Source organism: Prunus mume, linkage group LG4, assembly GCF_029339155.1.
Source record: "Prunus mume cultivar Tortuosa linkage group LG4, ASM2933915v1, whole genome shotgun sequence".
NCBI lineage: Eukaryota > Viridiplantae > Streptophyta > Magnoliopsida > Rosales > Rosaceae > Prunus > Prunus mume.
The window spans coordinates 17,828,951-18,370,568 of NC_142701.1; the positions used below are offsets into that span (position 1 = coordinate 17,828,951).

The 541,618-nt window shown below is 37.8% G+C and overlaps 92 protein-coding genes, 9 long non-coding RNA genes, 3 other non-coding genes and 11 pseudogenes across 185 annotated transcripts; 53 read left to right on the forward strand and 62 right to left on the reverse strand.

Moving 5' to 3' along the window:
• Nucleotides 1–2,889: 2,889 nt before the first annotated feature.
• Nucleotides 2,890–3,273, forward strand: LOC148918053 (uncharacterized). The gene is made up of 2 exons (XR_016125908.1): nt 2,890–2,939; nt 3,026–3,273. It is a non-coding gene; the product is annotated as an uncharacterized LOC148918053 (long non-coding RNA).
• Nucleotides 3,274–5,075: 1,802 nt separating this feature from the next.
• LOC148918054 (golgin candidate 6-like) lies at nt 5,076–10,061 on the reverse strand. Of its 2 annotated transcripts, XM_089049742.1 has the most exons (15): nt 9,590–10,061; nt 9,429–9,489; nt 9,292–9,347; nt 9,049–9,176; nt 8,889–8,941; nt 8,435–8,581; nt 8,230–8,303; nt 8,068–8,137; nt 7,790–7,843; nt 7,422–7,517; nt 6,126–6,176; nt 5,941–6,027; nt 5,718–5,831; nt 5,567–5,638; nt 5,076–5,258 (listed from the first exon to the last, which is right to left on the reverse strand). In XM_089049742.1, exons 2-15 carry the CDS (start codon nt 9,450–9,452, stop codon nt 5,145–5,147), a joined length of 1,140 nt encoding a protein of 379 aa, XP_088905868.1. In that variant the 5' UTR covers nt 9,453–9,489; nt 9,590–10,061; the 3' UTR covers nt 5,076–5,144. The 2 variants fall into 2 exon arrangements, with proteins under 2 accessions (XP_088905868.1, XP_088905869.1); XM_089049743.1 differs by lacking the exons at nt 5,076–5,258; nt 5,567–5,638 and having other exon boundaries at nt 5,718–5,834.
• A 7,256-nt stretch (nt 10,062–17,317) lies between these two features.
• LOC103329786 (uncharacterized) lies at nt 17,318–20,117 on the forward strand. 2 transcript variants are annotated; one of them, XM_008232298.3, is made up of 2 exons: nt 17,318–17,730; nt 18,614–20,117. In XM_008232298.3, the coding sequence occupies exons 1-2, from the start codon at nt 17,668–17,670 to the stop codon at nt 19,709–19,711; spliced, it is 1,161 nt and encodes a 386-aa protein (XP_008230520.1). In that variant the 5' UTR covers nt 17,318–17,667; the 3' UTR covers nt 19,712–20,117. The 2 variants fall into 2 exon arrangements, with proteins under 2 accessions (XP_008230520.1, XP_008230519.1); XM_008232297.3 differs by having other exon boundaries at nt 17,328–17,730; nt 18,611–20,117.
• A 1,871-nt stretch (nt 20,118–21,988) lies between these two features.
• On the reverse strand, nt 21,989–25,930 carry LOC103329787 (RNA-binding CRS1 / YhbY (CRM) domain protein). Its single transcript, XM_008232299.3, has 4 exons — nt 25,763–25,930; nt 24,980–25,280; nt 24,036–24,437; nt 21,989–23,440 (listed from the first exon to the last, which is right to left on the reverse strand). The coding sequence occupies exons 1-4, from the start codon at nt 25,834–25,836 to the stop codon at nt 22,193–22,195; spliced, it is 2,025 nt and encodes a 674-aa protein (XP_008230521.3). The 5' UTR covers nt 25,837–25,930; the 3' UTR covers nt 21,989–22,192.
• A 408-nt stretch (nt 25,931–26,338) lies between these two features.
• On the reverse strand, nt 26,339–30,087 carry NAC085 (NAC domain containing protein 85). Its single transcript, XM_008232300.3, has 6 exons — nt 29,947–30,087; nt 29,032–29,164; nt 28,493–28,679; nt 27,685–28,178; nt 27,076–27,363; nt 26,339–26,985 (listed from the first exon to the last, which is right to left on the reverse strand). Exons 1-6 carry the CDS (start codon nt 29,952–29,954, stop codon nt 26,932–26,934), a joined length of 1,164 nt encoding a protein of 387 aa, XP_008230522.1. The 5' UTR covers nt 29,955–30,087; the 3' UTR covers nt 26,339–26,931.
• Nucleotides 30,088–30,592: 505 nt separating this feature from the next.
• On the forward strand, nt 30,593–30,664 carry TRNAD-GUC (transfer RNA aspartic acid (anticodon GUC)). Its single transcript has one exon. It is a non-coding gene; the product is annotated as a tRNA-Asp (tRNA).
• A 190-nt stretch (nt 30,665–30,854) lies between these two features.
• LOC103329789 (serine/threonine-protein kinase STY13-like) lies at nt 30,855–34,314 on the reverse strand. 2 transcript variants are annotated; one of them, XM_008232301.3, is made up of 6 exons: nt 33,533–34,314; nt 32,761–32,893; nt 32,478–32,673; nt 31,941–32,065; nt 31,672–31,830; nt 30,855–31,598 (listed from the first exon to the last, which is right to left on the reverse strand). In XM_008232301.3, the coding sequence occupies exons 1-6, from the start codon at nt 33,661–33,663 to the stop codon at nt 31,284–31,286; spliced, it is 1,059 nt and encodes a 352-aa protein (XP_008230523.2). In that variant the 5' UTR covers nt 33,664–34,314; the 3' UTR covers nt 30,855–31,283. The 2 variants fall into 2 exon arrangements, with proteins under 2 accessions (XP_008230523.2, XP_088906143.1); XM_089050017.1 differs by lacking the exon at nt 33,533–34,314 and adding an exon at nt 33,036–33,498.
• A 964-nt stretch (nt 34,315–35,278) lies between these two features.
• On the reverse strand, nt 35,279–37,865 carry LOC103329790 (S-adenosyl-L-methionine-dependent methyltransferases superfamily protein). The gene is made up of 9 exons (XM_089050979.1): nt 37,573–37,865; nt 37,380–37,441; nt 36,958–37,009; nt 36,683–36,797; nt 36,464–36,558; nt 36,169–36,275; nt 35,967–36,081; nt 35,847–35,891; nt 35,279–35,730 (listed from the first exon to the last, which is right to left on the reverse strand). Exons 1-9 carry the CDS (start codon nt 37,783–37,785, stop codon nt 35,659–35,661), a joined length of 876 nt encoding a protein of 291 aa, XP_088907105.1. The 5' UTR covers nt 37,786–37,865; the 3' UTR covers nt 35,279–35,658.
• Nucleotides 37,866–38,834: 969 nt separating this feature from the next.
• On the reverse strand, nt 38,835–43,393 carry LOC103330157 (plastoglobule-localized metallopeptidase 48, chloroplastic-like; annotated as a pseudogene). Its single transcript, XR_016125809.1, has 9 exons — nt 43,172–43,393; nt 41,877–41,934; nt 41,772–41,839; nt 41,490–41,669; nt 40,948–41,042; nt 40,648–40,759; nt 40,484–40,617; nt 40,229–40,403; nt 38,835–39,005 (listed from the first exon to the last, which is right to left on the reverse strand). The product of XR_016125809.1 is annotated as a plastoglobule-localized metallopeptidase 48, chloroplastic-like (transcript).
• A 400-nt stretch (nt 43,394–43,793) lies between these two features.
• On the forward strand, nt 43,794–44,545 carry LOC107880991 (uncharacterized). The gene is made up of 3 exons (XR_001677698.2): nt 43,794–43,873; nt 44,096–44,145; nt 44,250–44,545. It is a non-coding gene; the product is annotated as an uncharacterized LOC107880991 (long non-coding RNA).
• A 1,647-nt stretch (nt 44,546–46,192) lies between these two features.
• Nucleotides 46,193–47,419, forward strand: LOC103330159 (chalcone isomerase-like protein 1). The gene is made up of 5 exons (XM_089050483.1): nt 46,193–46,267; nt 46,376–46,529; nt 46,606–46,849; nt 46,948–47,039; nt 47,136–47,419. The coding sequence occupies exons 1-5, from the start codon at nt 46,193–46,195 to the stop codon at nt 47,267–47,269; spliced, it is 699 nt and encodes a 232-aa protein (XP_088906609.1). The 3' UTR covers nt 47,270–47,419.
• Nucleotides 47,420–47,436: 17 nt separating this feature from the next.
• On the reverse strand, nt 47,437–50,025 carry LOC103329791 (putative glucose-6-phosphate 1-epimerase). Of its 4 annotated transcripts, none has more exons than XM_008232304.2 (9): nt 49,816–50,025; nt 49,571–49,670; nt 49,240–49,314; nt 49,048–49,104; nt 48,808–48,965; nt 48,573–48,704; nt 48,263–48,365; nt 48,055–48,154; nt 47,437–47,955 (listed from the first exon to the last, which is right to left on the reverse strand). In XM_008232304.2, exons 2-9 carry the CDS (start codon nt 49,646–49,648, stop codon nt 47,738–47,740), a joined length of 921 nt encoding a protein of 306 aa, XP_008230526.1. In that variant the 5' UTR covers nt 49,649–49,670; nt 49,816–50,025; the 3' UTR covers nt 47,437–47,737. The 4 variants fall into 4 exon arrangements, with proteins under 4 accessions (XP_008230526.1, XP_088907012.1, XP_088907013.1 ...); XM_089050886.1 differs by having other exon boundaries at nt 49,845–49,986; XM_089050887.1 differs by having other exon boundaries at nt 49,849–49,961.
• Nucleotides 50,026–51,181: 1,156 nt separating this feature from the next.
• LOC103329793 (Tetratricopeptide repeat (TPR)-like superfamily protein) lies at nt 51,182–57,033 on the forward strand. Of its 26 annotated transcripts, none has more exons than XM_089051077.1 (7): nt 51,182–53,602; nt 53,748–54,161; nt 54,705–54,818; nt 54,925–55,017; nt 55,665–55,773; nt 56,328–56,657; nt 56,731–57,033. In XM_089051077.1, the coding sequence occupies exon 1, from the start codon at nt 51,376–51,378 to the stop codon at nt 53,527–53,529; it is 2,154 nt and encodes a 717-aa protein (XP_088907203.1). In that variant the 5' UTR covers nt 51,182–51,375; the 3' UTR covers nt 53,530–53,602; nt 53,748–54,161; nt 54,705–54,818; nt 54,925–55,017; nt 55,665–55,773; nt 56,328–56,657; nt 56,731–57,033. The 26 variants fall into 26 exon arrangements, with proteins under 26 accessions (XP_088907203.1, XP_088907204.1, XP_088907207.1 ...); XM_089051078.1 differs by having other exon boundaries at nt 56,328–56,365; nt 56,538–57,033; XM_089051081.1 differs by having other exon boundaries at nt 56,328–56,365; nt 56,691–57,033.
• Nucleotides 57,034–58,113: 1,080 nt separating this feature from the next.
• LOC103329794 (uncharacterized) lies at nt 58,114–64,820 on the reverse strand. 2 transcript variants are annotated; one of them, XM_008232307.3, is made up of 5 exons: nt 61,591–64,820; nt 60,411–61,460; nt 60,289–60,330; nt 59,040–59,102; nt 58,114–58,328 (listed from the first exon to the last, which is right to left on the reverse strand). In XM_008232307.3, the coding sequence occupies exons 1-2, from the start codon at nt 63,640–63,642 to the stop codon at nt 61,344–61,346; spliced, it is 2,169 nt and encodes a 722-aa protein (XP_008230529.3). In that variant the 5' UTR covers nt 63,643–64,820; the 3' UTR covers nt 58,114–58,328; nt 59,040–59,102; nt 60,289–60,330; nt 60,411–61,343. The 2 variants fall into 2 exon arrangements, with proteins under 2 accessions (XP_008230529.3, XP_008230531.3); XM_008232309.3 differs by having other exon boundaries at nt 60,284–60,330.
• An 84-nt stretch (nt 64,821–64,904) lies between these two features.
• LOC103330160 (ARM repeat superfamily protein) lies at nt 64,905–66,208 on the forward strand. Its single transcript, XM_008232713.3, has 2 exons — nt 64,905–65,119; nt 65,242–66,208. The coding sequence occupies exons 1-2, from the start codon at nt 64,905–64,907 to the stop codon at nt 66,044–66,046; spliced, it is 1,020 nt and encodes a 339-aa protein (XP_008230935.2). The 3' UTR covers nt 66,047–66,208.
• Nucleotides 66,209–66,516: 308 nt separating this feature from the next.
• On the reverse strand, nt 66,517–69,000 carry LOC103329796 (Sucrase/ferredoxin-like family protein). The gene is made up of 5 exons (XM_008232310.2): nt 68,513–69,000; nt 68,312–68,397; nt 67,497–67,802; nt 67,337–67,420; nt 66,517–67,166 (listed from the first exon to the last, which is right to left on the reverse strand). Exons 1-5 carry the CDS (start codon nt 68,936–68,938, stop codon nt 66,788–66,790), a joined length of 1,281 nt encoding a protein of 426 aa, XP_008230532.1. The 5' UTR covers nt 68,939–69,000; the 3' UTR covers nt 66,517–66,787.
• A 1,156-nt stretch (nt 69,001–70,156) lies between these two features.
• On the reverse strand, nt 70,157–74,240 carry LOC103329797 (protein kinase PVPK-1). Of its 4 annotated transcripts, none has more exons than XM_089049705.1 (4): nt 73,764–74,240; nt 72,989–73,054; nt 71,879–72,934; nt 70,157–71,224 (listed from the first exon to the last, which is right to left on the reverse strand). In XM_089049705.1, the coding sequence occupies exons 2-4, from the start codon at nt 73,036–73,038 to the stop codon at nt 70,360–70,362; spliced, it is 1,971 nt and encodes a 656-aa protein (XP_088905831.1). In that variant the 5' UTR covers nt 73,039–73,054; nt 73,764–74,240; the 3' UTR covers nt 70,157–70,359. The 4 variants fall into 4 exon arrangements, with proteins under 4 accessions (XP_088905831.1, XP_088905830.1, XP_008230534.2 ...); XM_089049704.1 differs by having other exon boundaries at nt 72,989–73,067; XM_008232312.3 differs by having other exon boundaries at nt 71,879–73,054; nt 73,764–74,239.
• A 1,442-nt stretch (nt 74,241–75,682) lies between these two features.
• On the reverse strand, nt 75,683–78,544 carry LOC103329798 (uncharacterized). Its single transcript, XM_008232313.2, has 3 exons — nt 78,272–78,544; nt 78,048–78,161; nt 75,683–76,073 (listed from the first exon to the last, which is right to left on the reverse strand). Exons 1-3 carry the CDS (start codon nt 78,314–78,316, stop codon nt 75,894–75,896), a joined length of 339 nt encoding a protein of 112 aa, XP_008230535.1. The 5' UTR covers nt 78,317–78,544; the 3' UTR covers nt 75,683–75,893.
• A 737-nt stretch (nt 78,545–79,281) lies between these two features.
• Nucleotides 79,282–81,977, reverse strand: LOC107881029 (RNA-binding (RRM/RBD/RNP motifs) family protein). 2 transcript variants are annotated; one of them, XM_016794077.2, is made up of 6 exons: nt 81,670–81,974; nt 81,513–81,553; nt 81,252–81,415; nt 81,055–81,154; nt 80,802–80,971; nt 79,282–80,112 (listed from the first exon to the last, which is right to left on the reverse strand). In XM_016794077.2, exons 1-6 carry the CDS (start codon nt 81,798–81,800, stop codon nt 79,573–79,575), a joined length of 1,146 nt encoding a protein of 381 aa, XP_016649563.1. In that variant the 5' UTR covers nt 81,801–81,974; the 3' UTR covers nt 79,282–79,572. The 2 variants fall into 2 exon arrangements, with proteins under 2 accessions (XP_016649563.1, XP_088905833.1); XM_089049707.1 differs by lacking the exon at nt 81,513–81,553 and having other exon boundaries at nt 81,670–81,977.
• Nucleotides 81,978–82,262: 285 nt separating this feature from the next.
• EMB3012 (embryo defective 3012) lies at nt 82,263–97,574 on the reverse strand. Its single transcript, XM_089049706.1, has 35 exons — nt 97,113–97,574; nt 96,733–96,998; nt 96,414–96,580; nt 96,097–96,313; nt 95,360–95,706; nt 94,816–94,995; nt 94,573–94,708; nt 94,341–94,489; nt 93,985–94,096; nt 93,291–93,886; nt 93,071–93,194; nt 92,693–92,967; nt 92,293–92,403; nt 92,114–92,176; nt 91,371–91,562; nt 90,732–90,791; nt 90,530–90,598; nt 90,136–90,282; nt 89,899–90,018; nt 89,434–89,553; nt 88,579–88,734; nt 88,448–88,510; nt 88,210–88,343; nt 87,521–87,935; nt 86,819–86,924; nt 86,588–86,706; nt 86,231–86,378; nt 85,323–85,430; nt 85,036–85,177; nt 84,111–84,191; nt 83,796–84,012; nt 83,598–83,664; nt 83,377–83,468; nt 82,934–82,994; nt 82,263–82,823 (listed from the first exon to the last, which is right to left on the reverse strand). Exons 1-35 carry the CDS (start codon nt 97,301–97,303, stop codon nt 82,465–82,467), a joined length of 5,910 nt encoding a protein of 1,969 aa, XP_088905832.1. The 5' UTR covers nt 97,304–97,574; the 3' UTR covers nt 82,263–82,464.
• Nucleotides 97,575–98,895: 1,321 nt separating this feature from the next.
• LOC103330161 (ABC transporter B family member 26, chloroplastic-like) lies at nt 98,896–103,058 on the reverse strand. Of its 2 annotated transcripts, XM_089050731.1 has the most exons (18): nt 102,917–103,058; nt 102,590–102,716; nt 102,428–102,470; nt 102,141–102,185; nt 101,884–101,986; nt 101,694–101,797; nt 101,507–101,561; nt 101,355–101,425; nt 101,129–101,231; nt 100,774–100,984; nt 100,517–100,590; nt 100,348–100,407; nt 100,188–100,262; nt 99,986–100,060; nt 99,628–99,909; nt 99,463–99,527; nt 99,319–99,379; nt 98,896–99,200 (listed from the first exon to the last, which is right to left on the reverse strand). In XM_089050731.1, exons 6-18 carry the CDS (start codon nt 101,714–101,716, stop codon nt 99,108–99,110), a joined length of 1,248 nt encoding a protein of 415 aa, XP_088906857.1. In that variant the 5' UTR covers nt 101,717–101,797; nt 101,884–101,986; nt 102,141–102,185; nt 102,428–102,470; nt 102,590–102,716; nt 102,917–103,058; the 3' UTR covers nt 98,896–99,107. The 2 variants fall into 2 exon arrangements, with proteins under 2 accessions (XP_088906857.1, XP_088906856.1); XM_089050730.1 differs by lacking the exons at nt 102,590–102,716; nt 102,917–103,058 and having other exon boundaries at nt 98,896–99,188; nt 100,348–100,404; nt 101,884–102,006.
• Nucleotides 103,059–103,808: 750 nt separating this feature from the next.
• LOC148918055 (uncharacterized) lies at nt 103,809–105,343 on the forward strand. The gene is made up of 2 exons (XR_016126276.1): nt 103,809–104,246; nt 104,995–105,343. It is a non-coding gene; the product is annotated as an uncharacterized LOC148918055 (long non-coding RNA).
• A 797-nt stretch (nt 105,344–106,140) lies between these two features.
• On the forward strand, nt 106,141–106,871 carry LOC103329800 (large ribosomal subunit protein uL15x pseudogene; annotated as a pseudogene).
• Nucleotides 106,872–108,222: 1,351 nt separating this feature from the next.
• LOC103329801 (GPI transamidase component family protein / Gaa1-like family protein) lies at nt 108,223–111,774 on the forward strand. The gene is given in 7 exon segments (XM_008232317.2): nt 108,223–108,475; nt 108,618–108,709; nt 108,825–108,924; nt 109,121–109,979; nt 110,121–110,257; nt 110,820–111,050; nt 111,052–111,774. Coding segments are annotated over 7 exon segments (2,148 nt in total). The 5' UTR covers nt 108,223–108,386; the 3' UTR covers nt 111,692–111,774.
• Nucleotides 111,775–113,026: 1,252 nt separating this feature from the next.
• On the forward strand, nt 113,027–114,968 carry LOC103329802 (RNI-like superfamily protein). Its single transcript, XM_008232318.3, has one exon. The coding sequence runs from the start codon at nt 113,269–113,271 to the stop codon at nt 114,691–114,693; it is 1,425 nt and encodes a 474-aa protein (XP_008230540.1). The 5' UTR covers nt 113,027–113,268; the 3' UTR covers nt 114,694–114,968.
• Nucleotides 114,969–121,078: 6,110 nt separating this feature from the next.
• LOC103329803 (cyclin-dependent kinase inhibitor SMR3-like protein) lies at nt 121,079–122,001 on the reverse strand. The gene has a single exon (XM_008232319.2). It carries the CDS (start codon nt 121,577–121,579, stop codon nt 121,253–121,255), a length of 327 nt encoding a protein of 108 aa, XP_008230541.2. The 5' UTR covers nt 121,580–122,001; the 3' UTR covers nt 121,079–121,252.
• Nucleotides 122,002–125,146: 3,145 nt separating this feature from the next.
• On the forward strand, nt 125,147–142,630 carry LOC103329804 (A-kinase anchor-like protein). The gene is given in 19 exon segments (XM_089049822.1): nt 125,147–125,427; nt 127,621–129,288; nt 129,469–129,978; nt 130,093–130,248; nt 130,348–135,918; nt 136,061–136,333; nt 136,417–136,899; nt 137,684–137,797; nt 137,884–138,039; nt 138,130–138,699; nt 138,809–139,081; nt 139,083–139,109; nt 139,201–139,303; nt 139,306–140,894; nt 140,897–141,412; nt 141,556–141,717; nt 141,805–141,921; nt 142,012–142,161; nt 142,251–142,630. Coding segments are annotated over 19 exon segments (12,777 nt in total). The 5' UTR covers nt 125,147–125,385; the 3' UTR covers nt 142,548–142,630.
• A 229-nt stretch (nt 142,631–142,859) lies between these two features.
• LOC148918056 (uncharacterized) lies at nt 142,860–144,588 on the reverse strand (annotated as a pseudogene).
• Nucleotides 144,589–148,262: 3,674 nt separating this feature from the next.
• Nucleotides 148,263–152,121, reverse strand: LOC103329805 (pescadillo-like protein). Its single transcript, XM_008232325.2, has 13 exons — nt 151,982–152,121; nt 151,772–151,857; nt 151,290–151,538; nt 151,069–151,191; nt 150,857–150,941; nt 150,662–150,772; nt 150,422–150,515; nt 149,994–150,280; nt 149,618–149,725; nt 149,378–149,499; nt 148,974–149,193; nt 148,653–148,850; nt 148,263–148,536 (listed from the first exon to the last, which is right to left on the reverse strand). Exons 1-13 carry the CDS (start codon nt 152,009–152,011, stop codon nt 148,447–148,449), a joined length of 1,803 nt encoding a protein of 600 aa, XP_008230547.1. The 5' UTR covers nt 152,012–152,121; the 3' UTR covers nt 148,263–148,446.
• A 2,421-nt stretch (nt 152,122–154,542) lies between these two features.
• On the forward strand, nt 154,543–158,904 carry LOC103329806 (Transducin/WD40 repeat-like superfamily protein). Its single transcript, XM_008232326.2, has 16 exons — nt 154,543–154,745; nt 154,846–154,949; nt 155,032–155,140; nt 155,243–155,307; nt 155,758–155,796; nt 156,076–156,172; nt 156,292–156,388; nt 156,483–156,546; nt 156,614–156,690; nt 156,811–156,889; nt 157,139–157,218; nt 157,482–157,566; nt 157,663–157,731; nt 157,807–157,874; nt 157,957–158,500; nt 158,593–158,904. The coding sequence occupies exons 1-15, from the start codon at nt 154,679–154,681 to the stop codon at nt 158,390–158,392; spliced, it is 1,536 nt and encodes a 511-aa protein (XP_008230548.2). The 5' UTR covers nt 154,543–154,678; the 3' UTR covers nt 158,393–158,500; nt 158,593–158,904.
• A 162-nt stretch (nt 158,905–159,066) lies between these two features.
• Nucleotides 159,067–162,202, reverse strand: MKK3 (mitogen-activated protein kinase kinase 3). 2 transcript variants are annotated; one of them, XM_008232327.3, is made up of 9 exons: nt 161,905–162,202; nt 161,558–161,806; nt 161,108–161,326; nt 160,868–161,005; nt 160,530–160,697; nt 160,198–160,311; nt 160,011–160,118; nt 159,670–159,761; nt 159,067–159,584 (listed from the first exon to the last, which is right to left on the reverse strand). In XM_008232327.3, exons 1-9 carry the CDS (start codon nt 162,010–162,012, stop codon nt 159,224–159,226), a joined length of 1,557 nt encoding a protein of 518 aa, XP_008230549.2. In that variant the 5' UTR covers nt 162,013–162,202; the 3' UTR covers nt 159,067–159,223. The 2 variants fall into 2 exon arrangements, with proteins under 2 accessions (XP_008230549.2, XP_008230550.2); XM_008232328.3 differs by having other exon boundaries at nt 159,970–160,118; nt 161,905–162,200.
• Nucleotides 162,203–165,800: 3,598 nt separating this feature from the next.
• LBD25 (LOB domain-containing protein 25) lies at nt 165,801–167,714 on the forward strand. Of its 2 annotated transcripts, none has more exons than XM_008232329.3 (2): nt 165,801–165,943; nt 166,902–167,714. In XM_008232329.3, exon 2 carries the CDS (start codon nt 166,922–166,924, stop codon nt 167,447–167,449), a length of 528 nt encoding a protein of 175 aa, XP_008230551.1. In that variant the 5' UTR covers nt 165,801–165,943; nt 166,902–166,921; the 3' UTR covers nt 167,450–167,714. The 2 variants fall into 2 exon arrangements, with proteins under 2 accessions (XP_008230551.1, XP_088906862.1); XM_089050736.1 differs by having other exon boundaries at nt 165,876–166,016.
• A 3,622-nt stretch (nt 167,715–171,336) lies between these two features.
• Nucleotides 171,337–172,178, forward strand: LOC103329809 (oleosin 18.2 kDa-like). Its single transcript, XM_008232330.3, is given in 3 exon segments — nt 171,337–171,566; nt 171,569–171,883; nt 171,885–172,178. Coding segments are annotated over 3 exon segments (471 nt in total). The 5' UTR covers nt 171,337–171,470; the 3' UTR covers nt 171,945–172,178.
• A 255-nt stretch (nt 172,179–172,433) lies between these two features.
• LOC103329811 (Transducin/WD40 repeat-like superfamily protein) lies at nt 172,434–176,130 on the reverse strand. Of its 4 annotated transcripts, none has more exons than XM_016794092.2 (10): nt 175,971–176,130; nt 175,547–175,647; nt 174,934–175,043; nt 174,786–174,855; nt 174,146–174,245; nt 173,918–174,034; nt 173,696–173,833; nt 173,528–173,609; nt 173,392–173,441; nt 172,434–173,146 (listed from the first exon to the last, which is right to left on the reverse strand). In XM_016794092.2, the coding sequence occupies exons 1-10, from the start codon at nt 176,043–176,045 to the stop codon at nt 172,967–172,969; spliced, it is 1,023 nt and encodes a 340-aa protein (XP_016649578.1). In that variant the 5' UTR covers nt 176,046–176,130; the 3' UTR covers nt 172,434–172,966. The 4 variants fall into 4 exon arrangements, with proteins under 4 accessions (XP_016649578.1, XP_016649579.1, XP_016649580.1 ...); XM_016794093.2 differs by having other exon boundaries at nt 174,786–174,852; nt 175,971–176,129; XM_016794094.2 differs by having other exon boundaries at nt 172,716–173,143.
• A 559-nt stretch (nt 176,131–176,689) lies between these two features.
• LOC148918057 (uncharacterized) lies at nt 176,690–179,164 on the forward strand (annotated as a pseudogene).
• Nucleotides 179,165–181,311: 2,147 nt separating this feature from the next.
• On the forward strand, nt 181,312–193,031 carry RST1 (ARM repeat superfamily protein). Its single transcript, XM_089050359.1, has 25 exons — nt 181,312–181,858; nt 182,155–182,436; nt 182,570–182,653; nt 182,739–183,015; nt 183,195–183,445; nt 183,767–183,947; nt 184,087–184,274; nt 184,402–184,502; nt 184,594–184,669; nt 185,164–185,295; nt 185,381–185,462; nt 185,877–185,949; nt 186,339–186,507; nt 186,710–186,840; nt 186,978–187,069; nt 187,535–187,626; nt 187,697–187,912; nt 188,017–188,094; nt 188,810–188,992; nt 189,123–190,019; nt 190,113–190,409; nt 190,999–191,658; nt 191,948–192,098; nt 192,313–192,431; nt 192,601–193,031. Exons 1-25 carry the CDS (start codon nt 181,466–181,468, stop codon nt 192,964–192,966), a joined length of 5,571 nt encoding a protein of 1,856 aa, XP_088906485.1. The 5' UTR covers nt 181,312–181,465; the 3' UTR covers nt 192,967–193,031.
• A 2,642-nt stretch (nt 193,032–195,673) lies between these two features.
• Nucleotides 195,674–198,515, forward strand: LOC103329812 (Pentatricopeptide repeat (PPR) superfamily protein). Its single transcript, XM_008232332.2, has one exon. The coding sequence runs from the start codon at nt 195,729–195,731 to the stop codon at nt 197,640–197,642; it is 1,914 nt and encodes a 637-aa protein (XP_008230554.2). The 5' UTR covers nt 195,674–195,728; the 3' UTR covers nt 197,643–198,515.
• Nucleotides 198,516–199,268: 753 nt separating this feature from the next.
• LOC103329813 (zinc finger (CCCH-type) family protein / RNA recognition motif (RRM)-containing protein) lies at nt 199,269–205,225 on the reverse strand. 3 transcript variants are annotated; one of them, XM_008232333.2, is made up of 5 exons: nt 204,851–205,225; nt 203,343–204,227; nt 201,238–202,446; nt 200,606–200,953; nt 199,269–200,063 (listed from the first exon to the last, which is right to left on the reverse strand). In XM_008232333.2, the coding sequence occupies exons 2-5, from the start codon at nt 204,117–204,119 to the stop codon at nt 199,584–199,586; spliced, it is 2,814 nt and encodes a 937-aa protein (XP_008230555.2). In that variant the 5' UTR covers nt 204,120–204,227; nt 204,851–205,225; the 3' UTR covers nt 199,269–199,583. The 3 variants fall into 3 exon arrangements, with proteins under 3 accessions (XP_008230555.2, XP_088905854.1, XP_088905855.1); XM_089049728.1 differs by having other exon boundaries at nt 203,343–204,236; nt 204,851–204,991; XM_089049729.1 differs by having other exon boundaries at nt 203,343–204,126; nt 204,851–204,977.
• A 360-nt stretch (nt 205,226–205,585) lies between these two features.
• LOC103329814 (basic salivary proline-rich-like protein (DUF1421)) lies at nt 205,586–208,964 on the reverse strand. Of its 2 annotated transcripts, none has more exons than XM_008232335.3 (3): nt 208,482–208,964; nt 207,421–207,699; nt 205,586–206,959 (listed from the first exon to the last, which is right to left on the reverse strand). In XM_008232335.3, the coding sequence occupies exons 1-3, from the start codon at nt 208,812–208,814 to the stop codon at nt 205,844–205,846; spliced, it is 1,728 nt and encodes a 575-aa protein (XP_008230557.2). In that variant the 5' UTR covers nt 208,815–208,964; the 3' UTR covers nt 205,586–205,843. The 2 variants fall into 2 exon arrangements, with proteins under 2 accessions (XP_008230557.2, XP_088905856.1); XM_089049730.1 differs by having other exon boundaries at nt 207,421–207,651; nt 208,482–208,951.
• A 691-nt stretch (nt 208,965–209,655) lies between these two features.
• LOC103329815 (Raffinose synthase family protein) lies at nt 209,656–212,884 on the reverse strand. The gene is given in 5 exon segments (XM_008232336.2): nt 209,656–210,397; nt 210,500–210,867; nt 210,962–210,989; nt 210,991–211,140; nt 211,448–212,884. Coding segments are annotated over 5 exon segments (2,319 nt in total). The 5' UTR covers nt 212,654–212,884; the 3' UTR covers nt 209,656–209,830.
• Nucleotides 212,885–216,472: 3,588 nt separating this feature from the next.
• Nucleotides 216,473–220,984, reverse strand: LOC103329816 (Core-2/I-branching beta-1,6-N-acetylglucosaminyltransferase family protein). Its single transcript, XM_008232337.3, has 11 exons — nt 220,333–220,984; nt 220,099–220,212; nt 219,681–219,781; nt 219,464–219,535; nt 219,045–219,126; nt 218,819–218,899; nt 218,308–218,346; nt 218,037–218,102; nt 217,570–217,719; nt 216,851–216,979; nt 216,473–216,749 (listed from the first exon to the last, which is right to left on the reverse strand). Exons 1-11 carry the CDS (start codon nt 220,567–220,569, stop codon nt 216,717–216,719), a joined length of 1,104 nt encoding a protein of 367 aa, XP_008230559.2. The 5' UTR covers nt 220,570–220,984; the 3' UTR covers nt 216,473–216,716.
• A 1,462-nt stretch (nt 220,985–222,446) lies between these two features.
• Nucleotides 222,447–223,793, forward strand: LOC148918058 (sirohydrochlorin ferrochelatase, chloroplastic-like). The gene is made up of 4 exons (XM_089050484.1): nt 222,447–222,491; nt 222,541–222,782; nt 222,847–222,889; nt 223,406–223,793. The coding sequence occupies exons 1-4, from the start codon at nt 222,447–222,449 to the stop codon at nt 223,505–223,507; spliced, it is 432 nt and encodes a 143-aa protein (XP_088906610.1). The 3' UTR covers nt 223,508–223,793.
• A 1,878-nt stretch (nt 223,794–225,671) lies between these two features.
• LOC103330163 (putative glucose-6-phosphate 1-epimerase) lies at nt 225,672–227,977 on the reverse strand. Of its 2 annotated transcripts, none has more exons than XM_089050551.1 (9): nt 227,746–227,977; nt 227,502–227,601; nt 227,172–227,246; nt 226,978–227,034; nt 226,738–226,895; nt 226,503–226,604; nt 226,200–226,331; nt 225,992–226,091; nt 225,672–225,891 (listed from the first exon to the last, which is right to left on the reverse strand). In XM_089050551.1, the coding sequence occupies exons 2-7, from the start codon at nt 227,577–227,579 to the stop codon at nt 226,319–226,321; spliced, it is 483 nt and encodes a 160-aa protein (XP_088906677.1). In that variant the 5' UTR covers nt 227,580–227,601; nt 227,746–227,977; the 3' UTR covers nt 225,672–225,891; nt 225,992–226,091; nt 226,200–226,318. The 2 variants fall into 2 exon arrangements, with proteins under 2 accessions (XP_088906677.1, XP_088906676.1); XM_089050550.1 differs by having other exon boundaries at nt 226,503–226,634; nt 227,746–227,976.
• A 2,825-nt stretch (nt 227,978–230,802) lies between these two features.
• On the reverse strand, nt 230,803–234,765 carry LOC148918059 (uncharacterized). Its single transcript, XR_016125808.1, has 5 exons — nt 233,658–234,765; nt 232,757–232,911; nt 231,485–231,735; nt 231,249–231,339; nt 230,803–231,151 (listed from the first exon to the last, which is right to left on the reverse strand). It is a non-coding gene; the product is annotated as an uncharacterized LOC148918059 (long non-coding RNA).
• Nucleotides 234,766–237,379: 2,614 nt separating this feature from the next.
• Nucleotides 237,380–239,579, forward strand: LOC103330164 (uncharacterized). The gene is made up of 2 exons (XR_016126380.1): nt 237,380–238,224; nt 238,629–239,579. It is a non-coding gene; the product is annotated as an uncharacterized LOC103330164 (long non-coding RNA).
• Nucleotides 239,580–240,743: 1,164 nt separating this feature from the next.
• Nucleotides 240,744–242,661, forward strand: LOC103329819 (sirohydrochlorin ferrochelatase, chloroplastic). Its single transcript, XM_008232339.3, has 6 exons — nt 240,744–240,867; nt 240,995–241,191; nt 241,323–241,384; nt 241,536–241,646; nt 241,777–241,869; nt 242,145–242,661. The coding sequence occupies exons 1-6, from the start codon at nt 240,821–240,823 to the stop codon at nt 242,244–242,246; spliced, it is 612 nt and encodes a 203-aa protein (XP_008230561.2). The 5' UTR covers nt 240,744–240,820; the 3' UTR covers nt 242,247–242,661.
• A 211-nt stretch (nt 242,662–242,872) lies between these two features.
• Nucleotides 242,873–244,803, reverse strand: LOC103329820 (chaperone protein dnaJ C76, chloroplastic-like). The gene is made up of 6 exons (XM_008232340.2): nt 244,534–244,803; nt 244,202–244,394; nt 243,944–244,133; nt 243,654–243,760; nt 243,278–243,476; nt 242,873–243,198 (listed from the first exon to the last, which is right to left on the reverse strand). Exons 1-6 carry the CDS (start codon nt 244,626–244,628, stop codon nt 243,044–243,046), a joined length of 939 nt encoding a protein of 312 aa, XP_008230562.2. The 5' UTR covers nt 244,629–244,803; the 3' UTR covers nt 242,873–243,043.
• A 497-nt stretch (nt 244,804–245,300) lies between these two features.
• Nucleotides 245,301–245,738, forward strand: LOC148918060 (uncharacterized). Its single transcript, XR_016126253.1, has 2 exons — nt 245,301–245,539; nt 245,637–245,738. It is a non-coding gene; the product is annotated as an uncharacterized LOC148918060 (long non-coding RNA).
• A 97-nt stretch (nt 245,739–245,835) lies between these two features.
• Nucleotides 245,836–255,034, reverse strand: LOC103329824 (protein MICRORCHIDIA 6-like). 5 transcript variants are annotated; one of them, XM_089050863.1, is made up of 20 exons: nt 254,717–255,034; nt 253,592–253,779; nt 253,136–253,210; nt 253,015–253,049; nt 252,192–252,270; nt 251,994–252,083; nt 251,836–251,911; nt 251,337–251,415; nt 250,517–250,651; nt 249,866–249,964; nt 249,702–249,785; nt 249,471–249,617; nt 248,811–248,894; nt 248,506–248,560; nt 248,306–248,417; nt 247,292–247,556; nt 247,106–247,185; nt 246,970–247,012; nt 246,839–246,868; nt 245,836–246,253 (listed from the first exon to the last, which is right to left on the reverse strand). In XM_089050863.1, the coding sequence occupies exons 3-20, from the start codon at nt 253,194–253,196 to the stop codon at nt 246,155–246,157; spliced, it is 1,653 nt and encodes a 550-aa protein (XP_088906989.1). In that variant the 5' UTR covers nt 253,197–253,210; nt 253,592–253,779; nt 254,717–255,034; the 3' UTR covers nt 245,836–246,154. The 5 variants fall into 5 exon arrangements, with proteins under 5 accessions (XP_088906989.1, XP_088906986.1, XP_088906988.1 ...); XM_089050860.1 differs by having other exon boundaries at nt 253,572–253,779; nt 254,706–255,034; XM_089050862.1 differs by having other exon boundaries at nt 245,836–246,720; nt 253,572–253,779; nt 254,706–255,034.
• Nucleotides 255,035–259,201: 4,167 nt separating this feature from the next.
• On the forward strand, nt 259,202–263,520 carry LOC103329823 (uncharacterized). 2 transcript variants are annotated; one of them, XM_016793925.2, is made up of 6 exons: nt 259,202–259,479; nt 259,566–259,694; nt 259,980–260,072; nt 260,241–260,428; nt 260,828–260,872; nt 260,978–263,520. In XM_016793925.2, exons 1-6 carry the CDS (start codon nt 259,386–259,388, stop codon nt 261,146–261,148), a joined length of 720 nt encoding a protein of 239 aa, XP_016649411.2. In that variant the 5' UTR covers nt 259,202–259,385; the 3' UTR covers nt 261,149–263,520. The 2 variants fall into 2 exon arrangements, with proteins under 2 accessions (XP_016649411.2, XP_008230564.3); XM_008232342.3 differs by having other exon boundaries at nt 259,206–259,479; nt 260,190–260,428.
• On the reverse strand, nt 261,290–263,344 carry NRT2.7 (high affinity nitrate transporter 2.7). The gene is made up of 2 exons (XM_089049986.1): nt 262,206–263,344; nt 261,290–261,769 (listed from the first exon to the last, which is right to left on the reverse strand). The coding sequence occupies exons 1-2, from the start codon at nt 263,342–263,344 to the stop codon at nt 261,502–261,504; spliced, it is 1,407 nt and encodes a 468-aa protein (XP_088906112.1). The 3' UTR covers nt 261,290–261,501.
• A 247-nt stretch (nt 263,521–263,767) lies between the features above and the next one.
• On the forward strand, nt 263,768–266,912 carry LOC103330165 (pentatricopeptide repeat-containing protein At2g13600-like). Its single transcript, XM_008232718.2, is given in 2 exon segments — nt 263,768–265,708; nt 265,711–266,912. Coding segments are annotated over 2 exon segments (2,193 nt in total). The 5' UTR covers nt 263,768–264,381; the 3' UTR covers nt 266,577–266,912.
• On the reverse strand, nt 266,703–275,209 carry LOC103329825 (protein MICRORCHIDIA 6-like). The gene is given in 21 exon segments (XM_008232346.2): nt 266,703–267,006; nt 267,134–267,163; nt 267,279–267,321; nt 267,417–267,496; nt 267,620–267,680; nt 267,682–267,888; nt 268,559–268,670; nt 268,762–268,813; nt 269,295–269,387; nt 269,952–270,098; nt 270,183–270,263; nt 270,344–270,442; nt 270,779–270,913; nt 271,536–271,614; nt 271,972–272,047; nt 272,130–272,219; nt 272,324–272,402; nt 273,374–273,408; nt 273,486–273,560; nt 274,013–274,220; nt 274,851–275,209. Coding segments are annotated over 20 exon segments (1,878 nt in total). The 5' UTR covers nt 274,215–274,220; nt 274,851–275,209; the 3' UTR covers nt 266,703–266,904.
• A 3,188-nt stretch (nt 275,210–278,397) lies between these two features.
• Nucleotides 278,398–287,477, forward strand: LOC103330166 (ATP-dependent DNA helicase homolog MER3). Its single transcript, XM_008232719.3, is given in 29 exon segments — nt 278,398–278,704; nt 279,331–279,420; nt 279,797–279,980; nt 280,394–280,483; nt 280,485–280,556; nt 280,975–281,212; nt 281,348–281,384; nt 281,481–281,527; nt 281,830–281,867; nt 282,006–282,027; nt 282,141–282,353; nt 282,451–282,607; nt 282,700–282,751; nt 282,944–283,015; nt 283,165–283,214; nt 283,328–283,445; nt 283,538–283,601; nt 283,695–283,778; nt 283,873–283,998; nt 284,089–284,285; nt 284,395–284,583; nt 284,662–284,913; nt 285,016–285,065; nt 285,239–285,256; nt 285,493–285,575; nt 285,677–285,866; nt 285,977–286,014; nt 286,119–286,454; nt 286,552–287,477. Coding segments are annotated over 28 exon segments (3,627 nt in total). The 5' UTR covers nt 278,398–278,704; nt 279,331–279,352; the 3' UTR covers nt 287,094–287,477.
• Nucleotides 287,478–290,138: 2,661 nt separating this feature from the next.
• LOC148918061 (cysteine-rich receptor-like protein kinase 42 pseudogene) lies at nt 290,139–290,755 on the reverse strand (annotated as a pseudogene).
• Nucleotides 290,756–290,888: 133 nt separating this feature from the next.
• LOC103329826 (cysteine-rich receptor-like protein kinase 42) lies at nt 290,889–293,199 on the reverse strand. Its single transcript, XM_089050642.1, is given in 5 exon segments — nt 290,889–290,950; nt 290,953–291,126; nt 291,206–291,559; nt 291,662–291,778; nt 292,119–293,199. Coding segments are annotated over 5 exon segments (1,461 nt in total). The 5' UTR covers nt 292,873–293,199.
• A 1,423-nt stretch (nt 293,200–294,622) lies between these two features.
• LOC103329827 (uncharacterized) lies at nt 294,623–296,734 on the forward strand. The gene is made up of 4 exons (XR_513944.3): nt 294,623–294,988; nt 295,097–295,154; nt 295,898–295,963; nt 296,362–296,734. It is a non-coding gene; the product is annotated as an uncharacterized LOC103329827 (long non-coding RNA).
• A 1,259-nt stretch (nt 296,735–297,993) lies between these two features.
• Nucleotides 297,994–305,356, reverse strand: LOC103329828 (polyribonucleotide nucleotidyltransferase). Its single transcript, XM_008232348.2, is given in 17 exon segments — nt 297,994–298,613; nt 299,165–299,788; nt 299,927–300,070; nt 300,263–300,342; nt 300,907–300,990; nt 301,117–301,336; nt 301,673–301,803; nt 301,888–302,013; nt 302,707–302,869; nt 302,953–303,090; nt 303,471–303,590; nt 303,710–303,871; nt 303,952–304,077; nt 304,217–304,387; nt 304,505–304,660; nt 304,914–305,107; nt 305,110–305,356. Coding segments are annotated over 17 exon segments (2,889 nt in total). The 5' UTR covers nt 305,252–305,356; the 3' UTR covers nt 297,994–298,505.
• A 3,119-nt stretch (nt 305,357–308,475) lies between these two features.
• LOC103329829 (Isocitrate/isopropylmalate dehydrogenase family protein) lies at nt 308,476–312,928 on the forward strand. Its single transcript, XM_008232349.3, has 15 exons — nt 308,476–308,879; nt 309,205–309,248; nt 309,350–309,459; nt 309,568–309,605; nt 309,834–309,911; nt 310,409–310,462; nt 310,542–310,643; nt 310,734–310,822; nt 310,912–311,015; nt 311,510–311,578; nt 311,667–311,782; nt 311,878–311,912; nt 311,976–312,118; nt 312,272–312,394; nt 312,627–312,928. Exons 1-15 carry the CDS (start codon nt 308,630–308,632, stop codon nt 312,718–312,720), a joined length of 1,449 nt encoding a protein of 482 aa, XP_008230571.1. The 5' UTR covers nt 308,476–308,629; the 3' UTR covers nt 312,721–312,928.
• A 459-nt stretch (nt 312,929–313,387) lies between these two features.
• On the forward strand, nt 313,388–314,735 carry LOC103329830 (glutaredoxin). The gene is made up of 4 exons (XM_008232350.3): nt 313,388–313,605; nt 313,696–313,784; nt 314,217–314,315; nt 314,443–314,735. Exons 1-4 carry the CDS (start codon nt 313,550–313,552, stop codon nt 314,520–314,522), a joined length of 324 nt encoding a protein of 107 aa, XP_008230572.1. The 5' UTR covers nt 313,388–313,549; the 3' UTR covers nt 314,523–314,735.
• A 149-nt stretch (nt 314,736–314,884) lies between these two features.
• Nucleotides 314,885–317,427, reverse strand: LOC103329832 (uncharacterized). The gene is made up of 9 exons (XM_008232351.2): nt 317,125–317,427; nt 316,716–317,051; nt 316,483–316,516; nt 316,073–316,282; nt 315,873–315,962; nt 315,613–315,678; nt 315,429–315,520; nt 315,211–315,258; nt 314,885–315,095 (listed from the first exon to the last, which is right to left on the reverse strand). The coding sequence occupies exons 2-9, from the start codon at nt 317,048–317,050 to the stop codon at nt 314,984–314,986; spliced, it is 987 nt and encodes a 328-aa protein (XP_008230573.2). The 5' UTR covers nt 317,051; nt 317,125–317,427; the 3' UTR covers nt 314,885–314,983.
• Nucleotides 317,428–317,738: 311 nt separating this feature from the next.
• Nucleotides 317,739–319,798, forward strand: LOC103329833 (S-adenosyl-L-methionine-dependent methyltransferases superfamily protein). The gene is made up of 4 exons (XM_008232353.3): nt 317,739–317,881; nt 318,177–318,633; nt 318,974–319,218; nt 319,391–319,798. The coding sequence occupies exons 2-4, from the start codon at nt 318,185–318,187 to the stop codon at nt 319,630–319,632; spliced, it is 936 nt and encodes a 311-aa protein (XP_008230575.2). The 5' UTR covers nt 317,739–317,881; nt 318,177–318,184; the 3' UTR covers nt 319,633–319,798.
• Nucleotides 319,799–320,374: 576 nt separating this feature from the next.
• On the forward strand, nt 320,375–322,944 carry LOC103329834 (phosphoenolpyruvate/phosphate translocator 2, chloroplastic). 4 transcript variants are annotated; one of them, XM_016793744.2, is made up of 9 exons: nt 320,375–320,965; nt 321,111–321,233; nt 321,369–321,526; nt 321,629–321,714; nt 321,803–321,884; nt 322,050–322,169; nt 322,301–322,378; nt 322,475–322,604; nt 322,708–322,944. In XM_016793744.2, the coding sequence occupies exons 3-9, from the start codon at nt 321,473–321,475 to the stop codon at nt 322,776–322,778; spliced, it is 621 nt and encodes a 206-aa protein (XP_016649230.2). In that variant the 5' UTR covers nt 320,375–320,965; nt 321,111–321,233; nt 321,369–321,472; the 3' UTR covers nt 322,779–322,944. The 4 variants fall into 4 exon arrangements, with proteins under 4 accessions (XP_016649230.2, XP_008230576.2, XP_088906113.1 ...); XM_008232354.3 differs by having other exon boundaries at nt 320,531–320,965; nt 321,369–321,520; XM_089049987.1 differs by having other exon boundaries at nt 320,824–320,965; nt 321,136–321,233.
• A 716-nt stretch (nt 322,945–323,660) lies between these two features.
• Nucleotides 323,661–327,131, reverse strand: LOC103330169 (uncharacterized). The gene is made up of 3 exons (XM_089050485.1): nt 326,350–327,131; nt 326,079–326,205; nt 323,661–324,389 (listed from the first exon to the last, which is right to left on the reverse strand). The coding sequence occupies exons 1-3, from the start codon at nt 327,129–327,131 to the stop codon at nt 323,688–323,690; spliced, it is 1,611 nt and encodes a 536-aa protein (XP_088906611.1). The 3' UTR covers nt 323,661–323,687.
• A 2,363-nt stretch (nt 327,132–329,494) lies between these two features.
• On the reverse strand, nt 329,495–335,063 carry LOC103329835 (DEAD box RNA helicase family protein). Its single transcript, XM_008232355.3, has 9 exons — nt 334,923–335,063; nt 334,030–334,361; nt 333,583–333,735; nt 332,990–333,058; nt 332,191–332,460; nt 331,750–332,100; nt 331,255–331,532; nt 330,733–331,074; nt 329,495–330,150 (listed from the first exon to the last, which is right to left on the reverse strand). Exons 2-9 carry the CDS (start codon nt 334,342–334,344, stop codon nt 329,862–329,864), a joined length of 2,067 nt encoding a protein of 688 aa, XP_008230577.2. The 5' UTR covers nt 334,345–334,361; nt 334,923–335,063; the 3' UTR covers nt 329,495–329,861.
• On the forward strand, nt 334,967–336,452 carry LOC103330170 (peroxidase 72-like; annotated as a pseudogene). Its single transcript, XR_016126122.1, has 4 exons — nt 334,967–335,073; nt 335,328–335,529; nt 335,599–335,795; nt 335,926–336,452. The product of XR_016126122.1 is annotated as a peroxidase 72-like (transcript).
• A 1,072-nt stretch (nt 336,453–337,524) lies between these two features.
• Nucleotides 337,525–341,320, forward strand: LOC103329836 (uncharacterized). The gene is made up of 2 exons (XM_089050845.1): nt 337,525–341,094; nt 341,175–341,320. The coding sequence occupies exon 1, from the start codon at nt 337,715–337,717 to the stop codon at nt 338,291–338,293; it is 579 nt and encodes a 192-aa protein (XP_088906971.1). The 5' UTR covers nt 337,525–337,714; the 3' UTR covers nt 338,294–341,094; nt 341,175–341,320.
• Nucleotides 341,321–341,923: 603 nt separating this feature from the next.
• On the forward strand, nt 341,924–345,901 carry LOC103330171 (uncharacterized; annotated as a pseudogene). Its single transcript, XR_016126123.1, has 15 exons — nt 341,924–341,995; nt 342,085–342,157; nt 342,570–342,628; nt 342,755–342,820; nt 342,979–343,021; nt 343,556–343,601; nt 343,792–343,885; nt 343,976–344,028; nt 344,136–344,221; nt 344,318–344,425; nt 344,497–344,589; nt 344,964–345,030; nt 345,135–345,201; nt 345,314–345,367; nt 345,592–345,901. The product of XR_016126123.1 is annotated as an uncharacterized LOC103330171 (transcript).
• A 2,408-nt stretch (nt 345,902–348,309) lies between these two features.
• Nucleotides 348,310–353,781, reverse strand: DRM2 (domains rearranged methyltransferase 2). 2 transcript variants are annotated; one of them, XM_008232357.2, is made up of 11 exons: nt 353,306–353,781; nt 352,128–352,195; nt 351,837–351,880; nt 351,306–351,443; nt 351,092–351,191; nt 350,951–350,997; nt 350,587–350,703; nt 350,265–350,364; nt 350,010–350,101; nt 349,186–349,908; nt 348,310–348,900 (listed from the first exon to the last, which is right to left on the reverse strand). In XM_008232357.2, the coding sequence occupies exons 3-11, from the start codon at nt 351,837–351,839 to the stop codon at nt 348,466–348,468; spliced, it is 1,755 nt and encodes a 584-aa protein (XP_008230579.1). In that variant the 5' UTR covers nt 351,840–351,880; nt 352,128–352,195; nt 353,306–353,781; the 3' UTR covers nt 348,310–348,465. The 2 variants fall into 2 exon arrangements, with proteins under 2 accessions (XP_008230579.1, XP_088906115.1); XM_089049989.1 differs by lacking the exons at nt 351,837–351,880; nt 352,128–352,195; nt 353,306–353,781 and having other exon boundaries at nt 351,306–351,449.
• A 1,119-nt stretch (nt 353,782–354,900) lies between these two features.
• On the reverse strand, nt 354,901–358,671 carry SK13 (shaggy-like kinase 13). The gene is made up of 13 exons (XM_008232358.2): nt 358,418–358,671; nt 358,143–358,327; nt 357,927–358,019; nt 357,315–357,374; nt 356,912–357,184; nt 356,678–356,752; nt 356,532–356,588; nt 356,139–356,279; nt 355,981–356,031; nt 355,760–355,855; nt 355,589–355,672; nt 355,287–355,389; nt 354,901–355,201 (listed from the first exon to the last, which is right to left on the reverse strand). The coding sequence occupies exons 2-13, from the start codon at nt 358,254–358,256 to the stop codon at nt 355,119–355,121; spliced, it is 1,230 nt and encodes a 409-aa protein (XP_008230580.1). The 5' UTR covers nt 358,257–358,327; nt 358,418–358,671; the 3' UTR covers nt 354,901–355,118.
• A 3,917-nt stretch (nt 358,672–362,588) lies between these two features.
• LOC103329840 (Pectin lyase-like superfamily protein) lies at nt 362,589–365,524 on the forward strand. Its single transcript, XM_089049504.1, has 7 exons — nt 362,589–363,010; nt 363,135–363,266; nt 363,396–363,593; nt 363,741–363,785; nt 363,878–364,085; nt 364,362–364,552; nt 364,701–365,524. Exons 1-7 carry the CDS (start codon nt 362,651–362,653, stop codon nt 365,100–365,102), a joined length of 1,536 nt encoding a protein of 511 aa, XP_088905630.1. The 5' UTR covers nt 362,589–362,650; the 3' UTR covers nt 365,103–365,524.
• Nucleotides 365,525–365,609: 85 nt separating this feature from the next.
• On the reverse strand, nt 365,610–367,895 carry PDF1B (peptide deformylase 1B). The gene is made up of 6 exons (XM_008232360.3): nt 367,638–367,895; nt 367,389–367,527; nt 367,080–367,272; nt 366,697–366,807; nt 366,011–366,073; nt 365,610–365,869 (listed from the first exon to the last, which is right to left on the reverse strand). Exons 1-6 carry the CDS (start codon nt 367,843–367,845, stop codon nt 365,768–365,770), a joined length of 816 nt encoding a protein of 271 aa, XP_008230582.2. The 5' UTR covers nt 367,846–367,895; the 3' UTR covers nt 365,610–365,767.
• A 45-nt stretch (nt 367,896–367,940) lies between these two features.
• On the forward strand, nt 367,941–370,662 carry ARFA1B (ADP-ribosylation factor A1B). Its single transcript, XM_008232362.3, has 7 exons — nt 367,941–368,090; nt 368,398–368,559; nt 368,806–368,876; nt 369,141–369,260; nt 369,618–369,736; nt 370,132–370,213; nt 370,430–370,662. The coding sequence occupies exons 2-7, from the start codon at nt 368,412–368,414 to the stop codon at nt 370,433–370,435; spliced, it is 546 nt and encodes a 181-aa protein (XP_008230584.1). The 5' UTR covers nt 367,941–368,090; nt 368,398–368,411; the 3' UTR covers nt 370,436–370,662.
• A 3,745-nt stretch (nt 370,663–374,407) lies between these two features.
• LOC103329844 (MYB-like transcription factor EOBII) lies at nt 374,408–378,168 on the forward strand. 2 transcript variants are annotated; one of them, XR_001677766.2, is made up of 4 exons: nt 374,408–374,657; nt 374,789–374,918; nt 377,003–377,386; nt 377,849–378,168. XR_001677766.2 is itself a non-coding variant. In XM_016793988.2 (3 exons), exons 1-3 carry the CDS (start codon nt 374,516–374,518, stop codon nt 377,325–377,327), a joined length of 597 nt encoding a protein of 198 aa, XP_016649474.2. In that variant the 5' UTR covers nt 374,410–374,515; the 3' UTR covers nt 377,328–377,646. The 2 variants fall into 2 exon arrangements, 1 of the variants encoding a protein (XP_016649474.2); XM_016793988.2 differs by lacking the exon at nt 377,849–378,168 and having other exon boundaries at nt 374,410–374,657; nt 377,003–377,646.
• On the reverse strand, nt 374,964–376,996 carry LOC103329843 (uncharacterized). Its single transcript, XR_513947.2, has 2 exons — nt 376,450–376,996; nt 374,964–376,347 (listed from the first exon to the last, which is right to left on the reverse strand). It is a non-coding gene; the product is annotated as an uncharacterized LOC103329843 (long non-coding RNA).
• Nucleotides 378,169–380,356: 2,188 nt separating the features above from the next.
• MDAR4 (monodehydroascorbate reductase 4) lies at nt 380,357–384,320 on the forward strand. Its single transcript, XM_008232364.3, is given in 8 exon segments — nt 380,357–380,936; nt 381,792–381,843; nt 381,966–382,046; nt 382,364–382,482; nt 382,805–383,024; nt 383,157–383,275; nt 383,426–383,702; nt 383,705–384,320. Coding segments are annotated over 8 exon segments (1,434 nt in total). The 5' UTR covers nt 380,357–380,816; the 3' UTR covers nt 384,151–384,320.
• Nucleotides 384,321–384,902: 582 nt separating this feature from the next.
• On the forward strand, nt 384,903–384,974 carry TRNAP-UGG (transfer RNA proline (anticodon UGG)). The gene has a single exon. It is a non-coding gene; the product is annotated as a tRNA-Pro (tRNA).
• A 145-nt stretch (nt 384,975–385,119) lies between these two features.
• LOC103329846 (large ribosomal subunit protein bL12c-like) lies at nt 385,120–385,962 on the forward strand. Its single transcript, XM_008232365.3, has one exon. It carries the CDS (start codon nt 385,211–385,213, stop codon nt 385,775–385,777), a length of 567 nt encoding a protein of 188 aa, XP_008230587.2. The 5' UTR covers nt 385,120–385,210; the 3' UTR covers nt 385,778–385,962.
• A 1,359-nt stretch (nt 385,963–387,321) lies between these two features.
• On the forward strand, nt 387,322–390,783 carry LOC103329847 (Tudor/PWWP/MBT superfamily protein). The gene is given in 3 exon segments (XM_016793781.2): nt 387,322–387,458; nt 387,675–390,076; nt 390,079–390,783. Coding segments are annotated over 2 exon segments (2,904 nt in total). The 5' UTR covers nt 387,322–387,458; nt 387,675–387,726; the 3' UTR covers nt 390,633–390,783.
• Nucleotides 390,784–391,277: 494 nt separating this feature from the next.
• LOC103329848 (universal stress protein A-like protein) lies at nt 391,278–393,389 on the reverse strand. Its single transcript, XM_008232367.2, has 4 exons — nt 393,110–393,389; nt 392,097–392,218; nt 391,876–391,994; nt 391,278–391,644 (listed from the first exon to the last, which is right to left on the reverse strand). The coding sequence occupies exons 1-4, from the start codon at nt 393,285–393,287 to the stop codon at nt 391,536–391,538; spliced, it is 528 nt and encodes a 175-aa protein (XP_008230589.1). The 5' UTR covers nt 393,288–393,389; the 3' UTR covers nt 391,278–391,535.
• Nucleotides 393,390–396,087: 2,698 nt separating this feature from the next.
• On the reverse strand, nt 396,088–397,325 carry LOC103329850 (uncharacterized). The gene is given in 3 exon segments (XM_016793782.2): nt 396,088–396,282; nt 396,545–396,838; nt 396,841–397,325. Coding segments are annotated over 2 exon segments (516 nt in total). The 5' UTR covers nt 397,070–397,325; the 3' UTR covers nt 396,088–396,282; nt 396,545–396,551.
• A 4,727-nt stretch (nt 397,326–402,052) lies between these two features.
• Nucleotides 402,053–402,149, forward strand: LOC148918062 (small nucleolar RNA snoR1). The gene has a single exon (XR_016126519.1). It is a non-coding gene; the product is annotated as a small nucleolar RNA snoR1 (small nucleolar RNA).
• Nucleotides 402,150–402,453: 304 nt separating this feature from the next.
• LOC103329851 (NAD(P)-binding Rossmann-fold superfamily protein) lies at nt 402,454–404,715 on the reverse strand. The gene is made up of 5 exons (XM_008232369.2): nt 404,233–404,715; nt 403,763–403,932; nt 403,323–403,517; nt 403,082–403,235; nt 402,454–402,980 (listed from the first exon to the last, which is right to left on the reverse strand). The coding sequence occupies exons 1-5, from the start codon at nt 404,498–404,500 to the stop codon at nt 402,664–402,666; spliced, it is 1,104 nt and encodes a 367-aa protein (XP_008230591.2). The 5' UTR covers nt 404,501–404,715; the 3' UTR covers nt 402,454–402,663.
• Nucleotides 404,716–406,475: 1,760 nt separating this feature from the next.
• Nucleotides 406,476–408,090, forward strand: LOC103329852 (proteasome assembly chaperone-like protein). Its single transcript, XM_008232370.3, has 7 exons — nt 406,476–406,642; nt 406,836–406,883; nt 407,000–407,046; nt 407,230–407,296; nt 407,363–407,406; nt 407,612–407,669; nt 407,744–408,090. The coding sequence occupies exons 1-7, from the start codon at nt 406,595–406,597 to the stop codon at nt 407,792–407,794; spliced, it is 363 nt and encodes a 120-aa protein (XP_008230592.1). The 5' UTR covers nt 406,476–406,594; the 3' UTR covers nt 407,795–408,090.
• Nucleotides 408,091–408,308: 218 nt separating this feature from the next.
• Nucleotides 408,309–416,424, reverse strand: LOC103329853 (Protein kinase superfamily protein). 11 transcript variants are annotated; one of them, XM_016793941.2, is made up of 22 exons: nt 416,109–416,424; nt 415,066–415,301; nt 414,591–414,984; nt 413,877–414,131; nt 413,307–413,431; nt 413,126–413,170; nt 412,913–412,994; nt 412,731–412,799; nt 412,489–412,659; nt 412,328–412,393; nt 411,828–411,896; nt 411,551–411,679; nt 411,356–411,429; nt 410,749–410,955; nt 410,403–410,494; nt 410,214–410,290; nt 409,570–409,695; nt 409,447–409,489; nt 409,320–409,366; nt 409,010–409,071; nt 408,873–408,924; nt 408,320–408,739 (listed from the first exon to the last, which is right to left on the reverse strand). In XM_016793941.2, exons 3-22 carry the CDS (start codon nt 414,756–414,758, stop codon nt 408,674–408,676), a joined length of 2,025 nt encoding a protein of 674 aa, XP_016649427.1. In that variant the 5' UTR covers nt 414,759–414,984; nt 415,066–415,301; nt 416,109–416,424; the 3' UTR covers nt 408,320–408,673. The 11 variants fall into 11 exon arrangements, with proteins under 11 accessions (XP_008230596.1, XP_016649427.1, XP_016649429.1 ...); XM_016793943.2 differs by having other exon boundaries at nt 414,591–414,798; nt 416,109–416,337; XM_089051148.1 differs by having other exon boundaries at nt 408,322–408,739; nt 409,314–409,366.
• Nucleotides 416,425–418,965: 2,541 nt separating this feature from the next.
• Nucleotides 418,966–425,909, forward strand: LOC103329854 (ATPase E1-E2 type family protein / haloacid dehalogenase-like hydrolase family protein). The gene is made up of 11 exons (XM_008232375.2): nt 418,966–420,072; nt 420,537–421,894; nt 422,125–422,235; nt 422,331–422,607; nt 422,841–422,929; nt 423,030–423,138; nt 423,233–423,451; nt 423,556–423,681; nt 424,171–424,269; nt 424,560–424,751; nt 425,057–425,909. The coding sequence occupies exons 1-11, from the start codon at nt 419,674–419,676 to the stop codon at nt 425,651–425,653; spliced, it is 3,576 nt and encodes a 1,191-aa protein (XP_008230597.2). The 5' UTR covers nt 418,966–419,673; the 3' UTR covers nt 425,654–425,909.
• A 2,780-nt stretch (nt 425,910–428,689) lies between these two features.
• LOC103329855 (uncharacterized) lies at nt 428,690–430,039 on the forward strand. The gene has a single exon (XM_089050880.1). The coding sequence runs from the start codon at nt 428,820–428,822 to the stop codon at nt 429,708–429,710; it is 891 nt and encodes a 296-aa protein (XP_088907006.1). The 5' UTR covers nt 428,690–428,819; the 3' UTR covers nt 429,711–430,039.
• Nucleotides 430,040–433,271: 3,232 nt separating this feature from the next.
• On the forward strand, nt 433,272–437,345 carry LOC103330172 (phosphoglucan phosphatase LSF1, chloroplastic). The gene is given in 10 exon segments (XM_089051363.1): nt 433,272–433,706; nt 433,821–433,927; nt 434,100–434,559; nt 434,688–434,759; nt 434,911–435,052; nt 435,444–435,660; nt 435,826–435,931; nt 436,174–436,286; nt 436,603–436,747; nt 437,035–437,345. Coding segments are annotated over 10 exon segments (1,785 nt in total). The 5' UTR covers nt 433,272–433,403; the 3' UTR covers nt 437,155–437,345.
• A 5,731-nt stretch (nt 437,346–443,076) lies between these two features.
• LOC103329856 (carbonic anhydrase 2-like) lies at nt 443,077–446,404 on the forward strand. The gene is made up of 10 exons (XM_008232377.3): nt 443,077–443,531; nt 444,281–444,339; nt 444,466–444,615; nt 444,715–444,763; nt 444,855–444,971; nt 445,077–445,130; nt 445,214–445,299; nt 445,421–445,529; nt 445,655–445,813; nt 446,131–446,404. Exons 1-10 carry the CDS (start codon nt 443,337–443,339, stop codon nt 446,167–446,169), a joined length of 1,017 nt encoding a protein of 338 aa, XP_008230599.1. The 5' UTR covers nt 443,077–443,336; the 3' UTR covers nt 446,170–446,404.
• Nucleotides 446,405–446,792: 388 nt separating this feature from the next.
• DEG1 (DegP protease 1) lies at nt 446,793–450,433 on the reverse strand. Its single transcript, XM_008232379.2, has 8 exons — nt 449,842–450,433; nt 449,602–449,724; nt 448,775–448,946; nt 448,285–448,322; nt 447,904–448,102; nt 447,650–447,802; nt 447,361–447,495; nt 446,793–447,085 (listed from the first exon to the last, which is right to left on the reverse strand). The coding sequence occupies exons 1-8, from the start codon at nt 450,300–450,302 to the stop codon at nt 447,008–447,010; spliced, it is 1,359 nt and encodes a 452-aa protein (XP_008230601.2). The 5' UTR covers nt 450,303–450,433; the 3' UTR covers nt 446,793–447,007.
• A 533-nt stretch (nt 450,434–450,966) lies between these two features.
• Nucleotides 450,967–454,939, reverse strand: LOC103329858 (beta-galactosidase). The gene is made up of 14 exons (XM_008232380.2): nt 454,572–454,939; nt 454,172–454,316; nt 454,013–454,080; nt 453,843–453,896; nt 453,651–453,734; nt 453,468–453,553; nt 453,007–453,087; nt 452,720–452,850; nt 452,445–452,486; nt 452,253–452,329; nt 452,063–452,180; nt 451,900–451,981; nt 451,630–451,702; nt 450,967–451,398 (listed from the first exon to the last, which is right to left on the reverse strand). Exons 1-14 carry the CDS (start codon nt 454,658–454,660, stop codon nt 451,230–451,232), a joined length of 1,299 nt encoding a protein of 432 aa, XP_008230602.1. The 5' UTR covers nt 454,661–454,939; the 3' UTR covers nt 450,967–451,229.
• A 2,587-nt stretch (nt 454,940–457,526) lies between these two features.
• AO (L-aspartate oxidase) lies at nt 457,527–461,954 on the forward strand. The gene is given in 10 exon segments (XM_008232381.3): nt 457,527–457,667; nt 457,786–457,858; nt 458,470–458,613; nt 458,779–458,900; nt 458,903–459,132; nt 459,237–459,479; nt 459,739–459,795; nt 459,947–460,027; nt 460,268–460,329; nt 460,706–461,954. Coding segments are annotated over 8 exon segments (1,941 nt in total). The 5' UTR covers nt 457,527–457,667; nt 457,786–457,858; nt 458,470–458,479; the 3' UTR covers nt 461,718–461,954.
• An 812-nt stretch (nt 461,955–462,766) lies between these two features.
• Nucleotides 462,767–464,599, forward strand: LOC103329861 (GDSL-like Lipase/Acylhydrolase superfamily protein). Its single transcript, XM_008232383.2, is given in 5 exon segments — nt 462,767–463,127; nt 463,256–463,456; nt 463,535–463,686; nt 463,778–464,048; nt 464,133–464,599. Coding segments are annotated over 5 exon segments (1,134 nt in total). The 5' UTR covers nt 462,767–462,868; the 3' UTR covers nt 464,384–464,599.
• A 109-nt stretch (nt 464,600–464,708) lies between these two features.
• Nucleotides 464,709–468,101, reverse strand: KLCR2 (Tetratricopeptide repeat (TPR)-like superfamily protein). 2 transcript variants are annotated; one of them, XM_008232384.2, is made up of 3 exons: nt 467,797–468,101; nt 465,442–467,399; nt 464,709–465,244 (listed from the first exon to the last, which is right to left on the reverse strand). In XM_008232384.2, the coding sequence occupies exons 2-3, from the start codon at nt 467,382–467,384 to the stop codon at nt 465,028–465,030; spliced, it is 2,160 nt and encodes a 719-aa protein (XP_008230606.2). In that variant the 5' UTR covers nt 467,385–467,399; nt 467,797–468,101; the 3' UTR covers nt 464,709–465,027. The 2 variants fall into 2 exon arrangements, with proteins under 2 accessions (XP_008230606.2, XP_088906141.1); XM_089050015.1 differs by lacking the exon at nt 467,797–468,101 and having other exon boundaries at nt 465,442–467,516.
• Nucleotides 468,102–470,895: 2,794 nt separating this feature from the next.
• On the reverse strand, nt 470,896–475,924 carry LOC148918063 (uncharacterized). 2 transcript variants are annotated; one of them, XR_016126431.1, is made up of 3 exons: nt 475,708–475,924; nt 474,111–474,254; nt 470,896–471,680 (listed from the first exon to the last, which is right to left on the reverse strand). It is a non-coding gene; the product is annotated as an uncharacterized LOC148918063 (long non-coding RNA). The 2 variants fall into 2 exon arrangements; XR_016126430.1 differs by lacking the exon at nt 470,896–471,680 and having other exon boundaries at nt 473,756–474,254.
• On the forward strand, nt 471,995–474,479 carry LOC103329863 (Exonuclease family protein). Its single transcript, XM_008232386.2, has 7 exons — nt 471,995–472,429; nt 472,559–472,710; nt 472,860–472,990; nt 473,092–473,306; nt 473,409–473,615; nt 473,821–473,901; nt 474,008–474,479. Exons 1-7 carry the CDS (start codon nt 472,395–472,397, stop codon nt 474,249–474,251), a joined length of 1,065 nt encoding a protein of 354 aa, XP_008230608.1. The 5' UTR covers nt 471,995–472,394; the 3' UTR covers nt 474,252–474,479.
• A 327-nt stretch (nt 475,925–476,251) lies between the features above and the next one.
• LOC103329864 (2-methylene-furan-3-one reductase-like) lies at nt 476,252–477,957 on the reverse strand. Its single transcript, XM_008232387.2, has 4 exons — nt 477,603–477,957; nt 477,160–477,483; nt 476,897–477,056; nt 476,252–476,813 (listed from the first exon to the last, which is right to left on the reverse strand). Exons 1-4 carry the CDS (start codon nt 477,816–477,818, stop codon nt 476,548–476,550), a joined length of 966 nt encoding a protein of 321 aa, XP_008230609.2. The 5' UTR covers nt 477,819–477,957; the 3' UTR covers nt 476,252–476,547.
• Nucleotides 477,958–481,893: 3,936 nt separating this feature from the next.
• LOC103329865 (2-methylene-furan-3-one reductase-like) lies at nt 481,894–483,514 on the reverse strand. The gene is made up of 4 exons (XM_008232388.2): nt 483,196–483,514; nt 482,768–483,076; nt 482,464–482,623; nt 481,894–482,366 (listed from the first exon to the last, which is right to left on the reverse strand). Exons 1-4 carry the CDS (start codon nt 483,412–483,414, stop codon nt 482,098–482,100), a joined length of 957 nt encoding a protein of 318 aa, XP_008230610.2. The 5' UTR covers nt 483,415–483,514; the 3' UTR covers nt 481,894–482,097.
• A 544-nt stretch (nt 483,515–484,058) lies between these two features.
• Nucleotides 484,059–485,978, reverse strand: LOC103330173 (2-methylene-furan-3-one reductase-like; annotated as a pseudogene). Its single transcript, XR_016126400.1, has 4 exons — nt 485,436–485,978; nt 485,026–485,345; nt 484,715–484,874; nt 484,059–484,562 (listed from the first exon to the last, which is right to left on the reverse strand). The product of XR_016126400.1 is annotated as a 2-methylene-furan-3-one reductase-like (transcript).
• Nucleotides 485,979–486,405: 427 nt separating this feature from the next.
• LOC103329866 (2-methylene-furan-3-one reductase-like) lies at nt 486,406–488,159 on the reverse strand. Its single transcript, XM_008232389.3, has 4 exons — nt 487,844–488,159; nt 487,316–487,636; nt 487,056–487,215; nt 486,406–486,891 (listed from the first exon to the last, which is right to left on the reverse strand). Exons 1-4 carry the CDS (start codon nt 488,060–488,062, stop codon nt 486,623–486,625), a joined length of 969 nt encoding a protein of 322 aa, XP_008230611.1. The 5' UTR covers nt 488,063–488,159; the 3' UTR covers nt 486,406–486,622.
• Nucleotides 488,160–490,067: 1,908 nt separating this feature from the next.
• LOC103330174 (2-methylene-furan-3-one reductase-like) lies at nt 490,068–491,574 on the reverse strand (annotated as a pseudogene). Its single transcript, XR_016126124.1, has 5 exons — nt 491,569–491,574; nt 491,221–491,466; nt 490,841–491,129; nt 490,558–490,713; nt 490,068–490,484 (listed from the first exon to the last, which is right to left on the reverse strand). The product of XR_016126124.1 is annotated as a 2-methylene-furan-3-one reductase-like (transcript).
• A 382-nt stretch (nt 491,575–491,956) lies between these two features.
• Nucleotides 491,957–494,059, reverse strand: LOC103329868 (2-methylene-furan-3-one reductase). The gene is made up of 4 exons (XM_008232391.3): nt 493,691–494,059; nt 492,901–493,224; nt 492,575–492,734; nt 491,957–492,392 (listed from the first exon to the last, which is right to left on the reverse strand). The coding sequence occupies exons 1-4, from the start codon at nt 493,907–493,909 to the stop codon at nt 492,127–492,129; spliced, it is 969 nt and encodes a 322-aa protein (XP_008230613.2). The 5' UTR covers nt 493,910–494,059; the 3' UTR covers nt 491,957–492,126.
• Nucleotides 494,060–494,732: 673 nt separating this feature from the next.
• On the reverse strand, nt 494,733–496,714 carry LOC148918064 (2-methylene-furan-3-one reductase-like; annotated as a pseudogene). Its single transcript, XR_016126401.1, has 4 exons — nt 496,354–496,714; nt 495,640–495,964; nt 495,374–495,533; nt 494,733–495,212 (listed from the first exon to the last, which is right to left on the reverse strand). The product of XR_016126401.1 is annotated as a 2-methylene-furan-3-one reductase-like (transcript).
• A 1,578-nt stretch (nt 496,715–498,292) lies between these two features.
• LOC103329867 (2-methylene-furan-3-one reductase-like) lies at nt 498,293–500,401 on the reverse strand. Its single transcript, XM_089051255.1, has 4 exons — nt 499,918–500,401; nt 499,213–499,536; nt 498,947–499,106; nt 498,293–498,787 (listed from the first exon to the last, which is right to left on the reverse strand). The coding sequence occupies exons 1-4, from the start codon at nt 500,134–500,136 to the stop codon at nt 498,519–498,521; spliced, it is 972 nt and encodes a 323-aa protein (XP_088907381.1). The 5' UTR covers nt 500,137–500,401; the 3' UTR covers nt 498,293–498,518.
• Nucleotides 500,402–502,029: 1,628 nt separating this feature from the next.
• LOC103330175 (2-methylene-furan-3-one reductase-like) lies at nt 502,030–504,705 on the reverse strand (annotated as a pseudogene). The gene is made up of 5 exons (XR_016126405.1): nt 504,350–504,705; nt 503,761–503,882; nt 503,034–503,310; nt 502,744–502,894; nt 502,030–502,586 (listed from the first exon to the last, which is right to left on the reverse strand). The product of XR_016126405.1 is annotated as a 2-methylene-furan-3-one reductase-like (transcript).
• A 984-nt stretch (nt 504,706–505,689) lies between these two features.
• On the reverse strand, nt 505,690–507,872 carry LOC103329869 (2-methylene-furan-3-one reductase-like). Its single transcript, XM_008232392.3, has 4 exons — nt 507,435–507,872; nt 506,717–507,040; nt 506,451–506,610; nt 505,690–506,289 (listed from the first exon to the last, which is right to left on the reverse strand). Exons 1-4 carry the CDS (start codon nt 507,651–507,653, stop codon nt 506,021–506,023), a joined length of 972 nt encoding a protein of 323 aa, XP_008230614.2. The 5' UTR covers nt 507,654–507,872; the 3' UTR covers nt 505,690–506,020.
• A 615-nt stretch (nt 507,873–508,487) lies between these two features.
• On the reverse strand, nt 508,488–510,564 carry LOC103329872 (CASP-like protein 4A1). Its single transcript, XM_008232394.3, has 3 exons — nt 509,939–510,564; nt 509,559–509,694; nt 508,488–508,861 (listed from the first exon to the last, which is right to left on the reverse strand). The coding sequence occupies exons 1-3, from the start codon at nt 510,562–510,564 to the stop codon at nt 508,667–508,669; spliced, it is 957 nt and encodes a 318-aa protein (XP_008230616.1). The 3' UTR covers nt 508,488–508,666.
• Nucleotides 510,425–514,842, reverse strand: LOC103329871 (protein farnesyltransferase subunit beta-like). 2 transcript variants are annotated; one of them, XR_016126402.1, is made up of 15 exons: nt 514,527–514,835; nt 514,313–514,399; nt 514,097–514,202; nt 513,909–513,944; nt 513,626–513,708; nt 513,470–513,523; nt 513,206–513,257; nt 512,985–513,049; nt 512,708–512,764; nt 512,240–512,312; nt 512,036–512,122; nt 511,796–511,958; nt 511,527–511,630; nt 510,936–511,337; nt 510,425–510,583 (listed from the first exon to the last, which is right to left on the reverse strand). XR_016126402.1 is itself a non-coding variant. In XM_008232393.3 (14 exons), exons 1-14 carry the CDS (start codon nt 514,649–514,651, stop codon nt 511,101–511,103), a joined length of 1,329 nt encoding a protein of 442 aa, XP_008230615.2. In that variant the 5' UTR covers nt 514,652–514,842; the 3' UTR covers nt 510,797–511,100. The 2 variants fall into 2 exon arrangements, 1 of the variants encoding a protein (XP_008230615.2); XM_008232393.3 differs by lacking the exon at nt 510,425–510,583 and having other exon boundaries at nt 510,797–511,337; nt 514,527–514,842.
• Nucleotides 514,843–515,520: 678 nt separating this feature from the next.
• On the forward strand, nt 515,521–518,737 carry FDH (formate dehydrogenase). Its single transcript, XM_008232395.3, has 6 exons — nt 515,521–516,027; nt 516,308–516,479; nt 516,644–517,184; nt 517,679–517,803; nt 518,179–518,291; nt 518,393–518,737. Exons 1-6 carry the CDS (start codon nt 515,935–515,937, stop codon nt 518,504–518,506), a joined length of 1,158 nt encoding a protein of 385 aa, XP_008230617.1. The 5' UTR covers nt 515,521–515,934; the 3' UTR covers nt 518,507–518,737.
• Nucleotides 518,738–518,972: 235 nt separating this feature from the next.
• Nucleotides 518,973–520,931, forward strand: LOC103329874 (uncharacterized protein At4g28440-like). 5 transcript variants are annotated; one of them, XR_016126404.1, is made up of 4 exons: nt 518,973–519,110; nt 519,735–519,969; nt 520,344–520,627; nt 520,725–520,931. XR_016126404.1 is itself a non-coding variant. In XM_089051256.1 (3 exons), the coding sequence occupies exons 2-3, from the start codon at nt 519,747–519,749 to the stop codon at nt 520,574–520,576; spliced, it is 456 nt and encodes a 151-aa protein (XP_088907382.1). In that variant the 5' UTR covers nt 518,973–519,110; nt 519,735–519,746; the 3' UTR covers nt 520,577–520,718. The 5 variants fall into 5 exon arrangements, 4 of the variants coding, with proteins under 4 accessions (XP_088907382.1, XP_088907383.1, XP_008230619.1 ...); XM_089051256.1 differs by lacking the exon at nt 520,725–520,931 and having other exon boundaries at nt 520,344–520,718; XM_089051257.1 differs by lacking the exon at nt 520,725–520,931 and having other exon boundaries at nt 518,976–519,110; nt 519,730–519,969; nt 520,344–520,718.
• Nucleotides 520,932–521,178: 247 nt separating this feature from the next.
• On the reverse strand, nt 521,179–522,551 carry PDE329 (calcium homeostasis regulator). Its single transcript, XM_008232398.3, is given in 4 exon segments — nt 521,179–521,682; nt 521,825–521,989; nt 522,104–522,243; nt 522,246–522,551. Coding segments are annotated over 4 exon segments (894 nt in total). The 5' UTR covers nt 522,514–522,551; the 3' UTR covers nt 521,179–521,361.
• A 529-nt stretch (nt 522,552–523,080) lies between these two features.
• LOC103329876 (uncharacterized) lies at nt 523,081–527,444 on the forward strand. 2 transcript variants are annotated; one of them, XM_008232399.3, is made up of 19 exons: nt 523,085–523,486; nt 523,722–523,759; nt 523,845–523,867; nt 524,072–524,178; nt 524,276–524,327; nt 524,401–524,485; nt 524,673–524,763; nt 524,862–524,900; nt 525,013–525,080; nt 525,197–525,259; nt 525,374–525,429; nt 525,509–525,582; nt 525,712–525,804; nt 525,894–525,995; nt 526,093–526,173; nt 526,267–526,355; nt 526,498–526,513; nt 526,763–526,873; nt 526,975–527,444. In XM_008232399.3, exons 1-19 carry the CDS (start codon nt 523,367–523,369, stop codon nt 527,080–527,082), a joined length of 1,416 nt encoding a protein of 471 aa, XP_008230621.2. In that variant the 5' UTR covers nt 523,085–523,366; the 3' UTR covers nt 527,083–527,444. The 2 variants fall into 2 exon arrangements, with proteins under 2 accessions (XP_088905990.1, XP_008230621.2); XM_089049864.1 differs by lacking the exon at nt 526,498–526,513 and having other exon boundaries at nt 523,081–523,486.
• Nucleotides 527,445–528,677: 1,233 nt separating this feature from the next.
• Nucleotides 528,678–533,412, forward strand: LOC103329877 (Protein kinase superfamily protein). Its single transcript, XM_008232400.3, has 6 exons — nt 528,678–529,231; nt 530,820–530,941; nt 531,283–531,479; nt 531,664–531,838; nt 532,616–532,750; nt 532,916–533,412. The coding sequence occupies exons 1-6, from the start codon at nt 528,949–528,951 to the stop codon at nt 533,120–533,122; spliced, it is 1,119 nt and encodes a 372-aa protein (XP_008230622.1). The 5' UTR covers nt 528,678–528,948; the 3' UTR covers nt 533,123–533,412.
• A 172-nt stretch (nt 533,413–533,584) lies between these two features.
• Nucleotides 533,585–537,089, reverse strand: CYP38 (cyclophilin 38). Its single transcript, XM_008232401.3, has 7 exons — nt 536,645–537,089; nt 536,078–536,368; nt 535,784–535,983; nt 534,666–534,901; nt 534,334–534,476; nt 534,117–534,188; nt 533,585–534,024 (listed from the first exon to the last, which is right to left on the reverse strand). The coding sequence occupies exons 1-7, from the start codon at nt 536,810–536,812 to the stop codon at nt 533,797–533,799; spliced, it is 1,338 nt and encodes a 445-aa protein (XP_008230623.2). The 5' UTR covers nt 536,813–537,089; the 3' UTR covers nt 533,585–533,796.
• A 395-nt stretch (nt 537,090–537,484) lies between these two features.
• On the reverse strand, nt 537,485–539,733 carry LOC103330176 (bidirectional sugar transporter SWEET6b-like). The gene is made up of 6 exons (XM_008232727.2): nt 539,559–539,733; nt 539,310–539,346; nt 538,455–538,671; nt 538,194–538,355; nt 537,972–538,091; nt 537,485–537,873 (listed from the first exon to the last, which is right to left on the reverse strand). Exons 1-6 carry the CDS (start codon nt 539,599–539,601, stop codon nt 537,715–537,717), a joined length of 738 nt encoding a protein of 245 aa, XP_008230949.2. The 5' UTR covers nt 539,602–539,733; the 3' UTR covers nt 537,485–537,714.
• Between the last annotated feature and the right edge of the window lie 1,885 nt (nt 539,734–541,618).

The window sequence follows — 541,618 nt, forward strand, 5'->3', positions numbered from 1 at the left end:
ATTAATTACGTGTAAACTCACTGACCCGAGACCCATCAATGTCAAATCTGGCAAGTTACAAGTGGCAACTTACGTCCTCGGCCGAAGCATTTCGGGTTATTGTGCCTTTGAGCCCACTTCTAGCTTATTTAGTTTGCACAGTATACCCAGCCCGCAAGCCTAAAAAAAAAAATACCACGAAAAAAATGAACACAAAGCCTTTGTTGTAGAAACTCTAGCAAACCTAAGTAGGCCCAAGATTAAATTTGGGCTGTCCTCCAGTCCAATGTTGTGGTTTACCAGGCCCTGGTTTTGTTTGTTAGGAAAATGGCCCAACTCAAGACCCAATGCGTACGATATGGCCCAAGATTACATACATACATGTAAAACAAGCACCTTCAGGTTGGAGTTGTAGGCGAAATGTTGAAAATAATTTTGCAAATATAATTAGAGAACTCTAACCAACAACTCAGAAGAAGTGAAATGTTGTCTGCTTCTCTGGAGAGCAAATAAGCGTTCATTAGAGCTGGTTGAATTTCATTCTTTGGGCCTTTAGCATTGTCAACACACGACTCCATTCGTTTTTTTTTTTTTTTTTTATACGTGACCATACATTTGTTATCTTCTTGATCATTCAAATTTATCTAGTGATCATGAATGTGCCACATAATTTTTTCAATTCCCACCTATGACATTATGATATTGCACAAGAACTCTCCTCTTACCAATTTCTCCTCCTCTTTTGAACCCCAACACACAGGCCGCCCCCTCCCCCAAAAATAAAAACCTCTCTTCTTCCTCCCCAAAATGGCAGTATGCTTTGAATACGGAACAGTATGATATTGCACAAGAACTCTGAAACAAGCTCACATTACTGAGGTTTGATGTATCAACCTGATTACTAACAGGTGCGCATGGTTTGTGTTGTAATATCCCCTAGATTTTCTATGAGCCGCAACCGCACTAACGGAACTTGAGATTACAGAAACTAAAAGGAGGCAGAGTCGCTGCATCTGCAAAAGCTGAAAGTTGTCATCTTAAATAATTTGATTCTCATGTAAGATGTGGTGTCAACTAGTCTATAACAGGAATGCTTCACAATTCAATTGCAGTCATGTTGGGATCATTCATAGTTAGTGTCGAATTTTGTAAATGTGGAGCAATTTCTAGGCTATCTATTACAAAAGCTTTGAACAATCAATAAAAGAAATAGCAGCCTCTAAGAATCATCTTGGAATAGACAGAACTGGATTCATTGTTTATTTTTCTCCTTTCCTGCTTATTTGGATTCATTTCCAATGATTACTCATTATGCAATTTGAGTCTTCTTACGCATTCTTTCAATGATTGCACTTCATAATTTATACAAACTAAAGCAAAAATCTCAACTTCGTTGTTTTAAATATCTTTTGTGCACCTACATGAGTGGTTATTTTTTTGGTCCCCATCTTTTTATACATACCCGAAACATTGAAAAAGTTGTAAACTTTAATCGGAAAAAAATCTCTCTACATGAAAAGATAATACATGAATCATCGGGAAAGATGAAGTCTTTGAATCTATCCCTCAAAATAAATCATACAAAGTGATCACTCATACATAAAATCATAGGGACAGATCTCAAAGATGAGATCTTTCCCTCAACATTATGAACTCTCCCTAACAGGGGCGCATGGTTTGTGTTGTAATATCTTTTTATCTCTCTCCCTAGATTTTCTATGAGCAGCACCCGCACTAATGTTACTCGAGATTACAAAAACTAAAAGGAGGCAAGAGTCACTAGCGGCATCCGCAAAAGCTGAAAGTTTTCATCTTCAATAATTTGATTCGTATGTAAGATATGGTGTCAACTAGTCTAACGGGAATGCTTCTCGATTCAATTCTAGCCATTTTGGGATCATAGTTAGTGTCGAATTTTGTAAATCCGGACCAATTTCTAGGCTATTTATTACAAAAGCTTCGTAAAATCTGTACAGATGAATCTGGATACTTATTTTCTAGGAATGGGCATGATTAAAAGCTTTTGAAAGAAACCTTTTAGATATTAGCACAGAGGAATCTGGATACTACACTTTATTTTCTCACACATAAGCTAAAGAAGGGAAGTATCAATTTGAAAAAATGTTTGGTCCAAGGAAGGTCCATAGCTACAGTATAATTGAGCTTGATAAGCAAGTTTGACAATAAACTAATGATAAGATTCACATCTGTGACAATGCATATGCACCAACTGAAATTCCATAATTTAGAATTAACACTGAACTTGTACATCATCTAATGATAACATTCACATCTGTCACAATGAAAACATTAACATCTGCTACAATGCACATCCAACAATTGACAATCTCCATCAAAAATTAAAAAAAACAATTGACAATTCTAAATATCTAATGAAAACATCAACATCTGTCACAATGTGTATGCAACAATTGAAAATCCAGAATTATAACACTGAACTTTAACCACAATACAACTAATGATAACATTCACATCTGTTGCAATGCATATGCAACAATTGAAAATCCAGAATTATAACACTGAACTTTAACCAAAATACAACTAATGATAACATCCACATCTGTTGCAATGCGTATGCAACAATTGAAAATCCAGAATTATAACCCTGAACCTTATCCACAATACAACATCTAATGAAAACATCCGATTTAGGTTGTAACTTTGTTTAAATTTAGTTACAAAAGGTATACATCTGACACATGACATTAGAAATCCAGGCACTTAAACAATTATGGTTCAGCATCTATTGAGCTCAATCCCACATTAATTGGTTCTCAGTGGCCGAACAGCCTTTTATGAAGTCCCTCTATTGGGCCCAAGCCCACATCAATTTGTTCTCAATGGCCTTACAGCCTATTATACCACACCCTTAAAATCATAGTCTTCTACAGAGAGAGATTGCTGTGCGAGAGTGATTGCTTTGCGAGGATGTCTGATCTGTAAGTTTTATTATTGCTTTTTAGGGTTATGTTCCTGTATATGATTTTTTTGTTGCTTTCGTTTTCAATTGATACATTACATTTAGGCGAGCTTGGATGAGGCAACGCCTGCCAGAGACTTCTTTCGATGAAACAGCTGTGGATAATCTAACGGGGGAAGCGCAGCGTGTTTTGGACAACATCCGATTTAGGTTGTATCTTTATTTAAATTTAGTTTTTTTTTAGGGTTTTGTTGCAGATTGTTGTTTTCTGTTATGGCGAAATTGCTAGACGCTACTTACTTAATTGGATTGAGTCTTGGTATGGAAAACATACCAAGTGAGAACTTTTCAAATTCAGAGAAACCCTGGAATTAAAATGGGCGATCTTGAGCCAAATCCTTTCTATTTTTGATTGTTATATATAAACTTTAGTGTGTTAAAGAAGTTAATGTCTATTTAGGAGGTCAAATCCTGCAGCTGCAACTGCTGAGGAACCTCAGCCAGTTCACTTGTTTCGACCTGAGCTGCTGCGTTTGCTGTATAATCATCGATTCAATGCCAAATATGGGGTCCATGATGCTGCAACATTCTTGTCAGCCAAGTGGAGGCTTCACGCAATGCTGCCGCCCAATAAGTCTATTGGGTATGTTGGTATTGCTTTGTATTTGCAGCCGCACCCCTTTCCCGAAAATCTATAATCTCCTGCAAGCCGGGAAAGGGACACGGCTGCAAATACAAAGCAATACCAACATGCCCAATAGACTTATCGGGCGGCAGCATTGCGTGAAGCCTCTACTTGGAGGACAGGAATGTTGCAGCATCATGTACCCCATATTTGGCATTGAATCGATGATTATACAGCAAAGGCAGCAGCTCAAGTCGAAACAAGTGAACTGGCTGAGGTTCCTCAGCAGTTGCAGCTGCAGGATTTGACCTCCTAAATAGACATTGACTTCTTTAACACACTAAAGTTTATATATAACAATCAAAAATAGAAAGGATTTGGCTCAAGATCGCCCATTTTAATTCCAGGGTTTCTCTAAATTTGAAAAGTTCTCACTTGGTATGTTTTCCATACCAAGACTCAATCCAATTAAGTAAGTAGCGTTTAGCAATTTAGCCATAACAGAAAACAACAATCTGCAACAAAACCCTAAAAAAAAACTAAATTTAAATAAAGATACAACATAAATCGGATGTTGTCCAAAACACGCTGCGCTTCCCCCGTTAGATTATCCACAGCTGTTTCATCGAAAGAAGTCTCTGGCAGGCGTTGCCTAATCCAAGCTCGCCTAAATGTAATGTACCAATTAAAAAGAAAGCAACAAAAAAATCATATACAGGAACAGAACCCTAAAAAGCAATAATAAAACTTACAGATCGACATCCTCGCAAAGCAATCACTCTCTCTCTCTCTCTCTCTCTCTCTCTCTCTCTCTCTCTCTCGCAAAGCAATCACTCTCGCACAGGTGTGGTATAATAGGCTGTAAGGCCACTGAGAACAAATTGATGTGGGCTTGGGCCCAATAGAGGGACTTCATTAAAGGCTGTTCGGCCCTGAGAACCAATTAATGTGGGATTGAGCCCAATAGATGCTGAACCATAATTGTTTAAGTGCCTGGATTTCTAATGTCATGTGTCAGATGTATACCTTTTGTAACTAAATTTAAACAAAGTTACATGCTGCAAGACCTTGTAATAGCATGCTGCAAGAGAATCAAATTATTATAAAATTAGTTAGCACAAGTAGCTTTTCCAACAAAGAAAGATGAAAAGAATAAGATGATCAAGCTTTAGCTGATGCAACAAAGTTTTGATAATTCAATCAAGCCTGAAATAAACAGAGAATTTAGAAGCATGCAGTGAAAAAAAGCACATACAATACACAAACCTTCCAAAGGACATGTGCACATCTTCCTCAACAGGAGCATGAGCCATGGAATGAGGTTGAGGAATCAAAGTTGACGCTAACATAGTTTGGCCATCAGCATTTTTCTGATAAAAACCAGGTGGAAGAAAATTTATAACATAAAATTAGAAGTAAAAAGTATACGATCATGAAGCTGTAATTTTCGTATGCCAGTAATAAATTAAATATGCCCACGAAGCACAGCAAAGTAATCAATGGTATAAGAAGCATATACACATTATCAACCTCACAAAAGCTCTTAAAAACATAATCTGCAGCAACAAATTCTTGCATACTGGATGTCCGCAAGATGATTCAAAGAATTGAGTTCAAAGCAGGTTCCTGCGGCCCCTCTCCAAGAAATTTGCTTGCAAGGGCATCAAGATTCTTGGGATGTCCAGCAATCAGATTACCAATACATCGTAGTGCCTGACAAAGTGAACAAACCCTAACAATTACATCAATCTCTACAAGGAACTATATAAACATCATTACCAAAAAGTTCCTAAGCCAAATATGTGTCTTCCTTTTGAAAATCAGCATTAATTTTATCACCTAGCATGCCACATAAGTTTCAGGGAAACAGATACGGAGAGTTCATGTAATTAGTCCATAATGACAGGCTCAAAGGTAAAGTACTTTTATGTCCAGCTGACATTGATTGGTCGTATATAATATAGTGAGAGAGAGAGAGAGAGAGAGAGAAAGAGGATGAAGAAGGTGAAGAACTATCTTACTACACAACGGACAGCAACAGGTGCCCACTGGCTTTCCACACCCAGCATTAGAAGATGGTCCAAGACTTTCTTCTACATCCAGCAAATTAAAAAATCAGAAAGACTACATATCACAGAATTTTTAATTTAGTGAGAGAGTATCATAGACTACCTGAACGAGGGTTCTCCTATTTGTCAGCATATTTGCATCTTTTCCATGATCAGCCTCCGAACCTCCCATTATTAGCAAATTAAGAGTTTCCAACGCACTGAGTAGATTAATTGTCTACTGGCATGGAGTTTAATTCAAAGTCAACAACAAATTACCAGTAAGAGTTGTGCCATAATAAATAAAACAGTCTGCAATACAAAGTTATGAAAATCGAGTATCTAACCTTTTGTTGAGTGAAGCTGTAAGTACTCCCTCGTAGCTTCAAAATTGACATGAAGGGGTCAAATCCTATCGTCTCCCTCAGTAGTACCTGAATGACACATGTTTTTAATTAGAAGCAAAAATAAACAAAATGCACAAATGACAACAATGATTACAAGAATAAGAGCTACAGCAAAAACTAAAAACCTGATTAGATCCATTCTTCCGAATAAGATTGTTCAGCAATTCAATACAGTCCTGCAGAAGTGTATTACATTAGAACCATTTCCAAAATCAATTGATTTCTCAATTTCTTTTAGAGATTAGCGGGTATTAGAAATGGGAACTTGATTTATGAAATACACACATTTTATTTTGTAACACAGTGTGCCAACAGCCATCCCTCTATAAGCAAGGCATTAGAACATGACAAGTAAGTGTTTCACAAGTTTAGTATATAACAAACAAACATTTGCATCCCTTGCAGTGAAATAGTGGAAAATTTTTATTTTACCTATAAAATTTGGTGAAAATATCAGTATAGTTATAAAATCTAAACCTACCAAAGAAAGAAAGGCTTTTTTATTCATGTCAATTTCACAAAACTAATCCATAGAAGGAAGCTTGACAAGTGGTTTATCAGCAACGACCTAAGAAGCACGGATACGCTGGTTGAGGCGCGTATCCCGTATCCGATACGCTGAGGGATACGATATGCTGTGGATACATGCGGATACGCAATGGATACGTATCCGACTAAACGGATACGGTCAACGACAAAAAGATACGAGTATCTGACATTACAGATACGAGTATCCATTGTTTAGGATACGTGTATCAGAAAACGTCTCCACTTCTTCTTCTTTCAGATCTTCCTTCTTCTTCGATATAAATAAGAAGCCCAGATCTTCCTTCTTCTTCTTCATCCAGCGGTGCCCCTACTCATCAATTTCTTCTTCTTCATCCTTCATTGTTGGCGGCGTCGGGTTCTCTTCTCCATTTTCATTTTGTTTTCTCACGCGTGCTTCTCTGTTCTGATAGCTGGTCTTATCCTTTTGACAAAAGGATTTTGTTTGTTTTTTTTTTGGGTCAAAGGATTTTGTTTGTTTAATACTCTCACAGTTTCACCCACACCCCACGTGATGGCTGGTCTTATCGTTTTGACAAAAGGATTTTGTTTTGTTTGTCTTATTAAAAGTAATAAAATATTATAACCAAGACAAGTGGAAGTATGTTAAAAGTAATAATATTATCATTTTTATGTTATTTAAAATATGTTTTAAAATATATATATTGTTATTTTTAAATGATTATATATTTTTTAAATTACCGTATCCATGACGTATCGTATCCTCATTTTTGAAAATTTGTCGTATCCCCGTGTTGTGTCGTATCGTATCCCCGTATCCGTATCCGTGTCCGTGTCCGTGCTTCTTAGGCAACGACACTTAAACAAGTCACACAGGGAATTAAATATGAAAAGAATAAGTCAAAGAGAATTACCTGCACAACAACACCACCATCGGAACCACCTTCTTCTTTGATGATGCTGAAAATCTTTTCAAAAGCACCTTCGAAGACCACAATTTTTTGAATTTCCTGAAATCATAATAATCTATCAGTTAATAAAAAGGTAAAAACACACTTTTCAGTTCTGATGGTTTAGCAATTGATAGCTTTTATGTATTAGTGTTCTGTTGGACTTTGGAATGGACATCTTGCCCACTTGATTGTAATTTTATTGTTTACACTAACAAAATATTGAGTCTCTTTTCAAAAAAAGGAAAGAAACGCACTTTTCAGTCACAAGTTCAAAAAATTTAACTAAATAAAAAGAAGAGACAAAGGATCATGTGGGAGAAAAATCTCACCTCAGCTTCACGGGTCAAGTAAGTAAGAAGTAATAAGGCCTCGTTTCGTATAACCTAGAAGGAAAACACAATATAGTTCAGTATGACTGAACAACAGGAAAAGATTGATACCACAATCATATTTCAATAATTCATAGGTTCCAAAAGATTTCAAAAAAATCCTCAAATAGAGAGGTGACCAATAAACATGAATTTTAGCTTAAAAGTTAAATTGTAGCGAAACATGTTGATAATAGAGTTAAATGCAAAATGATAAATTATCATTCAGTGAATTGTACCTCACGATCCATAAGCATATCCATTAAGCGAGTTATACCACGAGGTATGGTCAGAATGGCTTCCTGTAACCTGAAGAGGAACTCAGAAAAATTTATTTCCAAAACCACTAAAAGAATCCAAAAAAATTAGACTAAAGGGAAATAGTAGTTCTAAACTGATACCTATTTGGAGAATTTGTGAGAAGAGCTGTCAAAAGTTGAAGAGTGTAATATCGTACATAGAAATCCTCCTCTGACTGCAAAAACAACAAAAATAAATATAAACATTGTCAAACTATGTGCAAGAACCAAGAAATATAGCAAAAATCAAGCAACTTTAAATAGAATGATGAAAAGAATTTTGCAAATATAATTAGAGAACTCTAACCAACAAACTCAGAAGAAGTGAAATGTTGTCTGCTTCTCTGGAGAGCAAATCAGCATTCATTAGAGCTGGTTGAATTTCATTCTTTGGGCCTTTTGCATGGTCAATAGGAGTCAAGGCACTTACAAGAGTTTCTAGGGCACCTCGAACCTGCACATGCGGAAAACATAAATGAGACTTTATGCATGAATATAAATTGAAATTAAGAATTACGTTTGGAGGAAAATTCATAAGAATCACTGGGACAGGTTAAAAGGACATAACAATCACATTCGCATTCCAGAAACCTAAAAAGATACAGTAAAAGTGAAATATCTCTATCAGAAAATAAAAACAGTTTCATCAGTGGCACCCAAACAGTTTCAATAAAACACCAGAACGGATTCTACAACATGATAACTCGGGGAAAACAATGCGATTAAGGGGAAATGTGAAAAGAAGAAGAAAATTTAGCAACCATTTCAACATCATCGCGTTCTTCCTTTAATATGCCCATCATAACAGGAAAGCCTGCAAAAAAGAAAAAAATAAATGAATGAAAAATGTCATAGATGACAAACATAAAATGCAAAACTAAACCACTGTTGCAATTTGCAAACAAGAAGAGGAGCAATCACCCATTGCTCCAAATGCTAGCTGTGCATTAGAGCTTTCTGCCACAACAGATTGAAGCTCGAGCATAGCAGTCCTCCTGTCCTCTGACAGTTTACCATTGCTAATACAATCGAGCAAGCGTTCAACATAGCTACATATTGAAACAATGACAGAGTAGATTGGTCACATACCATTCAACAATTATAACTAAGCAACAGCGGGAGTAGTGTGTATGGAATTTGGTGAATAGAGAAGGAGTGAAGTACCTATCTTCATTTGAAGAACCAGATTTCTCGTTGCCAAAAACGAGCCCTACAACCCCCTGCACGTGAAGCCATAAGAGACCAAACGAGTTTGTAAGGACAAAAGAAAGACAGAGAGAGAGAGGAAGAAGTTAGGTCACCTTGTAACCAGAGACCAAATCCATTGCTGATTTCTCAGGTCACACTGAGACTCGAGAAATCCTGCAACCAAACACCAAGAAAATTCAGCCAATTTTAGCGCGAATTAATCAGAGAAGCCCTAAATTGGAAGCAAAAATTGTTGAAACACAAAATGACTTGCCTGCTTGAGAAACTGAGACCGGGAAGAAAATCAATTAAGCTGACGAATCGATGAGAGGGATATGAAGTGATCGATCTAATCTAAGAGATTCACTATTGCTTTCGCGGATCTTTTTCTTTTTTCTCTTTTTTTTTTTGTTTTGGTAAATTCTAAGTCCTGACCAAAACGCAGAACATGGCACAGCTACGCTAACACTCTTTTTCTTCTCACTGACCCGAGACCCATCAATGTCAAATATGCAAAGGTACAAATCCTCGACGGAAGCATTTCGGGTTATTGTGCCTTCGAGCCCACTTCCAGCTTATTTTGGTTTGCACAGAAAACCCAGCCCAAAATCCGACAAACAAAACAAACCACTAAAGAAAGAATACAGAGCCTTTGTCGCAGAAATTCTAGCAAACCTAAGTTGGCCCACGATTAAATTTGGGCTGTCCAGCAGAGTGGGTTAAGTGGTACAGAATATCTCTCGATTTTGTTGGTCTAACAAGCATTTGCCTTTTTTGGGGTGCATTGGCGGGAAGAGTCTATTAGTGCAGACTTGGTCAAGTTTACTTGATGTGGCGATGATTCCAAATCCAATAGAGATGAATGGCACCAGCACAGTTAATAACTTGAGGCAATTACTCTTGAACATCTCACACTGATTATTTGTTCATACACAAGCAAATAGCACGGTGTTGCTGGATGCTGATGGATATATTTTGTTATATGTTACATTTGTTATGCTTGACACTGATAGTAACACACTGAGATAGAAGCAAATGTGTGGACATAAGATGTGAACACAGTTGGGAGTTGATAACGCACAACTCTCATTAACCGGAAGTGGTGAAAGTGGACATAAGACGTGCAAAGTGAAGTTTGCATCCCAAGGCTAGCATCAGGTATAAATGCGAAGTTTCACAACTAGATAAAAGGAGGCGATTTCAAATTGATTGGTGCACTTAAATACATACAAAAATTGACTTGAACGTATGAGTATTTTTTGCAGGTACCCATCCCCTCTCTTATCTGATTTTGAATGAGTGTTGCTTAGAGATTTATTTATCTTGTGTGCGGAGTAAGGCCAATAATTTGTGGAAAATATTCTTATTGAAAGAATTTGTGCTCAAACAAAGTGTCAAACTAAATTATTAGGGCCAAACAATGACTTGGCTGGGGATTTTTAATTCTAGTTGTACTAGGACATTTTTTAGGGTGCATTGGTGGGAAGAGTCTATTAGTGCAGACTTGGTCAAGTTTACTTGATGTGGCTATGATTCCAAATCCAATAGAGATGAATAACACCAGCACAGTTAATAACTTGAGGCAATTACTCTTGAACATCTCACACTGATTATTTGTTCATACACAAGCAGATAGCACGGTGTTGCTGAATGCTGATGGATATATTTTGTAATACGTTACATTTGTTATGCTTGACACTGAAGAATATAACACGCTGAGATAGAAGCAAATGTGTGGACATAAGACGTGAACACAGTTGGGAGTTGATAACACACAACTCTCATTAACCAGAAGTGGTGAAAGTGGACATAAGACATGCAAAGTGAAGTTTGCATCCCAAGGCTAGTATCAGGTATAAATGCGAAGCTTCATAACCAGATAAAAAGAGGCGATTTCAAATTGATTTGTGCACTTAAATACATACAAAAATTGACTTGAACGTATGAGTATCTTTTGCAGGTACTCATCCCCTCTCTTATCTGATTTTGAATGAGTGTTGCTTAGAAATTTATTTATCTTATGTGCGGAGTAAGGTCAATAATCTGTGGAAAATATTCTTATTGAAAGAATTTGTGCTCAAACAAAGTGTCAAACTAAATTATTAGGGCCAAAAAATGACTTAGCTGGGGATTTTTAGCTCTAGTTGTACTAGGACATTTTTTGGGGTGCATTTGCGGGAAGAGTCTATTAGTGCAGACTTGGTCAAGTTTACTTGAAGTGGCGATGATTCCAAATCCAATAGAGATGAATGACACCAGCACAGTTAATAACTTGAGGCAATTACTCTTGAACATCTCACACTGATTATTTGTTCATACACAAGCAGATAGCACGGTGTTGCTGAATGCTGATGGATATATTTTGTTATACGTTACATTTGTTATGCTTGACACTGACAGTAACACACTGAGATAGAAGCAAATGTGTGGACATAAGATGTGAACACAGTTGGGAGTTGATAACGCACAACTCTCATTAACCAGAAGTGGTGAAAGTGGACATAAGACGTGCAAAGTGAAGTTTGCATCCCAAGGCTAGCATCAGGTATAAATGCGAAGCTTCACAACTAGATAAAAGGAGGCGATTTCAAATTGATTGGTGCACTCAAATACATACAAAAATTGACTTGAACGTCGGAGTATCTTTTGCAGGTACCCATCCCCTCTCTTATCTGATTTTGAATGAGTGTTGCTTAGAGATTTATTTATCTTATGTGCGGAGTAAGGTCAAGAATCTGTGGAAAATATTATTACTGAAAGAATTTGTGCTCAACCAAAGTATCAAACTAAATTATTAGGGCCAAACAATGACTTGGCTGGAGATTTTTAGCTCTAGTCGTACTAGGACATTTTATATCTGCACACAAGATAAGACTTGATTCATTGCCTCCCATTTCTTGATTATTATTATTTTTTTGATATAAAAATTATGGTGCTCTTTAAAAGTCATAAGATTGTCTATTCAAGGCTCAACAATACGTTTGTCCCCAAAAAAAGAAAGGCAGGTCTCAACAAGACAAAGTGGCGTGGCTCTCCTAACAAGTTTGGTAGTTTTTTTCGTTATTTTATTAGGTCGTGTCTTTTTTTGTTGTGATTTTAGCAAACGACCCAATAAAAGTCAAAAGTTTAGGACATAAATCCCCGCGCCATGGACGATGTGCTCTAGGCATGCATCTCTCTTGCAATTTGCTTATATAATCATGGAGGGGATAAGCAATTGTTAATACACAACACAATGGCTTAATACCATATAAACAATTGTTTGATTGAATGTAGAAAACGGAAAAGAGTAAAAACAGTAGAAGTTAGAGAGGTGGATCCAAACAGGCCCTTCCAATATGGGCAGGTCATTTTGAAAGTCTTGAGTGGGAGGCCTAAAAGTCTGATGAGGCTTTTTGGATATGTGGGTTCTGAAACAGCCACTTGGCATTCACACTCAAAAAGCAATGAGAACTCAATCAAGTCCTTTTCCTTCTAAATCATGTAAGTTGGGTCTTGGAAGATAGGGCTAGGGTTTCTCTGTCACAACATATTCCAACTGCAATTCTGCAAAGCCCTAACATTTCCAAAGGTCGGTGGTCAATATTCTGTCAGTATGTCTTTTAAGTTAGTTCAAAGAGCCGAGAATCCATCCGACAATGTATCTTTTAATAAATCCATTCACCTTTTACCTTGGAATTAAAAGTTAAAAAGTTATATGGTCTAGAAAAGCCACCATTTCCATAACAAAGGTTCATTTTTTTGTCGATACATAACAAAGTAAGCACAAAAATGGGTGTAATAAAAAGTGAAAAATAAAATTTAATTGGTAACCTATTTTCAAATATTTTATCTAACTTTTTCTTTTTGGACATTCTCCATTTCTCTTGTGAAGAGGATAAATTATAAAATACTACTGTAGCACGCAATGGCAGAGCTAGAAACTTTGTACAGATGGAGCACCCTCAAATGTTAAAATGACATTTGAATTAATTTTTTAGTTGATACAAAATCCCTAAATTTGATTACCATACTCTATTGTTTTATATATTATATCAACTATCAACTCATCATTGATGCTGGCAAAATATATTGATTGAAATTAAATGTACTTCTTTAAATATACACACTAAGAAATTCCAATTGTAGTTTATTACTACAAAATTTAGAGTTGAAATAAGACAAGAAGATATTTAGAAGGGGTAGTAATAATAATGAAAATAGAAAGAAGGAAAACAAAGGCCTCAATGAGGGGGCATAGGACCCCTAGCTCCCTCCGCCCTGTGGACACGTGGTACATTTTTTACACATGTTATAATATGAGTGTAAGACATGATTTATTTTCTTTTTATTTATAGAATAATATCAATAAATATTCATTCATATTATAACATGTGCCGTCCACTCATATTATAAACTATGTCGTCCATTCATATTATAACACGCACTGGCGGATCAGTAAGGCGCAAGGAGGTGCAGCTGCACCTCCTTCACTGAAAAATCATTGTAGGTGCTTCAAATTGCCCCTTTGCTCAAGTGGTGTACATATTACCTTATTTCAATTTTCAACATTTAAGTAAATGTCTTTGTCTTTTTACTTTTATTTATTTTTATATTACTCCATTTACTTAAGTTTACAATGTAAATAAGGAAGTACCCCCCATTTGGATTCAAATAAAAATACTAAAAATCAAATTCCCACCAAATCAAAATATGAAAATTCGGTTTTAGTGCAAAATACAATTTAGGCTAAAAATGATGGCTCATTAAGTCAATATATACTTCATACTAAAATCCCATAAAATCAAGTTTTCTTATTTGATGTGTAAGGAATAAAAGCCGCCAAAAATTATCTTGAGAAAATGATTATTCTGAAAAACCATTTTTCATACTTAGTCGATATTACCTCCGCATTATAAAATTTCAGGTCCGCCACTGATAACACGTGTACAAGATGTACAAAGATTCTTTAGTGGTAAAGAAGAAGTTAATTATTTACCAATTGAGGATGCAGTTTAATTAGCAAACAAGTTAGTGGGTTAAATTCTACAAAATCTTTTTTTTAGTGTTAATTACTTTCTCCGAAAAGTTCCAACAGGTTTGCCATTCTTTATCATACGCAGTGCAGCGATGCCCTCGTATCAGAGAATATGCCGAAACAATAGTTGATGCTCTTTATTTTTTTGGCCTTCAAAAAGCAACAAATTTCGACATTTCCAATTTTTCCATTGAACTTTCTAGGAAGCTGCGTATTATAAAAATACCCCACAGTCACAATCCCAGTCCCACTCAACGTGCTGTCAACTTCACGTTTGTATTAGCCCATCTCTTGTTTTTTACTACCTTTTTTTTCTTCCCCCCCCACGCCCACTCCTAAACTCCTAACCCAAAATCATTGCTACAATTTTGACTCGCTTAAGCTAATTTGTCTTTGGTTTAGGAATCATATTAAACCGGACATGTTAATTTTTTTTAACTATATTAACGTATATTTTTAAATTTTTATAAAAACATAGTTTAAATTCTCTAAGTTAATTTAATTTACGAAGAAGAAAATTAAAACATATGTATAATCTAGCTTAATTCACATTTATATTAACATATAATTATTATAACGTGAGCAAGGAATATTTGCCTACCATGGAATGCAGCTTTCGAATTTCTACCTTGGTTTAACTTGTGAAATTCGTAAACCTAATTCAGAGGTGTGTTCGCATCAAAGAGAGTTCAAAGGGGTGGTGGCAATGGATTCTTCAAGACCCAATTAAACCAACACAGCACACACGTATTATTAAATGAAACCAACTACTTTCACCCCAATAAGAAAAGAGAAAAAAAGAAAAAAAAAAACTTTGAATGCGTAATGGGTAATGGTTTGGCAATATGCAAACAATGAGCCAAACAAGAGTGAGATTCCTATCACATGTGGACTTAGCTATCAAAGATGTTCCAATTCCAACACTTGATAATTGGCAGGAGCGTGTCCATTGGGACACATGGCAACTCCCAAAACATGAGTACGAGAATATTTCTATCTTCTTTTTTTTTTCTTTTTTTATAAATATTATTTTTAATTTTACCAAATTTGATTTAGGTCAATAGAATATTTCTATAATTTTGTGTTCCTCACAGAGACTGTTCCTATTTTTCTTTTTTCTTTTTTCTTTTTTCTAGTGAGCATTGAAGTTATTTTTGCAATATATGTAATTTTTTAATTATAAATAAAGAATTTATTTATATGGGCCATGAAAAACCTTATGGTTACTGACCGTTACACTAAAATTTGATGGTTTAAGTTCTAACATGTATTTTAATTGTTAAAATTAATGTCTATTATTGAATGTTAACCTATTGATTATGAATTTAAGGAAATTATTTGGAATTAAAAATAAACAAAAGGGGTCATTGTACTAGGTTGAGCTAGCTAGCCAGTCCAACCTCATTTGCTAACTTGTTGATTTGATTTTAATGGATCATGGGTTCAATTCCTCCATTGTAATAAATTTTTGGAGGTTTAATAAACACAATTTTCGGTTCAATAGGCTTATTTGTTTGTGATTACTGTAATTGCTCAAATCCTTTGTTAGCTTTTCCTTATTGGGTTGTCATTTATTTCCATTTTTACTTTCTGATGGCATTTTTTTTGCGTTGTCATTTGGAATAAGGAAATAAAATTAAATATTAGAAACATTTATTTCCTTCAATTGTTTTTACATGCGGATCGTATTTTCAATTTCTTGGCACGGACAAAAACAAGAGAATTAAGTGAATTTTTCTACATATAAGGGTGCGCGGTCGTCACACACTAACCAAGTAGCTTACCCCATTCTAAATGAGTTTTCTACACATAAAAATATGGATTGTTTTAAATTAAAATATTAGCTCGTTTTATTTATCTAGAATTATCTCCAACGCCGTAAAAACAAATGAAATATAGCATCATTAACAATTTTGAGGTTATAATATTTTAATTTTGGATTTCAGGTGTAACAAATGAAGCTATAAATCGTCACGTTCCCATCCAAATAGACAAATAGGCGGTGCTATATTTCAAAAATAAAACTCGTTTCTACCAATTAGATATTCTTACCTACTTCAACCCATCTCAACAAAAAAGAGACACCACTCTTTTCTTCTCCTTAAATAAAAAAAGAAGTAGCTGTTCTAATTTTAGTATTTTTATAATCGATCCGAGCCAACTTAGCTTTTGTTTGGGTTTAGAAAGATGTTAAATTTTTGCTTATAAAAAAGAAAAAGAAAATAAAAGAGGTTCCATAATGAAATTGCCGAAGAGGGAACACAAGGGGCAAATAACGGATGCATTGCAAATGACCAAAAACAACGCATGCTAATATGCAAGTGCAAATGACCATTACACCCTCAATCATCGTAAAAACCCTAAAAACCAAGTAAATTATATGATATCACTCGTTCACACACTATAATATAAGCCGAATTTTATTAGTATTATACCCTAAACGTGCGAAATCTTAATTATGTCATTCACCTATATTATAACACGTGATTACATCTCAATAATATAGCACATGAATGAATGAATTATTAACCATATATTACATGTATATCATATTCTAATACCATAAAATAAACTTGTCCATATAAACCAGCAAGCAAAGTGATTGGAGTCACTGAAGTCGAGGCCAAACTTGGAAACACTGCGTAGCTCATCCCACTAATTTACCATGAATTTAGTCTAATCAATCATCGTAAAGAGGGGCAGCCGAACAACATCAACAAAACGAAATCAACGGCTCCTTGTAATATGTTCGCAACTGCCATTGATTACAGATACGCACTGGGTGAAGAATTCTACTACAACCAATTCTATTCTATCACTCATCATCCTCACTCATACACCGTCAAATAAAAAAAAGATTCTCATCCAACGGTCAACAGAAAGTCATACCGTGTGGGCCTTAACAGGTAACCCACCCCGGCATTTAGAAATTACAATTTTTTTTTTTTGGGTGGAAAAAGCTAAAGAGGAATTGTTTTATTTTGTGTTGGGGGTTAAGAAGGATACATTTTATATTTGGGTTTTTTAATTTTTCTCTCTCTGTCACTTCCAGTTTTTAGAATTGGGGGGTATCTGGCGAAAGAGCGAAAAAACCACCAAACGGCTATAATTGGCGTTACAGATTTTCGTGGGACAATAGAGAGACAGAGAAGCTCTATTAAAGATCGTTGTTTTTTGTTTCTCGTTTGCCGAATTTTCACAAAAAAATTGGGCCTTTCGGGTTCGAGTTCTTCATCTGGGTCTGCAGGATCTGATGTTGCAGAGTTTTTGAGAGAGAGGAGAGGCTTTAGAACAAGGGGCTTGTTGGGCATTCCCTTTTTTTATTATTCGTCATCATGTCTGACGGATATTACAGTTCGAAGAAGACTGATGATATCTGCGACGATGTTTGTGGCCAGGTAATTTTTCATATTTTTATCTGCAATTTAATTTTGAGTATAATAAAAGTTTGCCTTTTTTTTTTCTTTCTTTGTTTCAACTTCGAGTTTGGGTTTCTGAGTATTTGGTAATGGTTGCAGTGGGTTTTCATGCGTTTGGGATTAAGGGAACTTGGATTTTTGTCTCTATTATTTTTTTCTTTTCTCTCCATGTTTTTTCCTCTCTGTGATTTTAAATACCATTTTGAAGTTTCGATTAATGGGTTCCTTGTATTTTAATCTGTGAGATTTTGAAATTTTATTTTTTTTAATTTTATTTTCCTAAAGCAACGAATAAGAAAAGGGTTGCCAAACCCAATGGTTTTGCGGCTTTGAAAATGAAGATATGGATTTTGTATTTGAGTCATTTATGTCTTAAATTTTTATTTGGTTCTCTGTTTTTTTTTTCTCCTTCTTCTCTACTCTTGGTTTTCAGTTGTCATTATGGGGCTTGTTCTTTTGTGTAATGGTCTTGTGATTACTAATAAAGTTTTGGATATTCCCCTAATTTTTGGAAACCATTTTAGTGACTGAAATTATATTTTTCCATTTTTATGTTCTTGTAAAATCCTTTCTGGGTCTGAAGGGTCTATGACATTGTAAAGAAGTGCTAATTTGTACAGGGTCTAAAATGCATTATTAGAAATATATCGTTAATGTTTATGAGATCTTTTTTTTTTCCTTTCTAGAATTGCTGTTCCTGAATTTCTTTATAGCATGTACGTATGCTCTAATAAGAAGATTTTTTTTTTCTGTACCCTAATATTCTCCTCCAATTTAATGATATAAAACAAAGTTACTGAAAAGACTTTTGCGTATATGTAATCTGGGTATCTTAGAACGTTTTCATTTTCATCCACAGCAGGGCTCACAAGCAGCATTGAGCATGTCTAGACTCCGATGCATTTTGCGTGGCTTGGATTTCAAGACTTACATTTTCCTGTTTACGGTTGTTCCATTGGGCATATTTGGCATATATTTACATGGGCAGAAGATCTCGTATTTTCTAAGACCACTTTGGGAATCTCCTCCAAAGCCTTTCATTGATATCCCGCACTACTATCATCAGAACGTGTCAATGGAGACCCTTTGCAGACTTCATGGGTGGAAGATTCGTGAATCACCGAGACGAGTTTATGATGCAGTTCTTTTCAGTAATGAAGTAGACATGCTTACAATCCGATGGAATGAATTGTATCCATTCGTGACACAGTTTGTTCTCCTTGAATCAAACTCAACGTTTACTGGCTTGCCCAAGCCATTGATTTTCGCAAGAAACCGGGACAAGTTTAAGTTTGTTGAACCCCGGCTAACTTATGTTACAACTGGAGGAAGATTTAAGAAAGGGGAAAACCCATTTTATGAGGAGGCATATCAGAGAGTGGCACTTGACCAGCTTCTTCGAGTAGCCGGTATAGAAGATGATGACCTCCTGATAATGTCTGATGTTGATGAGATTCCGAGTGCCCACACAATTGATCTATTGAGGTGGTGTGATGACACCCCGCCTGTTGTTCATCTTGGGCTGAAGAATTACTTGTATTCTTTTGAGTATTATGTAGATGACAAGAGCTGGAGAGCATCAGTTCACAGGTACCAGACTGGTAATACTACCTATGCACACTTTAGACAGAGCGACTACCTTTTGTCCGATGCAGGGTGGCATTGTAGCTTTTGTTTCCGCCATATCACTGAGTTCATATTCAAGATGAAAGCTTACAGCCACTATGATCGGGTACGGTTCTCTCATTATTTGAACCCGAAAAGGATTCAGGATGTAATATGTAAAGGGGCTGACCTATTTGACATGCTTCCTGAGGAGTACACATTTAAGGAGATCATTGGGAAGATGGGACCTATTCCTAGATCTTACTCAGCTGTTCATCTTCCTGCATTTATACTGAACAATGCTGAGAAGTACAAGTACCTATTGCCTGGAAACTGCAAGAGGGAAAATGGCTGAGTCTTGAAGGCTAAGGGTGCCTTGTTCAAACAGTAGGACAGGCAAATTGTTGATACAACTCTTGTGAATTGGACCGAATAGTGATCTATTGGAAAATTGACGGCGATGGTGTTGCAGCGATACAAACATACCTTTTCCAAAAGATTCTAGGTCATTGTTAGAGAGTGGCTGGGAAGACACAGGATTTCGTCCTGCCAATTAATGGGAGATTATGTATATTTCCTTTTTCTTGGGTTTCTTCCCATGTGGAGGCATATCAATTTTAAAGTGGGGATTTTTTTATTAGGGGAAGCTTTGGTGAGCTTATGTACCCACCTCTTGTTGATATGACATAATCCCAAATGCATGAGTAAAAATGACATTTCCCAGGCTTTTCTTTTATGGGAATTGCGATTTCTCGGACTAATTTATGTTCTGTACTCTTGAACATCTTTCATTCTGTCATCAGATTGCTCTTGGATTTTCCGTTGTTTAATCTGTTTACGTGATATTGTTGCGCAAGTCCTCCCTTTATCTTTCTAGTTTCCCAGTTATCTCTGTACACTGGGGTTAATTTGAGGCACTATACTCAAATAGTGCCTTGTAACTTTGATGCTGAGGTTTGGTCAGGATTCCCCACTAAGTGCCCCATTTGTCAACACTCGGTTTTATTATCTGGTTTGACTCTTGGTTGTTGCTTATCTATCTACCTCGTCTTGTCTGCTGCTGCTGCTGAGTGAGTCAATTTTTGTGATATCATTTTGTTGCGTTTTGAAATTTCTAAGAGCTAGTGTTGCAGTGCTGCTGCCGAGAGCAATTCTTTGTCATTCTGAACACATAACCACCCTCTTTCTTCTCTCTCTCTTTTTTTTGTCCTGGCTGGAGGAGTTAATATTGAATATTGAGCAGCATATTATATTAAGTTCAATGGCTTTTCAGTATATTTTTATGATCTTTAACGATGACGTCCCTCCCAGTATTTTTCCGAATTCACAAGCGATCGATATCAGCATTCTTTTTTTCAAATTCAAGCAGCTTTCTCTATAAAGAAAGCAAAACCAGAAACTATCAGCGAAAATGAATTCTGTGTCCGAATAAAAGAGGAGACAGTCTTGGTCAGTGACTCGGAATGTCTATTCACTTCCTTGGCTCTCAATCAGCTTATATCAAACACTAGGGTTTCTTTTCTTTAGAGAATTATTGGTTCAAAAAATCACTTGGATATATAGGCATGGGGCCATTGGCAAAAATTACTCAAACCTACAATCTCTCTGTTTTAGGTGCAACTTGCAAGGGCACATGGTGGTTGAAACTTTAACACATCACACAAGCGATAGGATAATTCCAAATCTCATCTCATTTTGGGCACCTTCCCAGAAAGTGCCGCTAAACTTGTCCAACCTCCCTGACAACTAGGTTATGACTAGTGAAAGTGAGATCAATGTACCCAATAACTTAGTGCCCGCCTTCTTGTCCTCTGCATACTTATATATGTGTATCTATAATCTCACTTGGCCTTATTGGCATATACATTATATGCCTCGTCCTTTGACCAGTTTATGATCATTTTATATGCTTCACTTGAGAGTCTTCTTACATTATATAACAATTTTTATTTAAGTTTGGGAAACAACTCCTCCTCAAAGAAAAAATCCAGTTATTATTTGACTCTGACCACAAGACGTCGTTCTTATCAGGATTGAACTCCACGCACAACTCATTTTGCACAAAACTCTTTAGACCCAAATAAAAAAAGGGAATTTTGAACCCATCTCTTCCAGGAGGTTCATTTCCTTTTAACATTTTGACCACTTCAGAAGAATTCAGAATACGGGTTGTATTTGTTGAACCGAAGACAGAAAATAGATGAAAATAAAAAAAAAACATAAACCCCCTTAAAAGATACAGAGATGGTTGAGAATTATAAACTTAGTTCCAAAGACATACTTCCAATATTCTCTTTTGACTTTCAATCAATCTTCAAGATTTCTGAGTGTTAATGGAATTCGTTGGTGGGTGGAAACCCACAGGACTTAGTTAGCGCGTGATGAGTTGACTGGGTGCGTGATCTCTTCTCTCTCTTCCCCCGTCCTCAGGTACAAACTGCACTATGACTTGACTTGGTCACTGGGCAAGTCAACATTTTTTTAAAATTAAAAACATCCAATTTCTCTTGGGAATTTTTTGTTCATTATTACGTGTTGGAGACGTAGACTCTTTCTTGTATGATGACTGCGATTGATAAACCGAAGCCGACCAGTTTAAAATTGTTGCCCAAGTGAGAAATATATGCAATGATACTATATAAATATAAACCTTTATTAAAATAATCAAAAGAGAAAAAGAACATGCAAGGGCATAGTATGTGGTGAATGATCTTCCATATTTTTGGATCCTACTATTGCCACTTTCAAATGGGCTTCTTGCAATCGTTGGTTGAACAATGGTACCCCCCCTCAGAGGTATTGGGCTTGAAATGCAGCCCTGCAATCACTGGTTTAATCAGTCACTGTCCCAATCTTCATCCAACTCTTTTGTTGTTCTTGTGCTTTTATTAGTATCCTTCACTTTCTTCCCTACTCTCCTTACTTGATAATCCTCTTCGTCGCTACTCTTGTAATTGTATCTCCCTGCTGTTGGTGCTCCTACATCTTCCACAGCCTCTAATTCCCATATTGCACTTTCAGAAGCACCAAATGTATTCTCCGACACGACATCCTCCTCAACCAACTTTCTTCTCACGTTAACATCACCATTTCTTTTCAAATAATCATTGTTATCGGCCTTGCCAATCCTATGATGCTTCCCCTGTGCATTTCTTGATACCTCAAACTTGTCGTGAGCTTTGTCCAAATCGTTTGCCAATTTCTTCCTTTCTCCCCTCCTGTAACTTGAGTCCTCTTCTTCATCACTGCTGCTTCGGAAATCATAATTCATTGCTCTTGATGCTGTAGAGTCATGTTCTTCCTCAGAATCGGATTTCCACATCACAGTATCAAGATCGCTGAGCATACTTTCTGATTCAGTACCTTTGTCCGCTATAATATTTCTACTGCTAGCTTTTGTATTATTAGCTTCACGATTTTTCTTAAAGCGTTCATCATTCTTGGCCCTGCCAAACTTATCTTGCTTCCCTCTGTCTCTTGTAGATACCTTGAACTTCTCAGGTTTTCCATCAGAATCATCAGCATCACTGTTGAGAACACTAGCATCCACAACATTACTAGAATCGCTTTCCTCTTCATCATCTTCATAATCACTATCATTAGGCCTTTGCTTGCCATGTGTATCCCTCCAACCCCTTGCCCTGGTGGTCTCATCATCAGAGTCGTCATTTTCAACGTCTTCAGATCTTCTGTATCTCCCACCAAATTGTTCTTTGTTCCAATACCTTAGTCTGGTTTGTTCTTCTTTCTCAGCTGCTTCCTCAGCAGCCCACTCTCGTTCTGCTGCATCCTCAATCTCAGCTATGAATTTGTCTAAATCCTCCTCCTCCTCCTCATCAGGAGGGTCAGAATGTTTCAATTTATTATCAGGCTCTGCAGATGACAGTTTGTCCCCACGGAAGACATAAGGACTTCCGTCCTTCTGATCAATTGCATTAAAGAATGAGGAAGCTACTCTCTGGATGCTTGCAATGGCAACTGGATCCTCAGGATTGACACCACTTCGGCGGAGCTCCTGTTCTATCTTCTTTATGTTAAGCTTCTGAGATTCGAGAGCTTGTTCAAATCTAGCCTTGAATAATGCCTGCATGTAAAGATGCAGAAGTTAATAATCCATTTTGATTGCGTCGTCCTTCAGTAGTACTTAATTGAGGTACCATAACAGGTTTTTAATTAATTTACTTTATCTCAGTGGAATGAGTTTGTAGTCTAAAAGTTTGAAGCAATTAGAACATACAAAAACAAAGAAAAGGAAAAAACTAGCTTAACGTCTATATATATAGAAACCTGTACACAATGCTCATGCAAAGACAATTCCATTTCCATCCACTCAAAACCCAAAAGTGGTTAGCCATCATTGCATGGTCTCAGTATCCGCTCAACTGAAGGGGATCTAAGTGCAATTCAAAGGATGGATTCTTCTTTTTTCTTTGGTATCAAGAGGAGGGCCTGGGGTAGATCAAATCCATGGTAGGTTAAAAGTTTCTGGGTTTTTAAAAATCTGGCTAACAAGGACATATTCTGGCAGATCTGTTCTCTGTGCAGAGAAGCATCACAACTAACAGAGCAATATGGTCAACCAAGTTTGTTCCTTAAGCTACATATATAATTGTTTCTCCCAGAAAATGCAAGCTGAGATAATCTGAATATTATAAAGGGGCATGCTTATTTTTACTCACCTTCCTTTTTGTAAGGGTATTGAAAGGAATCAAATTTTTGGGCTGACGGTAATTTCTTCCACGAAACATGATGATTGTTTTCACATTATGTATGTTTATCACAACACCACCACTCAGTCTTGCAAGCATAGTTGCCATTTCCTTGATTTTCTCTTTGGGGAAGTTATCACAACAAACTTGTACAGTCTCGTGAAACTTCCAGTGCAGATGCATATTCTGGACAACTCCTCCAAAGACCCCACGAACACCAACAGGAACATAATTTTTATTTCTGAAGCCAATCTTCTTAAATGCCTGAAGCTGCTCGAGGGTTAATAGCTCAGGGTCATGCCGGGGTGCTGGAAGATCTGGAAGCTCATATTTTTTCAGCTTCTGTAGTAACAATGCCACTTTCCTCTTAGCCTGCATAATTCACATATTCGATATGGTTATCTGATGAACATGATACATCAAAAAGGTGATATAGTAAGCCAAGAATAGTGGAAGTAACACTTCCTAAGTATTACATTAGTCCCTACTAAGCATCTGACTTGAAATTTGCCAAGCACAAGAATCCTTTGACTCTTGTTTACTTTGATAACCTAACCTCTATTGCCTATTAATTCCAACAGAAATATTTGAAAACAGTATTTAAAATATAATTAATATTGGTTATCAAAGCTCCCACTAGATTGAAATATTTGAAATGACCCCATTATTTTCTTTTAGCATACGAAGAGCATCGTTTACATCTTCTATGAAAGAAAAAAAGCCACAACAAAACCAGTCAATTACAGCCCTTTTTGTATATCTCGACTTGCAACACTTTAAACCAATTTGGAATGACCAATAATGTCGCAAAAAATAAGAAGCTGATAGCTGCAAACCAGAATTTGAAATAGAGGAGACAGATTTCTCAACCCACATGATATTTAACAATTAACTAAAAGGGAAAAGTAACATACTCTTTTGAGGTTGTAAATGAGCCTTTCATTTTCGGTCATGAGCTTCTTTTGAAGCTTTTTTGCTCTGCGAACCTCTCTTAGTGTTTTACCAGACTCCTTTTGCATCCGCTTTGCGACTTTGCTTCTCATGCTACTCCCTCTAGATGAGGACCCTCTAGATGTGGACATTGACCGGCACCACCCATCGAAGGGATTGCTCGGTGTAGATGAAGAAAAGAAACAATCTTCACTCGGTTTACTTGGCTGAACTACATTGTTTGAGAGGAGTTTTGCAGAGACATCTCTTAACAAGAAGACATTTCTGTAAACAATTAAAAAAAGAAGCTAAATTAGACAAAATCACCCACCCAACGTAAGAAGGATGCTCAGAATCCGTAGATAAACTGAAGTCCATAAAGAAAATAATATCCTTCTCTATGAATAATTGCTGGTAAGTATTAAAACAAAGGATTTAGATTTTCAAAATCAAATGGCTTTTCTGTTGAGGTCTATATGATAAAGCAAGTAAAACAAATACAACAGGCTCAACTAAAAAGACTTGTTTTTTCCACTAGGAAATCAGCTTAGAGTAAATGGGAAAAACCAGATAAATGATATGAAGGTAGACATTTTGATTGGTTGCTGAGAAAATCATACGAAGAGAAAGAAAAAGTTGAAATTTTGCATCTTCGATGCTTCACTATCTAGAACAGAAACACAAACACTCAGACTAGGCCCCGAGAAACTATTCCTTCGCTTTCTCAGCAACCAAGCAGAGAGTAAATTGAGAGAGAGAGAGAGTACTTGAAGGGATTGAATTGGAGGAGAGAAGAGACGGACTTCAAGCAATGCCTGTTGAGGTTCCTCGTAGCGAACATTGATGGCTCAATCAAGCAGCGATGGACCTCAATCACTAATCGAGTACTTTGCTCGTTTCATTCCTTTCTTCCCACTCCAATGGTGACTCAGATTTTCAGGGTTTTAGGTTTTGGGTTTGGGGGTCGGGGCAGTTTGACTAAATTGGGTCTCTTCCAGGGTTTATTTACCAATCTAGCACTGCTTGACAATTTCGGAACATCCATTTATTATTAGTTCCCTAATTACTCTCTTCCCATTATTAGGACAAAATGCTTTTTCTTTGAGCAAACAAAATGTCTAATTGTTTTCTTTATTAAAAAAAAAAAGCTTTAAAATTTGGTTTATGTTTATATTTGTTACACTATCAATTTATACAGTGCATTCAAACATAATTCTTTTTTTTTTTTTTTTTTTGTTGGACCGATCATAGTTTACAACTTTCTAGTTGAGTTCAAAAAAGTAGAAGAAGCAGGCCGGAAATATAACAGATTACATGGATCAATTAAAATGATAATGAAAATAGAATCACAAAACATAGACAATAAATATAAACAATAAGTTCCAAATTACATAATACAACAGAAAATCTCTTTCGTTTTTTTTTGTTTTTTGTTTTTGGTTACTACCATGATTTTCAAGTAGTATGGGAGCATCCCATGAGATGCTTTGACCTGCCATACAAGGAACAAACCACACTGATTAGAAAAACCGTCTTAACTTATTCACTAATACACAGCACCAACTGTAATTAATACAACAATCAACCCAACTTAGGCACCTTCAAGGTGCACTAATAACACTAGGAGGAGCCAAGATAACGAGAGGAACACGAATTGTAGGCATAATTGTTGGTTCATCGGTCTGAGCTCTCAATGCTAATCTAAGTAGTAGACAGCTGAATGATTCTGATATATAACTCCATGGCTACATGCCTTGGCAATTCAAAAGCTCGGAGAACTTGCAGAGCAAGGGGAAAATCCGTGCATCTCCAAAAGCAAATGAAATTTCCTTGTTGCCATTGAAGAATATGCAGGAAAAAATGCCATTTAAATGGACTCTGGGATTGTACAAAATTGGGAATTCCATGTTATTCCCGGAAGCTCTTCCATCATCGCTCATAACCTGTCTAGCCATCCAAGTAAACTCTCTTGGGAACCAAACTGCAAATCCTGCATTATATATAAATGGGAGTTTTAGATACAATATTTCTTCAGAAAACTAACAAAGCAGATGAAGAAAATAGTAAGCAGGAAACTTACAGCAAGCTGGAAATCTGGTGGAGTGCCAAGATCAATGTTCTCAAGGTCACCAATTCCACATGATGTGCTGCTATTTCCAGTCACCCCGTATATATTGCTTGGAAAGTCAGTTATGCGATCCGCGAACGAACCATTTAGAAGAGTGGAAGAATTAAAAGTCTCCTTGCATAACAAGGTGTCCTCCAAGCAATCTAAATCACAGTTTTCATCAGCCTGAGATTCGCCTGCCAACCAGGTAGTGTCCCCTATATTGTCCTCAAACTGAGTACCAGGCACAAGCTCTGCTTCCTATTCCACAAAATAGATTTGTAAGGATCCAACACACTAAAGGATTTTGTGAACAATGCAAAAATTGAAGAGTTTCGTCTTACTTTCCACAGCTTAGAAAATGGGCTATTTGTCTTGGGTGGAATTTGAAACTAGTTCTATGAGTTTTCATATTCTCTTTTCTGTTTACAGCAGTATGGTTCTTTTTTCATTTTAATTTTCTATATGCATTATTCACTTCTTTGCCTTTTCATAGACAGGATCTTGGTAAAAAGTTAACCAATGAGGTATATAAAAGATCACTGACACACAACACAATGATGCATACAAAAGTTGACCAACCTTGGCAGATGAGTGTAACACATCTTCATCAGGAACATCATCACACCCAACAGATTTCCCTGGTCTGGGTGGATTTGGAGCACTTGTTATGGGGGTCCTTGGACTAGTTCCAAGTGCATTGACATCGTCTTCAATGACCAAATTGTTATCATTCGTTTCTGACTGCTTATGCTGTTGGTAGAATATCTTTGAAACCACATATTCACCTTCTTTCTCACCATCTTCAGTTCCCAGGTGATACTGATGCATCACCCAGTTAGACTTATCTGCTTTGGAACCTTTCTTTGAACTTTTGTATAGGACCATGATCTTTTTACAGCCCTTCTGAACTCCATTTTCCATTATAGGCTTGGTCTTACCTGTTTTGTGCCAGCGGACATGCTCTGCAGCCAAGCTACGATGACAGTCAACCTTGCGGCGCTTCCGGTGACCGGTAGCATATGCATTAATTGTTTTATGGAAGAAATGGAAGCTGCTTCCATCATTCTTTGAACCTGAAATAAAACCGAGTACAATGATCTTAACCATAGTTCAATTGATTCTAGTTCTATGAATATGCGCCTAAACCAAAAAAGTATTCCATACATAATGAAATTTGAAACTAATAAGAGAAGCACTATGTATGAGAACAAAGAGGGCAACTGTGTTACTCTCATTAAGTTCCATCCTTTACACAAAAGAGGGAAGAAAAAGTTCCAAGTATTCTTTCAAGTTGGTCCAGTTGTCAGTTGATAACATTTTTCAGTACCAGCACTAGTGTAAAGATGAGAACATGGAATTAGAAATGTGAAGCTTGGGAGCTCCTTACCAGGAAGGTTTGCCGGATGATCGTAGTAAATTCCATTGTCCCCATCAAGTGTTGGGATGAACTCATCGATAAACATGTGCGGTTTTGAGTTTCCAACACCACACTTAGCTGCCAAGTGTTCTAGGAGTTCAGCATCAGATGGATCAAACTTCACACCCGCTGGCAAGCCTGGCCATTCTGATAAAACCTACACAAGTGGAGTTCCAGAAGATACACTTTCAAGAGGACGGAACAGCATGCATCAATAGGTGTCCAAGCACTTCAATAAATAAAGCTTACACCTTTGCCTATAAACTCATGCTCAAAGCAAGTTCTAATTTATTGAAAGATGAAATTCAGATGAAATTCATTGTTAAAAGAAATGGTACTTGAAAGAGATTTTTGGAGATATATAGGATTGTCTGTTTTGATATGAAAAACAACAGATTCATCCTTTCATGCATATTTAGTCTTGTAATCCCAGCAAGATAATCATATTTAAAGAAGAAAAAAACAAGATAATCATTTGAATACTGAATAGAACTGAAATTCCAGCTTACATCACTGTTATCTATAACAAAATGGCAATTTGGGCAATCACGATTTGCCCCACAGTCTTTGATTTGATAAGCAGACGATCGAGCAGCATTTTTCACTTTGTTTGCCAGTCCTCTGCTGTTAATCAGCCAAGCCCTACAAAAACAATGAATCTGCTGTAAGCCAAAAATTTCATAACAGGAACCATTTTTAGCTAGAAAGCTAAAGAAACTGTGACCAACACTTAAAAAGCTTTTCAAAATGTAAGCTTTAAATGAAATATTTACTTAGAAACTTTCTACATCATCCACTCCAGAGTAGAAAAAAACCTTAAATTCATCCCGAAACTTTCTACATCGTTCATTACACTCAAAAAGGTGAAAAAAGAGAAAGCTGATATGCGTCTCTCAGAAAAGGGAAAAAAAAAACCCAAATTGACATGAAAAATGAACAAAACCACTGAACCAAGCGTCTGCATATGTCATATTTCATTCAACAATAAAAATGTTTCCTTTTTTACCGTACATTAGAGAAAAAAAGACACTTGACACGAGCACATCTATCTCAAATCAGGAAACTCCCATGAAGTAAAAATCTAGACGGAGCTAGAAAGAATCTTCCTCTCAAATGGGTTTCCATTAAAATCGTCACAAATTAAACCCAGGCGCTAAATTTCAGTCCAAATCCAGCATTTGAACACTTAAAAAGAAAACAAATTGAGGCACCGTCTTTTTATCCGAACCAAACCCAGAAACTAAAACCCAGAGAGAAAAGGAAGAAAGACAGAAGATCACATAGGTTGAAGACGATGGATATTTTCGTATTGAGGTTTCTCAGACTCCAATAAAAAATGTGAAGAAAACAAAAGCCTCAAATTCGTTCATTTTATTAAATTATATCCGTTTATATTCTCCTCAGCCTGAGTCAAGGGCTCTAACCTTGCCATTTCTTCGAAGTTGTAGACGATGTTACAACGAAGCACATTAAGAGAGAGAGAGAGAGAGAGATAGAACAAAAAATGGAGCTTTGTGTGTTTTTATAGCAAAACCCCAATCCCTTCTCCACCGGACTAAGTTAAAGTGGAGGAGACAGTGTGCGAGCGGGAAAACCCAGCTTCGGAGCCGATGAGCCCTTGGGAGGAGGCTTGGTGACCGAGCCTCAGGTTCGGGTGTAGAATCTTTCGTTGCCGAGGCCTTCCGCAGTGGAGCTTTCTTGCGGAAGGGGTATACTGGTAGGGCCCACGGTTGACTGAAGCCGTTCCGAGGCTTTGGCTCGGTCAATGAAGCTGAGTTTCTTGTTGAGAAAATGGCCAGCTTCCGGAGCTTCGAAATCCGTGTAAAGTGCCATTATGGTAAATTTGTGTCGGATATGATGACAGGACTACCGTGCTCCCCAAGCTAAACGAGGAAACGTTTTGGGACTTTTGGGACTTTTGGGAATTGACTCTTTTGCCCCTCTTCTTAATTCCAGTAATGACTACCTTCGATGTGACTCTTTGTCTTTTCCTTCGTTTGAATAATGTTTATGTGGCAAGCCTCTTGATGGATATATGTATGTTATTAAACAAAACCCTAACATCAACATGTCGTTGTAGTATAGTGGTAAGTATTCCCGCCTGTCACGCGGGTGACCCGGGTTCGATCCCCGGCAACGGCGCTCTTATGTATTTTTGTAAGATTTTTATTTTTTGACGGAAAACGCTTGGCCTTTTGCGGTTTTGCCCTTCATAAAATGATATTAAAATATCAATTTGTTTAGGTGTGAAACAAAACAATTTCAACACAAAGATCTCACATAATCATTTCAACACAAATATCTCACACAATCATTTCGACATGAAGATATCTTACATCCAGAAACAATCAACTTTATTAGACTGCTAAGAAAAAGAAAGGGCAACAAATACATTATTTGTTACAGAGTTTAAATGTCAACGGTCGTAGAGATTGAGATTATGATATGCTCAAAAGAGATTTCTTGAATAGGAGCAAAGGCTTTTGGATGAACCCCTCCTTTTTACAATGTCACTACATCACAGCAACCCCAACTCCAGAACTCTAAATTCCTTTTGATTTCATCTCCTTCAGACCAAACTAAAGTCAAGGCCTATCCCAACAATTTGACACTAACATCAGATGGTAGGGCAAGGCAGCTTCCTTTGGCAAACTAACCCCCTAAGACTAGTAGTTTAGTAATATTTAAGGGCATGATTTTATTGAGCTTTCCTAAGAGTAATATGGGAAACCTCCAAAGCCAAGATTATGGCTTTAGAGGATCAATAACACTGGCTAAAGCAGAAGGAAAAACCTTTAGGCTTCTCTTCCACGTCAATTTTAGGGGTTTCACCCGAGTCATCGTGCGTAGTCATCAAAGAACTAGTACCAGGCGATTCTGGTGGCAGTACAGCGTTCTCGGATCTGAATATCCGTTGGGGGATAGCAGGTTCCGGTGCTGAAATAGTAGAGAGATAATGCAGCAGCATCTGTATAATTTGGGTAAAGTTGGGCCGATCATTTGGATCCTCTTTCCAACATGAAGTTACGATCAAAGCCAAATCCTCAGGAAGGTTTTCAGCACTGGGCCTCACATTCTGAGACAATAAGTATAACCTCAGATTATGATGTCAAAGAAGCACTAAGTTATGAATAAGACGATTTTATTACCTTAAAAGCAGCTGCATATGCCGCCTGTAGATTCGACATGCCTTCAAAAGGCAGCTTATTATGGATGAGTTCCCACAATACAATTGCAAAGCTGTAAGCATCCACCTTATGATTGTAATGCTTCTTCTCTCCATGTCGTAATGTAACTGTGCTGTAAAGCTACCACCAAATAGAAAGGGGGATAATTAGTTTTCTGATACAAAAGACACACTTGCAACACACATACATAAGAAACAAATTTTGAACTTTAAAATGATAAAATACTGTACCTCAGGAGCCATCCACCGATATGTCCCAGTTTCGGCGGTCATCATCTCTGTCAACGACTCTTCTCTTGCTAAGCCAAAATCCGCAAGTTTAACTGTTTTATGGTCTGCGGTCAAGATCAAATTCTCTGGGAAAAGGACAGTACAAAAGTTTGAGATTGTGGAACAAACACAGCTTTCAGGAATTAATTTTGCCCTGCCAATAGTTACATGTCTCTATCCGTTTCCCTAAGGCCATCCACACATTTAAACATTAGCATTAGCTGCATCGCAACTAACTATGTGCCTGGGAAGTCAGAATTTACCCAGGGATGTTGGAAAAGCCAAATAAATAAGAATTAGGAGAAACAAAGCAATTGCTTTGATCACCCTGAAGTTAATTCTGGTACACAAGCAAGAAGTCTTCAATTATGTTGAATACCAAATTATCAGCTACCTAATGCTAAATAAAATAATCCTTCAGACATGCTCAGAATGGACTTCACTAAACCTTCTTACAGTTAAAGCTTACTATGTTAAACAATGAACCTAACCATATACCAGGTTTCAGGTCCCGGTGAATGATTCCATGGCAGTGTAAGCATTCCATAGCACGGGCAATATCAAGTGCAAACCCAACTGCCACGCATATGTCCAAGCACCTTGGCCGCATACTGAACAAGTATTTGCGCAAAGTCCCGCCCAGAAGAAGCTCAGTCACTATGACCATGACAGGTTCTTTGCAGGCACCAATGAACTGGTAATACGCAGTTACAGAAGCCCCATCAGATATTGCAAATATGGCAATTTATCATGCAGAAGTACTTATTGAAAATTAGACGACCTTCACTAAATTTTTGTGCTGCACTTTGGACAGCATTGCCACTTCTCTTGCAAACCGTGATTCTCTCTTGGCAATCTCCTCTGGAGTTTCTCCTCTATGAACAATTTTTACAGCAACAGTTTGATTCTTATATCTGGAACAAATAACAACAACAAACCAGCAGATTAAGATCACAACAGAACATCATCACTGTAATTCAACACTAAAAAACGGCTGTACATCCAATACATTAATCGGCGCCCAGGAAAAAAAAAATATATAAAAAAGGACCTGACCCGCCTAGGCGCCTACCCCTAACGATTAGGGGTAAATCGTGGCGGTTTCCTCCCGCCTAGCGCCTAGGCCGATTTTTCGAACACGACAAATATCCCGTAATTGCAGGACACTAAAGCTGGGATTAAGAAAGATGAGAATGCAAAGTTTTGATCTTTAATTATGTTCTAACCCCACTCACCACTCCCCATCCCACAAAACAGAAGTGAGAAGAGGTACAACCGTAGAACTGAGCTTTGGGAATTGGAGAAACATTTGGGTTTATGAATCTGAGCAGGCTGATCAATTGCACTCAGTGGTGGTGGTGGACCTGGTGGATGGGGTATCATATAACTTTTGAACTCCAATCAATTTTGCATTTTATATTTGCTCAGGATCTAAACTTTGTGTATGTGAACCAAAAAGAAAATTCATCTACTAGATAATCAATGGCTGAGCTGAACTTGAAAGATGAGAATCTAGACGCAAACACAGACTAGTAGTACTGAGGTTGACTTACTTTCCTTCGTACACTTTGGCATGCGCGCCCTCCCCAATCCTCGGGCCAACAAAAAGATGCTTTGGATCGATCAGCCACTTGGCATCCAAATTGAAATCCCCAACTGAATAAACCCCATTACCAGATCCCATATTTTCTCTCTAAATTCTTGAAAACAAGAGCTGAACCAACTGCATATACTGACTAACCAAAACAAAGCATACCCTTTTTTTTTCTGTTTGTCTCCTACATTTGAAGTAAAGGTGGAAGCTTTGGTCAGCTTAAAAATGGAAAAAAAAAAAACAAAAAGTATTAAAATAAGTATACTTTCTATGATTGAAGTGGGAGAAAGATAAAGAGAGTTAGATGATAAAACTATAACAAAAGGACATGCTTGGTTCTGTTGTGTAGGGATAGGCCATAATAGCAGGTTTCAGAAAAGAGACCCATCCCCAAAATCACGCTTGTAGATCCAATCCAACAAAATCTAATGCCTGCCTTTGTTTGGGAGGCAAAGAATAAAAACCCAGAGGCACCCACCAACAACCCAAGAATTTAAAAATGAAGATTGATGGGAGCTCTGTCAGTAGAGGGGATCATATTTATTATTTTGGGGAACTGGGAAACTGGCAAAGAAACAAGGATGGCAAAGTAGCAAAGCAAATAGACTTTCAGAGCAGAGGAGAGGAGAGAAGGGCTGAAACTGAAAGACTCGGGTTGAGGTTGAGGTTGAGGTTGAGATTTGGAAGTTTGGTGAAGAAGGTGATGGTGGATGGATGGCAGGTAAGTAGGGTTGAGATTAATTTATTAGTCTTCTCCGCGTATGGAATTTACCGTCCTGTCTTCTCGATCCTGAGATAAACTTATGTCTCTGTCGGAGGAGAATAGTGTGCTTCCTTTTCTTCCTCTTTTTTCTTCTTTTTTAAAAGAAATAAAATAATAATAATAATAATAAATTATACACTATGAATGAATCAAGATGAAAGAGATGCGAGTAAAGGAAAGAAGATTATGTTAATTCATGGATTGATTAATATATTGTCAACATGCAAGTAAAGTAAATAAAGTTGATGAAGGTTTTCGTGTGCATGCCATTTGATTTGAGGATTAAGAATGATTAGGAAATAATACAATATAATAATACACCTGCTTCTAGAAAGTACCCTTCGGTAGCTACTAGCCAAAGCTCTTCACAATAATTTAAGGCTTACCAATGTCTTATTGGAGAGTAATACTTATTTTGGCGTTTCTGAAACTTGAAGACGACAACATGATAGGGTTTAGGGTTAATAAGTTAAGGCAACAGACGTGAATTTTTTGGTCCCAACAATCATATCATATTTGCCATAAAAATAAAATAAAAACACAATCATATCATATTGAATCGTATGGTGCCACAGCCACAATAGCAAAGATTTTTTCGAGCTCTCCGTTTCATCATTATTACGATGAAAAGTTTATGAAACTTGAACAAATCAAAAATCGATGTACAATGTCGAGTAGGATTAGCACAGTGGTTTGTCCCTCCACCTTCCCCCTGCTTGGCAACCATAATTGAAATCCGGGGTTTCTTTCCTCCGATGTAACAAAATAAATCAATGTACAATAATGGCATCATCACTGCTTTTATAAATTAACCAAAATTAAAAAATATATATTAATGAAGAAAATAAACTGAAATATTATTTTCAACATCGACATCATGATTGTCATCATCATATAGACCTGTAAGCGATATGTAGAAATGAAAGCACATATCACAACAAATTACCTAAATGCAAATACGAAGCATTTGACTTGGTTGTATTATCTATCTTAAAGGGGCAAAGCAAGGGAACAGAACATCTTAAACCAAGGAAACACAGAGAAAGTATCGGCTGAGTGTTGACAGAGAGTTGCAAATACATGACCATGTGACATCGTCTTCAAAGAGGTTTTGTAGTAACCTCTATTACAGAATTGTTGAAAGGAAAAACACAAAATCAAACAAATAGCAGTATCTTCATCAGCTCTTAGAAACTAAAGCTGGCTAAAAGAATCATCAAATTCTACAGTACATGCCAACCGGTTTACAACTTCATCTTCAACCAAAAAAGTAAGCAACAAGGACCATGAACTGACTTAGCACAAACATGTAGCCTTCCATCTCAACGGCGCTTATATAAACAAGGTTTCAGCTCAGGCCACTCAACCTCCTTTTTCTTTGAACTTTGCTCCTCCTAGATAAGAAAAGATGTATAGATTACTAATAAAAATTCAACCTTATGGGACTTATTTAGAAACATATAATTGAGGTACAAATTGTAGGACTTCATTTGTTCTACCAAAATCTAACCTTTTTCTTGAAGTAAAACAATATAAACATCTTGTTTGAGAAATCCTGCAAACAATACACATTGATTAGCAGAAACAAAATTTATTGACCCATCCGAATGAGAGGAGCATAAAAGGATACCTTTGACACAGAGGTAAATCCTAGATCACAGACGGCTTTTGTAAATGTCTTTGGGTCGGCTCCTCCAGTTGTTGAATCAAATCTACTCTTCACTTCTGCTATCAAAAGCCAACCACTATGGAAAACAACCAATCAGTTGGGCCAGAATATCAGTAGGACAAGAGAATCAAAAGTTCAAAAAAGAATATAGTGTGCAGCAGACCGTGGCTTAAGAGTTCTGTGTGCTTCACGGAGGTAACTTGGGAAATTAGTCCCCATCAATGAAAGGCAGAAGACAGCAACATCTACAGATGAAGAGCCAAGCGGAGTCTGCAAGTAATTGATGGATAAGTTTAAACCATAATTTCACTTAGATATTAAAAAACGCAGCTTGGTTGTTTTGACCCTAGAAATACTGTCATATGAAAATAGTCTAGGAGCCAGAAAACCTTTTATAATTAATGCAAAAGTATAAAAAAACGTATCATTCAACTTAAAGCTCAAAAGAAAGCACATACATTTGACATGTCACAGGAAATTACTGAAGGATCCTTGGAGATGAGATCAAAGGAAAAGACTTTATTCTTCACATTTTTTGCAAGGCGTGCATCCCCTGGAATACAACGCAAAAAATTACTAAATGTAGCTACCAAATGAATGTCTACAAAGAGTTGACATGTGACACTAAATAAACAATCAGTAAACTTCACTGTAACAGTTAAAATAGGGACTCTCACCACATCCAAAATCAGCCACGACCAGAGAAGGACTGTGATCTTTTAGCCATTTTATGATTATATTAACTGGAAGCTCAGGCCAATGTGACATTTGCTCTTGATATCCTGTATGGTACTGGCCAAGCAAGTAGATAAGCACGTGAAATCTTTAGGCAAATTTCATCATCCCATATATGAGAGAATGCACAGTAAATGTGGGGGTTGAAAATAAAAGTATGAAACCCAGAAGGAAGACAGAAGCTCAAAATGAGTTCTTTATTTAGAAGAAATCTTACAGTATCAAACAATGTTGGATCGTCATTGAAATACTCAAGCGCCTCTTTTCCACTAAAAATAGGGAAAATAACATCATGTTTTGTTCAAATTATATTGAAGTCCGCAAAGGTGAAATTTTTTCATTCAATGGAATTAAGCCAAACATTCATTGATCTAAGAAATGTGGGATACACTAAAATATATATATTTATATACACACACACTCAATGTGAAATTTCGATAGCATTCGACAATCTAATCACAGCCTTATGTTTCGTTAATCTGCTGAAAAACAATGACAATGGTTATAAGTTAGAAATCATAATGAACGATGAGACATCTACTAAACTGAGCTAAGCACCTATTTGGTTTCAGTAGACAAGGCTTCAAATCAGAATTCTAAAGATAAAAAGGACCAGACAAGTAGGGAGTATTAATTTACGTGCAAGTGTAGAGCTTCTCGTTGATCATCCTGAAATGCCCTCCTGACAGCTTCGCTTTCATCTGCATACCAAACCCACCACTCCACTCAATAATTTATCATTTCCCATTAACATCAAAGAAACTAAATAGAATATAAAACACACAATAAAAATTATTTTTACAATTTAATTCCTTTTAGTAAAGATACAGACCTTAGCGAGAAAGCTAGAGGAGTCTGAGAGTTGTCCCTGCGATTTTATGCGCTTAGCAGAAGCAGAAGCTTTTGTACTTTCTTCTTCGTCTTCATCGATTCTTTCAGCGGCGGAAGCACTTTCCTTTTCACTAGAAAGCCTAAGCTTTTCATTCTGAGCTCTGTCGCGACGCCTCGCCCGTTTCCGCTTTTTGCTTGATTCATTATCATTCATTGCTTCTGTTGCGCCTCAAACCCTTCTTCCTCGTTTCTTCTCCTTCTTTCGCAAAAACCCTTCTGCAAATTATGGTTTCGCGCTTTCTTCTGGGCTCATAAAGGCCGATTCAACAAGTCAAGGCCTGTGTTTTCTGACCAAAAAAGAAAAAGGCCTGTGTTTAATGGGCCTAAAAAATCAGGTGAAGGCAGTCACAGGCCCGGCCGAATTAGAAAGCAGTTCGGATTCTACATCAATCTCACAGTGTATAGCCGCGCGGGAATCATTAATATATCGCCGGGCGGCTATTTTTTAAAAATAGGCAACACCAAGTATAGCCGCGCGGCTGTACGTATCCACAGCATAAGGGTTGCCACATGTCAAAATTGTATAGCCGCGCGGCTATACTTTTAAAAAACCGAGTATAGCCGACCGGACTATACAATTAAAAAATAACCCGCCAAAAAAGATATAGCCGAGCGGCTAAACTATTTTTCGGCTATACTATTTACATACTACTTTTAGAATCATTAATAAAACCCACTATCGCCGGGCGGCTATACTATTTTTAAAAAATAGGCAACACCAAGTATAGCCGCGCGGCTGTACGTATCCACAGCATAAGTGTGGCCACATGTCAAAATTGTATAGCCGAGCGGCTATACTTGAAAAAACCGAGTATAGCCGTCCGGCTATACAATTAAAAAATAACCCAGCCAAAAAACGTATAGCCGAGCGGCTAAACTATTTTTCGGCTATACTATTTACATACTACTTTTAGAATATTTAAAACCCACTTCGCCGGGCGGCTATACTATTTTTAAAAAATAGGCAACACCAAGTATAGCCGCTCGGCTGTACGTATCCACAGCATAAGGGTGGCCACATGTCAAAATTGTATAGCCGCGCGGCTATACTTTAAAAAACCGAGTATAGCCGACCGGCTATACAATTAAAAAATAACCCGCCAAAAAAGGTATAGCCGAGCGGCTAAACTATTTTTGAATCATTAATGAAACCGAGTATAGCCGTTCGGCTATACAACTTTTTTGAAAAAAAGGAAAAAACCGCGTATATCCGCACAGCTATACTATTTGTATAGCCCACGTGTCAAAATAAGTATCAATAATTGGATCATTGCAAATTCTTGGGGGTGCGCGAGAGAAGAATTGTAAAGGAGACAATTCAAAATGGAAGTTCCAGCCTCCATGGTTAAACGTTGACTGATTGGTCCAATTTATCTGTTGTTAAAACCAACGCAAGACAATGAGATATAGAACCAAAATTCAATGCCTTTAAAAAATAAAAAAAATAAAAATGTTGGGACATGGGAATGGAAGCGCAGAAAAAAAAAAAGATCAAGCAATTAGCAATAAGTAAACAAGCAGATCATGAAAGACAGACAAATTTAACGTAGTTCTGCTATGCCAAAACAGCAGCTGCAAAGGCTCAATCTGATGGAGGAACAATTCTTCATTACCTCAAAATAAGCCAAAACAGCTCTTTATATGCATGACCCTTGCTCATTTGAGCCGACTGAAATTAAAAACACGCCCAGAAGAACCAAAATACACTTGCCAGCAAACAACCACCTGCAATAAATTTTTCCCATGACGATTTAAGAATTACCAACAATGAGCCTTCCTCCATTAAGGAGGGATTTCCCAACACTATCAGTTACTTGCTATATAAAGCCAGCCCTACTGAGTACTGACTACATTCACTACAAATTTGCAAACCAAGAAACTCCCTCTCTTCTTAGTTTCTTCTGTAAGATGGTTTACTGTCTTAAACCACAGAAGTGATCTTCTAATCGAATAAGGATTCCTAAGAACTCATGGTTTATCAGAAAGTCTATTCCTATCATATATGGCAGCCTAATGTAAGTGTTCTAGATATATACACAGGCTTAAGGATTCCTACTTCAAGGATTAAGATTACCTAATCCTATAAGCATTGAGGTTATCTCTAGGAGTTTCTTGATGGGCAAAACTACTAGAGATATGCATATAAACAGGAGGCTCCTTCTAGAGCCGAGACACACAAAAAAAAAAAAACAAACATACAGATATTCACCCCATTAAGAATTACTGCTGAAAGAGTTCTCGGCTTCTAGTAGAAAGTCTCTGTTTCTCAAGTTCAGTTTTGACCTTCATCTTGTTCAACATGTCTGATACAGGTTAGTTAGTGTTTTACATGTTATATCTATTTAGACTTACAGAAGGAGCAACTATCCTACCCATCATGAATGGGTAGGATAGTTGCTAACAGAGACCAGGAAGTCAATCAGTCAAGCCTATTCTTTGTTCCATAAGACCGTGGATAAAGAGCAATGATTTTTCTTCTGTGTAAAATAAGCACAGGTTTCCTAAGGAAAAATTATACGCAATAAAAAGAGTATAATTCTGTGAGACTACATCTTCGAAAGTACACTTATAAATGAAACATAGAAAGGAGGTGATACCTTTTCACAGTGCTTTGGATTTTGACTATCTGGTGTTGTTAAAACTTTCTTTGCACCAGTGATCTGTGTTGCATGTTTCAGAAGAGTTGTGTAGTCTTGACTTCTTGACCATTCATCAATTTCACGAGCACGTAAAACGGGCAGAGGATGTGAAAGTTGCCTCGTTTGAGCATTTCTGGATAGCGTGAGTTAAAACAGGCAACCCTAGGATGTGCATAACCAAACAAAGGGTGTTATACGTATGCTGCCACGTACCTTATATACCACCCTACTGCGCTTGACGAAGCTTTGTCACAGGAGCGAGCTTGTTCCAAAAATGCATCCACATTTAGTTGATCAGCCAGAGAAGGGCAGCCCCCAGCTAATTTCATTAGAACAGAGATGACCACCTCTTGTGGGCACTACATGAGGTTGTACACCTTTGGGTCTTGTGCAACAAGAAGGGCTGCACGATCACAAGTTAGCTCTGCTGCTCGAAGCCAACGAAATAACTGTTCTTCTAAACTCTGAGCAATCATCCCACCAAGCCCTATGAATAACACAAGTATTCAAAACAATACCTATGCATCTCTTCAGGAAGACTCTTAGGGGATGCAAATTATTATGGATCAACTATGACTATGACAATAAAGGCAAATGGCGCTCAATTAACACAATCAAATACAACAAAAGTAATCAAATTACCTTAACTAAGGATAAAAGTATCAGGCACCTTATCAGGTATGGTATAAGCTCCAAGGGTAAGAATATTTGCAAATGTTAGCCATACACCGTGGTCGCATTTGAGATGACCCAACTCATGAGCCAAAACAGCCTAATTTCAAGTTAAACAGCGGATATTAGACAGTACTCCTACAAGATCTAACAAGCACATGATTCGCACCTACTCCCCTCCCCCCGTGCGCATGCACACACACAAAAACACATGCACAAGTGTGGGTTACATACAGTGTGTGTATTGAGTGTTTATGCGCGAACAGATAGACAGATAGAATGTGGTAATATTCCAATCTTATTACCGACCCTAGATAATGCATGTATTTAAGCACACACTCGTGTCCAATTATTATATACGTATGCTGTCTGCAGGGAAAAAACCCAGAGAGAAACAGATATGAAACTAATTTATGAATGAACATCAAAGCCAACTTCGAAAATACAAAAACATCAGCAGAAAAACTTGACTGAGAACTGAGAGAAAGTAAGGATGAAAATACAAAATACGGGGTGAGCAATCAACATCAAAGAGAAAATTGATCACCTGTAACTCTTCTCAAGTCAAAAGCTCCACAAGGCTAGTATGAACAACAACAAATGGCTTTTTACCACTTATTGCTAAAGTATATGCATTTGGTACAGGACTTTGACGAACATATAGATCAGGAGCATCAATATTGAGGATTTCCGCGGCCTCAACCATCAATGGATGTAGACCAGAAAGCTGATAAAACAAAAATAATACAAAATTATTGCATAAGCTTTTCTTTTTTGCTTTTCCCAAAGACAAGTTTTCCACTGGCAAGAGATGATAAACTGAACTAACCTGATCTTTAGAAACAAGAAGGGATGTTCCAATATTCTCAAGAAGCATGACTTGCTCTGCAACGGATCCTGAGTTTAATTGTACACCAAATTAGAGGCCTATTACCTAGAAGAATCTTTCCAAGCTCATTCAATCCTGGAATCGTCCTCAAAATCAGCGTGTTCTGCGTGATGAGGAAATAAAATCCAAGCATATAGAAAGCATTACGTGCATAGAAGAAATATTACCAAATAGCAATGTTCGAAAAATCGCTAGGCCATTTTTTAATATAATTATTTTGTATTATAAATTACAAATTTATACCAAAATCATGCAAAATAAAAGGATATATAAATTATAAAGTACCATAATTGATAATAAAAAAAACATGGGAAAAAAGTTAAGCATAAAGCATATAATAGTACTACAAAGAAAAAAACTTGAAATGAAAGGCTAAGCCTCTCAGTCTAACTCTTCCTCCTCTACATATCCCTCCAAGACTCTCTCGGTATCGGACTCAAAATCAACATCCTCCTCACTCTCAGAGGAGAGAGAGGCAGCATGGTTTTCTTTAAAGTCAGGGAAAAAAAAATATTTAAAAAAAAAAGGACGCCGCCTATAGGCCGATTTTTCGAACACTGCCAAAGAAAAATACTTGAAAGGAAAGGCGAAGCCTTTCAGTCTACATATCCCTCCAAGACTCTCTCGGTATCGGACTCAAAACTCAATATCCTCGTCACTCTCAGAGGAGAGAGAGGCAGCAAGGTTTTCTTTAAAGTCAGGGTAAAAAAAAAAGGAAAAAAAGGACGCCGCCTAGGGTATCCCTCCAAGACTTTCTCGGTATCGGACTCAAAACTCAATATCTTCGTCACTCTCAGAGGAGAAAGAGGCAGCGTGGTTTTCTTTGAAGTCAGGAAGAAGAGAAAAAAAAAAAAAAAAAAAAAGGGGGACGCCGCCTAGGCCGATTTTTCGAACACTGCCAAAGAAAAATACTTGAAATGAAAGGCGAAGCCTCTCAGTCTACATATCCCTCCAAGACTCTCTCGGTATCGGACTCAAAACTCAATATCCTCGTCACTCTCAGAGGAGAAAGAGGCAGCGTGGTTTTCTTTAAAGTCAGGAAGAAGAGAAAAACAAAAAAAAAAAGGGGACGCCGCCTAGCGCCTAGGCCGATTTTTCGAACACTGCCAAATAGCTAGTCCAAATACAAATTAATTAGCAACAGCAAGAATTATGCATAGTTAACATTTCTACTTTCTGTAGAGGAAAACTGAGAGTGAGTCAATAAGGACTTGAATCAACTGACTTAGGCTGTTAAGCTGTGGCTTTTGTTTTCACAGTATTTTCTTATTTCTCTAGAGAAACAAACGCCACTAACCATACAAAATATTATTCCTCACAGAGTAAACAACTAATCACACCTGTTTATCGAGAGGGTGCCGAAAGTCATCGGCATCGAGGTTGCGAAAGACAACCGAGGAAGCTCTGCAGAAGACAGCTCTATCTCTCCGATACTTCTTGACGGAGCCGAATTCAAAAGTAGGTGAACCAAACCTCAAATGATCGGAAGCTATGGAGCTAAAACTGATAGAATTAGGGTTCTGCGTCAGGCACACGGAAGCCATGGAAGCACACAGAGCCTCTGAACTGAGTAACAGTAGAGGCGTATAATATTAAAGCCTAAACTCCATTTTCTGCTTATTAGGTGTAATTTGACTGAACATGCGTCCTCCAGCCCTCAAGCGTTTGTACGTTTGTGTCCACAGCCGTTCTTAATAGGTGACCGTTTGGCGCCATTTTGCTTTCAGTTGACCGGAGTTGGTATTTTTTCGTAGCGGGTAGGGGCAAAGAGGACAATAACTCATAAGGCCCAAAAAGAGCAAATATATCGGCCCAAACCAATCCATCTGGTTGGACCTTACAGTCCGAAAAAAAAAAAGTGGGCTGAAGCTGCCCAATTTAACCTACTCCGTTTCACCACCGGAGACGACGTCGTTTAATTACAGTGCTCAACCAGTTTCATGATCATCAATTGATCTTCATGATCAATCTACTTTCCTCTTCAAGTCGCAGAGTGTTCGAACAAAGTCGTAGATTTCTGGGTCCGTGATAGATACAGCCATGTTAGTTCCCTAACCTAAGCTAGCTTGGGTTTTGTTTACATTGATAAACCCATGTTAGTTCCCTAACCCAACCTAAGCTAACTAATTTAATGAATATTATGTTAAGGTTTACAACAGTCAGCTATGTTCTTTGGATGTTTTCTTTTGCATAGTGTGTTAAAAGACTGGATTTTTAATAGAATTTAATGAATTTCCTCATTTTTTTTGTTCTTAAAAAAAAAGGAGGAAATCGGTGAATCGTCCGCACTCTTCAAGAGCTTATAAACATCGAGGTATTGTTTTTTTCCATCTTTTTTACTGAAAGTCTGAGATTATTCCTTTCTCCTTTGTTTGCTGAGTTAGCTTAGCGTTTTCCGGTTGTTGGTTGAATTTTCAGTTGATTGAGAGAGATTACTGGAGCTTCTGAGGGAAAGGCTAATAGAATGTGGGTGGAAGGATGAAATGAAAGCTCTTTGCAGGTATTATACTAGTTTTTTTTCTTTTCTTTTTTTCTGTTTTGAGGTCACCACTATTGCCCAGTTACTTTCTTTACACCTAAACTCCTTGACCCACATCTGCTTCTAAACCACGACCAATGAGAATGATATGGCATTGTTATTATGATTGGAGAGGTTTATGGTGCAAAATGACTTTTGTCCGATATCAATTACAATTCTGTGATCAATTCATAACGAGTGTATGGAAATTCAGTGAAAATACATGAGGAACCTGAAGATGCAGAACAATTGGAAGTCTCTTTGCACACCCTCACTGGATTTATGATGCCACAAAACTATGGCCCTTGTTATTAAAAATCAAATAAATCCAGTTACAGTGGTGATCAATTTGGCCAGCATTCATAACTTTACGTAGACTCTTTTGCCATACACTTGAGGAAGATTGTTCTGAGCTCATGGTGGCTAATGAAACTAAGCTCACTTGCACAAGACGGTTCTCAGGGTTGCTGATTACTCTACAAGACTACTAATTCAGGCTGATTTCCATGTTCTTCCTCTGGAAGTTTGCAGTATGGTTTTAGGGGCTCGATGGTTTCGTAACCTGGGATGTTGTCTTTGGGATTTCAGCAGCTTCATGATGGAATCCTCTATCAATGGTCAAAGTTGCCTAGTTCGGATTCTCCATCAATTCTCCATCAATCTCATCCAGCCAATCCCATGGTAGTAGAAAGAAAAAACCTGAGTGTAGCCGAGCGGCTATACTATTTATATTAAAAAAAAGGACTCGCCTAGAGATAAGGCGCCCACGTGTCAAAATAAGAATAGCCGGGTGGCTATACAATTTTTTGGAATCATTGATAAAACCGAGTATAGCCGGCGGCTATACTATTTAAAAAATAGGGAAACCCGAGTATAGCCGCGCGGCTGTATTTAAAAAAATCCACAGCATTTGCGCGGCCATTATAGCCGAGCGGCTATACCATAGAATAAAAAACGAATATCGCCGCGGCTATACTATAGGGGACCTGCCTAGCCAATACGGGCCACGTGTCACAATCAGTATAGCCGCTCGGCTAAATTATTGTTTGAATCATTAATGAAACCGATTATAGCCGTTCGGCTATACAACTTTTTTTAAAAAAGGAAAAAAACCGCTTATATCCGCACAGCTATACTATTTGTATAGCCCACGTGTCAAAATAAGTATCAATAATTGGATCATTGCAAATTCTTGGGGGTGCGCGAGAGAAGAATTGTAAAGGAGACAATTCAAAATGGAAGTTCCAGCCTCCATGGTTAAACGTTGACTGATTGGTCCAATTTATCTGTTGTTAAAACCAACGCAAGACAATGAGATATAGAACCAAAATTCAATGCCTTTTAAAAATAAAAAAATAAAAAATGTTGGGACAGGGGATGGAAGCGCAGAAAATAAAAGATCAAGCAATTAGCAATAAGTAAACAAGCAGATCATGAAAGACAGACAAATTTAACGTAGTTCTGCTATGCCAAAACAGCAGCTGCAAAGGCTCAATCTGATGGAGGAACAATTCTTCATTACCTCAAAATAAGCCAAAACAGCTCTTTATATGCATGACCCTTGCTCATTTGAGCCGACTGAAATTAAAAACACGCCCAGAAGAACCAAAATACACTTGCCAGCAAACAACCACCTGCAATAAATTTTTCCCATGACGGTTTAAGAATTACCAACAATGAGCCTTCCTCCATTAAGGAGGGATTTCCCAACACTATCAGTTACTTGCTATATAAAGCCAGCCCTACTGAGTACTGACTACATTCACTACAAATTTGCAAACCAAGAAACTCCCTCTCTTCTTAGTTTCCTTCTTGTGCAAGGTACAACTCATTCAGTTGAAGAATGGCAGCTATTGTTGGTCTTGGGGATGTCACTGCCAAGGCTGAGATGGTTGAGACTGAACCTAAAATAGACAAGGTAAATGGCACTGAATCCATCTCCTCCAACGGTGAGTCCATCGTGAAGGATAACGGCAAGTGTGAGAATGGCGGGAAGGCTGTTGAAGAGCCCAACAGTGTGAGCTAGGTAGCAACCGGACAGGAGGAGGAGGTGGCAGTTGATATGAACCCGAAGACTGGGGTCTCCTTTCCATTTAAACTGGATGATGGGAAACAGTTGAGTTGTGTTGGTCTGAGGAAGAAATCCATGCTTGGTATGGGCATCAAGAATTATGGATTCGGTATAATTTCTTAATTCAAAGACTTACATAGCTCCAATTCAAAATTTACTCTCCATTTCCATTCTCCAATTTGCAGGGATTTATGCAGACAATGAGAAGCTGAGAGAACTTCTCAAGTTGAAAATTGGGAAGGCCCCAGCAAAACCCACAAAGGAAATGTATCAGTTGGTGATTGACAGTGATGCTGAGATGATGGTCAGGTTAGTGATCGTATTTTCCAGCCTCACCATGAACATGGTAAGAAAGAATTTTGATGAAGGTCTTGGAGCATCAATCAAGAAACTTACTGGTGGCAAGAAGGAGGAGGCACTCGCAAATAAGTATAGTACCAACCCTTACTTATCACTACATTTACATTTCCACTACTCAGGTATCAGTAAATGCTATCTCAAACTCTGTTTTAATCCGTTGCTCATAGGGTAATGGGACAAGCATCAGATGACATTAAGCTAACCTCTGGTTCTGTGATTGAGATTTCTCGGCTTCTGGGAAACATTCTCCAAACCAAAGGTGATAATTCAAAGACACTGATATGTATTAAAATTGTTATCTACACACTTGAGATGAACACAACATTAACAAAAAGCTGCGTGCTTTTGGGTGCAGTGATTGGTGAGGTGGTCAGCAAGGTTGAGAGTGAACTCTTGTGCAGGGCCTATGTGAACATGTATCTGGGAGACGATCCCTTGGACAAGGATACCAAGGAGAAGTTCGGAATGTCCCTGCCTTCACTCTTCTAAGCACAAAAAACATATAGAAGTCTACCACCTAGTGACTGAGAAATTACTCAATAAGGGAAGCAAAGAGAATGTATTATTGTTTCTTTCATAGAACTAAAGTGTTTTGAGTTCATATTCCTCTTGTTTTTGTTTATGGTTCCTGGAGAGGAAAATAAAGATAAATGAAATAAAAAGAAACTACGGTCACCACGAATCTCATTCACTTGGCAACATTTTAATACAAATCACATATTCTTTAACCGCCAGCGGCAACATAAAGGAAAAAATCCCTGTTGCCAATTTGTGACAATGATACCCTGCAATGATATTCTCACATTTTACATGCAGCTAGTTCTGTCTTGCTCCAAGAAAACCTAAAGTACATCAACAAGGATAATACATGAACAAACCAAGAGGATGTTTCTGGTCCATGAAATAAGGCAACTTACATAAATTACAATAAGACCTCCATTTACTCCACATAATTGGTTAGTGAAAGCCATGAAGCACCTTGCGAGGATCCAACTGCCCACTGCAATAGCTTGATGAAACAGTAGAGAGTTCTTGACGGCCTTTCCACTCTTCGAAAGGCTTCAATACAATTGGGGTTTCGATGGCTGCAGAGTCTACACATAACATGGTTTTGTAGTCCTCAACCCCCAAATCAGGGACAGTCTTGGTCTTTTTGTCCCAAGGGTTCCAGACAACTGCAAATCACACGATTTTCCAGCATAAAAGTGAGAAACTATCATTTAAACAAAACGGAAAAGTAATAATTTATAACAATAATCAAAGATCATAAGAACCTGCATCTGGCATGCCATCCTTCCGCAGAACAAACGTTCTCTTCTTCTCATGGTCTATCATGGCTATCTTAGTTGGGGTGTCCAAATACACTCTGTTGACCTGAAGAGGAACAAAAAATTGAGAAAACAGAAACACATAACTTATTGAGTTGCCACCAATTCATAAATATGCTGCTTTTAGAATTAAAACAAAAGAAAATAGAGGAACCTCGCCATCAAAGGTAATAGCATCTGCCTGCTCCGTGAACCTTTCTCTACGCGCTAGATTGTCGAAATAATCAAGTGTCTCCAAGCCCTCAACACGCACTTCACTGCAAATTAAACAGCATCATGCAACCTCTCTGAAAAGCATAACATGCAATTTCTTCCAAGCTCAGCTACTAATAAAAATAAAATACAGACTCAACATACAAGTATGTTTTTTTATAAGATGAACAGTACTTTGAGGAACCTTGCAAAATTCAATCTTAGACCTACAAAGGTAGTTAAGCAATAACTTCTATTTTTACAAGGCTCACCTGATATCAGATACAGACAAGTAGTTACTCAGAGCAAAGGTAAAGGAGAACGCCTTGCTATCCATATTTCTAACGCGGGGAATCAAAGTGAGCTTGCCAGCACTGAGAGAAATACGAAGCCGCAACTCAAAGCTTAAACAATCCACCAGAAAAAGGATTCACATGATTAGAGAAGTGATGATGCACTTCTGCGTAAATCATATCTAATTAAATGATCAGGGTTCTGAGAGCATACCTACGTGGCCAGGTCTTCAGATCCTCTTCAGCAGACTTCAAGATCAAATCCACTGATGACTGATTGTTAGTTGGAGGCAAAGGTGAGGGGTCATTATCTAGTGACCACAATCTGTTCCTTGCGAATCCATGCTGCTCCAGTGAACCAAGATTTCCAAACTGCAAGAAGCAGCATACAGAATGCTCAATCAGAACAAGAACAGAATCTCAACATGCTTGTAGTAGTTTCTCACTGTCCAACCTGTGGAAAGCAGACAGGTATGCCTCCCCTGATGGCTTTAGGTGGTTTCCAAATAGCCTGCACAGGAACAAAAGGAATGGTTAGCGTTGTTGCCTTGACTATGAAATTAACTTTTACAAGGGCTACTTTAGTCCTTAAATTGAAACAGTCTCAAACAAACATATTTGTGAGGAAATTTTGAGTTGTTTGTACCTTGCTACTCATAAAGAGCAGTTCTTCTCGTCTTTCGTTCTTCCACGAAACAACCTGCCCACCATACAGAAGCACCTGCAAACCATTCGATATCAAACAGTTGGTCATCACACTTTGCAGAGAAGAAAACTGAGAATATCTGATAAACACCCCAATTAAAATACTCTTGTTCATTAATTTGACACCCCTTTTACTTCTATATCACGGACCAATGATAAAAATTTCAACTTTAGGCTATCAAATCTATAATCTGCCAAAATGAACAGGGAAAATTACGAGTGCTGGGGCAGCAAAACAGAGAGAACATAATAATTGATTGAAACCAACCAACCTCTGCTGAAGACCCAGTTGGCTCCGTGAGTATGATTCGGGAAAATCCATTACCATCATGTACTATATTCAACGGCATCGTTCTAAGCCTAAACCTCTCTCTTACAGAAACCCAAAATAAAAGGATACATCAAGATTAGTCTTTGACAACCAGAACAGAGAACAATGTAAGAAAGACAAAATCTTTCCAAGAAAAACAATGAAGAACCAGAATGAACAAGCGTAACAAGAGATGGGTTAGCTTACGTTGATTGCTATTTTATATGGAATATTACCGGCTTCTGAGTTTGAAGCAGAAGAAGAAGTAAGCCCAACTGTGTGTTGGGTTCGTAGAAAATCTTTGCTGCAATGTCACATGGCCATAGATACGATATAATAAAATGAACGAAAATGAATGATTTTATATCTGAGGGAAAGAAAAAGAGAAAGAGAGTGAAGAGAAGGATATCCAACCAAAGAAAACCAAGTGTGCCTCGCCTTTTATCATCGGATGCTCTGGTGTCTGGTCCTTCCTTCCATCTCTTTCAGTTCTTTTCGCAGTTCTCGTGTGTTTCGCACCACAGATTCTCCCCGTGCACCTTCACTCTCTATTCTGCCACGTACCGTAAAGTTTTTGTTTTTGTTGAAAAACTATATGCATTAGCTTTTTTGGTTGCCAAAGTTAGGAGGAGGAGCATTATTAGGTGCAAACCACTTATTAGGAAGGCAAATCACTTTTGGGGTTCTGATATTATCTTATTTGTTTTGTGTATTATTTTAACGCGTGGCACTGCCAGGTGGAGTATTATATTATTAAGTTGTGACAAAACAAATATGTATAGGTGTGATTTATTAGGATTTTTCATAGGTCGGTTTGGGTTGACGCATGTTCGAGTGGGCAAGGACAAAGAAAAGGAAAGAAAATAAATAACGTGAGCTTTTGGCCTACCTTTTAAACTTTGGGTATGCAACCTTTGCATGCAATTGAAAATGACCAACCAATGTTGGAGACGATTGCTGGGACCAAATAGACTATAGAACAGGTATAGCTAAATAGACTCTAGCCTAACACTACTTTTACTAGCTAGCCATTTGTTGATAAGAAAATGGGCGGTGGCTGGAGAATGAGAGCCCAAGTCCAATGAGCTTGACCACAGAATGATTGATGGCTAAGAATTGAGATCTTCTTTGTGACTTGAAGCACTGAGCTAATATGTGTTTTGAAAGGGTTAGAAGAAAGTTGGATCCAACTGTTTCAATTAGAAAATTTAAAGTATTCGCCAATTAGGTATATTTCACTTCGTTGAGCTCTTTAATCTCTCTAATCGCTTATACTTAAAAAACTAAAAATTCCAAGAATTCTTAAGTGTGTCGTCACTAATGGATCAAATCAACCATTATTTATTTTATGTATTTATCTAAAATGAATATAGTTCCCAACTTCAATTATTGAAGTTGAAGGTGCCATTTGAGACTGAACAAAATTGAGACGTCTGTGTTTTTATGGTCTCAAAGATTGTTGCATAGTGCGACGGTCAATTGCACATGTCATGCTGATAAACCATACATGCACAATTAGATCATCTCTCTCGTCGCGTCATAGGTGATCACTGTAACAGATTAATAAAAGACTTTCATTGGGTTCGACATAGACCCACTGAGACTTATGGGCTGAACAACTTGGACTACCAGCGAAAATCGATCTGGGTCTTAAGACCCATCATAAGCCAACGCCTGCAAATTGCTTAGGCAGAGCCCAGACGTCAACTGCAGGTACGTTTCATATTGTGAGTTTTTGTGGGTCTGCAAGTATATTTTCTTATCTGTATGAAAGGGAGGGAAGTGCTTGTTAATCTGTTTGAAGCATGTAACAGCGGGAAATCAGTGGCACAATTGCACTCTCTGACCCTTAAAGCTGGCCTTGCCCATGACAGCTTCTTTGCCACAAAACTCAACGCTTTGTATGCTAAATACGAGTCACTTGGTCATGCCCGCAAGGTGTTCGACGAAACACCAAACAGAACCGTCTATCTCTGGAACGCCACGCTCAGAAGCCATTGTAGAGAGAATCAATGGGAAGAGACCTTATATCTCTTCCACAATATGATCTCTGATTCAAGAGCCAACGATGAAAAGCCTGATAATTTCACAATACCCATTGCTCTGAAGGCCTGTACTGCGTTAAGGGCACTTGCATATGGCAAAATAGTACACGGGTTTGTAAAGAAACATGAGAAAGTTGCATTGGACATGTTTGTGGGTTCTGCATTGATTGAATTGTATTCTAAATGTGGACAAATGAGTGACGCTCTAAAAGTGTTCAATGAATTTTCTCAACCGGATGTGTTTTTGTGGACTTCTATGGTTACTGGATATGAGCAGAATGGCAATCCTGAAGAAGCGTTGGAATTTTTTTCCCGAATGGTGATGGTGGGGCGCGTTGATCCTGACCGAGTGACCCTTGTTAGTGCTGTTTCTGCTTGTGCTCAGTTATCAAATTTTAGACTTGGAAGTTGTGTACATGGTGTTGCTATTAGGAACGGATTCAACTCTGATTTATCTTTAGTTAATTCATTGTTGAATCTCTACGCAAAGACAGGTTCTGTCAAGACTGCAGCTAGCTTGTTCAGGAAAATGCCAGAAAAAGATGTTATTTCTTGGAGCTCCATGATTGCCTGTTACACTCACAATGGGGCTATACTAGAAGCATTAAATCTTTTCAATGAAATGATCAATAGGGGAATTGAACCTAATTCAGTAACTGTGGTTAATGCATTACAAGCATGTGCAGTGGCAGGTAATTTAGAAGAGGGTAAGAAGATCCATGAACTTGCTACTAGGAAATGTTTCGAGTTAGATATCACATTAGCTACAGCTCTGATTGATATGTACATGAAGTGCTTAGCACCTCAAGAAGCTTTTGACCTTTTCAAAAGAATGCCCAAGAAAGATGTGGTTTCTTGGGCTGCATTGTTAAGTGGGTATGCTCAAAACGGAATGGCATACAAGTCAATGGGGGTCTTTCGCAACATGTTGTCAGATGAAACTCAACCTGATGCTGTTGCTATGGTTAAGCTTCTTACAGCTTGTTCAGGATTAGGGATTCTTCAACAAGCTCTTTGCCTCCATGCTTATGTGATTAAACGGGCCTTCAAGAATAGCATCTTTGTTGGAGCTTCACTCATAGAGTTATACTCAAAATGTGGTAGCATAGACATTGCTAACCGATTATTCGAAGAGATAAAGGACAAGGATGTTGTTATTTGGAGCGCAATGATTGCAGGTTATGGAGTTCATGGACAAGGAGTAGAAGCTTTAAAAGTTTTTGATAAGATGGTGAAGCACTCAGCTGTTAAGCCGAATGATGTAACATTTCTCTCTGTTTTATCTGCTTGTAGCCATTCAGGTTTGGTTGAAGAAGGTATCGAGATATTCAATATGATGCTGCATGAATACCAACTGAAGCCTGGACCTGAGCACTACGGAATAATAGTTGATCTTCTTGGCCGCACAGGAGAGCTGGACAAGGCCATGGAAATTGTTGAGCGTATGCCAAACCCATCTGCGCCCCATGTTTGGGGAGCCTTGCTTGGTGCGTGCCGGATTCATAACAATACCAAGCTTGGAGAGGTTGCAGCAAAGAGTCTTTTGCAGTTAGATCCTAATCATGCAGGATATTACATACTGCTCTCAAATATATATGCCATGGACAATAAATGGGAGCATGTGGCGGATCTTAGAACTTTGATAAGGGAGAAGGGGTTAAAGAAGATGTCCGGGCAGAGTGTCGTTGAGGTCAGGGGTGACATCCATAGTTTTGTAGCTGGAGATAGACGTCACCAAGATTCTGATCAGATCTTTGTATTGCTAGGAACATTAGAGGTGAAAATGAGAGAGGAAGGTTATGTTCCTGATGTTGATTTCCAGCAACATGATATGCATGGAGGATGTTTCACAGATTTGAAGTGCGTAAAGGCCTAAGCTAAGGTGGTTTAATAAACCAATTGAATGTTAAGCCTCTATGTGAAATGCACCTGAACCCATTTGAAGTCAGGTAGACACCTGACCCTCTGATTTAGTCTATTCAGTTTTTGGCTCCCCTCTTGCCTGCTTTATTGTATTTCTTTCTGCTTGTATAGATATGTGGTTGCTTTATGATCCTCAAGTTCTATCAAAATCAAATGTTTCCCTTTTGGCAGATGCCATAGAAAGAAGGGGAACAACATGGGTGCAGAAATATTTTTCAAAATTGGTTGCCAGCTGTCAGTATATGATTGGGTTGATATGCTTGGCACAGGGAAGTTTTTCTCCCACAAACGCTGAGTTGGGCCATTAATTTTTTATATATATATATTTTACGTGTTTGGTTCGGTGAAAGAGGAGAGCCAAGACACGGCCCATCACTCACTGAAAGAGAACCCCAACAAAACCCAAATAAGACAGAGAGCGCATTTCATTTCGCAAACTCAGATCTAACTTCACCCAAACAAAAGCTATGACGACCCTCCTCCTCTTAGGGAAAGAGAGCGAGAGCCGTAGAGAGAGAAGCCCAGACCGCGCCTCTTGATCGACGATGAAGTTGACGTCGCTCGATGATTATGGCGCCGGAGAAGGTAAAAATTCCAACTCCTCCCTCAGAATCTGACTTGAAAATTGCTGACCTCAAATCCTAAAGTGAGTGCGAGGTTGACGGTGGACGGAATGGTTTACCAAACCCTAGAGCATTGCGTTAAAGAAGTAACGCTTATTTTTTCGGTTTAGAAACCCTTACTATACTATATGTGTTGCCTATGAGAATGCGAATTTTTATTTTTATTTTTTCATAATATTATATGTGTTTTTAGGGGTAGCAAGAAAGCCTCTCCGTTTAGCTAGTAGCAACATCTTTGTTCATTTCTGTTTGAAGAAAAGGAAGAGGCTAAAGCCCCAATCCAATTATAGGCATATTGTGATTGTTAATGGCTTCTTCTTTATAATATTTTGACTAGTTTAAAACATGATATCAAATTGGGCAAATGTTGTACTTCGAATTTACTGTAGTATGTGTGGTTTAACATTAAAGACGAGGTATATTTAGGGTTTCCTTCCTGTGTTAAGTTTATTGAATTTACAGTGAATTAATACTTATCAATATCAGTTTTGTATGTTTACTGAAGGATATCGATGGTCGCAATTCTTGCAGTTGAAGTACTCAACACTTTTGAAACCGGTTGGGTGCTTCAGTGAAAGCTAAGAAGCTTGGTTAAGGAGGATACAGTGAGTTATGTAAGGTACTTGCGCCCTGCAGCTAGCAGTCCTAGACTACTTTCATTTTCTAGATTTTATTTTGTAATATCTATTGTACGTTTGATATCTATAATGTATGCTTCTGAGCAGGGAGCCTTACCTGATGGTGGAGAAACTGCAATAAAATTTTGAACTTACTCATTAGTAGAAAGGACCGATCCTCACTTGACAGTCTTCTTGGAGGTACTCAAAACCCTCTGCTGTTCCTAGGATTACTCCAAGCCTTTGTTTGCAGTCTAATGCTATTTTCGTCTCTCGGTCTTTCTTCTATATGTAGGTAGCACAGAGTAAATAAGATGTTATAGATTCTAAAGTTATTCGAAATTTAATATTACCTACTTGTATATTTTGAATCCTGGGCAATAACTTAACTATCCATGGTTGTATACCCCTCTCTCTCATCATATGACTAATCATGTGATGATAGAGATAGAGAGATATACAACAAGGTATATGAAGTTTCTCTTCTGTATCAGAGTTGGTAGATATCAATTCCAAAAGATCCCCTAATTACTAGTTTACGAAGTTTATTAGTCAAATTGATATATGCTTATAGTAGTCGTCATCCATGTTTCTATTAGTAAAATTGATATATGCTTATAGTAGTCGTCATCCATGTTTCTCCCCTGGGATCCAAACTTGTTTTTGTGATGACATACGGTGTTGTGATAATTTCTATTGTATTTTAGTATGTACACACATGTAATGTGAGGATTGAATTGTGCTGTCATCTAGTTTCTGTATAGTTCTTTTTATTAATAAATATTATTATTGGGTGAAAATTTTGCATTTTTATGCAAAAACTTAAAATGATAATGATTACTTTTCAGCTGGGGCAAGGTTCCTTCTGCAATTGATTGGTGGCACTGATCCCTGTTACATTGAAGCATGCCATTTAGCTGATTCTATTGATGGGCACTGATCCCTGTTACTTTACAGGTACTCACATTAGAATTATTTTCAAAGCATCTTTGTTTTTCTTGGCAGACTCTAGTTTCCAGTTGTCTGTTTATCATTCTTATTCAATTTTGATGAGTGTGCAGCTGTGTAACCCTGTCTGCTATGTATTAGTGATGAATTATTGGTAAACAATTGCATTACAGTAATTTCCTTTAGAAAGTTGTAATGTTAGTATTGAGGGTGGGTGGTTATGTTGTTTCTTGGGTTCTGATGTCTGTTCATATCCTTATCCTGTTGTTTACCTTGGCATTGCTTGCCTTAATGGATGCCTTTTGCTCTTGTGGTGAATTTCATGCATCTAATTTTGTGACTAGTTCTACACATCTTTTGTAACAATTATCCATATGCTGGACTTCCTGTTTTTCTTCTCTCTTCTCCTGTAATTACCTTTCTTGCTATCTGTCAATCTTTGCTTTTGTGCTCTCTCTCTCTGCCCTCTCCCTCCCTCCCTCCCTCCCTCCCTCTTTCTGTGAATGCTCTATTTACCTTGGCCTTCCAGTATCATGACCCGCGTTTTTACATTTTCAATCCAGGTCATGTCTGCTGTTTGAGATAATATTTTCCATTCATTGTAAGCGTTTATGTTCTGGAACTTTTGCCATCATGGTTCTTCTAATATATATTTGTAGTCTCATCAATCAGGTCAACAAATATCATTTTGTCATTAGCTCCATAATTATCGTGTCCAAGTTTTTAGTTATTCCAGGGAAGTGAATTCAACTTGAATTTGAATGGTTGCGTAGATGCACAATATGGGAGTCCCAACCGTTCAAATTTCATATTGAATACCCTGCACTTGAACGACTATTCTTTGACCATCACATTAGCTGGAGCTAGTGACGGCTACAATATTTGTTGATCTGGTATGTATTATTTTCTTGACCTGGTTGATTCAGTTTTTTGGTTCAGCTTCTGATGCTATCAATTGCAATTCAGATTGGATTTAGATGTCTGGTTGGATAACCTCGCTGATGGGGCAGTTGAGTGGATATCTCAATGGAACGGATATTTATCGGACTGTCTTTTTTTTCTTTTTTACTTTTTAATCTCTGATTCACTGTAGCTTTACTTCTTTTTTGTCACTCATCTGGCACAAAAAAGTGGGCGTAAATTTTAGTATTCGTGCTGAATAGGGCCCGAAAAGTGTTTGCCCTTTTGCATAAACATGAACAATGGGAAAGACCTTAGACATGCATAAAGGAAATGTAAGGCCTAACAAAAGCATCTGGTTGCACAAAATGGCTACAATTCGAAACTGATACAGTTGTGCTTGGGGCCTTTAATTGCCGAAATCAAAATGTCATTATTGGGCTTAAAACGATGTGTGCTCGAAAAACGTAGGTGTTCAGACAAAAGCCCAGAAATGAAATTATTGGACTGAAAATTTTCGGCATGCTTTCTTAATTTACTGGTCCCGAAGTTTACCCAATAACGTGAATGAGGACCCCAAGTTGGCCTGGTATTTTGGTAAAACGTACAAAATCAGCCTGTTATTTTGGAAACAGGCCCAAAAGTTGGCCCAGAAAATGGCCTCTTAATGTGAAAACTGGCCCAAAAGTTGGTCCATTGGTTTGGAAACAGGCCCAGATATTGGCCCAATAACGTAAAAGGATCATCAGTTGGTCAATAATCTAAATGAGGCCCAAGAATTGGCCCAATAACGTGAAAACCGGCTCAGTAATTTGAAAACAGGCCCAGAACTCGACCCGATAACGGCCCATAAGTTGGCCCAATAAATTGAAACAGGACCACAAGTCGGCCCAATAATGAGAAAATAGGCCCAAAGATGGCCCATAAGTCGGCCTTATAACGAGACAACATACCCAAAGTTGGCCCAGTAATTTGGAAACAGCCCTAGATGTCGGCCCAAGAAGGCAAAAAAGGGCCCAGAAGTTGGCCCAATAATCTAAAAGAGACCCAGGAATCGGCCCAAAACATGAAAACGGGCCCCAAAGTCAACCCAATAATTTGGAAATGGGCCCAGAACTCAGCCCAATAAAGTTTAAGAGGCCCAGAGTTTGACCCAATAATTTGAAACAGGACCAGAAGTAGGCCCAATAAAGATAGAACAAGGGTAAATACGGCCCAACATGCGAAAACTGCCAAGAAACGTCGGCCCAACTTGAAAGGAGGCCCATAAGTAAGCCCAAGTAGATGAGGAAGGGCCTAGAAGTCGGCCCAGAATGGGCCTACTAAAGAAAGTTCGGTCGGAATTTTAAAATTACTGGGCCGTCAGGAATGATGGATTAGTCGGCCTAAATCGTTTAGGTCTTCTGATGCAATTAATTGGTACATAAATTGAAAGGATTGTGCCGAATATGTTACTGTTCAAAACTTTCAACTATTCTATGACCATCAGTGCATCACTTTGGATGTAGTTTTGAAATAATCAATATAGTAAACCAATGATAAAACAACAAACCAGAACAGGAAAATTAATTACAACACATGAAGAAACAAATTATTCATATGTTAACCGTCTGAGGAACACTGCTGTAATCATCAAAGTCAAATCTTTGTTGCTCTCTCCCGACCTGAAAATAAACAGGAAAACTTCAAATAAAAATTAATATTTGCAGGTAATAAACATAGGATAAGATGAGATGTCTTTATCCTAAAAATAAAATACACGTCCACTGATTGGTATTGTCCTGGAGACATTACAATGGAAAGATCGAGTAAAACTGCCATTTGTCTCACTGTGAAAATGATATGGCACTGCAGCCACATTCTGGGAAACTAACGGTAAACAGTAAACAGTTCGCCTCTGCATTCAGGTGCTAATGTGTTCCATCATCTGTCAGGTTTTATAATACTCAAGAAATTTAACCGTTGCAAAGACCTAACAACAATATTTCAGCTTTCCACAGCAAAGTCTGGTATTTAACTGTGCAGCGTACTCATTTTAGCACATTGTGTTTAATGTTCACAATACTTATTTTTGTATTTTCAGCTTTAAGATTCCGGAAAGCTTCTATATTTTAACGAACGGTCAGATCCATGACAATACACTACATACAACATGAAACTGAGTATAAAACTAGAAGAGCCAAAACCAGCTGGAAAATTCGAAATGACCCAGGTACCCCCACACACATGCTTGGTAATCAGACTGATTATATCAAGACTTAAAATTGAAGAAATCACAAAAGGCAGGATTGATTTAAATAAATCCATCTACACAAAAGTAGAAAAAGAAAAAACCAATGGAAATGAGCAATGCCAAATCTAGTGATTAGGTGTACCTGAAAAAGTTCTTCGGGTTCCTCTTAGCTACTAATCAGGTGTCGTTAGGGACTGGTAGAGAACTGTCACCAGTTAAAGAGGAATAATCAGAATATCCTCACACAAATAATGGGCATAAACAGATGAACAACAGAGTACTCCTACCCCAACTGGAACTACACATGAGCAACTAATTACTAGTCCCATCTGGTTACCTCTCTTTTTTTTTTGTTATAAATTGTTTGAACAGCACTATCATTCCTCTACATAACACAAGAATCATAATCCTAACAGAGTAATAGTGAAATAAGAGTCCTTCAGCGTACTTTTATACTCTACTTATGACTTTATGTATATCATTAATGAAGAAAACTCACTTTATCAACAATTAAAATAAAAATTGTTTAAATACCCTTAACAATTATGGTGATTTTATCCAACTCAATTATATTTTTTTTTCAACTTACCCACTTACTCTAACTTCTGATGTCTGATCCCATTTCCATACTTCACTTAAGACTTTATCTATACTATTAACTAAGAAAACCCACTTTGTCAACCATAATGTCAAAACTACCCTTACCATGGTAATTTCATCCAACTTACCCATTCACTCTATAACTTCTATCCCGCTTCTTCTCTCTCACACACATTGCTTAGTCCCTCTAGTATATTTTATGTAAACCAAAATAACGGAAATCCTAAAAGCCATACGCCTCAACCCCTTGAGGCTCAAGGCTTTAAGCCTTTTAGGACAGTTATAGCAGCCTTGAGGTGTAACAACCTCAACTAAGTTCATTATCTTTCTACGCACCGTTCTACTCCTGCTCTGTGAATTCAATATAGCAGACAGAACTGAAAACCCCCCTACATGCTACAACACACATGAAAATGATTAAACTCTACTTGCTAGATATAGGGATTAATTTTGTATCACGGCAGGACACTTCACGTAATTGCTTCTGCGATGACCTGTTCACATATTTGTTTAGAATATGCTATTAATCTCTAGCTTGCTCCAGACAGTAAAACATACCATGCAATAAACAACCTGGCCAGTTCAAATGAAATTACAATGCCATGTGTGGTTCGCTTTGATATCAGAAACACTACTGACAATACATCAAATCAAACATGCAATTTCTCATAAACCAAGAGCGATGGACCATGCCAATTATGACCTACCGCATAACAAAAATTGGCCGCAAATTTTAGACAAACGAGAAAATTCAAGAAATGGTAACAAATATAATGTGCACTGCACCTTACCAATTGTCTCGTTCGCCAAAACCCTTAAGCATTATAATTATCCTGAAGCGAAACAAAAAACTTTAAGCCCTAGCAAGAAACTCAAAGAACGAGGGACGAGAACCAAAAGTTCCGAAATTAACCTGAAGATCTTTGCGCGAAGCTACGTAATGGATGAGCCTGTGATTCTCAGCTTTCTAAGGTATTTCTCCGAGCAAACGACCTTTCAAGCAGGTAGCCATTCTTGTGATTTAGCCTATCCTTTTGAAGATTCAGAGGGGATCTTGATCAGATCTGAATCACATGACGGACGCCGTCGCTTCGCATGGTCGCCGGAAACCCTCATTTGCGAAACTCGGAATCTTCTGATCTCTCTGTGTCTCCCTCGTCTACGCTGTACTCTCTCTTCTTCTAAACGATCTAGTCTGATGTGTTTTGCTGTGGCTAAGCCCGCGTCTTTAATTCTCTCTCTACTCTACTGTTCTGCTTTATTCGGGTCGGGTCTAATCCGTTTTTCTTGTGGATTAAGCCTATTCACTACATTATAGGGCATTTAGATGATAAAGAGAGGGGTGGTTACAATAAGCCCAATGATGGTGTCCATGAGTATGAGACCAGCATGCCCTAATTAATCAACATCTCCTTTAATTTTTCAAATTTAAATTACGGATATAAAATTGACAAAGTTAAAACTACATGGAGAAAAGAAGTAAAAGTTACAAACTAATGACTTAAACTGAATTTTTGCCTTAATTTTATACGACGCTATAGTGGGTGCAATGTGGTGGTGATATGACATGTACGTTTGAGATTTCGGTGAGTTGTGGCGTTGCACGGCGAACAAGTTTCGGTGCGTCTAGCTTTTCGGAGAGGAGAGTACGGACACACATGACCGGAGTAGTCTATCCATAGCAGGGGCATATATATTTTCTGTGTGTTCAAAACTTTGGCTATATATACACACATACACATTTCACTTAATAAGGAGGACAATTGTATGACACTAGGTAGGTTAGGTATGTGGGGCTGTCATCATATTCTCCTTCCAACAATTTTTTAAGAAGAGAAAAGAAAACTTAGTTGTATGAACGGGCACTGCTTTCCTCTCCAGTTCCAGAAGCAAGGACGAATTCTACATATAGATTTTTGAAGGCAATCATCACTGTCATCAGCAAAGGACCCATAATCGCTCCCTGTAATTACAAAAACAAAAAGGTAATTCAAACTCCTTTAATTCATGCTGTTAATTTAACTTTAACTAAGAAGAATGTGCATGCAATATAATAATTAATAATTAAAGGTCCGGAAAGAAGGAAAGTCTACTTCCAACATGGATGGGAAAAGAGCAATGCCGCCAAGTATGCTAAGGCCAGTGAGGTAGGCATTCTGTCCCGGGATCTCATCTTGGATGGCAGTTGTGCCATACTCCAACAGTATCTGATGAATTACCGTCAACAAAATGGCATCTATATATCTTGCTTCCATGGCCAGTTGCAGCGCCGCGGGGATTGACAGAAGCCAAGCCGGCGTTATTTGCAAAACGGCACTCATCAGGGCAAGGGAGGTAGACATGTAGAGGAAATGGATGCGGTAGAATCTGAACAAGAGATATGTGAGACACCCTTGAAAGAATGTGACCTTAGCAGCTGCCAACAGCACACTGCTCACAGCATGATCAAGCACTTGGGCGCATCGAACCCTCGTGTATTTCGAAAGCGGCAGCATCCCCAGGACATGATCCATAACGCCGCCGGAATCAGTGGTGATCAGGTAGTACAAGAGCCAGAAGAACACCGTCAATTCAAAGAAGAAATTGAACAATCCAGCGGCTCCTGAAACCAGAGAGACTGCCATGAAGAACAACAAATTTGCACCTCCCGCCAAAACCATGGTACCACTAGCAAGTACCCTTCTTGAGACGTCCAGACCCTGTAATAAAAATGATTTGGTTTTCTCTGCTAAATCTTCCCTGGCAATCAAAGCCCTGAATTCTCTAAACACGAGGTCAATATCCTTATAAATCACTCCCCATTCTCTGTTCTTCACCCTCGATTGGATGCTATGCAACTTGTCCGACAAATTAGGCTGAACATGAACATTACTGTTGCTAATCATTTGTTCATGCTGATGAGTAAGATAATCACCATTCCTGCTAATACTCGAAACATCGACGGCCTCCGATTTATTACTCTGCGACATGGGATTATGGTCGTGATTAGTGCTCAAATAATGCCTCACGCTGTCCACAACCTCGGTCACATTGTAATGCGCCGCCAAAGAATCGATGTTCTGTGAGACGGTCTCGTAAAAATTGGTGGCGTAATTATCAATCAATTCTGGGATTTGGTTCTCATTCATCCATCTCTTAAATCCAACCCTCTCTGCATAATTATAGTTCATCTCTTCCAAATGGGCTTTGAGTGAAATCACAGTGCCCTTACCTTCCATTGCGATCTTATACGAAAAGAAAACGAATCCAAACACAGACCCAACAATCATAACCATGATCAAGCCAATCGCAACCGTCGTCTTCAACCTCTTGAGCATCAAACAAGTAATGTACCGGCTAAATTTGCCGCCCAAATTAGCAGAGCTAGAGCTATTGTTACTCTTATCATTGTTGTTCTTGGATTTCAGTCTACGTACGGACGAGATTGCCGAGAGTGTGGTTGCAACGCCAGGATCGATTAATATGCTTCTGCAACCAAGGGCATAGGCGACGAAGCAGGCAAGTGCAAAAGCCGGGACAGAGACGAGGCCGATGCTCTCGTAGACTACGACGAAGAGGGCAAAAGAAATGAGCCATTGGATGAGCTTAGAGAACCTGATTTGTCGTTTTCTGCGGCGAGGTTTGTTGGGGCGGCGGAGGAGGCAGCACCGGATGGCGGTATGAGAATCGAAGAGGGAGGCGGTGGTGGCGCGAAGAGCAGCGATTGGGAGGGCAATTAAGGTTTCGAAGAGGCCGAGATTGAGGGAGTGGGACCAGAAGGAGACGAGGGTGGTGTGGAGCTCGCGAAGAGGCATGGAGCAGAGGATGGCCCAGTGGATCGGGCGCCAGTAGCCTTGGAGAAGCTTGGTGACGCCGTAGAGGAGGGCCAGAGAGAAGGCGAGGCCTGCGTGAGCCATGGCCACGTACATCGCGATGCGAACATGAGGGTCGTCGATGGGCAATGGTGACGACGACGATGATGGGGATTGGAATTCCGGTTCAGGTTCGGGTACGGGTGGTGGAGGTGGGGGTTGGGGTTCGGAATGCGGGTCGGGATCGGCATCCGGATTAGAGTGGTTATTTTTCCTTTTGCGGCGGCGACGGTGTTTATTGGTTTTTGTGGGAGGAAGAAGATTTTGGGTGATAATCGGTTGATTTGATGACATTGATAATCATAATTTTGTTGATTAAATTTGGTGAGTTTAGCCATGTGTTTAAATTTGGATGAGATTTAATTATTTAAGTATTTTTTATTTATTTATGGGGAAGAATTATCCGAGACTCTCTGCCTCCTGCTTACAAGTGTAAAAAGGCCCGCGCGAACTTAACTAGAAGTCTAGACGACCACACCCCAGAAATGGAAAACGCTCCAGCTACCGGCATGCTGGTTCTACATTTAAATAATTTAATTGGTACTCTGAGGAGGCAGGAGATGAGTTCCTGCTACCAGAAACACCGACGTTGGAGATGTCCCGGTCGGTCGGGCTGTTGTATTTTCTTTTCTTCTAAACTACTCTAATTTACAAAAAGGACGACTTCAACTTGTAAGGTGGTTGTTGTGTATTTATTTTTTTATTTGAAGAGTTTTTTTTACTTATTTTTACTTTTTCAGTGGTGTGGAGAATTCATAGTTTATTGGATATTAATCACCCAAAAAAAAAAGTTTCAACACATGTTCTATTATGATTTGTTCTAATTAGTGCATCAAATCTTTAGTTTCCCTTGTGGAGTAGAAAAACTTATAACGAGAATAGCTTCGGTTTTGATTTGATACAAGGAGGTTTCGTTGACCCATTAATGTGGATCGTAGTGCACGGAGGCTTCAATTTGATACTTGGAGGTTTTGTTTTGATTTGATACGTGGGATCTTAACTTTTTTGATAAGTAGGATCTTAACTTAAATTTGGCTAATAGAGAAACTTGTTAGGCATTGTCACGTGAGAGAGAGTTGTTATGGGAAACTTGTTTTAAGATTGGGTTAAAATAAAAGTGGAAATATGTAGATTTGGTTTGGTCAAAAATTCCTATTGGGCTAGAGAGCAAAATGTGCAATAAAACATGAGGAAGGTAGCCTAGCCTAGCCTAACAAAAACCCAAAAAGCTGACGGCGTTTGCCTTTCATAAAAGGAAGTTAAAGATTCATTCTCAGGAATCGTTATTGTATTTCCAAATCAGAAACACTAAGAAAGAAGGGAAGGCTGACCGAAAAGAATAGTAAGTTGCTTCTAACTGAAACAATGGATTCGGATACCCACAAAAGCCAATTGATAATATCACGTCTTCAAGCAACCAATCTTTATATTGCCATTATTATTATTATCACTATTGTAGAGGGAGAGGCTAGCTAAAGGCTAAGAGCCTCACCTAACAAAAGGAAAACTCCTGCAGACTGGAAAGAGAGAGTTTGAGACACAGAAACTAAGAGATAATGGAGGAGCTGGTGCTGCAAAACCTATTCAATGGCGATCGAGAAGCACAGATTGAGGCCGCCACTGAACTCCGTAAATTGAATAGCAAGCAAAGGCACAAGTTGGCTAAGAGAGGTGTTATGGTTCCATTGATTTCAATGCTTCATTCGCCAGATGTTGAAGCCATTAAAGCTGCTCTGTTTTCTCTGCTTAGTCTTGCCTTTGGCAGTGAAAGGTTAGCCTCCTCTTTCACCCATTACTGGGGCTATTCAAATTACCATAAACTTATAGCATGGGACTCTCTCTAACTCTTGCTTCTTCTGTTCTGAACGATTAACTTTCTTTCTAATTTTACAGGAACAAGAGCATGATTGTGGAATCAGGGGCTTTACCGGTGTTGCTGAACCTCCTTCGATGCGAAAGCGAGGCACTGATTGAGCTCACAATAGCAGCTTTGTTGATTCTCTCATCTTGCAAGACAAACAAGTTAGCAATTGCCAAATCTGGAGCCATCCAACTCATGGTTGAAATTCTCAACATGAACAACGTGATTATTAGTATGCAAGCCAGACTCGATGCCATAGCCGCACTCCACAACCTCTCAACCTGCCATCAGATTGTACCTGATTTGGTCTCTGGTGGCGTAATATTTTCCTTGCTGCAAATAATCCAGTACAGCTTGGAAAAACCAGGCCAGCTGGTTGACAAGGCAATTGCACTGCTTGACGACATCATTTTTTCATCGAAGAACGCACTCAAGGAAGCTGCTGCTACGCATGGCGCGATTAGAGCACTGGTTGAGATAATTGAAGAGGGGTCAATGGAGCGCAAGGAGCACGCAGTGAGAATACTCCTAGTTATATGCCAGAACTGCAGAGAAATATACAGAGGATTGATACTCAAGGAAGGAGCAATGCCTGGACTGCTTCAGCTGAGCGTGGACGGAACATGGAGGGCTAAAACTATGGCACGGGAGTTGCTGTTTCTATTGAGAGACTGGTCAGGCTCAGGTTATGGTTCGAGCAACCAGCAGTCGAGGAATAGGGTCATAGAACAGATTATGCAAGAAATTGACGCAGAAGAAGAGAGAGTTGTGGGGACAAGTACCACATCTTTGAAGCTGGTGGAGGAGATGCTTGCAAAGCTCAGTGGTATACAATGATCTCGACCAACTATTTATGATTATCAGATTATACGAGTTTTGGTCCTGTAGGCTGTAGGTAGACTTACTCATTGCACCATTGTGAAAATGGTGCCCTCTCTATAGAATTGGCTTTTGGAACCTCTTATGACAATTTAATGTGATTGATCTTTAACTCTGACATTTTCTACAGATTAAGATGTTAAGAACATAGTGTTCATCTCGTTTATTGAATAAACGACAAGGACAACAATGTCGTTCTCTGTTTCTCTCAAACTTCATAAACGTCAAGGTTTAGATTTCTTTCCAGTGGAGATTTAATATTAATTTTAGCATTAAATAAAAAAAGATTCGGGAGGAAGGTCAGAACTGCTGCAAATTGCAAAGTATCCCATTCTTCCCAATTGAAAAAAGGTCACATAAATATATACCCAAGAAAAAAGAAAACAGGGAATGTGACGAAGGAAACATAGAAAAACACCACATCAACATTAAGCAAGCAGCCTCATAGCAAATCCCACTATCAAGATAAAACCATTCAACAAAACAACAAATTTCAGTCGTGTACAAAATATTTTTTACTATGGCCTTAGCTTCGGGAATTCATCCCACCCTCCTAAAATGAACATATAGCTACCATTCTCCTTTCATATAAGCGTATGGTTTGAAGGATTATTATTTTGATGTTATAGCATCTTTCTATAAAGAAAAAAAGAAAACAGCGTCTCTACATCATTGGAAAAGCATGGATTAGAATATGTTTCAGCCTGACCTTCTATAAAGGCTGTAGGCCACAGCCACTGTTGCCACTGCTCCAACCACGGCTGCAGCTGCAAGAACATCACTTTGCTCCCATTTTCCAATCAAGCTTGACAGCCTGCCCAAGGCATCCTTCTTGCCACATGCTTCAGTGGTTTCTTTTAGTTTCTCTTCCTCGCTTCCACCATTCTGCTCCAAACTTACATCTTTGCAGCATGTAAATCCATTAGCACCCTGGCAACAGCCTGAGAAGTTCTCATTATTCTGAATCTGATTGCCATTTTCTTGGGGCTTCTCCTCGCTTTTCTTATTATCTTCTCCATTTGGGAGCTTCTGGCCATTAATTTTTTCACCTTCTTCAGAAGATACTCCCATTTGGCCCCTGTTAGGAATGAAATTGAATTTCATGTTCAGCTTTTAAAATATTAAATTCAAAGTCTCATCAGTAGCAAGTAAGCAAGAATAGAAGCATCAATAATTGATAGGCTCGTGGTGGACAAGAACTACAGGTAGGATCGGAAGACCATAGGCAAAACCAAAAAAAACACAAACCTCCAAAGTCGTTCTATGATCTCTCCCTTTCCAATATGCTGATCAAGCAATTCCGGCACATCATCAGGTGTGACGTAGCCATACCTGCAATTAATAATAGCACATATTCAAAACACAATCCATTATTGTCAAGTTTAAATTGCTATGATTGGGATATTACCAGTGGCCTGTTAGGATTCCATCCGAACCTGGGCTGTAGATAATCAAGTTCCCAGCATACTTGTGGCCTCCAATGTGAGAGCAAGGACTAACGGACACTTGATTTGTAAGTCCTCGCAATTCAGCCTCCTCTCTGAACTTATCAATGAGAACAGGTCCACAAACACCACATCTTCGATCTCGACTACCATGTGCACATACAAATACATGGGAGCCGGTCAACGCCTCATGCATTCCAGATGCCCATGGTTTATTATTCACAAGGACATCATCAACGAAGCTATCCACATCTGACTCTTTCAATCCCCTTTGATCAAGAAACAAAAACAACCTCAGAGTCACATGAGAAATTTACAGGAAATAATAACCTAACACTCTTTAATTCTATAAAAGGACACAGTCATAGACTGAACCACATAAATGCAATTTGTAGAACAAAATTCAGAAGTTTGCACAAATCTAACTAGTTCATTGAATTTATCAGAATCTCTTAGTCAGCAAGGGAAGTCAAAACAGAACTAAAACACTAAATATGGCCATACCTCGCATCCAATCAATTGCCAAGAAAATCAGCATAATCTCAGAGTGAACAAGGAGAATTTGAAGGTCCAAAACACACTAGACTAGCTCAACTTGAGACTTCAGAAAGTGGAATCTCAAAATCATAAGACCTATCCCTAGCTAGAACTCAGCACAATCTTGAAGTCAAGCTAAGCAAAATTTGAAAATCTAAACACCACTCCTGGCTAATAATTTAAATCTAGTAAGTTCCGATCAAATTAACGCCATAAGCTCAGCTAATTAAGATGAATTTACCTGTATTTGATCATTTCTGGGAAAATCAACACATCGCCATCGGAAAACTCAGTTCCTTCGCGTCCTTCACATACTGTCAGCTTCGTCTATCAGAAGGAAGAAACAAAGTAACCGAGTCAACTCATTAGCTCCAAGGCATAAAAAAAGGAGCATGAAAACGTAATTAGAAACACAGAAGTAGCATTCGAGCTTCACGCGGACCTTAACAGAGATGTCGTTCTTGCGAGCTTTGAGAGCAGAGGCGAAGAACTTAGGTAACGGATCGGACTCGGAGCCCTCGACGCGAGAGGGCCAGGCCTCAGGGGTCTTGTAGCAGAGGAAGACGTGGCGGTCGTAGGCGTCAACGGTACCGGCGAGCTTGGTCTCGTACATCTCTGATCTCTGGAAGCCGTACTTCTCATCTTCGGCCGGCAAGGTGGAGAGGTCATCGGAGGCCATTGTTAGGGTTCGCAGAGAGCGAGGAGGAGGGAGCAGTAGAAGGGGTTGTCTAGTGAAGGTTGAGGAAGTTGAAGTTGAAGTTGAAGTTGAGGGGGAAATGAGAGAGAAGTTGCGTTGGGTCACTATTAATATGATGAGGCTGCTTAGGGGACGGTGGTGTCGGTATGGGTATGGGTGAGCAATGCGCATACGGCATACGATGGGTTTTTGAAGATCGGAAAGGGAGATGGATGGATGGGTAGATGGGGGATAGGGTGTGATATTGTAGGGCAAGAAAGCGTGGGTACCGTATAACAGCGCAGAGTGAGCGTGGTAGAAACGCGCGGCAATTGCAATTACCACTAAATTACTATAGAAAATGTCAGCTGAGAATTCCCTACTAAACAATTCTCAGCATGATTACTTATTATAATTCAATTCCTATTTTTTTTTTCTGTTATTACACGATAAAATCTGTAATTAAATATAAAAATAGACTAATTTAAGGTTTTTGATTCTCTAATTTAAGTTTCTATTTTCACGACGTCTTTCATTCATAATAAGTAAATATGTCACAACTCAATTACTAATTACTAATTAATAGGTAATGAAAGTTGAATGTTCGTGTGCTTAGGATTAAAAGTGATTTTAGCCTAAAATTTGGCAATGGAATAAAAACTTTGGGATCAGATTATCATAATCCCATTTGAATGAATAATGATTTCGACAAAAGAAAATGAAGGAATGTGTTTTTCTAGTAGCAGGTGATTTTGATTTTAACTTGGGATTAGATTATCATAATCCCATTTGAATGAATATTGGAGGGAAAAAGATATTTCTTGCACGCAAAGATGGAGGGTCCCTACCTAAAGAAGAGGACCACTCACTCTCAGTTCACTTTCTGTACCTGGAATCTGGGGTACAAGCGCGCTCATCAAAACTAAATCTGAGATTCCCCTGCAGCCTGCAGATACATTCTTTAGATAGGGACTGAGGTCAAAATTGTAAAATCTGAGAAATCTTTTGATTAAATTGGTGAAGTGGCCACCTACAATTGGGCCTTCACATTCTGTCATGAAACAGACAGTCATTTCGTTTGCCTCAAAGCCCAACTTGGACAAACTTCTAATGCCGGTTTAATTTGTCACATCACACAATTGATTGGGTGTTACGTATCCTAATGTTTAAATATGAAGTGTAAGGAGGGCTGACTTCAAAAAAATATGGAGATTTATACATATTATTACATCTTCTTGGTGTTTCTGTAGGTCTTCAAACCTGATGGAAAAACATATCTTCGGGTCGGGCTAGGCCAACACGATCCGATCAGTATATAGGCCGAAAGGCAGACGGTCCTATATAAATGGTTTTTTCTTTTGATTTTTTTGAGGGAAAAAAAAGCAAGCATTCATAAACATCAAAGTACGATTGCAGAAAAAGAAAGATCAGCAATTTCATTCCTCATTTTCAATGCATTTGCATTTTCTCAATGCTGTTATCATAATGGTGCAGTTACATGTTCCTATCAAAGGAACTACCAAGTTGTATTCCTTGCAATGGAAAGGAACCACTGCAGCGCCCACACGAATCAGTTGGAGACTTTGTTCATCCAAGGAAAACAAGGCTAAGAATCAAAAGAAATCAATCTCTAAATAATTACCAGAAGGCTTCAAGTCAACACCCGGCACCTTCCCGTTTATTGGTGGCTTTGGCGCATCAGGACTTTCCAATATGTAGTGCTTTGGCACCTGGGGTGGAGTTGTACAGCGAATTAGTGCCCAATTCACGCTTTGAAAAAATGGATGCTGTTTAACTTCTGTAGCCCCTCGCCTATACGCAAGACGATGCTGTGGCTCTTTCACAAGTAAACCTCTGATCAGGTCCCTTGCTGCAAAGCTGACAGAAGGTGACTCTGGAAATCTTAAAGGCTGCCCAACCACATTAAACAAAGTAGCCCGGTTCCCTGCCCCCTTGAATGGAGTTTTTCCAAACAAAAGTTCATAGAGAAAGATCCCGAATGTCCACCAATCCACAGCACTGCCGTGGCCTTCACCTTTAATAATTTCAGGCGCCAAGTACTCATGTGTTCCCACAAAGGACATCGATCTAGCACTCGTGGGTTCTGCAATGAGCTCAGGGAGAGGGCTTACTTGATTGTGTATATCATTCTTCACTTTGCTCTTTTTATCCTTCTTGGGTTTGCCTGATAAAAAGCGAGGAGCAAAACATGTCGGTGTAATGCAATCTGGTTGCATTACACAAGCTGGTTCAATGCAAGCAGGCTGAACGCAGTATGCAGATTTCTTTGTCTCCAAGCTTGAGTTTGAAAATCTTACAAGGGTGGGCGAAACAGCACATCTTAAAGAAAGGTCAAAATCTGAAAGCATTATATGTCCATCTTCCCTCACCAAAACATTCTCTGGTTTGAGGTCTCTGTAAATGATCCCGAGCATATGCAAATACTCCAAAGCAAGGAGAACTTCAGCCACATAAAACCTGGAAAAACAAACAGGAGATTAAAAGGAGCTATAATTATTCTTAATAGCATGTTCTCACCTCTGGCAATTTGGCAAATAAACATGTGTAAACTCGATGTCCTTCTTTTTATAGTTTTGCTCCTCTCTTTCTTTAAAGGGTTTCTAGTTCTGCTTCTCTCTTTTCTCTAAAGGCTATTATTGAAATATGATTCCTCTTGTAACCTAAACCGAACTGTGTATATGTGTGGCGTAAATTGAACGTAACTCAGTGAGGGAGGGAGGAGGGAGGGAGTGTTCTACATACAGACCATAAGTCTTACAAAGACAACCTTAACCATTACTGAAACCACAAAATTCCATTAATAACCTAAATGACACCGAAAGAAATGTCTCACAAGTTACAGCTGGAAGCCACATAGAAGTACGTTTCGAAATGGCGAAGCATACAATGGTTGATAGTCTGGAGAATATTGTAAGCATGGGTTCAAGTTTACCTAGTTTTTACCACCAAATGTTTTCCTTGGCTATGGCTAACTGTTTAATCAATAATATCTGTTTGCTCCTTAATTTTCTTTCTTACTCATAGACAAAATAAGGTAACTAGGTGGTTCACTATATGTAGTCATTAGACCAAAGAGTAAACTTAAAGTAGAAGTTGAAAGCAATATCTAACCTGGCAGCATGCTCTGGAAAATGCTTCCCAGGTTGTTTTTGCCTGAGTGCATGCAGATCACCCCCAGGGCAAAACTCCATCACCAAGCAAGAGAACTTATCTGTCTCAAAGTGTGTATACAATGTGGGCAGAAAAGGATGATCCAGAGATTGCAGTATCTCTCTTTCTGTCTGAGCCCTAAGAAGCTTTTTCCTACTTGCCAGTGCTGCTTTATCCATAACCTTCATGGCAAAATAAGTTTTAGTGCCGGCCAGTTCAGATAAATAAACACTGCCTATATCTCCACATCCCAGTCTTCTCAACAACTTGAAATGATTAATACCCAGCATCCCATCATGAGATCGGACAGCTTGCATTGCTTCCCATCTTGTATCATTTGCCTTGTGGGGCTTGTACATGGAATTACTCAAACTACTGGTGCTGCTCTCGTCACTAACATCACTGCCAGTACTGCCTCTATAGATGCTGTTCTTGCTGCTCTCAATAAGCTCACAGGAATTACTAACTTCACCACTTTCACCAGACTTCTCAATGCTGCTTGTACATTCGCTGACTTCTGTGTTGGTGAAACTCTGTTTGGCTTCACAATATAGAGAGGCAGAATACAAACTGTTCTGAGGGCTTGCACAAAAGGTTGCTGCTGGGTGAGAAATTAAGTGGCTATTTTTCTGCCCAGAAACTCCTTTACATGGACCTAAAACATGATTTCTAGATTCCAGAAATCTACTCGAATCACTACCATCAACAGGATTCTTCATGCTTGATTTTGCTTCCAGTACAGAAACCTTGTTCAGATAAGAAGTTTTGGGTGGTTTGTGAAGAACATCATTTGGGCCTCCATGTTCAAGTTTTCCTCCGTTTGAACTGTTGCAATGTTTTCCCATACTCAGAAACTCTTCCTGCTGCATGGTACGGTTAGCTGTCTTGTTGGGATTCTTTTGATTAATTACAGAACCATTTGGATAGCCAACTGTTTTCAAGCCATAAGTATGAGCAGTCACACAGGATGGGGACAAAAACCCTTCACTTCTAGATTGTTTTGGAGATGGAGGCTGCGAAGGACGAGGAGTACCAGTTGTGGAAGGAGGGTTGTTGCCTACATCTGGTGCAGAATGACAAGTCTTCGATAAAGAATCAACCCCATCAGCCAGTGACTCCATAGCTTTCACACTGCCACTGCAAATTCCAACTAAGCACAGAGATTATAAAAGATGCAATTTCCAATGTAATCTCTCTACTAAATGCATTAATTACAGAATCTTCAACTGAAATGTCTTCCTAGAATCAAAATAAAGTAACAAAAGAGTAGGGGAAGAAACTGCGTTTTAGGACAATTTTGAAATACAGAATGCAAATTCAAGCAAAACATAATTCACAAAATCTGCACAGACAATATACAATTAAAGAAAATCCCATGAGGAGAAAACAAGATATTCTCTACAGCTGAACCGAAATTCAAGATGCGAGCCTCAATCACAATCTAATGAATGCCAGAAGCCAACGACTTATAGAATAATCAATGGCACCACGAAAAGGGAAAAAATTACATTTCTTTAACAAGTTTCTCAATAACCCAAACGCCCTTTTCGGTGGCAAAGAAATGTTCGACGATAAATAAATAAAAAAACTGATTATTTGACAAAACTTTCAACACAAATTTCTCTTCATTTGGGAGCCAAGAAAGCCAAATTCTCCACTGATTGGAGTCCAATACAGATGAACACGAAACCCAAGTTCTAATTTTGATTCTTTGCAAACCAAACCAAACCTGACTTTTTTTAATTTCTTTTTTCTTTCCCTACAGTTTCTCCGCACCCAGACAGAACGACAACTCAAAAGAACCTCAAAGAAAAGCGCCAAAGAAGCAAAGAAAGCTTAAGAATACCTGATCAGAGGGGAGAGAGAGCAGAGGAGAGCAAGCAATCTTGCATGGCTGGTGGGTACAATGACAGAGAGAGACCCAAACACCTCACAGAGAAAGTGAAATAACTTTGAGGGTCTGCTCCGTATCTTTTGGGTTTCACTGAAGAGCTTCAGATCCGATCGAAACAAGGAAGCAAGGGGTTGAAACAACAAGGACCCAAAGAAAAATAGTAATAAATTTATGATTTTTATATGGGGGGGGAAAAAAGTTGTAGTTTCTCTGTTGGTTTTTCGTCGTGGTGTGGATGGGAGACGGGATTATACAGAAACCGAAGCCAACTTCACAAGCAAAGCAGAGATTAAAAGCCGTCTTTGTCTTTGGATGGTTCTCTCTGTTCTCTAAGAAAGAAGAGAAAAAAAAAATTATAAGAAAGAAATAAAGAAATGCTCTCTCTTCTTCCTCTGCTTTTCTTGTTCTTGTTTTTGTAAAAATCACTTTTGAGTGGGTACTACTATGAGACTGTTTATCATAGCTTATGGGGCACCTCCCTTTCTGATTTTTGGGTCCCCCCTTTCATTTCTGAAATAAACCCTCAGTAATTTTTTTACAAATCTGAATATAAAAGTAGGCTTATATTCTCTTATTAGAAAATTAAATCCTTCTTTGTTGGTAGACGTGAATTAGAGTAGTTAATAAAGACAGTAAACCAATCCGTTACACCTAAATACGAACATTATGGTTGTGACTTTTTTAAACTCTGAGGATTTGATCTTCTAGAGAAAACACCATAATATCAAGCGGTAGTCTCACGACCAAACCAATAAAAACAAAGGTAAGCTTTGAATATTCCTCAACATTGTCGCATTTTCAAGCATCAGGCATTCTTTCTCCTGAAATATTATATATTTTTTAATTTTCTTAAAACTCTAATATAATGTGTTTTTTTAATCAATGGAATCTAATCTAAAGAGCTAAAAGATCCGTCAATTTCTAAATTGATAGGTTTTTATATCACCACCTGTCGTGATGGAAGTCAAATCACATGCAAAATGTAATTGGACAATCCCGTCAACACAACCAAAATATTTTTCATCGGCTGAAAGTCTAGAACACCAAAAGGACTTTTAATTTTCTTTCGACATTAATTTACTTGTTAATTTTTCGATGATAATGAAATTATATTAGTCGTAATCACATGGGGCTTAAGTAACCCGCGCACCAATTTCATTAACTTCTTTCGCGGGAAGCAGGAGGGGGGGTCACATGCGCACACGTGAACATCGCCAGAAGCACGTGGACGGCTGTCATGCCCGGCGCATGAAACTACGGTACGCCTGCGGTGAAGCAAATGGAGGGCAAACTCGTCTTTTCAGACAGGGCGCCCGTTATCAATTCCATGTTACGAACTTCGGACATGTGGGTCCAGAATGCCACGCCGCTCGGTCCCACTATTCTTGCACATGGGGGCTTTGGTGGGTCCGGCGCTGGGTCTGGTGTATGTAGTGCAGACGGTAAGCACAAAGGAGGGCAAATACGGTTGTTGAGTAGTCTTTCATGATGGTGACCACATACACGTAACATGCTTTGCTATCAAGTGGGACCCAGTAACCCACTCCCTTCCAGTCCTCAAATTTGATTCCTATCAGCATCGGACGGTTATAAATGGCTCCCGAACATGACGGATGCTGTGAGTTTTTGCACCTTAAACTCTAGTGGCGCCAACGGACACGTGTAATCATTAGAGGGAGTTCAGACAACGTCCACACTAGCGGGGACCACTGCCACCAATCACCTAAACAAAGTTCTTGCTTTTAACCAATCATTTTCGGTGTTGCTGTGCTGTGCCTCCGCAGGCTAGACTTTCTCCATTTCCTTCCAAAAAATAAAAAAAAGTTGCAGGAAAACGTATGGTTATACAAACTAGAAGCACTGAACAATCCTGGAAACAAACAATCATTGCATCTATCTCCATTGCAATAATAATACAGACCCTCTGCTTTTCTTTTTCTTTTTCTCCTTCACTGTACATGGACAAACTAGCAAGTTGGCAAGAGATGTGATAAGGAAACTACAGAACACCACATTCTCTTCATTTTATTTTGAGATTGTGTGTCAAGTGATTGAGTGGAAATAATAACATAAAAGAAAACGTCAAGATTGTTCTAGTAAATTTTCCAAGTACAAGTTTAAGATATATCTCGCCGAGGACAAAACATCAAGCCTCTTCTCACTCGGTTCATACTTCCCCTTCCGAAGCTGGTACCTATGAGTTACAGCTGAGATTGTGTAAGTTTGGCCTTCTATTGTCACACTCTCCCCACATTGTAGGTTCTGCAGCATGGAAGGTTCAATAAGAATACATACACAAGGAAAAGAAAAGAAAAATAGATACCCCAGCAGTAAATTACACTAATCATATAGCTAATGGGCCTACTTGATCCCCATTAATGAACAAACAGAGTAATATAGACAACATGACACACATAATTCCACTAATCATACCAGGACTATTAATTCCCATAAATGAACCTACAGAGTAATACTGACAACATGACAGACATAAACAGTCAGTTTGGGTGTACACAAAGTTTGAGGGAAGTGTTAGAAGTTCAAGTTTCATAGGGGGTGTGATCATTTGCTAGCCAAAATAAAAAGATCCAACATTTGATCCCATATCTGAATCATCTGTCATGCCAGTACAAATCTACGAATAATATAAAATAGCGCCTAGACATTTAAGAAACTAAAATGATGCAAAGACCTTAGATATACGAGATGATCCAAGCCAAGGTCAAATAATTTCCTTCAAACTATAACATAATTTGCAAACAATAATTTCCTCAAAATCTCTTCATCCTAACCCTACATGTCAAGCTCTGTTTATTTAGTTTACCATCTTCTTCTTTGAGATGACCCAAGCCAAGGTCATATATCGCAACAGAAACATGATCCTATTTCTTTCATTTTCTTCAGAGGCAGCTAGTTGATGGCTAGTCAAAAGGATACGAGATGGAGACCTAAATCCAGCAGAGTTGCAGCATTTTCTCCTTGGAGCACCTTACAATGTTGAGATGTCAGATATCCATTATTTTTCAGAGTGTTTGAAATGTATTGCTTATCTGCAAAAACTTTGTCCAACTAACCTTTTAATTTCTTTGAGTTTCTGAAATGTCTCAGGCTACTGAGAAAAGGGGCTATGCTATATGCATTAAGGATGATACCGTTTTTTAACTGAGTCAAATACTAACCTTATAAAGGTTTCAGACTAGACGTCCTTCTTAGTCCTAGACCACATTTTGATGAGTTCTAATGTGTCTTGACACATAGAAGTGCATTTACAAAATAAAGAGTAAAGAAAAAATCCCTAACGGTTAAACAGCTTACATCTCAAAGCTTTATGTCTACATGCCAAGCTGTCAATGCACATTAAAAAGCGTCTCACAGCCTTTCGTATGGTTTTGCCTTTTTCTCAGGCACCGTGATGCTTATCAGACAGAAGATAGCAAAAGTGGGATGTATTGGGGTTCAGTCTCCTCCGAAACCTAAAAAGGGCTTCAGTTTGTGACTTCCCAAAAAGTTTTGCCTACACCAATCCACGGGAATATGTGATGATGCCACCCCTAAGCAAAATGTATCCAGTTAACAACTCTTTCAAGTTTCAAGACATCGATCAAGATTTTCCCACTCGTAGCGTTCTTATTATAATCTCCAGATTTTCCCACTCTAAAAACTTCCTTCTAAAGTTAATTAGTATATCTGTCACATCCTAATCCACGTCATTCATACTTAGTCATCACAATAATTAAGTTTAAACAGCTCATAATAACATACCATACAAACTTATCTCAAACATCATGGATCAGAACCCGAATATAATACAATAACACAATAACCAAGAGCAATATAGTTCAGTCAGCTCCAATGCAGCACATGACTAATCCCCGCTAAACAGACATTCCTAGATTCAGATCAGAACGATCCCTAAAATTATTAGTGGGATTTCTTTGCCACAAGGCTGCACACATCCCAATCTGTCTAAGAAAGGGAAACACTTGAGCCTCTCAATTTAAGTTTTTTTTTTTTTTTCCTTATCCAGCTATGCAATCCCTTAAACAAAAACTTAAAAAACAATTGGTAGAATAAATTCAACATATCGTAATCTCAATTTGGGAAGCCAGCAACAGTGAGAAGCACAATTTGGGTAGGCTTAAACCCGAAATAATGATATTTACAAGTGGATTATGAATGTTAATGAGCAATTGATGAGCATAAATAGAGAAATGGGTACAAGATGTAGGGACTTACGGGGGGAAAGCATCGAACGCCAAGGTTCTTGGGCGGAGGCGTTATTTCGATTACTTTGTAAGGGTGATGGTTATCTCTGTTCCTCTCTTTCTTTCTGCAAGAGACTTGAAGTAGCTAGGAAAAAAAAAAGGAAATGGGAACAGAAAATGGAGATTAGCTAATATTACATAAATAAATAGAAAAATAAAATCCATGAATTGGTGTGTATCTATCTCTCTGTGTACCTTTGGGCGTGGACCCACGCCGAGGTTCCAGGACACCATGGCCATTCTCCCTCGAGCTCTCTGTGGCTGATACTTGAGAGGCAGACCAGGTCGGAGAAAGGGAAATAATGCCAGAAAAAAAATAGTTCCGATTTTTGTTGGGGGGCGTTAATTTCTCAGGCGCCACTGAATTATCAACTTATTTCAATCGGACACCACACCTCTTTTAACAGAAAAGTGAGAAATGCTATTTGACCACTTTTGACTTTGAACGTTTACAAACATTTTCCCAACATTGATTGTATCATGAGAAAAGTTATTAAAAAACTAAATGTAATAGAAACACTAAGGCCAGTTTGGAATGTTTATGTAGGCACACTTTTGTTTATAAGCGTTTTTTTAGACGTGCTTCTATTACAGGAGGGTAATTTTATATTTTTTTCGAAAATCCAAGTGCTTATTATGTAAGAGCACTTCTGTTCATAAGCACTTTTTTAGAAGTGTTTAATTTTATTAAAAATTCACCTGCTTTCCTAAGAAGAAATTCCTGAGAAAACACCTAGCAGGTGCTTCTTCATAAAGCACTTTTGTAACCCAAAAGCTCTTATAAATTTTTCTGGCAAAGACTATCAAAATTGCTTTTAGTTGTTACGAAACATTTTTAGCCCTTTCATAAGTACTCCAAACAGCCCCTAAATTAAATACATTACATAAACCCAAATCAATTCGTCTAGGAGAGTGAGAAGAAATTCAAATGAGCGTGCTTGGAAACCACAAGAAGAAATTCGTGTCATCGGGCACATGTGAGATTTTTTATTTATGTTTAAACCACAAACAACAATTTTCTGTTTCTTGCCAGGGAAAAAGGGCAAGAAAGATTGAACGATGTGGACTTATTTCCCAACCAAAAAGTAGCAAACCAGTTGAGAATTTTGTAAGACAATCTCCAAGGGATGAGGTCAAGGAATCATTACGATAAATGGTAGAGTGATCCTACAAAAAGAAGAAGAAATATCTTCGGAGAACGAGTCTAATGCAAACATCTGCACAATGTGCAGCCTGTTACTGATAATTGGCAGATAAATAAGAAAGAACCAGGTCCCTTTGATCTCGTAGTCTTGGTACAGAAAAGGGTAAAATGGAAATCGATCCTTCAAAGAAATAAAAAGAATTAAACTAAGGTAAATATGGAACATCTTTGACACAAAAATAAAAGAAACTGGAAACATAAGCCAGTAGAGTAGACTTGAAGCCAAGAGCTACAAACAACACCTTTGCGTTCGGCTGCAAGACTTCGTTAGTCCTAAAATACAACAAACCTTCTACCTCCCATATGGATGATATCGGCCGCTACCTGCACCACCATATCCCCCTCTACTACCATAAAAGGAAGCTCCACTACCACCTCCGTAGCCACCTCCAAAACCTGCATCATAACCACTCCCGTAACCACCACCAGCTGCACCACCAGCACTTCCATATCCCCCATAACTCTCGCCAGCTCCACCATAACCGCCTCCTAGATCATAACCTCTGCTATAGGCTCCTCCATAACGGCCCGAGTATCCTATGGATGATTCTCCCCTATACGCCCCTATACCCCCACCACCACCACCTCCTCCATATACTCCATAGCCGCCAAATTCACTTCCACCATATCCTCCATATGCACTGCCTCCCCTACCACCATAGGCCGCAGTTGACCTATAACCACCACCAGCACCATAACCTCCACCTCCACCTCCAAATCCCCCATAGCTATCTCCATACGCACCACCATATGCAGGCCGAGAATCGCTGTAACGTTTAGATGGGGCTGCAGGTAGGTTTGGCTTCTTTGGCTCTGCCTTTTTAATCTCCACCTACAAGAAATGAGAGATGAAAATCTAAATCATCAAGCCTCTTGATTGATCAAAGATGCATCTAGTAAAAACATAATTGGATCCATATAAGAATTCCAGATTTCTCCCACAACTGTAGAGTACATGTAAACTATTTTCTTGTGCACAATAAATTCCACCTCAGTTTTGTTTGATCAAGCATTTGTATATGGTCCCTTATTCCATCACTTCAGAAATAAAATAAAAAACAACAGGAACTTTCAGTAATCTACAGGTACTATACTGAACTTAGCAACGAACTAGCGCAACCCATAATGGAACTATAATTCAACATCCACCAGCTGAAGAAAAAAAAAATTAAAAAGCCAACTGGAATTATAATTTTATCATGAGGTCTTGCAAGCAGGCACATATGAAGGGAGCAAAAACTCAATTGCCAACATGAGAACAACAACACATGCAATAAACATGAAATCTTAATAATCAAGATACTGAGCTGGCCCCCCATGAATGACACCAGTACTTGACATTAAAGAGGATATGTAGAACATCAACGCAAAATTTGACAAACACCAGAATGCTAACTACAACCAATACAATAGCTAATGCAAATAATAACTACTTCAGGATCTGCACCATGTAACATAATTATAAAGCATATACGGGCAGAGATAAATGCAAGCATAGGCTATATTCAGTACATAGCTCACCTGAGCTCCAGCGAACTCAAGCTTGTTCCCCTTATCCAAGAGTTCGTCAACTGATTGCTCTGTGTCAAAGGTAATAAATCCAAAGCCACGGGAGCGACCGGTGGAGTGGTCTCGCATAATCTGATGCTCCTTGACCTCTCCAAACTGTGAAAAGAAGTCACTAAACTCATCTGCCCATTTACAAACAATAAATAAGTACCTCAACAACTATATAATGAAAGAAAAACCAAAAACTGAAAAGAAAAAAGATCACCTTCATTCACGGTTGTTGGAATTCCACCCACGAAAATCTTCTTAGTCTTGAAATCCTTAGACCCCATTGCACCCCTCGGTATTGTGCGCTTGATTTCCACCTACAAAATAAAAAAAACAAAGACCATAAAGCAGGTAAATATGACAAAGAAAGTATGCAACTCAAGATTGTGCGCGAATAAAAGTAAAAAAGCTTACTTGTTTGCCATTGATAACATGAGTTTCGTCAATGACTTTATCAACGACAGAGGGGTCTGCATAGGTCACAAAACCGAACCCACGGGGCTGCCCCGTTTTCCGGTCCTTCATTATCACTGAATCTATAATTTCACCGTATTTGCCGAAATGCTTTATAAATTGCGCTGCATTACCACAAAAGATTTACAATCAGAAACCCTAATAATTAGAAAAACACTGCAATTAGCTCCAGAAAAAAAGGGAAGAAAAAGAAAACCCTACCTGTAGTTGTCTCTCTGGCCAAACCCCCTATAAAGATTTTCCTACGGAATTACAGAAAAAATAACTAGCTGAGATTCGTTTTTGTCTTGGTTTTGCCCAAATTTTCTGAGGAACCAAACGGGGGCTAAAAGTGGAGGAGAGGAGAAAGAGAGATTACCCAGGACTGGCTCCGTCGCCAGTATGAGGTTGAGACTTGTAATCTTCATCCTCCGCCTCATCTCTGTGGTCTGACCTGTTAATGTCGTGAGCTTCACCGTCAAGGTTGGCATCGTTAGTCTGCGAATCCATGGATTTCGAATTTTGACTCAAAGTATACACAGAGAGCTCCTCCAAAGAAGAAGAAGAAGTTAGTTAGCCCTAGACACAAGACCAAGACTGAAAAGGACCAGACTCAAGTGTATTCTGTTCAGTATTTGGTGCCGAGGCTCTTAAACCCTCTCACGGCATTTGAGTTTAAAATATATTGCGATTCTAAAATGTTTTCCTTTCCTCTTTTTTTAGTTTTTTATTTTTGATACAAGTAATAGTCTAATTATTTTAAATTAATTAACAAAACTTCAACAAATACCAGTTGTTTTTTTTCTTTTCTTTTTTTTCCCAATTCAATGTTACGTAAAAGCGATGGGAAAAAATGTACAAAGAAAATTGCACAAAAAGTTCAGAAAAATAGTTAATGTGTTTAACAACTCCAATTTCTTCTTCGGGTGAAGGGGCGTGCCTTTTCAAAGAACATCACATCACAGCATGATCTTAAGATTTAAATCTTAAAATCCATTACTTTTCCACTTTTAGAGATAGAGTATAAATACATTAACTTCTAAATACACCAAAATTTGGACAAGAATGCCTCTGGCTCTCAGCAGAGTCAGCAGCACTTGCATTTACATGGGCTCCGTACATCATTCTGAGAGACCAAGTGTCCTATCTAACTTGTTAATGACAGTCTAAGAAACTAAAAAGTATTCTGCGGATTAACCCTCCTCCGAGGCTCTCGCCTGTAGTACGGGGTTTCGTCTATTGTTCTCCTTACATAATCTATGAAAGGCTGAGGTGTTCGGGGAGATTCACTCCCGATAGCTGGGCTGCTACGTACAGGTGTGACTGGGGCTGCAATACTTGGAGTAGCAGGAACATTAATGGATGTTTGGGGAGATCTATCCGGTCTGTCCAAATAACATATGGAGACAACCACTGTCAAAATCAATAGAGCAAGACATCCAAGCACCGTTGACCAAAGGGTATAATTAATGGTAGTTTCAGATGCTGTTCTTTCTCCGGGGTCACAGCTAACGTCGATTTTCACACTCTGACCTGCATACGAGACATAAATTTGTATAACCTCGTTCCAAGAATACTTAAAGATCAACCTTGTCTCCTAGAGTGAAGTAAGATCAAGAATTAGGGGGAAAAAAAAGATTCACCATTGGCTGGGAGTGTGATGAAAATTGTATCTGTGAATCTTTTGGCTCCCAGCATTTTCACCTAAAATGGACACGTACCATAATTCGTGAAAGATATCAAAATCAACATATGGAAATGAAATTAAACTGTTGTGCTAAGCATTGTTGCACTTTCTATTCAGTCGGTAGATTGCTGCACAATAGAAGGATAAATAGGATTTGGAACCATGGAATCGCTTGTATTACTTTTAATATTTTCAAAAACTAACTTTTACTCTCCTTCCAAAAGGAAAAGTTTTACCAATAATAAAACTTTCTTTTTGTGTTCTCTCTTTCTTTCTCTGAAGCAATATCCAAGTGTCATTAAGAACCAATGATTTTTTTCTCATTTGTACAAAAGACCCAAACATCTCCATTGAAATGCAACCGAAATTTTAAGCAAAATTTAAGCAATCAGTACTCACCTCATATTTTGCACGTCCACCGATCCCAAAACCTTCTGTATGGATGGGAGTAATGAGTAGTGACTCCCGCTCATGCCAATAAATTTCAACATCTACAATCAGAAAAAAACAACTGATGACATCAGAATCCAGAACCTTAATTAAACTCAAATAATGCATGGTGGCCAGGAGCATGCACATGTGTGGTTGCAGGAAATGCATCCTGTCTACTTAGGTCTTACCTATGTTACCCAGGATTGTTATAATCGTCTTGTTAGAGTATGGGGTCAGATTCAACTGCATTGAATCCTGAAACATTCAAGCAACAACTACATCAAACACTATTACCATTGTTTTGATTTTTATTGTATAAGTTTGAAGGGCTCCTGATATCAAGGACTTATAGGAGCCATTTACAATGTTTCAGAATACGTCACTACCTTGCCCATCTCCAATATGGAAAACCCTCCAACAAAAAGAGCAGAAGCAGATCCTGAAACATGATCAGCTCCTCTCAATGAAGCATTGATGGAAACAGAAATATCTGGTTTCATATCCTTGGACTTGGGTATCAAACGAACCAAATGCTCCGGTGAGTAAGGGAAAAAGAGGCAGTATGAGTTACCGGTATCAAGATCCAACCATGGCTTTGCATACCTGTAATCCACGAAGAGAAAAAAAAATAGTAAAGCTCAATAAGGACAACTGAGTATATTTATAAACAAGTGAGGCAGTAGAGTAAGAGAGAAATGTACCCAACAAAAGGCGGGTCCACTTTACAGTCATACTGGAGTCCCTTGACGTCTCCAAGAGCCTTAAACTTGTCGTAATTATTGCTTTGAAACAAATAGAAAAAGGTGAAAACATTATCAGACATTCCTTGAGAAGTATTACTTCTATTCTTCTGTCCCCGAAAAAATATCAATAACAAAAGAAAGGCAATTTTTTAGCCAATGTATCCTATGAACTGTACAAATATAATAATGATGAAGAAGACATGCAGAATGATTCTAAAAATCATGCATATATGTATTTATATATATATATATATAAATACATATATGTCAAACATTTATATAAATATACAACCCAAAATAGGGAATATGAAGTGGTAGGCGGTAGATATTATGTTATCATAAGCTATTCCAAGTTATGCATACATAAATGACAGAACAATTTTTACTTAGTATATGTAAATATCTTAAAGATAAAACAAATTTTACAAGCAACCATATCTGCTAATCAATGTCTTCAGCATTCAATTGCACTTCTATGTGTTGAATTTCCCCGGATAACTGACCACATGCCAGGCATTAGTTTGCTAAACGGTTATATTGTGATTCCTTGAAAATTATGCATTAAAATTGATACCATGGTCCTACTCTGAGTGTTGAACTTCTTCTGGAATCCAAAAGAATTCATATTTATTCTACAGTAAAATATGTAGGATAAGAAAGGTCTACCTCTTTCTACTTATTCTGTTAAGAAACTTTTTTTTCATGATGCTACTGCTAGCTATTCTTCTGCTGCATGTAAATGCTCCCTAAAGTAGAAAATATACGCTCCAACTTTATAGATTTAATAAGACATGCATATGTAATCGTGCCTAATTGTCTAAATTTCAGAGAATTGCTGAGTCCAACATCCTATATCCATATCCAACATTCATGGATTACAAACCTGATCTTCACAGAGAAGTTATATCCTTTGGTAGGGACGGGAACATTTGTTAGTGTCTCTCTTGGAGCATCCACAGATACAATATCCCCTGTTAGCACTATTACAGCTGTTCTCAGCTTCAAACTTGAAGCTTCAAAAAATACTGTTCACAAGAAAGAACTTATGAATGTGAAAATTTGTATCATCATAATCAACTTATCATTTACAAAAAATCACGGGGTCAAGATACATTTACATAAATTTGTCTAGACCGGTAGATCCAACAGAACATAAGAGTATTTGTTTACCTTGGGTTGTACCTTCCCCCACTACTTCAGCTACTCCAGACAATGGGGACACAGATATAACACTTCCATTGGCAGCACTCCACTGGCCAGAAACTTTATCATTTAAACCTATCAATCAAGATAAACAATGTAAAATGTCACTGGGAGGTGAGGTGGAGTGGGAAACTTGATCAACCTTTGTCTTCAAACTTCTATACGTGGAAAATTCACAAAGAATGTCATTTAGAACCTTAGGAAATGTTTCTTTCTAATGTGCGTGCTTAACTTTTCTTCCACATATGTGAAGCATAAAACTACAAAGTGATATTTCCACATCTAATTGTACTGCATGGAAGATATTGCCTGAGAGTGCAGCACCAATCATTAGTACGCATCCCCCCATAAAAAAAACCTAGAGAAGCAAACCCATTATAAATTGTGACCTCAACTTAAGGAGGATGAGTTTCCATAGAGCAATAGATACAAATGAGTAATGCACATATGACAATAAAGAATATATTTAACAAAAGTACATTTTCTTAAAATATTTCAGAAAAAGAAGAGGAGATGTCAATGGGATTTCGGTAATTATGAATGTATTTACATAGGAGGTGCATTTGCATGAAGAATTTTTTACAAAATTTTATCCAATTTGTGCATGGTTGAGCTATCGCAATAAGAAACATTAGCGCTTGACTGCACTTCCTTGAAAACCCTTTCGATGATCTACTGCTGTAACGAAACTAGATTAAGAGCCAACATGCCTTACTCAAAAGGGTCCATATAAGGTACAACAATCCATGGGGAAAAAGAGAAAAAAGAAATTCTGAAACCTTAAACAAACAAGACAAATTGATCAATGAAACATGTCAAGACTTGTAACAATGTGCAACAAATGAATTCCAAGGTACATGTTTGCCATAACCTACCTTCAATGCTGAAGTTAAGATGACTTCCAATATGAAGAACCGGGTTTTGAGGATGTATATGGGCACCCACTGATATCAGGATATAGTCCGACTTCTGAGGAATACGATCAATGGATATTCGCACAAGAGCTCTACCATGCCGCATTGCCTTCAACCATAAATTTGAAAAACAGGCGTCAGCATAAGGCTTGAGAAAATCAAACGGATACTAAAATATGCTGCTGTACTTTCACTCAGCTAGTTCTCGTCTACATAAATGCATGTTGCTTGATTAATATATCTAAAAAGAAATCCTTATCACAGCTTCTTGCATGGAGCTATTTGAGTAGGAAAAAAAGAACTTGGAATCAACGAGACCTTAAGATGGATATTTCTACTGCCACCATGTGTGTTGTTTTTGTTTATGGACACAACATCCGGAGAGTTGGTTACAACATCAAAGAGAACAGCGCCATATGCTTCATAGAAAGGGTTTCCTAGTCAAAGAAAAACCACAAAAGACTTAGACTCAAATTTGAAACACCATTTTTTTTTTTACCAAGTACAGTACAGTACCAATTTTAATTAATATAACTGAAACATTAATACCTAGTGCATCAAGATAGACTACTGGAAGAGAAAGTTCAGCACCAACAGCAAGATTAATCCCGTGAAATGGTACCTCCTCCTTGTTCGTAATTCTTATTTGAGACACCTGACCAGAATATGCATTTCTCTTAGAATAAGCAATAAAGTCAAGAACGGGGACAAAAGGCAATAAATAAGCACCTCAACACTTGAACATTGATTATAATGAAGCATTACCTAGCTTATCTTAATTTCTTTTGTAATGATTATGTGGTTAAAGATCTACTTTGAGAAGTGCAAAACTGCATTGAAGTAAAGTCTACTCTGAGCATCCAATCCAAAACAAATTGGTTATGGTAAAGAGGCCCAAGATTCTATAATTGAGATGCAAGGCTTAGAATATGCAATCTGGGATATTTATACTCTCAATAGAATCTATTTGGAATGCTGATTCAGTTTTTATAAGTCTACCTCATCAAAAATTGATAGAAATGTAAGGCCCATACCAAAAATATCAAATTGCAGATACTTCACCATTGTTTCTTAAAAACTTTCAGCAATCTTGAGAAGTGAAGGTTAGACAAATCTGAAACCAAGAATCGCACTTCCCCAGCACTCAGAAGCTATACCACTATGTCTTGTGTGCGTGTGTGTGTGACCATATTTGAAAAGAAAGCTTGTTCCTTATATATCGTGTCAATCAGCAGGTACTAATATTCATACCTCAGCAACTTTGACACAAGCAGCAATCTCAATTCTACCCGTCATACGATCTTTTGCCTGAATGCATGCAAGATTGTTACTCTCTGATGTCTTTATTCTGTCCCCTTCAACGGAAATAGCATCCTTTTGCACACCTTCATTCTTGTCAGGGAAATTTCTTAATAAGGAATAGATAATAGTTCCTTTGTGACTCTGACTATCCCTTTGGCCATATGATTCTGAAGATGAAGGTAAAATACTTGTTGTAGTATAATGAGGAGGAAGAACCCACGTTATTGGGACTCCAAGAGCAAGAGGGAGATCAGGCACCACCAATATTGATAAATATGCATTGTAAAATCTTGTCCATGATTTAGAACCAGAAGATATAAATTCACATGAGAACGAGACTGCAATGTTGGTCCTCCCTGCAGATCTGAAAATGGAAAAATGGAAAGATTTTTTAACTAAGAGATTTTCATCATCTTTTTAGTCTGGCATTTTCTTCATGTTTGAGTATTCAAAATTCATGGCAATTTATATATCTGCTGTCGACCATATGATGGAATTTATTATTCTAGTAAGAAGAATCAGTTTACCCGTTCAGCCTGCCCATGTCTAACATGGAACATGATGCAGACGGAGCACATATCAATAAAAGCTGGAAAGGAAAGATGTGATGTACATAACAATTATAAAACAATGTATACCTTCCAAACATTACTTTGATAAAACCAAGCTCTTCCTCACTCATATGGCTAGGGAACTGAATTTTTTCTGAAGGATCCAACCGAGTCCCATACTTCTCACCATTCAAATGCTCTAACAAATTAAAGCTCAATACCTAGACAACGAAAACAGAAAAACTCTTACATAATATCTGGTCATCCACAAGCATTGACATGGGAGAATTCACATGCAGAGCAAAAAGATGCAGGAAGTAGTAACCTTTTCATCTTCTACAGTCCACTGGTAATTTTGGCAGAGCTCATAAACAGAAAACAAATCGCCCTGATGATACCCACAAGTAAGTATTCTGATAAGAGATGATGCATAACCCTTCAGTTTGTAATTCTTACCTCCGAAAACAAAGGATAAATAGGCATCTCACGGCCAACACCAAGCAATTCGCTTTGTGCATTCAATATCACCGAAGAAGGAACTCCTACTTTAACACTGCCATATGCTTCACAAATCACGGTATCTCCATTTCTGAAGACTCTGGCACGAATAGTCTGGGCGTATGTAAAAAATGCATTTGATTACACAAATTTTGCATTATCAGCAAAATCTAAACTCAGAAGTGTAAATACGCATTTTTAAAAAAAAATAAATCAAAATAATGATAAGAATAAAGAAAAAAATCCTAACACAAAACTAGCCAAAGACCCGAAACTTCCTGTTCTGGTGGTAATTGTGAAGAGAACCCAACAAGACAAAAAGTCCCAAAGCTAAACCTAACTAGATATGCCTCATTCATTATGAGCAGGATGTTCGGTCCAAGTCTTACATGAACATTGACTTTTGAAGGCATAAAGTGAGATGGGGCTCAAACAATGGTTGTCTTTCTGTTAGTATTAGGATTTATTTATATATTATGATTTAAAACATGGTGACCTCATCCTGATCGTAAAAGTAAAGGAAAAACTAACAGAAAAAAGAGATAATGCTCTAGCAGATTGAAATTTTTTAAATGCCCGACTGCCCACATGATAATTTAAAGACCAGGTGTCCATTTACAAATACCCCATCCAATAATCAGACTACATAGTCATGAAAAACCCTGAAAATGACACGTTGCTAGTCAATCCATGATATCATGCCTTTATTTTTTTTTCTATTAAATAGTAAAATCATATAATATAAGTAACACATACAAATAGCTAAGAAGAATAGGGTAAATTGGTATCAGCTACAATACAATCATGTCTTACAGTGTTCCCAGGTGAAATGGCAGACAGTCGTCCTGAAAATCTATGCATTGTCGCTATTTCCTCATTCATACTCATATATTCAACATATACACCAACTGTTGGGCCTCCTTTCACAGTAAGCTAAGCACAAGAGAATGAACTTGTTAAAATACCTATAAGAAACATGAAAGAAAGACTATGCATATTTTGTATATACAGGGCCTTCGCAGTCAACAATTATATATTATATATATAAAAAGTGTAGCATAATCAAAATTAAATTCCAACTAATTGCAGACAGCTGAAAAATAGCAACTACACAAACTCTTTTTCATACTACATACTGATATTCTCAAAGGAAAAATAGATAAACTCTTTTTCATATTACATATTGATATTCTCAAAGGGCATAAATAACTCATTGTTAAGAGAGAAAAAGATGCAGAAAGGTGGAAAAACAAGGTGAGATTTATATCGGAAACATACCACATAAGCTGCACCAGGTACAAGGAAAATGTCTTGTGGGTGAATTATTGGTGGTGCATACACTTCCACCATTATTGGTTGACTCAAAATTTCATGCCCAGATTGCTGTACAGCACTCACCTGATTTCAAGTACTTTCAGTAAACTTTCATCATTCAGAAACCGCAACAAAAGATTTGACAATTTGAAGAATACTAAAAATAGTAACACATAGGTACAAGGACAACGGTGAACTTACAAAGAAAGTTGTGATCCCAAGATGTGTAGCCAAAATCTTAAATTTCGGGACATTAACATATCCACCTCCTGTTCTTGAGATATCATTAATGTCTAACACCTCAATAATATGATCCTCAACATGCACATGAATATTCATGTAGGCAAACTGCACAAAAGGTTCCAACTCATCAAGCCTCTCACATGTAAGATATAAAGCAAGAATTTGGCTTACAAACTTGAGCTTTAACACTCAGGCAAGAAAGCAAACAAGGTCGAGATCTACCAAAATAAACAGAACTATAACTAATCCCCTTAATTGTGTTCCACTAAATTCACTTTGTAGGCAACAAAAGACAAACAGAGACACATAAGTCCAGACTCCCGAAGCTAATAGATCAGGTCACTATTCAAACCTGATAAGAGTCGAAAGTCCTTCCATCACTAATCCCAGCCATCAAATCAATAGTCTGCGATGCCCCTTCCTGAAATTATCAAAGTAGGATATCATTAAATCCAGAATGGCTACACAGGCTACCTCTCACTGCCCAGTAGCTCTGCAATGGAGCAAAAAATATACCAGATAACCAAAAAAATAATTACACCAGATAAACATACCATAAGGCTTATTTCTTCTGGTGACACAATCTTTATCCAGTCAATGTCTACAACTTGTACCTACACAATACGCACACCTTTATAAAAATTAAAAAATTAAAAAACTAGTCTACAAAAGCAAGCAATATTTAACATTCAGGATAAAGGTTTGTGACCGCCTAAAAGCATAACAAATGAGAAAAGAAATTGAAGCAACAGGCACTAAGGGTTTGATGGCATAATTTCAAATTTCAAGAATCTGTTCAAGTTTATATTCCAGGTAAATGTGATTTTGAAAAACCCAAAGCTGAGAGACATGTGATACTATTCTCTTAGAATCCCGAGTTAAAATCCATTTTACAAGAAGTCAAAAGTTCCATACATATGTAATCGAGGAAATTTATCATGCATCTTCGCTTAACTTGGTAAGCATCATTTCCAACTGAAACTAAGCAGAGAAGCTTAATCACCCAAATCAAACAATTGACACTTCACGGAAGAAAAAGGGACTCAATGTAAAAGAAAGACAATAACTTTCAACAGCATAAAAAATGAACGTTGTTTGTAAGGTGAATGAGGTGATAATACAAAAACCAACTTAAAAGCTACCTATTAACTGGAAAATTATGAACAAGTGATAGAGCAGAATAAAGAAATTACCACAGCAGAAGCTGCAAGTGGAGGAGCAAGTCCAACATCGTAAACTGTCACAAGCGCCGTCCCCATACCTTTAGGAGACAGCATCAGTTGTGAGCATTGTAAACCTCTTGGGGGTTGAACAACTTCTAGCACTCGAGAATCGTTCACAACAGCTTCCAAGAAATAGCTCCCTCCAGTGATTGACAGATTTAACTGAAAGATGATAGTAAATGCATTGTGTAGGTTAAAATGCCCAAATGTATGCACTATAATATATAAACTACAACAAGCAAAGGCATTTCCCAATGCATAACAACATGACAGAAATGTCTGATAAATGAATTAAAATACAATGTCTCAGAAGACCTGCTCCATCTCTACCCAAGTTTCGTGAAACACGTGGAACTCTTTACTTTAATTATGATCCTAAAAAGGGAAAATTTATGTTACATTAGGGCTTTCGTATCCCAAAGCACTTATGCACAGGACTACAGCTAGGCATTCCACGGCTCTACCTTAGTCATTACTACCACTTCGTTGCAAAAGGAAGGGTTGCATTTTGTGTGTTTCTTTTCTTTTTCTCCCCATTTTTCCAGAGAGATAATTAACTGATTCCAAATGGAGATATTACGGATAATAGAAGCTAAAAGAAAAAATAAATAAACACAGAAAATAGTAAAAAAGAGTATGATCTGCCCAGCAACTAGACACGGTTACTTACTAAGCCATAATAATAGAGTATTGATAATGTGTTCAGAGCCTACCTTAGCATTGGGATTGAAAAACACCAGATTGAACTCTGGGCTGACCATTAGTGTAGAAACTAGCTGCTCAGAATTCAAAAATTTAAACGTGAGATTGACAGATATAGAAGATTAAAAGACTAAATATGAACGGGATGCATTTAGGAAAATATAGTAAAAAATTGAAAGAATAATTATACCTGTAGACGAATTGCATCTGCAAGAACATTCTCTGAACTATCAAGCAATGGAACAGACTTATGACCACCCATGTTATCTCTGAAACCAATGGCCGTGGCACGAACTGTACACTAAGAAGCAAAGGATTAAACATGTTAGCTGATTTTTAATTTTACCATATAAACACCAAGGTAAGGAAAACATAATATAGCCCTAATATACAATGAAGTGGGACTGAAAAGAAACCCCAATAAAAAAATAAGGAAATTTGTACTTTAATGTCATATGAATCTAGAAACAAATTCAGTTGACAAAGGTCTCATTCTTGAGTTAAAGCTCTGGACACAAATTTTGTCAATCTAATAACAGAACTAAGAGATGATAATATTAAAACAAAGGACAATGAAATTCTGGAAGTACCAGGCCTGACTCGTTTTTCAAGCTCAATAACCTCTCCCAACTGTGCTCCGACCTCTCTAAATTATCATCATCCCATTTAGCCATCTCATTACAACTGATAAGTTCCCACCTCAAATAAAGAGAAGATGAGTTTGCAAAAGCTTCTCCAGAGTTACTGATGCCAATTGCAGCTAATCTAATGGTGCGCCCATTTGCCACAGTAACAGGGGTGACACGAATTCGCCCTGAACTGCGGTCAGCTTGAATTGCAGTCTGTATGACTTCACGTTCATTTACTGTAGAGTGGCCATTCACCATTATCTTAAAAAGTGTATATTAAAATATATTGAAAGTAAAATTTAACTGCTTGCAGTTTTGAATTAAGGAAATCATTTATACCATGTTCATCCACTATCAGAACAATTGAAGCAGGAATGCTACATATAAGAGACAGTGGAACTTCTGCTACTGCAGGCAGAGGATGGCCATCCCCAACCAGATTACCGCGTTTGAAAACAATTTTCTGAGTCATTGTAGGATAAAGATATATTATATTAAGAATTTTGCATAAAGATAATTATATCAGAAACCGTCTGAAATATAAAGAGAGGAATTTTACATAGGTTCCCAGCATTTGGCATGAAACTCTATACAAACTCTTATGGGTTTCAGATAACCTTTCCACAGAAGCACCATTGTCAATGTGACCATGTTGTTCATTTAAGATTTCCGTAGTTTCAACAAAGCCAACACCATTGTTCCACTTTTCAGGTCCACCAAGAAGCATAACATCCAAATGCGTCCCAGGGACAAGGTATATTTTGTCCAACTTTACCAATTGCTTATCAGTTTCTGCTAGAGCCAGATCAAAAAAGTAGCCACCGAAATGATTTCCATCACCTGCCTGACGAATGCTAAGTGGTGAGTATGCCGCAATAAGTGAAGATGCTTTTAAGACAATAGGTCCACCAAAAGTGCTATCAAAGTTGTGATATTCTTTTGATAATGTAGCATGAAGAGTAGCCCGACCAGAAGCAGAGGCATATATATATGCCCATGAACATGGGGGACCATAATTTGATGCATGGAAGTCGGCATTTCCTAAACTGTCTAAAGCAGGGGACTCCCCTGTTGTATTGACAATAAGGAAAGACTCACTGCCTGCTTTCCACTTTATGAAGGAACTGAACGCATCACATCTATAAAAGTAGGCACCTGAAAATAAAAAATCAAAGTTTACAAGGCCATCCACCATTGACACAAATCAAGTACCATAAGATTCTGGCATATATGAGTATATCATATGACATTACCATTTGATGCTTTCATTGTTACAGCAGCTTGAAGATGTGTTCCTACAACAGTCTCAACAGGGAAGTTACGGAGCATGACCATAGATGCTGGGACGGAAACTTCAACGATAACCTATCACGGTAGACTAAATACTATAAAAACTAGTATTGACAATAGGGATGAGAGAGAGAAAAATATAAAGATCCATGTAAACATTGTATAGCATTTGAGGGTGTGCGTGTAAGAATCTTGCGATTAGATATTAGGTTGTGCAGAGTACAGAACTTTAAAAGATTCCATAAAGCACAAGGAGTAAGAAGGTCAGTGGACACTCGATACTATGAGGACGCAAAAGAACATACAGAGTACCCTGTACCTCATCATAATTGAATGAATCAAATATGGAGAGCACTTTAATAGTAGCTTTACCAGGCTTCTTAGCCTGGGCAACCCCAGAAGCAGACACAGACACAATACCCATGTCTGAAGAGAACCATTTGTAGTCACTGGATGCGTTAGCACAACCTGTATAATTTGATAGTGTTCAGATCCCCTAAGCAACATTAGAGTCGAAGTTAAAGAAACTGAGTATCTAGAAAGCTACCAACCTCCTGTAGCCTGTAGCTCCACCTCCTGATAAATAGCAGGGGCCCAGGGAAGGAAAATGGTTGGAGATGCATCACTTTTATCCAAACTAAACTTGACTTGATCACAAACCATGACTTCTTGTGCAACCTTGAGAACCTACAAGCAGAGACGAACCAACTTAAGCAAAATAAGAATAAAATTAAACATAGAATCATAATAAACAAATCAGGAACTAGGAAAAAAGTTAAAGATCAAATCATTACCTCCTTCGTCTCATTTAGCCCACTAAAGTAAGTCAAAGAAGCTGTCAATTTATCCTGTCCCTGTGAAGTTGCCTTTAGAATTATAGAATTCTGCCAGCCATGTTTGATTGCAATATCATCTGATACAGGAAAAAGTCTCCAGTAATCAGACTGATTATTGGACAACTTTATGTCATCACTCTGCAATTCACAGAAGAAACTTCTGAGACGAAAGTAGACAAAAACATAACACGCTGCTATATAAAGCAAAAACAGAAATTTCTATAGTATAATGCAAGACAGACATTAGCATCAGATGAGAACAAAGGACATTTGCAGAAATTCGGGCCAAAAGTAAATATGGAGAGAAAAACAGAGAATGCAAGAACATTATTTGACAAGAGAAGCAATTAATACGAAAAAAAATAACATCTTTGATAATACGATCATAATTCACATTGTGGAAAGGAAAATGATAAGAAGAAAGAACCCTGCTAGTAAAAAATGCAAATTAACTGGATATATCATTGTTTGAACAATGATACTGGAAGAATGCACGCTTTACCTCTGTAATGTAGATTTCTTGTGCATCTGGTCCTTCTGAGAAAACCTTCATTTGAATGAGGTACCGACGACCAGAAACACCATACCACCATGTCATGGATGGAATTGCTTTAATTCCTTCAACAGGATCATCAGAAGTAGATAGAGGTGTCATGTATAAAGATAAAGAATCAGGCAGGACAACATTAAGTGACGACACTTGTATGTGGCCAGCAACCCTTGTATCTTCAACTATGGTGTTAGTTACCCCTAAGTTCAACGCATATGCCAAACCCATCATAGAGTCAACACAAGCAACTGAAGAGTTTGAAACAGACCATCGATGATGTGGAGACGGCAAATTTACAACTGCAAAGGCCCAATGAAGAAAGGTAGTATGACTGGTGAGAATAAACTTATACTGCAGCATAATATATCCATGTAACTCTACATATGAGCCATATACACGTAACTCTACATATGAGCCATATACACGTAACTCTACATATGAGCCATATACACGTAACTCTACATGCGTATCCAGTGAACCTAACACCAAAAAGTTAATTCTTCAAAATATATGATAAAATACCAAACTAGTTAAGTGAAACTCGAATAGAAAGAAACCTAAGTAGAAAAATTATAATCAAAATTAGGCCCTAAATCAAGAAATTTTATCCATCAAGCGGCCTTAAACATACCGCAATAGACAAAGAGTTTACTACTTTAGAGCATATGTAGAAGAATTGGAAGAAAAACCTTGAGCTTTGTTGCCACGGATAATTATTAGACTATAACGAACAGCTGCACCAACAAGGACAAAAACAGGCGAGGGAGGATTGAGCGACATGGCTTCTGCTACAGTTAGAACAATCTTATCAGTCATGTGCTTGAACTGTGGCTCAAGCAAATGCACAGAAACAAGCTCATGCCCAATTTCAATTCCCTTTACGACGTACAGATCAGAAAATACACCCTGTATCATACATTTAAAAAAAAAAAAAAGTTAGATGCAAAGTGAAAAATGCAGTGACCCTCTGATATTCTTCATTGACAGCAAATTGCAATATGCATACATTATCTTCAAGGTTTATTTGGATATCTAGGTCTCCACACAACCCGCCACAGTCGCTCAGGGGAGAGTCCTTTAGAGGGACATGAACAAGGTGATGAGGCAATACATAAGGTTCAGGCATCAGCTGCCACATAAACTGCAAGCCCACCAGTGAAGAAAACACATTTTCTGCAATGCATGTTGACAAATTTCTTAAACTTTAGAACCAGACCAAATTAAACTTTAAAAGAAAAAAAAAATTGAGCATCAACTACCAAGAAATGAAATTGAGAATTCAATGGCCCCAAAAATCTTGTGATCATTAGCATTTCAAAAAGTACCTTCACTATCAAAGGCACGGACTCGAAGCGTGGCAAGCCCATCTAAGTCAAGCTTAATGGAATTATGAAATATCTGAATTCTGGAAAATTTGTCAATAAAAATTTTGCAGCGAATCACAGCTCCAGTAGTTACATCAGCAGCGTAAACAGCAGTCTCCTTTCGACCACTATAAGAAGCAATTGATCTCAACCGCGCACTTGTTGAGCAGTGACTAGTTGAATTATATTCGGGCAGAACAGACAGAATATCGTGATGATCCCATGACCTGCAAAAAATTTCATACAATTTTAAATAAACGTTTTACCAGAAACATCAATTTTCCAAGCATTGGTAAAAAAGAAGGAACGACCATATACAATATATACACACTGTGGCTTACCATTTAAAGCAGCCATCACTTCCCTGAAGCCTATACTCGACCGGATGAGTCATTTTGGGAGGCAGCAGAATATTGACGTCTGCAATGTGTGGACCAGAGCTCAAATGCGACACCGTTTGGTCCACCATGAGAAGAAGAAATAAACCGAGAAATACGGTGTAGCTCAACATCTTCCAGCACACTGAGTCCATCGAAAAGCACGAAGTTTCTGCTTGACAGAGCTTTGCATACTAATGAAACTCGTCAGCAAGATTAGCGAACTCGAAGCTTAAGCAGCTGAGCTTGCGTTCGAAATGAGCGATCATAGACCACTCGGAATCAGAAATCAGAGGTTTAGGGTTTTGGGGGGTTAGCGTTGTAGAGAAAAATTGTGAGGGAATGCTACTTGATTCAGGGGGGTGTGAAAACGTGGCGCCAAGTGATTGGTCGTGAGGTGAATAAATGTCAGATTAGTTGAAAGATATCGAGGTTTCTGTTTTATTTTGGAGGGACTGGATGGCCACCGAGTCACCGACCAGCGATCAAGCCTTTTACATTTTTTCCTCTTTTTGGGGTCGACGCCTTTTTCATTTTTTTAGAGCATCTTCACAAGCTAAGTCTAAGATTAGAAGTAAGAACTATTCACATGAATAGTGTCACCTGATTTAATGTTCCACCCATGAGCAAAGTCTAAGACAAGTCAAGGGCAAGAAAAAAATATATATATGCAACAAAATATAAAATTGTTATGTATTTATAGGGAAAGTGAATAAAATTGTTATGTATTTATAGAAAACATCCATAATTTTTGGTATTTTTTTAAAAAATTGAATTTTTATAATTTTTTGATTTTTTTGCTCACGACGTCAAGATAACACCACGCGCCTCAAGCCAGGCAAAATCTGCTCTTGGCTTGCCTGGTGGGACCAGAGCTTGCTGCAAGTGGTCTGAGTCAGTATTGGGCTTGTCCGGGGCCTTTATCAGGTTGAGAGCTGAGTGCTCTTAAGGGTTTCATTAAAACACCCAAAATGGGGGCTGAAATTATAAAAAAATCCAACACCCAAAACACTTTATAAACACACCCAAAACCCATCATTACACACACTCAAAATCCATTTATAAACACACCCAAAAAATATACAATTGTTGATTTTGGGGTTGAGTTTGGGTGTGTTTCTATGTTTAAATAGTGTTAGGGTTTTTTTATAAATACATGTCTAGGATTAAGTTTATTTATAAATTTGTATTCTTGTAATTTATTATTGGATTAATAAAAGTTTGTTTTGTACAAAGAAAAAAGGATCAAAACTGATTTTATTCTTTCAATAACTTTCTTTGTGTGAGTTTCTTTTGGTAACTTTTATGTTTTTAATTTCAAGAGAGGGGAGTTTCTCTTATACACAACTAAGATGTCATGAAAATTCAAACATGAGACATATAATCTGCAAATCAATGCCCTTTTTCCTCTGTACAAGCAATATTCTTGTATTGTAAGTTTTAAGTTGTATGTGATGTTCTGCGTCCGTCCACCATGCGTCAGCCCAAGATGATTTTTCTTCTTTCACTTTTTAGCACTAAAACTATAAATAAATCTTATACTATTTAATTTCTATAAACATACCCAAAAAATGACAGCTGGCCCTATTGAATTTAATTTTAATTATTAAATTACTTTGATGCCTCATTGAGTATTTTGGGCTTTTTTATGAGGTTTTTGGGTTGAGTTTGTTTTAAGAAATTAATAGCACTTTGTAATTAGAAAGAAGTTAAAAGTTTTTTTGTTATGTTGTAAATGGGCTTTGGGTATGTTTCTAAAGTCTATTTCATATATGGTTTTTTTATAATTTGGGCTCTTATATTGAATATAATAGTGAATCTCCCAAAAATATATATATAGGCCCAGGCCCAGTCTACTACACAATTGAGAAATCCAAAATTGAGCCTTATGGGGAGAAAAATGGGATGAACGCTATATCACTAGTGTTTTCAAAAGAACATCTGAATCATATTGCTGGGTCAAGCCAAAGTATCTGTTTGAGCTCCAACCAAATTTGCATATAATCCATCCTCCTCGAGGAGCTCTGTGTGATTACCCATCTGCACAGGGAGCTTCACATTACACAAATCATAAATCAAGGACAACCGGACATTCGGATTGTATGCGTATATTGAATAATATACGCATCCTTTTTTAAATACAGAATTAAATAAATCAATAAAACCTGACCTCAGTGATTCGACCACCATCCATTACAATGATTCTGTCAGCAGCTTTTATGGTTGACAGCCTGCAAAACGACGCATGCTAAGGATAATGCAGAAGATATCAAGAAAAGAAAAGCGAAGAATGTGGTTGTTGTAAGAAGTTCACCTGTGTGCTATGACAATGACAGTTCTTTTTGCTTTCATGTCACTTCTTAATGCATGAATAACCCCCTGGAGATAAAGGGATATGAGAGCCAGCAGCATTAGAACTTACTTGTATATATAACAATTGAGTTGACAGATAGTTTAAATCTTGAGAGAGAGTGCTTGCCTTAACATAGTGCTCGGTTTCAGAATCTAGAGCACTGGTGGCTTCGTCAAGGATCAATATAGCTGGGTCTCTAAGAATGGCCCTGGCAACAGCGATTCGCTGCTTTTGTCCCCCGCTGAGTAAATTATCGTCAACGACGGTTTCATAGCCGTCAGGAAGAGAGGAGATGAAATCATGAGCGTAGGCCTGCTTTGCAGCGCATTCTACATCTTCTTTTTTAATATCTTTAGAGCAACCGTATTCTATGTTTGACTTTATGCTCATATGAAATATATGAGGTTCCTGTCTGAAACGTAAATTTATATTACAATTCTATTGTATGCTTCTTAAGTAAGTCTTGCAGTTTGTGTATTCTAACCTGTGGAACAAATCCAATTTTTCCTCTCAACCACCTGATATCCAATTCTCTGAGAGGGAAACCATCAATGTAAATCTGCAAAGCAAAAAGCTTCAGAACAAAATTTGATGACAGTCTAAGATGTAATAACAAAAATGGTGGAAAATACACAATGAACTTATTCTGAGCGATGGATGACAAATTTTCAGAAGAAGAAGCTTACCTGACCAGTAATTGGTTCATAAAGACGAAGCAAAAGATTCACCAATGTGCTTTTCCCACTACCACTCAGACCAACCTTGGCAAAATTTAGATGCAAGTCAGTCCTTGAAAATTTCCTGCTCTCTAAGAGGAATTATAATGTAAGCAAAGCTATCTCTTACAATTGCAACCACTTCATGTGCTTGTACGGAAACATTTATGTCATCTAGTATGGGGGTCTGCTAAAATTTTAGAGAGAAGTTTTTAAAAAGGATAATATGAGAAAACATTTGAAAGGAAAATATGCAATGGAAGAGTAAATTGGAATTATTTAGGCCAAAAAAGACATACTTTTGCCCTTGAAGGATAGCGAAAAGAAACATTCTCAAACTGAATATGTCCCATTACCCTCTGCAACTTCACACCTGCAGACAGTGAGATTCCATTTTATGATAAATACATTTGAAAAATAAATTATATGAATTCATTTGAAGATACATGTAATTCCAGATAAGTTTATCTTTCTAAGCACAAGCGTTAGTTTCTAAAGCACCTCTAAGCAGCATGCAACACATAAAGCAGGGTTAAGAGTCTTTAATCAAAAGAACCTTTTGATAAGACTTGGTCGCTGGGCAACAAGGCCATTAACTGAAGAACCTTTTCACTTGCTCCAACAGACTGCATCATTGATGATACATTGTCTGTGACCCTCCAAGTTGCGTAAATTAACCACTCACAATACAGTACATACTTAGTTAGTTGCTCAGCTGATACATGACCACTCATAATTGAAATTCCTCCCAACACCACTGCAATAATCTGTAGATGTGATTTGACAAAGTGGAGTCAAATAATAGATTTTCATTTAAATGCAATAACTTGAGACATTTTCCTTTCTCACTTCAGAAAACCAGCAACTTAAGACCCAATACCTTATGATAGTTAACTAAAAGAGAGCCAAACCTGCGTAGAACGATAAAGAGTACTGAAACTCACACACCAGAATCCATAAGCCACACTCTCTCGAATGTTTACAAAAGCAACTTTGTCTAGCCATTGCTTGAACCTAATATCACATAGGATGCATGCTTTAGGTGTCAGAATTCTCAGACTTTCTTGTGCTATGTTTATTAGAAAGACGGCAGTAAAAAGAAAATGCCTAACGGGAAATTAATAGTCACATATACACCTTCCAAATTCTTTTCTTTCAGTTCCATAAACTCTGACAGTTCTCATCAAGGAAAATGTTTCTTGCGCAGCCTACATTCAAATAGGAAAGTGATCAACCAAAGAAGATTAACATAAATTTTGGAGCATTTTGGATCTATAGTCTGTCTATACTTCATTGGCACCAGCAGTGAAGTCTTGGACTAACTTTGCAGCTTTCTTTTGGTACCTATAAAATATAAAATAATCAAATATATCACTTCTTCATTTATTGTTATAGCAGAACTTTGCGGTATAAATAACCTCAAGCTTCAAAAAATCCAAATCAGATATAAAGTAGAAAGAAGGTAAAGAAGCTTACTGTCCATAAAGAAGAAAAATCATAGATAACACACAGCAGATAAACAATGTTGATAATGCGAGAGGCCGAGATAATATCAGCAAATTGATCAGTGCACCTATCCCCTGAATATAGAAAAACTGTAACTTAGACTAGACTATTAAAAAAATCAAATGCACATTTGGGGAAGGGGAAGGGTAAGAACCACAACCTGAAGAACATTGCGTAAGATCAAACTAATATCATTCGCAATAACAAGAGATAATCGTTGACAATCTGCCCCAAGTCTGCTTGTCAAATCACCAACTGCTTCTCTGTCGAAAAAGGATATATCCTACATCAAAGATGACACCAAAATAGAGTACAGAATTGAATAAAATCGAAGATCAAGCAAGTCAACATTGCTTTAAATAAATTTGTTGACAATTGGCACACCCAATTGTTGCAATTACTAAATGAAACACAAACCTGGAAAAGAAGAACTGAGTAAAGAGTTTCCCTGAGACGCTTCATCTGCATTATGATGTTTCGAGCAGCAGATGGTGTATAAAGAAATTAGATCACAATCCCGGAAGTTAAAAAAATAGATAAAACCATGCTTTCAAACAGAGAAAGCACAAATGCACAAATCTTTATTATTTTTTATTTATTAAAAAAGAACACTACAGGGATTTAACACTTGTGTAGAGCTCGTTGGATTTCAAGTTTTTTTCTTTCTTTCTTTATTATTGGGAAGGAATGAGAGAACCACTCACCAAAATAATGTTTGCAATCCCAAAACAACCACTTCGCAAGCCGCTGAAATTCAAATGAAACATAGTAAATAATCACATCATATCACAAAACAGCCAACTCTTGTACAAACAAAGAAAAGAATGTTTTCAGATTCTGCAATCAAAGTGAATATAAGGACTGACCTGCATATCCCTGAAGTGATACACAAAAAAGCTAAAATTTTGAGTTCCTAGAGAAAACCACAGCATCACCACTCTGAGCAGCAAATATGGATTCCGCCAATATACTTGGTATAGAAATCTCAGAAAGCTGCAACATGAAAACATAAAAACATTACAATTTACACACGTAATAAAATGTGTCAAATTTAACAACGACATATGTTTACTTCTCTCAATCTCAAAGTTGCTAATTTGCTCACACAAACTATGCAGTGATGCATCTTAAACACTGACAAAACCAATATCCAAAGCAAGTTCAATTATTGCAGGCAAATAATTAAAACGCACCGCAGCAATAATCAAAGAAGTAAACGCGACAAAGATAACCCATCTTGATCCATGACTCTCCACCAAATCCCACATTCGACGAAGAGCGTGCAGTAGCGTAATGGGCTTCGCCACCGTGCAGCTTTGCTCTTCCTTATCATGCTCACTTAAACTCCACCAACTACAACAACCACCTGGAAATGCTGAACCAAAAGGCCCAACCCATTTTTCAACAGCCTCGTTTCGGATATGGAAGCGGCGGGGTGGTTTGGATGTGAGGCTGTGAATTGGGATTTGGGGTATGGATATAGTGCTGAGATTAGGAAGAGGCTTTCCGTGATGGAGATAAGAGGAGCTAGGCCTCTTCCTTGGGCTTGGCCTGAGAGAGCAAAGGTTCGACTGGTGGAAGTGGAACACGTCCATCGAAAATCAAATTTCGAAACTGGAAGTTGAAATGGAATGCTACTAGCTACTCCACTCGGAAGGCCTAGTATCAGTGATAGACAGGATTAGGATAGGAATGATGAACAACCAATTCCAAATGAGCACACTAGTATGTTCCCCTTGTTCACAAATCCAGAAACCAGCAGGAAATCTGCTTTCAGTTGTTTTACTCTTTAATTTTCATCGTTTAGGGAGTGGCTCGGCGGAACCGCATAGTGCCCCCTGCTCTGAAGTTTGTGCTTTTTTCACGGTTTCCCCATTTGAAGTTTCCTGTTAATAATTCACAATTCGAATATATAGCCATCCGGCTATACTCTTTAAATATATACGAATATTTTAATAGTATAGTATATAGCCGCGCGGCTATATAGTTAAAATAAATTGATATTAAAATGAATAGTCTGTCGGCTATACTTTTAAAATATAATAATATTTTTAGAGGATAGCCAGACGGCTATACTGTCAAATACATATTAATATTTATATAGTATAACAGCGGTCGGCTATACGCTTCAAATATATTGAATTATGAATTAGCAACAGGAAACTTTTTGCGGTAAGCCCCGTCTCATCTGTGATGGCTCCGGCAGGGAAAGCACAGGCCGCAGCTAAAGAACTTGTTGATTCAATTTTAGATGCTGTTGTTTGTTCTGATATTTGGTGTGAGATTCTTTCTGATTGTTAATGTGTTCTTATTTCTAGTTTTTAGGTTTTTATTTATGTACGTAAAGCCTATAGTTTTAACGTTGAAACTAAATTCCCTAGCATAATTCTTCGGAGAGAGAACCATGCTGTTGTTGGGGAGCTTTTGGAATCAATGCCAACAGATGTAAATTGGAATCTCGATTTGGAAGCATCTCAAGTTACTGGGGGCGACAACATTGGTTTTTCCTTGACAGTATTACAGGTAATCTGTTTCAAGTTCTCGATGATTAATTCCAGATGATGTATCCTGTAATCTGTTTCAAGTTGGTTCTAAAAACTCTTTCAATCCTTTTCTTTCATATCTTAAGAAAGTCTTTAAAATCCAACTTTGGTGGACATGCAAATGATTTCGAAAAAACCCACGTTGTAGAAGATGGAAAGGGCATTACTATTGTATCTTCAGTTAAGACAACAAAGCATTTCAATCATCAAGATAAAAAGTAAACATCTAAGCAAAAGGTCGCTCTATGCAATCCTTGGGGTGATGAAAAAGACTGATTGATTGTTTGCCAAATTCACCGTGGTACTCCATGGTCATGCTAATAAACACAACACATATTGAGTGTCCTTTAACACACATTATTTATTTATGAAATACATTTACAAGCTTGAAAAAACCCACCGTTGTAGAAGGATGGACAAGGGTTTTCATCCTTCTTTGTTTTCATATTATTTCTCAATTGTGTGTGTATCTTCATGACTTTACAGTAATATTTAAATTAAAATATAACACACTATCACACAACAAAGTCTGCAACCATACAAATTAAGAAGAACATGTGAAATGCAACCAAAGAATATAGCAACTTGGGAACAAATTTGCCGCCCGAAAAATTAGTAAGTTAAAATGTACTCAAATTATGGAGATAAAGAGAAGTTTGCAAGCTTAGAAACCGATATGTGTGAAACCCAAGATGATTTTGAATATTGAAAGGTGTTATGCAATGAAGAATGTGATAAATCCGAAGTAGAACACACGTCAGTGGATCTGTGAGATGGCAATTTATCAGAAATGTCAGCCGAAACTGAAGCTACAGCAAGCAGCAGCCGCAACCAGAGGTCGTTGAACGACCTCAGACAAGGAAGCCATATTGGAAACGCAAACCAAAATCTCTCATGCCAATATCAAGCAACCCCAATACAACAATATATATTAACAAGTCGAGCAACCAAATTTGGTGAAGACCCATAAAGCAATTTGGCTGCACATCAACTTCTTTCACAATTGATGGAGAGTGAGGTGTATTTATTAAAATTATATTTGTTTCATAATTTAATATATATTTTATAGTTATTTTATATTATGGATAAATTAGTGAGTTAATAAATAGTTTGATAGTATGATGTATTTTTGCAGTTCGTTTAACATCAATTTTTTTTATCAACCGTTTTTAGTTACAACTAGTAAACATGATATGCATATGTAAGTCAGAGGAAGTTATTGCATGGAGTATGTATGTGTATGTTTAAATTACTAACACAAACTTAATTTATACATATTATTCAACTTATTTAACCTTTTTTTTTTAATACAATAGATATTTTATTTTTAACTAATCTAAATTATGGGGAAGAGGATTTGAACTTGGGTGTATAGTGAGGAATACATCTACTATAGCCAACTTGATTAAGCCTATGTTTGCTCAACTTATTTAACTTAAAAAGTAGCATGATTGGTAGTGTGGAGCAATTGCGCCCCTCATGAAAGGTCATGGGTTCGAGTCATAGCATTCATGTAGTGTGTGTGAGTTGAGTATATTATCGTCCATCTCAATAAGAAAGTCCTGAAAAAAAGTTAGCATGATTGACATTTAACCCTATCATAAAATAATTCTCTAAAATAATAGTACAGAAACATAATCAATGAGCCCAACGTTTAGTTAGCCCAAGTCGAACTATAGTAGATCCATTCTCTAATCTTAAAAGCCTATTTCCCGGGAAACCCGGACTCTCTCTGATACAATGGAAGCGAGAAGACATAACCCACGGCCCAAAATAAAAAAGAAAACGCAGCGTTCCAGCGTCCATTTCCTCCCCTCATCTATCCTTGCAGTTTACGACGCCGTTCAAGATAAACCCCCTTCCCTATATAATATACATTCTTCTTCCGAGAAACCCTAGCAGGCACCTCCATTTCACTCATTGGTAGCCGCTACTCAGAAACCCTAGGCGGACAAAGAGACAAAGACTCATGACGACGAGGTTCAAGAAGAATCGCAAGAAGCGTGGCCACGTCAGCGCCGGGCATGGGCGTATCGGCAAGCACCGCAAGCATCCAGGCGGTCGCGGAAACGCCGGAGGTATGCACCACCATCGGATCCTCTTCGACAAGTACCATCCGGGGTATTTTGGTAAAGTCGGTATGAGGTATTTCCACAGGCTGCGCAACAAATTCCACTGCCCCATCGTCAACCTTCGACAAGCTGTGGTCACTTGTACCCCAGGATGTGAAGGACAAGGCCGCCAAAGGAAACGAGGCCCCATTGCTCGACGTCACCCAGTTCGGCTACTTCAAGGTGTTGGGTAAGGGCGTGTTGCCTAGCTCGCAGCCGTTGGTTGTGAAGGCCAAGCTGATTTCTAAGACCGCCGAGAAGAAGATCAAGGAGGCTGGTGGAGCCGTCGTGCTCACTGCTTAGGTTCTCATCCGTTTTGATTTTCTAATCATTTTAAAGCATTTCCATTATCTTATAATTGGCTACTTTTATTATTACTGAGATATGTTATTAGACTCTATGCTTATTAGATGTTTTGTTTACTTATGCCAACAAAAAACTGAAATGGATTTTGTGGACCGTTGCTCATTTTTATATGTCAATCAGTTGCTCAATTTGAATTTGTTCGTTTTGATTCTGTGTTTGCTTGCTGGGATTTAGTTATAAATGAAAATGGAATGATTGATAGCTTCAGAAATTGGGTACATTTTGGCAATGTGTTCAATCTGAACCTGGTCTGCTTAAGGGACTTTCTATATAGCTATTGTAGGAGCGGCTTTAACAGTTGTTGGTGTCTGATTGGCTTGTGCTTGCTGGCAAAGCGAGGACATTGTTATACTGTAGCAAACTTCTGCTATTGCTCTTAGGGTGCTTTTGGATGAGGGAGATGACTTATGGTCACAGGTGATGTTTCTTTCTGAAGAATTGGATAGGACTGAGTTTTGTTTGTTTGTTTAGGTAGCTAATAAAAGGGTTATATGGTATGAGGCAAGATTGGTTCCTTTCCCTTTGCACTCTGATGTCCTGTTAAGATTCTTTTGCTTGATCATTTATTCTCGCATCGATGTCATCTTGATCACTGCATTATGGATGTTCTGAACTGGACCACATTGAGAATGTGCTGCAAAGTTTAATTGAGCTGGTCTTTGACTGGTGACTATCGAGTGAATTACTGCCGCTCTTCTCCGGGCAGTATTTGGAAGGTTGGATTGGTTTGGTCACGAGGGAAGAGCCAAAAACACTTGTTAAGGTCGCAGCATGGGATCAAATTCAGGAGTTGTTTCGTTAACTCTTTCCATGAGTTGTGATCAATTCCTTAACGAGAAGCTGCAGAAAGCAAAACTACCCCAAATTTTGATTGCATCAGTGCATATGACTGCGGTTCGGTTTGGCAGTGGAAATGGGCATTATAACATGGGAGAGAAAGGAGAAAGAGATGAGGCCAGATGAGACAATGAGAAGGGGTATATAGAAGAAACAATTAAAACCGAATTAACTCCAACCGGCAAATTGCTATCCTGTTTTGTTTTTTATGATAGCAAACTTCAAATGCCTAATAAAAGAAGTGAAAACAGTAACAATTATCGCTTACTTGGGATTATAGGCAAAACAATCAAATGATTGTTTTTTATTGAATATTGAGTGATAACTTTTTTTGACTGTCGAAGTAAAATTCAAATAATTTTAACTCTTTGACAATTTTTCGATGAAAATGACCTTATGATTTGGATTCTTTCCTCCACTCATGCATGATACATGATACATGATTCATGATGTTTGGCAAACTTGAGTCATAAAGAAAAGTGGTTGATAAAAACCCCAAAATAACGCGGTGACGGCCCAATTTAGACAAAATCAAAGCACAAAGCCCACTGTGCATACAGCTAAACGGGTTGACCCAAGAAAAAAGCCCAAAGCCCAAAGCCCAAAGCAACAACAGCTCTTCAAGTCCACCACCGGGATCTTGTCGTCTCTGAGCTTCAGCCTTCAGCTCAGCTCTTCGTCTTCGTTCGAAAATGGGGTCTGACTGACCGACTGACTGTTTGAGAAACTGTCACTTGCCTTAATAAGAGAAATAACTCGTACGAAGCAAAGCGCCTTTGGATTTGAAATCCATTCCGCAGCCAAGAATGGTGGCTGAGAAGGAGACACCCCGACCTAAACCTAGACCAATTGTACAGTTGGGGATCTTCCTCATCTCTCACAGCCTCCTCTTCAGGTACTCTTTACTTTTCCCTCTATCTCATATTTAGTATTTCTTTAAATTTCATAAAATATCAGTTACTCTTCACCACAATCCCATCCGCTATCAGCAAGCCCAGATTAGTGATAGATTGGCCGTCGCTTTTCTTTTTTTGCAGTGTCATTTTCTCCACAGCTGGGGTTCTGGCTCTTTTGCTGCTTCCGGTTCTCGCCAAGAACACCTACATCTCCGAGAATGCCCTTATGCCAGGTCAGCTCTCCATCTTCAATCTCTCTCTGCTTCTTATTCATTCACCTTTGTTTGTGTTATTTGTTCAATTATTAACATGGTTCTGTTGCTGCGGGTGCAATTGCTTACTTATCAGGCTCTGTGGCTCCTATGCTCTCCAATCAGGAGGTTGCAGAGGCTAATAGATTGGTCAAGGATTTGACTTCATTGAACTCCAAGCCTCTCTCTTCGGCAATGTATGCCCTTCTTCTTCGAATTTCAGCTGACCCTTTTGTTTTTTCCTCCTAACTCTGGTCTATACTATTTCTGCATATTAAATTATCAACTTTGAAGATAGTATGAACTACACAGCTTGGCTCATTTTTACTCGCGTTCGTGCCTCTAATTAAGCTGATATTTGTCAAAGTTTTGTGATAACATTCTCTGTTGCAGAGGAAGTCAAAGGCTCATATCACAGTACATGTCAAACTTGGGCGCCGAAGTTAGTCATCATAAGTTCCACCCTCAGTTAAATCAGTTTCACCCTCTGCACTTCTTTTCTAGCCCTGATTCTGGAAGAGTTGAGCAGAACATCAGTTGTGCATTGCATGGTGTCAACACTGTTGGAATTATCAGAGCACCGCGTGGTGATGGGAAAGAAGCTATTGTCTTGGTTACACCTTTCAATTCAGTGAAACTTAACCAGAATGAAGCCTTATCCTTGGCCATTGCATACTCCGTGTTTTCCTTGCTCACTAGAGTTCCTTGGCTGGCCAAGGATGTTATATGGCTCGTTGCAGATTCCCAATTTGGAGAGTATTCTGGAGTTGCTGCTTGGCTAAGAGACTATCACACACCTGTATTTAGTGGACCGGGCACGCTAGATGCAGAAATGTGTCCAGAAAGCAATAATATTTATGGACTGAATGAGAACCTTTTTACAGAAAGGACGATTTATGATGGATTTAAACGCGCTGGGACAATGGCTGCAGCCCTTGTCATTAAGGTTGCTGATCGAAGTGAACAATATGAGGATAGTCTTAGCATCTATGCTGAAGCATCCAACGGGCAGATGCCAAATCTTGACCTCATCAATATTGTGAATTATTTAGCAGTGCATAGGCAAGGTTTGCGGGTGAAGGTGGAGAAATTTTGGCCTTTACTTGGCTTGAAGTTGCTCAAGACTTTGGGTGAAATATTTGAATCACTAGGACATTTGGCTAGAAGCGTAAATCCCCAATGGAAATTTGGTATCCCAGCTGCAGATTATATTGAGGGCAGTGCTACGCTCGCAAGTTCATTGTACTACCAGGTGGGTCTACTTTTCTTTGTGTTGTCTCAAATGTCTTTGTTTACAGTTTGATGAACAAGGATATAAGACAATTTGTGTTTTCCCACTAATCTCTGTCAACAATGGTATGTTTACTTATATACCGATTCTTCCTGATGTCAGGCTTTAGGTGTCCCCACTGGCCCCCACGGTGCCTTTCGTGATTACCAAGTTGATGCAATTACTTTGGAAATTTTTCCCAAAGTTTCTTCTTTGGATAACAAAGTCAGGCAAAATGACTTTCTTCTACGAAGCGGCCGGTTAGTGCTGAGTCATATCTCTTCCCATGAAAATTTGTTAATCTGACTTTCCAATTAACATCTACTATCTAGAAATCTTGATATCTAAATGAAGATTTCATAACGAATACTTGCCATTGGTGAATTGTTTTTTGGAGGTCATAGTTGTCTGTAACCTTTCTACCGTACTGACTGTGTTCCTTTCCTTTCCTTTTCTTTTTGGTCTGGGGAGTGAAGGCTTAGTTTATATTTCATTGTGAGAAAAGGGAATGTGGAAGATATATAAAGCTGTTAACTTTTCTTTAATAGGTGGATCATCTGCATTTTCACTTTCACTTGGTGCATTTAAATGTCCTTAGGGTATCTACATTTTCTATTTTTTTTCGTAGTATATAGATTGTATTATTTGCTATGATCTCCTTAATTTAGTTTGTTCTATTGTACTCTTTTGTTATCTCTTTCTCCACTCCAGTCATATCATGATTTGTTATTTTACTTGTCTTTGTATCCATGATAAGCAATAAGATGAAAATTCCTTATATTTGTGTCAATCTGGATTCAGGTTTTCTTGTTATTTGTGCAGATTAATTGAAGGAGTCATACGGTCGGTAAACAACCTCCTAGAGAAATTTCACCAGTCCTTTTTCCTATACCTATTGACGTCTCCCGGTAAATTTGTGTCGGTGGGAGTTTACATGATTGCTTTTGCACTTCTGGTTGCACCACTTCCAATGGTGGCAGCTTCTCTCTATGTTGATGCCAGCAACTCCGATTATAGTCTAAAAATAGACAAACCTGCTCCTTTGGCCAATGCTTGGTGAACCTTGCATCACTCTCAAATCATGGAAATGGCTTTTTGCAGCGAAGAAAGTTTTTTTTGTGCACTTGTGGGGCTCTGCTGTTTCATTACTCCCGTATTTCATCTGTCAAATACCCAGTTGCACTCCAACAAGCAGCTTTATTATCTGGGTTTTCCTTTCAATACTCAGCCTTGTGGTCATGTACATTGTCTTGGCTTCTCCATCCTCTCATGCCAATGAATCTCAACCTCAAAGAGGAGAATGGGCTATCTTGAAATCAGTAACTCTGTCAGCTGCCTTCATTGGTTTGTGTCTCATGTCAGTCATTAACTTTGCTACGGCAGAAATTGGGGGGTTACTGATGGTCCCAATGTGCTTGATGGCTCATCCTTTAAAGCTGGATGTTAAAGCTAGGAGCATCAGAACAGTTTCAAGGGTGGTTTATAATCTTGTTCTGGGGTTTATTGGGTTCCCACCAGTTGCTTTTATAGTGTTGAAAGGTGCATTCGAGGGTTTCAGCGGCGTTAATGTCGGCGACTTCTGGTCTTGGGCGGAGTCTCTGTGGGCTTGGAATAGTGGTACTTACCTCTATATCGGTATGGTTCACCTGCCATGCTGGGTTTTGTGTATTCATATTTTGTTTCATCGTTGCTAACATGTTGTAAACAATTATCAGATAATTTAGTGATTGGTTTAGACCTACCGAAAATCAGAAAATGAAGAGAACTTTTCTCTCTATGATATTTCTAATGACTCTAACCTGGTGCCTGTTGATGTTGGCTGATGGTCCCATCAGAATAATTTCTTTTTGTTTTGGATTGTCAAAGCAGATGAAGGACCATATTCCACACTCGCACAAAAGTTAAGGAATTTAGGCCATAGAATAGAATAAAGATGGTTGTGATTCAAAATTACCGCAGACTGGTGGTTATGGTGTTTTCTTCTTTTTTCAATTGATTGGTAAAATATCACTTTATATAAATATATAGGATGTGTGTGCATATTTTTACGAGATATATGGTTATGGTGGCATCGTATGGTATGATGGTACATAAAATAAAACTTGGAAATAGATAGCTTCCAATTCAATGACCGAATTCTGTCATAAACCTGTACCCAGATCCACTAGGTGACGAATATACCCGAGCTTGTTCATGTTTGATAACAATTTCAATTTTAGTTTTTATTTTTTGTGTTAGAATATAGAGGAAAAAGAGGGAGGATAAAAATGAGAATGATGATGAAGATGAAGTTGAGAGGGAAAATAAGAGGGGGGATGAGAGGAAGGAGTAACAAAAGTGCAAACAAAATTAAAAACTGGAATTTATTTAAAATTGTTTTCATTTTTGTTACTCCTCCCTCTCATTATCCCCTCTAATCCTCTCTCTTAATCTCATAATCACTCATCTATACTTTAGTATAAAAAGTGAAAACTAAAAATTGAAATTGAAATTATTATTAAACAGACCCAAAGAAAATGAAATACAAATGTTTACAAGGTCAGAAAAAAAAAAAATACAAATATATTCTTTGTCCTCTAATAATTTTTTCCTTTCAGTAATTACTTCGTTCCTTATAAATATTGGCCTCTTGGTTATGGAAATGAATTGAAATAAAATGAATTAGGGTTTTAGGGTTTGGGCTATTGGTTATGGAAATGAAATGAATTTGCTCTTTTGGGCATGTCATATCATCTCTTTTATTGCCTTGGCCTGCCCTTTTCGGTGATGAATTTGCTTGGGACCCGGACAATCATAAAAGTACAGAAAGGTGAGACGGCCGTGAGCGGTTGGATGATGTATCAATCTATCATCTTATTGGTTAGTTTATAGGTCCCACTCCTACACTTCTTGTAGCGCGTGGCGTGGGAGTAAATGACATAAAACCACGCTTTCAGTGTGAGTTGTACGCACTTGAACCTTGGAACTGCACCTAAAGCAAACTCCTTCATCTAATAAATAATATTAAAACGCCATTTCATTTCACTTAAACCAAAACAAAGCAAAACAGAGCACACCAAAGCCAAAAAGCAAGCAATAGTCAAATTGAGAAGGCCTCTAGAATTAGAAAGACAATTCCTTTTGTTTTGTATGTGGTAGGTGGCGGTGCGAACTCGAAATTTCCAAACAAAGAACCAGAAGAGAAGAACCAATTTGATGAAGAAGAAGAAGAAGAATTGAGCCTCAGCCACCACACACACACAAACACAGAGAGAGAGAGAGAGAGAGAGAAATGGATAAGTTGCTATGTGATGAACTTGTACAAGAAATCTTCCAAAGACTTCCACCATCAACATCCTCTTCAGTTTCTCTGGTCTCCAAGCGCTGGCTTTACCTCTACCGAACCTCCAAAACCTCCCTCTCTCTCCGCCTTACCCCTCATGATTACACCATCCCTTCTCTCTCCTCCCTTCTCTCTCACTACCCTTTCCTTTCTTCTCTCTCTCTTCTCTTACCTCCTGACCCCACCACCACAAAATCAACCACTTTTGCTGATCATCTCCTTCTCTTAGTCTCTTCCTTTTGTCCCCAGCTTCACAGCCTGAGGTTTTTGGCTGGTCCTGTCTCCCTCTCCTCTCTCACTTCTCTCTCTACAGCATGTACCCAACTCACCTATCTGTGTATCAATCTCTCCAGGCCTCTGTTCCTCATGTGGATTCTCAATTTCCCTTCTTTGAAGGAACTGTCAATCTTGGTTTGCTGTGGGGAAGGTCTTGAACAAGCTGTTGATGTCAATACGGAATATGGGTTCTGTGCAGACGACGATTCTGATGCAGAATTGGGTTTGGAAAGTCTTTGTTTATCTGGAATTGGAGCTGATGATTGGGGCTTGGGTTGGCTTTGGAGAAGCTGTAGAAAGCTGAAGAAATTGCAGTTTAGGAGCTGTGAAGGGATTGGTGATGGAGGGTCTTTTTCGTCCTTCGCTAGGTGTTTACAGGGTGTTCAAGAAGTGGAGCTCAGGACTTGTAGGACTATAATTGATGGGGTACTGGTGAAATTGGCCGAGAATTGCGATTCTCTGACTTCTCTTTTGGTTTATGATGGTGGTAGCAGAGAGGGTCTGCTTAGGTTCTTTAGCCAAAGCCATTGTAACTTGCAAAAACTCGACCTTCGATTACCTCTCGACCTTAAAAATGATCATCTATTGGCTGTCGCAATGAATTTCAGAAGCCTTTCAAGTCTTAAACTTCAAAGCTGCTGTCTTGTCAGTGGTGAAGGCCTCAGGGCTCTTGGGGCCGCCGTGAGTTCTGGCCTTGAGGAATTGGCTCTAGTAAATTGTGATGTGGTTGAAAGAGAACCAGGGTTGTTGTCCACATTAGGACAGAATTTCAGGCAACTGAGGAAATTGGATTTGTCTTATAATGAAATGTTAATGGACAAAGAGCTCGCGTCAATGCTAGTTTCGTGTAACTATTTGGTTGATTTGAGGTTGAGAGGATGTAAAGGGCTTACTAATGCAGCCATGGTTTCTGTGTTCAAGAGCTGCAAGTATTTGGAGAATGTTGATATCATTCGCTGTTGTGGGATACAAGCTGAGGCAATTGAGTTTTTTGTTATGAACTCTCCTCAGCTGAGACAGGTGCAGGTCGAGCAAAGCAAGATATCGGATGCCGCAAAGACTTGGGCCTCACGTAAGTTCATTGAGGCTGTTGCTTGATTCGGTGAAGCTACTAATGTATATTTATGTTAATAAAATGTTTCAAATGAAACAGGTATTTATCACACTGCTTGTTCTGTTTTAATTTGTGAATGGTTGTTGTCTGGAAATGTATGGACCACTACTCCAGAAAGAGAAGCTTATGCTTTCTCTGAATAATGATACTTTGTGTACACGAATGTTGATGTATTTATAAACAATAAGATTGTTGCATTTGTTACGTGTAATGTTTTTCTTCTCCATTTCAATGAGAAAGGCATAACTCTTTTGATGCAGAGTGTGTTGCTTTTGCTTCTTCTTTGGTACACTGGAAATGAAAGGACTACCAATCCCTTTGAATTGGCTTCATACCTTATTGTCCTGCTGCACATACACCTTAAATTGTGGACTGATTATGAGTGTCCTGTTTCTGTTTTTCTTTTTAACTTTTCTTTCCTGACTGATCCATACATTTTATGTTAGAACGCTTTTTATTTCTAGCGATATTTCACGCGGGGATGAATACAAAAAGGCATCTCTATTAACTTTCCTGTGTAATGTCCAAAGGAACTGTAGGTAAGTTGTCCAGTTTGTTTAGAGCCAAGTCAGTCGAAACAATATGCACAAGTGTTCATGGCTTGTTGGAGCAGGACTCGTTTCTTGGTTGTGTGTAGTTCAGGAAATGTTGCTCAGGCTATATAAAGATTTTGGAGTTGTCTTAAGCACATATATACTTCTGTTTGGACTTGAATGATTGGGGAAGAGTGGATAAAACATGCCTCAAAGTTTATCCTTTCAATTCAAGGTTAATTCCTAACTGGCTCTCATGCTAGTTAGGAGTTGTTAGAAACCCCTTGCTGTCAGCTTCCTTAGAACATTTCAAAATGCATAATCGAGCATCGATTTTTAAAGTCTTGTAGAAAGATCTTCAGAAGACAAAGCTCATCTTTGTGATCTGCTACTACTAAGTCTTGGCCAGCATCATTCAAGAAGAGATTTTGAGGCAACTTTTGATGTTCTGTACCAAATAGAACAAATGAACGGTCTGATAAATTAATTTAGCTTTAAGCTTTCTACTACGAAATATATACTTCTGTTTTTGGGTGGTTCCATCTATCTCCCTTAGATTTAGAATGTTGGAGAAATTATGTTGCTAATTGGGTTGGATAGTTGGTTGGTTGATTCTATGTGGGAGCATCTAAAGATGCAAAGTCGTTCCCATTTGGTTGGATTTCTCGATATTAAGTCATTCTCTTGGTTGGTTGGTGGGATGCATTCTGAATCTCAACCTCCTCCTCCTCCTGCTGCTGCCCTTCCGGAACTTAACAGTAAATAATTGATTGTCATTTTCTGGAAGTTTAAGGCTTAATCATGTTTTAATAAGTGCTTTATAATGCCAAATTAGAGGCTCTTGTTAAACCAAATGGAGAAGTGATTATCATCTTGATTCTTGAGAAATGCAAATTATGGCAGTGTCGCTTTAAAAGTTTAAACACATCTCTCTCATTAGGTTTGGTTAGGTTGTGCAACTTACAACTTACAACTTACAACTTGCAACAACGCCTTCACCTTAAATTTGTCATAATATTTACCAAATGAGATTTGCTGCTTCTGTAAAAATGAGTTAATGTGCCAGCCAACAATAGTTGCTTTTGGTTTGGCAGAGCCAATGAAATTTGAATGGTAGGTAAGCCAGTGGCCATTGTGTCTTTTTCCACAGCTTCAATTAATCAAATATCAAATATCTTTATTCTGGCCTATTAACTATCTTTTAAATATTGTAGCATCTTTTTTTGACAAAGCGATATTCTAAACTATCCTAATGTAGGGGGAAATGAATCGAACTCAAGTGCAAATGAGCGTACACACTACCTCGCCCCTAACTCACATATGTAAATAAATATTGTAGCTCCTTAATTGGCCAATAACATTTTTGTTTTGGGAATAATGTATTTCTGAAATTTCTTGTGCTCTCAAAATTGTGGTCAGTTTGAGCTGGTCCACCCAGTCACCTACTAGGTCTTTAACGAAAGCCCATAAGGCTTAAGCCTGCCTTGGACTCTTGGACATTAAATAAAATAAAAAAGCAAAATAAAAAGAAGGCCTAATGGGGCCCTCTTGTTTGGGCTCAACGTCTGCCAACTCCAGAGTCCAGAACAAAACGCACAGCTTCAGCTCAGGTTCCCAAATGCTAACATGCGATGGTGTTGGTCGAGTCGAGTGCATTGGATTCGAATATGAAAATTTTCCAATTATCATTTTTAAGGCCGGTTTTTTTAGTTCCATTTTTTAAGGCTGGTTTTGATAACAATTTTGTTTAAATTTTTTTAAAAAAAATAAAACAGATACCAGGCCACGATATAAATTCATATTTAAAATGGTGATTAATACAATAAAAAAATAAAAAAAGAGAGGCTCTTAATGACATTTAATAAAATAGGAAAAAGACATTTCAACCTTATCAAATGAAAAGAATAACATGACAATGTCTATGATATAAGTATCAGAATCTTATGTTGCTTTTTATCCATTGTATCATGGGGCGGCCCACTTTAGACTTATTTTTGAACGGCTAGAAATAGAAATCGATGGGGCCCAGCGCCAAAATCAGCGGTGCAAAGCAGTCCACGTCAATGCGTCTAGGGAAAATGCTCTGAAAAAATGGTGCGAGAGAGAGAGAGGAGGAGCTTAGAATAGAAATACATAGAAAAAGTATTAGCCGTCACGGCTCACTTTTCGCGGGGCAACAATTTTCTTTTGGCGCGAAACGAATAAATCCAAAATTCGTGGCTTAAGGGCAAAGTTCCCGCCAAAAGTATCGGGCAGGTCGGGCAGGCAGCAAAAGTGGGTTGGGTCTGCTGGGACATTGGGGTGGGCAAGGACGGGCTGAAACCGCGTAAAAACAAAAGTCAGCTTGTGAGGGCCAAAGAAGGTCAAAGGGAACGAAATTCGATAAAATTAAATTTATTTATTTATTTATTTGTAAATGTGGGAAGGAAAAGGTTTTAGCGTTATTATTCGCAACATTTAGATTAGAATCTTGAGTCTTAGGATTCCTTGAGAGGCCATGTGTATGTGTCTTCCACCTTTCCTTCATCCGTCCATTGGATTCCTTTCTTGCTCCAATTCTTTACCAAAATATCTAATCTTTCTCATTTAATAGTACACCAACTCTAACCCTATCTCCCCCCTACCCCTAAGCTCATTTATCCCCTCCCCATCTCTCTCTCTCTCTCATGTCGGAGAATGTGTAATCGGTTGTAACACATCACGTTAATACATAATAATGTGTCTATCTCTCTAATCACATCACGTTATAATAGATATAAACTTATATGTATTTTTTATATACTAATATCATGTTCATTGAAACTATTATGTCCATATATTAGACTGAGGGATTATAAAATTATAATATATGGTGCTGATAAGTGCTATGCCTCACTAACTAACTACCATGCATTGTGTGGGTATATTTTGGTTCATTTTGTCTCTCATTAAGGCATACATGCATGGCTTGCTACTTTGAGGGAGAGTAATTAATGAATTTGATTAACAAACTTGTTAATTACCAAGAAGCATATGGTCACTTATAAGAATTGATTATATCAGTGATCACGGGTCAACCTATCTCTATTTTGACCATAATGAGAAATAGTCTAGTCTGGTTTGGGGTGGGAAGATTTGAAACGGAAATATTTTTGCTCACCACTTTAACCTAAGGTGTACCTTCACCATCTTTCTTAACATTGACATGTGTCCATTGGCATAACCTAGTTAACTCTTTACTTTGTATTTATAAAACTATGGTTATGTCAATAGACACATGTCAAATGTTGAGAAGTAGTGAGGATACACCTTGGGTTAAAGTGGTGAACAACAATACTCCCAACTTGAAAGTAGGATTTGAATGATGCATCAGATCAGATCCTTAATGAGTTCAATTGAAAAGGGTCAATTCACTTTAATCAGTTCAATTGAAATATGCAACTCTCTTATTGTCTTGTTCAAAAGAGACGAGACGACTGTATTTTGATACTCACACAGAGACAGCAAATCAAAGGAATTGGCTAGCCGTTAAGGACATGCTTAAAGCTTTTTACATGAGGACAAGCACAAGTCCATTTCATAAAGGCTTAGGCACCCTTGTTTGCTTTGGTTAAAAACAAACATGATCCAATTTGTTAACATTTTTCATCTCAGATTTGCCAATTGCCGTTTGAAAAGGATTGTTTTTGCTTTGGTGCTATCAGCTATGCTACCAGAGGAAACGACGACAAGGACTATTTTTCTGTGAGATTGTGACCAGTGTCGGTTGCAACAAGCAACTTAGATATTGATGAAGTGAATTAGATTTAGAACATGCTAATCAAGGCTTAATGGTAGATAAGAATTTTATTGATTTCAGCTTATACAATATGTTATGTTCTCACTTCTTCTTCCATTTAAAATGGTGGTGAAATTTTGACAGGTATTACGAACTTCAACTACCCCAAAACCCCATACGGAAATATTCTGTAGAATCTGCAATCAAGTATTGTAATCTTTATAAAATCCAATAGAAAATAGAGCCAAAGAAGAGAGAGAAGAGAGAGAGAGAGAGAGAGAGAGAGAGAGAGAGGAAACAAGAGGAAAGTCAAAATTAAGAGTCTGAATTCTCTCATTAGAAAACACTAAAGATAATCTACTGCATGTGGCATCCAATCCAAGTCTAACCAAACCACAAAGAGGGTGGATTTCACTGTTGCTTATCCAAATCCAAATTTACTATCATCACTTTGCTGTACACTTTCTTTCTTTAAAGCCGAAAAAAAACCCTAATAAAGGATCCTAATCCCTAGAATCCCTTTGTTTAATTTGCATTATGAATGAGAACCCTAGATTCGATAAACAAACAAATCCCTTGATCATGCAAAACATATCCTCTCCACTCCATTAAAAAAAGAAAGAAGAAGTTGGTGTTTGTTTGGTGCGTGATAAACATGCCTAAATCTTATCCACAAACAGTACATTAAATTGGCAATAACAGAGGCACCACATTGACAAGTTGTTTTTGTCATCGAGTGCTAAAAACGTTTAACTTGAAGGTGTACCAAACAAGCCCTCCAACCCCACATAGGATTCTAATCTATCAACTTCTTGTATTGTAGTATGCTTTGTCTTTGAACAATGAAAGAAGCATTACAAGGAACTTGGCTTGGCTTTGCCAAAGAGTTCCAGGGTGAGGTGGGGACATGTGAGTGGGGCATGTAGGAAGATTAAAGAGGGCTTGGCAGAGCATGGAATTAAAAAGGTACTTGATGAGAGATGAGAGATGGGAGCTAAATATGACTCTAAGGTGTTTGTCAAATTGTCGTCAAATTGTCACAGTCAGTCAATTGTGAAGCATCCGTGCAGCATCTTCTCATCTCAGGCATGAAAAAGATTTACTTTTACATGTCTTGGCCTAACTTTTTCTTTGGGTTTTTAGCTACTTAGCTGGCTAGAACAAATGCATACAGTACACGTGTGTTCGTGCACTGGACAAGAGTTAATGAGTTTGATGACCGAGTGAGGAGGAGGAAGACATTGGAGGCAGGGGAAGATGCAGAGGCTAGCTCTCAGTCTAAATATCTCTGCTGAAATGCCAATCATTCATTTGTTTCTCTTTCTGGGGAGAGATAGAGGGGCTCAGAAAAGAGAGAGAGATAAGTGAAGGCACTCTGTCACCGCCACTTGTTTCAGCAGCTTTACGAAATTCTGCATCCATGTAAACCAGTGAGAGAGGTCACCACTCTACTTGTGCCATGCTGCCAACCATGTTCAACAATCACATAAAGTACGGTGACATCAAAACAGTGAAGGAATATTATTAACCTCGCAATTACAGCGCATCAATTTGTTTGAAGAAAGTGGATAATACAGCCTCGGCAGTATCTCTCCTTTTATGATAATCTCTAGTAATGAGTGTAAGTGTTAGATTATGAATTATTTTTCCTTTCCTACAAGCACGTTAATAATATCAAGTTCTCAACTTGCAAAGATATGCAAACTCTCATGGTTACCGAAAACAAGATATGTTTACAAAAAAATAAAAATTATTTGGTTAAGGAAAACCTTGACCTAAACTGGAAGATTCATTACATAAATAATTTATCTTTATACAGAAAGAAGGAAAGAACAGAGCTATTTCTGTATCAGCCATGCTTGCCTTGCCTCAATAACATCTGATAATGAACAGAGACACAGGAACAAACAAGAAAAAAACAAGCACTGTTACTAATGCAATTCCATTCCAAGTTCCAAGACATGCAAAAATGATCTCAGCTCAAACAGCAAAAAATATCCACTAGAGCTAAAGCAAATTTTAAAAAAAAAATCCTTGTCAAACATCATCTTCTTCACTAAAAGCGAAAAGAGCCAGACCTAAACTAAACTGAAATACCCATTACATAAAAATATTATATCTTTGTACAACATCAGCTACCCATTACAGGGAAGACAGAGAGTTACACTAAAAGGGTAAAATTAATAGATAAAAACACAACAAAAACTCCTAATCTCTGCTCTAATTCTTTGGTCTTGGTAGCCTACTGTCAACTCAATTTGCCTTCTCAACATGGAGTTTGAACACTGAGTCCAAATCAGGTGGGGTAAAGAACTCCCTCCCACCATTGAAGTTACATCTTGAAGGAGGCCGGCTTTTTCTTGGGGCTGGCGGGCATGAAAAAATCTCAGGTATTCTGGCTTCTTTGGCTGTTGGGGTTGTTGAAGATGCCTCTTCTTCTTCTCCAGCTTCGCTTTCTTTAGCTCTCAGTTTCGTGTTTATCGGCTTTAACGAGGTTCGTACTGAGATTCCGGCGATTACCCACTTCTTGCCTTCGGATTCTAGGCCTCCATCCACTTGGGACTTCTTTGAAAAACCCATCTTTTAATTTGACAAAAAGAAAAATTTGCTCTTTCACCAAAATCAGCCAAAACAGAACAAGCACAGACCAAAGTCCAAACCAAAAGGTGGGATCTTGCTCTAAGAATCAGAACAAAACGAGAACAACGGCAACGAATCGGAATGAAACAACAAAGTGAGGCAAGAAAAATAAAAAGAAAAGATGGGGTTTTGATCTAAGAATCAGAACAAACCAAGAAAACAAGCTAAGAGAATCACAGGGAGAAAGATGGGAAGAAAGAATGAGAGGAAAGGGTCTTTGTTTCTTTTTCTTTGTGAACCAAAGATTTTGAGGCGGCTAGAGAAAGAGAGGGAAATAGGACGGTTTGAGAAAAAGTGTGAAAGCAGGCTTTGAAATTAATGGAGAAAGAAAAGTTTTCTGAGAGAAAATAAATAAGAAAGAGCTTTGCGTGGAGGAATAAGAGCTATATATAAATATATATTGGCGGTGTCCACAGCCAATTTGGCAAAAGTTAAAACAAGCCTAATCAGTGTGGGGATTGAGCAAGAGAGCTGCCCGAAATATTGCGGGCAGCCCAAACCGTGTGAAATGGAATTTGGCGCCAAAACTTGAGGTTTGGTTAGCAACGGCTCTTTTTCCCGCCTTTGGTTTTCTTGTGCTTTTACGATTGTGCCCTTGTTTCGAATTATTATTTTCTGGGGACTGATGTTGCCAGTCAGGGCACAATCACCGGCTTACAGAACGTTGTCGTTTAAGGTTAAATCACCGTACTATTGTCGGGTTCTGCCCAGCCTGGGCCTTGGGCCTGGGCCATTGTTCTTGTGTTCAATAAGGCAAGGCCGAGAATAGACCCTTCTACTACGAACCAACAAATAGAATGTACCCAAAAAAATTTGTAGAATTAGTTATTTTTTTTAAGGGTTAATTAAATGTTACATTCTCCAACCTAGGAATGGAATAAATCCCCGTCGGGCTGGGATACCAACAAACAAAGGTTATTTACATTTTACTCTCCAACCTCATCTTTAAAACACCTCAATGTTATACCTAAAGTTATGATTTTATTGCAACTTTAAATTTCTGTCTTATTAGCTATTTAAATGGAGAAATTATAGAATACTATGATAGTATGATCACGTGGTATATCTTGTACACATGTTATAATATGAGTAAACAGCATGATTTATTTTTTCCCTTTTAGAGAATAGTATCAATAAATATCCACTTATATTATAACACGTTATACAAAATATATTACATTATCGTATTACCATAATATTTTATAATCACTCGTTTAAATGTCTGTTAAACGATGATGTGATATGCACAAGATCCATTTCCTTAAAAAATCCTCCACACGACTCCCCAATCAAGAGAAGAAGCATAGTAAGAAAATCAGGAAATTTGCTGCTAACGAAAATCCCAAAAATTGTTGCAACAGTAACTTGTTTGAGACGTCAATAAGAATTTAGAATGGCAATAATTCTTGTGTTCCTTTATGAAATCAGCAAAGAATTCGAATGCTGATCTGCCAAAGCCATACCACGTTCACATGAAACGCAGAGGGTGGAAATCAGTGGCAAGATTTTACTTGAGGTATATGTGGGGTCCAGTGGGCGGCCAGCCATCTCAGCCATCCAATGGGAGAGTCGAAATCAAAGCTGACTAGGTGCCACATAAGCCTCTTCTCAGTCTCTCAACTACAAGTCTGTCCTGGGATCCTTTGGTAGTAGTCAATTCATGTGCGTCGGTGGGCCCATCCTGAAACAAGTACAGTCTGTGTTCTTCTTGGACGGTGCTGATCCAACGTCAGCTCTTGGATCATATAAATTGGAATAATAATGCATTATGTTGATCAACTTAAAGGGGTGGGACTCTATGGGACCTCGGTGAATTGTGACGTGACATTAATTCTTTTTTTTAGTCGGGTTGGACTTGGACATATATCCTAGATGGCGACAATACCCATGGTTTGACCACCGTACTTGAATTGAAACACTCAAGTTATAATTTCTCACCAAGTTAAACCACACTTGGGTGGTGATTATAGCTTCTGGGATTGTATCCGCGTTACTATCTGCCGTCGATGAAAGTGAACGGCTAAACGTAATCACAGTATTTATGCGTGAATAAGCGACTGTTAACGGCACTACTCTTATAAATTTATGCGTACTAATATTATGCTACTCGGGACAACAACATGCACCTCGAAGAACAAAGACAGACAAATTATGAATTATTTAATAATTTATTTTATTATCTCAAAGCATTTTAAAGCAAATACATATATAGTACATCCTGCACGCATTTTCTGACCATCAAATGCCATCCCAATCAAACGAATCGCTCTACACGAAGTGATCAAATTGTAAAACAAGTGTTATTTTTTATCGTAATATACGATTGTTTTGTTGAAAAAGTAGAGCCAAGTTGCAATCAGCTTTTGCTTATCCAACTAGGGGCGGCGAGCAACATCAGCAATGCTTTTTATTTGGTCGGTTTTTGATGGAGATGGTTGTCTTGTAATTTTATGCTATTTTTATTCGTAAAGCTTGAGTTGGGTGAGAGTAAATCTTACTAGAAATGAACAAAGTGCACAGATACACACAAGAAGTTAGGTATAAAATCTGAATTTCGAGCAATTTTATTTCCACACACAATTATTCTAATCCTTTTGGACGGCTTAGATGGTCATCAGCACAAATCATTTAGCTGGATGGTGCGCCAACTTGGCCATGCCAAGACTAAAAAATCCACATGAGCATGATTATAGCAATTATTCCCATTGGATGTTGAGATTCAATGAGATGGTTTCCTGGGACACCTAGCAGCGGGACCCTCCCATGCATGCCAACATGGACCGTCATATTTTTAAAATTATTTTCCTCATAATTAAATTTCAGACTGAGTGTTTAAATATCAAAATCATGATCGTTGCCTTATCTTGGAGAGAATATAGTCTTTGGACTCATTATAAAAGTAGCCAACTAGAAGCACCTACAGCCTGCTTTTCATATTTCTCACAGTAATTTCATTCAATTACACCATACGCAATCTTCTAAATTACACGGTATATGCGTGTGGATTAGGTCAGTTGATCAGGATAGTGAGTCCGTCCACTTCCGCTCAAGTTCAAATCTTCTTTAATTGTAAACTAAGTTAAGTAATTTGGACGATATCACTTGATCCGTGACCAAACCCAACTCCAATAAAGTTGAAAGCTAAACTTGATGTCTGCATTTTACCATCACAATGATCAGCACTGCAAACTCATCCGGCAAAAATATTATCTGGAAGAGGAACAAATTATATTAAGCAAATTAAGGAGCTGTAACCCGACATTTTCATAGGACAAGTTAATGATATGACAAAAAAGGGAATTTTCAAAAAGCCTGGCTGCTGCAATTTTTGCCTAGGAATAATTGGATCTAATTGAATGTGCAGTTTGTGTAAAGCTGCATGAGTCTAGGCTAGCAGGTCATGTGAGCTATCAATCAATCAATCTGTAGGACCATTGCATTGGTGGCCAACTCATCCATACATTGCATATTATTAGCATATAAAAAGTGACAATTTTGTCAGTTCCTGTGGCTGCTGCTTTTGCTAATATAACTATCAACAGATTAATACAGTATGATCAAAAACACTGAACTCAAAAGCTGCAAAGCTAGTCAGCAGCAGCAGCAACAAAGGCAGACATAAAAAGCTTGCTACTGCATCCGTGGATTCAATTCAACTTAAAAGCTCCAAAGTTTGAGGTAGCTTTTGGAGTTTGGATCAAAACAAAGTTCCTTCATGCGCCTCAGAATCCACTATCTGCGGATTAATGGCAACAGAAGCTGATATTCCAGAAGCTATATCTGTCACGGTAGGGTATTCTAGAATCTTGATCACTACTCAAATAGCTTACTCTGTTTTTTTTTTTTCCGTAATCTCATGATCTTTGTATGATAGAATTATATCTTATCTTATAATTATGCGTTATAGTATAATTGTTCTCTTTGATGAAATATCAATCACAATCATATGTAGGCAAGATCATGTATTGGTAGTTACCACAAAGGAGTATCTTAACTTCAACACTTCTTTTCCAGCAAAAAACTTAACACACTTTTTTTCAGCCAGAAACCAATGAGCAGGTAACTATTTTTCAATCCAGACGCATGAACGAAGAGGATCCTCTCCTTTGTTTTTTCTCCCTCTTTTCTATTCTTCCTCAAAATTGAAATTTTAAGAGCTTAATAAACATAACCCTATTGTTCATTTTTTTCGGTATACTTAAAGGGAGAAGTTCAAGAAAGTCTCTTGATTTTGAAAACAAATAAATCCAATTCAAGAGATCCACCACACAGTCAAGAACAATAAAAAAAATCAACATTAAATTATGCTTAAATGAAATAAAATAAATCGGCTTCGAGAGAATCCTTCCCGGACTTGCATTGTGACATGGAATCTGGGATGGCAGGACTAAGCGGCAGCTATAGACTAGGCAACATATCTCCAATTGGCTCCCTTGGCGCATCAATATGAGATTGCACAACTGGAGAGAAACAAGTGCTCATCATGTCAAAGGAACCCCTATTTGTTGCACTTGCACTGGGAGATGACTGACGAGTTGGACAAGTTACACTGTACCCGTACAAGAGCTGTTGTTCCTCACGAATTGTCAAAACTCCATTATCATTCCTTGCAACATGTTCTACTGCCAATTCTGTTTCCAAAAAATCTTTGCTTGTATCCACAGAGTCCATATAAGCATAAGTATCATCAAACTCCAAAAAAAATCTAATTCAAATCAAACAAGTCAACAGAAGCCAAATTTGTGTCTCTATTTCCACTGCAATTATGTACCTCTTCCTTTATGGGCAACGCTGCAATTGGGTTACTATATCCCTTTTTTTTTTCCACTAAAAAACTTGTAGGAGCAGAAAACATAGAAACCATACTAGAAGCCTCCAATTCCAAATGGGAATCGGTGATTTGGGCATTGCAGGGGTGTTTGGGAAGGAGAAATTCTGTTTCTAAACCTTTTCATTCTTAAATCTTCTTCGAACATAAGTTTTCTCTAACCTCTCGGCGTTCCCAAACACCCCTGCAAAGTCCATTGTGTGGTGGATCTCTTGAATTGGATTTATTTGTTTTCAAATCAAGAGACTTTCTTGAACTTCTCCTTTTGAAGTACACTGAAAAAAATGAACAATTGGGTTGTGTTTATTAAGCTCTTAAGATTACAATTTTGAGGAAGGATAGAAAAGAGGGAGAAAAAACAAAGGAGGAGAACCTCTTCGTTCATCTAATACTGCTTATGGATTGAAAAAAGGTGTTCAAGTTTGCAACATACAGACAAGAACAATTCAACGTAACTATTATTGTCATGCTTGAAATTTTGAATTTGATGTTAGAACAATGAATCCGATACACCAGGTCCAGATTGCAACATACATACAAGAACAGTTCAACGTAACTATTATGGTTATGCTTAAAGCTTGATCATTTCTTATTTAGGATTAGTATTATAAAGTTTATCTTTTTTATCAAAAGAGATCAAAAGGTTGCTGCCTTTTCATCTTTATTTCCCTCCAACATATAGTTTTCATCCTGTGTGTATAAGATTATGCACTTATCTACAAAGTACCTAAATAAATTATAGAAAAGGGGTAATGAAAGAAAAGAAACACACCCAAATATGCAAAGTGAAGATATGTATTCTAAAATAACACTTACAAAAACAAACATTCACCATAAAACATTGAGCTACTTCATCCATGCATCAAAGAATGTCTTCTTAACCTACATTCTGCGCCACGAAAGAAATTGAAATACAACTTCAGTGTGTTCATAAATATAAAAAAGGATATACAATTTTGAGGCTCAAAATGAGTTAAATCGATGACAAGTGATGCTAAATGGTTTTTTGAATTCACAAACCAGAGGGGAGAGAGATACAATAAGCCCATGATAGTTAAAGAACCAGAACAATGTGTAAATCTATGCTTCTTTTGTTACATTTTGTTATAGAACTCCTAGTTAGAAAAAATGTAACAATTCCTTCTTAATGTAGAAAGAAGGGGAAGGCAGATATTTGACAAGCGGGCAGTTCGACATCATGATCAGCCAATGTTCTCCTGTGCAAGTGAATAAATCCGAAGGTGAGTCCGATCAGCATTTGGAAACAGTGAAATGCTTTGCAGAGGGTGAAAACACACAGGTGGGATGTAGTGCGCAGGTTGAAAGCAAGAACAGCAGCATTGGAATCTCAGAAGGAGGAAGTTTTTTTGCATCACCCTCAGATTCTAAGGTTGACAAACAAGAGACTTGCGTATCGGAGAATTCCCAAGGTGATGAATCAAATGAAGCAGAAATGGAGAGTTTAGACAAGGAAGACCAGCTTCTGAGAGGCAAAGAGTTTGGAGTTGTAGAAGAAACAGAAAGTAAGGAAAAACAAGTCTTGGAAGAAATAGACAAAAAGGCTGAACAACATATCGAAAGTCATGGCATTGCCAATGACCTTGATGAACATGTTCAAGTAATCTCAGACCAACAGGATTCAATCAATGAAAATCCACAATGTGTTGAAAAGGAGGCAAAGAGTTCACATGAAGATGTGAAAGGAAGGCAAATGGCAGATGAAATTGCTGATTCATCCAGTGAACACGTTTCCGTTCTACTTGAGGAACGCTCATTTCAAGAGGATGAAGCTGCAGTTCGTACTCTCGATTTGACGAACAACAGCTTCAAGAAGGATATTATACCAGAGACTTCAATTGATGAAAACACAGACAATACCTCCAGCACCAATACCATATTTCAAGAAGAATTTGAGGAAGAAACAGGAATCAAAGGACTAAAGAACAAGGCACCGGAGTCCTTTTATGCAGTGTATGAGGAGAAGGGTCCTGAAGCAACTGTGTTTAACAATGATAGAAGTACAGATGATGACTCCAGCTCAACAATAGTTGCAGGTCCTGACATTCCGAATGATGAAGCAGCCTTGGAAGCTAAACAGTGTGCTGAGGACAAGCTACAAAAGACATCTATGACAGATGATCATGAGGAAAAAGCTGGACTTGAAGTAGGGAAGAAGGCAAATGAGGCCCCTGGTATCCCAGACACTCCACTTATCACACAAACAGAAGAGGCACACATGCCGGAAGTAGGAAATCCTGATATATTTGAAGTATATCCTGAAATCGGGTCAGAAGACATCATCAAGGAGAGTCCAAAAGAACCTGAGTACCAAAACGAATTCCTTGAGGAAACTGCCGAAGCCAGTAACACTGCAAGTGAAACAGTTAAAGATGATGAAAGTTCAGAACGACATTTTGGCAGTCCATGCATGAAACAAGAGGAAAATACACAGAGAAAAGGTGAGGCACTGGATGTGGGAGAGGCTAAAGCAGGGGAGGAGGAGGATAGCCAAGGATTTGCTGCTGTAGGACCTATCCAGGAAACAGAGCAGAGCAATATGAATTCAGCAGAACACGAAGGAGAAACTGAGACTAACTTAGTTGAGCAAATTGAATCTGCACACTACGATATTGAAAGACCCTCGAATTTAAATTCTGAGGAGAATGACACAGAAACTTTGAGAGAAAATACCAAAACAATTACCACTGATGAAGCAGAGAGACAAGTTATAAACCTTGAACAAAGCTTCAAGAAAGAAGGGAAGGAAGATTCAGCAATTCCTAGTTATGAAATCACTGAAGATGAAATTCCTGAAGAAAAGGTAACTAAAATACCTACTTGAACCCCCTTTTATTGGAATTCAAAAGTTCTTGACTATAAAGTTCTGTTAATAATATATCTCAGACCTTTTTCAATGATTCTTTTATCCAATATTTGGTTCATGTTATTTTCTTTGCAGAATATCCTAGAGATAATATAATTCAAAGATATCTTTATGCAGGTTCTTAAAGAACCAGAGATTTCTGGAGGAGGTGAGAGCACCACATGGGAGCTAAATAAGAATATCGAAATACCTGAAAATATTCTTAATACGTCAACAGTGAAATGTGAAGAAGGTGAGCAGGGAGAAGGTAAGAGCACAGCTCCAACAAAAGCTACAGAAGAGGATCACAGAGATGAGGACCCATTTACTGTCGAAGTGGCTGAAGAAGATCATGACTATAACAGTGCAATCTCGGTTACAGAAATGAGCGCAAAAGTAACATCAAATGATGAAGAAGATGCACCACAGGCCTTGCAGAAATATGAACCAGGAGGGGAGCTTCAAAATGTGCTGGATGTGATGCCTGAGGACATTAAGACAGAAACATCCAGGGAAAGTGCAGAAGTAATTATCTGCAGAAAAGAGGAAAGAACAATTCAGAACTCACAAGAATCCTCAGACAAAGAAAAGAAAGAAGATATCGAAAGCACAAATAATACAGAAGAAAATGACACTGCAGTGGTGGAGGTAAGATTAGGATAAACTTTGTTATGAGTTTTTCTTTCTGGCTTATCATGTGATATGTAATCTCCCATCACCCCCATAGAAACTTTGTTGAGTTCTTTTTTTCCCCCATTTTAGGGATGTACTAAGGCAGCTGATTTGAGTACAATTATAGAGGAAAAGAACTTAGAGGAGCAGGAAATTCAGAAACTCTCTTCTTCATTGGTAGTAGAAGAAACAACTAAGGAAATCTCAGAGGAAGAAGAAATCTATGGAGTGATACTAAAAGAAGAGGTCAGCTTGCATACAATATCAGAATTTTTATTTTCTTTAGATGATTTCATCATAGTATTATTTTACAAATGCAAATTCACAAAATCATATCCCTAACAGAGAAAGGAAGCACATGCAAAATGTAAGGAGCCCGCTGAGGGAGCAAATCTGACACAAGACTTACAATCTGAAACTACAGAAGACAGAACAGAGACAGATAAGGACATCTATGCTCCAATTTCAGAGGGAGAAACCCATGCAGAAGAAATCAAGAAAACCTTGGTTCCAAAAAATTCCTTTCTCTCTGATGTACCCGAGATGGAGATCGAAAAACATTTTCAGGTGAACTATGTGCCTACAGTTAGCAATTTTGACTCTGTGTCCGGAATAGTGAGTCAAGTAACAGGCTTGGAGGAAGCTGAAACAGAGAACCAGGAGCAGGAAAAAAAGAATGATATTACTCCTGAAGAGAAGGTTCTACCAACCATCTTCACCAGTGAAAAGATTAATGTACAAGAAGAGGAAAATTTCAATTCAAAAGAGAAGTTGGAGAATCAGATTCCAACAACAGCAGATAAACCTGAAACATGCTTGAAAGAAGCTGAAGCAGAAAATAAGGAGCATGTCCAAAATACTGATCCTGAAGAGAAGGGTGTAGAAACCATCTCAACAGATAAAACAGCCTTGGACATTGAAGATATTGCTGTACAAGCAGGGGAAAATTTCAATTCAAAAGAGAATTTGGAGGAGCAGATTCCAACAGCTGCAGATGAAGGTGAAACATTCTGGAAGGAAGCTGAAGCAGAAAATAAGAAGGAGATCAAACATACTGATATTGCTTCTGAAGAGAAGGGTCAAGAGATCATCTTAACGGATGAAATGGCCTTGAACATTGAAGACATTAATGTACAAGCAGAGGAAAATTTGAATTCAAAAGACAACTTGGAGAAGCAGATTCCAACATTAGCAGATGAAGGTGAAACATTCTCGAATGAAGCAGAAGCAGAAAAGGAGGAGAAGATCAAACATACTGATATTGCTCCGGAAGAGAAGGGTCTAGAAACCATCTTAACGGATGAAACTGCCTTGGACATTGAAGACATTTATGTCCAAGCAGAGGAAAATTTCAATTCAAAAGAGAACTTGGAGGAGCAGATTCCAACAGCAGCAGATGAAGGTGAAACATTCTGGAAGGAAGTTGAAGCAGAAAACAAGGAGGAGATCAAACATACTGATATTGCTTCTGAAGAGAAGGGTCTAGAAACCATCTTAACGGATGAGACAGCCTTGGACATTGAAGACATTAATGTACAAGCAGAGGAAAATTTGAATTCAAAAGACAACTTGGAGGAGCAGATTCCAACATCAGCAGATGAAGGTGAAACATTCTCGAATGAAGCAGAAGCAGAAAACAAGGAGGGGATCAAACATACTGATATTGCTCCGGACGAGAAGGGTCTAGAAACCATCTTAACGGAAGAAACGGCCTTGGACATTGAAGACATTTATGTACAAGCAGAGGAAAATTTCAATTCAAAAGACAACTTGGAGGAGCAGATTCCAACAACAGCAGATGAACATGAATCATGCTTGAAAGAAGCCCAAGCAGAAAATAAGGAGCAGGTCAAAAATACTGATATTATTCCTGAGGAGAAGGGTTTAGTAACCATCTTAACAGATGGAACATCCTTGGACATTGAAGATATTTATGTTCAAGCAGAGGAAACTTTCAACGCAAACGAGAACTTGGAGGGGCAGATTCCAAAAGCAGCGGATGAAGGTGAAACGTTCTTTAAGGAAGTTGAAGCCCAAAATGAGGAGCAGGCGAAAAATATTGATATTGGTCATGAAGAGAAGGGTCTACCAACCATCTTAACAGATGAGACGGCCTTGGACATTGAAGATAATGACGTACAAGCAGAGGAAAATTTTAATTTAAAAGAGAACTTGGGGAAGGAGATTCAAACAACAGCAGATGAACGTGAAACATTCTTGAAAGAAGCCGAAGCAGAAAATCAGGAGCAGGTCAAAACTACTGATATAGTTCCAGAAGAGAAGGGTCTGGCAACAATCTTAACAGATGAAACATCCTTGGACGTTGAAGATATTGATGTACAAGCAGAGCAAAACTTCAAATCAAAAGAGAACTTGGATGAGCAGATTCCAACAGCAGCAAATGAAGGCGAAACATGCTTGAAGGAAGCCGAATCAGAAAACAAGGAGCAGCCAAAGGATATCAATATTGCTCCAGAAGAGAAGGGTCTAGCAACCATCTTAACAGATGAAACAGCATCAGAAATTGAAGATAGTGATGTACAAGCAGAGGAAAATTTCAACTCAAAAGAGAACTTAGAGAAGCAGTTTCCAACAGCAGCAGATGAAGTTAAAACATGCTTGAAAGAAGCCAAATCAGAAAATAAGGAGCAGGTCAAAGATACTGATATTGTTCATGAGGAGAAAGGTCTAGCGACCATCTTAACAGATGACACATCCTTGGACGTTGAAGATATTGATGTACAAGCAGAGCAAAATTTCAACTCAAAAGAGAACTTGGAGGAGCAGATTCCAACAGCAGCAGATGAAGATAAAACATGCTTTAAGGATGCCGAAACAGAAAACAAGGAGCAGACAAAAACTACTGATATTGCTCCAGAAGAGAAGGGTATAGCAACCATCTCAGCAGTTGAAACGGCCTTGGACATTGAAGATATTGATGTAAAAGGAGAGAAAAATTTAGAGAAACAGATTCCAACAGCAGCAAATGAAGGAGAAACATGCTTGAAGGAAGCCGAATCAAAAAACAAGGAGCAGACAAAAGATATCAATATTGCTCCAGAAGAGAAGGGCCTAGCAACCACCTTAACAGATGAAACGGCATCAGAAATTGAAGATAGTGATGTACAAGCAGAGGAAAATTTCAACTCAAAGGAGAACTTAGAGAAGCAGTTTCCAGCAGCAGATGAAGTTGCAACATGCTTGAAAGAAGCCAAAGCAGAAAATAAGGAGCAGGTCAAAGATGCTGATATTGTTCATGAGGAGAAAGGTCTAGCGACCGCCTTAACAGATGACACATCCTTGGACGTTGAAGATATTGATATACGAGCAGAGCAAAATTTCAACTCAAAAGAGAACTTGGAGGAGCAGATTCCAACAGCCGCAGATGAAGATAAAACATGCTTTAAGGATGCCGAAACAGAATACAAGGAGCAGACAAAAACTACTGATATTGCTCCAGAAGAGAAAGGTCTAGCAACCATCTCAGCAGTTGAAACGGCCTTGGACATTGAAGATATTGATTTAAAAGCAGAGGAAAATTTCAACTCTAAAGAGATTTTAGAGAAGCAGATTCCAACAGCAGCAAATGAAGGAGAAACATGCTTGAAGGAAGCCGAATCAGAAAACAAGGAGCAGACAAAAGATATCAATATTGCTCCAGAAGAGAAGGGTCTAGCAACCATCTTAACAGATGAAACGGCATCGGAAATTGAAGATAGTGATGTACAAGCAGAGGAGAATTTCAACTCAAAAGAGAACTTAGAGAAGCAGTTTCCAACAGCAGCAGATGAAGTTGAAACATGCTTGAAAGAAGCCAAAGCAGAAAATAAGGAGCAGGTCAACGATACTGATATTGTTCATGAGGAGAAAGGTCTAGCGACCGTCTTAACAGATGACACATCCTTGGATGTTGAAGATATCGATGTACAAGCAGAGCAAAATTTCAACTCAAATGAGAACTTGGAGGAGCAGATTCCAACAGCAGCAGATGAAGATAGAACATGCTTTAAGGATGCCGAAACAGAAAACAAGGAGCAGACAAAAACTACTGATATTGCTCCAGAAGAGAAGGGTCCAGCAACCATCTCAGCAGTTGAAACGGCCTTGGACATTGAAGATACTGATGTACAAGCAGAGCAAAACTTCAAATCAAAAGAGAACTTGGATAAGCAGATTCCAACAGCAGCAAATGAAGGCGAAACATGCTTGAAGGAAGCCGAATCAGAAAACAAGGAGCAGAAAAAAGATATCAGTATTGCTCCAGAAGGGAAGGGTCTAGCAACCATCTTAATAGATGAAACGGCATCAGAAATTGAAGATAGTGATGTACAAGCAGAGGAAAATTTCAACTCAAAAGAGAACTTTGAGAAGAAGTTTCCAACAGCAGCAGATGAAGTTGAAACATGCTTGAAAGAAGCCAAAGCAGAAAATAAGGAGCAGGTCGAAGATACTGATATTGTGCATGAGGAGAAAGGTCTAGCAACCGTTTTGACAGATGACACATACTTGGATGTTGAAGATATTGATGTACAAGCAGAGCAAAATTTCAACTCAAAAGAGAACTTGGAGGAGCATATTCCAACAGCAGCAGATGAAGATAAAACATGCTTTAAGGATGCCGAAACAGAAAACAAGGAGCAGACAAAAACTACTGATATTGCTCCAGAAGAGAAGGGTCTAGCAACCATCTCAGCAGTTGAAACAGCCTTGGACATTGAAGATATTGATGTAAAAGCAGAGGAAATTTTCAACTCTAAAGAGATTTTAGAGAAGCAGATTACAACAGCAGCAGATGAAGGTGAAACAGGCTTGAAGGACGCTGAAGCAGAAAAAAATGAGCAGGTGAAAAATGATATTGCTCCTGAAGAGAAGGTTCTAGCAACCATCTTAACAGATGAGACATTGTTGGATGTTGAAGATATTGATGTACAAGCAGAGCAAAATTTCAACTCAAAGGGGAACTTGGAGGAGCATATTCCAGCAGCAGCAGATGAAGGTGGAACATGCTTGAAAGAAGCCAAAGTGGAAAATAATGAGCAGATCAAAGATACTGATATTGTTCATGAGGAGAAAGGTCTAGCGACCGTCTTAAAAGATGACACATCCATGGACATTGAAGATATTGATGTTCAAGCAGAGCAAAATTTCAACTCAAAGGAGAACTTGGAGGAGCAGATTCCAACAGCAGCAGATGAAGATAAAACATGCTTTAAGGATGCCGAAACAGAAAACAAGGAGCAGACAAAAACTACTGATACTGCTCCAGAAGAGAAAGGTCTAGCAACCATCTCAGCAGTTGAAACGGCCTTGAACATTGAAGATATTGATGTAAAAGCAGAGGAAATTTTCAACTCCAAAGAGATTTTGGAGAAGCAGATTACAACAGCAGCAGATGAAGGTGAAACAGGATTGAAGGATGCCAAAACAGAAAATCATGAGAAGGTAAAAAATGATATTGCTCCTGAAGAGAGGGCTCTGGCAACCATCTTAACAGATGAAAGGGCATCAGAAATTGAAGATAGTGATGTACAAGCAGAGGAAAGTTTCAACTTAAAAGAAAACTTGGAGAAGCAGATTCCAACAGCAGCAGATGAAGGTGAAACAGGCTTGAAGGAATCCGAATCAGAACACAATGAGCGGGTAGGAAATGATATTGCTCCTGAAGAGAAGGTTCTAGCAACCATCTTAACAGATGAAACGGCCTTAGACATTGAAGATATTTACGTAGAAGCAGAGGGGGGAAATTTTGACTCAACGGAGTTCTTGGAAAATCAGATTCCAACAGAAGCAGGTAAGACCACGGAGCAAAGCTTTCAAGTGCAAAGTCTTGAGGAAGCAGATCCAACATTGGGAGTTGAAGATGAGAGTCACAAATCAGAAGATCATCCTGAGAAGAATAACATGATAGTTGAAGAGGTATGCAATATAATAGAACATGAATGAACATATATAATATTATATATGCATGTGACATGCAAAGCACAAAATTACGTACGAACACTAAATACAATACAATTTATATCTTTCCTTATTCTTTATGAAGCCGCAATGGTTGCAGGTCTTTGATAAACCAAAGATCACAGGCAGAGATTTGAACAAAGAAGAAATCCTAGAAGGCAATGTCACCTTTTCACCAGAATCAATTGAAGAAGATACAGGTAATAACTCCCAAGAAATTGAAAAAGAGATAAAAAATCTCAAAGAAGAGGGAAGCAGTGTAGAGAGCATGAAAGAAGGCAATGGTGATGACCTCTCACCAGAGTATATTCCAGAAGATGAAAGTGAAAAGTTCAAAGAAGACAAAATGGATGCGGTGGAGTCGAAAGGAGAGGTCAGCTTACAAGCCTCCCTCTCTACAGAAAATATTATTTTTCTTTGTATGTATATTTTAAATCTAAACTATCTTTTGTGCAGATCCTTGAAGAGTCACATACTGCTGGAATAGGTGAGAACACAGTATCTGAGACAAATAAGATTGCTGAAGAAATTCTTAGTATTTTACCAGTGAAATATGAAGAAGGTCAGCAGGGAGAAGGTAGCATCCCAGCTTCAGCAAAAGCTTCAAAGGAAGAAGACCCAATTGAGGACACATTTCCTGTCAAGTTGGCTGAAGTCGAGGATGATGATATTAGTACAGTCGCGGTTATAGAAACGAGTGCGAAGGTAATTGGTGAAGAAGGTTCACCACGGGCTGTGCAGAAATATGAACCAGGAGAGGGGCTTCAAAAATTGCTGGATGTGATGCCTGAAGAAACCAAGGCAGAATCATCAAGAGAAAATGCACAAGTAATTACATGCACAAAGGAGGAAAGAGCAATTCAGAACATAAAAGAATCCAAAGAAGAAGATACAAATGCCATAAATGATGCGAAAGAAAAAGACACAGGATCGGAAGAGGTAAGATTAGCATCAAAATGTTATGACTTTTTCTTTTTGGCTTAGCTGCAGGATAAATAAACAAGTCACTGATCATATGAACACAGGAAAACATCATGTAGTATTTTTAAAATGGAACCGAAAATTTATTTGTTCGAAAAATCGGCTAGGCGGGGCGGGCTGGGTCCCTTTTTTTAAAAAAGTTTTTTTTTTTGGGTTGAGTTTGAGTCCGACACCGACAGTCTTGGAGGGATATGGAGAGGAGGAAGAGTTAGAGGCCTAGCTTTTCATTTCAAGTATTTTTCTTTGTAGTACTATTATATGCTTTATGCTGAACCTTTTTTTTTACATATTTTATATCAATTTTGTACTTTATAATTTATATATCCTTTTATTTTGCATGATTTTGGTATAAATTTATAATTTATAGAACAAAATAATTATATATAAATAAGAAATGCCTAGGCCGCGGTTACTACTCCTCTAGGCGCTAGGCCCCTGCCTGCAACCCGCCTACGGCCTAGCGATTTATTGAACATTGCGAAAATATATATTTATAGTTTCACTCTTTTCTTAATCCATTGTCTTCAAGGTGCTATAATGCTATAGAAAAGTTTATGTAGATTTGGAAAATGATTAGGAAGAACTCCTATGAACCAGCAGTTGAAAGCTGACAGCCTTTGTTACTATCAGAAGAAACCTTAGAAGCTACCTGCTATCATCAATAAGGAAACAAATTGTTATATATTGACATTATATGCCTACTATCCCAGTTTATAATCCTTTCATCTCTTATATTATATAGGTGTTGGAGAGAAACAGTAGAGAACAAGAAACAGGAGAACATGCATTACAGGAAATTCATCCTCAAGAATTCAATGATAAAGAAACAACTGAAGACAACTCCACGGAATATCAGGTCTTGAACACAAGCATAAGCCTTACTGAAATACATGATCCCTTTTTGGTCTTCTCTAATCACAAAACTCACACTTCTCCATGTAGGCGTGTATTGAGGCAGCTGATTTTAGCACAAAAATAGTACAAGGAAACTTAGAGGAACAGGCCAATCGGGAACTCTCTTCTTCACTGGTGGGAGACAACATAATTAAGGAAAGCTCAGAAGAAGAAGAAAATTATGTGTCGACTCTGAAAGAAGAGGTCAGCTTGCATACGATATCAAAGTCAGTTTTTTCAGATTGTTCCGTGATGTTATTTATTTACAGCTGTCAATTTACAAATTTATAACAGAAAAAGGAAGCGCATGAGGAATGTAAAGAGCCCATTGAGGTCACAAATATGATGGAGGAGGAAACAAACTCTGAAACTTTTGAGGACAAAAGAAAGCCAAATGAGGACCTCTGTACTCCTATTTCAGAGGAAGAAACCCATGCAGAAGAAAGTAATTCCTTTCAGTCCGAGGTATCTGAGAAGGATGGCTCCACAGTTATCAATTCTGACTCTGTCTCTGGAATTGTGAGGCACCAAACAGTCCTGAAGGAAGCTGAAGCAGAAAACAAAGAGCAGGTCGAAAATACTGATACTGCTCTTGATGAGAAGGGTCTAGCAACCATCTTGACGGATGGAACTACCTTGGACGTTGAAGGTATTGATGAACAATCAGATGAAAATTCCAACTCAAAAGAGTTCTCAGAGAGCCAGATTCCAACAGTTGCGGTTGTGGATGAAGGTGAAGAGAAGGTAGGACTTGGAAATATCAATTTAGATGACGCCCCTGTTAACTTTCAAGTGCAAAGTCTTGAAGAAGCAGAACCAACACTGAGAGTTGAAGATGAGAATAATAACATGATAGCTGAAGAGGTATGCAATATAAAATATGATGAGCATATGCATGTGACAGCATGCACACAACACAATTATATAAAAACACTAATTAATCTCATATTTCTAAATTTCTTCCTTTTTCTAGGTGAAGCCTCAACTGTTGGACCAGGTCTTTGATGAACCAAAGAACACTGAGGGAGATTTCAATAAAGGACAAATCATAGAAGCCAATGCTGCAATTTTTTCACCAGAATTAATTCAAGAAGAAACAGTTAAGAACTCTCAAGACAATGACAAGGAGACAGAAAAGTTAAAGGAAGAGGGAAGCAGCATAGAGAACATAAAAGAACTCAATGCTAATGACCTCCAACTAGAGTCTATTCCAGAAGATGGAAGTGAAAAGTTCAAAGATGACAAACTGGGAAGCAGTGAAGTTCAAAGGAGAGGTTAGCTTATATGGCTCACTTTGTCCCTCGGGAAATATATTTGGTTTGTATTTGTATGTCTATTTTAAATATAATCTTATCTTTTATACAGATCCTTCAAGAGTTACATGCTGCTGGAGTAGGTGAGGGCACCGCATGTGAGACAAGTAAGATTGCTGAAAGGTCTGAAGAAATTTTTTATACTTTACCAGTGAAAATGAAGAAGGTCCACTTGGAGAAGGTAACAGTCCAACTTCAGCAAAAGCTTCAAATGAGGAGGATAAAGATGAAGAAACATTTTCTGTCAAAGTGGCTGAAGACGATGATAGCAACAATGGTGCAGTCACAGTGACAGAAACAAGTGAAAAGGTGACATCAAATGAAGAAGGAGATTCATCACAGTCTTTGGAGAAATATGAATTGGGAGAGGAGGTACAGGTTAAAACTAGTGATTTAGCATATGAAAACAAGGTTTACAACCTGGAGGTCAAAGCTTCTTTTGCTGAAAGGACAGCAGAAGAGACAAGCTTGAGAAAGGAAGGGCACAAGGAGGTTTCGGATTTGGCTTTGGAAAAGCTAGATGTCGATACAACTGAAGAAGAAATCAGAGAAGGATCAGAAATAGTTCCTAAATCTGATTCTCAAAGCATTGATGTAGTTTCCAAAGATGATATCATTGCTTGTCAGGCACTCCACGAAGGGATATCAAAAGAGCAACTTCAAATACCATCTTCTACATTGCTTCCCGAGGAAAAAGAGCTCAAATCTAATCAACATGAGCATGAAACTACAACCCAAGACAAGAATATAGAAGAAGAGCACACACATGAAAGGGCAGTGCCAGCTGATGAAAACACGGGAGATTTATTTGCTGCAAGGTCAGTAGAAGAGGCACATTTGCAAAAGGAAGAACCCAGAGAGCTCAAAGCTTCTGAATTGTCTCTGGAAAAGCTAGATGCTGGTGAAAGTGAAGAAGAAATCAAAGAAAGTTTTGAAACAGTCTCTAAATCTGATTGTCTAAGCATTGATGCAGTTTCCAAAGATGAAATCATTGATGATCAAACACTCCTTGAGGGGATAACAGACATGCAACTTCAGATACCATCTCATAGTTTGCTTCCCAAGGAAGAGGAGCTCAAAACTTATGAACATGAGCACGGAATTACAACCCAAGACAAATCCATAGAGGAAGAGCATGCCAAGAAAATAGAAATGCCAGAAGAGACAATCTTGCACAAGGAAGAGGCCAGGGAGCTCAAAGTTTCTGAATTGGCTCCAGAAGAGTTGAATGCTGATGAAACAGAAGAAATCAAAGAAACCTTTGAAACAGTGTCTAAAGCTGATTCTCAAAGCACTGATGTAATTTCCAAAGATGAGATCATTGCTTATCAGATAGTCCATGAAGTGATATCAAAAGAGCAACTTCAGATACCATCTTCTATATTGCTTCATGAGGAAAAGGAGATCAAAGCTTCTGAAGATGAACATGGAACTACCTCGGAAGAGATATGTCCACAAAAGGAAGAGCCCAAGGATGCCAAGGTTTCTGAAATGGCTCTGAAGACACTGGATGTGGATGAAACTGCAGAAGAAACAGAAGAAACTTGTGAAACAGCAAATACATTTGCTTCTCAAAGCATTGATGTAGTTACTGAAGATGAAGTTGTCGATGATCAGACACTCTGCAAAGTGATATTAAAAGAGACTCCATCTACTGCATTTCTCACAGGTGAAACGAAGCATGCCACAATCACTACGACAGAAGAAGAAAACATGAGCAATGTGCAAATACAGGATGATGAGAACGGAACGCTGCAAGCACAGCAGAAGAGAAAAGCTTGCCAAAGGAAGAGCCAAGCGAACTCAAAGTGTCTGATGTTGAGCTTTACTCTAGTGAAGAATTACAAAAGGAAAGTTCAAATGAAGTTCATGAGGAAGAACGGAGCTCTCTGATAGGAGTTCCAGAAGTAGAGCCTCATCAAGATGAAGAAGGGGAAAGATATGATGATTCTCCATTGGGGAACCAGAAAACCACAGAACTAAAGGGAACAACCATGGAAGCCTCCAATCTTGACATTGAAACAAGTGAAAATGCTTCTGACTGTGTTCCAGAAGAAGGCTTCAGCAGATCACAAGATGCTACGATAAACAGAGAGCACCTAAAGAATGAAGCAAATGAAACAAATGAAAACATAAAGAATGAAGTTTCTAATGAACAGAAGCATCTTGAGGTAGCAATATCTGATTCAAGGGCAGAAGAGAGGTGGTGTGAGACAACAATTGAAGCAAATGAAACCAGGAAGAATGAAGTTTCAAATGAAGAGGTTAGATAATGAAATTGGACCGTACTTAGATATTAAATTTCATCTCTGATTTCTCTTCTTCCCTTTCCCCAAACACCCTCCTCCTTTATTTTCTGTTCTCGCATTGCAATTTCTGTATTAACTTAGGCGGAAACTTAAAACAGATGGAGGCTGAAGAGCTAGAGGCAAAAGATTTGCGGCCGATTTCTGTTAGTGGAGAAAACATCAGCCATAGAGAACAAGAAAATGAGTTGATAGCTGAAAAATATGAAGGAGAGAAGAGTGAATCATTTAATACCGCAAGAAATGAAAATCAGGACAACGAGGTTAGAGCATAGACAGCATTCTTCTCTTAGTTTTTCATTATGTGTGAAGTTCAATCTTTAAAGATTCTGTTATCTATACTCATGCAGGAATCCCCGAAAGAAACTACAGAAGTGGCTAAACATTTAACTGAAGACAAAGAAACTCTGTGTGACACAACAGTTGAAGCAAATGAAAAAATTAAGACTGGACTTTCAAATGATGAGGTCAAATATACAATTGGACTACCCCATCATATTTTTATCCTGCAGTTATCTATATATTAGAGAAAGTACTAACACTGGGTATATTATCAGATCAAGGAGGATAAGGAACTTCCAAAGGATTCTGAGGCAGACTCTGTCAGAGAAGAGAGCCATCAAGAAAAAAAATCAATAGCTGAAGAGTATCAAGTAGAGAAGACCAACGAAAGTTCTGTGGTCAGAACAAACGAAAATCGGGGCGAGGTCAGTGAATAGAAAACAAACGTTCTTAATTACCATTTTAAGATAAATCCTCATAACCTATAATATTGAATATTTCATCTATAATTCAGTTGCCTGAGGAGAAAGATACAACAGCTAGCAAAGAAGTGCAAACTGAAGAGGAAGAAGAAGAGCACGAAAATGCTGAAGAAGTAAAAACATATGAAGAGACGGGAGAAAATGAACACAAAAATGCAGAGCCAGGCTATGATTCTCCCGTCATTGTAGAAGCCTCTAGAGATGCTGATGCTAAGATTTCACATAAGAAATCCCATAATATCCTTTCGGGTATCAAGCATTCAATATCCAAGGTGAAGAAAGCCATTACCGGCAAGTCTTCTCATTCAAAGACACAATCAGAAAAATAAATAAATAAATAAACAAAACCAAGTCGGTTCCGACAGTTGAGAATTGGATGAATAAAGGTTTTATGTGGGTGTGCTTGTTCTAAGAGGTTTGAGTGTGGTATGTGTGCTTGTGCAGCTTGAATAAGTTCAATATTCTTTATTTGTATAAAGTGAGTTAAAGAATTGCCTTATTGTAAATTTGTAATCTTTTTGCCAATTTCTAGTGCATATATACAAGAAAATGGAGTGTACAGAGCCATTGTGTTCATCATTTTGATTATTTGAGTGAAATTTTATTTTATTTTTCTCAATTCTTATATCTAAATCACGCATACCAACCTTAAATCTCAAAAAAGAAAATATACCAAGAGATACCATTACTGAAGTTACCTATAAGTTACCAATATGCACATGAATAATAAAAATCAACTAGCTAGCTAGCTATTCAATGTATGGTGTGAACCAAACAGGTTGAGTATTGAACAGGCTAGTACGAGGGTGATCATTGGGAACAATAAAACGCTGGATGTTCTTGTTTGTCAAGGAAAACACCCCAAAGTCGCGTCCCATCCACGGTGATGCTAAACAAGGATTATCTAAAGCAAAACAAATGCAATTTCCTTCAACTCTCTTCTTATAATCACCATAACTAAGACTGATGCTTGTAGCAGAGATGAGCTTGTTGCTTGCCTTGCTCAGGAACAATATCCTATCACCGCCGAGGTCTTCAACCTCTACCCACTGAGGACCATTGTTGTTACATTCAAGCTTGAACACTCGAAATCCTTTAGTTTAGGTGGAATGACATAATTGCGACCTAAGAGGGACTGGGGAATTATTGGATCCTTTTCATAAGCAAAACTAGTGTTATGGAGAATCATAAACAGCTCCTTTGTTGTAGGATCTTTTGCTAAGCGAGGGCTTTCCTTTTCGGTAACATATACGACGCCACCCGTAGTGTTAGAGGACAGGGAACGAACTGGCCTTGGATGAAGCATAACCAACTTTTGAGGCGGCCCGCTGTACTTATTACCAGGAGGCCCGGCATTGGCATGGCCTTCAGCGTGTAACATTTGGAGATCGTACACGATCGAAAACTGTGCTGCATCCCGATTTACAGCATATAATTTCCCATCAATTATTTCTATATCCAGAGTAGTGAAGCGTGTACCCTCTAGCACTGGCTCAATGAGGGTCCATGATTTATCTGTTGGTCTACAAAAGGCCAAATAAAGGCCTTCCCCACAAAGGCCAGCCACAAGACATGATGAGTTTATTATCTGATGACGATGATGATGATCATCTGATTTTGACCACGACGATGTCGTTAGCAACGGCAATGAAGAGGCTACCACTTTCTTGAAAAAGAAAGGTCTGGTGCCATACATGTATGGAATGGTGGATTGTGATGGCAGCATGACCCGAACACCTGAAAGTGGGTTCAAGAAGAAGTTGAGGGTAGTATAAGGGTACTTGAGATGATAATCTTGCAAGGCGTGCAAGCAGAATGACCACGGATACAAAATTCACTATCAACCATAATCAACCACCCCTCGATGGAACCAACACAATCTCGCCTGCTTATATAATCGTTAGAGCCAAACGACGACGACTTGTGAGTTTTGTTGTCACTTAGACTCAAGAAGTAATGATCTTTGAGAGAGAACGGGTGTGAACGGAGCATGAGCCAGGGAATCTCAAGTTGAGGAACAGGAGGGCAACGCTTAACGGCTAGGGCAGCTCTCCAAGAACGGCATACTGCGCCACAGCGGAGATAGTCTGGGAGGCATAGCCGTTGCAGAATCAATTGCATGATTTCTTCTGGGAGTTCATCAGACCACCTGCTTGTAGTAGTGGTACTGATCACTGCTTGAATTGCTCTTCTTATCCTCATCATCGCCATTGTGATCTGGTGGCGACTAAAATCTTGAGGGAGGGAAAGCAACAACTTTCTCAACAGGCGGTAGTATGTGAATGTGGCCTGAAAAATGGCAAAACCAACTTGTGCCCATTTCAACCTTGTGTTCTTAGAAACTTTTCGAATTAATTTTCGAATCGGCATTTTTCCTGCATGCATATGTAGGAGCGAGCTAGTTTTTTTTTTGGTCTGAACAGGAGCGAGCTAGTTTGATGAACAGAATTAGTTATAAAGTTTGAAACGACAAACATACATAAACATTAAAGCTGTCAAAAATTAAATAAGAAGAAGAAAAGAAGCCTACCGGTCGCTTTTCTTCAAATGCTCAAGGGAAGAAGGGTCCTTGAAATAAATTAACAACTTCTAGTATATATATATATATCACACACAGAGGTAAGAAAGGAATTCCTAATTAATTTTGTATATGGTATCCGGTATCCGATATTTTCTCAAGATTTGGTATAGATCGTGACTTTATTAAACTATAACAGTAGTGGTTAACTATAACATAACTTAACTTGCTTTTATTTGGAAAGAAACAAAATTATTTAAAAAGGCATGAAAAGAAACAATGGGGAATGACCATAAGTCATCAATGGAGGAGAACGAACATGAAAATATAGCATCCCAATCAAAAAAAGAATTGATAGGAAAAAAAAAATCATATATACTCACCAATAACCAAAGGAGGGAGTGGAGTGCCAATTGATGGTGTAGGAGGATAGCCGATGAAGAATGACACATGTGGTAAGAGTAACATTATTGATAATATATTAATGACATTATTTTAAGTGCAAGGAGAATGACACATGTCAAGCGAAAAATGGAAAGCTCCAAAGGAAAAGGTTAGATAGAAGGTTAGAGAGAAAGTTGTTAGCATTTCCCTTGAAACAAAAGGCCATTTATGATAATTTCGTATCTTTGAGTCAGAAGAGGAAAGAGGAGCAACCTTCCGAAGAGGAAGAGGAAGAAGACGAAGACGTGAGTATCGGGTTTGGAACTTACCCTCCAATCCTCACCTACCCTCCCATCCCCATCCATACCCAAAAAAAAAAAAACCATTGTTCCAACTGTTTCCTCCCAAAACCCACGTGGCTATTGGTATGCACTGGTGCTGCCTCTGCCTCTTGTTGTCTTCCTCGTTGTGAGTGAGAGGCATTGGGTGTATTTCGAGCTTTGGGTGGTGAGGTTGGCGAACAATTTATAAACATCCCAATTTATTCATAATGGATTTGTTTGCTCCTGCTGCTCTTGGGACGTACTCCAGTTACACTGACTGTGAGAAACCTCGTTAAATCTTTGTCTCTGCTATTCTTCTTGTTCTTGCATTTATTTTCTATATTAACTTGTGGGTTGGTTTGAGGTGTTTCCATAAAGCTTAGGTGCATTTGGCACAACAATAAATTCCTAACTAATTTTGTATCTGGTATCGTCGCTGAGCAATGCAGTAGATGAAGTCTATTTCTTTCAGTTATCATCTCTTATGTTGAAGAAAATAATCATCTTCTTGACAATTAATTATTTCTTTCAGTTCCCTCTCCTTCCTCGTCATCTTCGCCGCATTTGTATGGTGGATGATCGCCAGTCTTGGTTTACCACATGCCACCGTCGCCCCTATTGCCCCCACTGTTCTGACCACCTCCACAGAACTTACCCTCCAATCCTCACTTACCCTTCCACCAGCACCACCTGCCTCCTCCCAAAAAGAACCATGCCTTGGTCCTCCCTCTCCGAATAGGAAGAGGATATTCTTCTTCATGGTTATGGAATATTTTTCCTCAACGAAATCCTCTTCCTCTGTTGGGAAAAAATAAAAAATAAAAAAAATATATATAATCCTCTTCCTCTTCTGAGGATAGGCAACGAGATTGAGGGGAAAACCAGAGCCTTCCGAAGAGGATGAGTAAGTGGATACTGTCTGGTCTGGGATAGAGAACAATGACGGACTTGGCTGGAATTTTGAACTTACCCTCCAATCCTCACTTACCCTTCCATCCCATCGCAAAAAACATTATTACAATTTACAACAACTCTTGCCTCCTCCCAAAACTCACGTAATAATCTTAATGGGTATGCGTATGCCTTGGTCCTCCCTCTGCCTCTTGCAACGTTCATGTTGCAACATTAGCCATCTTCATCTTCATCGTTCTGTATCCAGGCAGTATCCAAATCCTCTTCGCATGGTTGTGGAATATCTTCTTCCTCTTTAGAAGGCTTTGGAATATCCTCTTCCTCTGTTGGGAAAAAAAAAAAAAAAAAAAAAAAAGAATATCCTCTTCCTCTTCAGATGGTTTCCTCGAGTATTGTTGGTACTGCTTAGGTGGCCAGGACGGTGGGGCAGTAAGGGCGGCAGGGGTAGGTGGTAAACCAAGACTAGCGATCATCCACCATACAAATGCGGTGAAGACGATGAGGAATGGGAGGGTGGTTCTTGCTTGTGCGTACATTTTGTTCAAGAATTAATCGTCAAGAAAGATAATTATTTTCTTCAACATAAGAGATGAGAACTTAAAGAAATAGAGAGATTTCAGAGGTTGATTATCAGAAATGGAGAAATGGCATTTGTTTCAATTCGGTGGTGAGACTACTCTGTAAACCCAAGGATGTTACTTATATATACGTGTGCCTCTCTAAGCCGTACGGTTGAGGGTTACCGTTAGGATGTTGCCACGTTGCCTATCTACCATTTCAACTAGTAAGATGAAAAATGGTCCTCCGCTCATCTCGGTTGCCTTTATATGGGTGTTGAATTTTGAAATTAAATAGGGAGTTTCACTAAAACACCTAAAATGGGAGCTGAAATTATAAAAAAATCCAACACCCAAAACACTTTATAAACACACTCAAAACCCATCATTACACACACTCAAAACCCATTTATAAACACACCCAAAAAATATACAATTGTTGACTTTGGGTTGATTTTGGGTGTGTTTCTATGTTTAAATAGTGTTTAGATTTTTTTTTATAAATACATGTCTAAGATTGGGTTTATTTATAAATTTGTAAATTAAATATTGATAAAAATGAAATTTTAAAGGGTGTGAAGTGATTATGATTATTACTATATGCTTCTCATATTGTTTCTAATTGTCATGGGGGCCATTTCCTTTTTTCCTTTTAATATACATATATTTATAGAATATATGCATTTATACATTAATAAGAACCCAAAAAAAAAAAAAAAAGGGAAAAGCAGCGAAGAGGAGTCCACGTCCTTGTGGGTCTCAATTTCCATGCAAACGTGGGGGTTTCTGATATGGATCCGGATCCCCTAATATAACATTGGAACAGGTGAAACTCTACTTTTTAGGATTTGGAGTTTTTCATTAGAATTGAAAGTATACAAATTTATAAATAAATCTTAGACATGTATTTATAAAAAAACTCAAGCACTATTTAAGTATAGAAATACACTTAAAATCAACCCCAAAGTCAACTTTTTGGATGTGTTTATAAATGGGTTTTGAGTATGTGTAATGATTAATTTTGGGTGTGTTTATATGTTTAAATAGTGCTTGTGTTTTTTTATAATTTCAACCTCTATTTTGGGTGTTTTAATGAAACTCCCTTGAAAGTAATAGCCTTTGAGTTAGATTTTAATTCTTTTATATTAAAGTTTGAATTGATATCATTTATTTATCTTCAATGATAAATTTTTAGTTAACTTGAAAATGTTAATTTTTAATTATCTAGCATGCAAGTGAAAATAAAATAAAATTGTGATACAATATGAATGGGCCTAATTCTTTACTTTTGCCCTGGCCCTCAAAAACTCAAGACTGACGAACAAATAACTTCGCAAAAACTTACGCAAGTTGGCAATAAATATAAATGATTGTATTGAAAATGCTCCAATAGGTTCAAACATTACCAGATATTACAGACATCAGCAGTCTATAACGAAATCAAACAAGAAAATTTCCTTGGCCACACTACCAAGTCTCGCTCCGAAACAGCAACTCAATAACAAAACCATAGAAGGTAATTTTCTCAGGCATCTTAACCTTCCTTTGATTTTTGAGATTCTTTAAGTTTTCTCTTCCGTTCCCTGATGACATCAATATGGTCCTTCTTTCGTTTTATCCCTTTCTGTATGAAAGAAAAATCCAGGACAAAATATTATTGCATTTGATATATAGTACATGTAATTTCTTAAGTTTTTTATAAGATCCATGAAAATAGCATGACGGCATCAACAAATTTACCTCCGCGGCTTCAAGTTTACCCCTCCGCTTACCGGACAAGACCAATTTAGCCAATTCACTATCATCATCAAATTCTTCCTTATCCTCGGTCTCCTTGCCAGAGATATGATTATCTATATTCGAGACAGATGATGAATGTGGGACGCCATGAAGCTCCTTATTCAATTCATCATGATACTGCCTCTCAAGAGCCATCATCTGTACAGCATCAGAATTTAGTTAGCATCAAGCAAGTAGTTTTGATGTCTCTATGCACATGATGAAATTAAATGGCAGAAAAATATCACACATCTAAGCATCATGCTACATTCTCTTGTTTACCTTCTTCTTTTTCTCAACAGCTTCTTTTGCTTTTGCTCGGTCAATTACACCTTCAGCCAGTAAATTCTGAGGATCTTCCAAATCTTCTTTTCCCACACCTGGTAGGGGGAGGACTTCACTTCTGCCAGCAGTCTTCCATTGGTTAATGGTCTCAGCATAGTCAGGTACGTAACCTTCTGCCTCATTGTCAACAAATGGTGACAAGTGTGGGGGAGGATCCCTGTTCAAAGAGCAACCAAATTAACAACATTACCAGTCATAAACTTCTAGTATCAAATAGAGCAATGATAAACACAGGTAAGGAGTAAATCAAGGTCTATCAGTTCATGTAACCTATTAACCGGAAGCTGAGGAACGTAGCCAATGAGACTTATTAGTTAATTCATCGTGTCTCATAATATTACCTTCCCGCCAAATAACCCCCAGTTGGTAAAATGATCCGAGCATTTATACAATCATAAACCCATTGTGGTTGAACATATTCCCTGGCAAGAATCTGACGACCATGCATTGGCCTGTCAACAATCTACAAAATAAACAAGCACTCTTGTCAGCCCTGTAATACAGATCAATGCTTTTCTTTTGTGGGAGGTGGGGTACCAAAGATCAGTCGACGACTCCGCCATATAGAAGTAACAGCATACCTGGTGGGTAATGCTCTCATCATTTTCCTCAAATGGAGCCCCATCACCTTCCCAAGAAACAGTGCCACCAAAAGCAGGAATAACAAAAAGCAACGACTCTCTGTAAACCTGAACATAGAAAAAAAAAAATTACAAGAAACATAAGCACAATTTCTATTGCCAATCAACTAAAAGAAACCAAATTACAAAAGATTTTCATATTAATCATGATGGAGTTGCACTTTGATTATTATTAGAAAAATTAATTGCGTTATTATATTCTTTTATATTAAAACACCTTTAAGGCCTCACCCATCAGACCTATTTATTGGTAGGAAATTAATTTTTTGTCAATAAGATCTCTTCTAAGTTCCAATTTAAAACTTCTAAGACTCACCTCACGGTTCAAGAAAAATTTCATATCCTTGAAGAGTTTCTTACACTCTCTTGTATCATCATCCTCTTCTTCCTCGCCAGCAACATCTTTAACAAGGTGCATTAATGCACCAGGTTCATTAGAAGGGAGTTGATGCTGAAGTTGGGCAAGCCTTAATTCAGACTCACTAACTGAATCCCCAATCTGCTGGCTCTCAACATTCCCTGATCCAGACAAACTTGAAGCTTGAGGATCCAACACAGCGGACTGAGAGTTGGCATCAAAGTATCTTGATAGTGCATAAAGATCTGCAAAGTTGAGAAAACTAAATCATACTGATGCTCCATTAACAGATATACACAAGCATACAATCCAACTCAACAATGCTAAAATCTCCAAAACACAAGCTAAGATGCAGCTTATCTCAAGAAAGTAGTAAAATTGCATACCAGCTGCTAAAGCTTCTAATCGAGGATCAAGAATGGGTGGATACTTCACATTTATGGAACGATATAAATGACAATTCACAAATGCAAGAAGAGCCTGCACCAAAGGTGGAGAAAAACTTTATTTCATGTAATTGGTTCATTGGAAGAATAAGAAAAGTAAATATATTCAACTATCAAAACATCTTTTACAGTACATGCATTGATAAGGAATAAACTGAAATTCAATGTAAAATATATAACCTCATAAAATTCCAAAAAGTTTAGCATGATGTTGAAGTCAATATCCTCAGTCAAAACTTGCTGCAAGGGGTGAGGGGTCAACCATGTGACTTTTTGCCCCTTAACCTCGGCCTGCATGGACAAACAATGCAAACATATAACACAAAATGCACAGTATAAAGATTAAAATAAGCAGTGTACAGTATGTAACCACACCTGATAATATATGCCCTTGACAGATACAAAGACTTTGCGCAATTTATGAGTCCGAGATATATAAGCTTGCCATTCATGACTCAGCCTAGCAATAAAGAAACACAAAGATCACGAAATGATTAACACTTGGAACTATCCAAACATCATTTCACAGTTCAAAACGCCATTCTTCTTTTCATTTTTTTCATTTTTGGCATAATTCAGGTATCTACCTTCGACAGTTATGTATGCGTTTCACTTCAATTCTTTCCTCTATAGCAGGTAATGCTGCAAAGAGGTGAACCATGGTGAGACAGTCATCCAAATCTCTAAGTGCATCAATGAAATTTGGATACCTGCAAAATCAAACATACCAAAAAACAATTGTCAGAAGCTCAGCATACCATCAGAGACATGCAACTAACTTTTTGGCAACAAGAAAAAGTTAGCAAACCTCTGCAAAATAATTTTATCTAATCTGTAAGTGGGTCTCCTTTGTCTGAGAAGATTTGCACGATCCCGGTTCTTCTTCGCATCTGCTTTCTTTACTTTTCTTTCATATGCCCTGATCTCTCTCAAACGCTCAAGCAATGGTTCGTGTTGAATGAATGAAACATCCTTCAAGTGATAATAGGTATGGTGATTTCCTTTCACCTTTTTCTTCGGCTCCCGAGGAAAAACACCCTTTAAAATACACAGTTTCCTAAAATTTCCACAAGAACAATAAAAAAATCAATACATAACAAAACTCCTTTTTCTTTCCGAATGAAATAGTCTAAGATAATTCAACCAGCAGCTGGTTAACATTATAATAAAGCTCGAACTAACCAGAATACATAAACCCTAACAAATATGTAAACAGAAGTTGTATAAATATGTACACACAAGTTATATAAAATCATGTGAAAATATAGAAATTGCAACTTTAATGTGTACCTGAAGAGGGGTAGACTGACTTGAAGTTGCTTGACGGCTTGTGACCTAGTGATGTACCTCGCTGCATTTCCTTCCTTTTTCTTTCCCTGCAAATACGAAATAAAAATAAGGAAAAGTGTTAGAAAATGTTTAAATTATATACTGCAAAGTTTGATTTGAATATTGATACAGCTTAATTTATCCAATACGGGAAGGTGAAATAGAACTCACAGGAGGCCTGTAATGCTTATGCTTAACCATGGCTGCGGTGATGCTGAGACTGACACAGGGAGAAAGAAGCGCGAGGAGGCTGAAGAAGATGTAATGTTATGTATAAGTTTAGGTTAAGGGACTTAAGAGTGAAACCGGACGTTGGTCAGATGGTTCGGGTGCGGGTTTGTGTGCCGTACATGGGCTTGAGCCCAATTATGTAAGAAATGTCTGGTTTGGGCCAGGCCCAAAACTAATAAGAACGTACTACGGAACAGACGGTCCAATTTGAGAGGGTGGTGGAGTGTACACAGAAAATGTCGTTTGTAACCTTATGCTTTGTTTATAGGGGGAGTTTGTGTATATAAAATTATAAATGGTACAATGTGAATTATGGATAGATAGAGAGCTAGGTTTTTTCTTTTTCCAACAAGCAAGCATGTCCCACTGCCCAATAATTAATTGGGTATGATATTTTCTTCATCTTTTTTCCAATTTATCAGTTGTACATTTCAGTATGAAAAATATAAAATGATGTTAATTGCCAAATAAACGTGAAACAATGCAGGGACGGAGCTATAATTGTAAAATTTGGGGGGCCGAAATAGAAAACATGAGTATATATTATTTTCAAAGGGGCCATTAATTTAAATTACAAATTGTCTATTAGTAAGTTTTATATATTACATTATATAATATAGAATAAATATCAAAAAAATGGGGGCCAAGGCCACTCTTGGCCTAGGAGTAGCTCCGCCACTAAAACAATGCATAACACATTAAGGAAAAATTTAATTTTATGAATCCTAAACTCATTCTTGACATAGGGGTTTAACAAACTAACCTAATTTTTACATTATCGTTCCTCTAATTCAATGGTTGGAATGGAATATTGAGAATGTTTCCATCAAAAAACTTGAAGTTTACTTATTGGAGGTAGAATTTGTATGTATGGTTGTTATTATTTACACACTTATAACATTTTCATAAAAGCATACCATTAAATTGCAAGCCAAAAATATAAAGGTACAATTGTTAGAGTTGAAAAGTTTAACCTAAGTTAACCTAAGTTTAACCTAAGTGAAAATTTATGGTTTACAATTTCTCCACCTTAAAAGTTAGATAAATCGAATAATTCTCAATCTACAATTGACCCATGAATTACCACTACTACCACACAAAGTTAAAACTAGATAATATGTATCATAAAATCTACTTTTTGCGTTTGTAAACACTTTATTTTGTAAACTTTGGGTATCCATACAAATCTAAAATGTGAAGTAATTTGGACTTACTCGTGGTAACTTGGTAAGCCAACATTAGTAATTTAGTATTAGCATCCTAGCTTGTGTCAACACAATACCTATTTTCTTTGTCATCGTATAATATTGATATATTAAAAAGGAAAGAATTGTCCCGTTAAAAAAGAAGTCTCCACATACTTAGGGCCAGTTTGGCATTGTTGTGTTGTAAAAATAATTGTTGTGAGAGAAAGCAGTTTGACGTTTGATAAATTTTTTGTTAAGATTGTTGTTGGTACTAATTCTTGCATAATCAAAAAAATGATTCTCGCATAATCATTAAACTCAGCGCTTCTTCGAAATTTATTCATACATAATCAGAAAATGAAAGCACTTCATTAGTTGCTTTCCCTTATAGCTTTCTCCACAACAATTTTTAACAATAAGTGATTTTTTCATAGTTTATCAAACGGGATGTGCTTTCCAATTTTTTTTTAAATAACTTATTACCCTAAATAAGCAATGACAAACGAGCACTTAGACTAAAAAGCAAACAAAAAATGTATACATTATGTTTACTGATATATTGATGTATGCTTATAACCTCATTATGGTTAGTTAAGACCCATGTGATAATTCAAAAACATCCATTTTGAAGGTATTATAAGAACATCTCCAAAAGAGATTTCAAATGCAAAATGTTAATTTTGAAATTGATGGTTTATATGGCAATTTGACAATTTGAAAAATATGTAACTCCACAAAAAATGCAAAATATCATATTATTTTATTATATTTATAAAAAAAACAAATGGAGCTCATATGATGCATAAAGTTTTAAAAGAAAGTGAATGATAATGGGTTTATGACTAAAAAAATATTTGACATTCAAGCTTTTTCATATGTTATTTTTTACATATATCTTCCAGCCTTCAAATCTATGAAGAATTTGACTACTCGGTTGGAGCAATTTTAACTTTCAATTTTTGTCATTTTATGTCCATGTGACAATTTAACATATCAGTTGAAGATGCAAATTTACATAAGTTAACCAAATGTACTCTTTTTGGTAATAAAAAGAAAAAACTAAATGTAGTCTTTTTTTTGTTCCAAGATGTAATTAGCAGTAATTCTGCCAAAAAGTAGTAATTAGCACTAAACCCTAATCCTACCGAAAAGAAAAAGATTTTTTTTTTTAAAAACATAAAGGTTGGGGAAGGGAGATTAAAAAACAGGGCAAACATCGGAACCCTCTTCGCGCCATCTGGTGTCCGCCAAACTTTCAGGAATTAAACATCAAATTCAATTTCCCGCCAAACTTCACTCGCGCCATTGCCCGAAAAACAAATAAAGAAAATGAAAAAAAAAGAGAGAGAGAAGCCCTTATTCTTGATTTATTTTGTTTCCTCCCAGTTGCCAGTTCCCTCTTTGGCAGCTCTGTGCTCTGCTACGTTCAACGTTCGGCAAAAAAATTCCGATGGAGATCTCAAAGCCCCAATCGTTCTTCCAAGACATCAGATCCAGAGAGCTACATGGATTCAGAGGTTCGCTCTATAAATTTACAGTTCATAATCTCTTTTTTGCGGTCTGATATAATCAATCTGTTTGGGTATCTTATGATTATCATATGCTGTGTTTTTCCAGCTCCAAAGCGACCGTACATCAATGGCCTGGCATCAGATTTCTATGAAATTGGGGCCATTGCTGCTGAACACAACGGCCCTCCAATGGCGATTTCGTTTGGCAAGGTACACAATCTGCTGATGGAGCCTTTCCGATTCGTGAATCGCATTTTTCTTTATTTTTATTTTTATTTTTCTTTTTGTGCAGACGTGTAAAAACTCTGACATTGTCGCAATGTCAGACGAAGATGGGTACCTGAGCTTGTTCGATACACGTCGCAAGTTCTCTGCATCAGCATCTTTCCAAGAAAATGCAGGTTGGTTACTTGGAAATCAAATCAGTCACCACCATAGATCGTTGATTGCTATTGTTTTTGTTGTATTTTAAGTAAATAAATCTTTGGGTTATTGGTCTTCAGATAAAACTAAGGTGTGTGATTGGGTTGCACATCAAAATGCTGTGTTTGACGTCTGTTGGATTAAGGTATTAACGACATCTTTTCCCTCTCTTGTTTAATGTGGAATTATTAGTCCAGTATTCTTCAAGTGTAAAAATTTTCAATTCTGCTATACACAAAAGTTATTTGAGTGGTCAGATGGGGAAGGAAAAATTACTGTGGAGTAGAATTTATATGTATTCCCTATTACAAGCCGAACAGGGCACTTTCAATGCACAATTAAAAATTGGGAACTTATCTCACTGCTAATCTGGAACTAATCGAAAGAGCAACTGTTTTTAAAGTACTTTCGGTTTTGATCAAGTAAAAAGGGTTAAACGATGGGGTCCTGTGTTTATGCCATTGACATTGTTATGAAAGCATAGCAGATAAGTGGGAGAATCAAATTGAAGATTGTTGTATGTTTTTGCATCAAATTTAAATTTTTCATATTTTTTTAGTGCTAATGTGTTTTTGCAATACATGTGGTTTTGCAGGATGATACTCAAATTATGACAGCTTCTGGTGATCAAACTGTAAGTTATTAAGTTCTAGTCCTGCCTGGATACTGTCTAGGTTTTGTGATCATAGCAATGTTTTCATCTTCCTTAGAGGATTTTAGAAAATTGGATTGAATTTATTAGGAATAAGCTCTTACTACAATGTGCTATAACTTTTAAGTAACAGATAACTCTGTAAATAAAGCTATGAAATTTGGTATAAGGAAGGTTATATTTACATAATTGTCCTTCATATCACAGCTAGTTCAGTTCCTTATTCATTGTGTTTTCCTTGGCCTTTTTCTCTTCCTCCAGATCAAGGTATGGGATGTTCAGGAAAAGAAATGTACTGCAATACTGATGGGGCACACAGGAAGTGTGAAATCTCTCTGTCCTCATCCAACTAATCCTGGTAGGTTTAGATTTTCATCTGTTGTGGGTTTTTGTACTCATTTTCTCTTATGCTATATTTGTGAAATAACTAATGAGAAATACAACTAATTTAAACCACTGATTCTTCTTATCTGACAGAGATTATTGTCTCTGGTTCGAGAGATGGCTCCTTTGCTCTTTGGGATATGAGATGTAATTCAAGCTCCAAAAATATTCACGGGGAGATTGCAATATGGTAGATTATTTAATGTAAAGCTATTTTCATTTTCAAGAATCGGGATAAGTTTGTTTTCTGTTTTCCAAAATAAATTTATAATATTTTCATGCAGCTCAACTGCTGTGGTTAAAGGGGCTCATCTTTTTCCACGGGCAAAGCGTGTAAGGCGCGGAAAGGTTTGTTTCTGATAATAGGTCTTATTAAATTTGTTACGTACTCTTTACTCAGATTTAGCTTTTTCAGGCTGCTTCCATGAGCATCACATCAGTTCTTTATCTTAAAGACGAGGTTTCCATTGCTACTGCTGGAGCTGTGGACAGGTATATATGGAACAGTGGCAGTGAAATGGCCGAATTGAATCCTAAATTTCTTACTCAGGCGTTATGTCATACCAAGTGATATGAGGTTATTGTTTGATTTGATCTTATGCTTCATTTCAGCATTGTCAAGTTTTGGGATACTAGAAGTTTGAAAAATGTCGTCACACAGACATCCCCTCACCTAGAGTCTACTGAGAAGGTTAGTCTGGAAGTCTATGATATGGTGCTAATTTGTCACAGGTTAAGCGTCGCATCTACATTAACCCATGAAGATTATATTGAGCTATAAAGATGACCTGAGCCTTGATGTCCACCTTGATGATATGGGGTGGACAGCAATAGCTGGAGATCTAGTCATATTGGGTGTGCATGCATGTTTTTTTTTTCCCTTTGTGGTAAAGTAGCATATTGATGATGTCTTGACAGCTAGCAATCCTCTTCATTTCAGGAAAGAAGATTACATGGTATAACTAGCTTATCCCAAGATTTAAACGGAGTGTTTATTTCAGCCTCATGTATGGACAACAGGTATTGTTTACTCTGATTTGCATATTTTCTGTTGTAAACTGAATTGGCTACTCGAAGGAACATTACCTGGAAATTGCAGCCTTGGATTTCAGCAGATAACCCTGTACCATGCAACCTTCAGATTAGTAGTTCCTAGCTTAATAACCCAGTATTGTTGTGGAGTCTTAGACAGTTACCATGCACTAAATATATGATACACTAATACTGTAAAGACTATCAAACATTCAACTGATCACACTTTATTTTTCCTATGTTTTCTTCAGAATATATTTGTATAATGTACTTCAGCTACAAAAGGGTCCTGTGCAATCTTTCAGTGGATGTAAGATTGAATCTTTTTTTGTAAAGGTAAGCTTTGCTGTTTAAAAGTGCACTAACTCAGTTTGTCATCCCAACTGATTTCCTTCCGATTTACAAATCTTGGTTTCAATTATGTAATTGCAGTCAGTTCTTAGCCCTGATGCTGCTCACATGCTCAGTGGTTCCAGCGATGGAAATGCCTATATTTGGCAGGTAAGATTTGTTCTTTCGGGAGCTATTGATATCGGTCTTGATTAGATACTGACCTTGTTGGCAATCTCAACCCAGGTAAACAAGCCTCAAGAAGATCCTGTAATATTGAAAAGCCATGACGGAGAAGTTACAGCAGTGGATTGGTAATTTTTTTTCTTCTAACCTAATGCTGCCGATTTTAAATATTTCATGACAAATGATTAAACAGTTTCCAAATTTTAATAGGTCCCATTTTGAGGTTGGGAAGATGGCAACTTCTTCGGATGATTTTACAGTTCGCATTTGGAACTCTCAGAATAGTTACGGCCCAAGCACAAACTCACCATCTGTCATCCGGAGGAGAGTCATGGCAATCCCAGGTGCAGAATGTAGAAAGCTTCTAATGAATGAATCAATTCATACGTCAAAGGACTCTGGAAATTTGTGTCCGTCAGACGATGGATTGGATGAATCTAGTTCAAGAAAACCAATTAAAATGCCGAAAATCAGTACTCCCCAATTTCAGAAGAAACAATCTATGGCAGATTCTGACTTTATTGAAACCTTTGAAAAGACCCCAGATGCTGCGTTGAAGAGCCCTTCTTCTGTTCTGAACCCTCCTTCCTCTCTAAAAAGGAAAACAATCCGAGATTACTTTGGAGTACCGACTTTAAACTTGTAGCCTGTCTTTTTCTTTTTGTTGGGTTTACTGTACAAAGTGCCGATAGTGCCTCTGAGCCTACCGTTTCAGAAGTGGATGCATTCAACCCCCTTTTCAGAATGTTTCATAGTAAGTATTCTCAAATTTTTCTCATACCCTTTGTTTCCTTGACATGGCATTCTTAGTTGCAGGGTTGATTTTGTTTGTTTGATTTGATGCAGGTTTATATTTGGAATGTAAAGCCGCATGCAAAAGGATTTTACGCGATGGAAATATAACATCTAATTTTTGTCCACCCCGCCTAAGAAAAAGAAGGGAATATATTACATTGCTTTATTGATGTTATGTGACATGTGTTATCTGTTTTGTGTACATACCAAGCAATTTGGTCCTATGTGGGAATTTTTTATTTTTTGGGTCAAAATGCGGGAATTTTTTCATGTGAGGTAAGAAAGACTGCCCAGAAACTATTGAATTAAAATGGCTGAGGGCCATTATTTAAAAAGATCTGTTTGAGAGTGATTTACTGGAAGGTACATGCAATTGGGGCCTAGGGCTTGTGATTTGGTTTGTTCGGTACGGTGTGGCTATCACACTACTCATGTAGAACGTAAACTCATGAGCAAATAGTATGATTCCAAATCCATCGGGAAAGATTTATAATTTTAAAAAAATGGTTCTCTTCTTGGCGTGCATTTGAAAACTATAAATTTTATGGACATTTGATTACAAAGATGGTAATGATGCATCGCAAATTTGCCCATGAAAACTTTTGGCTGTACATTTGTTTTACGTTTGACATCACATACTAATACATTCTTATTCCGGCAGTGAAATAGGATTCTCCACTTTTTACTGCATAATGTAAAGTTCTTGTTTAGATATGGAGTAGCACCCTATTATATTGCTTGGCTCCATGATGAACTGCTCCTGGAATGTACCCATTCGCTTACTCGAAATATCAATGGAAAGATCTTTAATGCTTGGCAAGCCCTCTACCTGTACACCGTCTCCACATATAAGGAACTGATTCCCGACAATGAATGATCCGGATACCCTAATTGCTACACCATCCTGACCATGAGCACGGCACTGAAGCTTTTCCACAACATGCACAAGTCTTTCAGGAGGCCAGTCACCAGCTAATGTTCTTCGTATACTTGACAGACTTGCAAAGATATCATTTGGGCCAACTAGTTGCTTTCCTGAGAAACTAAAAAGCATAAAAGTTTATATTAGAAACATGAAGCTGCTGGTTGGCGTTGACCGGGAAGGGCTGGTGTTTTAAATTTCTGTACCTGAAAACTGAATCTTCACTGTATAAGGTCCTTGTATGTTGCCAGAGCTCATCAGGTCCATCAAAAAGTAGGTAATAATGTATTGTAAGCATCTGGTCAGAAAAAAAATAAGTGAGATCAAAATCAGTAGATCACAAGCATGATGTAAGTTCCAAGCCATTATAAATAAATCGTACACTGTGGACTCTGCATATAAATTGAATACCGTGAACTTTATATTAGTAACTGAGACCAAAGTATATTGGACAAACTGTTGATATTATATTCAGACTTGACAATTTATGTGGTTTGTTAGCACACCTTTTGACGGTAAGAAGATAATGCAAGTGTTTAGTACTCACATCTGCCAAGTCCTTCATCCTTTGTGTTGGATCAAATACGCTTCGGACAAACACTGCTAAGTCCACTTGGGAATCCTCATACTTTGTAATGAAGGGGTGTGAAAGTAGCTGCACTAGAAGAATACTAGTTAAACAATGTTGATGTCAAACTATTATGTTCCAGATTGTATACAGCGGCTTTAATCACCTGCTCTGCTGTTGGCCTAGCATCTGCATCCTTTTGCAAACAGGCTTCAATAAACGAGCAAAACTCTGGTGAAAATTTGTGTTTTGGAGGCGTAGGTGATGGATCATCCAAGATCTACCATAAAACCTAAAATGTTTAGTTGCAAAACAAAGGCTGGCAATGGCATGTAGGCACTGGAAAGCATATGAATGCAGTAATTATGTATGTCCAACAGTTCGAGTATCTTTTTTTTCAGAACCTCTCCTCAGTTGCGCTTGAGAACATATCCTACAAACCTTAGAAGAATAAAATGCAAGGCAACATCAATTAAGGGACAGGTATAGGCATGTTACCTGCAACATAAGATTGACAGGTCCTTCATTAGCTGTATATGGGAATTCTCCGGTACCACACTCAAAGAGAGCAAGACCAAGGCTCCAAATATCAGCTGGATAAGAATAATTCTCATTTCGAATTCTCTCAGGCGACATGTATGTAACTGTCCCAACAAATGTCGCACACTGGTAATCGCATTGTGAGACTTGTTAAAACCAAAATACCAAACTTAACTCTATGCCCCAAATGTAACACAGAAGTACACCACCACTAGTGCAAATGAATGAACTAAAGAAAGTAGTGATTGATCATGATAATAAAACAAAAGCACAAAGATGCAGCGAGTATCACCAACCATTGCCATTGAATTCTCTAAGCCAGCACTTATACCAAAATCTGTTATTTTTGGCTCGCCCTTGAGATTTACAAGCAAATTGGCAGGCTTTATGTCTCGGTGGACTAGATGCCTAACTCCATGCAAGTAGCTCAGCCCCTTCCATAGTGAAAACATTAAGAAAAAAAAGAAGCTTAAATAACATCACTATAAGCCATATTCTGATCAAATCAAGCTGAAACTGAGTGTGGATATGCTCACATGCAGAAGCTTTTGAAACATAGAAGAAAGTAGAGGTTCTGGTATTCTTTTCCGCAATCTTAAGATATCCGCCAATGATCCTCCATCCATATACTCCAAAGCAATGCTTATTTGACCAGAATCCGGCGTATAAAATGCACCATGAAATTCTACAAGACCTTGGTAGCAAGGTGCTTCACATAGCGTCCGTATCTCAGTAAGCAGCTGTTGCCTTTTCTCCTATTATGTAATTAATATAAAGTCTGCTTCAATTTTCACACTCAAAATTCGCTAGTCTTTTTTTGCCCCATTTGCATTTGGGTCAATAGAAACTAGCATAAAGGTACCAAATTTTGAATTTAGGGACTGGTCACCACTCACCCACATGCAGATAGATGCAGGGAAAATCAAACTACCCATTTTTACTTGTGAAGAACCAAACATAATGATAATTTATCTGAAAAAGTATACCTTTTCGAAAATATTGATCTTCTTGAGCGCTAAAATCCGATGAGTGGGAATGTGGATAGCTCTCTGTACAACGCTGCTGGCGCCACTGCCAATTGCCCCAAATATCCTCATCTCATGCGAACCACACCGGTACGTCTTTTCGCTGCTGTCGTCCACCGCCAAGGTCGTGCATTTCTGCAATCCGAGCTCATTGATGTTGTACACACCGTACGATCTGCTCAGCAAGTTGACCGTTCCACTGTCCGATAGCTTCAGCGAAACCAAGAATCAATTCCATTTCCAGGAGAGAAATTCAAACATTCAAAATCCAATTACGCAGATTGCGGCAAAAGCAAAAAGAAACTTACCGTGTAAGAATCGCAAGGGTCCAAGTCCAAGGTTGAGCCCGTGGAGAAGCCCTTTTCGGCATCGAACAAAGGCGTGAGCTTTTTTCTTAATTCCTCTAAGCCAGCCATTTGGGGATGCTTAATTGCTCAAAGTTTGCTTCAATATTTTTTTTATTTTTTTATTTTAGCTCAGGTTGTTGTTCATCTTCTTGCTTCAAATCTGAGGCAACCTTCCACTTGAGTTTGACGCTGTTAGGTTCCTGCAGTGCTCACAGTTACCAATTAAAAAATGTAGTCATTTTAATTTTTTGTTCCAAAAATAAATAAATTTATTTACTCTTTCAAAAGAAAAAAAAAAATCATTTATGAACACTAGTCTCTCTGCATGCACTTCCACGTCTGAGAGGTTTTTTAATTTTTTAAATTTATTTTAGAATTAAAAAATATAATGAATAATTGAGTTCATAAAAATATGATTTATTATTTTATTTTTCTTTTAATTTTAATTTTTTAAAATATGAAAAAATTTGAGTTTATCATATTATCCATCATTTAATTAATAATTTTAATTCTTAATATTTGCATTAACTAATAATTTTTTATGGTATTTTGAATGTTTTATAATTTTCTGCCTTTTACTTTATATATATAGATATATATACAATACAAAATCAATAATGAATTTTAAGATGGCTCTACTTTATTCTAACAACTTTGGAAGAAAAATAATAAAGATATCTGTTTTAAATCATTCTTCCTCATTTAATTATCTTTCCATAATAAAAGAACATTGAGGAATTGTAAACTGCAGTTAGCCATGGTTGGCCAACGAATGTCCTTTTTCAGACTTGTACGTCTGAATATTTATTAGATATCACGAGAATATTACAATCGAGTATCACAATTATCTTCACTTTGTTTAAAAATAACAAAAAATTAAATAAATAAAAAACCTTCCTCATCTTAACTATAAAATTCAAGCTGCATATGGGAGAAAATATATTTTTCTGCAACAAGCAAGCAGCCAAGAGTAGTCTATGTATACATTATATAGCAGAGCCACTTGTTAAACATTTACATGCATCTGCAACTCACAACAACAACAAAAATTTGGGCAAGAGAAAATTTCGCCGGAAGGTTTGATCCTGAGGATAGATTGCCAGGAAATGTCTATCCCGACCAAACCATCGTCGGGAAATGTTTATTCTAACGAAAGAATTCACCTCAAAAGGTCTATACCGACGAAATTCTCTTGGAAATGTCTAATAATAAAACTAAGCCTAGAGTTTGTCGTTGTTCATAATTCTTCTTATATGCACTAGATGCGTGGGTCACCTAAAAGGACATAATTAAAACATAAGCCTAACTTGAATTAAGTTCATAATTAAACTTGAAAATTGAATTACGTGTAAAGAACTTTATACACGGATCATCATGAAAGTGGAGTATGCAGAAGTTGAAGGGAAGAAGCAGAATTATCAAATTAGATATGTTCAAAATGCATTATATTCTAGTACGAGCGTGCATGTGAACAAGTCTGAAGATAAAGGGCATGTCCTCCATCAACCAAATAATTGACTCTCTAATCATTAGGACTACAATCGTTGAAGTACCTAAACCTAATCTATGATCATCATGTTCCAAAAGATAATCTAGTATTTTTAATTCCTCTTTTATTTCGCAATATCCAACCAACCCACAACGCGTAAAGAGAATTATATATATTCTCTCAGGCATGCCGCAAAGAAAGCTCCTCTTGGTGGATGGAATCAATGGGGACATTATGGTTTATGGGTTGATTATAAGCCACCAGGGCCATGTATGTAGCTCGACATCCACTAGCTTGAGATAGTTTTAGTACGGCATAAAATAGTAATAAAATAAGAAAAAGGGTGGGTGGTCATTGGCTAATTTATATATTATTACTTTCTTTAACCAGCAATTATTATCGGACAATATTTTTCTCATAACTTTAACTCAATGTGTATTCTCTCAATCTTTCTTAATATTTGACACGTGTTTATAGGCATAATCATAGTTAATTTTTTACTTTGTATTTATAGAATCATGGTTATGCATATGCACACGTTTCAAAAATTGAGAATAATGATGAGAATACACCATGAGTGAAAATGATGATGAGCAAAAATACTCTCATTATTGTCGATGGATGCATTGCAAAATTAATTTGGCACACCAAGCTTTCCTTCAAAGGCGACAAGAGATTAATAATGCAAATGCAATATATACAAATATGGCATATGATTGACACACTTTTTAAATTCATTTATCTTAATAAAGAAAAGAATCTAAAGAGAAGGGTTATCATGATCAGTTCATGATTACTAGTATTTATTAGGTACTAATAATTATATAACTTATTATGGGAGTTTTGATTATATATCAAAAAATCGACATGTTTTTCTTGTAATTATAATTAAGAGAATAACTATATATATATATATATATTCTGTGTTGATCAACAAAAGGGAAAGCAATGAATATGTACATACAATGCATAGCGGGTATTATTTTTCTTAACTAGTTTTTGGTGAGTGGTGACTCTCTACTGTTGGAGGGCCCACCAACCAAACTTGCAAGGGAGAGAGAGTAGGGGCCAAACATCTCATTGATTCTTCAATATATAAGTAGGGTTATCTTATTCACCTTTTAGGCCTTTCGGCAAGATATCAAAGTTAGATTATAGCTAGCTAGCTAGCTAGGGCACTTTTTAGTATAGTTGCAAGAATGCCATGCCACTTTAATGTTGGTTATGAACGAACTTGGATCTTACCTATATTCGTTTTATGAATATAATGGCATTTTAAGTGAAATTATTAAAAATACGATAGCGGAAGATAAATTGATCAATTTTGTATAGTTACACGCATTACTCGATACAATGTCTTAGATTTGGATTATACCTAGAGTCAAATGTATATGCATCATTGCTTGCTGCCATACGCATCCATCAACGTTATGGCCTTTGTCAACTAGCGAGCAGGAAATTAAAACTGAGAGTACGTTTCTAATTCAAATGAGATGACAGACCCGACAACATTTAATTTTTTTGTTTTGATCCTTATTGTTTCAGGCCATTGTCAGCACATATTGAAAAACTTACGCATATGCATGACTGAATTCAATAATACAAGTAAACAGTACTAGTAACAGTACTAAGTGCTTTTACATATCGATAGCTATTTCCTGTCGCATTTACTTTTACACGAATTTTTGAACCCCTTAAGCACTGAAGCATTCGATGATGACCTACAGTACAGCACAGCACAGAGACAATCAATCGTCTCATTCTATGCAATATTCCATTAGATTAGGGGAAGATAAACATATACTAGTAAACATCTGTCTCTGAATTATGTTTAAATATATACTAATTTTGGTGCATGAACATCAATATAGTGATCTAATTAAAGTACTTTCTGATGATCTTCAACAAGAAAGCACACTAGCGATGTATGAAATGCGCATTTCCGGTTTCGATAACAAACTTAAACTCTAACATACATTATTAATCAAGGGTTCCATATAATCATTTTGTAATTAAAAATGTTTAATATTATTAGATCGGTTTAGTATAAAGGAGAAAACATGGTATTAGCTTAGACATTTGCAGCATTTGATAGGACATGGGAACAAGCTAAGCAGTGATTAATCTGGCAATTGTTGCTGAATAGTGATTGATATTATTATAAAGGCAGAGTCATACTCATCCTTTTTTTTCCTTGGTAGCCCATATGATTTATTACGCTTGTCTTTTTGCTTTCCATTTCTTCTCCCCCCCCACTGAAAATGCTCTTTGCCTCCTTCTCACTTCTCACTTCTCACTCATCATCAATTCCTTTATAAACTTTTTTGTCACTGTGGTTGCAGTGAAGCTCTCTCTCTCCCTTTTTCCTGTCCCTGCAAGAACTATATATAGCTAGCTAGGGTTTAGATCTTCTTTGAACTTTCACATCTCCAGCAGTAAAAGCCCTGCAACTTCATGGTACAATCACAGAAGAGATCTTGAAAGAGTTTTTTTCACACAACGGAGAAAAAGGTAATTGATTAAATATTAATCTATTCTTTTTGCATCTGATGATCAGAAAACCGAAATCAGAGAGAGAAGCAGGGTAAGTAAGCAGACCTCTTTGTTATTTCTATAATTGATTGTATTTGAATGCCTAATTTTTGTGGTGGGAAGCCGTTGCGCTTGACTTTAATTAGGTTGAAGGGTTTGATCCAGGACATTGGGTTGTGGAATTAGAAAATGAACTGCACCCCACAGTAATAAAATGGATATATATATATAATTGCATCGATCAGCAGGCTCTGCACTTGATTCATATACATATAAGAAAGGAGTTAACTATTTGCAGTAAGTCCAGGTTCAGATTAATTTGTGTGTGTGTGTGTGTGAGAGAGAGGGAGAGAGAGAGAGAGCAAAGAAATTAGGGAGGAAGTACTGTTACTTTTTTTTTCTTTTTCTTTTTTGGGAACAAATTCAAGAGACTATATATAAAACCAGGAAATTCTAGGTACTTTGATTTTCTTGCCTTCTCTTCCGTTTTCCCTCATTTGGAATTTTTGAAATCTAAAACTTATATTTATAGGATCTTTGGATGGATATAAATTCAAAACCTGCAGTAGCGTTCAAATTCAAGAAAGACTGCTGATTGTCTGGCAAAAAAGTAAAGAAATTTGAAATTTAACAAGAAAGCATGCAACTAGCAACTCTATGTCGGCTACCCTAATTAGAAGTACTAGCTATACCTCCAAAAGTGAATACGAAAGCCCTTTTCTTAGTTAACCAGCTAATTCAGCATTATGATCATTGATCTCAGTTTAATCAGGAACTTCATCAATCTTATTTTGATCTTTTTTCTTATTCAAAAGAAGACATTAAAGACATTAAATTATGTCAAGAGAATATGTAATTTATGGCTTTGGTGAGGGCTCACTGGTATTTAACTTTCAATTTGAATATTGGAATTAATTTTCTTAATAATTTTCTGCAGCACAACTGGTCCACTGGAGGATGGCTTCATCTAGTTCTAGTTATACGAATTCTCCTTGCGCCGCGTGCAAATTCTTGAGGAGAAAATGCATGCCGGATTGCATATTTGCTCCCTATTTCCCACCTGAGGAACCACAAAAGTTTGCAAATGTCCACAAGATATTTGGTGCCAGCAATGTAAGCAAGCTTCTGAATGAGGTGCTCCCCCATCAGAGAGAGGATGCAGTCAACTCTTTGGCCTACGAAGCGGAGGCCCGGATGAAGGATCCGGTGTACGGATGCGTAGGAGCCATCTCAGTCCTCCAAAGGCAAGTCATTCGCCTCCAGAAGGAGCTGGACGCCACAAATGCTGATCTCATCCGCTATGCAGCAAGCAGCTGCAACAATCTTGAAATTCCAATTGCATCCCAGTCCGGGAGGACTAGGACTAATAGTAATACGGGTCATGGAGGAGGGTCTCTTGGTCAAAATCCTGGGTTGTATTTTTCTTCTCCATGGAATAGATCAGACTCTTACGGAGGAGATAGAAACGAGAGAGGAGGAGGATGAGGATGAGGAGAAGGAAATATGTAGAGTTAGTCTCATATGACATGAGATGTTATGTGCCAATAGATGTCCATTATTAATAAAAAATAGTTATTATTATTGGGTGACCCGGTTTTTAGGGTTACATATATATTAGGGTTTCTCCGGGTGTATCTATACTGGATTTAGAATGGTGTAATAAGTATGTGGATCAGTCTATGAAGTCTCCTGTGATATATAACATTGAAAGCATTAATTTCAGATATCTTATTGCTTGTCTGATTTATAACATCATGTGTACTGCTTGCCCCAAATGAAGCTCTGGTTAATTAGAGGTGATTTGTTTGGTTGATTAATAATCTCAGTCCATGTCCTTTTTAGATAGCTAGTATTTCGTTTGTTTCAGAGTGAACATCTCTCTCCATGGCCTGGTTATTAACTAGCTATATAAGCTGCATGTTATATATATGCGATATCTGAAATTAAACTCAGTTAAGGGATTTCTCAAATAAGTTTATTTGAGGAACATTTTTGTAGAGCCCATTTGTATTGTATTTCACTAATCCAAACCGTCTATTTTGTAGATACTCATTCAAAGATGATCTCTACAAAAAATTAAAAATAAAAAATAAAAATAAAAAATAAAAATAAATTTACTTGAATCTGATATCATTTGACCACTCAATTGAATTATTGAAATTTTAGTACTTTCTTGAAGTAATGTGTTCATTGATTTTGTAGGACATAATTGGATATCGAAACGGTTTCCGATTTGTTTAATTTTTTACAAGGATGATCTATGAATGTAGACACTAAAAATATATGGTTTGGATCGTTAAAAAAAAAAAAAAAATCATAGGAGACCCTAAAAAGTGCCCCTCAATAGAAAGAGACTATATATATATATATATATATATACAGAAATTTTTTATGCGGATATCCGGACTTTACTATCATGCGGACGCCATATACTTTATACTATCCCTCTCTATTTTCATATACCTGTTTATAATAGCATCCGCACGATAATAAAGTGCGGATATCCGGATAAGAATAACTATATATATGAGAACAATACAGTGAAAGGGAGAATTGATAAAAAGAACATGTCGATCATATCCAACATATGGGCTCCCTCCGTCCCCCTTTTTCCTTATTCATGCATTGTATCAGGTCTTAGTGTGTGAAGTGTGAAGAAATGACAATTTGATGGATGTGGGTTGTGTTGTTGTGGGATATTCCTATTGCTTTTTGTGTTGCCTTAATGCCTCATGTCTATCAATTCATCTTTCAAACAAGAGACCTTCTTCTTACAAGAACTTTTATATATCTCCCCCTGCCACCCAGAATAACCTGTTTTTTCAGGGACAGGCACAAGTGGCAGCCACTGTAAATATGTTGACTTCTTCACCCACCTAGCTATATCAATCAAATATATTTTAACCTTAATAATAAGATATATACTGCTTGTGAATTTCAGGGTCCTCTCTCCTCTTCTGTCACAGTCTGAATAATTCTGAAAGGTACTATATATACAGTAAGTCGCACAGAGATGATTCTATGAATGAAGGTCCGCAAAAGGGATATTGTTTGCGCATGCCATGTGTGATGACGATTGAAAGGGTACCCTCTACCCTGCTCCTTCACAGAAACATATTAATTGGCGGACCCATTATTATTATTTTCCCCTATTATATATATATATATATATATATATATTACCAATCATCATTTCCTTTGGACATGAATATCAAACAACTTGTTTCTGCATACGAAATATTTAAAATATGTTTCGTACTATAATTGTGGTCTTGGGGTCAAAACAAATAGTAATATTGTCACGTGCATATATTTGCATGTTTGTTTTTTCTTTTTGGTTGATGCTACTAAGCTAGCTGCGGGGGAGGCTACCTTAGATTAGGGTACTGACTGCAATGCTGATGCTTCAACAGTAGTACGTATATGCATATAGATAGCACTAGCTAGGCACAAAGATTTTCATGTCGGGTTTTCACTTTCAATTTTCACTTTTAACATTATATATAGGACTCATTACACATTGTATTTCAATAATTCGAATCGTTTGGTTTTAGTTCATGTTATATATAAAATATGATGGATTCATGCGCTTGTATTAGTTAGTTCGTAGCAATGCAATTAAAGCTATGACTTGATGAAGTTGTGTAGCTGAGGGGCAATGGTTAGTGTGTTGCTTTATGGTGGCATTCAGTCCTCATTTTATTAGAGACGATGTTGAGTTAAACTTTCGAACAGGGCTCACCTTTGTGTGATTTTTAAAAAAAAAAAAAAAAAAAAAGGAAAGTCGAGTAACAAATGAAATTGAGGTAAAATGACAAGAAAAGATGCTAAATGTCTCTCTTTAAGCAATGCAGAAAGGAGCACGCGTAATAGAAAAAAAGAAAAGTGTCAAAACGTCCTAATCGATTTGGGGTAGTCCCAGCTATAGCCTCCTCTAGCCTAGGTCATGTCGATCGCTCTCCAAATGTTGGGCCACCACAAACCGCCCAAAAAGGTAACCCAAAAGGCCCAACAGCATAGACTAGACATGCGATTGCCTTTCCTTCTAAATGAATCAATGTCCTTGGAATCTCTTTGATTGACTGATTAGACATATGCCTCAACTGAGAAACATTTGCGTAACATGGATATCACTGTTTTGCTCTACTGGTCAATCACTACATGTCACGCGTGATAACTTTCTACTTATCATCCTGTCAGAGATAGCAAAATATTGCTATCCGTGTTTCACACAAGTTTTTTTTGGTTGCTCTTCATTTTCAGCCCAGTTTTCATGCCAGCTATCTTTTCATGGGCCTGAAGATGGATAAGGTGGGCCAAGACATCCAGAGAAAGTCCTAATAATAAATGAGGCAAACGGCAGGATACAATTACAATGTTGTTAATAATGTACTTTGAAAAATGAATGCACATACCTTGCACTTGTGCAAAAATGAAGTAAAATGTATGTCCTTGGTGTGTACAGATAAAATGGCCTTTTCAAATTTCCTTTTTTTTTCCCCGACCGGCAAAGGACTCCAGTGGAGCCATCAAAATTATTATTATTATATATATATATATATATATATATATATATATTAGAGATACATTGCATTAGAAAGGGAGCACTTTTCCTAAAATTCGAATGGGTGACGGGGGAATGGGGAGGGACCTCACCACTGAGGTAAAACCCATCAATTTTTATGAATAAAAAGAGAGTGATTCTGTGGACACCAAAACTTGTTTTCATAAAAATGAAATTTGTTTTAAACACCAACATTTAGACGTATATCAATTTTAACTCTTTATAAGTTGCATTTTCATTTCTTTACTTTAAAGGCTAATTACAAGAGGAATGGATTATCATACACACTATCAAAGTGTCATGGTTTTTCGAACTTAAGTTCACTTATCTTTACAAGAGGAATGAATTATCATACACACTATCAAAGTGTCATGGTTTTTCAAACTTAAGTTCACTTATCTATAAAATCGAAGTCCGTTTTTACTTGACTAGACCCATTAGCACTTGGGTCTTCACTTCGGGGTGTCTATAGAAGTCTCCACCCATTAACTTAACTTGTATTTAGATTTCGCTAATTTTTATTTAGGGGCTTATGCATGTAGACTAGAAAGCAAAATAAGAGAAAAAGACAAGCTCGGGAGAGTAATGCCCGTTTTAATAAACATGCAGGCAACCAAACAATGTGGCAGAACCGAACGCGAAATGGTGGCAATAAAGACTCCTTCACTGAAAGCCACCTCAACTTTCGAATTAAATCTATTTTTCAGTATTTTGGTAGTGCCCAAAAGCTGCACTGAAACTTGTTCCTCATGCAGAGCCCCAACTCACCATCTCAAACGTACGTGTCATCACATTGCACTCACCACCCTTCTATAAAATATCACCACCTCTCCTCTTATCTCAATCCCATTCACATCCATCTTTTGCTTCATCACTCTTCTGAAACAAGTTGTCCAAAGTTTCGTCACTCCCAAAACTCTCATCTCAGCTCAGCTCTCATCAATGGCAGATCGTCCTCAGCCACACCAGCTCCAAGTTCGTCCCCAGCATGGCCTTGGGGCCAAGACCCAATACCAAGGCCCGTCAACTGGCCAGGTCCTCTTGCAGTCATAACTGGCCTTCCTGTTGGCGGAACCCTGCTAGCCCTTGCTGGTCTCACACTCATGGGCACCATCATTGGGGCTCTGTTGGCCACCCCACTCTTCATCATCTTCAGCCCGGTTCTTGTCCCGGCTCTCTTTGTCATTGGCCTGGCCGTTACCGGATTTCTAACTTCGGGCGCTTTTGGACTGACTGCACTCTCGTCTCTGTCTTGGGTCACCAACTACCTCCGAAGGGCCGCGGGGTTGGTGCCAGAGCAGCTGGACCAGATGAAGAGGCGCACAGCGGATGTGGCGGAGTTTGTGGGACAGAAGGACCAAGGAGGGCAGCCAAGACATCCAGAGTAAGGCCCAAGACGAAAAGAGGAGGACATGAAAGTCGTTGAAGTGGAAGAAAGGATAGAGAGGTTGTATACGAGAATGGAAGGGAAATAATGTCGTAACCTCTTTCGGGTGGTTTTCTATTGTTAGGTGTTGATGTTGGCTGGCTTCAGAGGTGTACGTATCTAGTGCTGTTCGTATTGTCATGTACTTGTTCTCGTACGTAGAAGAGTCTAATGGGGTGGTTTTTGGCAGAATTTAAGAGGTCCATGAATTTCGGTTATGGTTACCTTTAGAATCTGGCACTTCCTGTGTAATTATTTACATTGTGTTTAATGTATGTCCTTAAATGTTAATTATGCAAATTTATTGGTACTCTCTCTCTCTCTCTCTCTCTCTCTCTGTGAGAAAGAGCAACCACCCAAAATAATAATAATAATAATAATAATAAACACAAACAAAAAAGTGGGAGAGGAAAGCCCATATCCTAATAAAGAAATAACTTATAAGCAATATACATGGTCACCCTCTTCAACCCTTCACGTGGTCTCGGAACTCGGGCTAGCTCCTCGCAAAGCAACGATACAAAAGGATTAAAAAGAAACACATACCAGCCAGCTGGGGGCGGGGGGGCGTCGGGGACAAAATTTGTAGCACCTGGAAGCACAGATTATTTTTGCACATACTATGCAATTTATTTTAGCCACTCTAAAATTATCACTCAGCAACACCTATTCTCTTGTGCTTTCGTTCGATTGTCGATCTGAACCAAGACCCAGTACTCAAATTGGGTCATTTTGCATAGGCCCCCCGCGAGTATACTATCTTCTAAAATGTTGCTAATAAGTTAACACACAGCCGTTTTTGTCCATAAAAAAACTATTGTACATCTGAAAGCCTTTTTTCTTTTTTTATGGTACATTTAAGTTTAAACTGATCTCAAGAGGCTAGACTACTCTGACCCTACAAACAAACCAATGCCAATTGAAGAACATTGGAAGCAGATGAAATTAGTAGGAGGAACTAAGAACATTGGAAGTAGATGAAATTAATAGGAGGAACTAACTCAAAAGGGTTTTACTGAGACGGATGCTCGGCTTCAACACCGGCTTCGGTGTCCATGCGAGTCGGCTCGGCGTTTGAGTCGTTAGGTATCCAAAAGGTAAGAACAGATGATGCAGCAGCAAACATGGCCCTGCGGGGAGCCCACTTCAAGCAAGATGGAACTCCAATGTGACTGTTCCAGCATGCCACCTGCTGAAAAAAGAAATTACCGATTGTTGGAGACTCAAAATTTTCCATCTATAATCTCATGGTACAAGGCACTTAATTAGTGTATTTGAGCAATGTTGTTCTGTTTCCAAGCATTTACAACCCACTACAGGCCAAAGTGGATGACCAGGACACCATTTTTATCAAATTAAATGAGACAGTAAATAGTCCTCATGACTAGCATTCAAAACCTACAATCATAAGCAGAATCAAAATATATAAATAGTTACCTCGTTCCGCTTGTTGATGCTCCAGGCATGCAAGTTTCCATCTCCAGAGCCTTGACAAAGATGAAGTAAAAAAAATTAAGAATCAGAACATTAGATAAGATGCCACATCGTAACAAGCAGTGCAAAATACATATACCTGAAACGACATACTGGCCATCTGGGGTAAAAGTTGCCTCTATTATTACGTTAGGAGATGGTTCCAAACTGTACCCACAGCGCTGCACAAAGGAAAGTTCTAAATTTTAGGCATATTGTTGTAACACACCCAGAGAGAGTACAAAATAATCTCAACAGGAAAACATACCTTCTCTCCTCCATATGCGTCCAGAATATAGATGTTGTTGTTTGTGGTTGTCAAGAGCATTGATTTGCCATCACTGCTAAACTTGATATCACAAACTTCAGCAGTATCTCCACCAACTAAAAAGGTATCAAATGGACCCTAATTAGGAAAATTTTAGTTAAATTCATGATTTGAAAATTCATAATTATCCCAAAACAAAGTCATTTATTCATAGGTTATAACCTTGTCGTAGGAACGTGAATCAAACAATTTAATTGCACCCCCTTCCATTGCCACAGCAAAAACAAGACCTTGCTGGTCATAGGCAACTGTAGGTCTACCACGTAGATGCAAAATTCCCTGTAAGCATGAATTGCAATCTTGTCTTAGAACTGCATCTCAAGTTCTCAAGATTACTTTCCCAAATTTAGCCTACCTTTATCATGTTATGTATTAAAACCAAGAACCTACCTGGCAGGCATTTACACGGAGATCCCATATTCTGACAGAGTGGTCCAACGAACCAGACATGAAGCTATCGTTGACTGGAGACATACAGAGGGAAACAATTCTACAGCAGCAGTTAATGGAAATAATAAGCAAAACAAGTTTGCAAAAAGAGAAAGGGAAAAGAATGATAAAACTTAACTAATTAACAGCATTGATAATGATGTCTATTTATAAGATAGGGATAAGACCTTATTTCATTGTTTATGATCGAACTCAGAATTAGTAGTGTGTCCGAGAACCCATGGCTGTTTGTGTGCATGCAGATACATCATAAAAGCCATGTATGTTTACACATCATAAACAACAAACTGAAAGCACCCATGTTTACTAGCACCACACAGACTTTCTAAGTATCATGTTTACTAGCATTTCACACAAAGTTCAGAACATGAAGTGACTACTGTGACTCTGTGACCTTACTCTCTGATGCTTTTTTTGAATTGTGTCATTCTCTAAATTGATATTCAGTAAAACGTACAGATCCTACTGCCTTAAATAGACAATTTATGAAAATACGCATCCATTTAATAAACAGATAACAAGTGATCCAAAACACATCATGGGCTTATTATTAGTACCACAAAAGTCAAAGGATTCAAACCTCTCTTTATGTCCTTTGAAGTAGCGAAGGCATCGATTATCATACATTGACAGATACCGCAGTGATTCTGCTAAGGAAACAGTCAGCATCATTTAGAAAATAATATCACAGGAATTAGGAGTTAATGGCACGTTAAAAAAAAAGTCACCTCCAGTGGCATCCAGATTGTATTTTGAAGAGCATATAACAGAACTTGGGTGATGGGTAAAGCATATACGATCTGCTCCATGTTTCTTATGGAATGTGGTCTTTAGCAACCTGAAGTTCATGAAGAAACGTTATTAAAGAAGCAACAATATTGATGCAGTTTCCCGTCATTGGTTTCTGTGCGCTGCATCTATGAAACATAAATTTCAGATGAAGGAAAGAACTTGAAAGTGGACATGCACTTAATAACAGTCAGAGCCATACACAAAGACATGCTCAAATGTTTAAAATCAATTAAGTCTCACTACAAGAAACCATGGCATAAAACAAGCTTAGATAGCACATGTCGCTGATAACAGAATTATACCACAGAAATGCAATTGAAAGAATTTGTATTTCTTCAACTGACAACAACAATGGGGTCCAATTTAACAACACGAAACCGGTTCGATCAAATGCTCCCTCGTAAACAAAAGGATTGATAAGATCAAGGCACAAGGTAAACTACTTCATCCATGAGTGTGAGTGTGTGTGTGTGTGTAAATATATATGTATACAGCTATAGTCGATTTCTTGCAACATAAACATCTTTTATCAGGTAATAGTTAGCTCACTTAGCAGTTGCAATGTCATAGAGTCGCACAGAATCATCCTCGCTAGCCGTAACCAGTAAATCATCCTTGCGGTGAAAATCCAGTGAATTTATCTTCCCACCCTGAAAATTTGAACAAACGGCTCACTCTTAAAACCTATACTTTAATTTTAATAATAGCGACGAGTTAATCTTTCCAATTCAAACCCTCAATTCTTCAACGTTCCTTTGATAAGAATAAGTTTAATCAATTTCATGAATATGTGAAATTGCTCACTGCATATATGAACAATCACAACAGTAAACTCTAATTCCAAACCAAATCAAAACCAGCTTGAATTCGCAACAAATAAAGTTTCCTGGTCGTGCATAAAATTCGATAGTCGCTAATCATAATAATTGCTAGAAGAACAAAGTAGCATATGAAGGAGAATTTTTGAGCTCACAAAGTCTGAGAAAACGGCTCCAATGGCCATGCTGCGCACCGTTTCGTCGTCGAGCTGTGTCATCGGCGTCTTCATCCTTGTGAATGGAGGAGGTCTCAGTTGAGTCAGTTCTTGAGAAAGAAAAGAGCATATATATAGGGAATTTACGAAGGAAATTTTTTTAATTTTATAAATAGAAAAAGATAAAGTTTGTTAGTTGGGCTTAAGAAAACGGGTCAAAAATTTTCAGAATCGAAACTATAATTGGACGAGCCAAGTCTAAAATGCCCCCAGAGTTTAGTCTCTCATTTTTATTTGATGTTTTTCAATTTTAAATTTTCACCCAAATAATTTCGAGTTTTTCTATTTAAACCCCGCTTCTCTCTTTGTTCACCCCAACTTCTAATTCAAAATTTCTAAGTTTCTAAGAAAACCCCACTATCTTCCCAAACTACCCCAAATACACATATGGCAGAAAAAAAAAAAAACAAACTCATTAACCTCACACCCACACCCCGCTATCTTGCCTCTCACCACTCTAAGTTCACCTTAACCTCACATTACTTAAAGAGATAAAAATATTGTTGTCAAACTCAATTGACGACTCACAAGCTACTATTTGCATGTCGTATTTAGAGTTTGTAAAGAGAAGATGAGAGTGTAGTAAGTTTTTTGGATTAAAAAAGGAGAGTAATATGATAATAGGGTGTAAAAGAGTTTTTATTTTTCTAAAACTTAATATGAAGAGTGGTGGGGTATGTAGATGTACTATGGTTAAATATTAAGTTGGATGACATTTTTTGTCTTTTTACACAATAATAAAACTTAAGAGCTTAATGATTTAAGTATTGGGGTGAACAAAGAAAAGTGTGGGGTTTAAATAGAAAAACCTATAATTTTTTTTTATTTTTAAAAACAATGGATTTCATCACTTTTTTTTTTTAAAATTAAAAAAACTAACTCCACAAAATAATTTATAATAATTCATTATTATTTATTAAGTAATTTATGAATTTAGTAAAATATTTAAATACTAATTATTCCTTAAAGAAATTTCTTAAGGCTTACCTTTGCTGTAAAGAAATTCAGATTTTTATTGTTGGATATATTTAAAGTGTATAGCCGTACGGCTATACATTATAAATAGGATATTTTAACGGTATAGCCGCTCGGCTATACTCAAAAATATAATAGCCTAAAAGCATTTTGGAAAAATAAGTAGGATATTATAAATAGAATATTTTAACAGTATAGCCAAAATGGACCAAATTGCGGCTCTAGACATATAATATCTTAGCAGTTAGCTATACACCAAATATAATAGCTTTACACTTTAGCCGCACAGCTATACTCAATAACTACACAATAAATATAATATCTTAAAAGTATAGCCGAATGGCTACACACCAAAATAGAATATCTTAAATGTTAGCCATTGCTAAAACCCTCTAAGATTTACTAGGTAACTTTTATTGGGAGAGGTCGAATCCGGCAAATGTCGCCGGCATAAACCTGGGCCGACGAACTTTCACCAGGAGATGTGTTTTGAAATAACTAATGAGAAATACAACTAATTTAAACCAATGATTCTTCTTATTTGACACAGATTATTATCTCTGGTTCGAGAGATGATTCCTTTGTTCTCTGGGATATGAGATGTAATTCAAGCTCCAAAAATATTCACGGGGAGATTGCAATGTGGTAAATTATTTCATGTAAAGCTATTTTCATTTTCGAGAATCGGGACAAGTTTGTTTTCTGTTTTCCAAAATAAATTTATAATATTTTCATGCAGCTCAACTGCTTTGGTTAAAGGGGCTCATCTTTTTCCACGGGCAAAGCGTGTAAGGCGCGGAAAGTTTTATTTCTGATAATAGTTCTTATTAAATTTGTTATGTACTCTTTACTCAGACTTAGCTTTTTCAGGCTGCTTCCATGAGCATCACATCAGTTCTTTCTCTTAAAGATGAGGTTTCTATTGCTCACTGGGTGTGGCAGTATATACCGTACGGAACAGTGGTAGTAAAATGGCAGGATTGAATCCTAAATTTCTTACTCAAACATTATGTCATACCAAGTGATATGTATTGTTTGATTTGATCTTATGCTTCATTTCAGCATTGTCAAGTTTTGGGATACTAGAAGTCTGAAAAATGTCGTGTCACACAGACATCCCCTCACCTAGAGTCTACTGAGAAGGTTAGTCTGGAAGTATATGATGGTGCTAATTTGTCACTTGGTTAAATGTCGTATGTACTTAACCCGAGAAGATTATATTGAGCTATAAAGATGAACTGAGCCTTGATGATATGGGGTGGACATCAATAGCTGGAGATCTAGTCATATTGGGTGTGCATGTATGTTTTTTTCTACTTTGTGGGAAAGTAGCATATTGATGATGTCTTGACAGTTAGCGATCCTCTTCATTTCAGGAAAGAAGATTACATGGTATAACTAGCTTATCCCAAGATTTAAAGGGCGTGTTCATTTCAGCCTCATGTATGGACAACAGGTACTTTTTACTCTGATTTGCATCTTTTCATTGTAAATGAATTGGCTACTCGAAGGAACATTACCGAAATTGCAGCCTTGGATTTCATCAATTATTAGCCCCGATCTGCTCACATACTCGGTGGTTCCAGTGATGGAAATGCCTGCATTTGGCACGTAAGATTTGTTCTTTTAGGAGCTCTTGATATTGGTCTTGGTTAGAGACTGACCTTGTTGGCAATGTCAACCTGTAAACAAGCCTCAAGAAGATCCTGTAATATTGAAAAGCCATGACGGAGAAGTTACTGAGTGGATTGATATTTTTTTCTTCTTTCTAACCTAATGCTGCCGGTTTTAAATATTTCATGACAAATGATTAAACAGTTTCCAAATTTTAATAGGTCCCATTTTGAGGTTGGGAAGATGGCAACCTCTTGGATGATTTTACAGATTCGCATTTGGAACTCTCATAATATTACTGCCCACGCACAAACTCACCATCTGTCATCCAGAGGAGAGTCATGGCAATCCCAGGTGCAGAATGTAGAAAGCTTCTAATGAATGAATCAATGCATAGTTCAAAGGACTCTGGAAATTTGTGTCCGTCAGACGATGGATTGGATGAATATAGTTCAAGAAAACCAATTAACCGTATAGCCGGTCGGCTATACCCCAAAATAGAATATTTTAACAGTATAGCCGCGTGGATATACTCTAAAATATAATATCTTAAGAGTATAGCCGGCCGGCTATACCACAGAATATAATAGCCTAACAGTATAGCCGCGCGGCTATACAACAAAATAGAATATTTTCATAGTATAGCCGCGCAGCGATACCCAATAAATATAAAAGGTTTAATTATGTACATGCCCCTGTGCTTTCCAACTTATCTCAGATTACCATCTGTGTTTGCAAAGCGGCTCAAAGTAAGCGTTTAAAAACCGTCTCACGTTACCCTTTCCGTTTTTTGAAGTTTCGTTCATTCATCCCCCAAAATTCCGAATAGCAGCTCATTCCCTTTGTTACTGTTCATCGCTTATTTACCCTCCAAAACTCAGAAATTTCTCATAACCAACACAACAAGCAGCAAGAACAGCTCGAGAGGTTGAAAAACCATACATGGATCGAAGTAAATGGTGCTCGGAATCGCCCAAACGAGCGATGGAGATTTTGGGAAAAAATCATCAAATTTCTTGCTTTTTTCAGCGATCCGGATGACGGTTGGTAGTGGATGAGATGTGAGGGTGGTAGAGGACAACGTCTGGTTCTTTTGATACCCATGTCGTCGCTTAGGGTGGCGGAGGAGGAGATGGCAGCCCAAAAACTAGTCGGATGAATAGTAACAAATGGGATAGGTTGTTGTTTTGGAATTTTGGGGATGAACGATAACGTTAAAACGGAACTTCAAAAAGCGAAAATGGTAACGTGAGACGGTTTTTAAAGCGTTAGTACTTTGAGCCGTTTGCAAACACAGGTGGTAATCTGAGATAAGTTGGAAAGCACAGAGGCATGTACATAATTAAGCCAATATAAAATCTGAAAGGTATAGCCGCTCGGCTATACGTTGACATGTAATAGGTTGCCTGTATAGCCGCACGGCTATACTCTATACTCGATAAATATAATACCTTTGGTACATCGTATTAGACTCTGGATAGGAGTAAATAGTCTATATCAGGTGTTTGGTGTCAACTTGTATTATTTAATTACCTGACTATTTTATACGGGTTGAGCTTTTAATACTCTCCTTACATGACTAACTAATATAACTCACACACCCCGGTTTAGATAATACACGCTTAATTATACGGCTAGGGAAAACAAACACATACCTTCACGTGAAAAATCATACGATATTTTCATCTTCTTCTCCCTAGGGTTCTTCTCCAGGTAATTCTCTTCACTCTTCTCCAAGCTTCCATCTCTCTCTCATACTATTTCCAATATCCTCCTTCTCTCTTCTTCTGTGTTCATCTTCTTCTTTTTATTTCCTCTTTTATTAAATTTTTGTGAAAATTAGATTATGAATTTTTCCTTTTTGACTTTAAAAAAAAAAAATCAAAACTCATAAGAATTAGAACAATACATGGGTTTGAGGCGCTCTTCGTGTTCGTCTTCTGTGGTGGGAAGTCTGAACATCATAGTGTATTTTGAACTTACTCTATTTGCACACAATGGAATTGAGAACTCAGATTGAAGGCCTTACGAACTTATGCAACTTATATAAATATTCTAGTTGCTTCTCAGTATCTTCTCTTGAAGAATTGATTACAAAAGCAAATTTGGAATTTTGTAATTTTTACAGAAGGGATTTACTCTCATATCTGTAATCTCAATTACAAGTTAGATTAGTTAATGTAATTTTATCTTATAGATATTGGCCAAAATAAAAAAAAAAATCTTGTCATATGAATCTTATCAAAAAAAAAAAAAAAAAAAATTGTGTCATTTGAATTTCAATTTCCACTTAAATTATCAAATAATTTTTTTAAAAATAGTATGATCCGATGTTATCCGAAATAACACCAAACACAGTATAACTTAGTGAGACTATTTATCCGAAACAACACCAAACGCCTGATAATATTTTGGATAAACAGTCAGTACTCTCCGGAACTGATTAATACTATCCGACAAAAATTAATCAGTACAGTCCGATGTACCAAACGAGCCCTAACAGTATTGCCGTCCGGCTATTCCTCAAAATAGAATATCTTAAAAGTATAGCCGGCCGGCTATACTGCATAAATATTATTTCTTAAAAGTACATCCCAACAAAGGTATTGGGACATGTTTTCAGAAAATGAGGGTTTGTTAAGAAAAATACTGGGCGCCAACTTGCACGAATGAGCCCTGGCACAACTGGGCTGGACTGCGTTAGTAAAAGATTCAGCAGATTCAAACCGTACGGGCCGAAAATCAACCACATATCTGCGACGTCGTATCACTTTACGCGCCACCGCTTATTCATCTTCCCTGAAACGGTAACTTGCTCTCTCTCTCTCTCTCATCTCTCTCTCTCTATGGACTCGTACACTCCCTTGCTGGAGAAAACCCGGGTTCCTCAACCGTCGCTCCAAAAATACGCCGTAATCTCAATCTTCTTGAGGCTCCGATCCGCCCCGAAGTATTTGGACTCCGAGTCTGAACCCGGAAGAGAAGCCATTTCTCAGTGCCTCCACTCCACCTCCCCAGCTGTTGTTGACCAATCGGTTCGTGAGCTATGCAGCCTCGTGACGGACTCCAAAATAGATATCTCTCGCGGGTTACTAGAGCTCCAGTCCGCACTCGAAGGATCCGGCCCGAAGTTCGTCGACCTTTTCGTCAAAGGTTTGGGGTATCTAGTTCGGTTAGGGTTTCAGAGGAGCAATGGCAAGTGGTCGTTCAGTGCCACGGAGACTCACCCCTTTGTTAAGGTAAAAGGAAAATAATGGTTCTTATTTAGACTCTGTTTGGTTGAACAGAAATGATGAATGGCATTGTATGGAAATTGGATAACAGGAATTGTACTGCGGAATGAAATTTTGAACAAAACGGTCTAGTGTAATTTGAATTCAGTTTCGAAAATAATGGGGTGTTGCACGTTTGATACAACCAAACTTAGTAGTATAATTTGAATGTTGATTTTGTTGAATGATTTGAATATTATAAGAATGTAGGTAAATGAATGGAGAGTTTGAATCTTGATTCGGTGTGTGTTGATGGTTGACAGGTTCTGTCATGCCGACCCGACGCTGAGTCTGAACTTGTGCAGCAAGTTTTATTGTTTATGGCACATAATAAGCAGTTGGGAATGGTGGAAGTATGTGAATTCTTAAGATCCTTCTTAAATTATTCAATCTTAAGGGTACCTTTTTCGGACACTTCATCCCTGTTCGCAAGGCATCTAATATCATCGATGGCCTCTCTTTGTTGCTCAATTCCTCTCGAGGCAATGCCTGTCCTTAAAATGTTAACAGACTGTCTTCCATTTGTTCCGCACAAGAATTCACAAGTGAGTAGGCTTATTCTGCTTCTACTGTATCGTGGTTGGGGGGGAATAATTTAAATTTTGTGGGGGAGATGGGGTGTGATAACTGTTTCGACTTGGCTTGATGCTACTTAGGTTATTTCTTGATAATTCTCAGGATTTTAGGAATTTCATATATTTTGCGGAATGTATGGTGGATGCATATACAGTGGTTCTGAGGCATTTGGCTGGAACTGGATCGGTATATTCTTAGCCTCTCTCTTTGGTCGTGTTTTTTTCCCCCTGGAATTAATGATAAAATCATTTTGTCCTGTCCTTGTTGGCAGCTGATTGCTGAGGCTCATCTCTGTGGTTTGGAACTGTTTGAGAAAATTCTTTCAATTTCTTCAGCTGCTCAAATGCACTCTGGTTTGATTGAGCCCATAATTGAACTGTCCAAGCACTTATTGTTTGCCCAGAAAGATATTGGGTTGCATTATGTGCCTAAATTATCATCAGCTATGCTTACCTTATTTATTATCCTCGTTCAGTCAGAGCTTGAGCATGAACAACTTTCTACATTGAAACTTCTCCACCTTCTCTTGAAGTGGAAGTACGGAAATGGTATGCTCAAATTTTATTTTATTTACAATTTGATAATCTCTACATTTATGCAATTTTGTGAAAGGTGTTGGTGTCTCTAAGAATCTGTTACAAATTGTTAGTCTGTTTTCTTACTACTTCTATACCATCATGATGCTCTACTGCTTTTTGCTTATATAAAATTTTATTTGCTCTTGTAGAATATGTTGTTGACAGAACAGCATGTGTTCTGAGTGAGGAGCTTTTATTCATATTTCCTGTCATTAGCCTACTGTCGTCTCCTTCTAAGTATGTCAAAGGAGCAGCTACAGATTTGCTTGCCATGTTAGAAAAGCTCTTAGTAACAGTTTTGATAGCACCAACGCATAAACCAAGCAAAGAAGCAGGATATCCATCCCTAAGCACACCTGGATCTATTGTTTTTAGAATCTTACGGCATCTATGGTTTCAGGTGTAGTTACTTTTTTTTCTTCTCATATCCGAAATTCTTTTGTTTGTTAAAATAAGGGTGTTTTAATCTTCTTGCAAAATCGAAGTATCCTGTGGCTATTTATCTTAGAGTTGTGTGAATGTGTTCTATGTTTTCAATTCATAGTTATTCGTTCTTGCAGGAGTCTAAGTTTGTAAACTGTTCTTAAAAGAAGTAAGAAAATAGTATTTGTCCGTATTGCATGTAGATTGACATTATTTTTACGGTTCTAATAGAAACCTGCAACTCTTTTCTAGCAAAGGATGATTGGGTTTTATAAAATATCAATTTTCTGCTTTTCAGGATCCTTATTCATCGTCCAGTTTCTTCTTAAATTTTGCTTCTAGTGGTAAAACTGATGGCAAAGAGATTCATGACGTATCAAGATCTTGGGCTTCTGAACTACGAGAGTACACTTTATGGATTGTTGAGAGACGAAAGTCCTCCCTACCTCTGTCTCAGCCTCAAGAAAGATTCATAACTGGTAAATGCTTAGAAAGCACCTGCATTTCCCTGAGTTCCTAAGCATGCAGTAACTGGTAGTTGATTGATTTGGTGCATTTGTTTAAAAGTTTATTTCATTTGCATCATATTCACGTATTCCCCACTATGTGTTCTTGCAGGAATGCCCTTGTTACTCTGTGCCATTTCTGGTGTTTTAGTGATGCATCAGTCACTGGGGAGCACTGCTCTAGAGTCTTTGGCTGCTATTGCTACTATGGATCCTAAAGTGGGAGCTCAACTATTGCTGGCTATCCTATTTTACAATAACATGTTCACTAGAAAAGATATAAGTTGCTGTACTATGTTGGTAAGTTTTCATTTTGTATCCTATATTCCTTATGTCTTATTACAATTTCAAGGCATACTTGCTTTTCTGTGTGGATCTTCCTTTTTCTCAATTTTTTCTTAATTACTTCATTGAACTGTTCCGGCAGCCAAAACTTTTGACAATGCTTCCAGCTCTTGCTTCACACTCTATGATGATTCCTCTTGTAGTTCAGACTATCTTACCAATGCTTCAGAAGGATGCCAAACCGTATGTACTATGTACTATTCTGGAATTTTATATTTTTTTAATAAAGAAATTTTAATTTTTATCATTTTGAAATCCTTCATTTGATGTTCAGAACTTTATATGCGACAGCCATTCGTTTACTTTGTCAGACGTGGGAGACCAATGACCGTGCCTTTGGAAGTTTGCAGGTAAGATTCTAGTTGTGATGTTTCTTATGTTCCTAGTACATCTATCAACTTGAGAGTTAATGTTCCTAGTCCATCCTATCCTGGTTTGGAATTTGGGCCTCTCTGATGCTTCCCAGAATAAACTTATTTATTTCAAACTTGTATGTAAAATTCCAACTCTTATGTCTGGAGAGTTAACCTGATTAAAATCTAACGGCTCTCTACAAATATCCCGAGTCTGGTTGCATGGCTGGACATTAGGATACATGTAGTGGACTGTGGATTACCTTAGAAAGAAGTCTGTTGAAAACATGGCGGGCTTAAAAAAGGAGTACTAAGTTGAAGTGGAAATGATAGTATGATTCAGATAATTTGATCCTTGGATTTAATACTGAATCCTTGACTTAGGAGAAATATCCAAGATGCTTGCTTCTTATTCTGTTGCCTTGCTGTTTCCCCTTTTTTATTGTTGATTTGTTCTTCTGTATCTTGCATTGCTTCTTCTCAACATTTAGGGAGTGTTGCTTCCAAAGGGGTTCACTGAATTAAAGTCTGAGAGAAATATATGCATCAGTATGGCCGCATCAATTCGGGATGTTTGTAGAAAAAATCCTGATAGGGGTGTGGACCTCATCTTGTCTGTTTCGGTATGGTTTCTCTGGAAGCTTTTTTTTCTTTGTTTTCTCTATACATTCAGTTATAAGGTGTCTTCTTTTTGCTTTGAATCAACAGTCTTGCATTGAGAACAAAGATCCTGTAATTCAAGCTCTTGGTTTTCAAAGTCTTGCCCATCTATGTGAAGCTGACGTAATTGGTAATCCTGTTGTCTATTAACTTATTTGGGATCCTTATGGTGGAAGACTGGGTCAGATATCATAACCTGTAATTCCACTTAACTTAGAGCATGATTTTTTTTGTTATAATCAATTTGGCTTTGTTTTTTGCAATTAATGAGTGGAAACTATTTTTTGCCGGAAAAGTAAGAAAATTGTAGGAGGGGGGTCTAAGGAAAGAAGGAGATGACCGATTTTCCCTCTTTAAGATTTGCACCAACTAAACGTACGATTGGGTTTAAGGGTCATATTTTAAAGTTCAGAGGCTAGTATGAGATATGACCTAAAGTTCAGGGGCTCTAGTGAAATTTACCCATTTAAAACTATTTTTTCTTTTTCAAATGAGTTACTGTACAGTGTAGTGAGAGTAAATTCTATTCACATCTCCTCTTCAGATTTTTATACAGCCTGGGATGTCATCGCCAAGCATGTTCTGGATTATCGTGAAGACACAATTCTTGCTCATAGGTAAGCCTGCCTAAGTATGAAGTGCTAGTTTACATTGTGCGGGCCTGCTTGACTATAGCATAAAGCACCTAATTGTTGCCAGCACTACTTTTTTTGGAAAGTTAAGGCTGGAGGTTGAGTTCAACTCATAGAGGGATTTCCTGGTGTTTTGCAACCTAGACGAAATTGACCGGATATACCTGAGTGTTGGGAGTGTTTGTGACAATATTACCTCAGTGACTACCTGTTTATTTTATTTATTCGAATGTTAAAACTGGTTATGTTCTTTAGTTCTGCCTTTTTATTTTTGCATATACATGGTTAAAATTTTGATAATCTTCAAGAGTATTTCAATTATCTCTTGAAATTTAAAGATACTCAAGAGTCCTTTAATTTATGCTTAATGGCAGCATTTGCCTTCTTCTGAGGTGGGGTGCAATTGATGCTGAAGCATATCCTGAGGCCTCAAAGAATGTCTTGCAAATCTTGTGGAGTGTTAGCATCTCTGGTCACCCTGGTCTGGAGTCACAATGGGCCAAGGCAAGGGCCTCTTCCTTAGAGGCCTTAGCCCAATATGAGGTAAATTTTCAGGACGGCTGCAACCTATGTATTAACCTTGTCCCAGTTTTGATGACCGCTCTTTGCTTGACCAGGTTGTCATAAATCTTGTGATTTATTTGCTTTGTTGGACACTTGTCTAATATTAGCATCTTTTTTATATATTTTCTTTTTGGCATACTCCTTACACGTTTTTCTTTATGTTATGTATATGTCTTCCTAGATATCACATATTGAACAGAACATTCAAGATTTCAAGAAAAGGACCACAGAGTTGCTTTTCTCTGAAACAAATATTACTGTACTGAGGGCCATGGAAGAACTTCAAGTCAAGATCATAACATATGAGCACCTGTAAGCAATACATTTCTCTCTCTAATCCTTCTCTTGTCAATTCTTTTCTCTAGTCCTTAATTTCCTTTACATGCTGAAATTAAAATTGTAGTAAACATTTTAATTAGTATTGAGAACATTATGTTTATATGGTTTAGCACAAGGCGAAGATTGGTTAAAGAGAAAAGGGTTTCAGGAAGTAAGATCGAGAAGCTGCTGGATGTGTTTCCTCAGGTGATCTTTTCTTCAGGTATTAAGAGATTGGTGTCTTAGACGTGGTTTGTAAAGAGAAACTGGTGGACCCGTGCAAACATTTGCACACACAAATCCTGGTTACTTTTCTTGATTGTTCAGTAAAGAGAAGGTCAAACTTACTTTAACTGATACTCTTTTTGGACACATTTTGAAAGGAAAATTGTGTTAAAAGAGATACAAAATGAATACAGTTGGTATCAGAGAGAGAGAGAGAGAGAGAGAGAGAGGACTTGAAGTTTCAAAACTCAACTGAAAGGTTTATATAGCATGAAATTCATGTGTAAGGGACTTTACGTTTCCTTTCTTTTCATTACTGAATGCTGATTTTAGTTTTGTAGATGATTACTTCTTTTCATTAAATCCATGTCCTGAGAAGTGATTAAGTTATTGTTGATAGTGATTTATCAAACTTAATTATCTTTGGGGTTGAGGCTCTGAGCATATGAAAGTTCATTTGTAGGGAAAAGAAGTGACACTAAAGAGTTACCTGGTGCGGCCCTGCTATGTCTTTCTTTCACTCCTAAAGATGTAAACACCTTAGGGACATCAAAGGTAAGATAGTTGAAAATTAGTATTATTCTTCTCTTTACTGTGCTTCAAATCTTCATTATTTTGTGTATAGGGATTGCGGGATGTACATGCTGGATATGAGAAGGCATTGTTGGAAATAGCTTCATCTCTTCAGCTCTCAAGAAATATTTTTATTGCCCTTATTTCACTGCAATCATGGAAGTCCTTTGTGCGGCGTTGGGTGAGGGCAGATGTCTTGTCCTTTGATCCCAAAGTGCCATCTGTCCTCGTGGATAAAACCGCTAAAGCTGCTAGTGACATTCTGAAGGTTCACTGTCTTGTTTTCATTTAATTGTACAGAATTTACCCTCTAGATATCTGAGCCTGTGCTGAAATTTCCTCCTTTTCTTTTTTTCTTTGTCTAATGTGTAGAGTATGATAAAAGCAGCTGAAGAGGCTATTCCTAGATCTGCTGAAAACATTGCACTAGCTATTGGTGCACTTTGTGTGGTAAGAGTTCTATGTTGTGTGATATTTTATGTAAACTTCATAATCTGAATGCTTTGCATATTTTGTGTTTACTGTTAGAAGATGTATGATATGGTACCATCCAGTTTTAACTTTATCAATTATCTTTGATTTCCATTGGATGGAAAAGTTTGTTGGAATCTATTCTGCCCTGTTTACCTTGGGCATTTTTGGCATTATTTGAAGAAAACATCGTATCATTTTCTTTTCAATATTGATTTTTGCTTACACAGGTAGTATTTTGAGCATCGATTCATTGGTTTCATGACTCGTGAATAGCTAGAATCCTGCTAACTTTTTTTTAAAAAAACGTAAAAACATTATTAAAAAAAGGAACAAAACCCAATATGCAAAGTATACTAGAGAAACACCTTGAGAAACTATGACCTGATATTACAATGATCTAAAGAACTTGAAGGGAAAAAAGAAAAAAAGAAAAGAAACAGGAGTGACAAATAGACAGCATTATCCAACTAGAAAAATGATCTCAGAAACTGAAGCTTCAACTTAGTCAGTGAAGTTCTGACTCAAATAGCAACAAAAGAGGAAAAATAATTTACTCAGTGAAGTTCAAGGCTCTCCACGGTCTGATATATTCTCTCTTGCAGGTTTAACTTTTATAATTTGTAATGTCTCTATACTAGGTCTTACATGCTTTACTCATCCTTAAATTTTGGCTATGGTTGCTGTTTGTTAGGTCTTGCCTCCATCTGCTCACGCTGTTAAATCAGATGCCTCAAAATTTCTGTTGAATTGGTTGGTCCAGCATGAACATGAACACCGCAAATGGTCTGCTGCGATTTCTCTTGGATTGATCTCAAGTTGCCTACATGTAACAGATCATAAGCAAAAGTTTGAGAATATCACTGGACTTGTTGAGGTTTGTAAATTTCTATTTGACATTCTCAATTCTTTTTTTTTTTCTTTCTTATTTATTCTTCGAAAAGCTGGTGTTGATCTCCCCCTTTTTCCTTGCCCATGTTTTTTTCACTCATAGTGCTTGCTTTCAGGTTATGTGTAGTAGCAATAGCACCCTTGTCAGAGGAGCCTGTGGGCTTGCCTTGGGTTTTTCTTGTCAAGATCTTCTTACCAGGGTTGATGCTGGTGATAATTCTGACATGGACAAAGAAACAGGCAAGATGACGGAAGCAGACTTGCTTGGTATGATCGTTAAGGCATTATCACTCATGATGGGTCAGCTCACTCAGTTGCCATCTGATGTTATGGAAAGTCTATCTGCCTACTTTCCACCTAACACATTTGGTGTAGATATGAATATAACTGCTGAACTGTCACATGAGAACTCTGATGACTCTCTCGAAGATATATGGGGTGTTGCTGGACTTGTTCTTGGTTTGGCAAGTTCTGTTGGTGCACTGTACAGAGCTGGGGCACATGATGCTGTTCTCAAGATAAAAGACTTGATCATTTCATGGATTCCACATATGACTACACCAGTTCAAAGGTCTCGGTCTTTTAGTGGGGTTTCTGAGATAGTTTTATCAGTAGGATCCTGTCTTGCACTTCCCATTGTAGTCGAATTCTGCCAAAGATTAGAACTGATGGATGATAATGAAGTACGCCATTTAGTGAATGGCTACAGGGAGCTCATTTCTGAATTATTGTCTGTCAAAAAATCTGGCACCTTCTATCACAGCTTACTTATGGCATCTTGTATAGGAGCAGGAAACCTCATAGCCTGCATACTGAATGGAGGATTGCATTCTCTTGAAGTTGAACATGTAAAAGGTCTACTGGAATTGTTCAGAAAATGTTATTCGAATCCTTATCCTCCTTTAGTCCATTTGAGTGGAATGCTTGGAGTTGTTAATGCTATGGGAGCAGGTGCTGGGATCCTGGTTGACATGTATCCTCCAACCTCAATGCAGACAGCTTATGAACACAAGGTAGTTATATTTTTCTATTTTAAGAAAGCGTATACAAGTTTTTGTTATTTTGTTCTTGTTCTGGTTCATTATACTCTTGTTTCTGCTGAACAGGAATCTCGATATCTCATGGGCCCTCTACTTTCTAGTCCTACTTGCGAGCAGCATTTGACGTCATTGATGCAGGATATATTTCTGGTTGCACAGAATTCTGATGACCATCAATTACAACAATATGCTGCATGGGCAGTTTCGTTTCTTCGAAATCATCTGTTCTCCAAGGAAGTTTGCAATTTTGACAATAGTATCAATAGCGATGGAGGTGGTTCAAAATCAGTTTCTCAAAGTTTTGCAGATGACAGTTCAGTTCTGAAGCTTTCTTCATGGCTGATGCATCTCAATTCTGCCGAGGTACATCTCTTGCTACCGGTTTTGTAGCGGTCCACAAGTGTGCTTTTTCTTTCCTTTTTGGTGGATAACAGACATGATTACTTGTGACAAAACTGACATCAATTTTTTCACCGTTGAAGTGTTGATATAACTATTACATTTATTCTCTCATATACCTTGATATGAAGAAATCAATAAATAGGGGCATATGAATTCTTATATTCACATTTGAAGATCTGTTCTGATTTTACACCTGAGATGTCAAATTTTCATATATTGCTTAGTGTGATTACTTTTATGAAGGAATAAGATTATGCTTGAAGTATGGGAAATCAAGTAATAAAACACATCAAGAATTGAACGAAAGAGAAAAGATTGGTCATATGCAGTGTAGATCACCAAACTTACAAGTTACATGTATGGATAAATAATATATCATAACTCATAAGTACCACATTGGCCAATAGATCAAACTTTTGTGGCCTACAGCATGGATATTCATTTTTCCTCTTCCTTTTGTGCCAGTTGTGCACACACACACACAAAAGATTTTGTTCTTTGTTTATTTTCCCGTATGGGTCTTTCTAATATATTGAATTTTTAAATTCAGACAGGTAGTGTCGCTCACGTTGGCACTGTAATAACTGTGATAAGGTGCCTTTCACAAGCTCCTCGGTTGCCGACCTTGGATTGGGGTACGATCATCAGACGCTGCATGAGATATGAGGCTCAGGTTGCTGAGTTGTTTCCAACAGAATCATCTCTTGAAAAAGGAACCCTAAGGGAGGAATGTGTAGAGTTCTCATTGGCTCATGCCAATAAATTTGATCAGCTCCTAAGTTTCCTGGATGAGCTGTCCGACTTGTCCAGATTCAGAACTCTTGAGTTGAAGCTGCAATCTTGTCTTCTGGATCATCTTGTAGACCTCATTAAAGTATATTCAGGTTCCAGGCTTGAGAAACTATTTGATGATGTGCGTAGCTACTTCTCTTCTGTTACTTCATATCAATCACATGGCACTGATGAGACAAGCTTATTACGGATTTCATGCTGGAAGGGTTTCTATCAGTGTTTAGATGAAGCTTCTCTTGACTCTCTTGAGTACATATCCCACATAGAAAAGGGCATGGAGGTGCTCTTTTCCTTGATGCCTGCAATGCAATTGCCTGCCATTGGAGGAGTAGGTCAGTTGCGTACTGTAGAGGAGTGGTCTGAGGCAGTTAGATGCTTTAGGAAGGCTCGGAAAAGTTGGTTGTTGGATTTCCTGCAGGTACTATAGATAATTAGTAATATCTGCTTTTATTAGTATGCGGTTCCCTACGGAAACTCTTATTATAGTTTGTTGTTTGATGAATATGCTGATAATAAGAATGAGTTGCAACTTGCAGCCTTTAGAAAATCCTATGATATTTCTTCTGTTGCTATACAAACTAAGTAGGAGTTAAATCAAGAAAGTTATAGGGCTCTATCAATATGTCAATGCAGGTTGATTTATGTTGAAAACCACTAAGATACAAACGCTTTAGTTGAACCTAATGGCGCACCTAATGTCCTTACAGGTTTCCCAGGAGGACCTGCAACAAAGAGATGGTCAGCTTATTGAAGTTCTGAAAAAGGTTCAAACCAAAGCTAAGCTTGTTAGGATTGGTTCCATCCCATTGACTGAGCTGGGAAGGCTAAAAGCTTGGATATTGAACACAGAATCAAATGGTTAGGATCTTTCTAATTATATGTATATAATTTTTAAATGGTAATAAATGGTTAGTCAAAACATAACAAAATAAAATGGATGTATCGTGAAAGGTTTGCTCGATGCAACAGTGCTTAATAGAATAGGAGTTGCCGTTACTGGTATTTGAAAGCATCTCTAGTATGATAATTTCTTACAATGCTGCTGGTGCCTTTGAACTTTACATATTTGCAGGTATGTGGGATGCGCTCGTTGATGTTGTAGCAGCTTTGCAACATGCAGACGGAAGTGTCAAAAGACAGTGGCTTGTTGATGCAGTTGAAATTAGCTGTGTATCTAGCTATCCTTCCATGGTAGGTGATAACACGTTTTGTAGAGTGAATGGCATACCCCTACTACTGTGATGTTGCCTTCCCTTGAAATTCTAATGAAATTCATGCGAATTATTAACCATTTTCCTTGTTTGCCAGCTCGAATTTCTGTGTCTTTTCTCTATTAAAAATTAACCTTATTCTCCTACAGGCATTGCAATTTCTTGGGTTGCTATCTGGTAGCTGGAGCAAATACATGCCTCTTCTGATTCTGGACCAACTTACTGTGCTGAGCGATTTACCAGTCACCCTTTCCTCTCTCCTCTCAGACTCTAGTTGGGGAGGAGTTGCGGAATTTGTCGTTCCTTCTCTGTTTGCATCGACAGAACGCATTTACAACTGGGCTATACATATCGCACGGTGTGAGGATATGCCCCCTGACATGCAACCCATTGATAAAAGTGAGAATTCCATGGCTGTATTCTTATTGAGAGTGATGCATTGTACCTGTGTGTCTTTGAAGGATTACTTGTCTCTGGAGAAACAGCTTAAGCTTGCCAATATGGTGGTTGCTTGACATACTTACCAGCTGTATAAATGAAGAAAAAAAAGACAGTTATCTGAAGCTTCTCTTTTATGACAGTTATCATCTACATCTGCTTCCATCCTTCACTAAATTGATAATTGGGACCAAGCTCTAAAATATCGATAACATTATATTATCAACGAAATATTGAGCAAATTATCCTTTTTTTTCGGGTCTAGGATATTTTGGAACATATTCATACACATAGTATAATTATCGATAATATCGAGGATAATATTGGAAAATATCGACGTTGGCAACATATGGCGAAAATATCGTGATAAATATTGAAAATATAGAAAATATCACTATATGGACAACGTTAATCAATCTCGAATCCATATGAGTGACATGTTAACAATTACATGCAAAATTATTTTGAGGATTTATCATTTGATGACTATTCTTCACAATACATGTATTCAACACATAGAGATGATGAAGACAATAACAAAATTGAACTTCATAGGAACTCTATGTTGTATTAAAAGCATCCACAGGGGGGTGTGTATTTTCAAGAGTATAAAGCCATTTTTACATCTCCTTTACACCTCCATGGGGTGTAAATATGTTTTTTGCTCCAATGGGAAACGATGTAAATCCAAAGATGCATATTCGATTTGTTTGTGATAATTCTTTTTTGTGTGTGTGTTTTTTTGTATGTTTTAACTTTTAAAAATTAATTTTGTGCGTGTTAGATTTATTTTATTTTTCCAAATAAATGGACCTAAAAAAATTTAAATTTGGAAAACATATGATTTTACCTACAAACTAGTATAAAAATATCTATGTAGAAATCTGGGCCATTGGAAGTGCAATGTAAATTGCATGAAATTTAGGCCTTCCATTTTGAATTCCAATCCTTCTCTTTCCTTTTTTCTCTTGTGGGTCCCGCCTGCAAAGGATGTAAAAAAAGATGCAAATGTGCATCTAATTTTACATCTCAATGGTGGGAGTGTATTTTTACAACAATTTACATCTTCTCATTGGAGATGATTTCGGCGACGAAGGATGCATATTTAACATACACCCCCTTATACACTCTCCCATTGTGGATGCTCTAAGTTACTCATATATCTTAAGCAGTAATTGTCAAGTTATTACAATATTCAACTATACCTCTCTCCATTTAAAAAAAAATTAAACTAAGTTATTACAATATTGTAATGGTTAAGCAGTAATTGTCAAGTTATTACAATATTCAACCAATTCAATACACAACTATACCTCCAAGGTCACATCAGTGCTTAACCATTTAGTTTAAATTTAGTAAACTTTTAGAAACCAAAAAAAAAATTTGAGAGGAAAAAAAATCCGTATCAGTTGAGCCGGCGTCTCTGCATGAAGAACCGGTTGAAATTAGCCACAAGTAAAAGCAAACAATCAAAACTTTCGCAATTTATTTTTTAGGAAAAAGTTTCACACTTTAACAAAAGGATCTGGAAGAACTTGGTCTTGTACAGCAGAAAGTGAAAGGGAGTGTTGGAATAGGGGCAAGTAGTAGTTAGACGACGGGTCGTTGTCCTCCTTAGCTCTCTCAGCTCGTCATGCACTCGAAGTGCAACCTGAAGTCAAAACATGAAAGATCTTCTAAAATGGAGCGATTTGGTTTGGCATGTTTATTAATCTGTAATCATTAAAAAAAATAAAATAAAATTGTAATCAGATGAGATGAGGAGAAATTGATTAAGGATGAATTGATGAGGAGTTTGATTGAGGAGGAGTTAGAATCTTGATTCCCATTTGTTGACACCATGTTAACCTTACCTTCCCTCTTAAGCAAATCCCACCAATTAAGGGACAGCCCATTGCTTGTCCTATGTCACATCCCACTAAACAAAGAGTAGCTAGCCATGCCCCCTCATATGTCTTCTGAAGGCCCAAGACCCCAAATGAAGGGGGGTCATGCCAAGTGTACCAGTCATCAATTAACCTTGTCTACTCCAACTTGGACTATAAAAGGGAGCTCACCACCTCCTAGCCAGGGGATTAGCTGCTACTTCTTCACTTCTCCAAGAGCTGTCCAAAAGGCTCTCCCAAGCTTTCTATTTTCTCTTCTACTAGAACTCTCAAGCCTCTCTCCCCATATCTCTCTCATGTACAATGTAATTTCCATATTCAAATATAAATACAAAGCTATAAGCTATAGTGGATGTAGCCCCATTATGGGTAAACCACTCAAACACTTGTATTATGTGTGTGATTATGTCTTAATCCATTAGGTACAAATTCGCCCGTTAACAATATTGAAGTTGTTTGCTAAACTATCTAGAACTGGGGTAGGAATGGTAGTTGATTCCTTATAAGTTGTTTACAATTCCAATGAATCGGAGTTGAAACTAGTTTGATTACCTTTGTTGTTGGGTTAAAGTGAGTGACAAATTTGAAATTTTAAAAACTGTGTGAGGATATAATGGGTCAAAAAGAATACCACCTCCCACCTAAGAATTTATTTCCTCCAAAATCATGAGTTGAATTCCAGATTTTGTGTGAGCTCACTTGCATTTTCTTTCCTTTATGTAAAGTAAACACATGAGTAATCTGTAATTGAATAAAAAATGCAAGTCTAGTAGGGTAGAAACGGCATTACGTATTTTTCATCATTCACGAATTGACCCCAAGGTCGTTTGTCTTATCTAAAAATATTTGCCGATTGGTGACAATATTTTGCTTTATTCACGCCTCTGTCCATGTTGCAGACTCGCGGCAGGTGCCTTTCTCGCTCGCTCCATCCATCTCTCTATTAGCTAGCGATGCATCGTGCTTCAACATGTTCCATAAATCGGATCTTTGTTATGTCAGCCAACTCTCCATATTATACAAAACCACTCTTGAACATCAATTTCATACTAAAAATATCAGCTCTCTCTTCTTCTTCTTCTTCTGCTCTACAGACCATCCCAGACTCTCACTCCATATCAGTTTCAAACCCACTTTATCATTTTCTTCCCCAAACCCAAAACCCCAACAACATAGTGAATCTCATCTGTTCAAGCCTTAAGCAAGGAAACGCCCATCTTGCCCTTCTTCAAAATGACATTAAAGAGCTTCTTCCTCATCTAGGTGCTCAAGAAATTTCCAGGGTTCTGCTCAGATTTCAATCTGATTACTCCTCAGCTCTTGTTTTTTTCAATTGGGTCAAGAATGGTTTGGGTCTCAGACCCACTACCCAGAATTATTGTATTGTTATTCATATTCTGGCATGCTCCAAAAAGTTTCCGCAAGCTATGAAATTGTTATGGGAGTTGATAGAGTTGGTCAGAGATGTTTCACCAAAAGATGACATTTTTCAAAATTTGGTTGTGTGTACTGAAGATTGTAACTGGGATCCAGTTATCTTTGACATGCTCATTAAGGCTTATGTGAAAGCAGGTATGATTGGAGATGGTTTTAGCACTTTGAAAAAGACAATAAGGGTTGGTTTTATTCCCAGCGTGATTGCTTGTAATTGTCTTTTGAATGGTTTAGTGAAGTTGAATTGTATTGACCAGTGTTGGGAAGTACATGAGGAGATGGGAAGGATTGGGATACACCCAAATGTGTATACTTTTAATATTTTGATTAATGTTTTGTGCAAGGATGGAGATGTTGATAAAGTGAATGCATTTTTGGAGAAAATGGAAGAAGAAGGATTTGATCCCGATATTGTGACATATAATACTCTAATTAGTAGCTATTGTAGGAAAGGAAGGTTGGAAGATGCATTTTATTTGTATAAGATCATGTATAGGAGAGGTGTGATGCCGGACATGGTTTCATATACTGCCTTGATGAATGGTCTTTGTAAACAAGGGAAGGTAAGGGAGGCTCATCAGATTTTTCATCGGATGATTGATAGAGGGTTGGATCCAGACACTGTATCGTATAACACTCTTATTAGTGGTTATTGCCATGAGGGGAAGATGCAAGAGTCTCGATCATTGTTGCATGAGATGATCAGAAATGGTATTTGTCCGGATGATTTCACTTGTAGGATAGTCATAGAAGGATATGGCAAAGAAGGTAAGCTGCTCTCTGCTCTGAATTTGGTTGTGGAGCTTCAAAGATTTCAAGTGTCTATTTCTCATGATGTTTATGATTATCTAATAGTTGCCTTGTGTCAAGAACTTCGACCATTTGCAGCTAAAAGTCTATTAGAAAGAAGTTCTAAGGATGGTCATCTGCCTGGTTTGGATATCTATAACAAATTGATTGAGTCTCTCTGTGAAAACCTTTATGTGGCAGAGGCACTGCTTTTGAAAGCTGAGATGGTACGTAAGAACATTAAACCCGATCTTATTACATACAGAACTCTAATATGCTGTCTATGTCACATAAGTAGAACAGCGGAAGGTGAATCTCTAATGGAAGAGATGGCTGAATCTGGTTTGGCTCCTAATCTAGAGATATGCAGGTCATTGATAAAGGGGTACTGCAAAGAAAGGGATATTGATAAAGCAGAAACATTGTTAGGCTTGTTTGCCAAAGAATTTCAAGTTTTTGATTCTGAAAGTTACAATACACTTGTCAAAGTCTTCTGTGAGGATGGTGATATGGCCAAGTTGTTGGAGTTGCAGGATAGGATGATGAAAGTGGGTTTTGCGCCGAATAGCCTTACATTTAAGTATGTGATCCATGGATTATGGAGAACTGCAAGACCAGATAAAGACAAGCTTCATGTGGAATAAACTTAGAAAGAAGAATGTTGGGCATTGTCGTCCTAGGTAAGATGATGTGAGGGATTTTGTTGTATCCTATGACCGATATTCTAGGTGCAATGCAGCATGCTTTCACTCTAGTACATTGCCAACCATGATATGTGTTTTCCAGGGTGAATCTGGTGATTGTGCTTCTTGGTGGATAACGAGGGAAAGGTAAAGGGATTGGCTGAAAAGCATGGCATAGATGAGGAGCCACTGCCAGGGTAGTGACTTGTTTGGCAGTGGCAGTGGCACTTATTCTAATGTTATGGGGGTAGTAATAGGAAGTTAAGGTCAAATGGGGACCAATTTTCAGTTTGGGGTCTTCAATTGCTCTGCTGCTATAGAAGGTGACTTTTGAACCATGTGATGCATGCTCTGCACTTATATTAGAATTCTCCAGGAAGTTCCTCCTGATTGAGCATGTCTGTGATTTAAAGCAATGAATTCCTGGCTGCAGCTTACTTGTTTTAGGGGTGCTGGGGCCTGGGGACTCTATCACGGAGAAACTGAAGCCTGACTGACTGGTAGATGGCAGACCTGCTGAGACCTTCAACTTCGGAATGTCTCTCCCAAGTTTCCATTATCAGTGTTCTTCAAGGTCTACAAAACTAAACTTGAGATGCTGCTGCTGGCATCGCAGTTGAGTTGATTGCCCACAATTTACCACAGCCAGCTGGAAATGGAAGTCATGGGTTGGAATTCTAGGACCAATAGATTTGCTCGTTTCTTATTTGCTTGTTTGGCACTGGCAGTCAGAAAATATGATTTGGTGTTCTTGGCTTGGGTCCATCTTTGCTGTATAACCTTTTCTTTTAACATGTTAAATTAAAATTATATTATATTTTCAAATGTTGGGTACATTTTGTGTTAATTACAACTCATAATAATAAGAATGAAGAAAGAGTCGTTTCTCGAATGGACCATATTCGAATATTCCCTTCTCTTCAGTTTGTCTGTCGACTCTTTATTTTATATTCAACCGGCGTGTAGCGCAGGAGAGGTGAAAGAAAGCAAGAAACAGAGAATCATTCAGGCAGCTCACCAAAATTGGCTACTCTTCTGTGCACTTGATTATGGTTCTATTCCTTGAATATTTATTTTATTTCATTTGAGCCCCTCATTTTTATGTCCGTTTCTTCCTTTGCCATCGCTGCTGGACCAGTTAGCTTCTGGCGTTTCAAACCCTTTCTTTTTTGGGCGGCTGACTCATCATGCTCTACAACGCTTCGGCTATTCTGTTTCGGCCAATCACAGTTTGACACTTGTGAAGAGCTGTTTTCTTCTTTTGTCGACTTCAAACTGTGATGGCTCATTCTTGTTCAAATAAAATATGATAAACCTTTTTGTTTTCACCTCCCCTCTACAAGTTAGAACTGCTAGTTACAATGTTTTTTTGTTTTTCAATTGGTATCCATTAAACTTTCCAACAATTACTGTATTGTCTTTGACATAGAAAGACAAAATTATCAAAGGGCATTTTTTGACACGTCGAATCTTTTCTTTAATGAAGTGATAAGCACTGCAAATATTATTTTCAGAGAGCAAATACATAAAAAGCAAATAGCATCACAATCCAGTGAGAATTCAGTAAAATTACTGGATCAACTTGCATAAAACTGAAAGGGAATCAAATCCCTAATATTTTCTTCTATGTAACCGTTTAAATGTTTCAACAGAATTTTCAACTTTGATGATTTGGTCCTAGACATATCTAAGCAGAAAGACAACATGGTACACCACTCAACTATCCTCAGGTAGAAGTCAAAAATAGGAAATTCCCTTTTTACAAATCCCATGCATACAAATAAGAAACACTGGAAAATAAAAATTTAAGCAATTGCTAAAGCAGGTTTCCTGGAAAATTAGAGTTTCTCAGATTTAACATTTACCTGACTGTACAAATCTGAAAATTAGCCCATGTGTAAATTACATTGCTTCGCCTTTAGATGACTCTTTCTCACCAGATGTTGACCTCGAACTAGACTGGGAATACTCACCCGGTTCCACGTGCTCAACACCACCTTGTCCTTCGGAATGTTCAGGTTCTCCATTTCCTGACGCAGCAGCAGCTTCCTGGGAACCACTGTCCGCTACTTCATCTGCAGGCTCAACATCAGCTATTATTGGCCCCTTGGGGGTGGTGGTGGTGGATGGAGAATTTTCTCTGCCACTACGGTCATTGCTGGAAATGCTAGATGTCAGCCACATAAATTTTAAATCGTGTCCTTCCCAGCATTTACCATTGAGAAATGCCCTCTCCGCTGAACGGCGTGTCGTGAAAGTTATACAAGCTGAGCAATCTTTCGATGCCTCCGACTCACTATCACAATCACGGGATTCCAGATCTTCCAACTCCGCATTAGAAAGATCTCCATAGGGTGAAAAGTGTTCCTTCATAATAGCAACCTAGAAAGCACAAAACATCAGTTTACTTTCATTGGTACATAGATAAAATTACACTAAGACCAACAGATTCCAGACCATTTCAATGTGATGCAACTGAAAAGAAAACCTAGGACCAGAATGGATTATATTTTACCAAACAAAAAAATTACTGCAAATATGAAGGATATATGGAAAAGGTATTAAGGAAGAAAAAATGGTTGTGTTTTTTAAGACTCATGTTTATAAACTAGCATGTTTGTGTTTGATTGAAATCATTCTGTGCGTTTGCTAGAACTTTATCCTGATCTCTAATGTAATGGAATCTAAAGTATTGCACATATTCCTAATAAATGGTCCTAATGCCTCATCTAAAATCTTACCATACTACTTAAAAAAACGCACTCATTGCTTTATTGCTCATGATTAACACATAGGCCCATTCATTGAGGAATGTGTGATGCACATGTATTGCAGCCATATATCCAAGAGCAGAGATCATTTATTCACTTTTTGGCGGTTGAGTGGGAAGGATTTGAGAGGGGGGAGGATAGAGAGAGACTTACATTTGCGAATCCAGCGGGTAAAGGAGGAAGAATTCTAAATGCAGTGGGACGATTGTCTAATTTGTATCTGTTCACTGGAGAAGGAGTCCCTATTGATCCCAATGGACGAATACTCAGCTGCTTCAAGCTAGTGGATTGCTGCAGCACCATAGTTGTACTGGTTTTTGGACTACAGGAGACAACATTCTCTACACATTTGTTTTTATCAGTCATCTCAGCATGCAGTTCTTCCATAGGAGTCGGATTTGAGGACTTTAGATTAGCAACTTTACCAACATCAGCTGTTATTCCCACTTTGGGTCTCTTAGCAGCTTGCTCTATGTCTGCCTCACCCTTGGGTCCAGTAGCCTGAAAAAAGTCAAACCTTGAGCAAAGCTAATAATGAAATAATAGTGTTATCATGTACCCCACTAATAAATTTGCACCCACATCTTTATATAAATCAAATTCAAACCCTTTCTAAGATCTCTTTGAAACCATGCAAAAAGACCGTCTTAGCAAATAAGGAACATTGAGATGGCAGTATGACATGAGCAAAATTTGTAAAGCTAGCCAAGGTGATATATGCCTCATATCAAACAAGTAGCATTAGCGAGAAAATGAAACATTCAAGGTAAGGGCAGATGGTTTACTTGTTTCTCAAGTTTGTCCAATTTGCGACGAAAGTCATTTCGTTTCTGGTCCAGCATTTCCTGTTTCTTGCGAAGTTCCTCCTTTAACTGCTCTAAATTCTCTAGCTTTTTCTGCAGAGGTGGGGCCTTGGGACCATTTGAGATGACAGGCTTGGAGTTATCAGCGGAAGGTAGAAAAGTATCAGATGTATGGACAATACTACTCTTTGGAGCAGCAGATTGAAGATTATCTTTGCTTATGCTAGTAACTATTGGATGCGGAGGAATTGAACCAGGAAAATTACTTGCAGTGCCTGTGCCATCATCAGGAATGCTATCACGATTAGCCCACCACAACTTGATAAAGCGGTTACCCATTACAGCATCAGGCGCCTTTAAAGCAGCTTCAGCCTCTTCCCTCCTTGAAAACTGGACAAAAGCTCGTTCACTATTCAATGGAATATAAATGTCAATGACCTCTCCAAACTTTTGGAAATGAGAAAGAAGAGCCTCCCTTTTGTTGCTCTTCTGGGGAATGCCATTGACAAATAGAGTACGCAATGCTTTTTGAGATGGTTTCCGAATGTTACGTGTAGGATCAAAATGTGTCTTGGGTGATGAATCCATGGCTTTTGGGCCATCTTCTGCCATGATACGCTTCCCTTGACGTGGTGGATTTTGAATGCTGACTAATGCCTCCTTACCTTCCTTAGTTTCACTCTCAATACAATCTGAAGAATTATTTGTAGGATCAATTTTCTCCTTCACATCTAATTTACTTTTTGAACTGCCAATCCTACCCCACACGGACACACTTGTACTCTGTGAATTGGCAACTGTCCCAACGCTTCTAATTGGGCATTCATTATCAGCACTATCTAACCTGGCATGATTACGATCAGATGGATCATCATTTGACAAGGATTCAGTTTCATCATTCCTAGGTGATTGCAGGCCTAGAAGTGCATTTGAGGTTTCGGGACCATTATTATTCCACAGGGGTTGATCAGGGTCATACAAATCAGCTCCACCCAGATAACCAGGACCAGAATATGGACCGTTCAAGCCCAAACCATCATCATTGACAGCAGACTTGCTTGTTTTTCCATGTAAGCCTTTGCTATTCATCAATGCAGCTGAAGATGCACTGACTGATGGTAGAGACCCCGGGCCAGTGGGTTTTCCCAGTAGGTGTGCACTTGATACAGGGAGATTAAACTGAGAAAGACTCTGTAATTGAGGGAAATTAGGACTTAAGTAAAAACACAGGCCAGAAAAGAATGAAGTTTACAGAGAATGAAATATCCAGCCAAGAGAAAGTGCAGCAAGATAAAAAAAATGCATGAATGAGTTGTGATCAGATGAATCAAATATATCATATACCCATCCCAACCCCTGCTAAACATTTGACCAGTGGCAAGTTAGGTAACACAAAAAGAAAAAATGGCTAGCACACGGGGAGTTAGATCTTGTTGCAGAAAGTCCTAAAGTAAAAACATCCAAAGGCTAATAATCATTCAATAACGAGGATACCATAAACAGACCAGCAGAAACAGGTGTTTGTGGGTACATACACAAACTGATTGGCATTATACAAAAGAATATAACAAAAACAAAAGGTATCAAGTCACAGCCTAAAGATTTCGGAACCAAGGTATGACCTGCACATGCCAATGCATATAGAGTACAAAATTACACATTCAGGTATAATGAATGTGTAAGAAGATGGTTGATGGTGCAGACATTACATTTAAATAAAGCCTTAAGTTAAGCTATAATGTCAATAAAACATTCATAATACTGAATCATAATGCAGAAACATGCATCATCTCTCCCTCAAGTACTTGCATTAAACATTCAGGTTGCAGACAAGTAGATATTGGCTGGATAAACTTAAAAAGCGTCAAGTGTATAAACAACACATTATTAATTACCAAGAAAAAAGTACTATACTGAGGTGAATTTTTCACATAAACATCTGTACCCCAGTAGATGTGGTGATCCTCAGTCTAAAGACACATCGCCACAATTCTCTTTCCATTTTCTATTTTTAAAGTGATTGGTGCTATGTCAAATATATTCGACTGATGTTCAAGTAACAGGAAAGATATGCACAATAAATGTACCTGGACATCTTCAACAACAATCCGATTCACACCATGCTCCATCGGGCACATATCCCCTCTTAGACAAAATCCACGCTCCTCAAAGTCTCTACATCTTTGACGAGGAATCACCATATTCATCGAAGAATGGATTGGTGGTCTGAGTGTTCCTTGCAAGCCAATGGAATGTAGTGTATCCATGGCACCATTAGGTATTCCTGGAATCAATCCAAATGCATTCCAGGATGCATTCTGTGCACTGGAAACACTTGGTAATCCGCGTCCAGCAAAAAGATTTGGAGGAATGGATCCCTGCTGAACCATTTGCGAAGCAATATCTGAGTTGAACCTAGAATCGCGTTGGCCCCATGATCCAGAGTCTCTTCCTCTTCCCCTACCAAGACCAGGGTCTCCAAGAAATCCTTGGTTTGCACGGATTCTTTGATTTAAATCGAAAGGTGCTCGAGGCAGTGATGCTAATCCCGGGCGTCTTTTATCAAATTTTACAGTAAAGTCTTGAGAAGTGGAATTGTAATTTCTCCATGTTGTACTTGCTTGAGAGTCATTATCCCTGAAAGAGTTCCCATTTGCAAAAGGTTTATTTCGCTTTCTATATGGCCTTGCTATAACTTGGTCAAGAGTATCTCTCTCCAAAGACTGAGAACGAGTCTCTCGTCTACGATGTTTGTGGTTTCGATCATCATCATCATCATCACTGACTTCCTTTTCCTCAGGATCACTAATACAATCAGAAGGAGAAAGGCCCCCCGGTTTTGGAGATGAAACTTTTAACTCCATTTGATCCCTTCAAATCAATAGGATGTTGTTTTATGCCACCAATAGCTCTAATTTCCCAGTGCAGAAATCAAATTACTTGTTTGTCTATAAATACTCCAGTGAAAGAACCTAAAATTACTTCCCAGGAAATACAAAAAAGAAAAATGGTAAGAGCAGATGATCATCCCGTTCCAGTGAAAAAATTACTCAAACATGAAAAACATTTGAGGTGCAAACAATTTGAAATCCTTGCACCATAACCATATCAACTTGATACACATTGTGTAATCAGCATACATGTGCCAACGCAAATTTAGAAGCAAAATGAATTGAATTGTTTTTATGGAGCTATGCGAAATTGCATTCAAGATCAGTACTTCATGTTCACTGATTATTAGAATGAATGATGATCGTTGAACCACTTAAATCAACACTCTATAGATATGATTAATGCACAAAGCAATGACCATATTAGAAACAGACACAAACAGCTTAAATAAATTAAGTAAGCGAAACCCAAATGAAAAACACTGGTCAATAACTGAATGCAATTTTATACATACACGTCCGCACTATCAAAATTAAACTCCTAAAACCCATAGGCTTTCACAATTACATATGAAAACGATAAGTAATCCAATATAATTAACAGAATATTGAAAATTAAACTCCTAGGAATTGCATTAGCTGATAATAATTTAGGTTTAAAAGAACGGAAAAGTAAAATCAAATAATTAAGCATAAATTCTTACCGAGTGTTCTAAAAGAATTGAGCAACAAATGCCTCCTAAAGCTTCATACATAGAGATTGATTCAACTTCGCTACGGAGCGCGGAGCAATGCACGGAGGTCATGGAAGGCAATTTCGGGAAGAAACATAGTTGCAGAGGGAACAGGTAGGGGTAAGGATCGTAAAAATGAGGTAATCGAGGGGGTCTATCGAACGAAAGCTTTTGCGTGAGAGAAAGAGAGAGAGATTTGGCGGGGTAGTAATATGCGAGAGAAAGAGGTTTTGCGACTGTGACTTGTTTTGGGGGTTTGGAGCTGTGCGGAGCAAACAGGATTTTTGAGAGAGACGACGCTGTGCCAAAAAAAGGAATAAATAAAATAAAGTGTGGACCAAAACTAGAATTACAAAATTGCATTTTCTCCTATGAGATTATGGAAATTGTGGAAGTGTCTCAAGAGACTTTTTTTTCATTTTTTTTTCTTTCTTTTTTTTATTCCTTTTTTGGTGGGGTGCGTCCATGTATGTTTGGAAAGGTGGGGTTTTCTTATTTTATTTTTGACAAATGTATTTTTCACGTTTAATTATTTTCATTTTTTTATGTTTTCTGTGAAAATAATATTTCTCTCTCTCTCTCTTTCTTGGAAATAATATTCTTTCTTTACTTTGGTAAGCGAGGAAAAGATTCCTGTTTTCTGCAGAAAAATGCAATAGGGAAAATTTGCAATAGCGTTAAAAATTGTGTAATGGTAACAGATGATAAAACTCAATAAACCACCTGCCATTTATTACGAGTAAATACACAAATGAGAGGAAGACATGTGATCACTTACAGAAGCTAGTGAAGAAAGAAAATAGGTTCAATGCAAAGCGCACGCAATGGAATGTAAATCCCTCAGAAGGAAATTAAGAGAAACGCAAAATACATAAAAGGGTGCATCTCCTAAGTTCCAAGCGATAGACGATCTAGAAACAAGTGATACTTCATATACATCAGTCCGGAGCAGGCAACACCATACTATCGACCAAACCAAGCTCTAGGCTGCTGAACTTCCGCATCATTCGTCAACTTATCTAGCACAACATTGACGTCAACTGACTGGCCGCTGTCCGTCATCTTTCGAACAGTGGCCCTAACATAGTCTCTCGGGAAACCCATAGTTGTCACGGTGTCAATCACATCTTCAATGGGAACTCTGTTTCCAGTCCCAGCTGAAGCTGAACCACCCCCTGCCCCAGATGGAGTAGGCAATGCTTGTGGTAGTACCCGAGCAGTTGGTAGCTGTGGGTAACCACTTCCTCCACTTTGAGCTGTAGCAGAAGAAGAGAGTTGTGGTGGTTTCATTGAGGAGCTACCACCATATTGAGAAGGTGATCCACCATAATGATATGACTCACCAAGCCCAGCTGGAGGGCTATACCCAGAAGAATACCCTGTACTGGATCTGCTAGAAGGTGGCTCATACGCTTGGGAAGCTGGACTATAATACTGTTGGGAGGGGGGAAGACCACTGGGCGTATGAGAAGGTGGCTGACGAAGACTGGGTGGGTAGTTCTGGGAAGGAATATAAGGTGTCTCTTCAGCATGGTGGCCTAATGTAGGCTGGAGTTGAGAGGGATTAACAGGTGTATGCGAAGGGTGCTGTTGTGGCAGCTGGGGTGGTGGCTGAGAATACTGTGGTTGAGTGGTAGGTTGAAATTGTTGATGTGGTGGCACTGGAGGAGGGGGGACCGTCTGCTGACCTGGAGGTAATTGGTATTGCTGATTTGGGGCTCCTTGATTTTGACCAGGCGGTGGGAAATAAGGGTCTTGCTGAGGGACAGGAGGGATCTGGTTCTGAGAAAACTGATTTGGAAGTTGAACTGTATGTGGTACAATTTGGGGCATAGGTTGGGGAGGAGCATTTGGGTGAGAGACAGCAGGAAGTGAGGGTGGAAGGTTCACAGGGGGAGGAAGTTGTTGGTGAGATTGTTGAGGAGCAGAGGCGGCTGCCTGCCCAGAATCCCCATGCATAGCGTTCTGAGGTTCTGGTTGAGGGTCTACCTTGGGATTGGAAACTTGTATCCTTGCAAGATGCAGCTGGGCCTCTACTATGTCTTGCTTATCCTTCAAATCCTTAACACCTGTTTGCACCTGTATGTGATGTTGATAAAAAACCAAAAAGAGAAGAATGGTCAATAAAGCAGCATAAACACATTGGCCAGAAAAACAGATAGGCTAGTGTGCTAATAAACAACACTTCAGTTTTCATGCCAAAACAAATGAATGCTTGCTTTCACCTGGAAGCAAGTAAACCTAACTAAGAAGACCTTGCTGTAAGATATACTAGGAGTTATCTTGTTGGGGTAAAAATGTTTCCAAAACCACGCAATTCAAATGCCTAGAAGATTGAAGATTTTCAAGAATTTCAGATTTGGTGAGAGCATGGTAGATGGGCAACTTTGCTCTCACGCTCTCTATTTAGTTCTGGCTCAAGACTAACAATCGTCCTGCATATTGCATCAATCATACTTTCAATGCTATTTATAAGATTTCAAAATTAACATTAGTCCTATTTGACTAAAACACCAAAAAGAAGGGTAAAGGCAACATACATCTCGAAGAATATCCTCCAACCGTCTCATCTTTCCATCAGCATTCCCATGATTATTTCCCACAGATACCTTCAAATCATCCACAGAATTCTCAAGGTGGCGGGTTCTGCTCTCGAGTTGTGTTAGTCGTGCACTAACACCTTCCAACACATGTAATAAATTATCAGCATGCTTCTTCATGGCCTGGTCAATCTCTGACACAACTGTAGCATCAAGTACATTTCGGTCCTTCTGTAAAATAACTTTTGCAGGTTCAATAGAATCCAGAGAGCCATAATTCTGTAAGAAACAAAAAAAGGGTAGCACCATGTAAATGTAAATGAACCAAATGGTACAGCTGACATAGAGTTATCAATCATAAATGTCTACCTAAAGTCTACCATACAGCAGGAAGATTTTCTTGAAAAATCAAGTGGAGGCTACTATATTCAAAAAAGGGGGTGGATAAAAGCCCATCATGGTATACAAAACATCAATACTTCCAATAGCATCATCTTTGATCAATCTAATCTCAAATAATAATTAACATATATGGCAACAAGATCAATCAAAAAGTTGTTGTTCTAATTCACGCACTGCCCTCGGGCTAATTCATTAGAGTCCTCCAATCACAAAACATTTAACTTCACCTGAAGCCTGAAGCATATCATACAAAATTTGAAAATGCTAATAACAAATACAATGTACAAAATCTCAAAACAGATAGAAATCAAACACAATTATCAATTCCCTAAATTACCTAGAAGAAATTAAAACAACAACTAAAAAGCCCCCAAAACCTAGCAAATAATTTTTTTGCAGCTTTAAGCTGTGTGTCGATCATCATCAGATATAACTATTAACCTCTTGAACTGACATAATTGCCAATTTGTTATATGCTAATGAAATGGTCCTTACCGAACTGATTGGTCACTCACTTGCCCTAGTAGACTAATGCAGCTTCAGAGAAACTACAAATTCTAATCAAACTAATGCAATTCTGATTCACTTCTAATCACTTCGATTGATTCATATGAAAATGCGAACATGAAATTCAGCAATTAATGGAACAAAAATATTACTCTGATAGGAGCGGTAGTGTTGGACTTGGGCTCGCCGGAGTTCCAAACCCTAGCGGCTCCTCCTCCTCCAAGATTGGGTGCGGGATCGAAGCTCTGAGACTGCGAAGAAGTTCCGACGATGGGACGAATGGGCTGGAAATCGTAGCTGGGCAACATCTCATGATATAGCTTATTGGAAAGCCCATTTCCATGGCCGACCTGCTGCTCTTCTTCCTCTTTGGGATGGTTGTTGTCGTTCATCTTCATCTGGTCGATGAAGTCGTTGTTGTTCTTCTGCGGCGATCCCTGTGACAGATCCATTATCTGCTTGTCCATAAACGACGTCGTGCTCATCGAGTTTATACAAACAGCAGCCTGAAATTTTGGATGCTCCTTTTCGGGTTTTGGAATTTGTATTATTTAATTTCCTTATTTATCTATGCTAAGGATTGAACTAGAAGATTGGCAATGTTTGAGCAATTTCAGTTTGAGACGACCTCCTCCTTTAATAGCTTTTGCTTCTTTGCGACGTAAAAACCAAATTACGAATTTACGACTTTTGATTTCTTATTATTTTTCTTTGAATTTTATTTACTTCTTTGGACTTTGGTTTTTTTTTGGGCCACAAGGCCCTTTCTCTTTTTTCTTTTTCCGAAAAAGCCCGTATTGTGGCCTATAGGCAAAGGATTGGCCCATTATAAACATGACTCTGGACAATCAAGATTATTTTCTAAAGGAGCAAAAGCATTAAACTTGCAACATGGAAAAGCTCTGTATTATCCCCTGCACTTGTGACTCTGTGAATGCAATTTTTTTGGTGTGAATACAAAACCATTTTGAGGGAGAGGGGAATCAGACTTACGACCTCGGATGCAAGGTTCAATGCTCTTAACCAACTGAGTTACAAATCCCTTTGCACTTTGAATGCAGTTACTGAAATTTATTAGTGTCTTGTCTACTTGGTTAAGCACAATGTTTCAAACAGTTCATTTGGTAGCAAAAAAGAAGATCAAAAGTGTTTGCAGCAAATCAATTCATATGGTGAAATAAGGTGGAGAGTTACACCACAAAGGAGTTCTACATCTCCCAAATCCATCTACAAACTGGGCAACTCAAATACAATTGAGAGGAAAACTAAGAACATGAAAATTACAACCCAAAAATAAAAAATAAAAACAGAGCGAATCTTATAAGCTTATATATAATGAAAAGCTCAATAGTTTGTATTACTTGAAATCATTAAGTAGTCATTAATTAGCCAACAGTGCTTGAGTATACCAAGTCCCTTGGTCCTAATTAAAGTTGCAGACACAAAAGAGACTTGGTCCTCATGAGAAAAGAAAAAAAAACAACTGGTCTAGAATCTATATTTAGAATTTGTACTCCACAGTAGATAAGGTGGAAGAAGCAGGCCATGGCACTTGGATTATGACCATACTCTGCTTGTACTCAAAAGTAACGTCGTTGCCATCAATCCTGCAACTTGTTGGTTTCTCAGAAGCAAAAACCCTCAGCTCTCCAGTGCCCTTAACTCCAACTTGAACAGAGCTCTCGTCCTCATTGAAAACAAAGGACTGGATGGCACCGCCGGTGTTGAGCATGTTCACTAAGCCGATGGGGGCAAATTGGACAGACTTTTTAGCACCCAAAACAGTCACCGGAGAGACAAATATGAGCTCAAAGTTGAAGGGGTCCAGTGACAGTTCAACATCCTCGTTGGGCTTGGACAGGACAAGCTTCTTGGCTTGGTGATAGTACAAGGCAAACTCTTGCACTCCTTCAATGGAAATTGGGCTCTTGCCACTCTTCCACTGGATGTCCTTCGGGTTGAGCTTGGCGGTCAGCCTGTGGGAGAATTTAGCAGCACATTGGTTGCGCCGGGTTTCGCGGCTCCACCCTCCTCCTTGGCAGTTGAATGCCCCAAGAACTCCACTGAACTGTTCCATACATACCAAAAGTATTGTTAGCTTAAGACCCAAATAACATAATCGATGATTCAAATTCACAGTTTGACAATACAAGAATATAAGATAGGTTACCTTATTAAGGTTCCATATTTTGAGCATGGTGTTGCCATCATGGAGAGGGTCCTCAAAGAGGCAATCACGAGTTGGTAGTGCATAGTACTCGCACCGGAGAATTGAGCCATCGGGCAACACCAAGGTCCTAAGCACATCAAAGTTGTGCTTTCCAACGGCATCGCTAACATAAATAGGGCCACCGGAGATGGCCCTAGAGGCGGCGTGGAAGGCAGCGCAGGGGTGGGTCGATTGGAACATATCCCAATCCGGGTGTATAAAATTGCCCATCCACAAGCTGTTGTAAGCACAGTGCACCATGTGACACCCTTGAAGCCAAAACGTACCGTTGGGGTCACCAGATGGATCGGTGCACCAGAAATCATCACCTGATAACATAAATTTTGCAAAATGATTAATTTCTGTTTATTAAAATTAGGAGTGAGTTAGAACAAAATGAAAATTTTAATTGCAAAAACATACCGACACGGCCAAGAGTGATGGCTTCGGTTGCCAAGGAACATGAAGTCGTTGCAGTGCTCCATGCTGGCAATGACCCCGTTGCCATTGAAGTGCTTCCTCACTGAAGATGAAAGAGCATCGAAATATGCCTTCGCCAGCTTCACCCTCCCGCCATAATTCTCACAAAGCATTTCGAGCAACTGTTTGCAGCGTAAATATTAAAATAAATATAATAAAGATTGATTATTTTGTGTAAATATGAAAATAAAAAAAGGAAATTCTTACAAAAATGAAAAAGTTGGGAGGAAAAGAAAAGTAGATATAGCGTGCCGACCAAACAGGTCAAAGTCAGTTAACATAAGTTAAATAGTCTCTCTCTCTCTTTCGCATCCAAAAATAATGACACCTAGCAGTTTGAACGTGACAATTCAACGCCAACACCGACCAAAATCCAACTAACAATTAGCAACCAATTGAATTAAAAATTGAAGAAAAATAACGACTTACGTGGATTACGTCCACCTTGACGCCGTCGATCCCAACGGACTTCAAGTGCGAGTGGAGCCCTTCGTACATCTGATCGACGACCTCGGGTGGGACCAGCCCCACACCAGTGGCCACGATCTTATCCACGGCCAGATCTTCCATTGTCTTCTGTAGGCCCGGAGACAATGTGGGCTCCACCACCACAGCGTCGGGCATTCCGGGAACATTGGGCCTGACCCCGCCCCAGTACCCACACAGCGCATGCCACACGTACACGTAATCAACGCTCTTGAACTCCTCCTTGAGGTCCTTGATAAAGGCACCCATGCCTTTACCAGAGGCACCCCCATTGGGACTCACGTAGTCCCTGAACTTGTAATTTTCTTCAAACTTCAGGAGCCTGCACGGCATTTGCTCGCCGGCAACCGCTTGGTTCATGCCTTCTTTGGTGATGGGATCAGAATCGTGACCAATGGACTGCCACCCATCGTCGAGCAGCACGAGCCCTGGTGGACACCCACCTTCCACCAGCTTCCTCACACCGTCTATGACGCCGTGAGGGTGTACAGTAAGATAGAATGCGTCCCATGTGCACCAACCGAACTTGTCCACGATCCCAGGTGGGGTCTTGTCCTCCAAAAGTTGAAAAGTTCCCAAATGGTCCCTCGCCACTTTGACCGCCTCTTTGACTAGGGCAAACGGATCATCACCGGCGTGCAAATAGAGCACGCTCTGGAAGGCCTTGGAGACTTCTCGGGTGGACCCACTCTCGACGCAGATGTCGAGAAAGTCGGCGTTGCCGGGCTGGATGCAGGCGCGGAAGGAGCCTTCTAGAAGGGGGAGAACGACGACGTAGGGCCTACCGGTGTCGGAGCTTTCGAGGATGACGATCTGGGTCTCGTTCTCTAGGTCCCGGCCGTTGGATCCGACCCAGTGGGTAGTCCACCAGACTTTGAACCGGAAGATGCTCATGAAGCGGATGTCCTTCAGTTGGCCAACGGGGACCACGTGGCGGCTGCTGGGCTCAGCGACATCAAAGCCCACGAAGCAGCCGGCGGTGCTGTAGGGTGATGGGATGAGTGTTATGTTTTCCGGCACGTCGGAGAGAATGACATGGCCGTTTGCCTTGAAGTTGGACTTCTCGAGCGTGAAAGGACATGACGAGGGCTTAGAGCCGTCGTCGAGGTTAGTGTCGCCGTTGGCAGCTTTAGTCAAACTTGGAGCCATTGACTGAATGTGTATGAGAAAGACAGAAGGGTAACTTGTGAAGAGGTTTTAGGTTTTGGTTTTTGGGTGCTGTGAAGAAAGGGAGAAGAGCGATGGTGGGTTTATATAGAGAAATGGATGGTAGGGTTTTCTTTTTTCAGAACGGAGAATCAAAGAATAATCTGGGAAAGAATCTGTGATGACTTCGATTGGGTGTGAAGGAAATCCAAAACTTGCTGTTTTAAGTTGAGATGATGAGTGGCTCAGTGAATATAGGGTCGTCCATTTTATAAGACGAATGAAAAGTGACCACGAAGGTGAGGTGGAAGTTTCATTAGACATCTTGGTAACTTTTTCAAACAAAATAATAAACTAAATCAACCGTATGATGTTTCTTTAAAAAGGAAAGAAATTAAGATAAATGAAATTCTTTCTCAAATTATCCATTACAGACGGGCCTCAACCTCAACGGTAACATCAAAAACGTGAATTATATATAGTTTTCTGGATTTGACGCTTCATCCTCCAATACAATTGTCGCTGCAATGGAGAAAGTCACGCGCTTAATATCGCCATCAAAGGAAAACAAATTGTTTCGAATTGTTTAATGCAATTCTTTTTGATGTTATATGTCTGATTCAACAGTTTCACAGGGTGGAGTTTTTGGATGCTCCGCAGAATTGTAATTAAGCTGCACATTTGGTGGCAGCCCATGTTTTTCGTATTGGTGATAGGAACAGTTGGGATATTGTTTATCATGAATAGCTATTTAACTGCCTAATCAAGGATGTTAACTGTTCTATTCGCATTTAATAAAATTTCTCTATCTTTGACCCCCAAAAAATTATCTTTCCAAAAAAAAATATATATCTTTGAAATATTAGGGTTCAAGAAAACTTACAGGTGCACATGATCAATTAAACGGATGTGCATGTGTACGTAGTTTTACCACTTGGACATATATAATACAAGCTATCATGGTAATAAATTTAAAGTTCATGAATACAAGGTTTTGACGTCGGAGGTTTACGTTGCATATGCTTGTATTTTCCATGCATGTGTTACATTATTTTTATCTAATATGAATTACTCATAATGGTTCACGAATACACATGTATACTAATATTTTTGTTTTATGATTATCACTAATGATATTTTAGTTTATGAATCGAAAATAAATTACAAATTACGACCTTAATTTCTTAATTGCTCAAATTTACACATCATCTCATCCTTCCAAGTTGAAGGAATCAATCCATACGATACGATCTCAAAGTGACATGGGTCCGAAAACAAAACAAAAAAACGAAAAGCCCTAATCTTATCTCTCTGTTTTTGTTCTGTTTCTTGCTTTTCCCCGGGGATAAAGTAGTGATGGCTGGTCCTAATTTTCATTAGTTAAGTAGGATTCAAGATTCAATAAAAAATATATAATATTTTAAAAGTAATTATATATGTGAGGTTGTTGACTTCCAAATCCTAAACCCTGAATTAAGCCAGAACACAAGATCTTTTGAATTCTTGTCTATCGCTTTCAAACAAGGGCAATCAAATTACAAGGAAAATCTCCTTTAGAAAAAGGAAAAGAGGTTATCAACGAGTTACGTGCCTTCCAGAACTCCGTGGAAAATTTATGCTGCGATTCTTCAAATTTTGTTGTGTCCTGGATTATAATATTCTTTACGGTCCATTGTTTTCAAAAACTTGTTTTATGTTTCTTTTTTCTTTTTTGCTGGATAAATAATTGGTTGGGTTTTTTCCAGAAGTTTTATCTCATAAAAGTTAAAGTATAATATTCTTATTCAAAGCGTGTGGAATTTTCGTGGGCCTCTGCACTTTAAGTAATGTGGGCTTGCCCTTCGATTCCGTCCGTAGATTGAGGTTAGTACACCTATATAGGCCCATAGTCGATAGTGTGCCGACATTGCCACGTGTAAACATCATAGGCTCCAGTTCCACCGACCAAATGCTCTTTTACGGTTAAAATAAGAATATGTGCTACGTGGAACACCCATACAGCGCCGCCTGGGCAAGAAAAACCTTACGTTGTAACTTGTAACTACCTATAATCTGAAATTCTAGAATACATGGGTAGGATAGGATAGGACCACATAGAATCTCCCACCTTTCACTCGAAAACAAATTTATCCTAAAATGATTTGTTCACAACGCATCAACGGTCAGAATCAAATCATAAATATATAAAATATATTAATTAATGATTCACACCGTTTTATAAATTCGTGTTAAAATCATGATTCGAAAATGCATCAACAACCGTTAGAATCAACTTATAAATTCGTAATGAAAGGAAGGAACTAACGATTTTGTTCACAATAGTTCTTTATTCCTCCCAACAAGACCCAACCACCCTATAATTTAAAAGTTTGAATTACTTTTTCTGATGAACATGTAGTCTGAGTTATGATGATGACAAAGTCAAAAAGGTCTTTTCTGGTGCTATGAGTCGGAAAAGGGGGGGCAGTGCTATTGGGAGATATAGTGCCACATGCCCATGCCTTGTTCGTGCCACAATCGTCATGGTATATGCATGGATTATTATAGGGGGAACTTTTTTGTGTGCCGATAAGTGGAGGACATCTGCATTTGCTTGCACTTTCAAAATCTAAAGTTCATTTACGTGTCTGGTTATATGATATATGATATATGATATATGATGGATGGGTTATCAAGTAATTGGACACCGACAACTCAACAAATTCGTCTTCTTCTGAGTCAAAGTGGATGAAATGAAACCATTAATAATTGTATTGGTTTTCATTGATGGTTTCGGTTGGCAAACAAGGACAACTAACATGCACACAAGAGACCCAATCCCAATATCCATTTCATTCATTATTCTTTGAGGTAGAATGAATACTTTTCACTCACTCAATGACCGGCAATACGTGTTCAGCGTGGACCCACCATATAAACCATGAAAAGAAAGAATTTGAGGCTACCCATACCCTGAACTTTTCTTTCTCTGTTATACAAAGCCCAAATCTTTTCTACTTTTCCTTTTGGGTTAATGATCTAAATGGTCCTCCAACTATCGCGCGATTATTATTTTGGTTCACCAACTAAAATTTTCAATTCAAACATCCTTAAACTTTTTATAATGTACCAAAATCGTCCTTCCGTCAAAGTCTGTGTATTATTCCGTTAAATCGAGGGACAAACCCGTATTTTTAAGTGAGTATATTTAACGGAATAATACACAGACTTTGACGGAAGGACGATTTTAGTACATTATAAAAAGTTTAAGGACGTTTGAATTGAAAATTTTAGTTAGTGGACCAAAATGATAATTTAGCGATAATTGAGGGACCATTTAGATCATTAACCCTTTCCTTTTTGTTTGTTTGGTTTGAGGCGAGTTGGTTAGGATAATGAGTCCATTCCTTTGCACCAAGGTTCGAATCTCCCTCGAAGTATGCTAGATTAATTTAGTGTAAAATACCACTTATATAAATTAAAATAAAAAATTAGTTATAGCGTCTCTATTGTATTGGCAAAATTAGAGATCACAGATTTAAGGCCCAAGTCTAAATCCAAGGGTCGAAATTCAAGTTGTGAACTGGCACAGTTTGTCCATCTTTCGGCAACATGCCGTAACATGCAGCTCTCCGGGAGATAAAGAACTTAAATACCCAAACCCTATAAGGAGCAGGAGAAAGACTTCTATGAAACGGGTATAACACTATTTTGTCATTTTCGGCCAATAATTCTATGACACACATGATAACACTTCTACATGACATAGCATTATTGGTGAAGGATAGCAAAACAATGTTATCCCCGTTGCAACTAAGTTTTTCTCCTATAGCAGAGGAGAAATAGAAAGCAATAGTTGCATTTTTATTCTATGTAATTCTTTTTTCCTTTTTTGTTTTGTTCTAAAAAGAATACATACCACAGTACAACACCCTTGTCCCTCTCCTTCCCCACCTCCCCCTCCCCGACAAAATTTACACAACCTCCTTTTTCTTTTATTCCGCTCATTGCAAATCGAATTACTATTTTCTATTATGTATCAAGACTAGCAGGATTAGCTAAAAACAAACTTTACCAGAGTTAGACTTTAATCGTTGCTCCGTTTGAGTTCCAGTGCAGTCTGTCAAATAGAAAAACATGCATAACCATGTGTTAATAAATATGAGTATAGGCAAAATCCTGAACATAGTGCTGATCTACATATTGAATTCTGAAACGTACTGTGTTAAGAAGCCTGAGAGCAGCAGGCCGGGTAAATTTTCGTGCAAAAAGAAAGCATTTGGATGGTTTGCCCTTGGTACTACACCATTCTCTCCGGTATTCAGTCTCATAGTAGACATTATCTATCTCCTGAAAAAAAAATTAAAAAAATCATCGAAATTGTTTTCATGCTTTTCTAGCTTCAACAGGAACATTGCTACATTAATTGAATCTGATAACCTGTGTAACTTAACTTTCCAAATCAGTCTCCAAAGCTATTATTAAAATTCAAATAACAGTCCAGAAAAATCTCTACGGATATCAAAGATGTACATTTAAACCATTGCATGGGCGGGTTTAATGGGTTTGATGCTAAAAGCTATTATTAAGTTCAAATAACAGTCCAGAAAAATCTCTACGAATATTAAAGATGTATATTTAAACCATTGTATGGGTTTAATGGGTTCGATGCTTGTATAAGAAAGAAAACATTTGGATTCCATTAGTCTCATATCAGTGAATCCTCAGGTTGAAACATATTAGAATGATAGAAGTGAAATAGTCTAATTTCATAAAACATCAAGAGAACTTTGTTGGACAACCATGTCGTTTCCATCATTTTGAGTCTTTGCCTATATTTTGGTGGCATTAGGAATGAGATCCATCAATGTATAGTTGATCCAACCTTTACTATATGATTTCTAATAGATAGCTTGCTGCCACATCAAATATATACATACCTTTATAGATTTAATAAGCACATGAGTAGCATCTGAATATTTGTAAGTCACAGGGTGCCATCCACGGCGTTCACGGTCTTTAGAGGATGATAAATCCCATGATGAGTGCGTCAGTGATCTACGCGTGATTTCTCCTTCGAGGCCTTCTTGCTGAAATTTAAAATACAGCTTTCTTAGAGAGCTAAACTATTATGGCAACGTAAAAGCTTCCACTGCTGTTTTAGCTTTCCAAAACAAAAAGGGAGGGGGAGGAGGAAGAAAAAAAAAATCTGAATGGATTCCCACATAAATTTATTCAATTGAAGCCTCAATCTGCCTAATGCCTATGAATACCTTCTTCCTATTTGACCAATATTGTTCAGGTAAAAATCAATGAACCATAATTCTTCTAATAAAGAAACAAGTCCAGGTTTCTGTCCAGATCCCATAAACAAGGATTGCAATAGTTAGAAATGAATTTATCTTACAGCCAGTAATGTCTGAACATAATGCTCGTCTGGTATACAATTGTGCTCCTTGGATGTATCAGCAGGCTGCAATCAGAATACAAAATCAAACTTCACCTCTTGAAAACTGTGTCAGCAAATTTACATCAGAGCCCTCAAATGAATAAGAAATAGGACAGGAAAATGGATTTGATATTTCAACAGATTGTTAGTATTGGTGATAGACTGCTTTGATTGGAAAGCTGATGTGGTAGTTGAAGTAAAGGTTTAAAAGATGAACAGGAGTACTTACAATGGGACGATCCCGCCAAAACTCAGGTAGCGACTTCGTCTGCGTCATTGCCACACATAGAACATGTAAAATATGAGAGAGAAAAAACCAAAACTAACCAAAATTTATATATATAAAAGAACTTCACAATATCACAAAGAAAAATAAATAGAGTACTGTGTCAACTGGTAAAAACCGAAAAAGGTACTTAATAATTATTAAGAATCCTGTGCAAAATAAGGAACTAATATGCCAGCTACTCATTGCAAGGAGTAAAGCTTTCCTTTCCAGTTTTAGGTACAACAGTATATGTGAATTTAGTTGAAGTGTTTTAGTAAATAAAGTTCAACAATTACAATATGCCAATTTTTTCTAGTTGATAAAAGCGGCCATCCTTCTGCAATATCTGTATTCCTTATATGCAATATATGGATTCTCTCACAAAGATACCAAGTTACAGGAATAACCAAAAAGGCTGTAACTGCAACATTTATCCATGCAATGGTCAGATAACAATGTAATGAAAAATTACCTTGCAATGCTGTTGGAACATAGGAAAGACTGTATTGTCTTTCACTACAACCTCAGCATGCTTCCTGGTCAAAACAACCCACTGCAATGAGAAAAAGCAAAAGAAAAGAATAAGATGATCGGCAGAAAAGTCACACAGCAGAAAATAAAAGGCATATTAATAGGTTTCCTTTTCAGTGTTGCACTGAAACTCAAGAGGCAATTAATCCATCATACTGAACCTGTACCTGAGATCCTTTTCTCCAGTTATGAACAGGAATAACAGGATTCATTCTGGGATTATAGCGGCCCTCTTTCGTATCGGCAAAGCTGCTCCAAAAGTTAATAGTTAAAATATACTTTTAAATTGATCATCATAAGAAAGACACATATGTATAACATTGTAGAACATAGTTCACAAAACATTTAGTGATAACATAAAATGATCCATGCTTGAAATAGAGTCACATTGTGATCCATATTAATAATAATATGTATGAACTCTGAAGATGAACCCAAGTGGCCTCGATTGATGAAAATCATAATGATGGGAAATAAATTAGTCTGTAACGATATAGAATGCAGATACCGACTAATGACTGCATACTACAGACAACTGATTCCTTCAAACATGCATATTAATACATATTTGAGTTGTTCTATTCACCTGTCTACAAAGCTGGTTCTTGTTGACATGATGTAGTCATATATATAGCTGAAACTGTAAAGAGGAATGCAGCTGAAAAGAGATTAAGTAACTGAAATATTGTTAGATGACACAAAAAACAGAAGTTCTATTGATTGCCGAAAAAGAAACTATCAGAAGTTCAGAACTTAATTTATGTCACTGAAACCTAAGGGGGAAACGATCAAGCTAATCTCACCTATCAGAAAGAAAGGCAAAGCGTTGATTAAGAGGATCCTCAAGTGCATGCTTCAGTAATATACGCTCAGCCTCAATCATGCTTGCTTCTCCCCAATCTACCTGGTATAGAACACATGAAATAAATATAATAATCCGGATAAAGATACGAAAAGAAATCATCTTCATGCATAGAGTTCAACTCAATCCTTAAATATACATAAAATAAAAGTAAAATTCACTCAATTAGCAATGTACATTAACTCTCTCACTTGACCCTTTGAAGTTTTCAATAAGAATTTTCATCTTCCAGATATTCATAAGGCATACCTATCAGTAGAAAATCAAACCTTTCCAGCATACTATAATGAGCACACAAACACAGATGACATGTTGTATTTCCAAATTGAGAATTCATGTAAGGAAATAGGAAGTCCCACCTGTATACTATCATTGACTTGACGATTCAAGAAAAAAACCGATCTGGTGGTGGCCTTGTTGAACAGAAACCCAGGCCTAGAGTGAACATAAATTGAAAACCTACTCTCCCCTCCCTGCAAACAAAAACATAAACAAAAATGCATCTTTCACATAAATTTCCAACAATCAATTATCTATATGATTAACTACAACTCTTAATCACGAAATTAGATAAAAACAAAAGTAGCAATTACCTGAAAGAAAACATCCCAAAGCAGGTCCAAGGGAAGGCGATTGCGAGCGATGAACAAGAAGGCGATCTTGGGGGGTTGAGTGAGCTGAGAATGCAACGAAGCGAGTGTCATAATCCGACTGTACTGAGTGTGCATCAGCAACACCAACGTCCCGAAGCAAAAGCCCATCAAAAGCGCAACGAACAGCTTCCTCTTCCATTTGTGCTGTGCTTTCTGCGGACCTGCCTTCCGTTTCATGAATTAATCAATTAATTAGCTGCTCTTGCATTAAAACTTTCAGCTCTCAAAGGCAAAATGTTGGGTGTTTAGGGCTCAAGCAAAGCTTAAGTAGCTAGAGAGAGAGAGAGAAGAAGGAGAGAGCTCAAGCTCTCTCTCATCATTTCTGTCACGTGAAAATCAGAACCAGATCCACTTGAACCTCCGCACTTTGGAGTGGCACGAAACTGGTAAGTTGTATGCAATTGCAAGCTAAAGGCAAAATTAAGCTGCTTGCTTAAAGCTCAAAGCTAAAAGCTAAAAGCTTTGCAAATTCAGACAGAGACCAGAAGAAGAAGAGACATAATAGTTGATTTAGCACTGACTGGGCTCTTGCAAATGGGAGGTCGGATTTTCCTTCTCTTTTTTAAAGTTCGTTGTCGTAAAGTTGGGAAGTGTTTTTCCTAGTTGCGTTGCGTGTGATGTTGGGATAGAATATTTTCGCTACAAACAAATCCCTTTTTATTTTCTTCTTTTTCATAATAGTTTTTGGATACAAAATGCTGAATATAATATTTTTTTTTTGGGTGTTACATTGGGAGGAAAGAGACCTGGTGTTTCGATTCTGGGTGGATAAGAGGAGGGACACAACCACTGTGATAATCCTGCATCGGCCAAATATTATGTAATAAAAGCAATTCCCAAAATAATAATACTAAAAATAGGCTGCAAAAGAAGTCAAAAAAGGAGGATGCTGCAAGCAATAGCAAGGTAACGATTGCGATAATGATTTCAAAGCCAACATTTGTTCTGTTTTATTTATTCAAAAGAAGTAACACTTCCTTTCTCAACAAAAGAAAAAAGAAGAAGAAAGAGAAGTGACACTTTCTGTTTCTGATACCGACATGGAATTTTGGATTTCCTCTAAATCATTTTGTTAAGAGTGGGTTTAAGGATTCCTCTTGTGTGTGTGTTTTTCTTTTTCTTAATAAATTATTTTAATGATAAAACAACGACAAGAGATTATACAAATTAGGCGTCGTTTTCTATTAAAGAATCATATTAGTCATGTTTTACATGATCCATGAAATACACAGAAAAATAAGTTGAGATAAAGAAAATAGGAAATATAATAACATTAAGGATATATTTGTGCTAAACTGCTAGCTAGGCAATATTATAAGGGTCAAATGCGTAAATGAACATTGGCCGGTGACAGTGAAAGAAACATAACAACTACCAAGCAAAAGTTTGTTAGAATCAATCAATAATGAGTTATTTGGTGAGACTTCATCATATTCAAATATTAATATCAGCCAGCAACCAACCAACTAAATAAGATTACAGCAACCAAAAAAATAACTCACTAAATCAGAGATATGAATTTATTTTTATTTTTATTTTTAGAAAACTTTCTCTCTCTTAATTTTTTTTTTTTTCTAATTAAAGAAAACGTGGTTTTTTTTATGTGCACCTATTATTTCTTTATTTCTACGAGCCCAATAATAATCGGGCTGGACTCTTTGGGCTAAGCGGATCTCCAGGTCCAGGAAATCCGCTCTCAATTTTGGGATGAAACGAGACACCGTAGGTACCATTAACATATCGTATAGCCGCGCGGCTATAATTTTATTTATAAAAAATAAATAGTAGAGCCGACCGGCTATACCGTTTAAAAACGTGGGCACCTTTTATTTCTTCGAGTCCAATAATAATCGGGCTGGGCTCTGTGGGCTAAGCGGAGCGGATCTCCAGGTCCAAGAAATCCGCTCTCAAGTTTGGGGTGAAACGACGCTGCAGCTACCATATCAACTGTAAAGCCGAACGGCTATACTCTTTTTTAAATAGTATAGCCGAACGGCTATACGGGTTTAATTTTTATTTTTTCCCCATCCATTTTAAAGAAAACCTGTATACCAATGATCGCCTCCAACTGGACCGTTGAAGCTCAGAGCCCCAATCATGTCGATTAGGTCGCTACCCATCTGCCCTCAATTTACTGCTGAAAGGTAGAAAGCTCGAAGCCCTCCATTTTTCTTCCAAATCTGCATCATCTTCTGTGTTTATACATTTTGTTTTTCGTTGTTTGGGGCATTGGGGGACTGTTGTTTACTCTGTTTTATTCCACAATCAAAGCTCCTTGTCAAGCGAAATCGGGGATTCGGACAAAATCCAAATGGGGTTGGTGACAGAGAAGGCGTCATCATCGTCGACCCAGGTTCACGCCGCAAGGAATCAAATCTCATGCTAAGAAAGCTAATCAAAGATTGAGATTTTGGGGTTTTTTTTTCTTAACATTGCAAAAGTGCTTATGATTAGGAGTTGGCGGAACCATCAATTCATGTTGCATTCAATTCCTGTGGTATACTATTAACTATAAGGTAACTGTCAAACAAAGTAGGACAAATATTCAATTATGCTAAGATACACTCATATTGGCTTATTTTGACTCTTCTTATTATTATTCTCAAATATATAGGTATTTATAGAGAAGTACAACCCTAAATAAAATAGAAAATAAATCAAATTACAATAGAAAATAAATATAAATTACAATAGGAAGACTCGCCAACAGTAACGTCACCTCTTGGCCTCCATCCGCTGGTATGACGATGGAATTTCCTTAATTTGATTCTTTGCCTATGCATCAAACGGTGTCGTCACATAATTTCCCGAAGCTTTGGCTAAAGTTATGTTGATGCTTAAATTGATGGTTGAATGTATTTATCCTGGTTTTAAAAACATGTCCACTAAATTAAGGGCGATTGTGCTTGATATATTTCTCTTTGCTTGCTCAACTTTGTTTGCTCTATGTGCAATATGCGTTTCAACCATATTCTACTGTGCTTTTGTTCTGATATAAGGTCTCTGGCTGTAGGATGTTTTGAATGATAGGATCAGTCACTGCTTGAGCCATTTTGCTGGAGATGCAGAGGAGTGCTCTGTTTGTGTTGGAACAAACAAATGCCAGCTCCATTGATTCATGCAAGTGCACAGCAAACAGTACGGCGGAATTAAGGGCGCATTTCACCTTGAAAATCAGGAGATTCTGTAACTTGGTTAAACCATATAAAGCTTCGAAGCAAGCAATTGTTGTGGTTTAAATTTTGAGGGCATGGTATTTGCTTTGGAGGACAACGGTTCATTCGTATAGCCGTGCGGTCATACTATTTTTATTATATAAAAAAAATCCCAATATAGCCGTGCGGCAATACTATATATATATAAATAAAAAGAGGACTCGCCTGCGCCTTGCTCCCATTTCGCCATGTGTCAGAAATCGTATAGCCGCTCGGTTATACGATTTTTAATATAAAACTGTAGCATAGCCGGACGGCTATACTATTAAGGACCCCGCCTTGCCTCGAGAAATTATAGAGTAGTAACGTATCACCACGTCAGCTGGTGATACTCCTACTCAAAATATGCCATGTGTCTTTATTTTTTAACAACTCAAACTTTATTTTACAACTGGACATTAACCTAATTTTTACCATCTAAAATAAAATTAAGAAAATAAACAATGGAAAAAAAAAAAAAAAGGATAGCCACAGCCCACCCCAACACGCCTCTGGTCGCCACCCCCTCCCTCTCTTTTATCTCTCTCTCTCTCTCTGTTGCCGTTCTTCAACTCAACCTTTTGGTGACTACCCCAAGATCCATATGTATTGTTATCATTGATGAAGGTCTCACTAGCATATGTGAAGAAGGTTGGGATGGGAGGTAGGTCTATAACAAACAGGCTACAAATGGACCAGCATGAAATTGATATGGAAAGGGTTGATTGTGTTGGGTATTATATTGGATCTAATAAACTCCATCAGATATTAAGATTCATTGACAATGAAGATGAAGTTTCCTTGTTGCAAAAATTTATTAGGCTATGGGGATTTGGCTCTCTTACTTGTGTGACTAATGATTGTTGATGGCAGTCAGAAGAAGACGACAGAGGGGTGGTGTGGGGGTAAGGGTTGGGTTCTGTTGCTAGGATATTCTCCTTTTTTTTCTTTTTTCTTAAGTTTTTTATTTTTCTAATTTATTTCAGCGGATAAAAATTAAATCCATAACAAAGAATAATTAATTTTTTTTAAAATTACATATGGCATATTTTGAGTGGGAGTATCACCCGTGGTAGTACAGACCATTCTATAATTTCTCCCTGGCCACTAGCGCCTGTTTCGCCACGTGTAAAAATAGTATAGCCGGTCGGCTACACTCTTTTTATAATAAAATATTCCCAGTTATAGCCACTCGGCTATACTCTTTTTTAATAAAAAAATATCCCGAGTATAGCCGTTCGGCGCTTCCCTTTTTATAAAAAAACACCAAAAACAAAGAGAGGGCCCGTCTGGTGCTAGGGATATGGTCTGGAGAAGCTGATTCAACTGATGATTCGAGGGAGGTCTTTGTAGAGAAGAGTTAAGGACGAACCATGCAGAGGATCGCTTCCATCGTTAGCTGAAGCCGCGATACTATCGTCTTGATACACCACAACATCCATAGACTGAGAAGGAGAAACTGGTGATGATCTTCTGCTACCAAGTTTCAGTGAAAAAGACAGGTTTTAAAATTCCTGCGCCTTCTGATTGGGTATCATTGTATAATTTTATGCTGCTTTGGTATTTGGTTGCTCTCCCCAAGTCTTGCTTTTTGATTCTTGCTTTAAGGTTCTGTGACATATGTCCTAAATTTTTCTCCATCTGTGGAGGAAGTTGGTTGTTTAAGAGATCAATGGATTTCCAGTTTTGTAATGTAAGTCATGATGGAGACAAGTTTTGTTGATCCATTTGATCAGATGTAGACAACTAAGACAAGTTTTGTTTATGTAAATACAAATACAACTGTTTTATATAAACAACATTGGATGTGAGTTAAGAACTTAGTTGAGCTTGGGTCTGAAACTCTGTTTAAAAGTTATACCAAAATGAAAAGCATTAGAAAGGGCCTCAGTAGTACTGATCCTCTTCTTCTGGAAAAACAAGCATGATTTTATATGTGGTTTGAAGTTAGCCCAAAATTGACATGTTCGATTCTAATAAACTATAAAGAAAAAGGAAGATTTGAGTGCTGCAAAAGAGAAAGTGAGTTTCCAAAAGAGAAGGATTAGAAACTTATGTCCCCCAAATCTATTTGAGCTCTATATTTAAGCATATTTCAGTTGAAAAAGGTCATTGATAAAGCAAAAGAGATCCAGTTTAAGTAGTTGGGACTTGGAAGTCATTAAGTAGTGGCTACGTGTCTTTAGTTGTTGGCTACAATTGGGGTTTCGATGGCTGCAGAATCTACACATAACATGGTTTTGTAGTCCCTCAACCCCCAAATCAGGGAGAGTCTTGGTCTTTTCGTCCCAAGGGTTCCAGACAACTGCAAATCACACGATTTTCCAGCATACAAGTGAGAAACTATCATTTCAACAAAACGGAAAAGTAATAATTTATAACAATTATAAAAGATTCATAAGAACCTGCATCTGGCATGCCATCCTTCCGCAGAACAAACGTTCTCTTCTTCTCATGGTCTATCATGGCTATCTTAGTTGGGGTGTCCAAATACACTCTGTTGACCTGAAGAGGAACAAAAACTTGAGAAAACAGAAACACATAACTTATTGAGTTGCCACCAATTCATAAATATGCTGCTTTTAGAATTAAAACAAAAGAAAATAGAGGAACCTCGCCATCAAAGGTAATAGCATCTGCCTGCTCCGTGAACCTTTCTCTACGCGCCAGATTGTTGAAATAATCAAGTGTCTCCAAGCCCTCAAACGCACTTCACTGCAGATTAAACAGCATCATGCAACCTCTCTGAAAAGCATAACATGCAATTTCCTCCAAGCTCAGCTACTAATAAAATACAGACTCAACAAACAAGTATGTTTTTTTATAACATGAACAGTACTTTGAGGAACCTTGCAAAATTCAATCTTAGACCTACAAAGGTAGTTAAGCAATAACTTCTATTTTTACAAGGCTCACCTAATATCTGATACAGACAAGTAGTTACTCAGAGCAAAGGTAAAGGAGAACACCTTGCTATCCGTATTTCTAACGCGGGGAATCAAAGTGAGCTTGCCAGCACTGAGAGAAATACGAAGCCACAACTCAAAGCTTAAACAATCCACCAGAAAAAGGATTCACATGATTAGACAAGTGATGATGCATTTCTGCGTAAATCATATCTAATTAAATGATCAGGGTTCTGAGAGCATACCTATGTGGCCAGGTCTTCAGATCCTCTTCAGCAGACTTCAAGATCAAATCCACTGATGACTGATTGTTAGTTGGAGGCAAAGGTGAGGGGTCATTATCTAGTGACCACAATCTGTTCCTTGTGAATCCGTGCTGCTCCAGTGAACCAAGATTTCCAAGCTGCAAGAAGCAGTATACAGAATGCTCAATCAGAACAAGAACAGAATCTTAACATGCTTGTAGTAGTTTCTCACTGTCCAACCTGTGGAAAGCAGACAGGTATGCCTCCCCTGATGGCTTTAGGTGGTTTCCAAATAGCCTGCACAGGAACAAAAGGAATGGTTAGAGTTGTTGCTTTGGCTATGAAATTAACTTTTACAAGGGCTACTTTAGTCCTTAAATTGAAACAGTCTCAAACAAACATATTTGTGAAGAAATTTTGAGTTGTTTGTATACCTTGCTACTCATAAAGAGCAGTTCTTCTCGTCTTTTGTTCTTCCACGAAACAACCTGCCCACCATACAGAAGCACCTGCAAACCATTCGATATCAAACAGTTGGTCACCACACTTTGCAGAGAAGAAAACTGAGAATATCTGATAAACACCCCAATTAAAATACTCTTGTCATTAATTTGACACCCCTTTTACATCTATATCATGGACCAATGATAAAAATTTCAACTTTAGGCTATCATATCTATAATCTGCCAAAATTAACAAGGAAAATTACGAGTGCAGGGGCAGCAAAACAGAGAGAACATAATAATTTATTGAAACCATCCAACCTCTGCTGAAGACCCAGTTGGCTCCGTGAGTATGATTCGGGGCAATCCATTACCATCATGTACTATATTCAACGGCATCGTTCTGAGCCTAAACCTCTCTCTTACAGAAACCCAAAATAAAAGGATACATCAAGATTTGTCTTTGACAACCAGAACAGAGAACAATGTAAGAAAGACAATATCTTTCCAAGAAAAACAATGAAGAACCAGAATGAACAAGCGTAACAAAAATGGGTCAGCTTACGTTGATTGCTATTTTATATGGAATGTTATCGGCTTCTGAGTTTGAAGCAGAAGAAGAAGTAAGCCCAACTGTGTGTTGGGTTCGTAGAAAATCTTTGCTTCAGCCATATTGCTGGAGATGCAGAGGAGTGCTCTGTTTGTGTTGGAACAAACAAATGCCATCTCCATTGATTCATGCAAGTGCACAGCAAATAGTACGGGCGGAATTAAGGGCGCATTTCAGCTTGAAAATCAGGAAATTCTGTAACTTGGTTAAACCATATAAAGCTTCGAAGCAAGCAATTGTTGTGGTTGAAATTTTGAGGGCACGGTATTTGCTTTGGAGGACAAGGGTTCATTCATGTAACCGACCAGGCTTTCTACGTTAATATAGCCGCGCGGCCATAATCTATTTATTATATATAAAAAATCCGAGTATAGCCGTGCGGCTATACTATCTATAAATAAAAAATACCATCTGCCCATCGCCCGCTTCGCCACGTGTCAAAAATTATATAGCCGTTCGGCTATACCCTTTGTATTAAAAAAAATCCCCGAGTAGAGCCGCCCGGCTATACGATTTATTGGAAAAAAGGCCCGTCTGTCAAAAAGAGTAGAGCCGCGCGGCTATTATATTTATAAAACATATTTTTTTGAAAAAGACCTCAGTAAAACCGTTCGGCTATACTCTTTTTATATAAAAAAAAAATATCCCAAGTATAGCCGACCGGCTATAAGCTTTTTATAAAAAAAAACACCGAGTATAGCCGTTCTGCGATACTATTTATTTTATTAAAAAAAAAAGAGGACCCTTCTGGCCTAGCTCCCCTTCGCCATGTGTGAAAAACAGTATAGCCGTGCATTCGGGATATGGTCTGGAGATGCTGATTCAAGGGAGGTCTTTGTAGAGGAGTTAAGGACAAACCATGCAGAGGATCGCTTCCATCGTTAGCTAAAGCCGCGATATTATCGTCTTGATACACCACAACATCCATAGACTAAGAAGGAGAAACTGCTGATGATCTTCTGCTACCAAGTTTTAGTGAAAAAGACAGGTTTTAAAATTCCTGTGCCTTCTGTTGCTAGGATATTCTCCTTTTTTTTTCTTTTTTCTTAAGTTTTTTATTTTTCTAATTTATTTCAGCGGATAAAAATTAAATCCAGCTGTAACAAAGAATAATTAATTTTTTTTAAAATTACATATGGCATATTTTGAGTGGGAGTATCACCCGTGGTAGTACAGTACCATTCTATAATTTCTCCCTGGCCCCTAGCGCCTGTTTCGCCACGTGTAAAAATAGTATAGCCGGTCGGCTACACTCTTTTTATAATAAAATATTCCCAGTTATAGCCACTCGGCTATACTCTTTTTTAATAAAAAAATATCCCGAGTATAGCCGTGCGGCACTTCCCTTTTTATAAAAAAACACCAAAAACAAAGAGAGGGCCCGTCTGGTGCTAGGGATATGGTCTGGAGAAGCTGATTCAACTGATGATTCGAGGGAGGTCTTTGTAGAGAAGAGTTAAGGACGAACCATGCAGAGGATCGCTTCCATCGTTAGCTGAAGCCGCGATACTATCGTCTTGATACACCACAACATCCATAGACTGAGAAGGAGAAACTGGTGATGATCTTCTGCTACCAAGTTTCAGTGAAAAAGACAGGTTTTAAAATTCCTGCGCCTTCTGATTGGGTATCATTGTATAATTTTATGCTGCTTTGGTATTTGGTTGCTCTCCCCAAGTCTCGCTTTTTGATTCTTGCTTTAAGGTTCTGTGACATATGTCCTAAATTTTTCTCCATCTGTGGAGGAAGTTGGTTGTTTAAGAGATCAATGGATTTCCAGTTTTGTAATGTAAGTCATGATGGAGACAAGTTTTGTTGATCCATTTGATCAGATGTAGACAACTAAGACAAGTTTTGTTTATGTAAATACAAATACAACTGTTTTACATAAACAACATTGGATGTGAGTTAAGAACTTAGTTGAGCTTGGGTCTGAAACTCTGTTTAAAAGTTATACCAAAATGAAAAGCATTAGAAGGGGCCTCAGTAGTACTGATCCTCTTCTTCTGGAAAACAAGCATGATTTTATACGTGGTTTGAAGGTTTTGGGATAGCAGATAATATTCCTAAACCCTTAACTTATCTAACTTGGAGGTTTTGGGTTCCCTCGAAGCAACCCTTTTCATCTAATTCTTATCCCAACTGAGCTTTCTAGATATTGCTCCAACCATAGGAGGCCGTAGGAAGAAAACTACTTACCAAATCGCCCAATCACACGAGCCATATCCCAAGCACATAACATACTCCCACTGCTCTCAGGCCTAACAAATTCATTGGCATTGCCATCTGATAGAATGGTCTCTCATAAATCCCTTTGGTATCACCAAACTGACTGTGGGCCATGTTATCTCTTGCAGTAAGCAGAGATGGCGGAAGGGTCCTCTGAGGCTGCTTCACATTTTCAAAATGTGCTGGAGCAGCCTGTCGACTTGAGATTCTTATGTCATCGCTTGAACTGGGATGAAATTTCTGTTTCACCTGTGTATGGTGATTAACATTAGGAGAGCTTCCATTGGAGAATGCACCTTTCTAAGACTGCCCAGCATAATCTGAACATTTCATTCATTCTTATGTAATTAATAACAGATAAGACTTAACTTTAAACATGGGTAAGTTTTATAAAACCCAGTCTAACCTTTACTCCTTGGATTTGAACCAACGTGGTTTAACGTATAGCCGCGCGGCTATAATGTAGAAAAAAAGTGATTTTTTTTCTGCACCTTTTACGAGCAAAATAATAATCGGGCTGTGCTCTATGGGCTAGGCGGATCTCTAGGTCCAGGAAATCCGCTTTCAATTTCGGGGCAAGAAGGCTGTACTTTTTTAAAAACAAATAGTATAGCCGATCGGCTATACTGGTTTTTTAAAAATAGTACAGCCCGACGGCTATACGCTTTGCAAAAAGCCGCCCGGCTGTACGTTTAAAAAGGGTAGAGCCGAGCGGGTATACCGCTTTAAAAACAAATCGTACAGCCGGGCTGCTATAAATTTTTTACAAAACGAACAGCGTGGCGATACTTTATTTAGAAAATAAATAGTGAAGCCGATCGGCTGTACTGTAAAAAAGGTGGTTTTTTTGTGTGCACCTATTATTTCTACGAGCCCAACAATAATCGCCTCCAACTGGACCGTTGAAGCTCAGAGCCCCAAACATGTCGATTAGGTCGCTATCCACCTGCCCTCAAAATACTATTTGCAAGGGCAATCACTATTCACGTGAATAGTGGCTGCCCTAGCTCCCCCTTGCCATGGCTAAGGGCAAATGGGTGGAGTTGCTCTTAAAGCATGGAAGATAGCTTTTTCTGTATTTCTCGGACCTTCCCACGTTTGGATGCCTCCTCTTTTGCAGTCCTTCCTTTATCTAGCACATCAAAATGATTGTAATGCGACTAATAAATTCATAAAGTAAAAAACAAAAAGAAATTTTCAGTGGAAAAACAGATGCAACAATAACTCACCAGGTTTCTTTGCAGACCTCCCAGTTCCCCTTTCACCTGTACAACCAGTGGCTGGCCATACTTCTGCAGAATGATTAGAACCACCATGGTCCTAGGAACAAAAACAAATGCAACAGCCAAAAAAAATTGAAGAATAAGTTTCTAAAACAATTAGTCCAAAATGAATAAGTTAAACACAATGTGAATTGATAATGTTACTTGTTCAAATGCATTCCTGGAAATTAATGAAGTCCTACCAGTGGGGATAACAGACAAGTCCAAATTAAGGAAGTGATCTGCCTAAATGAGGGGTTTCTGTTGCTTTAGGATCAGCACTTGATAAAACTTGAGCTTCATCTCTTATCAATGCATGGGTTTTTCCTGGTTTACATAGAGTTGCAGCTTCAGAAGAGGAGTCTCTAGTATCACTACTTTTTCTCCAGCCTGTTGTAAGGCGTCACTGCCTGTCTTTTCGTCATCATGAAGTTGTTCTTCTTCATGCATCAAACTGTCCCGATGAATGAAGCAAGCAATTAAAATATAAGAAACCATAAGTTCTGAAGTTAATGTGAACCTACATTTTAGTTCCAGCGGCAGCAGATCCAGCACAATCATATGTAAAATCAATGATCCGTAGCAAAGAATTATACATGCAAAGTATACCTCTGAATTGCATAGTTAAGGTTACTTGATTGTGCATTTGATTGAAATGGTAAATTGTCTTGCTTGCTAATTTTTTTTTATGTGTGTTGTATTAGCCTCTTGAAGAACCAGAGAAAATGACCAATATTATTCTTCAAGCTCTGGAAATAAGATAATCAGTGAGATTTGTATAAAATCAGTTATTGACGACCACATTAACGATAATACAAAATTTGAGCAAATTGCCTCTCAGATTTGTAACATCAGTTCGGCTACTCCGATTATAATACAAAAAACTATCACATTCGTTTGTCTGAGACAATAAAATTAAGTTTATAAAGAGAAGAGAAAGGGGTCAAGGATATATGGCCAACAGACAAAAGCAGAAAAACAAAACGAATATACTGTGAAGATTTTCTATTTATAGAGTATAGCCGATCGGCTATACGGCGAACATATTCTATTTAACGGGTATAGCCGACTGGCTGTACTGCGAAAAGTTTCAATTTATAGCGTATGGCCGATATTATATTTATAGCGTATAGCCGTGCGGCTATATGGTTATATTATTCTATTTATATAGTATAGCCGTGCGGCTATACTATAATAATATTCTGTTTAACGAGTACAGTCGCCCGCTATACTGTTAAATATTATATTTAAAGCGTATAGCCGACCGGCTATACTGTTAAAATATTCTATTTAAAGAGTGTAGGTTATAGCCGTGCGGCTATACAATAAAGGAAACACAACTTAATAATCTACGTGTGCTTTAATTTAATGTCTTTGTGGTTATAAATTTCACATGCCTATATTGCAAAGATTACAGAATTTCATAAGAGAATTTCCATGCCTCAGCTGCAGTAGATAAAGGAAAAGGAAATTACCTCAAGCACGAAAGTGGTTACCACGATAGTACAGACATTGCCATCGACATTGACTCTATTACGCCTAACTTTCTCCAGTAAATGCTGCATACACTCCCAGGATGGACCAGATCACCTTCTGGAGTACCCCAGAAAGCGAATGCCTCCTCCACTTGCTGTAAAAAGAAGAGGATTAGAACTTTGGCCAAATATAGACTAAAAGCAAATACATAATGTAGATTATTGAGGGAAACTCGTAACAGAAGCTTCTTGAGTTCATAATATCATTGAGGAACTGCATTTTGTCTACAACCATAACACACACAGTGATGAATAAACGAAAAAAGGAGTGAATACTACACACACACACACATACATACATACATATATATATATCACATATTCAATTCTGCTTGACAAAATTCAGGCTTTGAGACAAGAAAGTATTACCAGGGGAAGTTGGATTGAAAAGCATTCTAATATAAAATTCTTTCTTTGCATAATCTTAGCATAAAGGAGGAATATATATTTAAATGGCAAATATCAAACTTGCAACTTATAAGGAACACAGAAACAAGACGAATGCCACGGATCTCCAGAACTGTTAAGGAAAAACTAACAGGGCAAAACCTTTTAATGTGAATTACTTGCCCATTTTTAGAGAGGAGATGGTGGAAGATAGAACAACAGAGAGAAAAATAATCAACCATGTAGGGATAAGATATTAGAAAGATAGTAGCTTTTTTAAAAAAAATTCTGGATTTGCTATGTATTCAGACCACATTCAGGTATATCATCAACTGGCATAATTCACAAACTTTAAGACACAACAAGATACTTAAAAGATTTAGACACAAGTCAATCAAAATAGTCCAAAAGCATAAATGCATTGCAAGCAGCATCAAAGGTGTATATATGTTACCAGGTCCAGGAGCATCTTCAAAAGTGCGTTAGTCACAATGTGAGCAAGAGCAGATTTAATCTGATCATCCCCTTCAAGATCATCGACACATTCCCCTTGTTCATAAGTTTCCACCAAAACAGGCACAAATGGGCAGCTTCCCTTGCAAGATAAACTAAAGACATGATAAAAACTGCACTGCTGTACACTCTCATCCAATCTCCACCACTTTAAAGCAGGAATCAAATTTGAAAGTTTTGCTACCAAATTGATTATAACAAAATCTCTCGTAATCGATTCACAAACACCAGGATGCCTAACCTTTACGGCAACTACTATGGGCTTCACCTGTTGACCAGCGCCATGCACTTGAGCAATACTTCCAGATGCCACTGGTTTCTCTTCACAATTATCAAAACTCTCTGGGAGCTTGCGGCCAAACGCTAGTTTGATAGTTTTCTTCGTGTAGGCAAAGCAGGAGCTTTGGCGATTGAATCATCAGAAGAAACAAAAATTAAAAAATTTCCGTCTAGGCAGCCTAGGCTGGTCTGGGCGTTTATTTTATTTTTTAGATTCTTATTTTCCAGGTTCAATTTTAATGCTTTTCTTAACCCTCAGTAAAGGTTAGATAATAAAAAATATTTCTTTAAATGATATTCCTAGTTGAACACATTTATTTTCTATTTGTTGGCAATTTCCGACATGACCCCCCCATACACGACTCAAAACCCCCTCGATTAAATTTTGTAGGGTGTAGAGTGTCCAAATCCCTTCTTCCCCGTATGTTTTTCTTTGCAATTCAGATCCTCTCCCCTTTGATAAACACGGAAAAAGGAAGTTGGGAAAACAGGCAATGCAAAATATTCAAAGATGTAAGATGAAAAGGCAAAATAATTAGCAGCAGTCACTGACATTTCCTGTGACGTATCTTTTATCTGCTTCTTAGAAGGAGTAGTATATGCATAAGTAAATGTTAGAATCTCTTGCATAATGATACATGGAATATTTTGATTTACTATAGTCTGCATACATATGTAGAATGGTAATTCTGGTCGAGCAACTACTTTCGCGTGGAGTAAAACCAAGCTCTGAACTGTTTCTGATTGATGGAAAGTGGCCTCTGACGTGTGATTATGAAATCGAAACTGATACATCACACGTGAACTGCTTCTAATCGCAGTATACACAACAGACACAATGCAAAGCCTTGCTCAAAGCCTATGGAGTATATAAGTGCCCGTAAGTACTAGACAAGGATTCTGTCAAAAGTTGCCTGCTTACCAGGACCTTTCCATTTTCCACATGACTTCATTCTCATTACACTTAAAACAATGTCATTAATGCATTACACAAGCTAACTTTTGCTTTCCAAGTTTACCCTATTCAATTAATCTATATTATTTTTTTTGACAACTCTCTTACCATCTTAATAAAAAGTTTTTTTAATTTTAACGTAAGTTATTTTTTTGAAAGAAAATGTCTGCTTTCGTCTTCTTTTTTTAACACAAAAGAAATGTCAATTTTCTATTTTATATACATAAAAGACATCATTCACATCCGTAAGCACCTCAATTGTACAAAGTTCACAGACTAACTTTTTTTTATAAAGGAAATTGCTTGATTGCATTTTTTATGCTACTAAATAAACCAAAATATCCCCCAACAGCATAGGCTTGAGATAAAATATATAGAAGCAAAAGAATAAAAAATCATCAAAACTGATTTCAATATGAAATAAATAAATAAATAAATTGCAGTTTAGATTAACAAAAGACTGGTCTCCATCCATATTATACAAGCGGCTATAATATGTGCTCTTCTCTAATTTTATTATTTTTTAATGGTCATGAAGAGAAACATTTATAACAACCCAAGGCAAAAGTGAGGAGAGCCAAAACCTGTACAAACAATAAGCAAAGACCAAAAAAATAATTGACGTTAAAATTTATTTATTAAGACGGTAAGAGAGTTGTCAAAAAAAAAAAAAAGATCAATTGAATAGGGTAAATTTGGAAAGCAAAAGTTAGCTTGTATAATGCATTAATGACATTGTTTTAAGTGTAATGAGAATGACATGAGGAAAATAGAGAAGATCCAAAGGAGAAGGTTAGAGAAAAGATTGCTAGCATTCCCCAGGATAGAAAGCTCCCCCATCAACGTTATTGTTGCTAATTCGAGGGCGAACTACCGGCTAAGATCCCGGTGGGCGAACTCGCAGCTTTTACGATGGAATCGATTCAGAGGTTTGTTTTAATGTTATTTTTTTAATTATTAAAGAATCGAATTTTTATTTTATTTTATTTGTTTTGTATTTCTAATTTGTTAGGGAACATTATGCTGATTTTTTGAAAGTTGGAAAGAATTATGAACCTGAGATTCGAGCTTCAAGTTCCTTTCTTTTTCAATTGTACGAGAACTGTATGTTTCTTTACAGTTTAGCTTATACAATTGTAAGTTTCTTCACATTTTAGCTTATACAATTGTACAATCCTGGTTCTATTTAGGTTAATCAGGATTGTACAATTGTATAAGCTAAACTGTAAAGAAACATACAATTATATAAGCTAAACTGTGAAGAAACATACAGTTCTCGTACAATTGAAAAAGAAAGGAACCTTGAAGCTCGAATCTCAGATCCATAATTCTTTCCAACTTTCAAAAAATCAACATAATGTTCCCTAACAAATTAGAAATACAAAACAATTAAAATAAAATAAAAATTCGATTCTTTAATAATTAAAAAAAAACATTAAAACAAACCTCTGAATCGATTCCATCGTAAAAGCTGAGCGTTCGACCTTCGGGATCTCAGCAGGGAGTTCGAGGAGTTCGACCTTCGGGATCTCAGCAGGGAGTTCGAGGAGTTCGCCCTCCGGGATCTCAGCCGGGATCGGGATCTGTTGCAAGGGTTCACTCGTTGCAATGGTTCACTCTCACTCGACAATCTCTCAGACTCTCTCACTCTACAATCTCTCAGACTCTTAATGGCCAAGGTTTAGGGTTTACAAATTAGTGGGCTAATTGTTGGCCCGCTTTCATGATATAGGGCCATCGGGTCATGTCAAATTGCGACATTCGGCCGATTGTTGGGCCGTTTTCACTCTACAACTTCTGGGCCCAAGTGGGCCCTTTATGCGACATTGGGCCGAATCAATGACAATAATACATTGGGCCGGAAACATAAATACAAACATGAAACAAAGAACAGATTTGAAAAAAATGAAATCGGGAACAGTCTTTCCCCAAAAAGAAATCATCGGGAAAGATCTCAAAGAACATGAATCATTGGGAAAGACAGATATTTCCCTCAAAGACTTCATCTCTCCCTCATAAACTCTATATTTCCGATTATTCAAAAGATAACGAACATGAACTAAAGAGAATATAAGAAAATGAACATCAACTAAAAGAACATGAATCATCGGAAAAAACAGATCTTTCCCTCATAAACTCTATATTTCCGATTATTCAAAAGATAACGAACATGAACTAAAGAGAGTATAAGAAAATGAACATCAACTAAAAAATCACCGGCAAAGATAGATCTCAAAGAACATGAATCATCGGAAAAATCAGATCTTTCCCTCAAAGACTTCATCTTTCCCTCATAAACTCTATATTTCCGATTTTTCAAAAGATAACGAACATGAACTAAAGAGAGTATAAGAAAATGAACATCAACTAAAAGAACATGAATCATCTGGAAAGATAGATCTCAAAGAACATGAATCATCGGAAAAGACAGATCTTTGCCTCAAAGACTTCATCTTTCCCTCATAAACTCTATATTTCCGATTATTCAAAAGATAACGAACATGAACTAAAGAGAGTAAAAGAAAATGAACATGAACTGAAGAGAGTATAAGAAAATGAACATGAACTAAAGAGAGAGAATGTTATGTTCGGAGGCAGATAGATGTGTGTTTATATATTATCAATTAGGGTTTGCTTAGAGTTACGAAACTACCCTTTGTCATTTACTATGCATCTGTTATCATCTTGACCGTCCAAAATTTATCTAGCGATAACGAATGTGCCACGTCATTTAATGCCAATGATCACGAGATGTTTGGGGCCATTGAATTCTCAATTTCGTTTCTTGGTAGTGCACTCAGTGTTGATGCTCTTTTTTTCTTTTTCCTTTTTTGAGAGGCAGAGGTAGTCGCCACTCTCTGTGTGTGTTTCACTAACTGAGCTTCTTGAGAGGCAGAGGTAGTCGGCAGGCGATCTAACCACACAGAAAAATAAAGGAAAAAGATGAGTTGTGGTGTTTGGAGAAGGAGACGGGTGTCTGTAGGATCAATTCTGATAGTGTGTGCATTGTGTGCTGGAATGGGGCTGTTGATGCTCAACTTAAGACAAGTTGATCCTCCAACGAGCCCCGATTTCCCTATGCAAATTCACAATTTGGTTTCGGAGTCTGAAAGCGGGTGTAGGGTTGGGGTTAAGGACGAGCCTGAGAACAAGAGTAAGAGAAAATCCAACTCCTGTGCTACGGTGGAACACATGGGAAAGGACTTCAAAGGAGGGTTCTGGGAGGGAAGTCTCAGAGTCAGGAAACTTATTCAGCATCACTTTGACTTGAATGGTATTTTTCTACTCTCATTTTCTTCAGGCTGATTGTTAGTGTTACATGTAATATACATGCTACCTGATTCATGAAAGTCCCAAACATTGAAATTGGTCTTGTTCTTAATTTCTCAGCTTCTTGTAAGGTTTTACATTTGTGTGAGATACATTTGGTTATGTTCCCTGATTCTGCTTGAACAATTCTACTTGCACTTTCGTGCTTTGCCTGCCCATATTCTGACTCCATCCAGTGTATTTATTCCTCACAACTACTCCCAGTCAGGCCATCCATCTTTCACATTCTTGTTCCATATACAAGCTTTTTGTTGTATTTAATCTACATTTTTCACTCAATTTGCTGATATCCTTATAAAAAGAAGTGATTTTTAATTTCTTGTTTGTTTTCTTTTTCAAACTTCATAGCATCCTACTTTGAGTGTGGAACCTGTGATTCATCCTATAGAACTTTTGAGGGATGGAAGCTCATACGACTCATTCAATATCAGAAGTAGAAGAAGTTTTGAGGATAGAATATCAGAAGTAGGGAGAAGAAGAATGTCAAAGAAAAAGAAAGAAAGCAGAAGAAGTTTTTTTATGATTAGTTAAGAATAAGAATAAAAAACAAAAGGAATGACAACGTGTGAGTGGTGACGTCATATTAAAAACGACAGCATGGAGTTGGTTCGTCTCTGCCTGTAGATTCTCAAGGTTGCACAAGAAGTCATGGTTTGTGATCAAGTCAAGTTTAGTTTGGATAAAAGTGATGCATCTCCGACAATTTGATTTTTTGTTCTTTCCTTGGCCTTCAACCTCACCAGTTTAATTACAATTTGATTTTTGTTCTTTCCTTGTTTTTTTTTTTTTTAACGTAATTGATATTTATAAAACTAAAAAAAAATAGAGGGCCCTTCGGGCGCTAGGGATATGGTCTGGAGATGCTGATTCAAGGGAGGTCTTTGTAGAGAAGAGTTAAGGACGAGCCGTGATACTCTCGTCTTGATACACCGCAACATCCATAGACTGAGAAGGAGAAACTGGTGATGATCTTCTGCTACCAAGTTTTAGTGAAAAAGACAGGTTTTAAAATTCCTGCGCCTTCCGATTGGATATCATTGTATAATTTTATGCTGCTTTGGTATTTGGTTGCTCTCCCTAAGTCTTGCTTTTTGATTCTTGCTTTAAGGTTCTGTGACATATGTCCTAAATTTTCCTCCATCTGTGGAGGAAGTTGGTTGTTTAAGAGATCAATGGATTTCCAGTTTTGTAATGTAAGTCATGATGAAGACAAGTTTTGTTGATCCATTTGATCAGATGTAGACAACTAAGACAAGTTTTGTTTATGTAAATACAAATACAACTGTTTTACATAAACAACATTGAATGTGAGTTAAGAGCTTAGTTGAGCTTGGGTCTGAAACTCTGTTTAAAAGTTATACCAAAATGAAAAGCATTATCAGTAGTACTGATCCTCTTCTTCTGGAAAAACAAGCATGATTTTATATGTGGTTTGAAGGTTTTGGGATAGCAGATAATATTCCTAAACCCTTAACTTATCTAACTTGGAGGTTTTGGGTTCCCTCGAAGCAACCCTTTTCATCTAATTCTTATCCCAACTGAGCTTTCTAGATATTGCTCCAACCATAGGAGGCCGTAAGAAGAAAACTACTTACCTAATCGCCCAGTCACACGAGCCATATCCCAAGCACATAACATACTCCCACTGCTCTCAGGCCTAACAAATTCATTGGCATTGCCCCTGATAGAATGGTCTCTCATAAATCCCTTTGGTATCACCAAACTGACTGTGGGCCATGTTATCTCTTGCAGTAAGCAGAGATGGCGGAAGGGTCCTCTGAGGCTGCTTCACATTTTCAAAATGTGCTGGAGCAGCCTGTCGACTTGAGATTCTTATGTCATCGCTTGAACTGGGATGAAATTTCTGTTTCACCTGTGTATGGTGATTAACATTAGGAGAGCTTCCATTGGAGAATGCACCTTTCTAAGACTGCCCGGCATAATCTGAAAATTTCATTCATTCTTATGTAATTAATAACAGATAAAACTTAACTTTAAACATGGGTAAGTTTTATAAAACCCAGTCTAACCTTTACTCCTTGGATTTTTTAGACCAAAAAAAAAAAAAACAACCTTTACTCCTTGGATTTGAACCAACGTGGTTTACAGTCTGGCCGCGCGGCTATACTTTAGAAAAAAAGTGATTTTTTTTTTTGCACCTTTTATTTCTACGAGTACAATAATAATCGGGCTGGGCTCTATGGGCTAAGCGGATCTCTAGGTCCAGGAAATCCGCTTTCAATTTCGGGGCAAGAAGGCTATACTTTTTGTATAGCCGCACGGCTATACTCTTTACAAAAAGCCCCCGGGCTGTACGTTTGAAAGAAAGGTATTTATAAAACAAATCGTACAGCCAGGCTGCTATAGATTTTTTTAAAAAACAAGAGTAGAGCCGCACGGCTATACTGTATTTAAAAAAATAAATATTGAAGCCGTTTGGCTATACTTGTAGAAAGGTGGCTTTTTTTGTGCACCTATTATTTCTACGAGCCCAATAATAATCGCCTCCAACTGGACCGTTGAAGCTCAGAGCCCCAAACATGTCGATTAGGTCGGTATCCATACGCCCTCAAATTACCGCTAAAAGGTAGAAAGCTCGAAACCCTCCATTTTTCTTCCAAATCTGCATCATCTTTTGAGTTTATACATTTTGTTTTTCGTTGTTTGGGGTATTCGGGAACTGTTGTTTACTCTGTTTTATTGCGCAATCAAAGCTCGTCGGCAAGCGAAATCGGAACAAGCCCTAGCTGCGCAGTCCTCAACTTCTCCAGAAGTAGAAATTCAAGCATAAGGTTGTGTATGGGTAGCGGCAATGGAGGATTCGGACAAAATCCAAATGGGGTTGGTGACAGAGACGGCGTCATCATCGTCGACCATGGTTCGCGCCGCAAGGAATCAAATCTCATGCTAAGTAAGCTAATCAAAGATTGAGATTTTGGTTTTTTTTTTCCCTTAACGTTGCAAAAGTGCTTATAGTTGTGTAAAAAGTTTGGCTTTTTAAGCTTGTTAATTTGAAGTTTGAACAATTAATATGAATTTCAGATGAGTTCGTGTCCATGTTTAAAGAGAGAACTGGGTACCCCATAGTGGAGCCTGCTCATATGGTACAGTAAATAAAAAGCACACATTTCTCACCCTTTTTGGGTTTTTTTTCATTGATTAAATTTTCAGGTGAACATTGTTTGTTCATTTCTTGATGCTATTTTGTTGGTGAAATTCTCATTGTATATGTATTTGTGAATTTTTAATGATTAGGAGTTGGCGGAACCATCAATTCATGTTGCATTCAATTCCTGTGTTCTACAAGGGGCCAATCGGGTAATTGTGAGCCCATTTTTCCTCTTTCCTGGAAGACATTGGAACCAGGTAGCTCAACATAATATATTATTAACTATATGAATATAGTGGGCGCAGTTGAATTTCGACTTTTAATAACTCTGTATGGATGATCAAGACAAACATGGTAAAATGGATTAGGCTCTGTGTTATTTTACAGGATATTCCATCCCTGACAGCTGAAGCTGCAAAGGAGCATCCTGGTGTCTCATATTTAGTAACGGCACCTCTTGGCCTTCATCCGCTACTCGTGGTATGATGATGGAATTTCCTTAATTTGATTCTTTGCCTATGGCATCAAACGGTGTCGTCACAAAATTTCTCGAAGCTATGGCTAAAGTTATGTTGATGCTTAAATTGATGGTTGAATGTGTTTATCCTGGTTTTAGAAACATGTCCACTAAATTAAGGGAGATTATGCTTGTTATATTTCTCTTTGCTTGCTCAACTTTGTTTGCTCTATATGCGATATGCATTTCAACCATATTCCACTGTGCTTTTGTTCTGATATAAGGTCTCTGGTTGCAGGATGTTTTGAATGATAGGATCAATCACTGCTTAAGCCATATTGCTGGAGATGCAGAGGAGTGCTCTGTTTGTGTTGGAACAAACAAATGCCAGCTCCATTGATTCATGCAAGTGCACAGCAAACATTATGGCGGAATTAAGGGTGCATGTCAGCTTGAAAATCAGGAGATTCTGTAACTTGGTTAAACCATATAAAGCTTCGAAGCAAGCAATTGTTGTGGTTGAAATTTTGAGGGCATGGTAATTTGCTTTGGAGGATGAGGGTTCATTCATGTAACCAACCAGAAACGATTGGGATGAGGCTTTCTACCCGTCCGTCAAAGCATTTCTCCTCTACTTTATCCATGGGCCATGTAACCTCGTATTGATCAAAGGATGGTAGTATATCTTGTTTATTTTTGGTCAAATAGCAAGATGCTAAGTTTAGTTGATCGAGAGAAGAACATCTTCTGTTATTTGCTAAAAAATAAAAATGAAAGTGAATATATGTACGTACACAATACATTTCTTTTCTTGATGCTCTTGTCTTGTTTTGGTGATCGAAATTCCCATTGTATCTCGGAACTTTCAATGAATGAACATGCATTTGGTATTTTTGCTGGATCGATGGACGAGGTCACAACACAATCCGACATTATAGTAGAGGAGGCAAAGAAAAAAGTGGCTGAAGATCTCAATGTAAAAGATTTATTACAAGATCAATTCAATGGTTATTGAAGTTGGAGAACTTGGAAAATTAATATGCATGTGGATAGAAATCTATGATTTACATACAAATTCCCCTCTTGAGAATTTGAGACATACATGTTCGGTTCGTTTCTACCATACAAAGTAATTTATACAGATTGGTAGTAATAATCTATATATGTATATATGTGCAGTTATAATTTCTCTACTTTTTATTCCTCCTTTTCGCCCCAAAAAGGCTTATTTTGCCATTGCCAGAATCTTGAGAATAATCCTGATGCAGCTTCCATGTTTATTTTCCTACTTGCGTCAGCTCGAGCCTTGGCTTGAGCAGGGGTTTCTTCTTCTTCAACAGTCGACGCACGTGCTGCAATGCAATATTGATATGATATATATGGCAACAAACAATATTGATGAGGTAATTAATAAGTAGTTAAACTTCTTACAATTTCTTCCATGTTTTTCATTGTGAGTTTGTTTATTGAATGATTTAGCAGCCATGAAAACATTTGCAGGTCTTTCCCAGCCTCCTCCGAATATCCCAAACCCTTCCTTTGGCTGAGGCTGAATCAGGAATTCAAGCACCGGCAGTTCTTCTTTCTCCACCCAATGAATGCAGTTCACAGGGCATGAATCGACTGATACCTGTAATACCCACGCCAATTTAACACCACATTCTAATTCATGAAGTAATTAATACATTATATATGTTCTTCTTTATACAAGTGATGTCGGGTGAGGGGATTCGAACACAAAATGTCATATGCAAGGGTAATTGCTCCTAACTACTTGAGCTACAACCACCTTGCATACATTATTTACCTCAATCTTTTGTTCATCGTCACCATATTGAAGTTTAACCCTAGCACATCCGAGAGCCTCATCAAATATGAAGGTGCTACTTGCATGGTGCACGCATTCTCTGCAACCTGCACAAATATAATTCTATTGCAATTTAATTAATGCAAAATTAAGAAGAAGCTTGTAGTTCAATTGATTCCCGAGATTCTAGGTTCCATTTCCACCTCCATCAAATCAATATCGCTTGGCTTGTATCAAGGAATTAATGTGAAATTAATATATGAGTTTCGGTAGATAAATTAATGACCAACCTATGCATGCATTTTCATCAACAAATAGACCTTGGGGTCTCAAAGGTCCATTCCATGAAGAAGTGCGACCTAAGCTTGATGAGCTGTAATTTCCTCTCATTTCACCAATGGAAGCATCATATTCTTTCCTCAGATTCTCTCTCATCAGAACCTTATAAGCTTCATTTAGCTTGAGGGTATACTCGTGACCCTGCTGCCCCTTAATTAGCCAACAATTAATCATCAAATATGTAGATTTAGATAAGTTTGATTACTTACCTCTTGTCCTGCAACATCTGGGTGGTATTTCTTCTGCAAATTCCTATAAGCCTGTTTAATTTTCTGCGCATTCGAATCAACAGAAACACCAAGCAATTCATAGTAATTTTTTCCCATGCTTGTTGCTAGCATTTCCCCTGCCTCTCTCTTACCACATCTGATTCTGCTTGCAGGGCTTCCCTGCCTCCTCCATCTTGAGCACAACAATTTCAATATCAGCCGCACCATAGCCAAATTCAAACCCAAAAAAATCTGAAAATTCTGCAACTTGTTTAAAAAATTAAAACCCTTTTATTTTAACAAACTTGAAAGCTTAATCTGCATGAGATTACCTCCAGATGGGCTTGCTTATTGTGGTGAAATGGTCCTCAACTTGGAAAGCTTTTGGTAGTGAAAATTGGGAAATTGAGACTGCAGAGACAGACATATTGGATATGCTCTCTCACAGGTGCCAAATGTAACCCTTTATGATTCTATGAATCTTCTGATATTACTCTCGACTTGAGGAAAACCCTGGCAGATATTTCTGTCCGATATTTTCCCCACCTTTCTACGTCTTTGTTTTTTTTTTTTGCTTTCTTTCTTTACAATAACCCATCACAAGTAGTGGCAAGGCAACCATGCAGCATTTAAAAGGATTGGGTTTGTGCTTGTTCCGAATAAATAAAAGAGATTGTCATTGGGCTTTTCTTTGCTTTTAGCCGCCAAATGCGTATATTTTAGCTGATGTGTGATAGGTCAGTTAGTGAGTCAAGAGAGTGAGGCCGTTCCTTCGCATCTAAATTAGAATGTATTTTTCTATAAAATGGTTTAATTTAGAATAATTTTTTTTAATGTAAGTTATAGTCTAAATTTGAGGGAAATGAAATTTTTCACACAAAAAAAAAACTATGATCCCTCTCGTCGACAAATTAAGGGCTTTTCCACTGAGATTAGAGTAACTTAAGTTACAAACTTATATTTCAACCTTCGGAAACCTAAACCTAATCAAGAATTGGGGAAAGTGATATCCTTCACCTGCCCTTTTAAGACAAAAGGGTATTATTGACTTTTCAGATTTCATTTTTGCTCAAACTCAAACGAGCGTATCCTCTGCGGAAAGGAAGTTCCGAGGAAACGACGACGTCGTGTTGTGTATGACGTCAATGCTTCTCGCAAGTATATTCGCGTTTCATTTCTTTCTTGAGTGCTGGAAAGCACTCAGAGAGTCTCAAAGATGAGAGCATCACTCTAGCAGCGCAAAAATGGCGAATGCAAGAAAATTTCTTTGTTCATTTCGACAATCCCTAGATTTACTGATCTCTTCCGGCTCCTCAATCTCTCCTTGTAGGCAATTCTGTAAGTACTTTTTGTGGGGAAAATTTGTCTGCTTTTCATATTCAATCTTTTAACATTTGATTGTTTGGGTGTAATTACTTGTTCAACTTATGCCCAGTTTGAACCTTTGAAGGCGTTGTTAAAGGGCGTTCAACCTGTACTACACAACCGTGCCTCAGCATGTTATTGTTCATTGAATATGCAAAGAAATTCTGTCGTTGATCATCATATCTTCAATTAGACTTTATGCTGTCAATTTTGAAGTCTTATTTTCTGTAGACGCGTACCTCTTACTAACTACAAATGAAGGCCAATCATTTTCTTCAGAAAGGCTAATTCATGCATAGCTTTTGAGTCTTGAGAACCTCTTTGAACATTCACAAGCTTGTTCTTTACAGTAACTGTACGTGACCACCTTACATAATTGGATCAACTTGTACTTGCTCCATATGAAACTTGGGCTCAAATCAAATGAAAGCCATGTTAGATAAATTCTTTATTGGAGCAAGCCATAATGGTTTGTTTCATCAGTTTCTGGCCCATTGAGATGATCCTCATTGCCATAGGAAGGGTCACGGGACATTCCACCCCACTGAGGAAAGTAGATGAGGGTAACTGGGAGAGTGCACACAATCATCATAATACCCATAAGAGAAATGCTCTCTGCTTGGAGAATTTAGGGCCTGAGTACAGTAACAGCTGGGTTATCACCGCCCCTACAGTCCCTCCACTGACCTGCATTAATGGGTTTTCAATCAAGACTTGAAATGTAAATGATTAGTGCAAAGCCTTTTTGCAGTAATTAAACAAATGAGCAGTGTTAGTATGTCACGAGCACATGGGCGACTGTGGCCTTTGACGAACGATCATCTTTCGTTCGATCAACGTCTCAGCCACCCACCCGTTTATGCGAGTCAACGCATGGACACCTGAGGGATTACAGTTGAGATCTGTCTAGCTCAACTAGTTTGTCACCCCAATATTGTCTTATTTTCCTGAAGATTGAAAGCCAAGAACGAGGGAGGAATGATCCTCCATCATCCTCGCTTCCCATCACAAAGATTCAAGCAGTAGAAGAGAAGTGGGACCCAAGAGGGAGAGAGAGCTAGTTAGCAAACGTGCTGCTCATATTTATTCAATGTGTATGATTCAAGCAACGTCTGCGTCAGTTCATTCTCTAGTTCACCTGCATGTTTTTGCACCTGCACCAATTATAACTTCATCTTGATTAAAGACTAATTATGTCAACTACCAGATCAAGTAAAAATCTGATATCAGTTTTTTTTTTGGGGGGAGAGGGAGAGAGAGAGCGAGCAGTACATTCTCTAGTTCATCCTTAAGTTGTTGCACCTGCACCAATTGTAATATCATGTTCATTAAAAGACTTAACTATATTAACTACTAAATCAGGTTTATCTTTTTCGCACACAGAGGGGGAGAGATAGAGAGACCTTCAAATTAAGTTCTTGCACCGTTTGATCCAATGAAAGCAGCCTGGAAGCGACAGGACACATGAGAAATTCCAAAACAATAACAATGTGTGGATAATTACGCAAATGGTGAGCAACCATATTGCTTTGTACTTACCGTAACCTAAGTTTTTTGTTTTCCTGCATCAGAAGTATCTTCTGTGAAACTTGCATCATGTCCTCAACGCTATTTTCAGGCTACCAAAAAAATACACCAAGGAATGGTAATAAACATCCAACATTAACCTAGTGAAAGGAAACAGAGATATGTTTTGAACCCAAATATGAGAACGTAGAAGTAAACCTGTTCACTAATGTACTGGACATCATCAGTTCCACAAAATCCATTGTGCCTTTTGGCGTGTTGTAGTTTCACTGGAGGATCAACAAGATCCTTCCTCTTTTTGATCAAACCTGCTCTTGAACTTTTATATTCAGAACCACTGTTCAGTAACGAAGGTTGGTCTGCACAATTCTGAGTTGCGGAATAAGGTGGCTCCTGCTGACGCGATGTTGCAGATGGACATCTTTTAACTTGCTGATAACCAATCAGTGTGCAATGCTTGTTCCTGCCAAGGTGAATGGTAGTACAACAGAATAATGCGTCAACCCGGAAATTATTACAAGTCATTGGACCAGTGAATTTTTACAGAAATGAGAACAACCCTATACATTCAACAGCCAAAAATTCAAAAGCAAGAGTTAATACTTTAAAATACTTCCACAGGCCGGCCTGCCTCTCGAGCGAGGAAGAAGAAGTTCATCTTCGAAGACGTCGTCGTCTGTTCTTCAGTGTACTGCTACTACTGAGATGAGACGGCCAGTTTCATTTATGTTCTTAAACAATGAACCGTTTTTGGGCTCTGGGTTATGGGTTTGCGTCCTAGGCAAAATGTGATTTCGGTAATGATATATTGGGGCAAAATGGGATTTTTATTTTTATTTTTTCTTTTAAAAGCATTGCATCAGAGGCCTAAGCCCAAGAACTGAAACAAGCTAAACAGGGCCTACAGAAAAACATAAAGAACTAGAAAAAAAAAGCACAACAATGCTATTAGTATTATTTTTTTTCTTGTTAAAAAAACAATGCTATTAGTATACTTACTATTTCGTGTGCAATTCAACAGATCTAATTTTCTATAAATAAATAAATAAACAATAACCAATGGGATGTTAGGTCTTTTGTGTGCTTCCAAGTGGTCCTGATTCAATCCCCGCGCTACCCGTGTATGTGAGTTCGTGCCCCCTCCCATTCCTAGCTGTGTCACACAAAAAAAAAAAAAAAAAAAAACACCCAACAATGTAAAGGGTGGCTCACCAGTACTCTACTGTCATTTGCTTTAAACGATCTTCAAGCTTTTGGAAGAGGGAAGTTTTCTCAAAATCTTGCTTATTGTGAGTAGGCTGAATATAATCTGGTTCCAGGACACCTACAATAATAATACTATCGCATAAATCATCATCAACCGTACGTATACAACTGTTTGATGAACTAGTCTATATAAGTGCAGTTCTCACCGACAACTCCTCTTCCAGTACTGTTTGTCCCAATTCTAAGTACACGCCAAAATGGCTGCCAAAAATTAATAAATAAGAAAAGCATAAGTGGTATGCAACAAGTTCACTTTCTTTTCCAGGGGTATGGAACAAGATAACATACATCGACTAATAAAAGTTATGCAAATGGCATATAGTTTCATTCACTCTCGGCAAATTTGCAAACAAAAATCCTGGCTTGGCATTCGACAAGTAAACAAGTCAGAGAAAAGGTTAGTGAATTTTTATTAGACGAGCTGTTTAACAATAACAGAGAAGAAAATTACCAGTATCAGACGATTCCGATGGTAGATATTGAAACCATGAGTATTAGCCTCCTTCAGAAACCCTATTGCGGTAATAATTTCAACCTGAACAAAGAAGCTAGCAATCAACTACGGTAGAACCATTGGATTTGGATACTAACAAAACACATTCGCACCGCACACCACCTAAAGCTAAAGACAACATGCATTTGCACAAACACATGTGGGGTGGGTGATTAGGATCAGATAGGGCTTTTAATCACACAAGCTTTTTCTCAAAAAGAGACGTGACACACTTTTTGGGCTATAACTATCATTTCAAGACATGACTGCTCTGTTCTTCAGACGTTTTTACTGAAAGTAAAACTCAGCCAACTTCATCATCATAATACTCTATTATTCATGGTCATGTTGTCTCTTTTAGCTAGAAGAAAAAATGCAACCTGTTTAATTTGCTCCATCTTAAGCCCTCCGAAAACCGACTATAGAGAGAATTCAGAATGATTAACGACTTGAACATGAGGATATCAGTCAACCATACAGTAACTTGGAGAGAGAAGCAAAGAGGAAACTGATGTGATGCAATTAAGTCAGATGCGTCTGATAAATTACAGGGTGCAATTAGTAGCAGCTAAAAATCAGCATGGTAGTAGGAATGGTGGCATTGTAGACAGCACAAACCTCCATATTTCCATGAATTTGTGGCATATACTTGATAAACTGAAGATATTTGAGATCACTGGCAATATTATGGTGCTCAACATCTCGTCCACGCAAAATTATTCTGAAGTACTCTGGTAGCTGCCTATACAGGATTGATGCATATGCCTGTAGAACATGAAACCAGGCCAGGATTTAAGGAAGAGAAACTTATTGTAATATTCAAATTTGATATTTGAAATCTATACTTACACGGAGAGAGTGCTGATATAGGTTTGCAACATGCTGATTTGCTTTCATTCTGCTAAGTGCTTTGTCACCATTAATACAAATATCCTGCAAGAATAAGATTTATGGTAACAACGTATCCAATATGATCCAAAAGTGAACGAATGAAGCAAAGGGATGATCAGAACCTTGGGATCAGAATCAAAATCTAGTTCCATGTCCCCATCATCATTTAACCAAAGATTGTAAATGACAAGTTTTGTTCCATGATCCCCTATATCATCAAACTGACAATTGGGTTAATAAATTAAATAGGTAAAATACTTACATGCACACCATGTCTGCATGAAGGCATGTATGTGTATATGTACAAATGTAAGGATGTGTGTATGCATGTAAGGATATGTGCACACACATGATAAAGGGCCAATTGCACAATAACAATTTCTTGCTATAATAAATATACAAATTTATAAATAAACTCAATCCTAGACATGTATTTATAGAAAAACCCAAGTACTATTTAAACATAGAAACACACCCAAAATCAACCCCAAAGTCAACTTTTTGGGTGTGTTTATAAATAGATTTTGAGTGTATGTAATGATGGGTTTTGGGTGTGTTTATATGTTTAAATAGTGCTTGGGTTTTTTTAAAATTTAAGCCCCTATTTTGGGTGTTTTAGTGAACTCTCTTATTTTTAACACTTCATTTAGGGTCCAATCGAAATCACCTCATTAATAAAGAATGTTTGCAGGCTTACTTGCTTCAGCAACTCATAGGAATGCAGCAGTAAGTTTTATGTTAAGATTAATGCCAAATTATCTTTGCAGGCTTACTTGCTTCAGCAACTCCTCTTCCGTTGAATAAGGAGACCACTGTAACAGCATGGTGAGGTTAGAAGAAAACTGGTCTTCATTATGTGGAATTATGGGATTGAATGTTCTGGCTGATGAGTTAAACTCATAATCCACCTGTAGTAACGGGAATACCCATACTGAGTTCTGAGTTAAACAGTTATTAGATTCCTATAATAAAGAAACTGAAAATAGTATCAATCGTACATTAATGAATTCCATTTGGGTTAACCAAAAAAAAAATTAGAAATCGACTCACAGCATTTCACACTGATAAATGAACCATAAATGGGGTTCTGCCACTGACCGAAATCAAATAATATGCAGAAAGATCACTTTCAGTGGCCTTGTTTATGGTAACACCAAAATGGCATTACAAGGTCCCTGTGATAGCCTATGTTGAAGACTTATGAAAATTTATCTGTTCATAAATCAAAGACGATACAAAACCAAATACTCTCGCTAAGTTGTGATCATCTTGACGGCAAATGATGAGAACCATAATTTTAGGAATATGTGGACAACTAGGTAATTGAATTGATCTCTTTACTACTATTGATTCTGCATCACATCCACTCTGCTAAATTTTTAGTCTTCAAGGAGGAAGTCCCTGATAGTAATTCCGGCCATGTTCAAGTAGGCCATTTATTAACTTTCAGACAGGACACTAACACTGCTTACACAGCATGTTCACCTATTGTAGACTCCACAATTTGGCAAGGATTATCATACCAATTTTAGTTTGGGTGAACTTGCAAAAGAAATTATCACATATAAAAAGGTGCTATGAAATCAAACTCACCATTGGTACAACTATCTTGTCGTAGCTCACCTGCCTCAAAAATGTAAAAGAAAGGAGTCCAACACTTTGAGTCTGTGACCTGAGAAGGTTATACACCAATGCAAACAGAACCTTATGCAGTCAACATTATATACCAACAGTGTAAATACAAAATAAGTACTATCTCTATTTTATAAAAATTCATGGTTATCTCCACTTCCTAATATTGGGCTAGAAACAAAATTATAAAGACAAAAGCGAGACATAATAATGTACATTAGTAAATCAAGCTGCCAATTCATTTCTTATCCCAAAAAAAAGAAAAAAGCTATCAACCGCCCTTTTTTATGGTCTTTATATATATATATTCTCTCTCTCTCTCTCTCTCTCTCTCTCTCTCTCACACACACACACACACACACACACACACAGAGAAATACCAACAATAGTTATTTAATAACAAGGAAAGCATACTACAAGCAGAGTAAGTAAAGTGAAATTATATGATCATGGGCCAAACCTTGATTTCAAGTGGCGACTGAATACAATAACATCTGCTCCAAGTCTCATAGAGCTTGTCTTGAAGCCATTTCCATCTGAAAGGCTAAAAGGATCCCAATCAACAAATAATACAATACATCAAGCACAAGATTCAATGACCCCAAGTACAATCTATACATTGTCCAATGGTTAACTTTGATTTCTTATCTGAAAACCCAAAGCTCATACAGCGCCTTATAGCATCGGGGTCCATTCCGCCACCATCATCTTTTTGTTGTCGAATATCATGTTTCAGAAGCCAAAAGTTCATATGAAATGTTATCCTGGTCTAGATATTAATAGAAAAAACAAAGGTAAAAGGATTGGTAGGCCAACCTCGAATTAGCAAAGCTGGAGTCCCATACCGTGGGGTAGACATCTTGTCTATGCTAACAAAAGTAGCTCCATTTTGTATCTAGTCCCCACAAACAAAGGTTGTTAATAAATAACTAAGTGCCCCAGTTAAACAGAACTGAAAGGTACCATAAATAAGCATGCTCAGAGAGAGAGAGGACACCAAGAATCTTCTGTTATAGATTTTTTTCATAATTTTATCAGAGCACAACAGAGTACAAATACAAAACTGAAAAAACTGATTGTATTCACTGATCTATACTTACAAGATACATTTGCTATTTATATATAAAATCAAAATCAATCACTAGTGCAGACAATCATTATTAATCTTAAAAAACAATCACTGATTTTGTTCATCCTAAACTCCACACCACCTCAATTGCAATACAAGACATCTAAAATTTTCCTCCCCTTTCACAGGCCCTGGAGCTGATGGAATTCTGTCTCCTAAATATCACTTGAGTCTTAAGAACAACACCATTTCTAACATCGTATAAAGACTTAAAACCAAACAAATCTAAAACCTTACCATCCATGATTCCAAGCTTGTCCTTTTTCTCTGATTTATAACAGTAATTCAATAGCTAGAGTTAACACCACAGGGAGAATGCATTTTGTCCACCAGGAAACAACTTCAAAGGCAAAAATGAACTTCAGCATAATGTTATTGGGTTTCTTCCTAGTAATGGGCCATTTCTATCTCAATGATGTTATTCCGCTCAAGGGGGTTTCGGAAATGAACATTTTAAATGCAAAACCAGAAGAATCAGAATGATAAAGGTAAGGGGGTTTTGGAAATTACCTCGTCGACTGCATTGTCAAGCAATTCTGCCATGGCTGCAAACAAGTGATCAGAAAGAGAGCAAGGGGAATACATGCAGAAATAAGAGAAGGGAAACCAATGGGACAAAACCTGAGTATACCTCCAAAAGCCCACTTATGTGAAGTGGCATTTGAGTGAAGGAACATAGGGTGTATGCGCATATGGTTTTTTCCATCTGTAAACCAAAAGATGACATAGAATGGTCTAATGAAAAACAGAAAATTAGGAACTCATGACAGGAACTTTCATGTAGACATGCAAACAACTCTTTCAGACACGGGTTCTGCACTTTTTCTATTGTAATCAGGTTCTAGCCCATTTCACGCACGGCCGCATACTGAAATTTGATACACCAGTGTATTTACCATCATATCTTCATAGTCCATTAAAGCAGCTTTAAAAACCCAATTGTGGTTAAATGATACAAACGCCTAAAGGAATTTGAACTTGTTAATCAATTAGGCATGCCCATGCGGAATGCCATTTAAGCAAGGGTCGCAATCGAAACACATAACGTGAGCAGAGAAAACATTTACATGGGTTTGCGGCTTTGCACCTCTGTCCCTGCTTTTCTTCGTAGTGTCCAGCTTTCCAAAATTGCCGAGAAATTGGTGTTGGGCATACTGAGGGTGCAGATGCAGAATCAAAGCCAGGCTCAATCTCCCTTGTACATTTTTTCATATTTGACTCACCCATTTCATCATCACTGCATAAATCTATGATGTTTGAATTGCTCATTGTCTTCTGCAAACCAAAACATAATACAGGTGAAATCAAGAACTCAATAGACAAGTTCAGCAATTACAACAAAAGAAAACTACTAAAAAATGACAACAATCAAAATAGTTGTAAACTAGGACCGGATTGATGAAAGATGTGGACAAAGATGTTCCATTTGTGAGAGAGAGAGTCAGATATGCATATATGTACAGTCAGCAAAGAAGGAGTAGCGGCAATGAGAGCAGAGGATGATAGCAGGCAGAAAATGCTAGTGCCAACGTGATGCTACATGCAATAGAAGGTGGTGAAATATGTATTTTTGTCAGAGAGTAGAAGATGCGGAAAGAGGGCTGGTCGGCAAAATAGATTGATGGGGTGTCTTAGGCGCTATTTTTAACAATCCCAAAACCCAGATAAGCTAGCAAGATAAATTCTGTAAGCTCCATTGCTAAAGCCTAATGAACCCATAAAATGAAGAGAAACACATCACATCTGATCTGATTAGATCACAAGGCAAATTGATAAACAAGGAATTAACTAGTGATGTAGGTATGGGTGCACAGATTAATATAATATAATGGTGTCAGTATAGTGGTGTTTTGGATAATATTAGTTTACTCTAGTGGTATTGGTATAATGGTGTCGGTATTGCAAGGCTCTAAAGCTCACTTGATATAGGATTTAATATTATGGATCTTTTGTATAAAACAGAAGCACAGAGAGGTAGTGAGGTAGACTTGAAGAGAATCACAACCCAGCTCTAGATAGACAAAATAAGCATGCATGAAGATGAAGATGAAGATGAAAGGGAGTTACTAGAATCAGAATGCAATAGAATAAAACCAAACCAATCAAAAAAGAAAGAGCATGAAAACAACCCAGGGAAAAATCCCCAACAAAGAAACACTAAATTAAAGCTCACAGATCCAGGACGTCAGTAACCGAATAACCTGCCAATAACCTGGAAAGAGGGATTATATCAAGCTTCCAAAGAAAACCCAGCACTTGAAACAGACCAAGGCAACTAAACCAAAGAGATGAAACAAGGCAGCTAAACCAAAGAGATGAAATGACGGCCGCCCCAATAGCTCAAAAGAAAGATTGCATTTCATATATGAAATGAGGAATTGAATGGGAGAAGGTTTGAAAGGCAGGAATGAGAGGTAATATTTTGATGTGTCACTGTCAGTGAAGATCGAGAGAGCTGCTGCTGCTGCTGCTGCTGCAGAGACAGGTTTGTTTCAATAGTAATACCCAAATGCTCCAACGCCTGGTTAGACGATTGGTTGTAACCAAGGATGAAAGTTTTGTGTCAAATACAAATAGTGTGTACGGAAAGTCAAAGACCGAGTATAAATTAACAGATCGACTACATACGGTATTGCTTTTCTTGTGATGTAAGTAATAAGGATTAAATAATCAAACAACACCACCAAAAGATTTATGTTTTTATTTGTTGGCTAATGATGCTAACAACTTCTATTTTGTGAAAATATTAGGGAGATCAACTTTAGATACCAACTTATATACCAACCCACACACACACACACTTATGTTTGGGGTGGAATTGCGGAAATGATAATTTCTTTTCCCGGGTAAAAGAAATATTGGTAGACAAATATTTTGTTTAAATCTTAAACACACACGAGTATTCTTCTTCGTTCTGCTTTTCCCATTCAATCTATGTCACTTGTATTCCACTCATATTTAAATATATATTTTTTTCTATTTAGAGCATCTGCAATGGTTGCTTAATGGTTCATTTTAGTTCAATTCAATAGTTCAATTTATTGAACTTTTTTGGCAGCTATTGAACTGAACTGAAGTTTCCCTTACATTGGTGCAGTTCAATAGCTTACAAATTAAAATTTATATTTTTTAAAATATCTTTTAAAATTATTGAATAAAATAAAGTTAATTACGATAAGAATTATACAATTAAAATGGTTTCAAAGAGATCTTTAAAAAGAGACAAATTTTGAATATATATATATATAATTAATAACAAGATTTTCTTTAGTTGGTGACAATATTATATAAACATTTTTAAAAAAAGAATTGGAAGTCGAGATTAAATGAGAACATAACATAGCACCTATTTTTCAAGTTATTGCATAACAAAATTGAATATGAATAAGCAAAATTAAAAAGTAATGTTGTCCAAGTGTCAATAAGAGAGAGGTTGTAGAGTTATTATGGTGGGTCAACTTATTGAAATGAACAATTGATCCCTCACCATTGAAGATGCTCTTACAAGTAAAATATCAGAGCATTTTCAATAGCATTTTCAATAGCATCTTCAATCACTTCGGGATGCTAAAATAGACGAGCCACATTAGAAAACATCTCTCCAACAACTTTGTCAAACTCAGTGATCACAACTGCAATCTCTTTCTCTCTCTTTAAGACTGGTAAAGTTGACTTTGGTTCTCCTCAAAACATTTAATTTTACTTTGGAAAAACAAAATCTACCTTGAAGATATTTAAAACATGCTTTTTTTTTTCTTTTGAGATAATAAATATATAGACTTTTTTCACATATTTTCATATTTTTCATTACTTTCCATGATATTGCATTAATTGAATTGAATATTCTATTGGAGCAAAAATTATTCATGTAACAAATAAACCTTTTCAAATTGCCACATAGGTCAACAAACTTTAATTTGAAAAGTTTAATTTATTACTACTATTGGAGATGCTCTTAATATTTTGTATTCTTTATTTTTTTTGGACAAAATATTTTGTATTCAATATATAAATTTATGTGTGAGTGGAATAGATTTAGCATAAACTCTTCAATTCTTATAAAAAAATATTAAACACACCATTTCTTTCAAAATTCTTATCTTGATTCTCTCACATAATAAATTATTGAATCATACAGACCTGGTTCTATGTGAGAGAGTTGAGATTTCCCAAATCTTATCTCAATTATCTCAGATGGTGTGGGGTCCATGAAATTATTGAATCATATGGTACCCATAGAATTATTGAACTATACATGGCTTATTCTATGTGATAAAGTTGAAAGAAAAGCTAGTGTATAGCGGAAGTTAAAAGATAAGAGTCTAAGAGACCTGAGCCTAAATAAGACACATGGGCAGGCTGAGGGTAGGCCATAGGTTTCAAAACCTAAGCCTAAACTTTACCCAACCTTAGAACGGGTGAGGCCGAGTAGGACTAACCATCAGGCAAGGCTGGACTTTGGCCCATTGAACCTCGAGCCACTCAATTCGGCCCATGGGTTACAAGCCAAATGATGACCAATTGAACCATCCATGCAACATTTAAAAAGATTGAGTTTGTGATTGGTCCGAATAAATAAAAGAGAGATTGTCATTGGGTTCTTTCCTTAGCTGCCAAATATGAATATTTTAGCAGATATGTGATAGGTCAGTTAGTCAATCAGGAGAGTGAGACCCTTTTTTTGCATCCAAATTTGAATGTATTCTTCCGTAAAGTAGTTTAATTTAGAGTAACTTTTTTTTTAGTACAAGTTATAGTCTAAATTAGAGATGAAGGTAATTTCTCACACACACACAAAACTATATTGCCTCTAGTCTACAAGTCAAGACATTTTTTCATTTGAATTAGAGTCCTATCACATCAACAACAGCAAAAAAAACTTATATTTCAACCTTATGATACCTAAACCTAATCAAGAATTGCGGATCCTTTTAAGAGCCATTCCACCGTTCAGCCCAAGCCAGAGGCTAGGGGCGGGCTGCTCAAAAACGAGCTTCCAAAGGGCCACTCTTGCCCGGGTTAGGAGTGGGTCCCACGAAGATGGGTTGGCCTAAAGGCTAGTTTCGAGCTCGAGCTCGAGGAGGATGACGTCATGCGCGACATCATCGTGCGGTTTGAATTTTTAAGGTAAAAAAGTTTAAACCCATGTCAACCTTGCACTCTCTGGCATTTTTTGGCAATACAATTATGAAAAAAAAAAAATTGATTTTTTTAAAAAAATACCATCAAATTATGAATATTTTTTCTATAAATACCTATAAATACCCTTCACTTTTAACACCAATCCTCATACATTTTCTTATACTTCTACTATTATTCACTCTTTACTCAACATTTTCCTCTCTTTTAAATTATATTTTTATTTCTTATCTTTATGGCTTCTTCTATCGAAAGTGAGGGGCGTGGAGCATCATGGGAGATGTTTGAATTTTTAAGGTAAAAAGTTTGCAATACAATTATGAAAAAAAAATTCAATTTTTAAAAAAATACCATCAAATTATGAATTTTTTTTTCTATAAATACCTATAAATACCCTTCACTTTTAACACCAATCCTCATACATTTTCTTATACTTCTACTATTATTCACTCTTTACTCAACATTTTCCTCTCTTTTAAATTGTATTTTTATTTCTTATCTTTATGGCTTCTTCTATCGAAAGCTGAGGCGTGGAGCATCATGGAGATGTTTTCTTGTCTGAGTCTTGGCTCCAAGTTAGTCATTATTGTGTCGCAATGAGATGAACCATATGCAAGATTCGTATAACAATTGTAAGCTTTTGCTCAAAGAAGTCCCAAAACCCAAAGATCATTACACTTTTGAACAAAGTATGCATTATAATTGCAAATATCATGCATGACTTTATTGAACAAATGGGGTTGCATTCTATATCGCATTCAAAATCAACATCAGTACAAAGAAGTTGGGATAAAGTAATTTTTCAAAAGATTCTTACCAGAATGCCTATATGTCCACATTCGCCACGCCGACTTGTGAACCACGGTGGCGGCGAACTTGGTTCTTTTCATCAAGCAAAGCCACTGCTATGACAACTTGTTCATCTTCTTCTCTCTGCAACATATTTCTTTCATCTGCTCTATGACTTCTCTCATTTGTTTCTCGCTCTTGCCTCTCCAAGCATTTGCTAAAATCTTCCTAAAATCTTCCATTTGAGAATGGAGTATGAATTTTAAACTCGGAGAAATGAAAATAATGAAAGATGTGGTGTAAGAACTATAAGTTGAGCCTCTAGTTTTATAGAAAATTTTGGTCAGATAAAGATGCCACGTGACTTGATTTGATTGGATGAAAATCGTATCTGAAATTTGAAATTCATCTAAAATTTGAAATTTATATGAAATTTGAAATTTGAAATTTATCCGAATTTTGAAATTCATTCGAAATTTGAACCCAAATTTATCTGAATTTTGAATTTTGAAATTTATTCGAAATTTGAACCCAAAAATCTTATCTGGAAATTTTATTCGGTTATAAATAGTCTTGACACGTAGGAAGAAAATCTTATCTGAAAATATTATCCAAATTAATTTTTGAGGTAAAAAATTTGTGAAAAAATAAATAAAATGAATAATAATTGTCCTTTGAGTTTGAAACACATAATACTATTTGTCTATTTACGCTATTTACCCCAAAGAAATGCTCTAACAAAAAAAAGGTTTTATTGACTTTTCAGATTTCATTTTTGCTCAAACTATATATCCTTCAATGCCAATTCTGCGGAAAGGAAGTTGCGAGGAAACGACGACGTCGTGTTGTGTGTTACGTCAATGCTGCTCGCAAGTATATTCGCATTTCATTTCTTGAGTGCTGGAAAGCACTCTCAGTCTCAAAGATGACAGCATCACTCTAGCAGCGCAAAAATGGCGATTGCAAGAAAATTTCTTTGTTCATTTCGACAATCCCTAGATTTACTAATCTCTTCCCGTTCCTCAATTTCTCATTCGAGGCAATTCTGTAAGTACTTTTTGTGGGGAAAGTTTGTCTGCTTTTCATATTCAATCTTTTAACATTTGATTGTTTGGGTGTAATCACTTGTTCAGCTAATGCCCAGTTTGAACCTTTGAAGGCGTTGTCAAAGGGCGTTCAACCTGTACTACGCAACCGTGCCTCAGCATATTATTGTTCATTGAATATCCAAAGAAATTCTCTTCAGAAATTCTGGTTTTCAGGCAAGTCGCCTATTCGATTTTGCTTCTACCGCTTGAAAATGTTAAAGTAAACTTTATACTTTAAATTGGATTTGGAAATTGTAGGATTTTTGTCGTTGATCATCATATTGTGGCGCTAATATTCAATTAGACTTTATGATGTCAATTTCTGGTGGTTATGGTTGTTAAAAGTTAAAACTTGAACATGTTGATGCCATTCACTAATGAACCCTAAACAAAAACTGGGTTTTCTCTGCAGCCAGCATAATGTTTAATGGGTACCCATAATTTTGACATTCCTTTCAGGAGGAAGTATACTAAGATTTGGAAGCATTCTTGGTGTGTCAGTTTTTCTTGGGTCAATCAGCTTCTTGCCAAATGCTGCATATGCCATGGATGGTGAGCAAGCACCCGATTTATTATATGTTCTAAACTCTCGTGCCCATTTTGAAGTCTTATATTCTGTAGACGTGTACCTCTTACTAACTCCCTTTTATTTGAATTTTAATAATGTAGGCCATGATATTTTGGTGAATGATCTTAATCTGGAAGTGTCTGGTGCTTCAGATGTGGAGGAAGATCAACATGCCGTCTGGATGTTTGTGAGGAAAATCTGGTTGCCTTTCTTTTTCTTCGTCACTATGTTGGCATACTGGGATGATTCCGTTACACTTGCGCCATTTGCATTGAAGCTAATTCTTTTCCTCCTGAGCACCAAGCCTAGTCCTTTCTCAGTTTATGGTTTCGTGGATGAGGTAAGGAAGCATCCCCTGGTACTTTTATACATTTACTAATTTCTTAACACCTAATTAATCAGTGACTTTCTACCTTTTAACCTATTGGAAGGTAACCATGTCTCGGTTTCTGCAATCTGAAGAAATGTAGATTTCATTTTTTACTGAACACTTAATTTGAGGAGCTGCTTTCATTTCATATTGGGTGGGTTGTAGTATGGTAGGAACTAACAAGTCTCTTATTGTTCTATGACTTGAATTCTCAGAAGTGGCACCTTGTTTTTTGGGTAATGACTACTGCACATTGTTTTCGGTGACCATTGCATTATAATTTAACCATAGATTGATCAAAGCTATAGTGTTGATGGTAATAGTAGTTCTTGTCGGATAAACCTTTATTTCAAACTTAATGTTTTGCAGTTGTGTCATCGACTTAAGCGTGGAGAACCTCACTTGTATAACAAGGCAAGTGTCCTGTTATCATTATAAAATTTTAGTGGTTGCTACTTTGAAAAACTAGAACATTTAAGGATAACACACTTCTAAAATCTTGTGTTTCCTCTTCTTCAGGCACTGTACGCAAGTAAGGTTGAAGTTGAAGACTTTCAGCTTTTGTGTCTGGCTAGAGTTGAAGTAAGAGACCAGAAGTACACTTTGGTTGGAATTCTTGGTGGTTGGTGGCCTTTGCCAACTTTGGATGCAATCAAGCATCGGCTGCTGCATCCTCGTAAGGAACTCTAAAGCATATCATTGAATGGCGAGAAAACACGGTAAGTTCAGTGTCGTTTTATCGAGCTTCAGTGTTCAGTTGATCGAACTTGCATGTTCTTGTGGCACTGTATGGAAAATGGAGGGTCCCTCGACCACAAGCAATCATACGTATTTAGCTATCAAATGCAGTCTTTATTTAGTGTTTTTTTAAAACAACCTAACTACAAATGAAGGCCAATCATTTTCTTCAGAAAGGCTAATTCATGCATAGCTCTTGAGTCTTGTACAGTACGTGATCACTTTACATAATTGGATCAAACTTGTACTTGCTCCATATGAAACTTGAGGCCCAAATGAAATGAAGGCCTCGTTAGATAAATTCTTTATTGGAGCAAGCGATAATGGTTTGTTTCATCATTTTCTGGTCCATTGAGATGATCATCAGAGCCATAGGAAGGGCCACAGAACATTCCGCCCCACTGAGGAAAGTAGATAAGGGAGACTGGGAGAGTGCACACAATCATCATGATACCCATCAGAGAAATGCCTGTCTGCTTGGAGAATTTAGAGCCTGAGAACAGTAACAGCTGGGTTATCACCGCCCCTACAGTCCCTCCACTGCCTGTAATCCCCGATACCACACCTAGTGACCTGCATTAACATTAATGCAAATGATTAGTGCAAAGTCTTTTTGCAGTAATTAAACAAATGAGCAGTGTTAGCATATCACGCGAACGTGGGCGACTGTGGCCTTTGACAAATGATCATTTTCCTTCAATCAACGGCTCACAGTCACCCACCCGTTCATGTGGGTGAACGCATGGACACCTGAGGAATTACAGTTGAGATCTGTCTAGCCTAGCTAGTTAGTCACTCCAATATTGTCTTATTTTCCTGAAGATTGAAAGCCAAGAACGAGGGAGGAATGATCCTCCATCATCTTCATGTCTTAAAAGATTCAAGCAGTAGAAGTGGGACACAACAGAGAGAGAGAGAGAGAGAGAGAGAGAGAGAGAGCAATGAGTCATCAACTGTGCTAATTTTCTACTTGATGACATGTGGAGAGTGTCATTGCATTGTTGCTTACCTTTTGGACACAAAGGGAACCACACCAAACGTTAGGCCCGAGGCTGCTTGAACAAAGACAGAGAAGGCACACATGACAAGTATGGATCCCCAGAGCGAGTTGACTCGCCCGAGTAACAAGCACAACAACCCAGCCACTGTCTGCGTCACCCACAACCCCCACAACCTCCCTCTCATCCCAAACCTTCTCCCCATCCTATCAGAAACCAACCCTCCGCTCGGCCTCGAAAAGAAATTTGCCATCCCAAAGCTCCCCGCAATGATCCCCGCCACTTGAATATTCACATCAAACCTGTCGTAGAAATACTCAGCTATTATATTATCAGTCGTCATCTCCACCCCAAAACAGAACCCATAAGTCAAAGCCAAAATCCAAGCTCTGTAATTCTTGGCCCCGTGACAGAAAACATTGCACAAGCTCTCTTTGCCAATATTAACCTTCTTCAAGCTTCTGTAGCTCCCAGAAGGTACGTCTTGCCCGAAAGCCAGGACCAATAAGGCTGTGACAGCTTGGAACACTGCGGGCACAATAAATGCAAGCCTCCAAGCTGTGGAGGACGGTACGTTGAAGGACATGATGAGAGTATAAATGAGGGGCATGACCAACTGGGTGACGCCGGATCCCATGTTGGCCCAGCCGGCGGAGAAGCCGTTGGCGAGGCCGACGACGCAGCTGGAGAACATGCAGCTCATCCAGAACTGGTTGGCGACGAAGTTGGCGAGCGAAAAGCCAGTGAGGAAGCGGATGGCAATGAAGGAGTGCGGGGAGGAGATGAGGGAGGTGGAGAGGATGACGGGGGCGGTGATGAGGGAGAGGGTGGCAATGGCGATGCGCGGCCCCACAAGGTCGCAGATGGGGCCCATGGCAATGCGGGAGAAGATGGAGCCGAGGAAGGCGGCCGTGCCGGCTCGGCCGGTGTCCGTGTCCGTAAGATTGAGGTCGTCTTGGATGACGGCGAGGAGGGGAGGGATGGAGAAGGTGGAGAAGAAGTTGGAGAAGAGAGAGAACCATGCAAGGTGGAAGGCTAGCATGTGCGGTGGCGCAATTGAGAATAGCCTAAACTCTGTGGCCTTTTGATCAGCATCTACTGGTAATGAAAACAGATGATCTACTTGTTCAGTTTCAGCTTCAGCTTCCATGGTGGCTGTTAATTAATTGGCTTTGTGAATTTGATTATCAGAATATTTCTGCTTTTTGGAGTAGCGCTGTGTAAACCAGCTTCAGCACGCAAAAGTGCTTTTACTCATGGTAGCTGTTCTTTCTGTGCCTGATATTTTTCATTTTGGTGACATATATTGGTGCTTTTAAAGTTAAAGATTTGTGTGTGTGCATGTGTGTAGGAATGTGTGGCATCATATATACCATTAACTTTTCAATTTGATTAAAAGGTTAAAGTAAATATTAGGGTTTCTATTTCAAGTCTTCAATTTGTTGTGTGGAATCATGAGGATAATGACAAAAGAAGCAATGAGAGGGTTACCCTTACCCACCCAAAATCCACTACAAGGACGTTTGTCGACGGCCTTAAATTCTCGGTGTCTTGCTGTCAAAATGAGGGTTACCCTTACCCACCCAAATTATGCGAGAGGCTCATATCTTTTCCTATCAGTTGAATCAAGATGCTACAATTTCAGCTCAGGTCTCAACTGGGGATGGTTTTAAACTCGTAACCCAAACCAAGGTAGCTAGATATGCATTGAGAGATTAGATGGTGCCAAATTTGCATTGAATTGAGCATCTTAATTGGGTTTGAATTCTCTACTTGGATTTTCTCTGCTTGCCTACCATCTCTATATTGTTGACCTATTACAAATAAAAACAAACAACCCAATTGATTTTCGAAAGTGAAAGAAAGACGATTAACGAAATATCCTTTCAAATGATATTCGTGTCGACAGTACCGACAAGAATCGAGTTGGAGAGGCAATTTGTATGAGACCAAATCCTCATTTGAATTCTTCAATAAAGTAGAATTAGCCTCCCATCATATAACGACGACAAAATTAACTGAGAATACCAGCACAACCTTCAAAATCATTCAGGCTTGAAAGCCACGTGTCGTAATACCAACACAACCACGTCAAGCATGGTCTGAGGCTTCTCTTATGTTTTTTTTCTTCTTTGACTGTGAAAATGTATATGTAGGCAGCTAATTTAAATAGCTCGCGCGCGCAGTATGAGACGGAGTGCCATCAAATTCAAAACCCTCTTCGCCGCCAGCCCAAGCAAAGATTTCAAAACTTACGTACAAAAATGTGGGTCTCTCTTGAAGAACCTCACCGAAAATAGGCTCATCAATGAGGGAATGGTCCTTCATAACCATTTGATCAAGATGGGTCTTTCATCAGAGAGATATATAGCCATTAGGCTTCTAATTATGTACCTGGACTCAAGAAAATCTGCTCAAGTTAGTGAGATCGTTAAGGGGTTTGATGGGTTTGATCCTACTGTGCATAATTGCTTGATTAATGCCAACATTCAGTGGGGAAATCTTGATCAAGCTCGCCGCTTGTTTGACGAAATGCCTGAGAGAGACGCGGTTTCTTGGACTGCCTTAATATCGGGTTTGATGAGGTATGGAAGAGTGGATGAGTCAATGTGGTACTTTGAGAGAAATCCATTTCATAATGTGGTTTCTTGGACCGCGGCAATTAATGGGTTGGTGCAGAATGGGTTGAATGCTGAAGCCCTGAAGCTTTTTCTGAAGCTACTTGATTCTGGGGTCAGGCCTAATGATGTTACATTTACTTCTGTTTTGAGAGCTTGTGCAGGGTTTGGGGAAATTGGTTTGGGGATGAGTGTTTTGGGGTTGATTGTTAAGACTGGCTTTGAACACAATATATCAGTTTCTAATTCCTTAATTACTTTGTGTTTGAAGATGGGCGAAAAGGCTCTGGCCAGGAGAATATTTGATCAAATGGAAAAGAAAGATGTTGTCTCTTGGACTGCAATCCTAGATATGTATGTTGGGATGGGGGACTTGAGAGAAGCGCGTCGAATCTTTGATGAGATGCCAGAAAGAAATGAAGTTTCTTGGAGTGCAATGATTGCGAGGTACAGTCAGAGTGGACATCCTGAAGAAGCATTGAAGCTCTTTCTTGAGATGTCCCGCAATGGGTTCGTCCCAAATAGGTCCTGTTTGGCTATCATTCTTAGTGCGCTGGCTACCCTCGAGGATTTGCGAGTGGGAATGAACATCCATGCACATGTTGTAAAAATTGGATATGAGAAAGATGTCTTCATCAGTAGTTCTCTTGTTGACTTGTACTGTAAATGTGGAAAAACTAAGGAGGGCCGCTTGGCATTTGACTCAATGTTGGAGAAGAGTGTGGTCTCATGGAATTCTATGGTTGGTGGGTATTGTCTGAATGGACAAATGGAAGAAGCTAAGGTGTTGTTTGATAGCATACCTGCACCGAACAATGTGTCGTGGAATACTATGGTCGGAGGTTACTTAGAGAACAAAGAATTTGATAAGGTATTTGAAGTATTTAATGAGATGCTTTGTGTGGAGAAACTCCAAACACATCCACCTTCTCAAGTGTGCTCAGTGGTTGTGCGAGCATAGCCTCGTTAGAGAAAGGAAAGAACCTCCACGGAAAAGCAATTAAACATGGAACCCAGTATGATGTTTTTGTCGGCACAGCCCTCGTTGATATGTATGCGAAATCCGGGGATATTGAGAGCTCCAAGAAGGTATTCGATCGGATGCCTGAGAAGAATGAAGTCAGTTGGACTGTGATGATTCAGGGGTTAGCAGAAAATGGTTTTGCTGAGGAATCTCTGCTTTTGTTTGAGGAAATTAATAGAACTTCAATTGTTGCTCCTAACGAGCTCATGCTTTTATCGGTTCTTTTCGCTTGTTCTCACACTGGCTTAGTTGATGATGGATTGCAGTACTTTAATTCAATGGAGGCTGTTTATGGTACAAAGCCAAAGGGAAAACACTACACCTGCGTGGTGGATATACTGTCCCGATCAGGACTCCTTGTAGAAGCTGAAGAGCTTTTAAAATCCATGCCATTCGAACCTGAAACCAATGCATGGTCAGCTCTATTGAGTGGGTGTACTAAACATAAAAATGAGGAGATAGCAGAAAGGACAGCTAAGAAGCTTTGGGAATTAGTAGAAAAAAACTCTGCAGAGTATGTAATGTTGTCAAATATTTATGCTTCAGCTGGAAGATGGGTTGATGTTCTGAATATTAGGAGATTAATGAAGGACAGGGGATTGAAGAAGAGTGGTGGCTGTAGTTGGGTAGAGGTGAAAAATGAAGTCCACTGTTTTTATTCAGAAGACACATCTCACTGTCAGTTAGCTGAGATTTATGATCTTTTAGAACTTGTACGTTTTGAAATGCTAGCCATCTAGAAGTTAACATGTCATTATACATTTTTCGTATCACCGGGAAATAGACTTGCCTTTGAAGTATTTTTGTCTCTCTTGCATACGATGAGAAAGAAGAGAATCTACCAATACCATACTGACGAATGCCGATCAATATAAACAGAAAATTTTCATTAAGGGAGAGATTCTGCAACAATACAAGTCTACTTGCCATCTTCTTGTGTTCATGGTATGACGTGCTATGTAATCTACCCCCCTTAAAAAGGTTAAGGTTAATGTAATTTCCAGTTACCTATGGAGTATGGGCAAAAGATTTTAATACAAAGGAATGAAATGTTTTATCTTCCTTTGTCTAGCAAACGTGCTGCTCGTATATATTCCATTTGCATGATTCAAACAACGTCTGTGTCAGCTGTGTCAGTTCATTCTCTAGTTCACCTGCATGTTGTTCCACCTGCACCAATTATAACTTCATCATGATTAAAGACTATAACTATGTCAACTACCAAATCAGGTAAAAATCTGATATCAGTCTCTTTTTTCTTTTCTTTTTTGAGAGAGAGAGAGAGAGAGAGAAGTACATTCTTTTGTTCATCCTTCAGTTGTTGCACCTGCACCAATTGTAATATCATGTTGATTAAAAGGCTAACTATATTAACTACAAAATCAGGTAAAAACCTGATGTATATTTTCTCCACACACACACAGAGTTGCTCGCAGACCTACCTTCAAATCAAGTTCTTGCACCATTTTCTCCAATGCGAGCAGCCTGGAAGCAACAGGACACGTGAGAAATTCCAAAACAATTATAATGTGTGGATAATTACGCAAATGGTGAGCAACCGATATTGCTTTTGTACTTACCGTGACCGAAGCCTTTTGTTTTCTTGCATCAGAAGCATCTTCTGTGAAACTTGCATCATGCCCTCAACGCTATTTTCAGGCTACCAAAAAAATGCATCAAGGAATGTATAATAAGCATCCAACATTAACCTAGTGAAGCCAAACAGAGTGACAGAGCAGCAGAGATATGTTTTGAAACCAAATTTGAGAATATAGAAGTAAACCTGTTCACTAATGCACTGGAACATCAGTTCCACAGGATGATCCCATGTGCCTTTTTGCATGTTGTAGTTTCAGTGGAGGATCAAGAGGATCCTTCCTCTTTTTGATCAAACCTGCTCTTGAGTTTGAGCTTTCATATTGGGAACCATGATTCAGTAACAAAGGTTGGTCTTGGTCCACACAATTCTGAGTTGCGGAAGAAGGTAATGTTGTCGTTGTCGATGGAGTTTTTTTAACTTGCTGATAACCAATCAGTTTGCAATGTTTGTCCCTGCCAAGGTACAACAGAAAAATAAGTCAAACCGGAAATTATTACAAGTAATTGTACGAGTCAATTTTTACAGAGATAAGAAGAAGAAAACCCTTTTTAATTCTTCAAAAACGTCGTTGTTGCTTGTTCAGTATAGTGCTTCTTGTACTGAAACGCACAGTTTCATTTATGTCTGCGACTTTAGGTTAACTACTTCTTAGACAATGATCTGGTTTTGGGTTTTGGGTTTGGGTCTTAGACAATAGTATTAAAATGTGATTTGGGTAATGATATGTTTAGGCAAAATGGGGTTTTTCTTTTAAACATTGTGAGGCCTAAGCCCAAGAACTGGAAAAAGCCCAACAATGGTAATACTATATTTATAATTTAATACTCTTTAAAGCAACTCAACTCAACAACCGATTTAAAAAAATTCATGTCCATGAAAATATATATATATATATATATATATATATCTTAAGATTAAAAATATGAGAGTTTCACTCCAAAATGGGGGTTGAAATTATAAAAAAACCCAAGCACTATTTAAATATTTAAACACACTCAAAACCCAATTAACAACTCAAAACCCATATAAACACACCCAAAAAGTTATATATATATATATATGTCTAGTATTGAGTTTATTTATAAATTTGTATAAAAATAAAGCATGTAAGAGGTAGCTCACCAGTACTCCACTGTCATTTGCTTTAAACGATCTTCAAGCTTTTGGAAGAGGGAAGTTTTCTCAAAATCTTGCTTGTTGTGAGTAGGCTGAATAAAATCTGGTTCCAGGACACCTACAAAAATAGTAATACTATCACATAATAAATCATCAACCATATACAACTGTTTGAACTAGCCTAGATAAGTGCAGTCCGGAGTTCTCACCGACAACTCCTCTTCCAGTACCGTTTGAACATCTAACTGCACGCCAAAATGGCTGCCAAAAATAAATAAATAAGAAAAGCATAAGTGGCGAACAAGTATTATTATTTTTTTTTTTTTCTAGGAGTGAGGAACAAGATCACATGCACTGTACACATAACCCTTGTCTATATAAGTTCTGGAATTCGATTAATAAAAGTTACGTAAAAAACATATCAAATTATAGTTTCATTCATTCTTCACAAATTTGCAAACAGAAATCCATCCCATGACATTTGACAAACATAGTTTAAAATATCTAGACTGCATATTGAAGGCAACAACAGCAGAGCCTTAGACAAAATAACTATGGGTTCTATGGGTGTTGCAAAATATATGTAGCAGAAGTACATAGTTAACTTTAATAATACTGTATAATTGGTGCAGTTCATTACTCATGAATTAGCAACACTTTTCACTATGTAAGATGTTAGCGAAAAGGTTAGTGAATTAATTTTATAGATAAACTGTTTAACAATGTAAGAGAAGAAAATTACCAGTATCAGACGATTCCGATGGTAGATATTAAAACCATGAGTATTAGCATGTGGTGCTTCCTTCAAAAACCCTATTGCGGTAATAATTTCAACCTGAACAATGAAGCAATCAACTATAATACAGCAACTGGATACTAACAAAACACAGGCGCACACCACTTAAAGACAGCATGCACTTGCACAAACACATTTGGGGTGAACAGGATCAGATGGGGTTATTGATCATCATACAAGCTTTTTCTGAACAGAGGCGCACTTTTCGATCTATAGTTATCATTTCAAGACATAACTACTCTTCAGACATGGTTTTACTACAAATAAAATTCAGACGACTTCATCATGATAATACTCTATTATTCATGGTCATGTTGTCTCTAGTAGTTAGAAGAAAAAATGCAGTCCGTTTAATTTGCTTCATCTTAAGGCCTCCAAGTAGACTATAGAGATAATTCATAATGACTTACGGAACTTGAGTATTTCTTCTAGTCGGTCATTTATTGATAAGTATCAGTCAACCAGGCAATAACACAGAAAGGCAAGGAGAAAACTGATGTGACACAATAAAGTTGGATGTGTCTTATAAATTACAGGGTGCAATTAGTAGTAGCTAAAAATTAGCATGGACGTAGGCATTGTGGAATTGTAGACTGCACAAACCTCCAGGTTTCCATCAAATTGTGGCATATACTTGATAAACTGAACATATTTGAGATCCTCGGCAATATTATGGTACTCAATATCTCGTCCACGCAAAATTATTCTAAAGTACTGTGGTAGCTGCCTATACAGGATTGATGCATATGCCTGTGGAGCATGAAACCAGACCATGATTTAATGAAGACAAACTTATTTTAATAGTCAACTTCAAAATGTGAACTCCATACTTACACGGAGAGAGTGCTGATATAGGTTAGCAACATACTGAATTGGTTTCATTCTGCCAGTTTTGTCACCGTTAATACAAATATCCTGCAAGAATAAGATTACAGTAGTAACGTATCCAATTTGATTCAAAAGTGAACGAAATGAAGCAGAGGGATGAACAGAACCTCAGGATCTGAATCAAAATCTAGTTCCATCTCCCCATCATCATTTAACCAAAGATTGTAAATGACAACTTTTGTTCCATGATCCCCTATATCATCAAACTGACAATTGGGTTAATAAATCAAATATGTTTATATATACTTATGTGCATATCATGTCTGCATGAATGCATGTAGGTGTATAATGTACACATGTAAGGATGTGTGTATGCATGTAAGGATATGTGCACACACTTGATCAAGGGCCAATTACACATAATCAATTGTTTGCCATAATAAATAAGACTCTTATTTTTAACACTTCATTTAGGGTCCAAATCACCTCATTAATAAAGAACTGTATGTACTTTAGGGAAGCAACACATAGGAATGCAAGAGTCCTTGTCATGAGGCAAAGTTTACGCTAAGATTAATGCAAAATTATTTTTGCAGGCTTACTTGCTTCAGCAACTCGTCTTCCGTTGAATAAGGAGACCACTGCAACAGCATGGTCAGGTTAGAAGAAAAATTATCTTCATCATGTGGAATTAAGGGCCCGAACGTTCTAGCTGATGAGTTAAACTCATAATCCACCTGTAGTAATGGGAAGACCCACCGTGAGTTCTGAGTTAAATAGTTATTAGATTCCTATAAAAAGGGACTGTTAAAGGAACTGAAAATACTATCAAAGGCACATTAGTGAATTCCATTTGGGTTAAGCAAAAAAACAACATTAAAAATCGACTCACAGCATTTCACACTGATAAGTGAACCCAAGATGGCATTACAAGGTCCCTGCCCTAATAAAGTGATAGCATATGTTGAAGCCTTACAAAATTTATCTTTTCATATGACAAAATTGATCAAAGCCAATACAAAACCAAATACTCTCGCTAGGTTGTGATCATCTTGATAGAGAATTATGAGAACCACAATTTTAGGGATATGTGGTTAATTTGGGAATCAAGTTTATCTCTTTTCCCTTATTGACTCTGCATCACATCCACTCTGCTAATTTTTTAGTCTTCAAGGTGGAAGTCCTTGTAATTCTGGCCATGTTCAAGTAGGCCATTTTTTAACTTTCAGACAGGACACTTAAACAGCAAGTTCACCTATTGTAGACTCCACAATTTGGCATGGATATTACCTTTTAGTTTGGGTGAACTTGCAAAAGATATTTAGCACATATAAAAGGATGCTATGAAATCAAACTCACCATTGGTACAACTACGTTGTTGTAGCCCATCCACCTCAAAAATGTATAGGAAAGGAGTCCAACACTTTGAGTCAGTGACCTGAGAAGGTTATACACCAATTCAAACAAAACCTAATGCATTTAACATAATATATTGATAGTTTAAATGGCTAAAAACAAAAACAAGTATTATCTCTCATTTTAGAAAGAGGTTATATCCTAACTGTTATCTCCATTAGTAAATGAAGCTGCCAATTCATTTCTTGTCCAAAGAAAAAAGAGCTGCCAACTACTCTGTTTGTATGGTCTTGAACTTTCATCTCTCTCTCTCTCTCTCTCTCTCTCTCTCTCTCACACACACACACACACACACACACACATACTAACAGTAGTTCTTTAATAATAAGGAAACATACTACAAGCAGAATATGTGAAATAATATGTTCTTGGGCCAGACCTTGATTTCAAGTGGCGACTGAAGACAATAACATCTGCTCCTAGTCTCATAGAGCTAGTCTTGAATCCATTTCCATCTGAAAGGCTAAAAGGATCCTAATTAACATAAGAAGAAAACAAATCATGCACAAGATTCAATGACCAAAGTAAAATATATACATTGTCCAATGGTAAACTTTGATTTCTTATCTGAAAACCCAAAGCTCATACAGCGCCTTATAGAGTCAGGGTCCATTCCGCCGCCATCATCTTTTTGTTGTCAATTATCATGTTTCAGAAGCCAAAAGTTCATATGAGATGTTATCCTGGTCCAGATGTTACTAGAAAAAAGATAAAAAGATTGGTAGGCCAACCTCGAATTAGCAAAGCTGGAGTCCCATACCGTGGGGTAGAGATCTTGTCTATGCTAACAAAAGTAGCTCCGTTTTGTACCTAGTCCACACAAACAAGTTAGACAGACTCAAAGATACGATAAATAAGCATGCTCCGAGAGAGAGAACACCAAAGAATCTTTTGTTATAGATTTTTTTATAAGCAATAATATATAGCATAATTTTATCAGGGCACAACAGAGGTAAACAAGACAAACGCTTAAAATTCAACTGAAATTCAAATTCCAACCTATTGAAAAAGAAGAAGAGACAAGCATACTAGAAATTGATACATTATGAATGGATGATAGCCTAGAAAGATGAGAATGAATGAATGACCAAAAGGGTGATTCCCCAATCAATTTATTCCGTGTATTCCCACACACAGAATATAGATGAGATGAAAAGGAACTAATGCCTAGTGAAATGACTTTCCATTCCAAGGGCCTAGACTTGAGTCTCCATCAGTCACATTTGAATCCCACCCGGGTTCGTCTCAAAATCAACCTTATTTTGAATGGTAGTTGTAGGTTTGTCAAAACCAATCTTTAAAAAAAATCCCTGCTTTTGTTCTACCTAAACTCCTCATCACCTCAATGGCAACACATCTAAAATTTGTCTCCCCTTCCACATCTCCTGGAGCTGATGGAATTTTGTCTCCTAAATATCACTTAACCTTAAGAACAACACTATTTCTAAAGTCTTAGAAAGATAAACCAAACAAATCTAAAACCTTACTATCCATGAATCCAAGCTCTTCCTATTTCTCAGATTTATAACAGTAATTTAATATCTAGAGTTGACACCACAGAGAGAAAACGTATTTTGTCCACATCAGGAAACAAATATTTTTTTTTAAAAACATTTCCAATGCAAAAATGAACTTCAGCACAATGTTGTTGGATTTCTAGTAATGGGCCATTTCTATCTCAATGATGGTATTCTGCTTAAGGGCTTTTCGGAAATGAGCATTTTTCAAGGGAAAAACCAGAGGAATCAGAATGATAAAGGTAAGGGAGTTTTGGAAATTACCTCATCAACTGCATTGTCAAGCAACTCTGCCATGGCTGCAAACAACTTATCAGAAAGAGCGCAAAGAACACAATGCAGAAAGAAGAAAAGGGGAACCAAAACTTGAGCATACCTCCAAAAGCCCACTTATGTGAAGTGGCATTTGAGTGAAGGAACATAGGGTGTATGCGCATATGGTTTTTTCCATCTGTAAACCAAAGATGACATAGAATGGTCTAATGAAAATCAGAAAAGTAGGAACTCATAACAGGAACTTTCATGTAGACATGCAACCAACTCTATCTTTCAGACACGGGTTCTGCACTTTTTCTATTGTAATCAGTTTCTAGCCCATTTCACGCAGGGCGGCATGTTTTCAACAGGTCAACATCAACCATTCAAGAGGAGGCAATACTGAAATTTGATACACCAATGAATTTACCACTTTTCATATCTTCATAGTCCAGTCAAGCAGCTTTAAAACCCCAATTGTGGTTAATTGATACAAACGCCAAAAAGGAATTTTGACTTCTTAAACAAGTAAGCATGTCCATTCAAGCAAGGGTCGCAATCGGAATAAGGTAGTGTGATGTTTAAATCACAGTAAGGAATCAAAACACACAGCGTAATTGATACATTACAAGCAGTGAAAACACTTACATTGGTTTGCGGCTTTGCACCTCTGTCCCTGCTCTATTTCGTAGTATCCAGCTTTCCAAAATTGCCGAGAAATTGGTGTTGGACATACTGAGGGTGCAGATGCAGAATCAAAACCAGGTTCAATCTCCCTTCTACATTTTTTAATATTTGACCGACCCATTTCATCATCACTGCATAAATCTATGATGTTTGAATTGCTCATTGTCATCTGCAAACCAAAACATAATAGAAGTGAAATCAAGGACTCAATAGAGAAGGTCAGCAATTACAATAAAAGAAAACTACTACAAAATGACAACAACCAAAATAGGGCACTAAGGACTGTACAGTCAAACCAAAAGGGCACAAACAAATGGTGCAAAGAAGGAGCACAGCAGTGAGAGCAGCCACGAAAATGCTAGTGCCAACGTGATGCTACATGCAATAGAAGGTGGTGAAATGTGGATGTTTGTCAGAGAGTAGACGATGCGGAAAGAGGGCTGGTCTGCAAAATAGATTGATGGGGTGTCTTAGGCGCCTATTTTTAACAATCCCAATACCCAGAAAGCAAGCAAGATAAATTCTGTAAGCTCCATTGCTAAAGCCTAAACCTATAAATCAGAAGCGCACAGAGGTAGTGAGGTAGACTCAAAGAGAATCACAACCCAGCTCTAGATAGAAAAGAAGAAGCATGCAGGAAGATGAAGATGAAAGGGAGTTACTAAAATGCAATAGATTAAAACCAACACAAAAAACAAAACAAATAGGAAAGAGCAGAAAACAACCCAGGGAAAAAAAAAATCCCCAACAAAGAAACACTAAAATATAGCTCACAGATCCAGCAGGGCAGTAACCAAACCTGGAAAGAGCGAATACATCAATCTTCCAAAGAAAACCCAGCACTTGAACAGACCAAGGCAGCTAAACCAAGGAGAAGAAGTGAAGGCCCCAGTAGCTCAAAAGGAAGGTTCCATTTCAGAGATGAAATGAGGGATTGAGTGGGAGAAGGGTTGAAATGGAGGGATGAGAAGTCATTTTTTTTATGGTGTCACTGTCAGTGATGATCAAGGAAATGCAGCTGCAGAGCAAGAGCACAGCGACTACATGCTTTCCTTGTGATGTAAGTATAAGGATTAAATAATCAAACAACACCACCACCACCAAAGATTTAACAAGTTTTTATTTGTTGGCAAATGACGCTAACAACTTCTATTTGGGTTTTGTATTAAGGAAAAAATACACTTACGAAAATACTATTAAACACACACTAGTATTCCTTCTTCACTCCTTGGCTTTTCCATTCAATTTATGTCACTTGTATTCTACTCACACGTAAATTTACGTTCAAACACTTTTTTATTAACTTTTATTATATGTTAATATTTTATATTTAATACATAGTTATTGTATTAATGTGGCATCAACTCTTCAATTCTTAAAAAAATAATATTAAACACACCAACATCTTAGCTCGAATGTATATTAAATTATTGAATCATACAAACTTCGTTCTATGTTAGAGACTTGAGATTATCTCAACTCCCTCACATGAAATTATTGAACACTATAGAATCATTAAACCAGTATTTTATGCCATTATTACTTCACTAACTCATCTCAAAGGCTAACAATAAAATTACAAACAAAAACAAAATGGATCTATGCAATAGAAAAGGAGTTACTACATTTCCCTTTGTACATTCGCCATCTCTTGTATTATTTATAATAAAAAATTAGACCAAAAATAAAAAAAAGTAATTAAAAAAAAATGCCACATTCCAAATTTACTCTTAGATACAGAAATGCAAAACCATCCAAAAATATTTCAAATGAACTACTACAAAGTTTCGTAGGTTCTAGATTAATAGTTAGCTTTTTTATCTTCATTTATATATATATATATATATATATATTATCACGAGGTGTCCTCACACCGAAAAGGTTGGATTAATCCCTCAAATTGGATTTGACCACAAAGTGCTTTTAATAAGATTCAACCATTAAAGCAGATAATTCACCTGAATGTGATTTATCAACCGAACCACACTTTGTGGTTTAGCTTTTTCATCTTTTAAATAATAAACTTTAATTTATTTTTCTTCTATAAACTAATGTGAGGTTGGTAAATTAAACTGTTTTTTCCAACAAAACAAAATTAAATAGTTTTCAAGAAATCTATTAATCTAGAACGTGAAAAACCTTTGTTCTTGTATGTCCCAAAACACCGAGTATTGTTGCAATTTCCACGAACCACACAGCCAGTATATCATTTTAATAATTATGGGACTCATTATGTTGATGGGTTCCACCTTTATTAAAGAGATTGTATATAAAATGTAATCTCCCTACCGGGTACCCTAACATAACCCATCAAAATCAGCCAAACAAATTTCAAATGAAAAATTGCCAGCTGGACCTGCAGGCATCCAAATGCAGAAATGCCTAGCTGGCTAGCAGACTGGCCAAGTACTTTGTTTTACTGTGGCAATTAATTTCCACAGCCCATAATGCATTCCAAAGGAAAAAAATAGGGCAACAAAAATTTCAAATGAAAAAGGAGCCGGAACTGCAGACATCCAAATGTAGGAGAAAAACTTTCTACGCAGTTTCCTTGCGTTTTTAATTTATTTTGCCATTCTTCGTGAGTTTTATCTTTCATCTTGGAATTTTGACTCATTTATCTAGCCTTTTGGTGCTCTCTTGAATTTTCCCTTAGTTATTGATATAAGTGAATCACAAATCCATAATTACTAATTAAATTAAATGTTTTTTAGGTTTTAGACATAAAAATTTCACTTTTTATTGATATAAGTGAAATCTAAAAATAAATAAATTTTGTCCATTTTGCTTCTTTTAAAATTTTTTTCTCTCCTTTTGCTTTTTCTAAAATATCCCTAATATTAATCCGATTTTCATTGTGAGATGTATCCAATCAATGTAGTGATAAAAAATTAAAAATAACAAAATAACAAAATAACAATGGAGTTATGTGTGTGACATGTGGATGGCCATGTATAAGTCAATTATAGTGTGTTTACTAATCAGTAATTGAAATTATCATTGAGAATTGAATTCCATCTATTGACGATTTCTGCATTTACTTTACATTATTGAATTAAAAAGTAAGTGAGGTCCACACAAAATTATGAATTGAATTCCTGATTTTGGAGGAATTCAATTCTTTAGTGGAAAGTGGTATTCTAATTCTGAAGAACTAATCCATCACGAATTCATCTTTTTTACTCATTATATCCTCATACAATTTTTAAAATTTCAAAATTTTCAATTACTTTCACCCAACAACGAGGACATTTTAGTAATTAGAACCACTCTTACTCCAATTCCATATGATTTAGTAAACAACTTCAATATGAATCCAAAATCTAACTCTCTTCAATACATATGGTTTAGTAAACAACTTCAATAGGAATCCGAAATCTAATTCTTCTCGATCCAACTATTCCTCAATTCAATTCCTCATAATCCAATTACAGATTGGTAACACATGCCATCAATGTAGTTGATAATAATGGAGTTATGTGATTGTGACATGTGGACGCCCATGTCTAAGCCGATTCAATTGGAGAGGCGACTAACACCCCCACTCATACCCTAACCCTTTTGATTCCACTAAAGAATTTGATGATAAATCATTTCTCAAGTTTTTTTTAATTTCCTAGGGAGGGGGAGGGAGAGCATTAAATGCAAAGTAACCATGAAATACTACTTTATTTTTTAGTAGGAATGTAAAATAAACTTTATTTAATTTTCCAATTATACTTGTGTTAGAAATATAAACTAAATAATACATTTAATGCTATATTATAATTATAATTCTAAATTGTGAATGAGACAAGATGGTCATGAAAAATGTGCAATTAATGCAAGCCTTAATTTTCAATATCCCCACCACTATGAACTAAATGTGCCCTAACATTGATATTTGACCGCCAAAAATGACATATGATATCACCACCGTTACCATTACTCTACCCCACTGCCACCATCCACTTATATCACCACCTTAACCGCACCCCGTCCAAACTTCTTCAAACATTAGTAAAAGAAATACAACTATTATAAGAACTAATTGGTGTACAAATCCACTTGTTAAATTACAATGTTTGGAGTTTGGAATTAACTTTCAAGCAAAAGTTTGTTGTATGAACTTTTCAGTGTGAGATTGGAGTGGTTATGAGGATATTTACTCTCTTACATGTAAAGAATAAAGTATTTTATACCTAGAGCTAAAAACTTTTTAAAGAAACTCAAAATCTCAAAACTTGGTTATGAAACTATGAAGTATTGTAAAAATTCAACCAACTTACATTTACGAGTATTTCACCTCCAAATTTGAATTCTTATAAATTTTTAAAAATTTATCAAACAAAGATGAAAGAGAATCTTATTCAGTGGTCCCGCGTGTTGTATCTTTGCTCCATCGCAAAAAGGTTCACGCATTGCATCACTGCGTTCCGGACCCTTCTCCCGCCAAAAGAGCCAACTCTCTGATTATAAGTAACCTTCAATTTCATCACAGTCCTCGTTTTCCTTCACCTGCAACCTGAGACCTCTCTATCGCGAGAGCCGAAGCTTCTTCCTCTTCCCCAAGATCTATCTTTACCTCTTTCTCTGTTTTCGCATTTCGATTAAACTGACCGTGTTTCTGAATCGAGGACCAGGTCGGGAGCTTCATCTTCAATCGAGGAACGGGTCAGTATTACTTCAATCTAATGGCCTGCATTGTTGATATTAAGCGCGCAGAAAGACAGAGATTGTTAAGATATCGAACTCATGCTGGTTTCAATTTCGCGGCCTTATTTATTTATACTTTGGGTCGTAAATTTGCAGTTTCATGAAATTTAAATATCAAGTTCGATCAAATCAAGAACTTAACTATTTGAAAGAGCTCTGAAATTCCTGGTTTCAGACTTTGAGAACTGATTCTGTCGGTGATTTTGATTTACCTCGATTCCGAATATTTGAATTGGAATATGAAGAGATTTAACATGTTTATGTGCTGTTTGATAATTGATCTCTGTAACTTGTTGGATTTATGATCTTACAAGCAACTTCCTGCAAATTTGAGACTTATAATTTGGTTAGTCAATAATTTGATTCTTTTAAGCGACGTGTATCATTTGCTCTGTTTTTCTTTTCCTCCTCTGAATTTTAGCATGAAATTCCACTGGATCTGGATATGCGAAGAAATGAAATTTATCAATAATCTATCACGCTTCTGATAAGCAAATAGATATAAGTCTTACAAATGCAATCAATTATGTGGATCTTAATCTAATGATATATATATATATATATATATATTTTGCTTCTCTCAGTCTTTCAGGAAACGAGTTCAACATGGATTCATATACACTTAAGTCTTTGGAAGATTTGCCTGCTCCTTTTCGTTCATCTTTTAATTTTAGGTAATATCCTTTTCAACTCAAATTCTATTAAAAGTGGTTTTGTTGGATGGCTGTTCTGAAAGCTTGAGTACTGGAACCAGTTTGTTTCTGTTTTCTTTTTTCCTTTTTTCTTTTGCTCTTTTCAAATACAAATGAGCATATTTCTGTAGCTTGTATTACATATCCGTAAGATGAAGGCACAACCACTAGGTCAGCCATTGTGACAAAATTCCTTTTACATGCTTGCAAATGCTGCATATTTCTAACATTGGAGATGCATAATGACTTCGAGATAATAATGTAACAAATGGTTTATCTGGATGGTGTGATGATCTCTGTACTGTCCACATGGTGCATTAAGATGTGCTTAATATGTAATCCTTTACTGTGTATGCAGGTACTTCAATTCTCTGCAGAGTGAATGCTTTCCTGTTTGTTTCCACTCAGATGCAAACATGGTTGTGTCAGCGCCAACTGGAAGTGGTAAAACAGTCATCTTTGAGCTTTGCATTTTGAGGCTCCTTTCACGATTTCTCTCTGAGGATGGTCGGCTCGTTCACACAAATGGAACTCTCAAAACGGTAAGCTTTGTATGTCTTCAACCAAAAGGGTAGTAAGCATTTAGGCGGTGTTACAATATATGCGTGGGAGCCTTAATTTCTTGATTTTGGGAGCCTTAATTTCTTGATTTTGTGCTATTAAAAGAACCACAAATGCTTTCAAAGATCTTCTTTTATATTTGCTTCAATTATTAATTTCGTCTTCTCAGTTTTTCTCCATATGATGTGTTCTCATTCTGATTTAGGCTCTGGTTACAGCTCAGTTTTCTTTTTTCTTTTTTTCGTTATAGGAAATTTCCACGCTCTTGCATTGTTGCACATTGGTGCACTATTTTAAGCTAGAAGTTGATGCAGTCTTTTTTTTTTTGTTGGATTAAAGTTTGTGCCTTGCCTCACTATCCTGCAATTATTTATTTGTTCTGTGTGGAATGAAGATCTATATAGCCCCATCAAAGGCTTTAGTCCAGGAGAAGGTTCGCGATTGGAATCAGAAGTTCGGGTCTTGGGGGATAAATTGCTTGGAAGCTCACTGGAGATAACGAATTTTACAACACCAGGAATATACAGGAAGCAGACATTATTTTAACCACTCCTGAGGTGAGTATGAAGATGTATGCTACACAAATATACAAACTAAAAACTTAAAGTACCTATGTAAGTACATAACCCAATCACGGTAACGAAAAAAGATTCAAGTGCGGTCTCAAAACAAATTTGTAACTTATACTAAATAAATTCAACGAAGCTGCCCTATGCAGGGTCAACAACGCAATCCCTTCAGGTTCCTGCCTTTTCTAGCCCGTGTCAACCTGCATTCTCTCCTGGTCTCTCCTTTATAATCACCTCAATTTAATTCCAATTCCTCCTTGGCTTCTATCGACTTTCATACGCACATACATTTATGCTTCAACGTATTTCAACATATATAATTTCTATAAAAAAATGCTTCATTCTCAGTTCTACCATTCTTTTAAAACTATACAATAAAAGCGTCACTAATTCTTTTTCTAAATAGAAATTTGATGCAGTAACCCGGTATCGTGCAAAGGATGGTGGACTGAGCTTTTTCAGCGATATAGCACTTCTACTTATTGATGAAGTTCATCTGTTGAATGATCCTCGTGGAGCGGTTTTGGAGGCAATAGTTAGTAGAATAAAAATGCTTGCTCACAACCCTGAACTGAAATCAAGCTCTCTGGCTCATGTTCGTTTTCTAGCTGTCTCTGCTACCATTCCAAATATTGAGGATCTTGGTAAGATTTGCATTCAATGGTAATTTTGATAGTTAAAAGAAAGAGCATGACTGGAGTTTATTGCATTTACCATTTCTTAAAGATTACAAGTGATAAATGATTGAACAATTATAAATTGTGTGTAAACCACTGCAGCGGAATGGCTCAAGGTTCCTGTCCGAGGAGTTAAAAGGTATCTCGACCTTTTATGCTATTGCATTAGGTTATCCTTTTATCTTCATTAATACGAGCATCCAGTTATTTTTTACTATTTCTGCTGTCCCTACAGGTTTGGAGAAGAGATGAGGCCTGTAAAGTTGACTACAAAAGTTTTCGGTGTGCATATATGTCATGATTCTCCATTCACAATTTATGTTTCTTACCAAGTGCTCTACTTTCCTAATCCTTTTGATCAGAACTCGCTGTACATACTCTGTTCTTTTTGTTAAGTATTTTTTAAGAGGAAAAAGTTCCTGATATATCCTTTATTGGAGGAAGACAAATGCTTGTTAGTTATCACTTTGTGTTGACAACAAAAGTTTTTGGTATACCTTTATGAATTTGCAGTAGCATGGTCTTTCTTTAATCATATTTGCTTCCCATTTACTATTTCATATTCAAAACTACCTCTTTTGCAGGTTACACTCCAGCAAAAAATGATTTTCTATTTGAAAAGGTAATTGTTTAGACTACGTTCTTGATAATATTAAACCATATGCTCCTATGTTCCATGAAATACATTTAGGAAAATAGATACTTGAGAAATAGACCCAATATTCACTCTTCTGATGGTTTGTATTGTTCCCTTTTCCAGCGCCTTCAAAACTACATTTTCGGTAAAGATGACATTTCGATAGACGCCCCTCCTTTATATCTGCATCTGTTTTTCTTGTGAAACTTCAACGCTAAAAAATCATGAATAACTTATACACTTACAACTGATTCACAGATATCCTCATGCAATATTCGAGAGGGAAATCCGCTCTGGTTTTCTGTTCTACTAGAAAAGGTGCACAAGAAGCAGCACATAGACTCTCTCAGACAGTCATGGCCTTTGGCCATTCAAATCCGTTCATTAAAAACAGAGAACAGCAAGAGAGGCTAAGGGAAGCTTCATTATCATGCAGTGACAAACAAATGCAATCTTATATTCCTTATGGTGGTATAAGAGCTACTTGTTTGCTGTTCAGCTCACAGTAAACTTTAATTTATTGCAAGTCCCACACTGAGATGTTAACAAATAAATTGTTTGTTTGCAGTTGGTTATCACAATGGTGGCCTTTCCATGAAGGATCGTAATCTCGTCGAAAATCTTTTTCTTAAGGGTGATATTCAAATTTTGTGCACAACAAATACTCTTGCTCATGGAATCAACCTACCGGCACATACAGTAGTCATAAAATCAACACAACACTTGTATGTTTGAACTTCCATTTCTTGAAATCATTATAATGAAACTTGAGAGGACATCTTCTGTGTTTATTAATTAACATGTGCATTTTGCCCAGCAACAAAGAAAAAGGTCTCTACATGGAATATGACAGATCTACAATACAACAGGTTTGTTAATTCAGATACTTTTTATGAAGGAATGTTTCCAATTAGGTATGATTGGGATATGATAAATTATCTCATTTAAATAATCAAGGTTCTATTTGAAAGAATTGACGCCAGAAGAAAATAAAAAGAAAATCTTGTCCTATTAACTGTAATTTTAGTTTCACATCATATGTCAGTTGTATCACCCTGCAGATGTGTGGGAGGGCAGGTCGGCCACCATTTGATGATACAGGAATGGTTATAATCATGACAAGAAGAGATACGGTAGTTTAATCTCTTTCTTCCTTCATTTTCACTGCTGTGTGCATTTTTCATGCAGTCTCTTCATTGTTTTAGAAATTGAACAAGTCCTGTTTGGTCTCTGAAGTTCTTTTCCTTTAGGAATACGTAATTGTCTTCTTACTTGATCTCAGGTTCACTTATACGAGAACCTCTTGAATGGATGTGAGATGGTGGAATCGCAGTATGTGTTATAATTTTATCACAGAATGAATTTGGTGCCCTGGGCTTTCTGAGGGCATATTGAAAAAGTTATTGCATGTCTTCTGATGAAGTTGTTTTGTCTGCTTTCATTAGATTGCTTTCATGTTTGACAGAGCATTTAACCGCAGAGATAGTTCAACTGACTGTCTCTAATATTCCAAGCGCAATTGAATGGATGAAGTGCTCTTTCTTGTATGTGAGAATGAAGAAGGCACGTAATAATCACGGCACCCATTTAAATGGATATCTTTCATATATTTCTTTCTCATTTAACTAACTTCAGATTGTTTAATGCATAATCAGAACCCTGGGCACTATGCAGTTAGAAAAGTGATTTCTAAAGAACACATAGAAAAACATATGCAAGGTACTGAAACTGTTTACTTGTAGAATTATCAAGGGATTTCCTCGCCCTTGTATCTCTATCTCTCATTTGATTATCAATGTTGTTTTCCATCAGACGTCTGTGTAAAGAAAGTTAATGAGTTGTCCCACCATCAGATGATCTGGACGGATAAAGATGGTTTTCTCTTGAAACCACTAGGTATCAATGCCATTAACCCATAACACAGTACCTTTCAGAATTCACGCTTGACCAAAATATTACTAATTTCTAACATTCCTTATTCGTCCGTTAGAACCTGGGAGGCTGATGACGAAATACTACCTGAAATTTGACACAATGAAACACATTATGCAGACACCCGTAAACTGCAGTTTGGAAGATGCTCTTCATGTTATATGCCGTTCTGAGGAAATTGCATGTAATGTATATTTAAGTACTTCCGGCCATTTCACTGTTGTTTAGAAAAGTCGAATGAAGGAATTATGTATCTATCTACTGGTGTATGTAGGGATACAGCTCAGACGTAATGAGAAGAAGCTTCTAAATGACATAAACGCTGATAAAGATGGTCGACTTCGCTTTCATATCCTTGATGACAAAGGAAAGCGAAAAAAGCGTATTCAAACCAGAGAAGAAAAGATATTTGTTCTGGCTAATGACTGCTTGACTGGTGATCCTTCGGTTCATGATTTATCCCTTACCCAGGTTTCGTTGCTCATAACCTTTAACGTGTTCCTTCATAACCTTGATCCCTGTTGCATTTGATTATATTCAGAGCTAGATTGTTGAAATCAAATTGGTTTCTGTGTCATAGGATATGAACTCTATATGCTCAAATGGCTGTAGAATTGCCAGGTGCATGAAAGAATTTTTTATTTACCAAAAGAACTACAAAGGAGCCCTGAATTCAATGCTTCTGGCAAAGTCATTATATCAAAAACTCTGGGATGACAGTCCATACCTGCTGAAACAATTGCCTGGGATTGGAATGGTGACTGCAAAGGTATCCCACTAATTAAACTTGCTTTTTATATCCTTGGGTCACTCAAATATTGACCCTTTGCAACTCTTCTTCCTTCAGGCATTACATTCAATGGGAGTAAAATCATTTGGGACACTGGCAGAGGCTGATCCCAGGAGAATAGAGATAGTCACTGGTCGAAAGTACCCTTTTGGAAACCATTTAAAAGACTCTCTACACTCGCTACCTCCAAAAGTTGAGATGAAGGTTGAGGAAACTGAATGCCAGAGGCAAGGGAAATTGAAGCTGGTGGTAACATTGACTCGGCTATCACAGACATTCCAACCAACCAAACGACACTATGCTGATATGGTATACTCTAGCAGGGCTCAGCATAATTTTGTCAAACGTTTGATGCAATACTACTTTTAGTGTTGTTATGCAAATCCAATTCTAAGATTTTATTTGCTACAGATTGTTGGTTCAGAAGAAGATAACCTGATTCTCTTTCATGAGAAAATAAGGTGATCCTAACTTAGTCACTTACTTTTAATCTTTGGTTTTTTGCACAAGATGAAAGGAGAATACCAAGGGGTTCCTGTCAACTTGTTTACTAGACCTAATATGTAGTTTTTTTCTTTTGGCTGGAGGTGGTTCGGTAACCTTCCTGTTTCTACTCTATGCTTTCTGGCTGCAGAGTGGAAGAATTCTCCAGGTGTGCAGCCTTAACTCATTAGTTCTCTCTTTGAAAACATGGAAGCATGTTAGGCGTATGATAACACTGATTATTAAAATTTAACTTAGTAATCTTTACAGTATGACTAAGTCACTAGAAGAAGTTCAGGTTTCTGGTTGACAACACAAGATTTTCCCCTTTTTTGTTCTGGGAGAGCTTTTGAGAGTGCATTATTATTACCTTGTTTAGTCTGAGTTTGGTTTGTTTCATTGCAGCCCCTATAGCGCAACAATTCTCCTGTCAAATCCCCAACAAGGAAAGCTGACTGTAAAGGCTAATCTTATTTTTGAAGAATACAGTAAAGCCCCTATCCTGATATTTCTGGTTTCTGCCAATTGACTATAGTCTGGCATAAGTTTCCAGGGTTATTATGTTTAATTTGTTGTTTTATTCACGCAGTTGGCATTGATATCTACCAAAAACTTATATTTATGAAGGACAATTTAAGTGTGAATAACAAACGGGGAAAGAAACCACTCTCTTTTCCCCCACCTGAGGAAGTATGTATCATCGAAGATGATGCTATATGTCAGTCTCCAACCAAAGAGCTTCTGAACTCGACCAAATCCAAGAGGGTAAATGATTCCATGTGAGTGTTTCTTCACTGATATTTGCATTTCATTTCTGATTATTAAAGTTGCTTTTCAGGGGTCTGACAATTTGGTTTGTTTTACTTGATTATTTGGGTTTCTATACCAGGCCCAGTTTCAACCTCCTGGATGAAGAGTCTGAAGAAGGTAGAGCTTAATTGATAGAAATGATGATGCTAAGTATTTTACTCTTTTTTTTTTTCAATCCTTTTCCCCTACTCGCCAATAAATTTTACCTCAAATCTTTGTAGATGAGGATGCTGCCAATGTTCATGAAAATGAGATTGCTGCCAAGGCTGAAGACGGTGAATGCAAAATCATTACACAACAAACAGTATTTGACCACATACGTGAGAAAGCGAAGAACTTCCCTGTCTTGGCGCCATCAAATGTTGTGCGCTCTCCATCCTCAGAGCCCTTAGTTTTGACAAGAAAACGTGCTCGTGAGAAGCAGCTTGAACCCCATAACGAAGTTGAGGTTTTGGAAGAATTGGAATGGAATAAAATTCCAAGATGGGCGGTGGTGAATCCATCTTCAGAATCCAAAGAGACAGAACAAAAACAAAATAACCTCATGGATGAGAGAGGTGACAACACACAAACACACTCACAATCACTTTTTTGGTTCTTATATATGTGATGTGGAGTTTTTAATCTTTATGCTACTTTTTTTTTCTACTGAAGCTGGGCTTCCTCTTGAACCTGGAGATGGCGCATTCAAAACTTCAAGAGAGGAAACAATATTTGAGCACATACGAACAAAAGCCAAGAATTTTCAGGTGATCAACAAATCGAAGGTGGTGGAGTCTGGGTCCTTAACCAAAACAAAAGAACAACCCTCTAAGAATCATCCTGTGTTGAGCATGGATCCTTCTGGCGTGCAAAAAGGAACAAACTCAAATAAAGTATTGAGAAACACTGCACTCATCTCAGATTTGGAAACCAAAGAGGTGGAAAAAGATGAATGTGGGATATCGAATGCTTCTCCTAGAGGTTTAGGCAACGCTGCTCATCTATCATCTAGTAAAATGCTATCGTTTGATATCTCCATGTCGAAGAATACCAGGCCATCAGCAGATCCAGGCAGCTCCATGGAGAGCAGAACAAGGAAACAGCAGCCGTCTCCAATTGGACCACAAAGACAGTGCTGCACATTGACAACAGTTGCCAAAACCAGGGAAGTAGAAACATTTCTTGGATTTCAGAGTGTCTTTTCTTTTCTCTGATGTTTCTTCCGATACACAAAAATGAGACGACAGATATATCAGTACAGAGGAAACTTACTTTTTCAGATTATAACTTGATGTGGGTAGCAACGTATATGACCCCACAAATTGAAACTTGGGATAAGTGGGATGGATGTATACTTACTGGTTGGCTTCGCAATTACTGTCCAGAAAAGTGCTTTACGAGGTATGAATGATTAATTTTGAATGAAAAGTGAGGTTTAAGGACGTCATAAACCCAGCTAGTTTGCCGCCTTCCTATTTCTAGTTCATTTAAGAAAGAAATGTAGCAGCCTGCCATGGAATGATTTTCTAGATGTTTTGTTTGTCAATATACTCCAATACCAAATAGTACTTGTTCATGAATCATTGGTTTCCCTCTCAGTCACAGGTCATAAATATATTCCTTTTTGTTATAGTATTCTTCAATCTATAATTTTTCGACAAAAAATTAGTATACTGACTCTAGTACATGTATTTACTATTTGCCGAGTAGCGTATTTGGAAACTGCTCCAAGATTGTTGAAAACTTTTATCTTGGCTGGTTAATTGTTTGAATTTTGGGGTTTTTTTTTTTTTTTACGACCTTTTGTATTGAGCGGGTGATAACATACTAAACTCTTACACACTACACGAATGCTATAACTTGAATTTTGCCCCTTTTGTTATTATTACTAAGTACTTTTTCGACAGTCCTTCCTTTTTCTTAAAGAAGGAAAGCAAAGGCCAACGGTGGAAGTCCATTTCCAACAAGGCTTCAATGTTCCTAGGCACTGGCAAAATGATATATTGAGGTAGTGACATCCTAATCGGTAAATTCCATTTTACTACTCTAAAGTTACCTAAAGTTTTTTTTGGTGTCAGTCTCATTCCCTATAAATAGCATCCATTTGTAATGCATGCGCTAAATAAGTTCGTGCAAGGAGCATGATGTCATTGCACTAATATTTCAATTCAATCACGCATTGTCATGCAAAAAGTTTAAAAAGTGTCTACTCAATTGGTTTAGAATACGTGATTGGTAAAAAGCATCATACACAATTGATTTAGAATTCGTGATTGGTTTGAAATCCCGACACGAACAGCATAAAAAAGGTAAAACAGGCCATTAACTCGTGATTAGCTTGGAATACCGACACAGTCACATCCAGTAACTCTTTACTCTGTTGATGAGGGTCACGCTACATCCACGCCCCCATTTGCAGTTATATATATGTTACATAAAATTTCTCATAAAAGCAACTAGCACAGAGTACACCAATTAACCACTAAGCAAACCAAAGCCATCGATGTCTTCAGAGGCTTCGGAAAACGCCGAAATGTCCCGTATCCGTAGAATCGCGGAATGGATGGAATCAGATACGGAGTCTGATGATCTCCATGGCTTGCGTAGTCGTCTCATAATTCGTTTGCAGATGGAGGTAGGACGACACTACATACGGCGCCGTCTACTAGCAGACGACAACTTCAATATCAATACAAGTATTAATAATTTCAATAATATTGGTAATAATGGGCCGTTGGCGGCGGCGGCATCCAAGGCCTCCATAGACGCCATGCCAAGAGTGACCGTCACGAGCCAAGGCGCCGAGTGCAGTATCTGCTTGGAAGGCTTGGAGGTCGGCGCTGAAGCCAGAGAGATGCCCTGCAAACACAGGTTTCACTCGCTTTGTATCGAATTGTGGCTCGGCAGGCGAGGCTCCTGCCCGCTTTGCAGGTTCTCTATGCCCTAGGAAGGAACACCAATGGATCAATTTAGATTAGTCCCCTTAATTAATGTCTGGTTTGAATTGGATTATCATTTGCTTTCTTAGGCTCCTTCTGGAATGACGGAAACATTTTGTTCATGAAGGCTTTTGTGGAAGTGCTATACTAGAAGATCGTCAAAGAAATTTCAATTTGGCTTTTTAGTTGTCATAGTCCCTACACTTAGATGAGATTTACATTTTAGTCCTCAAATTCGTAAAATGATTGTTGTAGTCCCTCAATTCTACTTTTGTTAGCAGTGTTGGTCCTGTTGTCATATTTGTTAAATTTTGTCAAATTTAAGGATAAAATTATCACTTCAAATCAAACCTCCATCACCCACACCAAACATCACTCCCATCACCACTTTGTACTCAAATCTACCATTTCCACTACCACAAGAACAAACCCCAGTTGCTCTCTGGTTAACGCTGCATCTCTCATCCTCTCTTGGCCTGCCGCCGATTCCAGGCACTGTATGTTCTCTCTTTAAAATTTACTGTTCTCTCTCAAACGAAAGAAAAGTTCGAGATATGAAAAACAACTTTGGCAGGATCGACGGTTGGGTTTCTTTGGAAAATGTACCACTGGAATCTTCAGAGGAGAACCAAGGAATTTTATGACGAAACTGTTGTCAAAGATGACTAGGCTGGGCTTAATTACTTTGTTAATTATATAGAGATATAGAGGATAAAGCTTACTTTTTAAAATTAGAAAGGAACTAAAGCTTATAAAATGTATCAATTTCTTGTACTCAACCAAAGTGAGACTATGAAAACCTATTCAAACTTCCAACAAAAATTTAAGCAGCTCATCAATCACTAATCTCTGCATTGATCCAATTGCCACCTGGCATATCAACACCTGTCACATTTAATATGTAAAAGATTACCCAGATCGTTCGTGGACCCCATCATTAAGTGCAATCAGGTCCCTGGCAGCCACCTAATTCTTTTAATTTTGGAAATTTATCTGAAATTCAGAATATCTATCTGCAATTTCTCAATTCTGCTGCCCGGATGAGTAAGCATGACAAAAGATATATAAATATTTGATATTTTCTAATAATAGATAGATAAAAGAACTCAACAGCTTTTTCAGGCCGAAAAAAAAAAATTAGAAAAACAGAAATGCACAGCTTTTTAGTGCACCATGGCATGAATGTATTGGTCTTTTGCCGCAATCTTCATTGTTTAAGTTCGCAGTCGCAGGATTCACAGAGATGAGTGAGCTGAAAAATTTGCTAGCTGCCTGCCTGTGTACTTGAAAATGGAAATTGCCAATTGGGTTGGAATTTACTTATTGTGCAAAACTTGTACAGTTCTTGAAATCCCCATATGAGCTACGCAGGCTAGAGGACTCTGAGGAGGTGCAGGACGCTTCAACTTTTGTTAATGCATTTGATATGGAGCTGTTTGCACTATAAGAAGATCTGTTAATTGTGCTGCTGCCTGTGGCATTTAGAAAAGGAGGCTGGTTTGGATTCGGTACTGCTGCCCTTTCTTTATTGGTCAGCATTGCAACTACTTCAGCCATGGATGGTCTTAAAGCAACAGAAGCCTGCGTGCACAAAAGCCCAATTTGAAGTACTCTTGATGCTTCTTCTGCAGGAAAATCATCTCTCAAGCAAGGATCAACGGCTCTAGCTAGGTCATTTGATATGTAGAGTTTCCAAACCTGAGATCAAAACCAAAGTTTCAACATTATAATTTGGAAAATACAAGTCACACACACCCAGCTAATTTCTATGTCCAAAGTTCAAAACTTACCTTGTGTAAGAGTGAATCCGGGTCATCCCAGTCTTGTCTGAAGGTGCTGTTTCTCTTACCAGACACAATCTCAAGAACTAGCACGCCGAAGCTGTAAACGTCTGCTCTCTCTGTCAATTGCCCTTGAACAAGATACTCGGGAGCCATATAACCTCTGCACCACAATGTAATTTGATTTGCAGCATAATTAGAGATGAAAATGTTCAGAAGTTTGCTAAGTCGTATCAATCAAGTAAAGGACATGATGGAAGAGAAGTAGGATTCGTATTCGTGCTGAAACTTACAGCGTTCCGGCAATGCCAGTGCTAAGATGAGACTGGTCGGCAGCAAAACACCGAGCAAGCCAAAGTCTGCAATCTTTGGGCTGAGATTCTCATCCAGAAGAACATTGCCGCTTTTTATGTCCCTGTGGATTATTCTTATTGTGGAGCCTTCGTGAAGATAGGCAAGCCCTTCAGCTGTTCCAATAATGATATTCAACCGCTCATTCCAAGTCAGAATCTGAACCTTGTTCTTATCTGCATATATGAATGGAGGGCATAAGGATCCTCTTAATTTGTGAAAGATTTAAAAATCATGCAGAGAGAGGACGATTACCAAAAAGGAAGTGATCGAGGCTCTTGTTAGGCACATACTCATAAACCAGCAAGCTCTCAGGGCCTTCAATGCTACAACCTAAAAGCTTGACAAGGTGCTTGTGCTGAATTCCGCTGATCAAATTTACTTCATTGAAGAAGTCATCTACCCATTGCCTGGTATTGTAGATCAATCTCTTAACCGCTACTGTTTTTCCATTTGGAAGAGTCCCCTTGAACACAGAACCACCTCCTCCTTGCCCAATTTTTCTGGAGGAGTTGAAATAATCTGTGGCCTTTTCAAGTGTTTCATACTTGAACTTCAAGCTAGAGTACTTGTTAATGCTTATTGAAGCCAACCCTACGCCACTGCGCTCTGGATAAAGAATGTGAGAGAATACATGTTAAAATATTGTAGAAACAATGACAATTTTTCACAAGTAGCCCATAGAAATATATAAATGTATTATGTATATACCTTGTTTAATCTGTACCAATTTTGCATAGCCTGCATAAGCAGCAAAGAGAGACAGAAATATGAAGGCAGCTGCTGCCAAAACCACTGCTATGATGATTCCTCTACTTACTGACAACCCTGAAAAAGAAAATATGCAAATGAGATTTTAGGTTATAAAAAAATATTTTTAAAAAGATAGCTTTGGTAATAAAATAACACTTTCAATTGAAAAAAGTCAAGACTTTTTATATTCTGTTTGGTCACCCAGAAAAGGAAAATAGAGAAACTGAGGTTCGATTTCACAAATTTGAGTTTGTGGAAAAACAACAGAGGTTATGAGATTCGTCTGCAAAAAGACAGAGTCCCTCTGAAGCAAGAATATGACCCAAGCTATGCTAAAAAATATTAATTTAGTTCATAAACCCCTGAAAATGAAAACCTTTAAAAAGTTAACAAAGAAGAAAAAGGGTTATGTTACCATGACCATGATCTGCCATATGCTCCCCTTGTTCTTCATCATTATAGAATTTCTCAGTTGAATACCTCAAATAACACCCAGCATTCAAAGCCCTCCCTTCCTTCTTTGGTGCACATCCTCTCACTGCCTCACCTCCCTTCTCCAAGCAAGCTCTGCACCCATCACGCCCTACAGTTTTCCAACACTGAGCCAGAGCATAAACCGACCCTTTCACTTGTGCCACCCCAAACCCACCATTGTCAACAGCAGCCTTAGTAACATTACGAATCGCAAACCCGACATTCCTCACAAACTCCATTCGATCTTCATTTTCAAGCTCGTGTTTTGATGACGGGCTGCAGATCACGGCGTCACGAGAAGGGTCTGTGGATTGTTGGTAGAAGCTGTAGTTATCATAACGGAGGTAGCAACCGTCGAGAAAAATGGTAGCGGAAAGGGAGGGGAGGCAGCGAGGGAGCTTAGTGCGGCTAGCGGCGTAGCAGAGGAGGCAGTCAGTGTGAGAGAGGTCTTGGAAGCATTGGGCTAAGCCGTACATGGGCGGTGTGGAATTAACAAAGTGGGTGCCCCAATGGTGGGTGGAGATAAGCTGGGAAAGGATTTCCATTTCTTTGACAAAAGTGGGGATGAAGCTGGTGTTTGGTGGAGGTTTGAGAGTGCCACAGGAGAGTGTTGCTTGGTTGGTTCTTGGATCTGAGAGAGAAACAGAGAAAACCAAGAAGAAGAAGATAACCCATGTTGTGGTTTTGGCATACATGCCTGCCTCCCTCTGGATATGTGGGAATTGCAAAAATGCAGAGCATAAATTGCACTAATAATTTGGGCTTAATTTACAAGTTTGAATTTCTGGGTTGAATTTGAAAGCTAACAAAATGTGATTTTGTTGGAAGAAAAAGCTTAAATTAAATTAGTGTGACAAAGCGAGTGAGATGATGAGCTTATCGTCTTCTTTTCTTCTTCTTCTTCTTCAATGTTTGGACTTGGTGGTAGTTGCAGGTATAATCTTATAGAGCCTACAGCTTCCACCCACCCAACCACGTATGCCAGTTTTGGGTCCTCTCCATCTCCATCTTCATAAAAATTAAAAAACAAGGACCAAATTGATGTGTTCATCTAAAAATAAGCTTCCACAAACGCACCGTCTTGGTGGGGCCCTCTGTTGGACTTGCACCTGCATTATTTTACAGGTCGGTCGCGTTGCTGCCATGTGGAGTCTCCTTGTTTGTGGGATACTTGCTTGAATTCACTTCTTTCTTTTTCTGAGTCCAAACCAAAAGACCATCTTTTTGGCTGGTTGATTAGTTTGCATATGAACACAGAACAGCTTCTACGGTTGGGCGTACACGAAACTCTACTCTTCAGAAACGTGTATCCGAAAAATAATCATTACTAAATCGTGGAATATGAAACAACTAATGCGAGATCCTGTGCTTTTGGGCCTACCCTTTTCTTTCTTTCTTACTTCCTTGAGCCGGAAACTTGAAAATTTCAATATAATGACATGTTATTCATCATTGTAAATGAATTCTGCAAGACACTTTTTCTGTAATGTCAATCTATATATGACATTTTGTTTGAAGGGTCAACAAGTTTGGGTTTTGAGCAGTGCTGATTTTCATTTGGTGGCTGAAAAAATCAAGAATGATGAGCTATAAATGCAATGTTTAAGTGCTATCCACCTTCTGAAACAAACTTTTACTACATTTATATGGATGGCATTTAAAGTTCAGTATACAAAAGTCTTCACACCTTTTTAATATGGAATCTTGAGCTTTTTGGAAAAATAGGGCTCAGTGGTTGTTGCATTGTCTTTGACATTGACAGCGTCTGTTACATGACATCACTTCCTTTTCATGCCTTTCGATTCAAAATCATTGAGGATGATGAAGTTTCAGCCACCCAAAATTTACTCTCTTTTTTTCAGAGGCTTATGCCTTAGAAAAATAGAGAAGCTAAACTCTTGTAGCTAGCTCTTGAGTTTGAAAAACAAAGTTCTTAGCACATAACACATAACAAGTTGGCCAACGAGTATAGACCAGTGGAAAAAGGGTTTTGCCTTGTAAATAAGAGGTCTAATATTAATGACATCTTAGTTGTGTGTGTGAGAAACCCCTCTCATCTTTATTAACTATCGCTTGTACTTAAAAAAAAAATTTGTAACAAGTTGGCTCCGATAGATAAAAAATGGTTTTGGAAGTTTGGGTTTGAATTTGGACTATATCGTAAGTAAAGTCAGACACTCCAAAGAGGAGAGAAGGGATACATAACATGAGCGAGCTGCAGCAACGAGTGACCTTTAGCTGAAATGAAATCTGAAAAGTCGATACTGTCCTTATTCTTCTTTGCAAACTAGCATGGCAGAAATGACATTGTCTACTTTTTATATTCGCGAATTGACCCCGAATCCTTTTGTCTTATCTGCAAGTATTGTTATTTCTTTTTTGTCATTTGGTCCTTTTGCAGTTCAGGACAATATTTGGCACTTCAAACGTGTCAGGAGGAGAAATAATACACATACCATCCAACTCGCTCGAACTACTGACTCGCTCATTCTATCTCCATGCGAATTCTAACCCTCACCTCAACCAAAATCTCAAACCCTTACCCTAACCCTAACCTTCCATTCTAACATGGAGAAGGAGGTCAGTCCTCTGCGTCATCGATGCACTTGATTGCCAATTCGTGTTTCGATCTCGCACCTTCGTCTGAATGGCTTCAATTTCGGCGAAAGAAGGAAGAGTTCGGAGATCTGAAATCTTGGATGCACAGTAATATAAGCGACCTCCTCCCTTCAAGGTCGAGCTCAAAGAAAGCCATCGCATGATGAGAAGCGCAGGCCCCTTCCTTACGTAGCTGCGAGCGAAAATGTTCAGGTGAATTTTTGAATTTGTGGCTCGTTGATTGATTATATTTTCCTTCGTCTGTTCTTCGAGATTCTTGGTGGGGCTTACAGTTTTTGTTTGTGTTTATTGCAAGGTTAGCGATGCCGCATTTTCTCAGATGCAATGTTTACGAGAGTGTTAGGGCACGAGACAATAGGTTAGTTGCAGTGTTCATTGTTACTATTTCTTGAATTTTCTCGTTTGTCTAAACTAAGTGTGGCCAATTTTCGGTGATGTGCGTTCCCCCTTGATCTTATTTAATGAGAAATGTCCTGTTTGATGCATTGTAAGTAGTGTGGTTTGGTTTCTCATTCCAAAGCAAAGCACACATTGCATTGTACTTTGATTTGAAAGTGCCAAGTTGTTTATTGGATGATATGTGTTTAGCTGCAATCCTAAATCTTTTCGTGTTTACTGTAGAGTTAGCGAGAGAAGTATTAGAATATTTGAAGCAATTGTGTGAACTACATCACAGAAGCAATTATGTAAATAGCATCACAAAAGCAACCATGTGAAGCATCTTCTGTGACCCTTATTTCATCTCTATATGTAGGAGATAGAGTTAAATAGTTTTGATAAATACTGACCCCGATAAGGGGGCTTTCAGTAACAGTTATAGCAGCGGGAAGATGATAATGGACATAATTTTGTCTGCTATCTCTCATTTGTGAAGTAGGACAGTGCTTAAAATGAACGTCCGTCGTATGGCATATGGGAATACAGTAATGTGTATTTGCACCTATACCTTTATGTGAAAAATTCGCTGACTTGGCATGTCATTCCATGATTGATTTCGACGGGCATCTAGGACTGACCCAGTATATTAATTTGTAGTTGCATCTACTCATGCTGATAATTTCTTTAGGATGATCTGATGGTTGCTTTATACCTGGTGGACAGTTTTCTATCAGTCTCCCTTAATGCACATTATCAGCAGCTCGGAGGAGTCTGAAGAACCTGTGTCAGGTAAACAGTAAAGTTGAGCATCACTTTTTGCTGTTGTTTGTTATATATAGCTTTGTTTAAATCTTGTGACCGTTTGTGATTTGTACATTTATTGTTGATTCTGATCCTAAATTGCTGTTTGGTCGAACCTTATGTAAGCATCTTATTTTATGTTCACTATACTTTCTCAGATTGTTTCAGAAGTTTGGCTTTTTATTCTTTTCCCTTGAACCTGAGTTTGGCCTTTTATAATGAGCATAGATGGTGTTGTTTTATCTGCCTTTTGTCACGAATTGGCAAATAGCTACACGCTGGAAAATTTGCGGAATTGTAGACAACTAATTCCTGCATATTATTTTTGCTACACGCTGGAAAAATTGCGGAATTGTGGACAACTAATTCCTGCATATTATTTTCAGGTTGGGAAAGAGCAACAGAGACTTGACATTGATGATATGATATTGTTCCTCAACAATTGAGGGTGATGATACGATATTGTTCCTCAACAATTGAGGATCACCCTATACCGACCTCAAGTCCTCAAGTTGTGAATGGTGATGACAAAGATAATGGAGATCACTTACAAGTTCCAACATAATAATAGGGTTCACCTCTTACTTTTAACGAATAGATAGAAGCTTTCCTATTAATTTTCGTTTTCTGACTAAATCATTTCTACCTTAGCTATAGCCTCTTCACTTATTTGGCTTTCGAATTATTTTCTGGACTGGAGTAATTTCATCAAGAATTTAGGGAGTTTATTTGGGCTGAACTTTGGCCCGACTGGTGGAATTAGCAGATCCATACTCCTCATTGTGGAGGGAGGCCTTGTTGAGCTATGCGAGCCCATCAAATTTGACTCATGCGATTGCAAGAATTCTATAGTGAGGGCCTATCTCTTAGTTGTTGGATCAAATTGGTTAGTTTGATCCAACGGTTAAGAGATAGGACTCATCTAAGGGCCTTAGATAAGGCTCACTACAGAATGACTGGATGATATTTGTTAAAGGGTCCGTTTCGGTTTTGCAGGACAAAATGTTTTCAGGCCCAACTGGGCCAGGCCTTCTGCCCTTCCGAATTTTTATATTTTTTCCAACACCGGTACTGGGCTACTGACAATGAGCCCCATTTTGACCCTCGTGCTTGGGCCACAGTTCGGATCCGTAAACTTTCAGCCCTAGTTTACTGCCATCCAATTTGGTCTTACCATTTTGGGCCTGAAGTTATGGCCGTCCAATTTGTAATTAATTTAGCCAACCAATTTCTAGCTCAATCATTTGCACTACACTTCAAGTTTCTTTGGGGCCCCGAATTCTAGCCAACACGTTTGAGCCCACTAATTTTTTGAGATGCCGACCAAATTAATTTGCTTAACACCCAGTAGTTTTATTTCTGCACCTTTAAGGGACGAATTTTGGGCCTGATTTACTGGCCGACTTCTGGTTCTGCTTTTAGGTTATTGGGCCCACTTCTAGGCCTGTTTGGGGTGACTTTTGGGCCCTTTATTGGGCCGACTTATGGGCCTGACTTCACTTACTGGGCCCAATTCAGGGCCCGTTTTGGCATTATTGGGCCGTGATCTGGTCATGGTTTCAGTTTAGTGGGCCGACTTTGTTGCCCTTTTTCTGTTCTTGGGCCGACTTCTGGGCCAAATTTGACAACGCTGGGCAGTTTTCTGGGCCTGATTTCATATTATTGGGCCGAATTTTGAGGCCCTTTTTATTTTATTGGGCCCATCTCTAGGAATGATATGACGTTACTGGGCCCAATATGATTTTGATTTGACATTATTGGGCCTTCTTATGAGCCTGATTTAACGTTATTAGGCCCTACTTCTGGGCTTCTGTCATATCATTGGGCTGACTATGGGCCTATTTGACGTTACTGGGCGAACTCTGGACCCATTTAGTCCGACTTTTGGGCCTTCTTATTTTATTATGCTGACTTCTGGGCCTTAATGGACGTTATTGGCAAACTTTTGGACCTGTTTCCACAATTATTGGGCGGCCTTTTGGACCTTAATTTGAACGTTATAGGTGTGCGATTTCCAGTTTCTTGCCATGAGTTTAAGCTTAAATAATAAATCGTCTTCCGATATGTTACATTGGTTTCTCAATGCCAAGAGTTTGCTTGGACTTAGCTTGGGTACTCTTCGGGCTCAAAGATTTGTTTAGGCTTCATAGCGGCCCAATTACACTTTGTCAGCGGATGCAATCCCTGAATGATGGAATTAGCAGGAAAAAAATAAAAGGAATGACAAGCCGGTAAAATATGTACAAGAGAAGTCTATGAAAGTGAAAAGAAACAGAGAGAAAACTGGGGCCATGCTTGGCTAAAACGTGACACCGAAATCACGGGAAACCAGTTCATGAGCTACCGTTCCTGGCATTTCCAAATATGACCCGTGGTTTCAAGATATTATCTTCCAACCAGCTTTTGTATGAAACCTGCAAAAGCTTCTCGGTAGTTGTTCGGCTAGGCGACCGTCTCTCTATTCTGCCACTGCAACCAGAATTTCCTCAAGATGATTGCCTTGACAGTTATCTACGTGACAAAAACATTGCTACTCATCATCATCCACCAGGGACATTACTGGAATCCCTTTGCTAGAAAAACTAACACATACAACTCGTAACTCATCATCGACTTCGAAGTCGTTCTTACCATTGGTCTGCACGGCAAAACAAAGGTTAGTAAATACGTCATTTATAAAAAGGGGCATATTTTCCATCGGACCAAAATAAAATAAATACAACTCTTTTCGTTGAGTTCATGGTCATCTCACGCCATTAAATGTAAGGCAAAATAATGTACCATAACCTAGGTTGATCATTCTAGCTAATTGCATGTACCCGTTTTTCAATCTTCCATTGGATGATAAACAAAAGATGTACATCATGCCAAAGGGAGAGTAAAGGCGATGTTACTCCCACTTATAGACTGAGCGACTGAGATGGATGAGTGACATGAATCAGAACTGTGTTGAGCAACAGGCTTAGACAACAAAATGTGGATATTTAGACAAACGAGTGGCAAGGCAACATATGGAAATGCCTGAAAGTGACTATACTAGCAAGAAAAGATTCTTGTAACCAAAACCAAGGTACAGTATGAAGGCTTGAAGGGAGTGGATATTGGGTAACTACTAGGAAGGAATCTAATTATTCACCCAAAGAAAAAGAAAAATACTTCTCTGTCCTATAAAAACAAGATGGCACATACCTCAAACCGATACATTCCTCGAATTCCCCCACCTAGGTCAAGCACCAATCCCCCCGTGCGGATCTGATAAACCTTGGCAGTAACCTTTGTTCCTATCTTCAGAGTTTTTGCAGTTACAGGGCTTCTAACTTCAGTTTTATCTCCTTCCTTCTGTGAGAAAGATTTTGACATCTTATCATTAATAGTTTGAAGGAGGCCAGGCTTAGCAAGTACTGAACTATCTTGATGGAATGTTTTTGGCTTGTGATCTGTTTCTGAAGCACCAACAGGCCTAGAAGTATCTTTAGAATTCTGAACCAAACCAGCAGATTTTTCTTCCTCATCACACTCTGCTGCACTTCGAATTAGAATTGGTGGACTAGAAGAAGAGGCATTAATGCCTCCAGCTTCAGATATAGAGCTCTGATTTTGTTGTCCATTAGACGAAAGGTCTCCAGCAGATGCCCAAATACTAGGTGCTTCTTTGGTGGATGAAACAGATTCCTCAACCACATTATTTGTCTCAGATCTAGGTCGAGGTAAAGTAGCTTTAAGGGATAATTTAATGTTACCGCGAACATCCTGGCCTATGCATATCAAGGAAAGCTGCTCCCCAATAGATATCACGTCTGAAACCCGAGAAACCTGATAATAATAAAAAAGCCATAAATGTCACAAAGAAATAGAAAAATCTCCTGTAATATATATAAAGTTGTTCCATAAACATTTTTATACACAGAGGGTGTGGGGAGGAATTCTAAAGCAATGCAATATTCTACGTACTGGTTCATGTGACAACTCAGAAATGTGCAGAAGGCCTTGCTGACCACCATTAAACTCCACAAATGCACCATATTCCTTGATTGAAGATACTCTTCCTTTATAGATCCCACCAATTTCGATCTCACGCCCAAGTATGAAATCAACCTGAAGGACAGAATAAACCAATAAAGGCAACACAAGAAATGACTAGAGAGAGAGAGAGAGAGAGAGAGAGAGAGCCTGGAGGCACTCAAAGATGCATCATGTTTATAAAGCTTTGAATGGAATTCAATGCCGTAGAAAAACAACATTATAATCAACTCAAGAAATATAATAGCTGACTGAGTGGCAAAATACCTTTTCCAGTACTTTTTCCATTACAGATTGATTCTTAGCAACTATGGTGAGTGTTCCATCACTTACGGAGATCCGTGCACCTGAAATCAACAGAACTAACTATCAGAGATACAGCCTGTAATATATATTTGTCAACAAACAAAATTTTGTTTAAATGGAGAGAAATAAAGAGTGGGTCAAGCAACTTCCTGAAATAAATAAGCAACAATTGTCGAGTTAATCAATATGCATAAATTTTATATCATGGGCAGTCTATGATGGCATCAAAAACTTGTGCATAACATAATAATCAACCAGAAGGAAATTTTTTTTAACAAAACCCACAAAGAACATGCGCATAACATAAATACATGAAGATGAAAACAAAATAAACGAAACCCAAATTCCATCCATGAGACGGTTTAGGTAAGTACTATAGCTGTAGACTGTTTTCCCTGTGTTATTTTAGGAGTGAAAACATTATATAATGCGCCCAAACTACAGTGCTGACAAAACCAAATGACTCTGAATATAGATAACAAAAGTAAAATCCAAAGGCCAGATAATATTATCAACAGAAGGGGCTCAATAATTTGTAAGAAAGAAGTGCAAAACATCCTTGTTTCTTTATGGATTAAAAATAAAGAGAGAAAAAAGAATCACACCTGTTTCATCTTCAATTTTTCTTTTTAGAGCACCAAGAGGGCCAAGCAAGCGACGAAGTGCATCATTACTGTACTTCAAGGTAGCTGCACCAGCAATCTTAAATCTTGAAGCTCAATACACACACACACACACACACACACACATATTATTGCCTAAGAGATGTCACTGGCTAAAAACAAAAGACAAAAGAACTAAGTTGAAAACTCAACCTAATCGAGGAGAATTTCTATCATCTTGAGTGCGTGGCACGCTGATCTCTCTCTCCATGTGGTCAAGTATTTGAATGCGACCTTTACGTGCAGGCTCTAAGCTTTCACAAATAATATCTAAAGGAATTCCAGCAGGTTTTATATCCAACTGAATTGCCGTAATTCCTCTCTGCGTGCCAGCAATTTTAAAGTCCATGTCCCCCAAATGATCTTCCAGACCCTAAAAAATTAAATAAACTTCTAAGTTGACTAATAATATAAATAAAACATAGATATATTGGTATAATTTGTAAAATCTGGAATCAGAAACCCACAAGTAGTAGTTATAAAGCTTCGGCTATAAATTCTAAAATATTCAATTTAAAGCACAATGAAGAAATAAACCAAAGCAAAAAAAATGAGACATGCATAACTGAGAAAGAAAATGAAAAAGTGAAGGTCTGATATGGCATTTAAAGGCAAATTCAGTTTGAGAAATAACAGAAATCATTGACTATTTTCATAAGGCCACCATGCAACAGGTAAAACTCAACATAAAGCCAAGTAAAAATCTCACCAGAATATCAGTCAATATACGGTAATCCTTTATTGAGCCAGTTGATTGATCAACTTCACTAACAAGACCTACCGAGACACCAGCTACATGCTCGCGCAGTGGAATGCCAGCATCCATCAAAGCCATACTGCCTACAGAAACCAAATAAAATAACTATAATTAAATACACAAAAAGATTGGCAATAGCTACTACTGCAGTAAACTGAAAAGAATACCTCCACAGACAGTTGCCATTGATGTCGAACCATCAGACGCCATTACTTCAGAATTGATACGGACAGTATAAGGAAAATCATCTTCAGGAGGTAATACAGCAAGGAGAGCTTTCTCCGCTAGAGTTCCTATTCATTCAAAACCAACTACAAATTTTTATAATTATTAACTTGTTTAACAATTATCATTTCTATTTCTACTCTAGAAGGTAAAACTTCTATGTCATTAAGAACGTTGTGCATTTACACAGAAACATCTAGGAATTCACTTATCTATATCCTAAACCACTTATCTATGTCCTAAAACGTCTGATGCTAGATTGAAAACGACAATTAATAAATACATTTATGTAAAACATCACAGGCATCTCACTTCAGTTTAAAGTGAGCCTAGAACCCACTGTTGCTTTGGTAAATGGAAATAAATCAACAGGGCAAACAATATACATATTTAGATAGTTGCTAAATCAAGTGTGATGTGGGCACAGGTTATTGCAACCATCAGACTCCAAAAAAGGATGCAGTAGCATCACTTTCAGATACATGTGGCAGTGTTTCTTTCTTGGGCTTCACGACCCCATATACCATATTACCATTATGTATGAAGTATGTACAATCATATTATAGCAATTGCATTCTTACTTGGGCTTTAGAAAACACAAACTAGGTATAAGTCCAGCCGCATAAATTCAAAAGGTTATTAAAGCTTTTAAAAAAAAGTAAACTCAAGCAGCCACCAGGCCCAAAGCCTAGAGCAGACCCAAAAGGCAAAGTGAAAAATTAAAATCACATTGCTCCATTTAGCGAGTAGGCAATGATTACCGTGACCAACTTCACGCCTGTTCAAGCCACCTCGTTTACCGACTTCATTTATACAGAATGGGGGGAAGCTGTAGTGAAGCATGAAGCGTTTTGTTGGGGGACCAACAATAGACTCCAAGCGTTGAGCATCACCAGGTGCCCCAAGTGTTACAGTACAAAGAACCTGTGTGTAACACCAAATATGTACCGAGAGTTGGAATGAAGTTTTAAACACTTCAAAATCCAGTATTTTAAATGCATACTGACCTGTGTGTCTCCACGATTAAAAAGCGATGATCCATGCAGCATAGGCAAATTACCAGCTTCGCAATACAAAGGCCTAACTTCATCAAGACACCTCCCATCAAGTCTGAATCCTTCCGCAATAATTCTTCTACGGACAACCTAATATTTTTTCCATTAATCATAATGAAAGATGTGAGAACTAAAAGAGAAAATGTGCCTATTCCAGAGTGTGTGTGTGTGTGTGTGTGTGGCAGAAGAATACAACTAAGAAAATAAAGAGAGTCAGTCGGCAGCTCCTAATAGAAAACCTAACTACCTAATTCAGATAAATGCCTATCCCAAAATCAACATTTCCAAATGCCATATTCCATTTATCATATAATAGGTCGTAACTTGTTAAGTATAATGGAAAATGTAGAGGTTCTTGAAGATAATGATACGACTAAGGTGAAGGATGCACACAGACATACAATATGAAAGTAATCAAAACAAGGAAAAAGATACTGAATTCTGTTTAGCTTCATTTCGGCATGGCTTACCTTTTTCCTCACTGTGTCTACTGCCTTCGGTAAAAGTCTCAAGCTTTCTTCATCACACTCTTCTTCAAGTACTTTTTTCACATCTTGCATGATATTCTCTAGGGCCTCTCCGCGTTCAAACTGGAAATTAAAGTATTCCACAATTGAAACCCAAAAGAAGACACAATACAGAATTACCATGCATGAAGAGAAGGAATTCAAAAAGAAACAGACGATGTACACATAAAGATGACATGAACCTTGCCATATGTAGGATCAGTGAAAACAGCTTCTATAGGAGCTTCTGCCAATTTACCGACTTTCTCCAATGTTCTATCTGGCATCATTGACAATTTATATTCCTTCTTGTGCTTACCAGCTTTAGCAGCCAGTTTGATTTGAGGTTCAATATACTTAACTGCCTGAAATCAGAGTCCAGTTTCTTAGTAGAATTCCATAAATAAAGAGACTTCACAAAATCGTTGCAGGTTTCATGACTTACCTCAGGATGAGCCAATCTTAACCCAGCTTCTAGATCTTTTTCTGAGATCTCACGAGCCTGCACATCAATCATTAAGGTTTTGTCCCTCGTACAGGCATACACTAAGTTGAGATCACTTAAGCTAAGCTGCATTTATACACAATAAGGACCAATCAGATGAAGTGAGTTTGAGTGAAAAAAATATTTAGAGGCATAAAAACGATCACAAGTGAATATGTGGGCATTGGCAGTTGAAAGACAGAAAAGAATCACTAGTAAGCATTACCTCATCCATAGTTGGGTTAACAATAAACTGCCCAGAAATCCTGCCTATACGAATCACTCCAATGGGGCCAGCCCAAGGAATATCTGATAACATAAGTGCAGCAGATGTAGCATTAGCTGCCAGCACATCTGGATCTTGTTTTCCATCAGAGGAAAGAACACTCGCTGTTACCTATGTATGAACATCAGGAAATGCATATTCAGAGACCAGAGACCATTATTGCCGCAAAAGAGTGCCAATCATAAATATAAAAAACAACCTAAACCAACCTAAACCATAACACCATACCTGAACCTCATGGTAAAACCCAGCAGGAAATAGGGGACGTATTGGTCGATCAATGATTCGACCACACAAGAGTTCACGCTCTTTTGGCGCTCCCTCCCTTCGCATGAATGTGTTCGGAATAACACCTTGGGCGAATTGCTTCTCTTGATAATCAACCTTACAGTAAGCAATACGCCAAAATGCAATAAGAACCACAAAGTGATTAATAAACAAACATGCAAAAAGAACATGACCGCATGAAAGGGACCGTATTGAAACAGAGGCTCTTACTAGAATTATAATCGCCATATTATCACATAGAAGTTTTACCCATTAACTGCTACTACGATCAGTGAAGCTTCAAATAATTGAAGAATTTATGCATTCGACATAAAGAAATTCGAAAATGTAAGTTTAATTAGAGACATACAGTTAGAGGCAAAAAATCACGAACGGCATCGCCTTTGGCAGCGGCCACGGTGGATAAGACTTTGGTCTCTTCCATGCCTAAAACGACGGCTCCGTTAGCGAAGCGAGCGATCTTTCCGGATTCAAGTGTAATTAAACGATCTCCGATTTCAAATTCTTCTTTGAAAGTCTCGAGTACCTTGGTGCCTGCTACGGGGATTCAGGATCGAGTTGCCGCTGCGACTGAGACGAGAAGCCCATGCGGCCGCTGCAAATTGTTCGGAACCCTAGGGCTCGCCATGTGAGAAAGTGAGGGAGATTGTTGAGCAGTGGATTGGCTCGGTTAGCCATGAACGCCATGGCGGTTGTGGAAATGAGAAAAAGAGAGAGTGAGAGAGAGCTGTCGAGGGTTTAGGGTTTAAGAGTTTTAGCGCGGGATCGAAAACTGATAAGTGAGGGAGTGGAAAGTGAAAAGTTTTACCCCCAAAAAAGGAGGATAAAAATAGACTGTTTATTAACGGATTGGACTGTCGAAATGAAAATGATCTATCAAAAAGGGCCTGAATTTGATCAGGAGGCCCAAAACTAAGATGAATCTGAGACAATTGTTCTGGGGCCGCTTGGTTTTGGTAACATATATAGCTATAAAACCCTAATTTACTTATTTTGAACGTGGCAGCTTCATCTTTATAAAAAATAAAAAAACGACGTCATACTAAAAAGTTTTAATAAAATATTACATAACAAACATGTTTTATTTATCACTTTTTATACGAGGCATATTGTGAGGAAGAATTCGAAGACATGATATCTAGTGAACAACTGTTCTTAACTATATCCTCTTGCAATAGCCGGTCAAATAATGTGTTTATATTCATAATCTTTGATGTTTGGGTAGAGGATGAAACTCTCCGAAATACCCATACGCAATGTATCTGCTTATGTATGTATGCTTAGCGAATAAAGCTTCTATTCCAACCCAAAAGAATAAACAAATATTACATAACCAATGTGTGTTTCATTTTAATTAAAAATAATAATAAAACATAAATTGTGCTTATTCGGAAAACAGAAAGATCCAAAATTTTGAAATACAAAAAACTACAAAGGGAGCATTCCCACGTGGTGAAGAAAAGAGTAAACAAAAGCTACTGGACAGTGGACAAGGTGAGCAGCTATATATCTGGAGTTAGAATCACATGACAATAAGGAGAAAACGAATCTAGGCCACAAGAACCTCCTGTAGACTGACCCGTGAAAATCCAAGAAAAATAAAAAAGCAAAAGCCCATTTTGTTGCTGAATTCATTTGTTCCATTTCTGTTGTTGGGTCTTTTTCTATGATAACTGGGTTTCTCTGGTTTGCTGGATTTTTGCAAACTCACGAGCCCAAGAGAATGTCTGTCTTTGTTTGTATTATTGCAATTCTGTGGGGTAGTGTCACTGTCCCTCTCCGCTGGCGGCTACAGAGAGATAGTAAATATATATATCCACAGTTGGGAAAAGGATATCTCCTTTGGTGCTGCTGCTCTCACCTCACACACATTTTTAAATGCAGCAAAAGGGAGTTTGGATTTGTTGTTTTGCCAGTGAACTGTCAGACCAACCAAAGGACCTTTTTCTTGGCATCTTCTTGTTTAATTTTATGTCCTTTTCTCTGATTTCTAAAGGTTTCTCTAATCAAATTTCCATCTCAATCAAAGGGCTGTTTGTGACAATTCACTCTTTCTTTTTCTTTTCTTTTTGCAGCATTTTTTTTTTCCAACTTTTCAGTTTTGCCACAGTGCCAGTGGTGGGGCTTTGATCTTTATGCAACAACACAAAAAGATTGATTACTTACTAGAAACATTTCTTTTGTTCATGTAAATGCAAAGCTTCCATTCATTTATTGTTCCATTTGGTCCTTCCTCTGCCAAGAATGAAGGCCAGAATCCAAGAACAGGTCCAAAAAGGAAAGGAAAAGAAAATAAATTCTCATAGCATCTATGTATGTCATCTTTCTCAATCAACTGAAATGAACTTTAATAATTAAAAGCACAGAACTTGGAAGTAAAATAAATATAAACAGAGAGAGTACAATTAGAATGGAACAAAACAAGTTATTGCTAGAAAGTTAGACATATATAAGAATGATCATAGCTGCAGAAGCTGAAGGAGCTTTCAAGCATGAAAACTGAGCAACCATGCTGCTGTTCAAGTCAAGGCCCAGCTGGGGCCTTGAGTGAACTCACCTTCACCTGTTGTGAAGTGGGTTTGCACCATTTGGTGTGATTCTCTTCTGTTCTTCATCAGCAGCTGGGAGTGATCTGAAGAAGCCATGGTTGCTAAATCTTCTGTGCTTCAACTTTAAGTTTCTGCCATTCCCAGAGCTATTCTGGTTGCTGCTTCTGTAGTTGAAGTTCCATATCTTGAAGAAAACACTCCCTGATGATGAGCTTGGCCTTGAAGAATGTTGCTTCAACTTGGATTTGGTTCTAACATGTACCATTAACACCCCTTCCAATAATAGCACAAACACGATCAAAATTGCAATTTTTGATTTGTTGTACCTCATATTTTTCGCTTAAGCTACACTCCAGTTTTGTGCTGCTGCTTCACACAAGCGGTGAATGCAAATTATGGATTACACCACACTTCATAAATCTCTCTCTCTCTCTCTCTCTCTCTCTCTCTCTCTCTCTCAGGCGTACTTATAGGTGGGTGGAAGGATTATCAAATCAACTGAGATAGATACAGTTGGTGGGACTGTAAAGAGACATGTCACTAGACTGCCTTCTTTTATTCAGAAAAAGGGAACAAAATATTCCAAAGATATATATGATTTTGAAAACTGAGCTATTATTGGAAAATTATAATTCAATTTGAAAGAATGTGAAATCAATATTTTCACGTTCCCAAAATACAATACCAACTTATATATATGTGAAATTTAAAAATCTCATATATAGTTTCAACATTTATTAAAGACGAGAGAAACCTAAAAAATATATTCTTTATAAGGATTTTTAGGTTTTAGACATAAAAAAAATTTCACTTTTGGAAAAAGACAAAAAAACCACTCAACTTTCAAATCAAAGACATGCAAATATATTGGATTCATTAAGAAATCTAAAAATAAATAAGGGTATTTTTGTCCATTTTTGCTTCTTTTAAAAATTTTCTCTCTCCTTTTGCTTTTTCCAAAATGTCTCTTTTTTATACTTAATAATCTATTTTTTTATTATAGATTAGCCCAAATTTAAAGATTGTATCTTGCAAATCATGCATGCAGATGCGCTTAGGCCAATTAGTGAGGGTAGTGTGCATATGGCTGAGCTCAAAAATTTATTTATAAATTAGGGTAATTTAGAATATTACATTGTTATAGTAAAAATAAAAAAATTGCAAGCCAGGCATCGGGTTGTTCTGTGCGGGCCTAGTGATTGTCGAGCCCAATGCTTATTGATAGGCCTTTTAGACCTGGGACCACGACGCCAGCCCGCCAGCCCGCCAGCCCGTCGGCAGATGCTGACGCTCACACCGAATCATCGTCTCAATATTCTCGTCCGTCCGATGTAATTACTCAAAGACTCAACACACCTCCCTGCCGATCAAATGAAAACGGTAATAAAAAAGTAGAGCACTAGAGCTGAGCTCATTTCTATAGAGACAAACGCAGCGTAAGACCAAATTCTGGAGTTCGAGCAAAGCATCTTCGCAGTCGCAACTCGTAACGCAAACTCATATAAGTATATATTGAATGCTAAGAGCGAGACTGCAATTGAGCGCCATGTCGCGCGCTGCGATGATATCGTCGTCAGCTTCGTCCTCTGTAGCCATGAGAAACCCTAGCTTGTCCTTCTCTTCGTCCCCGAGACTCTTCAATGGAGTGCCTGCTGGGAATCGTGTTTCGTTCTCCGTTCGCTTTAGTCACACTTCGTTGCGATGCTACGCTTCGTCCCCCGGCTTCGATAAAATTCGGGTTCAGAATCCTATTGTTGAAATGGACGGTCAGTTCCCTAAATGCTACGACCATACTGCTTTATTATTTAGCGATGCTCTGCTTGGTTTATGAGAAAGCACAGGAAAAATACGAATGTTGGTTTCGATTTATGCGAAAACTTATACAATGCGAAGTAGTTGAATGAAGTTCAGTTGAGTCGTCAGGATGATAAGATTTCAGATAATGAATTTTTTTCAGTCTTTTTAATAACTCTGTTTTCACAGCTACCAAACGGAGCATAACTTGTAGGATGATGCAGTTTCGTTTTCTGTGAACTTAATTGTTGCTGTGCTTATCTACCGTATTGATTGTTGTATTATTTTTCCAATTAGGTGATGAAATGACGAGGATCATATGGAAAACGATTAAAGATAAAGTCTGAAGATTCATTTCAATGTGAATTTCACTTTAGTAATGCTTTATTGTGGAATTTGATTTGATTTAATGGGGGTTTTTTTCCGTCATATGCAATTGCAGCTTATCTTTCCCCATCTGGATTTGGATATAAAGTATTATGATTTAGGAATTTTGAACCGTGATGCTACTGATGACCGAGTTACAGTGGAGAGTGCCGAAGCCGCTCTTAAGTAAGTAGTTTGATTCACTTTAATTTAATTTTCTGAATTCAAGGGATTAATGAATGATTAGCAATTTGCTTCTCGTATTTGTTTTATTTAAACGTTTTTGCTCTTCAGGTACAATGTTGCCGTGAAATGTGCTACAATAACTCCTGGTTAGTTGTTTTTGTTTTTCCTTAATTCTGTGTTTGTCTATATTACCATGATAAACTTGAACCCTTTCCAAGGGACATTGTGGCTGTGTTCAAAACTTCAATATGCTCAAACCCTTTCCAAAAGATGTGCAAACAGATGATCTCTCTGTTCTCCCAGGACATTTTAACTGTTATCTTATGGAAATAGTAGTTCTGTTTCATCTAATTTCAGGTTCTCATACTTCGCAGATGAGACCAGAGTGAAGGAGTTTGGGCTGAAATCAATGTGGAGGAGTCCCAATGGCACAATTAGAAACATTCTAAACGGTTTGTATCTAATAAATTTTCTTCTTTGAATTCAAACCAGAATTCTAATGCTCTTAGTTTTGTTACTTACTCATTCATTTCAATAATAGTTTTAGTTGGCATACCTCACTGTTGGAAAGTTGGTCTTTCTTTTGGGTTTAAACATCAAGTATCATAGTTAATATGTGACCAAGAGTTCTTGCAGTGGAGTTCTTAGAGTGGTTTCTGATAGTAGCTACTGTAATGCAAGTTTACAGTAGTCTCTTTGCAACAGCTCATTAAGCTTTGTTGTGCACAGATTTTGTGAAGAAGCAGTTTTCTTATTTAAGTGTCCCAGCTTCATTCCAGTTGCTTTATACTTGTTTCATCTTGTTCATTTTTCTTTTAAATATGGTTAACCATTAAAATGACCTGTCTATGTACATAGCCTAGTTTGACTTTCTTATGAGGCTTCTCTTTCCCTAATATTTTTCAAACAATTTATAATAAAATATAAATTTTTATGCTTGATCTTGTAGGTACTGTTTTCCGTGAACCTATCCTATGCAGAAACATCCCTAGAATAGTACCTGGTAATAGTTTGGACTCTTTTATAATCCTCAAAGTTAGTAATATATTGTTGGAACTGCTCAATACTTGTCCAATTCTCAGGTTGGAAAAAACCCATATGTATTGGTAGGCATGCCTTTGGTGATCAGTATCGAGCCACTGATACAGTTATTAAAGGGCCGGGAAAGCTTAAAATGGTTTTTGGTAAGTTGATTTCATGGTCATATGATTGAGCTGGTGTAGTAATTTCCTATTAAACACGGGTTTTGACATCTATCCGTCTCTGTTGCTCAGTCCCAGAAGGAGGGGATGCCCCTGTGGAACTTGATGTTTATGATTTCAAAGGGCCTGGTGTGGCCCTTTCTATGTATAACGTTGATGAGGTTTGCCTTACCACATTTTGGACACACCATACCATTGTGGGCAACTGTGTTGATCAACTCTGCTAACAAACTCTTGTATAATCTGTTAGTCTATTCGAGCTTTTGCTGACTCGTCAATGTCGTTCGCATTTTCCAAGAAGTGGCCACTATACTTGAGCACCAAAAACACAATTCTTAAGAAATATGATGGCAGGTAAATTTACTTTTGTTGGAATAATCCAATTTTCAACTCTTCTTTCTTTCTTTTTTCTTTAAGTATGTTGTCCTGTAGTTTAGGCCTGATTCTATTTAGTCCTTATAGTTACTTTCAGTGAATTTATCCTTATAGTTTGCTAACATTTTCAATGAGGCCCAAAAAATTATAGCTGCATCACAGTGGTAGACAGAAATTATCAAAACATGATGAATTTGCCCTTCATCATGGCTTGTTTCTACATTTCTATCACATTGCTCTTTCTGCCTTGACAAATCTAAAGCAAACGTTCACGTTTTCTGTCAACCACTGTGACTGAAATGAAAATTTGGACCACAATGAAAGCGTTAGAAAATTATAAGGTAAATATGTTGAACTTAAACTAATGGGACTAAAGCGGAACCAGACTTAAACTATACGGATCAAAAGTATAATTTTGCCTAATTTTTTTAAAGAAAAAATATACGAAATGTTGAGTTCTAGGACTGCCACAGGTTTAAGGACATATTTGAGGAGGTTTATGACGAGAAGTGGAAGAAGAAGTTTGAAGAAAACTCTATATGGTATGTATTGTCTATGGTAAATATGGAATCATGCATTGTCGCATGGCATATATTGAAATAATTAATTGAAGATTTTATTGGCATTTAGGTATGAACATCGGCTAATAGATGACATGGTGGCTTATGCACTCAAAAGTGAGGGTGGTTATGTTTGGGCTTGCAAAAATTATGATGGAGATGTCCAAAGTGATTTGCTTGCTCAAGGTGCTGTTGAACTCTCTCTCTCTCTCTCTCTCTCTCTCTCTCTCGATCCAGAGTTCAATAATTTGTTCTGTTTTTTTATTTTTTTTGGTGTGCAGGATTTGGCTCTTTGGGCCTCATGGCTTCTGTGTTGGTATGCATCAAACAGTAACTTTCATTATTTCTATGCCACAAACTCTAACCAGTGTCTCTGCAGTTATCCTCAGATGGGAAGACAATAGAAGCTGAAGCAGCTCATGGGACAGTAACTCGTCATTTTCGGTTACATCAAAATGGACAAGAAACCAGTACAAACAGTATTGCTTCAATATTTGCATGGACACGAGGCTTAGAGCACAGGTACTGTGTTAATGAAGTGTGACAACGTGCTTTACAGTGGCAATCTGCCTTGTGTAACAGTAATTATTCAAGATTGAACTATTAGATAAATCATTTTGGCTTGCATTTTTTCTTTTTGCATCAGATAACCTGAAAAATCTTTACTGTTTCCAGGGCCAAATTAGATAAAAATGATAGGTTGCTGGATTTTGTTCGAAAGTTGGAGGCTGCATGCATTGAGACAGTGGAGGCAGGAAAAATGACCAAGGATCTTGCCATTTTGACCCATGGTTCCAAGTAAGTAGATTCTTGGCTCTGTTTAACAAGGTAGTTGGGGTGTGCACAGTCCAAAGCAACGGCATAAATTGGCTTTTCTTCCGTGAATTTGCTGTTTGGGACCATCCGCATTATCTTTGTACATGGTCAATTTAATTTGCCTTCGTCTGTGTGCATCTGATGGAGGTGACTAACTTAGCCAGAGGGGATGGATCTTTGGGGTACTAAACTAAGAAGGTTATGTTTCATGCAGGGTATCGAGGGAGTTCTACTTGAACACCGAAGAATTTATTGACGCTGTCGCAAAGAATGTTGAGCAAAAGCTTCTGGAACCTGCTGTGGTTTAACTATATCGATGCTAATCTATAAGAGAAGGTCATTTAGGAAAAGTTTTTCAGTGGGAATATGTGAATCTGTTTTTATTTTAAAAAATTAGCAATTCAATTAGAGATGGGGGTTTTTCCCTGGAACATATTCTCAGAGATAAAAACTAGAATTATAAATCCTTCTCTAAATGTAGCCATTGTCAAGGCCAATAAGCAAATTTACTTTTAACGACTGTTTCACCACCAATTTTCACTCGTTCAATCTTGTGTTTATATATTTCAATTAAACTCAAGATTTCTTCGTCCGGACGATGTTTGTGATTATGCTATTAATGTAGTCATGATCACCATTTGCATCATAATCTTCTATTGAAAATTCAATAAAAATAAAACTTGGATACATGGTCAGCCATGTTTAAATATTGGCATTGGGTTTATTTATAAATTTGTATAAAAACATTTGGATTTTTAGTTACCGAACGTCGTCGATTATGGTAATGCCACTGACGAACGTAATGACGTCGTAGAGTGATGTGAAATTTGGTGATCTTGGACAGCGACCAACGTCGGGCATTACAAACGAATATATTGACCACAAATCATTGACGGTTAAAGAAGAGAAGAAAAGAAAAAGCCCATTACGGCCCTCAAGAAGAATGCAAAAGAAAAATCAAAGACATACGTGCAAGGTCGGTTGTCTATCATCCACACACTGCGGCCCACTACATATACCGCTCTGACGCTCTGCATCTTCCGAAACGCTCTCTATTCTAAGAAGAAGATTGCGAGGATTTTGGAATTTAGGGTTGCGAAAAGAGAGAGAGAGAGAGAGAGAGAGAGAGAGAGAGCTATGGCATTGACAAAGGCGAAGGAGATCGTGTCGTCCAATTCGGTCGTCGTGTTCAGGTTCTTTTTATCGAACTTTGATAAATTGTTATGCGTGTGTTTATTGTTTTAAGAAAGGCTATGGATCTGTAAATTAATTTGCAATTGCAGCAAGACGTATTGCCCCTACTGCGTGAGCGTGAAGCAGCTCTTGACTCAATTGGGAGCTAAATTCAAGGCCATTGAGCTGGACACTGAGAGTCAGTTCCACTTTCTCCTTTCAATCTTTTTAATTTTTTTTAAAAATATATATGTATATGTATATAATTCTACATCTAATCTAGTCCTCCTTGTTTGGTTGTTTGGAGTTGAGTATATAAACATGTCCCCCGCAAAAGCTAGAAGTTTTTGTATCATTGTTTATTTGATGATGGGGTTTTTTTTTTTGGGTGTGTGTGTTGCTAATTACATTTAAATATTGAAAACAAAACTCAAAAGAGACAAAAAAAACACCCGCTTTTGATGCTTGGATTGGATTGGACCTGGTAAACCTGAATTTGGTGATTAGGTCAAGTAATTAGGAATTAGTTTTGATGTTATGAAATATGAAAGTGTTTAGGACTTGTTTCACGTATTTGCTTTAATTGAGCTTTTTTTATTTGTAAATGGTGGTTTTGTTTTGGCATTCGAAGGTGATGGAGCTCAGATACAGTCAGCACTGGGTGAGTGGTCTGGCCAGCGGACTGTACCCAATGTGTTCATTGGTGGAAACCACATTGGTGGATGTGACAGTAAGATTTTAAAATCCCTTGACCATGGCTCTTAATTGATTAGGTTTAATTGTGTGCCTTCCTTCCACATTATTAAAAGTCTTTTTATCTCATTGGTTAATGTATATTTGATGATGTTGTTCTGCAGCAACAACTGCCTTGCACAAGGAAGGAAAACTGGTGCCTCTGTTGTCTCAAGCTGGAGCTGTTACCAAAACTTCTGCTTAAAGCAGGAGTTGGCTAATTGGATGAATGATTAGTAAAGTATAATAATTTCAGTTATGTGCTTCTGTTTGATCTGTTACACCTTTTCAGATCAAAACGCACATTCAACTTGAAAGTGCTTGGTAATTTGATGTTTCGATTTGGATATATGTGCGTCTTTGAATTTTCTTGATTGTGAATATATAATCCCAGGATCTATTCTTTGGTTTTGATTCATTATCCTGCTTATTATGGTGTGGTTTAGATTGAATTTAAAGCTGGTGTATAATAGGTGCAGACGTGAGCAAGGGCAGCAAGCCCACCTCCTCGCACTCATTACTCAAGCTCGAATCCCTCACGCTGTAAATTAGATTAATATAGAGTAATTTAAAAGAAAGAAATCGAATTGAATGAAGAAAAACTACAATTTTGGATAAGGGGGGAAAATTAAGTGCGTGGTTCTTTAGTTCATCTCTCTTACTTACCTAGCACTGGTAAGACTGGGGAAACCATTTTGACAAGAGGTGATGTTTTAATCCCACAATTAGGGCAAAGACATCGTAGCTTGGGATATGAGTCAATGCCATCAGTAAGTACCTGCAATTCAGTATCACAAAATGAAATGCATTAATACACTACTAAACATGCAATTAAGTCCTAATGTAATGGGGAATAATGTCGGAATGGGTAGAGAGATGGATAACAAACATACCACAGCGGGGCATATGGTGATGATAAGTCAAGAAATGGGTATGGCCACCTGCAACAAAGTGAGCAATGACGTTTTATTTTATTTTAAAAAATAATGAAATTAGTATGTTTGTAGATATGGATGTATAAGACAAATTTGTAAATGACGGGAATAATATTGTTTTGTTATGCAAGTTTGAAGTTCTTGTCATGCATGTACAAAAGGATAACCAAAATTACCATACTGATACAAAAGCATGAATGGTCCACTGGAAAATGACAAAAGCACCCGTCCATAAAATAAATAAAGATATCCGAACAAAGGGGAGTCGCTGCAAAAGTTGAGAAAGTTAACCATGAAAGAAGCTATAGATATATGTTGTATGAGTTTAAAGTGAGGGAGAGAAAAAAAATGTGAACATACCAAGCAATTCAACATTGCATCTCCAAGGAGTAAAACGGCATTGATTGTGTGCATGTTCACGGTCATCTGACATAGAAGGGAACATAAACAAGAAGTATAAACCTTAAGCTAGATAGGAAAATAAGACATACTTATCAACAGTTCAGATGAATCAACTATATTTGATCTAAACAATGTCTATGTTCTTACAAATCTATAATCCATGACCATATCTTTTCGGTGCCTAATAACGATCCAATAAATTTGTATGCGCTACTTACAAAATTCAGATTGTAATCTTTGACGGTGAGAAACGGAAATATAACGATCCAATAAACGCAATCAGTAAGCATCACTGCCCCAGCATTCATCTGAATAGATTTCAATTGAGTTCATTAACAAAGCAAGCTTGCCAGACAGATATATAATGAGTTTATTAACAAAGCTATTGCATTCATCAATCATTCGGGAAAAAAGGGACCTGGAACATAGCTTCAAAGACAAAACTGCATTTGGCTGCTGCTAGGTGAAGACAACTTTCCTCTTCAGGATTTGAGTCTTTCTCCTGGTATTCAAGGGGAATGTATGCTCCATCCTCTGCATCTGTCCCAACATGATAATCGCCTGAAGTAACCATGCTGCTGATTTTATTGTACCACCAACATCCATAAATGGAGAGAAGAGATCCACACTACAAAAAAGAGAGGCAAAAGAGGAAAGAAGTTCTGAGCATAGTCTAAAGAGATCTGAGAACACAGATAAACTGGGAGTTTCTGTAGTGTGGAAATGATCGCATCATACGATTCTGAAATACATAGACATTGGATATGCCACCAAATTAATTGAGGTGATTCAGTGAAAGGCAAAACGAAGATCAGAAAGCAAGCATACCCCAAAATAAATGGTAAGCAAGGTAAAAGTCCACCTGTCCAGCATCCAGAAAACATTACATCCTGAAGATGGAAGTACCATAAAAAAAATAAACACACTTCATAACTAGAAAGAAACGAATTAAGCTGGAAACCTGGTTCAGTTTTTATGTTTTTGGGTTTTGCAGGATCTATAAATAACCCCAGAATTCAAAGCATAGCACAAGATGAGCCCAAACATAAGACAAGGCTTACTGAGTATAGTAGTAAAATATGCCACCTCCACTGATAACAACTCTGGCAATCAGTGTTGCCAAAAGCAGACAGAATGCAGTTACTCGATAAATCAGCAACCAAATTGGGTGAATTTCTTTGAGGCACGGTTTCCACGTTTTATCACTGCATAAATCCTGATTTGCATCCTGCTGAGTTTCTCTCCTGTCAGATTTCAAATGGCCTGAAGCATCATATTTCCATATCATTAATAATGCTATAACAATCGGTGTGAATAACCAAATTGCACATAGCAAGACTCTCCAGTTCAACCAATAGCTCAGGTTAGTAGTATCAGCCGTAACCTCCAGCTGCATCCTGCCAGAGCAATGACGATGTTACTCGTAACTTTCTTTGTGGTTGAAACAGTAAATATAAGCACGCAGCATACCTGATTGTGAGACGGACTAATCAATGGCGACGACACCAAGGGAAGTTCCTTCCAATAACCCAATTTGGGTCGTTTCGTTGCTAAGAGAAGGCTAAGATTCTCAGGACAGCTAAATCTATTTTACTCTTCTTTCAATTCCTCAGCAACCAAACGGACCCAAAATTTGAAGCAGGGTTCTCTGCTAATGGTAGTGTGAAAGAAAGACCCTTTTGGCCAGCTCCTTGTATATATCCTCTGCTAAAGTTCAGGTTTGTGGATAACTCATTTTGGCTCAATCCATTAGAGAGCGGTTGGTTTCAACTCGGTTTTCTGATCTTTGATTTGATACTAATAGGAGAAAAAAGGGGAAAATGCAGAGATTACCCTCCAAAATACAGAGCTACTCTGTCCATGAAAGAAGGGCCATATGGGCTGAAACCTACTATTTTCATGGGCTGAAACCTACCATCAAGCCCAGAATAAGACCCTTTTTTGTTCACCTACTCAGAACCCCAATCGGAAGGCCCAAACCTCCAGTGCTCCTTAAACCTACGATCCAGCCTTCCCCTCCCTCCCTCCCCTTCTTTTTCTTTTTCTTCGGCTCTTGTTCAGTGTGAAACTGTGAGGCTGAAATACCGAATCATTTTGTCTTGTTTGATTGTATGCTTCTCTCTCTTCTTCTTCTTCAGCTCTCCACGTGAACCCAGTTACCCAGTCCTCCTTCTTCGGCTCTTCTTTTTCTGAGGAGTTGGATATCAACATCTGGTGGATTGCAGAAGTAAGCACTTTGTAATTTTACTTCAACTGCTTTGTTATTATCTCTTTTTGATAATCTTATCAGGTGATAAATTGATAACTGGTTTGTTTGTTTGCTCCTCCTTTTATATTTTTGTTAAAGGAGTGCCCTTTTAGTTATGTGCTAACACACTCAGGTTTCCCTTTTAGTGAGAACAATTAACTGTTACAACATTGATGAACAAACGAAACTTGTGGACAAACTATTTGCTTTTGTTATAATGCTAAATGCTCAACTTCCATGAATGTTAAACTCAAATCCATATTAACAATGTCAGGGTTGAGGATGTTGCCCATTGATTCAACAAAGAAGTTATCTTTTACTCGCTGTATTCGTGATGGAGATTTGGTTATTGTCTATGAGAGGTATGACAACATGAAAGCTATTAAAGTGTGTGATGGTTCTGTACTTGAAAATCGGTTTGGCGTGTTTAAACATTCAGACTGGGTAGGAAAGCAATTTGGTTCCAAGGTTTTCAGCAACAAGGGTGGATTTGTTTACTTGTTAGCTCCTACTCCTGAACTTTGGACTTTGGTTCTAAGCCACAGGACTCAGATTCTCTATATTGCGGACATTAGCTTTGTAATCATGTTCTTGGAAATAGTTCCTGGCTGTTTGGTTCTTGAGTCAGGGACTGGAAGTGGATCTTTAACTACATCACTTGCAAGGACTGTAGCTCCTAAAGGACATGTCTATACATTTGATTTCCATGAGCAAAGGGCGGTCTCTGCTAGGTAAGAAGTGGAGATCACTTTTTTCCTTGTTCCTTATTATTGTAATGTTAATTGGTTTCCATGCTTTGGTATCTCCTTCCATGTACAAATTAGATTTGTATAGGCTTTGCCTTCCGAAACATGCAAACTTTGAGTTCAGAAGTTGTACAAATTAGATTTACTTTTCGTCATGTTGTTTTAGCCTCACATAAACTCAGTCTACTCAAATTAAAATTGAAGAAACTTAAACCAGTGGCTTACTTTCTCTGCAAAACCAGGCTTCCGTACTAAGATTAAGCTATTTCCTCTGTTGAGAAGGTTATCATTATTGAAAGGCTCACATGATCTTTTACTTTTATAGGGAGGATTTTGAGAAGACGGGATTAAGCAACTTGGTCACTGTAGGAGTTAGAGATATTCAGGGTGAAGGATTTCCAGATGAACTTTCTGGTATGGCAGATTCTGTCTTCCTGGACCTACCCCAACCCTGGTTGGCCATCCCATCAGCTGGGAAAATGCTGAAACAAGATGGTATATTGTGCTCCTTCTCCCCATGTATTGAGCAGGTGGGACGAGCGTCAGAGACTATGAGATCAAGCTTTACAGGTGGGCTTTGATGCGGCTATCTCCTTTGTGCTTTGTATTGCGTGTTCTTTTGGACTTACTTTGCTTCTTCCGAGTGTTTTCTCTTACATTTTTTATTATTAAATTTCTTCCCTAATGGAGCATGTAAGTCTATTTTTTACGTCTAAGATCTGTATCTTCTGCTTGTGTATAGATATAAGGACTTTTGAGATACTCCTTCGGACATATGAAGTTCGAGAAGGGAAATTGGATGACTTCCAGGGTGACGAAGCTGGTTCTCTTGGATCTCTTCCACGCAAAAGGCGGCAGCGATCAAATGAAGGAAGCAATGTGCGAGAAACTACTGGTCCTCCCACAGTCATGGCTAGGCCGTGCAGCGAGGCCAAAGGTCACACTGGCTATTTGACATTTGCAAGACTTAAATGCCTCTCATAAATTATGCATTTTTAATCTATATATGAGATATAGAGTCTGATTCTTGAGTCCGGTTCATTTCCCGTCTTATGTGAGGGGAATACCCCAGATAGTTGGGATAAGGTTCTGTTGTTTGTGCTGTTTTTGTAAGGGGAATTCTTTTTAACTAGAAAGTTTTTGAGTGAAATCACATTAGACGGCTACTAAGCACAAATTTCACAAGGCGAAAATGCCAAGCATTCAGAGCCGAGGAAAGAATTCTCCAAAACATTATATTATGCATAGTAGTTTTCTTTAGCTGCTATTTAGTTTGAACATTCTCTCTATTTAACTTCTGTTTTCTTTCCATCCCCTGTTAACTAAAGTCCAAGTAATCACTATGATGTGCCAATTGCTGAATTATTTATTTGTAGTAAAACTCAATATCTAGACAGAAACGTAGTTCCATTCTGTTCTGTCCCCTTCTCAAGTATCGTTGTCTTCTTTAGGCCAGTGGCTTTTGGTTCAGTATCTTAGTCATCAATTATTTTGAAAAATAAATGGTAGACGATAAAAGAAAACCAAACAAATACCATATTGCGGATTGTGGAAGATTGGTTCTCAGAAGGCAGTAAGCCTCAAAATATAAGCGCTTAAGGCCACATGTTTGTCTCAGCGAATTTTGTACACAGGATGCTGAGATCCATCCCATCCATTCATTCCACTGGTAGCTTAACACCACGCAGTGCTAACTTACAAAACCCTGCAATGACTAATTTCACTCATTCTGGGCCAAAGCCAAGCGCTTGTGTTTTTTTTTAATATCAAATTGTGTTATTCAAGTTTACAGTCGGATTAAGCAACCACAATCCAAAAATGAATTAACACGAAACCGGAAAGAAACGCAGTCATCTTTCAGTTTTGTATTCATGCAACGTTTAAACACTTAAGTTCTCCCTCTCTTGCTTGCTTTCCAATCCCACAAACTAAGATGATGCAGGGCACTGCGCTTGCTCTGTCTCCTTCCACCTCATTTCTCAAACCTCCGTGTCGAAACTCTATCCCTAAACCCTCTCAACTTTCGGCCTCAACGTCTTTGATACAACTTGACAATCTCACTTGTGTCCGTAGGCTCTCATGGCAAACACATTTTTACACATTTTCTTCTTCATCTTCTTCTTTTCCGAGCTTCAATAAAATCTCTGCTTCCTTCCTTTTCTTGAGTGGAAGATATGATAATTTGAAGGTCAGGGCTGCTCCCGAGAGTGCTGAAGAGGCTTCGAATCCGAGGGGGATGGTTAAGACTTTGCAGCTTGGTGCTTTGTTTGGAATTTGGTACCTTTTGAATATTTACTTCAACATCTACAACAAACAGGTTCACTGCCCATTGCTCTACCTTTATATATATGTTCTCTCATTTCTGAATTGCTTTTTCTTGTTTAAAAAGAATGGTGTAAGATTATCATTGATTTTGGCCTAAATAAGAAAGCTAGAACTTAAAGGCCAGAGCTTGTTCATAGGTTCTGAAAGTCTATCCGTTTCCAGCAACGATGACGGCGTTTCAGTTTGGCTGCGGGACTGTGATGATTTCGTTGATGTGGGCTTTTAACCTCTACCCCAGGCCAAACATCACTCGCTCACAGGTACCTACTTATTGCTTCCTTCTTGCCACAAAATAAAATTTGTTTACCTTGTTTGTTTGTTTACTTTTGCTTAAATTTGTTGCATGATTTATATAATTTTGTTCCTTGTGCTTAATCAATTGACTTGGATTGCAGCTTGGAGCAATTGTACCGCTGGCTGTGGCACACACAATGGGCACCTATTGACTAACATCAGTCTTGGGAAAGTTGCCGTTTCCTTCACTCACACAATCAAAGCCATGGAGCCCTTCTTCACGGTCCTGTTCTCTGCCCTCTTACTTGCAGAGGTAGGGGTAAGTTTTTGTCCCCGCAATCAGTGAAAGGCGGTGTTGTTGATGTAAAGAAGTTATTTGATTTTCAGTTTATTGATCATGCTGATTGCTCTGTGCACACAGAGGCCGACTGTCTGGGTGGTTTCTTCTCTTGTGCCAATTGTAGGTGGAGTGGCATTGGCATCCTTCACCGAGGCCTCTTTTAATTGGTAACAAAAGTCCTTTTACAAGCACATCCTTGCATTGCATTGGCTTGTTCTTACAAGTGCTTTATCTATTATTCCATTTCTGAAACAGGATTGGTTTCGGCAGCGCAATGGCCTCTAATCTTACTAACCAATCGCGTAATGTACTCAGCAAGAAGCTCATGGTCAAGGAGGTAAAATTAGTAACCACCAGCTGATGTGGATTTCTTTGTTTCATTCAGAGAATGCTTTGAAACCAAACATGGCTCCACCAGCTAATGCCATTATTATGTTATATATATGATCGTATGGAAGATGATATAATAATTTATGAAATAGAATTTTGATTCCTAATTCAGGAATCTTTGGACAATATCAATCTCTTCTCAGTGATAACTATCATTTCCTTCATCCTGTTGGTTCCTTCGGCGATTCTCTTGGAAGGCGTTAAATTTACTCCTGCATACCTGCATTCAGCTGTGAGTACTTCTTACTTACTAATACCATCAGTTCTAAATAAGCAAAACAGCTTCCCTGCATGAAGCATGAAGCATGAAGCATTCATTCTTATATTTTATTGTAAGCATGTTGTTTATTACTTTAATTTCAGGCACGCCAAGGATTGAATATCAGAGAGTTATGCGTGAGATCTCTTCTGGCTGGGTTCTGCTTCCATACTTATCAGCAGGTGACACTTTTTCAGAGAGTTTGTTTGTTGTGACTTGTGATTGCTTAATTATTTGTATGTAATTAGTTAATGTGTTTTGTGGGGAAAGCAAAGCAGGTGTCTTATAAGATACTGGAGATGGTATCGCCGGTGACTCACTCAGTGGGGAACTGTGTGAAGCGTGTGGTGGTGATTGTCTCCTCAGTCATCTTCTTCCAAACACCCGTCTCGCCCATAAATTCTCTCGGTCAGTCACACTTTCCTTAATTATCAATACATTAATTGCCTGCTTAAGATTCATTTCTGTTCTAATCAATTTAACGACTGGCTTGGCTTCCATTGCATTGCAGGGACCGGTCTGGCTCTTGTTGGAGTCTTCTTGTATTCAAGAGCAAAGACAATAAAGCCAAAGCCCAATTAATCTTTGCATAAATTATACAAGTGTAATGATTGTATTAAGGAATAAAAAAGCAAAACGAAAATCATCAACTGTAAAGATCATTAGTTCTGTGTCATCATCATCATGTACTTGTATTGTATGCAAAAGATATATATATACATATATTGGAGGGATAAGTTTTAATGCAGACGTAAATGCTCTTAACCAATGTAAAGATCATTACTTCTCATCTGTCATCATTATGTACTTGTATTGTATGCAATATATGAGGGTTCTGGTTGCATCAATTTCTCCAATTGCTGAGGCTCATGAAAGTAAAACCCACAAATGCAGTGCAGATGGGTTTTCCATATGGGCCTTGCAGAGCACTTTGCACCAAAACGTCTAGCGAGGCCCACAAGGGTTTCTAAATTGGCAATGCCCAACATGCTTCTGAAGCGTTAAGCTCAACACATTTCCTTTTCTAATGCACTGCTTGTGATATTATATTATGTGGGGCTCTCTACCTTTGTTAGATATGTGGTATATAATGTGATATAAAAATATGGTAAGCTTAACATTCTATTTACGAGACTGCAAAAATGATTAGAAAGAATATAATTTCTAGCTAATATATATAAAACCTAGCTCCTTTATATAGTATAGACATAAATATAAATAATACTAAATTTGGACAAACACATATATAAAACTAATTAATTAAAGCTAAAATTGTTCCAAACTTTCCATATAAAAAGCTGAAAATACAAAGTCTGAAGTACGCTTTATCTAAGCACAACAACCTAAACATACAGAAACACAAACACATGATGTGATTCTCTTCTTCTTCTTTGTCCCTCTAGCCATGGCATTCTTATTCAACACCACCCATGTACCTGTCGATATTGTAAGTCGCTAGGCACACCCATACACAACACGAAAAGCTTTAGCCTAAAGCTTTCCTTGGCAAATCATCTCGAGCAAATCCATCTCCTTTTTGACATGGTCATCATCAGGGCCCTGCATCAGGCTCTTAACCTCCAACGCCAACGGCATCTCAGCCTCCATGCTGCTGCCCCGATATTCCTCAACCCCGGTTACCTGGTCAACCAAGAAAGATCCACCAAACCCATAACTTTCAAAATTGAACAAATTAGAAACAGAACCACCCATCTGACTGTACATATTATTGGACGTCTCATTACTGATATGATCAGGATGATAAGCTGTCAGGGCCCAGTTTGCGCTCTCGGCATTGTTTTGGTTGAAGTAAAAGCCCCTGGAGTGATCAGATGAGAGTCCGTTTCTCTGCTCGGTTGTTTCGGTCGTTTCGGTTGAAGCTGAAGAAATCTTAGGAGTAGTAGCAGAAGAAGAAGAAGAAGAAGAAGAAGAAGAAGAAAAAGCAGAAGAAGAAGAGACAACGCTCCTGATGTAGACCTGCAAGAGAGAGCTCTCGGGGGGATTAATGTTGTTGTTGGGGTCTTTGTTGGTTTTCTTCTTTGAGTTTTGCTTTCTCTTTGTTGCGTTCCAATGATTCTTGATCGTGTTTTCGGTCCTCCCCGGCAGCATCTTCGCAATTTCCGCCCATTTGTTCCCGATTTGCTTATGGGCTTCGATTAGTATTTTGTCTTCTTCTTCGCTCCACATATCTTTCTGCAAATTTGCATGCACGCAGTAAGTGTACATGTGATCACCATATATATATATATATAACTCAAAAGCTCATTTGATCATGCATAGTTTGACCTGTTCAGTACAAAACAATGCTCGTATTTCATCGTCCTAGGGTTTTATATCTATATATATGCAGCCATTTTTAACTAGGTCAAGTACTCATGATGAAAGTGTCACCTTATAGTTCAATAACCTCAAAAGCAGCCAAGTAGAGATGAAAAAGGGTCAATTCTGTTTTAGTTAGTCTGATTCAATAATTTGTTAACTTATGGCATGTTTGATAACCATTTCAATTTTAGTTTTCATTTTTCATTTTTTATGCTAGAATATAGAAGAAAAAGATAGAGAGAATGGGAGTGAGAATGAGAGTGGAGATGAGATTGAGAGACGGAAGGGAGGAGTAGCAAAAGTGAAAACAAAATTTAAAAACTAAAATATATTTGAAATTGTTTTCACTTTTGTTACTCCTCCCTCTCATCCTCCCATCTCATCCTCTCTCTCAATTTCATCATCACTTCCATTCTTCCTCTCAATTTCCTCTATACTCTAGCACAAAAAATAAAAACTAAAAATTAAAATTGAATGGGTCCTTAGTAAATAAAAAATAAATCAATTTATACCAACTCAACCATGATAATAAGTATAGTAATATATAAATGAAAAGGTAAATTAAGTTTTTACATGTAATCAAACTTTATATAACTAAATTATTTTACTTATCTATATACAAGAACAGAACAACACCAAATCTCATATTAACTAAATAATTTTGGTTCTCTAAATAAATTTGACTTTAACCCAACTTTGGTAATAAATTCTATGCTAAAAGATATGGATGATAATTTGACATTTTTAGCCATCCAAATTTAAATAAATTCGGATTCGAATTCGGATTCAGATTCTTTTATACTTAACCTTGACAAGGGTAGTTTTGAAAATTCATGATATATATCTATATTTGCTTAATTATTACGAATTAAAATCCTGTGATCTAACCTGGCACTGGTCGAAACGCATGATATCGACAAATATCGGACCTTGTGGCCTAGCTAGATTCTATATGTTTGGGGGGGCCAATAGCTGAAAAGTTTATGAATTTACACACAGATCTTCAGGTTTATATGACACTTCAAAGGAGTTTATGGGACTTTAGGGGGCCACAACCATTTCAGGCCTATATGTGCCTCTACCCCAGATCGGATAGTGCTTTGTCAATATGCTTTACAAAATATGTAAACAGAGAAATGACAATGACAAAATAAGACAATGTAAGAGTGTATATTTCACGACATGCGTCAAAAAAATAAATTTATCATAATTTCTAATAAATATATAACCAAATATGCGCGAAACCATATATGTATATAGCTATATGCATATATGTGTCTATATACATTAATATAATTATGAACCCAGCGAATGCCTAAATTGAGAATTTGCAAATGTCAGCTATTAGATTAGTCTAATAGTGAAAGAGGTCTTAAGTTCGAATCTCCGCTCTCACAATAATAATATAATATAGTGATGACTTAATAGTACCTATTAGAACAAAATGTAAATGAAAAATAAAAGGCTCTATAGTGAAATTAAGCTAGAGGTATGCTTGTATCTAGTTATGTTAATGGATTTGGATATGTAGTGAAGAATTAAGGGGAAAAGGATATAAACCCTAATGTCAGGCCGCAGATGGTTGTGCCATCTTTCTCTACATTGCTTTCCCACTCTCCCACTCAGCATCTTAGCAATTTGAGACCACTTCTTAATGCCAAACCTCCCAACCAATTGCACCAAAAGTCTGCAAATAGAGATTTAATTGCATTACCATTCATCACATAAAATTACAGAAACATCAAAATTAAAAAATTCAACACCGATCAACCTATAGCTATATCGTACAAAATTACAAATTCAGATAGAGCAAGAAAAAATAAATCTCTACCTGTCTTCTTGAGGGGTCCATTGGCCTTTGATGATGGAGGGTTTCTTTTGCAGTACCTTACTACTGGTGGGTCTTCTCATACACAACCTCTTGGTCTTCTTCTGATCAGCTGAGAGTCTCTTGCAAAACTCAATCTCTGTGCTGCTGCTGCTATTGCATGTGACTTCATCTGAAGGCAAACTTATGGCCATAGCCGATGATGATCCGAATTCTCCAAAATTGATCAACGGCGGAAGCTGTATGCAGCTTTGTGGGCCCATCTGCGCCTGGTCATCTGGAATTTCCTGACCATCCAGATGATGATGATGATGAGCACCCCAGTAGGACCCCCTAGCACCATGAAAGTCGATACCATCAGGTGCTAGAGGAACAGCCACAAAATCATGAGGATTTGTGTCGTAATAAATCCCACTGAAGGGGTTTGATGAAGACCCCTCAATGGTAGAGAAATGATTGATATGATCAGAACTGGTTTTGAAGTCATCATGAGAATGAGAATTCAGATTCAAATGGGACCCGTGAAGCGGTTGATGATGATGGTGATGATGAAGATGAAGATGCTGATGATGAGGATCAAAATGAGGAACCAGGGAAGAAAACAAAGGCTTGCAATTGGGTGGTGGTGGGGAAGAAGAAGAGAGTTGTGGGCGTAGGGAATTAATCCCATTGTTGGTGTTGGGAGGATGCTCTGGTTTCAATTTCATAGGGGTTGAAGAATCAGAGAAAAGGCTTGAATGGAAAGGAAAATTATCTAATTCTTTCAAGTTTGTTTCCAACTCCATGCAGTGGAGAGAGAGAGAGAGAGACTAGAGAGAGAGTCTAAAGAGAAACAAAAGCTCAAGAAAGGAAGGCTGGTTTAATGTTGTGCTGTAAATGGGGGGTGCGTTTTCCTCTATGTAGTTTTTTATGAGTGAGGTCCGAGTCTGAGAGCAAGGTACACGTAGGGCCCAATCTAGCCATCCAAGGGCTCATGTTTCTTCCCTTCAGTGACTGTTCAGCTTCTTTAACATTGCTTTTTCTCTAATTGTTGAAGCAAAAACTAAAATAAAAATATTTTTACAACAATGAAACATATGCAAAATAATCATTAGGTCGTTAGGAAAATTCTCAGACAGGGTTTCGCGACACGTGGCAGACATGTACCGCGCCTTCGTTATGTTTTAGGGCCCCCTATGTCTTATGGCGTGACATTACCCTTGTATTGTATTTTTTTCACGAAACGCAGCGCTTCAGCCAACGGTGGATTGGATGCATGCACTTTGGCTGGGACAAGCAAAGTAACAAGGAAGACCTGAGATGGGCCTCACATTATTTCTTTGCATTTCCAACTAGAAAAAACAAATTTACAGCTCCTTTTCAAATAATTTTAGCTTTAAAAGCTGCATCTTCTTAATTATGAAAAGAGTCAAGCTAGCTAGGAATTAACAACTCTCAATTTCATTTGTAGCAGAAAAAAACTCTCAATTTCATTGAGGAAAAAAACCTATTAATTAAATTCATTTAAAAATAATTATTTTGGCCAACATAGTCTAGTCCAATTACTTACATACATGATGAAAAAGGTCTTGATTTGCATATCTGAGGTCTCATGTTCGAATCCACACGGCATCATAGTTGTGTGTATCTGTATGAAATCCTCCAACCCTTTAGTTTAGACTATTGTTTGTTTGTACTATAAAAAATAATAATATTATTATTATTTTACTATGATTTTTTTTTTCAAGGTTATCAAATTTCGTCTCAGTCAAACTTATCTACCAGTCCAACTCAGGTAAGTCCCAGTTATTAATTATGGTGCATGAATAAGGCCTGCCAAAAATGTAAAATACAAAGAAATATCAATTTTAACTATTGTTATATTTTTCTCTTTGCCTTGGTTAAACGATGTTTTTTATCTTTAATGGAAAGTGTGATGCATGTTGTAAGGTTCAAGTATTGAATCTCATAATTACAGACCTCCAAATCCTACTTACCATTTTAATTAAAAATAGAATTTTTTTTTTTATTTTTAAAAAAAAAACCTTCAAAATGAAGGATTAGGGCAATGAAGTAATTATGCAGATGGGTTTTGTAACCATATATTTTGTCCATTTTTGGAAAGGAGGTTAACACCTGGATTGGATTTGTCTCAACTCAAGCCATGCATGACTGATGAGGTGTATGTGTCCAATTAAGGAAATGCATCTTTTCTGTAACTGAACTTTTAATGCATCCTAAATTGGCATCTAATTGAATGGATATCTATTTATTTTCATAATAATAATTAAGGTCTTGCCAAATTTTGCTTTGGATTTTAAATTTTGTTCAGTTACAGCACAATATACCTCTTGGTTAAAGCCAATTACTCTAGCAAAATAAATCTCAATTTGACTATTTTTTTTTCTTAATCTATTTGACTATTTCCACTCCACTCTTCTAAATTATTGGATAGTAAGTCAGTCACATGTAGCAGAAACACTTGTATGAAACGGAGATAACATTGTTTTTCCATACCTAACTAATCACAGACTGCCACGTGGAAAAGTTATCACGTGTGGCATAACATGTTTGGCCTAGAATAACAAAATAGTGTTATTCCCGTTTTATGTAAGTGTTTCTCCACATGTAGGACTAAATTTAGGGAAGCGCTCTGTTTTAGCAAAATTGAATATTAGTTTTAATGTGCTTTACTTTCAGTAAAAGGCTTAATCAATAATAATTAATTATATATAAAAAAGTCAAAATACATTAGATTTATTTTCGTTGTGGTAAATTGATGACAAACAAGAGGCCCTAGATTCAGTACCTTTTGTCTCTTTAACCGCTGAAATAGATAAAGCAAATATTTTACCTTCCACCTGAAATTTCGAAGCTTTTTGTATTTGTTTATCATTTTATTAAGAAAATATAATTAGCAAAAGACGAAATATTTAATACATGGCTTGGTTTGCATGAGCCCAGTTTAGTTGAAGATTTGAGACTTAGAAATCTTAATCAAACCCAACGAGCCTATCCCAACCCAACCCATTGCAGGCTGCTACTTGGTCACGGACCTTATAACTGCTGTCCACGTGGCAATCAATATCTAGTATCCTACGGCTGAGAAGTGATGGAACAAACACATCAACCACAACAAACAATAACGGATCAGAATCAGATCATAAACTAGCTGATAAATAATCACTATATAAAACTGCATGTCATAGAACTACAAGTTGATTACATTTATAAATATTTGGCTAACAAGTGCTACATCTTCTTTTGTGCCCTTTCTTTTCTACCCAAAAATTAACACAAACAAAAATGGAGACCAGGAGACAAGAGGTTCGTTCAGCAAGGGATGAAGAGGTTTAACATCAAGAGTTTTTAGCCCACCTCAAAATCAAAAATCAAAAATCAAAAGTCAAAAGTCAAACTGTTCCATCCTGGTTGCGCTTTGTAAAGCTTGCCCCTACAGAACACTGCCGAAACACCAAAAAAAAGAGGACAGCCAGCAGCAGAGCATATGTTCCCCCACTATAGGATAGCTGAAGTTATGCATTTGCAATATGATACCCACCCTCCTCTTCTTGAGGTATCATACCTTCCTCAGCTTCATCCACCCCACCACCATACGGGAGTGAGCGTGGAGGTGGCGGCGATGACCGTTCACGTTCCATCATTGCTTTGTGAAAACTCCACCCTGCAGAGCCTCCACCTGTAGGCACAGCCTTGTCGAACCTCTCAAGACTACGACTACGGCTGCGGTTAGAGCCTCTATGTCCTGACCCCTTCTCAGGGCTTCGGCCTCTATCATACCCATTGTTGTGACCACGGTCATACCTGTCCCATACAACAAAATGCATTCCAACCGTCACTCCTCAAAGCACATTTGACACCACAAGACATCAAAGTTTAATTACATATGATAAACCAGCCTGAATAGTATTGATTATTGAAAACTTTAATTTTGTACTTGTTTATGTGCCTAAAAGTTCCACAACTCTTTCATGCAAAGATTATATCAATTATTTACAACCAAAGCAAAAAGTTTAGCCAAATAATTCAATCCACTTTGGGGAACAATCAGATCCACAATAATCTACATATATAAAGCAAAAGGCAAAGAATGGTAAAACATTCAAAATGCCAGAAAATGCCCTTGGTTAATTCAAACATTAAGAATTGAAATTATTAATTAAATGAGGATAATATGGTAAATTCACATTTTTTAAATATTTTAAAAAATAAAAATAAACATAAAATCAAATAATAGGTCCCACTTTTATGGAACATAACTACCCATGTTATCTTTTCTTCATTCTAAAAATAAAATAAAAAATAAAACCAATTGGCACATGCGTGAGCATGTGCCAAGGGGCTAGTACACATAAAATAAAAGCATCAATGAAAATAGTCTCGTACCTGCCAGAAGAGGGAGTAAATCCCCATCCGCCTCCCCTCCCACCATCCCTTCCACCATAACTTGAATCATTTCGTCCACCACGACCCCCATCACGGCCACCAGATCCAGAACCCCAACGTCTGAACCTGTTCATCCCACCACCACGGGTAGCCATCTCACGAATTTCTGGGGGGACACGCTGATTTGCCCCTTCCAAAACTTTGATGAGATCTGATGCATACTTTGAATCCTGATCACCGAAGAATGTGTAAGCCAGCCCAGTGGCACCAGCTCTTCCAGTTCTCCCAATTCTGTGAACATAATCCTCCACTCCAGTGGGGAAGTCGTAGTTGATAACCACCCTGTGACAAAAAGAACACTGCAATCTTAACCACCAATTTTATACGAATCTTAAGCAGGTATGGAATGCATGGTAGAAGCACCAGATTATCTGAAATAATTGTTTGGCCAGACAACCATCCACAGATCCACAATTCTAACATAAGTACAGATATATGACTATAAGCTGGGCAGTGCGAAACCTTATGTCCTTGATGTCCAATCCTCGAGCTGCAACATCAGTTGCTACAAGAATTGGAGTCCTTCCAGAGCGAAATTGATTCAACACGTAGTCCCTCTCACTCTGAGATTTGTCACCATGAATTGCAGCAGCTCCAAACTGGCGGGTTAGGTTGCGAGAAAGTTGATCGCACATCTTCTTGGTTGAACAAAAGATTATTATTTTGGATCCTGGCTCTTGAGATCGCAATATTTGCTCCAGTCGCCTGTGTTTCTCCATTGGGGCGAGTACTTCAATATACTGTAAGACACAATATTTTTTTGGTAAAGCTGTAAGACAATATTTAAAGACTACATAAAACACAAACTCATTGATGCAGGGGATCAAATATGTAAAAGAATTTAAGTGATCATTCTGATCACCTAGAGTGATATTCTAACAAGTAAGAAAACATGTATTGATAAGTCAACTAATAGCTATAGACTTTAGTACAGCCAGCACAGATAGAGTATAATACCTGTGTGATGGATTTATTCGCAACCAGTTCATCAACATTGCCAATGTTAACCTGAACAGGATTGACCAGCAGATCTGCTGCAATCTTGCGAACCTCCTTCGGCCAAGTTGCTGTATACATTAGGGTCTGGCGTCGAGCAGGTACCTCATTCACAATCTTCCTTATTTGAGGTTCAAAACCCATGTCCAGCATACGGTCAGCCTCATCCAACACTAAGTACGAAACTTGATGGAGGCTGATTCTCTTCATTTCAAGAATATCATTCAAGCGGCCAGGAGTGGCAACCACAACATCGGCTCCTCGGTCAATATCTCTCAACTGTGGACCTTTTGGAGCTCCTCCATACAAACACTAGAAACAAAACAAAAGAATCATTTAAAAAGAAAAGACAACGACTGGAATATTACAGTGGAGTTGCAAAAAGGACCAGAAGTAACATACCACACAAGATATCCTCGAGGACTTCCCGAACTTCACTGCCTCATCTTGAATCTGCGTTGCCAGCTCCCTTGTTGGTGATAACACCAACACAGTGGGACCCATCTGAGGGTCATTACGGCTGCGCTTGAGATGGATGAATCCTGGAAGTAAATACCCCAAGGTCTTCCCTGAACCTGTTTTAGCAATGGCTACTATATCTCTACTTTGAAGAGCAACCGGCCAAGACTGTGCCTGAATTGGAGTTGGGGAAGAAAAACCTGCATTTTGTACCTGGAAAAAGCAAAAATTCCAGGAACCCCTATAAGCAGACGAACTTGCTTCAAGATTTGTGATTTGTTTTCTTTTTGGGCTAGAAGAGTGGAATGGCAGAAGAAGCAACACCCCCATTGCAGGCGACCAAAGCTTGCATCAGCAAGCTGGAGCAGGAGGAGGCCTCTTCTTTCATTCGGGCCGAGTGGCAGACTGAATCATGACCAACGGCAGTCCCAGCCACAAACTTGGGTGATTCGGAAAGCCCTTTCCAAAAATTGGTCCACCGTAAAAGGGCGCTCCAAATTAAATGCAAGCCCCCACAATGAGGGCAGCACAGCGTACGACATTAGCTCCTCCCAGGAGCAAATATCGCACCTGCGACAAAAAGTACAGATGGCAAAAGAATTAACATGAGTCTGAAACTCAACATTGGACCTCCAGCAATCACATAACTTTTCACAAAACACTCGGGGTTACTTACAGCAGCTAATGGCCAACAGTATTGCACAAAAAAGAAATACCAAAAAGGATAAAAATAACTCAATACCTCTCTAAGAATCTCGGATGGGAAGCCAGTAGCTTCAAATGAAGTGAAGGGTGGAGGCACATTATCACCCTAACAAATGAGGCCAATCAAAATAAAACAAAACATCATTCAGACATACAAGATAACCGTAAACAAAATCACAGCAGCTCTAAACAAACCAACTATCTTACGGAATCACAAATTTGTACCATATATATATATATATATATAGAGAGAGAGAGAGAGAGAGAGAGAGAGAGAAGTTGATAATAATAACAATTATAATATAGGAGTGCATGCATGTCAGCCTATAGATTTGTGTTTAGGAGGGAGAGAGAAAGAGAGAGAGAGAGAAGAGACAACATAACTCCATTGAAGAATCCTAATACGACATGAGAAGCCTCTATCATAGTGAAACACATGCAAGAAAAGTGTGCATTTTGCACCAAAATTCTTTATTTGAAGAATCAAACTAAACCAACAATTACTAATGGATAAAAGATAGAAGAAAAAATATCGCACCAAATAACAGAGTACTGCATAAAGCATCACAACCAAAGACCAATTTAAGTGTTATGATACCAAGCATATATAAGAAATTCATCTATACTCACAATAACAGATATTTCATGTCGACGACTATAAGCCTCAGCAGACAAACCAATTACAGTGTCTGATGATACGTTTCCTCTCAGAGAAGATCCTCCAAGTGCACTAAGTGTCCCATTCGTGGTATTATGAGAAGAAACTGTTGCACTTCTTGCACTCTAATTCATAAATAAGAACACCATATCAGTTCCCATATGAAAGCACTTACCAAGCAGGTTGCATGGAGCTGCAACAGTATTAAGAAGTCACCCAACAGCTCCTCTAAACACAACCCTAAACCAGTCCAAAACTTTCACGGAAAATATTTTGGTTCGCAACATGAAAACACAACAAAACATTCTACTAGCAATATGGGAAAACATATAAAGCTAAAGGTAACAACACAAATAACTGAATATTCGTCAAATCTGTATAGAAAATCTATCACCAGTACTAACAATATGGACATCTACCTGCTGATTTCTTGGTCCAGCGTCAAATTTTGACCCACCATTGCTGCCTCTGCCATACCTATCATCTCCCTCATCAGGACGACGTCCTTGTGAAGATTGTTGAACATGAACTGAAGAACTTATAGATTGTGCCGAAGACGGCTTTAATGGAGGAGCTGAGCCCGTAGGCCTGTCATATTGGGTAACATTAGTCTCGGGGTTCCAAAAGTAAAGATACCCAGTTTTACCATCAACCAATCCTCTCCATGGTTTGGGAAGAGTGGGGTCCTCCGGAGCATATCGAGGACCACTAGAGGCAGTTGCAGTGGCAGCCATGGCAATGGAACACTATCCTATAACATTACAAGGAAAAACGGAAAATACAAATGTTAGCAACAAATACAAACACAAAGCAAACAAATTAAGAAGAACAATATCTCCAATAATAAATCAATATATCGGACAAGTGACATGCATTATGTGAAATTACAACTAGAGGACATAATTAAACCCCAACATTTTGAGAAATAAATACAAGACATCGACAACCCAAAGTTATGAAGAACTTCATAATTATAAAGGCAGAAAATCCGTTCCCAATAGCAAAATGGAAAGGAAAAAAATTACATTTATGGAGTTGACCCCAACCCCGTTACGAGAAAATTAGAGCACATGAAATAAAACGAAACAAAAGCCAACAAAATTCTAAGTCTCCTAAAGGAACCCAAATAATCAAAGATGCAATTAAGGTCTAAACCTAGCGTTATCGGAGAAGCCCTAAGATAATCGGATATGCATAAAACCCTAGAACCAACTCAGACGAATCATGCATGCGACCTAAAAAGAATACAATGAGCACACAGAGATCTAAGAGATCTATAAAGAGGGAGTTAGGGAGACGCATAAAATCGGACCTGACGGCGTCGTTTCGGAAAGTAAGGGAGTGAGAAAAGCTGCGATGGGATCTGATGGCGTAACCCCCTGGCTCTCTGAAAGTGGAAAACTACGCTTCCGAAGGGTGAGAAGCGTAGAGAAAAGTGGGAAGCCAAGGAGACGAGCCAATAGGTTATTTATAGAAATATCGGGCAGAAAATTGGGTGTGTTATTTTGACCACGGTTAAATTTTTTTTTTTTTTTTATGGGCCTTTTATTTATTTACAGCGCCCGAAGAAAATATCAGGCTCGTTCGTTCGTTGGCACTTGGAACCTTCGGTGGGTGGGTGGGCGTTCGTCATATAATAATGCATCTCATTTGATAATAAAAAAAGTTATGTTAACATCTTATGACTGAGGTACTTAAAATCATGTTGCTAATTTTGAATATTGCAGGGTTGCGATGCATCAATTCTGTTGGACAGCAGCAAGAACATAATCACTGAGGAGAGGTCTGTCCCGAACCAGAATTCAGCTCGATGGTTCGAAGTAATCGATGAAATCAAGTCTGCATTAGAGAAAGAGTGCCCCAACACTGTGTCCTGTGCTGACATTATGGCTCTTGCTTGCTGCTAGAGACTCCACTGTGTTTGTAGGTGTTACATTTTTAGCTCTGTAAGTTGCATGGTGTAAGAACCTAAACCTAAATTCACATAGGCTGACTATGAATTGTTGCTGCATATTGCGGTCTGGAGGGCCAAACTGGGAGGTTCCACTAGGAAGAAGAGATTCAAGAGGAGCAAGTTTAAGTGGCTCCAACAACAACATTCCTGCTCCAAACAACACCTTCCAAACTATTCTCACCAAGTTCAAGAGGCAAAAGCTCAACATTGTTGATCTTGTGGCACTATCTGGTAACATTGCCAAAAAAACACAACATAGTTCTTCACTATTTACTAAAAATAAAAATGACCCAAAAAGCTAACATGCCCTGAGCTTTGTGTTTCTCAATCAGTTTTTTTATTTATTTCCATTGATATGCAGGAAGCCACACCATTGGAAATGCCAGATGCACCTCATTCAGGCAGAGGCTTTACAACCAGTCAGGCAATGGCTTAGCTGACTTCACCCTGACCAGAAATATGCCGCACGGTTGAGAACCAGGTGCCCAAGACCTGGTGGAGACCAAACCCTGTTTTTCTTGGGCTTTGTCAGCCCAACAAAGTTTGACAACAGCTACTTCAAGAACTTGTTGGCTTCCAAGGGCCTCCTGAACTCAGATGAAATTCTTATCACGAAGAGTCAAGTGACAAAGCAATTGGTTCAACAGTATGCTGAGAACACAGAGCTTTTCTTTGAGTAGTTTGCTAAGTCCATGGTTAAGATGGGAAATATTTCCCCACTTACAGGGTCAAGGGGAGAGATCAGAAAGAAATGCAGGAAGATCAACTCAATCAATCAGAATGCATGATTTCAGGGCCATAAAAGTTCATATGTAGTGTGTGTTTTTCTGCTTTTCCAAGTTATTTTTTCTCTCTTTCCAAAATAAATTCTGATTGTAAAGCTTGATGTGGCCATTATATTGTAGAGATCCAATGATGCAATATTAGTGCTTGTTGTGTTTTCATAGAACTTGTGCTATTTTTCATCTTCAATAATCTTTAAAAGCTTTGATTTTAGTTCACATCAACAATCTACACCTTCGTTTATTATTTATTTTTTGTAACGCATGCTAGAGAAACCACAAAGCTTGCTATTCACAAAGCCAAAGTTACTTTTAGTATTATCTCAAACACCTGAATTACTAAGAGAATCTTCAAAGTAGATGTAAAATTGTCACGTTATTTTGACTCATCTTAATGTTGTTTTCGAAACAACAACAAATTATGGACTCAAATTAGAGCTCAGAACCTAAACTTACAAAAGTTAAGTTTTACTATTTCTGAACTTATTAGGCATGTCAAACTACTCCTCTACCGTACGTATCTTATCATCTTTCTACGTACGTCATTTTATTGTACCTAATGAGGCTTTGGAGTTGGGACTAAGAATTGAGAGACATGAGGCCTACCCTTGATCATGATAATGCAGTCTGTCAAAAGATAGGAGAGAAGAGAAGTTGCTTTTTGCACAGATTCCTCAAGGCGTCCATTGGACAAACTTTCAAGGTTTTTATCTGTCATCAACATTCCATCAGTGATCCTATAATCATAAAAAAAATTCACGTTCCCATCCAGAAGAATTAAAATAATAATGGAGAAAAAAGTGAAGTTCTCGGAAGCATGACCCTAAATTTTTAAGATTTGAAAACAATTTTTAAGTTTCATACCAAACAAGTTTTTTAATCTTAAAAATAGATTTAAAAACTCCTTGTTTTTAAGAAAAATCAAAGTTTTTGAGTTCCCTATTTGAATAGGATACCAAACGCCCCCCTTAGTTTTCCAAATTTTATTAAAAACCATGTAATCTAATATGTGAACATGCTATAATCTTAAAAATTAGGTATGGGTATTCTGATTAACTTGTTGGGTGTATTGTAAATAGAATTTCCCAAAACCTTTGGGCCAAGCCCGGTTCAAGGCCCAATAAATGGATTTGGGCCCATCATCAATTTTTGTCTGAAGTTCACAGACCTTGGTGGAGGGCAACTCAAGCCTTCGTCCCCGTATAGAGTTTATGCCTGCAGGCGGTCACTCAAACTCGCGCCATACCAGTCACTCTCTTCTAAGCTTCAGAAGCCATGAAAGCACCAAGCTTATGCTAATCTAATCAGGACCACAATGCTCAGATAACTTCCCCAATTGCCTGAAATCACACCCCCAACCCCAGAAAAATGAGATATTTACGGTTCATTTCCCCACATTTTTCGCGTATTCCCAAAACCCTAAACCCCCAAAGCCCTCCTCTATCCTCTCTCCAATCAAAGCCCCAGATTAGTTCTCATTTCGTGTGCAATTACACTACCGCTGCACACGAGCAACGGCCACCTCCGTCCGAGACGGTATCGGCGATCGCGGATGAGATATCGGGCCTGACTTTGCTCGAAGTCTCGGACCTCACGGAGGTTTTGAGGGAGAAATTGGGCATAAAGGAGATGCCGGTGATGGCGATGATGATGCCGGGGATGGGATTTGGCGGCTTGAAAGGCGCCGGCAAAGGTGGTCCGGCGGCGGCTAAAGGCGAGGAGAAGGTGGAGAAGACGGCTTTTGATGTAAAGCTCGATTCTTTTGATGCTGCAGCAAAGATCAAAGTGATTAAGGAGGTGAGGACGTTTACGAGTTTGGGGCTGAAGGAGGCCAAGGACCTGGTGGAGAAGGCGCCTACGCTGTTGAAGAAGGGGGTTACGAAGGAGGAGGCGAATTCGATTGTTGCGAAGATGAAGGAAGTTGGTGCCAAAGTTACTATGGAGTGAGGTAATTTGGGCAATTTTTTGCTTATACGTTTTGTGAATTTGAATTTTGATTGTGTGGTGTGGGTTGTAGTGTGTGTAGCTTAGTGAATGAGTCTGGCAACAGAAGCTAGCTCTAATTGTTTTTTGGGGTTTGTTAACTCAGAAAGTTTTCTAGTAATCTGGTTTATAAATCCCTGTTTTGGTCAATATGATTAACAAAGATGTTGGGAATGGGGCACAAAGCACATTAATGAAAACTCCGAGCTAGTCTTAGGCATTTTGTTACTCATATGTTAAGGTCACTGAAACTTCCGAGCTCCTATATAGGCACTATGAGTTTAGAGTCATGTCCTGTTGCCCTGCATGCCCAAGAAGCCATTGCAGCACAACAAGGCATGCCTATACTACTACAGGAACTAGGACTAGGTTGGTTCTGTGGAAACTATGTACCTCCTCATCACTTCATTCCATTTCAAGAACCTTGTTCTCCACATGTCCTGCAAGCCCAAGAAGCCATTGTGCTATGTTCATACTATGGAATTCACAACTCTGTCCCTCATCGTCATCTCCTACCATTCCCAAGCTTCCAACCCTCAATTCAATTTCAAGAACCTGCAGCCTCATATGCCCTGCAAGCCCAAGAAGCCATTTATGCAGCACAAGGCATGCCTCAACTACCACAACAACTAGAACTAGGATCTTGCCATGGAATTGGAACCTATGTGCCTCGTGATTTCCCACCAATCCCGAGCCTCCAACGCTCAATTCAATTTCAAGAACATGCAGCTCCATGAGCCCAACAATCCCAACAAGCCGTTGCAACACAAGAACAGCCAAAACTAGAATTAGGTTCATGCCATGGATTTTGCAAGTATGTCCCTCCTGATCTTCCACCAGTCCCAAGCATCCAACACTTGATTCAAATATGCAGCAAGCCTTTTGAGAGACACTTAACAAAATCTGATGCGATGTTCTCATTAGAGGTGAAGAATGTGACGCAGAAGAACACGTCTTCCCATTGATGAATGGTAATGAAGATTCTACACGAGGCATTTGGGTCACAACGTATGACATTGCTGGCAATGAGCACAGTATGCTGTTCAAGACCACAAAAATTTGCAAAAATCATAAGCTTTATTGGCGATATTTTGTTCGACATCATGGCCTAAAGTTCAAAGATGATGTTACCCTGTGGGCGTTCAGGAATGCCCAAACTGAAAAGCTCTGTTTTGTGATCACTTCGAGAAGGCTGCCAGAGTGCAAGACATTGTTCAAGAACAGGACAAAGTTGAGCTCACTGCAGCATGAAAATGGTCTACAAAGTCGATGACATTTCTCTAGGTTGGATCAGGTTATAATTTGCGGTGTAGACATGGATCAAGGTCAAGTTGTAAAAATGTTCTTGGCAGCATATCTTTGGTTTGGAGAAACATGCAAAGTAGATATCATAAACTTCAACTCTGTGAACCTATTATCAAAATGCTAGGTCTACAAGCGTTGGTTTGTAAAATTAATGAAGTAACTGAAAGGATTGATTGTTAAAAAAATGAAACAAAGCTTCCGCAAATACATTATTCTAACTCAAAGAAAGATAAGCAAAGCAGTTCTACTAAAGATTGCTTTGCATCATGAAGATCTCCAGTAGTCTTCAATGAGACCATGTCAATCTTGGCACCTGAACGTTGAACTTCTACATCCTTCTCTCCCCCTGGAAAGTCACCAAAAAATATAAACCATCAGATATTCAAGTTGCATAACTGCATTGAACAAGAAAGAAAATGTGGTAACGGTGCAATGCTAACGAGTGCCATCAAAGGTGATTGCCAGAAAACATTGACAATGATGAGGCTACTTAGGTGATACTCAAGGTCAACCGCAAAACTGATGCATATACAACCACGCACGCATTTATGTGTGCTGCAGCGGGACAATCAATATCATTCTACACTACAATAGAATTATAAATAGTATAGCTTACCAATTGAATCGGGGCAATATAAAAAACTCGCAGCACCAGCTTACCAATTGAGCGAGCTTAAATTCGGTCGACGATCCTTCTTGGTCAATTACGCAATTCCTTTTTCTTAAATTTTGGTAAATAAAGGGAACGGGTTTGGGGATAGCAACGTGTCGACATTCTGGTGACCCTTATGCGTATATAAGTAAACGCCACACTCAGACCCAGAAAAAATAAGGGAGTTTCACTAAAACACCCAAAATGGGAGTTGAAATTATAAAAAAACCCAAGCACTATTGAAACATATAAACACACCCAAAACCCATCATTACACACACTCAAAACCCATTTATAAACACACCCAAAAAGTTAACTTTGTGGTTGATTTTGGGTGTGTTTCTATGTTTAAATAGTGCTTGGGTTTTTTTATAAATACATGTATAGGATTGAGTTTATTTATAAATTTGTAAAAAAATAAAATTACACGCCATTTCTGATAATCAGTCAATCATGGACTCACCAAAATTCGCCTTTGCCTTACTCATGTTCGCCATCGCCCTCCCTTTTCTCATAATCTACACCCCCGCCCATGCCTGACAGCCCCATCGTCCAGACCTCGGCCGGCCTAGCACTAAAATGCCGAAGAAGCACCGAAAAACAAAAACGAAATACCAAAAAGGATAAAAATAACTCAATGTCAGCGGCATGGGCGATGGTTTGTTTTTCGGCTCTTCTTCGGCATTTTAGTGCTAGGCCGGCGATGGGGCTCTCAATACCCATCTGTATTGACTTTACTGGTCTGCGTTCTCAATATTCTCGTTCTAATGGTCTCCTTATGGGGTTCTTACTTACTCGACATTCATAGGTATGTAGCAAATCTTGTACTGTTTTTATTTTTATTTTTAAAGAATTAATTATTAATTTAATCTACGTTTCTTGTTCTAGGCCGCGGATGATGAGGGTGTTTGTTGAAGTTGCAGCAGAAGCGAACCTTTTTCAATTAAAACCATGTGTATTAGTTGTTAGTTCATCAAAGCCACTGTACTTTGCTTTCACCGATCATTAATACACAACCAGAATTTTCTTTCTTACATTCTGTCTTCGTTCCCATTTCCCATGCAGTTTTTTTTTCTTTGAAAATTTCAATTTGGGCGCTGTAATTTTTGCCAGATCTTGTTCTAGTTGAATTTCTAGCATGATGAAACATCTTATCATGGTTTGGAATTTGGGCCTCTCTGATGCTTCCCGGAGTGAACTTATTTATTTCAAACTTGTATGTAAAATTCCAGCCCTTATATCTGGAGAGTTAAGCTGATTAAAATCTAATGGCTCTCTACAAATATCCCAAGTCTGGTTGCAACCTGGGCAGGTTGGTTGGCTGGACATTAGGATACATGTAGTGGACTGTGGATTACCTTAGAAAGCAGTCTGTACGGGCTTAGAAAAGGAGTACTAAGTTGAAGTGGAAATGATAGTATGATTCAGATAATTTGATCCTTGAATTTAATACTGAATCCTTGACTTAGGAGAAATATCCAAGATGCTTGCTTCTTATTCTGTTGCCTTGCTGTTTCCCCTTTTTTATTGTTGATTTGTTATTTTCTATCTTGCATTGCTTCTTCTCAACATTTAGGGAGTGTTGCTTCCAAAGGGGTTCACTGAATTAAAAGTCTGAGAGAAATATATGCATCAGTATGGCCGCATCAATTCAGGATGTTTGTAGAAAAAATCCTGATAGAAGTGTGGACCTCATCTTGTCTGTTTCGGTATGGTTTCTCTGGAAGGTTTTTTTTCTTTCTTTGTTTTCTCTATACATTCAGTTTTAAGGTGTCTTCTTTTTGCTTTGAATCAACAGTCTTGCATTGAGAACAAAGATCCTGTAATTCAAGCTCTTGGTTTTCAAAGTCTTTGTGAAGCTGACTTAATTGGTAATCCTGTTGTCTATTAACTTATTTGGGATCCTTATGGTGGAAGACTGGGTCAGATATCATAACCTGTAATTCCATTTAACTGAGCATGATCTTTTTGGCTATAATCAATTTGGCTTTGTTTTTTTGCAATTAATGAGTGGAAACTATTTTTTGCTGGAAAAGTAAGAAAATGGTAGGAGGGGGTGTAAGGAAAGGAGGAGATGACCAATTTTCCCTTTTTAAGATTTGCACCAACTAAACGCACGATTGGGTTTAAGGGTCATAATTTAAAGTTCAGAGGCTAGTATGAGATATGACCTAAAGTTTAGGGCCTCTAGTGAAATTTACCCATTTAAAACTATTTTTTCTTTTTCAAATGAGTTACTGTACAGTGTAGTGAGAGTAAATTCTATTCACATCTCCTCTTCAGATTTTTATACAGCCTGGGATGTCATTGCCAAGCATGTTCTGGATTATCGTGAAGACACAGTTCTTGCTCATAGGTAGGCCTGCCTAAGTATGAAGTGCTAGTTTACATTGTGTGGGCCTGCTTGACTATAGCATAAAGCATCTTGTCTGTTTCGGTATGGTATCTCTATTTCTGAATGTATATAGGGGTTTTATAATGGCGACCTGGCGAAATGTGAGGACGGTTATGATAAATTGGGATGAACAGCTCAGGTTGTTTTATGCTGGAAAACTTCCACCCTCTAGAACCCTTATTTCTTTCTCCTGGAAGTTTTCATATATATATATATATATATATATATTTTAAATATTTGGCAATCACTGTCATTCCACTTCTCTCATAATTCTTTTTTTATCTTCTTTAAATTCAGGTAAACATCATATGTGGAAGTTGTTTAAATGGCCAATGCACAGGTTTGTGTACCTTTCACTTCTAGGTTATATGTGCAGTCACCATTTATAATAGGAATTGATATGCCCCCTTTTGAACTCTGTCTTTGGTTGAATGGACAGCAGATAATATAAGAAAATTCTATGGAGACCATTAACAAATTGGAACCATTGCGATTAAAGTGGCCACTTGTTAGTAAGGTGGTGAGAATAATAAGTTTAGGTGGATAGGGAGAAGGCGATGAGTTTCAGGAATAAGATTTAAGATATGACTAGGTCACTAGAAGAATTTTTGCAAACTGTTTCATCAAGAAAGATAGAGCACTAGAGAGGGAGAGGAAGAGAGAAAGCGGAAAGAGGGAACTACAAGTAACTCTGATATTTCATACCTAATTAAAACACTGATAGAAGGTCTCATTGCTTCATCCTGTTTTCTATCAAAAACTACTTACAATTTTTTTCCTCCTCAAGTTACATCTCTACCATTAATATTGTACTGCCTCTGACTCTGTCATTTTCAGTAATCTAAGACTGATTCTTACTATTGTTTGTTTTCAGGTGGACTTGGATGCATCTGCAATGTCACTTATGAGTCGAGTTGCAGGTCTTTTGAATAGTACCTTGATTTCCACTTTATGTTGCATTATAATGAAATGTGGTGTTAAATCTCTGTTAATTGAGTCAATCATTGCATGCTGGTGTTGGGATAACAGAAATGTTTCAATATAGGAGCCTTCATTTATTATGAGACACTCATGTTTCCCTGATTCTGTTGCAATTCCTAAATGTTTCAGAGTTTTTCTCGAACTAGCTATTCCATGCGAGAAACCAGGTCCACGAGTATTTAAGGGCTTCACTGTAGGTTTCCATCCACGGTCATGGGAACTTGTAAGAATTGTTTTATTCTCCCTGATGTACATTAATTTTCCCAGGCAAAAGTAAATTATTTTCTGAAGGAACCATTTTATGAACTTGCAGGTTTATGATGGCATGACTCAATTGGGCTATGAAAAGTCTCACCATGAGTTTAGGCATAGGAATTATTATGAGTTGTTTTGCTTCATTTAACATCCCTTCCCCCTAACCCAAAAAAGAAAATGTAGTATCCATCAATCTAAATAAAGTTTGCATTTTGCAGCTTTGGGACTGAGCAGACACATGTAACGCTTTATATGACTGCAATTGCTTCCCTTTCCACTTTGGTGCAAAGACCTATTATTAAGGTACTCGAATTCCTTATACTTTGATGCATGGGAAACCATTTATCATTGAATAAGTTGGTCCAAGTATGTATCCTTTGTTTAATAAAATATATGCAAATCTTACCAGAAAATGGTCTGGAGGTTAAGGTATCAGGATCGGGAGCAACTGGGAGCCCACCTACAACTTTGTCACCCACAATGTTAAATGTTGATTGGAGATGTAAGGGTATCCTTTGCTGCAGTGGGCTTTGATATCCCTTACAATAAAGTCTCTTAGTTTCTTTTTGTAATTTTCAGATGAAACGGCTCGTGATACTCCATATGAAGTTAATATCACTATCCCAGTAGAGGGTTACGAGCCCATCCAGTTTTTTCTTGCCAAACTGTGTGGTAGGCTCATACTGCCGTCACTGATAACTACTGCCTTCCCTCTCAATCCTTACTCTTCTGAAAATCCCTGTTTCATATTATGGAGAGACATAACCAATCTTAATAGAACAAGTTCTGAAGATGCAATGTAGTATTCATGTTAAAGCTATCCTTCTTGCACTAGAACTAGCTGGTGAAACATGATTGGACTGTGTTCACTGTCTACCAATTAGGAATGAGTCCCTCAATAATGTCATCACTCTCAGAAATTATTACATTCAAGTTAAATGGCCAATAAGGGAAAGTGGAGACAAGGGGTAAATTTGTTGGAATTGAAAACACTAATGGTTTGAAATAATATCAACTGAAAGAGCTTGGTTCGTTCAATTTTTCAGAAAACAGGCAGAACCAAAATGGAGACAGTGCACGAGGATGGGCTATATTTGGGGTGTTATCCTGCATGTAAGGCAGTTCCTACTGAAAATTATAGTATTGATAAATTGTAGGAATTATGTATTATGTATTTTATCTGAAGTTTGATTTTTCAATGAACTGTCTTGGATCAGATTCACTGTCTCATCGACCCTGTTTTGCTATGGAGGATTTATTTACAAGACTCAAGTTGAAAGGAAGGTAGGCCCTTTTCTATGGCTTCAAAGTCTTGGATGGTTTACGAATTTGCAGCTTTTCATCATGGTCTCAATTTGTATGTCCTCAATTATATATTCTATTTGATCACATGCAGCGTGGGATTGATGCATTGCCGGGAATGACAATTCTATCCGCTTGTTTAGAAACTGTAAGTATACATCACTAACACAAATATTCCTTCTATTCCTTTGGCCCATTTTCCATGAGGCTCAAATTCTTTGGGACAAATAAACCCTGGAAGATGCTTTAGTTTTAAATTGAAAAGAAACCTTGCAAAGCAAGGGAACTGAGTTATGAAGCAAATGGGAATACTATTTGCCACGTCCTCTGTAGACTTTCTAATGGTGTTGAATGTGGGGGGTACAAAAATAGGTGAGTGACGGAGGGCACAGCTACACCCGACAAGAAGACCTTAATACTACTTTTGCCAGTGAAGCCCCTTGGGAACGCTCTTCTGCTTCTAATCAAGGAACATCAAGGCCGAACGAAAGAAAATACGGTGCAATTTGAACGTTACGAACCGGTGAGCCGCAGCTAACTTGTATTAGTACATGAAATGTGAGGGTTTTGAAGTTATACAACCTGTCTGTCTTTTGACGAGACCAAATTTCATAGCATGTAATTTTGGATGTTGTAATCTCAAGTTATCAACTGAAATCAATATAGATCTCTTGCTCATTAATTTGTCATCTGCGACTTGGAAAGCCATTAGCAAAGTTGCTAAGGATATGCCAGCTATGATGGCATATGCTCTTTTCTTTGAGGCCTGTAAGATGTCACTTGCAAATTTACAGATGAGGAATCAGATCCTTAAAGGAGTTGTACTCCAACCCCGCCTATAATAATATCTTTTATCATATTTGGATCTTCCAGATTAACCTAATATTCCCGTTATCATACTTGATTATAATTTAACTTTTCTATATGCCTCCACACGCGTTTAACAGACAACGACAATTTATTTACTAATATTGCAGATCCTGAAGTCAAAAAGCTACAAAATAAAGGAATCAATGTCAATTCATGGATAGTAGGGGAAAGAAAAAGAACAAGAAAGAAGACAGGAGATGAATATTAGGTGTAAAGAAATGGTATAGGGCAGTCGCCTATCCAAGTGGACAACTCTCAGTTGTTGATGCGTGGGGGGCTCATGAGCTTGCATCATTAAAATCCATACAATGAACATCTAGACGGCCATTAAAATTCAATGTGAACGTTAGGGGAAAGGGGAAAAAGTGCCCAAGTATGAAGGGTTCAACCCTAAATTTGTGGCTTGCTCTAAGATACCTTTACAGACATTGACAGTATCAGAAGCTTTGAGTCATCTAGTTTGGGTGACTATATACTCTGTCAAACATAGTAGTTGAGTCTGCTCCTACTCTCTCTTTATTGTCATCACAAAACAACTAACAAAATGTTGACCTGCTTTTGTCCCACATGGAATCAATAGTCAATTGCAATGCTGTAATCCAATGACACGTGGGATGGTGAAATGTTTGCTTAACATATTTGACAAGAATTACCCAACAATATTTGGGAATCATTTTGAAAGTTACACAAGGTTGTTTTTATAATTAATTTTATTTATACAAGCGATATTAGGAGAGGGGAGAATCAAACCTAGGATTGCATGTGCAGGGGTAAATGTTCTTAACCACTTGAGCTTGTTTTAACTTAAAGAAAGAGTGTTAGAAGAACCCTAATGTAGAACTCTAGCCAAAGTTCAAATTTTCTTATTAATCTTCAATACATGGAAAATTACATTAATGGACCTTCCAAATGCTTGCTAATATGTTATTCTAATTGGAATTTTCTGAGACCAAGATCTAAATGAAGGTGGGATGTTGTTGTAATCAATTAATGTAAAATGCTTAAATGATGATCTAAAGGCCCACTGTACTGATATTTTTTCTATCTCAAGGATACTTGGATTATAAGCCAAAAAGTTTTGTTCTTCTTTAATCAGCTGATTGAGCTTAGATCTTGTATTAACATGATGATTAGTCACCCCAAAGCATGAAAGCTTTGTACCAACTCCAACCTTCTCTTCTGATCCTGTCTATTGATGTAGCTACCGATAGTAAGTTACCGACTCCAGCTTCTCTGTACCTCACTCTTCAAAGTTGTGTACAGTCTCCTCTATAAATACTCCCTAAGCCATCCCAACATTCATCAAAGCAAGTCTTGGGGAGAGCTTTATTTTCATTTGACAATTTCAAGTCTTCTTCTTCTCTAGTGGTCTTACTAGACTTGAACTAAGAGTACCCCAAAAAAAAAATTATGGCTCAGTCTTTGAGCTTCCTTCTAGCTCTTTCTCTTCTTGCCTTTGTCCCACTTTGTTTCTGTGATAGAACTCTTGGTGGGTATCTCTACCCACAGTTTTATGACCACTCTTGCCCTAGAGCAACAGAGATTGTAAAGTCTGTTGTTGCCAAGGCTGTTGCAAGAGAAGCTCGCATGGCTGCCTCTTTGCTTAGGTTGCATTTCCATGACTGCTTTGTACGGGTATCTGATTATAAAAATCAGCCGATTTGCTTCTAGTTAAATATTTGTATCAGATCATATGAATTACGAGTTTGTTTTGGATCAAACTCATCATCAATTTGCATTAGATTTTACAATCTTTCTAGACGAGAAAACAAAAAGGACTGGATATAGAGCATATGCTCAAAAGGACGGCTTTACTAGAAAGTAGAAAATAAAAGACATCGTTTTTGTATTTTGCTTTGCAAGTGTATATAAGTCGGTCCTGACTGAAGCTTTGATCAACAGAAAATACGAATTTTGACTTTTCTTTTTGCTGTATAAAACCCCCCTTACCGACCAATATGAAAATGGAAAAGTATTCTTTTTCTCAAGCGGTAGGGTCTAATTTACGAAAGGGGAACCCAACTTTTTTTTTTTGGTCAACGTGAAATTCATTAGATAAGGAAATTCTGGTAGATAGCCCAATGACATAGGATCACAAACACAATCCCATAACAAAAGGCCCAACTTGGCTGCAATAACCCACTCGTTCTCTCTCCATCTTTTCTAGACAAGAGAGGGAGATGGGGCAGAAACCAGGCAAATAAGACTTGAGACTTGAGAGAGCATCAATTTTAAGACAATTTGAAGTTAAAGCCAGTTCATAACAACTACCAGAACCAAATATCCAAACTTCGGAAAAAATAAAATGCAAGATCTTTTCTTGCTTGTCGAGGTTTCAATGCCGTAAAGTTACTTAAGCAGATGATTTACATGGAATCAATTGTTCTTTGACATTATACACTTGACCAAGTCTAGTATACGGAAGTAGTCATAGAAGAGCGAAGATTCTTTACCCTCGAGTCCATCTCGATGATGCCTGTTGCTGCCTGCAAGATTGTTACATGGACTCCCACCAACTACAAGATCAAAACCACCAAATAAATTCATATAATGCTCCAGGCTGTCCCCATTCAGCTGCTGTACATCCTCAAGGTCATACAAATTCCCTCTCTGGTTTGTTTGCTCCCACCAACTCCTCACAACACTTCTGTTCACTGCAGATTTCTCTACCGACACAACATTCTTCAGAGGGATACCAAGCCGGTGAAGAGCTATTTCTGCCCCGCCAATCCCAGAGAAAAGAGAGAGGAGGTTTATGCCATTAGGAAACATCTCTCTCAAAACTGACAGATGGTATGCCACGGTATCAACCTGGAATAAGTTGAACTTCTAATCAAAATGCATATAATATCTGACAAACAGAAAATTCTAACTTGAAACTCTACTAGGGAAACTATGCAAGGGGGAAAAAACAAACAAACAACCAGCCATTTACATTAACTATTTCATGATTCTGTGCACAAAAAACAAACGGCAAAGACATAAACTTTTTCAAATTTTCAGGATTTACCAGCAAATATGAATCACTGCATCATATATTAAAAATGAATATTAAATAGATCTAAATTCCAATGAAACAAAGACAGAATTCACTACCTGGAATGAATTCCCGAGTGATTTGTATCTGTCAGTCCTGCTTATTCCCCTTGTGTGGTTCTTTGGGAATCCCAAAAGCATTTCCACTTCATCAGGCTCAAGTGGGGCGACCTTGTTTCTTCCTACCCACACCAGATTCCACTTCCGGCATTCATCAAGAACATACTTTTGGACTCCCAGTGGTGGTTCACCATCATAATCCTCAATAGCCTTCCTGATCCTCTCTGTTAATTTTGCACTGGCAATGCAAGTTTGCAAGCAGTTCAGCTTTGTCCGTGTGTCCCATGAAGGCCACCATTTCCTTGTCAAGGGAAATGCCTCATGTATGGTGTTTGGAGGAAGTGGAATAAGAGGAAATCTATTATCAAGAGGAAGATTGTGAACATAACCTCTTTTCCTCGCGGCCGCACAAAAGTACTTGGAGTCAACAAACTCCGGTTGCACGTCATACAGGAAGCGGGATATAGTGGTCCAAACCCCTTTAGGAGCAAGTGCCACATTCTCATAGTAGAAATATGGTGGCCCTCTGGCTCCCTCTGGAAGATTCCTCTGTGTTTTCAAACATGGTTCAGATGGGATACCAAACCCAACCATTGGATTTGGGAGATGAACTGTCTCATCATCTTCACCTGTGGTCTGGTTCCCAAGTCGCATCTGCCTTTTCTTTTTCAGCATCTCGTACTCAAGAAGTTTCCTCTTCTTGTATGCATGATTTGGTCTAGGCTGCAAAAGTAGAACCACCAATCACAATCTACTGAACATGGCATGAATAGAAAAAACTGATTTTGTTGAAAACTCAAGAGTATTAATTCTATACTACTAACCTTCTCTTCAAGAGGAAAATTGACATCTTCTGCCCTTGCCGTCTGAGCAGCAAATATGAAATCAGTCAACTCAACAACCGTGGAGTCAAGACCTGTGGTGTTTGAAAGAGGAAAAGTGGGGCTGAGGAAGGAGATACTGGTAATCACAAACTATTAGAATTGAATAAGAGACTCAGAAAGGATGGCAATGGCATAATCAACTGACTCAACTAGCAGAATCATCCAAAAAGAATCAAAGCAAAAGTAAAGTTATACCACATCTTTCTATTGCTATTGAAGCCTCCTCTACCGTGTACCCCATATTGACCAAGGACAATATCTTTTTCTCTTTCTCAGATGTAGGATTTATGATTTCCTGCAAAATAGTTAAATTAAAATGTCATTGTCATGAACCCACTATCCCTTGTACGTTCACGTATTAGATTATAAAATAGCGTGGACACAAATTTTAATGATATTGCAGAAAAAAAAATATGATATAATATATTTGTTGCTTGGAGGATTGGGGAAAAACGAAATATAAACCTTAGCAAAAATAAAAGGAAAATGTATAATCAGAAAAGCTCACAATAACTACCTCATTATCAGAAAAGCTATCCATATCGGAGAAATCATCCAGAAAACTCCCTTCATTATCAGAAGAACAGTGATTACAATCAACTTGTTGCTGTTCTTGAGGAGAACTTTCAAGAGCCTGCGAAAATATAGCAAGAAAACAGACAAGTGTGAACTCTTCTCCTTCTTTTTTCCTTTTTAAGTCCGGAAGAATTTATGTTCTTAAAGTTTGGGAACATGAGACCCAGGATACCTGTGACCCATTCACCTTGCAACAAAAATTTAAAATATGCGCTTTGTGTTACCAAGCTCAAACCTAAAATTATCTATATCTCCAAGAATAAGTATCCAAAGCAGCATTGGCAAACGAAGAAATGTTGACTCACCGAATATGTGAGGAGGGTTTCCAGAATTGAATCCGTGTTCTCCTCTCCTGGATATTCCATAAAAGCGATGTTATATAGTGTTATAATTGAAACAGTCCAGGGGAAAACTCGTGCTGAAATGACATGATACAGTGCTCTTACCATGTTCCTGAATTGCTTTGGCAACCATTTTTCCAGAAAATCCCATCCCAACAAAATGATCAACAACTTTTGAATTGGAAGGACCTGGAGATGAGCTTGACTATAGGAAGAAAAAGGAATTCCATGTTAATTATGTAATATATATTAAATACCCCATCAAGATATTCATCAGGTATATATTATATTTCAGAAAAACTGATGCAAAAACGTTTACCTCCCCACAGCCCACAACAGCTTCTCCACCAGGAACTGTCAGACTTGAAGAAGAAGATAAAGTGAAGTTATCAATTTCCAGCTCATCTTCTGTATTCCAGTCAATATCATTCCCATCTTCGCCAGAAGTATTTCCATCCTGCATAAAGTTTATATAAACACATGTGAACAACAAAAAGAAGTAAACTGGACTGAAAAATACTAGACAGAACGATTTTAGTCAACTGAGGGTTCACTCATGCATTACAACTGCAGTAAACTAACAATACAACTATCAAATACAGCCAAACAACCCAGACTGTAAACAATTATACAAAAACCCAATAAATAGCTGCCTAAATTCCACATTCAGCAAGAAAGATCAATCTTTAAATTCGGAAGAAAACAGACCACACAACAGCAGGTGTTTACAAATTGTGTGCAATAACCAAAAAGGTCTGCAAACCGCAATAATTTAATAAATTCAAAATGAAGAGTGACTAAAAATTAACAAGGGACTAATGAATACAGAACTTAGTTAGAAAACTAGTACCATTTCTCTTCAAGCTATGTCTGGCCCACACAGAGGTTTGCAAGCTGTCCAAGTAATACACAGAAGGAATAAGTGCCAAAAAAATGCAAAGTTTAATTAATTCCCTAACTCGCATAACAGGCCTTGTAATAGACAACTGGGATTACATACTCATACTATTATGTACCATAAAATATTACTTAAAAGATCAAGTAATGAAAGTTGTTGAGCCGTCTAAAGAATGACTCAACCAAGCCATTGGCTGTGGCATACAGATCTTTTTTATAGGGAGATTGATGATGCAGAGCTTACATGGTGGTTAAGCAATAGTAATCGTGTCCCAGATGAACCCAGCTGCGGAGCTATCCCAAGAACCGTTGCTGAAGAGATTCTCATTCATTAGTGCAATGTTAATGAAGGAAACAAGAAATAATAATATCACCATCAACAATAAAGTTACAATCATAAATTCTCATGATAATACCTAAATTGGAAAAACTGTAGGTAAAGACAAAGGAGCCCAAAATTGGTAGCGAATGAATTCAGGGGAGTTGCCCTGACTACCATCACAGGAAATCATTCTTAGCATCTTATGATTCAGGGCAGACACATAATACTTTTAAATGTAAAAGCTATGTTGTCATTGTATGTTATGGCTGAATCATTTTAAAACGTATGCATCATTTTTTATGTTATACTTGAATTCAATTTCACCATTGATGTATTTCTATTTCCTAAGATTCTAAATGATAATTTCCAAACTTGGTGAACAATTTCATGCTTAGGGAGTTTAAGTTTTACAAACAGTATAAAACCAATATTGAAATAGTAGTAACATACAGGACGTTATCAACTACTTCTCAACTGGAGTTGACTAGTACTTGACACGACCACGACACAACCCAGCAAGAAGCCGACAAAACTCAATTATCGCCATTATCACCAAAGGGGTTGCAAAGAATATAACATCCATGAGGCCACAAGTTAAAAAATCATTTAGCATTGCCAAAGAAATATTTGATTTTTCATCTATTCTTTAAACAATAAATGGCCAGACCTTGTAGATTTCAATATGGACCAAACTCCCCTTATCCCCTATTCTTCCTAATTTCAGGATTTGAAAGCCACAACAGTCTCCGCCATCTAATAACATCCACAAAACCCCCTCTTTCTTCAACATCAAGCAGACTAGGAAACAATCTCTACTCTCTATTAATGTAAAACGTAAACCCCCCATTTGTTTACTGAGACAATTGAGGAAAATGAGGAACAAAATCTTTAAAAAGTTCTCATCATGTCCTACTTTCTACGGCAACCAAACAGTGCATTACATTACATCAGTTGCATAAAGAAACTCTTAATCATTAACAGATTCATAAAATTAAATTTAAAAACCCTAATCAACAACAAACATGACGAGAAAGTAATAAGTTACAACTTATAACCGCGATTTGAAAAAAAAAAACTAGCCTTGCTCAAAGAAAATTTACCTCCGCAAGCTGAAAATGCAGAGGACCTCTGTGATCGTGAAGGCCTCCTTGTTAATATCGGAAATGCACTTCACCTCACCAAAAATTCGCCTTGTGGCTTTGTACGGTGAATATGAATAGAGCTCCGAGCCTCCGCCCGTTGAAAAGAGAAACGGAAAAAGGGGCGAGTAAATCTGCAAGGGAAACAAGAAGAGCTACTTGCAGAGAAAACCTAGAGAGAGATAGTTGTCGGTCTAGATAGAGACACTGGTTGCAGTCGAGAGTTGCGAGAACCAGCGCTGAGGAACTCGAGGGAGGAACATGGTGCCTGCCTGGTGCGTTTAGAAACGCACAACGACACGGGCGTGATGTGAAAAACGTTCAAATACTCGCTCGCTCAATCGGTTTAACTCCCGCTGTATATTTTATAATAAATTTGTGTTAAATTATATAAATTCATTACAGAAATTAGTTTTATATTCTCTCTCTTTCGTAACACTTTTCTTGAAGCTTCTTTGCGTTATTTATACGAGTGTGAATAGCGTTTCTCTTTATTTATTCAAATTTTATATATTAACTGGGAAAGCAAAAGCTGGGTCCAGTCAATGGGCCTCACCTTTTGCTGTGTGGTGGGATGAGCAAGTATGTTAATTTCATACTCTCAAGAGTATGAAATTAAGATTCTCATTTTCTTTACAGTGGAAAGTGACGTAAGCAAGTCAGAGCAATAATTATAAAGAGTTATCCCATCTCGTATCTCAACCACCTCACATGACATGTATAAGTGAGTACAAGCAAAAGACAAAAATATATTTTTTAAGTGAAACTCAAACATAGTGTCAATGACATTTGTCTATACTCCATATAATCAATTAGCATATAGAAAGCAAACTTTGTTCAGGTTAGTAAATAACGATATATATAATTTTTTGGTAAAATTCACAAAAGCAAATAATTGTTTATAAAGTTAATTTTCCAATTTTCCATATTTATGTGATTTTGTTGATACACTTTAAGGTTGATTATATAGTCCCGTGTCGGGTTCGTTTTGTATGATCTTTCTAATAGGGCATGACAATAAGGAAATGTGTGTTTGTTTGTTTTTAATGAAATTACTCTTTTGTTACTCATTAATTATCTTATCTTCCCTTTCAAACATTAGGACATAATAAAACCAGCCATCATGTTTAGCAGTGGTCACGGTGGTGGCCGCAGCCAGCTTGGAAACCAACCATACCGGCTGACTGACAAGAGAAGAGGGCCGGGCTACATGGGGAATTAAAAACTTTTGCATGTTCGAATGCTCAAGGGCAAAATGAGAATACAAATCTAACAAAAACAAAAGTGCGAGTGAGAGCCGAGTAATTTTCTTGGCTTCAGATAGAATCACGATATGCAAACAATTCAAGTATAATCTGTCTGGCATGAGCATGATCAAAATCACTCAGAACAGGTATTGTCTTCTAGTTACCAAATCTGCAGAATTTAGGCTACCAATGAATTCAAGCATATTGGCATTGCAGGCGGCAGTAACACATGGAAACTATACTTATATGCACTTGAACCAATTCTAAATCATGAGATGTCTCCATGGAAGCACATAAAAAGGGAGGGAGAGAGGTAGAGAGAGATTCTATTAAGTCTGATAAATCTTAGTACATACATGATCCAATCAACAGTCAGTCAGGAGTTTCGAGAGTGTAATGTGCCAGATTGAAAAACCAGAAAAAGAAGTGTTGGAACTGTTTCAAGGAAACAAACTAGGATGTCCCTAATTTTTTCGCTGGCATTACAATAACACAGTCTCGCTGCAATTTGCCTTGGTGTGCCTTATCTAGATACCTAGAAAGGCACATTGCTTTCGGGCATGCTCAGGTATCAGTCTGGACAGAAGCTCAAAAGTTGCTCCCTTCAGCTCTGCAGAAGCATCATCATTCCAAACGCATTATCAGCAGCATATATGCATGTACAGGGATATCAATCACAGAAATGAAAAGCAAACCTTGAGGCTTGAAGTTGAATAGAGGTGGCAAAGGGCGCCCATTAGGGAGACGAGCATTAGGATCACGGAGTTGATCAAAAAATGGGTGGACACAGGCCTCGAGCTGCCAAAATAAAGAAAATAAACAACTACATTCGATGATTTGCTATCTAATACAGGCATAAGAATTTCAAGTTCAACAGAATTAAAAGTTTAATACTCCAATGTCCCACTAATGTCCATCATAATGAAACTGGATTAAATAGAAGATCTGAAGAACTAAATCTCATCCTTGCCATTTTTGCATGAATAAAGATACTTACAGCAGTGCATCTTAGGCTTGGAGAATACTGAAGTAGTCTTGACACAAGATCTACTGCTTCTGGGGGCATGCGCTTGTGGAATATCTGCATGAAACGAAGATAATACGAATGAAAATGGCATGCAAAACCATCAGAGAAGAGCAATTGTCAGCAAGGAAGCTAGAAACTCACTTTGTGCCAAGGGTGAGCCTTGATTTGTGGGAATTTGAATTCTGTATAATTCGGGTTCATACATTTGATTTCCTCACGAGTTGGTGTTCCCAGTACCTAATTTTGGAGAAGAAATGCTAATTCAGTTCAAATTGCAGAAGCTGATTGATCAAAATTTCGAGTTGATCGAAAGATGGATATATACTTTCCACCATCCATGCAGAAGGTCACTAGAACATTACCTTAATAATCTCAACAAGCTGATCAACTCCACTTTCACCTGGGAACAGAGGCTACAACAAGGGTTGCCAAAACAGAGAGGAAAAAACAACAAAATGTGAATCCATTTCCTGCTAAAAAATTAAAGAATAAGTAGAACTTTTTATCCCGTATAGAAAACCTGTCCAAGAAGCAGTTCAGCAAGAACACAACCCACAGACCATATGTCAATGGCAGTAGTGTATTCAGTTGCCCCAAATATAAGCTCAGGTGCTCGATAATAACGAGAACAAATATATGATATATTTGGCTCGCCTTTGACCTGTCATGGATAATGATGAAAAAGTTCAGACAAAACAAGGAAGGCAGACCCAAACATACCATGCATGAAACTGAAAATGGGTCAAGACACTTGGCGTCATCTGCATGAGCATGAACAAGAACACAAGTGTAGTAATGCATTTAAAGTTGTACTGGTGAGTCTAGTTTTATGCATTCATCCATGCATTATATATTGCTCTATTGCCAATAAATGTTCTACTGTAAGAAATAAGACACTAGAAGAAGAGAATACCAGGACTTTTGCACTTCCAAAATCACACAGCTTAACCTGATGAGTATGGGGATTAACCTGAAACAACATATTGTAGTGGCAAAATCAAAATATGATTAAGTAAAAGAAAAGGGGAAAAAATAAGAAGGATATATTCAACTACAAACCAAGAGATTCTGTGGCTTAATGTCTCTGTGGCATACACCTATCCCTCCATGAATATATGCCAGAGCTCTACAAATCTGACAAGAATGAAAACCAAGCAAAATAAAGTTACCAAAAGAACTTGTACCTGAAAACCCTAAAAGTTCTGTCATAATCTTTTGCACAATAATATATTAGTCAATGTTGATGCTCTTTTTGGGAGGGTCAACTTAGAGAGTCCAAAGAACAACAAAAACCTGATAAGTATAGAGTTTGACATATATCAGAGGCATCCGCTGATTGGCTTTGCAATAGTGTTTTGACACACGATAAACAGTCTCAGGTACATATTCAAGCACAAGATTCAGATAGAGCTCATCCTTATCCGTTGTTGAAAAGAAACAATGTTTGAGTGACACGACATTAGGATGGTCAAGAAGACGCATTGTTTGCAACTCTCGGTTCTTGTATCTCTTGTCCTGCAAAACCTTCTTGATTGCAACAGTTTCTCCAGTTTCTAGGCATTTAGCCTGCAAAATAAGATAATTGAGGCTTCGAGTATGTGATATGTGATAGTCAAAAGAGTCCAGCCTTCCTATTATTAATGATTTTTTTCCTCTTCATAAATAGATAACTAAGAATCTGTAAGTCAGACATCACCTGAAATACAATACCAAATGAGCCTTGCCCAACAACACGCTCTGCCATGTAACTTATGGTCTGCACAACGAATCAGAGAGGATTTAATGCTAAGCGCTTCAACATGTCAGATAAGCGTTGAAGTTTAAGATACTGTAACTTATATCTAACTAATAGCACTATTAATGGATCAGGTTTCTAGCACAATGTAGTATCTTAACTTGCAATGACAAAAATATGGAAACATACTATTTGAGGTTAAACAAATTACAAAATACTGATTTGGGAGACCTTGTATCTCCTTTGGTTTTAAGTTATATTACTGCACGTTTGCCGAAACTTAGGTATGGCGTTTAGCCTTTTTCTAATCTAAGCGTTTTGTAGGTAATATCTAAATGGGTGTTCGTATTTATGTGCACATATTGTCTGTATATATATCACATTAGCATATGCTTTCCATATTAGTGATTCTATAATTTAATCCCCAATAAAAGCATAAAAACTTCATGGCACTTATCCAATTCTTTTCCTGAATAATTCATGTCACAACATATTTAATTTATCTATTCCTTCATCTCACATCTTAACCAGCAAGTAATTACAACTGTGATTATTAAACTGAGCAAAATGCACCTGTTTAGGCTGACCATTTCGACCCCCGATCGTAGTTACAATAATGTGGCCAGTTTCAGTTCCATTGCCATTCACCACAGCTGTTTCCATTTCCTAACAAAAATAAATAAAACAGTCAACAAAGAAATGAAATATAAATTGAAGTTCTTAAAAGTTATATAACTATAAATAACTAAATGCTGCGCAACAAGAAACAATTCAACTAAAGCAAAGCACCTTCTCATCTTTGATCTTCATTTCATTAATTTCCTCTGGGAGCTTATCAGCAAACTTTGTGTTGCCACTAGGATTTTCAGCAGCCGGAGCAGCTGCTGCACCAGCTGAAGCCATGTATCTTGTACTGTGTAGGAACAAACAGGTTCGAGTTTGCAATTTCTATGGGAGCTACGATGATTTATAACCTGAATTTTTTATAATTAAAAAAAAAAGAAAATATAAATCACAAAACTACACTACAACAACAACAACAACAGTACAAGTAAAGAGAAAACCTGTGAAGCTGCAAGTGCCTGGCATTCTACGTTTGCTAGCTAGCAGAGCTCGTCGTCGATCTGAACAACTTCAATACTAGGCTGGGGAGTTGAGCGAAAGAGAAACCCTAACGATTTTCTAGCAACAGAAAATATGACTAAAAAAAAAGTGAAAAGAGGGAGAGAGGGAGAAAGTCTTTTTACTCTCGGCAGTTTCAGAGACGTTTCTTACGAGTTTGACTAAGGGAGACCCCTTTGGATACTCTGTTTTTCTGATTCTGAATAAACAGAGCGGGACCCAACCTGTTTTATCAAATCTAGTTAAGAGTTCGTTGGTGTCCATGTTTGACACTGATTTTATACGTGGCACTGAGCTGGACCGTTTCAAGACTGACGCTACAAACGTTGGTTGGGTGTCTATATAGTTGACACATGAACATTGTTAAGTAGTTTCCGCATATCGTTGGTGGAGGAAATTTGATAGCAAATGCTTTGGCGAATTTGAAGAGACTCTTAGAAGATCCTCTTAGATTAGAGCTACAAATCTCATAACACATATTCATGTTAACATAAAAGTACATGTGCAGCTGATAATGTTCATACATATTCCTTTTCAAGCTACAAATCTATTAACGCATGATGTTATTCTTATCACATTTTGATACCGCAATATAGCCATATTTCATCATTCAATCAACGACTGATATTTATACCACATTCTACGAGAGCATCCCTACTACAAGTAATTGATCACCTAATCTCATCATATAATAAGCTAGATAAGACACTCTCAAAATGATGTGAACAAACTACACTAATTACTTTTAACAAATTTTGTATATTGGCACATAAATCTTTATTTTTCTTCTTTGAAACAAAAGATTTTGCCATTTAAACATGAAATTGGAACAATGCTTAAGTTCTTATAGTTAAGGTGCCATTGTTTGTGTCAAGTAGAAGAAAATGTGGTAAGACTTAATCGTATGTATCATAATCACACCTATAAATTGGTGCATTCAACAAGTGTTATACAGAGAAAAACTTTCATGTAATGAGATAACACTTTTTACTATCTCAGCCAATAACACAATGACACATAAGATACTCGTTACATATAAGTTTTTTTTTTGGGTCACAAAGAGCCTATGTTTGAGTTTTATATCTAATAGGGCCTCTTAGAGTGTAAGGTAACACTGACACACCTCATAGGTTCCTAAAACAAATTTTTAAAAATGAAAAGTCTGAGGTGGCTTATATGGGCCTTATATTAAAGAATGAGCTCATTAAGTCTTCATTGTCTTTCACGTCCATCGTCGTTGTCTACGGGCTCACCAACATGCCACAGCTTAGGAAAGCCTGCAAATCCCTGTCCAATTAGCCCAATCATGTTTTTTTTTTGGGAGCGGTTGTGATGTTTTTTTTACTTCTTCTTTTGAATACTAGCTAGTTACAATTTAAACTATAAGAGGATGGTGATTTCTCATACACAATTACATTTACTAAGATGTCATGAGATGCGAAAGTCTAGACCACTTTTCAATAGGCTAGACCCTTGTTGACGGTTGTGATTATTTTTAATCAGTGTAATTTGAGGCTATAAATTTATAATAATAAGGGTAGTAGGTTTCTAGATGTAAACATGGAGTTGTATCAAATGCTATTGGGCGATGAAGATTTCAGGTGAGATCAAGAACATAGAAAAAATAAGCAGCGAAGTAACCAAAAGTCAAAAGACATGCTATGCTTCTTCCAAATAGTTTTTCCAAACAAACTAGACTATTTTTTTATAATGACACTGTCCCTCTAGAATGGGCCAATAATTTTTCATTAAAAATAATAATAATAATACACAAAATTCAAAAAATTCACTGTTCAGCAGAAACATTGAATTTGTAACAAACAAGCAAATCAATTGTGACAGATTTGTCTCGTAAAAAACGGCTCATCCTGATGATAAATAAAATAATTTTAATGTCTAATTAAAATGCTACCAATACGGCGTGATGGGTGTAAATTTTGATATTGTTCACGCACGAGTAAGCTATCTCTAGAGAGAGTGATCCATATTTCAAACATTGCGTCTCCAACTAGCAAAGTTATTAATTTACTAATTGTTTATTTATTGCTGATCCAGTGATGACTTGGAGTTTAGAACCATAATTATCCAGCTCTGTCTTTTACTACGGGAGTAATTAGTAAAGCGATCGAATGATTATGAACAAATTAGACAATTTAATTATAAATCTGCATCTAATATCTAATACGTACATGATCATTAACAACAAACTTGGTTTACCCTATCCCAAACGCAATGGCATGATATCCGGAGTAACCGATTTAACGGTTTTCTGTTGTCATCTATGATTTATAAGACCAAGCATGCTGCAACCGTCACTTTCACTCGAAAATTTCAAGAATTTTTTGTTGCCCGTGTTTTAAGGTACAAGGCAACCCAAATATACGCCACTCAAATTAATATTTATTTTAATATTGCCGTATTTTTTGGTGTGAAAAAGTCGCTACAATTAAGTTATGTAACGTTGATTTGCTGCTAGATTCGAGCTCTTAGGGTTGTGATTGGGTGAGTACTATATTTGTGATTATCTTTTCTAACTTGTTGACATGGGATATATTGTAGCTCTGATTATCTTTAGTATCCTATTGAAATTTGTATTGGATCCTTGTTTACGTCAAAGAATATGAGTTCAAGTGATTGGTTGTCTTTATGACTATTGTAATCGAGTCTTTCAACTTTTATCAATGATATTTCAATTGTTTGACAAAAAAAATATTAGGAGAAAGATTAAACTAAGATCATTACGATTACGATCAAAAAATTGGCCATGTACTCTGCCGCTTCCATTGGCTTCCAAACAAATTTTAATGCATCACGTTGGCATCACGTCTGAGTGTGTTGGGAGCACATGATTTTGGGATTTGAAGTCTTAACCTTTTTTTTTTCTTCATAGAAGCTGAATAAGTCTAATTTATAAGATCATGTACTAGATATGCGTACGCATGATGTTGCATGACAGTTCGTTTGGAATTTGATTTGACATGTGCCATGCCAAATCGGTTTCCCAACTGATCCTGACCAGCTGTTTGATAAGATCCAGTTTTCTTTCTTTATTTCTTTGAATTTCTTACTTTATCCAGAGGAAGTCGTGGTGTGGTGATATGCAAATCTCGTTCAGGTCACTATTTGTTTATTGACTAAGAATTGATGAGCAAATATGAACAAACACGTTTGTTATTAAGTTGTTCATTACTGAGATTATGGATGAAGAATCTCGTGTGTTTAATTTGTTAATCGTGGGTTTAGGAAATGGTTAATTTATCAGCTCATGTGCTTATCGATTCCAATTAAATATATACGTACATTCGCATGCCCATAATAATCTATCAAAGCCTTATGTTGATGTATACTTGTTTCCACCATATTCATTGAATTCTAAAATGACTAGTGTCTTTTAAGTCTTTATATTGATGCATACCCCATTTTCTTTTTTGGGTAGAGAAGAAAACCCCCCCACCCAGACAATGAAAATCATGTTTTTTTTCCCTGACATAAGCGATATCGGGGGAGAGATCGAACACATAATATTGAGTGCAGGATAACTGTTCTTAATCATTTGAGCTACAATATCCCTTTGCTATTGCATGCGTATGCTACGTAACTGGTAAGGAAAATGGCAGGAGCAAAATAAGGGGGGAGAAATTGGACACATGTGAATGAAGCAAAATGATGAACGCAACGCAAACTTTGATATGGTTTGATTGAAACAAGCGAGAGTTGGGAGAAGCTGAAGCTGCAAAACGAAATTGGGTTTAAGACTAACCAGAAATGTCCTGTGCTCACGTGAAGAAATAAGCTGTTTGGTATGAAATATTACATCAGCGTATATTCTCTATCGAATAATTTCTAGTTGGCCGGTCATCCAAGTTTTCTTTCTGTTTGAGTATTTTTGTTGTTAAGGCAAAACTAAAGCATGTGAGGTGAGTATTGCGGCTGAATTAACTATTAAAAAAAAATAAAAATACAAGAAAGTGGAGTTGGACAGAAAATTAAGAGTTGAAAATGGAACCCTTGGAAGGTTTAACGTTGTCGTTTTGTAAACAGTAGACTCATGTGTGTGCACAGTGCAATGAGCTCTCTACCTATATATAATGTCACCCCTGCACATCATCCTCTGTCATTAGCCATATACAGAAACTTCAAGTTAAAGCCTCTGTGATCTCAAAACAAATTAAGATATGATGATCACATTTAAACTAAGAAGCCTCACATTCTTTGTTTTCATTGCCTTTTCTATTTGGTGTTCAAGCTTGTTAGAACCTTGTGATGCTAGAAAAGGAGGCAAGCAGTACTGGAGGCAAAACAAGGGCGCCTCTGCCCCTGCCTCTGCATTCAGGAAGGAACAAAAGGGTTATGGCGGCAATCACCAACGCCACCAGGCAGGCCCTAGGGTGTCTACGACACCGTCAAGGGGAGACAATTACATCACACCAGAGGAAACTGCAGCAAAACTGCTAAAAAACAGCGGTGGGAATTCCAACGTCTTTAATGTGTTGGACTATGGTGCTAAAGGCGATGGAAAAGCAGATGATACCAAGGTGAGTTTGGAAATGACACCATATTTGTTATGTATCAAATGCTATTTATTGCAACGCAATTACACATACTAGCTTGCTACTATTGCTATTGTGAATTGACTAGTTCTCTTGCATTGCATGGCAGGCTTTTGAAACAGCGTGGGCAGCAGCTTGCAAAGTGCAGGCATCAACTATAAATGTTCCATCCGGGTCCGTGTTCCTCGTCAAACCAATCTCTTTTTCTGGCCCTAATTGTGAACCAAATATTGTATTTCAGGTGAGGTTTCGAATCTTAAACCCACATCATGTTGCCTCTTATCACAAAATGAAGAGTAGCAGCAGCATTCCAGTATCATTAGCTATAATTTTGCTGATGTATATATACGTTTGGTCAAATGTCATGCAGTTAGATGGCAAAATCATAGCTCCAACAAGCTCAGGAGATTGGGGTTCAGGTCTTCTACAATGGCTCGAATTCACGAAGCTAAAAGGGATTTCAATCAAAGGCAAAGGAGTAATTGATGGGCAAGGCTCAGTTTGGTGGAGTGACTCACCCACATACAATATTCCTGCAGATCAGACATATAGCAGTTCACAGGACACGGTAATTAACTATTCATCCATCCTATGTCAAGCCAAAACGCAGCCGGCCAATGTTTTTATTATGCTGAAAAAAACCTCATCGTCACTCTTAATATCTAGTGAAACTAATTGAGCACGCGTGCCTTTTCATGTCAACTTTCGTCCGCAGGTCATAGAAAGTGACAGTAGAAAAATGCCAAGCACCAAACCAACAGTAATAATCTGATCACCATTCAGCTCCTTGGCCAGTTTACAAAATGAATTACTTACTATGACTGGTGCTCTATATTTTGTTGTGCACTGCAGGCTCTTAGGTTCTATGGAAGTGACGGCGTGAGTGTCACTGGTATAACACTTCAAAACAGCCCTCAGGCTCACCTCAAGTTCGACGCCTGCACGAATGTTCAGGTTTCTGATATAAGTATTTCCTCCCCTGGTGACAGCCCCAACACAGATGGAATCCACCTCCAAAACTCTCGGGATGTTGTCATTTTTCGCACCAGTATTGCTTGTGGTAATTTTTCAAAATTGGACCATTGAGTAGGGCTGGACCAAAACAGAAAGCCGAATCAAAGGAGATTAAGCATAAAGAACTAGAATTCTAATGAATGCAACTTCTTTTTAACATAAACATGGTCAAAACAGAGAGCCGACTCAAAGGAGATTAAGCATAATATATACATGGTCTTAATCAGAGTCCAACTAGCAAGCATGTTGACCAGCAACATAACGTGTATAGCACAAGTTACTTCTTTACCAAGTGAATGACATTTAAACATATGATCTGCAGGGGATGACTGTATATCCATACAAACTGGATGCTCAAGTATATACGTACACAACGTGAATTGTGGACCCGGCCATGGCGTCAGCATCGGAGGGCTAGGGAAGGATAACACTAGAGCTTGTGTATCCAACGTCACAGTCCGAGATGTAAAAATGCACAATACACTCACTGGCGTCAGAATAAAGACCTGGCAGGTACTGTTACATATTAGAATACATACATCACACGCCCCTTCTCTAATAATTGTAAGTTTTAAATTACAAATAGATAGCAATCAAGATTCTATATTTGTCCGTACGTATATGTATGCTGAACCAAATTATATATGGTTTTCTACTGCAGGGAGGATCAGGGTCAGTCCAAAACATCATGTTTTCAAACATTCAAGTATCAGAAGTTGCAACCCCAATCATGATTGACCAATTCTACTGTGACAAGAGCAAATGCCAAAATGAGACATCAGCCGTGGCAATTTCGGGTGTAAACTATGTAAACATACAAGGAACCTATACGACGAAACCTGTACATTTTGCATGCAGTGACAGCTTACCGTGTACTGGTGTGTCTCTGGACACCATACAGCTGAAATCAGTTGATGAAGGCAAGCAATTGTATGGCCCTTTCTGTTGGGAGGCGTACGGAGAGCTCAAAACTAGCACAGTCCCTGAAATTGACTGCTTGAAGAAGGGGAAGCCATCTTCAAGCAGCACAGTAGCTCGGTCTGAAAGTAGTAATTCTTGCTAAGCTCAGGCTGAGCTTAGCCCAGTCTGAAAGTGGTGATTCTTGCTAAGCTCAGGCTTAGCTTAGCCTAGCGAGTTGATTAGTAAAAAATCAAAAACACGTGTACATACCTGAAAGTTTGGACCCGTCTCTGAAGCCTTTCGTCTGTGGCGGTACCTCAAATTGTACATACCACCATAGAACAACGACGTTTGCAGTTCGGATGTCTTTTTCATGTATTTTGTTGCTTTTCCTGCTACAATGTTCTGTTTCGGATGTCTTTTTCATGTATTTTGTTGCTTTTCCTGCTACAATGTTCTGTTTTTATTTGATAGATAACAGTTCGCAAGCCGAATATAATTAGCGGGATTGGAGTTTGGACTGATCTGGATGGATTGGACTTAATTAGATATTAATCAATGGAATAAAGGATTATGTTTTTACTTGGTCCAGTTATTAGTTGATTAAAATCAGGGAAGAAGGATTGGTATCAAAGGGTTAGCAAGCATCTATGGCGATGGTCATGATAACTGAGAACAACAATGGTGCTGTAAAATTTAATCTCATATTATGAATACAGATTCATGATGGTGCCTAATTATAATTAAGCAAAATCATCTATGGCCCTAGAAGATGTAAAATTTGTGTTAATTAACAAAATCATAAATTACAATATTGGCCTGTACTAATTATGATTTGCCAAAACCAGTAGCAGCCTTCATCCTTTTGCGGGTTTGGATCCTTTCCGGGCTTGGAAGTCCTGTCTTATCCTCGTACTTCTTTTCTAAGGCCTGTTACCATAAGATAACACAATAAAATTCAGACCAAAAAAAAAAAAAAAAAAAAAGATAACACAATAAAAAACAAATTAATATAATACTAATTGAACATTTAGGTAAAGAAAGCCCATTTGGAGTTTTATGATTACTAACCTGTAGCTGTGCACAAATGGTTTCAAGAACTCCTTCACTCATTCTATCAAAGAAGAGAATACCCTGCAGATGAAGTTGTCGTATAAGAGGAGGGAAAAGAAGAGGAACCATACACAAATCTCTACTCACTAAGATCCTCTTTAGGCCATGAAACTTTAAACAATGACATAGATTGCCAGAACGTCCATATCATAGATTTGTATTCTCCGTATACTAGATGCCTCGACGCAATTTCCTTTGTTCACCCAATACTCAGGGGCATGTATGCAGATGTCCCATCTATATTTTATCATTCATACTTTTGGTTTCCATTTATGTAACCATATAGGTACTATATTTAGCTGGCAAAAACTTGTGACCTTCCACACTTTACTCAAGTCAAATACACTTCAAAAAGTGATATTCAAGACAACAAGCCGATCTCAGTTTATTAAGTTCTAGCTAGGTACCCCACAAGTGGAATGTCTGTAACTAATCCTAATCTCCATAGCATTAGGATCCATCCTCCACAATGGCACAGCTTATGCAAACTATAAGTCATCAAATCCAATGAAATCTTGCACCTAACTCTGCAAGTTCTGCTTTCCCTAATGCAAAAAGGAACCAAATCTCCACTGTAAATTCTTTTTTTGTACTTCGGTTGACACTCCATTGTTAAATTACTAAATCGTAGCTGAATAACGAACCTGCAAATGGTCAAATTCATGCTGGAACACCCGCGCTGGAAGACCCGACAAGTTGACTGTAAACCTTGCACCGTTGATGTCCCGTGCATCTATTTTCACAGATTCTGGTCTCTGCAAGCACAAAAAGTTAGAGACATCCAGAGCAATACCATGTATCACTACATATACACACACAAAGCAAGCAGTTTAAGCTCATTGTACGGTATGAAAATTGTATTCAGTGAACATGACTTATATTAAGATTCAATTTCTTGCACATTTTTCGTGCTCATTTAGAAACCAATTGGGGATAACTTAAAGCTCTAATACACATGGAAAGACATTAATAGCAGGGTCAAACAAAGCAGACAACTTTGAAATCAGCATATAGCAACAGCACGCACCACAACATCAGCATAAATCCCCGGGAAGGATAAGCAACCCTCGTTAAAGGGTCGCGTCTTCTGGGAATATCTGGAAACCCTTGGATTCACAAGCACAATTTCCTCCCCTTCGCCACGCTCACCAACTGGATTGAACACCATGAGCTGCACATTGATCCCTACTTGGGGCGCCGAGAGCCCTATGCCATCGGTTCTGTGTAAAAACCAAGCAACAACTCCTGTAAATTGCAAGAACTTCTCAAAATCCGATTTTTTTTAGGGGCACTTAGCAATTAGCAAACGCCAAAAGCCATGGATGATGGAACTCACTTGTACATTATATCAAACATTTCGTCTACCAAAATCTTCAAATTTTCGTCGAACGAATCGATTCTCTTGTTCTTCGCTCTCAGTATAGGGTCCGGATATTCCACGATTTTCAGAGGCGTTTCAAATTCAACATCAGCAGCTATATTCAATCCATCGCAAAATCAAATAGGAACGAACCAAACACATAAGAACAAGCTTTTTCTTCTTCTTTATTAATATTTTTGGTAGCAATTATTGGAGTTGGCTTACCAGTGGCCACTTCGTCTTCTTTGACTGAGAAGCCTCGTTTGGCCTGAGCGAGGACCGGAGTCGACCGGTTCATGGTGGATACTAGCCGGACGGTTGAGGAGAAACGAGTGAGCCGGTGGAAGATGGGGGGAAAAGTCGGCCGGCGGCAGAGAGTTGGAAAGAGAGCGTGGGATGAGGACAATGGCTGGAGCCAAGCCGCACAAGCCATACCCAAGGTGGAGTAAAACGACTGTGGATGATTGGGCCGGTGGTGTTGTTGCCCACTCAACGACTGAGAAGATATACATGTGTCTCGCGTTTTTTTGGGCTTCTTAAGAATACGACATCGTTTTGGGCCTAACCGCGGTGATTAACTAACTGACCAGGGTCCAGGAGAGAGAAAGCATACCAATAAAAATCGCGGCTTGCTGTGTTGGCTCCTCCTCTCATTTTGATCCTTCCTAGTTCCTCCAGGTGAGTCTCTCTCGCTCTCTCTCTCTCTCTCTCTCTCTCTCTCTCTCTAGTATTTCGTCGTCCGTTTTGTGAATTCTTCGTTATCAGATGCGAATCGTAGATCTGCCTAATCGATCTTGATCTCCATGTAAAATGAAATCCCTCTTCGTTTTTTCAATTCACGAAATGATATGGATCTGATTGAATTTTTCATTACGATTTGAAAGAATATTGGATTGATTTTGCTTTATGTTATTGTAGAACGAAATCCCAGCATGAGAATTTTGCTAATTTTGATTTTACTGTATGGTCTGATTGTATGTGGCAGACAATTTGATAAAAATGGGGCTTACCTTCACGAAGCTCTTCAGCAGGCTCTTTGCCAAGAAAGAAATGCGAATTCTCATGGTGGGTCTCGATGCCGCTGGTAAGACTACCATATTGTATAAGCTCAAGCTCGGAGAAATTGTGACCACCATCCCTACCATTGGTAAGCCCCAATCCAATATTTTGATTAAAAACTCAATATTTTGATTCAAATATTTAGATCAATTACGTTGTGGGGGTATAAATTCTCCGCTCATGAAGAATTGTATGTTGGTTTTGGTTTCATTGGTGCTTTTTCTCCCAACCATCTGTTGTAGTGAAGATGACGATTTGTTTTATTTCTCGGAATTCTTCTGAATCAAAATTGTTATCACTTGTCATTTTAATTACGGGAGTGGTTCTTCTGCAGGATTTAATGTGGAGACAGTAGAATATAAGAACATCAGCTTCACTGTGTGGGATGTAGGGGGTCAAGACAAAGTAACTATCTCTCTCTCTCATTCACGCGTCTATGTGTGCATTTTATTCTTGATTTTGCAACAAGTTTTTAGTCGTTGTAGGAATTTGTTTCTGAAAATCTTCTAAATAGGCAGTTAGATTCATGTATTATGGGTGCAATAACATTTTATATAATTTATTTTCATTGAATAATTAGAGATTTTGAAATTACCTTTTAATGTGGACATTTTTCTGAAGTTCGAATTATGCGTAGCCAGTGACTGATCCAACTTCTTCCAAATACAGATCCGTCCATTGTGGAGGCACTACTTCCAGAACACACAAGGTCTTATTTTTGTGGTTGATAGCAATGATAGGGATCGAGTTGTTGAGGCAAGGGATGAATTGCATAGGATGTTGAATGAGGTAACTACTTGTTTCATGTCTTATATTTTTGTTTTCCTTATTTGTACTGGGATTTCTAAAGTTCCCGTCATTAATGGGGCCAAGGGGGTTGTATGCTTCTAAATTGAGTTTTATGTTGTTTTGTATTGTTCTGTGTTTACTTGGATTTTTTGGCCTGGTAAGTTTTGGTTTGGTTTGGTTCGTGACATACTTTCCCAAAGTTGCATTTGTCCATTCCCTTATTTGGTTGCTTCATTTGTATTACGATATAGCTCTGTTTACATTCCCTGAAAGTGATCTGAAACCTTGTTTAGGATGCAACAGTTGCACATACCCCTGGCACTAGATTTTGAAGTTAAATGTTTGATATGGTTTCAGGATGAACTGAGGGATGCTGTTCTGCTTGTATTTGCCAACAAACAAGATCTTCCTAATGCAATGAATGCCGCAGAAATAACTGATAAGCTTGGTCTTCATTCTCTCCGCCAACGTCACTGGTAAATTATTTTGTTAATTTTCACCCTGCAACTGTTAGTTCATAGTTGAATTGAACATCAGTTATGACCATGACTTTTTGTTAATTTGTGTTATATGGTTGATCAAATTGAATAGGATGCTAGCCTAATGGCTGAGACTGAAATTTGGCATTATTTGTTTTATCATGGGAAATTTTACTCATTAGTTTCTCTTAGATAGGAGCTAGGAGTATTGAAAACTCTGTGGCACGTTGAGTTAGCTATGGATGGTTCAAACTAAACAACTAAGAAATTTGGAATGAGGTTTTTTTGAATGTCATGTGAAGATATTGGACAAAGTTGAATACTGGATATAATGGTTTTGAGGATAGAAAAATTTGGCCTGAAGTATTGTTGGTAATGTTGCTGTTTTTCAGGTACATCCAGAGCACTTGTGCAACCTCTGGAGAGGGTCTGTACGAGGGGTTAGACTGGCTTTCCAACAACATTGCTAGCAAGGCAAGTTTTCCCAAATTATGTTTTTTATTTTTATTTTATTTAATAAGAGTATCAGATCATGGTATTAATTTGTGGAGTATTTTACTACGCAGCATTCTTAAATGTTGGACGAATTACATTAACAATGTTTTTTTTCAATTACCATCCATATTTGCTGTGTCTGCATGGCTCTTTCGATTCTATATTTCTGACAACCCTCCCTCTGTTAATTTACAGGCATGAGAGTCAAGGTCAAGGAGTTTCGTTGCTTGACTTGGAGATTCTGGGGAGGAGAGTTTTCCTTTATTTCGATGAATGTTGTAATAGCAGAATGTTTTGGCGAGACGTTGTCAGAAATCATGTGTGTATTTGCTACTCTAGCTATAATGTTTAGCTGTAAACGAAGTTGCTATGTTGTTACAATCATTTTGACGCATGAGCCAAGTTTATATTTATCGTGTTTGCTTCAATTGTCTGCTCTTCATGTTTCGACAAAACATCAAATTTTGAAGTTAAAAAAGAAGAAAAACTTAATTAGAGATCATGCGCGGCTGTATTTTCGCATGTTTGAGTGTCAATAATCCTTGGTTGATACTCTACAACTTTAATTTCCTGGCTAAGTAAACCCCTCTGGATTTTCATTTCTTGGCTCTTCTTTTTGAAATAGTGATATTCTAACTAATCTAACGTACGGGAGGGGGATTAATCTCAGGTGCAATAGAGTACGGGGAGGGAATTAAACTCAGGTGCAATAGGGCCGGCACTTCACATGTGCTTCATTTCTGGGCTCTTCGAATCTTTAGACTCTTTTGGGCCCGGAATGGGTGTATGGATACAAAACCTGACGTGAAGTCTGTTCTCAAAACCCAATTGTATTGTACGGTGGGCTCTACTTCTACCTTGCTAGCCCATTAGGCTTCAAGCTCAGTGTAATCACAGAAAGAAAAGATATCAAGAGAGAGGCTCTCTGCTCTGGCTCTCTTTTCTTCGATTAGAAGAAGAGAGCCGAAGAAGTCGGCACATGCTCGCCTCCTGAGTCTCCTGTCTCTGGTCTGGATAACGATTTCGAGTTACTTTCTTGTCTCATGCTTAATTTCTCTTACATATATTTACAAATGCCTTTTTTCTTAATGACTTATAATTTAAAGTTTTAATTGACAATGTGTTCATCTTTAAAATTATAACAAAATTTCATTTTTTGAATTTTAATAAATAAAACATACGGTGCCAATTTTTTTATTTATAGAAAAACAAATATATATTTATAAAAGCGATATTCTACTTTAATCTAATCTTAAAGGGATGGGGATTCGAACTCGAGCGCAGAGTGGAGAGCACATCTGCTCTAACCAACTTTGTTAAGTCCATATTTGTAAAATCATATATTCCTTTAAAGATTAAAATTTATTTTTCTTAAGAATCTAAGCTAACACTTATCTTTATCTCCATACCTGCACAAGATTTGGCCAGGAAAGCGATCTTACTTGCCATGTTAACACTTAATTGACAAGTCACAAGCCATAAGTGAGTTAACATATAAATGAAACTTGCTGTCATCCAAACCTAATTAATTTGAAAAAATCTATGAAATCCCATCAATCTTATGGCAACACAAGACCTAATGGATAGTGGTGAGGTTTGCAAAAAGGAGAAGCACCATCAAATCCACAATGTGAGTTTGTCTTAGTTCCCTTTTATGGCTGAGGACAGCTAGCTCATTAATCCTTGACCTCAGCCACATAAACAAAATCAATCTCGTGGCTGAGATTAAGTACCTAGATTGTCATTTGTGGGGTGGCAAAACTAGTGGCCCAAAACTCAGATTGTTAGCTGTGATCACATGTCGTGCTCTAAATTAAAGGATCATGTTGGTGCTCAAACAACCTCCTGCCCAGGCTGGCCACTAATCTCTCATCCTCTTTTCTTTGAGCACTTGATTCTGTCCAAACTTTCTCTGATTCAGAAACAAAAGCAGACGTACGTGTATCTCCCAACTCCAAGGACCTTCCCAATTACTATATACATGTATATATGCATTGTATTATTCTTTGTATTAATTACGACGGTGCTGATCATTCTAACTTGTTTTCTTATTTGTTAATACTTCCACTAGTAGTTTTAATGTCAACTGTTCATGCAACGATTAAAAACTGTTGATTGATATCGCATAAAAATTACAAGTATAAACTTTAATGTCCGAGTATGAAATAATTGATAACCGTGAATCAATATGTATATTATAAACACTACGCGTCTTGATCTCATGGAGGGCCACAAACCCACAACAACATGGGTTTCTAAATGTAGAATGCTTCCGTACGACTTTCGCAGGAAGTGTCAAATAATAAGTACATATATGTAAGGTTTTCGTGGGGTTGGGGGGAGAAGACTTTCTTATTTAGACATATAATGAGTGGCTAATACTACGCTGGTTAGGTATTTAATTTAGATTGATTAAGAATATGCCAATTTGTCCTCTCCTCCTCTTGACTTTATACGCTAGCATGCATTTACGGATGAGAAACAAACGTATTCCTCTTTAGTAATAATGGAATATTCATCTTTTATTCGGTCAGTCAAATTATTCAATTAACAAGATATATATAACTTATGATGTGTTTTACAATTTTTCCAGTACTAGAATGAGGAGTGGAATAAAACGTTTTCGATAAATATGAATACTTTTATCTCAAAACATTTTTTAGGTTCGCAAAATTATCAGGTGTGTCATTTTTGGTTTTTTAGTGTCATTTGCACGGGTTATATAGGTTTTGAGGTTTCTCTTGACTAAAAAATATATATATTGTTTTTTTTTTAAGGTTTCTTCATACAATTATATAAGTAGGTCAAACTCTTTTATTATCGGTGGTAAAAGGAAGAATAAAGAAGAACCCATTAGAGACTTGTTAGATTTGAACTTACAACAAGATCCAACAAAAAGATGGCCGGTCCGCGAGATCCAAGAACGGTATGAGTGACCTAGCTAAAATTTTACTAAACTTAGGACATGATTTTAATAAATTGATTATGACTGTAATAACATGGGAGAATTGATATTCAACATTACGTGTTTTAAATACTTATACAATTTTGTTAATAGAGTCTAGCCTAATGAAAAGGAACCTCAACTTGCATACAAAAGGTCTTACGTTCTAACTCCAATTTCCAGTTGGATAAGATATGAATAAGAATTTTTGTTGCTTAAACTTAAAAGAATTAATGAAATGGTGTCCTTATTGAAGTGGGCCTTTGTTCAAAAATAGAGGTTTAGGCCGGCCCGACAAAAGAAGAAAACATCGCAAAGGAGGCTCTCTAGGGCGCCAAGATAGCAGTAGACTGTAGGAGTAGCAAGGGAAAGTGGGTCCCGACTTGAACGCGGAGAAATTAACAATGTTCAGATTTTAATAGGATTCAAAATTTTATAAAAATATATAATGTAGAAATTGGCGAAACACAAGTTTAATACTAAGCAACTGGTAAAAACAGTGAAATCAACAAGATTATGTCACCTCATCATGCTGTGGTGGCTTTCTTCATCAACTTCCAACTGCGGCGCACATGCATGCATTATCCACACAGTACGAAATTTTACATGCGTTGTCGTTCAAACCAATACATGCGTTGTTGTTCAAACCACAACGTTCACACTCGTCTTCCCTTAAATAAATCTTCACATAGACATGTGTAGAATATATTTTACAAAATGTTCAAGTGAGAGCTTTGGTTCGTATGAGTGCTCCAACGGTCGAATCATACATTCTCTCTCTCTCTCTCTCTCTCTCTCTCTCTCTCTATGTACATATACAAATGTTTGTTTGGTTTTTTTGAGATATACATATGCTCCTTTTAAATTAACTTCCTTTACCTCAAGTTATACACACTTGTTTCTGGGATACAATTTTCTCTTCTTCTTTTTTTTGCTCTAGATATTGTTGTATATACAATATTATGCTTACGTAGGAGTGCATGTGTTTATGTTCGCTAGCGACATGGAGAGATTATTAAGTATAGATGATCATGCATACAATATACATGATTATATAATTAATCAAACCAGTTGGATTAAAATCTCTCTACTCCAATGCCGATTAAATACAGTAATATAACTGGGGAAGTATATTTTGCTCTCCCTCTATAAAAACCCCCAGCTACCCCATTATCTCCTATTATCTTGCCTAACTGCCCTCTCTCTCTCTCTCTCTCTCTCTCTCTCTCTCTCTCGCTCTCCCTCTCCCCCTCTCTCTCATCTCTCATCTCTCATCTCTCATCTCTCTATCTCTCTGTCTTTTCTCTATCAGAAACGCACAATCACACAGACAAGAGATGGATAAAAAGCCATGCAATAGTTCATCCCAGGATGTTGAAGTGAGAAAAGGGCCATGGACCATGGAAGAAGATTTGATTCTGATCAACTATATTGCAAATCACGGTGAAGGTGTATGGAACTCCCTAGCCAAAGCTGCTGGTATAACATGTTTGATCTCTAAATATTAGTATCTAACATAAAATCAAAACCCTAGCTAGAACCTTTTAATCATTTTCAAACTACATACATATTATGTATATGTCACTAGGAGGTGTATATTATGTCACTAGGTCTCAAACGTACTGGGAAGAGTTGCCGGCTCCGGTGGCTAAATTATCTGCGGCCTGATGTTAGGAGAGGCAATATTACACCTGAGGAACAACTTTTGATTATGGAACTGCATGCCAAGTGGGGAAACAGGTGATCATCACTTTATTCTATTTATTTATTTATTATACAGTGAAATAACAACATATAGGTATGCACGTACCTTGATATTTCAATGACAGAGACAAATATATACATATGATTATATTACATGTGGATTTCACAAGTTTTGATCTATTTCTCTCCGTGATCACCTTCTTAATTCCTTCTTAATTTTGATGACTAAGTAGGATTTGATCTCATATACATAGGACCTTGATAGTAGCCCTATTGAGGAGAGAGAGAGAGAGAGAGAGAGAGAGATACAACGTGAACGTGTGGGGAATTTGAGTCATCATTAGGTGATTACGAAAATGATATAGAACACATGAGGAACTTATGGCCAGCAAAAATCCAGAGAAAGATCTGTTTCTTGTACTTTCATGGCTACCAAAAATCCCTCTTCGATCAGTTCTTTTTCTTCATTTTGATTCTACGTATTATCCATTATTGTGATTTCATCCACACGGAAGTTTGAAAAAAATTTCTCAAAAAGTGCATATAAATATATGTGCTTAATTGATAGCAGTCTCTCTTAGATGTGTTATAGGATGGACTACTGGCGAGTGGAGGCCTGGGGCAAATCATTGCAGTGGACCCTTTTTCTTTCAAGGGCAACATCAACCCTTCTTCTTTCTTCATGATCATTAATATATAGCCGTTCACTTGTGTGGGGAAAACTGTATAGCTTCTATAATTACATAGAGTTGCAATTTTTTTATTTATTTATTTATTTTTTTGTAGTTTGCGGAAAAAAAAAATCTACTATGTGATTGAGCCATGATATTGTGGGGTATACACCATTTGAGGAGTTAGGAAAAATTAAGAAAAAACCCTTTCCATAGTAAATTTAAGGTTTAAATTAAAACTGGTAATGAAGTCAAAACAATTATAAATGTTCTTAATAAAAAAATAAAAAAAAGTCCAAAGGTTTTGGAAATAGTTGTGAATCTAGGAAGGAAAGAGAAGAAATACCTTAAAACTAGTGGTGTGTGGTGGTGAAGAAGTTGTGATATATTAAGACGCGTTCTGGACTGGAACCCAAAAAGTATTGGAGGCAATAAAAACCTTCCAGTTAAAACTGGTCACATGCCGACCCTCGCATTCAGAAGAAAAGGACAAACTCTTTTGCTTTGGGTTGAAATAGACGTGAACCATACTGTTTTGGCAGCTTAAGGCAAGCACTGGCCCCCCTTGTTCGTACACATAAAGATCCATCGATGCATGGAGGAGGAGGCAGCAGCTGCTAATCAAAGTAGTAATGTTACAAAACAAGGCACCTGCATGGCTAAGTGGAACTTTACTTAGTACGTACTTTGAATATAATTAATACTAAATTATATTGATAACTTGAAGCCTCTTCTCCGGCAGTTGGGCTCAAATTTTCTGCCGAATACGGTTCGATTTTTTCAACCCCCTTCACCTGGTAGATATGGACAAAACAGAACCATATTGATATAGATATAAGAAATAACAATTCAGAATATGCATATATATATATATGTATTACGTATCCATACTGTACCGTTATATACATAGATTCTGGGCTTTGCCTTTGAATCTCAAGGATAGAGCTCCCTTGACTAAGCCAAGCCTGAATTGGACAAGTGGTTGGACATGGAAACTAAGCTTGGAGATGGAGATGGAGCTGTTATCTGTGTATATACATACACATACGCAAAGTAAATGTTTTGTGTTCTTATAGATGACCAAGTCCTGTGTCCTGATCTGCCTTATATATACATGTGTGTGTGTGTGTGTGTGTGTGTAAATGAGTCCAGCTTGGAAGGCTTTCATTCTCACCCATAGAACATGCTTGGCTTGGAATTTTCAGTAATATTTAATTGCAAGTTGAAGGTAATTTTTGTTTCTGTTTTAATTAATTGTGTTTATATATAGATTGAGATGTTCCATTATTTTCTGCAGTGAGTGTTCTTTCTGCTAACAATGCTTCTGATACCACTTATTTCTCACAGCAGCAACTTTTTCTTATAGGAGTTTGTGTAGCAATTACTGGCAGAAGAAATAATTTATTGTGGCGGCTTTAACATTTGATATTGTGTTTTCTTTCAACTCAGGTGGTCGAAAATCGCAAAACATCTGCCAGGACGGACCGATAACGAAATCAAGAACTATTGGAGGACTAGAATTCAAAAGCACATTAAGCAAGCAGAGAATAATATTACACCTGGACAAAACTTCGAGGTGAATGATCAAGCAAGCACAAGTCAGGTGTCGATCTCCAGCGCTGCTGTGGACACAATGGAAATTACCCACGCCGCAACGGCTAATTATCCACCAAATATGGATGCTTATCCTTCCTCTTTACCTGCTGATCACTCCCATGAAAACTACTGGAGCATTGAGGATCTCTGGTCTATGCAGTTACTAAATGGAGAGTAATTAAGCAACCCAAATCAAATATTCTGCTCCAAATTCTTATTTGGATCATTGATTATTAGGTTTGTCTATATATATATATATATATATATGTTTTTATATATATATATATATAATATAAACATATATCTTGGTTCATACTTGATTTTAGTTTGCACTAGGATCGTAAGCTTTGCAGTTTCCGTCCCTATATATACAGTAAAAGAGAGTATTTGGCATAACTATATATATATATATATGTACATTGTTTGGATGGCTTAATTTAATATGTTTCCTACAATGAGATCTCGGATTTGTCTTAATTGAAGCATTAATTAGTCGAGACTTTTGTATTGAGTTAATCTAATATGTTTTCCAAAATGAGGTCTCGGATTTGTCTTAATTGAAGCACTAATTAGTCGAGGCTTTTATATGGAGTTCAATATGATGGGGACTGAAGAAATAGAGACCTGTACTTTTAGTGTTTTATGAATAATAAATAAGGCTTAATGTTATTTAATTGAGTTTACACATCTTTTACTTAGGATGTGAAGAGCACATGAAAATTTGAAGATATGATGGATATGAAGAAGAAGAATGAAGATACGCACACACACACACATACAAAACTGAACCACTGGGAAATCGACACGTAGAAAGCTTATTGCTATTCTTGTTAAGATTCCATATCGGCTTTTCCAAAGTTGTGCATGGGCGCATGCAAAACTGATGTTGGACGTGAGCCTAACTTGCAACCACTGCAAGCAAGTTTTCACATGCTCTCTTTATTATCAATTCCTTACATAATTTTTATTTTTCGGCACAAAATAAATTCCTCATAAATTTATGGTATCTACTTCTCCAACGTGCTATCACATGGCAACACTCATCGCTCAATAGAATTGTTGCTTTCTTTATTGTTTTGTTAGTTTTGCGTGTGCAAGAAATTTATATGTCTTGTAGTTTAGACTACCGCTCGTACTCAAAAAAGAACTCGAAAAGTTTCAATTAAGTTCGTAAGTTGATATTAACAACTTTAAACTCTTTAGATATTTTGTGGGTCGAGAGAAACAGAAAAAAACAAAGTTAGGTCGACTCGTCCTGGATGACACAGGAATTTACAACGAACCTTAAACTTTAGCATTGAACCCTTATTCAAAGAAATGGCTCATAAAAGAAGCTCGAGGGCCCATTTCTTCGGACTTTGCATTGCCAAATATGGCAAATATAATCGAGGACAGATCTTTTGTTGTTGCCCGAGGTCATACGAAAAGGAACTTCATCTCTCAGCCACTCGTTTTTTTAAGTCACATGTTTTTTGTGCGCAATTTGAATTGATTGCAGAGCACAAACGATAACTATCACGTGGAAGATGAGGAAAAATCACATGTTGGGTCGGCCATGAATGTGGAAAAATTAACATGTGAACATGTTGACAGCAAAAATATCCCCAGGCCCATTGAATTAAGCAAGGCTACTTGTTTTTTTTTCACTAATGGGCCTTATCTAATCTAATCAAACTATTCAAATTAGTGATAGTTTCATTTGCTTCCGGGTCTCGAATCTCGGATGGACCTGCAAAGGGATCATGGTTCTAAAATGAGTGTATTCATTTAGTAGATTTGGATATTAGTGGGCCGGAAAAATTCCGTTTTATTGATTCATTCTTTATATTTCTCTCATCGTATCACTTTTCAGAACACGAGAAAGAGAAAGAAATGGATTTTCCAGAGCACGAGAAAGAGAAAGAAACGAACAATGAAACAAAAGGTAAGGGAAATATTATTTCTCCTAATATAGGCTTCAATATTTGTGATTCATTTGTGGGATGGTAATGGTGCCGACAAGGAACATATAAATGGCATGCAAAGTTATTATGTGATTCCATGATGACTAGTCTTGGACATGTGTGATGTGAGGACGCATAGAAAATCGTAGTTAATTGGATGAAAGTGAAAGTACTTGGAAAGTCGACATCAATACACAATGAATTATGCAACCGGGATGTTTTTCCTATCAAGGTTATCTTTCGTCTTCTACAATTTATGGTGAGCATGTGCAACAACCAATGTCTCTAATTCTTTTCTTATAATCTTGTGCAAGGAAACATTGGATTTACCGACAATTTTGAAAGTGTTATATTGTCAAATTATTGATCAAAACTATAAACATTCAGCAAGAGACTATTATATTCTTGATGAAAGTTGTTAGATTATTAAATTAACTCTTTAAGTTATGCTTCAATAAATTATTTTAATTCACAGTCTGATAACATTATATGTCAGGAACCCGGTAAAGAAAAGATCATTCGATACCAACTATTACTAGAGAGTGAAATAAAACTGATCTCCATGCTTGGATCTGACGGCCCATTAAATATAACAGAGGTGGGCTCTGGCTTGCCCATGCATGATCCCAAGTCTGGGTTTGGAGTTGAGAACAAGGACATGATATAAGGCCCAAGACTAAAATATGACAAGTTCTTGATAATTTTCAATGTAGTTGGATTGGCCCATGATTGACCTTAAAATTTTGGTCAAACCATACTTTTGACCTTATATGAGTTATCTGCCTTAAAAAATTGTGGTTAATCATGAATTTTTTAAATTTGTTCTTGAATATAAGTGATAATCTAAATTATAAAAAAATGAAGATTTCTCACACACACTGTGACTGATTCAAATATGAGACTTGATCTACAAGTCAAGATCGTTTTTAACTATGTTAGACTCCATTAAATATAAACGATAATCTAAACTACCATAATACACCATTTATCTATGATTTAAACACTTGACCACACAAAAAAAATAAATAAATAAAAAAATCTATGATTTAAACAGTCTCAAATTAATGAGCCAAATATTTTACTTTTTCAAAGAAATATAAGACATATTATATCCATTGTACCTCTCAAAATGCAAGAACCAAATAAAATATATTGGGATTAGATAGGATAAGTTCAAGAAATAAAACGTGTGGCAGAGACACAACGCAAGGCTCATCCATGATTCAGTTACACGAGGTGTTATGGAGCCACTTGCACCAATCCTCCTCCTGACATAGCTTGATCTTCCTTCATCCTTCCTTCCAAGCTCGTCGTCACAATTCCCAGTAACAACAAATGTTGTGTTATCCATCACAGCATGGCGTGATTAGCTCATAACACGTGGCAGTAAATGACTCGCTGGGCGGACCCTGAAGAACAAAAGCATGGTCCACCCACGATCACAGAGAGGGTCCCATCCCACAAATGAACCTCATCAACGGTATATGGCATACAATTCAATCCAGAAAACAAACAACAGCTACAAGGGTATTATGGTAAAACCGTGCATCTCATGATCTGTCTGACATCACACGCGCGTGTCACATTCACATTTGGATTGAAGATTAATGAAAGTGTTGTTCATCTTTCTTGGGAGAGCCTTCTTCAAAGTAAGCTCTCCCTAGAATCAATCTCTTCAAATTACACACACCACCCAAAGGAAGAGGGGGGAGAGAGAGAGAGAGATGGGAAGGGCATTTCTGTATGTGATTCTCGGAGGAGGGGTGGCTGCTGGCTATGCAGCTCTTGAATTCACGAAGAGAGGCATCTCTCATGGTGAACTCTGCATAATTTCTGAAGAACCAGTGAGTATTTTCTCCCTTTCTTCTCAATTTGTTTTTTTATCTATTCATGGTATTCATGTCTTTGATGGGTATATATATGCTTTTCACAATTGGGTTATTGCTCTTTCGAACATTTAATTCTGTCTTCGAAGGAAAAAAAACAGAAACAGAAACGTTAATTCTTATATTTTTCACATTCCATTCTATGAGATATCAATTAAGTTGATGGAAGAGAAGTCAAGGGCTTAGAATTGTATTGGAGAATTGTTGATATTCTAAAGAACAGTATTGGCGCTTGTATTAATCTGTGTTCTAAATATTATTTTTATAGGTGCTATCAGCTTTTTGGATTTACAATGTGGACTTTCCCACCTATGAACACATTTGACATACATGATATATACTTATATAGTTCTAAATCATTGCATATTCTTTGGGTAGTTGTTCAAACCAGAGTGAAATTTTTCACTTAAGTTAAAAGTGGCTTAAGGGAAGAGGGGAGATGATATGCATATTAGGAAGATTTTGTCCAAAACACCTCTTTCTAATATAAAAAAAACCCAGTGAGGTGTTTCCTTTAAACTTTAGATATATTTGACTGATGAACTGGATCTGCAACAATAATTAAACATTGAACCGCCTTATTAAGTGACATACTCTTGAACTGGTCCTTTCAGTTGCCCCTTGCTAAATGAAATTTGTGTTATATATCAAACCTTGTATTGTGAGAAGAATTCATATCAAGTAGATAACCTGTTCCCTGCGTCTTTGTTTAACATGTAAAGTTCTTTATTTTTTTTCTTTCTTGAATGAATTTGTAATATAAGTGATAAAGTTTGTTCAAATAAATTCCTTGATTTGGGAATATCTTTTCAGGTGCCGCCTTATGAGAGACCTGCTTTAAGCAAAGGCTTTCTACTTCCCGAAGGTACAGAGTCACTTTCTCAGCAATAATAATATCTTCATTGTATATTGCTCTGAACTATTTTTCTTTCCCACATTTTTATTTATACCACTCAAAATTGAATGATCTTTTACTGTGATGTGCAGCGCCTGCACGCCTTCCATCATTTCACACTTGTGTTGGTGCTAATGAGGAAAGGTTAACGCCTAAATGGTATAAGGAGCATGGTAACTATCTATGACTTTTTTGCTTCCTTAATTTTTTTTCTTTGTGTTAATGGGAATTGTAGGATGTGGTATTTCATCGAGAGAATATGCATGATGCTTATGTTGTTGTTTGTTCTTTCCATAATTAACTTTTGTGGTGTCTACACATTTGGTTTGACACTTGGTTCTCTATAGATAAAATCAAAATACACAACCAGATATATGAATAATAAAGTTGAATAACGTACCCTTCACTTTCCTTGTGTATAATCATTTTTGTTCCTGTTCCTCTATCTCTCTCTCTCACTCATTGGGGAATTTGGGCCTTTTATTTATAGGGATCGAATTAGTTCTTGGAAGTCGAGTTAAGTCTGTTGATGTGAGACGCAAGACACTGTTGACAGGATCTGGAGAGACCATAAGTTACAAAGTTCTCATCATTGCAACAGGTGCTCGGGTATTGAAACTGATCTCATAATTGTCTTCTACCTTTTCTTGCTGCATATGTTCTGTTAAAGCTAAAAGTAGTAGAATGTGAAATGCAATTATAATATACGCAATTAGAATGTCAAATACTGATTAAAAATGAGGATATTGTATTAGACCTTTAATGCTAATAAACTTTTCTACATCTTTGTTAATGTGGTTGCATTTGACATTATTTTCAGAAAATGCGAGCTTATCATTCTAAGGGTTATTTCCCAAGGATAGCATTTTATGAAAAATTTGCTTTCTTGCCTTAATGGATTGATGTGTGTGTGCGCATGTGGTGAAAGTAGGCACTGAAGCTGGAAGAATTTGGAGTGAAAGGATCAGATTCTGAAAATGTGTGCTATTTACGAGATTTGGCTGATGCAAATAGACTTGTCAACTTGATGGAATCTTGCTCTGGTGGGAATGCTGTTGTCATTGGTGGTGGCTACATTGGAATGGAGTGTGCTGCATCATTGGTGATCAATAGGATGGGTGTAACAATGGTTTTCCCAGAAGAACATTGCAGTATGTACTTTTATTCCGATACTGTATCTTCTTTGTTCATCGAACTTTCTCAAATGCACCTTTTCTATTTGTGGTGAAGGAGTAGTTGTAAGCAAATATATCAACTTTTTTATTTTTATTTTAATTTTGCAGTGGCCCGATTGTTCACACCCAAGATCGCAAGTTTTTATGAAGAATTTTACAAGTCCAAAGGAGTAAAGTTCGTCAAAGGAACCATTTTGTCCTCGTTTGATATTGACTCGAATGGGAAGGTAAATGCGAAAATGCTTCAAATTTGAGTTATTATTGACTTCAAATGTCCTCACTTGAGTGATTATACTCACATGCGTGTTGGGTACATTTTCTTTGAATCCAATCTTCTAATTGATTTGCTAAATTTTTGCTGGTAAACTCTTGCGCAGGTCACAGCTGTTAATCTTAGAGATGGAAGTAGTCTTCCTGCAGACACGGTTGTGGTGGGTATAGGAATCCGTCCCAACACAAGCCTATTTGAAGGTCAACTTACACTGGAGAAAGGTGGGATCAAAGTGAATGGGAAGATGCAGTCGAGCAATAGCTCAGTCTATGCAGTGGGAGATGTTGCCACATTCCCAGTCAAAGTATTTGGCGAGTCCCGAAGGCTTGAACACGTCGACTCAGCCAGAAAATCCGCAAGACATGCTGTTGGTGCAATAATGGAACGAAACCAAGCGGCGAATTTGACTATCTACCATTCTTTTACTCCAGAGTCTTCACCCTGTCATGGCAGTTTTATGGGGACAATGCAGGAGATGTGGTCCATTTTGGAGATTTCTCAGGAGGCACATTTGGAGCTTATTGGGTAAGAAACGGCCATCTTGTTGGTTCTTTCCTTGAAGGTGGTACCAAGGAAGAGTATGAAGCTATAGCCAAGGCCACGAGGCTGAAGCCAGCAGTTGAGGACTTGGCCGAGTTGGAAAGGCAAGGCTTGGGTTTTGCTGTGACTGTTAGTGAGAAACCGCCACCGTCACCGCCTCGTGATGTTATTGGTTCTGGTATAGTTCTGGAGAGACCAATATATGCATTGCATGCAACCGCTGGTGTTGTTCTGGCTGCATCAGTAGCTGCGTTTGCATTCTGGTACGGAAGGAAGCGCAGAAGGTGGTGAGCAGCTGTTTGTTTGGGTTGATGTATAATGTATTATACCCCCATGTTGTGTGGCATTGATAGGTGTAGGAGATTTACGTACTTCAAATATTTGGTCGTATTTATTGAAGCAAAACTGTAGTTGAAAATAATTAATTAATACAAAAATTATATACATCCTTATACGAAAAATTGTTTCCCTTCCTTCCTGGTCATCTATTTTGCTCAACTAAAATACAAACGGAAAAGACCAAAAAAGAGTTACAAAAAGAGTTTGTCCATGTGTAACTCTTTCGTCTACTAGTCCTTGTCTGACCAATTGTTAGTGAATGGTGATACAAGGAAATACAAATTTTACATGTACCAACTACCATTTAGTCTAGTGGTAATTATTTTCACTTGGTTCAAGAGCAAGGGCGGACCTACGTAGGGGCTCAACTGGACTAATTATTGCGTCCGCCATTGTTCAAGAATGTTTGATTTACATGAATGCGATGCAATGCAATGTATATCTACGATTGATACTTAATTTTTACCAACTCCATGGAACTAGTGTAACTATGTTGTGGACTCATTATACCGTTGTAAAAATTAAAAATATCTTTGTAGATATCCATTCTATCATTTGTATTTTCTTCTTCCTTCTCTTAAAATAAAATAAATAAAATAATTACGCAGGTAGCTGTTCAAACAAAGAAGAAGAAAAGGAAAATTACGAGTGGAAACCTGTTTTTCTTGTTACTTATTCGAAATTATAAAGAAAACCCCCCAAGCGGGCATTTGGTCTAGTGGTATGATTCTCGCTTTGGGTGCGAGAGGTCCCGAGTTCGATTCTCGGAATGCCCCGAGCCTGCGACCTTTATTTTTTCGTTTTTCCTTTTTATGCCCCCGTTCAAACGACAACGTATTTAGTTTTTTTAATCAAGTTTCAAGGGTAAATCCGTCAACTAAAGAAAAAACCCCAGCTACATACCCCGATGGACACTGGTTTTAGAATTACCCTTATCCTATCTTCTTCTACTCACTCTTCCTTCTTTCTATTTCTCCCTCTCAGACCCAAAACTCAAATCCACACCACAACAATGGCTGCCTCTCTCTCTACACTCACATTGGGCACCCCATCTTATCTCAACACACCCGCGACTTCCTCTTTTCCTCCGCACACCCCAAAACCCACCCTCCAATTCCCCTTCAACCCCCAAAACCCTAGCCTCACCCACCGTGCCACGCACCTCCGTCCCCTCGCGGCCGTGGCAGCCCCCGAGAAGATTGAGAAGCTCGGCGCCGACATCTCCAGCCTCACCCTCGAGGAGGCTCGCATCCTCGTCGACTTCCTCCAAGACAAGCTCGGCGTCTCCGCCGCAGCTCTGGCTCCAGCCGCCGCGGTGGCCGCGGCTCCAGGAGCCGCCGAGGGACCGGCCGTGGTGGAGGAGAAGACGGAGTTCGACGTGGTCATCGAGGAGGTGCCGAGTAACGCGAGAATTGCGGTGATTAAGGCTGTTAGGGCGTTGACGAGCTTGGCGCTGAAGGAGGCCAAGGAGCTGATTGAGGGCTTGCCTAAGAAATTCAGAGAAGGGATTTCCAAGGACGAAGCCGATGAGGCGAAGAAGCAGCTGGAAGAGGCTGGGGCTAAGGTTGCCATTGTGTAATTTGTCTAATCGGTTTGGGGTTTTTTTTTCAGTAAATGAGCTTCTGCTTTTTGTGTACTATTTGCACTTGTAGATGTTAGTGATATGGGATTGTTCTCTTTCTTGCTTCTTCTTCAAGTTCAATTTCAATGCAATTGGAGTTGTAATTTTAAGGTGAAGAATTTGATTAATATGCTCTTTTAGTATGGTTTGTTATGCTCTCTAGTTTTGCTTGGTGGTAGAATTTAATTGAATGTGTATGCAGTATGTTTGATCCATCTGTATGTAATATGGATTATGTTTGTGCTCAAGAAGGAAGGTAACCATTTCTTGTGTACAAAAACATTAATGTGGCTTTTGTTCAGAATAAGGCCAGCTAATCACGACAGTGAGTCGGTCCCTCGCACTCAAGTTCGCGTCCTCTCATTATATCCTTGCACTCAAGTTCGAATCCTCTCATTAGATTAATTCCCGTTTCGTGGAATTTGGTGGTCCACGTTATTCATAATCCCTTCCATTCTTTCATTTTCAATTTGCATTTGGCATTGGAAACCATAATCCCCTCCATTCTTTCATTTTCAATTTGCATTTGGCATTGGAAACCAACCAAGGTGAGGGTGGGGAAATGGGAAAAAGGAAAATTGGTAAAATGTTAGGCAATGGCCCAAGTCTAAATGTCTAGCCTCTTTTCCGCGCTAATATAACAGCTAGCTAGCTTAGGCTTAGATATACTGACAGGACATGCGGTGTTTAATTGATGGCTTGTAATTATTCCAACTTCGATCTTCCCATGGATTGGCTGGAAAAACCTGTGCGTGGATATTAAGCCAATCAACAAACAACCTGAGAAATAATTATGCAAAAGCTTCTGCCATGCATAAAAAGCAAAAACTAGAATAGAGAAACTCTCATGCTAGGGGATTACACTTTTTGCTATTTCCAATTAATAATGAAATGACACGAAGAATAATTTTTTCAAAGAAGGCCATCCCCGGTGCTATCCCATTATAGGTAAGTTTTTTTCTGTTCGGGAGGTAGCATAAAAAGCAAGCAAACCGCATATGCATGAGATAAATAAAGGAGACGACGACGCCGTTTCGCAAACCCTCGCTGCGATCGCCCAATCAGCGTCGCCTTTATTATGGGCTCTGTTCAACGAAGGCTAGAAGGGACACGTGGTGAATCATCCTAACGTAGTACAACTCTTGAGCCGTTTGATGTCCCCAATGCCGCCACATCGAAACTGCAACACATGCATACCCTTTGAATCGCTACAGAAACAAACCATACATAGCCCTAAATCCCCGCGAGTGTGCTTCCTTAATGTACTCTCGCGGGTAAGTATATTTCAAACCCAAATGTCAGCTTGCCGGGTACAAAACGTGGAGATGGCCGCTCTGCTAGAAAGGGACAACAAAAACAAAATAGCCGCTTCTTCTCGCTGTCTTCTCTGCTACTCAGCTGTCAGCTCCCCACCACCGCCTCATATACCAATTTCTCGCCACTTTACCACGATATTTTCCCTTTCACAAATTTCAGTTCTCTCTCTCCTCTATTCTCTCTCTCTCACGCACACGGCGTTTTCAAAATTTGATTTTTAGTTATCTCTCTGTGTGGAATTCGATTCCATTCCTTTCCATATTTTTTTTAAAATATTTCTCTGGGAATCGCTTCCTGAGCTTCAAGCTTTTGGTTTCTTCAGGTATATATATATATTTTTATTTTTTCATTTCGTTTTTTACTATTTATACGACTATTTTATTCCATGTATGCATTATTCTCGTCTGCTAGTGCACATTTAGTATTATATTAATCCCATTTTCGAGCTCTTTCTTCACGAAACCAAAACCCTAGAATGTGCTGATTTACATACTTGCTTTTGTTTTTGCTTCTGGGGTTTTTATGCAATTCGTTTCAGCTGTAATATCAAAGTCTGAGCTTGATTTTCTCGAGAGCAGATTATCCTCGAAATGGGAGCGGCCCCAACACGATCTACAGCCGTAGAGGGGGGTTCAGCTTCTGCTCTTGAACCACCTAAAGCTCCAGATGCAGAGGAGAACACGATCGTCGAAGCTATCAACGGCTCGGGCGGAACCCAGCCCGGTCCAGGGGGGTCCGGTAGAGGGAGCTCTGTTGGTGATGTGGGTAGCAGTAGGGTAGGTGAAGTGGTCAAGACTCAGGTGGTTGAGCCCAAAAGTTCGACTGAGAGAAGTTTTGGGGACCTGAATGTTGGTCTCTCGGATACTGAGGAGGGTGGGCTTGTAGAGTCGAGTTTGCTGAAACTGAGAGGGGGTGAGGGTAGTGTTGAAAAGTTCGAGTCTTTTTCGAGTAAGGAGAAAAAGGCGGTGACGGATGCTACTATGGCTATGGCTGGTGTGAACGGAGGGGTTGAAGAAAATGGGAGTTCTTTGGATGAATTTGAAGAAGACCAAGATGGGAAACATGAGATCATTGAGGGTAAGACTGGTGTGAACGGAGGAAGGGCTGAAGAGAATGATAGTTTTTTGGATGAGATTGAGGAAGACCCAGATGGGAAACCTGAGATCACTGAGGACATGGGTGACGAGGGACATGAGTTTTCTGTGGGAGATTTTGTGTGGGGTAAGATTAAGAGCCATCCATGGTGGCCTGCCCAGATTTGTGATCCTTCTGATGCGTCGGAGTATGCAGTGAAACTGAAATATAAGGACAGACTCCTTGTTGCTTATTTTGGGGACGGCACATTTGCTTGGTGCCATCCGTCGCAATTAAAACCCTTTGAGGAAAATTTTCAGGAGATTTCGAAGCAGAGTAGTTCCAAGGCTTTTGTTAATGCCGTGCAGCAGGCTGTGGATGAGATTGGAAGACTTGTGAAGTTGAAGATGAGTTGTGGCTGCGTAAAGAAAGAGTTTTTGAGTGATATTAGTCAACCCTTGGCATTGAATGCTGGAATTAAGGAAGGAGTTTTTGTGCCTGAAGGTAAAGTTGGGAAGTTTTTGGGTCATCTATCTGAATCAGCAAACCTTCTTGCTGAGTTGAAGCATGCTTCCCAAGTTACATCAGTGAGTAGTGTGCTTGAGCTCACTGTGTTAAAGAGTTGTCTGTCTGCATTTTATTTTTCAAAAGGGGGGTATCAATTGCCTGTATTCTATGAAGCCCAGCCAGTTCCTGGTCTTGAGGATGACGAGAAGGCGGTGGAAGTGCCTGTCCAAGGGCCATTTGAAGACAGGCTTTCTTCTCCCGGAGGTGCAAAGACTGGTCAAACTGATCAAACATTTTCGCAAAGTTCACCCAAAATTTTAGAGGATAGGCAATATCAAAGAAGGAAGCAGAAAAGCATTGCTGATCTTATGGGAGGGGACGATGATATTCAGGCGAAAACTAAGGATGGTGGGATTATGGCTAATGAGGGAGCAGTATCAGAGAAACCAGAGCAGAAGAAGCGGAAAGGCAGTGAGAGTCATGATGAGAGTAATTTGGTTTCTGATGTAGTAAAGAGAAAGCTCAGACTCTCAAAGTCACCCACAAGCACTCTTACCAAAAAGAATATGAGTGTTGAAAATGATTGTAGTGGCAGCAAGGAAGAAAGTAAGAAGGGTCGGTTATCAAGGAGACGGAAGAAGGATGAGAGTTTTGGCATGGATAGTGATGATGGTAAGATGAAAGAAGAAACTGGCGACAGCCCTCTTTCAAGAGATGGGGAATTGCGCAGTGGTGGTTTAGAAAGTGATATGAAAGATCAAATTGATAACCGCCCCTTGTCGAGGGAAAGGAAAAAGAGCAAGTACTTGTCCCCTCCTTTCACAAATCTTAACATGGTGAAAAGGATGCGAGACATGGAAATAGAATCTGAAGTTTCTAATGAAACTCAGTCAGGGGAGCGGGCTACTTCTAACCTTATTGGGTCCCCTCATATGTTGAATTGCTGCACGGAGAAATTAAAGAAGAAACACACTACAGAACTCAGTCCTAAAGCACCAGCAGAAGATGAGGAGAAGAGCATTGATCCAATGAAAGCTAATGCATCAGCGAGTCTAGTGCTATCTGAACTCCGCTCTGCAGCTCTTAATCCATCATATCCAATCAAAAGGAAATCCTTTGAGATTTTTAGGGACTTTATGGCCATATTCAGAGACTCAATTTATCGCAATGGCTCCAACTACGAACTTTACAAGAACCGCCAACCTCATAGGAAGAGAAAGAATTTAATATCTGAGCCTGGGTCACTGGAGAAAGACCGAAGTCAAACCGCAGACAATCTACCTGACAGTGAATCTGGGCAGAAGAAAATCAAGAAGAGCTCTGATAAGCCTATAGGAAAGCATGCTGCTGGAACACGGATTTGAAGACAAGGCGGAAGAAGAGGGACGAGAAAGCTTCACCTGCATCCCTTTTTGTGACATTTGGCCCTGGTTCCTCTCTGCCCACGAAAGCTGATCTTATCAAGATATATAGTAAATTTGGAGAGCTGAATGAAATGGAAACTGAGATGTTCTACAACAATTTCTGCGCTCGGGTTTCCTTCTTAAGGATCTCTGATGCGGAAGAAGCCTTCAACCATTCGCAAAATGACAGTCCCTTTGGAGCTTCCAATGTCAACTTCCGGCTCCACAATCTCTCGGCTGCTTCAAAGGTTCGTGAACTGAGTGAAATATCCAATTCTCCTCCAGCTAAGTCCAGGGGTAAGACCAAAAGTCAGCCAGTAGGAACAAACTCACAGCCCCCTGTTGATGGTGAGGCGTCACAACTCGACTTCATTAGACATAAACTTGAGAAGTTGACCTCAATGCTGGACAATTCGGATGGGAAAGTGTCAGCTGTAACGAAATCCAAGTTGGAGAGTGAGATAAAAGAGTTATTGGAGACGGTAAGCACAATGGTTGAATCTTCATCTTAGATCGGTTCACTGTTTGTATAATTGAACTTTTTGTTTCTACACACAATCCCCAGTATGTCATATAAGCTAGTGATCCATATGTAGGTTTAGGGATAATATTTCTACTTTCTTTTTGGATGCTTGTGGATGAAGTTATGTAGTAGTTTATCTAGCCTGTGTAACTAGTTTCTTCAACTTATCAATATAGAGATCAGCAGGAGCTTTTGGTGAGAAGCAACTCTCAGTGTTGATTTCAGCCACCAGTTCCAGTTGGATGTAAATTTCACTTCTTTTTGTTTCAACTCCCACACCAAACAATACACGAGCTTTTGGTGCGAAGCAGCACCTCTCTCGCTATTGAATTCTCCTCGGTCGGTTCACAATTCTTTAAAACGTTTGGAAATAATTTGCTTTAGGACCATCAGTCGGTCTGTCCTAAATACTAGTTATCACAAATATGCCTGTAGCCAAACTTTCAAAAGTGGGCCATAAAGTGCCTTTGACAAAAGAATGCCTTTATACTTATGCCAATCAATCATGATTCAAAAAAGTTGGGCAACGATCTCGCCTGTGACTTGGGTTGGTTTTCCCCACAACTCAGAACATTAGATCTCCAATTCAAAAAAGCAACGAGCATGGCAAAGACATCATCATATTAAGCCAATATTATATGATAAACAAGAAAGCTCCTAATATTATATGATAAACAAGAAAGCTCCTAAAATGAACTCCCAAACTAATAGTAATACAACACAAAATATCCAAGTTCCTTCGTACATTTCACCGTAATTCTTCGTCTGCGCATAATTGCAAACAGAAGCAATGCATCTAATTTGTTCCCAGTTGGTGTTTAGGTACAAGGGTCTGATGTAGAAAGTGACTGGACAGAATTAAAGAATTCAAGCATACAAATTCCAGGAAAACTCAGTCATCAACAGGATCCTGAGGTGATTCCTCTGCGCTGCGCTTGATTGTGATCACGGGGCACTCAGCATGCTTCACGCAAAATTCACTCACTGTCCCAACAAAAACCCTGCAGAGCAAATAAAACAGGGAAACTTCCTTAGTTAAGTGGATAGCCTTCAATAATAAGATAGGTATATTAGCCTGCTCTGCTTCAGGGCTATCAGAATACATATATGAAAATTGCTAAACATGTCAATTGCAAAAGATGTTAGAAAAGGATGTCTGCAATGTAATAATACTAATAACTGTGGTGGAGATCAGGCATATGTCTATAAAAGGCAAGCACTTAAAAGCATACCTCTGGAAAGGACCAAGACCCCGGCAGCCCACAACCAGAAAGTCTGGATGCACACGCTTCACCTCATGACAGATTACTTCCTTGGGATCCCCTTTTTTGATCCATGCTTCACAACCAACCTACAAGCATTCCAATATATAGATTTAAACTTCCGAATACTCAGTTGTATGTTTCAGATGCGATTATTTAAAAATGCTGTCCCAAAAGACACACGTCAGTACCCCAATTGCATGACATCTTTCAACAAAGAACTCCAGCAGATGAAGCCCTCTGGCGCGGTCTCTATTCCTCAGATTTTTGAAATCCTCAGGTGATGCATAGACACTATCCATATCATCAAAACCTATTATCGAAAGAGGGCACAACATATTATTACAAGTATGGTGAGGAACAATGGTTCAAAGTTGAAACAAGTGGCAGGATCACATCGTAATAAGAAGGAAAAAGGATAAGAAAGTTTCTGAGCAATGGAAAATGAAGTGTTAAGCATGCTCAAACAAAAAGCTCAACTAGATACAATATAAATAGACTATATGCATATTCATTCACATTTTTCATATAACAATGAACTCAAATCAATTCAGGGTCATAATTTCTCTATGATATGATCATGGTCGATACTTGAGGACCACAATAACAACAGTTATGATGATGATACTTGGGTCACGTAACTCATTTTCGAATGAAAAGAAACTACATGATTTAAAATGAAGTCGCCATAACAAGCCAACTTTGAGAAACAATCATATAACCAAAGGGAAATTGTACAAAAAGTGGTCAGATCTTGTAACCGATCAAACTCAATATTGAACTCAAATTACAAAAACTCACCACTTAAACGAACTAGCAAATTGACTATAAAATTGAAAGAAGTGGCAGAAAGCTTAAAAAGTTATCAAGCACCTTCATACTCAATGCCTCCCGTTTGGTACCAAAACTTACTAACGATTTCTTAATTACGATGAAGATTATATCAAATCCATGATCATCACCGACTAATTTCAATTTACAAAACCAAATGACATCAACTTACTGATCGCAAAGCCAATTTTTCACTCACACATAATCTGCGATTCTTTTAATATTTTCCATTAGAAAACTATAGGTTCGGTTTTGATTTCCCTATCCTTTCAATTTTTGCTTCCATTTCCTCCATTTTCTTTGCAATCAAGCATATCACAAACATAAGTATTGAATGGGAACAAAAAAAGAAAAACAGAAGGAGAGAGAGGACCGTCTTCGTCAGGGACTTGGGCATGAAGGAAGAGGAGCTTGAAGCCAGAGGTGTTGGAGCGGACGATCTTCTGCAGAGTCCACTCGAAGGCCTTTCTGCTGCTTATGGAGGCGTGCGGGTACCCCTTGATCGTCGACTCGTTCACTGCCAGCATTATCCGAGTTGGGTCACCCTCCATCTTCTTCGCTCACTGAGTCACTCGCTCGCTCGCTTCCAACTCTCTCTCTCTCTCTCACTCTCTGGTGACTATGTCGGTACGCAAGCTGAAAGACTGGATTATTGTTTCCCCGTTTTGTATTTAATTTGCAAGCCATAAACCCGAGTGCGCGCACCACGCATCAGAGCGTATGATAGTGGATATTGACCAAAAGGATGCTAAAATGCGCGCTTCTGTTACTGCCAGTCTGCCACCCGGCAATGTATAAACCAGGTGTCATTTGCCATGGTTTGCCAAAAAATTGGCGGGCGTGAAGTGTCTTTTTAGTCTCAATGAGTCACCACCACCAGTCCGATCCTGATTAATTACCAAATTGCCATCGAATTTATTTATGAAAAAATTGCCTCCATTCTTTCTTTTTATTTTTCTCAAAAAAAAGGAAGAAGAGATATTTAAATTTAGTCATACAGTCTCGATTTCTTAGACTATAGGGGTCCAAGAGATTTGTGGTCACTCACTGTTGGATTAACATCCAACTATTCAAAAAAGTTTCTTAAAAGAAGTGTAATAGTGAGTGAATCGTTGGATATTAATCCAACGGTGAGTGATCACAAATCTCTTGAACTTTTGTAGTCCAAAAGAGATGGATAATTTAGTCATACATCCATTCTTAGCATTAATAATATAGATAAACCCTACACTATTTAATTTCTATAAACAAACCAACAAAAAAACCCAAAAAATGACAGCTGTCCTATTGAATTTAATTTTGGTTATTAAATTACTTAAATTCCCTATTGAGTATTTTGAGATTTTTTAGAAGGTTTTGGGGTTGGGTTTGTTTTAAGAAATCAATGGTAGTTTTGTAATTTAAAAGAACATAAAAGTCTTTTTGTTATGTTGTAAATGGGTTTTGAGTGTATTTCTAAAGTCCATTTTATATAGGATTTTATTTATTTATAATTTGGATTTTTATATTGAATATAATAGTGAATCTCTCAAAAAAATACACAACCATTTTTATTTTTATTTTTATTAGTCGTTCAATCAAGGTACATTAAATGTGTATCACATCATCCCCAAAAAAAAAAAGGAAAAAAAAGGTGTATCACATCATAGTATTTGTGACACAAGGAGAAACGTGTGTCCCTTAATAAATAATTGATTGTCCTATTTTTATTATTGTTATAAATCATTATATTACATGATACTTTTTTTGATAACAAAATATACCTACAACAACAAACCTACATAATAAATAATTAATACAAATGTGCACCGTTCAATTATGAATTATATTTTTTATAAATGAATATTATATAAATCAAACATATAAGTGAGGTGGACTTAGACTTTAGGACATGAAGCTACTCGAAAATAACAATAAGCTTGTCTTAAAGTGGAGTACATTATTCTTATTTGGAAAACAAGTGTAGAGGCTATTACATTTTGTTTCCGAGTTGATATAGAAAGCTCTTCTTCTTCGTTTAAGAATGGGATTTTAATTAGTCAATTAGAACTTAATTCAAAACGCATATATGAGCTTAGTCAAGTTGATTAGGCGAATGTGCTATCCACTATGCACCCAAGTTCGAATCCGCTCTAGTAAACTCAATTATATTAAAGTAGAATATTGTTTGTATAAAATAAAATAAAAAAACTTAATTCAAAATATTTGCCTTGCATTGGACCTTTGGGCATGGTTCAACTTAGGGCTCGTCAATGGGCCGGGCCGGGCCGGAGTTTTAAAAAATCAAAGCCCAAGCCCTACCCATGAGTTGGGCTTGAGAAAGCCCATCAGGCCTAAACGGGCCTACTTCATTGAAAAAAAAATCATAAACTTAATCATAGGGGCATTTTAGTCCAAATTTGAGATTAAACTCACTTAATTCCAATATTTTCACATCAAACCAAATTCATAAAACACCCAATAAAGTCACACAACTTAATAAGATTTTTCACAAAAATAATAAAACCAAAGTATTATTTTTGAGGTTATTACATAATTAGACCGTAATATGTTTTAAGAAATAATTTAAAAAATTTGTATGGCTGTAATGATTTATTTGATATTAGGAGCCAGGATTGATACAAAAGAACTACGTGTGGCTTGATCCTTCAGTAAGGATACGTAGACACCTGAAGTTACTAGGTGCAGCCGCGGGCTAAACTTTAGCCTCGTATATCGAGATTTGTTCGGACCTCGTTGTTGGTCCGGGAACTTGGTTGAATTGATCGGTGGACTAAGTGAGCGGATTAGATTTAGTTAGGTTTGAAATCCTTGTCGGATTGTTGCACAGTTAGGCTGAGGCCCCAAACTATTTGTGATAGTGATAAGAGATTAAAACCTCGCGTGTTGGATGTTTGGGGAAGTTATTTTATGTTGATTGCATGATTGGTAGTTTGCTTTGGATTATCAGAAGGCCGGAGGCCATTTAGCTGAATTGCATGTTGTTATCTTGTGCATGCTGCCGATTGGGTTATAAAAATGTATTTTATGCATGTGGAAATTTTGAAATGTTCAATTTGAGGAGACTCGAAATTTCGCAAAAGTCTCGTGCCTTAATCCTCTTTGGTAAAGAGGACATAGTTTTAAGGAGTGAACCCGGCATGGGTGTGATGCCGAGGTCTCCGCATGATTAAATCTTCGGTTCCGGAAAATTGGGCGGGTCCTGTCATTGTCTGCAATAATCAGGAGTCATTTTATAATGAGGGCCTTATGTATGGCCCTTAAGTGAGACCCTATTTTTTAGCCGTTAGATTTCTTGCAATAATCGAATGGTAATTTGTGCAATAAAAATCAAATAAGCCGACTGTGAGATTCTTGAGAATCCGAACTCAAATTCAAATTCATCGGATTCATAATTTCTCACTGATTAAGACTCAACAACCTACATTCTTTCCAAACAGTGAAAAAAAAGAAGAACAAGGGCCTATTATCTTTTTTTTCCGGGAAAAGGTAGGCAAGTGCGAGTTTTCTCTTGGCAGCAGGCAACCATATTTCCTCTATGAGTCTCTGCAATAAAATCCCACCATTTAAAGACAAATATGATAACGATACTTTAACAGCAAGAAAATGAAAATACAAATTGGAAAATTGGAACAGAGCTTTCTTTTTTAAATTCAAATTTTATGGAATTTCCAAATATAAAATTATCTCTACTCCATTATGAATATATGAAGGAAACTAGTGCAGAAAAAACACTATATATCTCCCAAGTGTACAAAATAAAACCAACAGAGGTATACAATAAATTATCTTCCCTAATTGGCCTTACCCAGAGATTACATACCACTGAAAGACACCCTACCAAAACCCAGATGACCAATCTGGTACAGCTCTAACCAAACCCTCTCTGCCTCCAGCCTGGCACTCACACACTCCATTTGGTCTGATGAAATTTCTGGCATTCTTTCCTCTTCTTTTCTCTCCACCTCACACTGATGATGATCATCGTCATCATCAATGCTGCTGCATTTTCTCTTGCTTTTCCGCTTTTGCCCCTTGGATTTCCCCAGTCCCAAACACTTCCTGCCTACCATCCAGGGCACTTTAACGAAGGCAAGAGTGAAAGATTCAGCAAAGCGCAGGGGCAGCAGCAGAGTGCCACGCAGTCGGCTATCAAAGCGCCGCTGCATGACTTGCAATACTTGCCAGAGCACTCTATCCGGTCCCCCGTGTCATCCACGGCGTACCGGATCTTCCTTGGGGTTGTGGGTCTTGCCCCTGAGGATGTGTCGCCCTGATGATCGGATGACGTCCCGCGTTTACGTGACGACCGAGGTGGGTTAATCTCGTCCATTTGGATTATCTGACCTGCAAAAGAAAGATGAGAAGACTTTCAACTCCGATGAATTTCTATGCGGGTGCTGGCTTTGGAATGAGGAGCATATATCTTGATACCAAGTTTATATTAGGGAGGGCTTTCCAACATATACCACGTAAGGGAAGAAGATATATGGAAGATATTGTTTCATGCATTGTTATCTTGCTAATTACACAAGGGTAAAAGGGTCCATGTCAATATTTTGAAGGGAAGAGTGATATAGAGATTCACGCGCAGCCAACTCGATTGAGCCCACTTCGATAGGCTATTGGAAGTCAGAAGTAAAAAAAGATGAAAACACTTGTCTTGACGGTATAAGTTATAATCAAGGATCTTTTTCTTCAAATAATACTTGCAGTCTCGTTTTTAAAGTGTTACATAAATTTAAGTTTGACTTGTATGGTTGTAAGATTTCTTGAATATCTTCCCTTTCATCCTCAAGATTTCTCCAATATGGCCGAAATTTAGGAAGAATAAACAAAAATGACACACCAAATCAATATATGTGCTAAATCCCTAATTGAATCACATCTAAACCAAATAAGTCCTAACTAAGCTATCTATCTACTAACCCTAATATTTCCTTAGATTTGAGTACTAAGAATATCTACAGATCTAGTGTTCGATAAAATAATATACAATTTAATCCAAAAAAAAATTCACAATCTTACCTACATTTTGTTCATTAAAGGAAGGTTTAATACTATCCAACTTTTTTTCTTTGGGACTGAGCGATTTCCATTTGACTGGCTCGAATGTTTTCAAACTCTAATAGTTAGGGGCGCGTGGGTAAGCTCTAGGGTGTCACCTAAAACCCTTGTTTTCTTGGAATTTTTGCGTACCAAACATCCATGCTGTGACAGAGATTACACATAAAACTTACCTACAAAGTAATGGATGTACAAAAATGGTTTTTTTTTTTTTTCCACTGGTTTTGGCAGAAAAAACCAAAAAGGGCTTGAATGACAGATATACCCTATTACCATGGTATTTCATGTGAAGTGACAGGCAATGCGAATGAGGCAGCTGTTCACTACTTCACTGGCGAGCCAGGGCAAAGTTGGTAAAACAAAAATGGAGTGGTGTTAAAGATGCGAGAGAGAGAGAGAGAGAGAGATACTGCAGAGCAGTAACTCTGTTTTTCCTTGAATGAAAAAGGTGAGGTTGAAAATGGAAATGAGAGTGAGACGAGACACGGCAGGCAGGGGCTAAGTTTATGAATATGTTTCCCTCAATGTGTTTTCGTGAAACGAACGATCAATTCATGTCCCATGCCCAATTTAGCTCTGAAACAATTCCTGCTCTGCCCTATCATGCCCACAAGCCCTTTAGTGTTGGGCCCATTGTCCTCTTAAGTGAGTGAAACACTTACATGAAACGGGGATAGTATTATTTTGCTATTCTCGACCAATCGTATGTTATGCGTGATAACTTTTTCACATGATAAATTGTGATTGACCAGGGATAACAAAATAGTAATATCTCCGTTTCATACAAGTTTTTCTGCTAAGTACTCCAAACTTAATTTCCTAGGTCCGTCAAAGTGTAACAATACCTATGAACCCATCAAGTTATCGAATTTTATCTCAAAAGTCTTGGTACAAATTAGAACGATGGTTAGCTCAACTTAATCAACCTTTTTATGAACAATATCCACCGATTAATCACAATTCGACATTCTCTAAATCTCATTATAATCATCTGAGCCATATCTCACCTTTAAACAAGATCATCTCATGTGCAACTTGACCTCGAATCTAATTCCTTTGAGGAGAGCTTCAACCTAGTTTGTATCTCTTAGGGGTCTATAAAGCTACCCCATTCCTACCGTTTATTTCATGACTTCATCTTCACCAATGAATTGAATTTCTCAAAGAATATAACTTTCATCTTTTCACACAATTATTCAATTTATTATTTCACTATCAATTGCATGTTAATCATAATCATAACCAGTGATGCTTAAAAAAGCATGCAAATGGGCATTATTTACTTTCCAAAATAGAGTTGTTAACTTAAGTACTTGGCTTTTAAAATAAATAAATAAATTGATACCTCTAGGCATACGCCGAAAGCCATGTGCAAAAGGGAAATGGAGGTCGGTCTCTTTATCCAAAAAAAGACAACTAATGAAAATTGAATTTTTTGTCCGAATGGAATTTGATTGGAAATGATACCTTAAAAGCGTGACAGAGGAAGAAAAAAAAAAGGTGGGATGGTATCAATTTCCCTATATGCCGAAAGGTATACTTGATTTTAATAATGCACTGTCAAAATCAAGGTGATGATCAAACGAGACCCAATTGAAGACATAAAAAAAAGAACTTCTAAACACAGTCGGGGAGAAAAAAAAAGCATGGAAGTTCACATGGGGCATAATATGCACCCAACTTCTAAATGGCTCGTGATGTGATGAAAATAGAAAAAAATTTATTGAGATGAGCAATAATATATTAAACTCACACACACACACACTACATTAATGTTAGAACTTGACTCTATAACTTTGCATACGGGTAACAATTACTCTAAACCACGACACTAATGGGTACTTTACAAATAAGCGTTAATTTTGAGGTGAAGTATAAAGTAATGCGATATTTTTTAAAATAATGGCACAACTGGTGGTGAGTGTTTTGACTAATACTTTTTGAGAATATAAATTCCATCATGTTGGGCAAATGCCATGTCTTGGAAGCAGAAAGAATCATTTCATCAAACAAACAATAATCAAGATTGGCAGAGAAGAGATTCTATTGTAATGCGAAAATCAAGAGATGGGATTTGTGGATTTGTGGATTTGAGTTGTTGAATAAGAGAAAAAGAGGAAGGTATTAATTAATTAAACATGGAAAAGAGGAAAGTCATTGATTCAATTTTGGAAAAAACAAACTATCAAAATCCGGTTAGATTTAGAATTTGAAGGAAGAAGCGTGTATTATTATTATTAATTTAGCTTTTTCTGAAAGTGAAAGTTGAAAGTTGAAAGTTGAAAGAAACAAGACTTTCTTTCTTCTCATCTCCTCAAGGCTCAAAGCAGATGGGCTTACATTACAACAAAAAGGTTAGACATTAGTGGGACCGATCCACGGTGGAAGAATCAGCCAATCAGCAATTAGGTAATTAGAAAGAGTGAATCAGGCAATCTGACTAGGACTAGGAGCAGATAATGCGCAAAGGAAAAGACTGAAGAGAAAACAGAGTGTAACAGAGGTGGGCTAGAGCAAGAGCTGGCTTGCACATTTCAATTGCATGAAAATGACATTTGAATATGCTGAAATGCACATTATTAATTACTTGACATAGCATAAGCAACATTAGTTAATGCAGCAGGTTGTTTGATATGGACAAGAAAATAATAACAACTGACCTGGACTGGAGAAGCAAGCAGATCAAAGCTTCTTCACTTTCACTGCAACTAAGTCCAGGAGATATGGAAGGAAGATTCTTGTCTTGATGGTGATGGTGATGGATTAGAGCTCATCTCATGGGTTGGGTTGGGTTGGGTTGGGTTGGGTTGATTGACTTGATTGTGATATCAGAAAGAAAGCTCTGTGACTGTATATGTGTAGCAATGGAAGCACAGCAAGCTTGACCGATCTGATCTCAAATGCCCAGATTATATATAACCTTTTCTTTGTCTAACATTTCTGCAACTGCAACCAGAATCACACTCTCTCTCTCTCTCTCTCTCTGCTTTTATTAATCTATTGTTTACTGACTTACAAAAATTTGTTAATGAAAGCAAAAGATTTTCCTTATAAAAAACTCTGGAAGACAGAATAAACAAATTAAAAAAAAGTACCACTACCATCCTCAGTCATAAGTTAACGGAGAGAGAGAGAGAGAGATGGATGGGGGGCATATCATAGGCATTTGGTTTCATGAGCACCGATGACAGCGAATATAGGGAATTGTTCCTCATCTACCGAGCTCTTTTTTCTACTCCCCTGCTGCTGCTGCTCTACCTCTCCTCCTCCTCCAATTTTTTACCTGTCTTTCAATTTATATGAGTAAATTTTATTAATTAGTGTAAGAAATGCATGGCATGCAATGCAACCCCTAATTCAAGTTTGAACCTCATAAATTAAAGAGGAATATTTGACCAATGAGCGGCAGCACAATGCGACCACCAGTGTGCGTCATATCTCATTTGATTCTTCCCTCAAGTCAAGTTTGAATCATCTCCTGTCAGCTCTCTGTCACGCGAATCTTTCTTACCCACCACACACACACAATATATATACATTACTTACTTCAACTTCAATACCTCTATTCTCTTCTACTTCAACTTAATCTTTAATCATGACCACCACAAATGCATGTCCCTGTGTGGAGAGTATGCCTCTCTCTCTCTCTGCTCATCTGCTCATCTGCTCATACATCTGCATCTCTCTCTAAAGAAACAAAAGCTGACGGGTAACCCGGCCTCAATTATAAAATTTAGTGGTTGCCAAAAACCTGGGCATACAAAACATTCACTATGGCCATCGTTGGTATTTCGTCTCAATTCTCCAGGGGTCTACTGGTCTACCACTATCACCAGCCCACAACCAAACAAAAAAACACATAAAAACGAATAAAACACTATGGCTTTTTACGTTTTCTAGTCGCGCCCTTTTTAGTTAGTTTAGGTTTAGCTAAGGAGGTATAGGCTCATAAACAATGGGCTCATTTTGCATATCCAACTTCGTAATTTAGGGTTGGGTTGATGTTAAACCCTAAAGGCCCATAAACAAATGCTTATAAATTCTCGCAAGTACCCCTTCCTTGACTCATACTGAAAAACCCTAAGTCTTCTTGACTCTCGTTCGGGAGACCAGTTCTCTCCTCTCCTTAGCTTTGCCTGCTTGCAGCCGCTTCTATTTCTGCTTCCTCGTCTTCTTCTCTATCTTCTTCTTTGTTATTCTGAATTTGATTTCGTTTATTTGAATAGACTTGTGGGTTATATGTTAATCTGGCAACGATGAAGAGTGCTTAAATTTCTGACACCTCTTGTATGAGAGGGGCCTGTAAAAGGGCTCTTCCTTGAGCACAGTTAGCAACTCTCTGAGCCTCACCCTTTTTCTTTCTTTCTTTCTTTCTTTACTTTTGTTTTTGCAATCACCCAGATAATTTGTTATTAATACTTTGTTTCATATTTCTTTTATTTCTCTGAAAGATTCATTTTTTATTGAGAATGTTGCCCTTGTCTATTTGCCCAACAGTTTTTTGATCTGCAAAGATCGTTTTGTTTTTAGACCTGTTTCTCTAAATCACTGAACAATCTACACGTTTTCGATCCTAGTTTTTCAATTTGGAAGTAATCGGCTTTTGCAATCATTATTTTTGTTTGTAGAATGAAAACCCAACTGAGGTTATTCTTGCAACAATTTGATTTGATCTTCTCCATTAAGATTTGCTAATTGCAATACATATGGTTGTGAATTGATGTAGGATGCTGAGATAATCTCTCTGGTTTAAGACGAAAATACGAAACAAACACGGATACATACATTCATTTCTAAAGTTTCCAAAACTTTCCATTCTGCATTGCTCAACCTAAACCTCAATTCATATCGAACCTCAACCTAAAACTTTCCATTTTGCTGGCTTTGGTTATAACAATATCTTAGTGATCCTGACAAAAGGTTTGTAAGCTTTCTATTGGACAATTCATATCGAACTTGGACATTGATGGACCCGTTGCCCATAATCTTGTTCTTCGACATGCTCGTCTCCTGAGCCAACTTCTCTGCCACTTCCTCTGTTTCAATGACTTGATCAAAGCAAATGTACCTCCCAAATGCTGCCTTGTTCATTGCATCAAACACGCACACATGAGCGTCTGCCAATCTCATCATATCTACTGTGGCTAGCACCCCACTCTGGTACATGTCTTGGGATCCTGTATTCATATATACACAGTAAAAAAAATGGAAACTAGAATTTGTGTTTGTGTATGCATTTTGGAAAGCAAAAGGGTGTTTGATGAATGATGATGGCCACCTTTGAGATATGCAATTGTTGCTGTTGGGTTTCTGGTAAAGAATTCAGGACCAGTGATGAGAGCTGGGCAGATGGTTGCCAACTTAATCCCCTTCTCCTCAGCTATTTTCCACGCAGCCTTCTCTGCCCTCAGCTTGCCCAAGGCATACCAGAGCTGCCATTTTTTTTTCCCAAATGAAGTTAAAATACAAATAATTTGTCAGCAGAAAAAAAGAAGGTGTAATTTGGATTAAAATAATACCTTTTTGTCTATGCAAAGTGACTCACTGCTCCAGCAGTCATGGTTAATTACAGGGGATGGGTTATCCTGGTTGCTGTCATGCCATACGCAGGCTAAAAGTGAAGAAGTCAGCACACATTTTCTCACAGAAGCTGTCAATGAACATGCCTTCATCACATTCTCACTGGCCTTCACTTCTATCTCAGCCATGGATTTCTAATCACATGATTCAAAAATGTTAACAAATAATCTCAGCCATGGATCTAACAAATAATCATGATTGCAGTATTATATGTATAATTTAAGTCAAAGTTCGTGATTGGGGTGAAATTTTTCAACTTTGAGTGTGCCTTACGAATTCCAATTACTTGCAAGTATAATTGGTTTTGTTTGAAAGGTTTGGAATTTGGTAAAACGTATACATCTCTAGATTGACACTAAATTTGAGAGAACTCGCTCACAGTGTAACCAGAGAGCCCAGCAGGGTCAGTGAATGCAGATGTGTGGAAGACGCCACGACAGCCATGGAATGCTTGAGACAAGCTTTCAACATCTGCTAGATTTGCCATAACTGCTGATATCTTATTATTATTGGTCCTTGTCCTCGTCTCCCCCAACTTTTCTACATCTTCTGCAGAGACCACATGGTATATATATAATATATACTAATAATAATAATAATAATACAAATTTGTTTGCTTGCAATCATACCAAAAGCAGATAGATACATGTAAAAACATAATTACAAGAATAGTTAAAAGCTAAATTAATAGGACTGCAATCAAACAAAAAAAAAAACAAAAATGAAGAAGACAACGGAAACTTGATCGAAATCCGAAATGATGCTAAATTGTAAAAATCCAAGTTTTGACCAACTTGTTTCAAGTGTTGAAGAAACAAAAGCAACCCAAAAGTGCAGTTTGTTAATTACCTGGGTTATCAACGAGGATGCGGACAGAGTAGCCACGGAGGAGGAGGCGGTTGACGAGGGCGAGGCCTAAGAAGGAAACGCCGCTAGTTACGCAAACCAATTTGTCTTCTTCTTCCTCGTCGTCGGTCAAGTCGTTGGTTTTAGATGGAAAACGCAGGTCGTTGGGTTCATGTTTTGTGCGGTGGAGGGCTGCGGCGGAGGCCACCAGCATACGACAGAATTCCTGTAACTCAATGTTGTCCCTCTCTTCTAAACCCACAATTCCCATTTTGGATTTGATCTAAGGCTAATAATATCAGTTGGCCGTTAATTATCTGCCTTCCCCTGTTTCTTCTCTTCTTCTCTTCTTTTCTTCTTTTCTTCTTTTCTTCTTTTCTCAGGAACAGAGACAGACAGTGACCACGCTACAAAACTCACAGGACAATATATTTCAGAGACAGAGTGTTATTATTATGTAGCTAATATTCTATAATCTCTAGTCATGCAAAGCTCGCTTTAATCTCATGCCTCATAAAAAACTGCCAACAGCCTAACAGTCTAGAGCTAGCTAAGCTAACAGGCTTGCCAACTTGCCTCGGCTTAGCTAGCTAGTTAGCCTTACTTTTACTCTTTAGCATTTGCAAATTTCAAAAAATCAAATTAAGAACACTACTGCTATTTTCATCCCATATCTTATCCCTCACTTTATTTTTAAAATTTTAAAAATAAATTTACTCATTCATAAAATGATTTCTAAGGACTTAAGGAAAAAACCTTAACTCAAGTAACCCATATATTTTACCGTTTGACAAAAATAAAAGAAAACATACTCAATTGCTCACGAATCCTCTATTTCTCTTATGACTCCTCAATTGCTCATAGTAAAATAAAAAATAAGACTAAACAATTTCAAGCATTAATTAATATTTCTTGCAAAATGGTGTCAAGTTTATGAATAATTACATCATTGCCAAGCTAGTTAACTAGGCTCATATCAGCCAACGGTGTCTCAAATAGTTCCATAACAAACTTAAGTCGCAAAATTCTCTTTACTGAATCATTAATTCTACTCGTAAGAATAATTTTATTTTTTACCAGGAAGGTTAAACCGTCAATGAATTTTGTATAGTTGTATATAGAACCATGAGCTATAACATGCATAAAATAAATGTTGACAAATAACTAACATCATAAAGTTTATTCAATTCAAGAATAAAAAAGGGGAAAAAAAACCAGACAATATTGATTATCATGTCAATGTCATTCCTACATTGAATAGTAGTTGGAGTGAGGTGGAGAGGTGATCCTGTAAATTCTGAAAAAAATTTGTTTGAATTAATAATTAAATGATATTTTAGGAATAATGGTGGGTGGAAAGATAAAATTGTATTTTTTCAAATTAACATGATGGTTGAGAAGATAATATAGATGGATGAAAATAGCAATACTCATTAAGAAAATGTTATTCAATCTCTCATTATTCAGCTTTCTTTTTGTTTAACAAATACAAAAAAATCATTCTTAATTTCAATTATAACAACAATTATGAGGATATGTAAATCCCAGAATATAAATTGTTACACAATATTTATTCGTTTTTAAAGTAAGTACGTAACTCAACAAGAACTTTTGTTACCTGTTCAATTTCTAATAAATCAAGATAACTGTTCGTTCAAGCAGGTCTGATTACGACTATTCCTAATCCTAAATAGAATATTTTTCTATCAATTAGACCCTCCCTTCACCATAGGTCCCATTTGTTTCTCTTTGTGATGATAAATACTAATTTTGGAGTGGAGTGAATAATAGCGGGCTCCTTTAAATTAAAAAAGAAAAAGAAAAAGAAGGATACATTCAGTAAATAATGTGATGTGAGGCTTTTTTTAAGTAAAACAAGTATTGTCAAAAATGAGAAAATTGATATGGCTTGGCTTGGCTGGGCTTACGTTTGAAGAAGGACGGGTTTGTGGCGTCAAGAAAGAACGGAAGCGGGTGGCCCTGAGCACCTCACGTGTTGAATGACAAGTAAGCACGGGATACCATCTACACGCCACCACCACCACCACACACGCTAGACGAGAGTTAGTTGCCGCCATTCATGTATTAATTTAAGATCTAACACGTCAGCGGATGTGACAATTATATCATTAATATAATTCAACTTTTTGGACTTGTACAGGTAAAGTCCAAGTGTGGCCCCACCACACTCTAATTAAACTTTTTGGGCTACCTTAGCTGGGCTTGAAAAATTTAGGCCCGAAACAAACGGAAAATAAATCAACACACACTGAAAAGAGAAGAAAACAAGGGAAATTTACAGCAGTCTGATCGAGTCTGCTGGTGTGAAGTCGTCTTGAGGGCGTAGAGAATCTCATAGAGAGTTATGGGCAGCTTCCCTGTCCCCCACAAGAAGCTCTCCTTGGAAATTAAGGTATTTTATTTTCTGCTTATTCATGTTTGGTTGGGTTTGTGTTGTGATTTTGAGCATAACCTGTTTGCTTCATCGTTTTCTCCAATTTTGTTTCTGCTACTCTGCGATTTCCGCGTTACTGAAGCTCATTTGGGTTTTCTAATTTGACTTTGAATCTCGCTCACCCAATAATTGCCATGTTTTCTGCTTGGCAGGGAACAAAACAGATGTAGTCATCTGCAGTTACGATGATCATTTCCTTGTGAGTTTTGTTTTTTGTTTTTTTGTTTTGTTTTTTTGTGGGATTGGGGGTGGTGGGTGCATGGAAAGACTGCAATCTTTGTGTGTCAACTTCTAATATTTTAAACACTTGCTCAGGTCATTGCAACTCAAATAGGAGCTATGGGTACCATCCTGCAAGCCAGGTATTCTGCGTATTTATGAGTTTCGTTTCTGTGTCCGAAGCTTTTGTTATTACTACTGTTCTTGTTTACAATGATTTGTACTTTGCCCTTTTGATACCTGAAAATTGCTATATGCCTATTGGCAATGAATGGTGTAGTGCCCCGTCGAGGAGCTTATGTGATGTATATTATTTTCATCTTCAGGAAGGAGGAAGGAATGGCAATCCATCCAACATTCAACGTGTCTGTAATCTTCGGCAAGCGAGATGAGGTAAGATTGCCGGTGCACTATAGCCTGTTAGTTTTATATATTCCTTGCTGACTGCCTTTCGTGCAGCCAATGCTAGTGTCCTGTGCTCGTCAACTTATTGAACACATCAGGTATATCTCCATTTATAGGAGTTTCTTTTTCCTTATTCAATACCAGTTACTGATCCTGTAAAAAAAATTTGGCGAATATTGTGAAGCAAGGTTCGATTGCGAATGTTCTATTTCTAATATGTGTATTGAACACCCTGTTTCTTTCGGAAAATACTAGCTGAACATGTAATGTTCTAACTTCTAACACAGCGGGTTGTGTTTGCAGTAACTCAGGCTCCTCCAGGCCATTAATGCTTTCTCTTGGTCTTAAAGACCATTCAGTGGTACCAACCAACCCCTAAGTCTATAGATGCTTTTTGGCCAACATATTTGTTGTAATTCCAATTATGTCATGCAGGAGACATTGAAAGGCATTGTTTCTGCTGTGATCGGGAATCGTCTCTGGTAGTAGTGTGAAGTTGTGCTCCGGATTCGCTTCTCCTGTGACGAATGAAGTTTGCTATCAAAACCCTTAATTACTTTCCAGCAAGATTCAATCCAACCCTCACCACATGTAATCAGTAGTAGGGTGTCATCATGTTATAATTTCATTGCATGACGAGTTGCACACATCTTACCTTGGAGACAATTCAAGGAATTGAAGAACTGATTGATGAAACAGATTATTTAAGCTCAATTGTAGTTTCTGTTCTCTTGGCACATTCTGATAACTTTTAGTGAAGGCTGTTGATATGACTTAACAAATAGGGTTGATGGTTCAGAAGAACCAGTGAATTTGAATGATATTTCATTCGATTGAATTAGAATCTGTTTTGTTCTTTTATAATCCAAATTGAATTTGATTTGAAACTTGGTTCATTTTTAAATCCTACTAAAAATCAGATTTTAAGCTGTTTTGAGAGTTGTTTGGTCGACAAGTTGCATGTGCAGCCCTTGAAGCTGACACAACGGGTAGAAGGCACGACTATGAAGATAATTTTTTTTGGGTCGAACAGAGAGAATTGAACTAATATGAATTATAATTACAATATCAGTTCAATAAATTACACGTTACACAACGGGATTCAAGGAATAGCATTCTCAAAATTTGAACGTCTGCACTAACACGCATTCACACATATGGTACACTACGAGTACATCAAAAGAAAGAAGAGGAAGAAAATTGCTCCTATTGCAGACTCCACATACCATCAAAGCAGCAACGAAATCATCAAGCAGTGGCCACAACACCGCCGTCACACTTCATCTTCTTTCGGCAACATTTTCTATTTTTCCGCCGAAGCAATTGTATGGTTGACAATGGTAGACTGCAGACATGACATTGCCATTAACCTTCACTTCCGTTTCTAATATTTTCGTCCTTGTTGGTCATAACTTTCAATTGTCTTTCTAACTGCAAAAGTACGAGAAGACATCTTCTGATCACTTACAAGAAACATTCTGATTACAGATAACCCAAAAATATATTTCTTTTCTCCCTAGAATATAAAAACTCCAACAAAAGCCATTCAGATAAATACACAAACCTGGGCATTTTTCAACTTCTGTCTTTGCAATTGTTCAACGAGATTCCCAACACTGACATTACAGATGGAGTATAAGTAGAACGTTGATAAGAAGATCCAAAATTACATCACCCAAAAAAACTTAATTACTCATATACCTCTGTTGCAGATGAATCACCAGAGACTGTAATTCTCTCTCCCTCCCAGAGGCCGGAGGCATCTGTGTCAAATATGACGTGGCATTGTCAAAATCTAGTTCAAGCTTAAAGTCCATAAGAGCAAATTACTTTCAAGAATCGGATGTAACACAAACTACCACTAGAATGGGGAGAAAACTATTGTAGCTTATAAGCATTTTCAATTAATAACGACTCATCAAGCAACAATATTATAAAGTCATTTCATGTACAACCAATATGATTTCGAAAAATGGCTTATATGTTAAAGGTAACTAAACCCAACCTCTACCTGCAAAAGATCACTGCTGCTTGCATCAGTGGACTCCCCTTGTGTTCCTGTGTGAAGCTGAATGTATCAAACCCAACAAAAATTTGCAGACGGCCAAAAATGTGAGATGAAAAGCTTGGGAAATTACCAGAGGTCTGTTCCACATATTTGATCAATTTAACTATTTCTTCCTGTCAAATGAGGAAAACAGAAAATTGAGACATAATATCTCCTCTACAAAATTGGGTAAGAAATAGAAACTGGCACATACCCTTTGCAAGCTGTTTTGCTGCATAATGCATTGTAATGATGGGAGAACAGTGGCAGCTGCAAGGTTTGTGGTTGCTGGACTAGTTGAACCTCCACAAGCAGGACCAAAAAAGCAGTTCGAAGGACCCTGGAAAATAGATTAGAATGGCAATGGTTATAAGGCCATTGCCTAAAAGATATAAGTTGCACCCCTACTGTTTTATGAAGTGAAACATCATAAATAGACAAATTTAATGCAGCTAGCTATTGAGCATATACTAAACTAGGAGGAGAATTAAGAGTTAGATTCAAAATTCACAAAGTAGACATAAAACCCCAATGGGTGCTGAGCAAAAATCTGATGAAAAACTGAAACCAGTAGATGGGTCAAACAAAATGCAATTGCATTCTTGAGAGCCAAACTTCTGATGAATAGCAGAGAACATTCTAAAGTATATATGTTATAAACCCACAATTCAATCAATTTGCAAACCAATTTCCAATAACCAGGCCTCATAAAGATAAAAATTTACAAGTGGTATCTACAGCATAAGCAAACTGGTAAAAGAGAATAAAAATTCTTCAAGATATCAGATTAATGGCTCTGCCCTTGTGTTAACCACAAGCTGAGCACATAGCGATGATAAATTCTTTATTCATATGTACCTTGGGACTGAGGTCCGCTGAAGTGACCTTGAAGCGCCCCTTACATTGGACAACTGCTCCTTCAGACATATCCTCAGCTGCGTAAATAAATGCAATACCATAATAGCTTTAAATAAGGACAAATAGGTGATGGCATCAGAAATTAGACAAAGGTAATAAATGAGAAGCACAGAACCACAGAAGACAAACCAGAAGCAGGGTTATTGGCATGACCCTTCTGGCGATACAACAATGGACCACTATAGTTCCGCTCAGGTTGATGTTTTAATTGTAGATGATCCCTTCAAAATATCATGTATGCAGTTATATAAAACAAGAAGTAACTACATATGGAATTCAAGGAGCTTTCGTTTCATTCAGTCAGAGATAGCATGAGCATGCAAACAATGCTTGATACATTGAAGGGGAGAGGCAAAGCTCACTTTCTTCTGGTTGAAAAAAGGGAAAGAACAATAGAGCATTCTACCGATGAGGTTATTCTAGAGAACCTAGCATAACAAACAAACCAAAAAACTTTATCCTGAAGAAAGCTTACCTCTCCCCATCACCAATAACCTTTTTAGGAGAAAGCACACCATCCGGTAGTACTGAACCACTCAAAAATTTTTTAGGCTCGGGAATGACATGACGTGGTAAATAACTACTTTGACCTGAAGTCTCACCCTCGCTTCTTCCATTTTCTTGAACAATGGTTCTAGGACTAGTCGCACTCCCATCATCCTCACAAACATCAAAACAGCCTCTGTATCAGAAAACATAATTAATTACATAAATAATATATATTTTTTAAATGAAATGAATTTTTAAATGTTCAAACAGCCAAGCAAACATGAAAACAACTTTTACATTCAAAACATTGAGTTTCTAAAAAAGGGAGCAATTACAGCCCCAAGGAAAATGAAAATGCTAAATAAATTTACTCCAAATAAACACAAAGTATCTCAATAAATTTTGGGAAATCCCATATTACATAAAATGCAATAACTTGCAGCAAACATCTTAATATATTGTATAATAATTTCAGACTGCAATACAAAATCTGTTGCAAAATGATAAATCTTAGACAACTATTTTCCCTGCCCACAAAATCAGTTTTTGTGTTATCAGTGGAAAATATGACTAAAAAGGGAAAGCAGTCATACTTAAGTGCTTGAAGAGGTTTAATAGGAAATGAAGCAAGTGAGCTGTCCAAATCATGAAGATCGTTGAAACCATCCTAAAAAAGGCAGATGCCAAACACAAAAGAATAATTAGAACTTCATAAATTGAATATCTGAGAGACAAGGGAGATAAAAATAAATCAATACAGATATCATTTTTCACAGTAGTTCCCATACCTCCTGATCAGGTGCAGCATTTGGTTGGTTTTCCATTTCAATAGCTGCCCCCTCAGCTGGAAAACTAACATCTTCATCCTTCTCACTTTGCTTCTTACTTGATGCATTGGGCATGCCATCTTCCTGAATCTGCAGGCAACACAGTGTCAGAAATAATATAAAATACCAATATAAAAAACAATAATGATAAATGAATATTCCATTGATGAATAAAACAATTTTCTGAAGAAATTAAGAATAACGAAGTATACATAGGCTAGAAATTCACATGACTTACAAGGGCAGCTTGATTTTTTAAATCCTCAAGGTTGAAATTCCAGGCACTGATTCCTCGGATATACTCTTGCTGCGAGTGAGTACAATTATATCAGGATAGTGTTGATATTTGGCTACCCAAACTCCAGGAATAATCATCTTAGATATTGAGGAAGATGGTTTGATTACACATTATAATGCATGCACACAGAGACAAATTTGACTATGATGAAGAATACAAACTTAACCGAAGGCCCTATTATGTTCCATTCGTTTGCAGTATTAGACATAAGCTTCCTGTTCATAAAATATAAATGTTATGGCCCTTAGAGAGGGCGATGGACTCATATCTGTGACTTTCTGAGTAACTAAATAATATGTACTCATTTAGACCTTTTAAACACTAAAGTGCTAAAGACTAGAACGTGGAGGGAAAACTTGAAATGCCGAAGCCTAAAAGACTAATCTAGACTACAAGAAAACACCTAACCAAATTTATATAATTTTGTACACAACTCTCACCTGCGATAAGTGTTCTTTATCCCCATACAGAGCCTTATTCTGCACAAGGAGATCAGCTTCTTTTGCCTAAAACATAACAAGTAAAACATGAAGCTGAAATTATGCCACACATCACAACTAAATAATCAAGCAGAGAAGAGAGTCTGAGAGTAGCACAAGACCTTCAGCATCCTAAAACGATCACCTAGTGGAGAAAGGCCATCAAGAATAGTACGAGCCAAATAATCAACTGGTCGTGCATGTTTGAAAAAATGGTGCTTCAAAAGCTTCTCTGATGTTGGACGTTTCTTTGGATCCTTCACTAAGCAAGCAGCTACCATCTCTTTGAAAGACTGGAAAATGTAGCACTTCATGAATTAAATTTGAAAATGGAAGATGTGAGTTTCAACTCGCCAACACAAACCTTTGAAAATCTCTTGTCTCTTTCATAGTCAAGGCCTGGGGGTGCATTTTGTAAAGTCATCAGCAAAACCTGCAATAAGGGTGGAAAAGTGAAGAGAAAAGTTGTACATTCTCATTATAAGCACCACTGAAACACTTTTAGCAGGAAGATTTCATTAAATATCAAAAAATCAAGATATTTACTTTCATGGGTGGATACTTGGAAAATGGGGCATGGCCATGAGCAAGCTCAAGTGCTGTTATTCCAAATGACCAGATATCTGCTCTGTTCATGGAGAAAAAGGTAAAACATAACATAAGAAACTTCAAGTGTTCAACCAAAAATACATTGCAGTAGAGAAACAAATGAAAAAAGAGAACAAAGAAAGTCAGAGATCGGCTAAGCAACCCACTCACTTGAAGTCATAGCCATGCAATTGCTGCATAACTTCAGGAGCCATCCTGAGGAAAAAGAGAAAAAATATAGCATTTTAACATATGTAGAACTTCAATTGCCTTAAGTGAATCAACAGTGGCAACAGGATCTTTAATATTAGAGCATCATATGTAAGTCTGAAAGAAAAGATTGAGAAAATACCAGCACGGAGTTCCAACAAAAGTATTTCTGGTACGCTGTCTATCTCCAGTATCAAACATGCATGCTGACACTCCAAAGTCACCTAACTTGACTGCACCATTAGAGTCAATTAAAATATTCCCAGCCTGAAAATGGAAGTTAGGAACATGAATAAGAAAAAAAAGTGCGTGTCTCGATTATTAAAAAAAACTTAGTGCAGACCATCCTTCAACATAAAAAGACATAAATAACAGCATGCTAAGAAATATAAAGCAAACTGAACGCATGCTTGTCCAATACAGAGGACACACACATGTAGGCCTATGCACACCTGTAAGAGGTTTTGTACAAAGATTTAACAATATATCACAAAGCAAACAATTAATATCTTCAAAAGCAAACAAATAAAAATTTCTCATGTATTAACAGGAACCCTTTGTTCCAAGGATACAAATTTCATTCGTTCTCTAGAAAAGTCAACGTCACATTATTACATAATGAAGACAATCAACAACTAAATATCCCTGAAGTACATGAATATACACAAAAATTGATGGTAAGATGATAGGATCAACAAGCCAAGTATGATACCTTCACGTCTCTATGGATGTGGCCATGAGCATGTAGATATACAAGAGCTTTTAGAACCTCATGCAATAAAGTCGCAATAACAGGCTCTTCAAAACCTTCAGGATATGCAGATTTCATTATATGTAGGCAGGATCCCCCAGCCATATATGGCATCACGACCCAAAGGCTGTGGCCAGCAGTGAACGAACAATGTGCTTGTAATAAATTTTGGTGATTAATCAAAGTCATTGTATGTACCTCCCTCCGGATACCATCCTGCATAATTTGACAAGAAAGATACAATTTTAGATGGTACTTCAAATTTATACTTAAATCATCCCATCAATAGCTTCAAGACAACAAATCAGTCAATTATACAGAAACTGTTCTTGGAGGGCATTTGGAGGGCATTTGAATACGTATGATGACCTTAAAAGTGTTGTAATCAGAAACTAATTTTTTTCTCAGATAAATCCTGTTATAAATGCCTCACATGAAAATAATGAAGTATAACTCTCCTATAAACTACTGAAGTCATCCATGATGTGATGGGATTCCTTCTCAAAATAGTATGCAATACATGCATAGATTTCAATTGGTCCAAATATGTTAAGACATAGAACCCAAGTGAACAAGACAAGCCAAATATTAGCACCATTTAGATGCCAACCAGGTGCGTTAAAAAATAAACTTGACAGATAAATTGTGAATTACAAAAGAGAGTAGTCCACATACCAGGTCATTATTGCATTTTTCCAGATCAAGAACCTTGATAGCAACTATCTCATTAAGTGGTATACAGAGTGCCCTGTACACAGAAGCACTAACACCTTCACCGACTTCTTCATATAACTTATAATCTTTTGCATCCAGAGGAAATCTTTTGTCTGATACATACTCCATGCTTTCTTCTTATATCACACTGTTGGAACCCTCTTTACTTCTGGATATCCCAAAGAACATAAATAAAGTGTACCCAAAGGAAATAAGCATCAAATTAATACAGGGATTCCAATTTGATAGCATTTTTCCTTGGTTCAACACAAAATTGCGTGTTCATCCAGTAACTCCATTCAGATAATTCTTTCACCAAATGCTTCCATTTATGGCCTAATTAATTTCAGGAACCCTAAAACAGCACTAGCTAGTTATACAATAGGCGATAATATAATTACATACACTGACAAGAATTCTGGATAGAACTTGCTACCATTCAATTGAGCAGGAATCCGTAAGACAAAAGAAAGGTAACAATCTGAAGAACTTTTAGAAGGAATTAGCACTGAGAGCACAAAGCCATATCTAGTAACGTCATCAACAGTGCAGACTAACGCTGCCTGACTTTGAACTGCCCACTATTCTCACAAGACCAACTTGAGCGTTTATTATATAAGGTGCACGCTGATGGCAATGATTGATGTCTTAGGAAAAAATAAGAAACAATTCCTACAAAATCAAAGAGGAACAAGTTAGCCATATTAACGCAAGAAAGAAAGCCAGAAATTACTACCTCAGCGATCCAGATTATTATTTTCGCAGAAATAAGGAAAATTATCAAACATGAGGCCATGACATTACTCATATAAATCATAACAAATAAAATTCCAATAAACATAACTTAACCCACCAATGGGTGTAGTGAACACCAAACACAGTCCAAAAATTAATCTTAGCTCAGTAATGGGTGACCGCACTTACTTTTTGGATCTTAAAGGGCCGATTGTATTGGAAAGTACAAAACTACTTAAAATTGTGTCCACAAAAAAAACCATCTTACAAGAGCTCTTGTTTGATCAGTTTCTGAACAATTCTCACTTCCTTACAGTCAAGCTTCTATGCAACAATTTACTCATTAGAGAAGTAGAAAATAAACCTTCCTTGCAACAATTCATCACAACTTGGATTTTTAAGACAGAAGAGGGCGGGGGGCGGGGATTAAAATTGCGATGCTACAATCTACCATTCTAAATTTCCACATTTTTACAATCAAATTAGCAACACTACACATTCAAATTTAAAACTTGCCACCTCAGAACCATAAGAAATCATCAAACTGAATTCCAGTTACCCATTTGTCTGCTCCACCAAACCAGAGTATTAGATTTTAATATAAACATGAAGAAATGAAATGAATTAAGCAAAACAACAGAAAAAATAACAACACTTTTTAATTGCTGCTAAACAAAGTTATGAACTTGACGAAAAAAAATCCGCTAAATTCAATTGCTTTAAGTGGGCGGGCGGATGATGAACCTGAAGAATTATCAGCGGGAGTACCGAATACGTACGGACGTAGGGTTTCGCCAGCAAAGTGGAACTCGTTGTGTATCGTCGTGAAAGTGGACGAACCAGAAGGTCCAGAACTGAATCTGAGTTGTTCTGACAAAGATTCAGAAAAAATGAGAACCCCTGCCCCTTCCCCACAAAACGACGTCGATTCAGCTCAAATTGCTCGTCGATTGAAGTCCCCCGATTGTCTCTCTTATTCTATCTCTTTCTCTCTCTCCCTCCCCCTCTCTATATCCAACTGTCGCTCAGGCTTAGGTCCTCAGATCGAATCTCTCTCCATTTTTTTTTCTTTTTTCTATAAATAATTTCTGTTTTTAAACGGAATTAAAATAAATAAATAAATACAACAGGTAAAAGGAAAGCCCCTTTTTCTGCCTTCAATTTTGTGGGGAAAATCAAAATCAAATATTATTGCAGACAAAATATATTTTCACAGGGGGAGAGGCCAACCGTGATTGCAAAATGGGGTGGGCCCCGCGTCGAGATTTAGTCAAATAGTCAATGTATCGGAGGGAAATTGCAAGTATCGGGTATTTATCGTGATCGCAGCCCCTGATAGAGAGCCCTAAAGTTGGGTCACGGGAGAGACAGTGCATGATTCGCTGGCTTTATAACAAGGCCCTGTCCGCTATGGTGCCTTATTCAACCCAATTGACGATATTGGGCTTGGGCTAAATTGTTCTTAACACACCCGATTTCAATGGGTTGAGCCTTGACTACAGTTGAAATTACTTTCCTAACCAAAATAGTTAAGATGGGCTTGATGCGGCATTTTGACCAAGCCTTTATATGAGGAAGCTTTTGGGTGCAACTGAGAGAGCAAAACATCGTCACATGATATTATTAATGCACGACGTAACATGTAATAATCTAACGAATTTGGATACATCACGAGACGGTATTTCAGCAGAACACAATAATTTTGGGCCAAAACGAGCACACATGTATTTTTTGACACGTGTATGAGATGTGTATCTTAACAATGATTAAAGATGTATAATAATTGAGGACGTGGGATTGAATTGGCGCCTTTTAATTAGGTGGGCCAATGACTTTGTACACAAGACAAGAGTGGCGGCAATGCATGGATGTATGGGGGAGAGAGAGTGAGATGAGATGGGTGCATGTGCATGGATCGTGGCTTATAATCTATCTAGATTGCAGTCTACGAAAGGTGAAGGCGGAGATGGTGGGCCGACGGCAACAATGACATGAAATGGAGCCCAAATTGCACGTGGCACAGTGTTGGAATCCGGCTTTAAAATTTGTACGTCCTAAAGGCTTTGAGGGTCCCACCATGCCACTCTCTTGTCTTGTCGGCCGAGAACCCACTCGGGTCTACCCGCTGTCGACTCGAGCCACCTGTCTCAAGGTGAGATTTCCATTTTCCCACCATGAGCCATGGCCCCCAAGTATTCAAGCCTTTAAGGAGGGAACCGATAAGACTTGAGACTTAAGTTAAACTTAACAACCTTTTTTATTGGTTAATTGTTTTGTTAGTCCATGAACTTAGATCTTATTTGTATTTGAGTCCCTTAAGTTCTAAAATCATTCTCGTGGCCTTTAACTTCACTTTTATTAGAACAAATGGTCATACATCAATTTTGTTAACTTTTTCTATTAAATGTAGGGGCAAAATGATATTTTTATATTAAAAATACAAAAAAATACAAAATTATATAATAACAATAAAAGAAAATTAGATAGAAAACCAAAAAATAAAATAAAATTCAAGTTTGGGGGAGTAGAAATCGGGATGAAGGGGGATAGATAGAGAGTTCAATTTTAATTTTTTATTCATATTTTAATTAATTTAATACAAAAATACCATTTTGTCCTTGCATTTAACAGAAAAGTTAACAAAATTGACGTCAGGACCATTTGTTATAACGAAACTAAAGTTGAAAGACCACAAAAACTATTTTGAAAATTGAGGAACTTAAATGAAAATCCGGTATAAATTCAGGAACTAATAAAACGATTAACTCTTCTATCTAATTATATATTATAACTTGACACATTATCAGCTATTTCATATATTCAATTCATCATCTGTTGAAATCACTAAGCACATACAAAATCCGAGTGTGTAAGTGAATATTATTAACCACTTGAGCGACGAGCATCTGAACAATAAGGGAAGTTTAATTTCTTAAAATTGATTATTTAAGCATAAGTTTTTGTCGTTCCACGCGTATATAATTAAGCTGCAAGCTCGTAGACAAATAGATGACTTGGCAGATCCCTCACCTTTATTTAATTTTAAATTTTGGACCAGAAGTTGAGATTGAGAACATCATGGAAGGACGCAAGGAAAACCGTGTCAAGTCAAGCTTTAAATTTTGTGTAGTTGTGCAGGTGAGACCGTGAAACCATGGAACAAAACAAAATGTGCTCAAAATAATTGTTTCAAGAGAAAACGACGTCGTCCAAGGCGCGCTTTCCTTTTTCGTTTTTTTCTTCTTTGTCGGTTTTGTCAGCAATAAAATTCTTTTGTAATTTTTTTATTATTTCCCAAAGTGAAATAATTAAAGACTAAAAGAAAAAAGGAGGGTAAGGAATTGTTTTGTTTGCTTTTGCGAAGGGAAAAGGGGTCAAAGGAAGAAGGACCCAGCGGCTCAATCAGCCACGTGTGCGGCAAAGATTGAGAACGATCTTCATCTGCCTCACGTCATCTTTCATCGACTACAGACTCGAGACTCGAGTCTCTCTCATTCACTAATATTACAGTGTGTGTACGGCCATGATCACCTGCTTTGCTTCCTATTTTACATATGTATATATATAAAATAAAATATATAGATCTCTTTCCCCTCTATGTCCCCAGCTTTTGCTTACTAAAGCGGCAAAGCTAACTACTACTCATACAAAGCTCACTTTTTTTATTTTACTCTCTCTACATTTTAGCTGAAACCAAACAAGCAACCACAAGAAAGAGATCTCTGCAGCCTGGAAATGGAAGTAAGGAATTCTCTGAAACACAACTTCTTCTAGGGTTTCCTAAAATTCCCGTCCTAGTTTTAGCTCTGTAGCACTTGCAATCTTTGTTTTAAGTTAAAATCATCAGCCTTTCTTTACTTTAGCCTTTTTTTTCTTTTTCTGTTTTCCTTTTTAAAAAAAAATTATAAATAAAATTATTAGTCTGTGGGATCAAAATGGAGCTTTAAGATATATACTTTGTCCACCGACTTTGTGTATCTGGCTACGCAAGGCATTCAAGGCTCTTATGTGTCGCTCAAGTTATGATCTTTTAGCTCCTCCAATGGTTTTGTCAAATTTTGGTAGATTGTGTTAATGATCTGCTACTCCATTGGCCTAGACTGGTAGAGAATTTTGTTTTGATTGGTCAATGTGTTTGCTTAACCCCGGGTGTATTGACTACGGGATGGTGGAAATTTTGTGTTTTGGGAAATAGCTGTGACTTGTTGGTTGGTTGGTGATTTTCCCGGAAAGTGAAAGGGGAATGTGGATGGAAATTTGAGTGAGGGGAGAATTTAGTGACTGAGTTTGAGGGTGCAACCTTGCAAAAATGACAGAAGGGCGGAAGACAAGGAGAGGGATACATTTTAGCAAACTCTATTCGTTTTCATGTATTCGATCTCCTTTCCATGATAGTCATTCCCAAATTGGGGAAAGAGGGTTCTCAAGGGTTGTGCATTGTAATGACCCTGATAATCCTGAGGCACTTCAGTTGAGATACAGGGGAAATTATGTTTCGACTACCAAGTACACGGCAGCTAATTTTATTCCCAAGTCTTTGTTTGAGCAGTTTAGGAGGGTTGCAAATATATACTTTCTTGTTGTAGCTTGTGTTTCATTTAGTCCATTAGCGCCTTTTAAAGCTGTTAGTGTTCTGGCACCCTTGTTAGTGGTGATTGGAGCTACTATGGCTAAGGAAGCTGTTGAAGATTGGAGGCGAAGAAAACAGGTAATTATCTACATGTCAATGCATTGCACCATTGATTTTACAAGCGATAGCTTAAGCTTATTTAGTCATTTTTGAATAACTCTGTAAAGAATTTGGAGTATAATTGTATTAGAATTAAGGTCCTCAATTGTAACCCCCTCCTGCTGGGGTGGGCAAGGGGGCCCAGCAGTTTGAAAGAGTAAAAGTTAATCAGACAATCAACATATATTTTTGTTAATGTTTTGCAGGGAAGGTTACAACTTACATTATGTAGTCATATTTGTTGCAAACAGTCTTTTGAGCATTTGTACCGATGGAGATTGTGTACATCCTTTTAGTATGTATTGATGCTTACTGTCTATATCCAAAATGGGTGCAGCATAATTGGAAAGAGCAACATTATTAGGATACCTTCAAATTAATGTTTTGATGTTTATTTATTTGTTTGTCCTAATTAAGTTGGCTATATCTTGAAATGGTTTCAGGATATTGAGGCAAACAATCGAAAGGTTAGAGTTTATGGTAGGAATTATACTTTCTATGAGACCAGATGGAAGAAACTCCGAGTTGGTGATCTTGTGAAGGTGCACAAGGATGAGTACTTTCCTGCTGATCTGCTTTTGCTTTCATCGAGCTATGACGATGGGATTTGCTATGTTGAAACTATGAACCTTGATGGAGAAACTAATTTAAAATTGAAGCATGCATTGGAGGTGACATCCCATCTTCAGGATGAAAATTCCTTGGAAAAATTTAAAGCAGTGATCAAGTGTGAGGACCCGAATGAAAATCTGTATTCATTTGTTGGGACTTTGTACTATGATGGCAAACCTTACCCACTTTCCTTACAACAGATGCTCTTAAGAGACTCTAAGCTGAAAAACACTGAATATGTCTTTGGTGTTGTTGTGTTTACTGGTCATGACACGAAAGTGATGCAGAATGCTACAGATCCTCCTTCAAAGAGAAGTAAAATTGAGAGGAAAATGGATAAGATAATCTACATTCTTTTCAGTACTCTGGTTGTGATAGCCTTTGTCGGATCTGTCTTTTTCGGAATTGACACTAAACGAGATATCAGTGGTGGAAAGTATAGAAGGTGGTATCTTCGTCCAGATCATACCACTGTGTTTTATGACCCCAAAAGACCAGCACTTGCTGCTTTTTTCCATTTCTTGACTGCCCTTATGTTGTATGGATATCTGATACCAATATCTCTGTACGTATCAATAGAGATCGTGAAGGTACTACAGAGTGTTTTCATTAACCAAGATCAGGATATGTATTATGAGGAAACAGATAGGCCAGCTCATGCACGCACGTCTAATCTGAATGAGGAACTTGGCCAGGTTGATATGATACTTTCTGACAAAACAGGTACATTGACATGTAACTCCATGGAGTTTATTAAATGCTCGATTGCAGGCACTGCTTATGGCCATGGTATGACAGAAGTGGAGAGGGCACTGGCAAACAGAAGGGATGGACTGCCTAAAACTGGTGACATATCATCTGATGTACTCGGGGATACTAGTGATGTTGTTGCCTCTGGAAAGTCAGTTAAGGGTTTTAACTTTAGAGACGAACGCATCATGAATGGCCAGTGGGTCAATGAACCTCATTCAGACACAATACAGAAATTTCTTCGGGTTTTAGCGATGTGTCATACAGCCATTCCAGTTGTCGATAAAAAATCAGGAGAAATAACCTATGAAGCTGAATCGCCAGATGAAGCAGCTTTTGTCATAGCTGCCAGGGAGCTTGGCTTTGAGTTTTTCGAAAGGACTCAAACAAGCATATCATTGCATGAGTTGGATTTTGAAACTGGGAAAAAGGTTGACAGGTTAGCTCCATCTGTACCGTGACCTGTTTATTTTTACATTCAGGCTCCTTGTAGTCTTTAAGCGGCTGGAAGGTCATAACAATTACAGCATGCTTATATATGTGCCAGCTCATACATACATGTAACTAATTACTTATTTTAGTTACTTACTACAACCTATGCTTTGTACAATATATATGTGCGAGCTCATACATACACATACATAATGTGACTAAGTTTCTATATCCCAGGGAATACGAGCTTCTTCATGTCTTAGAGTTCAGTAGTTCACGGAAAAGAATGTCAGTAATTGTAAGGAGTCCAGAAAATAAATATTTGCTCCTTTGCAAGGGTGCAGACAGGTTAGACTCTTGAATTCTCATGCTTACAGTTCACCATTTGAAGTTGCCAGTAGGATCTGTTGAATCCATGATTTCATTTATCTGCATATGTCCAGTGTAATTTTTGAAAGGCTTGCAAAAGCTGGGCGGCAGTTTGAGGATCAGACCAAGGAGCACATTCATAAATATGCTGAAGCAGGTTTACGAACTTTGGTGATTGCATACCGCGAGCTCGGTGAAGAAGAATTTAAAATATGGGAAAAGGAGTTTCTGAAGGCCAAATCTTCTGTCACCGAAGGTCGAGATTTATTGGTGGATGGGGTTGCTGATAAGATTGAAACAGATTTAATTCTACTTGGTGTTACAGCTGTTGAAGACAAACTGCAAAAGGGGGTGAATATTAAATTTTGATAGCAGTTGTGATCAGTCTTTTCACCGGGATTAGTTTATGCCCAATAATTGTTATTGTGTCCTCCCTGAATTTAGAGCCCTGTACAATTCAATACTGATGTGAATTGGAAGTTCATATCAGAATAACAAAACTATAGCATACTTCTATATTCATAAAGGATTGTTTGCGTTCCTAGATTAATAATTCCATACTGATACTGTTCTCTGGGACGCAGGTTCCTGAATGTATCAACAAGCTTGCCCAGGCTGGGATAAAGATATGGGTATTGACTGGGGATAAGATGGAAACTGCAGTTAACATAGGGTATGTCAGCAGTTTTAATGATAGATTATATTTTTCTGCAAATTACATATTATAGTTATTTTAAATTTTTTGTTACTAATAGTTTTTGTAAATTTTACAGGTATGCTTGCAGTTTACTTAGACAAGATATGAAACAGATTGTCATCAGTCTTGATTTGCCAGAAATAAATGCCTTGTCGAAACAAGGAGATAAAGAGGCAGTTGTGAAGGTACAGAATCCTAAAGCAAAAAACCATGACATTCTCTTTTTCCGTTATTTTTCTTTTACCCTCAGGTAATTTCTCAAACCTTGATTGTTATAAGGCTTCTCTTGAAAGCATAAGGAAGCAAATTGGAGAAGGTGTTTTGCAAATTAATCAAGCTAAAGAAAGTTCTAGCTCAGCTAAGTCATTTGGCTTGATAATTGATGGAAAGTCCTTGGAATTTTCACTCAAGAAGGATGTGGAAAAATCGTTTTTTGAGCTTGCAATTAATTGTGCTTCTGTTATATGTTGCCGTTCTACACCCAAACAGAAAGCTCTTGTATGTATCTCGCTCATCAGCATGTCAATCCAAATTATCCAAGTTTTTTCATATGGCCATCTGCTGGCATCAAATAATCTGATAGAACTATTAAATATGTGCAGGTTACGAGATTGGTAAAACTTGGAACAGGTAAAATAACACTTTCTGTTGGTGATGGTGCAAATGACGTTGGCATGCTTCAAGAAGCTGATATTGGAGTTGGCATTAGTGGTGTTGAAGGGATGCAGGTGACTCTATTTTTAATCTGATTTGTACACCTTTGCATGATTTCCAATAATAATCAACATAGCATGCCTTCATTCCGAACTCCTCTGGGGCTGCACAAATGTGGCATTTCACATACATGTTTTTTCTATTCTTCAACATCTTCAGTGCATGCTTGTTCTAGTATTCTATTTTCTTTTAATATATTCACATGTTTATATTGCTTGTACAAGATTTATATGCCCAGACTTCTGTCAAAGTAGTTAAAGCTAGTGTCCATGTTGTATGTCTGTTTCCCAGTGGTTAGTAATATATATTTGATCTGCTGCTGGTGGAGAAATTAATTTTTCGGCATCCTATGAAAGCCGTGAGAATAGAGAATATATTTGTCTATCACACTATTTACCAGTAGTTGTTTATTGTGATTTTTGGTCTGACAGCTCTCAGACATGTAAATTTAAAAAATTATATGTTACACCCAGCTTCTGATTCCTTTTGATTCCTAAACACAGGCGGTAATGGCCAGTGATTTTTCCATAGCTCAATTCCGTTTTTTGGAGCGGCTCTTGCTTGTACATGGGCACTGGTGCTACAGGCGCATATCAATGATGGTAAAACATGTTTCTTATAATTGTCACTGAAAAGCAAAATTAAAAAGAAATAATAAAAATGCTCTTCCCTCAGTAAGTTGAGGAACCAGTTGAGGAACCAAAGCCACCCTTTCAAAGTAGACAATCGTTGTTTCTTTTTAATCTTCTGGCTTTCAGTTTCCTTCTTATTAACATGATTATTGCCAATATAATTGCGTTGTAATTTGTAATATGGCTTAGGCAACAAAGAATCAACAAATTTATGCATGCCCTGTTGATAGGTGCTATTCTATTCTTTTTGGCTAATGCAGATATGCTACTTCTTCTACAAGAACATTACATTTGGGTTTACTCTGTTTTGGTTTGAGGCCCATGCTTCTTTCTCCGGTCAACCTGCTTACAATGATTGGTACATGTCATTCTACAATGTCTTCTTCACATCACTTCCTGTGATTGCTCTTGGTGTTTTTGATCAGGATGTTTCTGCACGACTATGCCTCAAGGTATACAATTTTTCTCTTTTGAAGAGCTTAATATACTAATAAGGAAAAATGAATGGGTATTCAGGGAGGAAAAGATACTGAACAAGCTATAGCTCTAAGGTGACAGTTGATTGCAAAATCATGATATATTCTCCGTGTTACTGCTATATAGCTTGGCGTTTGGTAATTAGGTATTCCATTTTAAGAGTTCTGTTAGCAATTATCAGCTCTAGTAACATGTGCTTCATATCTGTTAGCAATTATAGTCCTTGAAGCTTTCTGGAGCTACGAGAGTTATTTATTGTTCATTCTTGTTCTGCTGACAGTATCCCTCCTTGTATCTGGAGGGAGTGGAGAACCTCCTCTTCAGCTGGACCCGCATACTGGGTTGGATGGTTAATGGCGTTTTGAGCTCCATAATTATCTTCTTCTTCACCACCAATTCCATGGTTGGCCAGGCTCTCCGTAGAGATGGTAAAGTAGTTGACTATGAAGTCCTAGGGGTCACAATGTACACTTGCGTAGTGTGGGTTGTAAACTGCCAAATGGCACTTTCCATCAACTACTTCACTTGGATCCAGCACTTCTTCATCTGGGGAAGTATCGCCTTCTGGTATATATTCTTGGTGATATACGGTTCCGTATCACCGAATGTTTCCACAACAGCGCACAAAGTTCTTGTGGAAGCCTGTGCTCCCAGTCCTCTGTATTGGCTGGTGACCCTCCTCGTTGTCATTTGCACTTTGCTACCGTATTTCTCATACCGGGCTTTCCAGACACGGTTTAAACCAATGCGTCATGATGTAATACAACAGAAACGATTAGAAGGTTCAAACCATGATGAGACTTCTGGCGAGCTGCCTCTGAGACTGAGCAGCAAACTAGAGCACCTGAAGCGGAGATTGAGGGCTAGAGAATTGTGAAATGGCCGAACCGTAGTAGTAGGGTAATGAACTTATGTGATCAGATGAGGGGATAGTTGGTGGTTTGTTTGTGTATATGTTTGACAGTTTGGGAGAGGCATTTGAAGTGTAAGTTGGGGGCAATGGCCAAATGAGTATTGTAGCGGACAGGACATGTATTTGTATACCACTCACCTTCCTTGTAGGTTTAGCCATGTAAAGCTGATGATATTATCAAATTATAAGAAAACAAAAAGAAGATCCAGTTTGATATTCCCATGCCATGTCCCAATTTTTAATCTTGCAAGTTGCACCCATTAAAGTGAAGTTAAACCAGCAATTGCTTGATGCGGCCTATGGTTTTTGCACACTAAAGTAACAATTAAACCATGATTAAAATGATGAAGAGATAAAAAATTAAAAAGATTGATAGAGGGTGATTACTGCAAATCTAATCCCACTAATTTTGCAGATCAACATTACAATCAAGATATAAGATATCAAATGGAGCTGGAAGATCCACCAATAACATATAACTAATTGCATTAACCAGAGGAAAGTTAACCCACGTGGTGGGTTATTAGTTTATAATTAACACTAATACCTCCACAAAGCAAAGCCATTAAGAGACGTTTAGCATGCATTAGCGTGCAGTACGGATGCGTTTTATTTGAAAGGCTCAAGGCTGGAGAGCCGGCCAGTGGCCTGGCTTCCATTGTTTATTGTGTGAAACACAAATTGCTAGTCTGGCTGGCATGCGGAGAAGGTCAATTTGCTGCCCCTGCTTCCGCTTTTCAAGTAAGCACTTTCTTCAGCACAATCTTTTTTCCAAGATACTTTTGGCAAATGGTTTGTTGAGCTTGTAGCCGGAAGATATATTCACTTTTATGTTTTTCACGTTATGTAACGGATTTCATAATAATCTATTAATCTATAGAGTGCTTCATTTTCCTTAATTAAAAAGACTGAGGAGACCAACCCTCACAGGTTGGCCCAGTGGTAAGTGCGTTTCCTAAGCCCTATGTAAACGGGAGATCCTAGGTTCGATTCCTGCCGTTGGTGAATCAAGCGATGAGGGCCAGGGACGGGGTGAAATTCCCTATAGCCTCTCTGGGTCCCGGAAGGGGTGGATGGCCGTGGCTTGCCACCAGTTGTCCCCTTTTTCAAAAAAAAAAAAAAAAAAAAAGACTGAGGAGACCTTGACATTCAAGACCAATGGATGGCTTCTGCCTGAGTTCAAGAGTTTTTTAATGTTTGATTAAGCAGTCCTTGGAATATAATTAAGTTGGACTTCGGAACTTGCGTTCTTCTAATTTTGGGTTTAGGTATATTGTCACTTTTGAACTTACTAATGAAACGAGAAGTTGAGTAATAGTACTACATATATCGTATTTACTGATCATATCTCTCATATATGAAATACATCTTTTCGCATTTAAACAGTAATTAAACAAGACTTGCAAATTAATAATGTGGGGTATATCTGGCCACGTGCCTTTTCTACTAACAATGGCAAAGTCTAATTATTATTGAAATATATTTGTGTATCAACCGCTCCTACACCACAAAGCATGTGATGATATGAAGTATGTGCATACGTATGCATAATGTATGCTTAGACATGAGAGAATCAGTAAACTCTATACGCATAAAGTCAGCAATTAGGCGACACATTGAATTGAAATTGATAGTAACATAACCACACTAGTAGTCGGCTTTTTATTCATATAAACGTCCTCGATTTAGGCCAAATTGCATATATAATAATAATAATAATAATAATTGCATATTGAAATTGATATTGCTTCCAAAACAAGGTTATCTAGCTATCCTATTCAGTTCCTATCCCCATTATTAATTTCCATGTCACTTTTATCAACGGCTCTGCTGGTTTTCTGGTGCACGATTTTCCTTCTAGAAGTCTACGGCCCCACGTGGTTGGCATGGGGTTAGTTCTAGAACCACCACATTTCAGTGATCTGTTTGAATACCGCCTTGTTTTGTTCTTTTTGTCTATCAACCCAAAGAAACTAGGGCAAATTTATCTTATCCCTTCCATTCCAGTAATGATATGTTTACTAATTCATAATTAAATTAGAATGAATTGAATTGAATTATGTTATTAGTCTTATTTTATTTTTCTTTATTAAATACAGAACCTGTCAGGACTTTGTAGCTTGTTACCACTTAATTGGTCTATTAGTACTTCTCTTCTCAATATTAAAAGGATTTTAAATTCGAATCCTCTATCACACGCTAGTAAAAAATTATATTTATAACTCGTACAATATATAATATCATAATTAGACAAGTTTAAAAACAAACTCAAAAATTATATTGCGACAAACAAAAGATAAGAGTGTAAGTTTTAACGTAAAGAGCCGTTTCAAAATTAAAGAAAATTGAGAAAGGCATTTGTAGTGACCATTTTACAATGTTAACAACCTAATAACTTTTTTTTTTTTTTGGTTGATAAATAGTGATAGAAGTTTATTAGATCAACAAACGGTCATCCCAATTGCAATATAGGACATAGGCAAAACTTTTTCGAGTGATATGAGCCAACTAAAAATCTAAAACAATCTGGAAAGAATCACTTGCAAAGAAACAACTTTTCTAAAATTGATAAAATTGAGAAGAAGAAAAAAAATCAGATTACTTATATTAACTTGCCTATTTTGCTTTGTTTGTTTTCCCAATCCAAATAAGCATCCAACTCTAACAAGGAATTGTTGATTTATTTCCCTTTGTCATTTTGTGTGGCAAGATTTGCCCTGTTTGGTGCATCTTGTCTTTGTATCCAGACACGCGGACGCGTTCGTGGGGTAACGACGTGAAACGTGTGAAATTAAAGAGCGATAAGAAGGAATAAGGAAAGTTTACCAACACGCTCACGCACGTAACACCTTAGAAACAAGAAAGAAACACACTTATGAGAAGCCCAAAGACTCCACCGTTAATAATATCACAACTTTATTTAATCCCTAATTACTTATTGATTTAATTACCACCTTCCTCTGCTCCTGCCCCGCGTTATATATCTAATCTCTCTCTCTCTCTCTCTCTCTCTCGATATATATATATATATATATAAGCATCGAGGGAAAACCAACTTACTCACAACCCTTCTATTTCTCCCCCACAAACAAAAAAAACCAAAACAAAAACAAAACACAAAAAAAAAAATATGCAAGACGACGATTTCGAACAGGGACTGGTCTGTCCCAGCTTCAACAGCTACTCCTCCGACAAACTTGCAGACGTCGCAGCCAAAGTCTGCCTAGAGTTCGACAACCTCAATTTGCTCGACAAATCCAATAACTCCGCTGAACAGAAAGAACACTATGATCATAGAAACGACGACGTCGACGACGACTTCGAGTTCGTCTCGTTTCAAAGTTCCGGAAGCCAGGTATTCATTGACCACAACCAGATCGGTCCCGTTTTCCCCGTATTCAACCGCGACCTTCTGCTTGACAAAAGTCAACTAGATCTCGCGGCCGCCCCTAATAATAAGGAGGTTGCGGAGGAGGAGGAGGATGAAGACGATGCTGCTGCTCTGCCGTCATCGTCGTCCTCCGACGTGGACGAACTGGACTCGGTCCCACAGGGGACGTACTGCGTTTGGATGCCCAAATCAGCGGTGGCACAAGACGCTCGCGGGAAGTGCAAGATTAAGAGCAAGTCGACCGGAACGTCGTCGTCTAGGCGGTGGAGCATAAAGGATTTGCTGCGGCGGAGCAACAGCGAAAGCGGTAGCAAGGACTCGTTTGTGTTCTTGACCCCTTTGTCATCGAGCTCCAAAAAGGCAGCAGAAGAAGAACCCAAGGAAATTAAGAAGAGCTCCGGGTCCGGGTCCGGGTCCGCGTCAGGGTCAGGGCCTGGATCGGGAGGCGGGCCGAACAAGCCCAAAGGGTCGAAGGCGGTGTCGATGGCTCACGAGGCGTTCTACGTGAGGAACAAGACGGTGGCCAAGGACGGGTATAACAAGAGACAGTCTTATCTTCCGTACAGGCAAGACCTCGTTGGTTTATTTGCTAGCGTCAACGCCATGAGTAGGACCTTCCCTGCTCTCTGATTAGCAGGTGCAGGTTCCTAATCATAGTTTTGTCCTCACTATAAGCTAAATTATAGTTTTGTTTTTTTCTCCAAGCATATCTAAGTTGTAGATTTAGACGACTTATGCTTATTTAGGACCCAATTTACTTCCCGTACTTGTACAGGTTAGTGTATTGAAAAGTCTGAGTAAGTTAATTGTTAGTTCAGATCAATTATGGGTTGTATTTCATTTTGGCATGAATTTAGTCTTTTTGGAGTTTGACAGGTGATATTGTAAACTATAATAGACTACGAGAATGAGAATCAAACTTGAATGCAAAGACGGATTTGCATTAAGGTTATTATAAATTTGTTAGCAAATCTTCTCTTCTTCTCAAAGCTCGTGTATATCTACAATATTTTTTGTTACTGTTCACATATATGATACTTGAGTTATGATATTGGTAGAATTATCAACCCCAAACCCTAAATATAGCCATTCATGTATAAGATTTGGGCACATCAACGGTTGGTAATTATTTGTGCATGTAACTTTTCAAGTTCCGATCCAAACCCAAACTCCGACTCAGATTAGCCACACCTTGATTAGGTGTAATTCATCGACACGACTGACAAGCCACATTTGGACTGGGTGTTGCTATCGACCTGATAAACTCCGACTATAAACTATGAATCTTCCGCTGCACACAAACCCAGATGATTAATTTCGATGTAGATTTGGCTCTACGTGTGGCCCACTATATGGTGGTCCCACGTGAGGGGACGTGTTGAAGAATATAACATCCCACATCGGAAACTTAATTAAAGAAACTACAACTCATAATAAGTGATTTCACACCTAATAACAATGAGACATTTTGAGATAAAATTTCACACCTATTAAGCTTTGTAGATTGTTAAGTTATGGACAATATTGATATTCGTCTCTCTGAAATTTGACATTAAGATTGCTTTAATAAGAAAATAATGAAAAAGTGAAAGGAAATCCGTCATATGGTCAAATTGGCTTTTGAAGTACATATTTGGGTATAAATGTAAACAGTTAAACTTGATATATCTGTAAAAAGTCAACCAGAAAAGGCGAACAAAAATCTTACGCAATGCCTGACAGAGTCGGTAACTACTCAATACATATGTTGTCTCATATAAAGGGCTTGATTTTCAATGTTTATGGATTGCCGCAAATTTGGATGGTAGCTTTTGGTTGCGTAAGAAATTATGGCTCGATTGTGACGCAAATGCGCGTAGTGTTAAAAAAACGACATATGGAGTGGAGCTACGAAAGAAGTCGTTTGTGTTGAAAATTACAAAAGCAAAAGAAAATAAGAAAAAGGTAATTACAAAAAGCAGAGAGGTATTTGCGCGTAATTACGTCGTTTGTGTTCACATCCACACCACCACTATCGAATAATAAATTATATTACTACTAGGGTTTCAATCTTAATCCGAGAGACAGCGAAATGAGAATGCGATGAGTGGATGAGGTTCGAGTTTTGTTGTACTCTGCTTAAAATTGAAGGGACCACTAACTACAATTAAATTGATGGTGAGTCCAGTGCTGGCTGTCATCGGGTCCCAGACTTTTCTCTCTGTTGTTGGCCGTCTCTCTTTTTATCCGAGTTTGAATTATTCTCCGTAAATTAGATTATTTTATAGTAATTTAGATTTATTGGGTGTATTCAAAATATAGTATATGGTCATCGGTCCAAAAATAAAACTTGTCCCTGTTGAAAAATCAGAATATTTTTCTAGCTTGAATTCTATTATTTGTAAGAATAAAAAAAGAGAACATTTGTCCAACAGAGCTGATTACGCCGCTGCTGCACTCATGTTGGAAAATCCAAAAAAGTAAAAGCAGCAATCTTCACTTCAGACCTTCAATCCTGAAACTTTTGTGGACAAAATGGGAACACTAAGCAAGCAAGTTGACCTAATTTTCTGAGTGCAAATCTGCCAGCTGCTAAGCTCTGAGAGCCCCATTTTGCTTCATTCACACAAATAATTGCTCAAAATAATCAAAGATAAAATGATAATTAGTGTCTGGGTAGCTGATTGGCTCCAGAACAAAGTGGGCGTCTCCATCCTTTGAATTTTCAGACCAGCTTCATTGTGTGAAAAGACTGTCTCATCTAACCACCCTCCACTCTCTGCCGGAGTTTACTGGTTGGCAGTCCTCTCAAATTTCAATCGGGGGTTTTTGCATTAATTGGCTACCATAGAATACCAAAGGTGGCGTCCCTCAATGTCTATTAACATTAATGGAAAATTGATGGTCTACCAAATTAAGTATAGTGAAATTTGCCACTAGAGTCTAGTCCGATAGAAAATAATGACCTTGATTTGTAAATTAGTAGTTTCGAATTCCAACTCCCATGACTCATCAATAGTGGTCTCGAGTTAGACTATCATTTGTTTAGTTCCTCTATGTTTGATTAGTCCGCTTTGTACAAATCTCATTTGGTTATTGGGTCATTGGTCTCATCTCAAGCTGAGCTAGCCATGTCCTGATTGACAGTTTCAAAATATGCCTTGAATGTGAATTCTGAGAAAAATACCTTCACCTACCTCACCTCACCTTGATCTTGTTGACATACAATAAAAGAAGAAAAAAACCAATGTGAAAATGTGAAAAAAAAAACGTAATTAGGAGTGTGTATCAAGTTAACTTCATTTGTAGAACATGCCTAGAAACGCACATTATATTATTAACTAACTCCTAAAATATTATTAATTTTGTGATCCGAGAGGTGAGGATCATGCTTCGCAATACAACGGCTTGGAAATTGTGCACCATTATATGTAACATATACTATAGGGCTTCGAAAAGCCTTTCTTCTTGTTGATCAATTCAATTCTAACGTATACTATATAATTGGTCTTCTCTATAAAGAAATGTTTTTATGGGTTGAGTGTAAAAAACCTTTTTATGACATCCCAAGTGACATTTCAAGGAACTCAATTTGCTTTTAATGTGATTAAATTATCTAGGAAGATTGTTTGTATAAGAGAATTTATGAACTAATTAAATATGTTTATCGTATCGTAAGAGATAGATAGATTGTATCAGGCGCTAGTGAATATATCCCTCTTATAGTATCTTATATCATGATAGATTAAACATTCTGTACTTTTTAGTCTCATCACTTTGTCAAAATGATGATGTAGAGATGAATTACCAAACATTGATTCATCCAAAATGCTCATAAGGAAAGGGTTTATTTGCTGTCACAATTGGGCAATTGTTTCTTGCCACATTTTTAGATGTTTTGCGGTCCGCTCACTAATCTAGTCACTCAAATCTGCAACTTTACCAAAATGCCAAAGCTGGTTGGTTGGATACATTGAAAGGTCAAGGTTCTTCTAAAATAGTCTGATAAGTTCATCAACGGTCAGAAATGCATCGTAAAATATCTGGCGGGAAAACATATTCCCATGCTTCTCGTGACTAATCGTGATTGATCTACGCTCGTTCATCATTAATTCAAAATTACGATATTGTCCTTACACAAATCAACGTCATCTTCTGTACGGGCCATGAGTGGTGCAAACTTTTTTATACTCATCCGACGTGGCACTGCAGGTATCCGGAAACGCCAAACAAACGAAAAGCGCTGGAAAGCTCGTTGAATTCAGGTGAAGCTTCCAGCACATGATCTGAAGCTCCATTTCACACTTTGCAACAGAAAAAAACTGTCTGGAATTCCTCAAGAACATGGTCACTCTGCAACTGCCGAGTAGCAGAGCTCTCGATCCTTCATCTCCGCGGTTGCTCCACGGCTGCTCCTCCTCCTTTTGGGGCGGACGCGTGTCTTTCATCAATGGCTGTTCAACGATGAGTCGTCCAGAGAAGCTTCGCTCCAATGGCGGAACCGTTAGGATTCTCGCGATGTCCAACAGTTCGTCATCGTTCAAGATGAACTTGAACGAGTACATGGTCACTCTCGACAAACCACTCGGAATTCGATTCGCGCTCTCCGTCGACGGCAAAATCTTTGTCCACTCCCTCAAGAAAGGGGTATTTCCGTCCTTTATCTCTCTTCTTTCAACAAAAGTTAAGACCTTTTGGTCTGGCTGATTCTGTTTCTCTGTTTTGATTGGTTTATTTGTTTTCTTGAATTCTATTTTTCAGGGCAATGCGGAGAAGTCGAGGATAGTAATGGTGGGTGACACACTGAAAAAGGCCGGTGATTCGTCTGGAGGGAGGCTTCTTGAGGCCAAGGACTTTGGTGATACACAGTATGCTATAAACATTTTGCATTTCGTAATTTCATTGAATGAATTTTGGATTAAATGTCCCAATTAGCCTTAGAAAAATTTCAATTTTGTTAATGATTTCGCTGCGAAAGATTGTCAGTTCATTTTTGTTTTTGTTTTTGTTTTTATTTTTTTCAGTCTTTGGTTTCTTCAGGAAGATGCTCACGGAGAAAGCAGGATCTTTTAGCCTGGTTCTTGAGAGACCACTCTCACCTTTTCCAATTCAGCAGCTGCTTCTTTTGAATGATCTTGATAATCTTTTCAATAGAGGTCGAGTTCCTTTTGCCACTTGGAACAAGACTGTGTTGGCTTCAAGTTTGCAATCAGCTACCGAAAACGGTGGGAATTCTGGCTTTGTTACGTTCTCCTCAAAGTTTCTAAAGTCACAAGGACGGAATTTGTTGAATGGCCAAAATGGTCGTGTTCAATCACAAATGCAGAAGAATACTCTTGCCCAACCCATGAGCAAACTTGTTTGTATATTTTCTGAGGAGGAGTCGGAACATGGAGAATGGGCTCATGGAAATTTCCCACTTGAGGAATATATTAAGGCACTGGATCGCTCTAAAGGCGAGCTATACTATAACCACTCTATTGGCATGCGCTACAGTAAGGTGTGATATGCATCAAATTCTTTGACTATATACTTGTACTGAATAACTTTTTGTTCTTTCGATAGCATAGTTTGTATGAGTTGGAATTTTCGTTGACTTGCTCATTCATTATGTTTTTCATTTGTTAGATTACAGAGCAAATATATGTTGGATCATGTATACAAACAGAAGATGATGTGGAGACATTGTCCAATGTTGCGGTGAGTGCTGTTACGCCATGTATTTTTGTGCAAAAGAACTTTTTATCGGTTGTTGTGTCATTGGAAATTTGTAGACTACATACGCATTGTGATATTGTATCAACTTACTTTCCATGTCTCTCTTTAACTTCTATGGAAATTCTTCATACAGGGAGTCACTGCTATACTGAATTTCCAAAGTGGAACTGAGACAGAAAATTGGGGAATAAATTCCATCTCAATAAATGAGTCGTGCCAAAAATTCAACATTCTGATGATCAACTATCCAATAAGGTAAAAAAATAAAAGGTTCTGTACAATCTTCTATTTATTGATGATATAAATTTGCTAAATCTTATTTTGAAGTCATTTCAAATCATGGAGGTTGTGCATGTGCTTGCTTCTTGTAGTTTCAACAATCGTTTTATCAAATATTAATCAGGAATAATGTTAGCACTTTTGATGAATTATTAAATTTCAACATCTGACTAGTTTCTGGACATTTAGCTTAAATGAATTAGTAGTGTCATGTACTTTCAACCAAAGAAGGAATTAAAATTAATTTAGGATGATATTCCTCATAATGAAATGTGAATTTCAGAAACGGAAAGGGATTTCTGAATGTGTCAAAGGGTAATGCTTTAGTTGCTTATACCTCACTACTAGACCTCATAAAATGTTTGAACAATTTTTTTTTTTTGGCAGGGAAGGGAGATTCTTTTGATTTAAGGAAGAAACTACCATTTTGTGTGGGCTTATTATTACGCTTATTGAAAAAGAATCATCGTGTTTTTGTGACTTGTACGACTGGTTTTAATCGGTCTCCTGCTTGCGTAATAGCATACCTGCACTGGATGACTGATACTTCCCTTCACGCAGCTTATAATTTTGTAACTGGGTTGCATTTATGCAGCCCTGACAGGTTATTCTCATTATCCCTCCTCATTTTTTGAGTTCTATACAGAATGAAAAGAACAAAATTCCCTCGCTTGTGACTGACTAATCAAAAGAAAGAAGTCACTTATTGTGATTAGGGGCACTTTGTAATTGCTAAATGGTGAACAGTATTCTTGAAATTTTTATGCAGACCGGCAATTGCTTGGGCAACATGGGATCTTATAGCCATGGTGGAAAATGGCGTGCATGAAGGACCTCCAACACATGCTGTGACATTTGTATGGAATGGACAAGAGGTAGTTGACAATTTCAGTTTCAATTCAAGTATATATGTATACTTTAGCAGTGGCGATGGTCATTGTATAAATCTGAAGGGACAATGAGAGAAATTTCTTCGCAATGCCTTACTTGGCCTAAGACTAGTTCTGTAAATAGTTTTTAAGCATGTAGTCTTTAAAGCATATTGTACCTTCTATATTTGAGCAGTAATGGAACTACTTTGTGTCTGTTGGTGCTTCGTCTGTGTCTCTATTTACAGGGGGAGGATGTAACCTTGGTTGGAGATTTCACTGCAAATTGGAAAGAACCAATTCGGGCAAATCACAAAGGTGGATCACGATGGGAAGCAGAAGTTAGACTTTCACAAGGAAAGTAAGTAAAAAAGCATTGTATTACTTATTTTGTTATTGTCACAGGGATCAAAATACGAGACCTGATGCCCTTGGTTAACTCCAGTGCTTGAAAAACTTGTAAAGCTAAGGCATTGTGATTTCTATTTTTCTTAATTAACTTTATTAATTAAACCTCAGAAACACATTAATATGCATATGTGTAGAGTTAGAGTTTTATACGCGTGAGCTTTTTGTTTAATTTTTTCAAGTTTTCTTAGACTAGCTAATCATGGAAGTATCACATGATGAGTTTATCTAAATTTCGTTTTAAATGGTATTATGCTCATGACCTGCAGGTATTACTACAAGTTCATTGTTAATGGGCAATGGCGGCATTCGACATCCTCCCCTTCTGAAAGGGATCAAAGTGGAAATGTCAACAATATAATCATCATCGGCGATACTGCCAGTGTGAGACCTAGTGTTCAACAACAGATAAAGGTCAGTCACTGCACTTATGCATTTCTGTTTCGTCAATTGTTTTCATTTTGATATAAATTTAAACAAGTATTAGTACATTAAATCTCTGGACTTGTTTTCTCTTCCAAGAAGCAGAAATTGGACTTGTCCAGTGCGTATGCTTTCCTTCCCCAAAGGATATGATACATTATGTGCTATTCGGGAAAGACTGATCTTTCTCCTTTTATATATCCTATGATGACTGTGATCACTTCACTTGTGGGGGGTTGTATCTCCAATTCTCATGGCTGTTTTGACTTTTTTGATAGGATGTGAATGTTGTGAAGGTGATTGAGAGGCCACTGACAGAAAATGAGCGGTTCATGCTGGCAAAAGCTGCTCGTTGTGTTTCATTCTCTATATGCCCAATTAGACTAGCTCCAAAATAGATGGCTGGTGATTTCCATCATACAGTCGTCGTCTTACATTTTTCTTTTTCTTTTCTGAGGCTGGTAGTTTAGAACATATCATGGAATTAGTTTCCAAAGTAAAAGACGTTTTCATAATTGTAACTTGATTCGATTCTTGAGGTGGTTCTGTATAATATTCATAAATTGAGTTGGTATTTGCACTTGCACAACATCTAAAGAGTTGGTAAGTATATCTTATGTTTAAAATACGGGCCAGGTTATTTTCTTACGATGGGCCCTTTTGGAGGGTTTTGCACCAGTAGTAGTAGAACTAAGAAGAACAGTATCAAACCAGAGAAGAGATAGACAGAACAGAGAGATTGATTGTGCCACTCCACACCAAAATCCGGACGATGGATGAAATAAAAGCCAAAATGAATAGTGGTCTCATTTCATGCCTGCCTTAATAAGATTGCATAGAACGAAGTGTACGTTTTTGCTGCGTGCATACACGTTTTTGAATGAGAATGTCATTTATACCATGTCTTTATGTCATTTTGCTCTTATATATATATATATATATATATATATATATATATATAATATTTATAGGGGTAGTGTTAGTGTAGTTGAGCCCATATATCGGGATTAAGGCTTTGTTGAGTTGTAGCCTTTCTCTTCGCTGGAAAATCAATTTGTTAACTCAGCAACTCAAACTTTGGAGAATCGATATACACCTGGAGTAGATCATTGGAGTCTTGCTGTTAAAGATGGGAAGCGCTCTGCTTTCACTGCTGAATGCACTTGAAATTGAAACATGGCCCCTCGCCTTGATATATTAAATCGTATCCGAGCGGCTGTACACGTTATATATTCGAATATTTTAATAGTATCGCAGCGTGGCTATTCTCGTTCAATATATTCGAAATTTTTTAATATTATAGCCGCACGGCTATACTCTTAAAAATATATATATATTTATATGAATATTCTAATCGTCTAGCCGGTCGGCTATACTGTATTTTAATAATATCGACGCGGGGCTATATGTATTTTAATCGTATAGCCGAAGGGCTATACTTTATTTTTATAATATCGCGGCGCGGCTATACTTATAGTATAGCCGAACGGCTGTACTTGTTGAATATATTCGAATATCTAAATAGTATAGCCGGTTGGCTATACGCTTTAAATATATTTGAATATCTTAATAGTATAGCCGAACGGCTATACGTGTTGAATATATACGAATATTTTAATAGTATAGCCGAACGGCTATCCTCTGTCAGTTTGTACGAACATTTTAAGTAGTAGAGCCGTGCGGCTATATGGATTTAAGGTATTTGAATATTTGAATCGTATAGCCGCACGGCTATAATCTTAAAAAATATATATATTTATATGAATATTCTAATCGTCTAGCCGCTCGGCTATACTGTATTTTAATAATATCGACGCGGGGCTATATGTATTTTAATCGTATAGCCGAGGGGCTATACTTTATTTTTATAATATCGCAGCGCGGCTATACTTATAGTATAGCCGAACGGCTGTACTTGTTGAATATATTCGAATATCTAAATAGTATAGCCGGTTGGCTATACGCTTTAAATATATTTGAATATCTTAATAGTATAGCCGAACGGCTATACGTGTTGAATATATACGAATATTTTAATAGTATAGCCGAACGGCTATCCTCTGTCAGTTTGTACGAACATTTTAAGTAGTAGAGCCGTGCGGCTATATGGATTTAAGGTATTTGAATATTTGAATCGTATAGCCGCACGGCTATACTCTTAAAAATATATATATTTATATGAATATTCTAATCGTCTAGCCGCCCGGCTATACTTTATTTTAATAATATCGACGCGGGGCTATATGTATTTTAATAGTATAGCCGAGGGCTATCCGTTATTTTATAATATCGCGCGGCTATACTTATAGTATAGTACTTGTTGAATATATTCGAATATTTAAATAGGATAGCCGCCGGCTATACGCTTTAAATACATTTGAATATCTGAATAGTATAGCCGAACGGCTATACGTGTTTAATGTATTTGAATATTTGAATTGTATAGCCGACCGGCTGTACGCTTTAAATATATTTGAATATCTAAAAATATATTTAAATCCAAATTTTCATGATTTAGCACATTACTTTAAACTTAAACCCGTAGAAATGACTACTGTATATATTTGCTCTGATTGCTGATTTCCTTTGGGCTTCTTCGCCTCGGTTTGCTAATTCCTATATGTCCATTGCCTCCAATTGGGCTCCTCCCCTTGACATTTCAAAACCCAGTCTGATCCTCATACCCACGAAGACTGACGATGAAGTACCCGGAAAGGTTTGCTTGGCTCTTTGTTGCGTTTTTATGTGAATTCTCATCTGTGCATTGGTTGGCTTGTGTCAAAACGCGGGAAAAATTATACTTTTTATTGTTCGGTTGCTCATTCGTGCTGGTTTATGGGCTGCCCTTGAGGAGGGTTCTGGGGAACCTGTGAACAAGCTAATGAATTCATGGAACTTCCTGTCAAATCTTGTTTGATTATCAAATGGAATTCTGAAAGAACATCTCTGAGCTCTAATGGATATAGAAGCTCTTAAATCGATTGCATAGGTTTTATTCAATGGTGCTCGGAATGATCTTATAAGTCAATTAATAAATGGCAGGCACAATTCTACTCGAGTGGTTCCCAAGGCGATGGTCAATGGATTGTGCCCATAACATTATGCTGTGGCTCATATGATGTAAGCAAGAATTTCCTACTACGAAAGAAGTCTGAAACTATTGACATAAAGGAATTTCTGGTTTGCATCCATAGGCAGACGACTGGATGTAGAGGCAATAACATGATGGTAATCATATTTTTGTGCACACTTGCTTGTCACTTTGATAGTGAAAATGATGGTATTTAGTTTTCATAATTTGTTTTTCCATTTTGACAGGAATTTTGGATGATTCATATTTCCTTTCTATGGCTTGCCAGCAGTCTTTTCCATCATTGCTTCTTGTTGGGTGCTTAAAGAGAGGAACTTGACTGTCAGATTTGATTACCGTAATGATCACATCTGCTCTGTGATTATGTTACTGTATTTACGGCCTTTGTTTGATTCTGGTCTTCACTTTTCACAGATAAGTTACAAGCTGGCTAAAATTGCAGCTGATGCTGTGCCCGAGCAACTCATGTAATGGGTGGTAGCAAGGAGAATCGATATACACCTGAAGTAGATCATTGGAGTCTTGCTGTTAAAGATAGGAAGCGCTTTGCTTTCACTGCTGAACGCACTTGAAATTGAAAATTGGGTTCCAACCCTTGATATTTTAAATATGTATGTATGTATAAACCGTCTTGCCGCACGGCTATACTCTTGAAACATATTCGAATATTTTGATAGTATAGCCGCACGGCTATACGCTTGAAATATATTCGAATAATTTAATAGAATCGCCGAACGGCTATACGTTTTAAATATATTCGAATATTTTAATCGTATAGCCGTGCGGCTATACTATTTAAATAATATTTTAATATTTTGAACATACCTTACCGTTGTGGGGTGATTTCCATAATAATATGACCGTTGTCTGGTAGTTTAGAATATATCATGCAATAAAAGACATTTTCATAAATTGTAAGTTGATTCGATTCTTGAGGTGGTTTGTGTATAATAATCATAAATTGAGTTGGTATTTGCACCTGCACACCATACCAGGTTATTATCTTACGATGAATACTGGTTTCATTTCATGCTGACACATCAGAGGTTTCCAAATGGAAGGGGAGAGAGAGAGAGAGGAGCATAATCCAAGAGAGTCCTGTGAAGTGGGGACCAGCATGGCAGCATGTAATCTAAATTTGTACACAAAAAGAGAAATTACAGCTAAATTGTAAATATGTCGCACTCGCATGTATGTAATATGATACCAAAAATGTCGACATAATGTTTGTTAGAAAAGAAAAATGTCGACATATAGAAAGATAGAAATTCATATAATGTTTTGCTCTCTCTCTCTCCCTCTCCCTCTCCCTCTTTGGTGTGGTTACAATTGCGCCCAAACCTACATTGTCCCCATTTTCACTTCTTCTTTTTTCTTTTCTTTTGGTTTCAACCTTTTGATTCTTGATACATAGCCGCTGTTGCCAATCAGCTATTGATGATGCGTTCTGTCCGGCCACTTTATGCTGCTGAGGTGCACACGAGCAGGGAAGCGTTTTGCTCTCGCTACTTTCAATCCCACCTTCCTAAATTAATTCAGTTCGATTCCTAGTAATTTTTCGGTGTGACTTTGAAATTTATTGTCCAACTCTATGAGGCCTATCGACCCAACAACAACTGGGATTTGATGGCACTCTTCGTGCTGAGAGAGGATGACCCAGAAGATAATTTATTTGGCACGACTAGTGATTTACATGATATGCATCGTGAAGCAGCAAAATGGAAGAAAATAAATGGGTACAGTACAGGCATGAACTCATTTACATGCCTTGTTTCTACTTCCTACATGAAATTCTTTTTGCAATTTCCACTTTTATTTAACTGTGTAATTTTGGGATGGGCAGTCATGTTGCAAATTCTATTGTGGGCTTTAGTTGGGCAGCCCAAAACAAATTGCAAGCCCACAAAGGTGAGAGAGTGGAAGCAAAAATTAAAAGAAAAAAAGGTAGACCTAGTAATATCGTTCACGATTCGCTACAAATCGGAAGTAAAGGGTGGAAATCGAAAGTATGCTACAAGTCCAAAAGAAGGTACAGGAGATGCCGACAAAATCCGTAGAATATGTATACCCCAGAGGCAGAGGCAGAGGCAGAGGCAGAAAACAGATAGAAGAGTGAGAAATAATCCACTTTCGACCAACAAAAAAAAAGAAGACGCCAGAATGCACAGGAACCATAAGTTTGAAGTTTTAAGGATAGGACCTTATCTCTATAATCTGTCACCCGTTATGTCCGTCGCATGTCAGCCATTAATTCCATTTCCCCCTACGATAGACAGCCCTAGCACCAGAACCATGTCTTCTTCTTTTTCTTTTTCTTTTTTATTTATTTTAAAAAACTCACATTTAGCTTGCGGTAGTAATATATTCATAGATTAGGATGTAATAAATTAGTCAACTTTATCCACATTGAATATGTGGACGGAGAGTGTAGACATGCGTGTAGCTATTATTGCTTTGGAAATTCAGACAGAATCTTAATATATTTTTAATTTCAGAAAAAGAAAACATCATGGCCTGGCTAGGCTATATATCTAGGCTCTAAAAGTCCCTGAATATTGCATTGCCAGCCACCAACTTCTACAATGAATCAAAATGCAGTAGATTGTTGAGTAGGCAAATGTGAGTCACTTAATTTACTTCCTTTATGAACATACTTGAACTTGTCTATATGCGTGTGTATGTATATATATAGACTCACTGAGTAATTGAGGAAGGGAAGGATATCGGGATGGACGTGAAGGAAGTTAAGGTTCTACCTTAATTGGCAATGTAGGGAGTAGTCCAACTCCGCATTTGCAAGATTTTTTAACCTTCTAATATGAGACATTTTTACCATATTCTCTCAAAATGGTGGAGTGTTTCATGAATGAAATTGTACGTCTTATAGTCTTGTTCAAACTATTAGCTAGGAAGGAGATTAGGAATGAAAGGATAATGTATCTAACTCACTATCGCATTAGTATATACAAATGAGATATATCTAACTTATGCATACTGCATTATTACATATTAGATCGTATTTGATCACTCACTCTCACTCTCACACTCACACTCAGAGAACAATCAACAACGTATATAGGAAGGAATCGGACGGGAGGATCAAGTGGTGTGGACACTATAAGGTTGAAGATAGAAGATAAAAACACCAACGGCATTGTGGCACGTGTCCGAACAAACAACCAAATGCATGGAAGCAGCAATTTACAATGAAGGGAGGAAGAAAATTGTTGGTGTTTGTTATTATTAACTTGTGTGGTGTGGTGGCGACAGGCAGAGGATGGAGAGAGAATAGAGAGATATGCATGGGTTCATCTCCAACGTCCAAACCTCATCCTTGAAGATTAGAAGCTCTCGTTTACCTGGCTTTCGCCATCACAATTTCAATGCAGAGCTAGGCCTTTTGGGTGGATATATCATATTCATATAGACGAGAAGGTGGTGGGTTGGTAGTTCTATAAAGGCAGGAAGGTCCAGTGTTCGTTGCCCACCATGTCTTCAGCTTCGCTAGTTAAGAGCTTCAACCTCACCTCTTCTTCCTCCTCCTCACCCTTCTCTCCTGCTACCAGCAGGAAACCTAGTCCTTGCAGTGTTTCTGCCAGGCTCACTACTTCTCCTGCTTCTCGATCTCCTGCCCCTAGCCTCATCCAAAACAAGCCTGTTTCCTCTGTTCCTGCTCTAACTAGGGTACTATCTCTCTCTCTCTCTCTCTCTCTCAACTAGTACTAAAACTATATAACTATATTATGACAATGTGACTAGCTAACCCTATCTAAGGTCTGCATTTGATCAGAGCTTTTTTTTGCTTTGTTTATCAAACTGACATTTTACAACAACTGTGATTTGATTTGATTTGATTTTGGTTAGAACAACTGTGATTTAATTGATTAACTGGTTTCGTGGCATTTTCCACTCTGGTCTTTGGTTCATGTGGATGAAGTAGTAGAATGAGAATTAATTGCTATATATACGTGTCAAATTATTTATAAATGGAAGTAATCTGTTTTGTTGTCACACAACTAATCCTCTGGTTACCGGGACGACGTGGACGCTGGTCATTGATTCCCCATCATCTCATCACACGGCTGTTTGATTTTCATCACTCAGAAGTGACATGTGTATGGTCAAAATCTAAAAACAAAGAAAAAGGAAAATGACACATGTATGGTACTAATTTTACCATCTCCAATTTTAAAATTGACTGGTGAATGAAAGGTATAAATATTCAGACCTACCTTTCTTGCCACATGCACCAACTTAAGCTAAAACTAGTACTGAAAACGGTGTCGTTGAGTCACTAAGTAAGACAATATATCCCCAGCGGATATCCTTTGTAATCACTGGTTGTTATTGTTTACTGTATGTGAGTATATATGGCAAGTGTAAATCTCTTGTTAACTGACAACATGTTATTTTTCTCTGCGGATATTTTGTAGAAGGAAGAAATGGGAAAGGAATATGAAGAGGCCATTGCATCTCTCCAGAAACTTCTCAGGTACTTTCTTTCTGTTCAACTACTAGTTTGTGTTTGTGTTTGTGTTTGTGTTTGGGATGCATGGGACATTGGGATGGGAGGATTAAAAAATCAGTAAAATGCTTGTTGGGTTAATTGTTCATGCAGTGAGAAGGCAGAGCTGAAAGCTGAAGCAGCATCCAAGGTGGAGCAGATAACAGCCCAATTGCAGACAGTCGATGGCAGCGGCACCAAGACTTATGATGCCGTCGAGAGACTCAAGAGCGGCTTCATTCACTTCAAGAAAGAGAAATATGAGTATGTACACTTGAATGGAGCTCGTATCATATATATTTAGTTCAGCCATGCATTTTGTTTCTTAATTAAATTGGTAAATTTGTGTTTTTCACTTCACAGCACCAACCCAGCTCTGTTCAATGAACTTGCCACAGGCCAATGGCCCAAGGTATAAATTTATATTCATGTATCTGAATGATATTGAGTTTTTTTTTTGCAGTTTGCAGTTTTGAATGAATGAATGTCGTTTGTGTTTGCAGTTTATGTTGTTTGCATGCTCGGATTCCCGGGTTTGCCCATCACATGTTCTGAATATCCAGCCAGGGGAGGCTTTTGTGGTCCGCACAGTTGCTAATTTGGTCCCACCCTTCGATAAGGTTTCATTTCTTCCTTATTAATGATCACATTAACAATTCTAAATTTGTACAAATGAATCAATGACAGTTTCTAATTTTGGAAACCTGGAATTGTTTGAACAACAGACTAGATACTCTGGGACTGGGGCGGCCGTTGAGTATGCTGTTTTGCATCTTAAGGTAATCAATTTCATTCATCTCCAGTTTTTTCTTCCTTTCTGGGTTAACTTAAACTAACTTACTTGATTTGTGTACATAAAAAGGTTCAATACATTGTGGTGATTGGGCACAGCGCTTGTGGTGGGATTAAGGGACTCTTGTCCATCCCAGAAGATGGAAAAACCTCCACGTACGTAAGATTAATTAAGAACAAGGCCGCCTGCCTTTGTTAATCTTAATTATTATTTTTTATTTAACCTTGTTGCTTGATCATGATTCATGTCATGATGATGATGATGATGATGATGCAGTGACTTCATAGAAGACTGGGTGAGCATCGCCTCCCCTGCAGGGAAGAAGGTGAAGGGAGAGCATGGCGCTGATGCTCCCTTCGCTGAATTATGCGGCCATTGTGAAAAGGTCCCCTGCTCTGCTCTGCTTTTCCTCCTCCTCTGTTTTTGCATTGCATCATTGCAATTTGCATGCATGCATGCTTATTAATGAATTAATTTAACAAGAGGAAATGAATGAATGAATGAATGCAGGAGGCGGTGAATGTGTCGATTGGGAATCTGCTGAGCTATCCATTTGTGAGAGATGGTTTGCTGAAGAAAACTCTGGCAATCAAGGGAGGCTACTACGACTTTGTCAAGGGAGGTTTTGAGTTGTGGGATGTTGACTTTAGCTTCTCTCCCTCTCTCTCCGTATGATCCCATCTTCATCTTCAAACCATCCATTTTCTCTTCATCTGCCCTAATAAGTATCCATCCCATTATGTTTCTTTCTTTCTTTCTGCAACTGCAACTGCAATGTAAAATCTAGTATATTTCCCTTCCCTTTCTTCGTGTCTGTTGTTTGTATCTACTACATAGTTCACAAATAAATATATAACGGAGACCACGTTCGTTGTTGGCTTGGCTCCCTCCTTCACCTTGTTTGTTTGACAAAATAAAAAGCACTTTTTCTGGTTTATTTTCGTTAGAGAATACTGCAATTTTTTTTTTCTGGTTTGTTTGTTTAGGTAAAAGAGGTGGCTACCGTACTGCAGTGGAAGCTCTAGGGGCATCACCACCAATTCCATTCCATGGGTTAGAGAGAGAGAGAGAGAGAGAGAGAGAGAGCCTTAGAGATGATGATCATTGCAAACATGTGGCTCCATCTCCTTATCATATGAATCTAATTACGCATATATGATGAATGGGTTATGATAACGTGAATTGGGTTATGTAGACCAACAATTTCAGCCATCTTGCTTTTATCTAAAGTTTGGGTTGTTAATCCCAAGTTCCTCTTAATTTCTTTCTTCTAAGCTTCTGCGTCGGTCGATTATTGGAAATTTTTTCGCACGTCTTATAGAAGGGCTGAAAGCCAACCACGAAACCACAAAAACCAAATCTTATTGCTCCCTCCCTGTCAGACAATTTCCATCTGTTCAAGCCAAACTAATTAAAGACTTGAAATGAAGACAGCAAGGGCAATAAAACCAACATAAACTGCGATGGAAAACATTCACAGCTTTCATTCAAAGCCCTGTCTACTGACTAAATCAGAAAATCCACCCTCCACGCATCCGCAATAGAACAGCATTATCAGACGAACAATGCATTCTCCGTCAATACAATCCCCGTTCTTGTCAAAAGCATTATAAACACGATGTTGTGCAGATAAAAGTTGCTCAGAGAGTTCTTCTACATCATAAACATGGAACTGCCATATCAAGGGTGATGATTAATTACAATAGTTCACAGATATATGTACAACCGGACCCTTTCAAATAAAACCATCAATGCCCAAAAACAAATGGTAATCTGTCCCATTTTTCTTGGTTAACCGAGAATTTCATTAGATCAGAGGCGATTTGTCCCATTTTACATACACAAATCAAAGCATTTGATTGGTCATGTCTCGTCGGCCTTTGGTTCAAGTACAACAGGGATCTTCTCCTTCTGATCACCACGCAACACCTCCACAGTCACCTGCGTTCAAATACTACATTATTATGTTGAACTACATATATAAGCTCGATATTTATAAATAACTAAACTACCCTATTCTTTTTAAGTCCCAAACAAGCTCAGATCAACATTAGTTTGGCCAACAGGAAGCCCATCTGAGACCAGAAATACTAGAAAACCTAGCACCAGATAAGTGGAGAAAAGTTTGCTTGTACTAGGATGCGTCAAGACTTTTTACAGGCTACATATAATCTGGGAAATAATAAGGGACAAAGCGATAGGATGAAAGACCATACCTTATCACCCACTTTACATTGGTCGAGAATTCTATACAAGTCGCTGCCATTGCTGACCTTTTTACCATTCACAGATGTTATAATGTCACCCAAGATGAGTCTGCCATAGGCATCACGCTTGGTTGGTAGCAGTCCCTGCAAATTGGAGGTTTATCAGCTCCAGTTGAATGGAAGCACAACTAACATCTTTTCACAATTCGGTTCTAGTTTAATCATATTATCTACCAAAAGGAAATTAATTTCTGTAGTACAATACTTATATTGGAAAAACAGAAAGGGGAAAGAGTACCGCTTTGCCAGCTGGACCATTTGCTGGTGCGTCTAAGACAAGCACTCCACTGACCCCCAACTGTTCAACAGATTGATCAGGTGCAAACTTAATTCCTAAAACAGGTCTAGTGACCTTCCCAAATCTGACCAACTGGTCAACAATACCATTTACCTGAATATGTAAAAATATTCAAAAGAAAATCAGAAGAATTATCTCAAAAGCATGACAAGAAGGAATGTTAACAGAAGGACCTTCACATGATGTCTACTCACAGTGTCAACTGGAATTGAAAATCCAACACCTGATGATGCACCAGAAGGTGAATATATAGCTGTATTTATCCCGATAAGGCTTCCTGTGCTATCTAGAAGTGGGCCCCCACTATTACCAGGATTAATGGCAGCATCTGTCTGTATAACATCTTGAATTGGACGGCCAGTAGCAGCAGAACTAATTTCTCTGCGAAGCCCACTATAGATAACATGAAAAATGCATCAGTAAAATGCACAGTTTCTCATTGACAGGAATCCACCAGCAGAATGCAAACCTAATGAATAGAAAAGCAACACCATTGCAGTCCATTCAATGCTAGAAGTCATGCATGACTCATCAGTTAAAGACCCAAACAAACATAGAATCAATAGACTATGTACCTGATAACACCAGTTGTAAGAGTATGGTCAAGCCCAAACTGCAAAGTTAAACACAAAATCAAATTGTCAGTTGAGATCGACCATACAGTTTGTCATACTGAAACCTTTCATAGACTTTTGTGAGAGAAGAACATCAACTCTGTTAATAGCTACAGAGAATCTCCTGTTTGATACTAGGTAACTATGTGCACAAGCATGCTGTGGGGCATGCTGTGGGAAAAGCCTTTCTTGAGTACTGATTTTCATTTCCATCTACTTGAACATATATTTTGGTAGAAAAGATGGATAAAATTACTGCATTTAACCTATTCTCTATGGACAATTGAATCAATACATTTTAAGTGAACTAAATGAGTACATCAAGTATCTTAGTAATTCGCAGGTTGTCTATCTGCTTGGTATTTTAAAACTTCATGATATCTCCAACGTATTTGAAATAAAAAGATGAGAGTAATGCAGCAAAACATGTAGGAAATAAAACTATACTTACAGGATTGCCAATAGCAAACACTTTCTGACCAACAAGCAAGTCTGCAGAGACACCAATAGGTATAGGCCTTAGTTTGTCTTTGGGTGCATCAACACGTAAAACAGCAACATCCTTGTCTTGGTCAAATCCAACAACTTTTGCATCAAAAGTTGACTGGTCAGCAAGTGTGACCCTGTAAATAACTAGCAGTGATTTAGATGCAAACCATGAGGAGAGGTTCCATTGTCACTTTTTCAATTAACACTACAAAAGAAAAAGAAAAGAAGACAATAGAGAATCTCTGTCAAACAATCTAATGACGTCAAACCAAAAAATTATCTCAATTTGCAAGCAAAAGATGTCTCACACATGACCAGAGAAAAAATTATACTCAAGAACGGCCCTTAAGAAGAGTGATATGGGGAAGCCAATCAATTAATTGAACATACAGTTCCATAATATCCCCACCACAAACTTTGACAGGATTCTATCGATCCCTCTTCATTCTAATAATCGCATCCTGTACTCTCCAGACTCCATAATTCTAGTGACATGATGCTTAGGTTGAAGAATAAATGGGCCATCACAGAGCCACCTTTTACAACCCATAATGGCATCTAGCCTGTAGGCTATAAACTACAACGAACTTATCAAAATTGAAGGAGGTCCAAACGTATATAGAACTCGTATATCTGTTGTCCACGACATTGATGTTGAGGCAAAGCAGAACTATATTAAATCATCAGATTGTTCTGATACTACAACTTAATTAGAATTGCCGAACCAAAATTTGATGTAACAAAACAGTAAATACATTTCAACGAAGAAAGAATCAGAAACCAACTAACCTGAGATCAGAAGCACCACGAATCACGTGGTAATTGGTGACAACGTGACCGTCTTTATCCCACACAAAGCCTGACCCAGACCCCTGCGGTACCTCAAACACGTCCAAAGTAAACGCATCCTGCCTAAAACCAACAAACACCCACCACCACCGCTTCAAAATCACAATCCCAACCCAAAAGTAGAAACTAAACATAAATTAAAAGTAAGCACAACTGAAAATGGTCAAAGTTAAAAAATACCTGGCTGCAAGATTGGTGATGTAAACAACAGAGGGAGTGTTCTCCTGAAAGAGCTGAACCGTAGCGAGCTCATCGGATTGCAACTTTCTCGGCGGAGTGACCACGAAAGCCGAGGCCGGATCCACATCGGCGATGAAGAGGGACAAAGCTAGAGCTACCGAAGTGCAGAGAATGAGCAGAGAATCCAAGGCGGTCGAGAAGGGGTTCTTGGTGGTGAGCAGAAGCTTGTGGAGGCATGGAGGACAGTAAGTCTTGTACGGGATCAAAGACCTTTTCTGGGTTTTGTGGTGAAGAAGGGAGAGGATAGGTGAGCTTGTTGAGCTGGGGGATTTGTGGAGGGAAATGGATTTGGAGAGAGGAAAAGTAATGAGCTTTCTGTTTGGAAAGCGAGAAAACGAGGGAAGGGAAGAGAAAGTTGGGGAAGAGCGGAAGTTTGTAGAAATGAGTGAAGAAGCAGCCATTTGGGTTTTGGGGACAGCTGCCCTGGAAGGATTGCCTAGTTTGATTCACTTCTTATTAATATCCAAGCTTTCATATAACGAACGAACATTGTAGATTAGTGTAGATTGTACTCTAGTGGGAGAGTTGAGACTGTCATAGTTGAGTGTGAGAGAGTAACTGGATATATAACACAAATAATTGGCAAAAGAAATATTTTTGTTCATGCTTTAGTTCTCCTATTTCAATTTTATTTTTGTAGTTTTAAATCTGAGCAATGCAATTTTATTTTTTATTTTCATATTTAACGGCTAAACTGCCGGCCCAGACAAGTAAAGGTAAGCCCTTTTTGGTTTGCTAGCCTACGAGAATGAAAGAGACCTGCGGCGAAAAGCCCAGAGGGGTTTCCGATATGTCCAAGGGATCAAATTACAACTGTTTTTCAACCTATCCAGGCAATTTCATGCTTACGAAGACCCCAAACACTTACGCTTGAGTAAGTCTTTGTCCACACGCAACGCTCTGTCAATATGGCAAAAGATTTATTTGTCTTCAGCCATTCTATTAATATTCGAACGTTCATATCCTTTTCCTAACAAACATTTTAAGTTTCACATCCTTTTCGTAACAAACTACAAGGATGTTTCAGATTCAATTCAATCCATCCCGATCAATCACTCTAATTCATTTCGATGACTTCAATGGATGGATTATTGTAAAATTATAAAATATGAAACCCAGTTATGGAGTTAAAAGTAAATCCTATGAGTCCCCAAAAGAAGTCGGCATGCATACTCAAAAGACCTACGAATCGAAAGAAGGAAACCAATTGGCAATATGGGGAGTAGCCCAACTCCCCCCATTGCCAGTGCATCAGCAGCCAGGCAAGCTTCAACTCCAAACTCGTGGTTTTGGGCATGCTCATAAAAGTCACAAAGAAAAATGATACTTTACAAGATTTTCCCAAGGGGTCTTAATTCCTTTGGTATGCCGTCAAAATTTCCAGCATTTATATCTGATTGTAGCATCGGTCTTTTCCCAACTTTCCAAACAATGCCTTCTGCCAGGTGCTCCTTATTTGGCGTCAACATTACAAAGTTTGGATCGGCTCTTTGATAACTGCAAAATGGTTCAAACAATCAATTCATTTTACGGCAGACAAGTTCCATATACCTTCAGGAACATTATCACAAAATGAAGAGTGTCGCATATCCTATTTTGAAACAAAACGCACTACATGCCCTTGAGGTACTCTGGACTAGGACCAAATGGATGGCCATTGACCATGTACATTCGCCAAAATAGGATAGTTTATCCAAATATGGAAAAACAAGAAACAAATGAACGAACCTGGCTTGTCTAAGATTCTCAACGCGAATGCCAAAACCATAACCTGTCTCCCCAACAGCGTGATCTCTGGTAGCTGCAATACACAAGGGGTCAGTTTGTACTCATTCAGTACTTGGACAAGCACATTCACATGCAAAGCAGGACTTCTTCTATGTCATTCAGGCCCAAATCCAAGACCATTGGTGACTTTTTGTATAGCATAGTAATCTTGGCAATAAAATGTTTCCTGATTTTATAATGTGGTCATAAAAATTTACCAATTAGAGATACCTGAAATGCTGAATGTGAAAGAAGGTTTCCACCATGATTTAAATGCCAACGCTATAGATGAGCTGAGAGGGCCCACCTTTCCCTGCATGGATGAATAATGAGTGTTTCATAAACTTGACATGATCCAAAAATTGCAAGCACAAGATTACATTGAATATGCTACCTTCAGCAAAAAGTTCTTATTGGCTTGCCAGGATGCAGCTACTTGAAAGGTGGAATCAGGGACTTGAGGTACATAGCTTGATTCTGGTACATCGTTTGACGATTTGGTATCATCAACCCTTTAAAACAGCATCACAATATAATAAATTATCACCAAATTTGTTGCATATCAAATATATTTGATTATTTACCTGGTCTGCAATTCAAAGCCAAAATCGATATAATTCGTAATTCCAACTACTTCATTTTCTTCGAGGGGGTTTTTCACCTGTTTAGTTAAAGCAGTTCAAAGTTAGTCAGTACAGTATAGGCTGATTTAAATACACAAATTAAATTAAAAAGAACTTTTCTGTAGCATATAACAAACCAGGGATAGACAATACCCGTCTTTGGACCACCACATGTTGATAGAATGAGGCAATGAACTGCAGTATAAAAATCAATGCTTGAGATCCACAAAGAGGTATAGAACATGCTGTCAATTATGATTTAGAACTCGAGAATCTAGCATTGGAACACAACCATGCATAGATAGAGCAATTAACTTCAAGTTTTTGAGCTGCTAGGAAAACTATTGAATGTTAGCTCCTAAAACACTTGAGACTTCGATGGAATCAATTAAACTTAACAAATGTATCAAAACTATACAAAAATAAACCTGAGAACTTTTTGATAGCTCGAGACCAAAGTTGAATGATGGACTCAAAGGGCTGCTTGATCCCACTCCATAACCGATTGCACAACTCCAATTCTTTAAATTTCTGTATTTTTTACCTTCTTTACTCCCATCTAAAAAGAATTAACCAACAAGATTTACATTTGAAATAAAATTGTATTAAGATCCTTTAACATATAAATAAGCAACATCAAAATAAGACAAAAGAACTTCATTCAATCGTTCAGGGCCAAAGGCTCCAGTTATGAGAAGGCATATGAGTGGCTTACATTCAGGCTCATACTGCACCCCGGCTGTTAGTCTTCCCATCTTGCTCACCAACCATGCCCTTCTTGGACATTCATCTTTCACTGCAGAAAAAGATAGTTACATAGTACACAAGGTTTCCACTGCACCTAGTAAGTGCAGATAGAAATGATGACTCCAGAGTTCTTTCCCCTTCTAAAATTCAGATGATGCAAAATTGCAATCACGAGTTATAAAATAGCCATTCTCCGAAGTTTCCAGAGCAGCCAAACAAGAGTCTACCCAGCAACATTTCTTTTATTTTCCTGCTTTTTATTAGAGGAGTTGATAACATCTTACTTCACATCCTTACCAGATAAACTTGATAGCTATGCCATAATTTAAATATTACCAAAAATTAACTGAATGTTCAGAACAACAATACAGGTAAGTATAACTCATATGGGAAAAAAAAACTCATAAAATTGAAATTCAGGTTACATACTGGAGAAGGGCATGGCTGTGGCTCCAATTGACAAGTTTGTGGAGCCATATCTCAATCCCATAACACCAAAGTCTTCAGAAGTTATTCTGCATCAGTAGTGAGCTCTGTAAATATTATACATTCATGTGTATGTGCACCAACTATCCCAAAAGTCATTTGGAATTTTTATCAAAAGGTTTTTACCTTTTTTTCAGAAGCATTGGGAAAATTCCGAACGCTCCAAATCCATATTTAGGGTAGTAAGCACAGGCCCTCATTTGCAAAGTCCTAAAGTGACAGAAAGTATGGCAATATATAAGTAAATAACATGGCTCTGAATATGAAAAACCGAGAGATTAAAAGACAAAAATGACACTTGAGAGAGATGTTCCTTACGGATCAGTGTTCGATACGAAGAGGTCCATGAATGTATGAGGATCATCAACATCACTGCTCAATGAAATAAGCATTACGAAATTGTTTATGTCACTACATGTACGTCCAACGTATCGCCCAGAAAAAAGGCAATTCATGTACAATGGGAATCTGAATCTACTTCAAAGTACCTTTGCCAGCGGAAAAATGCATTTCCAACAATACTCTCCTCGGGTTTGTGATCAAGTGGTCCTGAAACCTAAACATGTTAAGGAAAACGGGAAGATATTTCCCGTGGATTCAAACCATCAACTTTGAAATTTCAGATTCAGCTAAATCACGAAGGATACAGTTGCAACCAAATCGACATGAGGATCATCTATGGGCTTTAGCATGATCATTGTGCTAAAATGCCTTGCTTGTTCAAAATAATCGTCAAACAGACATTTCAAAGCAAGCTTCCCAAACAACAAGTCATATGATGACTCCAACATCCTGCATCAAAATTACTCACAATATAAAACAATATTTTGAATATATATATATATATATATACATAACAATTTAATTGCAGAAAATCAAATGCTGGCCAATTTCAACCAGGAGTGGTATTCATAAGCAAGCAGTGAAGACCAGTATTCAACATAGCTAAGGGCTTATGCACTGGCAAAAAGAGCCTTGTGCTAAAAAATTGAAATGAAAAATAATGAGTCGAGAATGGGAGCATAGGAGGTGTAATTAGAGCAGAACCTGGTGCGGGCTGCGAGAGGAGGAAAGTCGAAGAGAGGTGGGACCAGCACCATAGGCGGTGGTGGCTCCTTGTTCATCAAGTTCCCCATATCTATCTGCTTCGCTTTGCTAACAATGTCAATGCTAGGGTTTCTGAGTATTGAATGGATACATGGACATGGAAGATGAGGAAGAAGAAGAAGAAAACAGTAAAGAGATTGTTGCTTGTTACTTGTGATTCCGTTTTTAGGAGCGAAAGTTGCGAGATTGGCTTTACTTTACAATAAAAAATTAGAAAATGAAATTACGAAACCGCGCCCGCGCATATCTCCACTCCAGACTGCAGAGGAAAAGGCTCAAACCTCGATGACCGTTTCAACGCTCCCACCTACGTGGCAGGTCCAGGTGGCACTCCAAACTCTCAAGTGACACGTCACTCAAAGCCCCAAAGTTTCCTTTTCACTTCTATTGGGCCTCTAATGAGGGCCAGAGGGCCCAAGACTCATTAACATCTTGGAAGAAAACTCATTAAGGGCTAAGGTCCATTGGCCCATAAATAACTTTTTTAAAATTTCGTCAGTAGAATATTAGGAAAATAGGAAATCAAACGCAAATGCTCGTATTAGTTTGGAGTATGACTAACTCCTTGAGCTACAAACATCTTGCGACTATGATTAATTTTTAAAAAATAAATGTGTACATACACACAATATCATTAAACTTTTATAAGAAGAAAAAAACATAAAAGTTATATCGCAGTTTAAAGCCTAGAGTTTCATAAAATAAAATAAAAATCCAAGTATTTTCTTTATGTTCACTCATTTTAGTACTTATGTTACCTAGTTCACATGCTAATGAGTTTTAGGTTATGTAAAATCAAGCAACTCATGTCATTTCAATCATTTTCTAATGAAACAAAACTAGCCTAAACAATGTTCCACTTCCATTCAATTGTCTTTGTCCCTATTGAATTTTTTCTGTGCAGCTTACTGCTTTTGTTTGGCCTCAAACTTCAAAGAAAGTTCCTCTCGACTCTAGAGTTGTCTTGCTAATTTAAAGACAAGTTTTGGATGGTGATCGACGATCACAATTAATTTTTGTCTCTATCTTTCCGAGTGACCTAAAGACACATAAAAAAAAAAAAAAGTGGGCCATACAAAAGACATGTCATTACTTAACGGATTTTTGACAGTCAACTTAACAAAAAGCTTAAATTGATCATATTTGAAAACAATGGGTGTAAAGTGATGAAATTGAAACTCAATGGTCCATATTTAGAATGGCCCTAAACCTTGAGCAAGGTCTTTTGAGGGAGCTTCTACAATGAAGAGTTTAGAGTGATGAGCTTATTTGAGGCGGGGTTCAATCTTACCATCAAACCATTTAAAATGTTTAAGTCCATTGATTTTCTCACATTTGTTGATGGTGGGATTGAAACCCTCAAATAAGCTCCTCACTCTAAGCTCCTTATTATAGCCTTTTAGGTCTTTTGATAGCCCAATAACATAAATACAAATTTATAAATAAACCCAATTAGTATTTATAAAAAAAACCAAGCAATAAAATAGAAAAACCCAAAGTCAACTTTTTGGGTGTGTTTTAAATGTTTATGTTCACTCATTTCAATATTTATGTTACCCAACTCACATTTTGCTAATGTTTTAGTGAAACTCCCTTTAGGTTATGTAAAATCAAGCAACTCATGTCATTTCAATCATTTTCTAATAAAACGAAACTAGCATAGACGCATGATGTTCCACTTCCATTCATTCGTTTTTGTCCCTATCGAATTTTTTCGGTGCATCCTACTATTTTGTTTGTCCTCAAACTTCAAAGAAAGTTCCTCTCGACTCTAGAGTTGTCTCGCTAATTTAAAACAAGTTTTGAACAGTGATCACAATTTATTTTTGTTCCTATCTCTCTTTTCAAGTGACCTACTACGTAAAAGAAGAGAAAAACACAAAAGGACATTGAATCTGTCACATAAAAGTATTCAGCATGGTAAGTTTGAACCGATGGTTAAATATAAGGAAGTATACTATAAAATGACCTAACATGTCAATAATGATGTATAGAATTCCAATTTGAATTTGATTCCTAACGAATGAAATTCTGTGGTATACATCGTTACGGTCCTACTTCAACAGTTGGACTAGGTTTCTATTTGCATGTATATGGTAACAAAATGAGACCCCACCCACCCAGTCCACCACATTGGTGGTTTTTTTTTTCCACTTCGGGTGGCCAATCCATGGTCACTTTTTCAAGATTATGCTCTAGTGGCTCTAATTTCTCATGAATATACCACGAAGCTGTCTTATATTTTTCCCTGACCTTTTTTGACCAAGCTAAAGTTGATCAACTGCCTCCTCAGCTTTTGAATGGACAAAAACGCCACACTCATTACAATTAGCCACCGACTTAAATTATTAAACAACACTGATTTTGCCAATTAATTCCAACCAATTTTTATTATTTTATTTAATGACCATTTAACAAGATTTTGGTTTTTCAAAGGAAAAAAAGAATAAGAAAATAAATTATACTACCACTCGTCTTCTTGCTTACCATTTTCTATCGCATAGTGGAATGTCATGGTCCAACTCCAAAAGAATCATTTCATTGTCTTGTCTATTCTTAACTTTTATATTCAAATGGTTCAATGGAAATTAAAAAAAAAAGTTATCCCATTTTAGTTAGGATAAACTACGAGTACGAGTTTTTTTCTAGTAGAACATTCTAAATAATATCAGGAAGTTCCTCATATTTTGAGCTCTCTATATGTTTATATTTCACATCAAGAGCGAGATTTTAATTTAGTAAATTTCAAATAAAGTGTAGATACATTTTCAAATCATGATTTTTATTTATTATTTTTAGTTGAACACAATTTTTAATGTTTTTGTTTGGCTGAATAACAATATTTAATGGTTAATGGTATATGTTAATATTAATAATCAAGTAACCGTCATTAATGAGGACAAAATCTCAGCACAAAAAAAAAACAAAAATGTAAAAGCAAGGGGATGGCTGCACATAAGGAAAGTATGGCGCGAAGTTCGACGATGGTTCTCTAGCTACAAAAAGCTCCAAGCTTGGGCGTTGAATCTCGTGAATGTAGGGAATCTTTCCACCTCTTCATCTTTCTCTTTTCCAATCGGCAATTTCATAATTATGTTCTTATGTTCAAAATCTATTTGTTTCTTTTGGGTTAAATTCATTCCTTGAAAAGCAGCAAGGCCCAAATTCAGATACGTTTCGTCTGTCACCCGGCAGAGTGTCTGAAATACTTGGTTAGAACAATCTCTGTAAGTACTGAGGTTCAACTGTTTGGTTCTACGTTTTCAATGGGTTCTTGAATATGCCAATATGGTGTGGGCTTGTCTAAATTCAAAACTTTTTTGGTGGGTTATTGAATCTGGGCTTTGTTCATCAGTATGCTGATATGTTCAGTTTTCATTTTTGTTTCTTCTTTTTGTTTTTGGGTGAAATAACTTTCTCGGTTGCATGTTTTGAGTCATGAGCATGACACCTCTGCTTGGATGATGGGTGTTTCTGGTTAATTCAGATAATAACTTCTGCTTAATCCAGCTGTTTTATTTCTTCTCTTTTGTTGCACTTCTTTTTACTAGTGTTGGGATGTTTTTTATTTTTGGCGAGATACAAAACGGGATCTAAAAAGTGTCAACCTTGGTTGGTGATATTCTTGTCCTTTTTATATACATCTTTGCTGATGATGAATCAGCTTATAATTTTAGTCCTTTGGTTAGTAGGTTCGTTTTACTCTTTTTTTCTTTCCAGTTCTATGATGATCAGATTGTGTGTAAATTTTATATTATTTTTCTAGATACAACTACATACAGATTCTTAGTTACAGTTGCTGATATGTTTTTCTTCCCTTAATCTTGTTAACCTTCAGAAAGATTGCAATGACAACTTGTATACCTGCTGGAAGTGGCAAACTGCATTATAGGGTGAGGGACTTTAAGGGACAAGGTTGTAGAAAGGCTTCCTGGGTTTCCAGTGTGACATTCAATGGAAGCACACATAAAGAGCTTTCGTGGTATGGTACCTGATTACTGCCTTGGTCCTGTAGTTAATTTATATAAGACTTTTACTTTGTTTTTTCATGTACAAAACTCCACATTCTTCTGAAGTTGATGTCCCTGCTGGTCCACGATATAGATCTTTTTATGCCTCACTTATGCTTTATTTCAAAATTATCCAGGTCAGCTGGGGCATCAAAGTTCTTGCAGATCCAGAGATGTAACTTTTCTCAATATCCAATTAATGAGAACTCAAAGTCCTTAAGAACAGTCACTGTATCAAGCCTGAGAGATGATTCCACTAAGTTTTTGATTTTGCCGTTATTGGTAGTGGAGTTGCTGGCCTTCGTTATGCTCTTGAAGTGGCAAAACATGGATCTGTTGCTGTGATTACCAAAGCTGAGCCTCACGAGAGCAATACAAACTATGCTCAAGGTGGTGTTAGTGCTGTGTTGTGCCCTTCGGATTCTGTGGAGAGTCATGTACAGGATACAATTGTAGCAGGGGCTTATCTATGCGACGAGGAGACTGTCAGAGTATGTTATTGGACTTATAAGTTGACACAAATAAGTTGCAGATGACAATTGATTATTGTGAATAAGTTGCAGATGATAAATGATTATTGTGATATTTTGTCCAGGTTGTCTGTACAGAAGGACCTGAAAGAATTAGAGAATTAATTGCAATGGGGGCATCATTCGACCATGGGGAGGATGGAAACTTGCACTTAGCAAGAGAGGGGGGTCATTCTCATCACAGAATTGTTCATGCTGCTGATATGACTGGAAGGGAGATTGAACGGGCTCTGTTGGAGGCAGTTCTTAAGGATCCTAATATCTTCATGTTTGAACACCACCTTGCAATAGATTTGCTAACTTGTCAGGTTTACTTTTTCCTCATGCTTTGTTTGTGAAAGTGTGTTTCACTTGCTTCTGCACAAATTGGCTTTAGAGGATTGACTTTCAGAAAGGCAACTAGGTTCTATCATAGTATTAACTCTAACACACACCTAGGAACTAAGTGAAAGCTTTGGTGGTCTAAATTAGCTCCATGCTGATTTGATATATTTAAAATTGATTGTAGGAATTGTATGAATACTTTTCCGTTTTTACTAACAGAAAAATGTATTTCTGGCAATACAGGATGGTTCTGACACAGTTTGTCTTGGTGTTGACACTTTGAATACAGAAACACAAGAGGTGACTACAATTTGCCGCACATTCTCTTTAAGGTTTTGTAGGGGAATATTTTGCTAGAAGAAATCTATACCATCATCCTCCTTGCCTTTGTCCGTTAATGGAAACACATATCCATATTTGTTTACAAAATTCCCTTATTTTGCACTTTCAGGTGATACGATTTATTTCAAAGGTGACTTTACTTGCGTCTGGTGGGGCTGGGCAAATCTATCCGACAACTACAAATCCTCCGGTACTTATGTTTTTGAAGTACACCTCTAATTTTTTTTCCCTCTGTATATTCTAGAACAAAGATGCAATTCTTTTATTTAAGTAGTTAAGAGACAAAATTGAGTGATTGTAGAAAAATATAATCAGAGAATGATTACCTGTTTTATCATAAGTAAAATGCTCTATCTGATTGCTTGTGATGTGTGCCTGTTTTATCATAAGTAAAATGCTCTATCTGATTGCTTGTGATGTGTTCTTATAGGTGGCCACAGGGGATGGAATTGCTATGGCTCATAGAGCTCAAGCTGTGATTTCCAACATGGAGTAAGTAAACACATCAATAATCTGAATTTTTTTTTGAGAAAAAAAAAACTGTGTTGCAAATATGGGTTAATTGATTATGCGAGACAATCAAAGGGCCATTTCGAAAATTTGGTAAAAACATTACAACTTTGTTCCATAGCGCTTCCGCTCACAAGTTTTTCTTCTAGTATGGTTCAAACTTATAATACTCTGCTAGTGCCCAAATTGGCAAATTAGTTTTGAATGATCCTCCAGTGGCAAAACCCATGTTGTCATGATTTGTAAGGGTGGAACTTGATATTGGATAAGCTATGTAGCTTTAAGTGTAATATTGTAGGCTTTTGAAATTGTTAGCTATCCCCCTTTTATGTTTTTATGGTTTGTTTTTCTTTCACAGGTTTGTTCAGTTCCATCCTACAGCCTTAGCTGATGAAGGCCTTCCTGCCAAACCTACCAAGGCTCGAGAAAATGCATTTCTCATCACTGAAGCCGTCAGGGGTGATGGAGGCATCCTCTACAATTTAGACATGGAAAGGTTCATGCCACTCTATGATGAACGAGCAGAACTTGCTCCCAGGGATGTGGTGGCAAGAGGCATAGACGACCAGCTTAAAAAGCGTAATGAAAAGTATGTGCTACTTGATATAAGTCACAAGCCGAGGGAAAAAATTCTCTCACACTTCCCCAACATAGCAGCTGAGTGCCTTAAGTATGGCTTGGACATAACTCGTCAGCCAATTCCAGTGGTTCCTGCTGCTCATTATATGTGTGGGGGAGTCCGTGCTGGACTTCAGGGAGAGACAAATGTACGGGGCCTGTATGTGGCAGGTGAAGTTGCTTGCACAGGTTTGCATGGAGCAAACCGTCTTGCTAGTAACTCATTGCTTGAAGCTCTAGTTTTTGCACGAAGAGCAGTCCAGCCGTCAATTGATCACATGAAGAGCTCTAGCCTCGACTCCAGTGCTTCAAATTGGTGGTCCAGACCAGTTGTGCCTGTATCACTTGAGAGCAATGTCATCAACAAAATTTTGACAATGACCAGAGAAATAAGAAAAGAAGTGCAATCAATCATGTGGAAGTATGTCGGAATTGTTCGGTCTACGACAAGGCTTGAAGCAGCAGAGCAAAAGATTTGTGATCTAGAGGCTAAATGGGAGGAATACTTATTTCAGCTAGGATGGGAACGCACAATGGTGGGGCTTGAGGCTTGTGAAATGAGGAACTTTTTCTGTTGTGCAAAGCTAGTGGTGAGCAGTGCTCTTGCTAGGCATGAGAGCCGTGGACTTCACTACACAATTGATTTTCCTCATCTTGAGGAAAGTAAGAGGCTACCTACAGTAATATTCCCTTGTTCATCTGTACGGACTTCATGGAGTTCACGACAACTACACAAACAGCCAATTTGTTAGGAAGTGCAATTGTCATGCTAATATTTTAAAATTATAGGGTTCTCATGATCATCAATGTCTCAAGTTTTGGCCTCCAGAACCGTTTTGGTTGGGGGTTGAAGCATCCGCAATTTAAGCAGCTTCTGGTGAAAGCCGCACCAGGTTGCACCTTTTTACTTTTGGTTTATAATTCCTTTTACCTACTATACTTGTTTACTGATTCTTTGTTTAAATAAAAGAAAGAAAATTTCAGCAGAATTGGTGACATATACTTTGGCATTATGCCATTGTCACATTATACATTATTGATATCAGAAGAGTGTCAACCCAAAGACAGATCGTTTGTTCACATATGCTGTATAACCTATAAGTGGGTTCTTCATCTTCCCGACTGAAAAAGATGGCCTGCAGTTTCAGAGAGCTCCTGATGTTTCTTTCTTATAGGGTTAGCTGTTATCGATATCCCGAATACAAGTAATGCTAGGGCCATCTGCTGCATTTTTCATTTCGCCTTCTGATGATTGCATTGCTAATGCCTAATGCAAGCAATCCACAACTACAGGGAGTTCTTTCTCAACTTTGCTAGGAATCAGGTTAAAAACCCAAGGTTGTACTGGAAAAATCCCTTTAAGCTGATGATGATCAACTTATCAGGATGGTATGAAAAAGGGGATGAAATACAAGATGGAAGTTGAGTGTTGTTCATTTCAATGAATATGTTTTTGCTCTCTTTTTGAAGGCAACAAAAACAGAAAAACTGGTTGAAAACTATTTACATCCAGTTAATACTTTTTCTCGAGCAAAAGAAAAAAAAAACCGCTGGGATAAAATTAAAAGCATATTACTTAGTGACAATTACATTATAATCCTGCCCAAAATGTTATGTTTACAGCATAACCCTCAAAATCTACAGAGGATTAATATGTGCTCATTATGTTTACCGAAGCAGAATCTACAGAGGATTTACAATTTTACATTACTGTTATTTTATTTTATTTTCTCCGAGGAAAATTGCATTATCCATTCACATGTGAATAGATGCGGTGGACCATGATATCATGTTCTCTATCGTTTTTCCTGAAACCAATTTCAATAATTCTGTACATACATACTTTTGTGCCAATTGAATTTAACCCCAAATTATGTTCTGATGATAATTTGCTAAGCCTACCATGGATCTGGCCAGGCTACTTTGTGCACTTGGGCTTTTAGTTTTGGTTCTGCCTGAGCAACTGAAGGCAGTGAATGCTGGGGCTGTTGGCGGTTCTAGGAGTTGTGGGTTTCCAGCAGTATAAAACTTTGGAGACTCAAACTCTGATACAGGGGCAATCTCAGCAGCCATATCTGAGGTTCCTCCTCCAAATGGTGAAAGCTTCTTTGGACATCCTTCTGGCCGCTTTTCTGATGGTCGTCTTATTATAGATTTCATAGGTAAGCAACTTCTCTATTTGTCATGTCACGCTCTACAAGTTTCGACTCTTTCTACTCGGCTATATCAGCTATATCGGGTAAATAATAGGTGACCTATTATTTCTTATTTGGTTTTAAACTTTGTGCAGCTGAGAAATTGCAGTTACCATACCTCAGTCCATACCTGGACTCACTTGGGACCAATTTCAGGCATGGTGCAAATTTTGCAACTGGGGGTTCATCTATTAGGCCGGGCGGCTACAGCCCATTTCATCTTGGCATTCAACTTTCCCAGTTCATAAGATTCAAGTCTCACAGCATTGCTCTCTATAAACAACTTAGTTCAAACAGTTAGTCTTCTCTCCTTCCCACTACAGCAAATTTTGATCACTGCAAATCTCATTCCATTGAATATATATTGGCACCAGGAAGACTTCCTAGGCCGGAGGACTTCTCGAAAGCTCTGTACACATTTGATATTGGTCAGAATGATCTCGCCTACGGTCTTCAACACGGGAGGGTAGAAGAAGTTAGAGCCTCCATTCCTGCAATCCTGAACCAATTGTCCCAAGCAATCTCTGTATGTATGCATCAGCATTATTAACTTACTTGGACCTTGGACGTGACCAAAACATAGACATGTACTGATTTATATGTGCCATATGTTTCAGCAACTATACAAGGAAGGGGCAAGGTTTTTTTGGGTGCATAACACAGGCCCAGATGGGTGCTTGCCCTATAGTGTCATCTATGATCAATCAAAGCCTGTCAATCTGGACCAGAGTGGCTGTGTGAAGCCTCTGAATGAGGTGGCTCAGGAGTTCAATCGGCAACTTAAGGACAGCGTATCACGGTTAAGATCAGAGCTCCCTCTTGCCTTATTTACATACGTCGATGTGTATTCAGCTAAATATGCACTGATTAGCAATGCAAAAAGTCAAGGTAACTTAAGTTACCATTATCAAACATGTGATGGTGATTCAAGAATCATTTATGTCCTAATATTTCTGCGTATGGTGATGACAGGTTTTGTTGATCCATTTGACTTCTGCTGTGGCAGTTACTATGGCTACCATATTGACTGTGGAAAGAAAGCCATAGTGAATGGAACCGTCTATGGTAATCCTTGTAAAAATCCATCAAGGCATATTAGTTGGGATGGCATACACTACTCTCAGGCAGCGAACCTGTTGATTGCTGAGCGCATTCTCAATGGCTCATTCTCCAACCCCCCAGTTTCAGTCACAGAGGCTTGTCGTCTCTCCAAGAATGTATGAACACCATGCCATGAAACCACGGTTTGTTTGATTAAAATCATCAGCTGCAATAATTGTTTACACTTTGGCATTAGTGAAGGTTTGTTTTAGCCTTTTAAGTGATTTGTCCACTAGGAAACTTTAGATCAGAAGTACTTTTGAAAAAAGGAGAAGAGCAAGTGAGCCACCCATAAATACCCTCCATTAATTTCAGATGTTCATTCACCTCAAAGACAATTGCTGCCCAACTACTCGATAAGCTATGACTTTTGAGGCTTCCAAGACAAATAAGCCATTTTAGTTACTCTGAAAGCACACACATATATGTAGTAAGAAGCAATTGAAGTTGTCTAACAGGCATTTTGGTGCACCAACAAAAGAAAATGATGCTCCACCAATTCTTTATTGAGTATGGACATTGAGACATACAAAGAAGAATCTGACAAAGGAATTTTATCACGTCTAGAAACAATTGAAGCAATAACAAGCAAACCTTTTTCTTTTGACACTTACAAATATTGGAATTATTAAACTCATACCAGAATCTCTTTCCTGCTGTCATTTACTTATTCTTTTAAAATCTCCAAGACCACCTAACAATCACAAACCAACTAAACCTCTACTAGGACATCCTTTACATATACGAGCCTATATACTTGATTGCATCATAATACCTGAATGATGTCATTTTCTATGATTCTGGAGTTGGCAGTGTCAAGAAGAGTCTCTAATGATCTGGGTTTCCTGCTCCGAACCCTGCCTGCTTCTTTCAACAACTCAGCCAACCTCCGCTTCTCATCGGCCACATCAGGATTTGCTGTTCCAAGTTTCTCTTCTCTCATGCCAACAACATATTCCAGAATTTCAATGGCATCATCCAATCTGTATTGGTTACAAAAGAGACATAAAGACTTAAAGCATTAGAAAAAAAGAAAAGAAAAAAAGAAAGAAGGAGAAGCTTAAAGCATGCTAAATACTTTAAACCTCATTGCTGGGTGAGAAACCTTATAGCCTAAGAAACTGAAAAACACAGCAAATGATTGAAAAAGTGAATGCCAGAACAAGGAAGAGCATAGTACCTTCCCATTGCATCATATGTGCCAGCCAAATTACTATACACCCCTAATGTATCAGGGTGATATGGCCCATACTCCTTTTCTAAGATATTCCTTGCTTCTTCAAACAGGTCTGCAGCCTCATTTATTGAATAACGCTGAACACAGACTAGACCCATTTGGTTGAGAGCAATACCAAACAAGGCAGATTTCTTCTCTCCAGTGGCCCTAAACTTTGATATGGAATTCTTGAAGGTGTCATAAGAATCAGAATAATTTCCCATCATATAGTACATGACTCCCATCTGAGCCTCAATTCCTGCAGTTGTGCTTTGGTGGCCAGGGGCGTCACCAAAGATTTTCAAAGCCTTCTTGAGTAACTTCAGGGCTTGCTCCAAATCATTCATAGATTGATAGATAGCAGAAACATCAATAAGACCACTGGCAATCTCTTCTGAGGGGGTGCCAGGATTGGGCTTCCCATAAATTCGATGTGCATTTTCACAGTACGACTTTGATTCCTTAAACTTTCCTATCTTGTTGTACAGATCAGCTAAACGAACATAAACAGAAGCTACTGCTGGATGACTCTCTCCTTTAGTTGTCTTAAACACAGTGAGTGCTTTCTGGTAAGAAAACACTGCCTCATCATACCGAGCCAAGGATAGGTAAGCGTCTCCAATGCTGCAATCAATTGAAGCAGCATCTACTTCCTGGTCATTGGCAGACATGGACATGCCTGCTAAAACATAATGCTCAAGAGCAGCTTCATAGTCTCCTTTTGAGTCACAAATAAGTCCCATGAGTCTTCTATCTGCTGCTTCTTCAAGGGAAGCAGGGGAACCATTCTCCCTGTGAATTTCAAGAGCCATCTGGCAGAGCTTCTCGGCCTCATCGAATTGCAATGCTTGAACATGGGCCTCTGCTACATACCGACATGTCTCACCAAGACGAGGGTCTGTTTCTCCCAGTACTTGCCTTTGTATTTCCATACCTGCTGTATAGAACAGTATTGAATTCTCAATCTGACCAGTCATTGCATAAATATCACCTAATTGCATGCACCCTGCAAACTTGGCTAGTGCGTGGTCTTGGCCATCCTCTATAGCTGGAATATCAATGGCACGCTCAAGAACTGGAATTGCCTCATTATACTGGCCTAAGCTGCAATAGATTGCTGCCAAAACATGCAAACACATGACCAACTCTAAACTGGGTTTCTCCTTTGTACACTTCTCAAACGATTTCACTGCCCGGAGAGCAAACTCAAGCGCTTTCTGGGGATTTTCACCAGAACCAATCAAATCCCTTGCTTGTTTAAGCAAGAACGGGCCAAGGTCAGGGTTATCCATTCCCGCCTCAAGAGGATCCTCGACTCCATTCTGAAACCTTACCCCATGTAAAGCAAAACTTCTCTGCTTGTTCTTTGAGAATACTGCATTGGATTGTTTCGGATTCTTCTCATACCTCTTATCAAGCGGAGGCTTATCATGTGGAGATTTGCTCTTAGGACTTGATTTTGCAGACGGTGTCTTTACCCTTGTTGTTGGGGACTTTTTAGCAGCAGACACAATTGCTTTCTTAGGTGTTGAGTCACTACCAGTACCCGCCTCTTTAGTTTCTGTCACAACCTCTTTTCGTATCTCCAAATGCTCATGAACATATCCAACAAGATGGTTCAATTCGGAATCGATCCTCGACTCCGCACCGAATGATCCAAAGCTAGCCCTGGATGGAGATTGATCAGAGCTCTGCATCTCACAGACATTGTGATACAACTGCTCAATAGAGGTGTCAATCCCACCATCCATAGCCAGACCAATGGAGCCACTATGAGGACTTTGAGGACTCAATGGACTTCTTGGAGAGCCTTGCTGACTATAGCTTTCCTTTTGAGGCGCGTAGTCTCCATTGGGTTCATCTACTTCACTGTACCCATTCGGTGCGTCCATAGCCAATCCAGGCATTGCTTTGTGCTTGCTCTGGAGTATGAACAAATGGAATCAGAGCAAACCAATAAATCAAACAAAAAAAGTACTTGTGACCAAGTCATTGACTTGGGAATTTCATCATAATCTTGGGTAAAAAAATATTTGTTGGCACATATATATAATCCAAAAAGTCAACGAAATAAACATTACAATCCCAAAAATGTTATCATATCAGAAAAAGATAACCCAGAAGAGAACGGAATTCAATAGCTATGGTTGTCTCCACTTAATACATAAACGACAAAAAAAATCAGAACCTGTCAAGCAGACACAGAAACCAAACACTAACAACAAAGACAAATAAAGAGGCAATGCCAATAAGGAAAAAGCTCGAAGCTTTAGCAGCAATAAATACAGAAAATAGATACAAACAATAAATGAGTGTTACTTGAATATTATTGTGAGAGAAGCGAAGCTGAGAGAATGGCAAAGCTTGAGGCGCCTCTGTGGGTGTTATGTAACAGATAGACACACACAGACCAGCTGATGATGTGTCTCTGTTTTCTTAATATATATATATACAAGTTTGAGGGGTAGAAGAAGACGAATAGGCAGAGAGACAATGGAAGAACGGTCAGGGGCAAATTGGGTAATTGAGAAATAAATATATACAGATAATATATATATATATATATATATAAGTATATATTTAGTCTTAGGTGTGGGGTTGCAGAAGAGTTGGAATGTTGAAGCAATGAGGAAGGCGACCTCCCTCCCACTCTTCTCTTTCTCTCTCCCTGATTTTTATTATTAATGGATTTTTAAAAAAATTAATTTTGATTTTTTCGCTGTGACGTCGCAAGTTGGCGGGATTAACGGCTTTTCAACGCCAAAAGGCGCTGGAAACGTTCGGATGACAGTGCTGTTTGTTACGGGAATATGAAACTTTAATCTCACTTTAACACGTGGCATGAGTTAAAAGGAAGAAGCCTCGGCTTTTATGGACTGGTGATTTAATGATTGGTCGGCTTTTTGTACGATTCCACGTGGATCACGCCCAGCTGGATTCGGCTGGTCGCGAGTTTCGGCCTTCGATGATAATTTGATAATGGGCTATCAGCCAACTGGCCTTTGTGGGCCCAAACATGTCCAAATTGGAAAGTTAACACACCCACTATATTTTTCAAGTCGGCTCATCTTTCTAATTCCTTCTTCCTCGGTTTTTAGTAATACATGAGTATTAGAAAGATGTCCATTCCTTATTTTCTTTGCATTTATCTATACAAAATGAAAAATAATGAGAGATCTATGTTAAAATCCGTAATCAAATACATTTAAAATTAGAAATTATATCAACTACAAGAGTAGTTGATCCAATTTCTATTCCTTGTTATCTTATTCTTAAGTTCTTCAATTCATGAGTTTCCCAATTCCTTGTAAGTAAACATGCCATGAAAGTGAAAATTGTTGGCGAATTGAGATAACAACGCTTTTTAAAAACAAAATAATATATATAAATTCTATGTTACAAAGGATACTGCTTGTATCCTTACTTGGAAGGAGATACCTATCCTTCCTGCAAATCACATTTTAACATATGTGCAAAAATAATTTATAAAAAACGCTAAAAACTAAAATAATTTACACACATGTCAAATTGTTATTGACAAAAATGTAGAAGTTCCTACTTACAGGAAAGGCGACAAGTATCTTTCTATTACGAAAAACAAAATAACAAAATATTTTAGAAAATTTGAATAATATGTGACTCGTTAAACTACACCCTAAAATACGTGAATGTATTTTGCAGAACTACTCTCAAAAGAAAAGAAGGAAAATTTGCATAAATACTATATGAACCTTTAGGCATATGTGTCATGAAACTTCCTACAAGTTCAAGTGTTATTTATGCAAATTTCTCAAGAAAAGAATAATCAAAGTGTTAAGGAGCCTCAAATCCCGATGAGCATGGGTAAAATAAGACACCCTTTTGGTTCACTTAAATTAAGGGAAATGATCCTCTTATGTAGGGTCATGGAACAAAACTGCAGACAAAATCAAATGATTTGATGTTGTTGGAGATATCTACTACTATACTATTCCTTCACAATATCTGATTTGATAATAATAATAATTCATCACCATATATATTCTGTCTTGTGATGGGCAAATGCCAACGGCACCTACTAATAACATGTTCACGAGTTTATCTAACTAAAACAACATTTAAAAAAAAGGATTTAAATGAAGTTGAGTAGGTGAGGCACCAATTCCATGATCGGGAATCTAAAGTCGATGCAGCAACAAACAAGTTTATTATATTTATGTAAGTTATAAATAAACTAATTAAGTTGGAGCCGTCTCATCTTCTTCAACAGCAACAACAAGGACAAACGCCGACATCAGACCAGTCGTTTGGACCTTAAGACTTATGGGCCTTTTTTCTATCCCCGTTCGGTTTTTTTTAATGATATTTTTTGTCATATTTTTTTTTTCTGTCTAAAGGTTGCTTTCAGAAAAATATGTGAAGAGAAAAGTTATTTATTTTGCAAAATCATTTAAAGAGTATGAAGCTGGGTTTTGTTCTTCTACCCCAGATAGCCTTGGCTGGCTGGCCCTGCAAATTTTTTTTTTAAAGGTGCCCGTGTGAAAGAGCATTCATTCTTTGGTCGTCAATGTCATCAGGATGATGAAGAAGAAAAAAAAAGAGCATCATATTTTAGCTTTAGCTCTCCTTTTTGCTTGGAGTTTGACTTTGTTCTGAAATCAAGTGGACACATTATTATGGATCACATAATTGTCCAATAAAGGTAGCTTGGTCCATGTCATGATGGGTTCATGATACATCTTCTATGACCACCTTGACGAGAAATTACAAAATAGATTTGTATCACCGCATCAGCTTGTGATATTTTCATTCAAAATTTACCACTTATCATTTTTCAAAACAAGTTTAGTTTTTATTTTTTACAGCTGGACAACAAACCCAATTATTATCCTTTGAAATAAATTTAAGAAAATAAAAAAGAAGGAAAAACAGAGAACCACCCACCTCGACTATTCTTTTGCCCGCAACTATTCTGCTCCATGAATTTTATGAAAAAAAAAGTTATTCTCTCATCCGAATAGTCGTACAGATGTCATTGTAAATAAAAAGAAAAATATTAAAGAATAGTAGAAAATACATGGCGTCTACACGATAATAACGTTTGAACACTCACATAGGAGAATTTATGATATATATAGCATCAATATGTTAAATTTATGCGGAGAAAGTTTTATGTACTAGAAAATGAAAAAGTAAACGTATACATAAGTAACTGTTGATGAAAAACCTTAACCTTCACATATATAATTTCTGACCACATGAAAATTAAGTATGCCCCTAAATTTGTGTAAAAACATATATATGATGCTCATATTTTGATCTTGTCTAGATTAATGCCAAAGCATTTGCTTGTCAATACCGTCACAGAACATGACATGAACTTTTCACTCTCCAATTACAGGCCATTTGAAGATGGCAGTGGCAGGCAGCTGGAAAGAATCAGTGAATTCGGGTAATTTCATTTGGCCGCAAAAAGCAGAGGCCAGACCGGGCCGGTAGATTTATATACATCTCCATTAATACTTTCTTTTGCCTGAGTTTTTGTGTTTGACATTCGAAACAGAAGAGAGAGAGACGTAAATAAAATACATGTGAGTGAGTGATGATAACATTGGTCAAGGAAGCATGCAGTGGTGCCATATTGCATGGCAGTGGTGGACCAGACCGAATCAAGAAATCAGCTTTCTCCGTAAAACTTTGCTTTTGGTTTTGGAATATCTTCAAAGCTCGAATGAAGTAAGAATCTACAAGGGGCCCTTTCTGGTCAAAAGAAAGTCCTGCTGACATTCCCCCATCCTATGCCCTGTTTTTTTCTAAAGTCAAAATCCTCTGTCTCTGTCTCTCATACTCTCTGTCCTCATGCACTGGTTCTATACTACGCATATAAAATAAGTTTATAACATAACCAAGAACATAAGCACAAAAATCAGTTTACTTGTTTTGTTTTGGTTACAATAAAGATGAGATCAGATTGCGCATATAAGAAGATTACCTTACCTTAACCAGGTCGAAATCCTTTTTATCTGCAACTAGCTCCACGTCCATGAACATTGAAACCTTTGCCGAAAGTTAAAAAGATTTAACCTTTACTTTCGTAACTTTTATCTGCTACCTTAGCTTTCGGGCGTTTGCCTTATCAGCCATCACGCTTTATATCCCAGGACAGGAAAAAGTTTCATTCACATGCATCATTAACGACCAAGTATGCGTACGGTTTCTCATTTCTGATATGCATGTATCAAATCAATACACTTACAAATCTTTGACTCGAATATATATATATATCTATATATATATATATATATGTATCAAATCAAAGATGATATGAGATTGAAAAAAAATAGAAAAGGTTCATCTCATCTGGTTGATATTTGATGCTGCATGGGATTTATAATATATCCTTGTGATCATTATTAATGGAATTCATGAAATATATAGCAGCCTTTTCCACTGTTTACTAGTTCAATCCTATTACAAAGAGAGGAAACAAATGGGCTATGCTCCATAAATTATATGCTTTTGGTGCAGATGGAAGTCATTCTGAAAGAGAGATGAGGGGAGACCAGGTAGGTACCCATTTAGGAGAGAAATATTCTGGTTGAATGAATGGTGGGCCCCAAGCTTTTGGATCACAACGAATGTTCTTAGTTATAGGATGGTAAAACCAGAATTTAATGGTATTATAGGGTGGGAACAACCAGAGTTCTCCAAAATCCAAAACAAAGGGATAACAATATTAATTGCTTTATTTTTCTTCAAGGAATCACGTATCATCAATCTCTCTCTAGATGCTTACACTCCCACTCAGAAGCTATTCTCTTCCTCCTATCGTGGACTGCTATAAATATCTTCCATTCCCTCTACCTTTCCCTTCAAGTCTTGTTCAGCTTCCTTAATTAATTACCTTTTTGTTTGAGTATACTAGTCTTTCAACCATCATGGACTACAGAGTTGAGTCTTCAGAAACTCTGAGGTACTTGACTCTCTCTCTCTCTCTCTCTCTCTCTCTCCATCAGAATATCAATCTTCTATGCGTCATGCATGATACTAGTTGTTTAACTAATCACAATATATACATGTTTATGTGACTTTTAATGATCAGGAACAAGTGTGCAGCATGCTACAGACAATTCAACAAAATCGAGCACTTAGTGGAGCACATGAGAACCTCATATCACTCAGCTCATGAACCCACATGTGGAATCTGTAAGAAACATTGCAGATCCTTTGAATCTCTCAGGGAACATCTTATAGGTAATCAAACCAATTAATCAATTAATTCTACTCTTGAACGTACACACACACACACACGCACACATAAAATATATATATTATATTCTTTAATACTCCCAGAATTCTTTTAATTTCCAGTTAATAGTATGTATGTATTGGTTTTTGTTCAGGGCCATTGCCAAAACAAGAATGCAGGAATATATTCAGCACCAGAGGATGCAAATTCTGCTTAGCTATCCTTGACAGCTCTTATGCTCTCAGGGTTCACCAGGACAGATGCCAACTCTCTGGTGCAAATGCTGTAATAATCCTAAATTAACACACCAACTTAATTATGAATTTTCTTTCTTTCTTTCTTTCAATGCAAATTAGCTAAATTCTTAATATTATTCATACATGCAGGGCCTACTTGGTCGCTTTGCTAATTTGGGCATTCGTGACAATACTGAAAATGGAAGCACAAGAGGCACCCAAGTTGTTGCACTTGCTTGCAAAATGGTTGGTGGGGGCAGTGACGGCTCCCTGGATCTCTGTGCAAAGGTCTGCCTCATCGACGAATACGAAAACATCATCTTCCAGTCTTATGTCAAGCCACTACTTCCAGTCACAAACTATAGGTAGCTATATTATATGGAAAAGATGATATGTGTAGGTAGAGAGCTTCTTCTAGTATATACTAACTATAGTACATACATATATACTTGTGTATATGCATATAGGTATGAAACAACTGGCATTCGTCCTGAATACTTAAGGGATGCGATGCATCTGAGGCAAGTGCAAAAGAAGATTCAAGACTTCCTCTGCAATGGGGAACCAATGTGGAAGATTCGACCTAGAGGCGGAAAAGCTAGGATTCTTGTGGGCCATGGTTTGGATCATGATCTTGACTCTTTGCAGGTGGAATATCCACAAGTAATGATCAGGTAATTTTCATTTTCTTCTACCCTACCAAGATTAATTGCAAGATAAGCACAAAATTACTTGTGTTACTAATCATCCCATACGTTGTCTTAGTATCACAAGAGATGATTGGATCATATATAATTTTAGATCGAGTCCAAAATTTGGGAAACATCATATATGTAGAACTTTCCATTAGTAATTTTAAATGTATGTAACTATATGTAGGGATACTGCAAAATACCCTCCATTGATGAAAACAAGCAAGCTCAGCAACTCACTCAAGTATCTAACTCAAGCATATCTTGGGCAAGTACCCTACTATATCAATTTCCTTAGCTTTCGTCCATCTCAAATTCCAAATATAAACCTAGCTAGCTATGTGAGTACTAATGGAACTCCTACATATTTACAGGTATGACATTCAAACTGGCATTCAAGACCCTTATGAGGATTGTGTTGCAACAATGAAGCTCTACATGAGAATGCGATCCCAAGTTCATAAGAAAGAGGCTTACCCACTGGCTTCTGACCCACAGAACAGGAACAACTTTGCATCGTGGCGCCAAAATGAGCTCGAGAGGATGAGCCCAGAACAAATGCTGGAAGCCTCAAGGTCTGATTACTATTGTTGGTGTCTGGACTCCAGGGATATGTAGTGCCTGAAAGTGAAAGGAGGCTATATGAAAATAATAAGGAGATTGGTAGATGATCTTACAAGCTAGTTGTTTTTACCTACGTATAAATAATTCATGTTCAGAAATAAATTCAAGATCGATGGAAATATATACATGTTATATTATTTCCATTTGATCCTATTTAGTCACATCTTGTTCAACAAATTCTTGTATTATGCGTGAATTTATATATATAAGAGTGTTACTAAACGAACCCTAAAATTAACTAAGTACACCATACTATCAAACTATTTATTGAATAACTAATTTATTCTATTATAAAATGGCCAAAAAAGATATATTGAATTGTGAATGAAATGTGATGTTTATAAGTACATTCTACCATACTCACCATATTCAACCCTAATTCAGAAATCTATCTCAAATGAAAGTTATTTCAGGCAATTTCATAATTAAAAAACAATTAAAAAAAAGAAGCAAAAACACAATACAACAGGCATCTTGATTCTTCTATCGTCATATATGGCCAGCATATACATAGTTCATCAACAAATGTAGGCAATTCCCACAAAGTAGTAAAAAAAAATCATGCAAGCAAATAAGCTCTCAAAAATTTCAAATTTTACAATTAGAAGGAGAAAATCACACAATGGTATTCGCCCCTACTGCTCAGAGAACCTTTTAAGCTATTGGGCAACTTGTATTTTTCACTTTCCTATTAGCTATATACATATATATGGTCCCTTCATAGTTTATTCATAAGTTCACAACATAAAATTCGGAAAAATTATAGATTGTTCTCCAACCACTGCTGAGTGTTCACCGGTATTCGCTGGTGTCATCAACAACATAATATTTAAATTAATAAATAGGTTTAGTGTTGTGTGACATTAGGGTGTCAGAGGTATTTTTGGTAGGGGTGTGCTTAGTTAATTTTATATTTTGATTTAAACATTAGGGTGCACTCAGTTAATTTTAGGATTCATTTAGCAATACTCTGTATATAAAGCTTAGAATATTTATCCAAGTTCATGTTAAGTATAATTCATTAGGTCAAGTGGCGCATATATTTATACTTACCTTTAACTTTGAGGTTATTTTAGAGCTCTATCATTTTTCCAATTTATGTATTTTCATTATTAAAAAAATAAACTAACTCCTTAAATTCTGAGTTACCCAAAAAGGAAATTTTTAAACATTATAATTTTCCCTTCTCATTATAATTAGATGATTTTTTTTTCAATAAATGAAAAGGCAAAGGGGGCAAGGAGCAACAGCAGCAACAGCAGCAACAATAACCATAATCTCACGGATTAGTGTTTTGTTATTTATTTTTGGTTCGATTACAGATCAATGTCTAGCAAAAGAAACATATAATAGATAATTTTATACAGGTCATGATCCCAAAATAAACAAACGAACCCACTAAATAAAGTGGGGAGAGAGAGAGAGAGAGAGGGAGAGAGGGCTAGCTCACAGGTGGAGGAAAATCAGTGGCTATGAGAAGCCCAAGTTGCACACTCAACAGCCTAATTAAGGTCTGCACCTGCAGGCTGGCTGCAGCAAGTGATGATGATGATCACCGATAACCTTGTTCAGCAAACCATGTTTCAAATTTGTCCTACTCTTAGCATAGCCAGAAAAACCCTTATTTACAGCTAGAGAGTACGTAAGCAAACAGTGGAAGCAGTGGCCTGCAGCCATGGATGGATATGTCCAAGAACCTAGTTGTAGTTGAGGGTTTTATATGGTGTTCCTGTTTCTTGTTAGTTGTCTTTACTCGTTGTGTGATGGAGAGAGGCTGAGAGGGCAGTCAAAAGAGAGAGATGAAGTTTGGATTGACCGGAAAGAGCAAAAATCTGTGCCACGTCAAATTTCCATTATTTATTTCTTGTAAGTTTTATTGTATCGGCCAATACAATAGCTTTAGATAATAAAATAATGTCAGACAAAACAAGGGAGAAAGATCACTTGTGATGCCACGTATGGCGGCATCCATATTCTTATTATAGTTTGACCCAAAAAAAATATATATATTCTTATAATAGTGTGCAACAATAGGTAAAATACTTCATGCCCCGTTGCCAACCCTCGTTCCTTTTCTATATTCATATCACTTATCACATGTCACATAAAGAAAGATATGAAGATGGACTGGCACCGAGACAAAGAAGTTTCTTCCAAAACAAAATGGCATACAAATTACAAACTCCAACTTATATTATGTACAACATGAAATCTTGCATTCCCTTACTACATACAAGATTAAGCATACATATAATAATTATATGAGACAGAAACTCTAATTGATCTCAGCTCAGGGGATGGGATACACAACCACCTTTCCAGTAGCCCTGGATGTTTGAAGGTAGGTAAATGCGTCTATGGTCTTAGAAAATGGATACGGGCCTGTGGGATCAATCACTGGCTTCACCTTCCCACTCTCCAAGTAAGGCTTGAGTTTCTCCAAAATGGACCCAGTTGATGTGAGCACAAACATGGAGGCTGGTGGTGTTATTGGACCTATTAATGTCACCACCCTTCCCCCTTCTTTCACTGCCTTCACTGCCTTATCCGACAGACCTGTATTTTTGTTCATTTCAAAATTATTTCCCTTTTATTTCACATAATTAGTAAACAAATAGAAATGAAGAATAATTAATTACCAACTGCATCATACACCACATCAAATTTCTCAGGCAGGTCTTCAACGTTTTCCCTAGTGTAGTCAATAGCCAAATCAGCACCCAGGCTTCTCAGCAAATCAAGTTTTTTAGTGCTCGCAGTGGCTGCTACTCTGGAGGCACCAAAAACATGCTTTGCTAGCTGCCACAAAATTAACACAAACATTAACCTTAAAACAACCAAAACACATGGGAGGATCTGAGGTAAGCTAGAAGAATAAGAACAAAAATGAACATATATGTACCTGAATAACATGAGTTCCACAACCCCCAGCGCCTCCCAAAACAAGAATGGACTGGCCAGCAGAAAGCCCAACTCGTTTCAGCCCTTCATAGGCTGTCTCAATAGCCGCCGGAAGGCTAGCAGCTTCCACAAAGCTCAGGTTTTTGGGCTTCAGAGCCAACAATCTTTCTTCTGCAGCAGTGTACTCTGCCAAAGTCCCAAACTTCTTCAGGTTTATGCTACCCTCCTCATTGATATCTCCATACACTTCATCCCCAATGTTAAATTTGCTGGCTTTGCTTCCCAACTTCACCACTACACCAGCCACATCATACCCTGGAACTATCTGCAAACAAATCAGATTCATAAATTCATAATGATAAGTTTTTAGTTAGTTAATGATTTAATTATGGAAAAATGAAAAGAGAAAAATGCAGAAGGGGCAGCTGAGTTGAGTGAGCTCACAGGCGGAGCAGTGTCAGTGGCCCTGAAAACGCCAAGGACCCTCTTAGCATCAATTGGGTTAAGAGCTGCAGCAACAACCTTGATCAGCACCTGGTCTTCCTTGATTTGAGGAACAGCCACATTTGTTTCAAACTTCAAAACGTGTGCAGTTTCTCCATGTTCTCTGTAAATCCAAGCCTTGTTTACAGAGGGTGGTGTGGATACACACGAAGCCATGCTGGATGTACAAGAAAGGAACTTTGGTTGTGGTAGAACAAGAAAGGAACTTTATAGAAACCACTTTAAAATAAAACAGAGCCTGCTTTTTTAGAAAGCCAGAGAATGAGATGGGATTGTCTGTTTGTGTAATCTGTTGTGTTGGAAAATGGGTATTTATATCTGTTTCAAGTTTGAACTTTCATTCAATCATGTCTGCATAGTTTGACTCGTCGCCGCTCTAAAGACGAACACAAATTGTTAATTGGTTCGTTCATCCAGTAACATACAGATAATAACGTAAGCTGTGACAATTTACTGGTTTTGTTTTGATAGTGTATGGGGTCGCAATTTCCGACACGATTCGAAATCCACACAGAAAATGAGTAGATTAATCCGCACGAATAAATTTTCAAGTCAACCTGCTATGATCTATTTAATAAATAAGTGGGTTTCGAGTCAACCCACCAACCTGCTAAAATATCTACATAATAGGTTTATTAAAGGATTCAACCCACAAACTCGCTAAAATATGTAACCTGCCAACCAATTTCTTTGTTTCTTCTGCATTTTCTTCATTTTTCTAATTTTTTAATCTCTTTTTCTTAATTTTCATAAATAGAGAGAGGCAAAATATAATCAGTATTATTTTATTACTTGTTAAATTATCAAAATTATTTGAATAGTAATTTCTTTTTCTACTTTATTTTTTGTCTACATTTTTATCCCGCTAGTTACTAGTTTATCACATAGAGCATCTCAAAGGAAGATGTCAAATGTAAAATGTAAAATTTGAATTTTTGCTATTTCATATCTATGTGACAATTTGATATATTGGTTGGAGATGCTCCGATGTGTTAAACGTACCACATAGATATTTAACAGTTAAAAATAACATCTCACATCACTCCAACCGATATGTCAAAGCTGATGTGGAATGAAGACTGGAGGTTGAGATGTTATTTTGACATCCTAAAAGCAAGATGTCAAATGAATATTTTATTATTTTTTCTTTTCTTTTCTTATTAATTAAAAATGAATCAACGCTAAAATGTAATAAAGTAATAATTTAATTTGACATATCGGATGAAGTGTAAAGCTGTGTAAGATGTCAAATTGCCACATCAGCCATCAAATTTAAATTTGATGTTTGGTATTTAACATCTTCCTTAGAGATACTCTTAGTAGATCAACCTAATACATGACTCGAAACTCGCACGAGGAATTAGCAGGTCAACCCAACACGACACATTTATTTAATTAATTAAATTTAAATTAAATATTTATAACCTATATATGATCCTAACACGAAACGAATACAAGTAAAATGTGACACTTTGTAAAAATTAATAACGTAAGTGCGGATCACATTTACGAATAGAGTGAAACAAAGCTGCAACGGGCAGTCAAATTTTGACGTTTGCTCTTGTTGCCTTGAAAATCAAAACCCATGCGTGATATGTTGTTTCTATTGGAGCTCAACATGCATCATTGCTTTGCTACTATATATTTTTATCTCCACTGGATGGGTGACATTTCAACCACAGATGCTGTCATTAATATAGTCACTTTACTATCTAATTTGGAACTTTCAATATGGTCGACCGTCGAAAGTTGTGGCTACCATGGTTATTGAAAATGATGATTTTATAACAAATTAAAGATTAAGAAACAAAACTAAGACAGAAAGAGGAACTAGAAGCTGGGGTGGGTCCCACCGTCGGCGGGGTGGAAGCATTTGGTCTATCATGTAAATATTATATAGTATATTATTAATTAAAGGCTTAACTCTTGATTTGTCCCTTAAATTTGTACCTAATTTTTGATTTATCCTTTATTAAAATTAAGGATATGAACTTCTTTTTTTTCACCCAATTTACCTCTTGACGTCTAAATCTGCAACATTTCATCCAACTTACCATTAAATATAAGGGCAAAATTGTCATTTTGTACGTTAAAAAATATATAAATACTGAAAAATAAAATGAAAAATTTTAAAAAATTGATATATATATATATATCTGGGACTGAGGTTGGGTTGATGAATCAATTTTATTTTTTTGACTTCTTTGGGTTGGGGGGGAGGGATGTGGGGTTGGCATTGGCTTTGGTTAAGTGGGACTCACATAAATTTTTTCCCAATGATCCAAAAATTAATTTAGGTTAAATATTTAACATGTTGAGGATTTAGATCATCCTTACAAGTAAAGTTTAGACAAATAAGCCTTAGAATGGTGGATTTCCTAATTGTTATGTTATCAAACATAATATAATCTTTTTGACTTTATCCTGTAGTGGAATGTGTGTAAACTTGTACATAAAAAAAATCAATGAACACTCTCTCTCATGAGGTTACATAAGAGCATTTGTTAGCCAAGAAATACTGCATGAAATTGAAATAAAACAATAAAACTCAATTGCAATGGTGTGATTTAGTCATTGCAATGATGCAATTGGAGTGCTTCGTGATGAACCCTTTATTTTTGTAGACTAACCAGATGATCCACATGTCAATAAAATGATATATAAAATACTACAATGCATTATGTTGTTAGATCTGCGTTCAATAGTTCAATGCAATAGAAGAAAAAAAATTTGATATATTACAGATCTCGAGTGGTAATTAGACCAACATGAAGAGGATGGATGAAGGTGAGGACCCTCGGTATGTGAAATTCGGTAAGCATATGCATACAGAAGACAAATGACGGATCCTCAAATAAACTCTCTGTTCTATATATATATATATATATGCAAGGGTAGGAGCATGGATTTGTTGCCAGGGGAGGGAGGATGAGTGCAGGGTGGAACTCGGGAGGGATGTGATGGGTTTGGGTGGGCAAGGGCTTGAAGGGATGGGTCTCAAGGGTGGGATGGGTTTGTGGGTCTGTGAGGTTGGGTTGATGAGGCGGGGTGCATCAATGGGGTTTGTGGTTGATAGGGTTGGGAGGAGAGAGTGAAAGAGATTAGAGGGGGAATGTGGGGAGATAAAGGGGAAGAAGGAAGGGGAGGAGGAGGAGGAGGAGGAGGAGGAGGGGCATGAGAGGGGAGAGAGAAGGGAATGACAATGAGGATGGGTTCTTTGGGTTGGGGGAGGATGTGGGTTGGCATTGGGTTTGGTTAAGTGGGATCCACAGAATTTGTTATTTTTTTCTTCAATTTTTTCCAAAAAATAATTTGTTAAATGATTTAACATAAAGTTAGATGAAATGTTGAGGATTTAGATGGGATAGAGAAAATTGGAGAAAAAAAAAGTTAATATATTTAATTTTCTATACCAAAAAAAAAAAAAAGTGGGTAAATAGAAAATTAAGTACAAGTTTAGGCGGCAAATAAAGAGTTAAGCCTTAGTTAAAAGATGGTGGATTTCCTAATTGTTATGTTATCAAACATAATATAATCTTTTGATGGGTTGCCTTTATCTGTATCCATAGTGGAATGTCTGTGTAACTAGTAAACTTGTAGAACAATAAAAAAAAAAAATAGGGCCAAAAAAAAAAAAAAAAGGAAAATACTTCATGCCCCTATGCCAATATCACTCTCTCATGAGGTTACATAAGAGCATTTGTAATGGTTAGAAGCAATACAATTTTATTGCATGAAATTGAAATAAAACAATAAAATCTTATTTGCAATGGTGTGATTTAGTTCATTGCAATAGATGCAATGGCAATAAAGAGTGCCACGTGATGAACCCTCTATTGCAATTGCAATAGACTAACCATGAGATCCACATGTCAATAAAAAAATATATAAAATACAGCAATTAATGCATTATGTTGTTAAAAGCATCTATAATGATTGTTCAATAGTTCAATGCAATAGAAAAAAATAATAATTAATTTGTTTTTTCAAATATATTCAAAATTGGTCTCTTTTTAAAGATCTCTTTGAAAATATTTCAATGATACAATTTTTTAGTGTTAATAAATTTTATTTGAGTATGTAAACAAAACATGTAAGTAAATATAACTATTGATATGAATCTATTGAACTATACCATTACAAGTAAAACTGCAGTTCAATTCAATAGATGCGAAAATAATTCAATATTGAACTATGAACTATTTGACATCTATTGAATAACCATTGTGAATGCTTATAAATATAGACATTGCCTTGGAGCCAGAGAAGTATTTCTCATAACAAAGGGGGATACAAATTATAAACTCCAACTTATATTATACCACATCAATCTTGCATTCCCTGACTACATACAAGTAGCTAGTAATTAAACCAAGATTAAGCATATATATATTTATTATACGAGACATAAACTCTAATTGATCTCAGCTAAGGGTCAGGGGATGGGATACACAACCACCTTTCCTCCAGTAGCCCTGGAAGTTTGAAGGTAGGCAAATGCTTCAAGGGTCTTAGAAAATGGATATGGGCCTGTGGGATCAAGCACTGGCTTCACCTTCCCACTCTCCAAGTAAGGCTTGAGTTTCTCTAAATTGGACCCAGTTGAGGTCAGCACAAACATGAAGGCTGGTGGTGTTATTGGACCAAATATTGTCACAACCCTCCCCTCTTCTTTCACTGCTTTCACTGCCTTGTCCGACTGACCTGTTTTTTTGTTCATTTTAGAAATATTTCGCTTTCATTTCACATAATTAGTAAACAAATAGAAATGAAGAATGAAGAATAGTTCTTAATTAATTACCGACTGCATCAAACACCACATCAAATTTCTCAGGCAGGTCTTCCACATTCTCCTCAGTGTAATCAATAGCCAAATCAGCACCCAAGCTTCTCAGCAAATCAAGTTTTTTAGTGCTTGCAGTGGCTGCTACTCTGGAGGCACCAAAAACATGCTTTGCTAGCTGCCAAAAAATTAACACAAACATTAACCTAAAAACAAACAAAACAATATATGTGTTTTTTGGGGGGGTGGGTGGGTGGATCATTGAAACTGTTTTAGCTAAGCTAGAAAAATATAAGAACAAAATTAATTAATGAATATGTACCTGAATAACATGTGTGCCCAGCCCCCCAGCGCCTCCCAAAACAAGAATGGACTGGCCAGCAGAAAGCCCAACTCGTTCCAGATAGGCAGTCTCCATAACCCTAGCAGCTTCCACAAAGCCGAGGTTTTTGGGTTTCAGAGCCAACAATCTTTCTTCTGCAGCAGTGTACTCTGCCAAAGTCCCAAACTTCTTCAGGTTTATGCTACCCTCCTCATTGATATCTCCATACACTTCATCCCCAATGTTAAATTTGCTGGCTTTGCTTCCCAACTTCACCACCACACCAGCCACATCAAACCCTGGAACTGTCTGCAAACAAATCAGATTCATAAATTCATAATGATAAGTTTTTAGTTAGTTAATGATTTAATTATGGAAAAATGAAAAGAGAAAAATGAAGAGGGGGCAGCTGAGTTGAGTGAGCTCACAGGCAGAGCAGTGTCAGTGGCCCTGAAAACGCCAAGGATCCTCTTGGCATCAATTGGGTTAAGAGCTGCTGCAACAACCTTGATCAGCACCTGGTCTTCCTTTATTTGAGGAACAGCCACATTTGTTTCAAACTTCAAAACATGTGCAGTTTCTCCATGTTCTCTGTAAATCCAAGCCTTGTTTACTGAGGGTGGTGTGGTGGATACACATGAAGCCATCAGCCATGTTGGATGTACAAGAAAGAAACTTTGGTTAATTGTGGTAGAACAAGAAACCAACCAGACCCTGCTTTTTAGAAAGCCAGAGAATGAGATGGAAAATGGGGAGGGAGATTGGGTATTTAATTATTTACTGGTTTTGTTTTGAGCAAGTAAAAAATAATACATTAATCTGTCATAATCTCAAAAGCTAAAAAACAAGCTGCAATGGGCAATCAAATTTTGACATTTGCTCTTGCTGCCTTCAAAATCAAAACCCATGCATCATTGCTTTGCTATTATATATTTTTAACTACACTGGATGTTATGTTTGACACTTGAACAACAGATGCTCTCATTAATTAAAGATTGCGAAAGAAAACTAAGACAAACTGAAAGAGGAAGAAGGTGGTGGATCCCACCGGCGGCGGGGTGGAGGCCGGTGAAAGAACATTTATCGAATTATATAATGGTCCATCATGTACATATATATATTATTAGTTAGAAGATGGTGGATTTCATAATTGTTATGTTATCAAACATAATATAATCTTTTGATGGATTGCCTTTGTCTGTAGCCATCTCTGTGTTTAACTGGTAAACTTGTACAACAACAATAAAAAAACAAAAGAAGGGAAGAAGATTTTGGCTAAACAATAAAAAGGTCAAGGGGAACCACCTTAGCCAAGGTGTTTTCGATCCTTATTACATTGCAGCAAAACAAGTAACGAAAAACAAAGCAAGTAGAATGGAAAACAAGTAACTAAACTCCAACTTATGTAACATGTTTCTCACATTCCCTTCTTCATATTTTATTTTATTTATGAGTATCTCATAAATATTTACGTGTGTGTGCGCGCATATGCTCGCTTGCCAAACTCTTAACTCTGTATCTCATGGGGATGGGATGGGATACACAACCACCTTTCTATAGCTCTGCTACTAGCTTCAAGATAGGCAAATGCTTCAAGGGTCCTAGAAAAGGGATATGGGCCATTGGGATCAATCACCGCCTTCACCTTCCCACTCTCCAAGTATGGATTGAGTTTCTCCAAGATAGACCCACTAGAAGTCAGCATAAACATGAAGGCTGGTGGTGTTATTGGGCCTGCCACTGTCACAACCTTCCCCCCCCTTTTTCACTGCCTTCACTGCCCTATCTGACTGTCCTGTTTTGTTAATTTTCAAAAAACACGAAAGCAGATAAACCATAAATTAATTAATTAATAAAATGAAGAATGAATTATATCCATATTGAAGTGTTTTGTTTTGATATATCAGCAGAGAAAGAAACAGCAATGAAGAACGTTCAAATATTTACCAACTGCATCATAGACTACATCAAATTTCTCAGGCAAGTCTTCGAAGTTGTCCTTGGTATAATCAATAGCAAGATCAGCACCCAAACCCCTCAACCAATCCAGTTTTTTAGTGCTTGCGGTAGCTGCAACTCTGGAAGCACCAAAAACATGTTTTGCTAGCTGCCCAACATGAAAAAAAAAACATCAATTATTTGATAATCAGTTGTACTTAATTAGAGCAAGCAAGATTATTGAAGCCTAAATTAACGGAATATATGCCCTTCTTGACTAATTCCATAATATATTAGAAATAAAAGTATTGATTATATACCTGAATAACATGAGTTCCTACACCCCCAGCACCTCCTAAAACAAGGATGGATTTACTAGCTGAAATTTGAGCTCGTTGGAGCCCTTCATAGGCAGTCTCAATAGCCACGGGAAGGCTGGCAGCCTCAGCAAAACTCAGATTTTTGGGTTTCACAGCCAACAATCTTTCTTCCACAGCCGTGTACTCTGCTAAGGACCCAACTTTAGGTTTATTATACCTTGCTCATTGATAGTCCCATATACTTCATCCCCCACCTTAAATTTCCTTGCTTGGCTTCCAAGCTTCACCACAACACCAGCAACATCATACCCTGGAACTGCCTGCAAAATAAATATTAGAAAAGACAGAAAAATTTACGAATGCATGAATTAGAGAAATGGAAAAGAAAAAGTAAGAGGCAGCAAGCTCACAGGTAGAGCAGTGTCAGTGTCCTTGAAATACCCAAGAAGCCTCTTGTGATCAACTGGGTTAAGTGCTGCAGCAGCCACCTTGATGAGCACCTGGTCTTCCTCTACTCGAGGCAGAGGCGCGTTTGGGTCAAGTTTCAACACATCTGCAGGTTTTCCGTACTCTGCGTACACCCAAGCCTTGTTTACAGAGGGAACATTTGCTTCCGCTGCCATATTGTGCGTACAAGGAAGAAAACTCTCTGTTCTTTCTCTCTGTGATGGAAAGAGGTACGGAAACTGGGTATTTTATTAATAATAGGTTTGAAGTTTGAAATTTGGATTTATGCATGTAGATGCGTTTACTTTTAGGGTTATTACCTCAACTAAGTCAAATGTTATTACTTCAATGGCGGATATGACGAAAGCTGTAACAATTTGCAGTTTAATATGTTTTTGTTCAATGCTGATTTCCTGAGACAGGTTTTTCTAGTTTGGGCGGTTTCCATCGTTTTTGTTTACAGCGTTAACCAAAAAATCTGCTATCCCCAAAGTTGGTGGCTAACTTAACCGTTTTAATCTTCTGTGAGGTGGGTGGACATGTTCAAACAATTAGGAAGGGAATAGCCAGGAGACAATTAGATGAATAAATGAAGTCGTTTCTACCCCACCAGACCACAAAATTAACAAGGGTACATCTGACTGTTCAACTTTGTTACCAGATCTAAATCGTTCAACTTTATGAACACAGCAATGAGCAACTAGGAAGAAAACAGAGTGCAAAGTACCCAAACTCCCAACCAACTCCATGTAAGTATATAAAACATACATCATCTCACATCCCATTATTACAAGACCTAAAGTTTAAACAATCAGCAGCAGATTACAAATACATAAAACACAAACTGACTGATTAGACTCTCGTGTCGATCTGAATGAATTATGCTTTTCACGCAAGAGAACAAGTTACAAATCCTGTCTCAGAACAATGCACTTGGAAAAAGTTTAATTTCTTATTTTTTTTATTTTTCACAAGCCCATATATGCAAAACTCCCAACTTCATATATAATACATATAAGCATCTCACATCCCCACTATTACATGTTACAACACTTTTAAGTTTACACAACCAGCAGATTACAAATACATAACTCACAAACTGACTGATTGCCTGCCTGCCTGCCTGCCTGCACAATCTCTATCATCTTTCTTATGGGATGGGATGCACAACCACCTTCCCTGTAGCCCTGGAAGTTTCAAGGTAGGCAAATGCTTCAACAGTCTTGGAAAAGGGATATGGGCTTGTGGGATCAAGCACCGGCTTCACCTTCCCACTCTCCAAGTATGGCTTCAGCTTCTCCAATACAGTCCCAGTTGAAGTCAGTGCAAAATGGACGACCGGTGGTGCTGCTGGACCTGATACTATTGTCAATACTTTCCCACCTTCTTTCACTGCCTTCACTGCCCTATCAGACTCCCCTGTAAATTTTTTTTTTGGTCAAAAATATCATAAAATAATATGAGTCTTTGATTCATTCCTGGTAAATAAATAAACCAATAAACTCCCCTGTTGGTGGGTGCATGCCTTATATGGATGACATCATGTATCGAATTGTTAAAGAAACCAGAATGAAGAATCTTACCAACGGTGTCATATACCACATCAAATTTCTCAGGCAATTCTTCAAACTTCTCCTTGGTATAGTCGACAGCCAAATCAGCACCCAAGCTTCTCAACAGCTCCAGTTTTCTAGTGCTTGCAGTTGCTGCTACGTTTGAAGCACCAAAAACATGCTTTGCTAGCTGCCCAAATTAGTGGAAATGTTTTCACTTTAATTCCATATACAGTTTGTGGTATATATAGCCTCAAGACATTTTGGAATTAGAAATAAAATTACTTTACCTGAATAACATGTGTGCCCACCCCCCCAGCGCCTCCTAAAACAAGAATGGATTTACCAGCAGAAAATTCAGTTCGTTCAAGCCCTTCATAGGCAGTCTCAATAGCCAGGGGAAGGCTAGCAGCTTCAACAAAACTCAGATTTTTGGGTTTCAGAGCCAAAACTCTTTCTTCTGCAGCAGTGTACTCTGCCAAAGACCCAAACTTTTTTGGCTGCGCAGCTTTCTCATTGAGATCCCCATATACTTCATCCCCCACCTTAAACTTTGTTACTTGGCTTCCCACTTTCACCACCACACCAGCAACATCATACCCTGGAACAGTCTGCAAAACAAATTAATTCAATAAACAAGAATTCTTGCTACATTCTTTGTCACTTGCCAGCCCTGCTGTATTACTAGTAACAGTAAACATGCTAAATGGTAACATGCAATAGAAACATAACAAGGTGACAAAACTTCCTTCATTAAAACCCAATTCAAAATAAAAACAAATACATTAAAAGAAAATGAAAGAGAAAGAGGCTCTCACAGGTAGAGGAGAGTCGGTGGCCTTAAAATACCCAAACATCCTCTTGTAATCAACTGGGTTAAGAGCTGCAGCAACCACCTTGATGAGCACCTGGTCTTCCTTTATATCCGGCACAGGAACATTGGGATCAAGTTTCAAAACATCTGCAGACTTTCCATATTCTGAGTACACCCAAGCCTTGTTTACAGAGGGTATGGAATCAGTTGCAGCTGCAGCCATTGATAACTAAAATGCACAGAAAAACCAAACTTTGAGGGGAATTGAAGGGTTTTCTTGTCGGAAGCAAATGAGTGTGATGAGCAAACACACTCATATAGCTCTTCCACTTTAATAGAAAGAGATCAATATCAACCAGGTCATCATGGGAGGGAGGACGTATGAGAACCTGACAGCGTGTCGTTTTGTTGGTGAAGGAGAAGAATGTGGGGGAAGCTTGGATATTTACGTACGTACGTGGCGATAGAAAGAAGAAAGGAAAAATAAATGTCAAATTATGCATCTGGATGCATATTATGACTCAGGTTCATTGTGCCAGAAGAGAACAGGACAATGCAATTGGAAAACCTTTTTTTTTCACAAGAAATGTATGAAAAGTTTTGCCTTGTTTTTCTTTTTTCACACTCAGTAAGAAAAATAAGGAGAAGGAAAGAGAAGAAAAAGCAATACTTTTTTTCTAAATACAAGTCATGCAAGATGATAAGGTTTCTCACACGTGAAGACTATTTGCCTACACAAATTGGTTTTTTTTTTTTTTTTCAAAGATAAACTTCATTAAATAAACTTCAGCCGTATAAGACATTTAAAATACCAATTCCAAAAGGGTAACAAAATGACATGTGAAAAACAAAACTACAGCAGACAAAAGCCGTATTAAAACTGCTAGCCCACATCACCACATTCACAATTAATCATATGCTCAAACAAAGTCCACAAACCCAACATGACCAAAACTCTAAAGCAACTCATGATCCTAAATCAACCCTACCACCACCACTCGAAGAAGTGTCATCGCAGCCACACCCACCACCGTATTCGCAACAGATTTGGGGAAAATATGATTTCCACGTATAATAGCGAAAAAAATAAACGAAAACAAGAACCATGCCAAATAACAATTGAGTGATTTGCAGCAACTTCGGTCAAAGACGATGTAGAATTAAAAGCGGACATGAGCAGTGTTAGAGAGTGGGTTTTGGGAGAAGGATTTGCTTGAGAATATAACCTATTAGGAGTGATGAGAAACTTCAATTTGAGCATGGATAAAAAAAAAAAAAATCACCACAAAGGATTTCTTATTCAAAATGTCCCAATGAACTTATATATATATCCCAAGAATCAAATACTTTTATTAAAGGCGAACACAAACATTAACATCTCCAGTTAAGGTATTAAACAACCAATCTGGAGGTACAAAATTCCAAGAGTAACTACCACCTCCCCTACACGCAAAAGTTGCAACCTCTTGAGAGACTTTGTTGCAGCTGTGAACTTATTCACTGACTTAAAAGGAAAAGACGAGAAAAGAGGACGGGTGGGAGAGGTAGTGACATTTTTTTCTCCTTCCCTCCCTATGTAGGGTTTCCTTTGACACTTGTTGATTGGCTCGTTCATTGAGTAACATACCAGATAATGACGTAAGCTGTGACAACTTACAGTTTTGTTTTGATTGTGTATGAGTAAAGTTTGACACTTAGTAAAAAGTAATGACGTAAGTGCGGATCGCATTTAAGAAAGGAGAAACAAAGCTGCAACGGGTAATCAAATTTTGACATTTGCTCTTGCTGCCTTGAAAATCATAGCATGCATCATTGCTTTGCTACTATATATTTTTATCTCCACTGGATGTTTGACACTTTAACCACAGATGCTGTCATTAACATCGTTACTTTACTATCCAAATCTAATTTGGAACTTTCAATATGGTCGAAGGTTGTGGACCCCACCCGCGGCGGGGTTGGAAACATTTATCAAACATAATTGTTATGTTATCAAATATAATCTTTTGATGGATTTGCCTTTATCTGTATCCGTAGTGGAATATCTGTGTGTGTAACTGGTAAACTTGTACAACAACAAAAAAACAAAATAAGGGAAGAATAAGAAAAAACATTGGCAAAACAATAAAAAGGTCAAGGGGAACCACCTTAGCCAAGGTGTAGTTTTCGATACTTATTACGTTGCAGCAAAACAAGCAACAAGTAACGAAAAACAAAGCAAGTAGCATGAAAAACAAGTAAGTAAACTCCAACTTATGTAACATGTTTCTCACATTCCCTTCTTCATATTTTATTTTATTTATGAGGATCTCATATATATTTACGTGTGTGTGCGCACATGCTCGCTTGCCAAACTCCAACTCTGTATCTCATGGGGATGGGATGGGATACACAACCACCTTTCCTATAGCTCTGCTACTAGCTTCAAGATAGGCAAATGCTTCAAGGGTCTTAGGAAAGGGATATGGGCCATTGGGATCAATCACTGCCTTCACCTTCCCACTCTCCAAGTAAGGGTTGAGTTTCTCCAAGATAGACCCAGAAGAAGTCAGCGTAAACATGAAGGCTGGTGGTGTTATTGGACCCACCACTGCCACAACCTTCCCCCCCTCTTTTCACCGCCTTCATTGCCCTATCCGACTGCCCTGTTTTGTTTTGATATATCAGCAGAGAAAGAAACAGCAATGAAGAAATTATGAAGAATGTTCAAATATTTACCAACTGCATCATAGACCACATCAAATTTCTCAGGCAGGTCGTCGAAGTTGTCCTTCGTATAATCAATAGCAAGATCAGCACCCAAGCTCCTCAACCAATCCAGTTTTTAAGTGCTTGGAGTAGCTGCCACTCTGGAAGCACCAAAAACATGCTTTGCTAGACATCAAGTATTTGATAATCAGTCATACTTAATTAGAGCAAGCAAGATTATTGAAGCCTAAATTAATGGAATATATGCCCTTCTTGACTAATTCCATATTATATTAGAAATAGAAGTATTGACTATATACCTGAATAACATGGGTTCCTACACCCCCAGCACCTCTTAAAACCCTTCATAGGCAGTCTCAATAGCCACAGGAAGGCTAGCAGCCTCAGCAAAACTCAGATTTTTGGGTTTCACAGCCAACAATGTTTCTTCCACAGCCGTGTACTCTGCTAACGACCCAACTTTCTTTAGGTTTATTAGACCTTGCTCATTGATAGTCCTAATACTTCATCCCCGCCTTAAATTTCCTTGCTTGGCTTCCAAGCTTCACCACAACACCAGCAACGTCATACCCTGGAACTGTCTGCAAAATAAATATTCGAAAAACACAAAGAAAGTTACAAATGCAGCCATTAAAGAAATGGAAAAGAGAAACTGAGAGGCAGCAAGCTCACAGGTAGAGCACTGTCAGTGTCCTTGAAATACCCAAGAAGCCTCATGGGATCAATGGGGTTAAGTGCTGCAGCAGCCACCTCGATGAGCACATGGTCTTCCTCTACTTGAGGAAGAGGCATGTTTGGATCAAGTTTCAACATATCTGCCAGTTTTCCGTACTCCACGTAAACCCAAGCCTTGTTTACAGAGGGAAGGTTTGCTTCCGCAAGCCATATTGTGTACAAGAAAGAAACTATATGTTCTTTCTATTCGTGATGGAAAGAGGGACGGAAAACTGGGTATTTATTTGTAAGTTTGAAGTTTGAAATTTGTATTTATGCCTGTAGATGCATATTATTTTGTGGTACGTTCATAGTTTGATATTACCTCAACTAAGTCAAATATGTAATTACTTTAATGGCGGATATGACGAAAGCTGTGACAATTTGCAGTTTAATATGTTCTTGTTCAATGCTGATTTCCTGAGTTAGGTTTTTCCAGTTTGGGCCGTTTTTGTTTACAGAGTTAACCAAAACATCTGCTGTCCCCAAAGTTGGTGGCTAATTTAACAGTGTTAATCTTCTGTGAAGTGGGTGGTAATGTTCAAAAAATTAGGAAGGGAAATAGCCAGGGGCCAATACAATGAATATATGAAGTGGTTTCTACCCCACTTGATCACAAAATTAACAAGGTTATATCTGACCGTTCAACTTTGTTACCTGCAATGAGCAACCAGGAAGAAAACAGAGTGCAAAGTACCCAAACTCCCAACCAACTCCATATAAGTACATAAAACATGCATCATCTTACGGGATGGGATGCACAACCATTATTACAAGATTTCAAGTTTAAACAACCAGCAGAAGATTACAAAAATATATAAAACACAAACTGACTGATTTCCTGCCTGCACAATCTCTATCATCTTAAGGGATGGGATGCACAACGACCTTTCCTGTAGCTCTGGAGGTTTCAAGGTAGGCAAATGCTTCAACAGTCTTAGAAAAGGGATATGGGCTTGTGGGATCAAGCACCGGCTTCACCTTCCCACTCTCCAAGTATGGCTTCAGCTTCTCCAATATAGTCCCAGTTGAAGTCAGCACAAATGTGAGCGCTGGTGGCGTTACTGAACCAAAGATTGTTACAACCTTCCCGTTTTCTTTCACTGCCTTCACTGCCCTGTCAGACTGCCCTGTTTTTGGAAATAAAAACATCATATATTTTCATTCTTTGACTCATTCCTGGTAAATAAACCAATAGGCTATAACATTGATATATTATTTCCTTTCCAGACTTCAGTTGGTGGGTACATGCCTCATATGGATGAAAACATTATGTATAGAATTGTTAAGAAACAACAATGAAGAATCTTACCAACTGCATCATATACCACATCAAATTTCTCAGGCAGGTCTTCAAAGTTATCCTTGGTGTAATCAATAGCCAAATCAGCACCCAAGCTTCTCAGCAAATCCAGTTTTTTAGTGCTTGCAGTAGCTGCTACTTTTGAAGCACCAAAAACATGTTTCGCTAGCTGCCTCACGTTAAAAAAAAAAAACATTTATCTGTTAGATATAATCAATTGTATAGATATTCAGCTCTACTTAATCAGAGCCCAAATTAGTGCAAATGTTTGCACTTCTTGACTAATTCCATATCAGTTTAAGGACATTCTGGAACTAGATATAAATTTACTTTACCTGAATAACATGTGTTCCCACTCCCCCAGCGCCTCCTAAAACAAGAATAGATTTACCAGCAGAAAACTCAGTCCGTTCAAGCCCTTCGTAGGCGGTCTCCAGAGCCAGGGGAAGGCTAGCAGCTTCAACAAAACTCAGATTTTGGGGTTTGAGAGCGAACACTCTTTCTTCTGAAGCAGTGTACTCTGCCAAAGACCCAAACTTTTTTGGGTTCACCAAAGCATTCTCATTGAGATCCCCATATACTTCATCCCCCACCTTAAACTTCGTCACTTGGCTTCCCACCTTCACCACCACACCAGCAACATCATACCCAGGAACCGTCTGCAAAACAAATTGATTTAATAAAAAAGAATTCTAGCTACGTTCTTTGTCACTTGCCTGCCCAGCTGGATTACTAGTAACACTAAGCATGCTAATTGAAAAGACACTGGAACATGCAATGGAAACACATCAAGGTAACAGAAGTTCCTTCCAGATCAACTAGATGAAATTGAATTTGATTCTTCAAAGCAGCTTCCTTTTTCTCAAGTATTTTGATTTACACAAAATTGATCAAAAACATGATCACTTGTATCAAAAAGAAAAAAAGAGAGGCAATTATACAGCAAAATGGATCCAACAACACCAGGCCATCTTTTCAAACAAACAAACAAAATGGATCAAACAAACAAACAAAAAAGAAAAAGAAAAACTTATAAAATCGTAAGGATTAACATTATTTTCAAACCCCAAATTCCAAATACAAGCAAATGATTTAAAAGAGAATGAAAGAGAAAGAGGCTCTCACAGGTGGAGGAGAGTCGATCTCCTTGAAATACCCAAGCATCCTCTTGAAATCAATTGGGTTAAGAGATGCAGCAACCACCTTGATGAGCACCTGGTCTTCCTTTATTTCAGGCACAGCAACACTGGGATCAAATTTCAAAACATCTGCAGACTGTCCATATTCTGAGTACACCCAAGCCTTGTTTACAGAGGGTATGGAATCACTTAAAGCTGCAGCCATTGATGATTGTTGCACAGAAAAACCAAACTTTCAGGGAAATTGAGGGGTTTTCTTCTTGTAAGCAAATGAGTGAGATGAGTAGACACACTCGGATGGGAGGGAGGAGACCTTGACCGCGTGCCGTTTAGAAAGAAACTCGAAATAATGAATCTAGATACTTTATCACTTGAGGTTCTTTGGCCACTAGAGACGCGGTAGCAACGCAACCGGGAAATGTAAACCAAAAAAAAGATGGCTCGTTTTTTTATTATATTAGTATTATCATTATCATTAGTATATCTAAGATTAGTATTTAGAGGGAGATTCTCTTAAGAATTTTATGTTAAGAATTGGTTACGTACTTCTATTTTTGATCGTTGGATTGCATTCATTAAATGTTTTGGTAGTCTTTTAGATACAATCCAACGACCGAAATTAGAACTGTGTAACAAATCTTTAACTTAAATACTCATTAAAGAATCCCCCAGTATTTAGTAAGCTAGGATTGTAACATGGTAGAAACAGGCCTGTCAACCTCTTTTAAATATACAACATGGATCCTGGCTATACAATATAGTTAGACTCTCGTGTCGATCCAAGTGAATGGAGAATTCTCCAATAAGTATTTTATGTTAATGATTGATTATATATTTCTAATCTCAATTCAATATATGTTGCATATTAAATCTATTAACACATCTAATGAATGCAATCCAACGATCGAGATAAGAAATACGTAACAAATCCTTAACAAAAGAATTATCCTTTTTACGAAGATAAATCTTTGTAAACTAGGCCAGAGAATAGCAAGTTACAAATCCTGTCATAGAACAGAAGAATGCACTTGGAAAAAAAGTTTAATTTTCTTCTTTTTCTTGCTTTCCGCAAGTCAGCCCATATACATATGCAAAACTCCCAACTTCATATTATAATATATATAAGCATCTCACATCCCCATTATTACAACACTAAGTTTACACAACCAGCAGATTAGAAATACATAACCCACAAACTGACTGATTGCCTGCCTGCCTGCACAATCTCCTCTATCTTTCTTATGGGATGGGATGCACAACCACCTTCCCTATAGCCCTGGAGGTTTCAAGGTAAGCAAATGCTTCAACAGTCTTGGAAAAGGGATATGGGCTTGTGGGATCAAGCACCGGCTTCACCTTCCCACTCTCCAAGTATGGTTTCAGCTTCTCCAATATAGTCCCAGTTGAAGTCAGTATAAATATGAAGGCCGCTGCTGCTACTGGACCTGGTACTATTGTCACTACCTTCCCTCCTTCTTTCACTGCCTTCACTGCCCTGTCAGACTCCCCTGTTTTTTTTTTTTTTCCAAAAACATCATATAATAATATCAGTCTTTGATTCATTCCTGGTAAATAAATAAACTAATAGATTCCCCTGTTGGTAGGTGCATGCCATATATGGATTACATAATGTATAGAATTGTTGAGAAACCAGAATGAAGAATCTTACCAACTGTATCATATACCACATCAAATTTCTCAGGCAGTTCTTCATACTTCTCCTTGGTGTAGTCGACAGCCAAATCAGCACCCAAGCTTCTCAACAGCTCCAGTTTTCTAGTGCTTGCAGTTGCTGCTACTTTTGAAGCACCAAAAACATGCTTTGCTAGCTGCCCAAATTAGTGGAAATGTTTGCACTTCTTAACTAATTCCATGTAAAGATTGAGTTATATAAAGCATGAGGACATTTTGGAAAAAGAAATCAAACTACTTTACCTGAACAACATGCGTTCCCACTCCCCCAGCGCCTCCTAAAACAAGAATGGATTTACCAGCAGAAAATTCAGTTCGTTCAAGCCCTTCATAGGCAGTCTCAATAGCCAGGGGAAGGCTAGCAGCTTCAACAAAACTCAGATTTTGGGGTTTGAGAGCCAAAACTCTTTCTGCTGCAGCAGTGTACTCTGCCAAAGACCCAAACCTTGTTGGGTTCTCCAAAGCTTTCTCATTGAGATCCCCATATACTTCATCCCCCACCTTAAACTTTCGTTACTTGGCTTCCCACCTTCACCACCACACCAGCAACATCATACCCGGGAACCGTCTGCAAAACAAATTGATTCCAGCTGATTACTAGGAATATAAACATGCTAATGGGAACATGCAATAGAAACATAACAAGGTGACAAAACTTCCTTCATGATCAACTAGATGAAATTTATTCTGATTCTTTAAAGCATCTACCTTTCCCCCTTCTTAAGTATTTAGATTTGCAAAAATTTGTTACTTGTATCAAAAAAGAAGAAAGGCCAATTATACAGCAAAATGGATCCAACAACAGCAGGCCATATTTTCAGACTGGACTGCCAAACAATTAAAAAGGAAAAAAATATTAAAACCTATAAATTCCTAAAAATAAACATTATTTTCAAGACACCAATCAAAATACAAGCAAATGCGTTAAAAGAACATGAAAGAGAAAGAGGCTCTCACAGGTAGAGGAGAGTCAGTGGCCTTAAAATACCCAAACATCCTCTTGTAATCAACTGGGTTAAGAGCTGCAGCAACCACCTTGATGAGCACCTGGTCTTCCTTTATTTCAGGAACCGGAACATTGGGATCGAGTTTCAAAACATCTGCAGCCTTTCCATATTCTGAGTACACCCAAGCCTTGTTTACAGAGGGTATGGAATCAGTTGAAGCTGCAGCCATTGATGACTAAAATGCACAGAAAAACCAAACTTTGAGGGGAATTGAAGGGTTTTCTTCTTGTAAGCAGATGAGTGTGATGAGCAAACACACTCAGATAGCTCTTCCACTTTAATAGAAAGAGATCAATGTCAACCAGGTGAAGGACCTATGAGACCCTGACAGCGTGTCGTTTTGTTGGTGAAGGAGAAGAATGTGGTGGAAGCTTGGATATTTACGTACGTACGCGGCCATAGAAAGAAGAAAGGAAAAATAAATTTCAAATTATGCATCTGGATGCATATTATGACTCAGGTTCATTGTGCCAGAAGAGAAAAGGACAATTCAATTGGAAAACCCCTTTTTTTTTTTTCACAAGAAATGTATGCAATTGAAGTTTTGCTTCTTGAGTTTCACTAAAACAAAAATAGGGTTGAAATTATATTATTTAAACATATCAAAATCCATCATTTCAAAATCCATTTATAAAACACCCAAAAAGTTGACTTTGGGGTTGATTTTGTGTGTTTAAATAGACTTGGGTTTTTATAAATGTCTAGAATTGGGTTTATTTATAAATTTGTATACTTTTTTTCTGTTCTTTTGAATACAAGTCATGGTTTAAACTATAAGATGATTAGGTTTTTCACACGTGGCATAGTTTGACTATTTGCCATAGTAAAGATGGACACAAATTGTTTTTTTTTTTTCTTTCAAAGATAAACTTCATTAAATAAATTTCAACCATATAAGACATTTAAAATACCAATCCTAAGAAGGTAACAAATTCACATGTGAAAAACAAAACTAGAGCGAACAAAAGCCGCATTAAATCTATTAACCCACATCACTACATCCACAATTAATCATATGCCCTAACAAAACCCACAAACCCAATATGACCGAAACCTTAAAGCAACTTATGAGCCTAAATGAACCTACCACCATCACCTGAGGAAGCGTCGTTGCGGCCACATCCACCATATCAGAATGATTTGGGAAAATATGATTTTCATTAATCTACCTGCGTATAATAGCGAAAAATATAAACGAAAACAAAAACCATGCCAAAGAACAATTGAGTGATTTGCAACAACCTCGATCAAAGACGATGTAGAATTAAAAAAGAACATGAGCAGTGTTAGAGAGTGAATTTTGGGAGAATGATTTGCTTGAGAACATAACCTAAAATGAGTGATGTGAGACTTCAATTTGAGCATGGATAAAAATAAAAAAATCACCAGAAGGGGTTTCTTATTCAAAACGTCATAGTAACCTTCTTACAACCACCACCATCCCCCCAAAAAAAGAATCAAATACTTTTATTAAAGGCGAACACGAACATTAGCATTTCTAGCTAAGGTATTAAACAACCAATCTAGAGGTACAAAATCCCAAGAGTAATTATCACCTACCCTATGTGCAAAAGTTGCAACCTCATGAGCAGCTTTGTTGTAGCTGTGAACCTATACACTGATTCAAAAGAAAAAGACGAGAAGAGGGGATGGGGAGGAGAAGTAGTGACACTTTTTTTTCCTTCTTTCTCTGTGAAGTTCATTTGAGACTCAGAAAGGAGAAAGCGGCTAGAGAAACACAACTTGTTGATTGGCTCGTTCATCGAGTAACATACCAGATAATGACGTAAGCTGTGACAACTTACAGTTTTGTTTTGATAGTGTATGAGTAAAGTTTGACACCTAGTAAAAAGTAATAAAGTAAGTGCGGATCGCATTTAAGAAAGGAGTAAACCAAAGCTGCAACGTCAATCAAATTTTGACATTTGCTCTTGTTGCCTTCAAAACCACAACATGCATCATTGCTTTGCTACTTATATATATATATATATATATATATAAGCATCTCACATCCCCATTACTACAACACTAGGTTTACACAACCCGCAGATTAGATATACATAACCCACAAACTGACTGATTGCCTGCCTGCCTGCACAATCTCTTCCATCTTTCTTATGGGATGGGATGCACAACCACCTTCCCTGTAGCCCTGGAGGTTTCAAGGTAAGCAAATGCTTCAACAGTCTTGGAAAAGGGATATGGGCTTGTGGGATCAAGCACCGGCTTCACCTTCCCACTCTCCAAGTATGGCTTCAGCTTCTCCAATATAGTCCCAGTTGAAGTCAGTATAAATATGAAGGCCGCTGCTGCTACTGGACCTGGTACTATTGTCACTACCTTCCCTCCTTCTTTCACTGCCTTCACTGCCCTGTCAGACTCCCCTGTTTTTTTTTTTTCCAAAAACATCATATAATAATATCAGTCTTTGATTCATTCCTGGTAAATAAATAAACTAATAGATTCCCCTGTTGGTAGGTGCATGCCATATATGGATTACATAATGTATAGAATTGTTGAGAAACCAGAATGAAGAATCTTACCAACTGTATCATATACCACATCAAATTTCTCAGGCAGTTCTTCATACTTCTCCTTGGTGTAGTCGACAGCCAAATCAGCACCCAAGCTTCTCAACAGCTCCAGTTTTCTAGTGCTTGCAGTTGCTGCTACTTTTGAAGCACCAAAAACATGCTTTGCTAGCTGCCCAAATTAGTGGAAATGTTTGCACTTCTTAAATAATTCCATGTGCAGATTGAGTTATATAAAGCCTGAGGACATTTTGGAATTAGAAATCAAACTACTTTACCTGAATAACATGTGTTCCCACTCCCCCAGCGCCTCCTAAAACAAGAATGGATTTACCAGCAGAAAATTCAGTTCGTTCAAGCCCTTCATAGGCAGTCTCAATAGCCAGGGGAAGGCTAGCAGCTTCAACAAAACTCAGATTTTGGGGTTTGAGAGCCAAAACTCTTTCTGCTGCAGCAGTGTACTCTGCCAAAGACCCAAAACTCGTTGGGTTCTCCAAACCTTTGTCATTGAGATCCCCATATACTTCATCCCCCACCTTAAACTTTGTTACTTGGCTTCCCACCTTCACCACCACACCAGCAACATCATACCCGGGAACCGTCTGCAAAACAATTGATTCCAGCTGATTACTAGGAATATAAACATGCTAATGGGAACATGCAATAGAAACATAACAAGGTGACAAAACTTCCTTCATGATCAACTATATGAAATTTATTCTGATTCTTCAAAGCATCTACCTTCCCTAAGTATTTAGATTTGCAAAAAATTTGTTACTTGTATCAAAAAAGAAGAAAGGCCAATTATACAGCAAAATGGATCCAACAACAGCAGGCCATATTTTCAGACTGGACTGCCAAACAATTAAAAAGGAAAAAAAATAAAAACCTATAAATTCCTAAAAATAAACATTATTTTCAAGACACCAATCAAAATACAAGCAAATGCGTTAAAAGAACATGAAAGAGAAAGAGGCTCTCACAGGTGGAGGAGAGTCAGTGGCCTTAAAATACCCAAACATCCTCTTGTAATCAACTGGGTTAAGAGCCGCAGCAACCACCTTGATGAGCACCTGGTCTTCCTTTATTTCAGGAACCGGAACATTGGGATCAAGTTTCAAAACATCTGCAGCCTTTCCATATTCTGAGTACACCCAAGCCTTGTTTACAGAGGGTATGGAATCAGTTGAAGCTGCAGCCATTGATGACTAAAATGCACAGAAAAACCAAACTTTGAGGGGAATTGAAGGGTTTTCTTCTTGTAAGCAGATGAGTGTGATGAGCAAACACACTCAGATAGCTCTTCCACTTTAATAGAAAGAGATCAATGTCAACCAGGTGAAGGACCTATGAGACCCTGACAGCGTGTCGTTTTGTTGGTAAAGGAGAAGAATGTGGTGGAAGCTTGGATATTTACGTACGTACGAGAAAGGAAAAATAAATTTCAAATTATGCATCTGGATGCATATTATGACTCAGGTTCAATGTGCCAGAAGAGAACAGGACAATTCAATTGGAAAACCCTTTTTTTTTTTTTCACAAGAAATGTATGCAATTGAAGTTTTGCTTCTTGTTTTTCTTATTTGTCAGACTCAGTAAGAAAAATAAGAAAAAAGAAAAGAGAAGAGAAAGCAATACTTTTTTTCGGTTCTTTTGAATACAAGTTATGGTCTAAACTATAAGATGATTAGGTTTTTCACATGTGGCATAGTAAAGATGGACACAAATTGTTTTTTTTTTCTTTCAAAGATAAACTTCATTAAATAAATTTCAACGATATAAGACATTTAAAATACCAATCCTAAGAAGGTAACAAATTCACATGTGAAAAACAAAACTAGAGCGAATAAAAGCGCATTAAAACTATTAGCCCACATCACTACATCCACAATTAATCATATGCCCTAACAAAGCCCACAAACTCAATATGACCGAAACCTTAAAGCAACTTATGAGCCTAAATAAACCCTACCACCATCACCTGAGGAAGTGTCGTTGCGGTCACATCCACCACCGTATCTGTGATTTGGGGAAAATATGATTTCCATTAATCTACATGTGTATAATAGCGAAAAATATAAACGAAAACAAAAACCATGCCAAAGAACAATTGAGTGATTTGCAACAACCTCGATTCAAAGACAGATGTAGAATTAAAAGAGAACATGAGCAGTGTTAGAGAGTGGGTTTTGGGAGAAGAATTTGCTTGAGAACATAACCTAAAAGGAGTGATGAGAAACTTCAATTTGAGCATGGATAAAAATAAAAAAAAATCACTACAAGGGGTTTCTTATTCAAAACGTCTTAGTAACCTTTACTTTTATTAAAGGTGAACACGAACATTAGCATTTCTAGCTAATGTATTAAACAACCAACCTAGAGGTACAAAATCCCAAGAGTAATTATCACCTACCCTATGTGCAAAAATTGCAACCTCATGAGCAGCTTTGTTGTAGCTGTGAACCTATTCATTAACTCAAAAGAAAAAGACGAGAAGAGAGGATGGGGAGGAGAAGTAGCGACACTTTTTTTTCCTTCTCTCTCTGTGAAGTTCATTTGAGACTCAGAGAGGAGAAAGCGGCTAGAGAAACACAACTTGTTGATTGGCTCGTTCATCGAGTAACATACCAGATAATGACGTAAGCTGTGACAACTTACAGTTTTGTTTTGATAGTGTATTGAGTGAAGTTTGACACCTAGTAAAAAGTAATAACGTAAGTGCGGATCGCATTTAAGAAAGGAGTAAAACAAAGCTGCAACGGGCAATCAAATTTTGACATTTGCTCTTGTTGCCTTCAAAACCACAACATGCATCATTGCTTTGCTACTATATATTTTTATCTCCACTGGATGTCATGTTACTTTACCATCCAAATCTAATTTGGAACTTTCAATATGGTCGAAGGTTGTGGACCCACCCGCGGCGGGGTCGGAAACATTTATATAAGATAATTGTTATGTTATCAAACATAATATAATCTTTTGATGGATTGCCTTTATCTGTATCCATATTGGAATATCTCTGTGTGTAACTGGTAAACTTGTACAACAACCAAAAAACAAAAACAAAAACAAAACATAAAAACAAAACAAAAGAAGGGAAGAAGAAGAAAAAAACTGGCAAAACAATAAAAAGGTCAAGAGGAACCACCTTAGCCAAGGTGTTTTCAATCCTTATTACGTTGCAGCAAAACAAGCAACGAAAAACAAGCAACAAGTAACGAAAAACAAAGCAAGTAGCATGAAAAACAAGTAACTAAACTCCAACTTATGTTTCTCACATTCCCTTCTTCATATTTTATTTTATTTATGAGGATCTCATATATATTTACATGTGTGTGCGCACATGCTCGCTTGCCAAACTCAACTCTGTATCTCATGGGGATGGGATGGGATACACAACCACCTTTCCCATAGCTCTGCTCTAGCTTCAATATAGGCAAATGCTTCAAGGGTCTTTGAAAAGGGACATGGGCCATTGGGATCAATCACCACGCCTTCACCTTCCCACTCTCCAAGTAAGGGTTGAGTTTCTCCAAGATAGACCCAGAAAAAGTCAGCGTAAACATGAAGGCTGGTGGTGTTATTGGATCTACCACTGCCACAACCTTCCCCCTCTCTTTCACCTCCTTCATTGCCCTATCCGACTGCCCTGTTTTGTTCATTTCCAAACCATGAAAATAGATAAACCATAAATTAATTAATAAAATGAAGAATGAATTATATCCATATTGAAGTGTTTTGTTTTGATATATCAGCAGAGAAAGGAACAGCAATGAAGAAATTATGAAGAATGTTCAAATATTTACCAACTGCATCATAGACTACATCAAAATTTTCAGGCAGGTCTTCGAAGTTGTCCTTCGTATAATCAATGGCAAGATCAGCACCCAAGCTCCTCAACCAATCCAGTTTTTTAGTGCTTGTGGTAGCTGCCACTCTGGAAGCACCAAAAACATGCTTTGCTAGACATCAAGTATTTGATAATTAGTCATACTTAATTAGAGCAAGCAAGATTATTGAAGCCTAAATTAATGGAATATATGCCCTTCTTGACCAATTCCATATTATATTAGAAATAAAAGTATTGACTACATACCTGAATAACATGGGTTCCTACACCCCCAGTACCTCCTAAAACAAGAATGGATTTACCAGCTGAAATTTCAGCTCGTTCGAGCCCTTCATAGGCGGTCTCAATAGCCACAGGGAGGCTAGCAGCCTCAGCAAAACTCAGATTTTCGGGTTTCACAGCCAACAATGTTTCTTCCACAGTCGTGTACTCTGCTAACGACCCAATTTTCTTTAGGTTTATTAGACCTTGCTAGTCCTATATACTTCATCCCCGCCTTAAATTTCCTTGCTTGGCTTCCAAGCTTCACCACAACACCAGCAACATCATACTCTGGAACTGTCTGCAAAATAAATATTCAAAAAAAGACAAAGAAAGTTACAAATACAGCCATTAAAGAAATGGAAAAGAGAAACTGAGAGGCAGCAAGCTCACAGGTAGAGCACTGTCAGTGTCCTTGAAATACCCAAGAAGCCTCATGTGATCAATGGGGTTAAGTGCTGCAGCAGCCACCTTGATGAGCACCTGGTCTTCCTCTACTTGAGGAAGAGGCATGTTTGGATCAAGTTTCAACATATCTGCCGGTTTTCCGTACTCCATGTAAACCCAAGCCTTGTTTACAGAGGGAAGGTTTGCTTCGGCAAGCCATATTGTGTACAAGAAAGAAACTATATGTTCTTTCTATTTGCGATGGAAAGAGGGACGGAAAACTGGGTATTCATTTAAAAGTTCGAAGTTTGCCGAAGACCCAAACTTTTTTGGGTTCACCAAAGCATTCTCATTGAGATCCCCATATACTTCATCCCCCACCTTAAACTTCGTCACTTGGCTTCCCACCTTCACCACCACACCAGCAACATCATACCCAGGAACCGTCTGCAAAACAAATTGATTTAATAAAAAAGAATTCTAGCTACGTTCTTTGTCACTTGCTTGCCCAGCTGGATTACTAGTAACACTAAGCATGCTAATTGAAAAGACACTGGAACATGCAATGGAAACATATCAAGGTAACAGAAGTTCCTTCCAGATCAACTAGATGAAATTGAATTTGATTCTTCAAAGCAGCTTCCTTTTTCTCAAGTATTTTGATTTCCACAAAATTGACCAAAAACATGATCACTTGTATCAAAAAGAAAAAAAGAGAGGCAATTATACAGTAAAATGGATCCAACAACACCAGGCCATCTTTTCAAACAAACAAACAAAATGGATCAACCAACAAACAAAAAAGAAAAAGAAAAACCTATAAAATCCTAAGGATTAACATTATTTTTAAACCCCCAATTCCAAATACAAACACATGCATTAAAAGAGAATGAAAGAGAAAGAGGCTCTCACACATGTGGAGTAGAGTCGATCTCCTTGAAATACCCAAGCATCCTCTTGAAATCAATTGGGTTAAGAGATGCAGCGACCACTTTGATGAGCACCTGGTCTTCCTTTATTTCAGGCACAGCAACATTGGGATCAAATTTCAAAACATCTGCAGACTGTCCATATTCTGAGTACACCCAAGCCTTGTTTACAGAGGGTATGGAATCACTTAAAGCTGCAGCCATCGATGATTGTTGCACAGAAAAACCAAACTTTCAGGGAAATTGAGGGGATTTCTTCTTGTAAGCAAATGAGTGAGATGAGTAGACCCACTGAGCCTCGGATGGGAGGGAGGAGACCTTGACAGCGTGCCGTTTAGAAAGAAAAAGAAAGAAACTCGAAATAAGGGTTTTTCGCAGCTATGGTCCCTCAATTATACCCGTAATTGCATTTGGGTCACTAAACTCAATTATTATTACTGAGTCTCTTAACTATGTGTTTCGTTGCACCGTTAGTCCCTACCGTCAAGTCTCTCTAACGGAAGAGACTAATGGTGCAACACAACACTTAATTGAGTGACTTCTATAACTATTTTTTGGAGTTAAGTGATCAAAATGTAACTCCGAGTATAGTTGAGGAATCATTGCTACAAATAATCCTAATTGAAAAATCACATTTGCCCATCAATAATTGGATAGATTTTGCTATGTCATCACTTTAAACATAAAAAACTAACGGACTTGACAGAAGGACAGCTGGTGCAATGAAACACATAGTTGAGTGACCTCTGCAACTAATAATTGAGTTCAGTGACCCAAATGCAATTACTGGTATAGTTGAGAGACCATAGCTGTGAAAAATCCCTCGAAATAATGAATTTAGATACTTTATCACTTGTGGTTCATCTTTTTTTATTATATTAGTATTATCATTATCATTAGTATTTATAAGGAGATTCTCTAATAAGTATTTTATGTTAAGAATTGGTCACATATTTCTATTTTTGGCCGTTGAATTGCATTCATTAGATGTGTTGGTACTTGATAGTCTCTTAGATGTAATCTAATGACCGAAATTAGAACTATATAACAAATCCTTAACTTAAATACTCATTGGAGAATCTCCCAGTATTTAGTGAGATAGGATTGTAACACGGCAGAGACAAGCCAGTCAACCTCTTTTAAATATACAACATGGATCCTAGCTATACAATATAGTTAGACTCTCCTGTCGATCCAAGTGAATGGAGAATTCTCCAATAAATATTTTATGTTAAAGATTGATTACATATTTCTAATCTCAATATAATATATGTTGCATATTAAATTTACTAACACATCTAATAAATGCAATTCAACAGCCAAAATAGGAAATACGTAACAAATCATTAACTAAGGAATTATCCTTTTTACGAAAGTAAATCTTTGTAAACTAGGCTAGAGAATAGCAAGTTACAAATCCTGTCATAGAACAGAACAATGCACTTCGAAAAAAGTTTAATTTCTTCTTTTTCTTACTTTCCACAAGTCAGCCCATATACATATGCAAAACTCCCAACTTCATATTATAATATATATATATAAGCATCTCACATCCCCATTACTACAACACTAGGTTTACACAACCCGCAGATTAGATATACATAACCCACAAACTGACTGATTGCCTGCCTGCCTGCACAATCTCTTCCATCTTTCTTATGGGATGGGATGCACAACCACCTTCCCTGTAGCCCTGGAGGTTTCAAGGTAAGCAAATGCTTCAACAGTCTTGGAAAAGGGATATGGGCTTGTGGGATCAAGCACCGGCTTCACCTTCCCACTCTCCAAGTATGGCTTCAGCTTCTCCAATATAGTCCCAGTTGAAGTCAGTATAAATATGAAGGCCGCTGCTGCTACTGGACCTGGTACTATTGTCACTACCTTCCCTCCTTCTTTCACTGCCTTCACTGCCCTGTCAGACTCCCCTGTTTTTTTTTTTTTTCCAAAAACATCATATAATAATATCAGTCTTTGATTCATTCCTGGTAAATAAATAAACTAATAGATTCCCCTGTTGGTAGGTGCATGCCATATATGGATTACATAATGTATAGAATTGTTGAGAAACCAGAATGAAGAATCTTACCAACTGTATCATATACCACATCAAATTTCTCAGGCAGTTCTTCATACTTCTCCTTGGTGTAGTCGACAGCCAAATCAGCACCCAAGCTTCTCAACAGCTCCAGTTTTCTAGTGCTTGCAGTTGCTGCTACTTTTGAAGCACCAAAAACATGCTTTGCTAGCTGCCCAAATTAGTGGAAATGTTTGCACTTCTTAACTAATTCCATGTAAAGATTGAGTTATATAAAGCATGAGGACATTTTGGAAAAAGAAATCAAACTACTTTACCTGAATAACATGCGTTCCCACTCCCCCAGCGCCTCCTAAAACAAGAATGGATTTACCAGCAGAAAATTCAGTTCGTTCAAGCCCTTCATAGGCAGTCTCAATAGCCAGGGGAAGGCTAGCAGCTTCAACAAAACTCAGATTTTGGGGTTTGAGAGCCAAAACTCTTTCTGCTGCAGCAGTGTACTCTGCCAAAGACCCAAACCTTGTTGGGTTCTCCAAAGCTTTCTCATTGAGATCCCCATATACTTCATCCCCCACCTTAAACTTCGTTACTTGGCTTCCCACCTTCGCCACCACACCAGCAACATCATACCCGGGAACCGTCTGCAAAACAAATTGATTCCAGCTGATTACTAGGAATATAAACATGCTAATGGGAACATGCAATAGAAACATAACAAGGTGACAAAACTTCCTTCATGATCAACTAGATGAAATTTATTCTGATTCTTCAAAGCATCTACCTTCCCCCCCCCCCCCTTAAGTATTTAGATTTGCAAAAAATTTGTTACTTGTATCAAAAAAGAAGAAAGGCCAATTATACAGCAAAATGGATCCAACAACAGCAGGCCATATTTTCAGACTGGACTGCCAAACAATTAAAAAGGAAAAAAAAATAAAAACTTATAAATTCCTAAAAATAAACATTATTTTCAAAACCCCAATCAAAATACAAGCAAATGCATTAAAAGAAAATGAAAGAGAAAGAGGCTCTCACAGGTAGAGAAGAGTCAGTGGCCTTAAAATACCCAAACATCCTCTTGTAATCAACTGGGTTAAGAGCTGCAGCAACCACTTTGATGAGCACCTGGTCTTCCTTTATTTCAGGAACAGGAACATTGGGATCAAGTTTCAAAACATCTGCAGCCTTTCCATATTCTGAGTACACCCAAGCCTTGTTTACAGAGGGTATGGAATCAGTTGAAACTGCAGCCATTGATGACTAAAATGCACAGAAAAACCAAACTTTGAGGGGAATTGAAGGGTTTTCTTCTTGTAAGCAAATTAGTGATATGAGTAAACACACTCAGATAGCTCTTGGACTTTAATACAACCATGTCATCATGGGAGGGAGGACCTATGAGCCTTTGACATCGTGTCGTTTTGTTGATGAAAGAGAAGGACGTGGAAGCTGGATATTTACATACGTGGCCATAGAAAGAAGAACGGAGAAAAAACACTTGAAATTATGCATCGGGATGCATTACTGCTTGAGAACAACGCTTCTTGGTTTTTCTTATGGTTCACACGGACAGTAAGAAAAATAAGAAGGAAAGAAAAGAAAAACCAGTACTTTTTAAGTTTGCCCTTTGGAGTATGGTTAGCAGAAAAATGGGTGCAAAAAAAAGGGAGCTTCTACAATGAGGAGTTAAAGTGAGGAGACCGATCGATTGTTAAAATATTTAAAATATTTAAGTCCCATGATTTCTTTACATTTGTTGATGGTGAGATTTGACCTCCTCAAATAACCTCTTCACTTTAAGCGCTCATTATAGCCTTTCCAAAAAAAAACAGACCCATCTAAAATTTGCAATTGTACTTGGTTGATGTGTAAATATCCAGCCCAATTGTCAGCATATATCATCTCTCTCATTGTCCATACATACACATGCCCATATGTTCCATTCTGCGAGTCTTGCAGAACCAGCCCATTGGCAACTCCATTTTTCTTTTTGGATCCAACATTGCCAGGATAGATTGGGTTAACTGTGATCCTCTCTCTTTCCCATTATGCAGGTATCTGTTAGGAGTTACTGTTATAAGTTAACAATTACGCAACTCTTAATAATCTTAAATTGTCCAAAAACACATTGTGCCAAATCATCCGTGAATCATGACGCAGATGCAACATAAAAGTTCTCTACATAATTTGCAACATTTCTTAAAAATTAAGTGACTTTTTAACTGTCCATCTAATCTAACTCAGTAAATCTGTAACTATATGAAGAACTAGATGGATTTCAGGGTACAAAGTTTGTAACCAGAGATGAGGGAGCTGGAGGCAAAGGCAAGAAAGGCAAGGAAGGACAATGCTACAGCCGCACGAGCCATATCTGGGAACTTGTCTTTGCCCCAATTCGACTCCCAGTCGTCAGCCCGAATTGCAGCGGATGAAGATGCCGATATCAAAAGGTATGTCAAAATCTGCCATGCCAAATTCCACATTAAGTTATATATAATATAGCATACAACAGGTAATCAGAATGCAGAATTCCACCTCTGTTCTAGGAAAAACCTGTCTGCCAAGTTTCACAAGTGTGACAAATCCATCTGAAATGTTTTTTTTTTTTGGGGTTTCCAAATATGGTGTAATTAAGCTGTTAATTCCAATATGTTTGCTATAAGATGAGGTAAATTTTCTACCAATGGATACAGTTTTAAACAGAGAAAGCAAAAGTTGAATCATTACTGTGGAAAAAGCCAGAAAAAAAGGTGCTCAAAAGGTAGTGAAAGAAAAAGTCAAGAACCAACTGATCCAAATTTATCTGATGATGCGATTCCGTGTGGGACAATGGCCAATATGTGAATAATAAAAATCATGAATCATCAACAACAAACCAACAACAAAAAGGAAAAAAAGTATAGTAAACCAATAAGTAAATGACCATCCAAGTGCTGAAGGACCACCTTCATAGGCTGTGGTCCCCATAATTATAAGAAAAATGCCGAGAGAGAGAGAGAGAGAGAGAGAGAGAGCAAACACTTCCTGTAGCATAAAATAATCAAAGACGAGGAGCCGGGGGAGGGCGTGTGCATGGGGCTACGTTAGGTGGGATAATTAATTAATGTAAGAGCCTCTTGTTTATACATACACAAATAGTCAAAGACTTATGAGACTTGCCTGATCCATCAAGAAATCAAAGTAATGGCGGAGATGAAGCTGCATTACATGTTTTCCGCTGGTGAAGAAATAGGTTAAATCATAGGTTTGCAGCCCTGAATACACAAATCCTATCACATTCACTGCCAAGCAGTACCTACAAATTCACAATTCCAATTAATAATCTCCTTATAATCCCCCAAACCCACATACCATTTTTGCCCAAAAACAAAAAAGAAACTAAATAATTCAACAAAATGACTCTAAAATTGTGTAGTTCAAAGCTTTGTTTATGTTGCAACAAGTCATCAGACAGAAACTGACTGAGCATAAAAACCAGAGTAAAAAAGTAAGCAACACTTTTGTCGTGAAACAGAGGGAGGGGCTGACAATTGACAGACCTGAATTCCTTGTACCGATAGTAGGAATCTAAAGCCCAACCCTGGTTCTTGTCAGCCGCCATAACCGAGAAAGAGATCAAGCAGAACACAAACCCAGAAATCCTAAATCCAAGCAAAGCCCTCCTCACCATGTTCTCCCTCCTCGACCTGTTCAATATCGATAAGTTGGCTCTCAAAATTCGCATCTTTACACCACCCACATTAGTACCAGTAGCAGTAGCACCACCACTTTCTTCTTGAACCTCTGCGAGCCCAGAAAACCCAACTTGTGGTTTGGGATCCACGACCTTGGGCTTGACCTTGAAAGACTGGGCCGGCACGGCCGGTGGCGATGCCGGCTTGGTGTCTGAAGGTGTGACTCTGAACTCATGAGTGTGGTAGGCTTGATGGGTTGAGTGTGTCGTTAGAGAATCGGATGGTGGAGATGGGGACTGGAACAGAGGAGGTGAATAAGACTTGATAGTGGGTGGTGTTTCTGAGATGCTATTTCTTTTCTTTTCTTCTTCTTCTTCTTTGTCTTGGGGTGCTGGTTGGTTTTCTGTCTTCATATTCTGAGTCTGAGATTGAGACGGAGAGGAAGTTGAAGAACGGGTTTCTTCTGCATCCATAACTTGACAGTTTTCCATTTCTTCAAGACTTCAATTCCTGTAAATAAAAAGGAGATTTGACTTTGAGAGCCTCCTAAAGTTAAACTAAAAGTTACTTGTTACTTCCACATTCCCCAAACTTGTTCATGTTGCTTTCAGAGTTGGTGTCAATTGGACCACCACCACACACGCAGTCAAGCGCTAAAACTGGTAGCCAAAGGTTCTGGGCGGTGTGTGGTGGGGGGAATAAAACAAAAACAAGTAAATTCCATTTGAGCAGTAAATTTGTTTTCTTTTTCTTTTCCCCTTTTTTTTTTTTGGACATAAATGAGTACAGATTATTTATACAAGTATCAAAACAACACTGAATAATCTTACAACAGCATCATGCACTAACTACTACATACTACCTCTGGCTGGTCCTCAACTTCTCCTATGGCCAAATCAGTCACTTCATTGACTGCTAGCCTCCGCAGTCTTGAAATACCAATGACTGATCAAATTTAATATTTATGTATCAAAGACTGCGCATAATTATTTATGTTATCAGAAGACCACCGAGGAGAATGTTTTGCTCAGTCTCTTGTAAAGAATACCCGGGCTTCATGGTACTGTTCTAAGACAACATTGAAGAGGGGATGTATTGGTTCCAACAAATTAGAATAGGAACCCATTAATGCTCTAGGCAACACTGGAGAGTCTTCTTCATCCGACCACATATGTTGGCATACAGAGAGACCACTCAGACAATAGCATGTGTGGTAGAAATCCCTAGATAGCCCAGGTTTGTCTTTCATCCCACCCTTCTCCTCCTGCATCGACCAGATCAAAATTAAAACATTAACCCCTGGGAAGCAAGAAATCTGTAAATTGAGATGCAATATTAAGTTAATGCGCAAACTAATGCGGATGCAATATTAAGCTAATGAGCAATCCATTCGAAAACCAATCCAATCAAGCATCCAGTTATCACAGAATGGAGCTATATTCGAAAACCACACCTGTGAGCATAAAAGTATGTATTGCTGCAATGCCAGGCTGTGAAAAAGTGGCTCCATTTCTATAGGCCTCTTGACAAAATTATAACCGATATCATTGAAATTCACTGCACAGGGAGCATTCATCCATTCATACAAGAACAAAAAGATTATAAGATAACTGCACAACACATAAAACTATAACACAAAATAGAAAACACGGGTATAAAAAAGCAAATGAATCGGTAAATAATAGATAGCCAAAAACCTTAAACTTGTCTAAGTCAACCTACCTTCCTGCCTAGAATGGCAAGCATCATCAACATGAGATGAAGTGCCTTCAAAACCTTCCCCCACTTCAGATATACTAGATGTACAGTGTCCTCCAGCGTCCGGGAGCACGAGTTGTTCATCAATAATTGAACGCACTCTTTGTAATAATGGAAAAACACCTCCCTGGTCAATTAATATAAATAATTCAACTATGACTCAAAAGGATCCCCAAGAAAATAAAGAAAAAGGCAGAGAATTACCTGCCAAAAGGAGTAGCAACCATCAACCAATTTATTAGTCCTCCCCTGAAATCCACACTCCTTCCCTTGTCGAAATACCAACCAATCCTAATACAATAGCCAACTACTCAAACAGAAGAATAAAAGGCTTCTAGAAGAATACTGATCCAATTTGAATATTTATGATCATCTGCATCTACACAAAATAGTGCGAAGTTTTCTTACAATTAGTCTGGGCAAGTCCAAACGATTGATCTGATTGATTAGAATCATTGTAGCCACCCCACAAAAGGTGTACCTGAAGAAAAAAAATTGTCTGATCTATGAAAGGCCAAATGTCCATGACATGCACCCATGTATGTTGAGAGGTGAGTGGATGGGAAATGGAAAAGGAAGCCAGAATATATTACCCTAAAATTTCACATAATCTGAGAAAGTAATATACAATCTTCAGAATAGGTACATGGTAAAGGACATAAAAATAGGCAGACAGACAATTTAACATGTGCGTGGATGGAATAGGAAACCTAAAAGTTCACAGAGATTTTTGCTGGTACATCTGAAATCGCATTACTCAATAGTATAAAAAACTAATACTCAAACTCATGATTCCACTTCATCCACATAACCAGGAAAAGAGGCTATTGATGTTGACATTTATCATATTTAAACATTTATGAGTCTGAAAATTACCCGCCATGAGCTTCAGAACCAGGTTCCCCAGAAATGCCACCTTCATAAGTCTGGCAACTGCAAAGGGAAAAATTTTAATTTATCCAATATATAATGCCATTCATATCAACAAGGCAAGCTTCAGTCAATGACTCAATCAAATGAAGCCAACAGGAAGAACATTACTAAAGAACATCAAAGACAAAAAATATATATATATATAATGCAAAAATAACTAGGTACGTTAAAGTGTGAACTGAGCTAAATTTCCAATTAAATTAAAGATTAGGTAAGAAACCTTAAGATGAAACTTCCAACATTATGAACCAGTTCATCATCCAAAATGTTCAAAATACTCGCTACCTGCAAGAATGAGTAAAAACGTCATCATGAAAAATACAAAACCATATTGTAAACGAAGAACAGAACTATAATGCATTAAAAAGGATGTGCACACTAAGAATCTGCACCAATGTCTTTGTGTGTGTATTAGAGATATGGAGGGAGAGAGAGACTAACAGAAATCGCAGTGTAGCAAGCCCGGACATCAATTTCTCCACCATCATGCATCCTAAGGAAAAGTAATTAGTGCTGGTAAAAGCAATATCAAGGTTACTGAAATTTTCATTGCACAAATATATGCCCTCGTGCAAGTAAATAAGCACCAAAAAATTATTTGCAAATTTTGCAAATTACAGTTCCAAGTGAAGTATACATTTAGGAAATTTTAGTCATAATCTAATGTCAAAATAGAAAACCACACAGATTAATGTGATATCTAACCTGAAGCCACCGCTTGGATGTTTCATTTGCTGCAGAAACTTGTATAGTTCACCTCTGAAAAGAAATAATGATGTCAAATCACTTCCAAAAAGCTTGGAAATGCACTGTTGTAAAAGAAGTTTTATTTATTTATTTGAAGGAGCCTAAACTGACCACCTGTTAATTGATGAGAGAGCTTGATCACCACCGACAGTTATGAGTGCATTGATTGCAGCATAAGTTGTTGCCAGATGTGGCAGCTGAGAAAACATTGAACACGTAAACTATTGTAAGCAAAAGACTGCATGATATAGTAGAACGGACAAGTAATTCTGTATAATTCTAGCTCTTGAAATGGAAGCAACCAAGAAATTTAAGGTTGGAAGTAGCAGTTCTCGTCAAGCTATTACAAATAACACCAACAGAGTTCAACAAAGTTATAGTGAGAGCATTTACTTGCCTGTCCAGGTCCGCCGCCATATCCACCACTTGGGTCCTGGAAGCAAAAGAAAGCTCCATGAGAACTTAAACTTACCATTCCATGCCAACACAAAAAGATGGCAAACTAAAGCACCGGCCTTTCAATTATGTTCCATTTAAGCAATGTGAGATTGTCAACACAACTGCCAATCGGTTATATTCACATACCTGGCAACGGCTAAGGAAGTCAATGGTGTTATGTTCCAGTTCGTCATCAACAGACTCCCCTAGTAAAGCCAAAGAATGCAGAATCCAATAGCACAGCCAAGGCCGACTGAAAACAAATGTACATGTCATAAAATGAAAACTTCAATGAAAACGAGCCTTAAAATTCAGCTCAGAATCACCAGGAGAGAGAGAGAGAGAGAGAGAGAGAGAGTATACCTGGCATCCAAAGTGCAGAATGAGGGATGGAGTTGTCTGAGGCCTCTCGTTAAGTATTCTATGTGATTATCACGCTGAAGTTCGATCCTTTAAAATCAACACCCAAACAAAACACCATTTAAATTTCTAGAACCAACCCCAAAAAAAAAAAAAAAAAAAATTGTTTCTAAACCCTAGGATTGATTGAGAGTGAAAAGTTTGGAGCTTCTATTACATTACGGATTGGGCGTTGGGGGGAAGGTTGCCAAAGAGATCGTATATCCGAAAGACCTGACTCTCCACCTTCCATTGATCGTGCTGAGTCACTGTTGCAACCGGAAGCTCCATCTCCATCTCCATCGCCTCCCTGACCCTCCACAGAAATTCAGCGTCTTGCAGTTCGAGTTCACTTCACACTAATTCCACACACTCACACAAAAAAACCCAAGTTTAATTTGGGCTTAGTTTGTTAAAGTTGTGAAGTTTGGCGCCTGAAAACTGAGCCCAAGTATATAGTGGGCTGTCACAAGTTCAGATTATTGGTACATCCCACAACACAGTTGAGAACAGCTAATGGTGTCTCTGTCGGTGCCGCCTCAATGCCACCTCAACCTCCACAAGATAAGATAAAGGCAACTAGAGTAATTCCCATGTGGTCCAATAGAGGATGCATCTGCCACGTAAGAGAAGATTGTGATATCATGATTGTGATTGTGATTGTGATTGTGATTAGCTTGTTGATTGCTATCAATTTCGAATTCCCCAGTTAACAATTCAAGTTCAAGTACAAGTTGGAAACTTGAGATGAGTGAATTATTAGTCACTTCACCTCCCCCAGTTGCGTATCCGTGTCGGGTAAGTGAACGAGTGCCTCCGGGTTTTTGGTTGGGAATTTATTGACCAAATCCATATGTACCTCCAAACAGCTTTCATCAAAAGTCACTGAAAAAACACAGAGCCAATCGACAAATTGAAATTAAATTAAAGCTACCCGCATATGTGAGTTATGTAAGTTAGTTAAGATCGCGAGTTCTGGCTATTTAAGTTCGAATTTCCCCCCACAATTTAGATTAATTTAACTTACTTCCACTAAGAAATTTGTAGATAGAGCTCACTCCTCTTAAGAACCATATGTCTTATGCATATAGGTGAGTACATAAAAAATTAGCGAGCGAAAAAAGAAGCGTGGGAAGTTGCATTATTTCATCTCTCTAAGTAAAAAATGCAACAAGACTTGCTCTTTTTCTGAGACACAAATACTGCCCAGCACGGTAGAAAGGGCCATCTTTTGGGTTCGGACATTTGCCAAAAGGAAAAACAGAGTGTTTTCCGACAAGCACACTGTACACGTGCGTAGCATGCATAGGAAAACATGAGGTTCACGATGCGAAAAGACCAAAGTCTATAAGGGAAGAACAAATAAAAATAAGGAGCGTTTCGTCGTCCCCACCAGATAACAAAGAGAAGTTTGAGTGAGAGACTCAGATTAGTTTGCTTTGCTTATTATAAATAAATGGGAAGAGGGCTTTGAGTTGCAGACAGCACAGAGGCTTCTCTACTTGTCTTCAGACTTTATATCACTTTAATTTCTGATTTCTTCTGAGGCTTTGGTGACCAATTTTAGCAGGAAATTCATAAGGAACATGGCGATGAAGGGTGTGATTGCATCTGCCGTTCGAACTCTTGCTTCATCAGGGAGCTCAGCATCATCAACCACCTTTACCAGGCACCTCCATGTAAGCAATTTTTATAATTTCAAATAATTATTCCAGCAATTAATTGTAATAATTGAGCTTAATTCTGTAAGTGTTGATCAGGATATGCTACCTAATTATAAGCCCCATCTTACAAGCTGCTTCCTTTTCACTCCAATTTTTTTAATGAGAAAAAATCCGGTTGATCACCTTTAAATAAACTATTCTTGGCCTGGTGTTTTTTTGTTTAATTTAAATAAATAAATAAATATATATATATATTATATTTTGGGTCCTATTGATTTGCTTTCACTATGATCAGGCATCTGCTGGAAGCAAAAAGATTGTTGGGGTGTTTTACAAGGCCAATGAATATGCAGAACTGAACCCCAATTTTCTGGGTTGTGAGGAGAGAGCGCTGGGCATAAGGGACTGGCTGGAATCACAAGGCCACAAGTATATTGTCACTGATGACAAAGAGGGACCAGATTGTGGTTAGTGCATATAAATCTAGTACCTTTTTTTGTATACTAAAAAAATTATGATAAGCTTGTCCTGGTAGCATGTTCGTGGCCTTGAAATTTGCCTAAGCTTGTTCTTGAAGTTGTTCATACTTCAAACTAATGACAAATTTCGTCTCTTGCTGCATTATATGCAGAACTTGAGAAACACATTCCAGATCTCCATGTTCTCATATCAACCCCCTTCCATCCTGCCTATGTCACTGCTGAAAGGATCAAAAAGGCCAAGAATTTGCAATTGCTTCTCACGGCCGGAATTGGTTCTGATCATATTGATCTGAAGGCTGCTGCTGCTGCTGGATTAACAGTTGCAGAGGTCACAGGAAGCAATGTGGTTTCGGTTGCAGAAGACGAGCTCATGAGAGTCCTCATTCTTGTGCGGAATTTCGTGCCCGGGTACACTCAGATTGTTAATGGGGAGTGGAAAGTTGCAGGTATTGCCCACAGAGCTTATGATCTGGAAGGAAAGACAGTGGGGACTGTTGGCGCTGGACGTATTGGCAAGCTTTTGCTCCAAAGGTTGAAACCTTTCAACTGTCATCTCCTCTATCATGACCGGTTCAAGATTGACCCAGAATTGGAGCAACAGATAGGGGCTAAGTTTGAGGAGGATCTGGATGCAATGCTTCCAAAATGTGATGTTATTGTTATCAACACACCCCTTACTGAGAAAACAAGGTAATAAGTCAAGGCTAATCTTCTGGCTCTTCTTTTTCTTTGTTTTATTCTTATTTCTTTATTTCCTGATAGAGACCAGACTAATCTTCTGACTTTATTACTATAATTGTGTTTAGTAGCTATCTATGGCTAACAAGCTGATAAGATCAATACTTGTGTGTTATGGACTTATGCCAAGACTAATCTTCTGACTTTATTTTTAAAATTTAAGATTTTCTGATTAAAGAGACCAATCTTCAGATATTAATATCAAATTGTGTTTAGCACCTCATCTGCTGCTAACAAACTGATAGGATGAATACAACCATGTACAATCTTCTCTTTTTCCCCTGCTTCCTTGAGGGATGCATGTACAGTGAATGTGTTCTAATTTAATAGAATTTTGATATTTGTGATTCAGAGGGATGTTTGAAAAGATAGAATTGCACACTGTAATACTATTCAAAGCATTGAGATGTGAATTAAACTTATTGGATACTGATCTTTTGACTCAGAGGACTGTTTGACAAAGAAAGAATTGCGAAGTGTAAGAAGGGAGTCCTGATCGTTAACAATGCTCGAGGAGCAATCATGGACACACAGGCAGTTGTTGACGCTTCCTCCAGTGGACATATTGCAGGTAACTCATAATCAGGTCCAAATTATTGAATTTTTAAGAATGGAGAAAACTGTTTGCAGTTCATAATTCTAATGTTCCTCTACCATTTTTCTGGTAGATTATATTTAAAAGAATATGTGATGTTTATAGAAATTTCCTTATCTGAACCACTTAAGAAGACAGCATGAAAGAACATATTCTTCTAATTCTCATGACTCCAATTTGACTTCAAATTCTCATTCCTTTGTTTGTGAATGAAAAAACAGGTCTGTCATGAGATGCATAAGAAGAATGTATAGATTATCTAAAAGGTTACTTAACGGAAGAAAAAAGGTCCATGTCAATGCACTCTTTCGACTTTGGCTAATTATTTAATTTGCTTCTATGATTTGCCAGGTTACAGCGGCGATGTTTGGAATCCACAACCAGCTCCGAAAGACCATCCATGGCGTTACATGCCAAACCATGCTATGACCCCTCATATATCTGGTACCACAATTGATGGACAGGTACATTTAGCTTTTAATCATGTTCTCCTCTACGCTTGTGGTTTCACTTCATTTGTTCCCCTTCCTTCCCACAACTCAAACTGATGATGGAATTTGTGCAGATACGTTATGCTGCCGGTGTTAAGGACATGCTTGACAGGTACTTCAAGGGAGAAGACTTTCCTGCACAAAACTACATTGTTAAGGACGGTAAAATAGCAAGCCAGTATCAGTAATAAATTCGGTGCTTGTGATAAAGTCGGCTAGTTCGTGTTCTCTTGCAGACACTAACTATGTGAGCTCCTCCTAAATAATGTAGCCGAAACTGAGAGCTTTTTATAGGGTCTGTGCACCCAATGTTTTTCTTTTTTTCCTTTTTCTGTTGTAGTTTCCTCCTTCTTGTGAGTGTATGCTGCCTGGATGGACAGTTTCCCTTTCAATAAGAACTTGTTAGCTATTGGTACTTATCTTTTTACACTTTTATCCATTCCTATTTCATCTCAAAATTAATTAATGAAAATAAATTAAAGTGTAATTTTGTTTATTCATAACACAAAAAGGAAATAAGAAAAATGGAAAAGTCAATCTGGACGTGACCACTAGTTTTGAAGATGTGTACGGATAAGATTAGTTCATAAAAATGTGGAAGATCAAACGGCCATTCGTCCAGTAAGCTTTCGTTTCAAAAGGCGATTTCGACGGTCACCAAATACCACCACCACATACCATCTCACTAGTGTAAAAACAACACAAAGAAAAAAAGAGCCAAAACCAAAACTAAATTCACCTCTCTCTCTCTCTTTCGATCTGCAATTTGTTCTCTCTCTCTCTCTCTAAACGGTAAATTTCAAGACTCAATCCTTTCTGCATTTGCTTCTTAATTTTCATTCAATCCTCTTTTGTTTACCTGGAAACGGCTGAAAGTACAAGGAAGGTAAAGAACATTTCTTATTCAGGATTCTGAGTTGTTGTTTCAAGGATCAGATATTGTCTTTCAGAAGAAAAGAAAAAGTTATTAGCTTTCCTTTTTTAGCTTCTCAATTTTATTAGTTTCTGCTGTGTTCATCATCATTCATCACGGTCTGCATTCTAAATGACAGTGTGACAAATGTTATAATTTGAAAATAAAAGAAACAAAGATAGTTGTTACATTGCATCTGTATTTAAATTGCGACTGCTTGAATTCGTTGCGATTACCGGGTTCATTTTGTTTTCTTAAGTTTTATGAAAGTTTCTCGTGGCAAATGTGGCTAACTTGAAGTACTAGATTCATGACGTTTTATTTGTATTGTTAGAGTATCTTTTGAGGTTTGTTTGATACTGTTTTGTCCATCAATGTACAATTGCATTTGGGAAAGCAGTTGGCATTTGTATCAAAATGGTACATCTCATTTTGAATTTTGCATTTTGAGTGCGATCTGGGAAGACAGTTGTTGATGTGTTTCTCTGTGTTGGGTAGCTTAGAGCTTGTTAGAAATGGAGGAAACAAAACCAGTAAAGAGGAAACCCGTTTTCAAAAAGGTTGATCAGCTGAAACCAGACACCAAGGGACACACCCTGGTTGTAAAGGTTGTTAGTTCGAAGATGGTATTGCAGAAGGCCAGACCTGACGGGATCCAAGTTCGTCAGATGAGGATTGCTGAATGCTTGGTTGGTGATGAAACCGGAACCATCATTTTTACTGCCAGAAATGACCAAGGTAGTGCTTTTATTAGCCATTGATTGATTTTCCACGGTTTGCTTTTTTCTGTTACATTATTATCATGCATCATGCATCATGCATGCATAAATTTCTACACAAGTCTTCTTTCCAAGTTACTTGCTTGTTAATTAATTCTTCTCTTTTTCCTTCATTTTAATGTTCTACCTCACAACTCATGTTTACTTGCTTAAACTCAAACAAACAACTGTTGTTTGTTTTACTCCTTTTGTACCAAGAATTGCAGTAGTTATTCCGAGGGGAGTCCTTGAGAAACAATAGTGCTGAATAAATTGTTGATACTTGGTTGCAAGAGATATAAGATGAGTTTTTATCCTACACTGTTCAAGTGTCTTGAACTTTCTTATGGACAGTTGATTTGATGACGACTGGCGCTACAGTGATTCTGCGTAATGCAAAAATAGACATGTTCAAGGGTTCTATGAGACTTGCTGTGGACAAGTGGGGTCGAGTTGAAGTAACCGAACCAGCTAGCTTCGATGTTAAGGAAGAGAACAACTTGTCGCTGGTAGAATATGAACTGATTGATGTTAATGAACTGGCTAATGCTGGTGCTCGTGAAGTGGTTAGTGTTGTCGAAAAGTGACCTTCCCTAGTGCATACACATCCCTGCAATTCTTGGATCATTCTTCAATCAGTTAAGATACGGATTTTTGGTTAATGTGGTGGCACATTGATATGTAGTTTTTCTTGGTCCGTGCAATTGATGCCTAAGAAGATTTTTTGTTTAGCAGACATCTTGAAGCTGTTTCTATCGGAGTCTAGTCGTACAAGGGGAGGCCGCTGGTTTTACCATCTTTACTCTGGCCTGCTGCACAGCTGGTAACTCCAGTCAAATAGTGTAAAAGGAACTTGCTTGGTTTTTTAAATTTGTGTTACCCTATGAACTGTTACTGTTATGAGATATCATATGGTTATATGCGAGTGGAGTTTCTGCCCTATGTTTTTATTGTTGTAGTAATTTCTCTTCTATCCCCACTTGTCCACCTTATTTTTCAAAGTATGGTGTTGTTTGGACGGTTAATCCTCAATTAATAAGTTGGAAGCTATATGTCATTTCTTTTCTCGGCTTGGAATCAAAGCAGAGGGCCTAAGAGAAAGGTTCTCTAGTTCAGTTGATTCGCAAAATTCATGCACTCCGGTTCAAAATTCGAAACAAAATCAGTAAATCCTCGAGCAAGGGAGAACTGATAAAAAAGAGAACTCTTTGTTGTATCTCATTAGCATAATCTGTTACCACCAAAGTACCAATCAAGCTTGCTAGATACATGCATAGCACAAGTTCTCGGTATAGTTTTCCAGTTTGTGCTGTTCTCCTGTGAATTTCTCATTCATGAATTTTCTTACAAGTGAGGACAAGAACTTCTACTATCAATTATCTCTATTTTGTTGAAGGAATTGGAGGTCCTTCATTTGCATTGTAACAGCTTCTTTTGATAGGGGCTTCGGCTCTCGAACACTGCCTTCATCACTGCCTTCAGCTACTTTCTGTGCCTTGTCCTTGACAATCCGTTGTATCTCAGACTGCTCAACGGATGGATAAACAGCCTTAAGCATGACATTTAGAAGTCTCTCGTCTTCTTCTTCTATAGGGTCCTTCCCAAAGCAGCAGAGGTAGATCCCTTCAAGAGCCTTCTCGATTCGAATCTCCAATGGGATAATTGGGGTAGCAGCCTTTAGTTTTGCCCTTCTCTGCATTTTCATACATCAGTTTCACTTAGAACCCTGAATAAAAACTTCAAGCCAAGCCACACATGTTTAGCAGCATCAAGCATACATCTTCAATTTTACACTTGAACAGGAAGATACTTGAGAGGGTAAACAACCAACCAACCTCTTTTGCCTCGTTGATCAAGGAAATGAAATTCTGCTCTTCAAACTCGATATCATTCGAAACCCGCAGCCTCGCCGCCCCTTCTAAAATCTCCTCAGATTTCAGAAGACCAGCACCAATGGCTGCTACCCAGCAGCATAGTAGAACATACAGAGGATCCCCTGCCTACCCAAAAAAATATATTCCAACTCAAATATCATATTTTAATAGAATTTTATACACACACAAAACCACAAAATTAAAGATAAGCATTTGATTAGAGTGAACAAAAATCAATACCCGCCCACGTCGATCTTGAAATTCATAAAAAGCTCGAGAATCAGTAGTTGAACACTTCTTCCCCACCCGCCTTCGAAACTCTGCAAAATCAATAATGTCTCCACCAAGGCCACCTTCATCGCTCAGAATTCTTGCTATTACCCAACAACAGGGAGAGAGCCAATGACCTTGCTGGCGAAGCTGGAGATGGAGTTTGGATTATCCATGTAAGCTTTAACAGAGAAGAACCCATTTGAGTTTGGCACTTTGGACCTGTTGGGTCTCGTGGTGTCTCCATAAATTTGACCGAGGTATAGCAGAGAAGGTGAAGTGGGTTTGCAGGTAGAGTTGCAGAGATGGCTTGTGGCGGTGAAGCTTTGGGGGTTGAAGTTGGCTTTGAGAGAAGGCGAAGTGGATGACACAACCACCATGGCTGTGTGTTTGCAGAAATGGAAGTTAATCCCGTTGGTCACTGACTGGCCTCTCATTTATATACGTTATCTTATCCGCAATTTGAATGTGGCCCAATCAAATATATGGGCCAGGCCCACGGAAAGGCACATCCTTTTTCATGTCGAAGCCCATAGATTTATAGACCCTAACAGCACCGTTTTGAGTTCCGCTTGCAACGAAACGAGCCCTATAGTCAAATTTAAAATTAAATATTAAGGAAAAAAACATTCTACTTCTCACAAAAGGCTTATTCTTTTTTTACAAAGGAAATTGGTTAAAGAGTATTTACCTTTGCATTCGAAATCTTAGCTTCGATTCTCCATTTTCACAATATCTATTGTATCAAGGAAGAAAAGAGGCCCATACTTGTTTCATGTCGAATATGGCCGCCATTCAGAAAAACGGGTTGGGACCAAGCAAAGGCCCATCATTTTTCATCCCGGAGATTTATAGATAAAGAACACAGCGTTTCGCTTGCAACGAAACGAGCCCTAGAGTCAAAATTAAAAAATTAAAAAATTAAATGGAAAAAACATTCCTCTTCCCACGTTGATAAAGAAACTGTGAATTTGGCGGCACCACTTCACCCCCACCTCTGAAACTCCTTTTTGTATCCTTCCGTTACCTTCTATTTTTTGTCTTTCCATATCCCACCCTAATTTCTCGGAGTTCAACTTTAAACCGAATTATCTCACCTTAATCTTAATAAATATGTATAAATTATGTGCGTTTCTTTATGCGCCCCTCTATATCTGGAACTGACCTTATTTCTGTTTCCGTGCCGCTTTCTCTGTGTCTGTGTGAAGTGCGAAACCATCAGTTCCACTAAGCATGGGTGCTTACAACAACGACGGCGTTTTGTCGCCGATATACAGTCTCGGTTCCTCCCACGACGTCAGAATCTCCAAGCACGTCCACGACAATGTCCATGGCAACATTTACCTTGATCCGGTACTCTTCTTCATTTTCGCTTTTGATGCCCCCATTGTGTTGAGCAGTGCGAGATTGGAATATATATTTTGCTTTTGAGATTCAAAATTATAGATATATTTATATAATGGATTTTTGAATCTATAAATAGGAAATGAGTAATTTTGAAGATTATGGCATTGTTATTAAAGTTTCGAAATCAATGAAATTGAATGGAAAATTATTAAATGTCTTTTTCTTCTGTTTTTTGTTGCAGCTCTCTTTGAAGTTCATCGATACCGAGGAGTTTCAGAGGTAAATTGAGTTTGTACATTAAATGTGTATCAGTAGCTTTTGCTGTTTGCTATGTAATTAATGATTTGATTTTGAGTTTCTACAGGCTTCGTGAACTCAAACAACTGGGTAAGTGTATGCCCTTTGTAACATTATACCCAATATCCATGTATTGTGAACAAGGCTTCTGATTTTTTATTTATTAGGATATGATTTATTGTATTTGTACTTCTATCAAAAACAGAGTGTTGGCTTTGTTGTGTAATTGAAGGTTGTATGTTATCACGTTGAGCTTGCTGTTTGCTTACTTGTCAACCTTTTAACATGTTTCAGGAGTTACGCACATGGTTTATCCAGGGGGAGTGCATTCCAGGTTCGAGCATTCGCTTGGTGTCTATTGGCTTGCTGGTGAAGCTGTTCAGAAGCTAAAAAATTATCAGGTATAACGCTGTTTCTGTCATTTAGTACTGGTAATTACATATAATTACATATAATGCAATTTTTTTAAATGTTCTTATATATGCTTGCTCCTGACAGGGCTCGGATCTTGATATTGACCGCTTTGATCTCCAGACCGTAAAAATTGCAGGTGATTATAGTTGTTTGTATCATACTGCCCCTCTGTTGAGTCGTCTGAGTACTTTCGTTCATTGAAATTATAGGACTTTTGCATGATGTTGGCCATGGGCCTTTCAGTCACTTGTTTGAACGTGAGTTTCTTCCCCAAGTTCGGAGTGGTTTCCATTGGTATGTTTTTCATCTTTTATTAACTATCCTTTTATATGGGGGAATGCCTTCTGTGTCAGTTGTTTCCTATCACAAAAAGAATTGGGAGAGAAAGAACCTGTAGTTGGAGCCTATGTTTTAGAAGTTTTTTTCTCCTTGGTTTTGTGAAAATTCTAAGTATGTTTTATCTCATATATGAACTTTCTAGGTCTCACGAGGATATGTCAGTGAAGATGGTTGACCACATTGTTAATCAGCATCATATTGATGTTGACCCTCAGATGATTAAAAGAGTTAAAGTTAGTAGTTTATTCCTTGAGGGGAACTATTAATGATACTTTACTTATGACCGGAGATGATACTGTTTCCATGGTTGATTTTTGTTTTCTGATTGCAGGAGATGATACTGGCCAGCTCTGAATTTGCAATGCCAAGAGTAAGATGCTTAAAAACCAGCATTAGTATCGCATCTGTTCATTTGAGAACTTTTTCTTTTTCTTGTCATTATATTTAACATTACCTTTTCCTTTCTTTTAAATTATAAGTAGAGCTCAAGGGAGAAGCGTTTTCTGTATGAAATTGTTGCAAATGGCCGTAATGGAATTGATGTGGACAAGTATGTGACTCTTCAAGATTTTCTGCTGTGTTATTACTCATTTGTACTTCATTTTAATGCTTGTTATGTAACCTTCATACTGGAATCTAATGTTATGAGATGTTAATCATTAATAGGTTTGATTATATTGTCCGTGACTGCCGCGCTTGTGGGCTGGGATGTAACTTTGAGTTTCAAAGGTTTTAATCTGATGTTAAAGTTGAAATCATTAGTTATTGGTGCCTCTCATAGTTTTCTTTTTAAAAATACATGAATGATCTCTTCTAGCATCATATATTTTACCCCTCTATCAGATTAATGGAGACAATGCGGGTTATGGATGATGAGATCTGCTATCGTGCCAAAGATTGTCAGTATCTTGTCAAATTTATTTATCAGATTAGTATTGGATTTTTGTTTTCTGCTGCTAATGGTTGTCTATTGTCTAGATCTCACTGTCCACAAGTTATTTGCTACTCGAGCTGATTTGTATCGAACAGTTTATACACATCCAAAAGTAAAGGTATAGAACAGATATTTTATTGAGCATCCCAGTTTTTTTTCATCTTCATAACGTTTTTCTCTTTTTCCCAGTTTTACTGACTTGTTAAACTTTGAAAATGATTTTATCTGAAGTGAATAACTTTTGTAGGCCATAGAGCTTATGGTGGTTGATGCCCTGGTGAAAGCAAACGATTATCTAGACATTGCCTCTCACATTGAGGATCCCTCTCAATACTGGAAGGTTTTGAGAATCAATTTTCCAAATTTGGTTTCACTTTCAATTGACTCCCTGATTCTTAGAATGCTATGCTTGAAATTATTTAAATGTAGTTAGATGACACCATCATTAGAACTATTGAGACAGCTCCAAATGAAGAACTAAAGGAAGCTAGGGACTTAATCCTGCGGATTAGGAGGAGAAATCTTTATCAGGTAAGTTTTTGCTGCTCACTCCCTTTCTGGACTCAATGAAAAATCAGAGAAGGTCACTTATGGATCTCTTTTGTGGTTTGATGATGTTTGATGGCAGTTCTGCAATGAGTATGCTGTACCCAAGGATAAAATGGAAAATTTCAAAAATGTCACCGCTCAAGATATTGTTTGTTCTCAGGTTACGATCCAGCATGTCCTTTCCATTTCGGTGTTTTGTTGCTTCACTGCTAAATATTGTCTCACTACTAATGCCATATTACTTATTTCACAGAAAAGTGGAGTGACATTGAAAGAGGAGGATGTTGCTGTTTGCAACGTCAGGATTGATTTGACTCGTGGGAGACATAGTCCTCTTGAAAGGTACTTGAGGATGTCTTTAGCAAGCTTTTGTTCTACATTTTGGTGCAAGCATTATTGAGCATCAAATGACAAATTTTTTTCTCACTCTCTCTCTCTCTCTCTCTCTCTCTCTCTCTCTTGTTTATGCATGTATCTTTTCCAGTATCAACTTTTTCCAGGTACGTCACCTAACCTATGCACTACTTTTTTAAAGTATCTAACCTTTTATATGGATACATCTATACTGAGTCAGGATGATCCAAAATTCTGATTGTTTTATGAAGCAACTGTTCTGTGTATATATATATATATATATATATATATATATATAATTTTATTTTTATTTTTATTTTTGGGGGTCAAAGAATTGTTTTATATATGGTTAGTCTTGTTTGTGTCAATTAGACAAGTTTGATGCGTCTATTCAGGATTATGACAGTGAGGAGAAATTCACCATACGTGAGGACCACATTAGTCACTTGCTGCCTACATCATATCAAGATATGATAGTGAGGGTCTACTCCAAAAAGCCTGAGCTGGTCTGTCAAATAAAATATTACCACAGTTTGATCACTGTTTTTATCATCACCTTTCTTGTTTCGGACTAAACATATTCATATTCTTCAACGCAAATGTACAGGTTGGAGCAATTTCTGAGGCTTTTGAAAACTTTCAGTTAAAAACATATGGGGTCAGGGCACAAGTACACGCAACACCAGAGAAAAAGAAACGTCGTATCTTATCATGAAAGAAGGCCCCGTTATCTATTAAGTTGGAATTATGAGAGTGACTTTCGTCAATCAAGTTGGATATATTTTGTATAGGTATATGTCCATTCTCAACTGGAATTACCACAAGGCGCGATTTAGTATACTCCCTCAAATTTATTCGAAAATATAACGAGTGGAACGGCTTTTGAACTCTGTAATGCTTCTACAAGGTGTTAGGTGTAGTTCGTGCTCTTTCTTTTGTTCAAATGCGTTAATGTCGGCATGAAATGTACTCTGTAAACCTTTTTATCTTATGGTTCTGACATATTTTGTATCACAGATACAGATATATTTATCCGTAGAGATAAATAAATCTGGACTTTTGGGAAGGACCCTTTGACAGGCAGGCTGCTAGAATCACGGGCACTTTCTCTGATCTATGAACCCCTCTCGCCCCGTGAACCCCTTGACTCTCTATACCAGTAATGGCCTCTGCTTTTTATGCCTGACCCTATTAAGTCAAAAAGAGAAGGCTTCACGGGCATGTTGATGTTTTGCTCAACAGCAACTTATTCAGCTCTCTTTACTAAATCATGGGGAAGGTAACTCTGAATTACCGTTTTCCTTTTTACTGAGCAAAGTAAAAAGTATTTTCAGCTGGTAAAACTTGCTAATTCTACTTGAACAGAAGCCGCACAATGTGTGCTTGAATCTGAATTATGCAAAGAACACATATTCTAAGTTTGACCACAGAGCCACCATTGGTGTACAGAAAAAGGGCCCCTCTTTCTTCCATATACGTCTTCCAATCATGAAACTGAACATACCCAAATTGGCAAAGACATTACATGTGCAGCCCTTGACCACACCACCCAAGTTCTCTTTTCTTCCACGCCAACCACAGCTCCATTTTTTATCATAAAACCTTTGGCCAACCCTTACAAATTTGGGAGGTAATATTTCAAGGACTTTGGCCACACCCACACACCATACCCTTTTTGTATAAATAGAGAAACAGAATAAAGAATTAGTTGCTGGGTAGATTGAATATTTTTTGCTGACATTGAACAGATGGCTGCATGCATGGTGGCACTAATGCAACCATGTGCCTATTACATGTCTTTCTGTCATTGGCTCACCCTATCATGAACCCAAATAAAAAATGAAATCACACTTTACCAAGATAATGTTCAACTGAGGATAAGATCATCACAGAATGTTTCACTGCATGCTGGGGTGGTATGATTTTAGATCTCTTATCAGAAGGTAAAATCACTTTTGTTTTTTAACCTCATGAATTGTGTTTAAAATACATAAATGAATGTATCCTAGTATAATCCAAATGATTTTTTTTTTTTTTTTTTTTTTAACGAACGTATAGTCCAAATGATTAGTTAACTTTCAGATTAACTAACAAAGATAATGGCAGGTCCCTGAAAAGAATAGATCACAACAACAAAAAATCGCATTTTTATAAGAGGGTGTGGTAAATAATGTATTATATTGGAGGTACAAGCATTAGAAGAAAATAAAATATTAAGGGAAGTAAAAGGTATGTTGACTGCAACAGAGAGTCCTCCTGCTTCTTTCTCTTTTCCGTAAAATCATAAATAATAGAGAGAGAGAGAGAGAGAGAGAGAGAGAGAGAGAGAGAGAGAGAGAGACTGAGGTGGGTCAGAAACACACGTCGTCTTCAGGCAAAATCCATGTGCCCGCATGGATGATAGTGAGAGAAACAGAGTAGAACAACTGCTTGATTTTGGTGACACCATTTATAGTCCTTCCTTCTGAGTACATCTTCAACATTAATAGCGAGCACAAGCAGAGAGCTTTGCTCCTTGGCTTGCCCTGTCCTCACTTTGACGCCAAAAGGGTGCGTCAGTATTTGAAAATATAGAGTGAAAATGAAGGAGAAGAGTGAGAGTGGCGGTGGGTATGTGAGAGCAGATCAGATAGATCTGAAGAGTTTGGACGAGCAGCTCCAGAGGCACCTGAACAGAACGTGGACTATGGAGAAGAACAAGAGGAGAGAGGAAGAGGAAGAGGAAGAAGCAGCATCAAGGCAGACTGCTGCCACAAGGCAAGACTGGGAGATTGATCCCTCCAAACTCATCGTCAAGGGTGCCATAGCTCGAGGCACTTTTGGTACTGTTCACCGTGGCATTTATGATGGCCAAGACGTTGCTGGTATTGGACTTTTTGCTCGCTCTGTCTTAAGGAATTTGTTTTGGGGTCTTTGACATTTTGTTTGGGGTTCTTACACTTGAGGGTGCCCATGTGATGAAAACTAATACCGATGTCACAAAATTCGTTCTTTCCTTGGAAAAACTCATCCTTTTGTTGATACACGCGTGTTAACATGCATGTTTCAGACTTCTTCTTGAGCTGTCCTGGCATTGCCATGACTTATGAGGCTTTCTATGTTTAGGAAGAAGATTATGGCACCTGTGTTCGAAAAATCGGCCTAGGCGGCCTCCTAGGCGCTAGGCGGGAGGACACCGCCACGGTTTACCCTTAGGCGGCGCCTAGGCGGTCTCTCTCTCTCTCTCTCACGAGTCGACTACCACCACCACCAGGCCTTGACGACCCCTCCCCTAGGCCCTGATTACTCCTCTAGGCGCTAGGCCCCTGCCTGCCGCCCACCTACCGCATAGCGATTTTTCGAACATTGGTTTGCACTAGAATTGCAGAAAAAGATAAAATTTTCGAGGTGTTTGGCTAAGGTAGGATTGTTTTAATTATAATTTTTACATGAATGATGGAGAAGATTGAAACTTTTGGGTTTGAGGACGATTGAAATTTCTAACAATGTTTAACTAGCTTTTTGAAGTATTTACTGTAGTTGGGTAAGGAATAAGAAATCCCATTGGTTTTTGGTTCGTAAATGAAATAAAAGTCCTTGCACAGTGTTTTACTAGGTATCACAAGAAATCGCTCCTTTAGGCTCTGTCTCGATGGTGTCATACAAGTTTCAGGCTTCTTTGCAACTTAGTGGTGAAGGGCCCTTCTACTTTTACTTCTGCTAGTTCCTCAAATCTCTACCAATATTCTCCAATGTTTCTTAGGTATGAAGTTAAAGTGAGGGATTTCTTGAAGGCTTCCAAATATTTTTTTATTTCCTCTTCTTTTTCTTAATATTCCTGACTTTGATTAGCTACATAGAGTGGCTTGTGATAAAGCCTTACAGATCTAGCCTCACAATATCCGTGATTCACGGATTGGGAGCAGCTGTGGTAGTTAGCAGTAACAATTGCAGTTTTTCTATAAAGACAGAAAAAATAAAAAATAAACCCCTTTTTGTTTTAATTTATTATAGATAAAGCAAATAAACCCCTTTTTGTTTTAACAATTGCAGTATTTTTACTTCTCACTTGGTGACAACAACAGCTGGAGATTTTGAAGCAATTTATCTTTCCTTTGTGTTTTTCCAAAGTCTCCCAAAAAAATTGACTCAATACTGGCTAGCTCCTAAGCTTCCATATGACTTTTCATCTTAACATTCATAAAAATCTCATGCAAATTAGTTCAAGCTAAAAACAGAACTTAATAGTCCAAATTGATCTATGTTGAAAGCCATAATTAGATTCGGATCAATGCCAGATACGATATATGATAATTGTCTCATTAAGTTCGATGTTATGCATTTTATTCCTGTTATCTGCGTGATTGTTTTAGGGTGGAGAGATCTCTTGTTTATTTGTGTTTGTAATCTAACCTGAACCATAGAACTATCTTATTGTTAACTCTTTACTTTCTTTCCTTTTTCAATATTCAGTTAAACTTCTAGATTGGGGAGAAGAGGGACATAGATCAGACGCTGAAATAGCTTCTCTAAGAGCAGCTTTTACTCAAGAAGTTGCTGTCTGGCATAAGCTTGACCACCCTAATGTGACAAAGGTAACATTTCCATGTCTTCACACTGGAATGTTGTGAGCTTTCGTGTTACATTGAAAGCATAAGTCTAACACTCTTAACCTCTTGGTTAGACCTATGTATCAAGAGAATGCACTGTCGTGTTAATATCCAACATAAATACAAGACAGCTGACGCAATGTTGAAATAAAATTAACTTTAAAGTGGATGTCAGTTCTCAAGTGGAATGTTGCTTTTTTCTTTGCCCCACCCAAGATTGTGTCGGGCACCTGCAAATTTTCTTCAATAAGATTTTTATTGTTATATGAATTGGGATGCCTATGTCAACGTAGTTTAGCTTATTCATACCAACTCTTTCTTTTCAGTTTATAGGGGCTACAATGGGAACATCAGAGCTACACATACAAACGGATAATGGCCAAGTTGGCATGCCAAGTAATGTTTGTTGTGTTGTTGTCGAATATTGTCCTGGTGGCGCACTGAAATCTTACCTCATAAAGAACCGCAGAAGGAAGCTTGCATTCAAACTAGTTGTCCAACTGGCACTAGATCTTGCACGAGGGTCATATTCCCACACCCCATCTGTATTTTATTTTGTTCTTCAGATCTTTTGATATATCTTAGATTTTTCTAGTTCCAAGTGTACATATACATGTTAAGTATTATATTGAACTTGTTCTTTGAACGTGTTATGGATTATTTTTTTTAACGTGAGGATTAAACTGCCATTCTTTGTATTTTTGTAGTTTGTGCTATCTTCATTCGAAGAAGATTGTTCACAGAGATGTTAAAACAGAAAACATGCTTCTAGACAAGACACGAACAGTAAAGATAGCGGACTTTGGGGTTGCTCGTGTTGAGGCTTCAAATCCTAATGACATGACTGGCGAGACTGGAACCCTTGGTTACATGGCTCCAGAGGTATACCCTTTGATTCTGTAATGAACTCTCTCTTGAATGTATCTCTTTTGTATGAATTCTTCAAGCTTCAGAATTCTCTCTGTTAGTTAATAATAGAAGGGTGTCGTGTTGCTTACCTTGCTCAATTTTGTTTTAACTGACACGTGCAAGGATTTATCCTATAAAGAATGAGTTTTCTCTCTCTAGATTTTGTTGTTATTATTATGCCATATATGAGTGCATTTGCATATGCTTTGTGTATCCTGACAAATTCATTCCTGATGGAAACTCTGCTTCGGTAGGTGACATCAGTAAATAGGGAGAAAAAAATATTTGTGTGGTGGAAATTATGTTCTCAAAATAGAAATTTCATTCCAAATAATGTCACGGTCTTGTAAGTTCCTTATAAGGAGAGACACACACCTTTATGTCATGATCTTTGCCTCAAATATTTCCAAAACTGCAGATGGAGCCGGAGTGCCATAACATACCTTAGTGCTGTTCCCACTATTTGGCTGTGCCGTGATGGACAGCAAACCATTACATGACACCAATATAATGGGGGCATGTTTCTAGGAATTTGCTCACTGCATCTTTTGTCCATTCAATAGCTGCTTCTTCATATTACCAAAAAATGATGAGTTACTTAGACTGATGCTGCTTGTTTCAGCTCTTGGACATCTGTTTATGATCAATGAGTTTCTTTGCAATCATAAGATAATATTGTAGAAACGGCTTCCTTCTATTTTTCTCAATATTTCTGTATCTGACTTATCAAAATGACTCGGGATGGAACAGGTTCTCAATGGCAATCCATATAACAGGAAATGTGATGTGTACAGTTTTGGTATCTGCTTGTGGGAAATATACTGCTGTGACATGCCGTATCCTGATCTTAGCTTCTCGGAAGTGACATCAGCAGTTGTCCGCCAGGTAGATAAAATCCTTAAGATATCTTATAATCCATGAGATACATGATTGTGTGAAAACTTGGCCTTAAAGAAATAATCATCTACACATAACTGCTCTTAATATAATTGGATATCATTCATTGTCAAAGTTAGCTAAAAGAGAAATCAAACTTATATGAAACTACAGAATCTGAGGCCTGAGATGCCTCGTTGTTGCCCAAGCTCTCTTGCAAATGTAATGAAGCGATGTTGGGATGCAAACCCTGACAAGCGGCCGGAGATGGATGAGGTGGTGGCCATGTTGGAGGCTATTGACACATCTAAAGGTGGAGGTATGATCCCTGGGGATCAGCCTCAGGGCTGTTTCTGTTTCCGCAGGTACCGAGGACCGTGAAAGTTTTGCTCCTTTTCTGGCAATAGAGAGAGGGAATACGATGGTTCTGCAAATTCAATTTGTATTTTACTGAATTGAATAGGTTGAAAATTAAGAAGAGTCAAAGTGAATACAAAACCGTGGAGGCTGTTGTCTAAAGAGGAGCTCAGCAGTATTTGTTACTTTGTTGGGCTATAGATTTGTAAAGAGTTTCTTTCTTTTTGCCAAGTTCACCTATTTCATAAAAACCCATGAAATTTACAAGCTGAATTGCTGAATATCAATTTATGAGACGAACTTGGATAGATGAATCGGTATGACTTAGCGCCCCATGACACTAAGTTGGTAGGTTTTAGTGACTTAATGTGGCGATATTGAAAATTTCAACCATTTCTGTGATATAAATTTCCCAGACATATAAGATACAGGACAAGACCAATGTTAAGAAAACTGTTTTTGCTACTAGTTAAAATACCAAGTGGATGCAACAATGTGGTGTTTATAATATGAATCAATCTGAACTTGACTTCAGTGATAGTCTTAAAAAGAACACAATCTCCAACCAAATGCTACAATTCTCTCAAAATGATATGGTGGTCGCCGAATCCTGGAATTAAATTACATACTTAAACGTGGTGCCTCAAATAAATTTGCTCAAATTGGCTAATAAACCCTTATATGGGATAATGGTCTCTCTAGCCAGCAATCTTGTAGCTTGGATTGGCTAGATTTTCGAGCCCAGAGACTACTTGGATTGACTCTATCACATCACCAACCTTGAGATCTGCCAAAAAGTCCTCATTTTGTGTTACATATCCAAACACTGCATAACGACCATCTAATATATTGGAATTACTGGGAGTTAGTTCACTTTCCTTCAGTAGCCAAAAAATCTGGCTGGATGCAGAATTGTTCTCAAATTCCTGTCAACAAAAATTGAAAATCATTTAAATCAAAAGTGCCATCTATGGTTAGCTTCAAATGCATCTCTAGAGAACAGAAACATTGATCTTACATCTCTGGCCATAGCCATTGTTCCAAATGCATTAAAGGGCAGCTTTGTTTGAGCCTTGTATAGTCCAAGCTCCTGTCCAAATACCAATTTCATAATCAATGTCATAACAATTTAAGCAAATACGGGTATAACAATGATTAGGAAACAATTAACACAAGTATTATATCAGAATGAGTTAACACACAAACATAGAGGGACAGAGGCGGGAGAAGCTTACTTCCAAAGTTGATCCATAAAAAGGTAATTTCTCTCCCTCCACCGTGATTTCTAATGGTATTGTCCTGGTTTTCTCTGTACTTGGATCTATGAAACCCTCTGCTGGTCCTTCAGGATCACCAGTTTGTACAACAAAACCATCCGCTGCAAGCAAAAAGCAAGGGGATCTTTAAACATCGTCGAGAAGTAAAATTTAAAGTTCAGAGGTCGGATGAATAACTCAAGATCTCTCAATGAGGTAGATCAAGAACTTAATTTATTCCTTTCTAGATTAGCAATACTTCCAAAAATATTAATAAAAGAAAAGACTGGATATTTAGTATGAGGTGTTACCTCTTTGGATTTCCATGCCATCATAAAAGTGTCTTTCCACCAAGTCTACAAAGTTCCCAGCAGTTACTGGAGCATTGTAACCATCAAGAACAATACGGAAGACACAATCAGTAAGGCTAGGATTATCCTTAACCTTGACCTTCATATCCACAGTTGCTCTCCCCTTCAATAGAGGCATGCTTTGGTATTCTTCAGGCACTTCATACGGGAATCCATCCACCATATCCTCTTCAACACTGCAGAAACCCAATGCCCCAGGAAGATCTCAGCTGCAGTCAATGACAAGGGCGTATATGAGGATACACATGTTATAACTAACAATCCTCACACACTTCAATGCCTTTTGAGCTCTAGCTCTACTCAACATTAGAGCATAGGTGGTGTTTTTTCTAATAGTTCACTCAAACAATACCAGATGTTTAAGTCTTAGTTTACTAATGTTCTTTCTATCACTCATCTCATTAACATCTAGTCATCAGTGGTAATGTCTTCTCATAAACACCAAAAGTCTTACAACAGCCTCTTTGCAGCTTATTTGAGACAGAATACATACATTTGGTAATTCAAGACCTCTATGAGGAAACTCTGAATACAAGAAAATGGCAGCAGATAAAAATAATTAGACAGTGAACATGCATGAATTCCAAAATCCTCTATGACATTTTCTTAGTTTACTAATGTTCTTTCTATCACTCGTCTCATTAACATTTAGTCATCAGTGGTAATGTCTTCTCATAAACATCAAAAGTCTTACAACAGCCTCTTTGCAGCTTATTTGAGACAGAAAACATACATTTGGTAATTCAAAACCTCTATGAGGAAACTCTGAATACAAGAAAATGGCAGCAGATAAAAATAATTAGACAGTGAACATGCACGAATTCCAAAATCCTCAATGATATTTTTAATAAGTAAGATATGGTAACAAGACAGAATCAAGTATTGCATGGTTAAAGACACACATACACAAGTTCCTATTTTCTATCTTATTTTCACACTGAGCTTCTTACAGCCATTCAGGTATTTCATGAGAGGTGTATTTTTTTTCTTTTTTTGCTCAACAAAATTAAAAAGCCATTCTTCATTATGCCACAAAGTAATGTTTCTGCCATACTCACCCCCCAACATATTGAAGTAGCTCCTTCTGTTTTTCTGCTACTCCGTCTCTATTTCTATCCTCCACAATCTGTTGGAGTTCATCCATTCCAGCTTCCAGCTTTCCGAGCAATTCAACTCCATGGCCCTTCTTCGATTCAGCTAATCCAGATACAATTAAAGTCTTTCCCTGCTTCAGCGCTCGAGATGCCTGCCTCAAATTCTATATCCAAACTCAAGTCTCAGTCACCATCTATTGAAATTCCTTAGATATAAACAGAATGAACACAAAGAAAAGAAATGGTTTGATGAATTACCCTCTCAACAGAATCGAGTGCTTTGACTCCGGCTACCTTCAGACTCTCTGTAATATCTTCAAGTGGTTTTTGTACTTCCCTGATAGCTTTATTATTGATAGGCAGAGCATATCTCAACAAAGCCCCCGGGTCCTTTATTGGGGGTCCAGAGATCAGTACAGAAAGATCAGGCAACACTGGGTTAGCCGCATAGGCATTGCTAGACCATTCCAATGCAGGAACTCCTGTTACTAATCCAACGGCCAAAGCTATAGATATCGCACACTCCTTTATGGAAAATGACTTCCCTTTCTGCTGAAACAAGTGAAAACGCTCAGTGGGTCCTATCTACAATCAACTTTTGCAACAAAAGATCATATCTTTCTGAAAGAACTTCAAGTTGACTTGGCCTATTTAGCATCCACTACAAACTACACACATGTCATGAACTTAAGTACCCTATATTCTGAACAGTCTATACATTCTAGAATTCTACTAAATGCTGAATAAGAATGCCAATGAAACAAAGAAAGAATATAAAAAGAATCAAAATTTGTACAAAAACAGAACCAGAAAAGAAAAGGGCACCTGTCTGTTCTGGATCTGGCATTTAATAGGAAGTGGGGAAGAACTGCGGGTTCCAAATTGTTTATGGGAAATTGAGAAGCGAGTACGGTTTGTAGGTATGCTGGGACTGATGAATTTGGAGGAGGTAGCTGGAGAAGCAAAGTGGTGGCAGGAGAGAATGGCTGCCATTGGACTTTAAACTTTTTTCAGTACTGCCCTAGTTGGTATCCACACTACAAAGTAACATCAGCCTGTTTTTGTGTAAAAGACCGAAGAATGAGAGAGAGAGAGAGAGAGAGAGAGAGAGAGAGGAGTAGATAAGGTGATTGGTAAGTTGGGGTTGGTCTTGCACACTGCTCTACTTGTTGCTCATTTTCACTCATAATGGGAGATTTGTGGCAGCCGGGCACATGGGCATTGGGTCATCATCATCCTCAGTCCTCAAGTTCTGGATAAGATTTGCAATTCATGGATTGGAATCTGAACTCTTCGATTTGTCATAAACACATGGATTTCTTTGACCCCTTTTCATTTTGTTTCCAATCGCTTGGGTCTGGACCCAGATGAAAACAATGCCAAGTTTGTTGAGATTTGGGTCAGGCTGAGGTTGCCCACTTCCACAGTTTTATGGCTAGTTTAGGGCTTGTACCTTTGAGGCCTTGACAAAAATGGATTGGTTTTGTTTTTTCGGTCACGGGCTGCTTTTTGTTTTTTTCTTTCCAAATGTAGCAATAGCGTCCCTCTATCTATTTTCAACAAAATTATTCTCTTTTTTCTGGTCAACCAACATAATTACTTGAAAAAATATAAAAACAATTGGGACGGAAAAAGTTGGTGCACATTGAGACATTTGCAAAAGCATGAATAGTCACTGAATTCACCATGAAATCGTCACTAAACCACAAACAAAGAATTGTCAATGCAGTGCTTCAGTTACTTGGCGCAGCCGCTCAACAAAAATGTATATTTACAATTCTAAACCAGAAAATTAATCCCCAAAAAAAAAAGCATTTGCTTTTTCCCTATCAAAATTAACCTAAGGAGATGAGAAGTTAAAACTAGGAAGTTCATGCGCAGATGCAGAGTAATTATCAGACACAAGCAGCAGCAGCCGCATTTGTATTCGAGAGCTGCACTTCAGTACTAGGCTTTCCAGCAAAGTCATCGTCGTCTTTTGGAGTTGACTTGAAGTACGCTGCATAAAGTATGAGTTGAATAGCACCAGAAACTGCACCAAGACCATTGCTGACCTGCATGACATAAAGACACAAAGTAATTAAGCACCAAAAGTTAAATCAAGAACAAATAAAAACGAATTAATCAGAGAACTCAAGTTAATTATAATTACCAGCATGTATATGTCAAATTTGATCAGAGCATAAGCTGTCCAGCAGCAACCATTTAGGAAGTTGGTCAATGAGAGGTAAAATGGCATGTATTTCACACTCTTGGTTTTGATAACCTTTGCCTGTCAAACCAAAAAAATATATATATTGCGTAACTTTTTACTATTACTAGCTAGAGAGAAAAGTTAAAACTTTATGGACTGGAATTACAAGGTGTTGCTTACCATGATTGTAAGAGGAGAACCGTACATTATGATATTGAAAATATCACAGACAATGCCGACCAACAGAGACCTCTTCTTTGTGCCGTGCAATGCTGTTAGCGATATTGCGGCAATGGCGACAAAGAGAACAACATCAAAGCCAAGCCCAAAAGCTACCTTCTTCTGCAAAATTCAACAACAAAAAGCACATTAGTTATATGTACTCTGCCTCCCGAATAAATTATCAAACACCTTTGGCTCCTAGCCTTGTAATGTAATTACCCTGCCTTTACTCTGAGCATAAATGAAGAAGACAGCAAGATATGCGAGCTCCAGAACAAGCCCAACTCCATTAATGGTGACCACAAGAAGGCTGTCTGGGTGAACAAATGGCATGCCATACAAACACCAGAACAAGCAGTTCAACACTGTTGCAATGTAAGGGTCCGGCCTGAATTCTTCCACCGTCTTTTTCTTAATGATTCTGTAAAATGTTGGACTGCATTCCAAAAAATTTCAACATCTCAATTTATCATTGATAGAGTCAGTGAGAAAAAGAACAATCCATGAAACAAGTCTTTAATTTAGAAATTAGAAAGAAAAAAAAAAACTAATGTACTGTACCACAGGACATAAATGAAAAGGCAAAAAAGAAAAAATCAACCTCCTTTAGTTAATTGGAACCATGAAGAATCTTATACAACTCTAAATTCTATAATTGAATAATTGATGCACACAATTACAGATTACTTGCAAACAAAAATGCACACAGTCCAAAACCATGATTTCATTATTTTTTTTCCCATGCCAAATCATGTATATTCCCTATTTTGCTCTTAATTAGTTCAATGTATGTTTTGCATTATAAGGTAATTAATGAATTGTTCCTTTCCACACATAAGAAAAATCTCATGTTTCGATCTCCTCCTTTTTTTTCTTTCAAGTTTTGGAAAACAGAACACGTCAAATATCTTGTAGATTCACAATTAATCTATGTAACAATACTGAATCACAGTAGAAGGAGCTAAGCTAAGCGGTGCAATGTACGTATGAAGAACATCACATATGCTATAATCTTCTCTACAATCAAAAACTTGAACAAGAAAACCATCAGATCCACAGAGAGAGAGAGGTTACACTGGGGAGAGGAAAAGGCCAAAGGAGATGACATTGCCTGCAGAAAATCAAATTAGCCAAACAAACACAAAATCAGAACACTCAAATCATCATCTGTTTCCTATACAAACGAAATTCCAGTACGAACAGAAAAATTCACAAAGAACAAAAAGCATAAATCAGTAGCATTTGAATTTGTTGCAGAAAGAAAGAGAACTCTTCCGCGTATATATATAGCTACAGAGAGAGCAAGGGGAAGGCACCGCGTACCAATGATACCGACGACGTTTCGAGCTGCATCAGCGGTCACCATCTTTGCGTCGACTTGCTTGCTTCTTCGAATTTGCAGAGAGAATTTAGAACCAGAACCAGAACGAGAACGAGAGTGAGAGAGTATGAGATTTCGTGAATCAGACAGCTGATATTTATGTAGCAGCTCTGGCGTAGGCTGTTAGGAATTCAAAAACTTTTATAACTTGGATTAATGTCCGAAATTAAATATTTATCTTTTTTTGGATTTATTTCACGTATCTGACATTATCCTGGATTTTCGTTTCACAAATTAATTAGTTGTTGATGAATTGGACTCTATCCATTCCTGTATATCTCCTGACTGATGATCATGATCATGATGATCTGATGCGTTACGTGGACTCTCATTTCTTGTTTCTGATTAGATCACAGCCTTCTATTAGATTGTTTGGGGTACAAGCAAAGCGCGGGGCGTGCATGAGTTTCATGGAATCCCGACCCTTCTGAGGTGGTTACGACAGATATGGAATGGGTCTCAGTTTCCTAGTTAATTACTTACTCTGCCATCAATTTGGATTGAGGGCACCATAAGCGTCCGGTCTCATTTTATTGGTCAGCTAATTGATCACGTACATAAATTGTGTAAGCTCAATTTCAATTTCAACTGATTTCTAAGTTTTATGCTCATATTTCCTAATAAAACTTATGATAATGAAAATAATGATATGGAATAGGATCAATGCCAATTAATAATACGTCGTTGAATCTAAATTGGTAAATTAAGACCCAATTAATTATGAGTGCTATTATTTCTACCCTTGTTTTATTTTCCCACCCACCATGTAAAATTGAAAAAACACAATCATATCTTTCCACCCACCATTATTCCTAAAATACCCATTAAGTATTAATTCAATCAAATTATCTTTATTAAAATATATATATTGAAAAAACACGGATTGTATTTCTAATCCAAATCTATTTTGTAGATACACATTCAAAGATCATTTCTACAAAAAATTACTTGAACCGATATCATTTGACCATTCAATTAATTTATTGAAATTTTAGTATTTTCTTATGTTCATTGATTTTGTATGACACAATTGGATGTCGAAATGGTTTCCGATTTGTCTAATTAGGATGATCTATGAATGAAAACCTAAAAAATAGATGGTTTGGATCATTGGAAAAAAAATTTATTAAGAATATATATATATACATGATTGGATCTAATTATAAATTGATTTTTGAATAATATTGGTCTCCAAGTCAATGCCCTTATCTACTCGGCCAAATCCCATTGGTATAAATTCTTGGTTGATTACAATACCAGTATGTATGGAATATAACTGGTAAATTTTAAACGCAAGAAAGGACAAAAAAACAAACGTATGGATTCGAAATAGAGTTGAACGACATTATGCATTAGACATTTTATGTGAATTCTTCATCTTTGAGTAATTTGAAAGCTGCCAAAGGTTATATATATTTAATTTGGTAAGAAAGTATTAAATATCTGTGTTGCTATGCAAAATATAGAATGCTTCGTTCTTGATCAATTTTTTGTAGGTGGCAGCCATGGCCATAGATGGGGTTCCATGACCATATAGCTAAGAGGCTAAGGTGGTTATGGCTACATACTTGCCTAGGAAAGTTGACTGCCTTGGGTGATTGGTTTGAATGATCCGAGGCTTGTTCAAGTTCAAGTTGAACATGGAGTTTAGTGGCATCATGGACGGGCCCTATTTCAATATCATGTTAATTTGTCTTCTGATCCAATGCACCCTCAGCCCATTTAGTATGGTAAGACTACTTGTTGGGCTTTGGGGGCATCTGAAACACCTCCTCACTTATGGGCTATATTTTTGGTGGTGGTCTAAATTATAAGGGGAAGGGAAGTTACACACACACTACCGAATCATTAGTCTGTAAGTCAATGATCTTTTCCACTGAGTTAGATCTCATTGACAAACAAATTGATTTATTAAAGAAATAGTAATGGTGGGTAAGAAACCATTATCATGGATATTATATAATCCCTATAATAAATCACGTGCATAGTAAGTGTTTACTTG

Bases quoted from the DNA above. Each gene is read 5' to 3' on its own strand.
- LOC148918054 (XM_089049742.1), bottom strand. From the start codon at position 9,452: ATGGATTTGGTCTCTGGTTACAAG. The intron at 7,844-8,067 runs GTACAATTCACT...TTTTCCTTCTAG, and splicing joins ATATGCTTATGGATCGTGAG to GTTATACGAAACGAGGCCTT. The intron at 5,259-5,566 runs GTAAGATAGTTC...TCACTTTGTCAG, and splicing joins CTGTTGCTGTCCGTTGTGTA to GCACTACGATGTATTGGTAA.
- LOC103329786 (XM_008232297.3), top strand. From the start codon at position 17,668: ATGTCTGACGGATATTACAGTTCGAAGAAGACTGATGATATCTGCGAC. The intron at 17,731-18,610 runs GTAATTTTTCAT...TTTCATCCACAG, and splicing joins GCGACGATGTTTGTGGCCAG to CAGGGCTCACAAGCAGCATT.
- LOC103329787 (XM_008232299.3), bottom strand. From the start codon at position 25,836: ATGTTCGCTACGAGGAACCTCAACAGGCATTGCTTGAAGTCCGTCTCT. The intron at 24,438-24,979 runs GTATGTTACTTT...TGAATTATGCAG, and splicing joins TCATTTACAACCTCAAAAGA to GCTAAGAGGAAAGTGGCATT. The intron at 23,441-24,035 runs GTGAGTAAAAAT...CTTTACATGCAG, and splicing joins ATACCCTTACAAAAAGGAAG to GCATTATTCAAGGCTAGATT.
- NAC085 (XM_008232300.3), bottom strand. The intron at 27,364-27,684 runs GTTGGTCAACTT...TTTGTGGAATAG, and splicing joins TGTTACACTCATCTGCCAAG to GAAGCAGAGCTTGTGCCTGG. The intron at 26,986-27,075 runs GTAAGTTTCCTG...TATATAATGCAG, and splicing joins CACCAGATTTCCAGCTTGCT to GATTTGCAGTTTGGTTCCCA.
- LOC103329789 (XM_008232301.3), bottom strand. From the start codon at position 33,663: ATGGGATCTGGTAATGGGGTTTATTCAGTTGGGGATTTCAATTTGGAT. The intron at 32,894-33,532 runs GTAAGTCAACCT...TATTTGTTCCAG, and splicing joins GCCAAAGTGTACGAAGGAAA to ATATAAGAATCAAACTGTTG. The intron at 31,599-31,671 runs GTAATAAAATCG...TTATTGTCTCAG, and splicing joins CATATGCAGCTGCTTTTAAG to AATGTGAGGCCCAGTGCTGA.
- LOC103329790 (XM_089050979.1), bottom strand. From the start codon at position 37,785: ATGAATGATAATGAATCAAGCAAAAAGCGGAAACGGGCGAGGCGTCGC. The intron at 37,010-37,379 runs GTAAATTAATAC...CCCTATTTTTAG, and splicing joins GAGAAGCTCTACACTTGCAC to TGGAAAAGAGGCGCTTGAGT. The intron at 36,798-36,957 runs GTAAGATTTCTT...TTGCTTGGCCAG, and splicing joins ATCCAACATTGTTTGATACT to TACCATACAGGATATCAAGA.
- LOC103330159 (XM_089050483.1), top strand. From the start codon at position 46,193: ATGGCAGCTATTGTTGGTCTTGGGGATGTCACTGCCAAGGCTGAGATG. The intron at 46,268-46,375 runs GTAAATGGCACT...AGTGTGAGCTAG, and splicing joins CTGAACCTAAAATAGACAAG to GTAGCAACCGGACAGGAGGA. The intron at 47,040-47,135 runs GTGATAATTCAA...TTTTGGGTGCAG, and splicing joins AAACATTCTCCAAACCAAAG to TGATTGGTGAGGTGGTCAGC.
- LOC103329791 (XM_008232304.2), bottom strand. From the start codon at position 49,648: ATGCCGTTGAATATAGTACATGATGGTAATGGATTTTCCCGAATCATA. The intron at 48,705-48,807 runs GTATGCTCTCAG...GGATTGTTTAAG, and splicing joins CTGAAGACCTGGCCACGTAG to CTTTGAGTTGCGGCTTCGTA. The intron at 48,155-48,262 runs GTTCCTCTATTT...GTTCCTCTTCAG, and splicing joins CTATTACCTTTGATGGCGAG to GTCAACAGAGTGTATTTGGA.
- LOC103329793 (XM_089051085.1), top strand. From the start codon at position 51,376: ATGAAAGGGAGGGAAGTGCTTGTTAATCTGTTTGAAGCATGTAACAGC.
- LOC103329794 (XM_008232307.3), bottom strand. From the start codon at position 63,642: ATGTCATCAAATCAACCGATTATCACCCAAAATCTTCTTCCTCCCACA. The intron at 61,461-61,590 runs GTAGACTTTCCT...TTGTAATTACAG, and splicing joins TTTTCCCATCCATGTTGGAA to GGAGCGATTATGGGTCCTTT.
- LOC103330160 (XM_008232713.3), top strand. From the start codon at position 64,905: ATGGAGGAGCTGGTGCTGCAAAACCTATTCAATGGCGATCGAGAAGCA. The intron at 65,120-65,241 runs GTTAGCCTCCTC...CTAATTTTACAG, and splicing joins CTTGCCTTTGGCAGTGAAAG to GAACAAGAGCATGATTGTGG.
- LOC103329796 (XM_008232310.2), bottom strand. From the start codon at position 68,938: ATGCGCATTGCTCACCCATACCCATACCGACACCACCGTCCCCTAAGC. The intron at 67,803-68,311 runs GTAAATTCATCT...TCTTGATCAAAG, and splicing joins CCAGAAATGATCAAATACAG to GGGATTGAAAGAGTCAGATG. The intron at 67,167-67,336 runs GTTTGTGTTTTT...CATTCCTAACAG, and splicing joins ATCATAGAACGACTTTGGAG to GGGCCAAATGGGAGTATCTT.
- LOC103329797 (XM_008232312.3), bottom strand. From the start codon at position 73,038: ATGGAGTCACTGGCTGATGGGGTTGATTCTTTATCGAAGACTTGTCAT. The intron at 71,225-71,878 runs GTTAGATATTGC...TTGTTTTTCCAG, and splicing joins TTTCCAGAGCATGCTGCCAG to GTTTTATGTGGCTGAAGTTC.
- LOC103329798 (XM_008232313.2), bottom strand. From the start codon at position 78,316: ATGGCCATGGTGTCCTGGAACCTCGGCGTGGGTCCACGCCCAAAG. The intron at 78,162-78,271 runs GTACACAGAGAG...TTTTTTTCCTAG, and splicing joins GCGTGGGTCCACGCCCAAAG to CTACTTCAAGTCTCTTGCAG. The intron at 76,074-78,047 runs GTAAGTCCCTAC...TCCATGCTGCAG, and splicing joins GCGTTCGATGCTTTCCCCCC to AACCTACAATGTGGGGAGAG.
- LOC107881029 (XM_016794077.2), bottom strand. From the start codon at position 81,800: ATGGATTCGCAGACTAACGATGCCAACCTTGACGGTGAAGCTCACGAC. The intron at 81,416-81,512 runs GTAGGGTTTTCT...GTGGTAATGCAG, and splicing joins GGCCAGAGAGACAACTACAG to CGCAATTTATAAAGCATTTC. The intron at 80,113-80,801 runs GTGAGCTATGTA...CATTTCTTGTAG, and splicing joins TTGAGTTCGCTGGAGCTCAG to GTGGAGATTAAAAAGGCAGA.
- EMB3012 (XM_089049706.1), bottom strand. From the start codon at position 97,303: ATGGACTCAGTGTGCTGGAAGATGTTGAGCTACACCGTATTTCTCGGT. The intron at 93,887-93,984 runs GTAATGTCATAT...TTTTATTTTCAG, and splicing joins AACAATGAAAGCATCAAATG to GTGCCTACTTTTATAGATGT. The intron at 90,019-90,135 runs GTAAGTTCACCG...ACTTGAAATCAG, and splicing joins TTGGGATCACAACTTTCTTT to GTGAGTGCTGTACAGCAATC.
- LOC103330161 (XM_089050730.1), bottom strand. From the start codon at position 102,185: ATGAAGCGTCTCAGGGAAACTCTTTACTCAGTTCTTCTTTTCCAG. The intron at 100,985-101,128 runs GTTTGGCTCTCT...TCACATCTACAG, and splicing joins CTCTTTATCGTTCTACGCAG to ATTATTGCAGTGGTGTTGGG. The intron at 99,380-99,462 runs GTGAACTTCTTA...GTCGTTTTGCAG, and splicing joins GTCATTGTCATAGCACACAG to GCTGTCAACCATAAAAGCTG.
- LOC103329802 (XM_008232318.3), top strand. From the start codon at position 113,269: ATGGATAAGTTGCTATGTGATGAACTTGTACAAGAAATCTTCCAAAGA.
- LOC103329803 (XM_008232319.2), bottom strand. From the start codon at position 121,579: ATGGGTTTTTCAAAGAAGTCCCAAGTGGATGGAGGCCTAGAATCCGAA.
- LOC103329805 (XM_008232325.2), bottom strand. From the start codon at position 152,011: ATGGTTAAGCATAAGCATTACAGGCCTCCT. The intron at 150,516-150,661 runs GTTATATATTTT...CCTTTGGTGCAG, and splicing joins ACTTTTTGGAATTTTATGAG to GCTCTTCTTGCATTTGTGAA. The intron at 148,537-148,652 runs GTAAATTTGTTG...TCTTTCATACAG, and splicing joins GTAAACTTGAAGCCGCGGAG to AAAGGGATAAAACGAAAGAA.
- LOC103329806 (XM_008232326.2), top strand. From the start codon at position 154,679: ATGGAGATCTCAAAGCCCCAATCGTTCTTCCAAGACATCAGATCCAGA. The intron at 157,219-157,481 runs GTATTGTTTACT...TGTTTTCTTCAG, and splicing joins GCCTCATGTATGGACAACAG to AATATATTTGTATAATGTAC. The intron at 157,567-157,662 runs GTAAGCTTTGCT...ATGTAATTGCAG, and splicing joins TTGAATCTTTTTTTGTAAAG to TCAGTTCTTAGCCCTGATGC.
- MKK3 (XM_008232327.3), bottom strand. From the start codon at position 162,012: ATGGCTGGCTTAGAGGAATTAAGAAAAAAGCTCACGCCTTTGTTCGAT. The intron at 161,327-161,557 runs GTATACTTTTTC...ATTACATAATAG, and splicing joins AGATCAATATTTTCGAAAAG to GAGAAAAGGCAACAGCTGCT. The intron at 159,585-159,669 runs GTACAGAAATTT...TATGCTTTTTAG, and splicing joins AGTGAAGATTCAGTTTTCAG to TTTCTCAGGAAAGCAACTAG.
- LBD25 (XM_008232329.3), top strand. From the start codon at position 166,922: ATGGCTTCATCTAGTTCTAGTTATACGAATTCTCCTTGCGCCGCGTGC.
- LOC103329811 (XM_016794092.2), bottom strand. From the start codon at position 176,045: ATGAAGACGCCGATGACACAGCTCGACGACGAAACGGTGCGCAGCATG. The intron at 175,648-175,970 runs GTGAGCTCAAAA...TCAAATTTTCAG, and splicing joins GAGCCGTTTTCTCAGACTTT to GGTGGGAAGATAAATTCACT. The intron at 174,856-174,933 runs GTGACTTTTTTT...CTGTTTCCTTAG, and splicing joins CAATCTGGATGCCACTGGAG to CAGAATCACTGCGGTATCTG.
- RST1 (XM_089050359.1), top strand. From the start codon at position 181,466: ATGGACTCGTACACTCCCTTGCTGGAGAAAACCCGGGTTCCTCAACCG. The intron at 185,950-186,338 runs GTAAGCCTGCCT...GCTTAATGGCAG, and splicing joins GACACAATTCTTGCTCATAG to CATTTGCCTTCTTCTGAGGT. The intron at 186,841-186,977 runs GTAAGCAATACA...TATATGGTTTAG, and splicing joins ATCATAACATATGAGCACCT to CACAAGGCGAAGATTGGTTA.
- LOC103329812 (XM_008232332.2), top strand. From the start codon at position 195,729: ATGCATCGTGCTTCAACATGTTCCATAAATCGGATCTTTGTTATGTCA.
- LOC103329813 (XM_008232333.2), bottom strand. From the start codon at position 204,119: ATGGAGTTAAAAGTTTCATCTCCAAAACCGGGGGGCCTTTCTCCTTCT. The intron at 202,447-203,342 runs GTACATTTATTG...CCTCAATTACAG, and splicing joins TTGTTGTTGAAGATGTCCAG to AGTCTTTCTCAGTTTAATCT. The intron at 200,064-200,605 runs GTAAGTCTCTCT...TGTGCTTTCTAG, and splicing joins TACCCGCTGGATTCGCAAAT to GTTGCTATTATGAAGGAACA.
- LOC103329814 (XM_008232335.3), bottom strand. From the start codon at position 208,814: ATGAGCACGACGTCGTTTATGGACAAGCAGATAATGGATCTGTCACAG. The intron at 207,700-208,481 runs GTAATATTTTTG...TGTTTCTTACAG, and splicing joins ACACTACCGCTCCTATCAGA to AATTATGGCTCTCTGGATTC. The intron at 206,960-207,420 runs GTATGTTGCCTT...CATCACATACAG, and splicing joins TGGAGGATATTCTTCGAGAT to GTGCAAACAGGTGTTAAGGA.
- LOC103329816 (XM_008232337.3), bottom strand. From the start codon at position 220,569: ATGAAACGGAAGGCAGGTCCGCAGAAAGCACAGCACAAATGGAAGAGG. The intron at 219,782-220,098 runs GTGGGACTTCCT...GTTCTATACCAG, and splicing joins AAGTCAATGATAGTATACAG to GTAGATTGGGGAGAAGCAAG. The intron at 219,127-219,463 runs GTGAATAGAACA...CTTTTGGAGCAG, and splicing joins AGAACCAGCTTTGTAGACAG to CTTTGCCGATACGAAAGAGG.
- LOC148918058 (XM_089050484.1), top strand. From the start codon at position 222,447: ATGATCGCCTCCAACTGGACCGTTGAAGCTCAGAGCCCCAATCAT. The intron at 222,492-222,540 runs GTCGATTAGGTC...GCTGAAAGGTAG, and splicing joins AAGCTCAGAGCCCCAATCAT to AAAGCTCGAAGCCCTCCATT. The intron at 222,890-223,405 runs GTATACTATTAA...CTCTGGCTGTAG, and splicing joins TGTTGCATTCAATTCCTGTG to GATGTTTTGAATGATAGGAT.
- LOC103330163 (XM_089050550.1), bottom strand. From the start codon at position 227,579: ATGCCGTTGAATATAGTACATGATGGTAATGGATTGCCCCGAATCATA. The intron at 226,896-226,977 runs GTTGGACAGTGA...TGCTTCTTGCAG, and splicing joins TACCTGTCTGCTTTCCACAG to CTTGGAAATCTTGGTTCACT. The intron at 226,635-226,737 runs GTATGCTCTCAG...GGATTGTTTAAG, and splicing joins CTGAAGACCTGGCCACATAG to CTTTGAGTTGTGGCTTCGTA.
- LOC103329819 (XM_008232339.3), top strand. From the start codon at position 240,821: ATGTCGATTAGGTCGGTATCCATACGCCCTCAAATTACCGCTAAAAG. The intron at 241,385-241,535 runs GTACAGTAAATA...TTTAATGATTAG, and splicing joins TAGTGGAGCCTGCTCATATG to GAGTTGGCGGAACCATCAAT. The intron at 241,870-242,144 runs GTATGATGATGG...CTCTGGTTGCAG, and splicing joins GCCTTCATCCGCTACTCGTG to GATGTTTTGAATGATAGGAT.
- LOC103329820 (XM_008232340.2), bottom strand. From the start codon at position 244,628: ATGTCTGTCTCTGCAGTCTCAATTTCCCAATTTTCACTACCAAAAGCT. The intron at 244,134-244,201 runs GTAAGTAATCAA...AAGGGGCAGCAG, and splicing joins CAGATGTTGCAGGACAAGAG to GGTCACGAGTATACCCTCAA. The intron at 243,477-243,653 runs GTAAATAATGTA...TGGGTATTACAG, and splicing joins ACGATGAACAAAAGATTGAG to GTATCAGTCGATTCATGCCC.
- LOC103329824 (XM_089050860.1), bottom strand. From the start codon at position 253,773: ATGAGCAATTCAAACATCATAGATTTATGCAGTGATGATGAAATGGGT. The intron at 251,912-251,993 runs GTATAGATTGTA...TTAGCCTTTCAG, and splicing joins AAAGTTAACCATTGGACAAT to ATGGAAATGGCTTCAAGACA. The intron at 248,418-248,505 runs GTGAGAACTGCA...TTATTATTGTAG, and splicing joins TACTGGAAGAGGAGTTGTCG to GTGTCCTGGAACCAGATTAT.
- LOC103329823 (XM_008232342.3), top strand. From the start codon at position 259,386: ATGGCGATTGCAAGAAAATTTCTTTGTTCATTTCGACAATCCCTAGAT. The intron at 260,429-260,827 runs GTAAGGAAGCAT...AATGTTTTGCAG, and splicing joins TTTATGGTTTCGTGGATGAG to TTGTGTCATCGACTTAAGCG. The intron at 260,873-260,977 runs GCAAGTGTCCTG...CCTCTTCTTCAG, and splicing joins AACCTCACTTGTATAACAAG to GCACTGTACGCAAGTAAGGT.
- NRT2.7 (XM_089049986.1), bottom strand. From the start codon at position 263,344: ATGGAAGCTGAAGCTGAAACTGAACAAGTAGATCATCTGTTTTCATTA. The intron at 261,770-262,205 runs GTAAGCAACAAT...ATGTTAATGCAG, and splicing joins GTTCCCTTTGTGTCCAAAAG to GTCACTAGGTGTGGTATCGG.
- LOC103329829 (XM_008232349.3), top strand. From the start codon at position 308,630: ATGCTAAGAGCGAGACTGCAATTGAGCGCCATGTCGCGCGCTGCGATG. The intron at 309,249-309,349 runs GTCTGAAGATTC...ATGCAATTGCAG, and splicing joins GGAAAACGATTAAAGATAAA to CTTATCTTTCCCCATCTGGA. The intron at 312,119-312,271 runs GTACTGTGTTAA...TACTGTTTCCAG, and splicing joins ACACGAGGCTTAGAGCACAG to GGCCAAATTAGATAAAAATG.
- LOC103329830 (XM_008232350.3), top strand. From the start codon at position 313,550: ATGGCATTGACAAAGGCGAAGGAGATCGTGTCGTCCAATTCGGTCGTC. The intron at 313,606-313,695 runs GTTCTTTTTATC...TTGCAATTGCAG, and splicing joins AATTCGGTCGTCGTGTTCAG to CAAGACGTATTGCCCCTACT. The intron at 314,316-314,442 runs GTAAGATTTTAA...GTTGTTCTGCAG, and splicing joins CCACATTGGTGGATGTGACA to CAACAACTGCCTTGCACAAG.
- LOC103329832 (XM_008232351.2), bottom strand. From the start codon at position 317,050: ATGCAGCTGGAGGTTACGGCTGATACTACTAACCTGAGCTATTGGTTG. The intron at 316,517-316,715 runs GTAAGCCTTGTC...GATGCTGGACAG, and splicing joins ATATTTTACTACTATACTCA to GTGGACTTTTACCTTGCTTA. The intron at 315,259-315,428 runs GTAATTTTGGTT...ACTTTGTTGCAG, and splicing joins CATGCTTTTGTATCAGTATG to GTGGCCATACCCATTTCTTG.
- LOC103329833 (XM_008232353.3), top strand. From the start codon at position 318,185: ATGTTGCCCATTGATTCAACAAAGAAGTTATCTTTTACTCGCTGTATT. The intron at 318,634-318,973 runs GTAAGAAGTGGA...TTACTTTTATAG, and splicing joins CAAAGGGCGGTCTCTGCTAG to GGAGGATTTTGAGAAGACGG. The intron at 319,219-319,390 runs GTGGGCTTTGAT...GCTTGTGTATAG, and splicing joins TATGAGATCAAGCTTTACAG to ATATAAGGACTTTTGAGATA.
- LOC103329834 (XM_016793744.2), top strand. From the start codon at position 321,473: ATGGAGCCCTTCTTCACGGTCCTGTTCTCTGCCCTCTTACTTGCAGAG. The intron at 321,715-321,802 runs GTAACAAAAGTC...TTTCTGAAACAG, and splicing joins ACCGAGGCCTCTTTTAATTG to GATTGGTTTCGGCAGCGCAA. The intron at 322,379-322,474 runs GTGACACTTTTT...AAAGCAAAGCAG, and splicing joins GCTTCCATACTTATCAGCAG to GTGTCTTATAAGATACTGGA.
- LOC103330169 (XM_089050485.1), bottom strand. From the start codon at position 327,131: ATGGAGTTGGAAACAAACTTGAAAGAATTAGATAATTTTCCTTTCCAT. The intron at 326,206-326,349 runs GTAGAGATTTAT...CTCTATTTGCAG, and splicing joins TGGACCCCTCAAGAAGACAG to ACTTTTGGTGCAATTGGTTG. The intron at 324,390-326,078 runs GTTTATATCCTT...GCAAATTTGCAG, and splicing joins ATCTGCGGCCTGACATTAGG to AAAGATATGTGGAGCGAAGA.
- LOC103329835 (XM_008232355.3), bottom strand. From the start codon at position 334,344: ATGGCTGCCACTGCAACTGCCTCTAGTGGTCCTCGATATGCTCCGGAG. The intron at 332,461-332,989 runs GTATTGAGTTAT...TGCTTTTTCCAG, and splicing joins CATCCGAGATTCTTAGAGAG to GTACAAAATGCAGGTTTTTC. The intron at 331,533-331,749 runs GTATTATACTCT...TGTGTCTTACAG, and splicing joins CGAATAAATCCATCACACAG to TATATTGAAGTACTCGCCCC.
- LOC103329836 (XM_089050845.1), top strand. From the start codon at position 337,715: ATGAGATATTTACGGTTCATTTCCCCACATTTTTCGCGTATTCCCAAA.
- DRM2 (XM_089049989.1), bottom strand. From the start codon at position 351,449: ATGCAGGATGGAAATACTTCTGGCGAAGATGGGAATGATATTGACTGG. The intron at 350,102-350,264 runs GTATAACTTTAC...CAAACACCACAG, and splicing joins AATAGCAATAGAAAGATGTG to GTCTTGACTCCACGGTTGTT. The intron at 348,901-349,185 runs GTAGTGAATTCT...AACTTATTCCAG, and splicing joins CACTCGGGAATTCATTCCAG to GTTGATACCGTGGCATACCA.
- SK13 (XM_008232358.2), bottom strand. From the start codon at position 358,256: ATGGCTTCAGCTGGTGCAGCAGCTGCTCCGGCTGCTGAAAATCCTAGT. The intron at 355,856-355,980 runs GTAATGTTCTAG...CTCCAAAATTAG, and splicing joins AGCTTGTTGAGATTATTAAG to GTACTGGGAACACCAACTCG. The intron at 355,202-355,286 runs GTTTGCTTTTCA...ATGCTTCTGCAG, and splicing joins ATTCAACTTCAAGCCTCAAG to AGCTGAAGGGAGCAACTTTT.
- LOC103329840 (XM_089049504.1), top strand. From the start codon at position 362,651: ATGATGATCACATTTAAACTAAGAAGCCTCACATTCTTTGTTTTCATT. The intron at 363,011-363,134 runs GTGAGTTTGGAA...ATTGCATGGCAG, and splicing joins GAAAAGCAGATGATACCAAG to GCTTTTGAAACAGCGTGGGC. The intron at 363,267-363,395 runs GTGAGGTTTCGA...AATGTCATGCAG, and splicing joins AACCAAATATTGTATTTCAG to TTAGATGGCAAAATCATAGC.
- PDF1B (XM_008232360.3), bottom strand. From the start codon at position 367,845: ATGGCTTGTGCGGCTTGGCTCCAGCCATTGTCCTCATCCCACGCTCTC. The intron at 367,273-367,388 runs GTGAGTTCCATC...GTTTTTACACAG, and splicing joins ATGTTTGATATAATGTACAA to AACCGATGGCATAGGGCTCT. The intron at 366,074-366,696 runs GTTCGTTATTCA...CTTCATCTGCAG, and splicing joins ATGAATTTGACCATTTGCAG to GGTATTCTCTTCTTTGATAG.
- ARFA1B (XM_008232362.3), top strand. From the start codon at position 368,412: ATGGGGCTTACCTTCACGAAGCTCTTCAGCAGGCTCTTTGCCAAGAAA. The intron at 368,560-368,805 runs GTAAGCCCCAAT...GTTCTTCTGCAG, and splicing joins GACCACCATCCCTACCATTG to GATTTAATGTGGAGACAGTA. The intron at 369,261-369,617 runs GTAACTACTTGT...ATATGGTTTCAG, and splicing joins TGCATAGGATGTTGAATGAG to GATGAACTGAGGGATGCTGT.
- LOC103329844 (XM_016793988.2), top strand. From the start codon at position 374,516: ATGGATAAAAAGCCATGCAATAGTTCATCCCAGGATGTTGAAGTGAGA. The intron at 374,658-374,788 runs GTATAACATGTT...TTATGTCACTAG, and splicing joins CTCCCTAGCCAAAGCTGCTG to GTCTCAAACGTACTGGGAAG. The intron at 374,919-377,002 runs GTGATCATCACT...CTTTCAACTCAG, and splicing joins CATGCCAAGTGGGGAAACAG to GTGGTCGAAAATCGCAAAAC.
- LOC103329846 (XM_008232365.3), top strand. From the start codon at position 385,211: ATGGCTGCCTCTCTCTCTACACTCACATTGGGCACCCCATCTTATCTC.
- LOC103329848 (XM_008232367.2), bottom strand. From the start codon at position 393,287: ATGGAGGGTGACCCAACTCGGATAATGCTGGCAGTGAACGAGTCGACG. The intron at 392,219-393,109 runs GTCCTCTCTCTC...TTTCGATAATAG, and splicing joins CCAAGTCCCTGACGAAGACG to GTTTTGATGATATGGATAGT. The intron at 391,645-391,875 runs GTATGCTTTTAA...TTTGCTCTGCAG, and splicing joins GGTCTTGGTCCTTTCCAGAG to GGTTTTTGTTGGGACAGTGA.
- LOC103329851 (XM_008232369.2), bottom strand. From the start codon at position 404,500: ATGGGAATTGTGGGTTTAGAAGAGAGGGACAACATTGAGTTACAGGAA. The intron at 403,518-403,762 runs GTGAGCGAGTTC...TCATGTGATTAG, and splicing joins CTGGGCTCTCTGGTTACACT to AAATCCATGGCTGAGATAGA. The intron at 403,236-403,322 runs GTATTATTTTAA...AAAAAATGGCAG, and splicing joins CACTTTGCATAGACAAAAAG to CTCTGGTATGCCTTGGGCAA.
- LOC103329852 (XM_008232370.3), top strand. From the start codon at position 406,595: ATGGGCAGCTTCCCTGTCCCCCACAAGAAGCTCTCCTTGGAAATTAAG. The intron at 407,047-407,229 runs GTATTCTGCGTA...TTTCATCTTCAG, and splicing joins GGTACCATCCTGCAAGCCAG to GAAGGAGGAAGGAATGGCAA. The intron at 407,407-407,611 runs GTATATCTCCAT...TTGTGTTTGCAG, and splicing joins CAACTTATTGAACACATCAG to TAACTCAGGCTCCTCCAGGC.
- LOC103329853 (XM_089051143.1), bottom strand. From the start codon at position 414,758: ATGGAGTATGTATCAGACAAAAGATTTCCTCTGGATGCAAAAGATTAT. The intron at 411,680-411,827 runs GTAAGTCATGTG...TGTTGCCTGCAG, and splicing joins TAAAAAATCAAGCTGCCCTT to ATTCAGGAAGATGGCATGCC. The intron at 409,072-409,313 runs GTTGGGTTTAGT...TATTTGACACAG, and splicing joins GTGATCTTTTGCAGGTAGAG to ATGCCTCCGGCCTCTGGGAG.
- LOC103329854 (XM_008232375.2), top strand. From the start codon at position 419,674: ATGACAGAAGGGCGGAAGACAAGGAGAGGGATACATTTTAGCAAACTC. The intron at 422,608-422,840 runs GTGAATATTAAA...TCTGGGACGCAG, and splicing joins AAGACAAACTGCAAAAGGGG to GTTCCTGAATGTATCAACAA. The intron at 424,752-425,056 runs GTATACAATTTT...TTCTGCTGACAG, and splicing joins CTGCACGACTATGCCTCAAG to TATCCCTCCTTGTATCTGGA.
- LOC103329855 (XM_089050880.1), top strand. From the start codon at position 428,820: ATGCAAGACGACGATTTCGAACAGGGACTGGTCTGTCCCAGCTTCAAC.
- LOC103329856 (XM_008232377.3), top strand. From the start codon at position 443,337: ATGTCTTCAGCTTCGCTAGTTAAGAGCTTCAACCTCACCTCTTCTTCC. The intron at 444,340-444,465 runs GTACTTTCTTTC...TTGTTCATGCAG, and splicing joins TCTCTCCAGAAACTTCTCAG to TGAGAAGGCAGAGCTGAAAG. The intron at 444,616-444,714 runs GTATGTACACTT...TTCACTTCACAG, and splicing joins TTCAAGAAAGAGAAATATGA to CACCAACCCAGCTCTGTTCA.
- DEG1 (XM_008232379.2), bottom strand. From the start codon at position 450,302: ATGGCTGCTTCTTCACTCATTTCTACAAACTTCCGCTCTTCCCCAACT. The intron at 448,947-449,601 runs GTTAGTTGGTTT...AGTTATTTACAG, and splicing joins CGTGGTGCTTCTGATCTCAG to GGTCACACTTGCTGACCAGT. The intron at 447,086-447,360 runs GTATGGTCTTTC...ATTTGAACGCAG, and splicing joins AATGTAAAGTGGGTGATAAG to GTGACTGTGGAGGTGTTGCG.
- LOC103329858 (XM_008232380.2), bottom strand. From the start codon at position 454,660: ATGGGGAACTTGATGAACAAGGAGCCACCACCGCCTATGGTGCTGGTC. The intron at 453,554-453,650 runs GTAAAAACCTTT...CTACTGATGCAG, and splicing joins CCAATGCTTCTGAAAAAAAG to AATAACTTCTGAAGACTTTG. The intron at 452,487-452,719 runs GTTTATTTTTGT...TTTATACTGCAG, and splicing joins AGCTATCAAAAAGTTCTCAG to TTCATTGCCTCATTCTATCA.
- KLCR2 (XM_008232384.2), bottom strand. From the start codon at position 467,384: ATGCCTGGATTGGCTATGGACGCACCGAATGGGTACAGTGAAGTAGAT. The intron at 465,245-465,441 runs GTACTATGCTCT...TAACCAATACAG, and splicing joins ACATATGATGCAATGGGAAG to ATTGGATGATGCCATTGAAA.
- LOC103329863 (XM_008232386.2), top strand. From the start codon at position 472,395: ATGGACTACAGAGTTGAGTCTTCAGAAACTCTGAG. The intron at 473,307-473,408 runs GTAGCTATATTA...ATATGCATATAG, and splicing joins CTTCCAGTCACAAACTATAG to GTATGAAACAACTGGCATTC. The intron at 473,616-473,820 runs GTAATTTTCATT...AACTATATGTAG, and splicing joins TATCCACAAGTAATGATCAG to GGATACTGCAAAATACCCTC.
- LOC103329864 (XM_008232387.2), bottom strand. From the start codon at position 477,818: ATGGCTTCGTGTGTATCCACACCACCCTCTGTAAACAAGGCTTGGATT. The intron at 477,484-477,602 runs GTGAGCTCACTC...ATTTGTTTGCAG, and splicing joins CCACTGACACTGCTCCGCCT to ATAGTTCCAGGGTATGATGT. The intron at 477,057-477,159 runs GTACATATATGT...ATTTTGTGGCAG, and splicing joins GTGGAACTCATGTTATTCAG to CTAGCAAAGCATGTTTTTGG.
- LOC103329865 (XM_008232388.2), bottom strand. From the start codon at position 483,414: ATGGCTTCATGTGTATCCACCACACCACCCTCAGTAAACAAGGCTTGG. The intron at 483,077-483,195 runs GTGAGCTCACTC...ATTTGTTTGCAG, and splicing joins CCACTGACACTGCTCTGCCT to ACAGTTCCAGGGTTTGATGT. The intron at 482,367-482,463 runs GTAATTAATTAA...ACAAAAAAACAG, and splicing joins TGTGGTGTTTGATGCAGTCG to GTCAGTCGGACAAGGCAGTG.
- LOC103329866 (XM_008232389.3), bottom strand. From the start codon at position 488,062: ATGGCTGCAGCTGCAACTGATTCCATACCCTCTGTAAACAAGGCTTGG. The intron at 487,637-487,843 runs GTGAGAGCCTCT...TTTGTTTTGCAG, and splicing joins CCACCGACTCTCCTCTACCT to ACTGTTCCAGGGTATGATGT. The intron at 486,892-487,055 runs GTAAGATTCTTC...AAAAATTTACAG, and splicing joins TGTGGTATATGACACCGTTG to GGGAGTCTGATAGGGCAGTG.
- LOC103329868 (XM_008232391.3), bottom strand. From the start codon at position 493,909: ATGGCTGCAGCTTTAAGTGATTCCATACCCTCTGTAAACAAGGCTTGG. The intron at 493,225-493,690 runs GTGAGAGCCTCT...TTTGTTTTGCAG, and splicing joins AGATCGACTCTCCTCCACCT to ACGGTTCCTGGGTATGATGT. The intron at 492,735-492,900 runs GTAAAGTAAATT...AACGTGAGGCAG, and splicing joins TGGGAACACATGTTATTCAG to CTAGCGAAACATGTTTTTGG.
- LOC103329867 (XM_089051255.1), bottom strand. From the start codon at position 500,136: ATGGCTGCAGCTTCAACTGATTCCATACCCTCTGTAAACAAGGCTTGG. The intron at 499,537-499,917 runs GTGAGAGCCTCT...ATTGTTTTGCAG, and splicing joins CCACTGACTCTCCTCCACCT to ACGGTTCCCGGGTATGATGT. The intron at 498,788-498,946 runs GTAAGATTCTTC...AAAAAAAAACAG, and splicing joins TGTGGTATATGATACAGTTG to GGGAGTCTGACAGGGCAGTG.
- LOC103329869 (XM_008232392.3), bottom strand. From the start codon at position 507,653: ATGGCTGCAGTTTCAACTGATTCCATACCCTCTGTAAACAAGGCTTGG. The intron at 507,041-507,434 runs GTGAGAGCCTCT...TTTGTTTTGCAG, and splicing joins CCACTGACTCTTCTCTACCT to ACGGTTCCCGGGTATGATGT. The intron at 506,611-506,716 runs GTAAAGTAGTTT...TAATTTGGGCAG, and splicing joins TGGGAACGCATGTTATTCAG to CTAGCAAAGCATGTTTTTGG.
- LOC103329872 (XM_008232394.3), bottom strand. From the start codon at position 510,564: ATGGAAAACTGTCAAGTTATGGATGCAGAAGAAACCCGTTCTTCAACT. The intron at 509,695-509,938 runs GTCTGTCAATTG...GTGAATTTGTAG, and splicing joins TATCGGTACAAGGAATTCAG to GTACTGCTTGGCAGTGAATG. The intron at 508,862-509,558 runs GCAAGTCTCATA...TTGGCATGGCAG, and splicing joins TTGATTTCTTGATGGATCAG to ATTTTGACATACCTTTTGAT.
- LOC103329871 (XM_008232393.3), bottom strand. From the start codon at position 514,651: ATGGAGATGGAGATGGAGCTTCCGGTTGCAACAGTGACTCAGCACGAT. The intron at 513,524-513,625 runs GTGGTCAGTTTA...ATTTCTTTTCAG, and splicing joins GCTCTCTCATCAATTAACAG to AGGTGAACTATACAAGTTTC. The intron at 511,631-511,795 runs GTAGGTTGACTT...CTCCCTGTGCAG, and splicing joins TTGCCATTCTAGGCAGGAAG to TGAATTTCAATGATATCGGT.
- FDH (XM_008232395.3), top strand. From the start codon at position 515,935: ATGGCGATGAAGGGTGTGATTGCATCTGCCGTTCGAACTCTTGCTTCA. The intron at 516,028-516,307 runs GTAAGCAATTTT...CACTATGATCAG, and splicing joins CCTTTACCAGGCACCTCCAT to GCATCTGCTGGAAGCAAAAA. The intron at 516,480-516,643 runs GTTAGTGCATAT...CATTATATGCAG, and splicing joins CAAAGAGGGACCAGATTGTG to AACTTGAGAAACACATTCCA.
- LOC103329874 (XM_089051256.1), top strand. From the start codon at position 519,747: ATGGAGGAAACAAAACCAGTAAAGAGGAAACCCGTTTTCAAAAAGGTT. The intron at 519,970-520,343 runs GTAGTGCTTTTA...TCTTATGGACAG, and splicing joins TACTGCCAGAAATGACCAAG to TTGATTTGATGACGACTGGC.
- LOC103329876 (XM_008232399.3), top strand. From the start codon at position 523,367: ATGGGTGCTTACAACAACGACGGCGTTTTGTCGCCGATATACAGTCTC. The intron at 523,487-523,721 runs GTACTCTTCTTC...TTTTTGTTGCAG, and splicing joins GCAACATTTACCTTGATCCG to CTCTCTTTGAAGTTCATCGA. The intron at 524,901-525,012 runs GTAAGATGCTTA...AATTATAAGTAG, and splicing joins CTGAATTTGCAATGCCAAGA to AGCTCAAGGGAGAAGCGTTT.
- LOC103329877 (XM_008232400.3), top strand. From the start codon at position 528,949: ATGAAGGAGAAGAGTGAGAGTGGCGGTGGGTATGTGAGAGCAGATCAG. The intron at 531,839-532,615 runs GTATACCCTTTG...GGGATGGAACAG, and splicing joins TTGGTTACATGGCTCCAGAG to GTTCTCAATGGCAATCCATA. The intron at 532,751-532,915 runs GTAGATAAAATC...ATGAAACTACAG, and splicing joins CATCAGCAGTTGTCCGCCAG to AATCTGAGGCCTGAGATGCC.
- CYP38 (XM_008232401.3), bottom strand. From the start codon at position 536,812: ATGGCAGCCATTCTCTCCTGCCACCACTTTGCTTCTCCAGCTACCTCC. The intron at 536,369-536,644 runs GTGCCCTTTTCT...TTGTTTCAGCAG, and splicing joins GCCAGATCCAGAACAGACAG to AAAGGGAAGTCATTTTCCAT. The intron at 534,189-534,333 runs GTAAGCTTCTCC...GTATTTGGACAG, and splicing joins TTTATGGATCAACTTTGGAA to GAGCTTGGACTATACAAGGC.
- LOC103330176 (XM_008232727.2), bottom strand. From the start codon at position 539,601: ATGGTGACCGCTGATGCAGCTCGAAACGTCGTCGGTATCATTG. The intron at 538,356-538,454 runs GTAATTACATTA...TGAATTTTGCAG, and splicing joins ATGCTCAGAGTAAAGGCAGG to AAGAAGGTAGCTTTTGGGCT. The intron at 537,874-537,971 runs GTAATTATAATT...TATGTCATGCAG, and splicing joins AATTTGACATATACATGCTG to GTCAGCAATGGTCTTGGTGC.